Source organism: Antennarius striatus, chromosome 18 (assembly GCF_040054535.1).
Source record: "Antennarius striatus isolate MH-2024 chromosome 18, ASM4005453v1, whole genome shotgun sequence".
Classification (NCBI taxonomy): domain Eukaryota; kingdom Metazoa; phylum Chordata; class Actinopteri; order Lophiiformes; family Antennariidae; genus Antennarius; species Antennarius striatus.
Genome location: NC_090793.1, coordinates 7,164,156 through 7,715,212, shown reverse-complemented (window position 1 = coordinate 7,715,212; position 551,057 = coordinate 7,164,156). Strand labels below are relative to the sequence as shown.

At 41.0% G+C, this 551,057-nt stretch overlaps 5 protein-coding genes, 1 long non-coding RNA gene and 1 other non-coding gene across 10 annotated transcripts in view; 3 read left to right on the top strand and 4 right to left on the bottom strand.

The window, feature by feature from the left end:
• Nucleotides 1-157,241: 157,241 nt before the first annotated feature.
• On the bottom strand, nt 157,242-325,802 carry LOC137611953 (ephrin type-B receptor 1-B). 2 transcript variants are annotated; one of them, XM_068340180.1, is made up of 16 exons: nt 325,574-325,802; nt 271,600-271,664; nt 256,319-257,000; nt 222,313-222,468; nt 215,813-216,148; nt 200,957-201,081; nt 192,254-192,416; nt 189,919-190,027; nt 188,248-188,312; nt 183,538-183,726; nt 178,782-179,029; nt 176,642-176,857; nt 162,170-162,319; nt 160,277-160,470; nt 159,361-159,516; nt 157,242-158,628 (listed from the first exon to the last, which is right to left on the bottom strand). In XM_068340180.1, exons 1-16 carry the CDS (start codon nt 325,632-325,634, stop codon nt 158,520-158,522), a joined length of 3,024 nt encoding a protein of 1,007 aa, XP_068196281.1. In that variant the 5' UTR covers nt 325,635-325,802; the 3' UTR covers nt 157,242-158,519. The 2 variants fall into 2 exon arrangements, with proteins under 2 accessions (XP_068196281.1, XP_068196282.1); XM_068340181.1 differs by having other exon boundaries at nt 183,538-183,660.
• LOC137612910 (U6 spliceosomal RNA) lies at nt 180,469-180,574 on the bottom strand. The gene has a single exon (XR_011038892.1). It is a non-coding gene; the product is annotated as a U6 spliceosomal RNA (small nuclear RNA).
• Nucleotides 325,803-333,512: 7,710 nt separating the features above from the next.
• Nucleotides 333,513-338,593, top strand: LOC137612448 (E3 SUMO-protein ligase ZBED1-like). Its single transcript, XM_068340981.1, has 5 exons — nt 333,513-333,616; nt 336,585-337,328; nt 337,511-337,663; nt 337,853-338,105; nt 338,192-338,593. Exons 1-5 carry the CDS (start codon nt 333,513-333,515, stop codon nt 338,591-338,593), a joined length of 1,656 nt encoding a protein of 551 aa, XP_068197082.1.
• Nucleotides 338,594-343,038: 4,445 nt separating this feature from the next.
• Nucleotides 343,039-412,533, bottom strand: gpc1b (glypican 1b). Its single transcript, XM_068340184.1, has 11 exons — nt 412,400-412,533; nt 412,098-412,314; nt 371,457-371,615; nt 355,668-355,895; nt 355,418-355,581; nt 348,273-348,438; nt 347,985-348,115; nt 346,899-347,027; nt 346,521-346,654; nt 346,224-346,399; nt 343,039-346,128 (listed from the first exon to the last, which is right to left on the bottom strand). Exons 2-11 carry the CDS (start codon nt 412,255-412,257, stop codon nt 345,923-345,925), a joined length of 1,653 nt encoding a protein of 550 aa, XP_068196285.1. The 5' UTR covers nt 412,258-412,314; nt 412,400-412,533; the 3' UTR covers nt 343,039-345,922.
• A 91-nt stretch (nt 412,534-412,624) lies between these two features.
• Nucleotides 412,625-437,097, top strand: LOC137611957 (uncharacterized). Its single transcript, XR_011038806.1, has 3 exons — nt 412,625-412,722; nt 435,615-435,794; nt 436,923-437,097. It is a non-coding gene; the product is annotated as an uncharacterized lncRNA (long non-coding RNA).
• On the bottom strand, nt 429,400-525,343 carry gpc5c (glypican 5c). Of its 2 annotated transcripts, XM_068340182.1 has the most exons (9): nt 524,851-525,343; nt 517,312-517,473; nt 503,550-504,253; nt 488,387-488,550; nt 487,211-487,267; nt 486,521-486,643; nt 458,949-459,069; nt 446,059-446,200; nt 429,400-433,012 (listed from the first exon to the last, which is right to left on the bottom strand). In XM_068340182.1, the coding sequence occupies exons 1-9, from the start codon at nt 525,026-525,028 to the stop codon at nt 432,825-432,827; spliced, it is 1,839 nt and encodes a 612-aa protein (XP_068196283.1). In that variant the 5' UTR covers nt 525,029-525,343; the 3' UTR covers nt 429,400-432,824. The 2 variants fall into 2 exon arrangements, with proteins under 2 accessions (XP_068196283.1, XP_068196284.1); XM_068340183.1 differs by lacking the exon at nt 487,211-487,267.
• A 24,611-nt stretch (nt 525,344-549,954) lies between these two features.
• nyap2b (neuronal tyrosine-phosphorylated phosphoinositide-3-kinase adaptor 2b) overlaps nt 549,955-551,057 on the top strand; it is a 23,676-nt gene continuing 22,573 nt past the window's right edge. For both annotated transcript variants that reach the window (XM_068340801.1, XM_068340800.1), the window contains exon 1: nt 549,955-550,869. The gene's annotated coding sequence lies outside the window, so the exon portion shown is untranslated. The remainder of the gene's footprint in view (nt 550,870-551,057) is intronic.

Below are 551,057 nucleotides of genomic sequence, written 5' to 3'. Positions count from 1 at the left end.
GCAATAACAGGAGGAGCCACATGCATTTTAAATGAATCCTTGGACTTCCTCTTTTTAAGTACATCTATGGGATGTGACAAAGTACAAAGGCTAAACAGAGAAATAAGTGCCATAATGTACAGTATATTGATTGGTCACAGGTCTACGTGGTGATTCGCTGCTTCGTTGCATTGTTGTATTTCGATCTGCTACACACACACACACACACACACACACACACACACACACACACACACACACACACACACACACACACACACACACACACACACACACACACACACACACACACACACACACACACACACACACACACACACACACACACAACCCCAGGAAAGGACAAAAAGAGAAACTGATGCAATAATTCATATCATCTTTTGTCATGGCTACTTTGCCAGAAATAACAAGTTGTTTTGTTTTGTTTTTTCAAAATAAAATGGCAGCATGTTTTAAGAGCTAACTATAATATAATTTAACCAACAGATGGAGAAACCATGTTCCTATATTAAGTAAGTGTGCGGTATAGAATCAATACAAACATTTTCATCTACTTTTTTTCCACAGCAAATACTGTATATGATATCAGACAATTTCTGATAGCACAATATTTTATTTTTAGGCTATTAAATCCATCCTTCCATTTTCTTGTAGACGAGAGCATTGCAATCGTCTTGTCCACCTTGTGGGTTGCAGATCTGCTGTAGGCTATTCTATCCTAAGAGTGAAAGGTGGGGTACACCCCGAATGAGATGCCAGCACATTACAGGGCCATACGTAAGACAAACAACTACTCACGCTCAAACCTACAGGCAATTTGGATTGATCAGTTCACCTAAGCTGCATGTTTTTGGGGGTGGGAGGAAGCTGAAGAACTTGGAGAGAACCCACACAGACACAGAACTCTTTTTCACAATCCTGTATTACGTAGACAACACTTTTAGTTCAGCATCATAATGAGGGAGCTCAGGCTTAACGTTCAATTGTTCAACCCTTTACTGGACCAACAGGTGAGGTCATGATGCAATTGTCTGTTTGACCACACAAAATTCTGGAGGCGCCCCTGGACAAATGACCAGAAATAGACTCATTGGAACCCTGTTATTCTCATCTTTGCTACAAGAGAATGGTTTTTACTGTACTCTGATGGTGAACAAGAACATGAACTGTTGCCAGTCTACCGAGTAGTGATTAGATAAACTCAAAACAGAAGCAGAGATTTATGGTTTTACTGCTGTTGAACGTATTACCCTGTCAGTGTATGAACTAACACCAACCTGTAGGTGCAGTATCCAGAGCAGATGTAAATAGCTCAACTACAACAAGCTGCTTTTCTCATGACATTAAGAGGGAATTATTTTAATCCACTGAGTGGTTGTCAAAGCTTGCAAAAAGACTCTTTAATGATCCCCTCTCCACTGTAAGACTTATGAATAAAACAGACCAAGATCAATTAATTATTGACTATGTATCATGAAGTAAGGAAACCCCTAATGAAAAAGTGATATCAATCCAGGCCCTAATGCAACGCCTGTAAACAAAATCCATAAGCTTTATGTGGCTTTTAATCAAAATAATTATCACCATGACAAAAAATAAATATAATCTGCACACAATCTGAAAACAAAGAAATCATCTTCTGGTGCAGTAATTCCTCAACATGTGTCACGGCAGATTTTTGGATTCTGAGACAATCTCTACAGTGCTTTGTCGTGATGCTTGTGTCAAACTCCAAAGGCTTTGTATGTCAAATAACATTTAAAAAAAATCTTAACAAGTATAGTATTAAAATACCACAAAAGGAATTAAGCTTTTTTTCCCACCATGTATCAAGCCATACACTTCCTGTGTTTCAGGAGCTCGTACTCCCTTGAAATACTGTTTTTCCCCTCTCATCTCACATGCACACCCTTGTGCACATTTCCATGTAAATAGACTGGAAATGCATCTCAAAATATTTTAAAAAGTCGCTTCCTGCCTGAGTCTGCTATCTGAAGCTACAAAGTGAAGTGGTTGTGGCTGTCTATTTCTGAAGAACACTGAAGCATGCATCCATTTTCTGTCTTTCCCTGACAGCCCTGTGATGTGTACAAAGCCCCCATTTCTCAGCTGGGAAATCAGCCTTACTACAGCCCCGTCACAAACAATCAGCACTCATTACCCACTACACAGCTCTACATTCTACACCATTTACCTGCAATACCTACAGTGCTTGTGTGCTTTCTCTGATTTTGTTTGCGCGCAATGAATTGCGAGCGCTCTTGTTTGGCTTGCTGTAGCTGCAGCAGTTGGACTCTTAACTTGGCAAAAGAGCTGTGTGGTCTGAAAATGTGTAGATATTAACCAAACCATGTGACCTTGAGTGTCGATCAACCTCGAATGAGTAGATCAACAGTTAAAATCCATGCTTTTATGAGCATGGTGTAGGACCTCATTGTTGAGCACTCAACCAATTAAGTCTGACATAAGCATGTATGCCATGTTGCTGCATTCTCGGATTACGCCTCTCTAAAGGACACGAAGATCACAACTCACCAATGTCAGGGAGAGGGGCCAATCCAGGAACTGAGTGTAATTGGTGTAGAGAGCTGTGAGCTTGTTGCTTTGTGTGTAAGCAGATTACAGGCTGGCTCGCTGAGACCCCCTCAGGGCAGTGCAACATAGCTGTTGGTACGTGTTGTGTAAAGCAAGCGTGTCAGTCATGAATTATACATGGGACGATGCCCAATAATAAAATTGGTAGAATGGTGGAAAACAACAGAATAAGAGGAGGTAAGAATGGGTGAGAGAAGGAACTCTGTGACAATTGAACAAGACCCAGATGTAGTCGACCGCCAGGATGCCAGGTGCATCTGCCACGTTGTATTGTTCACAATCCATTGTTGCTATTTGAACACTAACCCTCCAGCTTGCCTCACAGAGATTCCAAACAGTAGCTCATCATTTTTGCCAAAGAAAGTCTTCATGCACACACTTTTTTGGAAGTATGTTATCTTTATGATTGTTTTCTCTCATCATTAGCAATAGGTTGCTTTTGAAGCACTAAGCAAGTCCCACCACACAATGCCTCACTGCTCATTAGAGGAGAATAACACACTCTCATACACAAGTCAAAATATTATTTTTGCAATATGACATTAGCTTTTAACTTTGGTGAAAGAATCATTAAACATACATCTCTAATCTCTCCCTTGTTGTATTGTATGCAGAAAGCATTTGTTTTTACGGATTCGACATCAGGCCAATTTTACCATTGGTGAAGTTCTAATGGTCATTCTGCATCTAGGAAAATTCAAGGTTAATAACTTTTAGACAATTACTATTGTTTTTTTTTTTTATGTTTGAAAGGTATGTGAAGTGAACTATTGAACTGTGTAAAAATAATTCTCATGATAACTGTTTCCTTTGAAAATGTGTTTCCTCTGCTGCAGGAAGAGTGAGAACAACAATTTCACTTTGGGCCCCATCTGCAAACATGCATCATGTCAATTTTTTTTCAGAATTTACTCTCTGAATTATATACAGTGGTATTGGTGAGAGTGTACCATGTCTTCACATTGATTTATTTTGATGAAGCATTAATTTTTTTATCACAGAGAAGCAGTGGTTTCGTTTGTGGACTTTGTGCTTTATTGTTGTCAGTGGGTTTTTCTTGTGTGAGCCTGATTACTGCAGACCTGTTAAAAAATAAAGGCAGCTACAAACTTGAACCAGGCAAACAACCGAGTACAATTTACATTGACATGTCTTTGAGTTTACAATTGTAATTGCGCCTAGTGTATTGAGGAAATAGAATATATTTTCAACTATGGGGCTCATTATAAGTTAAGCTTTACAAAAGAAACGATTCAGAACAGAATCTTTTCAGCATTATTTCAGTTTAAACCTAGTAAAAATTGAACTGTAGTAAAGTTTGGTACTTCAAGGTATTTCAATTAATGCTGATGATGTGACATGTTCATTTTTTTCAGCTCATTTGCTTCTCAGGCATTGATGAAAAAGAACAAAATGGTTTATCAGTCACATTTTTAAAAACATTACAAGGCTGATGCACCCCAGGACCTGACCATTATAACATCAGCCCACTGAGAGTGCCACAGCTGATAATGACACTCATTTCAAGACACATAAGAAAACAAAACATCGTAATCACAGAAAGACGGTCTCTGATCGAGAATGTCCAGAGCCAAATGAGTATTGCTGTTGAAGCTTTAGCAATTCAAATCATCTCTCTCCTGTGTCTTGCATTAGAATGCGGCAAAGAGAAAAACCCTGATAATGGTTTTCATTTACCCCCCAGCCAGACTAATCACGCCAACATTGGTTCCACTCACTGCTCTGGCTGATGCATTGGAAATTCTGCAGCCCAGCACCGTGGGTGGCAATGGAGTGGCGTGATCCACCTTCATCACCTTGTGTCCTCTCACCAGTTTTTCACCTTTGGGAGAGGAGTAGGGGTAGATCTGTCACAAAATTCACACACACTAAACTTTTAATAATTGTACAAAAGGGACACAATGATGCACATATATCAAATGGTATGATGTAGAATTTCTGCACATGCAAAATAGTATTCAAAGAATGTGTGATGAGAAAGATGAGCCTTTGACCATGAATCAGCAAGGTTTTCCACATCAAACTGAATGTGATATGGGGGAAATTAAAAGTAAACTGAATCAAATACCCAGCAATAGATTATATTTTTCTCATTTATGAGTGTGTATTATATGGTTTACACAGAAAATAATTTTAATTATGAACATTACGATCTTCAATGTTAGGGTTGTTATTATTAGCATTATTATTATTATTATGTAAAGAGGTCAAGTTAATTCTATGACCACTTACACCACAGTTACACTGTCATTGCTAGCGACAGTTCAGTGTGTATTTGGGAAGAAACAAAGAGTCAATAGCTCAGTCCACCAAGTCTTTGATTGGGGACTGGAAGTCACCTTTTTAAGATCCAGGTGGGCCAAAATATTTGAGGCATGAGCTGACAGTGAGAGGTGTCAGTTCACCTCCTGAGCACTGCTGAGGTACCTTTGAACAAGACACCCCCTCCCCACACACACATGATGCCGATTTGGGGCGCACCAAGAAGTCGCTGCCCATCGCTCTGCCTCCCACTGTGTGTATAAAAATTGAAATTGCAAACTTACAGGCCCCTGGTGTGTGTGTTGTTCCACGGGCCTGTACACATACATATAAGCATATTCAACACACAACACACACACACACACACACACACACACACACACACACACACACACACACACACACACACACACACACACACACACACACACACACACACACACACACACACACGCTGGAAGAATGTAAATATAATTTCCCCCAACGGAGACAAAGTGTACTTGATTTCATTTCAATACAACATGCAAAAAACCCCAAAACAAAACCAAAGTCTGTGTTTAAGAATTGTGGTCATAGTACTGTTGGAGGACTCTGTTGAGACAATTTCTGAACTCAAATCAGAAATGTTGTTTGAGTTCTTCATTCATTGACTGGGCTGCTTGAATGCAAATTATTTGAGAGCTTGTCACAGATGGACATAAGGAAGTGTGTCCTTATGTCCATCTGTGACAAGCTCTCAAGATGAGAATCAGGGCTTTGAAAGAAGATGAAATGTGCTCACAATGCTCCTTTAAAACTCTAAGTGCTTCAGAAAATAAAAAGAGCAGTATAGAATTACAGTTTTATGCCTTTGCCCTGAGAGTCTACTAGAAGGGGATAGTTTCTGTAAGTGTGAATCATCGCAACTGGTATTCTGTGCTTTGCCTGGTGCAGTATTGCTGATGACACAGTATTTCTGGAGCTGGCATAATCTTATTAACTGAGTTATTTAAAACATACTGAATTATTTAAGAAGATTTAAAAATATTAACAAAATGTGAGTAAAAGTAGATGGATATTTCTACCTACCATGCATGCATTTTCCATTCAGCATGTAATCAGAAAATTAGATTAATAGCTTTAAGTATTAACGGTTTCTTTCTGCTGCCAGATGCCATTTGTTCTTGTTCAGGTCAAGGATTATTTTCAGTACAAATGTTGATGTTTAAATATACTATATGTTCTGTATACTGTATATAAAACCTTAGCAACAGACAAGCTATTCAAAGTGACACAGAAACAGCCCTGAAGACTTGCAAGAAGAAAGCTCCACCAGGCTTTTGACAATTAATCATTAAAAGCAGAAGATTCCATTTGAGATTGTGTCCATTTGCCACATGGCTGAATAGCTGAATAAGTCAACAGCAACAATGAGAGAATGTTTTCTTGGCTTAGCCATTTCTCAAAATAACTCTCCTGAGGCTGAAACCGAGACGATGAGAAATGGGGAGGAAATGGGCAAACCGAAAATGCGGTAACACCTTGCACCGGTGTACTTATTCAGCTGTCTATGAATTAATAAAGATGGAACACTGAAGTCATACTTTATTCAGAGCAAAAATCTCTTGTGCTTTATGGCATTAAAAGACTAATAATTAACACCATGAGTGTCTGTTTGTTGTTCCACCTCTAAATTAATGAGTGCCATAGATTTATTTTTGGGTTAGGGGAAGGAAGTAAAAATGGAAGGAAAGGAGGGAAGGAAATTAAAAAAAAGACAGAAAGAAAGACAAGCAGTCATCATCAGTTATAACAGTTTGACAAAGTTGCATAAACCAGAAAAAGAGGAGAAAATAACATTGCTTAAACAACCATTTAATTTATATTTATCTCCTTTTTTTCTGATGGCCCAATTATTTGTTAATTTAGGTGGATGGATATGCAAGGGATTTACAAATAAGAATTTTCAATTTCAACAGTGGTGCACGGACAGTTTGTTATTTTTTACTCAGATGTTGATTAGGTGGATGAACTCATTAGAAAATATTTTCCTGCACAATTAACAAGATGTGGACAACAGTTAAATGTGGACGAATGTTAACGCACTCCCATCCCAGCCAGACTAAACTAGCTAAGAATTTAAAAACTAAAAATGCTTCCACATCTTGAATGAGACTTAGCAGCGTTTTCTGCAATAAAATAACCAGATGGTTTATATTAGTTACACTTAAGCAAATTATATATATGAAGCATTTGAAGTAGTGCAGAGACATTTTCATACACCATCAACATTGGCTAAATAACAAATGTACTTGTCCCCGAACTGGACTTCCATGTGAGTGATGGGGTAAAATATTAGGCATGGTCAGGGGTAACATCAGGAAGCATTATGGAGACAATATGTGTCTGCTTAGGCAGCTGGGTAACCTGTTGACATCAGGTTACTTTGACATCATACCTGCACTTATCAGGATGATTGCTTCTTTACTTCAAGCAATTTTACCAGATTAACTGCGTGTAACCGTTTGGGTGTGTCCTATAGAATAATGCTAAGCTTCAATTAACATTAGAATCAGTTGCTGACCTGATGTAGATTTGAATAATTAACAAACTTAAGCTGCTGAGCATCCATCCGCTGCTCCTGGAGGTGGGGAGGGGGTGAGAGAGGGTTCCCGACTGTGCTGCTTTTTAAATTGCACAGCAGCCAACGCAGGCTCACCTGGCCAGGAGAAGACACTGGATGCATGTTGTGCTCAAAACACGGTCATGTATAATTAATTGTCTGAATACAAGCCCTATGGTCCTTGCACCTTTCTTTGCATACAATTTGTGCACTATCTAACTGACTAGTGTGACTGAGCTGAACATGTCATAAATGCACTTGCTCCAAATATTTTAGTTAATGGGGTTTAAGTTATTTAACTGGGCTTGAAAAGAATGAAGAAAAAGAAAAGAGAGCCTTTTACTCCATCTCTGAGAATATCAAGGACAGGTTCATTAATGACTTAAAGTATGTAGAAAAATCATCTTAACTCTGACAACCATGTGCTTTCATGCATGTGTGTGACATCACGCCCCATCTGCTTGAATGCTTGCTGCCCTACCACTAATTTACGCTGTCAGCGAGCAGCAACACAACTCTCCAACCTGTCACATTGCGGCATGCGTAGTATTGATTAGAGTGATGATGGCACTCAGAGCCTCAAAATGTTTTCCTCTGCTTTCTTTTTTTTTTTTTTTTCCATTTGCAAGCACCCAACCTTTGTCCTCTCTTTACCTTCAAGATGGAACAAGGCAGTCAGAGACTGCAACATCCCACAACATCATCACATTTTTGTGCCTCTGGCTTCCTGAAAATGTTGCTTTTTGTTTTGTAAGTATATCTCATCAAGTTTCCGAGATGTCTACCTAAAAAGGTATAAAGGTGAAAATTTGACCTTGATCTAAATTTCAAGGTCAAGGTTGTGATCTAATTTTTATCCCCTTGCCTCCCTGAATATAACGTCTTTTATTTTGTCTTTCTATCTTATCCGGTTCCTGAGATATGTGCAAAAAAAAGTACATTAGCTGAAATTTGACCTTGACCTAGTTTTCTCAAGGTCAAGGTCATCATCTCATTTTCATCCCCTTTGCCGCCCGAGTAATGTGCTTTTTCTTTAATCTTTCTATCTGCAATGGCTGTGAAGATATTTGGTGGACGGACAGACGAACACTGACAATTACAAAAGATCACCGCTTCGCGGAATGTAATCATGCTTTCATTTGTTCAAATTCAAAAAGTGAGATACACTTTTGCTGGATTACTCTCAGAATCACATTGTCATCAAAATGCATTATCTCAAAATATTTTCTTTTAAGTCAAGTTCACCTGTATTAAATTCAGGTTTGCTGTGCACTTACTCACAATGAACGCTTCTGCTGGAGCTAACGTATTTTGATTTTTAACTTTCTCTTTAAGCTTGTAACGCAATGATGCTAGCCACGGATGTGAGACATTGAAATGGATATGCAGTGAGCCAGCTATGTTAATTACTCCCGATCTGAACACAGTGCAGTTCCCACTGTTGAACCCACAGAAGTTCATTGGTGATGTGTGACACATATTGCATAACTTGACACAGTCATTACTGGAGTGGTTAGAGATGCTGTTCTTGATATGAGCACTGACTTCATTTTCAAAAGCAGTCAGTGACATTTTTTTCTCAGTGCTAATGCATCAACAACAACACTGTGAACATAGATGGTGGTTCATACTACATCTATCAAGCTTTTTCTCTCACATTAAGCTATTTTTGCCTGTAGCGATTTGAGCTGGATCTGCTGTTTTCTACTACTGTTGTTTTATTGGGGCGACAGTGGCTCAGCGGTAGAGCAGAAGTCTTCAGACCAGACATCGCCCAGACATCAGCGGTTCGAATCCCACTCCCGCTGACAGTGGGAGGTGAGCTGACAGTGGGAGGTGCCAGCTCACCTCCAGGCCACTGCCGAGGTGCCCCTGAGCAAGGCGCCATCCCCCCCACAAGCTGCTCATTTGGGGCACACCCCAAAGTCGCGACCCTTCACTCTGCCTCCCCATGTACTAACAATTGTACTAACCGCATGCCTACAGGCCCCTAGTGTGTGTTGTGTTTGTTCAGGGGCCTGTACACAACCTTGTATGCATGGTTTGATACATATACACATGTAAAAAAAGAGTTTAAAGATAATTTCCCCATAGGGGATCAATAAAGTTGACTTTCTTTCTTCTTTCTTTCTTTCTTATAATACTTGAATCCATCGGGTCCCATTATCAGAAATCTTTTGTTTGGCTACTCTTTCATTAAACTGTGGATTAATTGTAATACTTCTCAATCGTTGGTTATAATTGTTCTGCATATTTATTTTTTAACAACTATCTTATTTGTCTTATTGCTGCCTGTTGACATGAGGCATCTTGCATGTCGACGTTATGTGTGGATGATCTTTAAAAGGTGGCTTCACAGCCGTCCAGATTCTTTTTGCTCACCTCTCCACTCTGAATAGAGCATAATGTTCCCTGCCTGTCCTTTGTATATTCTCTCCCGTCTCTCCTGCTGATATGCTTTGTGACAGCTAGACACTGTTGCTTGCACCCTACTGATTTTCATCAAAATTGGATGCATCACCCAATCTCTCTCCAGCTTTATATCCACCTGTGAGGCAATGTGTGTTCAGGAGAAGAGAAGGAAAGATCGGATGGGTGACTATGACAATAATGTATCGGTTTTTGTGCATCAGAAAAAAAACTCTGCATGTCAGATGCAATCTAGGAAAGCTAAGTCATGGCAAATTGAAAATAGAAATAAAACTACAATTAGATAATTACATAAACAAAAATGAAATTGCTTTTTCTTCCAGCTGCTCTGCTTCAGAATGTAAAGAACAGGAATAAAGAACTAGAATCAAGAATATAGAGCAAAGGAATTAGGGATAAATAATAGAATAAAAAAAAAAGAATATTTAATATATAATAAGAGAAGGTACTGTATATTAATATCTCCTTCAGTCCTCCTCCTCACCTCATGCCTATCAAAGTGAGGCATTGTATAGTTCTATGGTCACAGGCAGTAAAGATTTCCTATGGAGCTCAGTGTGTTTACGACAGGTTGTCCTGCTATTAAACAAACTCCTTTGTCCCATCAATGTTAAGTACAGTGTTGGTACTCACTGTCCAAGATGGCACTTAATTTGGACAATGTTCTCCTGTCCAACACTGCAGTAAGTGAATGTAACTTTGCCGCAGCAACAAATGAAGTCAACAACCAAAAAATGACCAAAATAGCAAGTTTTAGACATGGAGATGAAAAGGTATTAGAAGTATATTAGTTTATAAGTGTTGTTTGTTTGCTATTGTTAACCTTTTCTTTATTTTACCACAATTTTAACATGATGTTCTTGCTTTCTTGAGTTTTCTGTATTTATCTCTTAATAGTCTTGAAAAGCACGATACACTATTGCTTGTTTAGATGTAACTTTGGCTGTTTCTCAATTATCTCAGCATGTAGAAAAACACTGTATCAGCAAAGTTTTATATATCCTTGATCCACAGCAGAGAGAAAGTGACTTGAAAGTGACTTCACTAATGATAACAATTAGATTACTTATCTATGAAGGTATAAAATGTCTTTTTTAACACAAGATCTCAAAGCCTCATAATATAAAATACACTTCCTCTTCATGTTTGTTACTCCGAAACAGACAGCATGTCAGATAAAGAAGTACATCATCTGGAACGATACAGAAAAATTGTGAGGGATGACAGAAACAGGTTAGTATCTAAATGTCTCCCAATTTAGAAATGTCTCCAAGCATCTCTGATTCACTCGGCGTGTTATCAGGTCGGGTGAAAACATGTCGTCTGTTGTCATCTAACACAGAATCACCAGTGTGCACCAAGACAAGCAGAGTGTCAACTATAAAAGAAGCCTCATCTAGCAGGTGCCCTCCTGCCTGTTCTCTGTAACTGTGTCTCTCCTAATATAATTTCTCCTTTTATATTACCTATTACACTTGGGCATAGATTTCCAGGGACAAGAACAATACAGTTAATAAATATAATATATGTCCCCTTCTCTAGCCAACGTACAGTAAATGAAGGTGTTGATTTTGCACCTCTGCTGTCTTTCGATTCATGAGAAGTAAACAAAACAATACTTCACAGTGCTGCATTTAGTAGGAAATACAATGGATTATTCGATTAGTATTGATTGTTGCTAGTCCCCACTGCATCTAATGATAATGCATAGTCTGTAATTACAACTTAATGTAGAACATTCCTTCAAACAGCAATATTAAAAAATCAGTTCACGAGCCCTGTGTCCAGGGGTGCTGACTGGAATTTGGACTGCATGCTATTAATTCATGAAAGGGGAGCTCCATAATTAACCACAAATTTCAACTTTACAAGTATTAGGATCACCAGGTCAGTTACAGGATGCTCATAGCAAATTTTTATCCTAGCCAAATAGCAGGGCTTCTGCTGAATCTCCTATCCTCTGTCTGGATTTCTGGCACTTTCTAGACAGAAGTGAAAGCCAACTGGGTACTCTCATGAAAAAGGCTCTCTGTGATGGGAGGACATTTCTAAGAAATAAAAAAAATTTTTTTTCAAGAAAGTAAAATTTGACCACCTGAGCAATTTTTCTGCACCCATGGCTTCGTGTTACAGCAAAAGCAAGTGGTCTGCCCCAGCCGATTCGTCTGACCTGATGGTGACTGTGATGGTGTAGTGGTTTGCGAGAATGAAAGTCATTTGGGGCAACCGAACCTGGGCCAGCAGTCACTGGTGATCAGACTGTGAGATAAATGAGGTACTGGTTCTTGATTTGCTCCAGGATATACAACCTATATACACATTTTGGAAAACTTGTACCCCTCACATCTACTGGAAATGTTCACATAAATCAAGTAATAATGTGACACATTACAGGCTAATAAATGATCTGAGTTTAACGCAGATAAAAAAAGGTAGATTTAATGTTCATATGTGATGCTTCAGGATGGCAAGGTGGCTCAGTGGGCAGCGCTGTTGCCGCACAGCAAGGCAGTTCCGGGTTGAGTCTCGTTCTGTGAGGAGTTTGCATGTTCTCTCCATGTCTGTATGGGTTCTCTCTGGGTTCTCTGGCTTTGCCCCACCTCCAAAAACATGCACGTCAGGTGAATTGGTCAGTCTTAAAATACCTGTAAGTGTGATTGTGTGCTTTGTTTGTCCTGAATACTGCTCTGCGGTACACTAGCATTGCGCCTGGAGTGTACCCTTTCTTACACCCCAAGTCCACTGGGATAGTCTCCACCACCCTGCAACCACTGACAGCAGAAGAAGCGGGTATTGACGATGAATGAATGAATCAATTACAGTGCAGTATTGTAAACAGAATTAATTTTGTATTTTGGGCAGAAAAAAAACAACTATTTCAGGTGATTGCAGTGTGAGTGGAAAATGTCAAAATCTCCACGGTTTAAGTAAAAACTGCATTTATTTATGGCTACTTTGAGATGGCATTCAGGCAACTGATTAATGATCATCTTTTCTCTGCACCCTGTCAAGAAGTCTCTTGGAAATTGTAGAGGAACAGAGCTGTATTTCATGGAATGATGCAAAGCCGACTCAAGTAGGAATGTCTTGGCAAAGTCCTGCTAAATGGGCCGTACCATTCTGTTAAACCAAGCCAGGAAGTCCGGACTTCCACCATTTGTCAAACACTCCTATTTCCCAGATGGTGTTAGTGAAAGGAAGTGGCTGCAGGAAATGGGCATCTGCATAACTGGTGAGGGATTACTTTGGCCAGGCATGGATTTGTTTTGGCTGGTACTCGAGCAGTTTTAGTAGCACAAGCAGGAAACGACTCTGATGAAATCACTGCCTGCCTGCCTTCACATGCTGACGCTCCGCCATTGGTTGCTTTGGTGAAGCTTAATAAACCGCATTTTGCATGCCAGTGACATAAGGTACAAAAACTAGAATCAGTTCTCCTCCTTATGTTGGAAAATTGTAAGCCCCAAGTAGCTCACGCAAATAGTTGAAAAAACAGAGCCATGAGGGTGATCAGTTTATGTACCCTCCATGACCGTGAGAATTTAGCCAAACCTGTCCGTTGCAGATAGCGTTCAAAGCTAGGAGGTACCAAGACATGGAAGGTATTACACCCCATAGGAGATCCATCATGGAAGTCCAAGATGGGATGCTCATCCTCAAATCTGATCAGGATCCTGGTAATAAGCTAGATCCTTAATGTTTAACTTTTTAGGTCTCATGTAAAATTTACTATTGAAATGACAAGTAATAATGATGCACTCTTACACCTATAGATCAAACTGTAGCTGAAACTGTGCTAAATCAGTCAGGGTCAAATTTGACAAATAAGTGTAAAATATATTTTAGATGACACATTAGAGAAACTGAGCTCTTGATTTTTATGAGAGCTGTCTGTTTCATAAGATAATTATTGTCAGGGTGCGACAAAATAACCCGAGGGGGGTCTTTGTTTTTTTAATCATGAAAAAGGCCCAATTTGTTTTAATGTTAATGGTAGGCTCTATGAGCCTAAAGTTTGGATATCTAAACATTCATATATGATAAAAACTTAAACAGATATTTAATTTGTCGGTCCGGCCATCATGTGGAAGATGGCCTAATTAGGCTTCAGGACCATTTATAAGGGCCGATAACGCGATCACTGCAAGAGAAATTATCCCGATGCAAAAGGTGTGTAAAATGTAACATGAACACGCCATACATTAAGATGCCACTTAATGTCAAAATAACTCTAAAATCTCAGATTACGTGAACAGTTTTCTCTGATTTTTCTCAGACTTTATAAGATCTTCTCGTCTTTCCTGTTGGTGCGCCATCTGCAGCATTTTGTACTTCTTTTATCCACATTTCTGTAAACTTCTGTGTTGGGAATGAAAGGAAAATGTATTTATGTAAATAGGGACATTCGCGAACATCAAAACTGTTGACACTTCGGGTCAGATTGAAAGTTAGTGCAAGCAAGTACACTATAGAGTACCTCTCATAAAACTGTCACAACCTGGCTGTTTATTCAATCCCGTTTCAAAGCAGTGATGTACTGTAATTGTCAGTGTTAGTCCGTTCATTTGTCTGTTAGTATGTCCACCAAATATCTTCACAACCGTTGCAGATAGAAAGATGAAACAGAAAGCACATTACTCGGGCGGCAAAGGGGACAAAAAGATAATGACCTTGACCTTGAGAAAACTAGGTCAAGGTCAAATTTCAATTTTTGTACACTCAAGAACCGGATAAAATAGAAAAAGTAAAATTTTGAATTCAGGGGTGTTGCAGTCCGTGACTGCCTAGTTCAAAATGTTTTAATTACAGTATTGATGGGTTTGTCCCTGCAATGATAAAATTGATTCAGCAGAGGTAGAGATATAAAAAACCAGATGGGAAGATGACCCCCCCCCCATCCTGATTGTAATGTTGTACCGCATTATATTCACGAGAATCTTTCGATCTGGATATTTTTGCAAACTGAACTTTTAATCCCCCTAAACAAATCGCAGCCCAATTATCCTCTCAATTTAAGGAAACAACATTACATAGTACATACAAAGGTAAAGTACTCTACATCAAACATCCAAGTTAAGAGCTGGATGGTACAATGTGATGAGATGGTTTGTCTATTTATCCTTTGTTCTAATTAAACGAAACCAATCTTGTAAATTATGCTGCATGTCTTTAGCCTTTATCCTATTTCATTTTGGTCTAAAACAATGACATGCATTACCTTTCAGGTATCACATCTGCTGCTTGAATGCCATCATGAGGAATTGTTGTATGGATTTAGGCTGGTGAAATAACATTAAAAACATATGATACCCAAAGCTTGGTGCCGTTGAGCTCAGATGTGAATGCAAAACAACCTCTGGCAAAGCTTCCATTTTGGAATTAATAAAGACTTTTTTTTCCCCTGGAAACTGCTTGCATACAAAGCATCTAGTCTTTCTAGCAAAAGGCACTGTAATGAAAGCTTTAAATTCTGAGAAGTCATTCAATAATCTCAGTGAATCAATAAAAGAGCGCCTACTGTGTGCAGTTAGCCGTACCGCCACGCAAAACAACTTGATTACACTTAATTCAGGGAGATGTGATGCTGAAGTGACGTGAACTGACTGACAGAGATCCAGCTGTCATTCCTGCAACGCTTTACACCCTCAGCTTGTTTCTACATATGAAAAGCACTTGGAAGCAGAAGGTTATTAGAATGAAAAATCAATGGTGGCGAACATTCATTATGGGAAAAATCAGCACTTAAGGTCTATTCATTTACTGCTTAGGGTCAGGTCATTGAGTTGCTGCGTCCAACAGTAAAACTCTGATGCATGAACGAACCACTGGATTATCACCTTTATCAGTTGCAATGAGCCTTGAATTTGAGATTCAACTGTGTGGTTGAGGATGCAAACCCGACATATCCCAGGTAAAAATCATTAAATGGGGTTTTTAGAAATGGTCGTGTGCACATCAGCGGGAATCTGGCAATCATTCTAATATGGGGCAGAGGTTGGAACGCTGACAAATGGTTGGCTGGGAGAATACAGAGAAGGTGAATTAAAGCTGAGGGGATACACTTTTGCCTGAAGAAATTGACGTCATCTCTCTGCTGAAGCTTTTGGATTTGATTTGTAGAGACATGTGACTCAATCATTTGCTTGATTTTCCTTTATTTCAAAAGTGTGACTGATACTTCTTCCAAAATTCCAAAAGTTACTTCATTGGGGTAGATTTTTTTGATATAGAAAATGTATTCACTAATAATATAAATGTCTGTTCTTTATTTTCACTCCCCCTGTCCATCTTCCTTTCCTTTTTCTTCCACTGCCTTACTTCTTGTCCCTGGATAGCAATCAATAGTTATTATCTGCTGAGTGTCGTGATATACACTGCACAGAGACCCCATTCTGAGTTGATAGTGCTTTTTCATTATAGCTGACACTAGTCTAAACAAAGCAGGCCTATTACCCTGCCACCAGACAAACACAATCTCCATAATGGCACCAGATAAAAGAGAAGCAGGACAGAAAATTGAGTTTCACATAACGGAGAATCACTAACTCTGGATCACTTCTTTTCCCACTCTATTTTGCATCTTCCACCATAATTCTGTGAATTAGTTTAAAATTGCAAGAGATTTCATTTCTTCATTTTTATTTCTCACCTTTTTCCATTGAATCCAATGTTTTCATTCATCCATCCTTATTATCCAGTCCAATAATGATTTCCTTTATCCACCAGCATCCATCCATCCATGTGTCCATCTGTCTATCCATCCATCTATCTTTCCTGTCAATCTATAGGTGGGTTGGGGGTGAGGTTGTTTTATTTTGAGGGGTTTGTTGTTTCATAAAATAAATAAATGATATCTGTGCAGTGGAGTGGAAAGCATAACGAATGGCAGTTGGAGTAAAGGCAATTTAAGGAGAAGTGCACTGGCTGGCGGAGGAACAGAATGGGTTTTTACTGTGAAGTATAACCAATGCATTACAGAACACATCAGAGGTTTATTGAAAAAGCCAAGTGCTCCTCACTCCCCCCTATGAAAATGGCCAACATTATCATGGACTACATGGTTAGACACTGAAAGTCACTTTTAGAAAGTCAGGAGAGATGGTCCCATTGCAGAAAGTATAAGCCTCAGGTCAGTAATGGAGCAAGAGGTGGGTGTTTTTCTATTCACTCACATACAAGGAGTCCAATTAAGTTCATGTCACAACTGGCATGAGGTCATGGAGTGATAACATTGAGAGCTGCTTTCTCAGTGTGGGCAACTTTACTGTTTTATGCTTCTTTTTGGTACAGACATGTAACGCAAACTTCGATTAGTAGTTTGTGTCTGTTGTGTCTCAGACCACAGTCAACCTTCAAAGAGATTGAAAGAGGTTCATGAAGTTAAAGAAACAACAACAAAAAAACCCTTGTAGTTTTACAAAAGTGAAAATAGAATCCTAGACCTACTCCTTTATCAGATGCCCACCCAAATCTGAACGGGTAAATTCTGACCCAACACTGACCATGTGTTTTGGAAATGTTTATTTAGTCAGTGTGAGTTGTTAGGTATGTAGGCCTTCAACTAGAAATTAAGTGCATCTTGACACTGCCACCAGATATATAGAGCAAATCATTCAGTATTGGCTGATACTATGAATACTGGGACAGAGATGAAACTCCACCGACACTGCAGTCACCTGTATGTACTGTATAACAACAAATTCTCAGGGTAGAGTCATCTAATGGAGCCACATGCTGCCTCTGTGTGAGACTACTTTGTGGTCATATTTATTGTACTGCCGCCTGCATTACATCCGAAGGCCAATTAAGTGGAGACAACGTCCTTGTATGTCTGTTTTGACTTTTATATAGAATACATTCATTTCATACGCATGTTGGGAGGCTATTATTGAACTTACAAGGAAAGACAAATCATACTTTTCTTGTTGATCATTCACACAAATGAGGTTGTGGTCAATTTGACACACTTTTTCTCATCACTTACAGTACATCTCGCTGTCTACCTCAGTAATTTTTGTACAACATGAATTTATCAGTACAAATTGCCATTCAGTAAAAGGTTGCAACTTTCACTGATCTGTATTTGCACTGCTTATTGTTCGGTATGTACATCACCCTCTTTTCAATGCATTGTATTTCTCCACTGTACAACTGTCTCAATTGAATCCACCTGCTCTGAACATTGTGTGAAAACCAGGTACAGTACTCCATGGACGGCTGAATAAAGTTATTACATAAAAATGGAGTGCAACCTGCAAATTTTCCTTCTACAACACTATAGCATGGAAGTGGGAGTCCTTATTTGGAAGGTATTATGTTGGGGATAATATAGCCTTGTAAAAAAATGTCCCACTGGTCAAGGGCATGACTACAGAGACTAAGGTATTTTCATATTAACTCCCCAAAGCCAGAGGAAATCTGCTTGTGGCCAAAAAGTACTGTATATACATTGTAGCACAGGCTGCAATGTGCACTATTGTTTTTTTGTGTTTCTAAAAAAAAATCTTTTGCAAAGACGCCACATCCATTGAAACAATTAAACCCATAGACCATACTTACTATCTGATTTAATGCTTGGTATTGTTGTAGCTGAGAGGGCTGGGATGCTAACTTCCATCACTGGCCTAAGAAGAGACTCAATAAAATGGTTTCTTGTCTCTATTTAACACAGGGTAAGTACTCCCCATTGTTATCGATTAAGTCAAGTAAGGTATGTTGACTTAAGTGACCTTCTGGAGGGTGGCTGAATGTGTATTTGAGCTACCTTTTAAATCCCAGGCTATTTTTAAGGATGGTAAAACTGCCTGTGGAGGCAATAACCATCATGGCTGCCATGAACACTGACTATCTTGGTGAGCACAATTATTATTATTTTTTTACTCTAGGGACACTTTTTTCTTGCTAGTGATGGCTGTATTGGGGTCGGTGACTGTGGACTTTTTACTTTTATTTTTACAGGAGCTCTAAATAACAAAATTATAGAAAAAATGAGATGCAATAAACAAAGTTTGTATTTACATCCTGCAAAGAGGTGAATTATTGTAATTGTCAGTGTTCGTCCGTCAGTCTGTCCGTTCATCGTCCATCCGTCAGTCGTCTGTCGTCTGTCTGTCCATCCACCAAATATTTTCACAACTGTTGCAGATAGAAAAATGAAAGAAAAAGCACATTACTCAGGTGGCAAAGGGGATGTAAATCATATGATGACCATGACCTTGAGAAGACTAGATCAAGGTCAAATGTAAACTTTTAATTTTTTTTCCACATATCTCAAGAACTGGATAAGATAGACAGATGAAACAAGAGGCGTTGTATTCAGGGAGGCAAGGGGATGAAAATTAGATCACAACCTTGACCTTGAAAAACTAGGTCAAGGTCAAATTTTCTCAGACACCTGATGAGATATAATCACAAAACTGCCTGTGGGCAGCAGTGGCTCAGTGGTAAAGCGGACGGTAGAGCGGGTCGTCCTATGATTTAAGATCGGCGGTTCGATTCCCGCTCCCGCCCCCCCAAAAATACACAGAGGTGAGCTAACAGTGGGAGGTGTCAGCTCATCTCCGGAGCACTGCCGAGGCACCCTTGAGCAAGGTGCCGTCCCCCTTTACAAATTGCTCATTTGAGGCGCACCAAGAAGGAGCTGCCTGCCACTCTACCTCCCCTGCATGCCTACAGGCCCCTTTGTGTGTGTGTGTGATACAGGGGCCTGTACTCACAAATTGTATGCATGCGTTCAGTAGCTAGAGTGTGCTTTCTTAATTTCCCTTCGGGGATCAAACCAGTATATAAAATTAAATTAAATTAAAATTAAAAACAACAAGCAACATTTTCAGGAAGCCAGATGTAAAAAAATATGATGATGACCTTCACCTTTGGAGAACTAGGTCAATGTCTTACTCGATGGTACAATATGGAATTCATTGCTGTGACCATTATGAAAGTAGGTCAGGGTAAAATTTTGAATTCAGGGGTGTTGCGGGATGTTGCAGTCTCTGACTGCCTTGTTGGGACATGTGAGACTGCTGTTTGTTTCCTACCAAGAATCTATATTGATTTAACCATTACTAAGATCTTCCCCTGTTGCTTTCATATTTTATCTAGACCAGTGGTGGGCGGTCAGGGGCAGCAAGGCCTTCTCTGCTGGTCTAACATAACCAGATATCATGATAATATTTATGATAAAAGTTAATTATATTTTAATGCATTTTCCTTAAACAAATATATGTATAAATATATAATATACATTTGGATATAATATGACATAGACCAACACTGGGCCAGTGTTCTATTTTTAGGTTAGAGGTTTTATCCAATCAGAATTCAGCTACCTTGTGTTGCCAGGTTGAATGAAATCTGCCCAGAACCTTCAGAATCAAGAATGCAGGTCTCCCTGCACTGTGGGTGAACGTGAACATCTAGTTAATAGACAGATGCGATAGCCAATCAGATCAGGAGTTGGCGACTCCAAGGCCTTCTAGCTAGCCTCATGTTCATCTGAAATGTACTTGTCCTGTGATTGGATACTCACTCTGAGAAGGCGGCGCTATGCAGACCCTATGCAGATGCACATTTCAAGAGAAGTTCTAGTGAGACGAGGGTGCGATCCCTGAAGGAGCTAGCCTGCTCTAGCTCACCTGTTCTAGCTAATCTGTTCTAGCTAATCTGTTCTACCTAACCTGAACTAGCTCACCTGTTGTAGATCACCTGTTCTAGCTAATCTGTTCTAGCTAACCTGAAATAGCTAACCTATTCTAGCTAACTTGAACTAGTTAACCTGTTCTAGCTTGTGGAGTGTTCTTGAGGAATGAAAGGAGAATGGATTTTGTGTTTAAATAAGCCGTTTGAACAGCTGTTTCGGTGAGTACAAGCATTTCATTTATCTAAGTTTTCATATTTAATATTCTTGTTGTTACGACCCAGCTAGAGGACTGGATAGATAACATAATACGGATTTCAAAAAGGGGGAACATAAAACATTTATTCAAAATTCTCGCAAACAAGTACAAAGGTTTAACTAAAGTTCTCAGCCAATGGGCGCATTTCAAAGATCAAAATTTCACTAACAAAAATACTCCAATTAAACAAGCTTTTAACCAAGGGTCGGATACAAACTCAACATATAAGCAAGGTCACAAGATTCTTAATTCGTCAGAGGTCAAAGGCGTGCTGCCACAGTCAGACAGGCGCGCTGACTAGCTGGCTTGCAGAGCCTTTTAAAGTGTCCCCGCCAGGTGACGTGGCAGGGCTTGGGCCAGGCAGGAGGACAGCACACCAATCAGGAGCTGGTCTGGTGACGAGGTGCAGTCAGGAGTCCCAGAACCACCACACCTGGCACTGACGGAGGGCGGAGCATCAGGGAGCAGAGCAGGGCAGGGCCAGCAGCTCAAAGGCAGGGCCGCAGAGGGACACACAATCACAAACGGATGAGCTACGGCCGTAACACTCCCCCCCTTAAAAATGGAACCCCACTGGGTTACATATCAAATTACCCATCTAAACTAAAAGCATACTTACTACAAAAATTGTTCAAATCTCCCAAAATACAAACACCATACTTACTGTCTGGACAGAGCATCAGCCAACACATTCTCAGACCCCTTTTTATGTTGTATGTTCAGGTTGTAGTCCTGAACGACCAGTGCCCACCGCATGAGACGCTGATTGTGATTATACATGCGGGATAGAAAGGTGAGAGGGTTATGATCTGTAAAAACTGTAACTGGCAAAGGACTGGACCCGAGGTAAACTTCGAAGTGCTGGAGTGCCAACAACAAAGCTAAGGTTTCTTGCTCAATGGTGGAGTAGTTGACCTGGTACTTGTTGAATTTTCGTGAAAAGAATGCGATTGGGTGATCTACTCCATCCCCATCCTCCTGCAGCAGAACAGCACCGGCTCCCACCCCACTGGCATCAACCTCTAGTTTAAAGGGTCGAGAGAGGTCAGGCGCAGCGAGAACGGGAGAGTGGCACAGAAGTGATTTTATATTCTCAAAAGCAGTCCGACACTCTGGGGACCACACAAATTCTACTTTTGGGCTAAGGAGGTTGGTTAGTGGTCGCACCACGGTGGAAAAATTTCTACAGAAGCTGCGGTAGTAACCAGCCATGCCTAGAAAGCGGCGTAGGGCTCTCCTGGTGGATGGCACAATGAACTCTGAGATGGCACAAATCTTGGCCTCTACAGGTCGCACCTGTCCCTGGCCCACCTGTCTCCCCAAGTAGGTGACAGTGGCCTTACCGAATTCACACTTGGCCAAATTTATGGTGAGGGATGCGTTGGCGAGGCGTGCGAACACCTGTTCCAAGATCTGGATGTGCTCCTCCCACGTGGAGGTGTACACAATAAGATCGTCCAGATAAGCACTACAATGTGATAAACCGGCCAGCACGGAGTTAATGAGACGCTGAAAGGTGGCCGGTGCGTTACACATACCGAAGGCCATGACGGTGTATTCCAAGAAGTAGTCGGGGGTTACAAAAGCGGAAATCAAAGATGCACGCTTGGTTAGCGGCACCTGCCAGTAACCTTTGAGCAAATCTAACTTGCTCACGAACTTTGCTGAACCCACATTATCCACACAATCTTCCATCCTCGGTAACGGATAGGAGTCAGGTACAGTAACGGCGTTGACTTTTCGGTAGTCCGTAATAAAACGATGTGAACCGTCGGGCTTAGTGTCCAGAAGACACGGAGAACTCCAGGGACTGGAGCTGTGGATGGCTAAACCATTTTCTAATAAATACTCAGCCTCTCTTTTCATTATGGCGCGCTTAGAGGCGTTTACACGGTAATGGTGTTGTTTGATCGGCTGAGCATCACCCACGTCAATGTCATGTAGGGTGACAGTAGTCCGGGATGGAACGTCACCAAACAGACAAGAGTATCGTTTCGTTAACTCCGTTATGTCAACCTGTTGCTCAGGTGACAGGTGGGATAAGTGATCTGCCAATATCATTAACATTTCCGAGTTGGACAGACGGGGGCTTTGATGGGTGGAGGCGCGCACAGCTACGTCAGTGGACTGGTCGGGTGACTCCGCCATTATTAGTGCGCAGCTTCGGGGAGTCACAGGTGGCTGTGTAGGCTCGGACAGCTTCTTGGTATTTTCTGGACTCTCTCTGGAGTAATACCGCTTCAGCATTTTTATGTGACATACACGGGTTTTGCGTTTTCTCTCGGGTGTACAAATGACATAGTCCGTCTCACTGAGGCACTCACGGACTTCATACGGGCCGCAAAACTTGGCCGAGAGCGCGGGGCCCGGGATGGGCAGTAACGCCAAAACTTTGTCACCGGGGTGAAACCGTCGTGGAACAGCAGAACGATCAAACCGACGTTTCATTTCATTTTGAGAGGAGGATAAAGAGTCTTTTGCAAACGACCGAGCATGGTGCAATCGCTCGCGAAATTTACTGACGTAATCTAACACGTTACTCTGAGGAGAAGCGGCGGATGACAGGAATGTCTCCTGAAGAAACTTCAACGGACCGCGGGGCGTGTGTCCAAAAACGAGTTCAGCGGGGCTGAATCCGAGGGATTCTTGTACAGCTTCACGAGCCGCAAACACAACAAAGGGGACTCCTTCATCCCAACAGTTTGTAGTCTCCAAACAATATTTACGAAGCATCGACTTTAACGTCTGGTGCCAGCGTTCTAACGCGCCCTGAGATTCGGGATGGTACGGGCTGGAGACTACATGCTGCACCTTTAGAGTGGACAGCACCTGCTTGAACAGGTTGGATTTAAAGTTGGTGCCTTGGTCTGTCTGAATAACACGCGGAAGGCCGAATGTGGAAAAGAACCGTGTCAAGGCTTTGACTACGGATCTGGCTGTGATATTTCGCAGCGGGATGGCCTCGGGGAAACGAGTGGCGGCGCACATAACGGTCAGTAAAAACTGGTTTCCACCTTTTGTTCTGGGTAAAGGTCCGACACAATCTATTATTATTCGTTCGAATGGTTCTCCTATGGCGGGTATGGGGTGCAATGGAGCGGGAGGAATGGGTTGGTTTGGTTTTCCTGAAATTTGGCAGATGTGACAGGAGCGGCAGTATTTGGCGACATCAGATTTCAACCCAGGCCAAAAGAAATGTTTCATAATTTGTTGGTATGTTTTAGTCACACCCAAATGTCCAGACCACTGACTGTCATGTGCCACAGATAGCACATGTGAACGGTACACTGAAGGGACAACTATTTGAAATATATCACTCCATTCTACATCAGAGAGGGAAGGGGACCATTTACGCATTACAATTTCACCATCGAGTAAATAAGCCACCTTTTTACCCTTTGCTTTGTCAGCACTCACCACACCTGAGAAGCATTTCTGTAGCGTCGGGTCCGCCCTTTGCGCAGCACACAGGCGGTCACGAGACACCGGAAGAGACGAGCTGTCAGGAGAGGTTGGAGCAGCCTTTACGCACGGAGGCTCCGGGGCGCATTCTGCCTCACTCTCTGGCTCAGCCTCTCCTGAGAAGGCCGGCATCAGAAAACTGTCGGATAGAGACACATTATCACCTTTTCGAGCTTGTGCTCGAGTTAAAACACAAGATGGAAAGGCCTCAGAAGACGACCGAGGTTTATATGTCTGTGCGCACTGAGGGATATCCAACACTTCTAACGCGGGGGTAACTTTACCACCAGCTATATCGTTACCCATTAAAAATGATACACCTTTAATAGGCAGCGCAGGACAGATAGCAACTGGGAAGAATCCTGTTACTAGTTTGACTGCACGTGGAGACGGTGCACAGGACGCGGAACATAACCCATCTCAATACCACGTAAAACAGCACTGTAACCACAAGCAGACGTCTCAGAAAACGGCAACACATTAGCCAGGATCACAGATTGTGAACAAGCAGTGTCACGCAACATACGCACTGGGCACTGGTCATCGGGTTCACCTGATAGGGAGACTAAACAGTCTGATACAAACGGGTTAAAACAGGGATCAGGCGGCTCACCAGTGGAGTCCGTGCTGACGCGTGACTCGGCTCTAATTATTCCGACACCTTTTGGCTGTGATGAGCTCAAAGACTTGTTTTTCAGGGCTAAGCAGTTGGCGATGAGATGTCCAGACCTATGGCAGTAAAAACACTCCCTGTTCTCTTTCTTAGGGCTACCAGAGGGGAGAGAGTTTTGCCGAGCAGGAGGCGAACGAGGCTTTTCCTCGGCACCAGAGGAAAAAACTGTTTTGTGCGTTAAAACAAACTCATCCGCTAACACAGCAGCAGAGGACAAGCTGGACACCTTTTGTTCATTTATATACACCACAATGCGTTCTGGAAGACACTTTTTAAAATCCTCCATCAAAATGAGCTCTTTCAAAGAGTCAAAGTCGTTAGCCTTACAAGCAGTACACCATTTATCAAAAAGAGTATTTTTCTCCCTGGCAAACTCTACATGAGTCTGGGATGAGGCCTTTTTATGATTTCGGAATTTCTGTCTATAGGCCTCAGGTACAAGTTCATAGGCGCGAAGGATAGCAGCTTTAACAGAGTCATAAATTAAACTATCCTCAACCGGAAGACCTGCGACAGCTTCCTGAGCTTTCCCCTGAATTTTGCATTGTAGCAAAAGGGCCCACACATCAGGTGGCCACTGTAAAGCTTTAGCTATACGCTCAAATGCACCAAAATAGGAGTCCACTTCAGTCTCTCGAAAGGTAGGAACCAAAACAATGTTCTTACCGATGTCAAAGGCCGCTGGCAGGGAAGTGGTGGAAGAGTGGGTTCTGGTATCAGAACCAGTAGACACACTGGGCTTCTGAGTCAACCTCAGAGCCTCAATCTCCAGCTCACGCAGCCGTACAGCTTTCTCCATCTCCATTCTCTTTACCTCAAGCTGATACTGCAGCTCAGCCTGTCTGGTTTCCGCCTTCACCTGGGCTTCCATTTTCAGGCGAGCGATGCGCACCTTCAAACGGGCTGCGTCCTTGGACCCGGAACTGCTGAGGGAAGGGGAACGGGAGCCCTCGTCTGAGGCTCCATCATCATCCCCACCCTTTGAAGAGTCACCCTTAAGTGGTAGGCTACCAGCCTCTCCACCCAGGGGGACCTCTTCAACCTTGGCTGACCCTGTTGGCATTGGAGCCTCAATCAGTCCCACTTCCACCAACTTACCCGTAACCAGAGCCTTGAGCTCCCTTTTCAAAATTGGTTTTGGCACCGAGAGACTGAAATGACTGGCTATATTTAATAAGTCATCTTTTCTACAGATATTTATTACCGTTAGCGAGGGGGAAGCTAAGAAAGTGTCCAAGTCAAACTGGGACATGACAGCTGCACAAAATCAACGATCTCAATTAACACACGAGTGAGAGGTCAATTACCCAACAGGTGCAAGAGGTCAATTACCCAACTAGTGTGAGAGGACAATAAACCAACTAGTGCGAGAGGTCCCGTGTTCGATTCCCGGACGAGCCCCCACTTATGTTACGACCCAGCTAGAGGACTGGATAGATAACATAATACGGATTTCAAAAAGGGGGAACATAAAACATTTATTCAAAATTCTCGCAAACAAGTACAAAGGTTTAACTAAAGTTCTCAGCCAATGGGCGCATTTCAAAGATCAACATTTCACTAACAAAAATACTCCAATTAAACAAGCTTTTAACCAAGGGTCGGATACAAACTCAACATATAAGCAAGGTCACAAGATTCTTAATTCGTCAGAGGTCAAAGGCGTGCTGCCACAGTCAGACAGGCGCGCTGACTAGCTGGCTTGCAGAGCCTTTTAAAGTGTCCCCGCCAGGTGACGTGGCAGGGCTTGGGCCAGGCAGGAGGACAGCACACCAATCAGGAGCTGGTCTGGTGACGAGGTGCAGTCAGGAGTCCCAGAACCACCACACCTGGCACTGACGGAGGGCGGAGCATCAGGGAGCAGAGCAGGGCAGGGCCAGCAGCTCAAAGGCAGGGCCGCAGAGGGACACACAATCACAAACGGATGAGCTACGGCCGTAACACTTGTATTTTAATTTCATTTATATCGAATCAATTATAATGAAATAAAATGATAAATATACTAAAAATAAAAAAAAATTCTTGCTCTTCTGCACTGTGTGTAAATAATGTGCACTTGCGCAGCTGTGTGATTGTAGTGGAGATACACAAAGAGACATGTGTCCCTGCTGGAAAATAGCCAGTTTTATACATGATAGAGGTGATGCAACATCTAGCAGTGTGTTAGTGCATGTGTGTATTTTGTTTCTCTAGCTCTGATGTCATACATGATGGTCATTTCAGTCGGTTTTGTTCTGTGAAGTAGGTGTGTGACGTCTCTAAAAGGTGTGGCCGCGAGTTTTGTCCCATTTGAGAGACGTTATAAACATCTCAGTCCTGAATGCTACATTGGTGGCAGTGGGAGGAGCTGATCACAGTATCATGGGATGTATTTATGCAGGTTGACTAAGGATAGCATCACTGAAGGCCTAGGTATGAAATGCACGGCCCGCCACTGGTCTAGACTGATAATGGTTCTGATGATCCCAAAGGCTTATCCCCCAGTGTCACTATTAGGTTGACTTTGAACACTACCTTGAAACCTGGGACAGATTTTCACAGTCATGACTAATTGTTAGATTTTTTTCAGATCCCTTGACTTTTCGTCTAATTCTTTTAATATGGTAGCTGTGCTGCATAAACCAATGAAAGTAATGGCTACTCATTAAATTAGGATAGCGAAATGACAAATATTGCATGCTGAACAGTACATATTTAATAGAATAAATATTTTTCTGCCTCAACTTGACCTTCTTCTTCTTCTCTTTTCGGCTTTTCCCTTCAGGGGTCGCCACAGCAAATCAAGTGCCTCTACCTAACCCTGTCTTCTGCATCCTCTTCTCTCACACCAATTACCTTCATGTCCTCTTTCAATATAAATCAGTGTGACTTCTGCTGTTGTCATTGAGAGACCAGTTCAGATATGTGTGGCTTCACCTTGGCAAGTGCTACTCTTATGTTATTTTCACAGCAAAGTCTGTTTCTTTTGTTTTCCATGCAGCTTAAGGAAGTGTTCCTTTATTTTTTGCCAGTGCGAGACTAGAGTAGCTCAACTTGACATTGCAAATCATGCAGAACACTGACTCCCATCACGTTCGGTTATACTGTACAGTGGTACATCTACTTATGAAATTAAGTGGTTCTGGAAGAAATTTCGGAAGTAGAAAATTTCGTAAGTAGAGACACGTTTTCCATGCAAATGCCCTAATCCTTTCCAAGCCTCCCAACATTCAGACATAAATGTTTTATAAAGCATAAAAATGCATCAAAACATAACAAATGCATGTTACAATTAGATGATTACACAATAAATGAGAGTTGTGCACAATGTACAAAACAAAGAATAGAGTAAAGAATAAAAATTATGGTCATTTAACTTTTAACTGCTATCCTCATTGTTTTTTACCCTCTTTGGTTTATGTGCTCTTCCCTCACCATGCCAAACAACAGAGTGAATTCCAGTCCTCCTTTTGAACTTCTCCAACCACCCGTGCGATGCCTTAAACTCGCAGTGTTCTTTCACTAACTTTGGAAGGAGTTATAGCTTTTATGGCTTCCTTTTGTTTTAACAATGTGGCGATTGTAGATGCATTACGGCCATATTCTTTGGTGAGATCAACCAAATGCGTCCCTTTTCATGCTTTTCTATTATCTCTTGCTGTGTTTGTACGGACAAGAAAAAAGTATTTTCTTCGTCTTTTCTTTTCCTATTTTCTCTGTCATTTTCTTGGGGTCCATAATAAATACGCTGAAAGTTAATATATTTACGCAAAACTACCAGAACACATCATGGGTCGAGGGCCTAATGACGACAACGTGCATAGACACCTATCTAGCTACACACAGAGGTCCCTCTTAGCCAATGGGATGCCAGGATGCTAGGTAATAGCCAATGGCAGAGCAGCTATAAGAATGGTGCGTTCAGGAACCTTTGGGAGCTGCGAGTATCAGCCCATACTGTATTTTTACCTTTCGTAACTCGAAATTTCTTTCATAACTAGAGGCAATTATGTCCTGTTGAGGCGTTTTGTAAGCAGAAAATTTTGCATGTAGAGACATTCATAAGTAGAGGTACCACTGTACATGTAAATTCACGTTGCACATATTCATCCGACAACTTTCTTTTTTTGCTCAACATAGTTACTATGAATTTGTAATATTAAGAAAGCAATCAGATGACGTACCTTCATAACAGGCATAAATCGATTACTGAGTGCGCAAAATCCCATGTAGCACAGGCAGGCTAATTGATGTAGCATCACGTGATCACCTGCAGCCTGGGCTTGCACTAGTAGCTAGTATGACTAAGCCACTGTGGCTCAGTGTAAAAGAATTGAGCAAGCCACAAAAAGCCACATTCTGTGTCCAAGAGAGTGGCGCAGTGCGCGGACGACCAATGCTCGTTGCGGGGGGGTGGGGGGACACCCCCCCCCGGGGGAGTCCGGGGTGCCTCCCCCGGGAAATGTTTTAGAAAATGGGGTTGTTGTCCTGCAGTCTGGTGCATTCTGAGGACAAATCTTCTGTTCAGTTTACCTACATAGTTCAAGCTGAACTATCTTTATTTCTGTCCTACTTTATGCAGGTATGAATGTGAGATTCAACAATTGAAAACTTCCATTCACTATGTGAAGATACAGTCATACAAAATATTACTCAATGTTTACTTGTAAGTTTTACTTAGACTAGAAGACATTTTAACTTTGACCACCACCAACACAATTGGTATGCCATAGTTTATTTTATTTATTTATTTTTTAATTCAATAACATGATTTTTCATTTCAATTTTAAAAGGCATGAAAAATATCAAGCGAGGTGAATACATATTTACATGCATCGCTGGTTATTCCTGCTGGTCATAGAGATCAAAAGTCTAAGACTACAAAGAAGTATTGATAATATCTTTCATTTACCTTCTGATCGGTCTGTCACCACTCCTCCCCCATCTTAGCATTCACCATTTGTTTATTAATGAGGACTTTAACACAAACTCTACTATAAAACACTGGATTCTTTTGATTGATCGTCCTCAGTTCTGGTTCAGCTTGTAAAAAAACAATATTTTGTTTTTCATTGGATGAAAGGAGGTCATGACCCGAGTGCATATTTAATGATCGGGAGCGTTAGGGTCACTTTGGCTAAATTCAGTCGGCATGCGGAAATAGCCACTCGCTAGCGGAAGTAGAGGCGCTAGCACAGCTCGCTAAAGGAAATAGCGGCGCTAGCGCCGTTCGCTAGCGGAAGTAGCCTTACGGAAATAGCGAGTGCCGCTAGCGAACGAAAAAGTTGTAAGTTTTAGCCTTTTTTCCGTAAAAATAAGAACGCCACTGTGGCTACACAGTCTAAAAACCTTGTAGCCAATCTAGAATTTACTTTGCCTATGGCGAAGTGGCGAATGGCTAGCGCATGCCCAGCAGTCTAAAAACCTTGTAGCCAATCTTGGATTTACTTCGCCTATGGCGAAGTGGCAAATGGCTAGCGCAAGCCCAGCTGCAGCCAGTGATGGCTAAGGGGGGTGTGTCATCACGAATTGACACAATGTGTCAAACGTACACAGTGATTCGAATATGTTTGGCAAAAACACCCAACACATCGTGTCGGGTGTTTTGTCTTGAGCCCCATTTCCGATGAACCCGTGAGACCAACTCACCGGACCCCTGGGTTTGAATGGAACCCAGGTTAAGAACCACTGCTCTAGACAAACAACATCGCTGGTCTCACCAGTTTTGTACACCTTTCCTTTCATTTTAGCTGAAACTCTTCTATCACACATCACACCTGACCCTTTTCTCCACCCGTTCCATCCTGCCTGTACACACTTCTTCACCTCTTTTCACCTTTCTCCATTGCTGTGGGCTGTTGACCTTAAGTATTTAAAATCCTCCACCTTCTTGATCTATTCTCCCTGTAACCTCACTCTTTCACTTGGGTCCCTCTCATTCACACACGTGTACTCTGTCTTACTGCGGCTAACCTTATCCACCCTAAATAAAATCATTTTGATATCCAAATGCAATACATACATAATAGGAGCAATATCTGAAGACAATGCATGTAGTAGTTTCAGAATGCACCGTTGTCTATGAAAAGACTTATTTCATTTGGCTAACCAAAAATAAAACACATCTATACAGGATATTAGAACAAAATAAGGTTTTTATCCAATTTTGCAAACAAGTTTGAACATAATATGCTAGGTCAAGTTAAGGGCGATTGCTTTATCTTTCTCTATTTAGTCTATGCTCCTCAGCAAGTGTCATGAATTCAACAGAATTCACCCCTGTTTGTTGACAGCCTGAGTATTACAGTCATATTAGAGTGTCTCAACTGTCTAAACATTATCCAATATCGCAGTCCTTGATGTGTAAATATCTATCTCATTCATTTTGCCTTAAATTGTTTTTGGTTGACACTGTGTGTCCACATGTGAGCACAAAACACAAACACACACACAAACATCTATTTACAAGACTTTGTGCATGATTGTGTTTTTACCGCTCCAAATATACTCCAAGGAGTGTTTACCTCAGTTATAGCTATCCTCTACAAGCTAAGGGGGATATATTTGTAATCTCTGTAGTGCAAATACACGATGTAATGATAATAAGATTAGTGTGTAGCCCTGTGTTTGCTGACTGGCTAAAGACAAAGAAGGCATCAGTAAAGAGAAATGAAGGCTTCCTGCTATCTGCTGCTTCAACACATATAAATGTGCCGCAGGGGGCTTTGTATATATATTACAAATTAAATAGGAAACAACATCAAAAGTTCTATTGGATTACGATCTTCCCCTGTCATGCTGAACTAAACTTAGTTATAAAGCCATTAGTGCCAAAGGTGTCATTGACAATGCGACCAGATTTATTTTGCGGATGAGCATTGCAACGGACATCCTCTGCACACAAGGAGAACACTTAAGTTATTGAACATCATGCATGAAGGAGGCTGAGGAAGCAAATTTAAGATTCCTTTTATCATGCATGAATGCACAAACTACCAAAGAAGTGTTTGTGATAAGCTATCGACTTAAGGATTTGTATGTCCCAGTAGTAAAAAGCATGATTACATAGTAGGGAGTTTTAATCTTTTGAATTATAAAATCAGTCACAGTCGCTTATGGTCGGTTTTTATTAAACTTTTAACGTCATTCATTCAAATTTCATTACCTTTTTTTCTGCTCTCCTCCGTGTTCTTGTCACATTGCATCTTTAGATTCAAAAACCAGTACAACCTAATACATGGTCCGCAGCTATTATTGATTATCCTTCAAATGGGTTTGACACGGCCTCCTAGGAGAAGTCTGCAATGGAATTAGTAACAAGGAGGAAGTTGACAATGTGTATACAATATGGCTGATTTTTGTCATTATTGCTGCATCCCACTGAATGAGAAAGTGATGTTAAACTCTCTTTCTATCGTTGGAGACTTGGAGACTCGTTGGAGTCTTGTAATGTGTATGTCATGACGTACAAGATATGCCATTTATAAATACAGTCTGTAAAGACTTCTGAATGTCCACTGTGAATATTTTCTCTGTGAGTGGTGTCAGATATGCAAAACAGGAGTGAAAACGAGCAGTAAAAAAGTAGACTTATCTTCCATACAACACCTAGCAATTTTGCTTTTGTCATTATTTTCAACCTCCACACACACACACGCACGCACGCACGCACGCACGCACACACACACACACACACTTCAAAGAAGGGATGGTCACCTTCCTCAGTGGGATGCTCTCACACTTGAAAAACAATGCTGAGAACTTTGCCATTCAGAGAGCTGGAGTCAGAGGGCATTAAGATGACACACACCCAACCAGAGACACAGAAACTATTTCTCAGAGTGCAAAAATAAATTGCACATGTTGCACAATAATTGACGAGATTTCATAAAGCTGACTGAAACAAAAAAGTTAGTGTTGACAGATATTACATTAGAAAAAATTATAATCACGAAGTAGAACATACTGATATACAGTAATATGGCTGGCATTGTTAGCAGAGAGCAAACTGTGTGTTTAATGCATAACGTAAAATGGTTTCAATTTCATGAAAATACAGTTCGGTTAAAGGTCCTATATTATACTTTTCTTAATTAATGTCACACTGCTGTCCAACTACAGATGTCCAACTACATTGTATTCAAAATGTCTGATCCATGGTCCTCAATATCTTCGATTGGAAATTGATGAAATTAACTTCCGGTCTGTTATGGGCTGGCCATTATATATTAACTAGCTGGAACCTTTGGAAATTCCACAATAAAACAATAATATCAGATTTCATACCAAATATATGAAAAGAATAAATAGCTACCTTGTTTTCTGGAGCTAAAGCTACACTGCTAACATGGAGAGCTCCAGCTGAACAATAGCCAACTGATGCTAGCCGAGCTTTTACTGCAACACAACGTGAGACACGGTGATGTCATGTATGTTAGCGCATATTCCTTCTAGATTACTAGATTACTATCTGAACAGTGATTTCTGCATTTTATTAGAACAAAAAAAGTTGATCTTTTTGATGATGTAACTTTCCAGAGTAGGAAACATCCAGTTGCGAGCGTTGGACGTCCATTACGGTGCCGACACCATCCTGACCTCCGATGAGTTTGTAAAACAACGTTGACGGTCTGATGATGTTTCCTTGTTGTTTTGGCCACAGATTGGTTGTTGATTGCGTGCATAAGCAAGGCTGGAAGGAAACTTATAAAAGTGCAAAGCGAAGCTTTGATTTCATCTTTTTAATTGAGTTTTGCCCATTTTATTGACGATGGTACGACAGCATTTAGAAAAACTTTCACCCCCTGTGGTTCGCAAACAGTCGGACGTCGCAAATATAGGAGTTTCGTTTTTGGCCGAAGCACTCACTGTGTAAACGGACACATTTTTTGTATACTCCACATTCATTGGCTCTGGCTATGTAGTACTTCTCTTTTTGTGACGCAATCCTTTCCTCTCTTTCAGTCGGAGTTTCACTCAGAATTCGTTGCCCTTTACTGTCTCATTCCTGCTGTTTGGACTCTGCTCAAAAACATGAAAATTGTTGGAACAGTTATGACACTGTAAAATTAAGTCAACTGGGAAGTCCATTTATAGTTTTTTCTTCACCTAACATAGCAGAGGCCTTTCGCCATATTGTTCATGTGATTCCTCCTGGCAGAGGCGCCGTGATTGATTGGGCGCTTGATTGACAGGTAGTGGGTGGAGTTGGTGACAGTATACTAGCGTGAGACTTTTCAAGTGAGCTTATTCAAATATATAGGTGGGGACATGAGCTCACTCTGACAACGCCTGCTACACCCCCCCAGATGTGGTTCACATGAGCCATGTGCACAGGCGCACCTCCGTTCACTCACACAAATAGGGCTCATCCAGAGCATTTAAACTTTCTTTAACTTCGTTACCACGTATTTCTCTTTTATTTTTCATTTGTTCTTCACTCTTATTTTTCATGATATTTGAATTAACCAACTACATATTGGGGAACATGTATTGAAGGCAACAAACCCAGGAGTCTGTGAACGCAGCCTGACTTTCCCGTCCATACTTCAGCACCTGGATCAAATTGCCTAACTATAACCATAAAGACACAGAGTCTATCTAGCCTATCTGCCACTCTCACCTTCTGTCTCTCTCTTTTACCATGTCCTTATCTTCATTGTATTTCTTTTCCACCCAACCGGTCAAGGCGGATGGCCGCCCAAAAAAGTCTGGGTCCTGCCCGGAGTTTCTTCCTCAATAAGGGAGTTTTTCCCCGCCACTGTCCCTTATGCTTGCTCTGGAGGGTTCTGTTCTGTTTTTCATTCTGTTAAAGTGCTTTGAAATGTCTGTTGCCATGATTAAGCGCTTTATAAATAAAACATGATTGATTGGTGATGAAATAATTGTTAATTTTTCAAAGGTAATCATGGAGCTACTTTCTCAGTCAGCCAAAAGTGACTCGTGGCCCATTGTGTAAACACTAGGTCAGCTGTTCGAACTGACACTGACCCGTAAACCTTGTAGAGGATTTGTAGAGAAAAAACACACAGTGGGACATGGGAAAGAAATCAGTAGAGGAGACAACAGATGAGTATGGAGAGAAAATAAAAAAGCTGTGTCCGTGCACAATAAGAGATAGCTGGCTAATAAGACAGGGAACTAAGCGAACACAGCTTCATTGAAACATGGATATGATCCCAGATAACTCCAGACTTTCTGTTGACGGGAGTGGTACTGGAGTGGTAAGATGAAACGTGGAGGATTTCTTTTGTTCTCATGAAGTGCATTGAACTGTTGGTCGCTCGGTAAATCCTTATATTATCTCCGTCCACTAACCCTACATCTCAGTGGCCGAGTACGCCATCGACTTCCACACCATTGCTGCTGAGAGCAACTGGAATCCTGCTTCCCTTTTTGATGCCTTTAACTATGGTCTTTCCGACCGGGTAAAGGATGAACTGGCGACGCGAGATCCCCCCGCTGATCTCGACTCTCTTGTGGCCTTGGCTATTCGCATTGATGGCCGCCTTCAGGAGCGAAGAAGAGAGAGACTGTGCTTCCCCGAGGCTGTCCAGGCGCCCCACGACCCTCCTGCTGCTTGGATACCTCCACCGACGATGGAGGACATCCCTGGAGGTCAAGAGGAGCCCATGCAACTGGGTCGCTACCGTCTGTCCCCAGTGGAGAGAGAGGGTCGCTTGTGCAAGAATCACTGCCTCTACTGCGGCTAAGCCGGCCATTTTGTTTCTTCTTGTCTGGTAAGAGGGGCGAGCTCACCAGGTAAGCGAAGGGCACTGGTGAGTAGAACTAGGAATGCTGATATGCCTTCACGACCCCTGCTGCACGCAACTTTTCGTTGCTCTGGACCTGAAATTAAGGTTGGTGTTTTAATGGCTGACACCAACCAGCTTGACTGGTCCCTGGCAACTCGTTTAGGGATTGGCATAGAGTCCCTAGATGAGCCCTTTCATGCCACCGCCCTGGATGGTCGATTCCTCTGCCGTGTCATTCATCAGACTGTTCCTCTGTCCATGTGCGTGTCTGGAACTCATGGGCAGTCTCTCACTTTTCCATCTTATTCACGCTACCCAACAACTAGTTGGGGTATCCTTGGTTGAGGAAGTACAACCCTCACATTGACTGAATGTATGAATCCCGTCTGCTCTCTCGACCCAGCCTGTTGTCTGCTCCTCATCTGATTTCTCTGCCTGGTTTGTTGATTGTTTCGTGACTGACCCTGCCTGATTCTGGAGTCTACCATTTGCCTGTCGTTTATTGGATACCTCTTCCTATCGGACTATTCCTATCGGACTAATTATTTGGATTCTGATCTCTGCCTGTATCATTAAACCCTTTTTTGAGTCTTTACTCACCTGCTACTCTGTCGTGCTTTTGGGTTCCCCTTTCCAATCATGTTTGAGTTGTGACAGTTATGTGGTTATGTGTGTGCGTGTGTGTGAGTGTGCGTGCACATGTTTTCGTTATGGTACAGGGACACACATAGGTAAGCTGCATATACACAGAATAAAGCATATGTGGTACACTCAAAATATATGGTCATATTTGTTTTTATTTTTGGGGATTAATGTTTACACATTATTTTACTGATTTGTCAGCACTTTATTTCCGCCAATTTGAATTGATGAAACATTTTTATATTAATGTCTGTCCTCTCAGATATTAATTTCGTCTTTATTTTGAGACAAAGCAACAGGGAAACAGCAGGGAAACTGGAGGGCGGAATCTAAGTGCAGGTCGCGTTGCACCCAGCTGACTCTAGGTGACGGACAACGGTCCCTCTCTTCAGAACATACTGGAAATGCAACAAGGGTGGTTTGTCTCTCCTGTGACCGTTTTCCTGTGTTTTCATGGTGCGAGGTGTACAGAACCACCATTCATTTGTTATTACGTCCCTCAGTATTTGGGACCGGTAACAAACTGTGGGGCCTCGTCCGGAATCTTTCATTTCCCGATCAGCGGAGGAGAGATCCAGTGATACCAGAACCATAAGACCAAGGTGCCTAGACGTTGCTGCAGCCCAAGAGCCAGTCGGTGGGTGTCCACAGAGGGAGAAGAAGGGTCTTCACTTTATGAGGGAGCCGCACTGCTGAGTTGAGGGGTCAGAACACGCCAACAGCCACGGAGTTGCATCACTGAGTCCAGGAGGCAACACACGCCAGTTAGAGCCACTTCCCCCTACCCTTGGAGACAGAGACACTCACACGCCATGGGAACTCAACGCAAAAAAGTGGTTTGGAGTATCAAGAAAAATTTGTTCAAGCTATCAAGCACCGACATTTATCAGGTTGCCAAGGACATTGCGGCTGACAACAACGATGACGAAACCCAGCTGGACCCGAGTAATGAGGAGAGCTGTTTCGACTATGTGTTCTCGTACATGCAGTCCAGGGCCTTGTTAGAGTTAGAAGATGAAGGTATGGGTCAGATACTTATGTTGGCAGATCTGGTGTCTAAGCTTGTTTGTGCAGATGCAGATGTTTCAGGTGATGTACTAGTAGAAACGTTAATTGGTGTCACACACACACTACACTCAATCCCAGTTCATCTGCTGTAAGCGCAGAGCACACATCTCAACATCCTCACTCAAATGCACATACCCACACAGCCACACAGTCGGTGGAAAAGTTGAGAAAAGTGTATGAAGAGTTGGATGAACAACTAAAACAATGCGAAGCTACTGCTAGTCCACCAGCCACTGTATCCACCCACCTGAGTGAGTCAACGCCACACCAAATGCCACAGAGGGCATCTGAGAGAGTGTTTCCCCTGAGAGACCTTCCCTATTTCCAGCGCAGAGAATTCAAAGTGCATGGCGGCCAAATTGGAGACCAAAGTTCTGAGGTTGGCTATAACAACATAGTTAAACAAATTAATGAGGGAGTCAAAGAGGGCTTTACAGAGGCAGAAGTAGTCCGGGGTGTGTTGAGAGTAATTAAACCAGGCACCTTTAAGGATATGCTCCTGAACAAAGATGAAATAACTATTCCTGAACTTAAGGGCTTCCTCAGGTCACACCTAGGAGAGAAGGCAAACACAGAAATGTGTCAGGAATTAATGTGCGCTAAGCAAACTGAGCAGGAGGCACCCCAGCAATTTATATATTGCATGATTGGGCTCAAACAAAAAATTCTTTTTCAGTCAAAGCAGGCCGATGCAGATATATCATATGATCCTAAAACCATCCAAGAAGATTTCCTCAACACTATCTATCAGGGCCTTGGGGCAAAACATAACTCCGGCAGACCGCTGGTCTCGAACAAACAAATCACAGATGAAGAAATCCTTAGTGAGATAATGAAAATAATATATGAGGAAAATGAGCATCAGCGTAGACTCGGCCAACCCCCACGTCAAAAGTCAATACATGCACACAGTGTCAAGGTAGAAACAGGACCTGGGCATAGCAATGACAAACCAGTTGCCACAGCCACAGATAATAGCTCCCAGATCATACAACAACTTAGTGCCCGGGAGAGAACCTAACACAGATGGTGGCCTCTCTAATGGAACAACAGGTAGCAAACACCCAGAAGTCTAATTTGTCAGCACCACCGGTCCAAACACAGTCTCGCTACCCAAAATGCACTGAACAGAACCTGCAGGAGTGCAGCCACTGCTTTGTATGTGGAGAAACAGGACACCGGGCAGTGGGATGTTTGAACCGAACCAAGTTTCAGGGAAACGGTGTCCGATCTCTGCCGAGGGACAGCCAGTGACCGGTGTACAGCCCAAGTCCCAGTCAGGGGTAAACTCCATCTCCCAACCAACGAGTTCTACTCCCCTTCCCTCAAGCCCCATCCCTAAACAGCCATCAAACCAGCCAGAGCAATACACAAAGCCAAATGTACTCACCTGCCAAAGTACCCCCCAAAAGAGAGTACCCCTCTCACGATGGGTGAGTTGAGCTCACCGTCAGTCTGACAGGTAGTGACAACCCCAATGTCACTATACCCACCCCATTCCTAGTCAGTCAGATGCCAGTAGCTGTGCTTTTAGTAGGCTCTAATGTACTTGAGGAGGTTCTCAAGGGAGATGATGATGAGGCAATCGCCTTAGTTGTCAGCCTCCTTCGCAGTGCGCTGAAAGTCAAAGAGGAACAGTTGGCAGCCTTTGCCAATTTCCTCCAGGTCCAACCAAGGACAGATTGTGGGCTGGCCACAGTCAGAGTGGGGAAAGGTAACATCGTAGTCCCAGCTGGTAAAACTGTACATGTGCACTGCAGGGTTCCCCCAACCTTTGATTCCTCTGACCCCCTCATTCTGTATGAACCCACAGAAGAGAGCCCTGCCCTGGGACAGTTAAGTGTTAGAGAAGGCCTTCTGGAAGTCAATATCACCCAATGGCCTTGTGTCAAGGTGCCCATCTCTAACCACTCTAAGCATGAGATTATCTTACCAAAAAGAACTGCCATAGGTACTATCCAACATATTGACAAGATCCTAGAAACAGACACACCAGAGTCACAACCAGCTGAGCTCACACCGTTAAAGGTAATAGCAGCTGAGGTTAGTAGCACGCCCCCTAGTGACTCTCTCACCAAACCCTGGTTACTGCCTGTCGACCTCAGTCATCTAAACACTGACCAAAAGCAGATGGTGGAGGAGGTGCTCCGCACGGAGTCAGGAGCATTTGCCCACGACAGTAGTGACATCGGCTGTATCCTCACCTTGCAGTTGGAGATCAAAGTCAAGGATAATAGTCCAACCCGAAGGTCTTATGCATCCATCCCCAAACCACTGTATAAAGAGATAAAGGAGTATATTCAGGAGTTGTTAGTGAAAGGATGGATTGTCAAGTCCCAATCCCCAAATGCTGCTCCTGTCATGTCTGAGAAAAAAAGATGGGTCTTTGCGCCTTTGTATCGATTACAGGCTTCTGAATAGCAAGACTGTGCCAGACCGACACCCCCTCCGCCAAATCCAGGATCTCACTGACTCGCTAGGAGGGTATAGTTGGTTCTCGATCCTTGATCAGGGCAAGGCATACCACCAACGGTTTATTTTGCTTCTCAAAATCCTTTGATGATCATGTTCAAGTGCTGTGCTGCATCCTCCAAGCCCTGCAGCGCCACGGTGTAAAACTGAAACCGGAAAAGTGTGAGTAATTCCGCAAAGAGGTTCGCTATGTTGGTCGGCTGGTTTCTGCAGAGGGAGTGAGAGTGGACCCCAAGGATCTGGAGGCCGTGCGGATACTGAAAGAGAAAACACCTAAGACAGTCGGGGAAGTCAGACAGATGCTGGGCTTTCTCAGTTACTATCGAACATTTGTGCAGGACTTTTCACGTACAGCCAAGCCCCTGTATGACCTGCTTCAGTCCCGGCCCAGCTGTCCCGACCCCCAGCTGTCCTCCCGGGCCCCAGCAGAGTGGAATGAGGGACATCAGCAGGTACTTAAAAAGTTAATAGAAATGCTCTGCAAACCCCCTGTGTTGGCATACCCAGACTTTAGCCTTCCTTTCACACTCCACACAGACGCTTCCCAGAAAGGGTTAGGGTCGGTTCTTTATCAGAACCAGGGTGGGAAGCTTCGGGTAATTGGCTATGGGTCACGCACCCTAACCCCCGCCAAACAGAATTATCACCTACACAGCGTGAAGTTAGAATTCCTGGTGTTGAAGTGGGCGATATGTGATAAATTCAGGGATTATTTATTCTATGCCCCTTGTTTCACCATCTTTACAGATAAGTATCCACTGACGTATATCCTGAGCTCAGCCAAACTTAACGCCGTGGGCCACCGCTGGGTGAGTCAGCTAGCTGATTTCCATTTTGACATAAGATATCGGCCAGGCAAGATCAACATAGACGCTGACACATTATCTCGTCTACCCCTTGACATCGACACTCTCATGAAGAGGTGCTCTGAGGAGCTATCGGAGGAGGCTGTAAGCGCTGTGTTGGAAGGAACCCGAAAGGCCCAGCAGGGAGACGTAGCTTGGGTGGCCGCCCTCAACATAGCGTCTCAAAGCCAGCCTCACACAGAACCTATGCAGGCACTGTCATGATGAAATCGTAAGAGAACAAAGGAGGGATCCAGTACTTGGGAAAGTTATGGAGCTAAAGGAAAGAGACACACAACTAACAGAGAATGACAAGAGGGAAGTTGACACAGCCACAAGGAGACTCTTAAAGGAGTGGAACAGACTGCACATAGAGGATGGTCTCCTCTATCGGAGAACGATAGGGCAAAGACAGCTGGTCCTGCCAGCCACTTACAGACAACTAGCACTCACTCACTTGCATGACAACATGGGCCATGTTGGTGTAGAAAAAGTCTTGAGCCTAGTAAGAGAGCGGTTCTACTGGCCTTTTATGAAAAATGAGATTGAACAGTACATAACCAGAAAGTGCCCTTGCCTTAAGCTGAAACAGCCAGCCACACATGGAAGAGCACCTATGGGCAGCATTACATCTGACTCGCCCCTCGAACTCGTGTGCATAGACTTTCTCCATCTAGAAGCCTCTCGTGGGGGATGAGTGTACACTCTATTAGTGGTTGATCACTTCAAGAGGTTTGCTCAGGCCTATCCCACTCGAAATAAAGCTGGCAAGACGGCTGCTGATCGGATTTTTAATGATTTTATCCCTAGATTTGGCTACCCCACTAAATTGCACCACGACTAAGGCAGGGAGTTTGAAAATGTACTGTACAGATCACTCAGACAATTATCCGGTGTCGGCCACTCAAGGACCTCCCCCTATCACCCTCAGAGCAATCCTGCTGAACGGCTAAATCGCAGTCTCTTGCAAATGTTGCGGACCCTAAGAGAGAAAGAAAGGGAAAATTGGCAGGACCACTTACCTCATGTGCTTCATGCATATAATTGCACCAAGCATGAGACCACGGGTTTCTCCCCGTACTACTTGATGTATGGCCGTCATCCTCACCTCCCCATTGACCTTCTCTCTGGCCTTGTAAGAAACGGAAACTCCAAGGGGTTATGCTGGAAAATGGGCAGAAAAGATGATTGAGGGATATCGAACAGCAAATGCAAACAGCCAACAGTCCAGTGCTAAAGGAAAAGCCCACCATGACAAGAAAAGTAAAGGTGTGACTCTGGAGCCTGGGGACAGAGTTCTCGTACGTAATCTTAGTGAAAGAGTTGGGCCCAGAAAGCTCAGGCCGTACTGGGAGCCGACCATCTATGTTGTAAGAGAGCAGGTTGGAGAAAACCCTGTCTATAAAGTAAGCCCAGAAGCTGGAGACCGGCCCGTTCGCACTCTGCACCGAAACCTGCTGTTACAAGTGAATGACTTGCCCCTAGAAGCACCCCAGAGCCTAGTTACTCATGCGCCTAAGTCACACAGAAAAACTTGGAAGCCCTCAGCCACCTAACAAACCACAGAACAAAGAATTCAGATACAAGTGACTCTGATGGAGAGGAAGGTGTGCCTCATTATTGGCTAAGAATACCTGTGGAAAGGACGAACAGAAACTTGCCAGACCAAAGTAATGGCCGCACTTTACAGATCAGACTGGAACGGAGTGAAACTCACCCAAAGGAGAGAGATAATGCTGGACTGGAACAGGAAATGGAGGATGTTGCAGGTGAGGAGCCAGGAATGCATAGTAAGGATGAGCATGAACTGGGTCAGTATCAGCCTGACAGGGATCAGTTTCAGCCCAATAATGATCAAGAGGCCCCTCAAATGGCTCACCCGAAGGAGGATGTTCCAGAACCTCATGTTGAATCCCAAATCCCTCTGAGACAGTCCACCAGAGAAAGACGGCCTAATATTGTTTTCACATACCCATCCCTTGGCCAACCAGCCTGTGAGCTGCACTCCACTGTAAATGCAGCAATGCAACAAGGGTGGTTCGTCTCTCTCATTCCTGTGTCTGTTTTCCTGTGTTTTCAGGGTGTGAGGCGTACAGAACCAACATTCATCTGTTATTACATCCCTCAGTATTTGGGACCAGTAACACATAGCTGACTTCAACAGCTTTTGAGGAACTTTCAGTGTCTACCTCTCAGCCAAGACGTTGCCAGACACTGCTACCTTAGTCTGGACACAAACTCCACCTCAGAATGACCACACCCTTTCCAGGGAGAGGGGGATGTACTTGTAGACAGGCTCAGGATATGTCAATCACTCTGTCAGTCAGTCCTGTTGTTACGTCACAACTTGCTCTGATCTAAAAGGAACCGTTTTCGTTGAATTTTGCACAATTTTTCATTATTGTGTTGATACAGGAAGCGTTTGTTTTCCGGATTCCAGGAGTTGGAAGGGTGAGAGAGGACCACTATGTATATGTGAAGACCTGAGAAAATATGTTTTTCATAATAGGATCCTTTTAAGTTAAAGAGTGATTCTGAGATTACTCTTGATTTGAACAAATGTGTACCTTGATTTCATAAAGAAGAATATTCAATGCACAGTATTTTAATAAATGATCAAATTCAGTCCATAATTAGTGAGTCTCATAATCAAATGAGACTCCCTGGAAAAAAAAAAATTGAGACATATGTTTTTTTCCTATTCCCTATAAGACTCCCAATGGAAAATATAGTCGGGATTCCAAATCAACAGTAATGATGGGAAGATTGAAGACAGAAAGAAAAGACATGGCAATCTGTTGTGGGGGTAAAAATAAAAATAAAGCAGTGCGATTGAATGACTGATTTGGCATTTGTCAATGTTGTGTTAGGGTGAAGGTGAAGGTGTTGATTATGTAATCACAACACACAGCAGAAAATGTTTCAGTATGGACAGTAATTGACTAGAGACAGTGCAAACGATCATGTCAGTTAGAATTAAAGATTCAAAATAATTCCTTAGCATCTGTTCCCCAATCAATTTCTTACAGAACTAAACATTTACATCTACACTATATCAAGTATTGCGAGCAATCTCATGACACAGCATTTGTTCTTTGTGTTGGTTATTAGACAAATTAATACTTAAAATGAATACTTAATTATAACAGCACCGTGGTGTAGTGGTTAGCACTGCTGCATCACAGCAAGAAGGTCAGGGGTTCAAACCCCATCATTTCCAACATGGCCTTTCTGTGAAGATTTTGCATGTTCTCTCCGTGTCTGAATGGGTTTCCTCCGTGTTCTCTGTTTCCCCCCCATTATCAGGAAAAACATGCATCGAGGTAATATTAGGTCATGTTGGACCGTAGTGGTGGCACGCCAGGTGCACCGGTGCAGCGGCTCTGGACAAACACTCCATCTGGCTTTGAAATTTCGTTGTATTGTCTGTGTTTGTATGTGTATGATGATAAAGAAAGTTTGACTTTTGAACGATTGGATGCAGAGGAAAGGGTAAGATGGAGGCAGTTGATTTGTTGTGGTGACCCCTGAAGGGAAACTCTGAAAGGAAAAAAATAATTACTACAGTTGAAAGGTGAGACCAAATAGTAAATGGACTCGACTTTACATCCTGTCCTAATTGAAAATAAATATATGTTAATATCATCAAGTGTTCAAGTTGCCTCATGTTGGTGCTGTAACCCCAATGCGAGTCTTAGTTTTTTTGTCTTTTTGCGTGTGTTTCCCTAACAGCATAGCAATATCAGTGGGATTGCCGAAGATGCACACCATTGTTTTATGAGTTTTAATTATTCATTAAAAATGTTCTGTCTGTTTGTCCTGATAAGCTAATGGCTCATTCAGTCATTTGCTGCCAGGAAAGTGTACTTAGCTGTACAGTGGACACTGCTGACATCATCCTAGGCTGCCTGAAATAAACATCCTCTTCCTTAGCAGACCATAGATTCAACCAAGATAAAGTTGAACTGTTGTGCCTAGTGACATCTTCATTAGAATGTCTTCAATTTAGATTTTTTGACAGCAAAACATCCCCATCCACTTTTAAAATTTTTTTCATCCTCTCGTGTTGCTGATGCAATTTCTTTATTTGGTTTGAACTTCCTTTCAGAAAGTCAAATTTAGAAACCTGATGTCAAAGCATTGCCAATAATCAATCATTAGCGACAGAGTGCATGGTTTAAATTGGCAAGGAACAGGTGTGGTGCTCCTATTTGCTTTGTATTTGTTGCTATTTGGTTTAGGGGGAGTCTAATAAATAAGGCTTTAATGGTCTCTGCTCTGGTATCAACCACCTAATCAAACATGGATCTAATTCTCCTCTGCCTTGTGTACACACAAACAGCCCAACCTAATGAAGTAGTGAGCCACAGCCACACCAGCCAGCGGGTGTTGCTACTTGCTTTTCCAAACAGTGCCAGCTTCCCAACATAACAGAGAGCTGATATCAGAGATGCTACCATCACATCTCTCCCAGTGGAGATGAAGTGGATGTTTTGGCAGTGGTGTAAACCCGGGTGCTATCCTCTCATGTAATGATCTGATGGCTGTGACCTTCACGGGAACCCGTCCCGTGACCCAGCAGGTAGAAAGCTGGCAGACCAACACACACCTCTTTAGGGAACAGAGTAAAAATAACAAGAATTGTTTGGTACAGAGGAGAGTGAAGCTTGGAGATACAGTACAGTAATTTGTCTGGGTCTGAGTCTGCAAAGCAAAGTTGGGGTCACCCAGGTTTAAGGGCAAAGTGTATTCTAACAGTACATGATGAGCATGTTCCACTACTAGAGCATGAAGTTGCAGTGCTTGGTAAAAATGAGCTCCACTTTTGATTCGTTATAAGAAAGACACAATGTCTCTACTGGTTTTTTTCTTTCAGAAAACTCGCTGGACATTGTTTGAAAGCATCTCATGTCACTCAAAGTGTGAACTGGAAACTTTGAGCATAGTTCTAGAATTCAAGTACACTACCCAATCCCTGGTAGAGATGCTATGTTTGTGCAGTAAGGGTGCATGTGTTGTTTTCCAGTCATGCAGAACTCTTCATTAGTCTTCTCCACAGTGGTCTGAAGATAAGTCAGCTGCTAGATCTCTGAGCTCACACTGTGCAGAGCAGAGGTTTATTCTGGGGCCTGTGGCACACCACCGTTTACCATACTGTGAATATAATTAAATGCAAAAAATGTCAGTAAAATGGCAAAGGGGGCAGTCTTTCTCTCGTCTTCAAAAAGCGCTCCATCTGTCTGATTGCATCGTGGTAGCAGACATGACATGGCCACTGGAGACAACAGTGTGTGTGTATCATACAGTATATATATATATATATATATATATATATATATATATATATATATATATACACACACACACACACACTGTACATATGCAGTGTATATATTTTTTAATGTATACTGTATATATATATATATATCTATTCCTTCTGTACAAGTCATCTGTCTTAAACACTTTACTACTGTTAATTTAAATATCTAAAAAAGATATGAATACTTACAATCCCGTGGGGTGAGCACACACAATTGTAGTTTTTGCAGTGGGGAATCTGTCGAAGGCACAGCACAGGTTTGAAAACAGTAGAAGTAGATACAGCCTGACTATAAAATATAGAATATTGAAAGAGGTAGAGGAGCAGAGATTTGCTATCTATTTACATGTGTAAATATCTATAAAAAAAGAAAATTCATCGTGTGTGGAATTTATTATGACTCATACATCCATCTATCTATCCATCTTCCACTTCTTATCCAGAGTCGGGTCGCGGGGGTAGCAGCTTCAACAGGGAGCCCCAAACTTCCCTTTCCCCAGCCACATCCACCAGCTCTGACTGGGGGATCCCAAGGCGTTCCCAGGTCAGTGTTGATATATAATCCCTCCACCTGGTCCTGGGTCTGCACCGACGTCTCCTCCCAGCTGGACGTGCCAGAAATACCTCTCTAGGGAGGCGCCCCGGAGATATCCACACCAGATGCCCAAACCACCCCAACTGACTCCTTTCAACACAAATTAGCAGCGACTCAGCTATCAACCAGCTATCAACCTGAGAAAGCACATTTCCGCCGCTTGTATCCGCGATCTTGTTCTTTCGGTCATGACCCATCGCTCATGACCAGAGGTGAGGGAAGGAACGAAGATTGAATGGTAGATGGAGAGCTTTGCTTCTCGGCTTAACTCCTTCTTTGTGGCAACAGTGCAGCAAAGCAACCGCAATACCACTCCTGCTGCCCCAATTCTCCATCCAATCTCATGCTCCATTGTTCCCTCACTCATGAACGAGACCCCAAGAAACTTAAACTCCTTCACTTGTGGAAGGACCTCATTTCCCACTCGGAGGATGAGGCTTCCTGCTAAGGACCATGGACTCGGATTTGGAGGTGCTGATCCTCATCCCCGCCGCTTCACACTCAGTTGCAAACCGGACCAGTGAGCGCTGCAAGTCATGGGTTGATGACAAAAATAGGACCGTATCGTCTGCAAAAACCAACGATGCAATTGTGAGCCCACAAAACTGTAAATCCTCCTCACCACGACTACGCCTCGATATCCTGTCCATGGAAATCACAAACAGAATTGGTGATAAAGCGCAGCCCTGGCGAAGGCCAACAGCCACTCGAAACAAGTCTGACTTACTGCCGAGAACCCGAATGCGGCTCTCACTTTGGGCTTACAGGGATTACATGGCCCTAAGGAGAGGCCCACCTCACTCAATACTTCTGGAGTACCTCCCACAGTAAGTCCCTTCGGACCCAATCGTACACCTTCTCCAAGTCCACAAAACCCATGTAGATTGGATGGGCATACTCCCAAGCCCCCTCTAGGATCCCTGCGAGAGTAAAGAGCTGGTCTGTTGTTGGCACACACCCTCTGGTCCCCTTTTTTGAAAAGGCCTTCAATTCACACTCCTGAAGGAGCTTCTCGTGCATCCCCGTGGAGGCTGGGGACATCGAACCTGAATGGTTGTTGTTCAAAGCTTCCATTGCTGAAGCTGCAGCTGAGAGCTGTGGTCTCAAGGTCTTGGGTGCCTCAAGGGACAGTAACCCTCAAACACTGTGGTGGACCCCGGTGGTCAGGGAAGCTGTACGACTGAAGAAGGTGGCTTTCAGGGGCATGTTGTCCCTGGGGACTCCTGAGGCAGTTGCAGGGTACCGACAGGGTTTTTTTGGCAAACCCTATGCGGGCTTTCATATGTCTTGCACTGAGGAGAGGCTTCCGTTGGGCCACTCTGCCATAAAGCCCTGACTGGTGGAGGGCTGCAGTGATAGCTGACTTTGTGGAACTTTTTCCCATCTCCCTACTGCATCTCTGGAGCTCAGCCACAGCGATCTTTGGGTTCTTCTTTACCTCTCTCACCAAGGCTCTTCTCCCACGATTGCTCAGTTTGGCTGGACGGCCAAGTCTAGGAAGAGTTCTGGTCATCCCAAACTTCTTCCATTTGAGGACTATGGAGGCCACTGTGCTCTTAGGAACCTTGATTGCTGCAGAAATTCTTTTGTAACCTTGCCAGATCTGTGCCTTGCCACAATTCTGTCTCTGAGCTCCTTAGGCAGTTCCTTCGACCTCATGATTGTCATTTGCTTTGACATGCATTGTGAGCTGTAAGGTCTTATATAGACAGGTGTGTACCTTTCCTAATCAAGTCCACACAGATTGATTAAACACAGCTGGACTGCAGTGAAGGAGTAGAACCATCTCAAGGAGGACCAGAAGAAATGGACAGCATGTGAGGTAAATATGAGTGTCACAGCAAACAGTCTGAATACTTGAATACTTAATAAATACTTAAATACTTAATAAATTAGCAAAAATTTCTATATTTCTGTCAAGATGGGGTGCTGAGTGTACATTAATGAGAAATAAAGTGAATTTTTTGATTTTAGCAAATGGCTACAATGAAACAAAGAGTTAAAACTTTAAAGGGGTGTGAATACTTTCCGTACCCACTGCAACTGCGCAGATGCCCTTCAATCTCTACCTCAGACTTTCTGCTCTTGTCTTACTCTTACAGCTGTGATACTAAACATTTTTGTGGTTCATTCCAGCATTCTACATACTTTATCTCAAAATAAAACGAAACATATTTCAGACATAATTCCATCTTGCGTGGTCAGTCCGTTGTTCATCAGATGCAGCATATTTTTGTGACTTTAACTCTATTTCCCATATTCTGAGCAGAAATTAATTCCACATAATGAATGAAAAAGAACCCAGAACCTTAAACTGTGCCGATTGTCTTTTAATTCCATCAAACTCTTTGCAGTTTGATCGTTGTCACAAACAACATAAATATGTCACTCTATGCTTTCACTGACACAATTGATCATTTAGCTAAGACAAATTCTGGCTATGTAAATCATGTATTTAATGTCATCATGTGGAGAACACTGGATTGAAACCTGTATATTTTTGTGTTTCTCTCAACACAATTTAATTTTCTGCTGACAAAACCATGTTACCTTTTGTTTCTCAGGCAATTGTTCTTCAGAGGGTGCAGACACTGTAAGAACATGTGTCCTTGTCTTTAGCACACCATGGAAGCTCCAGTCCTACCTATTACTTTTCTAATTTCTCCCACCAAGAACTCTGGCTGGATGTGGCATTCAAAAGTATCAAAAAGCAGATGGATACCCACTGATTATGGCAGTAAGGAGGTTGTTATGAGTGGAAAAGGTAGTAGCGAGGCAGGGCCAAGCCTTGGATGTCACTGCCAGAGTGAAAACAATGTCAATGATCATGAAGTCTTCTTAGGGACTCTCTGCTGAGCCAGTTTGGCCAGAGAAGGAACAGTAGGAGGCAGACAAAGAGGCTCCTGTGGCGACATTGTTCAATGTCGCCACAGGAGTTCAGAAAAAAGACAAGGTACACAGGAGACAGCATTTGATCTTGGTCAGGGTGGAAGTATTCCTAAAAGAAAGAAGAACGTAAAATGCTACTTCACAGGTGTGTTTTTGTGTGGCAATGTGCCTTTAAGATAGTGAAAGAAGCAAGATCTTTATAAAATACTACACTGCACCTCCTGAGTTTTCAATTTCTTACGATCTTCCTCCTGCGCTCAACACAAATACACACTTGCAAGAACAGAAGTCAAAATCTTTTTTTTGGGCAATTCACCAAGGTTAAACAAGAATAAACCTAAGAACACAGTTTACCACGTCATTTAATCTGAATTTTCTCAAAGCGTAGGAGTACGTACAGCGAGATCAGAATCCTCTTGCCTCACATAAATGTCAACAGACATAATGTTATTCTACTATAGCTTGCACATATTGTTCTTGACAGTAGGTTTATAATCAGGTTTTATGCAATTACCGCAGTCACAGCAGAGCATGAAACCTTAGCTCCATCCCTCAGTTATTTTTCAATGCGTATTCAATGCTGTCTTCTTTTAATGGAAATCATACTGAAACTAAATTTAATTGATTTTGTTTTGTGTGTCCCTCACTGGACATACTCATCTATGTTTTCAGTTATTTTTCAGCAACTCTTCCTTCTTTCCTTTCCCTTTATTTTCTCCATCAGAAAAAAAGAGATTCTCTCCACCAGTTCCCTGTACAGTTGAATGTCAGCATTCATCACATCATCTAGGAACAACTCAACAATCGCACTAACATGCTGTATTAGAGATGTGCGATGCATTTCCCACATCCGTAAATTGAAAAAAAAAATCAATGGGATGGATGACAGACTCAGACAAAGTACATCAAATCAGCATTTTCTGGATACATTTTCAAGAGATAAACAGATACTCTTGTACTTTCTTTGCAGCTGGACAATTTGATACTAAACCTTCCTCGCATGAAACAGCAGGTTTGAAATAAGATACAGGGGGAGGGAAATAAAGGAAATAATATATTAGAAAACCAATCATGCATTATTGCCTTCGATTAAACATGTACTATCTCCCGTTTCCATTCCTTTGGTGCTTTCTCCTCTTTGAGCTGCAACATCACAAACTGAATCTCATGTGCAGGACAGCCACATGCAATCATCTGTGTGTGAGGCATAGGGAGGAGGGAGGAGGATGGGGTTGGTCAGGGTGGAAGAAACTCTTTTTTCCAACCAACACCCACAGTATGTGCAATCTGTGAGCAACTGGAACAGCTACTGTGAAAAACCTCTTTCAATAACGTTCTTGTAGCTTCAGTTGAGTTTTACAATTCTCTGCAGGTAGCAGCATCTCTACAACCAGCAGTCCTGCAAAAAAAGTGTGTGTGTGTGTGTGTGTGTGTGTGTGTGTGTGTGTGTGTGTGTGTGTGTGTGTGTGTGTGTGTGTGTGTGTGTGTGTGTATATATAGTGTCCAGTTTTGGCCTTAAAAATGTAGCTGTAGCCATCTGCTATTTACGAGCAAAGATTCCATGAAGTTCCAAAAACATAAATAAATAAATAAATAAATATAATTTTCTCTTGTTTTTGTCTGTTTCAAAACAAACGAGATATAATTCATTAATTAGTGAGATAAGATGCATTTTGTTTTCAGAACTAAGCTGATATTGATCTTCTCATTTAAATGTCAGCAACAATGCTAATAAGCAGATTTTTCAAAATAGTGAACTATTGCTTTAATTGTCCAAAAATGGCTTCAAATAAATGCAACATTTAAAGAAGAAAAGACACAGGCCAAAGGTGTGGAAATCACTGTGTTTTAGCCATTGTTAAAAGAACATGAACAACAGAATGACAATCAAGTTTTTACATCCTGCTTCAAAGCGTTGATGTTTTGTAATTGTCAGCATTTTTGTGTTCGTCCGTTAGTCCGTCCGTTAGTCCACCAAATATCTTTGCAACCGTTGCAGATAGAAAGATGAAACAAAAAGCACATTACTCAAGCGCCAAAGGGGCTGAAAATGAGATGATGACCCTGACCTTGAGCAAACTAGGTCAAGGTCAAATTTTAACTTTTGTACACTCAGGAACTGGATAAGATAGTAATATGAGGAAAGAAGGCCAGTGTTCATAGATCAAAGCTACTGCTTTGATCTATGAAAGTATGTCGGAGCACTAGCTTTGATCTTTCACCTATACAAGTACGTCAAGGTAAAATTTTGAATTCAGGGGTGTCGTGGGATGTTGCAGTCTCTGACTGCATTGGTTCTTGTTGCTTTTGTAATCAATCAATACCTTAAGAGAAAATATATACATGTACAGTATATTTTTACAGTGTACCCTCGCACATTCGCACATCAATGCTCGCGACTTACCCACACTGCTGGTTGTAGAGATGCTCATCGCATATATCTTTGGTAGGCAGTCACGTGATACCGTACTCACATTTTATTGGCTGACGGCATCTGGAAGTGCGCTATGTTCCATGAGTCTTGGACTTACGTGAGACACAAAAGTGCTTTAAACAGTCTATAAGAGTGTCGTTTAAAACCAGTATGGGGAGGGTTCGTAAACGTTTAAATTACCGTCAATAATAAGATAAATAGTTCGTCATTCTATCATGGAATTCGTCAATCATGTGTGGTTCCTGGAACGCATTACCCGCGAGAAACAAGGGCACACTGTATATATGGTGTATATACTGTATATATATATATATATATATATATATATATATATATATATATATATATATACACACATACACACACAGTGTATATATGCAGTTATATACTGTATATACAGTATATATATGGACCAGTCTGCTGCATCATTTTTTCCCCTTCATTTTTGGGGTTTCTTTGATTTCCCCCTCCATTGGGTGATCATTTTCATATCTATCAAATTATGTGGCATCATTTTGTTAGTAATATATCACCTACTTATTATCAGGAAAGATATTCACGATTATTTTTCCCCTGTTTAGATCTGTTGTGGTTTTGAAGTGCTCCTCTAATTTTTTTGTATATATGTATATATATATATATATATATATATATATATATATATATATATATATATATATATATATATATATATATATATATATATATACGTACGTGTGTGTGTGTGTGTGTGTGTGTGTGTGTGTGTGTGTGTGTGTGTGTGGGTCTTCACATCAGTTCTTTAAAAAACTCCCAATGCATTTATTAAGGCAGTATAGTCGGTAGTGTAAGTTTCCAAATTCAAGGACACTAATTCATCAGTGATCACAGCGGTTCAATAAATGTACATAGGAGGAGCATGAATGAATGCAACAGTCTGCAGCACAAAGTTCAGGATTGTCCAACATTATTGTAGTTTGTTCTTTGCTGTCTGCATATACAGTAAAAATCATACCAAAATAAAGGATTTTGTGTTTTGCCTGTTTAAAAGCCAGTGTTTGGGTGGTTGGTGTTGGTTGCGTCCCTTGAGCTCGTTTTCATAAGTGTGTTCTCTTGCAAACCAATGACCAAAATGCAGCAAAAGATTTCTGCTTTGGGATGAACAACCATTGTGTAAAAGGCCCTATAAATTAGGTGTTTAGATTATCATGGTCCCTGTATTGTTTTTAGATATTGGGGGATTTTGTCTTGATTCCTAATGATTCACAGACGAAGAAATAATCAACTCATTGATCCACCGTAGGGGAAATTATTTGTCCACCATAGTATCAGTCATTCAGTTGTTATTCACATACAATGTATATGTGAACCAGCCCGTGACACACAGGGGGCCTGTAAACATCCAGACGAGAGTGGCTGGCAGCTCCGTCATGGTGCATCCCCAATGAGCAACTTCTAAAGCGGACGGAGGCTTTCTTAAGGGCACCACATGGGCCACCCTCCTGTCCTCAGCCCAAGAGCTAGTGTACTGAGCTACTGCCGCTCCTGTAATTCATTGAAATTTACTGAACAATGAAAGGAGAGCAAGAAATTGTGAACAAGAAAAAATAAGAATGTGTTCAACTAGTTCTACTGTGGTACTAATGCATTTATCTATTTAAGTCTTTTCTATTTTCTGTATGGTGACAGTTACATAAGCCATGTATCCAAGCCAGCATTGCTTTGAATAACGACATCAAAAAGCAAAGACTGAAACAAATGAGTGTGAAACTCCTGTCACTGGTTACATCATCAAAGGTCTTTTGCATCATGTGAACAGAGAATTACCTCAGTTTCATATGAACTAGCACTTAATTTCCATATTCTCATCACTTGCTATGATAATCTGACTTTATGTGCAGTACAAAGAACTTGTCTCAATCCATATGGCTTTAACCAATTACTTTGACAGTGAATGTGTGATAACAGAAAACATTAGGCAATGTCTTTGATACTAAAATGAGGAAAAAATGTAAGATTTAACTTTACAGATCTTCAACATTCTGCCTGTTCTATATGATTACGCTTCTCTTATTAATATCCACAGGGAGCCTGGAGTTACCAGCAGGTTTGTATGGTGGACAGCTGGATTTCATCGCAGTGTAATAGACGACATGTGGAATAGCTGTAAACATATCAGATCTCATTAGGTAATCTGCTAACCAGGGTTTTTACTTTTATTAAGTAGATCTAATAAAGATGGATGAAGTGCCAATGGCATGTCCTCAGACATTTTCTCGAGCAAATGCAAGCTCAGTAAGATCTTTTTCAAGCTCTGAATAATTTCCTAGAAAAATATGCCCACCTAGTATCATTTGGAGCTTGTGCATTCATAATAGAAGCAGCTTCTAGCCTGCTTCTATTTTAAAACAATTTTGACCAGAGTGCTAAAACAAATGGTCCAAAGATAGCTTTGATATGATGTCAAAGGGTGTAAATGTAATGTGATGTTCCAGGTGTGTCTTCGTTTGTGGTTGCTTGAGATGAGAAGAAATCAAATGCTTTTTCCTTTTCAAAGACATCTGATCCCACTCCCTCAACAACCCAGTGGTGCCACATCGCGACTGTTCTTCATAGTTTGCCCTGACACTACCTCTAATCTTTAGACACAGCAAGCAAAGACACAAAGATCCCCTTTCAAAAGACAAAATAAGGGGGGGCAGAATATGACATATGTCTCAATATGGTTTCGTTTTATGCTGATATGGCTCCACCTGAGGTGTTCAATTGACAACGCACAGCAGGTGACCGCCGATTAATCTCCCCACCACACTGACATTCAATGTGGCAGAGTCCTTAGATGGAGATCACAGAGTGAGAATCGGTGAGGGTAAAGGCAAAGAACACTAATATATAATCCATCCAGGGCTGCTAAAGACTGCACGTGACGTGAAAGTCACATACATTGTGTGCTTGTATTGATATATGCATACACACATACATAATATCAAAGAAAGGCAAGAGATGGTCAGAATTGAAGGGGTCAACCAGGACCAAGTCCTGTAATTTGGGATCCCACAGGCTAATAGAAACTGTAAGGAGGCCACAAGGAAGTCAACCCCAGCCAGATACCTCCAGTGAGTAAGGCAAACCCTGAAAAGTCAGATGAACGCTAATAACAAGGTGCAATATTTACATCAAAGTACACAACATGTAACATCAAAAATTATGAGTAAATCAAGATGTACCTCTTCCAGGTAAAATTTGATGAGAGGGAGGAGGAATGAAACAACATGGAGGGACAAACCCCTATATGGCATGTTCCACTATCAGAAAGGAATTGCTAATATCTGGATGACCTGCAAACAGCTGGAAAATGCTGGACTGACAAACAGCACAGCGGCACTCATTATGGCAAGACCAAGAACAGGCCAAGAACAGGTTCAAAGGCCATAGAGGCCAGAGTCTACTAGAACAGATCAGGTTCACAGTTCAGGTTATGCAAAGATCCCCTGAGATGGTCCAGCACATAGTAGCAGGGTTTAAGATGCTAGCTGGACAAGAGGGCCAAGGTGCTGTGGGACTTCAGCTCCCAGACTGACAAATAGCTGCTGGCTAAACAACTGAATAGTGGTGTTGGACAAAGACCAAAAGAGGAAAATGGTAATAGATTTGGTGATAACAGCTGAGAGTAACATCAGGAAGAAGGCACACAAAAAGGTGGAGAAGTAAGCTGACGTGGTCCCCAGTAGTAGGTGCACTCAGAGTAGTGACCCTCAGGCTAGGAGAGAGGCTCCAGCATATTCCAGCAACACAATCTGAAGCCTCAGTCCAGAAGAGTACAGTCCTAGAAACAGCTAAGACTCAGGCACAGAACCCTCAAAACTCCCCAGCCTCTGGTGAGAGGAACATTCTTTTTTGCACACACTCTACACAAAAAACATTACTACTATTGAATAGTGCCATTTACTTCACACTAACACAACATGAACACATGTTATTAAACCCACTGAAAAGATGAAATTTCTAACTTGATGAGGTACACATCAAGTGAAAAGCATTGCAGGTGAGTACCGCATGAAGGTGGTTAAGATAAAATAAATCCTGAGCAAAGCCATCTTCAAGGTAAAATCTAAATTATGAAACATATTTTGCGTTACTAACACTGTTTTGTGTACCATTGTGAAGGAAAGGTCACTTATGTCAGCATTTATCCATTTTGGTTCTTCTCTGAAACAAATGTCTATAAGAAGTGTCTAAAACATAAAGGTATATGTATATACCATTAGGTAATGGTTGTTCAGAAGTGATGTGGGCCAACTACAATTATGTACCTTCTTTGGACCATTATATAAAGCAAACAGTCTTTTACATTGTAAACTATCGTTTACATTGCTGACTCCTCAAACTTGCATTGTAATTGCAAAACACATAACCTTCACTTTAAACCCATGAACATATTTGTGTCTTTACTGGAATTGTCTTCCAAGTCCTTCATTACTCCCTGCAGATATCTGTGCATAAAAGCATTGGGGAGCGACAAGCAAATTTTGTGAACAGCCCATTTATGATCTATGTAGCACATCTTCTGTGTTATTTTTGTACATTATGCATGTTTTTAGAGAAAAAACGGTACAATACTAAAAGAAATGGTCAGGGGCAGTTTGCTACAACTGATGCAAGGCACAACAAATATCTACAGAGACAAGAAGAAAAAAATAAAATAAAAAATCTCAATCCTCACATCTTTATTTATATATTTTATATATTATATCTTTATTTTACTTTATTTTATATACACTTAATGCCCTCAAAGACCACCATGAACTCATTAATTTTCTCTTCATCCTAGATATGACTATTTAAACAACTCAATAAATAACTCAATATTCAACATAAAGCCCAAAAAACCTGAGTCATGTGTATCCCTCTGACCAGTCTAGTTGATTTGTTGCCAGGGTTGAGCTGGGTACTAGTTTCAGATGAGTATCCGGTACAGATAAAGCATTTTTGACAAGTACAAGCACAATACAGTAAAATTCGTCAATACTCGTGCTAAAGAATCCTCATAACCAGTGATTCCCAACCTTTTATTGCACCATGGACCGGTTTCATCTCAGACAATATTTTCACGGACCGGCCTTCATTTTCTCGATAGTTGTTAATGGTGCCAGGACAGCTGTAGTCTAATTATAAATCATCCGCAGTGGTTTTATGTAAAATGCAGACATCAACAGACAATATCAACCTTTTTTTCATAAATTGATAAACATCTCTCTAAACGAAATAATTGCAAGAAATAATTATATTAAAAACTTGATTCAAGTGACTGCACTGATGAAGTTTATTTTGAAATATACTGACTTACTATCAATGCATTCAATGTAGAAGAAATATTGATCATTTCCATTGAAAGGCTGAACAAGTCAATCAAATAATAATAATTACAATAATGAGAATTAGTGGTTGGGGATTGCTGATCTAGGGGTAACGGGAGACACTGACACCTGAAATATGTTCCGAACGTCCGTTCAATTCCACAGTTTGGTTTTCTTTACGGTCACTGCAGAAAATCCAGCTTCACAAAGACAGGAGGTTGGAAATGGAAACAGGGTTTTTGATACTTTTTGGGATATCTCAGGATAATCTGCCTTGACTTTAATTCACAACACTGGCACAGTTGTGGGTGCCCAATTTAGGGGTAATGGCTGGTAACCTGTCACGTGAACGAGACCTGTCACAAGGGGCATGCATTCGTCTGTGTGCACAGACGTCACTTTTCAAAATAAAACATCTTTAGACAGGGAATCAATAAAAAAAACAAAATCAAACGTTCTGTGCCATCCGGTGCCTAATGTCCCACAACCCGGTACCTGTGGTTGGGGACCACTGACATAGACAGATGTAACAGAGAATCGGGTAATTTTTCTAAATAAAACATCTTCCAGACTCCAAAATAAATAAAAAGGAGTAATGTCAATTATTTTTTCTTTCTGTGCGGCCCAGTACCAAATGACCCTCTACATCTCCGCAGGAGAAAATTAATTCAGCAGAGGTAGAGATGTATGTGTTGTTTGTTTGTCCTGTAATTGTTTCTGGTAAATGTTAGGGAACAGTACTTTTGTATTTAGAGTAGTTAGTATTTTAGTTAGTATTTCAATAATCTCAAATAGTGATTATAGAATGAAATTTAATGAATAATGACTTACAAACAATTCAGCTTACGAACAACTTCTCGGAACTAATTATGATCGTATGTTGAGGACTACCTGTTTTGCAAAACAGCCGGCACAGAGAAGCAATGATCAGTCGTACCTTTTGCAGCAGCCAACCACTGAACCAGAAGTTGTGCATCAGGAGAACCAAGAGAGAGTGCGGCAGGAAAAGCAGTAGCTTTTATGCCAGGCTCACCTCAATGACTGGCCTTCAGCAACTTCCACCATGTGCATTAATGCATTGGGAGAAAATAATTTCATACTGCTACACTCTGTTGACAGATTGCTCAACAAACATGAGCCAATCTGTCCATTAGTAAAGAAAACAACTTCTTTTTCTTGTTGGTGTTATAGTGATCGCAGTAAGATTAATTAACAAAGGTGTATTAACCTAATGAAAGCTGTTGCTAAACCTCATGAGATAAATTAAGGCTGCATGTTCAGTGGAATGCTCCATCATCTTAGAGGTGGTAGAAAAGCTTATTGATTTTCTCCCACTGTTTCTGTCAAGTGTTAAAAGCTCTGTCAAGGAAAGTATGCAGGTCCAGTCCTCCTTAGCACAAGTTCAAAGAAATAGTCGGTTTTTGTAGTGTGTCAAAGAACCAAAACGGAGAATTACTTTTAAATGAATTAGCAGTAATCAAAGAAGGATAGTGTAGTAATTATCAATACCACAGCTGCTCAACTGAAGAGAGCCAAAGACATTCAAAGTAGAAATTGCCTTACTGTTTGGTCACAAATTGGTTCTTCGCTTCTCAAGTCCCAGAAGATTTCAATAAATCAGGAGCATTCAGTGGACTTTTGATGTTTTTACTTCACCACACAAAAATTACTAAATGGTTTTTCATGATTTCACCGTATCTGTCAGGGAAGAACACATTAAATGTTGCGGTGTTCCAAATGAAAGAGTTAATCCAAGAATATGTGTTTCTTTTTTTTTCTTCTTCATCTTTGCAGGGTTTGCTTGAGTCATCATTTCAATCTAAATGTCAGAATTTTCCTAGAATTGCAAGACATTGACTTGTAACGGTTTTTGTCATTCATCTATTTGAAAGAAGAAGGACGAAACCATCAAATATAGGAGTGGATCCATGAATTATTATCTTATTTTTGTGAAATTATGATTAAGGTTTGATTCAATTTAAAAGGACTCTTAGGACTATGGTCTTTTGTAGTTTCATTCATGTGTGATTTCAGCCTTTCCATATGTGGTTTGAAAATTATAAATCTTCATCATTTGTCCTTGTCTTACTCTGTAGAGCCTTTGAGAAACAAAACCATGAAGCAAACTTTTGAGCAATTTGGTGCAAAGCTAACACTCTGATATATCACCTAATTGTTCATTAATTATATCACACAGTGACAGTGACAGGTAGTCCCAATTACAAATGTCACGGTTGGCCTGGCCCTCTATCAAGCTCCATCACCCCTGGAAACCATAATGTGTACAAATCACCTTGTTTACTTAATACTAGAGGTATACAGTAGGTCATAAAATAACCACATTAGATTCTAATGAGAAGCATGCGATATTAAATTTACGTGTCAAAACAAAAAAAAAGGAACCTCATTTTAGCTTGTCCTATACGGGGTCGGCACAGTGCATCATCCTTTTTCTATTTAGAGGAGCACTATTTCTTTATCAAAGGTTTTTACTCCAGATGCCCTTCCTGCAGCAATCATCTGAATTTTCCCAGGCTTGGGACCAGCCTACAGTTGACCCTGGCTTGTGCCCCAGTAAGACTGCAGATGCGCTCTACCACTGAGCTACATGGCTTGTTACATGGCTTGTAAATACAAAAAAAAACAACCAAAAAAACTATGGTAATATAAAAGATAGGTTACTCTTATAAAAACACTTCATATTACCATTTGTAATCATGAAAATTAAAATAAAATGAATAAAATAAAACATCATTATACTATAAATTCATGTTTTTGCTTTTCGTATAAATGGCAAAGAATAAAAAAACCCAAAACAATCAAAACAACAACAACAAATAAATACAATTTGCTGAACAAGTGGTCTGTTATCAGTATTAACTGAATTGCTCACTTTTGTGCCGAACTAGCGGATGACTTTGGATAATTCAGCAATAAACACAAAACAAAACAAAAAAGAATTATTTTCAGTCAACTTTGACATATTGAGGCATCATTACAAATATTGGCTCTGTTGGTTTTCTCACCCCTCACGCAGATTGCACAGTCAAACAGTACCCCTGTGGCTGTTTTATAATGGATCCACTATGTGGAAGCAGGTGAGTGTGTTTAAGGTGTCATGGAGCCACAGGTCAGCAGGATGTCCTCTCAACCTTTAGCCCTTGGGGAGTCACCCAATGAGGACTTGGCCATGCTGCATCTCATTGTTTGTTTCCTCTGCACCGTAATTTGTATTCTGCTTCTGTCTGGCTGCTGAATGTGACACCTATTTAGCATTATATTTGAATTCCTCTTAAAAACCTCTTCAAAGGAGCACAGACACGGCAACCGAAAAAAGAACAAATAGCAGATGGTGTAGAAACTCTGTTCACATCAGAGGGTGATGCTACTGTTCATATATCATTAATGTTGTGGACAGTAATATGATAATAAGGGCATACATAGCACATACTCTCTTAAAAGGGTGGGGGTTTTTTTGCTGCCTCTCTAGAGTAGATGAGACAATACTGTGCACGTTATGATCGCGGGAGGTCCATAATTATGGATGATGGACCTCATGGCAGGAGAACGGATGGACTGCAAATCACAATCATGTCTGTAAACACTCAAATCAATTTATTAGCAGAAGTAATTGATGGGGTATCATCCCTTGACCGGCATTGCATAGTAATTCTTTTTAATAGTTGCCACTGTGCCTCACAGAGTTAGTCATGCTGAAATTATATTAATACTCTGGTGTCACTTCACAGTCAAACTCAAAGTGTTCTGTGATGCCACATTAATGTAGGGCATGTTGGGCATAGCTTCTAAAGATTCATTATGTCACAGCTAACTCAACTGGGAGTCTCAACTTAAATAGTCTGTAATGAGTGATAATAATTCATCTAACAAATTATTATTGTGGGTCATTGGTTAAAAGTCTTAAAGCAGAGTGTTTGATTTGATGGAAAAAATGGACAGAGGTATGGGAAGTGTTCCATACTTCCCATGTCCAGGAGGAGAACAAAATTAGTTCTCAATGTCTGTGCAAGCAATTTATTCCGTGTCCACATTGAGGTCAGTTTTAAGACACCTACTGCTTCACCCTGGGTCTCTGATATCTAATCAATAAATAATCTGTGACTGGATGCGCAGCTACCAGTCCCTCATCCATCACTCACCGATTTCCCTTTGTATCAGTCTGTGCATTTATAGGCTGCTGCCTGAATGATAAACCAGACAGCAGAGGTGAAATTTCCCCTCAGATCACACGCATTCCTCCCTGGATTCATTACGAACTGTCTTTTCTCTGTCTATCTGTGCTGTTCCACATTTATGGCCTGAAAAAAACACTCACCTGGTTTAAATTATTTCCAAGGACTATTAAAAAAGTCAAAACTGCCTGCTTGTCACTTGACATTATCTCTTCTCTTGCCAAAAGACAAAGCAATGGTACGGTTGTGCATCCTCTCACCACATGCCACACATAACTGTTTTTTAAACTCGCCACCTGAAATGGATGGAGTCTAACTATGCAGTAAGAGGCAATACTGGGACGGTCAGTTTACAATTTCATTCATTCATTCATTTTCCTAACCCCTTCATCCGCTTGCGCGGGTCACGGGGAGCTGCCAGCTGTCTTAGGGCGTGAGGCGGGGCAAACTGGCGACACCAGTGCACCACGGAGCTACACAGAGACATACAAAGACGCACACACACAGACTCACTCCTACGGGAAATTTGGAGCGGCTAATTAACCTGAAGAGCATCTTTTTGGAGGTGGGAGGAAACCAGAAAGCCTGGAGAGATCCCACGCAGGCACGGGGAGAACATGCAAACTCCTCACAGAGCGGGACTCGAACCCGTACTCGCCTTGTTGTGAGGCGACAGCGCTACCCACTGCGCCACCGTGTCATCCCCAATTTACAAGTGAACCTGTTAATTAGAGAAAAAAAAGACATTATTTTTAAAGGACATGTAACTCAGCCAGCCATTTCACCTAGTTTTTCCTTTCTCTCTGCCTAATTTCACTTCCATTTCAAAAGTCCTCCAAAAACACTTGATCATCTCTTTTTCCATGGTCACAGACGGTGCTCGTGGTTTGGATTAGTGTGTTTCGAAGAGAGATCTGCACTTGGATGAATCCATCCAATTTTCCCTTTCTAGAGATGACATTTAATTACACCTGTACAGCTCGTACTCTGTCAGTTTTTACCCATTATTAAACTTATTGACCTTAATGGGAGGTCTCTGAGAATCAATAGTCTTTCCTCACACTCTGTAGCACAGAGAGTAAGTATGGATCCCTTTACAATCTCTTTTGTGGTGGAATTCATCTCTGTTTTCCAGTAAAATAATAACAGTGCAGTTAATAGTTAGGTGATATTTTTTTTAATAATGTTGAAAAAGTGTCTTATTTAAAGACGGATAGCAGAACCAAGTACCTTTATATTAAAACCATGGATGAGCGAGTACACCACTATCTGTATCTGTTCAAACATCTAAATTATCTGTATCCGTATCTGTAGTGGGAGTGGGCAGGGCTAAAACAGGAAGTGGGTGCGGTTTAACCAGAAATGGGTGGGGCTTAAATTAGTACATTCATTTTAAGTCTGAAATTGATATGGATTGATCATAAGTTGCTATATTTATTGTTTATTTTAAAACTATTTACAGAACAGCCTCAAAATTGTGATTCCAATAAATGTTTTTGATTACAAAAGTACGAGAACTAATTACAGAACTCATAACATGAATATTCTTAAGTGTATGAATGAATATTTACAGAACAGCGTCAGAATTGAGATGCAATAATTTTGATCACAATAGTAAAGGAACTATTTACAGAACAAGTTTTTTATAAACTCAGAATATGAAGTGCATTAATGAATACAACAATGCATGCAATAGGAAATTATGAACTACAAAGTATGCATGAAAAAAAAGTCATGCTCAACACAACTTTCTAATTTTTTAACTTTTCAATTTTTTTTTAATTTTATGATGAAACTGTATTTTTTTCAACTATGTATTTATTTTTACCACCTAAAGTTCTTGCCATTTTTTTTCTCCACACAAAGCTAAACAATGTTGATTAAGGTGTGTGGATGAAGAGGTCAGGAAAATGAGTGAATGAACGAGCATGAGTACTGACGCGTTTTACTCATGGCATGCTCTTATTTGTCAAAAATGTGTTATCCGTACCGGATACTCGTCTGAAACGAGTACCTGGCTCAACCTAAATTAAAACTGTCCTATGGTGCAGCACTTGTCATTTCTTGAGGATCTAATGTCACTCCACTGGATACTGGAATCCATCTCAGTATCCAGTGTGTATGATGAAAGTTAATCCTGGAAGAATGATCAATTTATTGATCAGAAATCAACAGAATCTAGAAAGAATCTGTCAATAATTCATCCAACTTAAGGAAACAAACATGAGATAATAAACCAGCCCAAAACGAAGAGGCTTACACCATTGACGGGCACACACATGCTACTGCTGACATTGTCAACTCAACTTCTCAATCATTCCAACTATAATTCAAGCATGCCTGCACTCAGCCTCATCACAAACCTTTCTTTTCAGAGTTTTTGACTGACAAGTAAACTCAAGTGTGAGCGTGTATGTGTGTGTGTGTGCGTGTGTGTAATTGTGTGGTGGTGCATATGAAAACGCTAAAAGCGGAGGTGTCTCGTTACAGATGATGATATTGCAGCCTAGATTGATGCCGCAGCTCTGCCTCTGCCAAGAAATCAATGACATGGCTACCCGTACAAATCAGGCTCACAGCTGCCAGGAAAGAGAGGCACAGCCCGGCTCTGATCAGAGACGGTTCGATGGATAGTTTTAAACAAATTAAATACAATAGGGTAGAAGATATATTGGAAATGCCTATTTACATTTGCGTGTGAGTGGGGAAGTAGAGAGAAAAGAGAAAGTGGGAGAGTAAAGCTTTTATGAATTTATAGGAGATGATGGAAATAACTCATGGGGAGAGGATATGGTGGTGGGAAATGCAAAGGATTGGCAACATAACAAACGTGAAAAACATTCGGATCAACTGAAATGCAGTTGATTTTGTTTTGTCTGCTACAGCATAAAATTATGCTCCAAAAGGAAAATTTTAAACCAAGACGTTTATATATATATATATATATATATATATATATATATATATATATATATATATATATATATATATATATATATATATATATATATATATACACACACACACATATATACATACACATACACACACACACAGTATAGACACATACTACTTATATACATCACAGTACAACTGTAATATTTGTCAGTGTAGACAGAGACCTCTAATTGAGTTAAATTTAAATCTTGCTTAACACAAAGGCTTTGGGTTCTATATAGCAGAGCACAAAGTTCCACTGAGCCAGGCAGCAGGAAGCTGTGCAACAACGACCCAAATTAGCTTTCTAGTTAAAACCTCTGTTAACATCATTCTTCAGTCCAGTCAGATGCCCATGTGGTACTTACACTTTATTATCAGTGACAATATTATTCCTGCCCGTGACATGTGGGCTTCACTTCATGTTGGTTTTCTTTGTCGCTCATTCCCTACGGGGTTACACCTGCACTTAACTGCCAGCCGCCGTCAATCAAATTCCTTCAACTGAGATGAGAAACAGCATTTCTGATGTTCCCCCCAGATCTCTCTTTTCTTCTTTTAACACATAAAATCTTTTCACTACTCATTCCTTTTTCGGCATTTTGCACAGACACATGTACCTGAATGTGTTTTACAAATTAGGCCTTGTTTATATTTACTCCGTAAAGTGAGGAACTATTTATTGCTGCAACCTTAAATTGGCATACATGCAGCGATGCATCTACATATTATGTTTATTACACTTATCATATATTATGATTTCCTTTAAAGGTAATTACAGAAAATATAATCCAGTCTAGCATGAAGACTAAACAAATGCATAGCATTCGCCTTCACCTCTCAGTCAGTACTGAGTAAATTAATCTGCTAACACACAAAATGTTTCAAATTCAGGCTTTCCTGTGACACTTCAGTATCAGATCAACAGTATTAGTCTTCTTCCAGCAACATCCTATCTAAGATTTTAGAGTTGGGTCGAAGAAACAAAGCCACCGCCATGTACATAAAATAGTACAATACACTTTAGTGTCAGCTCAGACATCTCTATGAATCGGTGTACTGTAAATGTCTGAAGATGCATGAGCCAAACAGTGTATACGGTAGTTGGAACAACTCAAATACATCATTGCTTAAGTTCCACCTTGTTTTACTCTCTGATACATAAAGAAGATGGATAGCACAATTTCTACTCTGTTTTCCAGGGTGAAGAGAATCAAATATATTCGCTGGAATATGGCAGGAGGACTCACTGGTTTGTGACAGTCGAATAATGTCCCAAATGTTTCTCTGTACCTATGGGACAAAGGACGGGGCTTGATGAGGCAGATGCAGGGGAAATGCTGCTAAATCACCAGATATCACAAATTTAAAGTCAATGAGAAAAGTAATGGGGTAAGGCAGAAGCAGGTGCACTCAGTTAGAGTAAATACAGCATTTTTTCTCTTAGTTTGATTAAAAGTAGATACATATAAACATAATATAATCTTTTTGTCTGGGCCCACCTACCTTCCTTAAACACATCCATTATTCCTTACAGGAATGTCTGCTGTCTGTGTTTAACACAAATGTTACTTATCAATTGTTAAAATTATTATAAAGTAATTAAAACATTCACCATGGTGCGCACCTCAGAAGGCTGTTCAGAGTCATTTTGCGAGGCTGTGCCGTCAGAGTTTTAAACTAAAATTTCTGATAACAGATATCAGTTGAATAAAAGAGAACACCACAGAGCCAAGGTAGTACTTGGAGACGTCTGCCAAAGTCATTTTGGCAGGGAAGGAACGCTTTATGCTGACTAAGGCCAAAAAGTTTTGGACGAGGAATAGATGAGCATGTATCATAATGTTGTGCAATTCTATAGGGACAAACGCTGAAAGTTCCTTCAACTTATGGTCCGTCACCATCAGAGGTGTGCGGTGTGGTATAATGAATGATGCAAGCAGTGAATTTGAGCAAAGGACACTCAACCTTTTGGCAGAACTAGCACTTTTGATAGTTTCTTTGCTTTAATGTGTAATATTCATTGGCTGCATGAAATATAGATGGAGATTCTTAAAATGAAGCTTTGCTTGCTTTCTGATGGCAGCAGCAGAGGACATATGTGGCTTCAAAAAGAACACTCCCTGACTCTCCCTCCCTTCTCTGTCCAGAACTAACCAAACCAAACCAAACCAAATCATTGTCAAACAAAATCAGTAATGATCACATTTAATGTGTTTTTCAGGGCATCTCACCTTTTTGAAGGTTGCGTTATCCTATAAAAAATATTATAAGATTGTCTGTTAACTTCTACACAGTATTCTGGAAGGGGTTGCTTCATCATCTCTTATCAGGATGCTGGACATGATTTTTAGAAAATAGAGCAGATTTAAACAAATTTTTAAAAAACACACTGCATATTATCATAAAATTGTTCAATTGCTGACAATTGCACTTTTAGTTAAACATTTTAGTGGAATTGCCTCCAATACACTGCTGCTGCCTAATTTTCAGTAGAGTAACATAAATATCAGAGATCATATGAAAAACATGTAGCTACAAGGTTGGAACAGTTGCGATTAGACTATATTTGCCATTGCCTCTCACTCGGCAGCAGCTGCAACAAACCGATTTTCGCCTCAGTCAAATTTTGATCTTCGACTTCGATGGTAAGAAATACAGTGCAAACATGCAATCTGCTGATAAAACCTCACGTCTTTGATACTGGTCCCTATGGGGAGCATTGGTTTGAATGCTGAAATGAGACTGTGTGAATCCTAACAGAAGGCTCCTACTGCAGGGTCACAGCTACACTGGGAGACAACATGTGCTGAATACATTTGAAAAACACTACGCTTTGATATTCAGATCAGCCAGCTCTGCATTGGAGAGACTGTTAGTGTTATCATCCAAGGGAGCACATCTATGAAAATGGATGTTGACTTTTTCACCGACTAAAAGCATACAAGGATGCGCAAAAGCGCCTATCTCACTTATTTGTCTGTGTGTAACTATCAGTCCAAAGAGATGCATGAAGACATTGCATACTGGTGTGGAAAATACGTTGGTGATTTAGGAGGAATGTATTTCATAATTTAGTCCTGCCTTTGAAATAATTTTGGTCCCTTACACAAAGTGCAAAAGAATCAGCTGTTACTTGTTAAGTATTGTTTTGGCAAAATTTCCATGATTAACAAAATAATGGGCCAATGTATTTTATGTGTATCACATTAATCAGGGATCCTGGTATTAAAAAAACAGACCTAATCTCTTTTCAATACCTTACATACCAATCAACAGAATTAACTAGTTTCTGGACCTAAACTTTTATTATATGATTTGTCAAGATTTAATCATCACCCAAATTAATTTTCACTGAAGAAAGAATATTACAACCTCAAGGTTATATGGGCTCTGTCTTGGTATCTAATGACCACTAGTGGTTTTAATTATTGATAATTTACCTAATGAGATATGATTCATATACTCCATTTTAATCATTAATATAACTTTTTAATATTTATTTCCTTCTCTGCAAAGAAGGTAATGTTCGTGCTGGCATTGTTTGTCTATCTCTTACCAGGACCACTCAAATTGTCATCAAAATGATTTAATGATGTGTGTTTTTCTTTTTGGAGACATGGGGTATGATGATTGTGGTTATGTCATCTTCTAAAAAATGAAAGATTTGGTGTTTTGAAATAATAATTTTAAATAATGTCTAGGATCTGATTTGGATCCAATTTACATTGTGGTTCTGGTGATCCCGAATGCTTGAATTTAAGGCTTCTGTATAATCCAAAATAACTGATAGAAACTAATTATAGAGACTGAATTAAGATCTGATCGAAGCTGATTCCTTTTGGTGTGAATCTAATATATTTATAAAGCTTACCAATATCTTACTTAAGATATCGTGACCATGAATGAAAGTATTTTTTTCTATAAATGTTAAACTAATGAAGATGAGATCAATTTCACTTACAAATGTAGTTTTATTGACATTTAATATAATGTATACTTCTAGTAATTCATATATGCAGCCCGTCTTTATCTGTTATCCAGTTTTAATTTTTTTTTTTTTCTGCTGGTGCCTATGAGGGTGTTATCCAACTGACCTTTCAGCTTATCAAGAGCACTCAATCTAACCATCAAATACTTGCTCAGGACATGATTTCAAGGGTCTGACATGGATAGCCCATAATCTCATCTATGCTGTATTGAGCAGACACACATTCTTGTCCGTTGCTGTTTCTGCTTTGACAGAGTGAGTGCATGAATGCCATAATTTAGACATGAATATGGAGTATATGTAGTTCATCATGTTCATCATGTCCTACTTCCTACGTCGCCTCGAAGATTTCCATTTTCTGACCCAACCTCTCCATTTGAGAAGCTGATCTTAGAGATGTACCTCTCTTTTTCCTCCCCTTATTAGAATCCCCTCATTTCAAGAAAGACCATCATCATTGACAGGTCTATGTCATCGTTAAACCAGTGTAGGCAACTATTTGATGGACAGCTCTTATACACATATCCGGAGGTGTGTTTCCTCTCACCGCTTTGTCTCTCTCCACATGTGTGATGTCATGCATACCAAATTTATAAGCAATGAGATCAGTCCTCCAGGGCTCGTCAGCGGGCTTAGTCGCTACTCATACACCGTCACCGCTGAGGCCTGCGTAGCCCGGTGACTGCTTGACAGCTCTATTAAAAAAAAGAGAATGCAATTGCGTTCTTTTCTATCCCCATAGCATGCATGACCAACCAGTGGTAAGTGGGTGGGATCCACTTGACCTGCCTTCCATTAGGTTTATGTCAGTTGTGGGAATGCTTTTACCTTTTGGTGCTGTCCTTTGAGCAGGGGTTGTTAACAAAGAGATCCGGGATGTATACATGCAGAGACAGCAACCGGGACACCTTGAGACATGAAAAAAAATTGCACTTAAATACAGATGGTCCGTGAATCACTGCTGGTTGATTTGAGTGCACTGCTCTCACATAAGGAATCTATGCCCCTTTAAAGGTCTGCACCACCATATGAAGCACACCCATTAGCAGGAGGCCAGTCCTCACATGGAGAGGTCCCAGCTGAAAGGGGTAAAATGCAAAAAATTGGTCCTTGTGAGCCAGGAGGCCCACATATCAGTAGTTCCATGTTTGGAACTAGATCATGCTCATAAAACCAGACATTTCCTTCATCACTGTGCTTGTCAAAGATGATGGAAGGAGACCAAAAGAAAGTGGATGTGGATGGGTATTGTATGCAGTAGGTATGTGCAGCAAATGGAGGGTGGTTCTACCCAGGAAGGAACTCTATCTATATGGTATTTCCAACGCACAAGGGTGGCATAGGCTACCATGTGAGATAGCATTTTTTTGACAGGGTTGCTTCTTTTGAGAGCCTTTGAGTGTGTTGTCACTTGTCATTGTTGAATGTGTGTGTGTGCTGGATACATATACTTTTGAAATATTATATTTTAAACAGAGTGGGCTTTCTTTAGACAGGGCAGAGATGGGGTTCACCTCATTGTCTGCACTCTGCCCACTGGGCTGTTGTGTTTCATAGTTACTGGTTTCACATCTACCCTGTGCTGCATGTGTTCCATGCTAAATGCATAACAAGCCGCAGTTGTACTTGGTGGCGACGAGGCCCCAGCGGATTTTTCTTCTTTTTTTTAAATTTACTTTTGCACAGAATTTTGATGGAAACAACAAATGTTTTTCTCTTTTCACTGCTCTTTCCATGTACAAGAAAACATCCTTCTCAATGCAGAAGTGAACTCTGCTTTACTAGCCAGCTCCCAGTGCCATGACCAAAGACACAGATTTTTGACAGGATTATATATTCTTCTCTTCTTTGGACTCATGCCTTGAGCTCTCTGCTGTATTCCGTCACATGATCCTGACTGCAGTTCTACACTGGAAGCGCTTGAACCGAAAAAGCAATATGCTTTCAATCCAGACATTTGTCGCTTGACAACATCAAATGGATTATACCATCGGCGCAACGTCTTGTGCTCTTGCTCTCTTGCTTTGAACAGGAGAACACTTGTGTGTATAACGGGGACTTGGGTTCAGGTCCAGCCCACCTGTGACTATAAATGGGCTAGGTGGTTTAGGTGGTGTATGTAAAGTTGCATTGTATTCAGAGTACATAATTATACTTCACAATCTAATCCATTTTCATCACACCAAGGGCCTAACTCTCTTCAACATTCAGAAAAATGTTGCTAACACTTTAGAATATAAAACCTTTGTTGTGGAGGTAATGATTAACATAACATTAAAATCAGTTCTGTCAACTTAGTTCGCCATCACTACTTTCAAAGTAAAATGGTTTGGACCTTTTTTTTTTCTAATCTGGGTGCATTGTGTAAACATTAGGATTAAGCTGAAACAAGATAGAGGCAAATCTCCTTGACTTCCCCAAGCACAAAGGGCTCAGACAAAACGCTGCCTCGTTATGGCATCCCCATTTAAATAAAACATCTTGGTTGGAGCCTTTGGGATGATGCTCTACAAATGTCAGAGCTAAGTAAAAGCTTTTTTTTTTCAAAATCAATAAAAAACATGACATGCACTCTTCAGTATTAAATAATTATCCTTACATAGATGAGGGGAAGTGTCAGAAGTTTCTTTGCAGATAAATATGTCAGGGCTCGAACACAACTGGTAGGAAGAATCCAAAAAGCACGACAGAGTAGCAGGCGGGTCAAGACTCAAAAAAGGTTTAACAGCACAGGCAGAGTTCAGGTTCCGAGTTATTAGTCGAACGGGCAGATGAATCAGACAAATGGCTGGCGAACGGACAGTCATACACAAGAGGCAGTCCAAAAAGCGGGCAGACAAATCTGAGGTGGGGTAGACGAAAGGCAGGGTCTGGAAAACAGGCTGAGTCGATCACTAAAAACAGAACTACAGGCAGGATTCAAAGGCTGGAATGTCAGAGCGAACACTAAACAATCTGGCAGAGAGCAGAAGTCTGAGCTGGCATATGAAGGGTGGAGGCAGATTGAGGAGCGGCTGCAGGTGTATGGAGAGAAGGCAGGGAATGATGATGGGAATGAACTGATTGCAATGAAGGCAGGATCTGAAATGACATGATATGTTAGTGAAATAAAAACAAACAGAAACTATTAGACACGGAGTGTGACAAAATAGCAGGTAAAATCTGTTATGATTCAATGAATTTCTGTTGCATTCTGGGAGGAAGTGTACATCTACCTACAGAGGGAACACAATAACAGAATGTTGAGGCAGGAAGTCACTAATCATTATGCAGGACGTCAAAAAGAAAAGTTCAAAACAACTCAGAGTTGTCTTTTCATCACCAAGATCACAAAAACAAACAAACCTTCAAGATTCTTTGTATGGGACGAATCATCACATCCACTAAATATACAAGTGCAATGTAGTCTGTAGTTATCTACTTTGAAAACAGTTCACACAATCCCACACAAGAAATTGCAGATCAATAAAAACTTTTTTCTCTGCTAATAACTCTCTTGGGACGATCTGCTTCTATCTGTCCTCTTGTGTTTCCATCCAAAGTGCCAGGTAACTGGGGCAAAAGCTGCAATCGTCAACTCTTTTTAAACAAAAACAGCAATACAACCCACCAGATCATTACTAATTACTGTACAATGCAGTTGAAGCTGAAGCAATGGCAAGCAACATGTGTCCATATCCATATGTGAAATTTGTCCCTATCAACAGGGCAGAGCCTAACCAATGCAAAAGGAGAGAAAGTGAATAATGGAATTTTATGGGATTGTTTGTGGTTCTATATTGTTTCTGGTTCTGGCTCATGTTAGTGTTCCACAATGCATCAAGGAAATGAACACAATGCTTAAAGTGCGACCTTCACTGCAGGATTTACAGAACAAGAGTTCTTGTTCTCAATAGAACATACGGTGACTTTTTAGGAAAGATTTTTCACCTGAACAACCACCAAGTATTACTGACGTGACATTCATGCAGTAATCACACCTGTTGTACTTCGCAAGTGCTCATACAAATGCCTGTTTGGTGCTGTTACCACCTCCACTGGCAAAATGAAACATGATTATGCCTTCATTACTATCAAATTGAACATCGTGGTGGAATAAAGGTTCATTGGACCCACAGTGGTAACAGTGTCTGAATGGGGCTAATGAGTAAATAACTTGTGCTTTCAAACCAAGGGCCAGCTGCTACAAGCTTTATTAAACATACACATAAGTTGCAGTATGACGTGAAAAGTGAATCATGAATAAGCTTTATTTTAGTCCATTATATCTAAATAAAGATGTTACTTTTGGTGTCTTTCTGTCTTGCCTACCATTTCTGGTTCCCATCAACTGGAGGCAGTTTTTTTTCATCCTGCTCTCATTAGTCAGGGAGACAGTAAGAGAGACAGCTGTTGGACTGCTTCATTCTTATCTCCTGTGCTCGCTCCCTCTTCCTCACCGTCTTTCTTTCCACCCCTCTCCTCCATCTTCCTCAAGCTGTATGGCTGGCACAACTAGTGACAGTGATGCCTTGGCTCCATCTCATCCACACTGGCTTTTCCTTTCATAGCGCGTCTCCACTGACTTGTTGTTTTGTTCACCCTTCCGTCTATCCTTCCTCTTTACGCTAGAAGCCGTTGGTCAATTTGAGACGTAAGCTCAGTGACCATGAAAGGACAAAAAGAAAACAAGCGAGTGGAAGGTGATTAGCATCCCAAGTGAGTCAGACTATTAAAATCAATACCAGCTCATCTCTATAGCCAAAGCAATGTTCACGGTGGTAAAGTGTCTGTCCTCTCTTGATTCTCATCTTAGGTGTCTCATTTCTCATGAGATGACACCTGAAAAGATGTAGCAATAAGTATTTTTTTAAAAAAAGTTGAACAAAAATACTAATGACACCCAAAAAAATTGCACTTCAACAAAATTTTCACTCTTCAAATACAAACAAAATCCCTCAACCTCAATTGAAGTCAGTTTCACCCGTGTGTGCTGACCAGAATATATTTCTGCTGTTCTCTCCCTTCAACAATGACAGATCCTTGGCAGCACACTGTCCAGCCTATGAGTGGTGTGTCAGCCATGTTTGTTTTAGATGACAGATGCAATCTGCCCCTGTATCAGCTGATGGTTCAATCTATATCTCATTACTCTTCACAAATAATGTTGTCTTTGCTGAGATTTTCAATGCATCATAATGCGTTGAGTCCAAGTGATGGACTGTAGGGCTACTCAATGAGACCATCCCTCTAACACAACACAGTAGCAAATAAAGTACATCTACTATTGCTGTGACAAGTTTAAAAGATACAGTATTTAATTTTATTTCGCACTATAAGATCTTTGGACTTTATTTTCACTTCATACTTCCCATCCAAATTGCTCTCTCTCTCTCTGTCTCTGTCTGTCCCTGTTTCTCTGTCTCTCTCTCACTCTCACTCCAATTATTCACTTTTTTTCCGGGGCAGCAGTAAAGCAGGCTTTGCTCGTGTGATTTACTTTCTATTAGGGGATTAAAAATCAATTATGCAGGAAGCCATGCGTAGGCGTGATTATAGCTGTGCATGACGGCACCATTCATCACAGGACCACTCATCTCTGCAGCCGTTAGTTACACAACACATACTGGGACAGCTTTCTTTTACCATGAACTCTGCCCCTCGTCTTTTACGCATTGTAAATGGAGAGGGTCCGGTACATAATACAAGATGAATGGTTGAGCTATGTTAAAAAAAAAGGAACAACCTTTATACAGCATGATAATATAAAGTGAGTATATTAAATGACATCCCACCACACAAAAAATTAAACTGGAACTTTTTTAACCTTGTGCATGTTTTCCAGCTGTTCCTTCAGTCTCTGGTTCTTCCATATCTTCCTGTCTTCCTTCCTGATGCTTCTGTCAGTCAGGATTGTCGCACCTATAACAACTGCCCTGTTCTGCTCCTCATCAACCACCACCATGCCTGGTCAGTTAACCAGCAGCTGCGTGTCAGTCTGGAACCTGAAGTCTCACAACGTCTTTTCTTTGTTGTCCTTAATCTGTTTCAGCCTCCCATTGAGATTTGTGGAGTTCCTCTGTCTTGCCTTACTCCTCCCCTATCTGTTGCTTTTCTGTTCATTTTCCTGATGAATGGATGCTCCTTGTTTCCTCATGGATCATCACCGACTTTTAAGACTTTTTGCATCTTCACGACAGTGTTATCTATCGCTTCCTACAGCCAACTTACTGTTCTTCCCAGCAGCCAAAGTCCACATGCTGACAGTTTGGTTAATATTTTATGACCCAAACTGTCGTAAAAAGCAGGCTTCCCAGAACACTCTTTGGAGATATTTGGTTGTGGTCGACCTCCTTCCCTCCTGGCTCCCTCTGTCCTGTGGAGGCTTTTGCAGTCCTCTGTAAAATTATCTGGCCTGCAGTCAGGTCCAATCCTTCAGTCCTGATCATCTTGCCACAGGCTTGCAGACCGAGTGACATCTCGATGTCTTTACTGTGGAGCCTGGTGCTGCGGACCAGTGAAACAATGTCTTTTACAGACTTGGCCATGTCATGATGACATTTAAAAAATAACAATGCCAGATCATAATGGAATAAGTTAAAGATGACTGTGCAAGTCTGTCAGCAGTCATGCAGTAGATTAATGTTAATATACACTGTTCATAACCTGTTTTTAATTATTGTCCATTGGTTTCTAGTTGAAGATTTTCTATCCCTTCTGCTAATCATACTTGACCTTTGAGGATAATCCTAATGTTTCATTTTAGTATTCATCAGCAAGTACTAAACTAAAATTACAGTTAAATCCCAACCACAATACAAGGTGCTGGATGTCATGGAACCTTTCTTTGGTTATTTCAGTGCATTTCTGGGCTGTGCAGATAACACAGAGGCACTGTGAACTCTGTGTCTTCTCAAAGAGGCTCAGGGTTTTCCAGGCTACTCATCTGTGTTGGCTAGAACACTGTTGTGTGCAGCGGTGTGCTGGGGCAAAAACATCAATGCTGGGAATGCAGGCAGGACAAACAAGCTGACGATAAAGGCTGTCTTTGTTGGAGGGCTAAGTCTGAACACCCTGGAGGCCTCCACGCCAGATAGAAGGAGGACTAAACTAAACTCCATCTTCAACAATCCTTTATGTCCTGCCCCTTCTGTCGTGCTGACATACCTACTGAGAATCCTCTGCCTTTTCCTTTCGAGGTGCAATACAAAACATTTTTTCCCTCGTTGTACTTCTTCCCAGCTTTCTAGCAAGTCTAAGCCACTGAGGAGAGAACCAAAGCAGGTAGACTACAATGTGCGGTTTTGTGCTGGACTCATAAGCTACCATGGACTGCAGCTTGCCTCTGCTGTGCTACTCAATAAATACAGTTATTCACTTCTTGGATTTTTCTCAAAATGATTTAGATGTTTGCATATTTACATTTAACGTGAATATCTTGAATGACTCTTTAGTTTCTTGAATCTGCATTTCAGAATTCTACCTTTTTTGTGCTGTTACTCACTTTTCCTTTTTCTCATTTCTCTGAAAATGCATTCAACTTTAAAAATGCAAATGCTCACTTAATTTTGAACTATAATTGCCCAATTTCTTTTTTCATCTTTCTAATCTAATGTTATCAAAGTCATACATGCCAAATGACAAAATCCATGCCGGTTGATTATCAAAGCACTAAAATACAATTCTCAGTATTTTTGTTCTAATTTGAATGCTTGCAGACTTTTTTAATCAGTTTTTTTTTATTTTAGAGATACTTCAGTAAATTAATGGGTTTAGTCAATTAACATTTCCACTTCATAAACACAGCAATGAATAGGTAAACGAAAAGTAGAAAAAACAAACAGAAAGCACACCAAATGGCATACTAGATGTCATTCATTCACTCATTCATTCATGCATTCATTCGTTCAATTATTCATTCATTCATGCATTTATTCAGTCATTCATTCCAGTTATCAGTGAACCACATGAAAGACGAACAACCACTCACAAACAAATTCACTCCTATGGACAGTTTGGAACCGACCAATCCACCTGAGGTGGGAGTAACCTGGAGAAAACCCACGCAGACTCCCAACAGAACAGGACTTAAACAAAGAACCTCCCAGCTGTGACGCAAAAGCACTACCCACTGTGCCACCCACCATGCTGCTGTACTTGATGTCTTTCTATCACAATGATGTGACAAGTTTATCAAAACTTCCCCCATGTATGTATTGATCTGACCGTTGACTGCATTGTTATGTCACTAAAGAGTTGATGAATAGGCCTGTGATTGCCAAACGTGGGTGAAGCAGAAGATTCTAAGCAGTTTACTCTATAATATAGCTGTGTTGAATGTCTTTTACTAAAGCCAAGATGATACAAACATGATTTTCCAGAGAATTCATCTGAAAAAACATGAGTTTTACCTATAAACTGTAAGCAGGCATTTAAAAGTCAAAGTCTAAACTATACTGACTTCCTTTTCAGAATTTGCTCGTCAACATTTTTAAATGTTTGCCTTCTGCAGTTTCTTATGTGATGTACATACATGCATGCTTGTACATGCATGCGCACACACACAAACACACACACGCGCCTTGCATCAGCAGCACTTTCCTTGCCGATAAGAGTCGAGACTTCAGTAGAATGGCACGTCTGTTTACTCTGAAAGGTTCAAAGATAATTTACCTGGATTAGAGGAGCCATCTGTGCCTGCCATCCCAGATTGCTTTGGAGGTGTCTCAATAAATATTGAGCAGGCTGTGAGGCAAGCAATGCAATGGAAAGGCAACGAAGGGTTTGCTATGAAGCAGGGCCCCTTTTTACATCAATTACTAGTGGGGGCACACTAGTGACACCCTGTGACCTCTGCTCATCACTGGACGAGGGTCTCCACAGTACAAATCAAACAGTGTAGTAGATATACCGAAGCTGCACAGAATATAGGACAAATCTTTGCTTTCCAAACCAAACATACAGTTTATGTATCACAGCAGTGATTTCTGTTTTTCATGTTTTTGATTTCTTTCCATGCATTGACTTTGAATGAATAAAAACAAGGTTAAAACGCAGACTCTCAGCTCTGACTCTGTTTTGTGCTGTTCATAGCTGTAATAGGCTAAGTGTGTATGTTGGGAATTTATAAAAAGTAACAATTTGTCAACAGTGCATGAATATCAATGTAGATACCTCGCTAGAATTCAACATTTTAACATCCCAGATGTAGTTTCATTTCAAAGCCAAAGAGCTTAGTTGCAGAGCTAACAAAAAAGAAAGAATGTCTCACCGCCCTAATACATTCTGACTGCACTAATGACATGTTTATAGAGATTCAACAAGTTGGTGACAGACTCTTTACCTTTCTTGACAGCTCTTTCATACAGACTGATGTAATGAGGCTGCCCCACAGACAAAAGTCTGAAGAGCAGCAAGCTGAAATGGCTGCGCTTTTGGCATCAAGGTTACTTTGACCTGATGTTGGTTCAAATTAGAGCACATAGCCACCACTGTGGAGGCTATAAATGTGCAACTTCACATTCTCACTTGCAGAGTGTGAGCTGGAGCTGAACTGTTTATAGATGGGGTTTTTTGCATGCATAACAACTCCCTCAAGTAAACCTTTGTGTGAGGGCTTATTTTAAAGTAAACTTACATTCTTAGACAGTGTTAGCCACTGGAAAAGTGGAATATTTCTTTTTTTAATTTATTTAACTGCCTCAGGTTAGAGTACGGAATTTAAAAAGGCACACACTTACAGTGTTGGGGAAGCAACTTTAAAATCATAGCTTTGCAGTTTAGCTTAAGCAAAGCTTCCCCAGGGAGTAATCTATTCTGGTTAATGGAAGTTACTTTTGAAAAAAGTACTCTAGTTCAAAGTGCCTCTTAAAGTGAATATTAACACTGATTATCAGTGTGTATTGTGATTATGATATGAAACAATAGATGGAAGTAAGTGCCACAGGCCTCACAGCCATCAGTTGGTTGCTGGTTTGACTCCCCCCAAGACCCTATTGTACAGATAGTCACTGCTCCTGATTGAATCTGAAACAAATGGAATTTCCGCTTTGAGCCTGAATATATTTCGCCTCTGGTCACCTCAGGTCTGGTCACTTCAAATTCAACCTTCAAGGATTACCATGACCTGGATGAATGAGAATCCAAGACCAACAATCGCATTATATTGTAAAGCAATGTGATGTTTGGTAATTTGTTCACATTCCACATGTTAAATTAAATAATCAACATAACAACAACAAAAAAATAAAATAAAGGGTTGTCTCACATCCTTCCTGGAGCTAGCTAGACAGTCAGTTGTCATTTAATGTCATGATTGAAGAATGCACCATTAAATTAATTCTGGGGGATGAAGTGTTAAAACAAAATGCAACACTCTCTGAGTGCATCTCTAATTTAGATACTCGCCTACATTCAGCTTTGTCTTACTTAAGCACCGTTTCCCTGTGGTGAAATCTAAAGAGAGCAGAGGTGGTATCAAAGTGAAATCTTACATTGAGTACATAAATCTTACATTGAGTACATAAATTTTTGCCCCACTCCAATCATAGCCGTCTTGGGCTATGATTGGAGTGGGGAAGTTTGAACCTGAGCAGCCGTATCCTAATTATTTCCTAACCACTGCAAACAAGAAAATGAAACAGCTGTATTCATCTTGAGAGACGTGAAAGACCGAATTCCTGGAAGTCAGGTGCAGCAGCACACAATGCATGTATCAGGGGGTGAACGTGTTTGCAGCATTACCCTCCAAATCTTGCCCTGAATGTTGACAAACGTTGGGGTACGGAGTGTGAGCACTGAGATTGTAAAGAGTGCCCCTCATGCATCTGTGCCACTGATAATCTAGCTTTTACAGGGGAGCTGGGGATCTATAATCCGCTGATGCTGCATTCAGCTAGGGATGCACAACTCACACACACACACACACACGCACACACACACACACATTAATCTACCCAGATCCATGTGGTACACAAAAAAAAGCTCCTACTGTCTGCGTAAAGACTATAGCAATTTATATTGTTTAGAGGCTGAACAACAAGAGATAGATGTCTTCTCCTCAACTATTATTAACAGGAAAGTTCAGTGTTGTGACACTGTTTGCACTTGTGAGACTGATTATCTGTCCATTTAACTCCAGAATTCTTTAAAGACAGGCCCTATACTTTTGTTTTATTTTGCAAATTGCATACATTTAGCATGATGCAATACACATTACTTTACACATGATGCTAAACTGTAATAAAATACAGTTTATGCCTCATCAAAAGCGACATCCCCTTTTAACCACAGAGCTGAACTTAAGAAGGCCTCGCTGTCAAGCAGGTGCTGAAAGTTCTGAATGATTCATGAATCAATTTTCAGTGTGAGTCTAGTGGTTATGGGAATGAAGCATTTCACTCCGGGGCAATGCTAAGTGGTGCTGCCACTGCCGCCGCTGTATGGGCTATAGCATTAACTCTGCCATCACACCACTGCCTCCGTTACCCGAAAGCATTTAGAGAGGAAAATGAGGTCGTAGTCAGCTTGGCTTCAGTGAGGTCATGCAACAAGATGGTCTTGCTCGTTTTGTCGTACTCTCCCAGGCATGTTGACTTCAGTTCCACTAAGGTTACGAATGATCTGAAGAGCCGTCTGTCATTAAAGCACTTTTTTAATCTTACACAGAGAACCTCGATGCCTTGACCCCTTCCAGGATTCATGATACCAAGCGAACAAGCCTCTCTTTCCCTTTCTGTGCCACACAACACCGTCATTGTTTTCTCTCTCTCTCTCTCTCTCTCTCTCTCTCTCTCTCTCTCTCTCTCTCTCTCTGTCTCTCTCTCTCTCTATCTCTCTCTCTGAGTCATAATTTGTAAAAAAAAAAAAAAAAAAAAAGGCAGGCAGTAAGAGGGAAAAGGATGGATAACACATTTTTTGAGAAGAGCCTGCCAATAATATATGTTATAATTCTGCTCAAATTCATATTTTCAGAGCGTTCCAGAGATTCACGTACACCGTGCAAAAGAGCATCCATTTTGACCAAGCCCTGTCTCTCGTCTTTCTCAAGCGAGTCTGTGCCATGTGATCAATGTTTTCCTCAGCCTCCAGACATCTTCTTGGGGTCGCATGGGCCTCTGTCAAGCTTGGTTAATTTTGCACTCTCAGCTCTGCGGTTATTAGCATATGAATATCCTCTTAGCTATACATATTCCACAGCCCTGCATGGGTTTTTCAAAAAGTGGTCCTTTTTAAAGACGAATCTGAAAAGACCGGAGGAGAAGAAGAGGAGGAAGGAGTGGATGTGGGCTTGGCAGGATGTTTTCACAGCTGTCATGGTGATGAATTGGGCTCTTATGATTAATCTGTATTTAAATGCAACATTACCATCTCTAGACAGTTAGGTCCAGCCCAATTTCAGCAGACTGTGACGCTCCAACAGCAAAACATGTTGATTATATTAAACACCACAGGAAAGATCAAATCAAACACTGACTACATTACAATATTAGCCTTATTATATGAAAATCATTATTTTACAACCTCTACAGGACCACGTGTGAAAGTCAAAAATCTGTGAAGCAGTTCTGCTTCAGATACCGTCAAAGTCATGTGAAGCTTGGCTTTATAATCGGTGTGTTGCATTCAAACGGAGAATGGGTTGAATGCGTTGCTATAAAAGCTCCCTCCTCTATTGACTCCAAGGAGGACAAACTCTCCACCCATCTTCATTGTGCGACTGCAGGCCAGCTTTTTAGAGTCACGTTAGCGTTAAAGTGAGGGGGCTCCCACCCCTGTGATGTAGTTCCCACACGACCTTGCCGAGTTGCGAGACGTGACCACGGCCGAACAGCTGTTCATGAGGGAGATGGATTTATGCAGGACAAATCAAACCTCTAAACCCGCAACAGCTGACCTGAGCAGTGCAGGGAAATAAAAATCACAATGTGCATATTATTGCTCTTTCGAGTCTCTCGTCCTCTCCAGTCAAAAGGTTTCAGCCGTCATTAGTGTTCAATATAAAATTGTTCCCATATGCTTCTGTCCACAGATGTTGTCATTGGGACATAACATGTTATGACTGCACATTTTCAAACAGTGTTATGGGTCAAGAGAGGGACAGCTGCAGAAGTGCTAAAGGGAACGATTCACCAGTGAGGATAGGTTGTGGTTATCAATGCTGACAGAAATCAGAAGTGATCTGATGCTAACCATGCTTGTCGGCTTGAAGTGACGTGAGGTAATGTACAGTATGCTGACTCGGCCTCCGTGATTTCCAGTTCACTGTGAGGAGACAAAAACAAAGCAGTGGGTCCCATCACAGCGGTGTGTCAACCGTCTTTTGACATTTAGGGAAACACACTTATCGACTTTCTCTGACAAGACTGATACTGCTCCCATACTCACTTTACCGCCAGTTAACTCCAAAGGTATCACCGCACACCTTGCAGCTCAATAGTGAAACAGAGTTATATATTTTGTGTGTTTATTTTCTCCATATAAACAGAAAAAAACACTATGTCGCTAATTAGAGTATTTGTTGTTGCAATAAGTCAGAACTCATTGAAGGGTGATTGATTAGGTTGACTTTGTGCTAAGACCACATCTGCAGCGTGTTTTGGGGGGCATTCATAATGCTTTACGACCTTACTCCACCTCCAGTCGGCTACACACATATAATTCTTTCTGATGCACTACGTACATCAACAGTCATAAAACACAGATGTGACGGAGTGACTTATGAGTCCAAGGATTTCCCAGACATTCACTTCATTGGTTATAAAATAGAGCGGGGGTCACAAATTAGCAGCCATCCGTCTATCAAAACTTTTCCATATGATGGGAAAAAAAAGATGGATAGCATTTAAACATGTTACTTTTACAAATGAAACTTTGAACAGGTACAAGGAGGTAGAATACACGTCTATTCCTCCTGTAACATGGACAACAATGAGTCTGTCACAGTTGGCAAAAGTGTAAATATTAAACACAGCTATGAAGTTAAACTGGGAACAAATATACCCGTACAATTCGAAGGATAGGTTGCAGAAAATAAATTAGCTCAAATGAGCACATCTACAGTCGTTCTGACAACTTCAGCCTTGGAGAGAAACCATAAATGAACAGCTCCGGAAAAAACACACCTTATTTATTTTCTTTTGACGATATTAGATTTTTATGGATGTAAAACAGTTTTTGCAATATGTGCCTGTTTGTTCAGTTCCTATACTGAAAAGTATACAGTAATATTAAAGTCAAATTCTCCTCTGGAACGTTGGAAGGAGTGCACATGCAATCGCATGAAAGTCGTCATTGTTTCATGAATAAAAAAAACATTTTGGACGACACAATTTGGTTTTAATAATTTTCTATATTTTGGCAAAATAATCATAGAACATCAGTGTAGGTTATTTGAAATGCATGAAAATATCCTGCACTCCACCTACGACCATGGAATGTGATTATGAGGCACACTTTCGTGAACTTGAGAGGTAATGCCAGCTGTTCCCATTCTTTATGCTAGGCACTGACCATATTTGATATTTACCCTGCATATAGAGTGGTGTAATTATTCCTGACAAACTCTTGGCAAGAAACTAGTTAAATTTCATGATGTCTTTTATTACATTACACTATATTGTACCAAATAAGAGACATCAATGTCCCACAAAACAGTGCCCTATAAAACATGTTCTTCAACACAGATGTATGTGGTCTTTAATCACAGGCCAGAGTAATCCACAAGCCACTTTTATTGGCCTTATTTATTTTTGCTCCTCTGGATCTTTTTCTGACAATTTCTTATGGCTGAATACCATGACAACCATCTGTTCCAGAGACACCCAGATCTAATGTTGCATTGTTTATTTCCTCTGGGGTATTTTAATGTGGAGAAAGTCACTGCTATTAACTGTGTTTGTGAAATGAGATGGTCAGAGTTTGTGTCCATGGGCTAACTTTGAATTTAATTCAAAGAGCCATCTAAAGGTGGTTGATTGAAAGGTCCACAGAGATGGTCTTAGTTCCTCTTGGCTGAGCCGATAGCAGAAAGGGAGATAAGAATGCCAGACCTGACTATGATTAATGGGTTGGTGTTGCTACCCATCTCATGCAAACCAGCAGAGAATGTGTAAATTATGCTTGAAATAAGTCAAAAAGCATTTTGTACAGTTATACTGTGTCTGTATTCATTAAATCAGAACAGAGAGAGAAAACAGAAATAATTTGACAAGTATTTGGAGGGTTTTGAAAGGACAGGAACTGGGAGTAGGATGGCGAGGGCAGAGAGCCAGTAAAATGTGTCTTAAAGAGGGGGGGGAAAAAACAGCATCAGATTTAAATTCTCATATAGCACACTATCTCCCAACCTTGAAATTTAATTCAGTCGATGTGAATTCCAACATATTCTGACCTTGTCGTTCATGCCATATGCTAATTTATACAAATAAAAGCATTTCTGTCCCTTCATGCTCTATTGCTGGAATTCGTTAACTTTTTCTGAGCGAGGTCCCACCTTGAAACACCAGATCTCTTTCTCTTTTTGACTGTCCCTTGGGATAAAAAGTGTGTGAAGATAGAACAAGGGGGGGGGGGGTTCACAGGAAACTGAAATTAAAGCTTTGCAGCGGTCCGCTGCCTCTTCACTGAAATTAAAGACATTCATGCATTTTGAAAAGGGAGAGAGAATTTTAATGAAAATGTATATAGTGTGGCAAATGTCTTTGTAATGGTCGGGTGATTAAGAATTGGAGATGGGGAAAATATGGTAATGTATTCGAGAAGATAAACAGGAAGGGTAAATATTGCAGAGGTAAATAGTTAGGATATGTGGCTCCCTCATCAAATCTAATGCCCTGCTGTGTAAATTTACCAAAGTCTTTGTATGTAATTGATTCGCGTAGACGGTGATAAGCTGTGTTTTGTGATAAGAGGATGATTTGAGGACAATGGTGTTTGAGGTATAATTGGAATTCCAATAAAAGTATGTCAAATAAAGGACAAAAGTAATAGAATTGTCAAAGGATGGTGGTTGTACATCAAACATAATGAGAAACATCATTTTAGTACCACAAGCCATTATATTTCACTGGTAGCACTGTGTACCTGCAGCATGTTGCACTCAAGTGATGAAAATTAGGGAACATCCTCTTCAGGTAATCTCAATCCAGCTCCTTCAATCTTCAATCTTTATTTCAGGGAATTTCAAAATTGTGCAAAAAGCCATTCCAACTTGTTTATGAAAAAGAACATCAGATAAAAATACTCTACATTGGCACAATAGTTATTAGATGAATGCTTAATTTTTCTGTGGAAGGATGTATGACCTTTTACATTAATCATGAAGTTTATTATTTTAATTATACATTATGACTATTAAGCTCCGCGGTGCACTGGCGTCGTGCCCGGAGTGTCCCCCGCCTCACGCCCTGAGACTGCCAGGATAGGCACTGGCTACCCCGCGACCTGCGTTAGCGGATTCAGCGGGTTGGAAGATGAATGAATTATGACTATTAAAAGACTATACATACATGAAAACAAAAGTTTTCTGTGGAGGCTCACATCCTCTGACAACATTACTGCACTCATAACTAAAGTAAATATGTTGAAAAGGAATTTTGTTTATCGTTTTTATTTGCTTCCTTCCACCCTCCGACAGCAGAAAACTGAAGGTTTAGTGCTCATGCTAATGTATGCCCGTATCAATGCAACCACATGCAGTGAGTTCACAAGTGTGGAGATAACATACTCCAACATGCCAATGACACTCCTCTTAGTTTTTCTTTCCATTACTAACCTTCATCTCCAGACCCATCTGTAACTCTCCCTCTGTTCCCTCGTTGAGTTTGTGGCGTATAGGGGACAGGAAGAAGGAGAGCCATGGTCAAGTGATGTTATCCCCATGAATAACTCAACAAAAACAAACCAACACAAAAATAACCAAAAAATAACACAAAAACTGAGAAACAGCAATAGGCCACACAGATGAAGCTACTAACACACATCATTATATTATTTTAAACTAAACCTTTTACTCTAAGCAGTTCAGCAACTTAAAGTGCTGTCAGTAGATGAGTGTATGTATATTCAACATTATAGATTCAACCCCAAAACAAGGACAGAAGCTGTATATTAACTTCATTAAGGATTCTGAATTGTTCTGAGTACTACAAGCAATAGTGTAAGCACACACTGAAGTGGGTTGCTGGTTCCGCCATTGGCATGACTACAATCAGTCATAATTTTGCTGAGGGGTTTTTAGACAGCAATGAGAACAATGGCAGCAGTAGTGTAGAACATGGGGTTTACAGTCATGTGAAAAATGTATTAGTATTTAATAATCTGCTCTTTATTAACAAATATTCACATATCAGTGTTCAATCTTGTTTTTTTATGTATTTATGGAAAATAAATTGATGTAATTTCAATTAAACAATAAAAAGAAAAAGATAATGAATGAACAAAAATGTGCATTTTAATGGAGGAAAACTTAGGACACTCCAACATATTTTCCCACCTAAAATAGTTAAAATCAAACACAATTGTATCACACAATTGGTGCACATGACCAGAACATTGTTATCCAGCATTTCGAAGGATCCTTGCATCGTCTAATCCTCAGACATTTAGTTTGGTGTGCCCCTGACTGTTAAAGTGAGTGTGAGCACCATGGTGAGATTCAAATAGCTGGAGCATCAGAAATCCTAAAATGTGATCATGGACCTACAGCAGTCTCTTTCTACTGTTGATGTGAAATGCATGACTCTACCAGCAGAAAGACTGCGCAAGGTTGATTGTCATGGGAGGCGTGCAAGGAAGAAACCTTTGATCTCTCAGAAAAACTTGAAGGCCAGACTTAAATTTGCCAGAGAGAATGTAGTCAAAGACCATGACTTCTGGAAAAAATGTTCTTTGGACAGATGAGGCTAAACTTTATTTTTTTGGATACCAGAACAGAAGACATTTGGCACAAACCAAATACAGCATTCCAATAAAAGAATCTCATACCAATGGAGGTGGCAGTGTCATAGTTTCGGGGTTCTTCACTCCAGCAGGACCAGTACCCCGGACACCTCACCATCATAGAATCCACCATGAATTCTGCTGCGTATCAGAGGGTGTTTGAGACACACGTGAAACCATCTTTAAAAAAATTAAATGTAATAAAGTTGAAGCAGAACCGGACCCTGCAACATGACAATGATCTGAAGCATAGCAGTAAATACACCAAGGACTGGCTAAAAACTAACAAGTGGAGAGTCCTGGAATGGCCAAGTCAAATCACGGATCTTCATCCCACTGAGATGCTGTGGGGTGACTTTAAACAGGCTGTACATGTAAGAAATCCCTCAATGTCTGATCAATGTCTGGTAGATAGACCCAACAAATGTCTGAAGTTATTTCAACCAAAAGGGACAACACTACTTTTTAGGGTGTAGGATGTCCAAACTTTTTCCTCTATTATAATACACATTTTTTGAAATATTTTGTTTGTTGGGTAAAACAATGTTAATTTTAGTTGTTAAATTGCTATTGAATAACTTCCTTTTTTCAGAAATGAATAAAAGCTAAATTGGACATTGATATGCCAGCATTTCTTAATAAAGAGCTGATTATTGAATGGAGTGTCGCCACCTTTTCACTTGACCGTATTTTTTGATCAGACCATGGGTATAGGTTGCATATACTAAATGTTGAGATATTAGCTGATTATCATGTCTTGAACTAGATTGAAGCACCTACTGGTTGCTGTTTAGAGATCAGCTAGCTAGTTTCCTGGAGGACCTACCGTGGTTAGGTGGCACAGGAGAGGGCCGTAGTAGTTTAAAAATGCGATATTAAGAACCCGCAGCCCGCTCATTTCATTTCAGCATACACCTCCAGGCAATGTTATATTCTCTGTGTTGGTGAGAGTTGGTAATGAGATCAGGGTGTTTGTTCTTTTTTAGTCTTAATGTGTCTAAATAAATACTTTTTTTTCTGGCAACTTAAAAAAGGCAGAATAAAAAAACAATGCATGCAACTGTAATGACAAAGGTACTACTTGTCAAAAGTTGCTTGTGATTAACATCCGCTTATGTAGAGCATGCATACAGTGTTGGTCAGGAAAAACAAGGATCATTATAAAAATAATGCACAGAAATTCAGGTCTTTTTACAGCTAAATAGCACTAGGTCAGACGGGAGTGAAAAAATATGCTAGTATTCACAAATAAAGCACAACTTTGTCTTAATTTGGGTATATGGATCTGACGCAGCAAGTAGTTCTTTTCAATTACACTCTAAGGAGCTGTTTTAAAAATATCTTAGGTTAAATACACCAATATGATTTAATATATATTTATACTCTACTGAGGAGCAAAGTTAATATTAACTCACTGTAGCTGTCTTGACATAAAATAGTGTAGAAAACTAGGTAGGTTTCTGCACTTATTATAGACTAAATAACTATGTTTACTGTCTGGTCAGACGCTACTGTGTAATTTCAATCAGCCAAACTTCCTCCACACATAAATCTCATTAAACCTCTGTGGACACACTGTTTTGTTCCCTTGATTGGAGGGTCTCAGCTCCAATTAATATCTTGGAAGGCTGACATTTCAAACGAGGCTTCATCCTCTCCTGTTTGGAGCACATCGACTCCTTTAATGAAGGTGCGCAAATGGAGTTTCTGGTGTAGGAGATGAGGTGTTTTCTTTTGATTTTTTTATTATATCTAAATTACCATGATGCATTTATGCATGTATGTACGTATGAATGGGTGTGGTGTGTGTGTGTGTGTGTGTGTACCCACCTTCCTTAGAATCTCATTCATTTTCTGCCGCTTCATCCACCATAGCGGGTCATGTGGAGCTGGAGCCTATCTCAGCTGGCATAGGGCGTGAGGCAGGGGACACTCCGGGCACGACGCCAGTGCACCGCAGAGCCTTAGGATTTAGCCTTGGGTTTTTGCTGTAAAATGTTGCAGCTTCTCTTAATTTAATTCCCCACATCTCGTGTTTTCCTTCAATTATGTATTTATGTTTGCAGAATTTGTTCTTTGTGAAACATTACTGCTTAAGAAGAAACATTATTGGATTTTTTTTTAATTGCCAATAAAATTAAATTCAAAATAGTTATCCAAAGAGCACAACACAGTCTGTCTTCTGAATGACAAGGAGGTTAATTTAAAGACTCATGTGCAGACACAACAACAAATTGTGTGAAAACAAGAATGTCAGACCCTGATTCCCATGCGGATCACTACCCTATAAGCCAGCAGTCCACATGACATTCTATTTTTGAGATGTAATACATTTGAAGCAAGGAATTTCTTTCTGTTTCTCCCACATCATAGATCTTTGGACATGCTGTTCCTGTCATTCATTGTTGGGTCACGTATGTCACACCATTCCACTTCCCCTTTGCTCAACCCTACAGGTTGTTTAGAATTTCAGATGGGGCTCTTATTGTGCCTCTGGGTCAAGCACAAGGGCGCTTCTGGATGTCATCTCCTCAAAGCTAATTGCTGTGCACTCTTAACGAAACGAGCATGGGAAATAAATAACTAATGTGCCCCTTGGTGTTCTCATTAGCTTCCAAGCAAATTCAATGTTCTACAAGTTTTCCTCACTTTCACTAACTTGACTCTGTTTCACTTAGCTTTCACTCTGCACCCTCAATCTCACAAACGCATTTATGCCTCTCTAAGTTGCCTTTGCAACATTCTGTTTTCCTCTTCCACGAGAAATCAATGTAATGTAATGAGGATGTTAAATAGCATGGCTGTAGTTCGTTTAAAGAATCCCGAACTCGTTAAAAGCAAACAACCGAGTGAGAAATAAGAGAACTTGTTTTCATTCCTGGCGTGAGAAGCTAGTGACATTTGACATGTCCTTGTATGCAATGCTGTTGTTGTGAATTCTTCCTTTGCGACGTCTGTGGCATAACGCTGATCCTGATTTGAGACAGCAGACGGGTGATGGAAGGGACATATTCTAATTGTGGGAGATGGGTGTTTAATTTGTGTCTGTAAATAAATACACACACATTAAAAAGGGAGTCCTGGTGTCGGCGAAACATAACATCCATCGCTATATCTCATCCAACCATAAAAAAAAGTTGTACCCATGGGGCAAGTTGCACCGACTGTTTTGAGTCACAAAACAAACGCTGGCTTTTGTAGCTTAATTTTAAGTCTAGAAGATATGTGGACAAAAAGCTCAAACATAAGTCCTCAAATAATCAAAGGGCATATCATGAATACACCGGTGAATACACAGTGGTCTTCGCAAAGAAAATGTTTGATTTTTACCGACAATATCAACACAGCTTGCTCTTATTTAAGAGGGTCCACTCAAAGCAAAACGTCCTTCACCTGAGATTGTGAAGACTTAGGTTTCCATTAGTGAACTCTGACTAGATGTTCCATTTAATGATGGAGAGGCCTCAGAGTGAAACTCTCAAATAAAAATAATGTCACCTCAGTTACCTCAAAACCTTTGTCCTAAGACATATTAGCTGCATCCTTGTGCTGCTGAAATTGAGCAAATGAGAATATAACTCTGAGAAGGAAGAGAAGATAAGAGCGACTAAAAGCCTCCCAATCGGTACAAATGATGCTGTCTTTTGCAAACCTAAATACTGTGGGCAAATAGATTAACGTCAATATGTGGTTGTACTTTAAAGAACACACTGATGCACACATTGTGTACACAGCTGTCAGATGGCTTGAGATTCCTATTACATACAACGAATAACCTCGGACAACAATTGAACATTTGATTTCTCAAAAGAGACACTGTCCATGAGATTAATCTTTCTTGTTTGGGCCTTGTCGCTGAATAGAGAGTGATGCTCCGTTGAGATCCACAAGAATACAACCTGCATTCAGAGACCTTGACGATGAAGAGTGTTCCCTATGATGGAGCAACGGCTGTTAATTACCCCACATGCTGGAGCCCCACATCGACGGTGCGCTAGGCGACAGAAAACCTGCATCAGCTTAGTTTAGATTAACCTCGCACGTGCCCAGCTGAGCAGCTATTTCTTAACTAAATTGCTCTGCCTCAGGTAATGGTAGGGAGCCATGAGCATCTCCCAAATTATTTTCAATTTCCTGAGCTTGACTCAAATGTAATCAAGTTTCTTAACAGTGCAATGCTTTGCTTTTATAGCTTTCACATAAATATGTGCACATATGTGAGGCTGTGCAATGGCTGAACACTGGGCTTTCACATCAGTTTGATCAAGTGGCCACATTTTATAGAACAGCACAAAAATGCATGCATCATATTACATTTCAGCAGTTTTGTCTGATAAAACTAAAGATACAAAAATGCCATTTTTTCTTTGTGCTTTGGCTGTATCGCTCAAACATCGGCAGAATCTTTTGAAGCCTGGAAAACATTTCCACTGCTTTTCTGTGATAGACTTTGGGAACAGGACACTGTCTTAGAACATTGTGTTCAGTCTGATGCAGCAAACTAACCACTGGGTGTCCAGAACTGTTCAATGAGTCTTTTGACAGCACTTCAGCATGTTGAATATTTTTTCAGAGGATGTTCCAGAGTCCAGAGTTTTTAAATCAGTGATTATATTTACTGCAGTTTCTCCTCCATTTTATAATTTTTTTCCCTTTACTTACAATAGCTTGTTTGCATTTACACTTCAGGATTGATGGATAAGAAAATATAATTTGCCATATACAGTTTGATGCCATTTTTACAGCCATTTTTACCTGTGTTTTGATTTTGATGAAGGTGAACAGTTGTTGAAACAGTTTAGTTCCAGCCTGGGAGCAATCAAAGCCATGCTTAAAAACCTTAACTGCAGAGTGGCTGCAATCATGGAAGGACATCATGATGACAATAATTGCTTAATCACATTTCCATGTGACTCACATGAAGCAGTGTTATCAGCAGATTATCAAGTGACTCTCTGAACTAAACCTTTTTTGCTCTATTATGATTGGTTTGCCTTAAGCCTAACCAATAACTAACCCTGCTGGCTAAACTTCACAAACACAAGTACACTAAGGCAACAACCACTAGCCAATCACAGGCATTGTGAGGAAGGTCATACCTCCCAGTGTATTTTACATTTACGTGACCCACTGAAGATGTCATTGACATGCAGGAGAACAACTTAGTCAAGCTAACCCCTGCTGGATAGAAGGGTAGCTTTGCATCTACAGTGGTATTTTATTAGATGAAAGCATTGAAACCACACTTACTATAAATTTCCAAAATTGTATACACATATACAGTAGACATATTGTGAAAGTTCTTTTCCACACACAGACAGATGGATCTCCCACTGGGTGAGACACTGAGGGAGCTCAAAGTTCATTAAACTGAGGCAAGCAAAAAAGCTACAGTGCTGAAAGGAATACCCTTTCTTTGCGTAAGAGATAGGAAATCGGAAGACGTCCATTGGACTTGAAACTTGAAAGAGGTAAAGAGGCCGTGACATTTTTTTTAAAGCCATGGAACACCAAGCTTCCTTATAGATAAGACTACACAAAAGGTATGAGACCCCAGAAAGTATCGGTGCCTTTTAGTAATTGAAACTTACTTTTCTCCAGTTGCTATTTATGTCATGTACAACAATATCTGGTCCTCATTTCCAGTCAGGGATGCCGAGGTTGTTCTATGCATTCAGATGTGTTTTTGCTAGCAGGATCAGAACAAAATGAACAGTAATTTGAATTTCTTGGATACAGTCATATACTATAAGGGTAGCCACTCTGTTGTGAAAATGGAGTCGCAGACTATTTTCTCCCCTTGGGATAAGTCCTTAAGATGAGAGAGCCACGTCTCCATTTTGTATACGAGGCCACCAATGACAACAAATCTACTGCGTAGAGTCTGGATGCATTTGAAACAAGGCTCTGGAGAAAAAATCCCTCTGTCAGGAACAGGATTAGAACCCAAATGCAAAACACTCGTGGAGAAGCTCGGACTCTGGAACAGGCCGGGGCTCGGACTCCGGAACAGGCCGGGGCTCGGACTCCAGAACAGGCTCTGGGACACGCACGGAAGCAAGAATGGAAGCCAGCACTGGAACAGGCTCTGGAACAGGTTCAGAAGCAGCCATGGTGGATGTCCACTGCTGCATCCAGTTGGCAGCCGAATATAGAGACTGGAGAATGCTGTTGGTCTGGGCAATCAATGCCTGGAGAAAAAAAGGGTCCACTGGGTCCAGTCTTTGTCAGATTTTTCTGTTAGGAACAGGATTAGGACCCAAATGCAGAACACTCGTGGAAAAGCTTTCAATGATATTTTAATCGATAAAGGAAAATCCAGGAAACACAAGAAAAGGAAAATCCAGGAAACACAAGAAAACTCCTTAAGTCCAGCAAACTAGATGTGTGGGCAAGGGTACAAAACAATCTGGCTCAAACCAAAGGAGAACGTGGCATAAGAAGTCGCAGGCTAATCAGCCTGATCGAGCATAGGTGTTGAGATGAGGGACAGGTGTGAAAAGAGACCCCGCCCAAAAGTTCAGCCTCTGCTCCTGCCACACCCAGCACAGCAGAGCACCAACACTGAACAGTGACACCCTCAAAATCACCCAGTATGATTAAAGTAATTAATTCTCTGGTGAAAAATTATTAACTTCTTTTGCAATGTTTTGTGTTGCCAAAATAAAATTCCAGGAGCAGTTATTTTCATAGGTGGGAAAAGTTAAGAAACTTGGATTACAAGCCAACAGGTATAAAAACTGAAGGATAATGTCATGACCTTACCTCCAAGTCTGTTGTTTTTTGGACAATAGCAACCTGTGCACATGCTAATATTTATGCACATAATCATCAAGTCAAGCCACCAGAATTATCTGTCAAAACCAGGAAACAATCTGCAAGAGTGATTAGTTATGCTTGACTGAGTTCATGAACATTCTCCATCTGCATGCATTAGTAATGTATGGAATATGCCAAATTGGTAAAAAGCCCTCAGACTGACAAGGTTAAACTGATGCACATGTGGGATAAACCATTTGGCATCGACAGAGGTCACTAGGGTCTGGCATTTTGAGAGGTTCTTGAATATTTTTAATACATTTTTCAGGAGAATAACAAAAGGGGAGAAGGTAGAGTTTAAAAAAAAAGTCAAAAACATAAGACGAATGACATCTAGTTTAATCACAGGGACATCCTGTTTTCTTTCATAGCCTAGTTGCAGAATATTGTGTATGCTCAATATTCAATAGTGAATACATGTATATCTACTGTATATACATATATATGTACCATATATATCATATGTACATATGGTACGTTCCCTGAAACACACACAAACAAGGGGCCTGTATGGCATGCAGGTAGATAGTGAGGGGTAGAGAGGTGGGCAGTTTGTCACTGATGTGCCCTATGAGCGGCTTTTGGGGGATGGTGCCTTGCTCAGGGGCACCTCGGCAGTGTTGGGAAGTAGAGAGACACCCTTCTGCTGTCTGTTCATTCTTCGGGTTTTTTACGGTCCACATGGGATTTGAGCCGGCTATCCTCTGACGATCCTCTGGTCCCAAGCTGAAGAATTAGTGGACTGAGCTACTGCCGCCCCCGGCAGAGTATAGGACTGAGAGTAGGGACGTTGAATGTTGGAACTATGATAGGAAAAGGTTGAAAATTGGTTGACATGATGCAGAGAAGGAAGGTAGACATACTGTGTATCCAGGAGACCAGGTGGAAAGGTAGCAAGGTCAGAAGTTTAGGAGCAGGGTTCAAATTATTCTATCATGGTGTAGATAGGAAGAGAAATGGAATGGAGTTACCTTGAAGGAGGAGTTTGTTAGGAATGTCCTGGAGATAAAAAAGAATATCAGATAGAGTGATGAGTCTGAAGCTAGAAATAGAAGGCATGATGTTCAATGTTGTTAGTGGGTATGCTCCACATGTAGGATGTGAACTGGAGGAGAAGGAGAAATTCTGGTTGGACTTTGATGAAGTGATGCAAAGCATACCTAGAAGTGAGAAAGTTGTCATTGATGCAGACTTGAATGGACATGTTGGTGCAGGAAACAGAGGTGATGAGGAGGTGGTGGGCAGGTTTGGTATCCTGGAGAGGAATGCAGGTGGGCAGATGGTGGTTGACTATGGAAAACGCTGTAGTGAATACTTTCTTCCAGAAGAGGCAGGAATATAGAGTGACCTATAAGAGTGGAGGTAGGAGCACACAGGTAGACTACATCTTATGTAGACGGTGTAATCTGAAGGAGATCAGTGAGAGTGTAGCCAAACAGCACAGGATAGTGGAGTGTAGGATGACTCTGGTGGTGAGGAAGATGAAGAGGGCAAAGTCAGAGCAGATGATGAAATGGTGGAAGCCGAAAAAGGAAGAGTGTTGCACGACTTTTGGGGGTAATTACGAGGCTCTGGATGGTCAGGAGGTACTTCCAGATAACTGGACAACTACAGCTAATGTGATCAGGGAGACAGCTAGGAGAGTACTTGGCGTGTCATCTGAAAGGAAAGTAGATAAGGAGACTTGGTGGTGGAATGAGGAGGTACAGGAGTGTATACAGAGTAAGAGGTTAGCTAAGAAGAAGTGGGACACTGAGAGGACTGAGGACAGTAGACAGGAGTACAGGGAGATGCAGCGTAAGGTGAAAGTAGAGGTAGCAAAGGCCAAACAAGGGGATTCTGATGACTTTTAGCTAGGTTAGACAGTAAGGAGGGACTGATCTATACAGGTTGGAAAGACAGAGAGACAGAGATGGGAAGGAAGTGCATCAGGTTAGAGTGATTAACGATAAGGATGGAAGTGTATTGACAGGTGCCAGTAGAATGATGGGAAGATTGAAAGGGTACTTTGAAGAGTTGATGAACGAGGAACATGAGGGAGAACAAAGAGTAGAAGAGGTGGTTGTTGTAGACCAGGAAGTAGCAAAGATTAGTCAGGATGAAGTGAGGAGGGCATTGAAGAGGATGAAGAGTGGAAAGGTACTCAGTCCTGATGATGTACAGAACCAGAATCCTTTCCTGGTTCTGTCGGACAGAGTTTTACCAAAGGTCAGTTTTATTAAAACCCCTGTACTTTAGAGGTATATTAGAGGTATTTTACATAAAACCACTGCGGATGATTTATTATTAGACTAAAGCCATCCTGGCATCGACTATCGAGCAACTGAAGGCCGGTCCGTGAAAATGTTGTCTTAGATTAAACCAGTCCGTGGTGCAAAAAAGGTTGGGGATCGCTGCATTAAAGTAGTTATAAGCAGTGCAATGCCACAGCTATTGATGTAGGAACCCAAGCAGTCTTGGCTATTATCAAGGAAACCGTCCAAAGGAGTTAGGTGCCAGCTCTTGATTTCAGTTATTATATGATATTGGTATACGCAATGGTATGAATATTCTTCTTCTCAACTGTTTTTGTAATGTGCATATGCCGATTTACTGTTTTACTTACATAACATAAAAACGATTTCCTTATTTAACAGAACTTGATAACAGTAAGGGTAAATGATATCTCAGGGGTTCCCTGGTGGAAATGAAATGACAACACCACTAAAAACTTTGTATGTTTGCATCATGTAAGCAACAGCTGAGTTGTTGGTATTTTTCCAATATTTTTATAAATTCTGGTGATATTCTGGAATTTTTGTGCCAAACCATGTTGAGAATCAATATTTGAGTAATCAATATCTGACTTAAATACAGTTTTATGGGACATCTGTTCTAGCGCCAGTCGAATGTCATTTGCTGAGCAAAATATTAATTGGTTTGCCTTCCCAGAAAATCAGTTAATTGAAAACCTCAATCTGTAATGAATAAATGTTGTAGGAAATGAAGCAATTTGTTTTCAACTGATATACCATCCAATCTGTTTAAACAACCCACAAAAAATGTTTCTTTTCCTGGGTAATGTTCTTTCACTGTTTTAAATTAATTTGCACCAACCACTCCAAAAACCAGCCATGATTAAGTGTAATATCCTGTAAGTCAGTCTAAAATCTTCCAACCAGTGCTTCAGTTGTAGATGTAATTGTCATTTATTGTTTATGAATGTTTTAACCATATTGACTGGACAATCACTTATGAATCCTTTAACACTAGAACTCCCAAGACAGTCATTTTGACTGCAATCAAAATTTGCATTATCATAACTCGGTTTTTAAAATAACCTATGTACCAATTGGACCGTAACTTTTCAAAAATGTGTGTTTATTTTATTGTGACATTGTTTGATCATGAAAATTTCAAAACACGAAAGAGATCTGAGTATTTCTACATAGAACTCCCATAGGCAGTCATTTTGAATGCTCTGACATTATTTGTATATAATTTGGATTATTACTAAAATATCCAAGAATAAATGGGTGGAAAAGGTAAAAGCACATCAGCACACTAAATTAAAACTATAATGATTGAGTGTTTTACCTACTTAATTGACACAACATAGCTTCTCAGCAATTACACATCCCAATTCAAACTTTGAATTAAAACAAATCTATCTCTGTGAGATAAAAACAAATGTATTCTGCTTCAAAATAGATTGGTGTCATCAGTAGACCTTAACAATAAAAATTATTAACTATTATGAACATGCCAGCCAGCTGGAGACACTGATGTTACAATGCCAAAAAGGTTTGCTTATCACTCCCAATCACTCACAGTCAACAAAGGTAACCTGTACCTTCCTTGTGAAGCTCCCACTATCCTATGACATTTGACACCATTATCCTTTGCATTATTTTTCTTACACATTTCCTTCATTTTTCTTACACATTCGTTACGTAGTACTGCCTTCTCCTCTCCATCTTCTGCTGCTCAAACTGTGGCTCTCACCCCATCATTTGTGGGGCTTTTGCTTCCATGTGTCCTGAGCAAAGTTCATTTGCAAATCGCATTATGAGGTTTGTCTGTGACATCATCTTACTGGTGCATTTATTGAACAGGATCAAAGCATTTATGGCAGCCAGGTCAAGAATATTATTCAACACCACAATGGCCATCTTCATGTAACAGCTATCACTGAGTATTTCCTTGCCATTTGATCAAGCACATCTCCTCCATCCTTGGTTTTATTGGAGTATGTAACAGTCTCCAGTTTAGCCTGATGGCCATTTGTGATGTTGACAGCTGTGTGAATTGTGAGTAGAACAGATATGTTTTTCCTTGGTTAGCATTGATTGACTGTTCGGGTTGCACTGTCACATTCAACACCTCTTAAGTGTGCAGGGCCCTTTGCTCATCTACAAATGCAGGAGGCTCTTGTTCACTCTTATTTATTGGACCAACCAGGCTGGGTTTCTGGGCCTTTAGTGCCTTGGAAAGTTCAAGAGAAGTAAAGAAGTTATGAGTGGTGATACCCCCCCCCCCAACACAAGTTGCCTGTGTTGACTGATTGTTTATGAGCCATAAGCATAACAACTTGGCATTGTAACATCAGCCTCTCCAGCTGGCTGGCATCCATCACAGCATTTTGGAATATTCATAATAGTTAATAATTTTTATTGTTAAGGTCTAATGATGACATCAAGTTATTTTCAAGAAGGATACATTTGTTTTAATTTCACAGAGTTACATTATTTTTAATGTCAAATTTTGGTTTTGGATGTGTTATTGCAGAGAAGTTATCTTTTGTCAATTAAATAAATAAAACACTCAATCATGATAGCGTTGATTTAGTGTCCTGGTGTGTTTTTTCCTATTCCACCCATTTATTCTTAGAAATTTTTCAAGGTCCCATATTATGCTTTTTTAATTCATATCATTCAGCTGCCAGATGTCCAACTACACTGTATTTGAAATGTCTTGCCCCAAAGTGATCCGTGGTCCTCAATATCTTTGATTGAATATTGATAAAATCATTTCCACCCCCTAACACTCTGTAACGTAAGGCTGGGAATGATTGATAATTTCACCTCTTGATTTCTGCCTGGATTATTTCACATGCAGGGTTTATGTCAGTTGAACAGGACTTGACTGGTCACAGTGAATATCTGGTAGGCTGTAAATAAAGGCTGAGGCTGTTTGTTTATGACCAGTGTGGACACATGCAGCTGTGTTTGCTATGACAATGAGGATACGCCTTTAGCTGACACACACCCATGACTGAAGCGGAGCTAACTAGTTAGCCAAATGCTAGCTGACTTCAATAGTTTTTGAGGAACTTTCAGTATGTAGCTCTGAGCCACGTCATTACCACACACCGCTACCCTAGCCTGGACACGAACCCCCCCCCCCCCACACACACACACACACACACACATGCAGACCTGACTGGAGAGGGAGTTAACTAGTTAGCCCTAGTTAGCCAAATGCTAGCTGACTTCAATAGTTTGTGAGGAACTTTCAGTATGTAGGTCTGAGCCAAGACGTTACCACACACCGCTACTGTACCCTGAGCACGACCCCCCACATCACCCACCCACACACACACACACACACACACACAACAAACCTGACTGGAGAGCTAACTAGTTAGTCAAATGCTAGCTGACTTCAACAGTTTGTGAGGAACTTTCAGTGTGTAGCTCTTAGATTGGACATTCCCGCACAATGCTGCTACCATAGCCTGAACGAACTCCCCTAGGGGATGGCCACGCCCTTGGGCATGTCAGCCAATTAATATCGTCAATCACTCTGTCCAATCACAGAGTGCCCTTTGTGACGCCACAAGTACCACTCTAGCAAAATCTGATCATTTTGATTCGGTCCGGGCCATGAATTCCTGAAATTCCAAAATATTTATTGATGCAGGAAGCATTTGTTTACCAGATTCTAGGAGTTGGTCGGGTTAAAAAGGACCACTATGTATATGTAGAGACCTGAAAAAAAAAAGTTTTTTATAATAGGAACACTTTAATGGCATTCCAAATTAAATACAAATAATGTCAGAGCAGTCAAAATGCCTGCCTATGGGAATTGTAGCAGTTGCAGAATTCTGGGAGACCGAGTGTTAATTAAATCAATAAATAGATATAGACAAAAAAAACCAAGAAGTTAATTATTTCATCTTTAAGTAATAACTTCATTCTTAACCCTCTTTCATTCATCCATCCATTTTCTTGCGGATGTTTTTTTGCCTCGCAGGGCAAAGGTCTGCTCGAGCCTATCCCAGCTGGCTATTGGTGTCACGGTTCGGGGTTGCTGTGCTGGTGTGTGGAAGGAGGAGAGGCCAAACTTGTGGGCGGAGCCTCGTCTCCACACCTGTTGCTTGTCTCCACACCTGTTGCTTGTCTCCACACCTGTTGCTTGTCTCCACACCTGGATGTTACGTTGGGGCTGATTAGCCTGGGGCTTAATAAGCCGTTTTATTTTTTTGGTTGTTGCCAGGTTGTTTTTGTTCTTCTGCTTTTCTTGTGTTAACTTGTCTTGCTGTTTGCTTTGTTTGGATTAAAATATGGATGACAATCTCTCCACTGGTGTCCTGCATTTGGGTCCAAATCCTGCTTCCCGTGACAATTGGTGAGAGATGGGGTATAACCAAAATAAGATGCCAGGTCATCACGGGGCCACATAAAAGACAAACAGACACTCACACACACACACACACACACACACACACACACACACACACACACACACACACACACACACACACACACACACACACACTCACTACTACATTATCGATTATTTGGTGTGATCAATTCACCTAAGCTGCATCTTTCTGGAGGTGGGAGAAAGCCAGAGAACGTGGACAGAACCCACGCAGACACATGGAGAACATAAAAATAAAAAGAACAACACACACACAGGGAGGAATCAAATTCAGACCTTCTTGCTGTAAGGCGACAATGCTATCCACTGCGCCACCATGCTGCCCAACCCTATGTCATCCGCTCAAAATGTATAAATATAATGTAATTCTTAAAAAAGTGATATCACCACCAAGAACGAGATATATTGATGACCTGGTGGCTTTTAATTGACCGTAGGTATGACTGTGAGGGAAAATTGTTTGTCTCTATCCAAAAAGAACTCTGCCTCCTGCCCAGACTTAGCCGGGATTGGCTCCATCAGCCAATATCAATGACTTATAAAGAGAAAGCAAACTGGTAGTTACAGAAGTGCTGCACAATGTCAGCAAAGTAACAGTCATAGGACAAAACTGGTTCTCACCCTGAGGACATTTTCCTGACGAGACTTTATACTAGAATTTATAAATACATTTGCATTACAAGTTTGAGCAGGTCGCAAAGTCAAGCTCATTACATGAATACACAACAAAATGCTGCAAAATAGTACAAGGCACATGTAGATGTGTGCTTAAAGTTAATGCCAGGAGGATAACATTCACTCAAAACACACCTGTTTCGGAAATAGAGCCACTACTTTCTGCATATTCAATTTCTTTTTAATAACCTTAAGATCCTGAAACTCTGCTCAGTGTTTTATGATTCACTAACCAATGGTTGTCAGGTAAACAAGGTGTAAGCTGCCTGAAACCACATTTGTCATTGGACAACATTGTATTTATCTTGCTGCTTGACCTTCTCAAAAAATGTGGCCTTTAAATATTTTTCAGGTGATGCATTTCCCATCTCCTCCCATGCTGCTGCCACCACATTTATGGTGGGAGAACTGGAATATAGCACCACGGTGTTGCTTCCCATGGCTCTCAGCTGGGAATGCAGCACTGCAAAGGAACCGTCTCGCCAGGTGTCAATCGTATTTCTGTCAGGAGGAAATGACCCATGAGATGGCCACCTACTGTGAAAGCTCAGTGGGATGAAGGCACGTCTAAAACCTACTTGCACTTTAACCTTTATGAGCGCACAATGCTTTTATGGTGTGTAGATAATTGTATTAGGATTATTGCACACGGGGATGTGAGCTTTTCAGACCCTGGACTGTGAAGGAAACTTTGCCGGTTGCTCATCAAGAGACATCATGTCTGTGACTCCGCTGTTTCAGTCATGCGTTTAAAGAGAATTCTGTCACAAAGCTATGCTCTCTTAAGTGCCTTGACTGACTGAATCCAACTTACTTAGGCTTAAGTAAAAGGATTGACCACATTTGAAGCAGCATGTCATGAATGAATATTTCATAAGTCCTCATATTTTCCCCTTAACTCAGTCGCTATAAATATACAACCTACAGTATACATGTCATCCTGCCTCTGTCATAATGAACAAAAATATACTAATTTATTCATTTTTATTTATTTATAATCTCAAAGTGGATCTAAATACATTTTTGGCATCTTTCATCTAGCAGCACTAGAACTGGTGTAGCTCATACAAGCCTCACTCTGATGAAACTAATTGTCTAAAAGCAAAATGCAATATTTTCTTCTGACTTACGCTGCTGGATATGTCAATAATTAAACAGTGGTATGGCCAAACCTTCTTGGTTCACAGCTTGCATCCTCGCTCTATTTGATCTTCAAGGCTGGTGCACTCTGGCATCTTCAGTCTTTAATGTGGTTTCAGGGTGGATTCCCAGGACTGAACTCCACACTCTTAAGACTTTGCGCCTTCCCAGCTTACTGGCGTTGGGCCTGGCAGGAGGATGAGATCTGCCTTCTGTGTCAACCCTCTGATGGTGCCCCCGCACTGAACGTATTTCTCCTGCTGTGCTGAGCCACCGAGGAGCTTAACACACCAACACAGACACATACACTTATACAGATACACACACAAACTCACTCACACACACACGCACGCACACACACACTAAACAAAAATGATGCAATCCTAAAAAAAAATAACAATCATATTTTTTTTAAATGTACAGACTGAAATAACGCTTATTACTTCTGACCCACTAGAAATGTGGGTAGTGGTTCTGGGTGTTGGTTTTTGAAACCTCAACCCAACACCAGCATTAGGTCAAGAGTTTTATCCGTTTTACAAACTGCATTTCGTTGCTTTGTACTTTTGACATATGCAATGACAATAACGTTGAATCTAATCTAATCTAATCTAATCTAATCTAAAAAACTGAGACCACAGTGATGGCTGTTTTCCAGCTGTTTTTCAGTGGTGGCTGTTTTTCAGCTTTCAGTCACACTCAGTCCAGACCTGTGACAATGACTCAATGAGGAGAGACAACACTTTCAGCCATGGTAGCAGCTAAAGCTCTTAGGGCTGACAGTCATCTACTTCAGTTAGCAATCTATCATCAATATCTCCTCAAGCACCATACTGAGGTGGTAATTATATTCCTCCAAGCCCAGGCTCTGCTCCTCCCAATTTTTTGTTAATTAGTAAAGGTCAACCAAATGTTCAATTGAGCAGATAGGCCTAATGGTGGGACTCAGCTCAATAATGGCCAATGAATTTACATGACATCATCAGATGACATCATCAATTATGTCAACTGAAGGGCTTCTTGTTTTTCTCGCACATATTTCTAATGTACTGTATTTCAGTTGAGGACGGTTGTTTTGAATTTGTTGTGGAGGTGTCAGGATTTACCATATTATCATATTATCATATTACATGCAGACAGCTATAGTTATCCACATACAGCTATGCAAATGTCCTCCACATGAAAATCCCAGAAGTCCTCCAGATGCGTGACATCTGGACAATATCAGCGCTGACAGTCTTTAAAGAAACAGCGTCATCTGAAAGATTACATTTTTCTACACAGTTTCCAGCTTTGTGGGAACAAACTCTGCGCTCTTCTGCTTCACTCCCACATATCTTTATAAATGATTATACATCTGACAGTCAATTTCAAACCAAGTTACTAGCTAAGAGTTTGCTTGTGGCGCTCTGCAGTGAGTTTTTTTAGTTGGGTGTCGGCTAACTATTATGAAATATGTCTTTAAAAAATTAACTTTTGGCAAATCTCTAATGCTAAAGCACCCACATGAGAATACCATTATGGATTGAGGGAATTCAGTGGAGAGGAAAGAGCTGGAAAGGGCACAAAGCTTGTGAGTCATCAGTTTTGATGAGCCTCTGGTGCTCTGGCCCCTGATTGGTTAGAAAGGAATGGTTCTCCTCCTATACTGATACTCTAACTTCTCTCCATCTTAGTGAAAGCATGATGGAGGATGCCATTGCAAAGAATGGACACACAGGCTGGACCTTGTGCTGTTGTTGTTGGTCACATGCTTTGATGAATTAGAAATGGTTAAGCAGATGTCGTCATGCAAGAAGACATACAAATTCTGGGTTACTTAACAACTGCACTGTAGGAGTGGGCTGTTAAATAAAATTCAAAATAATCAATACATCTTTCGCATTGGACCCAGACAGATGTCTAATATGGAGATAATGCCGTCTGCTTTCTAATGATGGCTCTTGAGGGGAAGAGGATGTTAGGATTTCTGTTGAGCAATATGCTCCATGCTTTTTCTCTGTTTCTCTTGTTTTTCTTTTTTTTTTCTTTTTTGTCTGTTAATCCCCTGGCAAACTGATGAGACTGCAACTCCCTGGGAGTGCTAACGGCACATCAATAATACATCCAGTCCAGCTGCATCCACTAAAAACTCCACACACACTTAGACACGTGCATCACGTATACAAACATGCATTCTGTATCTCTCTCAAACGTGCGTACATACAGCCTCTCCACCCTCCCATCCACCGTGGCCTGACTCCTCGCTGTCACTGTCATGAAAGTCTTGCATCATTTATTTATGGAAGACTCAAAATATGAGGTAAAACTGTTTGCAAAAATAGACCATGTCTTAGAGCAAGGCTATTGTATCATTTAAGAGCAGACCGATTGCTGTTACTGAAAGGAAGATGACCAGTGTTGTTTGAGCTTCAGCACCATTACAAGGCGCCTCTGTGTTTACATTTACGCTGCATTTTTAAAGACACCTGCTTTATAGTGGATATCACGTAAAATATTAAATGGAACAATATTGTTGTATTGCAAGTATACATTAATTATTTGTTCCATTCAGGGGTGTTTTAATTTGTTCTCCACTCATTATTGAGTGTCAGGGAGTTAGTGAACCGGCGACACAATTGCAATTGAGAGTTGTTACTGTGTCTCAAATAAATCTACACTGCTAGGATACCATTCAAACTGCACCTATGAATGCTGTGTATGGCTTCTGCATACACTTTTATTAAAATGTTCCTTCAGGGCAAGGAGACAAGCTGTGGTTGTACAATTTTCTATTTGTATTCAGCTCTGCAAGGAGGTCAAGAAGAATAAAAGCACACTTTCAGTGGCAACCAGCCAGCATGATTATCTACTTAATTTCAGTGCATGCCATTGGTGCATCTTTTGTTTATTTCTTAAGGTTTAGAATTTTTTGAGACCTTAGTCAAAGTCAAGTGGAAATGCCTGCTTTTACTCACATACGTACATAAATGAAACCTAATTCCGCCAGTCCCCATCTGGCCTGCGTTTTCATGGTAGACCAAGGTTGAAAATGAAACACACGGACATTACTTGAAAGCCGGAAAAATATATACAGCAAACTATTGAGGTCCTCCTTCGTGCCCCGTGCCATCAGGGGGTACAATGACTTTCTCAGGAGGAGCGGGGGGGAGGTGGCGAGGTCAGCACACGGTTAAATTGATTTAATTTAATTTTATACTGTTTATATCTTAATTTTATACTGTTTATATTTTAATTTAAATTTTTTTTAGTATATGTACTGTTAATGCTACATGTGTCTGTTAGTGTAGTGTATGTCTTGTGGTATGTTCTGTTTTGTTTTTGTTTTTTCCTGGTGTTTGGCTGAGCAGTGGATATGTGCAATTTCCTCCGGGATTATTAAAGTATCTATCTATCTATCTATCTATCTATCTATCTATCTATCTATCTATCTATCTATCTATCTATCTATCTATCTATCTATCTATCTATCTATCTATCTATCTATCTATCTATCTATCTATCTATCTATCTATCTATCTATCTATCTATCTATAACAACTACCGAACAAAAAGAACTGTGTATTTTCACTGGGAAAAAATGAACAATCACAATGAGATACAATGAGGCAGTTAGAATAAGAACAAGTCAGCTCTTCCCTCTGCTTTCACCCTAATTTTATAACATACCTTTATTACCTTGCAATAACTTAAAAAGAGGTGATATTCAATTTTTGCCGCTACTCAAATAAGTTACTGTCAGGGCAAAAAAGGAACCTTGTTTTGAACATGCAGAAGATATAATGAAATATTATGTAATGTTTCTGAGTGATGAGTTCCATCACATCAGCATAATGATTGATGGGGCTGTTAAAGCTTTTGTTCTTAATGGAGCCCTGAAAGCCACAGACAGTCCTCTGGATTATTAAAAGAGAAGAGTGAAACTTTAAAGGATTTTAAACTTAAATATAACCGGGGCTAAATTAATTGAAACACGTCAGCGGAGCGAAATGTTTCACTGCAGTCTTTTTATTTTTCCAGATAATTTGAAAAGGCTACTGAGTGGATCGTAATTTAATTTTAAAGACAGGTAATTAGCTGGATATGTGCATATTTTATTACAACTGTTATTACATCTTTCACAACTGACAATTAAAAAAAATCAGATATGTCATAAATTTGATACTGTGATTTAAAAAACTGTCCACAGGCTAAATAAATGCCCTCATTCACTCGGTATGATTGCACAAGGGTAGCCCTTGTTGGGGGAATGATTCTTTGTTCACTAGAACACTGCTTAGTAATGCTGAATTTCTTGTTTGCCTTTATTTTCTCTAGATAAGAATTGAAAACAGATTGCTTCTTGGAGCTGGCTTAATTGGGATGGCACGGCTCATCAACGCCGAAGATGAACCGTCCATTCCTCTTTGGTCTGAATGGGAATACGAGTCAGAACCAATGCAAGAGAAAATCTTTACTAATTCTCTGGTGGTTGCTGTTATTGGATACCCAGGTTTTATTTTTCCAGACTCAATCCCATCATGCTGATTGTTCATGCTGTTATACAATAACTTTTTTTTGTATTGGAGTTGCCACCGACTGTTGTTTTCTTCTTCATCCATCTGCACATTTTCCATGCCACTTACCCTGTCCGGATTCATGGGGGTCTGCAGCCTATTCCGACAAGAGTTTGATGAAAGGCAGTTGTCACGGGGTCTCCATGTTGGATGCCACTTTTAACACATATAGACAGACAAACAACACCTATGGTGAATTTGGAGGCATGTGTCTAGCTACCTTGTATGTCTTCACTTTGAACAAGGCCCATTCTCACTGTGAGGTCCCGCTAATCGCTGAGCTATCGTGACTCCTTTAGACTTCATCTAATCTGTTTAAATTTCGAGGAAATTAAAATGCTCAATTTTTATTGGCTTGCATTAGTAAATGCTGGATCAAAATCTAACTGCTTGCTGTGCACAAATGCTTAGTTTTTGATTTGGACTGATTTACATGATGTATATTCACTGACAAACTGATATTGGGTGTATTTAATTGGGTGTCTTGTTTGGTTGCTCCATTTGTAGTGTTTGGTTTTGCATACCTGCTCCTAGGGGGGAATGAAAACAAGACAAGATTCAAACATTATTTCCCCAATAAATTACCAAGGCTTGAGGGCACAGAAAAATAATTGAACTTGAGACCGGCGGTTATGCTTATTCATAATAGAGACCCACAAAAACTCCCACAAGCAGGAAGAAAAAATCTTTGCATGATATGGATTGCCTTGCAGGCTACTGATGATAAAACAGGTGTGTGTAGTAAGTCAGAGAGAAGACGGTAAGATGCACATGACTCCAAGGTATAGCACACATTCAGCAGTAATCAATATCTACCTTGCTGTGTTTGCAGAGGGAACAAAAATGGTTCAGAGGAATGAGGAGAAAGGTGGAGGGGGAACAAGACCCAAAGACGAAGCGAGGAGTCATCAGGGAATGTTTTTCAGAGACATCTCAGCTATTTTTTAGCTTCAAACTGAAGCCCTAAACACAATTGACAGAGCAACTGCAAAGTTTATTCAAAACCTGACAAGACCTGGCTGTATGAGCTGTTTTTAGTGTTTTTTCAAATGGTTAGATATGACAGATTTTTCTATTTGGTGGAAGGAAAATAAAGGCATGCAGTGGAATATTTCTTTGGACTAAACAAGGAGGCAATTATTACTACTGAAGTGGGACTAAAGAATTAGAAAACTAAGATATACTTTTGTAATTGTATTCAAAGCTTTGGTCGACACAAACAGCAGGGTGGTTGTGGAAGTGAGTGAACTGCAGGAAAACTCATGTTTCTCTTGTAGGAGTGTGGCACATGGTGACCACTGACACCTATGCAAAATTAAAGAGTTTGAACCCGGTCTGAACCCGGCTCTGGACAAACAATCTGCTATCTCAGAGAAGATAGTGAAACGTCTGGCATATTGCAGATAATCTGATAGCAAATCATTAATGGCAAGTATATGGCAGTGTGTAATTTATGTGAAAGTAAAGAATTTAAAGTGCATCATAAATTGTCTCAACCAGCTGTGAGGATTAACACTATGGGTAACACCATGGTTAATTTATGATTATACAACCAAAAACAAACTTTTACAGAACATTGTATTTTACCTACACAGTAAAGATGAAAAATATTTTACAGATTTTTAAAATGTGACAAATCACATTATATAAATTAAAAAGACATCATAGGTGTTAGACCCAGTACCTCAATAAAACAAAATACACGCACACATATATTTAAAGTAATTGTAAGTGAAATTGTTTGTTGTTGTTTTTTTTTAAAATTCTGGTACAATTTTATTCTCACTGGTTGTCTGACAAAAATAATTTTATGTTTAAACAAAAAACGAATTTAGTGACTGCAAAGTGTTTTTGTGTGATTTGAAAATGTTGCACATGTCTCTGGGCTTTGCAGTGTATTGTGTGGAGAGTGACTGGGTGGAGTGCAGGAGCAGAGCTGGAGTCTCATCTACAGACAGCCTTGTTTTGGAAAGCTGGGGCTTCTGGAGAAATGAGTTTTTCCACATTCTGCTTCTCCTTTGAGCTGCTTACTTGCAGGAGGGTCAGAGTTTACTTTTTTAACTTCTAACAGTCTTGTTTCTCCAGCTGTATGCAGCAGCAAGCTGCAGCATGATTTTCTGTAATTAGTCCCTCTTTATCCGGTGAGTGATGAGTTTAGGCAGACTAACTAAACACAGACACAAACACACTCGGTGCCTGTCATCTTGCCAGCTAATGATAATCCACAGCGAGATGTTCTGTTTAATAAACACCAATGATTTCACAGTCAAACTAAGAAAGATGGGTAGACAGATAGATTGATTAAACAAAATTATGAAACTGCGTGCTTTCTGGGAGACTTTCTTTTAGGTTCCGATAAAGAAAACATAATAGTAACTGTAACTGGAGTCTGAATGATAAAATTCCACATTACGTTGTGCTCTACTCTCCTGATTTTCACGCAGAACATTTTTTTTTCTCGAGATTGTTTCTTGAATGTAAAGACAGACTTGTGAAGAATAGTCCCAGAAGAAATTATCAGTCTGCGGGAAAACCCCAGAGGAGTCCCGCATCGTTCAGTGACTAAGTGGAGTGAATAGCAGTCAGGAGCTAATGACGATGCATTGTAGGACAGTGGAGCAGCTCCCCTCCTCTGTGGATACTGCGTCTTCTGCCCAACATCAAAGCCTGCTTTGAAGTCCTGAGGTAAAGATCTCTCCGTTCTCAGGGAGATAGCTCTCCTCTCTACGCTCCCTTTTGTTAGTTAATGCACACCGATGAAAACAGCGAGAATGCCAAGGGAAGATCAAAGCGTGAGGGGCACAGAAGCCATACAGTTAACTGCTTTGCCAGTCTTTCACTGAATAGATAATAACACAGGTGCTCTCTCCTTCTATTGACACCAAAGATTAGAATCAAAACACCATGTGGAATTAAAGCACACTTCAACCTGCAAGGTACAGCATAACAAACAGTAAACAAAAATAGCCTTGCATTTCCACCATCTGCTTCTCACGGAGACCTCCAGAAAGATCAGGACATGCATTTTGACAGTGGCCGCGTGGGGGAAGTGCACGTCATGTCAGTGTGAAAAATGCAAGCGTCATTGGTGTTTTATTTATGCTGTATTTACTGTAATTCCAGCCAGAAGGAATTTTTAAAGTGCACATTTCCACAAAAAACAAAAACCTTAAAGACTTTGTTTTTGGAATAAACATTTCACAGTATCCAGCAGTTTTTCCAGGATCATTAACAGATCAGATATTTGATAGTATTTACTTTAAAAATTCATCAAGTCTCAAAGCTGATGGCAGGCTGTTGGCAAGCAATGGAGACTGAACTTTACCAGCTGATGAGGAGGAGGACAGGGCTGGTAATAAAATTAGCATGGAATTGCATAGCATACAAGTGGAGATTATAGTCAGGGCTGCATCCATGGACACGGTACGCCTGTGTCAGTTTATATCCAAATATATACCATAAGTTATTTTCTGCTTTTCACACAGCTGTGCCTTTGTTAAACCCTTTTGATTAGAATGGACATTCAATTAAAAATATCATTATTAGTAGGATTCAAATAAGTTACCAGTTTACCATCATATATCCGGTTGATGAAAGTCTCCCTCTGATGAACACACATGCTAAATCGGGCGAAGCAAATGAAGTCGAGTATATGCAACAAATAAACGGGTAGTGCCAAACCAATAAGAAAACACCCAACATGAGCTCCTGAAGCATCAAAAGGAAATATTGCTCAATTTAAATTTAATGACTTCTTCAGCTCAACACGGCACTGGTAACTGGGCAAGGCGCCCGTGCTCTAATAACAATAATGCACTGCTTTATGAAATGCCCTTCACACAAAAGTGCATGTGTGTGAATGCGTGACTAGCGCATGCACACACAGTGCATTTGTAACTTTGGTCTTAACTAAGAGGTTGAATGACTGTGAAATGTAGGAGCAAAGTGCAGACTTCAAGCATAAAGCACCATTTCAATCTTATTTTGAACTATGATGGACACATGAAAAGGTGCATTAAGTCTGTCAGATGTGGGAAAATCTTTCATTTTTGGCTATATGATGACTACCGTAGCTATTTTTAGGGTGTGAACACCATGTGCTACACTCAGCAGACTATTATATAACAATAGGAAAAGAGTAATTTAAAGAAATACAGTATCTGTATACTTTTTAGATGTCTCGTTCACCACTGAAAAATAGCAGTGTTGTCCATAAAAAAATGTTCTCTTAGGTATTGTTAACTGACTTTCCTCCATTCGTTTTCTGCTTGTGTCCATTTTTGTTTGCTGGGGTCTTGTTTAGTTGGCTCGACAATGTTGGATGATAGGGAGGAATTGCATTTCATAATGGCGACAGGGAGAAAAAGACCCACCACTTGAATGAAATATGAAAACACTTGAAAGATGATTTTTTTAGAGGTCTCCTCCGGCATCAAATCACTCTCTTTTCCCCTCTGCATCCTTTTCTGCCCTTTAGCGTATGATCATGAGTAGCAATCAAGGGCTCATACTTGTAAATGTTCGATGAGGATTCAGGGCTGAAAATGGGCAGGGTACACCCAAGTAATGTAAAAAGGATGTGGCTATTTCAGATCTTTATAAGAACAATGATGGTATATCAGCCCAATCAGGAGTACATGTGAGTTATACTGTGTTGATCTAGTAGCAGTTAAATGGCTGTCTAGCATTATGTATGGCTTTATTCCACTTACACTGTAATCCAGCTGTATATGAGACGATAACCACACGGGGTGCTACTGCATTATTCAGTGCAGCCGCTGATATCTGCAGCTATAATCCTTAAAAAGATGAGTTAATAAGATATTGTGTATGGATACACTGATGCATATGCATTGATAAAACACCCTGGGAATATTTAATCAACATTATATTTAATGATAATTTATCTAGTGGAAGGCACATGCTGGTCCCCATGGACCATGTGTCAGTACTTCGTGGGATAGCATTGATGGTGTTGGTACCATTTACCCTATAGAATTATAATATGAAAGAGTCATGATGTATTTATGAGATTTTGAATTGGGTCAGCCTTAGTCATCTTCTCCTTATCCTCTCCTGATGGCTTAAATGGATTTCACCTGCTCATCCTTGTTCTGTCCCAGAGGTTCTGTCACTTTTTCCGCATAACCTTGCTTTTCTGGCATCTCATGTGGCACTCTGAGTCTGAGTCCATCTCCAGCTCCGTCTCCGTTCTCATCTTATTTATTTATTTTTTTATCTTGAGATAACATTGCATCCCCATCCTCACTCCATTTCCCCTTTTCACACACTCATGAATTTCTCCTCTCCAAATTCCCTCCCTGCTCTGATGCTTCGGATTCGCTATCTGACATCTCAGCCTGCATTCTCTGCTGGCTTCTCTTTTCATCCAGGCTGCACAATTTTATTGTCTGTCCTTAGGAATGAATGCTGACAAAGAGGCAAATGTATATGAGATGATGTAGAGGATGTGTTTTTATATCGAAGGGTACAGAAGGTGGGAGTTGTGAACTGAGATCCAGAGGGCCAGTTGCCAGCACATTAATCCCTTTCTGTGCTTGAGCAATGAAGCATTTGGCAAACTAGTCAATATACATGTTTGTGTGTGTGTGTGTGTGTGTGTGTGTGTGTGTGTGTGTGTGTGTGTGTGTGTGTGTGTGTGTGTGTGTGTGTGTGTGTGTGTGTGTGTGTGTGTGTGTGCTTGCGTGCGTGCGTGCGCGCTTTAATGCATCCTTCTTTCTTTGCATGTGTGTGCAGAGTGTAAGACACAGTGCTGAGCCTTGAGTCTCTGCTGCTGTTGGTGGTTTGGTGGCTTACCTCCTTTCAGATAGAGAGAAGGCGAGCAACGAAAGCAGAAAATTAATCCAGCATAGCAAAGCAGCAGAGGCCAGGGAAGCAAACTGTATTAGCTCAACGCTGCTGCAGTACCTCTCAACTTCATTTAATGCTCTAGAGAGCATCCAAACCAGTGGTTCTTAACCTGGGTTTGATAAAACCCTGGGGGTTCAGTGAATTGGTCTCAAGGGTTCGACGGCAACAGAGGTGCAGACAAAACACCTGACATTTGTCGGTCAGAGGTTGAGACAAAAACGTGTGACACATTGTGTCAATTCATGATGACACGCCCCCTTAGCCATCACTGGCTGCAGGTGATCACGCTACATCGATTAGACTACCTGTGCTACATGGGATTTTGCACGCTCAGTAGTCAATTTATGCCTGTCGTGGTGGTACGTTGTCTGATTTCTTTCTTAATATTTTAATTCATAGTAACCATGTCGAGCAAAAAAAATTAAGTATTCAGATGAATATGTGCAACATGGATTTACATGTATAACGGAATGTGATGGTAGTTAGCGTTCTGCATGATTTGCAATGCCAAGTTAATATATTCTAGTATTGGACCAATAAAAATAAAGTAACACTTTCTTAAGCTGCATGAAAAACAAAAGAAACAGATTTGCAGTGAAAACGACATCAGAGTAGCACTTGCCAAGGTGAAGCCATTCGTACCTGAACTGGTCTCTCAAAAGACAGAAGAAGTCACACTGATTTGCAGGTAGGTCATTTCATGTGACTTCATGCACTGTCTGAGTTTTGTTTTTTGAAAAAGGTGACATTAATGAAGTTCAATAAATACACCGTTAAAACATATACTTTTGTCTTAAATTTGGAAAAAAACCCAAACATCTTACTAAAGTGGGATTCGGTGAGTGAGCATATGAAACTGGGGGGGTCCGGTACCTCCAACAAGGTTAAGAACCACTGATCCAAACCCAAGCAGTACCCACTCTTCAGCCATCCATCCATGTTCCACCGCTTATCCATAGTTGGGTTGCGGGGACAGCAGCTTCAACAGGGAGCCCCAAACTTCACTTTCCCTGGCCACATCCACCAGCTCTGACTGGGGGAACCTAAGGCCAGTGTTGATATATAATCGCTCCACCTGGTCCTGGGTCTGCCCCGAGGTCTCCTCCCAGCTGGACGTGCCAGAAACACCTCCCTAGGGAGGCGTCCCGGAGGCATCCGCACCAGATGCCTAAACCACCTCAACTGACTCCTTTCCATGCCAAGGAGCAGCAGCTCTACTCTGAGCCCCTCGCGAACAGCAGTGTTTCTCACCTTATCTCTAAGGGAGACACCAGCTATCCGCCTGAGAAAGCCCATTTAAGCTGCTTGTATCCGCGATCTCGTTCTTTCGGTCATGACCCATCGCTCATGACCATAGGTGAGAGCTTTGCCTCTCGGCTTAGCTCCCTCTTTGTGACAACAGTAAAAAGTCAAAGTCAAAGTCAAACTTTCTTTATTGTCATTATACACATACACAGACAGTACAACGAAATATCAAAGGCCAGATGGAGTGTTGGTCAAGAGCCGCTGCACCCTGGGCGCGCCACCACTACGGTCCAACATGACCTAATATTACTTAGATGCATGTTTTTCCTGATAATGGGGGGAAACCGGAGAACCCGAAGGAAACCCATTCAGACATGGAGAGAACATGCAAACTCTTCACAGAAAGGCCATGTTGGAAATGATTGTGTTTGAACCCCTGACCTTCTTGCTGTGAGGCAGCAGTGCTAACCACTACGCCACCGTGCCGCCACAGTGCAGTAAAGTGAATGTAATACTGCTCCTGCTGCACCAATTCTCCGTCCAATCTCACGCTCCATTGTTCCCCCACTCAGAGAAGGCAGTCCACCGGTTTCCTGCTGTGGACCATGGCCTCAGATTTGGAGGTGCTGATCCTCATCCCCGTCGCTTCACACTCGGCTGCAAACCAAACCAGTGAGTGCTGCAGGTCACAGGCCGATGACGCAAACAGGACCACATCATCTGCAAAAAGTAGCGATGCGATCCTCAGGCCACCAAACTGTAAAGCCTCCTCACCACGACCATGCCTCGATATCCTGTCTGTGAAAATCACAAACAGAATTGGTGATAAAGCGCAGCCCTGGCAAAGGCCAACAGCTACTCGGAACAAGTTCGACTTACTGCCGAGAACCCGAACGCAGCTCTCACTTTGGGCGTACAGGGATTGGATTGCCCTGAGGAAAGGCCCCCCTCATTCCATACTCCCGCAGTACCTCCCACAGTATATCCCTGGGGACCCGATCGTACACCCTCTCCAAGTCCACAAAACACATGCAGACTGGATGGGCATACTCCCAAGCCCCCTCTAGGATCCCTGTGAGAGTAAAAAGCTGGTCCGCTGTTCCACGACCAGGACGGAACCCACATTGTTCCCCCTCAATCCGAGGTTCGACAATCGGCCGGACCCTCCTTTCCAGCACCTTGGAGTAAACTTTCCCAGGGAGGCTGAGGAGTATGATGCCTCTGCAGTTGGCACGTACCCTCTGGTCCCCCTTTTTAAAAAAGAGGAACCACCACCCCAGTCTGCCACTCTTTTGGCACTGTCCCAGACTTCCACACAATGTTAAAGAGGCATGTCATCCATGACAGCCCCTCAACACCCAGAGCCTTCAGCATTTCCGGGCGAATCTCATCAACACCCGGGGCTTTGCCACCGTGAAGTTGTTTAACTACCTCGGTGACTTTGCCTCGAGAGATTGACTTGGATCCCCCGTCATCCTCCAGCTCTGCCTCTGCAACAGAGTTGGGGTAGTTGGATTCAGGAGTTCCTCAAAGTGTTCCTTCCACCAACCGACAACCTCCTCAGTCGAAGTCAACAGTGTCCCATCTTTGCTGTATACAGCTTGGATGGTCCCCCATTTCCCCCTCCTGAGGTGTCAGACAGTCCTCCAGAACAACTTTGGTGCCGTCCGATAGTCCTTCTCCATGGCCTCTCCGAACTCCTCCCACACCCTCTGTTTTGCCTCCATCACAGCCGAGGCTGCAGTCCTTTTGGCCTGTCAGTACCCTGCAACTGCTTCAGGAGTCCCCAGGGACAACATGCCCCTGAAGGCCTCCTTCTTCAGACGGACGGCTCCCCTGACCACCGGGGTCCACCACGGTGTTCGAGGGTTACCGCCCCTTGAGGCAACCAAGAGACCAGAGCTCTCAGCTGCAGCTTCAGCAATGGAAGCTTTGAACATTGACCATTCAGGTTCAATGCCCCCAGCCTCCACTGGGATAGACGAGAAGCTCCTTCGGAGGTGCGAATTGAAGGCCTCGCAGACCGAGTCCTCCTCCAGACATTCCCAGTTCACCCGCACTACTCGTTTGGGCTTCACCCGAGTGTCCAAAACACACGGTCGTAGGTCAGGTGATACAATCACAAGATCGATCACTGACCTCCGACCCAGGGTGCTCTGGTACCAGGTACACTTATTAGCATCCTTGTGTTCGAATATGGTGTTAGTTATGAAAAATCCTTGACTAGCACAGAAGTCCAACAACATAACACTGCTCGGGTTTAGATCAGGGAGGCCATTCCTCCCAATCACACCCCTCCAAGTGTCTCCATCATTGCCGACGTGTGCATTGAAGTCCCCCAGGAGAACAATAGAGTCCCCTGCAAAGATCCCATCAAGAACCCCATTTAGGGACCCCAAGAAGGCCAAATACTCTGAACTGATATTTGGTGCATATGCACAAATAACAGTCAGAGTCGTCATCCACCCCCCCCCCCACACACACACACACACAGCCTTAAGGTGTAGGGAAGCGACCCTCTCATCCACCGGGGTAAACTCCAACACAGCGGTGCTCAGCTGGGGGCTTGCGAGTATCCCCACATCCGCCCTGCGCGTCACGCCTGATGCAACTCCGGAGTAAAACAAGGTCCAACCCCATCCAGGAGTTTGGATCCAGAACCGAGGCTATGCGTGGAGGCAGGCCCCACCAGATCCAACTGGTAACACTCCACCAACAACACAAGGTCCAGCTCCTTCCTCGCCATTGAGGTGACATTGCACGTCCCCAAAACCAGCTTTTGCCGCCTGGGTCTGGTCCATCGTGACCCCCTGTCATCACTGCCACCCATATGGCAGCGCACCCGACCCCATCGGTCTGCCCTGCGGGTGGTGGGTCCACAGGGGTGGGAAGAGTCCACGTTGCCTTTTCGGGCTGAGCCCGGCCGGGCTCCGTGGCAGACCCGGCCACCAGGTGCTCGCTGTCGGGCCCTCCGTCCAGGCCTGGCTCCAGACATGGGCCCCGGGCTTCCTCCGGGGCAAGGTCACATTTTTCCCTTTCCGATTTTTCATGGGATCTTCGCTCTGCAGCCAATTACTCAAATATTCCTCAAGTTTACATGAGGTCTTGCATTCTTACATCCATATGCTGCCCTTTGGTTGGATGTTTGTGGCAAAAGCTGTTGACAACCCTCAATAGCATTAATCAAAACCGTGAGATTTAGCCCCAGGTGGAACTTAACCGACATTCAGCTAATTCACACACTTCTTCCTTTAAACACAAAAATGCTCTTTGTAAAGGGTGAAATATAAATGTTTAATGGACACAACTTTCCTGCACTTTATTTTGTTGGTTGATGCTGCAGCTGGAGTTACAGGGTTTAGTCCAAAGAAAGATGAAAGGCTCAAAAAGATAAATGGATGAATAGATAGATAGATAGATAGATAGATAGATAGATAGATAGATAGATAGATAGATAGATAGATAGATAGATAGATAGATAGATAGATAGATAGATAGATAGATAGATAGATAGATAGAATAACAAGATTTAGTATGCTTCAGACCTTTAAGTCTATGAAGTGTATGAATCCAGACATGTAAACCTCAACTTGACATGTTGGTGGCAACATGACATGAGACACTGGTTTATTGCTTACGGCTTTGGTTTTACAACATGTACAATACTTTAGTCACAAACTGATACAGATGGTACAAAATGTGCACTCTCAGGTGTCATTAGGTGTTTTCACAAGGCTACGGTTAAGTACTAAATTGCAGTGACTCACATGGTTGCTCTCTATGTGAGGGCTCAGGTTATTTAATGCAGGCTTTGGGGCCTCCACCAACTAAAGGATAGATGTGCATATTGCATTGTTTAGGGAATAGGGAATTAACATATAAATTGGGAAGCGGAGGTAAGTGAGAAGGGTAAAAATGTAGGGGATGCACTGACAATGCAATGCTGTTGTGCTATGAGCGAGGTTGGCATTCCTCATCTTAACGCATGTTTACAGAAATATTTGGTAGCTGAAATCTCCATAATACAGCTGCTGGGCCTGCTGGATCCCTCTCACATTCTCTTTATGTTTCTCTAGGGAGATGAGGTGAATAAATCACATGGAGACAAAACAACAGACCTAAACCCCTTGGAGATTAACCAGGAGGAAAACCGATTCAATGTCATATCAAACTGTCTTTGAGGTATGCATGACAGGTGAATTATACATTATAGCTCAACTTGATTGTTCTGTCAGAGAAACTTAGCCCTGACCTACCTTTTATCAGTCTCAATCAGCTTGCATCATCTTCACTTCTATGAATATTCAATCTTTTCTCCCAGTATTCCCCAATACTGGGAGAAAAGTGGGATTCGGTGAGTGAGCGTGTGTGTGTGTGTGTAACCCTAACCCTAACCCTAACCCTACCAATTAATGCAGTGCACAGGTTTCCTTAACAGCTGTCCAAAGTTTTAACTGAATGTCATCCGGCACAAAAGTTAGACTGAAATAGACTGAAACATGATGCTTGCTGACGATGCAGATGAATTATTCCGTCATAGGGTTGCGTCTTTGTACATCAAGCTCCAGTGCTTACAGCCAAAAATAAAAATAAACAGTAATTAAAAATGAATCAATAATGCACCGTAAAGATATACTAAGGATCTGAATTAACATCTGGGTTATATGGGAACTGACTTTCTTTGACACCAAATATTGGCACACAGAGAAGCAGCGGCATGTTGCTGCTCTCAACAAAGATGACTGAGCAGCTAACCGAGTGTGACATATGCGTATTTGTGGCGGGTGTGAGCGTGAATATCAGGTTTGAGAACTGTCCAATCACATTTCATCAAAAAGCAAGTGCCAATTTGGGGTTGGAGGTCAAACCCTTACACACAAAGATTGAGGGTATTGGCTCACCAAGATAACACAATTTATTAGTAATGTAGATTATAAAACCAATTTTGGGCTCCTGTTAAGATTATTGCTTTGCTTACATTAGCCAAATTTTTCATTCACAAGGCTGCATTTTTATAGACCTCATCCAATTTCTGCTCTATAACACATCCTTGGGGAAAATTGTGGGATCCTCCTCATTATAAAAAGATAGCTAAAGTGTAAATTGAGAAAAAATATTTTTTATAATGTTTTTTTTTTTGTAGCTTATTTATAATTAACTATTTGGTATGTGGATATCTGTTTTGTATTTTATGTATTTTGTAAGTTGATTCCTGCTGAAAAAGAGAAACAAATCAGAAAGCAGCTTCAGGTTACCTGCTGGTACGCCTCAATCAGAACATGTATTCACCCACCCTCTTTGCTGCTGTAATGAAACCTGTTATTGTCACATCTTTGTAATGAGTTGAATGTTCCTGTCATTGTTTGTCTAGTTTATTTTATCACATAACCCATCCTAATGGTGGCTCTCACATGAACATTCACCTTTAGGGCCTACTTTGACAGACAGAGTGACTGAATTCAGTCAACAAATAAAAATGCAGTGGGTTCCCTCCACAAACCTCATTAAAAAACATCACTACAGTTTGATAGCCAAACAAATACAAGGTGGCTCCTTATTAGTGGCATATCAACAGAAAATTGATTTTGCCTGAAATAAAAGGTCAAGATAAATGACTTGTGAGGCCCTAGTTTGGCTATTTATCAACCCTCTATCTACAATCTAACAAATTATTGCTCCTGTGAGTCTCAGAGAGCAGAACAAATAGGAAGGCAGGAAAGCTACTTTTAAAATGTCATTCCATAATGTCATACCATGGATTATGTGTCAGTTTTAAAAATACCATGTGTTCCTTGTACATCTTTGATGTTGCCTGATAAATTCCTGTCTTTGGCGACAAAGGTTTGACCGTATTCTTCACCTCCTCTTACGATAGTTTGGAATTTACCCAGCAGAAGGCGTAAAAGTAGGCACATTCGTGGTGACATCATTATCCTTGCTTTTGCCATGGTTAATGATGTAGTTTGGATGTGATTAGAAAAGGCAGCTCTGTTTGCAAAAGGTCACATTCTAACACTTGTGAGACAGAAATCTCCCCGCTTCTTTCCTCAACATTGCAGCAACTGGATGTATTTGATTGGCAGAATCAAAGGTGTGAAGATTAAATCTCCCAGTGGCATTGAAACGTGGCTATTTATTAACTGACAATCTACTGAATGGCTCAAAATGGAGAATATGCATATGTGTCAAGTCCATTTAAGTTGAATGTGAAGGCATATACTGTATATATACATATATATATATATATATATATATATATATATATATATATATATATATATATATATATATATATATACTGTATATGCCTTCACATTTGTGAGACACAAAAGTACTTGAAACAGTCTATTAGAGTGTTGGAAAAGGTAATACAGATAGAAGGTGGTTTAATCAGAATGGGGAGGGTTCATAAACGTTTAAATTACCATATTAATAAGATAAATCGATTGTGATCTCGATCCTGGATTCCTCAATAGCATGTGGTTCCTGGAACGCATTAACCGCAAAGAACGAGGGCGCACTGTGTGTGTGTGTATATATATATATATATATATATATATATATATATATATATATATATATATATATATATATATATATATATATAAACACACACACAAACACACATACATACCCTCTGCCCTTCTTATTCTGGTAAAGAACATGGTGATATGTGATAATGACTATAGCACTGGGGGATAGAGTGGGAGAGAATGATTCAAGGGGGAAGTGAGCGAGAGCTGCAAACTGGAGTGTTTTGCATGCTTTTACCTTTGATTTACCTATAATTACCTTTGGATTTACCTTCAATGACTCCGTCGCTAGGCCAATCTCTTAAATTGGATTTCTGCATAATGTGGCTTTCCATGCAGATTGGTGTCCCTCACAGCTGCCTCATTACAATTTCACTCCCCTTCTACGTTCTCCACCCCACTGTCACCTTTAACATTCATGGAGTAAATGTTAAAACAAAACACAGTGATAAAAGTTCTCGGCTTGCCTGGACTCTCTTTGACCAATTTGTTGTGGTTGTCATGGTAACACAGCACCCCTGCTTCTAATTGTGGTGGGGCTGCAGCCATGGGTCTTAGCTGATGATGACTCTATCTCTCATCCAAATGATGGTGATGAGACTGCTGCTATCTGCCTCAGTACATAAACACAGGCTACAGGAAGGAAAGCAGAGGACGGCCGGGAGAACGGGGGGGGGGGGGTATTGCCCCTCTGGGAGAAGCTTTGAGATATTGTACCAAGGCCCAGCAACAGTTCTGCTGCAAACAAGCAATTAATAGGGCAATTATGCATCATGTACGGGAGCATTTACATTCACATTTGCTCACTTTATTATCTTTTACTGCTGTAGAAGGAAATTGGATCATGCAGTTCAGTGGATTTCAGAATATATTTCATTCTGAGAAATATGTTGTGGATGCGAACTGACCCAAAGCTTTCCTCCACTCGCACCAGGCGCCTGCTGTATCAGATACCAAACAGCTCATGGTTTTGGTTCCAGTCAGCCTATCGGTACTTATGTCAGCAATGCTATATCTTGCATGCTGCACACAAAAACCATGTGCATTTTTATTTATATGCTTTTAATACCGTGGTTTTTGCTACTAAGGGTTCAAGCAGGCAAACTCATCCTGTGTTTGGAGATACAAACATCCTACCTTTGTGATAAAAGATGATGAAAGGTGACATTTTACATTGAGAACTTCCATATGTTGTGATGCAGTTGGTTACTTGTTGACTTGTTTTGTATAATTTGATGACTAAACAAGCCAGAAAAATACAGAATAGACTATTTTCATTACCCCGGTCCTGATTGATGATAATAATGAGTAAAAACAAGTAACTATTAAACTGCCCGTATGTATTTTTAACATTTACCTCACAAACAGCCTCAGTTTCAAAACATTTTTAAAAAAGGTACATGTATTTTTGGACGGATTATTAATCATTTTCGTCATTGTAAGCCATCCACAGCCTTCTCTGCATGACTAGCAGGAATGGTGGGAAATTGAGGAAATGTCACGGAAAAAGAAAAACCACATCTGGACTCGCCCTTCCCGTGAGGATACTTCTCCTCCCTAGCTCTATGACCTTTAACCCAAGAAGCCTGATTAGCTGTCTCCCATGCTTTTATGTAGAAAAGCAAGAGAAATGCAAAGCCACGAATATGCAGATAAGGAATGGCCCCTATCAGCTTTAACTACCCCAGAGCTTGAGTCAAGGTCTTCCACACTGTCATGCAGCAAACCTCACATAGTCAGCAATGTTTCAGTGCACACAGCGTGTTTTGAATTTTCCCTTAGACTACTTAAGGAGAAAAGTACTTAAATTTTAATCAGTTTCAGAAATAAACTTTTAATATATTTTTCATCCTGGTGTCTTCATTTGGTTTCAAGGCTTTGAGGACACGACAGTTAGAGAAGATCATAAACTCTAAACGCATAAAAATATATTATAAAAACCTACCTATGGGATCCTATAGGAAGAACAATCTATCAATCTATCTATGACTGGGGATGAGGGTTAGACTGTTCCTGTATTTTCGCAAGCATCCTTCCCATATTGTTTAGTAGATAAATGAAAATGTGTCACAAATCATTCCCGTCTAAAGGAATTCCAAAAGTAAATGGTCAACCAAACTGTATGCATAGAACTGCATAGGACTGCATGCAATATAATGCACCTCCCTCAACCCACCCTACCACACCCCAACATAACATGATGGCAATAGAAAACAAACAGAAGAATGAAACCATTGCACGAGTGCATCACAGGAAATGGAACATTAGGTAATAATGGCATGGCAGTGATTGACGTTTCACTGTTGTTTTTAATCATAATAATATGCTTTCAAGTTAGGCGTGGAAATGACTTCATGATAGTATAATGAAAGCTCAGTAGATGTCACTGCACAATGGATGCCATCTTTATTGTTTCTAATCATCACATATTGACAGAGCCTGGACTCACATTGGAACAAGTTTCTTCTTGGGTGTGTCAGATGTACGATTAATGGTCATAGTTATTCAGTTTTGTCTTGTGTTTTTGTGTCACTCACCACCTTAATTGTTTCTGATACTGCACTTTTTTTTTTTTTAGTTATGTGCTTCCTTTCAAGCTCAGCTGCTAAAAATGTGCATCAGTAGAAAATTTCACTCCTGACTGTGGACAGAAAAGACATAATCATGCCGACCATTAGGGACAAAACTAACAAAGAGATACAGACAAAGTATAAAGCTGTGTTGTAGGCCCGCTATTCTAATCCACGTCACTGTGGTCTGATCATAGCCTATTTGCACATATAAAAAAGCAGCTCTCATTCAATACAATACCATGAGTAGGAAGGCTTGAAATTTGCATTTTGCCTTTGCTGACAGCCAATTACACAGAGAAACTCTTTGTAGTTCCTTTTCATTCTGCAGTGAAGTTTTTGATACAATCAGCCGAGGTGAGAATGCATATTCATGACGGGGTTGTGTGCATCCCATTAGCGGTGTGTGTAGGTGGACAGAGAGTGTCTGAATGCCCCTGACTCCGTCGCAAGCACCTGGACTCGCCCTCAGTCAGTAATTACTAGGAGAGTTTTGATTAGAAAGCTGCTGGGGAAAATGAACACTTTTATCTGAATTACAGAGAACAGACACCCACGTGGATATCAACCAGCTTGAAAGAGAAATTAAGGTGAAAAATTAAGATGCCTTGCAGTTTAAATTTTTTTCTTTAAATAATATATATATATATATATATATATATATATATATATATATATATATATATATATAATTAAAAAAAACTGGTTGCACAGCATGAAGTTGCATTTCTGATCTTACATCTCTTAAAGCAAAAAAAGATCCTGCGTGCTACAGCAAAGGTAAAAAAATTCAGCCCATGAAAACTTTTAATCTAACCATCTTTTATGCATTTATTCATGTTTAACTTAGATTTTCTTGTGGCTGGAAAACAACTCTACATTACCTCCTTGACCCTCAAGCCCAGGATCATTAAGTTTAACGCATGAAGTTCCATCTCAATCGACAAACGTATATACGGATAAAATATTGACAATACAAAGGACTATTGGCTCATTAAGGTCCTAGCTTTGCTAATAAGCCTGAACGAGCTCTATGCAATATTAATGGCATTGGGATTTCTCATAGCCACCATTTCCAGAGACCATTTGGCGAGGTCTCCTAATTATTGATGGGCCAAATTACAAGAAAGACTTCATTACATCTGCTTCTGAATGAAGAATTCCTGAAAGCTTACAGCGTTCTGTGCATGCTAATGAAAAACTGTAATAAAGACTATTCATATATGTATTATATATGGTTTATCATACACTCCACAACCATCTGAAGTTCATAATGCATGACTACTGGACAGTTGGTTTCTCGAAGTGAAATGTTCTGATTTAGAAGTCATTTTAAACCCTCGTGTTGCTCATGGCATCTTTTAAATGATCCTGCAATTACATAAAGGGATTCAGATTCTTACTTAAGACACACTTGAATCCATTAAATGACTTGTTTTACAGCACCACAAGGCTGAGATTATATGTACTCTCACCTGCACATAAATGCTGTGCATAGCCGTAGGAACATATTCCATTATTGCTTGTTTGTTTTGTATAACATTCAAGTTCGAGCTGTCTGATGAAAGGCAATAAGGTACCACCGTAATCAGCAGTTCACAGCCAGACACACAGAGAGGATATGTATTGTTTTCGGCTTGGAAAACACGTATTTTAAGCCACCCTAATTAAAATCCGGACAGTGCAAGACTCTTAGAGCTCTCCCAGTGTTCAATTTAAAACAAATTTCACTCTGCATTTATTGAAGTCTCATCAGAGACGTAAGGGACACTTCGAGAGAACATGGGCTAATCAAAGGAAATTACACTGAGCCGTTCAAATTTGGTAAGGTAATGAAGATAGGAGGGGAGTAGTGATTACAGTTATCCTATGAATAGTTGTTTTTAACTTGTTTCTTTCTTCCTACAGAACATTACACAACTTCTCCCTCGCTCCTTCTTCCCCCTTTCCATCTCTTCTGTGTGATATCTGAGCAGCGATCTGTCGCCACACTGGAGGCAGAATCAGTAGCAACAAAGGCGTCTGTCTCTCATTAAAATTTAGAATATAAGGCGTGAACACACTAACTCCCACATGTGTGAATGTTTAAAGATCATTATTGATCTGCTTGCATTTACATCTTCTCTTCTACATTCAGGGTCAACTGTGCCTTCGTTTCGGTTTCATCTCCCTCTTCAGTTTTCATCTGGGGTGATGGCTGGCCAGAAAAATGACACTAGGCCACATAATGCAAAAATGGTTGAGTCCACCCCCCTTGGCGACAGAGACACTGATGTTCCGCTCAAGCAAAAAGAATACACATGGAATAAGAAATGTATCGACACACACAAAAGTCGACACACAGCATGTAATTTGTATGAAAGTGATGGCTACACCATTGCTTCCATTATGATTTCAAAGGGCATTGTGCTGACAGGACAATGAACACCAAACTTCAGCTTCTAAAATCAGCTGTTGTCTCACTGGGAAGCCTAATTATGGCAGTCTCTACAAAAGCCTCCATTAGCCAAACTGTCTATGTCAGAACTGTTAATCCCATCAAGGCCTGGGAATCAAGGTGACCTGACATGCAGAGAGCCACAGGTGTCACAACGAACACACCTCAACCGGATGGCTGCCCTGCAAGAATTGTTGACGTCGTGCTGCCTTGAGGCAATCATTCTATCAATTAACAGTCTATTCCATGTCTTTTGTTATGGTGTTTGGATCTTTGTTTGACTTGTGCTCTATTTATTTTAATTTCTTTTCCTTTCATTTTATGTCAGACCCATGGATCTTGCTATCCTCCTGTGGACAGTGTGTTATTAGCTCTATGGTGAAAGATATTCAATGCACCAGCTCCTAGGTGTTTTCAATAATGTGCAAAGATGTTTTTACATGGATTTTTTTTATTGGACTATTCCTGATTTAATGCAACGCCATGGAAAAATAGATTAATTATCGGAAACTGCCCCCACCCCTATGTCCTGCATGTGTAAATATGATCTTCCTGTTGACTGCCTGTGGCTTATTGCAGCCAATGATCAACGTGTTGGTTCTTTTTGTCATTACAGACGTTGATCATCTGTACATGCACACTTTGACAGAAACACATTATCCATTTTAAGTGTTTCGGACCAATATTGCAATAAAACCCAGAGTGTTCAGATGTTATCTTTTTGTGTAGATTTAACATCAAATAATGTGGGTTTGCTGTTAAATAAAAGAGACACAGCTCTATGACAACTGATGAAAGCATAAGACACAGAAGGTTTGTGAGTATTTTTATTAATGATAAAAATAATAAGGAGCAAAGAGAAGTAAATAACAAGCAAGATAAAGTCCATGTCCAAACACATCACATATATGATGCATGTGTTAATTATTTAATTATTGGTCTCATCGCATGAGCACCTCTGTGTGTCAGGCACACATATTGGAGAAGAGGCAAAGCACTATTATGCATAATTGTACACATCTACATAACTGCTGCTGGCTGTGTTTCTCACTTTGCTTTTCATTAAAATGCAAAAATGTGATTATGACTGATCCAAACCGACAAATAACACAACACATAATCTATAGCCTGAGGTAAATCTATGCCTGTTCCGTGCATCGCGACCACCACACTGAGTTACATTCCTGTTTGTTCAAATAAATCTATTGGACTTGGGTTTATTTGAAGTTTCTCCTTCTCGGCTCTCTGAGAATTTGATGTCGTCCCCACAACCTGATGCTGAATCCATGTGTGAAGTGAGATTTACATGACAGTGAGTGGGATTATAAGGCACAAAATATCAACAGGGAAGTCCACTCTGGTTGTGTTTTTTGTCTTCACAATAAAAGATTCTCATAAACATAAATGTAATTTGATGTCTTTTTGGAATATATAGTGGTTTCATTTTATTCTTTGTACCTCTTATTGACCACACAAATTAGGTCAAACAAGCATGCATGTTTGGTTAGGATGATTCATTTTCTGGTCACCCTGACAATTTTAAAGGAAATGGCATTTAATTTGATGAAGTATCAAAGTTGTTAAGAATAGGTATTTTGCAGCCAGGATGATGGGCATCGATGCTAGTGGTGGGCATATTGAACCAAATATTGATACCAAGTCAGCATCCGTATCAGATCGATACTAGCCCTGTGAGATCAATTCTTTACTTTAAGTTTCATTCTTGTTTGTATTGCTGCGGATTCGGTAAAGAGGAATTACTGGTGTCAGCTCACCTCCCAGCCACTGCCGAGGCGGCCTTGAGCAAGACACTGTCCCCCCCACAAGCTGCTCATTTGGGGCGCGATCCCTCATGCAACCCTTCACTCTGCCTCCCTCTATATGTATACATAATAATTGCATGCCTACATGCCCTCTACTTACGAAGGTCTCTACTTACGAAATGTTCTACTTACAAAATTTCTCAGCAGGAAAATATTGCCTCTACTTACGAAAGAAATTTTGACTTATGTAATGTAAAAACACAGCATCGGCTGATACTCGAATCTCCCACAGGTTCCTGAACGCAACATTCTCATAGCTGCTCTGCCATTGGCTATTACCTAATACATATCTTCCTGGCATCCCTAATAGGGATACCACTCCACCTCTGTGTGGAGCTAGATCGGTGCTTATGCAGTGTCTTCGGCTTTCGGCACTCAACCCGAGAGGTAGTCTGACAGTTTTGCGCAAATATCATAACTTTTTGAGTACATATTCCCTATGGACCCCAAGAAAGTGACGGAGAAAAGAAGAAAAAAAAAGACGAAGAACAGAGTTTTTTTGTCCATACAAACAAAGCAAGAGATCATAGAAAAGCATGAAAAAGACAGAGTGCATCTGTGTGTCATTTGGTCTCAAATTTGTACATCCTACTTTTCAATTTTTTATTTTTAAACACAATATAAAATGTTGAATAAATTTCTTTCCACTTCACGATTGTGTCTCACATGTTGTTGATTCTTGAAAAATATTTTCTGTTTGTTATCTCTATGTTTGAAGCCTGAAATGTGGCAAAAAGTCAAAAAGGCTTGGGGGGGGGGCAATACTTTCGCAAGGCACTGTATATATATACGTATATATGCAATGCTGGAATAGGACAGACATAGCCAGCTACTAAACAGAAAATAATCAAAGCTATGCAGGTCTTTTGGGAAATGGGGTAAAACATCTCCGGGCTGTGACATGTTGCAGTCAGTAGCACACCATGGAATTCAACAGCTTATCTCCTATGTAGGCTATCAAATATCAGTCTTCAGCTGCCATAGGAAATACCCACAGAGAAGTTTTTGATCTCAGATGCTGTCTCCACAAATATCTTCGATTTAGAAAAATATGCTCATGATATGCAGCATTATTATCCTAATTTATTTTGTTAAATGTGAGGAGAATCCAAATTCACTTCTGTATCCAGAGTTGTTGGGACATCTGTTTAACTGAAATGGAACATCTGTCGAGTGCTGCCATCAAGACTTTCTGCATATAAAAGTGTTGAGTTAGTAACAAATAACATGACAGTGAACAGCTGAGACATTTTTTAAGGATGTTTCATGCTTTCTGTTCTAAATATTCAAAGGATGGAAGTCTGCACACCGTGAAGAGGCTGGAGAGAGAGTTTATAAAGATCGAATCCATTGTCCAGACCAGTCTCTTTTAAGTAACCTGATCTTGATAGAGATAGAACCATCAATAAAGCCTTTGACTTTTTATTCTACATCTACAGATTCCCACATCACATATCGAGATGGATAATAATCTGTCATTTTTCTGATTGTTTTGCCAGATGAATTACACGAGAGGCCGGCTGAGCTCGTAATTTAGCATTTCAAAAGATTTATGGATTGACATGAACTAAAAACTTTTTGTGCAAACTTTTGCATGTTTGCAGAGATCTTCAAGAAATCTGAATTCCAATTGCCAAAATGTCACTCAGAGTTTAGGTATACTTATTTACTCGAGCGTGCTGCTGAGATAGAAGTAAACAACATATTTTTATGCACAAACACACCTCTGTAGAGACGTGCAGACACGAGCCCCACCCCCCGCTGTATACCTGCGTGGCTCTGATGTTGGCTATAAACAGTTGGCTGCCTGTGATCTATACATAGACAGGAGGCAACCAATAAAGACTAACTACGATAGAGCATTTTTTTCTATTATTAAATTTTATTTTTTTAAGCATGTGAAATATGGGTGATGTGTAATACAAATGTTACAAATTCTAGAAAGACACGCTTGACTACGAAACAAACATACAGAAACCGTCCAGTTAAAACAAACAACAAACATTACAGACTTCAATCTGCTAAACAGCATCACATGAAATCTATACACACCTACAAATTGTATGCAGCATTTCAGAGTTTGCAAATATGCACGCACACACACACACACACACACACACACACACACACACGCACATGCACATGCACACACTGATGATAACATTCCTGCTGTTATCATCACAATGTCCACAATATAAGATGAGCACAAACATATTTACCCATCTCATTCATCTTGAGCTCTCCTATCTATCTGGCAGGGCTGAGCAGACACATATATCTCCCAGGGTACAGACGCAAGAGATCTATTTAGCTTTGCTCTTCTATTATCTATTGTTCCTTTCCTTCCCCTTCTTGCATGCAAGACACATTCATTTTGCGTTTTTTTTCATTTGTTTTTTCTTTTCCCATTTGCTGTCCTTCCTTTTTGCCGTGCTTCTTGTCCCCTGCTTTTAGATATGGGTCTATTCTTCTTTCCTATCCTTCTTTTATTTCCATCTATCTCAGGCAAGTTATTTTATTAATTTTCTCCTCTCCTCTCCTCTCCTCTCCTCTCCTCTCCTCTCCTCTCCTCTCCTCTCCTCTCCTCTCCTCTCCTCTCCTCTCCTCTCCCCTCCCCTCCCCTCCCCTCCCCTCCCCTCCTCTCCTCTCCTCTCCTCTTTCCGGTTTCCGGTTTCCGGTGAGTGTGAGTGGTGGATCGAGTGGCGGATTGAGTGGCGCGAGTGTTTTGAATGGTTTTCTGTCCTTGTGGTTGGACTAATTGCACCTCTTTCTTTTTCTTCTGTACTATGTACATGGTCAGGTAAGTGCTTTATTATTATTTTTTTTTTGGTGTGGAAATCGTTATTGTGTATTTGCTGGTGTTGTGAGGACTCTCAGGGCGCAATGGCGCCCGCTGAGCCGCCACCTCCGTCACTCCAGCAGGGAGTACGGATCGTCCCTCCGGATAACACCGTGTCGGTGGAAGATGTTCTGCTGGCGGTAGGAGACCAGGTGGGTCATGAAAATGTTTTATATGCTTCGAGGATGAACAAAGGCGTCGCTGTCTTCCTAAAGGAAGACCAGAACGTCTATCAGCTGATTGAGCGTGGTGTGATCATCAATCAGCTGTTTGTTCAGGTGTCCCCACTGTCTGCACCATCCACGCGGATCACCGTGTCAGGTGTCCCGCCGTTTATTCCAAACGAGTTGTTGGAAAATGGGCTCCGTCGGTTCGGTAAATTTGCCAGTGGTTTTACTGAAATAAAATTAGGTTGCAAAAGAACAATTGCAAAAACTGAAGAACGTGAAGTCCCTGCGCAGGCAGGTGTTCATGTTTCTGGACACACCCGATCACTCTCTCGAGGTGTCCTTCACAGTGAAACACGGTCACATGTCCTTCATGGTGTACGCTAATTCAGGGCAGATGAAATGTTTTGAAGGTGGTAATGTTGGACATAAAAGTGCATTGTGTCCGCGCAGGCAGCGGGCGTCCGCTTCTGAGTTACCCGCGGAGGGCGGCGCAGCCTCTGCTGCGGTGGAGGCTGATAATGCTGTAGGGGCGGAGGGGATCGCGTCCGTGGTTGCGGAGCGTAGTAGCCAGGTAGCGGCAGAAGCCGCTCCAGGTGTCGGTCGGCACGTGTCCTCGGAATCGGCGCGTGGTGACGAGGTAGCGGTCGAAGCCGCTCCAGTTGCTGATGCGCTCTTTTCCGAGGTTGCGGCCGATCATGTTAAGGCGGCGGCGAAAGCCGCTCCAGATGTGTGTACGCTTGTATCTTCGAATACAGCGGTCTGTAATGAAACGGAGAAATGTATTGATGTAGTTGGAGAAAGAACCGATGTAGTTGAATCGTTGACGGCACACGATTCCGTGGATACCGAAAGTGTTTCCGTAATTGTGCAAAGTAAGAGATCTAGAAAGAGATCAAATAAGAGATCCTTGGAGGGACAGAACCAGGCTGAGGTTCAGGCTGATCAGAAGCTGGTCTCCGGAGCTATGGAGACCAGCAGCGGCAGCACCTGCTCTCTGACTGAGGTCATTGAGACTTCTTCTCTGATGGGTGACGTTGCTGCTGCCGCTCCAAAGGAAGTGAATGATAATGATAGTGAAAATGGGAATGAAGGACAGATTGCGTCTTATAGCCAGGAATCGATTGGGAATGACATGGACTACGACTCTGAGTCGGATACAGTTTCTGTGGGAGAGTCTGGCAGCAAGCCTACAGATCTGTATTCTCTAGAGGACATTGTTCATTTTCTAGATGAAACCTACAAAAGATCAACGGACATTAATGATTATTTTGATGATGCCGATAAATTCATTCGTTCGGTTAATATTATTAAAAGGAGGGTTGGTTTTGACCAGTTAGATGAACGAAAGCGATTTCGTTTAAAGAAACATATCACAACTCTGCGAAAGGAAAAAAAATCGGGTAAAATTGTCAAGAAAGTTAAAAATTCTAAATGACCATGTACAACAAGGTGTTTCATGCTGAACTTTGGGATCTTCTGAGCATTGAATGTTGGTTTTTGTCTGCTTATCTTTCCTATCTTTCGTATGGAAAAATTAAAAATCGGTTCTTTAAACATCAACGGAGGGAGGGATAAGCAGAAGAGACCTTTGGTGTCTGAAGTCATAACCCAGAAGGGAGTAGACGTGATGTTTCTCCAGGAGACTCATACCACTCCTGCTGACGACACAGATTGGACTTCATGGTGGGAGGGGTCGCTTGTCCTCAGCCACGGTAGTAATTTTAGTGCAGGTGTGGCTGTTCTTTTTAGACTAAAGGACAACATAAAGGTTTTATCCTCTTCTGAGGTGGTGAAGCGTCGGCTCCTCCTGGTTAGAGCAGAAATTAATAATTGTGTGTTTTGTTTTCTGAACATTTACGCTCCAAACCAGGGAACCGACAGGATAGACTTTTTTAACATTCTGGAAGAAGGACTGAGGAAGCTCCATCAAGAACAGATAATTTTAGGGGGGGATTTTACGCTGGATAGAACTGGCGAAGAGCCTCATCCACTATCCTCAAAGAAACTGAAGAGCATCATCAGCCAGGCAGATCTAGTGGATACGTGGAGGGTTAAGCATCCAAAATCCAAACAATACACATGGTTAAAAGTAATAAAAAGCAGGATATGTGCAGCTAGACTAGATCGGCTGTACATTTCACAGTTTCTGCGCTCCTCACTAGCTGACAGCAAGGTAACCCCCGTTGGCTTCACGGACCATCATTTTGTTTGTACGGATTTGATCCTTTCACCAGGTGGGAGGGTTAATTCCTACTGGTGTTTTAACAACAAACTCCTGCAGGATAGGAGTTTCTGTAGGAGTTTTCGGGTTTTCTGGCAGAGATGGAGGGAGAGACGGGTCGACTTCAATTCGATAAAGTTGTGGTGGGAGGTTGGAAAGACACAGATCCGGGTGTTCTGCCAACAATACACAGCTTTATCGACTTTCAAACTTAAGACAATTGTAAAAGAGCTTGAAGCGGACATTAATTCCTTAGAGAAGGGATTACTTCAGGACTCAAGACCAAACACAGGTCGCTTACTGCAGGAAAAGAGGCAGGAGCTCAGCTCTTTCCTCCAAGAAAGAGTGAAGGGGGCGCTGGTCCGGTCCCGCTTCCTTCAACTGAAGGATATGGATGCTCCCAGCTCTTTCTTTTTCAACCTGGAGAGATCAGTAGCGCAGAGGAAGAGCATGACCTGCCTGCAGCTTCCAGGAGGGTTTCTATCTAGTGATCCAGCAGAGATGAGGCAGCACGCAATGGACTTTTATGCGGACCTCTTCGGGGCAGAAGATTGCAGCATTGAGAGTTGTGAGGAGCTCTTGGATGGTCTTCCTCAACTTAGTCAGGAAGAGAAAGCTGTTCTGGATCTGGAGTTGTCTCTGGAGGAACTTACTGCAGCTGTTAATCAAATGGCGCAAGGTAAGGCGCCAGGAATTGATGGCCTCTCATCTGACTTCTATAAACATTTTTGGAATATCCTTGGGCCAGATCTGCATGGGGTCATCCTTGAAAGTTTTAGAACTGGGTCTCTTCCTGTGTCCTGCCAGAGAGCAGTGCTCTCTCTACTGCCGAAGAAGGGGGACCTGACTTTAATCAAGAACTGGAGACCGGTTGCTCTGTTGTGTACGGATTACAAGGTGCTCTCCAGAGCGCTGTCCAATCAGCTAAAAGATGTTTTAGCTTTAATGGTGGACCGTGACCAGACTTACTGTGTCCCTGATAGGAGCATCATGGACAATATTTTCCTCGTGAGAGACATTTTTGATTTGTGTCGGGAATATGGTGTTAATGTTGGTATAGTGTCACTAAATCAAGAAAAAGCCTTAGATAGGGTAGATCATTCATATTTGTTTGCTGCACTTAAAGCTTTTGGTTTTGGTGATGGGTTTATGTCTTGGATTAGTTTATTGTATAATGGTGCACAGTGTATGTTGAAGATGGGGGCAGGGCTGAGTCGGGCGATTCCTGTGCATCGAGGGATCTGGCAGGGCTGTCCTATTTCGGGACAACTCTACAGCCTTGCCATAGAGCCCTTGCTGTGCAGATTGCGAGGTTTTTCGATACCGGGATCCCTCGGTTTTGAGCGTCCTCCTGTTTTATCCGCTTATGCAGATGATATTTGTGTTTTTGTTTCAACACAACAAATGTTCAGAATTTGAGGGATACACTGTCCTTATATGAAAGTGCCTCATCTGCACGGGTGAATTGGGGAAAGAGTGAAGCATTGTTGATAGGACAGTGGAGGGAACAAGTGGTACCTACATATCCTGGAGGGCTTAAGTGGGGGAATGAGGGGCTGAGCGTTTTGGGTGTTTTTTTGGGGCACTGAGGACTTCCAGAGGAGGAACTGGGAGGGAGTGAAGGAGAAAGTGTGCACCAAGTTGTCTAGATGGAAAATGGTTGCTACCCCAGCTGTCATATAGGGGAAGAGTTCTGGTTGCTAATAACTTGGTTGCCTCGACTCTGTGGCACAAGCTGGTTCCTTTGACTCCACCGTCTAGTCTATTGGACAAGATCCAAAAAAATATTGTGGACTTCTTCTGGTCTGGCCGGCATTGGGTCAAAGCACCAGTGCTCTGCCTGCCGGTTAGTGAAGGAGGCCAAGGACTTGTGGATGTCAAATCTAAACTTCCCTCATTCCGACTGCAGACAGCTCAAAGATTCCTTTACGGCTGTGGCCCTAGCTGGCTGGATTCTGCTTGTCTGCTGCTGAGGAGAGCGGGGAGGTTGGCCTACAACAAACAGCTGTTCCTGCTTCGTTCGGAGGAGTTGGCCCTTTCTTGGCTGTCTTCCTTTTACGCAACTGTGATGCAAGGCTGGAGGATGCTTAACATAGCCCGCACTAAGCCAGGACTGTGGCTATTTGACGAACCTCTATTTTTTAATGATTTTGTAAAAACTGACACTTTGCAATCGGTTAGCTTGAGGGTTAAGCTGAGGGGAGCTGGCTGCACTAAACTGGGGCATCTGATGGGGATGACAGTCGATGCCCTAAGGGAGAAGTGTGGCATCAACTCCATCAGACTGGTTGAGAGAGTGGTGGATGAAGTCTGTGCCGCCCTACCCCCTTCATTAAGAAGATTTGCAAGGGACCGGGACCTCTGTAATCAGTGGAGCGAGGAAGGCATTTACGTTTTTCCTTCGGTGACAATAACCCCAGCCGTTGGGGAGTGGAGGGAAGGAGGAGGCCAACTCCTGACCAAAATGACACCCATACTTGGCAGTGTTAAAGAGGCAAAGAAAAAGGACCTCTATGACATGTGTGTAAAGATTACACACATTAGGACATTGGGAGGTGTTGGGGAGTCAAGGTGGGCCCGGTTTTTTGGCCCAGATTCTTCCCCGAAGGGCAGTTGGCGGAGCCTGTACAAGCTGCCTGTTGAGAAACGGACAGCAGACTTCCAGTGGAGGGTTGTACACAGGGCTATAGCCACGAACAGATACAGGGCGCACCTTGATCCTGAGCTGGGGGAGGGGTTTAAATTTTGTGGAAACTGCAAAACCTTGGAACATTTGTTTGTTCAGTGTGCCCGGCTGGTGGCACTGTTTGATTTACTGAAAAGGTGGTTTCGGGGTTTTGGAAAAGATTTTATGTTTGATCTGTTTATCTTTGGACCTAAATATTCAGCGGTAAGTAAGCCTGTTATTGTGTTGCTCAATTTTTTTGTCTGCAACTGCCAAACTGGTGATCTGGATTACACACAGGAACCGGACTCGGGGTGCTGGTAGCACAGAAGTTGTACCTGTGATGGAGGGACTGGTAAAAACCAGACTAAGGGTTGAACACTCCTACTACAAAATGACGGACAACTTGATGGTTTTTAACCGAATATGGGGTCTTGGGGGGGGTTTATGTTCTGTAGGTGAAGAAAACTCCTTGGTTATTAATTTTTGATCAATCTCTTTAATGTTATTGTTTTCTGATCGTTTTGTTTTTTATGATGTTTGGTTACATGTAAATAAATGTTTCTTTGAAACCCAAACCTCTCCTCTCCTCTCTTGTGACCTCTTTCCCTCTCTAAACATGTCATCACATCTATTATACAACCCAACTCTCCCTCCTTGTCTTGACCCCCTTTATGTCTCTATTTTCCTGTCATATTTTCTTTACTTGCTACTTTTGCTCCATTATTTTGACTGCTTCTTAATGTGTGGTCTCCTCATTCCTTTGTATCCCCTTTCTTTACCACTCCCACTTCTCCTCTGTCCTGTCTTCTCCACTGGGGCTGTTCGAGTCTTATTTTGTTCTAGGAAATCCAGTCTGACCAGACCATCTGCATGATTATCCACAGCACCACTGATTGGTTCCAGAGAAATCATTTCACTGGAACATCATGTCCTGAATTGAAATAGGCATACTTTCTCTCAAGTTGCAAACTTTATATCCATATAGTTAATGTCTGATCAGACCACATCAGTCCTAAATTAATTATCTTAATATTTTTCTATATTAAGGATTACAGACTTTGACATTCATTTTATTTTAAGAAACTGCTTCAGGGATCAAATTCTTTGTCGCAGTAGAACAGATCTGAAATGGGAATTTGAGATATCTGCATCAAGCTGACAGTTTTATTAACTAGTTTCTTTTTCCATACTATTATGACAATCTGTAGTCTGACAGACCTTTTAACAACAATTCCTGCCTATATTTTATACAATTCATTCATCAAATTTTGGTTTGTTTTTTCTTATCATTCATGTATTTTTTCACAGTCTTATGCTGATGAAGGTGGTAATGTTGGTACAAAAATGATTGAAAGATAATGACACAGTGCATAAACTACACATGACCCTCAACATTTTCTGAAAGAACTTTATCGAGTTGCATTGTACTTAACTGAGGTCCCAGCTGTTGACAAAGAATAGGAATTCATTCATTCATCTTCTACAACGCGTCCTCCGCCGTCACGAGTTGTGGGGAGCTGGAGCCTATCCCAGCTGGCTTGGGCGTGAGGCGGGGGAAACTCCGGGAAAGACACCAGAGCACCTCGGGGCCACACAGAGACACAGACAAACACGCACGCACACTCACGCCTATGGTCACTTTTGGACTGGCCAATTAACCTGAAGTGCATGTTTTGGAGGTGGGAGGAAGCCGGAAAACCCAGAGAGAACCCACACAGATACGGGGAGAACATGCAAAGCGACAGCGCTATTCTCTGTGCCATTGTGCCACCCAGGAATAGGAATGTGGGAATAATTACTGATTTTGATGTGTTGTGAATGTAACATCACAAATCTGACAAAATACCAGTATTTGTGTCTTTTTCTGAAATGGACAGTTATATAAGATAGGGAGAGCTTGAGATGTAAAGTTTGATTTCCAATGTTCAGTGAAGTCAAAAGTGCATGTGGATGTGGAACTCTGAATTAGAGAAAATTGTCTATGTTGTTCATCAGGGGATGGTTAATGTGTACAGTTGGATTCAAATTATATTACCAGACTGAGTTTCCAGATGGATGTACAGACTGCTCAGAAAATGTCTGAATTTCTGAAATACCATTTCTGATTAAAATTTTTTACATGGACTGACAAGACAACAGTGAATTTTTTAGATGTGCATCCTGTTACATCTGGCATATGACTAACAAACCATTCCACAAAAGAAACATCATATTGCTATGTTTTGCAGTTGTTATGCCTTTTCAGGACCTAGATGATTCTCCATAATTAATGGGATCACAAATTCTGCTGAAGACCAGAAAATCCTGGGGGAGAATGGCTCTCAGCTTGTCACCTCAAGCTCAAACACACTTGGATATACACAGGACAGAAGTATGTGTGATGGCCATTGTAATATCCACACCTCGCCACTAGTACATTTTATTTTACAGTCAGAAAGCCTCAATATTAAACATATCATTATATACACTCAGTGTTTCAGTTTTGCTATTTGCAGTATTGCATCTTCAGTACTACATCTTTAATACAAATTTTTTGTATTAAAGGGATTCTATTATGAAAATCACACTTTTTCAGGTCTTTTCATATGTATAGTGGTCCTCCCTAACCCGACCAACTCCTAGAATCAGGTAAAAAATGCTTCCTGCATCAATACATATTTAGAGTTTTTAGAAATTCATGGCCTGGACTGAATCAAAACAATCAGATTTTGCTAGAATGACCATTTGTGGCATAATTTACGTCACAGAGTGATTGTACAGAGTAATTGACGATATTGATTGGTTGACATGCCCCAAGGCGTGGCAATCCCCGAGGGGGGAGTTCGTTCAGGCTACGGTAGCATTGTGTGGTAATGTCCTAGCTCAGAGCTACACACTGAAAGTTGCTCACAAGCTGTTGAACTCAGTTAGCATTTTGCTAACTATTTAGGTTCATTTCAATCAATGTGTGTGTGTGCGTGCGTGCGTGCGTGCGTGCGCGCGTAGGTTCGTGATCAGGCTACGTAGCAGTGTGTGGTAATGACCTGGATCAGAGCTACACACTGAAAGTTCCAAATGCTAGCAGTGAATTCAGCTAGCATTTGGCTAACTAGTTAGCGCTGCCTCAGTCAGGTGTGTGTGTGTGTGTGTGTGTGTGTGTGTATGTGCCTGTGTGTGTGTGTGTGTCTGCCTGTGGCTGTCCCCAGCATCACAGGAAACCCATAACCAGTTGCACATTAATTACTAATTCAGAACAATTGTATGTTTTTTGGTGAATGAAAGCAGCTTTAGCTCGTCTAAATGATCGGAGAGCTGCGTGTATACACACACGCACGCACGCACGCACACACACACAGACACACACTCACACGCACACACACACGAGAAAACAAGAGAAAAACTTGGTCGTAGCGGTAAAATCCCACATTTCATTAGTTTGCGTTAGCTTAGCTCCCGTGCTATCCACAATCTGTCATTGTCCATTACGATTTTTGGAAAACACAGCTTTAACAATCACAATACATCCCCGCTTTGAAGCGGGATGTAATTATTTCATCGGCTGGTTAGATCATGTTTACACAATGATTCACGAGTCTTCGTTCAGCAAAGACTGGGCAACATGAGGAAGCAGGTCCACGCTTAGTACCGAAAAATCAACCGTTATATCATGAAAAACAAGAGTGGAAAACATGAGAAGAATCAGAGAGAGATACGTAGCAGTGAGGTTACTGAAAGTTAAAAAAGTTCCAGACTATGGCAATCGATCGATCTGTAATGCAGGCGTGTTCGAGGGGTTCAAGTAAACAAAAGCATGTAAACACGTAGGGTACGGCAGTGCTGATTGATCAGCCGAGAAGGGGGAGGGAGATAGAGAAGGCTCAGAGGGGGGGAGGGGTGGAGACAGGCAGCTGAGAGCTACGCCCCATTAAAACAGAGCGTTGGAGAGCGGAAATGGATTTATCAATATTCAATCAAAGATATTGAGGACCATGGATAACTTTGGGACGAGATATTTCAAATACAGTGTAGTTGGACATCTGGCAGCTGAATGACATGAATTATAAAAAGCATAATATGGGACCTTTAACATTTGTTGAGTTACCCTGAGTTTTATTTCTTGGTGCAGCAAAGGCATGGCCGAGGGCTCAGATAGGTTGCTGACAGCCTTATTGGACTGTACCATAGCATGCTACGTCATTTACATTGATTTACATTGAGTTTTGGCTAGTTAAGAATATAGTGGCCATTTTATTTCTCCCACTTTATTGATATTTAGTTTGACCTAACTAGTAATTTACTTCCTCTGTTTGATTGTTGGGGAGGTCAGTTTTTGTTCTGTTTTGTCCATTCATTTGCCTCAGTTCTGAGTTCTGTTGGGGTCTAGTTGGCCACTTTTACTACGTTTAGCTAAACTCCTTTTTTAACTGTTTGTTTTTTGGGAAATGAAAAGAAAAGGCCTGATTTTGGACAAAAAACCTGTGTCATATTGCCTTACTGATTGGTCTCTGACAGTATGAAAACACCCCAGCAAAGGCTACCACTGAACAGGTAAAATAAAACAAAAAAACTAAAACCCACCACATTTTTTTTTCACAGCATGATAAACCAAGGAAAAGAAAAGTACGCTATCTGAATGCCTCGCCTATTTGAAGACGCTATCTAGACCAGACAGACCAACATGAGAACACCAGGGATTCAGTATGGGATATAGTTATTTTCTAGTCAAAGACTGTAACAGTTCTGAACATGCCTAAGGCCAAAACAAAATGTCCAGTTTTCCAGCATAATGAAGACCAGATAATCTTGCAATGTGTCCACTGTCACTTGCCCCCCACCCCTTAACACACACACGCACGCACACACGCACACACACACACACACACACACTCATGTTGGCCATGTAAAGTAATTGGCTTGACTCTAGAGGAAATCTATCTGAGCAGTTGTCATGGGTTGCAGATTGCCATAGGTTGCTCCCCAAAAGACTGACCAACAAGGATTCAGCTTATCTAATGTCCATAGAAGGTTCTGCAGCATGCACACACAATAAGGATAGACTCATGCACACAGATACATACAAGATAGATAAAAGCATATATACGCAGAAGTTATAAGTTAATCAGTGCAAATGCAATCCTTGAAGCATTTTCATTTTGCTGCTCATTCCTACACATACACACTAACACACACACACAGCACACATGCTGGATAAAGAGTCTGTTGGTTCTCTTATCCTCCACAGTACCCAGTCAGGGGTAGCCTTGGATAGTCTGTTTGATGTCCAATACTCAGCAGGACTTAAAACAATCAACAGAAATAACAGCAGCCTCCAGAACAGCAACTCCAACATATGGCTATTAAATCCACAAAGGCATTTACACACCAAAAATCAAAAGGAAAACCATATTACTATCATTACTGTCAATATTGTGCTACTGCTTCTGAGGTTCATTTTAGCAGACATCTTCATATTTGGCCTCACGTTGGATTGAAAGTATAATGAACAAATACGCTAATGGTTGGCAGAATACAATGCATTTGAAAGACATACAGTTGGGATTCACAGATAAACAAAAATAAAGAAATGAGTACAAGAACTGCTAATGTTTCCAAATGTTGCAGAGGAAACCAAACACAAGGTTGAATTCATAACTGACCAAACCATGAAGACAGTTAATGCCCACCGTGTCAAGTTCAGCAAATGGATTCTGGAAACACAGAACTGAAAAAAAAAAATCCTGACATTAAAGCTTCCTGATAATTGGATTAAACCAAAATGTGACATTATTTTGGCTACCAGCTCTGCAGATTTTAATGGGAAGCACTACACTGGCAAACATGTAAAGCAAGATATTCCCAATGAAACAGTGAAGAATGAGTGCCCTGAAATAAAAACTCAAAAAACAATATATACGTTCAGACCAGAAAACACATAAAAAAATATGAAAACACCTCAGCAGTGGTTCTTGTTGGATTTCCAATCCAATGTTGTGTCCTTTAGATAGGCCCACATCTCCCCAGTGAAATGAGTAACAAGTCAAAGGTCAGCCCAAGTTATGATTATTGGGATCACAGAGAAGTGCAGAGTGCTGGGTTTAGGGTGCTAGGCATGTCTCATTCACCCTTCAGCTGTCACAAATCCCCTCCAGGGGCCAGGTCTCCACTGAGTGACAGGTGTAAGTAATGACTGAAGCTCAGAGGTCACGAGTCAACATGAGCACAGAGGCCGAGCACAGCTGCATGCAGACTTCAGCTCCCTTAGGATTCCTATACTTTTAGTAATCCTACTTTTTTTTGCAGATGTCCTGCCTACAAACAAAGGATGTTAATTACTGCACTTTCGTTCTTTGTAATTGGTTCATTTGATGAGTGCAAAATTTTTTCCTTCTCCTTTATTAAGAGAAAAACACATTAATCCATCAAATGGACTTCCAAGCCACTTTTCAAGAAGTTGGAAAAGTAATGCTTTTCATTAACTTCTATTGTGGAAGCTTGCGTGTGCTTCAATTATGCTCCTCTTCAGGAGGAGAGCGAGGATCTTGGAAACGAGATGGAGGAAGAGCATGGCAAACGGAGAAAGGGGCGCTGCTCATTACAGTGCTGCGGATTCCGGAAAAGTGACAAATCTGCCTGGAAGGCCTCAGCAACTGACAGCCTGGTGAGGATGATGGTACTTGAGAAGATGATAAGTGGGGAGGACAGTAGAAAGGAAGGCATGCGATAGAGATATCCACGGGGACATAGTTATCATTTGTCATTCCTCTTCTCCTGTCATCCCTTCGGATAATGCCTCACAACTGGGTGCAGGGGGAACAGGGTGGTATCATGGGAAGGGGTGGTTCTTGTGGTGGTAGTGGGGAGGGGGATCTTGTGCTTGGTAGAAACAATTTTTGAAGAGAAGTTTTGAAAGCTACACCACTACCCCTCCTTCCCCCTCAAAAGACTTGTCCCCCCAGGCTTTTAGAGCTTTGACTTAGAACGATTTCTTGTACCAGTAGCATCTCATTTGAGAACAATTAAAGCTTTCACTGTCAGGTTGCCAAAGCTCTGAATGCATGTCAGGGCAGTGGAGAAATTTAAATTAAAAATTGGTATTAATACACAAAGACAATAATGAATTTATCAATAATGAATTCATTGACTACATCACATTTTAATCGGCTGTCTGGTAAACTGAAAGTGAACTGTAAAAAACAAAGGAGGCAGTCACTCTACCAAAGCATCCAGCAAAGGAAGGGAGCAAGGCAGTGATGGCTGCCTGTTAGCATGCACTGAGGATGTTGTGTCCCCCTCCACTGTCTTTAACAACAGATCGACTCTCCCCTGAGAACCACTTAGTCTGTCCTCCATTCAGCCTCTTGACTTACTGCTCACCAACTGTACATGCTCCCCTTAGAAAAGCCACCAACCATCTGCACACACACACACACACACACACACATACTTTTTTGCAAGTCCAAATCAAGTCTCAAATCTTTTATTGTTGTATTGAATCATCTATAATCTGCTTCAAACTGCAAAGATGCTTCTGTTTTAGCTATAAGGATGCGATCCCAACATTGATTATTTTGTCAGTATTTGTCACGCGAGTAGGGGTATGCACCCAAGTGCAGGACACCGAAAGCGAATCTTCCATCCATGATTTATTCAAAACAGAAAGAATTCTTCAGACAGACAAGAAACATAACAGACTTCCAGGAAGCAAACAAGAGAAAAATGAACCAGCACCAGCTGCGACAAAACCCCTGGCTTAAAAGGCCTCAAGGCAATAACACCAAAACAATGTTCAGGTGTGCATGATCAGAACGGGGGTTGTGGATGGGCTTCAGGTGTGGAGCTGTGGCTCCACCCACCAGCTTGGCCTCTCCCTGCCACACACCAGTATTGCCACGCCGAGCTGTGACAGTATTAATGATCACTTGAACAGCTTTTCACAGGTTTAAGCAATGTAATGTGAGATTATGCTTGGCTAATTTGTTGTACAAAATGGCAAATCACAGAGCCTGTATCAACCCCCATTATACAGAGCACCAAAATATTCAAAAGTCTTCATGGAAGCATAAAGATGGGAACAAATAAGCTCCACTGCTGTGAAAAACCAGAGGGACCTAGTTTTAGACACCCCCCCCCCACACACACACACACAAGAGCTTAGACAAAACAGTTCAGACAGAGATGATGAAAAGTGGAGATCCAGCAGATCACAGTAAATGAAAGAGCAGTGAGAAGCAAACTACAGTAGAGCCGATGCTCTGTACTGACAAGTGTGGCAAACAAATTATTGAATTAAAGCAACTTGATCAGATGATGAGCTGAGCATGTAGTATGCTAACCATCCATAAATTGTAATGTTTGTACGTCAGGTTTGTTATTCTAGGTGCTTGATAAAGTTTGTTGTGCTCTATGCTTATGACACCGATACCAATGTTTTTGTGTTTCGTGGGTAGTTATTATAGCCTAAGGTTATAATTAATGCATCAGCAGATGTGGGTAAACTCACTGCGGCTCTGTTACCGATTACAGTCATCTGTGGCTCCATGCAACAGATGTGTAAGGTAAAACAGGAACAAATAACACAGACAGTGATAAAAATGATACAATAAATATTATTCAGAAGTTGTAAAAATAAATCTTCGTCAAGTCACTCACTGTTTGCGTGATTTGTACACAACTCGAGTGTATTGTTTTATCAAGTAACATATTGACACATAAGTTCATACATGAAGGCTATGGTCTCCAAGTCATCAGAGGTTTCAGCTGTGAAATATGAGTCATTTTATTTATTGTTGTTGATTCTTGCTAACTCATCACAATAACCGAAACAATCTGCTGGTTCTTGTGGCGTTCATGTGGAAGTAAGAAGGTAAAAGACAGGAATGTTTTCCAGCTTACACCTGTGGTATTTCTCCTTTCAAATGGTTTTCAGGAAACAATAAGGCAGCAGCAGAGCGAGACTGAGCCATTATCAAACTGTTGATTTTCAATTCCGTCATCACCACCAGAGAAATCTCACTCTCCTCCTTTTGTTTTGTTCACACCGTTTAAATTTGACATGCATATTTGAATTCCTGGACATTAAACCAAATATTTGTGATTTTTACCAAAGAGGTAAGTGAGAAAATGTTTGACTCTTTTGCTTAGTTGATCACTGGAATCAACCCCCGTAAGATTCCAAAATACTATATGTCTGTGACACAAAACAAAACCCTACATTGATCTGGTTAAGGTCTGATATTGAGTGTATTAAGTTTGTTCATATTGAAACCATTCATGAAGAGGTGAGGTGCTTTGCAAAAGATTCACCAACTAACCAGGCAAAATACTACTAAAAGAGAACCATTGTGCTGTAATGTATTCTAAAATGTAAAAATTATTTTTGACAAGACAGATTACTTCTGCTGAAACCTCTCTTTTAACTTTGTGAGAAAAAAGTGAAGTCAGCACATACTGTATATTCAAATTTGTGTTAAGGATAGTTTGAGAGTCTGGACCCCAAGGAGAAGAGACTGACACACAAGTCAAAATCAACAGTTTATTGCTCAGGCAAAAAACATGAGTGAGCAATGAAAACCAAAACAGTGGAGCAAAAAATGTCCACAAACACTGAAAAGGACAGGCAGCTGAAAGAAAAATAGGAACACTAACATCACAAAATCTGGACGGAATTATCTGGCACCTTCTTAGGGAAAAACCAGGCCTTTTGAGAAGAGGCTGATGAGCAGAGTGAGAACTGGTGTATCAGGAGGAGCCACCCACACCCCCTGCCACAGCTTGACCTGTCAGGAGAAAATGAGCTTAACACAATAACAGACCTGTCTAGCATACCAAAAGAACAGAACCATGACAATTTGTGATGAATTTTTATGTCATTCTTTAATCTCACTAGTGGTTGAGCAACATTTTGAGATTCTAAAATCTCTACTCGAAGAGGATGTTGATGTTCTGGCCAGAGTGGAGATTAAAGATGGCAGGGAGTGTGTTTTGTGTGATTTTCTTTCATTTGATATTTGAATTAAATACTTTCAAGAGCAAGATAGAAAAAAAGTTTTTTTTAAGCCTGATCCTGCCAAAACTTTTCTGTAGCATTCCCTACCTGGAGTCATAGATGACCACAGCATGGATGATAGTAGGATGTGAGTGACTAGGTGCTATCAAAGTTAGATTTTTTTGAATATATCAGGAAGGCAATCGTAGCATTTAAAATTGCTCAGACATGTTGTGAGACTCCTCACCAGCCCAGTCACTGCATGCGCCCCACTGTCACTCCAGAGGCAACCTTAAAACATCACGTCTACATCCATGTAAACATTGATGGAACAGTAATTAAATTTTGGATTTATCTAATTTCAAATGGGAAAAAATGAGGTTGCCCAAATTGTCCAAAGAATGAAAACAGATTCTTAAGTCTGGCAACTTTTTTTCTGTGGCAATGTTTAGGAGTTATTGGAAAATTTTCTATTGGTAGATTTCTGTCTACTTTCTATATTGTTCCTTCTTTCTTCCTTCAGTATTGAGAAAACTCACCAGTGAAGGGCAAAGACTCATTCAATTTATCCATTGATTCTGTGTTTAAAAATTGAAGCTAGCTGCTGAAGTAAATTCATTCATCCAAGTCAAGGTATTCCTCTAAGGTTGAATCTGAAGCGACCAGACTAAAAATATTTTGCTTCTAATTCAAAAAGGCTTCTTTGCTTCTCAGTTAAACATTTGTGAGATTGTTGAAAACAGTAAGAATGACTAAGGTCAAATTTTCAGTTATGCATAGCACTTTACAGTGGTATAGTGTTATGTTTACGATTGACTCTATGAAGATCCCATGAAAAACGGAAAAGGGAAAAATGTGACCCTGCCCGGAGGAAGCCCAGGGCCCACGTCTGGAGCCAGGCCTGGACGGAGGGCCCGTCAGCGAGCGCCTGGTGGCCGGGTCTGCCACGGGGCCCGGCCGGGCTCAGCCCGAAAAGGCAACGTGGGTTCTTCCCACCCCTGCGGAACCACCACCCGCAGGGCGGATCGATGGGGTCGGGTGCGCTGCCATATGGGTGGCAGTGACGACAGGGGGTCACGACGGACCAGACCCGGGCGGCAGAAGTTGGCTTTGAGGACGTGGAATGTCACCTCACTGGTGGGGAAGGAGCCGGAACTTGTGTTGGAGGTGGAGCGTTACCAGTTGGATCTGGTGGGGCTTACCTCGACGCATGGCCTCTGTTCTGGATCCAAACTCCTGGATAGGGGTTGGACCTTGTTTTACTCCGGAGTTGCGTCAGGCGTGAGGCGCAGGGCGGGTGTGGGGATACTCACAAGCCCCCAGCTGAGCGCCGCTGTGTTGGAGTTTACCCCGGTGGATGAGAGGGTCGCTTCCCTACGCCTTAAGGCTGTGGGGGGGGGGAACTCTGACTGTTGTTTGTGCATATGCACCAAATATCAGTTCAGAGTATTCGGCCTTCTTGGGGTCCCTAAATGGGGTCCTTGAAGGGATCCCTGCAGGGGACTCCATTGTTCTCCTGGGGGACTTCAACGCACACGTCGGCAATGATGGAGACACTTGGAGGGGCGTGATTGGGAGGAATGGCCTCCCTGATCTGAACCCGAGCGGTGTTATGTTGTTGGACTTCTGTGCTAGTCACGGATTGTTCATAACTAACACCATGTTCGAACACAAGGATGCTCATAAGTGTACCTAGTACCAGAGCACCCTTGGTCGGAGGTCAATGATTGATCTTGTGATCATATCATCTGATCTTTGACCGTGTGTTTTGGACAGTCATGTGAAGAGAGGGGTAGAGCTGTCAACTGATCACCACCTGGTGGTGAGTTGGGTCCGTTGGCGGAGCAAACCTTTGGATAGACCTAGTAAGCCTAAACAAGTAGTGTGGGTGAACTGGGAACGTCTGGAGGAGGACTCTGTCCGTGAGGCCTTCAATTCACACCTCCAAAGGAGCTTCTCGTGCATCCCTTTGGAGGCTGGGGGCATTGAACCTGAATGGTCGATGTTCAAAACTTCCATTGCTGAAGCTGCAGCTGAGAGCTGTGGTCTCAAGGTCTTGGGTGCCTCAAGGGGCGGTAACCCTCGAACACCGTGGTGGACTCCGGTGGTCAGGGAAACCGTCCGACTGAAGGAGGCCTTCAGGGGCATGTTGTCCCTGGGGACTCCTGAAGCAATTGCAGGGTACCGACAGGCCAAAAGGACTGTAGCCTCGGCTGTGATGGAGGCAAAACAGAGGGTGTGGGAGGAGTTCGGAGAGGCCATGGAGAAGGACTATCGGACGGCACCAAAGTTGTTCTGGAGGACTGTCCGACACCTCAGGAGGGGGAAACGGGGAACCATCCAAGCTGTATACAGCAAAGATGGGACACTGTTGACTTCAACTGAGGAGGTTGTCGGTCGGTGGAAGGAACACTTCTGTTGCAGAGGCAGAGCTGGAGGATGATGGGGGATCAGAGTCAATTTCTCGGGGCGAAGCCACCGAGGTAGTTAAACAACTGCACGGTGGCAAAGCCCCGGGTGTTGATGAGATTCGCCCAGAAATGCTGAAGGCTCTGGGTGTTGAGGGGCTGTCGTGGATGACACGCCTCTTTAACATTGCGTGGAAGTCTGGGACAGTGCCGAAAGAGTGGCAGATTGGGGTGGTGGTTCCTCTTTTTAAAAAGGGGGACCAGAGGGTGTGTGCCAACTACAGGGGCATCACACTCCTCAGCCTCCCTGGGAAAGTTTACTCCAAGGTACTGGAAAGGAGGGTCCGGACGATTGTCGAGCCTCAGATTGAGGAGGAACAATGTGGGTTCCGTCCTGGTCGTGGAACAACGGACCAGCTTTTTACTCTCACAGGGATCCTAGAGGGGGCTTTAGAGTATGCCCATCCAGTCTGCATGTGCTTTGTAGACTTGGAGAAGGCATATGATCGTGTCCCCAGGGATATACTGTGGGAAGTACTGCGGGAGTATGGGGTGAGGGGGCCTCTCGTCAGGGCCATCCAATCCCTGTACGCCCAAAGTGAGAGCTGCGTTCGGGTTCTCGGCAGTAAGTCGAACTTGTTCCAAGTAGCTGTTGGCCTTCGCCAGGGCTGCACTTTATCACCAATTCTGTTTGTGATTTTCATGGACAGGATATCGAGGCGTAGTCGTGGTGAGGAGGCTTTACAGTTTGGTGGCCTGAGGATTGCATCACTGCTTTTTGCAGATGATGTGGTCCTGTTTGCGTCATCAGCCTGTGACCTGCAGTGCTCACTGGTCCGGTTTGCAGCCGAGTGTGAAGCGGCGGGGATGAGGATTAGCACCTCCAAATCTGAGGCCATGGTCCTCAGCAGGAAACCAGTGGAATGCCTTCTCCAAGTGGGGAATGAGGTCCTTCCACAAGTGAAGGAGTTTAAGTATCTTGGGGTCCTGTTCACGAGTGGGGTAACAATAGAGCGTGAGATTGGACGGAGAATTGGGGCAGCAGGAGCGGTATTGCAGTCGCTTTACCGCACTGTTGTCACAAAGAGGGAGCTAAGCCGAGAGGCAAAGCTCTCCATTTACCGTTCAATCTTCGTTCCTACCCTCACCTATGGTCATGAGCGATGGGTCATGACCGAAAGAACGAGATTGCGGATACAAGTGGCTGAAATGGGCTTTCTCAGGCGGATAGCTGGTGTCTCCCTTAGAGATAAGGTGAGAAACACTGCTGTTCGCGAGGGGCTCAGAGTAGAGCCGCTGCTCCTTCGCGTGGAAAGGAGTCAGTTGAGGTGGTTTGGGCATCTGGTGCGGATGCCTCTGGGACGCCTCCCTAGGGAGGTGTTTCTGGCACGTCCAGCTGGGAGGGGACCTCGGGGCAGACCCAGGACCAGGTGGAGGGATTATATCTCAACAGTGGCCTGGGAACGCCTTGGGATCCCCCAGTCAGAGCTGGTGGATGTGGCCAGGGAAAGGGAAGTTTGGGGCTCCCTGTTGAAGCTGCTGCCCCCGCAACCCGACTACGTATAAGCGGTGGAAGATGGATGGATGGATGGACAAGTGATTTACGATTGTTGAGAACACAAGTGGTTGTATTTGTGTGCTTGGATGTTGTGAGTACTCGGTAGTTATTCATTATGAACAGATAGAGACCAATATCTTAATGCTGGAATTGAAGCAGGCTCTTGAATGGAAGTGAAGACAAAGAAAAAAAAGGGAAAAAAAGAAAATATAAAAAGGTCAATTTAATTTTGATTAGAGCTTGAATGACTGAAATAGCTGCATTTAGTCGTTTGATGGCTATTACAACACCCAGACCTAAACAAATTACAGATTGACTGACTTCTCAAACTGCAAACTATGTTGCTGGAATGGTCAATTGCATTGTTTATTGACTCAGACTTAGTGCCGGAGATGGGAGCAGGTCTCTTTTGATTAGGGATTTTCAATGATCAGAACTAGGGACTGGAAGTGCACATTTTATTTCCTCTTGGTCACTATGCTGGTTAGTCACAAGGCTGTCTGCATTGTATATTCCTATGCAAGTCTGCATCTGCCTGTGAAAGAGTCATATAAAGTGTGAGTGTGCAGTGAATCTCTCCTCCAAAAGTATGAATACCATTACGATTGCTGAAGTGCATCAATGAGATGTAGCTCTCAATACATTTAGCATCTGTTGAGAAGGCAGGTGCCGGTTTGAGCGGAATTATCCATTAACATAAATAATTCTGCTTTTCATGCATCCCTACTGTGTAGTGCTCAGTCATAAGAGCATCCTCTCAATAGCTGTTGTAAGTATGGAGAAAAGGAATGCACCGTGTTTTTATGATGATCCACTTCATTTATGATGCAGCCAAACAAGATTTTCATAAACCTACTACGGCACTGATAATACAGGTACATACTGTACCGTAATGCAGAAGGCAAGGTACAGTATATTTATCCTCTTAAAATTTCCATTCAAGATTACTCATTATAAAGAGGTCAGCTCTGTCTCTTTTCATCTGCTGTCTTGCATTACCTTGTAAGGGCAATCGGGTGAAGGATACTCATTCTTTTCAGTTCTCTGCACTTAGTCAGAGCAAATTCACTCTAATGCCTATTAAACAACACAGTAGTATGCATCAACTTTTAAGGGAGGATGTAGCAACATAAAGACATTCTTTATACATAAAGGTACAAGAATGTAAAGAAGAAAAGCTATGTAGTGCACATTGTGGCACAACTATCCAGATGGGTTACTGAGCTCAAGATTCTGATTTATAATGCTCAAGATAAAGAGAAGTGAGCTGGAAGTGTATGACCTTCATCACTCACTTTTCAATATTTTTCTTCCTCCAAACTCCCTTCCTCTGTTCTGCAAATCGTGTAGCAAAAGGAGCTGTTTTGTGTGAACTCTCTAATTAGGAAGACCTTGACGTGTGGATCTTGTCCATTGTTCCTTTTCGTTTTGGTGGGAAAATATTTCATCGATTTTTGCAGCAATCGAAGGCGGGAAGAACTGAGAGAGGCTCTATGTGGGATTAGACACTGCGGGGGGTTCCTGGGATGGGTGGGGAGCTCATGGGGTGGTGTGTATGTGTGCGTACAGATGGGTAAGGTGATGTCCCTTCTCATAACCCCTACCCCTCCTCACATTTTGAAAGAACCAATTACAGCTGTGATCCTATAGCCATCATAACTCATCTCCTCCTTCAGCTCTTGTTGTTTAATGTACTCAGCAACGGTTTTAATGCAAGTATTATGAAGAATCACCCTGCTTACTCCAACAACCAAAATCACGTACTGCCCAAATGATCCTGTATACTATTGAAACATTGGGTGGCATTAACAGCATTAATTATGGTTTAAATACCAGCCATCTTCTAAGGTCTAAGAGTGTAACAAAGAAGCCAGTTAAAAGGTTAACTACAGTGCGTTTCGTGCATTCGCGCATCAACATTCGCGACTTCACCTCATTGCGGATTTTTGGTAGGCAGTCACATGATACCGTATGCGCATTCTATTGGCATCCGGAAGTGCGCAACGTTCCATGAGTCTCGGACTTCCGTGAGACACAAAAGTGTTTTCAAAACAACATTCTATACAGATAGAAGGTGGTTTAATATCAGTATGGGGAGGGTTCATAAATTACCGTAAATAATAAGATAGTTTGTCGCTATATTGCGGAATTCACTATTTGCGTGTGGATCCTGGAACGCTTTAACCGCAAGTAACAAGGGCGCACTGTACTGTTATTTTTCCAGTGGAGTATACACCAATCAACCATTTCTATATCTTTCTCCTGGACTGCCATCCTCCTGTCACTCTAGACCGTCACTAAATTATGCTTCACCCCTGCAGGTGCTACCATCACAGTGAAATTATTGTGCCTACCCCACAGAAGATTGCTTTTGGTAATTGTATATTTGATAATTAAATCTGATGAATTCCTCCGAGACATAAAATCTCATTTGACCCAGGTGCTGGATTTCTCTTCCTATGCATGAGAGGAAATAAAATGTTCTCTACTATTCAAGGAAATGCACATTTAATCTTGGGACTGACATTTTGACAAAACAAAACAGTTTGACATTAGCTAAAAATGCTTATGTTGATCAGATATTGAATTTCTAAAGAAACAAAAATGCTAATTCTGTATTGTTATAGCAGTATAAATTAAACATAATCAGACGTAGAAGATGCTTGGAACTGTTTCCAAACAGCTTCCAAACTGGACAGGACAAATTATAAATTATAGTTTTATTCAAGATTCTCACTAAATTACAGTTGCAGCTGTTCAATTATTTTTTTTCCCTCAGTGATATCATGTGGATTCAGTAGTTTCTGTCTTGCAGAGTGGATGTGTACTTGCAGAGTTGGAATCAGAATGATTAAAATCCAAATGATGCCTAACCTTAAAACCAGAAACACCTGATGTTCCTTCCTCTTTTACACATAACATGTGTTTTGGGAGGAGCTTTACCTGAATAAAGATAGACCCTATGACAAAGTATGTTTGCCAAGAAGGGGATTGTCATCACCATCCCTCCACACCCCTGGAGTCATAGTGTGGTCACTGGGCCTTCTGTGAGACAGTCAAGGTCCGGGGTTACATTCCAGTGTGCTTTAATCTCCAGTCTTCCCATGCAGCCTTGATAGGCCGTCTCCTTCTTGGACAAAAACACATGTGTTCCATCATCAACATGTGACCTTAATAAGCATATCTACGGTTGACGTGGTACAGCTGATAAGTCAGTGTGAATGAAAAACCTTATATAGGGCATGCTGCACTCTTGATGTGAGGCTGTTGTGAACTGGCATTGAGTTTTAATGTTTTTCACATGTATTGTTGAAGCAAATTCACCTCAACTGAGTTGTATTCAATAAAGGTCTGAATTTTCAGAAAAACCTACTGTGTTGTAATTCTTGATTATCTTTACGCCGTGTTTTACTATTTGTCAAATTCTGCATGCAATATCTCAGGCTTCTGTATGGCTTGTGAAACATTTTTAGTCAGGTATCCAAGAGCAGTTTGTGCTGTGGGCTTTTCCTAGACCCTGAGATCACTGTAAATATGCAGAGAGCTTTGTGAAACCCTGCAGCCAGGGAGCAAAGAGATTAGATTTAGACCTCGGACAATATCACAAGGCAAACAAACACTTACTGGGGATCTACGCAACACTGGTCATGTTATGTTCTTGATTTTGCGAAATGCTTATGAGTTAAAGAAAATGGATGCACATGAACAAAGATTTGGAAAGTGCCTGCTTTCAGTTTCACCAACCTCTGTCTCTCCTTAAGTTTTTTCCTCTGCTGTCCACTCAGTATTCTATTCAAGTTTTCTACAGTCTGATCTTCACCGCTGGATGGCTTGCTTTTTCTCTAGTGCGCTCCCTTTCTTTCAGCTGGAGTTCCCCGCTGTGCACCAATCTCTTTCTCACAGGTGATTGCTCAGGGAATATTGATTAAGGCAAAGATTTGTTGCTGAGAGGTCACTTTTCAAACTTCCTGTGACTTTAATGTGAAATAAAGTGAACTGACTCCCTTGTCAATGATAAACACTCCTTTATGGATAAAGTATGCTTTTAAGAGAATGTTAGTTGTACTCATCTCTGTCTTCATCTAGTTCGCTCTCTGTCAACCTCGATCGTCTATTCATCTTATTTCCCTTACAGAGACTTCTGATGTAGTTCTCCTTTTCACGTATCTTTCAATAACTCTAATTGCGCTGATTAAAGTAACAAACAGTTAAATCAATTACGCTAAAGGCACAGAGGATAGACACCATAAAGAACATCAATTGTCATTAAACTACTAATTGTCGTTAAACTACTAGCGGTGCTCTTAAAGTGCAATTACAGCATCCACATGACATTGAGCTGTCTCTTGAGCAATTTGACCACACATTGTGAAATGTGTGTTTGTGTTTGTGTGAGAGGTATATGACCCGGTACTAAGGAACGATATAAGTTTCAACGTTAATAGAAGGAAGACCTTGTTGGTCTTCATCTCTTGTTATTTTAGGATTCAACTTCCTACAGTAAAGACAGACCTTTGCAAGACTCACTATTTTTGCCCCAATCAGGTTTCCCATTCAATCTGATAGTGGCTGTTTTTCTACCACCTTATACTCTGGGGCTGTTTTGAGGTTTTATCTTGCAATACAGTTGTCCATCGCGATAATGCATCACTATGCAGCCTCACAGTTTTGGGGATTTTTTTTAGGGCAATTTTGCACTAGCAAAATTTATGCTCTGCAACCTAATTAGCTGTAAACTATTGTCAATCAATCTCCTCCATGCCATGTGCAATAAAAATGCGTTCAGCTTGCCAAATTTACATAAATCTTTGATCACTAGCAGTGTGACTCTTAAGTGCTGTACTGTATGTTGGCAAGTTTTCTCCTCAACAAACCCACAATGTTAACAAAATGTTCTTCCCCATTAAAGACACATGCGACAGCACCCAAAATGTAGAGGGAAAAGCTAACTCGCACAAAAAATTGGACTTCTGGACATGCTAAAGGAATATAGAAGTTACACAACGTAGGGCGCCATTACGGAATAAATTAAATCTTCGCACATAATGATAATACTGCACTTATTTTTCTACTAAGGATTGAACTTTGAGAGTGTTTAAAACAAGAGAGAAACTGTCTAAAAATGTTAATGCAAAAAGTGTATAAAGAATGCACTTCGGGGTTTTACAGCTTTAAAACACTTAACATAATTGTAAAAAATAAAGGTAACTATGTGATAGATTTTGCCTATTGCGGGTTATTTTTACAAGGTAATTCCCGCGATAAACGAAAGACCACTGTATGCAATAATACACAGTGAAACCTAAAGCAGTGAACCGGCAAAAAATTAATGCATCATGATTTTTCCTGTGTTTGGGAACCATTCGTGCATCTGAATGGACATTTAGCAACTGACCTCCCAAAAGATTAAATACTAGATGAATTTCGTAACGCAAGTCATTACTTGCTGCATCTAATTATATGGCCATATAATGTTATTGCTGTAAAACAAAGGCATTGTACTTTCCCTTTCAAGGTCCAGTGTGTTTCAAAATCCGTAACCCTCCCCACTGATGACAACTAAAAGGACAAACAACTTTAGGAGCCTTCTGTAATTGTCTCCTGGAAGAGAAACACTGTCTGTAGATAAAAGAAAATGCAGGTACATAAATGAAAGCATATATTTCCTCATTGACTTTTCACACAATTAACCTTGATGGAGGCTACCTCCACAGGCATCAACTAGGTTTGATAGAAATCCGCAGAGAAAGTGATAAAAAATCCAAATTGATGAAAAAAGAAAAATACTACATTTGGATCACCATCTGAATTTATTATATTCTGACAAAGGAAGCAACCGCTTTACCTGAGAGAAAATGTCCGGAGTGAGTGCTTGTCTCTTTCTATGTGGCTCCTCGGTGCACTGGCATCATACCCGGAGTGTACCCTGCCTCTTGCCCCCAGTCGGCTGAAACAAGCTCCAGCACCCCAAGAAAGTGGAAGGAAGCAGGTATAGAAAATCAATGAATGAATGAAAATGTCTGGAGTGAACTTGTGAAGTACCTCCATCTGGATCCATGCTATAGTTTAATGGGACAGACCAAACAGATTTAAATCAGGTTTGGCAAAAGTTGGCTCACCAGTTTTTGAATTGTTTAGGAAAATAGAAAAAAAAAATTAAAAAAAATATTTTCATCAAAAGATGAAATGAAAAGTTTGTTTTTTAAGTAATTGTCGTCAAATAGATTGGCCATCAAGTCGTCAACTGATTAATATAAGTATGGATACCGGTTGTCTGCTTCCTCTTAGTTTCTCTGCTAAACTCAAGCTGGACATTGTATTAATCAATTAGAGCTAATAAATGGTGATGGAGGAATGCTGTGACCTGGATACATCACCATACATTTCGACTCACCTCATTAACCATACCATTACTGCGAGATGCTTTCCACTAAGTGAAGTAATCCAACAGTCTCTATGATCGGTGACGGGAACTTGAAGCAAAACTCCACCCAGATAAAACAGAAATAGTCCAATTTCCAGGAGTTTGTGAATAATGCCATTGACATTGATTTGGGGTTGGTAGTAGCTCAGACTGGCGTGGACCATAGTATGGAGTGTGGACTACCAGCTGGAGAGGTGCCAGTTCACCTTTGGTGCCCTTTAGCAAGGCACTTAACCATTGATGGATCGATAAGGCTATTGCTCCCTTCTCGGAGATCCAACTCTGTTAGCCTGCATGATATCTGAGTGACGGTTTGTTTACTGGTGGCTGGTGGCTTTCAGCATGTGCTGTCAGACGGATTGGCACTGATGAAAAACTGTTTATTTCCTCATCCATTATGAACTAAGCGTTAGAGTTCAGCCTTTTATACAATGGTGACAGTGATGTTACAGGATAATAACCCCTTCATCTCTGCATTCTTGACTCATCAGTAATGAAAACAATTATTCCTCGCTGAGTCATATATCATAAAGTGACTGGCATGTTTTCCAAGGCTTTTATTGAGTGCATTTTAGTACAATAGTTCTCAGAAAGTTACAGCTTACAAACTCTGGACAGGTCACAATTTACAAGTGATAGCTATACAGAAATCAACCAAAAAAGAGAAAATACTCAGACTCTTAAACAATGTACCTGTACACACAAATGTCTGTACACAAAAATGTGCCTGCAATACACAAACACACATACAGACTTTTCAAGACCCACAAATAAACTATGACATGTGCACACTCATAATCTGCTCCACCATCCATTGTGTACCAGAGTGAGGTTGCAGGTGGCCTCCTGGAGAGGTCTGATTTCTCCTCATTGGCTGCCCCCATCGTTCACTGTGCGTGCATGTGCATGTGCGCTTGTGAGGTGTTGTGTGCATCCTGTTTCATAAGTAAATCTTAAAGTCCACAGTCTGAAACAAAAGAAAAAAAAGAGAATAAGATCATTTAATAAGATATGTTTTGTAGGATGTCACGTCAGGTTGTTTTCAGATGAACATGTCTTCTGCTGCTCCAACCAGGTGTGAAACAAGTCAGTAAAAGGACCGTTGGTCAATTCTGCGACAGTTACAGCTCCATGAAATCTTTAACAAGCTCCTTTCTCGTTTTTTGTATCAGTGTGTGTGATGAATGGCTTCCACATGAACTGGCTTTCAGAGTGAGGATGGCAAGCCACGCCGCCATTCATCACACTGGAGCATCATTCCAGTCAGATATTTAGAAGACACACAGAGCAAATGGAAGACAAAAACAATTACAGTGTTGCATAATGAATATATTGTATCATCCCATTCACAGGCTGTTAGCTTGAAAAGTAAATACATGAGACTGAGCTGAATAGAAAACTGATGTCTTCAAATTAGATCAATGGGTGAAAAGATAAGATATTTACACCAATCCCATGGAGTTTCTGATTATATTAAGAAATCAATGACTTGAAGAATTGAAAAGAAAAAAAAATGTTGTTCATCACTTGTTTGATTCCAGTTTTTCAATAATCAGACAGAAAAAAAACAACATTTAGATATTTAGATAGACTGCTTTGATTGTTCATAACAATGAAATAACTTTCCTTTTTCCCCTATCCATTTGTTCCTTCAACTCCCCTCTTTTGCAAGATGGGGATTTAGGATTTTAGGAGTGTTGCAATAAATCATAACTATGATAACAAAGTTGTTCTGGTGCAGATGCCACTGTGTCACTGTCACATTGTACACACCAGTCACACATCAATAGATGTGTGATTGCACAAGAAATTGTAATGCTATGTTCACATCAAATGTAATGGGAATTACATACTACTCGCGCAAATGTCCCCACAGAATCACGTGAACATAATTGTGTAACATGACCGGTTCCAACAATCAACAAGACTAAGGTCAACACAATGGCCACTATGTGTTTGTCATCACGTCATTGTGCCTGGGTTCAAAACATTATCCAGGTGTCTACATATAGCTGTGATAAACTTCTGTATTAATGTCATACTAATGTTCGGGCAGTCAGGGAACCTCAGCACTGATCGGCTTTTGTGTCACATGAATACTTCGGTTGAAATTTTACAACTCACTCCCATCTAAATCAATTGCATCAATTGCATCAGCTAGACTTTTAACATGTACAACCGTAAATTTTTATGTTCAACATGGGTTTCCATTGACATTGTTTGTAGTTACACCAAGCAAACTGTCTTTGTTACATTCGATGTGTTGTGAATGCGGTATGAGGGGTTTCCTCAATTCAGCAGGTACTTACTGTGGATGTGGGTTGTCCGGGGTGGGGAGTTACCTTCTGCTTTTGGATGGTGTTCAGCACGAACATCAACAGAACAGAAAAATAATGGGGGAAAAAAAAGAAAGACAGAAAACATATCTGTACAGTGTAAGTGCTCACCAGCAAGACACAGCATGTGTACACCCACATTAATCTTGATCTTTGATAAACGGATATTTTATCAATTACTTTAACTCCTACAGCAATTTTAAGATAGTTCTACAATACCAGTTCTTTGCTCATGATTCTCTGAATGTTCTCAGAGTTAAAGTTCAATCGAGATTGTCCTGGTACCCCCCAAGCAGGGAGGTACACAACCCAGTGTCCATTGTTCAACTGTCTGATGGGAATCAGGAATCCGTAAAAATCTACACATTGTGTCTATCACATTCTAATCAACAAACATGTCTTTGCCAAAAATGCAAGCGGAAAGATCTGTACATACATATTCATAGATTATCACCTTCAATATGAAGGTTTATTATGAAACATATCATATTTAGAAAGAGATAAACATTTATATTCTCTGAATCTGAGTGGAGCTGATAAGGAAGTGCTTTGATGAAGCCTTCCACCAAAGACTCCACAGGTAGTGTTTAAGTTAAAATACACGTAGGTGGCTTCTTGCTATAGCAATAAAACAAACAAACAAACAAACAAACAAATGAAAACATGGTAAAAGACAAAAAAATAATTGTAGCTCTGAATTGTCACCAGTCCTTTTTTTCAAATTCTACATCCCTGGAGGCTTCTCCTCTAATTCTTCCTGTTGTGTAATTGTTCTTTTTCTTCTTGGACTAATTTCTTGCCAGGCCAAGGCATGTTCATTGCACACAATGATGACGGTAAAATCACAGGTCACAGGTTGCTTCTAAATAGCTCACATTTCTGTTTACAATTTTAACATCTTCTAATCCAGATAATATAGAAGTACAATATCACTTGTTTTACCATACAGTCTGACTTTGGAAAAGATTCCCCATGGAGATGTGAGATTGTTGGAGTTATTTTGGTTTACAGTGACATAAATGACAGTCTCTCATCACATAAACAGATGTCTGTCTTCCCTTTAGGATGAACAGAGACAGATTTAAGTCTATACCCTGAATTCCTAGTGTGGATGGTATAAAGTGTCATAACTGATAACCATGTGGAAGTGTAGACCCTGGTCTCCTGTTATCATCGCAGTGGATTAGATTAAGACAATTGTCTCGACTCTGGCGCGTTCCACTGGATTGGGGGTCATTCGAAGGCTCCCAGTGTTGTTGGTCCTGCGAATGCTGCCCACTCCATGGCACAGCGCCCCCTGTAGTCATGCCATAGTTGTGGGTGACTGGCTTATTTGCACCCTCATGGACTGGATATTACTGAGGATCTTCTTCTGGTGGCCTGCCAGGGTCACTCCTATCCTCAGCAAGTCCCTAAAGAGAAAGGCAGGGATAAAATAGGAAATGAAAATTGTGAGGGAAGAGATAATTTTAGTAAATAATAGAGAATTTTCATTATATTGATAATAAAATAGAACATGACAACAAGAAATGCAGCATATTTCTATCATTTGCTACATTTACAATCTTAACATCACACAAAAATAGCAGTTTCAGCATGATAGAGTAGTGGCAATAAACAGAACAGACATTTAGAGAGAACTTCTGACATTTGACAGACAATTTTATGTTGCCTATTGCTTTTCACTCTGTAGAGATTTCAAAAATGCCACCTGAAGTACAATATTTATGTGTATTGGCAATAATAGTTCTACAGGAATATAATGACCCATAAACAATATAAACAGCAGCAAAATAATAATAAGATACTCAAGAACATGCTTTTAAAATGATTTCCAGTACACTGGGATTCAGTCTGGTAAAATGTTCATAGAGAATCCTTAATTAATAGATAGTAGTCATAATACTTGAAGATCCCAACTGGAAATATTCTCAACACCATGACTAGACTATTTTCAGTAATAGCAAGTTATATTTTATGCATTACCCACACAAGCTTCACTTTGATGCAGTCATTGAAAGACTTTAGTCAGGCACTCATACTAAAAATACACGCACTTGATGTGTGTCATTTTATACAAGTGCACCCATCGGGTGCCATAAGGGCTTGCATTTCTTCATTTGCACTCAAGTGGGTGAACTCACTCTGAGGTCATTTGAGCCACCAGCTGCAGGGAGGTGAAGCCTGAGTTTAGGAAGTTTTCTCTATACTGGCTCATCTTGATGGCAGCGAGCCAGTCCTCTACTGAGCTGAAGGCATTGAAGTCAGGTATAGATCTGTCCAACAGTGGCTGAGAAGGCCTGCAAAACAGCAAAGAGTACATAAACAGATGCGTTTTGCTGTCATATTGAGACAAAGGGTTGTAAAAATGGAAATACGAATTATGGCGTTCCCTGGGTTGTACTGTCCCTGCAGGTAGTACGACTTCATTGTGTTGCAGGGTTTAATGTTGAACTGGTACAAATTTCATGGATGTAAAACTCGAATTACTGGAGGTTCTTTGAAGAAAAACATGTCTGATGTCACAAAGTCAAACTCATGCATAGCCAAAATTTCACCTTTCAAAACATATGCTTACAGCGGAAAAAAGGACAGATCTCTTACCATAATGGCCCACCCAGAGCCAACAAATTATAAAAATTCTGGCAAAACCTGTAGTGTGTATTTCACTGATGGCCTACATCTGATCTGACAGAGATTGACAGACTTTATAAGGAACAGTACACGACATAGTCTAAAGATAGTTATGTATAACTGGCAACCAAAGGTATCAAGGCTAGCACCGCATCTACAAAATTAGGAGTCATCATTTCCATGTACATTAATAAATACGGATAAATAATAATTTTCTAATGTCAACAAGGGGTTACGATATGTTGGAGAATCATAAGGAGAACCGGGAAAAAAATCCTGAGGAGGAAAAGTTCAGGTTTTATGCAAGCTGTGGAAATACATGTTTATTTAATGAGAGAATAATCAGTACTCAACACAAACAGATCAAAAGCATGTTTGTATGTACTTAATGGCCACTTCTGAGTGCATGTGCACGTTTCTACTCACACTGCTGGGATGTTGGCTACAGCTTTGAGGCTGGTGGGGTTACGGATCATCTTGTCAAGGGTGCTGACAATATCAGAGAAGCGTGGTCGTACGTTACGGTCCTTCTGCCAACAGTCCAGCATCAGTTGGTGCAGAGCACTGGGGCAGTCCATTGGCGGTGGCAGACGGTAGTCTTGCTCAATGGCATTAATCACCTGAGAGAGAACGGGTGAGGAAGGGGAATCTTGGGTCATTATGTCCTTGATAATCCCAATTTATAAATCACATTTATATCATACAATAATTAAAACTGATTTCTCTCAATGAGGGATGCTTGTTAATGATTTGCTTCTCTCCTAACAAAATACAAAGTTGACAGAACCACATCCACTTTGTCTTCCTCACACGTCTATCCCTGGCTCAAGTACATCATCACCATCACCCAACAAAGGCAGTTTTCCCCTGGTCACTCAAGAGACAGGCTCCACATGGTGAGGAAAAAAATGGAAAGGCAAGCAGCGACTGTGTCACTGTAGAGAGAAGTCACTGAAGAATTTGTAGAGTGCTTTCAATGAACACAGTAAAGCTCAGTCGCTTGGCAAATGTTTCTTTAAGGCAGCACAGGCCATGTCGGGCTTGTTAGAAAGTAGCTACGTTATAGAATTGAGTCAAGTTCACTCCAAACTCGCAGTTCAGGTCTCACGTACCTATGACCGCCCTTCTTGTTCACACAATCTGCTCTACCTACAATTTATGAATGCGATAAGTGGACAGAAATATATCAAGACAAAAGATGCTTAATCTGCAGCTATCTAATTGTCAATGTTACAAAGATCTCCCTGATTGCTAAACTGCACACTGACGGACCCAGCTCTAAGCCACATCTACACAGAGGTACTATTTGCAGATGTAATCTTTTCCAAACAATGCATAGTTGTGAGATAAAGGTCCGGTGTGAAATCAAGTGTAAAAGATGCTATCATTAAAAATTACAGAGTGCTCTGTAGGCTGCCAGCTCCACTCTGGGTTTGAGTGCAATTCAGCAAAATCTTGATAAATGGTGCATGAGGAGATGTGTGTGTGTGTGTGTGTGTGTGTGTGTGTGTGCACGCGTGCGTTCGTACATGCGTGTGTGTGTGTGTGTGTGTGAACTGAGCAGCCACATGCTTGCCAGTCCTTTTCTCATGCATTAGTCCCACCAGGCAGTGTTTGCCGTTGGCCCACTGTGGAAACATCTGCTTGGTTGGACGATCCTTGTGGAGCGACAGACCTGATGGTTGGATAGTTGTCTCCCTACAGGAGCTTAGAGAAAGACACTTCATAGGGAGGGACTATATCAAATGGTTGTGTGTGCTGGCGCCCCTGGGTTTGTGGGGGTCTGTGGATGTGGACCTTATCCAAACGGACATGGGGAACAAAGCAGAGCTCTCCGCAATCATTCACTGCTTTCGAAATCCGGCCAGGAAGGAAAGGGTGAGACGGTTTCGATAATAAGTCTGCTTTCAAAGTCAGAGTCAAGGACATCTTTAGTGATGATGCAATGAGATGAGAACTGATCAAAAATGCGTGATTTACAGCTTATTTACTCTTATGAGTTTTCCTTGATTGTGTATCTATGGTGTGAAAAGACACATCTGTTCAGAGAAGGCAATCATATTAACGAGGCAGTTTACTCAGATTCTTATTTTTTTCCCCACAAACACATGGCATAAATTTTCATTTTATGAACCTCCTTGAAGGTCCTTTGAAATGGCCACTTGAATTTTCTATGTAACTTTCCAGAAGAAGGTGGATCTTTAGAAATGAAACTGTCCTTACAGGCACAACTCGCAGCCCATTTTTATCTCATTGTTTCTTAGCAGCATCCTGTTAAACAAAGACTTCATATCTTTCATGGCTTAGAAACAAACTCACATCCTGGTTGGACATGTCCCAGTAAGGCCTTTCTCCAAATGACATTACTTCCCACATGACAATGCCGTAGCTCCACACGTCACTGGCAGACGTGAACTTTCTGTAAGCGATGGCCTCTGGTGCCGTCCATCGCACTGGGATCTTCCCGCCCTGAATGGGGGAGGCAGAAACACAATGGAGAGAAGGTGAAACAACAGAAAAGACAACCTTCTCACTTTATACTTATACAGTACCGTTTACGTTTCCTCCATGTACATTAAAAGATATGTCCATTCATTAATGGTCTGGCTGCCAATTTAAACAGATGCAATCACAGGAGGCCATTAAAGTGTCAAAAGTTTCAACACCAACAATATGGCGACAGATGGGGTAGGCTGTAATAATGTACCTCGTAAATATATAGCAGTTAAAGCATAGGTAAAGATTCAATGTTGATCTATGAGACCTTTAGGTGCATGAAGACTTAAGGATGAGAAGTTTGACTTAATATCACTTTTTTCTTTTTACCTTTTTCCCTACACATTTGTCACCGTTCACTACCCCCATCTATATATGGTGGGTATTGTTCATTTCCTTCCTTCTCATCTGTTGAAAACATGGTAAAAAAGCAAAGTTTTATATAAAGCTCCACCCATTTCAAATGGGCCTTCACTCTTTTTTTTTCTCTACCCAGTATATCAATACTTCAGGATTTGAGGCATAGACACAATTGTGCTTCTGTCTCAGCAGCAGCTACCAAAAGTGTTTGCCTTTCACACATCGACCAACAACTTATTTAACGTCTCCCCTCCCGCAGCACTGTTTGGATTAAGGACGATATGCCCGGGATGCTGGTTGTACATCGAGCATGTCTACCTGTAATTGGGAAACCTGGACCTCAGGCATGCTTTGCTCCCTGCTGACTGAAATTGACAGCTGCTTGTTTAAAATTCTATAGACACCAACACACACGCATGTAGAGACACAGCTGGGAGCATATGAACAGACACATACACACGTCAGCAGAACAATCAATCCATGAATCCATATTTGTGGTTCCTGTCCATAGCACCTCCCCTTTTAATTCGGAGTTGAGCTTGCCACCGGTTTCATGATGCCAATTAGTTGAACCTGAGCATTTGCAGATAAGACATTGCTGGAAACACAACTAGACCAAAAAAACAACCTAAACAGACCACCTTGTTCCCTGCTACCTTTCTGAGAGCCAGAGGGAGGAGGGAATGTAATGGAGAGACAGGCAGAAAAAGACATGACAAGTGATGAATGAGTGACTTCATGGGAAATTATTCCTCTGGACTGGTTTTATACCGCCGGCTGATGTTTGAGATGTTGGACAGGAATATTATTGCACGTTTACTTGTGGGTTTTCTTGTGTGAATGTGAGCCTACACCCTTGTAGGTGTTGCAAGTCAGTTTTGTCTGGCACAGCAGACGTAGGGAGGCCCAAGCTCTTTAATGAGCACCTCTTCAGAGTTTGACCTTTAAATGGTTGCTGACCCCGAGAAGATCCTTAACATATGACCTCGCATGGAGATGGCTGCTGTAGCACACTGCAAGATGCTTACACTGCACACCAGCATGTGAAAAAGACTTCAAGACCTTTGAAGGAATCAGTCGATTCTACGGTGTGTTGTTGTGTGGATATGAGGCAGGCCAAGAAAATGAGAGAACAAGAAAGAAATACAGAAAGAAAAAGATCAATAGACAAATAAAATCTGCCCAACCCTCAGTGTCTTAAATGCTTCTATGCTATCCTGGACTATCTCGTATATGAATCGTTTAATCTACACTGAGACCCAAGGACACACTCTGTGCCTGTGTGAGGATAAATTGAAAATGAATTGAAAATATTTTATATATATATAATACACACACACACACACACACACACACACACACACACACACACACACACACACACACGCATATAAAAAGGCCAGTACTCTTGTTCTTTCCTCTTTTTGTCAGAAATAGTGCTTCAAGTCAATTACCGTGTTTAGATGCACATTCATGACCTGAAAAAACAAAACAGCAAAATTATCATACAAAAATAGTTGCTGCAAGCAAAACACTCTATTACAGCTTCTCTTTATCAATCCTCACTTACTCCATCCCTTGCCTTATACATCTGGTCTCATGCCTCAGGACCCTGTTGGGACATGAGCTGAGTATCACGGCAAAGGGAATAGACACAGACCTCATCAGAAGCTCCCCCTGTGCCTCCAATGAGACAGACTTTAGTGATAACATTTCCAGGGCAGTTGAGTCAGAAGCAGCTATGCAAACCCTTAGTAATTACTGCTGTGGGCCAGCAATAGCTCTGCCAAAATCCTGCTTTAATAACATGAAGGGCTGAACAGAACATGCCTACAGTAGAGAAAGCAAAAACATAATAGAAAGTGTTGGATGTTATTCAGTAAAAACAGTATTAAAACCACAGGGAATGGGTTGGAGGTGGGGTGGACAGTTGGTAGTAGAAGTAATGATGGAAATTAAAACAGATCCTATGTCAACATTAAAGTCTGAGTGCTTTGTGAAGCCTCGAAGCATGGGGAGAGCATTTTGGATATGGGATATTTTGCTGGACACGGAAAAAGGAAAAAATCTGTTACTATTGCCTTGAAATGAAACCAAGCCCCAAACACAGATTTTCCACACTTTGCTATTATCGCCGACAGTTTGTATAGATAGGCAGTACAGCAAGAGAAGAACTGCCAGACATCGATAGGAGTATTCTGTAATAATATCAAGTACCGGTAATACTGTCTTGATAACAAGAGGATGAAAACTGGTGTCTTATTATCCAGAGATATTGGGAGGTTCTTTTTTGGTAAATGCTGGCATGGTTAAGAAAATGTGAACAGCCATGAGAATCTGAAAATCTGAAATAACTGTTCCATAAAGATACCAGTCAGCCTAACACTGGGGGATTTTTTTTTCGGCCTCTTGACTCATAAATCCAGCCTCAATAATAAGAATAGGACGAACTCCCCATCTTGAACACACTAAGCAGACAGCACCCTCGCATCACTGGAGTGAGATTACAGCATGTGACTAGTTCCATGTGGTTGTTTCTAGCTGTGACAGGTTGTGACCAGTTGTGACAACTCAAGATATGTCTGCAGTGCAATAGCAAAGGAGATCTGCCAGGGCTGTCAGGTTAAGAGGTATCCCAGTGAAACAAGTCTGCCCCTGTGACAGCCAGGTCTGAAAGTTAAACAAGGTGGCCATATAATGTCTATGCTCATTGGTGTCTGTTCTGGTCTCTTGACCCTGTTGTACATGTGTATGTGCAAGACAATCCACAAAGTGAGGAAAAGAAACACCTGTCATGTCTTTGAGCTGCATGTTGCCCAATGTGACATTTACTGGTGTGGAAGCTATCAATGACATGCTGCTGCTGAGTGAAGTCATGTCTAGAGAAAATATACCTATCAGAGCGCAACAGCAGTCATCACTAGCATATAGCAATGTCCCAGATAAACTTACTCTAATTTAAAAGGTCCAGTGTTTCGTCTTGTTTTAACTAATTTTTCACTCCTCAGAAGGTATTTCGAGACTTCAAATGAACTTCTTCCTCCATCCTCTTTTCTTCCCTTTACTCCTTCAACTGCAGTAATCCATTGCTAAACAATGCACACTCAAATAGACTCAAGCACATTTACTTAGGCTGGGAAGAGTGCTCCATCAACATCCTTTTAATGAAATCTGGAGAACAACGATCTGCCCTGGATGTCTGCCCAAATAGATTGAGAATGAGAGTGAGATGGATGGATAGAGGTAGAGTGAGAAAGAGAGATGGGAAAAAAAGGGGAGGGAGAGAGGGTGAGTGGCGTTGATGACAGACATGTTGGTTGGTTGACCACCCATGGGAATGTCTTCTAGAGAGAGGGACTCAGCTCTATGAAAATAGTAGGAAGCATTTGTCAAAGTATTTTATGTTCCAAAGATCCCAAACCATCTCAAATAAGGTTGGGAAGTACTGAAGGCCTTTTACTGTGAGAATTCAGGGAGGCAGTACGTCAGTTGGTAGAGAGGGTTGTCCAGTGATTGTAGGAGTGGCGGTTTGATTCCGGCTCCCGCTCCCCTAGTCAATTGTCGTGTCCTTGGGCAAGACACTTTACCCTCCTTGGCTCCTCACTGGTGTCTGATTGTCCCGGTAGTAGTCGGAGAGAACCTTTGTCACGGATTGGCTGCCATGTTTCCGTCAGTCTGCCTCAGGGCAGCTGTGGCTACGTATATAGTTTACCATCACGAGTATGAATGAGGAGTGAATTATTAAGGGATCCACTGTAAAACGTCCTTGAGTGTCTGGAAAAGAGCTATATGAATATAATCCATTCTTATTATTCATGAATGAATGAATTTGAAAAATGCCTCTATATGGCATGGAAGAAAAAAAACATTCTGGACCCAGATTAGCCCCAAGTATTGAGGCTAATCAATACTTATTATTATCATGAAGAAAACCAAATTAATTAAGCTTAATAATACTGTAGATCACTTATGTCACTTATCCAAGGTTCGATCATAGTGGCAACAAATAGCATTCCAAACTTTCCTCTGGGTGTAATATTTTCCTATTCCTCCAGAGGGATCCCAAGGCATTGAAGCTACATACAGTAAATGTCGAGGTGGGACGGCACAGTGGCACAGTGGGTAGCGGCGTCGACTTACAGAACGACGTTTCCGAGTTTGAGTCCTGTTCTGTACACAGTTTCCATGTTCTCCCTGTGTTTTCGTGCATTTTCTTTGGGTTCTCCGGTTTCCTCCCACCTCCAAAAACATGCACTTCAGGAGAACTGGTCTGTTCCAAATTGTCCGTAGGGGTGATTGTTTGCCGTGCACATGCAAAGTGTCCAGTCTGTCTCTCCGCCTAATACCAATACGTTTATAAGGATAGGCTCCAGCAACCCCCGTGACCCACAAAAGCGGAACAGAAAATGAATGAATAAATGTCAGTGTTGTGTAGAGGAGTACAGACAGGAACAATGGAGGTTGGAATTAACAAGCACTCATGTGGTTGTTTCAGAATGGTAAATTTCCCACCCTGGAATATTACTGCTCCTCTCGGGCATCATGTTTAACAATTAATTAAAGGTCAATTTTAACTAATTATTCTTATGAGAATGAATGTTCTGCCTTTCTTGCACAGTGAATATGACTTGCTTACATTTCACTTTAAAATATAAAATATATTTTTAAAAATTTGTTAAGGTGCAGGATATACAATATACACTTTATAACCATGAATGCAAGATCAGTTTGTTTTGATAACAATGACTTCACACGGGACACAATGAATCCATTATTGCTAATGTGGGATGAGTGGTGAATTTGCATATTCTTTCCATCAGAACAACTTGTAGTAGTGCACCAATCATAATGTACTGCTATAACCGTAGCTTAACATTTAACAACTTAATGATGTGGCTAACTGAGTGGTTTTATCTCAATTATAAGCCCTTAATGACACACTTATCATTGGCTTATTTCAAAACAAAATATTTAGCTCCTTCAATTATTTAGGTTATGAAAGAGTGTGCAAAGACCTGTTTTTATTCATGAATTACTTCATTTTCGCTAAACAAGTTTGTCTTTATGAAGGTAGCGTAACTTTTGTAAAGAGTTAACTAGATAATGGCTAAGTCAACATTAATCCTTCAATTGTTTATGCAGTTGAAGTTATTGTGAATGTATTTATGACGTCTCATTTAGTGGAAAAAGCACTGGTCATGCCAGCAGTTTTATTTCAAAAAGTAGAAGTTTGCATCAGAAGTTATGGCTATGGTTAAACAACAAATTAAATGTCTCATTTGTTAGCTTGTAGTCTGCTGTAAAATGTTTTACGGAGGCACAGAGAAGACATCTCTTCACCGATTTAGCTGTACACAAACCACTTCATAAGGAATACTGTTCAGATGCAAATGCGGTCCAACAGCCACAGATGGCAAATGAATGCCAACCTTATAGTGACTATGACAAATACGACATAAGGTATAAATCAAGGTAGAGTACTTTAGATAGTTGTTCTTTGATACGGCAAATGATTTTTTTTTTCCAAATCTATATCTCCTCTATAATAAAATTCATTTTAATTCCTTAATGCTTTCAACTGCTAACTTTACTTTTCTCCCTACGTCTGCATGGGTTCTCTCTGCACTGTCCAGCTTTCTCTCACTGCGAAAAACATGCGTTTCTGATCAGTTGGCCTGTCCCAAATTGCTTGTAGGTGTGTGCGTGCGTGTTTTGTCTGTGTATATATGTGAGTCCGAGGTGCACTGACGCCGTGCCCAGAGTGTCCCCTGCCTCACGCCCCCAGTCAGCTGGGATAAGCTACAACACCCTGCAACGGCAGCTAAAGCGGTTTGAAGATGAATGAACGAATGACTATCTTTATTAATTTGTAATGCAAAGCCATATGATTAAAACAAATCAAAATAGATATGACATTTATAAGATGGTTTCAGTTATAACTACCTAAATGTTGAAAGAAAATTATTTGCTATTATTAATTTCATTTTATGAGTAATTACTTGGCTTACATGTGATTAGTAAGAAAATCCATTCATTAAGGAATGTGCCGGTGCAATAGTAGCAGCAGCTCTGGGACAAAAAAACGCTCCTGAAAGGTTCCCCATTATGCTTTTTTTAATTAACATCAGTCAGCTGCCAGATGTCCAACTACACTGTATTTGAAATGTCTTTCCCCAAACTGATCAGTGGCCCTCAAAATCTTTGATTGAATATTGATAATATCACTTCCGGTCCAGACGCTTAGAAGGGGCTGCTAACTCTGTCCACACCTACCCCAAACAAGAAAAACGGATATTTTTCTAAATCTGAAATGTGTAGTTTTTGTACATAAATCAAATTATAGTTTTTACTCAGTGTCATTTTTCATTTTTACATGATTTACTTTTTCATTTACAGTAATTTAAATACATTGGACATCAACAATGTTTCCCTTTTTCCCCCTTATGGGTGGCCCTGACTGGAATGGAGCATGAAAAACAAGAAGCTAGTATGTGTATGTGCAAACCAATGACCCAGATCCAATTTCCAAACACATGCATTTAAAGATAACAGTCCTTCATTGTTTTGCAACAGGAATGATCATACATCAAGCCACAGCTGAAAACTATTATACGGTGAGGGCTGGACAATACAGGAATCTGAATTTGGCCAAAGTACAAGAACTTCAACAATGGTCAGTGTTGAACATCAGAAACTACTTTACTGCTGCAAAGAGGTCCTTTAGCCACACCAAGAAATACGAAAAAAAAAAAAAAAAAGATGTGAAAATACAGTTAGTCCTCAAGATACTAACGTCCGACATACGAACATTTGTAGATACATACAACCACGCGCCACCATGTTCAACTACTGTAGTTCCCCTTTCTGCCGCAACCCATATCAACCATGTAACATTAATACCCCATAGATTAAAGGGGTTTTATCATGAAAAACAAATTTCTTCAGGTCAGAAACTTTTGGAAAACTCCAAAAAAACCAAAAAAATGATTACTTTCAGATCAGCGTCAGTCTTGAAGTCCGCTGAAGTGACTGACATATCCCGAGCCCATCTGGAAGAGCACCCCCCTCTCCCTGGATAAGTTCGTGTTCATCCCCAAGGTGAAGTTTGTGTTCAGTCTAAGGCAGACTGAACACATTGTAGCAGCGTGTGGCAATGTCTTAGCTGAGAGCTAGACACAAAAAAGTTCCTCACAAGCTGTTGAAGTCAGCTAGTATTTGGATAACTAATTAGCTCTACGTTGGTCTGTGTATGTGTAGCCTGCCTATGCGTACGTGTATTCTTTGAGTCAAAGCAAACACACACACACACACACACACACACACACACACACACACACTGATAAGAAAATAAAAATGTATACACAGGTATGTAATATTTCTAATGTCCTACCTTCCCTTTGCCCTCCTCTTATGGTTAGCGGGCAGAGGTGCCCAACAGCCAATTGTACAATACACTTCATGAGAATAAGACCTCTGCGCTTTGTCTTACTGCTCCAGTAAGACATCCCTGTCAGCACAAAGTCTGGAAGCCCTCAATGGAAACGTAGTTATCCAGGATTGTATCCATGTTTCATTGAAGCATAGTAGACTTTGTTAGCTTAGCTCCCCTGTCTTTTTAGCCAGCAATCTCTTATTTTCCGTGAACATTCTCAGGAGACAGCTTTTATGGACAACTTTTATTATCTCCAGTCTATCCGTTGTCTCCTCCACTGATTTCTTTCCCATTTGCAAGCACTATGTGTTTTTCCCCACAAATCCTCCACAACGTTTACCGGTCCGCATGGATAAAGGTTAATAAAAAATAAGAGTGAAAAACAATAGAAAAATAATAGAGAAATACGTAGTAACGAAGTCACTAAAAGTTTACAAGCTCAGGAGCTAGCACATTAGTGCGTGTGCACAGTGTATGTGCATGTGTGTGCATGTACGTGGTGCTTGTGCACCACATCAACAGGGGCGTGTAGCAGGTGTTGATAGAAAGAGGTCATTAACATTTAACGGCCAGCCCAGACAAACAGAGCATTTCAACAGGGAGCTCATTTAATCAATTTTCATTTGAAGAATTTAAGGACCATGAATCAGTTTCGGGCAATACATTTCAAATACAGTGTATTTGGACATCTGGCAGCTGTGTGAAATTTATTAAAAAGAGCATAATGTGGGATGGCACTGTGAGGCAATGGGTAGCGCTATCACTGGACAGCAAGGCAGTTCCTGGTTCGAGTCCCGCTCTGTGCGGAGTTTGTATGTTCTCCCCATGTCTGTGTGGGCTCTCTCCAGGTTTTCCGGCTTCCCTCCACCTCCAAGAACCTGCAGCTTAGGTGAATTGATGATGCCAAATTTCCCATAGGTATTAGTGTGCACGCGCGTGTTTGTCTAATTACGTGTGGCTCCATGGTGCCCTGGTAGTGCCTGTGGTGTACTCTGCCTCATGCCCTCAGTCAGCTGGGCGACCCTAGATAGCGGACGGAGTAGGTAATAAAGATGAATGCATGAATAAAATGGGGCCTTTAAGATTTCACATGATGTGTCAAAATAATTCAGCAAAAATAAGACTAAGAGAACACTTAACTCCACATATTGGAGTAACCAGCCGATCATCTAAGACCACACAGCTGGCATAGTGAATGATAATTGATCGAGAGATTGAAGTGGATGTCACTCCTAATGAAGAAGATGTGCAATGATGCTGCTCTGGCAACAGCTTAAGCCTACGCACAGAATCAATTTATGGACATGGACTTCATGTGGCTTTCCTGCCGACGTGTCATCTGCAGTGTACTGTCCCGTCTTTATCCACATGGCTGTGAGCTTCTGAGCAGGGGTCTTTCACAAGCATATAGACTGTGGACACTTTTGGTTAGGTTAAAAGTTATAGCCAGCATTGCAGACTATAAGTTCTTGTAAAAGGACTCTGTCACAACCTGTCTGTTATTTCTTTTTTAATTTTTTAAAATTAATGACGGGTTTGTCCCCTTGTAGGAGCCAAATAATGTAAGAACCAATGTTGGTTGAGTAAGGTTTCTGCCCAGAAGCTTTAACCGCTGAGTGCTGAACTCTGAATGTTTTCCTATTTGATGTTAATTATTGGTTGAATTAACTAAGAAACTTCATGGAGATAAAACAGTGTAATCAGGCATAAAGTGGCATGTCAAACCTTTGATTACCAGAAAGCCCATCAGTGCATCATTCACATATGTGCGGTGGAATACCTCAGTGGCTTAAAGCTTAGTTTAGTTTTTAAAACCCCCAAAAATAAAATTCATTCAGCAGTACAAATGTAAAAGTTGCACTACGGTGCTACAGTACAATATTACTATTTCCTTTTCTCATTTAACGTCCTGTAATTGCTCCTGGTAAATTTTAGGAAATAGTACTTTTGTATTTAGAACAGTAATGGCATTTAAATGACCACAAATGGCAATTATAGGTTGAAATTCAATAAACAACGACTTGGGAACATTTCAGCTTCCAAACAGTCCCTCTGTACCAATTGTGTTTATAGAATGAGGACTATATTTATTTAAATTTGTTTGTATATATTATATTTTAGGGTTAGGAATAGGGTTAGGGTTACTTTAAATATGTTCAGTATCATTTATGTGTGCATAAAATTATTGTTTTCCTGAGACTGGTTTTGACGACAGGAATATTCTTGGATATTGTGTCTGGTATCATCGAAGTAATTACAAACTTTTATCTTTGTCTAAGTAGACATTGGCTACCAAAATTTTGCTGCAGAAATAGCTACTGTTAACTCAGTCAGCCGTGAAGCTCTCATGCTCCTTGGACTATAACCTCAGATCACGAGGGTGGAATATCTACAGGCAACTCAGCTCAACCCAGTGATCCCAGCTATTTTCTTGGGTTTGAAGCCTATCCAAGCTCACATTGGGTGGGAGGCTGGGTACGCCCTGGACAAGTCACCAGTTAATCTCAGAGCTATATGTGATAGGTAAAACAAAACCCTACAAGAGCGGTCCCTGTGTTTGCTTTTGGTGTGGTGCATATGGCAAACTTCCTTTTAACTTTACTGAAAGTCTGTCTCTATAACTTTAAGGTACAAGCATAAATATTTCACTCCAGGCTGAACAGGAAAGCCAAAAAAGTGCATAAGCGTGAAGCTGGAGAGATGATGTAAATAGAAAATAGACAAATGACAGAAACGGCAGGGCGGTCCACATAGTGTGGGCGCTGGAGCGGAGCAGAGAGAATGTCACTTAGGTCACAGGGATTTGACAGATGAGCTTTGTCACTGGCTCTGTGTGACCTTGCCTTTCAACCCCACTCATCTTCAATGACACACCCACATATACACACACATAACAAGGAGCTCATGGGCAGTGTATGTGTGTACCTAATACAAACGTAGAGTAGATGCAAATAGAGTCATAATATAAAGTACACAACCTGACATGCAAGGAAGTGATAGGCTTTTCACAAGCACAAATTCATGAATGGTGCTCTTGGCAGTGAAGCCTCAACAGAAAAGATAATGTCATTTGTTCCAGCGGCTTTAAACTCAACACTCACCAGATTTTGGACACATCCACACAATACCTCTCTTTCAAAGACTTGCACTCTCAGCTTCGCCACAAATGATGCATTGTGGCCCAGTGACCATGCAAGATCTGTGGCTCTACACAAACCACACAATAAAAAATATGACACATCACCACCTCAAAGCATTTAACGCACCATTTATCACACCTGCTCTGAGTATGCTCCTGTGATGTAGCTTTGCATTGCTTGTGGGAAAAGTCTTAGAAAAAGAAAGGCGTTGACAGCTGAAAAAAAAAAAAGAAATATGCATGTATGGATGGATATTCACAAATGGACTGATGAATAGAGACTGTAATTTTTTTTCAGAAGTGCTAAATTCAATCTTTATAGTTTAGTTAGCAGCCTCACTAATGTGTCTCATGGAACTGTGATTGCAAGCTTAACTTTAACCCTAACTTAATTCATAATCCATGGAATCAACAAATCGAAGGAAATAAATGAAAGCTAAGAGAATTTAGTCTGAAGTATGATTTGATCACTTTGACTTCACCAGACCAGTGGAGTCCATGTATTGTCCTGTGAGTTTAATTAATCATGACTTTGATGAGCAGCCAGCAGAGAGGGTGGACAGCCCCCTTCTGTCCAAAAAATCTGCAACATTGCTCCAAAATGAACCCATACATAGGGTTAACACAATTACCAGCATGTCCTCCCAACCACACTTCCAGTATCACACCACAGGCACTGTAATTGGTGTGCCTGGAAGTGCAGCGAAAAATTAGAAAAGCAGTAGAGGGAAAGAGGTGATTAATTTGCTAGAGGAGGAGGTCGATGGCGATGTAAATCACTGCATGTCAGTGCAATTTAATTTCCCGGATTCCCTCGGCCTTGTCTGCCACACTAGCCTTGTGCGCTGATTGGTCGGTGCCAGGTCATAGCCCAAGAAGTCGTGGACTGAAGGACACCATGCATAGCTTAATTAAAGCATAAGACCCTGTGTGGAGTATGTGGACCCCCACGTGCCCTGTGCTTGTTTGCATGTTTCCTCGACTGCAGGGGATGAGGGATAAAGGGGGAAAGGTGACATGAAAGGTGACATAGTCTTCGACAACATCTGCTAAATCATAACGAAGTGCCAAATATGTAAGCCGAGCACATCTGATTCTATTTAAAAATTTAAAAGACATATTAATGACCTCTGAGTTCATGTCAGGACATGAATAAAATGTCTTTCTTGATTTCAAAGTGAGAAAACACCAGGATAGCAGTCAGTATAAAAGGGAAGAACGACCGAAGTTTAAATGTGCTTCTATTAAAATATCTATCAGTAAAAGACACCTCACCCCCCCCCCCCAAAAAAAAAACAAAAAACAACAACAACAATAACCTTTCTGTTTTGCTCTCATTAACAGCTCATCAGGTTTAAACTTCCAGCATCACCTGCTCTGTTGACTCTCCAGATAAGCCCCCAAAGGGTCTTTGTTTGCATTAAACAACATCAAAATGCAGACTGCAATCTATAATCTAATCCCCACCTTTTACACCCTGTTTTATTAGCAGGCTCAGCAGCAGAGACAACAGAGGTTCTGCTTGTCTTTGTTGCTACATAAAACCTATTCAGCAAGGCTTGGCCACAGGGGTCACACGTACAAAGCCAGTTATTCCTGGCGAGCAAATAGCTTTCAGCCACACCAATTTAAGGTCAGAGCTGCTCTGGCCTGTATGATGCTTCCTCTCCATGCATTGGCTAAAACCTCAGACCAATCAATCATCTCACCTCAGTTTACACATAATGTTCTGGATCTGTCTTTAGCATAAAAACTGAATTAGTAACTCTAACTAGGAACAGTTTCTACCTAAACTCAACCATGAAATATGAATAAAAGAGAAAGAGAATACACTGCTTTTGGTATTATTCATAGTTTCTTTGCCTATATTTAGATGAAAACAAATTATTTTGAGACCTCTCCCTTTCATACCTGCGTAGCTCACGGGCCTATTTGACAATACATGCTTTTGATCTCAAGTTTTGCATGTGTTGAAACATCTCTGAAACTAATGCTAAAAGAGGCCCTTTTTATAGCTTATTATATTCATATTTATTCACAATATATACTGAGCTGCCACAGTCCTGTACATTCACAGTGTATGCAATGAATTGCTTTAAGAAAGAGCCTTTGAGGCAGTTTTACGAAACAAGAGGACGTCTCTAAATTGATGCCGAAATAGTCTCAGTGACTCCCAAAATTAAGTTGTTTGTGTGTGGCAATTGCGACTATATTTAGAATTTCTGTGCATCATAAAAATAGATAAATTTGTGTCCACACGGAGACAGATGCTCCTGCTGCTGTCAAAATAAACCATATCCTGAAATTATTAGCAATCTTAACTCTTAATGTGTGTAAAAATGTTGAAATAAACATATCATAGGAAAGCAATCAGGTGATGTACCCCTTTATTCTAATAGTCAATTTTTGTGGAAGACTATTCTACATTATGCATCCATATATGGCCCTTTATGTGGGGGCAAACAATCGTTATGTTACATAATAAGGAAATAAATAATATGGAAATATGCTTGTTAGCCTATATTGACCCATTTTGCTTAGAGAAGATCTTACTGTGTACAAATAACCAGTTATGCCGGTGACATTGGCTGTACACAATCTAATTTTACCGAAGTCTCAAAGCAGATTCAATAATTTGATTCTAGGCGCGGGCACACGGGTCCGTACACATCCATCCACACAGATAGGTGGACACAAAGAAACAAACTCCTGTGCATGTGCATTTGCACTTCATTACAGACATTCACATACACAAACACAGACATCACAGACGAGCACAATCTCAGATTTGCGAGGAGTCCTAATGACCTGCCCATGTGTTTGCGAGGGTTTAAGAGTGTGCTTTAAATTAGGAAGAGGAGAGGCAGAAGATGAACTAACGATGGCTGCTAATAATTACAGATCTGTAGTGTGGAGGAGTTAATGAGGAGTCAAAGCCTCCCATGATGCATCAGTAATAATGAATGAGGAGTGAGAGTGGGGAAGGAGGGAGAAAGAGGTGGTGGAAGCTGTCAGTTTTAGAGGCCGCAATGCCCTTTGGTTTCTCTGCACTATGGGCATGTCAACGAGAGAGAAGCCTTCCCAGAGGAGGCTTGTCTTAGAACTAATGAAGATGTGACAGACTCTTGGTCCATGACTTGCAGAGACTAGGAAGAAAGCAGAGGCGGGCGCAGCTCATATGAAAAGAAAGACAAAAAAGGTGAAAGGTTTCTAAGGCCTTCAGAAACAATGAGACAGCGTCCGATAGAAGCAACACTGATAGAACCTACGCGTTGCTAGGATGTTTCCACTGCTTTGTGTGAATAAAAGTTGATAGTACATTGAAAATATGTAATCAGTTTAATATGGAGAAACAAGCACTCACCAGAGAGCTGGTGTAACTTGGATCGGAGGTGTCGTCTTGTAGGTATCGCGACAGGCCAAAATCCGATACCTTACACACCAGGTTGCTGTTGACCAGAATGTTGCGTGCAGCCAGGTCACGATGGACGTAGTTCATTTCAGAGAGATATTTCATCCCTGCAGAGATCCCACGCATCATCCCCACCAGCTGGATAACTGTGAACTGACCGTCGTTTTGCTAGAGGACAGAAACACAAAATTAATCACCTGCTTCTAATCTGCTATAAAGACAATAAAGAGCTCAGGCTGTATGTATTTTAGACGCAAGAAACTCAAGCAGGCTAAATGCCAAGTTCTTGAAAACATTAAGAGAGCAGCAACAGAAAACATCTTGACGTGAATTCATACAAACTACCAAGGGAGGGTCACGCCCCTGTGCTCCACACCAAGTGATTAAAACCACCTACTGCCTCAGTAGTATACATCTATCGAGCAAAAGTAATATCACAAAAGTATGTCACAGAAGTTGTCTGCTCACAGACAACAGCCACCCTTCTATTGACTGATTCAGAAGTACCTACTTCTGTACGACCAGAACTTGTACTGTAGAATGAAAAATAAATTAACCTTTTATGTCTTCAGAATTTCAGTTTGCATGGCAGTGGCGTTTCCGAAATGAACAAGTCTTGCTGTTGAGCTGGCTGACATGATCTCAAATTGATATCTTGATATGATGAATAATATTTTTATGTGCCTATTTCTTGTTACAAATGTGACAAAGCAACAGAGACAAGTCCTTTGGGGTACATGCTCCTCTAGAACACCCACCAAGGACACATCTAGTGTTGTCACTAAAAATAAATTTTTCTTTCTGTTAGATTTACATTTCTATGCATGATGAGAAGGTGATGGGGCTAAACGGTGCAGTAAGCCGACTGCAAATGATCTTGTAACCAAAACTGACTTGACATCAAATTGTAAAACACACTGAATGTGCATGAAGACAGAAAGTCTCCCGTGTCTCATTAGAGTTAAAGTCAACAGTGAACACAGCAGCTGTAAGCTCTGTGCTAAAGCTTTGGGTCCACCCCATTGCAGACTGTTGTTGCCCTCTCCCCTCTCAAATGTCTCAACCGAGTCACCACATGATTCTGTTCCTCTGAGCTTTTGTATTGATGTAATAGAGTCAAATTAAAAGTGGAGCATCACAAGGAATCACAAGGAAAGAATATGGAGCTGATTATATATAATATATATATATATATTATATATATATATATATATATATCCCGTGACACCCCTGAATTCAAAATTTTACCCTGACCTACTTGCATAGGTCAAAGATCAAAGTTAGTACTCTGAAGTACTGTCATTGATCAAAACACTAGCTTTGATGAATGGTCTTACTCACAGTGGCCTTCTCCCTCGTCTTTCTATCTTATCCGATTCCTGAGTGTACAAAAGTTGAAATTTGACCTTGACATAGGTTTCTCAAGGTCACGGTCATCATCTCAATTTTATCCCCTTTGCCGCCCGTGTTTTTTGTTTCATCTTTCCATCTGCAATGGTAGCGAAGATATTTGGTGGACATACTAACGAACGAACGAACACTGACCATCACAACAATACATCACCGCTTTGAAGTGGGATGTAATAACCGTAAAAGAGATTGATGGAAACACAAGTCGGATGTGGTGGTTGGCAAAGCCAGCTTCAAAGAGCCCCTTTAAACCCATCCTAGATCAAAGTGGAACACCAATCCATGAAGGAGGAAAAAAGCAAGTTGAATATTGATTAAACAGCATGTCCGTTCAATTGTAACTATAAAGGAAATAGTGAAGAGTCCATCATTAGCCCCTGGGTATTAACAGATAAATTAAAGGCTGATATGGCCATTAATGGACATTTTCAAATTAAAAATGATTGGAATCTTGTTCGTTGTTTTAAAAAATATTCTCTATTGGCACAGGAAAGGTTTTATAGTGTCATTCTAATTTGTTATAGGAAGGATTTTTAGCCCCATATCATTGCCGGGGATTGTTAATGATTAATTTCCAATTAGTATCTCAGATCCAAGTTTACCTTCCTACCCCAGAATTCTTTTTGATCACTCCATACTCCCATATGGTGCAATGCATGTATATTTTCACCAGAATACTCACCCTGAGGAATGAATCAAGGGCACCATTTTCCATAAACTCTGTGACAATCATGACGGGACGGCTCTTTGTGACAACACCCTCCAGACGGATAATGTTTGGGTGGTCGAACTGGCCCATGATTGATGCCTCAGATAGGAAGTCCCGCCTCTGTTTATCTACATAGCCAGCCTTCAGTGTTTTGATGGCTACATAGATCTCCCTCTTACCAGGAAGCTTCAAACGGCCCTTATACACCTCCCCAAATTCACCTAGTGTATAAACAGAGAGAGAGATAGAGAGATTAGATTTTTTGATTTTGATTTGTAACATCACGTTTATTCATAAAAGTCAAATTACAAAATAATCATGTTGACGCACAATTTAAAAGACATTCATGTAGAGGAATTTCAGTAATACCATGCGTTTTCTGAACAAAGAAACATCTAACCTTTTAAGATTTATCAAACTAAAAAAACAATCATCTGTTCTCCACAATCATCTCTTCTACAATCATGTGTTTTACCTTTTACCTTAGTTTTTTCAATCTATAAAACTCTTGGTCTGTAAGAACTGGTTCACCACTTCTTGTTTTGCTTTTTTTTTTTTTTGAGGCCCGGTGATTCTGCATGGGGTGGAGTTGGAAACTCACAAGGCTACGATTGTAGCCTTGTGAGGAATTGCAGCCCACCCAGAGGGATTGCAGCCAACCTTTGTGCTGTCACCTTTATCCTGTGTGTTATTCTGCGGTTCCGGGTTGGCAGTCAGGGACCCAGCGGGTAAAGGAGTCGGAAACCCATGCGGCCGTGGCCACGGGCACTGCCACAGCCACAGAAAGTAGCTGCAATCGCCTGCCCAACGGCAGCTGACAGCCAGCGCTCATTCTCTCGCCTCTGACAGTTACGCACGAGATATCCCTCCCATCCGCAATTGAAACAATTCATGCCCTCACTGGTGACATAAACTGTGTAGTCATAGTGATCAATTTTAAAAGTGAGCCTAAAAATTCAGCTCTTTATCAGACCGATTTGGGATCATTGTAACTTTTCTGCGGAAGACGTAACATGCCTGAGTGGTATCGGGAACACATTGATAGGACCCAGGAGCCGACCATGTCGCGACAGCTCCTTCTCCAGGAGCTTGTCTCTGAGGTATGGCGGTGGGTTCGATATGATCACTGTTGTAATTGGGCTAGCCAGGTGGAGGATGGGGATGAAGGTATTCTTAATCACCACCCCACTCACAACCACCAAGAAAAATTACCACTGCTTTGTACATTCGGTAGCCTGCTTTAACGCTGTTGTAACCGACATGCTCTCCCGCCGCTAAACACACCTCCCCCACCGAGCAGTTGGGGGAGGTGTTAATTTTATCCCATGCTGCCATGTGAGCTTCGCTAGTGCGGCTTTCTCCTTCGCGGTAGCCCATCTCAGGGCTACCATAGTGCCTCCTAGTCTCCGCAAGGGTCTCACAAACAACACAACTACGAAGTAACCATCACCAACTGAAACTGAAGATGCACGTATACAAAAAAGCAAAAAACAACAGAGTGAATAAGCCTTTGGACACCACACTCCCGTCTATTTCTCTCACAATCTCCGAAAACCTGACCGTGGTAAAATAATAGTACACAAAAACTTAGAAATACATAAAAAAGCAAATAAAGAGTGATTAGATGCACAGAGACGCTAATGCACTCCTTCCTCTTCTGAAAGAGAGAGAGAAAATTTGAATTTGCCCGTCATCCTTGCGCAGGGGTCATGCTAATCTTCTTTATATCATTCCAATTTTAGTATATGTACAGTGCTCGCTCGTACTTTGCGGTTAATGCGTTCCACAAACCACACGCGATCTAGGAATTCACGATCGAGATCGTGATCTATTTAACATTTACGGTAATTTAAACGTTCATGAACCCTCCCCATACTGATATTAAAACACCTTCTATTACCTTTTCCTACACTCTGATAGACTGTTTAAAACACTTTTGTGTCACATGAAAGTCCAAGACTGACGGAACCGAGTGCACTTCCGGATGCTGTCAGCCATTAGAATGTGTGTACAGTATCACATGACTGCCTACTAAAAACCCACGATGAGATGGAGTCGAGAGCATTGATGCGTGAATGTTTGAGGGTGCACTGTATTACCGAAGTAATAGTGAGACAGAGAGAGAGATATTTGATTTTGATTTTTACCATCACGCTTATTCATAAAAAGTCAAATTACAAAATAATCACGTTGACACAAAATCCAAAAGAGATTCACGTAAAGAAGATTTTCAATAGTACTGTGCGTTTTCTGAACACAGAAACATCTAACCTTTTAACATTTATCGAACTACAAAAAACAGACACATTTACAATTGATCACTATGACTACATGTTTTATGTCACCAGTGAGAGCATGAAATGTTTCAAGTGAGGATGGGAGGGACACCTCATGCATAACTTTCCGAACGGAGAGGATGAGCGCTGGTTGCCGGCTGCCACGGGACTGGCGGCTGAGTCCGCGGGGGGATGCAGTTGCAGCTACTTACGTGGCTGTGGTGGCCCAGGACCGCGGCCTTGTGGGCTTCCGACCCCTTTACCCGCTGGATCGCCGACTGCCAACCGGGAACCGCTGAATAACACGAAGGATACAGTTGACAATGCGAAGGTTAAACCGGGGGCCGCAATCCCTCTGGTTTCTTCCTGTACTGCAGTCCTCATTTCACAATCTAAGCCTTATTAGTTTCCAACTTGCGAGTTTCTCACGCGGAATCACCGGACATCAACCCAGAGGTCACAGGTGACAGCGCTACGGTAAAACAGTTGCTAGCCATCAACCCAGAGCCATAGAATAACACACAGCACACGGGAAACAGCACTAAGGATGGACAGAGTGATTTGGTGAAGGCTGAAGGGGCCAGACAGAGATGGTAGAGTCTCTCCTGGAGAAAGACGAGGAGGAGGATGATATTGTGATAGACGAGGAATTATTAAAGATAGCTCTTAAAAGGAAAAATACTAACGCAAGAATGAATAAAGCGAAGAAAATTGCTAAAGAAACACCTGAGACACCTCCTGATACAAGTAGCTCTGACAACAGAAATTACGACAGTCTGAAAGAGGCCGTAACAGAAAAATATGATTCGCAAAAGATCAAAAAATTCCTGCAAGACACAAAAGGTTCGAGGGCAAGAGTAGAATTTTTTTTCATTGACCTCAACATGTTTCTGGATAGCATCAGCTTTTATTTGAAAAGTAAAACAAGAAATGGTGAACCAGTTTTTACAGACAAAGAGATTTATAGATTGAAAAAAACTAAGGAAAAAAATAAAAGACATGATTATCCAAAAGCTGTTTGAGTCGATCCACTGGACGTTAAGAAAGTTCCTGAAGACGTTTCGTCTCTCATTCAAGAGACTTCTTACTCGCTCGCTCGTACTTTGCGGTTAATGCATTCCATGAACCACACGCGATTTAGGAATTTGCGATCGAGATCGTGATCTATTTATCATTTATGGTAATTTAAATGTCAGAAGTCTCTTGGATGGGAAATGAAACGTCTTCAAGAACTATCTTAACGTCCAGTGGATCGACTCAAACAACTTTTGGATAACCATGACCTGGATGACTGAGAACCTACACAGACATAAAAGACATGATTGTAGAAGAGATGATTGTGGACAAAGCATACTTGTTTTTTGTTTTCTTAAGAGAGACAAAGATGCTCAATGGTTTGGTCCAAAATTGATTTTGATTTTTGTGTGATCAAATATTAATCAGACAAAAGATTATGAAGTTTATGAAATCATATCTATTAATTTATCAAGCTTATTGGCATCTGGCAGAAATATTTCTAAAATGTTGTTACAGCTTTGAAATATATCAAGCACGCTGAGTGTTGTCCAATACTTGTCAAGTGTTGCTCCTTCATGGTATCCTGAACAGTGTGACTCCTCTGACTCACAGTAGCTGTCTATCCTAATAGCATGCCAAGTGTCTTAAAATTCCCAATCAAAGAATAGCAGCCAAGTACTATCTGGTAAATATCTGGAACCTGTTTGATTAATTATCACCATCTTGGTGTCCTACAGAGACACCACACAGTGAAATCAACAAAAATGAAAATCTGTAATTAGTTCATCCCCTTATTTCCTTGCCACATCCTATCTTTGTTGCTTCCTCACACCTTGCTTGCCGAGTGGGCCAATCTGCAGGCACTATTTCGGGCATAGTCTTATTCCTAGGGGTATTTTAGCCTCTATTTGAACCAACATCCAGTATATGCTATGTACATGTTCTCCTTAAGGCAAAAAGGTGTGTCTCACCCTAAAGAAAGAAGTGTTGAGGGCATGTGTGCAGACAAATCCAAAGCTATTTTGCTTTCCAAACAGTTTCAACCATTCAACTCATTCTGAAACAAAATGGCTCTTCCTATTTTATATGCAAATGTAAAGGAATGATGCAAGGTAGAACATATAAAACAGTGACACCAATATCAGTCAAAAACAGAGAAGCATAGGGAATAAGCTGCAAGCCTTGAGTTATTTCTAATGCCATTAGGTCTCAGGGTAGCTGGCCTATATGCTCGTGGCTGACATGGGCTTTCGTCATGTTCCCATCTGATGTTGCTGCCATAAGGCCATGGCTTTACAACCTTGAACTAATTCTGGGTAAACCTTTTGCACAGATTGACAGAGCATACAGACAAAAATAGAGGAATCTACATTCATTTTTCATTCTATGTATAGACACATATGCAAATTGTTCCATGTGTAATCCAGGGTTCATACCTGCACCAATGACCTCCTCGATCTTGACCGTGGAGACATCAATCTCCTTGGCAAACTCTCGCACAGCTTCATTGGGATCTTCGTAGGTGAAGGGATCTATGTAGATCTTCATCCCCGGGGAGCCTGAGAAGTGGGTCGGGCAGCCCAGTGGGGAGGGGCAGTTAGACATGTCGGCTCGCAAAGAGAGCTCTAAAACAACCAAAGTGCTAAATGAGCTTTCCAGTTTGAGATAAAGTTATTTTTTTCACTTAGGCTAATGCTAACAATAATGAATGTAATTGCCCTTCAAGTGGTAGCCTAAATCACACTGTGACACAGCATTACTTACAATCACTAGAAGCTTTAGAGTGGTTAATGATAATAATTCCATTTCTTCTACAGCCCTCCTCAGAGATGGGCAAGAGCACTACGGTATGTAAATGCACACATTGGACACAATGAAGTGTACAGTATACGTGGATGGCTGCAGGAGCGGCCTTTGCTACAAGTCAAGCAGGCAACAAAATGGTGGTTTGATAACTCCGAAGAGAGAGAGAGAGAGAGAGAGAGAGAGAGAGAGAGAGAGAGAGAGAGATAGAGAGAGAGAGATGATGGTGTGAGCAAATGTAGACAGATTTTTTTCTAAAGTCTTTTATCCCTTACCCTAGCACTCTCTGATCTTTGATAGTGGTCGAACCAATTTCCCCACAGCATTTTCCTACATGAGCTCATAAAGAGATAAAACCACTGCCCTACCAAATAGCTCTTTGTGCTCTTATGCAGTAGGTGAGCTCAGTTCACAACAGCCAATGTCTGTAAATGGAGTACAGATTTTCCACCTTGACAGGCCCGGGTGGACAAGATTGCAGAAAAACACTTGTAAATAAATTCAATAAATACTGTCACATGATGGACAATATGGCGAGCAAGAAGACGTTAATCACAATTTCCACAGTGACAGCTAAGGGCTCCCTTCTTCCTCAGAGCTGTTTAGTCAAAACCCTGGCAGCCATGATTGGAATAAACCCATCTCCATCAAGTCAATTTGTCCTTTCTCATTTGCATAAGTCACACAGAGAGAAGGAGGGGTCTCAAGAGTCAGGTGGAAGATAAGGTGAAGGCATTAAGGTGGCTCACCTTGCTCTTGACTAGAAGCTGACTCTAGTTATCACACTAATTGTCTTGACCTTCGTCTGTTTGAATGTAATTGCTAATTAGAGATTCCATACAGATTGTATTCAAGTTAATCCATCAGGGGGTTTACAGCTTTGCATTCCATGAAGTTGCCCTATTTACAAGTGTCGCCAAGCTGCTTGCTTAGTGGCATAACTGGCTGGGATTCAAAACCTCAGCTAGGAGCATATACTGCAACAAATATATAACAGTGCATAGGCTCAGCTTCAAAAGACGCACACATGCCCATCCATTTCAGAACCTGCTTTCCTTTGTGATTTAAAAATGCAAATAGTTTATATCTCTCCCTCGCGTATGGTACAGCTTTCATTAACTAGACTCATCATTTATGGCCATCAGAAAATGAAGAGAGTCTCCCTTTTAATATTTCAGTGTTGCTTTATATGCGTGTATGAAGCAAATACAACTAAAAGTCATTTCCACTCTTAAGTAATATTGGAAGGAAGCATGTCAGAAAAGAACTTAAGGCTTTTGTGATGACTCAAAGGCGTCGTGAAGATAATGAATCTTTTACACCTACCAAGGAGATAAGAAAATATAAGCCATAAGTGGGTGGATTTTACGTTATTAAATGTGGACTATCAATCTAAACAGCACAACGTTGCTCAAAGGAATAATATTCTTTGGGTTATCTTAATGAATGAAACATCAATGGTCTGTATTTAATTGTATTATTTTCTCCAAAGTCCAGTATTTAATGTGCTAATACTCCACCATGCTTGTTTACTAAAGCCTTAATGTATTCACAAAGCTACTGTATTGCAGTAATGCTGCACTAATCTTTGAATGGCTACACATACAATCAATTTACTGGTCATACTAGAAAGAATCTACTGTCCAAAGTCTAACAACCATGTCTGTGAATTAAATCTTTTCATGTCAAAATAATTATTTCATATGTCAGGTCTTTATCCAAACAATTTAATTATTTTTAATTCCTTTTTAATTTGTAATTTAGCAATTTTAGTATAATTATATTTGATGTGATTATCCACTCACAGTTTAACTATAGTAATTTCATTCCAAATTCATTTCATTCCAGAAATGTAGACTAATCTGTTCTGTGGCTGTATGCACGTAATTGGTTGGGTTTACTTCCTAAACACAGACAAATTAGCCATTGTTTGATGTCAGAAAATAATTTTTTAAACCAACACTGCAGCTTATTAGCATGGGAAGCGCAGCATAGATCTAAAACACAGTGTGATATTAACTAACATTTGTATAGATGGTAGCTTGTGTTTTTCAAGCATATGCTGCTTTCTATAATTTCCTCTTTCAATTTTTTTTTGAGTCTCATCTAGCTCATTGAAGTCATGTGAACACAGCATGCATGCAGTTACATGGGAAGAAAAACATATTTCATGTCAAACAAAAACTATGTTTAAATGGGGTTTTAAATCCATTCTCGATCAGATCAGCATCAGATGATGAGGCACCAACAGCTGACACTAAGAAGTCACAGACTTCAAATGCTGATGATCCTAGGATGTTTTAGGAGATACATTAGGGACATTTACAAAATAAAAGGCATAATGTTGCCTGTTAGCTCATGAACTAATGTTGACAGGTAACTGATATGTGGGAAAGAGTAAAAAAGGAATAATAAAATGAAGCCACCATGACTATATGTAGCATTATGAATGTATTCTGGTGATGTCGATCCTGCACTGTTGTGAGCAATTAACATAAAGCCAATCATAAATATACTTAATGCAGTGCAGACAACACTTGATGAATTATTTAATTAAGATTAATCTGACAGAGTGATTCAAGCATTCCACTCTATTTGGTGGATGCCCCATCTATTTAGAGGTCTTGTCTTTATAACTACTCAGCTACACTTCCGTATTCAGAAAATGAGCAGGATCTCTCCTGACGTCTGTCACAGCCAGTTAAAATATGGAGACATCACCTGACGTGTGTGACAACAGCTGGAAAAGTTGGCAGCTGGGTGAATGCCAGCGACACACGTTTTTGGAGATTCACCCAAAACAATTGGCTGAGCAGCACTATTTAATTGTTGCGTTGATGGCTGTAATTACAAAACTGTCAGTCAAATCTTAGAGGACAGAAGAAAACAAAGGATCGCTTCATTGGGGATTACTTTGTGAGCGTTGGCAGTTTGAAAGTTGAAGGAATAAACCTATGAATGGGAGCTCTTATCAGTCAGTGTTTTATTTCCACTTCAAATATCGTATTTGGTGATTAGGCCTGCAAGCATCTCTGATCTTTTGTTTATTTTCACCACTCGTCCTAATTGCATTTGGCTTTTTCGGAGATAGCCTTTGACAGAACTGACTCTTCTCCCCACAACAGTTTTAATGAGCCCCCAGGCTGTAGCGGTGACAAAAGTAACCGTGTTGGAATGTTTTGCTATGTCAGGCTCAACAAAAGTCTATCCCCTTGAGTGAGCCTCTTTTCAGGCTGCTGGGTCAGCAGTACATGGACTTTTATTCCAGGCACAATTTTTAAACACAAACTTTTGTGTCTGTGTGTAGGTATACGTGTGTTACCTCCAGTTTATCGCTAAAGGACTGCACAGAACATGAATTAATCACATATTTCAAACAGGTCTGCGAAATGGCTGTCAGTCATTGTGTAACAGCAGGAAAGTGACATTTACATCCATAAACGCCTGTGATTGAGGCTGTTTCTCTATTACCTTATCTCCTTTTCATTAATGCATTACGCAAGACTACAGACGTTGTGTGCCTGTTCTATAACATGATAAGACAGCAGGAGACGACTGAACACAAGAGTAAAAGAGCTAGAGCAAATATAATTGAAATATGTCAGAACGCAAAGAACAGACATACAGTATTTCAACCTGAGCAGAAGAATTAATACATTTTGTAACTATTAGGCATGTTTAGACAAACAAGGATTGAGTTGCATCTGTCATTATTTGTCTGAAGATCCAACTCCTGTTTGGAACGGCCCAAAATCTCATGTGTGACTTATGTAAATTAATTTTTGGGCAATTAAATGTTTCTCTAGTGTCAGATATACAATAGATCTACGGTATTACATACGTTGTATTAATGGTGTTTTATTTGCATTTGCCACTTTTATATTTGTCAGTTGTACAATATGTTTGAATGTTACTGAAAGTTATGTCAGGTATAACTGACTAATGTGGATGAATATCTTTCAGCGAGGGCATACTTGAAAAAATGTCAGGTCATCATCCTAAGCCAGTAGAGAGACAAAGGTAGGCTTGGTGTCCATTATAGGGGTGTTAAATTCTCTTGGTATAGGTATATGCAGAAGTTGTTATTATCAGCAATTTACAGAACAATATAAAAGGATTGGATGAAATTTGTGTTCAGACTGGCAGGAAATTTAATTTGTGTGGGCTTTAGCTTTGGAATTAGCATTTAGCATTGGCTTTTCCAATCAACATGAACCATGGAAAAGTGTTACAACTCCGAATTTAGGAGTCAACAAGTGAACAGCTTCAAAATGAAATATCAGATTAACAATAGCATGAGTCTAGTGGCAAAACTTAAATGCTATCTTATTGGAGGGACTCACCTCTTCCTGTGCTGTAATGTTGCAACTTGTCGCTATACACTGCCTCCTTGGTGTATGCCCTTTTCCTGTGGGAGCAACGGATATTAAGAAAAGAAAGATGGGGGGTAAAGATGGGGAGAGAGAGCATACAGGATGAAAGAAAGTGTAAACGAGGCCTTATTAATGTTCTCGTTTTTCTGTATGGCGTGGAAATGACGAGGCAGAAATTGAATCAGTTGCAGAAGGTTAGCGATGGCAAATGAAGTTTATGAAATGAGCCGATTTTTAATTAGACCTCGATAAGATCTTTTTGCTTTTCATCTGTCTCCTCTGCCTCACCATCAAAAGAGCACGGCCGGTTTGATGAACGTTCTACTAGCTCAAAGTTGCCACAGCATTGCAGAAAATTCGACTTTCATACATCTAAAGCTGAGCAAGATAGGAATGTGACAATGTGACAAAACATCTGCAAATTTAAATAGACTTGACTCGAGTAAGTGAACAGGGCAAAGCTGGAGTTGTTCTCTGCGGAATTGAATATTTCATTTTGGATGTGTCAGCCAGGCTTTTCCTTGCCATCAAAGTGATTGTTGTGATTGGACAGTCTGTCTGTACAATAAGCTCACGTAGGGATTCAATCACAGTGTAACCTGTGGATGTGGTTGTGTGTCAAACACATCAACAAACTGTAACAAAGGAGAACTAGCATGAAACGAATGTCCGTCGTCTTCAAATAACAATTAGTATGACTTTGAAATAGTTATTTCATATTAACCAAGCGGGCAGTAGAGTGGCGTAGTGGGTAGCGCTGTCACCTAACAGCAAGGCGGATATGGGTTCAGGTCCTGTTCTGTATGGAATCTATATGTTCTCCCCATGTTTGAGTGGGTTTTCTCTAAGCTCTCTGTTTTCCTCTCACCCCCCAAAAATGTATCCTTAAGGCGGATTGGTCAGTTCCAAATTGTTCATAGGTGTGAGTGTTTGCCTGAGTGGTTGTTTGTCTTTTGCGTGGTTCCATGATGCGCTGGCAGCATGTCCGGAGCGTCTCCCAGCCTCACGGCCATAGTCTGCGGGGATGGGCTCCAGCAACCCCCGTGACCCGCAAAAGTGAAGGACGCGGTATAGAAAATGAATGAATATTAACTGAGTCTAAAACTTGATTTCATCTATAACTTTATCTATTACTTTAATGTGCCGCTCGTGTGCACTATTACAACTACTTTCATTGTTTTATGACGTGTTTTATTCAACCTATCAATTTAATTAGCTGGTTTATGTATGCCTCCATTTTATTTGTTGGATCTGAATTTGTTTCGTTTGTCACCTCATTGCAGAGTACCTGTTAGGTGTTGCTCTGAATGGCTCCATATGAATAAAGTTAGAATTATGTTCAAAGAAAATTATGGTTAATTTAGAATTTTTTTAAAATGATGACCAATCTCAGTGTGACATTACTGGCAAATGGAGGACCATGATGGCCTACTATATTGGACAGATTGGGATTCATGTTATCCTGTTCACACCTTATATTTCTTAGAGTTTACACGGAATGAACTGATAGTTCTCTATGTCCAATGTCAAAGCAGAGTAAATTTTTTTAGGAGAAAAATCTGGGAGCCTGAGAAGAGGATAGATTGAATAAAGTTTATGTCTGAGGAAAAAAATGAAATATAAAAGGGAAAATGGAGTTACCTGCTGCAGATAATGGAGATAGCAACAAGGGAAACTATAAAGACCACCCCTGCTGCTGCTGACCCCGCAATCAGAGGAAGCTGTTCCCTCAGCTCAGACTTGAAGTCATCTGCACAAACAGAAAGACAGATGGATGGAGATTATGAACGGCTTGGGTGGAGTTGAAGTAGCGTGACTGTGTTCATTTGACGGTGTGGGAGAAGAACAGGAAAAGTGGCCTGGGTGTACTGATGTCTAAAGAAAACATGTACATCTCTCCCTCTTTCTTTAGCTGTTGAGCGATGCTGACTGAAATCTGGCAGGCTTTACCGAGACTGACTGACAGGCTGACTTTGAAAAAAAAAAAAAAAAAAACAGAAAGTGAGAGAAAAGCATAAAACCGATGGTGAAAGAAAGATAGGAGTCTTTGATGCGTTCTCTCTTGCACCTGTGAGAAACGAGACAACAAGAAAGTGCACCATGGAATGCTGTTCCTTAGGTGTTGAAAAGGAAGTCCTGTGCTGTCAATCCCTATCTCAGAGACGTGTTTTATGTACCTGACCAGGGAGGGCTGCTGGTTGTTCATAGGATGGCTTAAACCCCTACTTAAAACTGCTACTGAGCAAAATCTTAAGGTATCTTTGCTTGTACCGGTGTTCCAGCAAATACTTCAGTTTAAAAAATGCATGATTTAGCAACACTTCAAGGAAATAAGCATCTTCTAAATCCAATTCCCTGTACTGAATTGGCCTGTTTTGGATTAAAGTGATAAAGGGAGAATGAATGCTTTTGTGGAGCAGAGTCAGATCTGCGATGTATGAGGAAACTCAATGTGACAGGCATTGCTCAAACTTTTAACTCGCACATTTATCAAGTATGTTTCAAGGAAACACTGTGAACGATGTTTTGCCTACTCCAGGCAGTCGTCTTGGGCTGCCATGATGCATAATAAGAGTGTGAGGTCCAGATAAATCTCCCTTTCACCCGTCAAAGGGGTGTGATTTTTCCTGACAGAATTACCACTGCAACTTGTTCCACCAGTAAATAGGCTCTGAATATAATCAGTTACTTCTTGGATACTGGGTTGTGACATCATCAGTTACTGACCAATCACCTCTTTGACATCGCTGCTTGTGAGCACATCTACGCACAAGCAGATGTGTGCAGTATGCACACTAAAAGAGCATACAAAAATAGCAACAAAAAAAAAAAGTTATTTATTTATGTTTTTTTTTTTTTTAATCATAGTGTCCTCGTGAGCCGGTGGCGGGGCTCTAGAACCGGAGAAGGGAGGTGCAAGGGGTTAAGTCATGGGCATGACTGTCAGCGATTCTCTGGAGAGTGCTGCTAATTACCTTGATGAATGTCATCCTGTGGTGTCGTGCCAATGGATGAACAATTAACAGCGTTTGCGTGGGTGTGAAGCAAGTGTGTTTGAGGGAAAGATCATTTGCGTCCATGAGGGAGAGCAACAGAATGCAGGGGGGGTGCCATGATGGTTCTGCTACATCTGCTCTGCTCAGGTAAGTAGCCACAACGATCACCTTCATCATCATTATTTCCCTTCCCATATTCCCCTCCCTCAGGATCACCACTGTTTAATTCATCGTCTGCCACAATACTGTGTAGGAATGTCACTTCTGTCTTTGACATGTTATAAATTAAGCCCCCCCCCCCCACACACACACACACACACGCACACACACACACGCACACACACGTAAAAATGTTAAACACATCTGGACTGAATCACGCTGTTGATTTTACAACATCTCCAAGTGACATGTGATACCAGCACCATAGACTCTGCACACACTTATACTAACATATTTCTACAACCTTGCCAGAGTAGCAGGTGTTAGAGCTCTTTCTCAGCCAGGCCCCTTCCCTCACCAACACTGCAGACTCCCCATGGCAAAAATTTAATCTCACCAACTACTAATCCCAGCTATGCATTCTGGGATGGCTCTCCGGCAACAGATGGGTCCAGGTGAAAAACCAGTTAGCTAAGCCTTTTTGGATCAAGCACAGTCAGTTGCACGAATAAAAGACATTCACTAATGTATGCATACAAAGCAACCCCCCCCCCCTACATATAATAACACTCAAATCTGACTGCGAAGGAAATTAATTTAGCTGCACAAGAAGTGCAATAAAATATTACAGTTAGCTTCTATCTAGCTAATAATAAAGCAAAAACATTATAAACTGCAAAAAGAGTTATCGGGTTTGTGTGCGTGGATGTGTGTGTGTGTGTGTGTGTGTGTGTGCATGTGAGAGAGAAAGCGAAAGAGAGAGATGGTGAGAGAGACGGGGGGACAAAGGTAGACATTTCTCCTGGCTTTGCCATCCTTACCATCTGTGAGGGTTTGGAAGCACATCTTGCTGCTGTATTTGCCAAAGCCAGCCACAGTTCGCGCTCGCACCTGTACCACGTAGACCGTTCCCGGCCTGAGGCCCTCCACCCTCGCAGTGTTAGTTTGGCTCCTCAGGATGGTGGAGTTTATCTCTGCGTGGTCCTGAAACGAGAAGCGAGAAGCGTGCACAGGGAGTAAGTTAGAGATGATTTAAGGAGAAGATATCAGCTACAAAAAGTCAAATAAACAGATCCAGTAGTGGTTTGGCAGTGTGACAAGGGCAGGCTTCTCCAGCGTCACATTTTCAGGAAACGGTGCAGGAAAAGTGAACCAGATTTATAGGAAATCAATTTAGACTGTGTGTTGCAGATGTTTTAAACTAGAGACACAGAAAATGGAGTGATAAAAAAAAAAAAAACTCCAAGAGGATAGATAGAAATGTATGAATAGAAAACAGAGGTTAAAGCAGTGACACAGACAAGAAAAAGAAAGTGAATATCTCTCAAAAAATGATCTCATACGGGCTCATTTTAATAATGAGTAGGGATATATAAAAGCTTTACACTGCAGCACTCATGCAAGCATTAAAAACCACTCAGACGAACACACAATATTTCCACTTATACATATATATTTAAAAGGTTCTTAAGGATTTTTTTTTTTTTTTTTTTACAAATAACGTAAAGTAATAGCTACTACTGAAGAGTAATAGAGCAGCATTGGTTATTTTAAGATGTGATTTGTAAGGCAGTTTAATTGCTGCAGGACATTTGAACATCACATGCTCTCATTTCGTCGTCTGCAGAAGGTTGCATTTTATTACTGCCATGAAATGAAGCTCAAAGGGCTGAACACATTTCTTGCAATCAGAGGAAGACAACAACAAAAAATAGAGAGAAACTGAAATCATTAAGGTGACAATAAAAAGCAAAGAAAATTACCTCCAAGACAACAAAACCACACAAGCTGATATGGTGCAGAGACGCTAACCAGGAAAACTGAGGAGAGATATCTCACTGTTTTAACTTCGGAAACCATAAAGTCACAAAACATACAAATGAATCCGAAGTTTTGCTTGGATTGAATTTTATTTTACTTTTCTCCACAATTCTCAAGTGCCCTTTCACATCATTAAGCCTGTGCATGAAACCAGGACAGATGCGGACTCCTCCTAGGCATCTTCCAGGTCTGATTGATATGTATTTGTATATTTATTGTAGGTGTCTGAACATTGTTCTACATCATTCTGACCTGGTCTAACTTCTGCTTATAGCTATCCATTATGTAAATGGATGTTGATGTTGACCAAAGGGATCTGCCCTCCAAATCCTCTGTTTCTATCTTTTTCTCTCCGGGCTCAGGAGAGCTGGTCGAACAGTCTGCTGCAGTGTAGTTTGCTGGAGGTATCTGCTATGGGGGATCAGTAATTATTCAAGCTTGTCACCTTCCCATAACCCAGCCTGAATATGACAGCCAGGAAATAGGACTGCACCTACACTACACCCACCACTGCAACCTGCTGATAGCTAGATGCAGTCTTATTGTATAAATGGAAAGGGGGAGGGGGCACTTAAAATTGATGGGCAAAAATTCCTTGCATCAGTAAAAGACTCTAAATTCAGAGGCCAAACTTTTTTTTAACCCTGGCAAACATTGTATTGCTTAACACAGCACTATAGCTTATATACATGCATGTGTTCAAAAGCAAATATGCACATAAAATCTTGACAATGGTGAAAGTGGAAAATCAGACAGGCAAGGAGGATTTATGAGGAAGTCAGGGAGGAGAAAGATGGCAGGAAGCGATAAAAACTCGAGGCAGAAGCAGCCCACATTGAAATCATTATCCAATCTGATTGGTGTAATTGAATCATTCCGGTTGCTCCGTCATTGAGCAGACGAGGTAAGTACAGCTCTGAAATCCACCCCCACCTCTCAAACCCCCACATAATGATGTGTGCAATCACATTAGCTTTTACTGGACACTTTGGGCTCGATGAAGACAAATGTTTGGGCTCGGGATGTGAGCCCATCAGACAAACAGGCTTTTCATTTTATCTCTGACAGGAAAAAGATGTTTATAAATCGAATTCTGAATTCAACTGGTTAAGAGATTGTCTCATCTTTAAAAATGTGCTGCATATAAACAGTAAAAAAGAAACATTTAAGCAGGTTCTGCATCTGAAAACGCTACAGGACAGGAGGCGCCATGAGAGACTGGAACCAACAGAAACCCATTCATCAGGTGTAAGACATGGCTGAATGCACATGGGCAGCTTTGGGTCAGCAATCGCTGCCCGCTGCTTTCAGTCATCTCGGGGGCCACGCCCCCTCCCCCCCCCTCCCCAGTTGACTTTCTAATGGAGGACAGGTGAGCAGACAGATGGTAAACTACCAATGGGGGAACATCTCTCACGGGAGCACCGGCTAGAAATGTCCCTTTCACGTCGCCAGTCAAATAGGGATTATGACACACACACACACACACACACACACACACACACACACACACACACACACACACACACACACACACACACACACACACACACACACACACACACACACACACACACACACACACACACACACACACACACACACACACACACACACACACACACACACATCTGTCGTTTAAAAATGAGCTGGCATTTGGTGCTCCAGCAGGTCCAGGAACAGCCAATAAAAAGGCCTTGCCAGGAAGGACTTCCAACAACGAGAGGTCCTCTCCTGCTGCCAGTCAAATGGAGATTAGAAGGACCACACCCAAGCTTAATAAAGACAGAGTTGCAGGTGGGAAGGCAGATGGCAGAACAGCTAATCAGATGCATTGCCAATGATAACAATATGGTCACCATAGACCCTGTGTATATTCATTTTAGAATTTATGCCTGACTTGTTTGGACCTGTTGAGAAGGTTTGGCTGCCTTTACGAAATTAACTTCCATGGAACCACTCTCGAGCTTTGATCACCTCATTCCTGGGCGGCTAGAGGGCCAATACATTTGTCTTTTTTTTTTTTTTAATTCTCAGTTAATTTTTTTGTAATTGCCAATTTTCTACTGATTGCCGTTTCACTGCCAGCAGACCGAATGGAGGAGATCTATATTTGAATCTTCTCTCTGACATATTTCTGCCCTTTACCCTATCTCCGTTACAAATGATGAGTTATCCAGTCCAAAGAATATTTCTAATACGGGTCTGTTAAGGCCATCAAGATATTATACTTGAGAATATACTTGATACATGCCTTTGTGTGTGTGTGTGTGTGTGTGTGTGTGTGTGTGTGTGTGTGTGTGTGTGTGTGTGTGTATGTGCGTGTCTGTGTGTGTGTGTGTGTGTGTGCGCGCGTGTGTTTGTCTGGTTTTCTGGTGTGTGTCTGTATAATTGCGTGCATGTGTGTGTGTGTGTGTTGCAGGGGACTACATGGCTGCCTGGTCTTATAACAGACATGGTGGATTACCATTTGTTGTCTTCACATCCTGTCGCTAGCTCTCTCTCTCCTTCACTGTCTCTCTCTATGACACACGCACGCACGCACGCACGCACACACACAGGAAGATACTAATGTTTGTAAAGCAGAAGTAAAAGAAAGAACTTTCTCCCATTAATGTAAATTTTACTTGTATTGCCTGAAGTAAAAAGAAAAGAAATAGGGAAATATGTGGTAATAATATAAATCTTTCAGACTAAATGGGTTTTATTAGCACTTACAAATGTCTACCATTTCCTCATGAATTCCATTCTTAAACGAAAATGGAAACGGAACGAAAATGACGCCTCTATTGGCTGCTGGGCCGAGTCCTTGATCCTTTCTTCATTTCAGATGTCAGAAGATGTGGTTTGGTCATCACCTAATGGGAACACCTGAGCCCAGTGTTTCCCCCCTCCTTTTTTCTTTATCAGAAGTTAAAGAAGTTCCAGTATTGACTACACTCATCTATGGTAGTGGGTCATTTTCCAATGATCATTTTTCTTTAGACGGTAGTAACACCTAAACATACAGTGTGTTGAGTGTTCATCTTAGTAATGCTGTGGCATCATTTTCCAACACCTCACTTCTACCTCTCCTGGTCCTCCTTTCAGCTCAAGACAGGAACATCTGTACCTCTTCAATACAATTAAAAAAATAAAAATACGGCCACTAAAGCAGCTCAGCCTTCTAAAAAATGGCGGGTTTGTGTTTGTGCTGTGCTGATGCAGTAACTACTCTTTATGACTAATCTGATCTGCCAACTTTTAGGACCATCTAAGCTTTACCTAGGTCGGTACCGGGCACAATTACTTAAAACAAAAGAGTTAGAGTGGAATGCAGTGGAGCAGGGAAAGCTGCATCATACAGTAATGCAAACTATATTACCACATGGTAACAACAACCAAAATTTAATCTAATCCTATTTTGAATGTGCATTGTAACATAGAATTTCTTTTCCTTGTTCTGTGCAGCCACCTCCTTTTAAGATGACTCTTTGTATGCATTCCATTCAACTGGAGACTAACATGCAGGCTTGAGCGAGCAGTCTGGGGGATAAACAAAGGAAAAGAAGAAGAGAGGCTGAGGTAAGAAATGTGAATACCCTTGTTGAAAGCTCGAGAGAGTCCTGCTTTTCGCAGGTTCCATTAAAAATCTAAACTTGTCTATAGAACATCTGTGTGTGTCTACAAAAGTGTTGTGGCCAACTTTGAATCCTGGCAGGGAGAGAGGAATAGAATGATAAACACTTCCTCCTGGCCTCTCTTTTGAAGAATTGCTAATTGTATGTAAATTACAAGAGAGATTTTGGACTCTATCAAAAATGCAGATGGTCACTGCAAAAAGGAAGACACACTGTAAATGTTGTTGTTATTTGAATTTTTTACTTACTATTATGCCATGCCGGCACTGCTGTCTTTCGGAATGGATCTTGCTGACCGACCGCTGCTACACAAACAGACACACAACCTCTATCTGATATCAGCACACACACACACACACACACACACACACACACACACTCACTCAGTGCCATCAGTAACCAGAGCCAGTGGCTGCTCGGCTGCAGCTGTAATGGAAGCCCTGACCTCCGCTATGCTGAGTTATTTCCACCCTCCCCAAATTTCCAGGCAACCAGAAGAAAAAAAAGGGGGAGGAAAATTGAGAGACTGTGAGCATGAGATTCAAGTTTTCTCTGAAAACCTTTAATTCATTTCATCATACTACCCAATTCCCGAGCCCACTTACTCTGTAATGAGAAAGTAGGTTGAGAAGGGGAGTGAAGCCTGTTGAGAGAACAGCCATCAGCACTCAGTAGAGCTTTCAGGTGAAACTGTCATAATGCAGCCTTTTTGAGTTATCACCATCCATGTCTCTCATGTGATTACAACCGTAATAGGTGGGTTGAAGACTGGTCTTATTTTTGTTGTTGTGGGGAAGTATTACTACAGGTGACATGTCATGCTTGGGCATATTTTTGGATGTCCTCCACATAAAAATAATGACAGGTGCTCCGTGATACTACTTGTTGCCATGTCAGAATTTGAGCCTGAAGTGAAAAGAAAAGAAAAGAAGAAGAAGTCTAAATACAAATATAAATATTGAATTTTGTTTGCGCCAATCATTAGAAAATCATGTAAGTTATTGATGGACAATATTATTTAGAATGAATGTGGGAACCATCTCTTAACATGGCATTTAGTTCTTCTTAAAAGCCCGTAGTATAACACTTCATGAATCCTCTTTTCAGAACTACAATTTTAAATTTGCAGTATTCGTGCATGGCCTCTACCTCCCCATCAACACACGGCTTTCAAAGATCCACCAACCTCATTATTTATTAAGTTAACCAGGGTCATCAGCCATCACCAGTGTCATATGCAGTATATACACAGTATATATGCACAGTGTGTGTGTGTGTGTGTGTGTGTGTGTGTGTATATGCATACACACACACACACACACACACACACACACACACACACACACACACACACACACACACACACACGTATATATGAAAATGCTCTTCAATCTCAATCTCCCATAACATTGATTTGGCTTCCACTGTATTTTGATCTCTGTCAGATGAGCACAATAGTGCTGAATAGTTATCATTTATAAACAAAATATCACAGATTCTGAGAAGATGACATGAGTTTACCCATGCCCATGCAGCACGCCTGACCTCTTCTCATTCCTCTCTCCTCTTGATGAATTTTAGGAAATGAGACATCCTCAGCAAAGGTGTATCAAGATCGATTTCCAGGTCATGCACGAAAATGAAGGATAGAGGAGACGGGCAGCAGAAAAGATTGAGAAATGAAAATAATCCCAGGGATACTGAGTGGGTTGAAATCAACAACCTTGGGACCACTGAGCACACGCTGGTTGCAGCCCCAGGAAGTTATGGATGTCCAGCAGTCAAGGTCACACAAGCAAGGTCAACATCATCAGAGCATATCATTTTCTCAACTCCTTCTCCTTCTCTGCTGCGGATCATCAAACAAGACATGTCTCAAAAGTCATTTTAAGAAAAACACTTATTAAAATGTCCTCCTGTGTCTATAAAAAATTAAAGTTGAGAGAAATATGGCTAAAACTGCAACATTAAGCAAAGGCTATAAAAACCAACTATAATTTTCTTTTGTTATTACCCTGCAGTTATATGCCACGCTGCTGAAGAAGACACTGTTCTAAATGGGCATAGTGAGCTTCCTGTGAGATAGAGTGTGCAGAGAGACAGCTCTCTGCTGTGCTAAGGACTAGCTGACTGCGCCAGTCATGCTGAGACATTCAACTCCAGAACCATAACAGTGTGACTATGCTCAGATTAATGTCGACATTGGTGAGATGCATAAAAAAGAAGGCAAGTACAGCGAGGCATAAAGAAGCCAATTTTTTACGATTTCATTATCCCGTCTGCAGTTAAGTTACCGCTGGTGCTCGGTAATGCTGGGAATGAACAGACGAGGGTGTGATAGACATGGTGAGAGACATCCATTCATAATTGCCTTTTATGGCTAAAAAGCCACATCCTTACTTTACAGCTGTGTCGAACTTCCAGATTTTCAGAACCTCTCAAGAATTTATAGTTCAGAAGAGAGCACGAGGACTGGGTGAACCTGGTGCAACATTTTTCAATTCCCTTCTTTTCCAAGTACAAAGAGCTCACAAACCATCCACAAAAGTAACATGAATGACAGATTACAGACAGACCCCTTTATTAGGCCTGCAATAAATTATAAGTATGAAATTACGAAACTGGAATTTGCTCTACAGTACTTGGTACTTCTCACTAAATTTGACACCAAATGTTTTTATTCTTCTCCTGAACATTGGTCTTAATCAGGCACAAAAACACATCAGCAGTGACACTTTGGATTGTGGAGGCTGGCAGAAAAAAAAAAAAAAAAGTCTGATGGAGCCTGGAAAAAGCCTTGTCAGGCCCGAAATACAGAATGTCAAAGGAGGACCACCAGGTGGAAATCTCATCTTCACAGCTCAGTGCGTCACAAAGCAATCACTCAGACTCACCCTCTGTGTCTTACTCACGCTCACATTGTGGTACATTTTATAGATGGAGACACATACTGTACAGGAGGGTTTGAAGGGATCTTAAAATAGAGGTAGACATCGTATAGAATCAACCCCCCCTCTCACCTGAATCATCCTGGTGCAATTAAGAATCTTGTCATCCTTAATTCACTAATTTGTGATTACACTATGCTCATGTATTTGAGTGAGGACACGGTACATACACATCAATAGGATTATGTTTCATTGATATTCATGAACTATTATTAGTATTATTTACAAGACACTAAGCTGTCTGGTAGATAGGGTTTCTTAGGGCCATGGCAACCGATTCAATTTTACGACCTAAGCAATGCTGGGAGGGCAGAAGGACTGAGCTTCTGACTGCAAACAGTTCTCCCCGATAAAAAAACAGGTTAAATGTGGCAAACACCATTCTAAGGTGGGGCTGTGAATATTGATCCAACAACCTTAGATAAAATGAGTTTTTGTGAAATAAATAACTCGACAGAAAAAGAAAAACATTTATAAAACTTCTATTGATTTTTTCTTTATTTGGAAAGCACAACATGGCTGAGAGTGCACATAACCAAGTCTCAGCTTACAATGACAAAGGTAGAGGAATGAACATGCATGAGCAGCCTTGCTATATTTATCGATTAGCTTTGGGAGGACAAACAAGGGCCCAAACAAAAAGCTAGGGTTTCCGATCTCTAGGTATCATTAGGTCCCCGGCCTTGGGAAAAGCCTATAGGTCAATACCAGAGCAGCATCAGCGCTGTGGGGCAAGGCTTTGTGACTTAATAAAGTAGACATATTGTGCGTGAGCAGACAGGTCGATGAGACTCCCTCCAGACGCAATGCATTTTCACAGCAGGGCAGGTTGCTGTACTATGCAGAGTGGGCCCGGTGCAGAGGTCAACCTATTCACTGCATCAGCAGGAGAAACCAAAGAACAGTGGGAGAGATGGAGTGGACTCAGTCAAAGAACATGTTATCAACCCAGGGGACTCCTCTCACAAATATCCAGGAAAGTTTTGATTTTTAGGGCTGTGTGCAGTTTTTTATGCGTGAGCAGAGTTTGTTTATGCATTTGAACACACACACGCATGCACACGCACGCACGCACGCACACACACACACACATACACACACACACATACACACACACAGACGTACACTCACTCACCTTTTCATAGTAGCGCAGCTCATAATCCAGGATGATGCCATTGGGTTGTTCAGGTTGTGGCCAAGACAGTGTGAAGCTATTCATGGTGGAGCTGATTTGGTGCATTATTGGAACTATGGAGGGGGCTGTGAGGTAAAAGACAGAAGGACACACAATCAGTCCAGACAATTTCATCCATATATTAGCCAAAAATGAGCATACTTTTGCCAAACCATGGTATGGGGTGTCACAGTTTTGACAGTAAGGACTTTGACAGAGTCGGTTCCAGATTGTAGAACTTCAAACAACTTTGTGCTCATTCACCAGAAGTCATTCCATTGGATGCAATGGACACAGTATTAAACTGATCCAAATATATTAAAAAGTGCTTGATGCACATTGGAAGGTCTTTTGGAAGCCAAATACAGTACTTATTCTAAGAAAAGTCTTGTATATTTCCTTTTGGCTTTTTCCTTCAGGGTCGCCACAGCGAATCAATTGCCTCCATCTAACTCTGTCTTCTGCATTATCTTCTCTCACACCAACTACCTTCATGTCCTCTTTCACTACATCTATAAACCTCATCTTTGGTCTTCCTCTAGGCCTCCTGCCTGGAAGTTCAAAACTCAGCATCCTTCTACCAATATATTCACTATCTCTCCTCTGGACATGTCCAAACCATCTCAGTGTGGTCTCTCTGACTTTATCTCCAAAACCTCTAACATGTGCTGTCCCTCTGATGTACTCATTCCTGATCCTATCCATCCTGGTCACTCCCAAAGAGAACCTCAGCATCTTCATCTCTGCTACCTCCAGCTCTGTCTCCTGTCTTTTCCTCAGTGACACTGTCTCTAGACCAAACAACATCGTTGGTCTCACCACAGTTTTGTACACCTTTGCTTTCATTTTAGTTGAAACTCTTCTATCACACATCACACCTGACACTTTCCTCCACCCATTCCATCCTGCCTGTACACGCTTCTTCACCTCTTTTCCACAATCTCCATTGCTCTGGACTGTTGACTCTAAGTACTTAAAATCCTCCAGCTTCTTGATCTCTTCTCCCTGTAACCTCAGTCTTCCACTTGGGTCCCTCTCATTCACATACATGTACTCTGTCTTACTGCGGCTAACCTTCATTACTCTCCTTTCCAGGAAAAACCTCCACCTCTCTAGCTTCTCCTCCACCTGTTCCCTGCTCTCACTACAGATCACAATGTCATCTGCAAATATCATAGTCCTTGGAGATTCCTGTCTAACCTCGTCTGTCAGCCTGTCCATCACCATAGCGAACAAGAAGGGGCTCAGAGCTGATCCCTCATGCAGTCCCACTTCCACCTTGAAATCATCTGGCATACCTACAGCACACCTCACCACTGTCTTACAGTCCTCATGCATGTCCTGCACTGCTCTAACATACTTCTCTGCCACTCCAGACTTCCTCATACAATACCACAGTTCCTCTCTGGGCACCCTGTCATAAGCTTTCTGCAGATTCATTTTCTGCTCTGCCTTTGCCCTCTTCATCTTCCTCACCACCAGAGTTTTCCTACACACCACCATCCCATGCTGTTTGGTTTTGAACTTTGAAGTTTTAAAGTAACTTGTTTTTGTACTAACTAGCTTTGAATTAACTAGATTTTGAACTAAGTTTTGTGTTATTATTTAACATAAACAGTGTATTTATTTCATTATTTATGTTTATTATTTATGTTTACACTATTTGTTTACACTGTATGTTTGCATTTTGACACCCTTCACACTAACACACATAATGATGCCACAATATGAAGGGTCTTGATATGTTATATATTACACCTTTGCACATAGCTTTTTATATTGTACATATCTGTTTATTGTATATTTTAGTGTTAGTGTTGGCTTTCTATTTATTACTGTAAGTCTGTATTTTTTTTCTTTTTATTATTTTTTTGTGCACCAGTCCTGCGTTATGTGTCTTCAGTTGCCCATTTATAATTAAGTTTTTTTAATGAATTTGAATTAATGATAATAATAATAATAATAATAATAATAATAATAATAATAATAATAATAATAATAATAATAATAATAATAATAATAATAATAATATATTGATTTGTAAATCACATGTCATTCTTAAGAATCCCAGAGTGCTAAATAATGTATGATATAATAAAACATGAATATAATGCTGATTGGGGGCGGCAGTAGCTCAGTCCACTATGTCTTGGACTGGGAACAGGAGGGTTGGTGGTTAAACCCGGGAGTGTGAACTGACAGCGGGAGGTTTCAGTTCACCTGCCGAGCACTGCCAAGGCGCCCTTGAGCAAGGCGCCCTTGAGCAAGGCGCCGTCCCCTTCATAAGTTGCTCATTGGAGGTGTACCATGAAGGAGATGTTATAATTTTTCATTTCAGTATGTGAATAACTTGATTATTAATGTTCTATATTTTTGTTCTTTAATAATACACTTTCAAGTACAAAACACGTTAGATGTTCTAATGTCATGTTGCAGTGGATGTGCTGCTATGTTGAAGTAATATAAAATAGTAAATGACCTCATTTTTTTATTGATTATAAACATTTGTTTGTAAAATTCAAATTGTAAGTCAGGTTATGAATTAATGTTAAACAATATGGTTGAGGGGATACAGTACAACTTTGCAAACATAATCATGTGGTCACGACCAAACAGTACAGTCTCGTTAGTGACTATACTGTATGGACACTCCCTGTCACTAACGTAACAGGGAGTGTTTTGTAAAATAAAATAAGAACAAAGTCATTAAATTCAATCATACAATAACTATTAGTTAAATGTGCATTCAATGTAACAACTAATTAACTGAGATCTTGAAGATCTCTGTAATTCACTTAAATTTGGATGAGTTTGGAAAATAAAATTTAAAATTTGTTTAAAAATTGATTTTAAGTGATTTAATTGTTAAACCCTTCATAATATGTGTGTGTGTGTATATATATATATATATATATATATATATATATATATATATATATATATATATATATATATATATATATATATATATATATATATATATATATATAAATCACATGTCATTCTTAAGAATTTTTTTTCTTCCTTGCATTCAGTGAAACTGCCAAGCTGGACACAAGCACTTTTCTTTAAATCTATTATAAAGGCCAAAGGCAAAAATAGTACAATGCCCTATCACATACTGAATATTTATTACTTAGACAAAAGCTAAATAAATATCTGACATGCTGAAAAAATATTAATCCAAATGGACTAAATGTCTGACAGCACATTAAAAAGAATGTCATTTGATGCTAATTTTAACCAATAAAGCAAGGGTTAATGACATTTTGTTGGCAGGTTCCCTCAAATCCACAGATATTTTCAATGATGTTAAGTAGTTTTTTAAAAAAAACTGGACTTTATTCTCTTTATTTATGCTGTCTGATAATATTTAATCGAGAGCAGCATTCAAATTCCCAAATCTTACAGGCATCCCTGACTTGGCCGGTAGCAAGTAAAAGGCTATCTGAAATATGCACAGCTCAAATGATTATACGCAACCAAGGCATTCTTTATCCCCTTGTTAATTAAGTTAAAGTTTCTTGAGATATTCTGTCCTGTACCCGTTCATGCTAACTGACTTTCTATTTTCTCTGTTGTAAACAGCCACTCTTGCTGCTGGAGATAAAAAGTTCCTCTGCAGCAGAGAATTTATCACAGGAGGGCCTACCTGACAAAAACTGTTAGAGCAGAAAATGTGAAACTTTTCAGAAAGTGGGATTACATATTTTTTATCCTCATTTCATTGGTGTAAAAGCAACATTTGAATTTAATTTATTTTTTAGGCTTTTTGCTTTTGATCAAACCACTCACAAAGCAGATTAGTTAATAATAAACCTTCAATAAATTTTCCAATTTAAATTTACTCATTGCTTTATTGAGTCACAGCTTTCCAATGTGGTTGAGGGAGGTGGGTTGACTTGAATTCTTAGCGTACATTCATCAATGTCTCCCGGAGGCAGAAATTTGTTTCAATTTTTTTTTTCTGAAAACGTCAAATAAAAAAATGCAAATTACTCAAATTTATGTAAATATGGATCCCTTTAATAGATTATAAATAAGCCCCCAAAACACTGTATGATCACCATCTTCTCTGAGGTTCTCAGATAAATTCCAATTTCAAAGATGTATCCAACTAAACTTATTCATCAAACTGACTTGTGGAAACACAAGGAGGTATGAATAGCGGCTGTTCATATTCATTTTGAAGCATTGGTCTTTTTATTCAGTGCTGAGAGCAAGTCACCACCTCTCTGTATGCAGGCATAAATACAGCCCCCTGCACAAACTCATGCTCTAAATTTTGTGCCAATCAGCCTCTTGGCTCTCCGCCTGCTTGCTGCTGAGGCCTAGTCATTGCTCCACCTGGTCTCCACTCATTCTGCTGTGCTTCTGAATAACTCCTCTATTCAAATGGCAGAAAATGGTACCCTCTCATGACTAAATGATCCCATTTATTAGACTACTTAATGGCTACCTCCTCTTTGTATTTCACCCTTGCGTAACCGTTATCACGGTTACGCAAAAAGTTGTAAAGGAAGAAAATTCCCCTGACCTTTTTGCTCTGTTTTTTTTTTTTTGCTTGTAAATTCCTTTTTCCCCTCCCCTCTTCATTTTTTCAGGTAAACACTTCTTCATTTGATTGTCGGATAACCCAAAATGTAAATGTAAACAAATGACTGAGCTCTGTTTATCCTGCCAATGTGAAATGGATTATTTTCCATTTCTCTCCCTCCTGCTCTCACCTCCTGCCCACTCTCCCTTCCTCCCCCAACCCTTCATACTCTAGACAGAATGTGAGGGCTGAGCTTCACCTCAATGCTCCTCAACCTCCCTGCCTCTCAGCCTGGTTCACGCTCCACTGACCAGGGCTAGGGGTGCCTGTGCCGCATTATCAATTACCGGCCACAGGCACACACTGTTCCTGACAGACCCAAGGGAGAGGTACTCCACACAGAAATTCCTGCAATGAAAGATGGGGTTGAGGAGGGGAAGCATTTCCATAGCCCCAGACCAGAGTCCTGCTCCTAATTCAGTTCATGCATTTAGGAAACAAATGCAGAAGGGAACTCCATGGATTCTTTTTTAATGCATGCTTCCAGCTTCCAATTCATCTTTGTGAGGCATCGTCTCTGTAAGTTGGAAGAACCTTCTTTGGGGGCAAATTTTAGTTCTACATATATGATAAAATGATTATTTGTACGAAACAAATTCTCATGACATTTCCAAAAGGGGAAATAAAAGAGTCTCCTGAATTTCCCAAAGGAGATACGGTAAAAGTATATGTGCATATTTATGTGCATTTGTGTGTCCTAGAAGCTATTATGTGAACAGCCTGTCAGACACAACGTGGTGTGCCTGTAAAAGGGTGAGGTTCAGCCCAATGAAGCACTGCCATCCCCTCCAACTGCGCCCAGCCACTGTCACCCTGGGACGATGATGCTGACAGTGATTGGTGACTGTGTCCTGCGCTCCTCTCTCCTCCCTCCATCTCTCCCATCCCTTGCTCCTGTGCTCCACTTTTATCTGGCCCCACTTGCTGCCCCTGGCTTTTAATGCAGAGCTCGGGTCACCATTAATCAAAGTCAAAGCCTGCTAGTGTCTGGCTGAGAAAGAGAGAAAGTAAGAGACAAGGAGGGACGGAGAGGATGAGGGAGACAGGGAGAGAAAAGGTGGACAGGGGTTTGAGAGAAATAAAAAAAAAATTAAAAACTTCTTTACTTGATTAATCTGCTGTGGAATACAAATGAGGTGGAGCATTGTTTTTCATGTCTAGCACAGATCTGAGCCTGTTTCCACTGTAAGGTCACCTCAAGTCATATGATATGATGAAGTGTCAACACCTCATGTGCTTGAAAGAGTCCTACAGTAATTTTGCATTAAACTTGCATGAGATTAAAATTAATTATAGACAGATTCAGAGGCATCCTTATTGTGAATATCCTGTGGGGGTCGAACGCCCAAAATGCAGGATCTTATATTCTCCATCACACAACTCACCAGCACAAAAGTTTTTTTTGTGTGAAACCTAACAGCCTTCAACAAAAATACACTAGTAAAGTTCTTCTAGAGCCTCTGGAGATGTTACACCACTGTTTTCACTGGCTGGGAAGTTTTTTCCATCACAATCAGGAAAGCTTAATATTTATGAGTGTGAATAATAACTTGTGTTTTATGCTGTGTGTGTGTGTGTGTGTGTGTGTGTGTGTGTGTGTGTGTGCTCGCATGTGTGTGTATAAGTGTATGAGAGTGAATTGTGTTTGTCTTGGGATCAGCAAAAAGCCACCATAGTGAAGGAATCATGGTTGTCTTGTTTCTCGGTTACTTCTGGGGGGAAAAGGAAAGAGGAAGAGATGGCAGGTCTGCAGGCCATCTGATGATGTGAAGAAAAGCATGACCTGTGTGAAATGTGCCAAATTAATTTGCACAAAGCACAGTGTGGTGACATGTCACTCATGGGCTATGCCGTAGATGAACAGACATACGGAGCAACAGACATACACACAGACACACACGCAAACACACCTTCTTCATATAGCTATTGTTTTTTTGTTTTTTTTATTGCTTCATAAACAGTACATACTGTATATGTAAATGAAAATTTAAAATGTGTTCAATGTTACATGTTCAATGTACAACTTGTGTTTTATATGTTGGTCTTTCAAAAGTAATAATGCGGTTAAACAATAAAAAAATTGTATATATGGAAAATGAGTGAATTACCCTGATTGAACCATTATCTGAGAGAGGTAAGGAACTACATTGCACTAAATATTGATAAAATAGTAATGGAGTTAGTAATGAAATATAAACACTACTTTTAGGGATTTTTTTTGTTTTTGTTTTAGACAACTCTTGGATTAATTAACATACAGTGGGTGAAATTGACCCAAAACAGGGGCAACCCTTCAATAACACTAAATATTAATTCTAGATGCTTCCTTCCAGTTTTAATGTGTCCTCCCTGCAGTGAAATTTCCTGACTGCAGTCTGCCATCTGTGATCTTCATGGGCAGTTCTCGCATCTGATTTCCCAGTTTCTGCTGTGCCTCAGCAATCTTCAGTGAAATTATTGGACAGAAGATTCCACTATAATTGGTCAGCTGACCTTGCACCATTCAACTCTGTAGAAAACAAACAAACAAACAAACAAAAAAACCTAAAATAAAAACACAATTACAAATGGCCCCATTCCCTGAGCACACCCACAAGCCAAGTTTTCTCCTATGTGGTGCACTTGAAGTTCGTGCCTGAAGATGAAGGCGTACAATCGGACCATGGAGCATTCTAATGGAGGTCTCAGAGCCCCATATGTGGAGAACAGCCTATAGTCATGTACAGTGCCTCTATTAAAGGCATAGGTTTAACTAGCAGCTTCCCTATCATCAGGGACTCAGAGGGCTCAGCCAGCCATGACTATATGGTAATGGGTTGCTCTCAAACATTATAAAGAGGGATCAGTTTAGCGTCGCAGATTTCTGTCAAGGAACCATGGATGGAATTATTCTCAAAATCACATTATAAGTGAAAGATTCTGAACATAGCTTTTTGTATTAAAGCAGAACTCGTACGCATATCAGCATAATTTCACATCGGCAGAATCACGCAGCAGCTTCTGATTCTCACGATATGAAGTCATCAGATTTGACAAGTGGACTCACATTCATTCAAGTCCACACTTTTATTTTTGCCTGTAGCTAATACCTCAGTTTCTGGGTGCAAGGACAGCATTCAAAATGTAAGAGAATGAGGCATCAAATAAGAGAGCCTGAAGAATTGTCTAAGATGATGAAACTACAAGACACCCGTGCTCTGATACATAAAGACTCAGCAAGAGAAAAGAAACTGAAAGAAGGAAACCCTTGAAAAACAAATGGAAAGACACGGCAGCCAGCAAATCAAAAAGACATAATGAGATGTGTCTTCAATATCCTTCACCAGGCATGTTCGCCTGTAATCTTGATCTGATTTTAAAACGCCACAGAGTGAAGTTCTCTTTAATTCATCTGGTTGTTTGGAAGTCAGTCTGACACGTTCTGATTCGCCCATCCTGCTGAACTTGCCCATAGAAGGCTAAGGACAGCAATGTTTGCATTTCTGTGGGGATAGCTCTCCAAACAGAGCAGCTAAGTGGATTGTTTGTAGATATACTTGGCATTCTGTGGTCTGAGGGACTGTTGGCACACAATCTAGGTCAAGAAGACTCTGCCAGTAAGATCACTGAACTATTGAGCATCAAACATCAGTTCAAAAAGACCATGTAGACTTATGTACTTTATTATCTGAATGCATTGTGTGGTAAAGCACCCCCACACCACCACTCACGGATAGAAGGAATTGTAAAAATGTGAAAAAGATGACAAATCCCCTCTCCTCTGAAGCAGAGGTGTTCGGTTATGTGTTCAAGATGAATTACATCAGAATACATGGCCGCTACGTCTGATTCTCACCACGTTTTACTAGCCATAGCATGACCACTACATAAAATGACCCTTGCGGTAACACTTTTCCACATTCATACATAAAATAGTTATTTTTCAATAGCTAACAAAGATAAATATCACTAAATCCTGGCAAGACATGAATGATGACCTGAGACAGGGCAGTATATAACCTTTGAGTGTATTTGTGTGAGCTCACACATCTCCTAGAGAGCACAAGCCAAGAATGAACTCCTAAATCACACTATTGATCAGTCCTTCCTCCCAGACACACGCTGGGATCGAGGGCAGTTAAATGGCCTCCGAGGTGATTCACACTAAATCCCTCCAACTCCCTCCTCACCTCCATTATTCCCTGCTCTCCTCCTCTCCATCAAGGCTCTCCCTTCCTCCCCTCTCACCTATGTCATCTCATGGCCAATTTGCACCATTACCCCTTTAACAACTAGTGCCTCACTGTTTTCCAGGTAGTCTCTGAGTTTCGCTTAATCTTACGAGAGCCCACACTGAAGTCACGTCAGGTTGGGAAAAAATCCCATTGAGACAAGCACAAACCTTTTCTTTCCTGAGTAATCTGTAATTTAATTTAGAGGTCTTCATTGCTTCAGAAGGTATACAGTATACACATTGCTCATGACAACACTCTACAGTCTCTCTCTGTTTTTTTTTTTATTTTGATAAGTATTAAAAGATGTTTCTCTGTTCGAAAAATGCAGTGTTATTGAAAATCCTCTTAACATGAAACTCTTTTGGATTTTGTGTCAACGTGATTATTTTGTAATTTGACTTTTATGAATAAACGTGATGTTAAAAATCAAAATCAAATCTGTGTGTGTGTGTGTGTGTGTGTGTGTGTGTGTGTGTGTATATATATATACATATATATACACACACACACACACACAGTATATGTATATATTACATTCATGCACACACACACACACGCACGCGCAACGCACGCACGCACGCACGCACGCACGCACACACACACACACACACACACACTGTATATATCTGGGCTCTTCATATGTGATGACATTTTGGGTTGGGAAGAGGAAGATTTCTTGTCAGTCTGAAGGCCACTAAGAAAGACTGAGACGAGAGAAAAAATATATATTTTGTGTTATTTTTTGTGTTATACTTATAAAAGAGTTTGGCCAAAAAATGTTTTAACAAAGATGCACGGTCTTTACAGACCAAGTGAATTTGATTAAAAAAACCTATATAAATGTACTTGCTATTTATTTTCAGAATAATAAGTAGAGAAACATCCATGCGTGTTATTTGAGAAAAGGACATGTAAAATGGAAAATAAATAAGAGGGTATGTTGATTAATTATTATTTCCTAAGCAACCATATTACTTATCTCCTCCATTATCCTTTTTAATAGCTGCTGAGTACAAAGCACATGACTGCCTTGAATGGCAGAGCCGAGAGGGATTTAGAGGAGACTGCAAGCAGAACACCCTTTAACTGAGCCACATTCCTCTAGAAATAATGAACTCCACTGTCAGAATCAGGAAAAAAAAAAAAGAAATATTCCAATACTATTTGATCTGCATGCTTTAATGTGCAGTTTCATGACAAACACCCTTCAATTTAAAGTTTAAATCTAAATCTAAAAGATAATTTATTCAATGTGAAATTGTTTAAAAAAAATATCAAACTCTCCCTGATATCTTTGCACCTGTGTAATCGGTGATCATGTGGAACACAAACAAATGAATCTGTCTACTTCGCTGGCAGTCTTGGCTCTTGCCACGACTTGCCATGTGGTAAAATTAGGGTTGTGCATTGTTAGTTTGTTTAGTCCAAACAGTGCCATCCTTTGTTTCAGTCTCACAGTGCTCAAATTGTCATTTAGATGCATCAAAAACTCACAATTCCACAGGGTCTCTACTGTGGGGATGTTATTTCACTGCTTTGAAGGTTAATGGAAGGATATTTATATACATAATGTACAGTCTGCACCAGTTTCATGGATATGAAAAGAAGAAAGTATGCATTCATTTGGAATAGAACACTTCCTGTTGCTAATTCATGTAAACATTTTTGGTGCCTTTTTACACCACCTGTCCCAGACTTTTCTCTGAAACAGAATAAACAAACAAAAGCATTTCAAAAATTGCATTGAGTTTTATTTTCTAATGCAATTGTCTTTGTGAACTCTAAATAGAGTCCTACATTTTGAAGTGTGCGTTTGGGGTTTTGCTCTGAAATACAATGTCAAGATTAATCTTTACTGGGTTCTTCTGGCCCTTCAGAGGCCTACAAATGAAACCCCCAGTCGAAACTAGGAACAGTGCAATTACCTGGCTACAAAAGGCTGCACTGGGCTGGACATAGGCCTGGCAGATTTCTGGTAGACACCTCATTACTGGAGCGGACTTCAACAATAGATCTGGACATTACTGCTTCTACATCTATTTGTAAAGTGTGCTATTAGGCTGTCAAATGGGGACAGTCAGCAACATCAGGCCACCCTGATAATCAGACCTATTTACTCTATCATTTTCCTCTCCTTCACTGTCACAGTCTAGCGTTCTAGTCAAGAAAGAGGGGTCTCGTGTTCTCCATTTGCCTCTCTTTCCATCCCACTTGTGCCCTGATTCACTGTCAGACAAAGACTGGTTCACCTGGTCATTACATTGTTCTGAGAACCCTCATAATCAAATGTGCCCTCCACTAAATGAAAATACTCGAGATAAACCCTGTTCTATTTCTATGGTCTGAGAGATTAAAGTAAAATAAGTATCCAATTAAAGTAGCTTGTTCATTAGTCATTCACTTGATTTGATATGAGTTGTGAAACATAATGAAAAATCATTGTATTTGGCTATGTATGCTCAAAAGAGATGAGTTAAAAAAAGTTACAACCAATGCTATAGGAGCTAAAAAATGTTAAACAAAAGGTGGAGACAGTATGTTATCGTAAATACGATTTAATTCCATTTTGAAGGGCTAACGGTGTGTTGATTCAAACAAATTTCAATCAAAAGAAATTGAAAAAGTGGAGAAACTACTTCCTGAGCTGAATAATAACTCAAGATGCACATTTAGAATTGAATGCTACTTTGTTACGAACATATTCTCATCTCAAATATGGAATTTTTCTAGTTAAAGCCATAAGGAGGGGTTATGCCTACTGAATTCAAAGATTCACCAAGGGTTTAGTGCACCCTGAAAATATACAAAATATTTTCTTAGCTGAGCAGACCCAACAGCAAACCTCCAGAATCGAGTGACTAAAAGAAAAAAAGTTAGTCTTGAAGAACTAATACATTATTGTCTGCTTATTTAAACTGATTTCCTAACAAGTCAAATCCCTCCACGTCTACAGCACTGACATGTGACTTCATAATTTCAGCTCAGCATTTTAATATCGAAAACTTATCACTTATAGTGTGGTGTTTCCCAGGGGAGCTGCCTTAGCCCACTGTTCTTCATTTATCAATAATGTGTTTTATGGTTTGGATGAATGCAGTGCTGCTCTATTTGGATAGTGTGTAACTATGTGTTTCAAGCTAGCTGGCTGATACTGATACAAAAGACACAACTACCGGTTGAGAGGACGTGAGAACATACTTATACTGACCAATGGTAATTATTGATGGCAAGTTATTCCACTAATAATGTTGACAAGATTTGCTTATTACCAAAAGAATCATTTGTTTGTCTCAATTTTCATGAGCTGATGTCATGAGATAAATAAAATTATTGATTGATAATAGTAGGAACACAACGGGTAGAGGGATATCATGCATTAATCACTGGCCAGTCGTCGCCCATTCAGCCTCATAGTTTCATCAGCCTCATCAATCTCAGCAGCCGCAACCGCCACAACCAGTGTCCCCACTCCACAGGGGGATATATATCTTTCCCTTGCTCGGGGGCAGATACCTTCCTATCACAATCTCCGTAAAGAGTGCAAACACCAAAGAATTTCTGAAAATAATTAGCTTTCGCAATGTTTTATTACACACAATTATTTTTACTTCATTCAATTATCTTTCCTGAAATAAAGTTAAACTAGCACCGTGGCTACCAGTCACATCCATGCTCTGAACCTCTCCAGTATTAATTCAATTGACAATCTCATATTGTTCACCACATTGCAAATCCACTTCATATCTATTAGGTTTAATACTTTTTTGTTTGCAAGTCAAAGATCACAAAGAAGAGGGTGAAAAATAAAGAAAAAAAAAATCCTCGACCTGTTATTTCCATCAGGGCTCAGATTCAATCACAGGTACAGATGGATGATGAGATGAGAACACGTACAAATGCAGAGAGACAGAGAAAGAGAGAGAGAGAGAAAGAGTGAAAGGCGACAGGATGAAGGTCATTTTAATTTTTGGAATGACATCACAGGAATAGTCAGAGCCAGCACATATATACACACAAACAATGAGGATGGATCGAGATAGTATGAGTAAACAATATTTCAGCATGACCTGAAAACAGCAGCTGGGCATGCATCTATCTCTGGTCTGACTCCTCCAATGTGACCTTAAAGTATTGAACAGCAAACATATTTTTGGATAGGTGTTACACAACACTGAAGTTAAGAGCTGCAGTTCTGTTTTTCTCCTCCAGGGTGTTGTAAGGTGAGTTAATATTTTGACTTCATGGAATTCATCAAGCATTAAAAATAGAAAACAAAGACGACCAGCAAAAGCAACATCAGTAAAATGAAAATGCATAGCTTGTCTCACATTCCACCACATGTTACACCATGACTGGTCATCTTGCATATGGCCAGCCTAAGGCTATATAATATTACTACAGCTGAAATTTAGAAACACTGTGTTAGGCTCCTCGGTGGAATTTGATTTTTCTCCCCTGTGCTGTGAAAATTCAAATGGCAGCGCATTTTCTGACCTCCTCTCTCAGCATTCGAAAATTCTAGATGAGATTCAATTGCTATTTTCATCTGAGACTTGTGCAGAGCTTGACTAGGTCTGTGACCCTCAGTGTTCATGTGCACAAGAAATCACAAAGGCCTCACCACAGCTGATCCAGGAGCAGAGATCAGGGAAGATCACACATTTAGGAATAAAATTTCAAGACATGGCTTTGGATCATTTTTGGGTAGTTTCGTAGAAGGAGTTCCCGACAGTTTCAGCCAGTGTTATTTCTATCCTGTTACCATTTTTGAGAATTTATTTCTTGAAAACTGCATTTTCAAACCCAACTTAGATTAAGAATATGGACAGGAAGTTGCTGAGGGTGATGGACCACGGGATACTTGGGTGAAAAACAGGTTTCCCACTGATAGAAAGTCACATTTGTCTGCCTAAACAACCACTTATTATGTATGTGTGTGTTTGTGTTCATGTGTTTCTGAATACATGTCAGACCAACTTGAGTTTCTGCATACTCAAAAAGGTTGAGAAACACTGTATAGTTCAAAATGTCTGTTGTCAACTAATGTAAGATAAATGCAAGAAAGAAACAACGGCTTGTGACTCATGCTTAATATTGAATGTCATTTGGAAAATGACAGAAATAGCGAGCAATTAAGTCAAATTTATTCTGTCATGGGGTTTGTCAAGAAATCAGGATAGTGTCGCTGTATAAACATGAATATTCAAAAACATTTTTCGACTGAGCTGTGGTCGTCTATGAAGTCAGAAGCACAGAAAAAAAAGACGAGAAGACTTCCTGAGTAGTGTTTATATCAAAACAAAGCCTAATTAAACAAAGACCAAAGAAAAACAACAAAGAAATGTGTCAGTCTGTGAAACAACCAGCTTCCAACAACAGATGTGAAGCTCAAAGAAAGTGATCTCATGAGTCACTTGTGTTGGTTATGGAGGGGCGGATACCTTTATCAATGCTGAAGAGTAACAATTCCTGGAAAGCTCACAGGAAAATGCAAACATCGACTCATTTCTATGATCGGACATGATTTGTTTACAGAGGAAACAGGGATGGTGCAGCGACCTGCACTTCTACAAATTGTAACCTACTGTGTCATGGGTCTAGACTCCACTAAAATTTCTATAGTTTTATTATGAAAATGACTATGATTTAAGAATGGGATACTTAGTGAAGGAGCACAGAAGTATAACTCAAATGGCTGGAGGAGAAATAGTAGCAGACCTGAAGTCAGTTGAGCCACAGAAGGAGAGTGAAATGCACATTGCTCAAGATGATATAGCGTGGAGGTGCATTCATATTTCTGCAACCTTAATGGAATTTCAATGTATGTGACCTGAAATAAGGGTGGAAGGAACCGACTTTGGTCGCAACAAGGATATAACTTAAAAAAAAATACATGAAAGAATAAATGACAAGGATGACGGTGAAGATTTGAAAAAATTAATATTCACAAACGCCACGTCTACATTATCATAATCATCTTTAGAAAAAGCCACAGCAATCACTTACCAGCCTGGTTGGTGGTGATATCTATGGAGACATGCTGAGCAGGGTAGGGACTCTTATTGCTGACGCCATTGACCGCCTGTATTTCAAAGCTGTAGAGGGTGTGAGCCCATAGGTTGCTGATGAAAACCTTGGTTTCTGTCAGACCTAACTGTCGAGGGACAAAGTCCACATTTTCGTCGCAGTGAGAGCAGGAGCGCCGATCGGCCCGACACTTCTTGCAAACTATGTTGTAGACAACGTCGTCACGGCCGCCCGTCTCCCTGGGAGAATGCCACTCGAGGATGACGGAGGTTTCATTGACGATGGAGATCACGTTCCTTGGGCTGGATGGAACACCTGTAGACAAGCATAAGAAGAAAGATGTGAGCCAAAAGCTGCTGTAATTATTGGGAAAAAAAAACCTTGTTTTTCAAGAAAAGTGCCTCCTGATTTACAAATCTGGTTACCGTTAGGGGCAATTTACTCAATTCAAATCCTAGTAATAAATATAAAGGTTGTTTAAGAGCAATTGTCTTTTTCTTTCTAAAACCACCTTCAGCACAATTGGAATGCTAATTTCTTTCACTTACAACAAGTGAGATCACACAGACAAACCTTTATTGTCTATCAAATGCTAGTTATTTAGAAAAAGTCGCTGCTGCATGTAGTAATCAAGTCACTCAGGAGATCTACACTCCCATTCACTTCCTTATAGCCCACAGCTGGAGCAGAACTTCAAAGATGTTATTCAGGAAAAAATCAAGAAATAATAAAAATGTTTTGCTCGATTGATGGCTTCATGTTAGGGTGTAGAAAAGCAGCTTTTCAGCCTCTCACAAGTGCAGCGTAATTATATGGGAGCTGAAATCTCGTCAAAACAGTGGAGAAATTTGCTTAGCTGAGTCTCAGTGTCCCTCCGGCTGTTTGGAGGCAGCTCCTCCTTTTCAGAAACCAGACGCTGCTGATAAAGAGGCTTTCCAAAGCCCTGAGTTGCTGCTTGGGATAAGTGAGGCAGCCCTGCAGAGCTGATCTGGTCCCAGTTCCTAAAGCCTGACCTGAATCATTAAAGGACAAGTTTAACTGACCTGCTATTATGTCCATGGGTCCTACAGAACTAAAAATGTATTACATTATGGCCTTTCCGGAATTAGCTGCATAACTACACTTTCTCCCCCTCTCCATTTATCCTTGAAAAAAATATGAGAAGACCAATATGAACTTTTAAGAATGTTACAATAAACACGGTAAGCTTTCCATTTCTGTGGGCACAGGGTAAATAGGTACCTCAGTCAACACAGACACAATTAGTATCTGTGTGCTGCAACGCCATCTGGGATAGCCCTGGGGAGCTTGGACAAAGTGGCCGGACATAAAAGGGTGACGGGAACTGCACTGTTTCAACTACGAGCTCAGAGCTCTGCTCTGGGCCTCAGCCACAACAAGGTCACCAACAGGGAGGGCGTGACTTTCATTGATTATTATGGTTTTGCAGAGGAAAGCTAGTGCCCCACATAAATGGTCAAATGGCACATCATTTGGTCTTCAGATGCCTCTACATTCTAGGGTATGTGGTGGGCAAAACATGCTCTCTAGGGGAACTGGTACCAAATTTAATTTTTTCCTTTGGGACTGAACATAAGGTACTCACTATACTCGCATCTTCTATATCATCCATCAAACTTGCCCCAAAACTTACAATGCCGGGGAAAACACAACTGCTCAAGTCTAAAACTGAATGTGATTAACACACATGCCCAACCTACTTGTTCCTGTGTATTTATTTCTGTATCGATGTGTTTGTACAACAGTGGGAGAAATACCAAATATTTTCTGGTGGAGTTGTGAAACAAGCATCCTTCATCCCAATTAGAACCAAGCTCCACATGTGCAGGGATGGCACAGGAAATCAGATGTGACTGCCACTTAACCAGTGATTTGCAGACTATTACTGCAGCCAGTGGCTGTTTTAATCTGCCATAGGATTTAATTTGTTGGGAACGTTAGTTACAGGCTCTCAGCTGGCGTTCGTTTAGCTATGCCAGTCACATTTGTTTGTGCTCTTACACGAGTTGATTTCACTTAAGTAACAGTGGAAAATCAGCATCTGAACACAACTGCATGAGCTCTTTTGGAGAAGATATTTATGGTGGCACAGTAAGGCCTCTATTTTAATGGTGAAATTTCAAAGTACACTGCAGAGTGTTTGGCCATTTGCGCAAGGACAATGAAGTCAAATCAATATGCTTGTTATTTTTGCTTCAATAGGGTGATGTAAAAAGGGCTCATGTAGGGTTGGATGTAATGACAACCAAATAAACAGAAAAGTGTAGAAAGTGAGGATGCAATTCCAATAGGAAGAGCACAGTAAGAATTACATAGAAACAAACAGGCAGCCAGATGATGGATTTGTTTTCAGCTACATATGTGGAGGTGGCAAATGTCTAGACAATTAACTGGATAGGAACTCTACGGTGCAGTTACTTAGCAAACAATGAAGACTCTCGGTCTGTTCAAAGTGTGTACTCAGTTAGATTTGCTTTGCTTACAGGAAATAGTCAAAGAACAGCCTCTGTAAATTGGTTACGCGGTTAAATCAACAAACAATAAACCATAATAATCCTGTTTGCATGGCAACCAAATTATTGTCACAAAAATGACTTGATGATCACATTCCAAAATGAGTGTTTATTTTTAGACCATCATGTTGTTTTCTGCTCTTCAAATTCATAGAATGCCCATCTTGTTGCGGCACACTTCTTCTGAAAAGCAGCATAGAAAAACAAAGCAAATGGACAAAAAGCAATTTCAAGGTCAAGAAACTTCCAATATGCAGTTTCTGTGCTCACACCAGTCGTGGCAACGGCAAAACAAACAAAGGTGTTCGCCGGCTTTAAAGATGTGCATGTGAGTTGGGTGAGGCTGCAGTGGATCTTTGTGTCTTTAACCCATCCGGACAACTAAAAAACCAAAGCCCTCATGAAATGCATCAGATTTATACGACAATATAAGAAGTGATAAATTACATCAAGTGCACAAATTATGAAGAACTCATAGGGATTATATGAAATGAGGCTCACAGACCTTTCATAGCTGCCCTGTTTGTGCCACCTGGATCGTAAAAGCCCACAGTCCAGCTTAGTCCCTTAGCTGCTAATATACAGACTGCCCCAGTGCCCAAAATAAACACGTCTGCACATTGTTTACTCATCCACCCTTTGAATGGTCTGAGGCCGACATTTCTCCTCTTTCAAACTGTTTGTTTTTATGATGTGAAACGGGCCTCGAGGGACCAACAGAAGGTCCCTGTGTGGAGATACTGATCACAGCCAGAGGATCTGCGAGGGAGAAAGATGGGCTGTGTGGGTTGGTGAGACATGAAATAAAACATGTTATAAGGACTAATGCAGTCTGGCTGAGAAACTGAGGGAGTTGTAGACAGTGTGTGTGTCTGCGTGTGTGTGAGCATGGCTTACAGCTCTGGAGGGTGGAGATTGGGGGGGAGGGCATACATCTGCAATGACTTGTCTGAGCATGCCTGCACAGAAATACTTCTTTAATTGACTAAAGCACCATCCACACACATATGTAAATGTTGATTTACAGCAACTTTGCTTCAATACAGATAAAGAGGCATTTTCGAACATGCACACACACACATGCGTGTGTTAGTATTCTGTCCTGTTGGCCAGGAAATTCGAGATGCTGGCAGAAGCACCCTCAACTAGCTCCTTACCTGATGTGAAAAAGGAATAAAGAAAAAGTGGTAAACTTGGAGAAATAAATAAACTGAAAATTGTATGCACTTTCATGGTTCACTCCTCTTTGTCTTTGAAAAGAATACAAGGAGAGAGGAGAGGTGGTGAAGAGTCAAGCAAAGAAAGAAAATGTCTCAATTGAATAATGGCAAGAAAAAAAAGCAGATAAACCCTTTCAGTCTGGAATTTTGATGGTTTTCTTGTGTTGTGAGGCAGAGACAGCGTTTCACTGCCCTTGAGAAGATCCCCAAGGGGACAGGGACGGGCCACAGATTACAGAGTACTGAGCAAGAGCCACAAGATTCTAGACCAATGTGGTATGGATCACGGATGTAGAAAGTCGTCAGAACCATTTTATTTTCTGTCTCATAACCTGTATTTATGTTCATTCAATTGAATTCTTAAGATGGAACGGTCAGTGGTGGTTTCACAGATATATCCATATACAGCCTTTTTAAAAAAAATATTTTAATGAACATGTTGTATCTCACTGGGATGTTCTTGTATCCTATATTGATGTGGGCTACGTCCAGAACTTCCCAAGACAGCTTTTCCAATCCAATCATTCTAAATTCTTAGTCTGACACCACCTACCTGCTTTATTAACAGATCTGTCTATGTCTGTGCTTCTTCCCTCCAATCAGTACTTCGATTTCCTCACAATTCCTTGTACTAGGACTCTCTATCACTGCATGTATTCTCAGCTATGGAACAATCAGTGCTGGTTTCACCATTTAACTCACCTCACTTACCACTTGTCAGTCTTCTATTCTGACTCACACATTGAGAAGTCCACTTGCCTATGTTGACAACCCCATTACCAACCATTCTCATATGTACAAGATATTTCTTTTTCAAACATGGACACCCATAGTGAGGGAGAATGGGGCTTGGAATCTAAAGAAGGTATGGGTGGGGGTGGGGGGTGCAATGGAATGCTAACCACTGTCCCAATGCCCCTTATGCTAGATAGTGAAGCAGAGAGGAGTGGGCTTCACAGTGAGGACGAACCCTTGGTGATACTCCCCTCTGGCGAGGCTGGAGTCAGTTTCAGCTAGAGAAAAAAATGGGATAAAGGAGGGGTGGGAGGTAGAGGGGTAGTCTGAAATACATCCCTGACTTGTAACATCCCTGAGGGGGAAAAAAGTGGTTGTATTGCATGAAGCCCCCCCACTGACAGAGCCAGGCACTGGACAATCCATCAGCAAGCTAATCAGACTGATCTGGAGCACACAGGGACCCTCGCCTGTGATGTCAGAGAATACTGCTAAAGCTAAAGCTTCTTCTGCAACAGATTGGCCTGATTTAAGCTTCTCTAGTAGCACTCTTATTAGCGCCTGAAATATTAAAGAGATTCTCACTGGGATGATCTCACTGTCCCCCCTACTGACATCTAGGGCAACCTGCAGCTACTGTATGGTTGAATGTTCAGAGAAGGCTTTTGAATTCACTGCTGCAAAAGAATTCTTAAACTGAGGAGGAACAGAGGTTGCTTTCAGATGTTAAATTTAAAAGAGGTGATGAAAAACAAAATTCTCAGCTGGATATTTTTAAAGTGCAGTTTACAAAGAAATTGAATAAAGTTTCAACTGAAGCTGAACTTCTTTAACTCAATTAACAATTTAGTACTTCTCATGTATCTTATTAATCAAAATATATCTAAATGAATGAAACAAAGAAACTTAGCACGAGTTAAAAAAAAAAAGAACGTACAAAACTGACATAGGGAATAAAACTATAGAGGAAAAACGCTGCATAAGATATACTTGTAAAGTTAGCACCAACCATAGAGATCTGTTTGAGAAGTTCCACTGGGGCATGGGGAGAATTCAAGGCCTGGAGATAGAGGCAGATGCAATGCTTGGCGGAGCATTCACTAATTCACCAGAGAGCTATGCAGCATACCATGGAATGGTGGAGAAAACTCAGGGTGAGAGTGGTTTCCGTTCCTTTGAGAAAAAACAAAAACTACAGGTGCGGTCGACTGCATTTGGGAACCGTTCAACCAGCCAGTGAGACAGCCGTGAAGCACTGGAGCTCCCTTAAAGCACTTAGAGTTATAAAAGGAAGCATTACAACATATGTGCATGCAGTGCACGTCGTAGCAGTGAAGGCTACCGTATGCTGCTGCTAAACGATAAGGAAAGGAGTGTGGTCCTGAACTCCTTGCTGAGGCCAATTAGCCAGGTCTATGTGAATAAATCAGGACTAAATTAATATACAACCTTACCAATACCGCTTCATCGGCTGCTGCAGTGAGAAGAACAAACCATTAAGATGCTCCCCGGTGACGGCAAAGGGAGAGCGGTAAACAAACTTTTTGGGGTCTATTAGTTCTCTCCTTCTGTGTAACTGTGTGTCAGCAGGGTTTGACAGGAAGGCTTAGCATATTGCTTTTACATCATATTCAGATAGTTCTGATGCCGTGGGAGGCCTTATTGGATCTCAAGCGGATAGCGGCAGGGTAGTGTCAAAGCTTCGCAGCATCTGCCTGAGTAATTAGGACTTCAGGGGACGATACCAGACGGAGGGAATGCACAACAGCAACAGACAGGCAGAGAAGGGACAGAAAGGAATGTCATTGGTGCAGCCTTGGAGACACCAAAGATTGGAAAGCCTGCATTATGATCATTATGACCGTATTAAAGAAAGGTCTCATCTCTGTCACAAGACATATAATATCTTCTATGAATGGTGCATTCAAAGTTGTTATGGATAAATGTTTTGAATAAATGCTTCTTATGGTTGCTTTAACCATAAACTCACTTGTGCAGGGTCTATCCGGCGGATCAGCATCGCCACGGTAATAGCCGTTACGGCACACGCAGAGGGTTGCAGCCTCAGCTGTGGAGCGGCTGTTTGGAGGGCACTGTAGACACAAGCCTGGACCCTGGGTTGACTTGAAGGTACCAGGCGGACATGCTGGGAAAACAGAAAAATACCATGTCAGAAAATGAATGAAGAAAAATATAAATCCACAACCTGGATGCCCTGTGTGAATCAAGCATCTGGTTATAATATGTCAGCTAGAAGTAGTTTCACTACAGTTTCGGTAGATTCAGTTCTTCACCTACCAGCACAACTAAGACCAAGCCCATGCTGTTCAACACATAGGACGTGGATGTGGTTTCCGGACATTGAGGTCTCATGATTATTACAGGCCAAAAGAGCGTGGGATCACAGGAGTTGAACTCACTTTTTAGTGATAAACACGCACTATTTCTGATGGAAATTCTATGTGACACAGTCAGAAATATTTTGAGCTGAGGTAATTGTTTAAAGTATTATTTGATTTACATTTTCCCAAGTTACTTCCTCACTGTCCAACTTTCTCCCAGAAGTAAAAGGAAAAGGCTGCAGGCCAAGTTGGTTAGAATATTTGGGAAAATTCTACAAAATATGCAACGAAGGCCAAGGGATTTTGAGCAATTGAATGCTTAACATTATATGGCAAGGACAACTTTACTTATTCTTTACCTGAACTTTCCACCTCCCACACAATTCAGATTAAAATCTGACAAGTAAAGCAATGAAATCAATGTTTGTCAAATTTCTAGTAGCCTGCTAGCTAAATGTCTTCTCCAAGGGACAAAATAGAAAAAACACAGCAGGTAATCATCTATCAGTATTTATGTATATGTCTTGAAAAAAACAACAACAGAAAAAACAAAGCACGGCCAAATGAAATGATTTCATTGGCAGTTTGTGGAGCCTGGGTCGATGTTCTTGAGCCCTAAATTCTAAAGGAGATGGTGGGAGTCAAAGATTATTGTGGCTGATATCATTGCACATAAGTCCAGGCTATAACCTAATCCATTTACCCTCATATCCCAAAAGAATACAAAGCTGAGGAGTGTCGGCACTCTGCAGAAGGATTTACTGACTGTAATAACCATGATAAATGTCTAATATTTTAGCAGGCTTACTGATGGGGGAGGAAGCTGTGGTGCTGCTATACTCCAGAGGTGGAGGGGTTATAAATTTAATGGGACAAGCATCTTACATTTTCTCCAGCTGTATCTATTTGCCTGAGTACAAGACTGTAAAAGCCCGACTGTGGTGGAGAAATCTGATCTTTATTATATTGTGTTTGTCATGGGAAATGTGATGGAAGTATCTGGGCAGTGTGTCAAAAGGGAAAACAAAGTTTGTGCAGCCAGGGCACAAATCAAGAACTAAAGGTTTCATACAAGGTCTGAAAAATCAGGTTAAAAAACCCCTGAAACACCGGTGTTTAAGTTTTTCATATCTTATAACTGCTATTGGATTTGCTTACCACATACTGGTTTTGCTCTAACAGACAAAGAGTCCTCTATTCCAATGCTTATGAAGCACTTACTTAAAGCAATCGTGACCATAGGGTTGGTCCCTTTCCACCTCACTGTTGAGTCAAACAGTCAAGAATTTAGATTTCTGAGTGAATGTTTAAATAAAAATAAATAAATATCTGTGTTCAGAATGCACTGGGAGGTTGGAATGGGCTCACTTGTAAATGTAAATGTAATGTAAATTTAATCAACTTTATTAATCCCGTAGGAAATTGTTAGTCCACTCTAGCACACACTGGTGTGTAAATACAGTGGATATAGGACTGTAACACTCTAACACACACATACAAAAGCGGCTTGTAGTAGGCATCCAGGTTTTGGGGAGGTAGAGCGGCGGGCAGCTCCCTTGTGGTGCACCCTAAATGAGCTGCTTATAAAGGGGATGGCACCTCACATTGCCAGTTAACACATGTCTTGAGACGGTGACCCTCCGGTCCCCAGCCCAAGATTTTGTGAACTAAGCTACTGCCGCCTCCATTTCATTTAGCAGTAAAAAAGGAGAGGCTCCTGTTTAATTCAGCCCTACTCTCTGATGGGCTTTTAATGATGGATAGAAAGATAGAGGGGAAAAATAACAGTTGAAGGAGAAAGAGAAGGCATCAAACAACTCAAGCTTCCACCCCTGACAGCAGCTGGTCAGCCAACACCTCTGGTGGGTCCGACAGATGCACTGGAGACTAACTGACTGACCTCATGTCCAGTCACGCACACACACACACACACACACACACACACACACACACACACACACACACACACACACACACACACACAGGGACAGACCACAACAACCACAAACAAACAGTTTATAATACAACCCGAGGTGCTGAAAAGCAAATCACAGCTGCAGTGCACACGGATATCCCTGTGAGCAAAACACATTGCTATGCTGTGGGTGCTTCAGAGTCGGCTTGAAACTTAAAATGCATGCATGCAGGAATATAACGATTCCTACATGGTTTTGTGAGAAAGTGCAATAAAGGTAGCACTGTTCTATAGGAGTGAGTGAGGCGTTTTAGTGCGTGGGAGTGGACGTACGGGCCCTCTCTTGACTTGTAATAACACATTTCTTGTACAAGAAGATCAACCTCCTTCAAATACGAGAATATTGAGGCTCTTAAAAGTGTTCACTGGCCATATGGGTGTGCGGAAACCAGCTGCACAGCCATTTTATAAAGCAATAACTTCCGAAGATATCACAGATTACAAGACGATAAAGCACAGATCAGAAATTCATTTTCAGAGGGAGAAGGAGAAAGAACTTATGTGTCATCATCTTTGCTGCATAAAATTCATAAATCAAGGTGAGGGAAGGAGCACATGTATCAACATGAACACACAAACACAAACCTATCGCCCTGACTCTTATCCAAAGGGATCCCAATAAATTCACGTGCGCATGTAAGGGTAGGGGCAGAATCCATACTTCGGGTTCCACCCTCAGGTGGTGTTTTTGCAGAGGGACAGAAGGTAGCATTGTTTCTTGTAAATGAGTGAAAAAGAAAAGCAGTGGGGGCAATGCTGAATCAGCTGTCTGTGAGAGGTGCTGCAGAAGTGCCCCAGGGCAAACTTGGAGCGGAAGACTGAACGTGCCCACACTTCCACTCATGTACACATTCTATGAAATGAACAGATACCTTAAGAAACACTCTCACACTGGCAAACAATGTTGCCCTCACCCCCGGAATGGATTTCTTGTACTGATTTACACGGCAACAAGTGTAACCACTGCTGACCCCACTGAATGAAATGGTGCACTCACAATTTCTGTCACCTGACAGGCATATGTTCAACAGGACACTGGGTGAATTATTGCCTCTCCTTGGACCACTGGAGATGCTGAGATCAGCTATATAAGACAGAGGATATTTGATAGGTAGGCAAAAACAAACAGGCACTGACAGCCACACACACACACACACACACACACACACACACACACACACACACACACACACACACACACACACACACACACACACACACACACACACACACACACACACACACTGGACAATACAGGAAGTGTGTTTATCTAGATGATAATTCCTAGGTTCTCTCTCAGAAATGCTAGGATCGTAGCAATAAACTAAGTTACTTAATTAATTATTTAGCTGCTCTCTGATCTTCAATATGGAGTGACAAGGCTGAAGAAAAAGATATGGGCCAAGCCAGAGAGAGAGAGAGAAAGAGAGAGAAATTGATTTGAACAATGTGAGGTAACCCTCAGAGGTCTTGTTCTACCGACAGGCAGTGGTGGGATGCATAGTTTTATACTTCATGAATTTGGAACGAAGCCCAAAGCCTCTCCGCCTGATTTGTGAATATGTAGATTGAAATAGACCAGGAGTTCCTGTCCTGCAGGAAAAAAAATCAGATAGACCCATCACTCAACAAATGAGTTGGTTTTGGGGACAGGAGGGGATAGAACATTAGATCAACAAGCAATTAGACTCCCGAGTAGGAGAATAACCCACAACTGAACTGACTGCATGTAAAAAAAAAAAAAAAAAAAAAACCATCACTCTCTTTCAAGTGGTCTCCATAGACTTCTGTCTGCATTGTTCTCTCCTCTCCTCACATCTCTGCCCTCACATCTTTCTTCATGTCCTGTTGGTAATGAATTGCTTTCCCCTCCCACCTTTTCTCTCTTTGCTACTTTCTTGACCTGATTGACAGTCTTGAATCTCCCTCTCTCTAGCTTACTGTGGTTAGCATAAGAGGCATGACACTAGTTGATCACTGCTCACAACTCATCTCAGCTCAACTTACCTTATGTCAGCTGACAAACCTGACCAGGAGAGATGGAATGGTGATTTTGTCACTGTCAATCAATGTCCCAACAAGTATTCTTCTGTCTTCTTCAGATTAATGACAATGAAAATCCCACTCTGAGTAATGGTTTCTTAACAGCATGTCGGCCAAATATGTAGAGCAAATGCCAAATTTCAACAGTCTTTGGACAGGTTTCTTCTTTTGGCAGAGCAGTGATGTATTGATTGTTGAGGACAGGTGCTAAATGAGAAGGTCAGTACTATGACCTGGTCTCTGTTAGCAGTTATTAACAATGGCTAACAGACAGAGTTCAGAGTCTTCTTCAGAGAATACTACCAGTAAGCAATGCATTTGCTGAGTGTATCATTTAGTAACACAAGTAATATGTCATAGGTGGGGCACACATACACTTTTCAAGTAAGTTGCATGTACAGTACTCAGAATATACAGTCTCAGAATGCATATAGCCCATCAGATTCTAATGTAATTGTAGACAGAGGATTTATGAAGGTAGTGGAATAAGAATTACATTGGCTCGCCCTGCATGCATCACATGGTGTGTGTGAGATAAATTGTAAATGTATATTTCTGAGTTAAAGGAAGCCAATGCAAAGGATTATAGTAAAGATGGGTTTTGGAAACGATGTTTTTCTCAAATCCAATCAAAGTTAACGTACAGTATTCCAACCAGCTTTCCCTTTGGCATCACTCTGTAGGGTGTTTAAGGTTTTAAACCTTGATTATGGGAAAAGCAGTCATGTGTATGCAGAATTTGATACAAAAAGGCATTCAAGCTTATGTGATAAATATGAGATTTATGGAAAGAGTTCAATAATATTAAACATTTATCACTTCATATTTCACCAGCAGCCCAATATTGACCAAGTATGTGACAAGTTATGACTCATTGGTACATTTTAGAAAATAGCAATTGCCTAATGAATTCTGAAGCAGTTTTGAATCTTGGACTTTCTAACAAGCTTTGAAAGACCACCTCTGCTTGTCTGAGGATAAAATGCATTGTGCAGGGAGTGTGTGTGACCCAGAGAAGGGCACATGTTGTGAGTTTGCGTTAGTGACCCTAAAGTAAAACCCTTGGCCCCCAAATACACACTTAACCCTAGCCCTCATCCATCACATGGGATGGATCATAGCCTTAACAGGCTTTGGAGTCATGCAACACACACACACACACACACACACACACACACACACACACACACACACACACACACACACACACACACACACACACACACACACACACACACACACACACACACACACACACACACACACACACACACAAATTCAAAAGCAGGCGTCAAAACCCCAGTTGACCCTATTTCACAATTGTTTATTGTTGCTCAGCCGATCAGAAAGATGGCAATCTTCGACTAAACCTGCAAACTGCTGAGCACATTAGCCGATATATGACTGCGTACACTTCCCTATGTGAAATACTCAGAGGATCAATTGAAGGGTGACTTAAACATGTTTGACAGAGCGGACAAAAACCTCGGCAGAACAGAGAACAACTTAAAACAAAAAGCCAATCTGTGCTGCACCCCATTGGTATGCAGTTTCACTCTTCTGTCATTGTTCATTTTCAAACCACAATCCACCTAATGAGCTGCTTTTCCAACCCAGGTGTTCCATTTCTCCACAAGGTCATTGTAAAACACAATACAATTATTTGTGACAGAGGCATGACTCAAAACAAAGGAAGGACCATGGAGGATATTAATACTTGGGCTGAACTGCCTGTTAGGATTATGATTTATTCATTCATACAAAGTGATTCAAGAACAACTTTGCATATTTCTCATAAAGTACCAACATGTGTCAGTGGGGACTCATGAAACTCATTTCAGTCCAAGATCATGAGCTGAAATGTGCAGAACTTCTAACAAGTGGGGCCATTTATTCTTCACTCGAAGGCATCATAGTGGTGAAATCACTTAGCAAGTCTGGTCAGTGTAAGTCCTCACTACTCCCTGTCATCACGGTCTAATCTAACAGAAAAAGAGAGTGTGAAGAGGAATAAGAGAAGGCTGGAGAGGTTTCCCCTGGAATAAATTGATGGTTGAAAGAGTGCAGTGTTCGAAGCCTACCTCGTCTGCTTTTGTTAAGAGTCGCTGTGCTGAAGAGTTCCTCCCAAAGAACACTCCCCCCGATCATTAATCATCTGTCCATCCTGGCCCTCGTCAGAGCCTCTATTCCAAACGAAAACACACACCTATTCCCAAGATCAAATCCAACCATATTAGCACACAGTCCACCTTGAGTCAGACACATACATAAAGTTTCTGCTACTTCACTAGAACCACCTCCTTACCAAAACACAACTTGTCTTGACTTACTGTACCTGTCATCTCAAAAAGCCAATGCAGCAATGTCTGGAGTTGCAGAAACCCAAGTGAACAATACATACCCCCCCTTCAAGTGCACTTAATACATCTTCCAATTAGATTACCCTTGAAACTCCATGTAGCACGACTGTATATTGCTGTGTGTTGGAAAAGAGACAGGTGAAAAGTAGAAGAAATAGTCAAATCTGCATTATAAAGAAAGACCCTCTTCTGATTAATTTTGACAACTACTAATGTACTAATATTGAATAACTAATGTGTGACTATGTTTTTAAAATGAGAATCATGTCTGGATTCAATAGAGGGCAGTGCACGAGTGTGACAGCTAGAAAATGAAAGTGTCCAGCTAAAGAAAGAAACAATACCTCCAAAAGAATCAGTCTGATGCCAGCACAGCTGTGAAAATTCACTGCCTGACCACTACTGCTAATGACAATAGATGAAAGAAGACATTCTGTTAAATTCAAGGTATGTGTGTGCGTGTGTTATTGTGTGAGCCTTAACAAACCAGTGCACAATTTACCAGACAGCCGACGCCCCTGGACAGGCTGTTACCATGGTAACCTCCCAGCCAGGATTTTTTTTTTTTTTTTGGCCCACACTTTTCCTTTGAACAGTTGGCCAATGAGAGACCAGGCTACTGAGAAAATTTGGCTGACTGCAAGTGCGTGCATGAATTGCACGTCCTTGCGTCCATGTGTCGGAGTGCATGAACACAATTCATGAGCACAGAAGATCTCAGCTTCAAGTAAAGTTGTCTACACAGAGATTGACCTGTATAATGCATGGCTCTTTGGCTCTGGTCAATTTTATTTCTCCGAAGATGTAAGCATGCACAAAGGCACTGGGCATGTTGTTCCAATAGAAAAGAGGTGAAAAGGTAAACGAGTAAAGGAGGACAAGGAGGCATTGGTATCCCAGGAAACTATTGGATACCAATCCATCTCTGGCAGGCAAGGTAGTAGAGGAAATCTCTCGTGCCTCTCAGCAGGCAGTAACATGTGCTTGTGCTACAATCTACATTGTAATCAGAAACTAGCAGGGGACTGACCACATTCATTGCCCACTGCCAACTAAAAGATTCAAAAGAGGGAGAGGCAAGAAAGAGCTCAATGGAGAGACACATGACGCTGAGAGAAATCAGCCAAACAAAGATCGGAGCAGGGAGTATTTATTGGAAAGGCTTGATTGCACTACAATTACATTAGGGATCATAAAAGACTAGTGCATCGCTTCAGAAAGATGTCAGGATGTTCACAAACATAACTGTCAAATTATATTTGATAACTCTCGGGCAGAAAATGGCTCTCCAGCAACGTGGAGTTCTCGCCCTGTGTTGAGATGTCTACGGATCACGACTCACAAAGATAGATGATCGGAATGAGGTAATAAAATCAGCTGTTAAAGGCCCCGTCAATTACCTTGCAATTCTGTCACACAGTGAATAAAGTATATGTTTCAAGATGAGTAGTTCTCCCTTTATTTATTTTAGGGCGGCAGTGGCTCAGTGGTATCGAGGGTCGTCCAATGAATAAAGATGGGTGGTTCAATTCCCGCACCCGCCGAGTCATTTGTCGTTGTGTCCTTGAGCAAGACACCTTACCCTCCTTGCCTCCACTGAGGCACTCCCTGCTGTGTGAATGTGTGTGATTGTTCCGCTGGTGGTCGGAGGGGCCGTAGGCGCAGATTGGCAGCCGCCCCTCCGTCAGTCTGCCCCGGGGCAGCTGTGGCTACACACGTAGTCTACCATCACCAAGTATGAATGAGGAGTGAATGAATAATGGATCCAATGTAAAAATGACTTTGAGTGTCCAGAAAAGTGCTATATGAATCAAATCCATTATTATTATGATTATTTATACAAGTTCGTGTTGTGTAAGACCATTAGCTTCTTGTATCTCCAACCAGCTTTAGGATCTAGTTCATTAACTTCATGGATAGATCAATTAATCTATAGCAGTTCGCCAAAGATGCCCACTCATGCTCTTTTTATCCGTTTTCTCCTTCTCCGCATGACGTTGTATATTACACACAGTACCTCCAAACCTTTCTTTGCACCACTCATAGCCTGCCATCAGAGGAGCTTAATCTGATGGGACACTGTGGCTTTAAATGATAAATCAGTATGGAGAGAATGAATCAAAGAAGGAGAGGAAAAACTTTGTTCACTTGGAAAAAATAAGAAAACACAGAATTGAGCAAATGAAGTTTAGCAACAGTTGGAATTTTATTAAGCAAACCAATCATTTGGAAAGAGACAGTCTTTATTTCTGAAGCTCTGCCTAACACACAAGGTGTACGCTCTGGGGCCAAGTTTGATTTTAATTTTCTTCTCTGTGTTTTTAACTGAAAAAGGATGTAGACTTAAAAAAAGATTAAGCATCATGGGGACATGCACATTGTATTAGAATGGTTTTATTTGTGCCAAGTGAATAAAGTCACAATTAAAACATCCATCAAGGAAAAGATGCACCTTATAGTGACAACATTGACCATTTTGTTTTTACTGCATCTCTTGCATGACACGCTTTAGAGATGATTAGATTGTTAAATGCACAAAGAATGCAGGCCTACCTGAATTTGAACTGCAGTACATGATGCAAATTATGAAAATTATAGTATTATAATTCTTCCCTAGGATTAAAAAAAACTGTAGAGCATTGTTCTAGTACGCTCTGGCAGCACTACACCAATGAGTTCAGAGCAGCCACAGTAATCTACATCTGTCATTAGCAAAAACAACAAAGGAAAAGAATAAACTGTGCAGGTAAGTGTTGTGAAAAGAAATCTCTTCACGTAAATGATAATTTTGCTCTGCCATTTACAGTATGTTCAAACAACTTTCATCTCTCTGATGTTGTTCCAACATAATTGATTTTATCGACTGTTGGATTGGATTTTGGATCCTTGTTAAAACTATAATAAAAATCTAGGAGCTGCTGACTATAATTAAGTAATGAGAACTTGAAAACAAATGACGCTGATGAGTCAATATGCTGTAAATAAAAGTAAGGACAGTTATTAATATCAGTTTAATTTAGATGTGTTTGCATTTGTATGTAAATGCGGAGCTCGGGATTACGAGTCAGTTGCTTGGCATCAAATTGATGCATCTGTAGTACTAATTGAAAAAACACCTCCAATAACAGGAATCACTCTCAGGTGGAGCATTAGCACAACGAGGATTTTGATATATATAATATACATATATATATTATATACATATATATATATATATATATATATATATATATATGTGTGTGTGTGTGTGTGTGTGTGTGTGTGTGTGTGTGTGTGTGTGTATATATATATATATATGTATGTATATAATATATATATGTATATTATATATATATATACACACACACACACACACACACACACACACACACACACACACACACACACACACACACACACTAGTGGGAACCCATGGAAATTACATGATAAAACAATAATATCGGACTTCATGGTATTATAAACCAAGTGCACCCAACGTAGTTCTAAATAAACGTGGTGACGTAACGACTTAGTGTTGGCAAATCATGGATTGCGCTGGGTGGGCATTTCGAAGCCGTAGATCAGCAGTTCCCAAACTTTTCAGGCCGTGCACCCACTTCTACCTCCCGACTTAGCTGACGCACCCCAATGACCGAAACATGGAAAAAAAAGAAAGAAAAGGCGTAGTCTTTATGGCCATATAGGTATCAAGTTTAATAATATAGGCTCCTGTTAACACAGAATAGATTGTGAAATAATGGGCCTGATGATCTCTCACTTTAGAAACGGTGAGGAGAATAATAGTAACAATATAAAAATGACAATAATAATATTTTAAGTCAAAATGGTCGCCGAGCGAGCCGACTACAGATGAGTGATGAACAGCAGTTATTACTATGTAACAAATAGGCCTATTTAACAAACTGTAACAGTTATTAAATGGTAACAAACATGCTACTCCACCACAAAGAATCAAAATAACATAGGCCCAAGTTCAACATCATATTTTCTCTTTCGAGTACGAGTCTCATTGTGTTCTTTACCCCCTTCTCCCGATGAAGTGTCCGGGTGAGTTTTCCGTGTTCTGTACTCCTCATTTTCAGTTTCCCCTGTCTCGTCATCATCACTCTCTTTTTCCTGCTTGATTTCTTCAGCCTGGTAGACTGCACAGCTCTCAGTTGTGGCCAATGTATCCTGTCCTCTTTCATTTCTCCCAGATTTAATACCGGACAGACTGCCCGTTTTCAACCAGTTATGCATTTTGGCATATTATTGTTGTTGCTATCACAACAAGCTAGCACGTAGCTAGGAGACAGCCAAGTGCATTTCGCATATTTTTTTTGATTTAAAATCTTCCCAAAACGTTTTTTAATTGAAAATTACAAATGATTTCCGTAAATGAATTTAAATATTTAAACTGTTAATCCTCCATTAAAAAGTGTTAAAATTATTTATTTAATTATTTATGTATTTCAAGGTGCTCAGCTGCCATTACACTCGTGCACCCCCTAGCGGCAGCTCGCGCATCACAGGAGGAGCCCGCACCACACTTTGGGAATCCCTGCCGTAGATGAACATCAGCAGGCTAACTGGAGAAAGAAAGCTAACTAATCGTAAGATTGGGAAAGGAGCTAATGTTAGAGGAAAAGGCACCTGTCAATAGAGCAAGTGAAAAAGACATTTTCGCTGACTACATATACAGAACTGTATGAAGTTACTGAAAGACTCGTTTTTGTCAGATGCGCAAGGAGCATTTTGGATACTACATCGATTGTCCCATTCCAAACGGAAACCATAGCTGGACAGACTGTTTTTGCTACTCAGCTAGTTTCACTCAGAATTTGCTGTCGTTTTCTGTGTCGTTCCTGCTGTTTAGACTCTCTGCTCAAAAACATGAAAATTGCTGGAACTTTTATGACACACCAAAATTATGTTAGTTATTTCTTCTCCTAAGATAGCAGATGCCTAACACCATATCGCTCACATGATTCCTTCTGGTTAATGCGCCGTGATTGGCTGGGCGCCATGATTGGTTGGGCGCTTGCTTGACAGGTAGTGGGTGGAGTTGGTGACCGTGTAACAGCGTGAGACTCTTCATGTGAGTTTGTTCAAATATATATGTGGGGAGACATATAACACACACACACACACACACACACACACACACACACACACACACACACACACACACACACACACACACACACACACACACACACACACACACACACATATTGTATATACATATATAGATAAACTTTTCTTTATTTTCTTTACTTTCTTGTAGTGACAATTGCGCAAATGGCGGAAACAAACACTGTATCATGTAAATGACCATCCACACAACACAGCATGTTGTACCGGTGTCTGAAGCGACTGTTAGAGATCAACACACTCAAAATATTCAGGGACTCATTTCAGCACTACTATTTATTCATAGCAACCTTGGCAAAATGATGTAAGAGCACAGAGAAGAGGTTTTGTTATTTATCGCCAATGCAACTTGATTAGAACATTGTTTATTCCCTTTGTTCAAAGTTCCAAACCATTTCATTTTGCATTTTGTAATTATTTCAATTAGATGAGAATGATTATGAGAAAGACAAAGCACTTGGAAATTAATTTGAAAACTAGAATCAATGTTAAACGATATTCAAATGTTTACAAACATTTACATTTTGACTGATGAGAGAGAACAATTAACAGAAATCTAAGGTTATAGACCGGTAACTACTATCTCAAGAACACATAAGATCATTGCCAGCCAATTGAATGCTTTAAGAGTTGTTCTCGCAAGGCTAAATAAAGGCTTCAAATACCCATGTATCCTAAAATACCCAGTCCCTTGGCGCAGGGTTGCAGCCCTATAATAATGAACATAGAGGCTTGTGTAAACGATGATTAACACACAGAAGGCAACAAAGGAGTAAAATGATAAAACAACAGGAGAATGAATGTCCCTTCACTCTTTATCATTCCCTAATTTGACTCCTAATTTAGCGTACATAATATGATGTTTACACCAAAGTACTCTGGCAAAAACAACCATTCAGGGTTGAATAATAGGACGAACACGGCCTGCTCTTCCCTCTTGATGATCTCACTGGAGACCCCACCAATTTCAATATCATTGCTATATCATGCAGAAGTGTAATATGTCTAGTACCTATAGCTCACTGATAAGTCTCCTTACCATGTCATGCTGATGCTGACATTTTCACACATGGCAAAAGAGGTTGTCAAGTACAGCAGGGAGGGCAGGAGTTAGTCACTGATTAGATCTGGAGGAGGATGATGAGAAAGGAAAATAGGAGGAAAGGTACATATCTGTCTTTTGAAATCTACTGGTGTACTTGTTGCCAGTCAGCGATACAGAGACAAATATAGAAGATAGAGAGAAGGTGTGAGCTACAGGAGAGGTCATCAACCCTCCAGTGTGCAATGGTGATAACATTAACTGTCACAAAAAAAGCTACATTAATACAATCACAAGAGATTCTCCACCAGCTGTAGGAGAGTTTCTGTTGTTTGTTACCCTCCCCTTTTGATATCAGGCCTAATGGGAAATAATGATAAAATGCTCTGCTCAAAAAAAGGACACAAATTATGTGTGAAATGTGGGAGAGGAAAAGTGACCAGGATCAGGAAATGGAGTGTGACAAAGAGAAATGCAGTGAAGTGGGAAAGTGGGAGCAAAACAAAGTGAGAAAGCACTCATGAGTTCATCTTGTCACTCAAATCGTTGCTGCCAGAGCTCAACAATACATGTGTTGTGTAAAACAGCTATTTCACATTGCATACTAAGTGACGACAGGCTTTTATTTCTAAAGTTGACAATAGGCAACTGGGATTAAAAAATAAGGCTGCATAATAGAACCTTTTTCAATGGACTACGCATCTGCCCTGCCCAAAAGTAGATGGCTCTATTCATGGTGTAGTATATGTGTGCTTAAATGCAGACAAACAAAATAAGTCTCTTTATTTCAAATGGGGTGGGGATATATTTTTATACTGCAAAAAGCTAAATGGACATATTCATCAAACATTCTGTTGCATAATGTAAACGAACAGGGGTCAAACCTATTTCCCCCCATGCAATGCATCTGCAGCAATGAAGTCCTGCAAAAGGGACCTAGGCTCACAGTACATCAATATTTATGTCATATTTACATCTCCATGACCTCCATGTGAACTTGTCAGAAAGCTGCATTCTTTAGCAGACAAACAGAAATGCATTATACCGCAGACTAGGTTGAAATAAACCATCAAATATAACAAACTCAATAGATAAAGAAGTTACGAGACTAGTACTGAACACAAGAGAAAACCAAAACAAAATCAGAAGAAATTCCAAAGAAGGTAAACCCCGAACATGAGGCTAGTGTGTCCAATAGAAACAACGAAGAAGAAACAACAAACAGAATGGAGGCAGAACACACAAATGCTACGGAAAGGACTTGCTACCATTAGTAAGGACATTAATGGCCTAATACAAGAGTCAAGACACAAACTAAATGAAATTTAAACACACACTGAAATGGGAGATGAATGAAGAAATGAAGAGACTTTGGCAAAAAATAAACTGTAAACTCACAGATAATCACCGCGAACTTAAGGCGCAACAGGTGAGCATCACGTAACTACAGACCCATGTGGCGGAGCTGGAGGGGTGAAGGACAGACGGGAATGAAACACTGCTGACCGTGTGGGAGCAGACCCTGCAACTACAGGGGAAAATAACTGAGCGTGAGAGTAGAGCAACTAGGAATAATATCTAAATTTCAGCCTACCAGAGGATACTGAAGGAAACTCCATGTCAAAATACCTGGAAAAACTCCTCATTGTTGAACTCGACCTACCAGAAGACACAAACTTTCAGATCCAAAATGCTCACCGGGCCCCTGCTCTGAGACCGAAACAAGATGCTGCCTTCCCTAGATCAGCCGTGGTCAACTCTCTACAGTTTGAGATGAAGGAGATGATTCTAAAGAAAGTATGGCAAAAGAAGAGGTAAACAACTTCTGTTTCACTATGAATATCCATCTGAAATAGTGAAGAAACAAAAGACGTATACAGGCATTAAAATGACACTGAAAGGTCAGGAGATTATCTTCCAGAAACCGCTCGCTAAAATACAGATTCATTGGAATAATGGAGTCAAGTTGTATGACAGCGCGAGTGGTCCACAGTGGACGTACCAGAAAGATACACGGAGCCGGCAGCGGAGGGATGGATGCAAAGAATGGCACAGTTGTGGCCACAAGAAAAGGAACGGAGGGAAAGCACACAGAGAGAAAGGCTGCAAAACTATCAATTAAAATCGTTAAAAGCTTTACATAGGGAAACGACTAGTGTGGACTAGGAGGAAAAGAGGTATAGCTAACATATACAGTACAACAGAATATAGCTGTAAGAAAAGAGGAGATTAAAAGCCATACAAACATTAAATCTGCCTGAATACAGCAACAAAATGACTATAGAAAAGATTAATACAGAGAGGACACCTCAAGAGTTTTGTTTCTCTTTTTTCTTTTCCTTCTTCTGACTTCTGTAGATTATATACAATTTATACCAACTGAGATGTCAGGTGTTTGGAGTTGGACTTATCTCGGCGCTGTCAAAGTCCGCGGTCTAGAGGTGGCCCACAAGAGAAGATGCGGACTCCCCCTCCACCCACTAACGAGAACTTTGATGTTTACATGTTTCGTGTTACAAGGGCTAAATTAAATTATTTTGTTGTTTGTTTTTTTTGCTTTGGGAGTGCTTTCTACAATAAAGTTAGAAAAGGAAAATCCACAAATTGAAATTCTCACAAGAGACTCATCCATTCCAGATGGAAAACTGTAAATTAAAAAGAAATGGTTACGTGAATCTGTTATTGCTCATACAAAGAGGGATGCAGATTCTCATGGTCAATTTGACCATGAGAATGAACTGAAACACAATGAAAAACTATATATAATAGTAATAGAAAATTAGCCAATAACATGCAAATATATTTGTGCCCCCTGAAAGTAATCACCTGTTTTTTAGATCCCTATTTGATAATAAAGCAGTAGAAAGAGTTGGGACTGTAATTTGTGTGTGTGTGTGTGTGTCTGTGGGGGGGGGGGGGGTTGTCTGACTGAATATACCGTAGTTATGGACCACAGGACAGATACATCAAGTCTCAAAAGGATTAAAACACAGATAACCAGACTTATGCATAGGTCACTGATGGAGATGGGAATGATATATTTATGGAGAAAACTATACACACTGGACAGACAGTACACACATTCATTATTCAGCTGTTCATAAAGTGCATTCAAGGATAGATAGTGCTGATGAAAGCACGATATGACTACAGTGTTAAAGAATGTAAAAATTGAGGGGAAGATGTATCTGACTATAACCCAATATATTTAATATTAGATCTAAAAAATAAAAATGGCAAAAATAGGAAGATTTAACATGGGGATATGAAATAATGAGCACAGAAAAGTAAAAGTTAAAAACTGAAATACAGAGATATATCGAGGACAACAATAATGGCGCCGTAGACAAGGCAATAGTGTGGGATGCCCTGAAAGCCGTTCTGAGGGGAAAACTGAAAGCTAAAAAAGATATATAAGCAGTGTTAAATTAGAAAAATAACGAACGTAAAAAATTTAAGGGAACTAGAAAAGGAGTACCAGGAAACCAATTACCCTGGGTTGCTTCAACAAATTAAGGACTTAAAATTTGCAATTACTGACACGCTACTGGATGGAGCTGAAAAAAGAAACAAGTTCCTGAAACACAACTATTATGAAGCAGACTCATTCCCCATTAAACTACTGACAAAGCGCATACGTAAACAACAATCAATATAAAATCAGAGACTCCCAGACAAATTAATTGAAGTATGTACCAGAGAACATAGTGAACATTTTTTTTTGGGGGGGGGTATTGCGAGGAACTATACTCACAGCCGATTTTGGCAATGCAGAGGAAATCAGAACATTTTTAAACTCATTGGATCTGCCATTAATTGGCCACTAGCAAAAGGAGAAACAACGTCTGAAAGTTAAAAAACAATAAATCTCCAAGTAATGATGGATACCCTGCTGAGTGGTATAAGATGTTCAGAAAGGAGCTGGTGTCACTATTTGTTCTTTCTTTTAACTGGACACTCCAAAATAATACAATTCCAACATGTTGGTCTGAAGCAATAAATACTGTCATCCCAAAGCAAGGAAGAGATAAAGAACAATCTGGTAACTACAGACAATATCACTGCTAAATGTAGACTACAACATACATGCACATTTATTTCTAAGAGATGAAACATGTTCACAGCAGAACTGATAAAGAAGAACCAAACAGAGTTTATAAAAGGGCAGAAAACCCAGGATAATGTAAGAAGAACTCTATGTAAGATTGAACAGGCAAAAAGGGGAAAAACATAGTCCTCTTTCAATAAGCACAGGAACAGGAAAAAGCGTATGAGCGTTAGAGCGATTATGTGTGAGGTGCAGTCAAAAACCATGAACCATGAATGAGCGACGACCTCGGACATTCAAAAAGGAAAATGGATTGTTGAAATTCCAATCAAGAAAGAATGAATGTCTATTTGTCTATTTGTCTGCATCTGTTCTATTCAGTTCATTGGTTGAGCTAGTTGATGGAGCCACGTTCAACTGTCCGTCCATCCATATTCTTGTAGACAACGTGATCGCAACCATCTTCACTTCAGCTGCTTACCCGCCTTGTGGGACACGTGTCTGCTGGAGCCTATTCCAGCCAGCTAAGGGCAAAAGGTGGAGCACATCCCGGATAAGATGCCAGTTTATCACAGGGCCCCACGAAAGACAAACAACCACTTGAGTTCACACTCATATCTACAGACAATTTGATGTATGTCCAATTTCACCTAAGCTTCATGCTTTTGGAGGTGGGAGGAAGATGGCGAACCCACAGAAAGGAATCAAAAGGAACGTTCTTGATGTGAGACAACAGCCCTACCCACTGCGCCACTGCACTATCCTATGTTCATCGTGTTTATAAAAATGAGTCCTGATGAATTTTGCTGGAACGAAGGTCAATTAAAACGTTGAGAAAATTGGCGGGTCTGTCAGGGATCAGGCTCAATTGTTCTGCTGTGGAACACAGAAACAGCTAAGAAGTGCAATCTGACAAAAAATTGAGAAGAGATATAATGAAAGCATATAATGAAAGCTTGTAGATGTGTGTTGTGTGTCACATTCTCATTAGGCGTTTCTGACATTGTGGACTTTCAGAGAAACATCACCAACTTGTCCAGTAGAGAATTAAGAGATACAAAAACAACATGAGAAAATGGATTAAATGTTTTAATGTCAAAAAGCAATTAAATAGAAGGTAAGGTCTCTCAAGTGTGACTCTTCACAAACACACACACACACACACACACACACACACACACACACACACACACACACACACACACACACACACACTCACAGTTGTACCTTGAGATGCGAGTTGAATTCATTCTGTGACTGAACTCATAACTCAGACAAATTTTCCCCATTTAAAGTAATGAAAATCATTTTAATTTTAATCCATTCTGCCCTTGTAAAGAAGCCCCAAACCCATCTAAATTATGAAATTATGAACTAGTATGACTTTACCAACCAATAGACATGCATATTTATGTGTGCACATTTTAGTATATATAAGTTACGTAAACAATGATAGAGTATTAATCTTTAAAAACGACACAATAAACAGGCCTAAATTCTTTTTAGGTTAATGGTAGGCCTATGAGCCTAAATTCCAAATAGTTTAACATTCATATTTTGCACAAACTTTGAAGCACGTGAAACATTTAATTTTCTGTGCCAGCCACGTTGTGGAAGATCAACTAATAAGACCAAGTATAAGTGCCAATAACGCAAACATAGCAAGAGGCTTTAGCCTAATGTGAACTGTCTATCAAACATAACACCCTATAAATAAGAGGGGTCTCGTTACGAAATATTCATTTTTTCAAGTGTCTGCATATACATAGAGGTCCTCCCTAAGCCTACTACCTAGAATCTGGAAAACAAACTCTTCCTTTATTGATAAATATATGGAAGTTTTTTTCTAGACACTCTTCAAACGAAGCGTCAATCACAGGAGTGATTGACATATCCTCTTCCCGGTTAAGGGCATGGTCATGGTTCAGCTATAAGTAGGAACAAATGTTGACGGAAGTGCGGTAGATTACCTTAGTAGTTTAAAACTCGGCCTATCCTCTACACACCCGGAAAATAAAATTGAGTCAGCCAGGTAAGGATGTAAAAATCAGAGGGAAGGGATGACACCCCCCTTCCCCCAAACAATTCGTACCCCAAAAAAATCGCTTATATGTGTGTGTGTGTGTGTGTGTGTGTGTGTGTGTGTGTGTGTGTGTGTGTGTGTGTATGTGTGTGTGTGTGTGTGTTTCAATACATAAGAATGTTACAGAATGCATTTGCTTGTTAATTTAAGAATTCAATCACAGGATTATTCAAAGACTTTTGAGTGGATTTTGATCACATTGTACTGAGCGGTTGAGAAGAATTTCTTTCTTTCTGTTTTTGCTTCTAACTTCAACTAAAATTGTCATGATAGTTGGACGAAAACGATAGAACAAAAAATGTTCTGAACCAGACTGTAGTAATATTACAAACCTTTTCAAAACCTCTAGGAGGTTTTCATTTTTTAGAGCTCGTGGAAAATTTAGGACTGTCAGATGAATAATAATGATGCTAAAGACTTGAAAAAATATCAAAATAATAAATCATACCACATTCAGAGGCAGGTTTCTATGATATTTTGTGAGAACCAAACTATCATGGGACTATTCCCTTTTGGTAAAATGGCACAATGGGGAAGATGACCTGCTTTGGCCAAGATGTGTCCTCTCTAAGTGTGATCTACCATTGCACTGCTATGAAGACCCAGGAACATTTATGGTATTGCATGGCTGAGATACATGTGGCATCCAATGAAACATTAAGCATATGTAGTAACAGTTTTCACATTTGAATAGACCCACAAATGCATACAACAAGGCAATGCATAGTTTCATAAATGATTGTGATATGCAAAGACTAAATGTTTGAATGTAAATATTGAAAAGCAAAATCTAACAAAGAAAAATTGCTGTAAATGTCATGTGCTGTCAGTTTTCCACTGCTGTGCGCGCAGTCTTGTCATGGTGAAATCATACATATTCATACAATTCAGCATGCATGAGCATCAAAATATACATGAAGTGTATACACCTTGCGTGGCAAGTAGGAAACACTCGTGTGCACGCAAATGTACAGGCATAAGTTAGCAAGCACACACACAAACACACACACACACACACACACACACACACACACACACACACACACACACACACAAGTGAAAACACACCCTCCCTGGGCAGGACATATTGGATTAGGAGTGATTTTTTCTCTCTTGGCTCTGTCTCTGAGGTGCTAGATTAAATGCCATACCCACTTTACTACAGATGGCTTGAAAATAAATCACACTATCCATATACACATCCATGAAGAAATCTGCACACACACCTACCCACACAAATAATACCACACACACACGCATGTCCACACACACCCACACACACACACACAGACGCACGCACGCATGCATGCACGCACGCACGCACACACACACACACACGCACAAATACAAAGAAACATTCAGAGAGGGAGATATATAACACACTGGCACACGCAAACACTAAAGTACCCGTATGGGCCAATGCGTCAGCTCTTTGTATTGCAATCACTGAATCAATGGTTCTAAATTGATTATAGAAGGGCAGGGTCCAGAGATGTTCCCCCTGGCTTGCTGCCCTGGCCCTCTATTGATTAGATCTGAGAGAGCCAATTGCTTTCACACTGGATTAAGGTGTTCCAGAGCAGTGAGCAGGGATAGACAGAGAGAGATGGAATCTGAGAAAAAGAGTAGGGAGAGATAGAAACGGCTTCACTGGCAGAGAGGCAAACCAACAAAGTTCAGGACAACACTCATTACAAGTGTTTACATGACAACAGTTTTTCTTGATAAAAAGAAGCTTTCACTTTGCGCTCACAGGGCAACATTGTGAAAATGGCGCTTGTGGACATGGACCTGCAAAAACAATTGCAGTGTGAACGCCAGGCAAGTGGTTGGTAGTATATTCACACCACACACCTACTAGGAAACTTCAACAGTCAGGCCAGTTACTAAACACAAATGTGATTCTCTGATTACAGTGGTGGTGCAGTGGATCTACATTTATAAGCTTTGTTTACCCAAAGATTACACCCTCAAAACCAGTTGTTTGGTTTTTTTTGTTTCTTGGGTTTGCATGTGTTGGCCTCTAAAAGGCTGTTATTAACACACTTTTAAAAACTTTATTGTAGAGAGCAGCCTTGATATATGGGGCAAACGTTCTACAAACTGAGTTAATATGCCCTACATCACTTTTGAGTTAAAAACTCGTCGCCATCGACAGTAAAAACAATCTAAATATGAAAAAATCTCCAAATCAATGACATACGAGCTCACATGCCTGCAAACACGCACGCACGCACGCACGCACACACACACACACACACACACACACACACACACACACACACACACACACCTCCACATTGCAATCCTTCAGATCAGACAGCACTAACACAGATCAAGGGTGTAATCTCATTTGACCCTAGAGCTAAGTAGCCCAGGGCAACAGTATTACACTTCAAAGCTCCACTCTGAGTTTGTTACACATTCCAGCTCAAAAGTCTTACAGACTGTAACCTAGAGGAATCAAACCAAACTTTACTATCAGCCGACATCACAGGTTCTGTTCTGAAGAGGATCAAATAATAAATAACTGTGAGAAGTGGATAAATCTTCCTTCACAAGGTAGCTTCTCTTCTTTTCCGCTATATCTGTCTCTAAAGTATGCATTCAGCATCCCCTTCGGCACATTCATATTCCACTGGAGGCAGTATTAAGCAGGACATCCAGTCAGCCCCCATCGCTCTTCCTCTCCATGCAACAATTAGCCGCTCATGCTTGGAGTTCTTTGTATGGATAAATGTGAAGGAAGGGACAGGGTAAAGGAGGCCCCAGCCTCTGCTGAAGCCCTTTTGTCTGACCTGAGGTCCATTTCTCAAATAATTTCCACAATGGAGAGGCTTCCAGTCCAGATTAAGCGCCTATGAAAATAAAGAACCATGTGCTGTGAGATGGGGCCAGCGCAGACTACGTGGACTGATGTCGGGAAAGGCAGTAAAAGGTCCTCTCACTCGAGGCATTTCTCAGGGAGCAAAAGTCCTATTCAAAAGGCATTGGGGGTGTAAAGCATCACATTAACTGCATGAATCAGGCAAGCTCAACATACATTTAGTTAATACCTCTATTGTTGCACTCCCTCTATGACTGCTCTCCTAGAAGAGTGGAAGGTAAAGGAGGATAGAGGTAGAGAAAGGAGATTAAAGAGGCAAAAAGGATGGAGTAAGGAGGCGAAACAAGGGAGGGAGAAGAACAGTATTTGCTGGCCCATTCATGCATGTGCACATGTATACATGCAAACACAATAACACATATCTCTATACTGACTGAGTAGAGTCCAGTTAAACTCAATGTAAGTGGAGAAACTCAACTTGACTTACAGAGCTAAACACCCTAATGAGTGGCCAAAAATGTTAGCCGGTAATATAAAGGTCAGTTTGCATAAGAGCAAAGGACAGGGAAAAGAAAAGTTGGTAAAGAAAATGGGGGGGGGGGTATTGTGAAATTGACTGAGTGTATCAGCAAGTGTGCCTTTGTGTCCCTATCATTCTGAGTTCGGTTCATTCCCAAAGGGTCTTATTATGCTTTGCGCTGGCTCCAACACAAAGGCAGCATCTCTATATCTCAGTCCATGCAGCTCTCCTAGAGAACATTCTAGATACTAAAAATCCATTTGTTTGTCAGCATTTGCCTGTATTTGGACTCAGAATAATCAGATATCATTCACTTTAAGACGCATACAACTGTACAGTATGATTAATCTAAAGATGTTTAAGTCAATCCACTGGTCGAGCACTACAGTAACACCACCCAGAACTAAGAGAACATCTTTGTTCTTTCAGAGAAAGACAGACAATGAACAATAATTTTAGAGGGTAAACCACAAGGCATCTCATTTCATCATTCCATTTTCTAACGATGAAGTATTTTTCTTCTCAAAAGAAAAAAACACACCTCTCCTTACTAAGTCACATTTTTAGATGAGCTGATGAGCTTCAGGGCCGGTAAATACTAACTTCGTCTTGAGAGGAGTTGCCTTAAGTGTTGGCTCTTGAATGATTGAACATTATTATGATGTTATTGTTGTTTGTAAAAAGTGCCTTGGGGTAATTTGTCAACTGTCTACTAGGATCATAACACCCAGTTATTAAAACCCGCCATCTAATCAAAGGACCCATTCAGACTGGGTAATAACATCTGTCCTGAGAGAGTACGCATTGCTATGAATGCACCCAAGATGCAAAGTCAAGCTCCATCATGGAACATAGCAAGCAGTGCTCAAAAACATTTTTTTCCCCGGCAGAATAATATGGGTTTTGCACAGTGCAACGTATGTGCTGTTATTTGTCATAGGATGTAGAATGCACAATCAGCATGTTTGAACATCTTTATCTACAGCGAGTATGAATTAGCTGGTGTACTATGTTTGAACATCCAGATTGTCGCAACTAGTAGTGAGTTAGATTTGTTTTTGTATTTCTTTGTTACGAATATATGAATTGATCATTCAATGAAGGATGCAGTCTTTCTCGGGAATGGATTATGTCAAGGTCTTCTGTCCACATTTTTCGCCTATGAAATAAATACGTAGTGTTTTATCTCTGCCCTTCAAAGACCCAGACTCAAGAATTGTCAAAGACTGTAGTTTAAAAGTGGAACTGGAATCAAAGCTGTTAAAAAAAGTAATTTTTGAAATAAAAAAGGAATTTCTGTATGAGGATTATTAAAGTATTTATTTATTTAAAATAAAACATTGCTCAACCCACTTTGTCAGTAATGTTTCCATAAGAGTATTTTCTTTGTCATGCATTCATGCCTCTACAAATAACAAATAACAAAAAAAAAGGTTGGTGTCAACATAAAGGTCAGTAAAAACTTTTGATAAGCTATTGGGTATAAAATCAGTGAAATGCTGTTTGGGGGGGTTGTTGGTATAAATATCTAAAATCGTACAAACAACTGCAATTCCTTGTAAACAATCAGAGGTTAATGAGACTTGCTTCATATGTTAAATCGGGAACAAAAGCAAAATACATTCTTTGTCCTCCACATTTCTTTCACTGGCATACAGGGTTTCCTTTTTTAAATTTATTTATTTATTTTAAATTTTATATACTGGTTTGATCCCCGGAGGGAAATTAAGAACGCACACTCTAGCTACTGATTCAAACGCATGCATACATATATATTTGTGAGTACAGGCCCCTGTATCACACACACACACACACACACACACACACACACACACACACACACACACACACAAGGGGGCCTGTAGGCATGCAGGGGAGGTAGAGTGGCAGGCAGCTCCTTCTTGGTGCGCCTCAAATGAGCAATTTGTAAGGGGGACAGCACTTTGCTCAAGGGTGCCTCGGCAGTGCTCCGGAGGTGAGCTGACACCTCCCACTGTCAGCTCACCTCCGGGTATTATTTTTGGTGGCGGGAGCGGGAATCGAACCGCCGATCTTAAATTATAGGACGACCCGCTCTACCGCCTGCTTTACCACTGAGCCACTGCCACCCCTATTATTATATTATTAGTATTATAGCTAGAAGTACTATAGCTTATTAAAGCTTCTTTAGCAACTTACATTTACGGTGAATAGTCTAAGATCCTGACTTACATAGACTCTATTTTGTACTGTATGCCTTTCCTTCAAGGTAATACCACAAATTATGTTATGAAAGTAACCATATTTGGTCAGTATGAGATTATATTGATTCTGTATGATAATGTGTGTCCCGTTTGCTTGCGCAAAGTTATTATCACTGCCATTGCTTTTTATTGTGCTTTAAATCAGTTCAAGTCTCTGTTGTGTGAGGTCCTCACAAACACATTTTTTCTCACATAATGTTGTTTTGCCTCAGCCTTCTTGCTTCCATTCACAAATCCATCAATGTCAGTCCCTGTCACTAGATCATTACTGTTTCTCTTCTTTGCACCACCTTTGTGCTCTTGAGATATCCTGTTCTTTACAATCACACCAGCAGCTGCAGCAGATCTACAGGCTTCCTGTATCCTTTTGTCCTGACTCTTTTAACTATCCCACCATTCTTTGATACTGCTTTTCTATTGTTTTTCCCCAACTGTGCTGCTAGAGCTCATCTTCTTCACATTTGCATTCCACAATGTTGTTATTGATCTTTCTCTTGTCAGCAGATAAATCCTGTTGTTTCTGCACAGTCTGAACAATAGCAGGTATTGCTGGTATTATAGCACTTCAGCACTATTTTAATTAGGTCCTTAGTACCAAGGTCAGTCAGAACTGAATCTGTTACAGCCTCAGCCACTACCATTATGAATATGTGAATGGTGTCCTTTTTAATCTCACTTTTCAAGCTCTTATAATTATTTAATTTTCTATGGTTGGTTTGTGATGATTACAGAGAAAAACTCTCCCAAAGGCACCAAACATGAGGACTGAAGTGACAGAATTACTCAGTTGCCAGTTTGAAATAGACACTCAGAGTAATCGTGTTATGGTTTGATGTCACCTTCATTTTTAGGTTTCACATTGTAATATTACGTCTTACCCAATCTATGTAAACAATGCTACACAGTGAATAATTTGTAATAGGACAGCACAGAACTCATAGTTACAGACTGCATCTATTCATAGCAAAGTATAATGGATGGGTGATGGTTTTCTAAAAGTATCCTGATAGAGACTGAGATGCAAGCTTGATTGGTCCCTATTAAAACACACTCTTTAAGGATTTCATTAGAGTCAAGCTGCCCCATCTGATGAGGACATGCTAAGCTCTCCCCTCATCTAGACAAAAACACACACACACACGCACGCACGCACGCACGCACACACGCACACACACACACACACACACACACACACACACACACACACACACACATCCACACTTATAGATCTGACTATCCTGACAATACGAATTCTAGTCTGGCAGAAAAAATGCAGCCCTACAGTCCATGGGGGAAGTCAACAACCAAATGCAGCACAAAACAATGCTCAATCAGAGGAATACCTTTTTTAACAATGCATCCCTTACATTCACACATACACATATAGATGGACACAGACACATCCTATCCCATATCTTGTTTTCACAATCCAATATTCACACACTGTCTTTCCCATTTGTCATTTCTGAAGATTGACTTAGCAGGGGGTCTTTGGCAAGCCAGTTGACAGCAAAGGGAAAAATCAATAACTTGTCAAAGACACGTTTCTGCCAGATTGAGCTTCATAGACTCTTCCTGCCAATTTAAAAGGGAATGTTTCCTCTGGTTTTGAAAGAATCCCGTGACCCAACCTTGAAAGGCAGCGACTGTATTTACTGTCAGTGAAAATGTCTATGTCTATGCAATGAAACACATGCAATGACATGAAGATGAAGATCATTTTACTTGTCTAAAAGCTGGATGATTATATTTTGGAAAGGCTTTCCAAAATGTCGTGCAATGGGGCTGATAGGATATTACATGGGTTCATAATACAATAACACAAGCATAATACTTATATTCATAAGGGATATGGGGACAGAACTTAAAATATGACTTTAGTGTTTGTTTCAAGTTGACAGGAATTATGGCAGACATGAATTCAGTAAGAAATTGGACATGAAAAATTCAACTTGAAGTGATAGAAATGGGTGTTTGCAGATTGATTTGCAAGCCTTCCACAAAAGAAAGAAAAGAATCACAAAGCAGTACAAAGTCCTGAGATTTCAAGCTCCAAATTCATTTTAAAGCACCCTTGAGGATTGGCTAAATTCATGAAAGACATGGCATAAAGGCAGTTGTGGATTTCAAGAATTGGTTACTGCAAAAAATAATCTCAGAATGCTAACCACATATTAAGCAGCTTTGTTTAGTTGAAAAAGGAACCGTGACCTTTTTGATTATTTTTTTTCCTCAGATAAAAAGAGCAGTACACTAACCAAATAAGAATGTTGTTGTCATCATTTTGGAAATTCCACTTTTAATTTACTTCAACTCTACAAATACAATTACATAATGAGATACAGATAAAGTGGAAACAAATCTGAAAACTGGGAATACTGTATTAAACCATACTGATTTCCATTTCTGACTAGACCCCACTCAGTCCAAGTGAGGAAACACACCAATTTAATAATTGGTTGAAATGATGACTTAATCTGTTTTCTAAAATGTAGACTTTTCCCACGCCGTTATGCTACCATGTTCCCCTCTAGAATCCAATTACAATTAGATCGTCAGTCCACAGGTTTAACAACATCACCACCACTAATCAACATCTGTTATTCTACTGCTGATAACCTCTAGCAAAGGATGAGACAATTTCCTTGAATTAAAAGATGTCCCTCTGCTGTCAAGCCAAACAGGTCTGGCAGTGTTATTAGCAAAACAGTGAATAGTGATGGACAGGGATGAGGCAGAAGAAGAATCAACAAATGAGGGTACGCGGAGAGGGGGAAGTGTTTGCATTTTCTCAACCAGGGGGCACCATCTGTGGAGAGGCTCAGCATGTCTCTTCATTACTGCCTGATGGAGTTTACGCCAGAGTAGGGCGAGTTGGGGGGGAGAAAAGTACAAGAGGAGTTCGGGCCATTTTCTATGTGCTGCCTAAGTTGGTTTTTAGGTTATTTTCACTTGTGAAGAAGAGGTAGACAATTTTTAATTACTTTTTACTAATTACTAATTACTTTTTTGTCATGCTCTTAACAAAAATCATAATGTAAAAGCAAAAACTTCAGGGCTTTGATTGATGGGGGTCACAAGTGGGGTGAGAGGGTGAAATGGAGGCCCTCATAACGGTGGCCTTTTGTGTTTTGCTGGCGAGGACAACGTAGGCAAATTAAGCAGAGCCCCAGCCATCTGCTGAATGTTAGGCTTCTTTGTCTCTTTGTGTTCCAGTGACTCTCAATGGCCTCAACACCCTGTGTCCATCACTGACTGGGAGATGAGTGGACACAATAGATGAGGTATAGACAGGAAAACAAACATGACTGAGGCCGGGTAGAGGAAGGTGAATGAAAGGGATTTAGAAAGGAAAAATGGAAGAAATGTTGGGTCATAGCGGCGCCTTCTCGAAAAAGTTCTCGTCCTATAAACTAAGGGCAAGACCAAGTGAGAGATGATAATAAAAGGCTCCTGTGAGCAAATAAATGGCCTGAAAGGAACTGGAGGTTAAATAACCAGAAAAAAAAAAGAGGCTGAAAGGAAGGACAGAGTGAAAAATAATAGTAGTAGAAGTATGTGTCCCTCCATAGGGGATAAGAACAGCTCGGTGGTTGGTGGGTACTTCCATTATGTGTGAACAAAATCTCAAAATTCCCTTCACATTATTAAGGAGTGGGTGTCACCTTTGCAGTGAAAGTGGTGCATCTGTGTTTGGGGTCATTAGAAACACTCTGTTTGGGGGTTAAATTCAAAGAGTCTTTGTTTGGGTCACACTCTTTCACCATTGCTCTCTGCTATTCCTCCATTCAGCCCATTGAAAGCCATGGAACAAGAAGTCTTTCACACTAAACTCTTTCTTATAGCTTTACTCTATTTATTCCTCCAACTACTCCATTTTTGTCCTTTTTGTCTTCGTCACACTGGCGCTCAATGCCACAAGACTAATAGGAACAGGAAGAGTCACATGTTTACTTAATTGGGCTTCAAGGTGACTTAGTCAGTCTAGGTGTGTGTGTGCGTGTGTGTGTGTGTGTGTGTGTGTGTGTGTGTGTGTGTGTGTGTGTGTGTGTGTGTGTGTGTGTGTGTGTGTGTGTGTGTGTGTGTGTGCGTGTGTGTGTGTGTGTGGGCAGGTGAATAGACATGGTTGCTTCTCTGCAAATGAAGTAAACTCTGTGCAACAGAAAGTCAAATGGGCTGGAATTGGCTCTAATAGCTTACTAGGCTGTTGTGGAACAACATGCCAGAGAACAAAAAAAACAAAACACATCCTTTACACTCAATCAAGAACAAAACATCGGTAGACCCCAAAGAAAAGTCAAACCAAAGTTTTCAAGTTAAAGAAAAAGTGGTGATTGCGTGAGTTTGAGATAAATTTTAATCTCATTTCACTCTAATTCTCCACTCTTCTCAATAGAGGGGACTATGTCATCTGTTTCGTGTCAGTGATGATAAATAGTGGGAACATAATGGGGTTTATAAGGTTTCTGTCTGGGGTTAATAATGTGAAAAATGCCTCTTGAACACTACATTTCACAAAAAAGAAAAAAAAAGCTTGCATAGAAGACTAATATTTGTGTTTGACTGTAAGCCTAAGATGTGTGTAAATGTGTGCGTCAGTGCATGTGTGTGTGCTCATGCCCCATGATGGCAGCCATTAGATAGGAGTAAGGCAGCCATGATGAATCGGCACTTAGCCCAGGGAAACGCAGTTGCTCAATGGGCTGTGAATCTCCCGCTGCTACTGTCAGCCTGCAGAATGTTAAATAAAGTTATTTGAATATTTGTAATATTAATGTACCAGCATGTCAAAAGCCCTCTGGAGCCGAACGCTGAGAGAAAATATGAGGAGATTCATATCATCATGCAGACTTATAGGACTGTTGTGGTAAAGAAATTCTGTATCCTACTAAATACCTTACTAAATAAATTCTTAATTATACAGAGATTATATTAAGGATGGATGGGTGAGATAAACAGGTCAATGAATAACTTTACTACAACATATTTTCAATAATAATGTAAGTAATTATGATTCTTATCGTTCCTATTTCTGTATCAAATATACAAAAACCGCAATGCAAACCCCGTCTCCAAGCCCTAACAGGTGAGGCAACTCTGAGAAGACATCTGTTTTGCATAGGAATGGACAGCTGGGAAGTTTGCATAGGAATTTTGAAGCAATTACGGTAGCTTTTAGCGTGCTAACTGGCTGCGAAGACGACAAAACATAGCTGAGTGTCTTGTTAAAAAAAAAAAAAAACTCCTAGCTTTCCTTCTGCTATAACAGACTCTTATGACCCCAACAAAGAGCTTTTAACAGCTACATGTGTTTAAATGTGTATTTAACATACATGTTAACATGGATGTCATTAAGTCATAACACGTGGCTTAGCCAGAACTTTTAATAACTTCATATATGAGAAAAAGCAACATTAAAATGATCAACGACTGTATCGCATTATTAAAAACGATAACAGAAGAACGTAAAGTAAAATCTAATCAAGGTTAGTCTAATAACCACTCAGCTGGAGACCATGAAAATGACTGTAATGGTCCAGTAAGACCATGAAGTCAGTGTTTCTAAGGTGCTTCAGGAGCAGGAGACGCCAGACAAGACAAGCTTTGCATCAGTGGAGGTAGCAGGGTGCTATTTGGAGTGTCTCTGCTCGATTTAACAGGGAGGTGATAAAATATTTAGCAGATTACTTACATGGCCAAGGGAGGAGGAATGGTGCGTGTGTGTGTGTGTGTGTGTGTGTGTGTGTGTGTGTGTGTGTGTGTGTGTGTGTGTGTGTATGGTGGCGTGGGGGGCAGGGAGAAGAAGAGACAAAAAATGGCTGATGTGGGAACTGGGGAGCTGGTAATGAGGATGGCATGCTGGCATCATCGTTACACAGCACAACAACTCTACATGGTCTCTCTCTGTCCAACAAACAGCACACACACAAGTACGTGCACACTCACACACACACACACAAACACACACAAAGACATATAAATACACAAAGAAACATACAGTCGCTAATTAAAACATATATTAGAGGTGGCACAATGACGTAGAGAGGCTCTCATATGTACTGACATAACAAAAACATGTTTGAACGCATAGGCGCACACACACGCACGCACGCACACACGCACGCACGCACACACACACGCACACGCACACACACACACACACACACACACACACACACACACACACACACACACACACACACACACACAGTTAAGGCCATTTGTATCTGTCACTAGTTATACTAATAAAAATCTCTAATTTATCACTTCTAACATCTTTTACAATCGTTCACCAAATAGCAGTCAAATACTCTACAGGGTGATGACATGTAGGAAAACACTATTATAGTATTAAAGTATACAGGTGTATCTTAATTTCCGCAGACGGATAGAATCGTACTATCGGTCTGTTTAGCATAGCTCAAAACAGAAGCTGTTTTTTATTTCCTACTGTGCTTTGAAGCAGCGAAGACTTTCCTTTCCTTTGTAATACCTTTACTTCTCATGTTGATCTCAACGAGGGGCATTATTTCAGCATTAAACTGTGTGCTCTCATATTCTTTTTGTTCCTGTTACTTCATATCTAATGGGCAATTACTTCAGACCCAATGCTGAGGCCATGTTATTGCACCAACCCCCAATTGATTGGTTGCCCATAGTACTCAGCTTGCACAAGCACTTTAAGGTTTCCTTTCCTTGTTTAGATAATGGATTGCAATCCACTGAAAAGAGACTGTGTGGAAAATAAAAGGTTGAGATTGCTCTTATTGGAGGGGCCTTTCAGTGGAGATGAGAGGGGAACAGATTCCATAGTAGCCTCCAGAGAGTAAGCTACTTATGAGACACGGATGACAACGTATTCGGTTTCTCTTTAAACTCTGTATACTCTTTTTCTCTAGTAGACATGCCCAAGGTTGCATTTGAATGCAATTTCTGCTGATAGTGTATCTCTCAATAAACACCATTACAAACAAATATAAAAGGATGCAGGACGGGGTCATTATGACATATTTCCAAACTGTTTTTTTTTTGCATTAGAGCTGCTGTTGCTAGAGTCAATCAGATCACAACATGAAGAATAACATAGGCTACTTATATGTTGTTGGCAACACCTAAAGTTGTTTTGAAACATAAAGTTCATGTTCATGTTGTTTCTGGCTTTCTTGCACCATTTGGTGGTTTCTAGCAGCTAGCCCAGGTAGCAGTGGTGTTAGCAGAATGCCAGTAGACAGAAGCTTTGCTACTTTACTATAATAAAAGAACTATGACTCTTAGACACTCTTGTTTTACCTCAGTTTCTATTACTCTTAATGTCTTTATTTATTTATTTATTTATTTATTTATGTATTTATTGGCCTTTGCGATTTCTTCCAACTGACTTCCAATTGAGGGGCAGCAGTAGTTCAGTCCACTAGATAGTGGGCTGGGGACCGGAAGGTGGCCAGTTCAAGGCCCGTATGGACCAACAACATGTAAGTTGGCAGTGGGAGGTACCAGCTCACCTCCTGAGCACTGCCAAGGTGCCCTTGAGCAAGGCACCCCCCCACACACACACCAGCCGCTCATTGAGGTGCACCAAGATGGAGCTGCCAGCCACTCTGCATCTCTACCTGTATATAATGCATGCCTACAAGCCTTCTGTGTGTTTTTGATTGTTTCAGGGGCCTGTACACACATATACATATATGCATGTCAAAAATATATTGGAAAAACATGAGTGGAAAAATAATTTTCCAAAGAGGGATTAATAAAAAATGTTTCTTCTTCTTGTGCAGGGGTAGCTACAGGGGGAAAAAAATACTGACCTTGTTTGGCTGAAAAATATCTCATGGTATATTTGTGTTTAAAATGGAGTCTTTATTTTACCTGCAAGTGATCAACTGTAAGAGGAAAGTGCTTGTCAAATAAACAGTGCAATCAGTATTTATTTGCTATCAACAAGGTTAGACAGATCACTGAAAATGAAAAACCTTGTCAATAATGAGCTAATGGTTTAAAGTTTGACTCACTATGTTTAGTCGCACTCTAAGACTTCCTTTCTTTCTCTACAACATCCTTGTGGAATTTATAGCACCAGGTGATGAAAAGCACATTATATATATTTACCATCAACCTCTACAGGTGAACAACTCCCGCAAGCCACTTTCCAAATTGCTATATTTTCATCAGAAAGAGACCTGTTAAACACAACACAGCAAGAAGTGTGCTTGTTGTGGGTAAATGCAGAAAGAAGACAAAGGGATTGTGGGAATCAGTGGAAATACACGTCACCTCCTCCGTTCAAGGAGTATTTGTAGTGTAGTGCCTGTGCGTGAGTCTGTGGGTGTCTGCGGTGTTTACACAAGTGTCAATGCCCCCTGCTGACACTAGCTACAACAAGCTTCCAACTAACACCTGAATTACTCTGCTGTGAAAGTGTATGTTTGGCGTAAAAATGGACAAAGCAAAGAAATTCGGAGAGGAAAAGATCAAGCATCAAGACGAGCGAAGGAAATATAACTTTTTGCATCAACGTTTTCATTTGAAAGTAATTTTAACAGCCACAGTGGCTTGTGTGTGTGTGTGTGTGTGCGTGTGTGTGTCTGTGCGTGTGTGTGCGTGTGTCTGTGTGATTGAGGTTAGCTATGGGTATAGAGCGAAGTAAGGAGGATACAGCAAACCCAGTCACACACTGAGCTTTGTAGATATGTGGCACTCTCATATCTATTTATTGATCAGAGCTGATGTGCATCAATCAGTCTTATCTGGGCTCCACACTCTCCTGCTAACCTCCAGAGGCAGGCCAACCCACACTTTGCCATACTGAGAGCCTTAAGCCACTCACATTATCACCAGACACCTTGAGCAAATGTTCTCTTTGTATGTGTGTTTGACTGTGAAAAAAGGATCTGGAGTTTTAAAGGTGCATTAGAGGACAGATGGAAAGCAAGATAAAGTGATCACTTGAACTAAAAACCTTTGATTCACTTTGTTTTAATACACGCATTATTGTCTATTCTGTAGAACATAGTATTCGCAAAGTGCTGTGGCAGAATCAAATCTCTTCCCTTTTGCAAAACAGATGACCCAGAATGCTTGCATTCACAACAAATTAAACACCAATGCTAATGCACCTTTCTTTTAAACCAAAGGTGGACATGATCAAGGAAGAATTGCAACACACCAGGCTGAACAAAATGAATGAAACAGTCAATTTAGCTCTCCCCGATTTGTGATCCAGCGTATGCTGATGCCTTGGTAGATGCAAGCTTAAAATAGAACAAATTCATTTCGACCATCGCCAATGAAGTGATGATGAGTCATCCATCATCTTCTAAGTGGTGGAAAACAGAATCTGTAAGTAGGATGCTGCACATATCGAATCAGACTTCTGTACTTACCTCGGCATATGTTGCCGTTGTCAGGCTCAAAGCCAGCCTTGCATGTGCAACTGCCAATCGGAACCATCCATTCTCCATCTCCATTGCAGTACAGCTTAATAGGGACATCCACTTCCTCTGAGTTGGGAATGCAGATTCCTCTGGCTATAACCAGGGAGGTGCTCTCAGCCCCTGTCATAGTTTCTGGAAAAATTGCAAAGTTCTGGACCACACTTGGGCACTTCTTATAAAAGACCCTGACTGACAGCAGAGACATGCAGGCACCGTAGTCCTGAAATGCCAGGTAGAAGCCGTTTTTAGACAACGGCCCGAAGCTCCGTACTTCTGTGTTGACCTTCATCAGGCGTCCACCAAAGTCTACCTGTGAAAAGCTTTCGTCTGCAGCAATGGTGTCCACCTTTAGGTAAGGGGCCTCCATCCAGAAAGCGGTGCCTTTTGTGGCAATAACAGCATCCGTTTCATAGTAGTAGAGGTTAAATGTCTCCTTGCATGAGCCAGGAACATTGGGGATGGAGCTGCAGTCGCGCACCGTGAATCGAATCTCTACATAGATTCTCTGAGCTCCACGTCGATCAATGAAGGTTGTGAGGAGCCAGTTATTTTGACTGGGCTCGAAGACGTTACACACCTGGTAGGTCCTGATGGTGTTGAGGTTTTCGTCATAGCCACTCACCTCTTCCCACTACAAGTAGAGAAAGACGGAGACAGTTAATCATACTGTGAGAAATAAGCCGCACTTATTTTAACATAAGAATATGAATATTATATTAGCAACAGATAAGTTTGTTCCCATAACATTGATTTCCCTAAATTACTAAATATCATTCCACTTTCTACATTAAAAGAAATCAGCTCATTGAGCAACAGGGCATATTTATCCTTTCAACATACAAAAAATATCTTTCTTTTTCTGAATGATGAAACATCCCATAAGTGCCGCAACAGCGAAAAAACACCTTGCCATCTTGTTCTGTAAATGCATTCATCCACTATAGTATGTGCACTGCCACAGAGTAAAAGCATGTGCCCACTAATTGCTTTGGTTGTGCTGCAATTTGCCGCCGATGCTGAGCATGGCAGGGCACTAAGTTGACGCGATGTGAATTATGGTGTGTAACAAATTCAAAATTATGCACTATTGAATTACAATTAAACAGATGGGGGCTACTACATGGCAGCCAATGGCCAGTCTGATGGAAAGGCATTTGCACTTGGACAGACGCAAAATTCATGGCAAGTCATTTCTTGCAGGTGTGACCCAGAAAGCATGTTGGATGAGCATGAGAAGTCCTTTGGGTTTTCAATGCAGCACACCAAATCCCAATGAAAATGTACTCCTCACATTTTGACACAGTTACTGAGAATCAGGAAGATAAATATTTTAAATCAATAAAAGCATAGTTTAAGGTGGAATTGTCCTGTTGGACAAATGTTTGGCAAGACAGAGCAGCAGTCTACTAAATTAATATCTAAATATATGTCTATTTTCAGATTAAATATGTTATACTTTGACATAGAGCAGCATAGTAGAAAGAAAAAACACAAAAGCTAAGTAAAATTTGACACTCATATTAATCCCTGTTGATATAAAATGACATTTTGTGGAGGAGAGATAGAAATTAGAAGTTTTGAAATATTTCCTTAGTTCACGTCCGTTGTAGTTAACATTTATTTTACTCCTATTTGAAGCATCAGCTTGGCTCACAGATTCAGCTCCCTGAATTTTCCACTCCACCAATGATCCAAACAGCTGTAGGCGAGGAGGAGTTAATGAGGTCTAGGGTGGAGAGTGAGAGGTCCTTCAGTCAGTTCATGTTTCTTGTGTGGATATATATCTCCTGGTCCTTCCTCCTTCTCCTGGCCTTTACAAGCCCAGCTGCTAAATCATGACTAATGGAGAGAAAACATCAACTCTCCCAACAAACTGATCCGATGACGGAAGGAATGCAGAAATCTTGTTAGACGAGTCCATAAAATGACATGGGTCAAGATATACTGGGCACAAGTGAGCCATCAAATATGGGGTTTGAAAGTATACAGTAGCCAAGGGGTATGAATAGAATATATGGCAATAAGTGGGGGAAAGGTCTCAGGTCAGTTGGGGCCAAGGAGAAGGGGAGCGTTCAGACACATGGACAACAGTGATGCTACTGACATGACAAACAGGTTTAGAGAAATATGAGGTGCAAATTTAAAAAAAAATTTCAGTGCTGCTCCCCCTGAGCTCATTCTGCTATAGTCTTCTCCCCTTCTCCTATCTTTCCCTCATGTTCTCAGCTCTCGTCTCGGCTCTGTAATGACCATTCATCAGCATTACAGGAACCTGTCCCTTTCAGCACTGGCTGTTCATTAATACAGCCAGCCCTAGGCTCTTCTGCACCCGTCTGTTCTAGTCTAGGAGGGGGTCCTCACTGCCCATCGTCAAGCCAAATGACCACCATCGTTCATGCCAGAGAGAGGCCTGAGGCTCGCCGATAATGCCTGTCTCATATCTGTCCAGAAATTCATTGGTTCATAAAATAATGAACTATATTTCTTATTATTTCCCCTTGGTTGAGATTCTGTGTCATCATTGTGACAGAGACAAACAAAACTATTAAAGGGGAGCGAGCTACAAAAAAATATTTTTTGGCCATTTCATATTCATCTGTTGCTTACATCTCTGTTTTTCTGTCAGTGTATGTGTGTGTGTGTGTGTGTGTGTGTGTGTGTGTGTGTGTGTGTGTGTGTGTGTGTGTGTGTGTGTGTGTGTGTGTGTGTGTGTGTGTACGTGCATGCGTGCGTGCATGCTTGCGTCTGAGCATGCGTGTGTGTAGAGAATGTGTTGTTTATAATTTGCTGGTTTGCCAACCACTTATTGATTTGCTGGCTGTTGTTTTGCTTCTGAAGACCTGAGGGCTACACATCAAATTCCTATTTCCATAGGCCCAAAACATTTGATTACCTTTACCATCGGTATCCTTCTTTTGGCATCTTTAGCATTTGTTATCTCATAGTAACTATTAAATGCATGTAACGCATGTGTCTAAATCAACAGCTCATACCTTACTTTTACATCAATGTACTGATTGGTATCCTAGTTCTACTTTTTACTTTTTTGCTGTCCTTTAAGAGCATTTAAAAATCCAATATACCTCCTGCAGTACTTCATGACATCTCTCTGACCTTGCCGGAGAGAGAAGAGAAGGCATCATCACTTGTCACCTTATGGATAATGGAATTCCCAGGTCTTTCCATCCATTTCCTCTTCAAGAATTGTTCTGTAAAATAACACCCTGTGCTGTGGATATTTAGTTGCTGCATTATGGACCTAAGCACAAATATATCTTTGGGTCCAGTATCATTCAAATCAGCGAATGGTGAGGGTGGAGACTGGAGTGCCATTATATAAATGTTCCAGAGTGCATTCGTCTTTTGAACCACCATACCACATCCCAGCTATATACTGGCTAAAAATTCTGGTTCAAAGAGATTGTGTCTTTGTGGCACATACAAACCTCAATGTTTTAGAGGATATGGGTCTGTTAGAAACAAACAAAAATGGACTTTTAAGACTTACCAGCATCACTTTGAAGAGTATTTTATGTCTCTATAAAGTCAGTTAGCTAAAATTGGCTGGCAGTATTCATCTACTGCCTGTTTGAACAGCCCACTTTCTTAGCCTCTGATATTCTGTTTTTCCCAAAAACCACATCACAGTTGGCATTGACTCATTTAGGGTTATCAAAACAGTTAAATTTGAAATTCCTCGTTGCCTTGTTACAAATTACCAATGTTTTTGAGAGACAAGATTAAATCAACACTACCTATTCATCATTCCAGATATAACTTAGTGTAGGAATGTAGCTCATATCAATCTAATGTTTTTCCATTAATTATTAATCAAACAATTTTACAACTATTATAAACATTATTATTTATTACTTGATTGCTGTAACTTACAGAAAAATTCGGTCACTGCAGATCATAGCAGCTTTTTCCTGACAGTGAAGAATACTTAGTATACTTAGGCACTGAACTGAATTTATTTCATCACTGCATTAATATGTACCTCATATAATCATGACCAGACAAAACGTTTCTTTCAATCTGAGGAAAGTAAAATAAAAATGCAGTTTTAGTTTGTCCTTATTAGGACATTTCTTCAATTCTGCACGACCATTAAACTAAACAGGAAATATAAAACAGTCTTACAACTGGATGACACTGGATGACGTTTGGTATAATGCCACATAGCTATAAAAGTGGTGGTGTAAACATTACAAGGGAGTGATGGTGAAACATTAAGAAAATTGGATTACGGTAACTCCAGAGAAAGCAATATATAACATCTTTTGAAATTAAATTAGTTGAGGTTGGGCCTTCTCCAGGGTGGGCACATTGAGTTTTGCTGCTGGTATGGTTTTTTGTTAGCTTCTTAAACAGGTATTGCTGGTGATTCTCCATAAACCAAGTTCATGTTGACTGCCATCTGCTGTAACCTTTGTATTCCAATGTCCCAAAGATTTTCTGACTCTCATATCTTTAGACTCTACTGTTTATCAGTGATCACCTCAACACTATGTGTCAAGCGTGGAACACCACCTGCCAGACAGACAGTTCTTGGCTCAATGTTAGATGCATACATTTGGAAATCACTATATATCTATTTCTCATTACCAATTTCAGAGCCTCTTTACACAACATTCATTTTTATGAGCAACATCACCCATCGGCTACACTCTAATAGCTTTGTGTTTGCCAGTAATATAAGATACTCTCTGCCCCTGCCCCTGATTGTCAAGTGTGCCCATTGTGTTAGTCATTATGGCCGCTCTGTTTCATAAGCAGGAGATGGACGAGCTATAGATTCACAAAGCGACTAATGTTTGCATTAATGACTAGTCACAGCTAGCTGAGCCGCAACAGGAAGTGTAGTGGAATGAAAGAGACAGAGTGATGGATAAAAGAGAAATATAGGAGTAGAAAGAAATCAAAGAGAGGGACCGACTGTAATATATTCAGGCTGATGTTCCTTTTTCCACAGCCTCAGTTCACTGCCATCAAGCCATCGATACTTTGCCCTCATAAAGGCCATTCATCACATTGATCTGCTGCCATTACTTTCAAAGGCTAAAATAACACAGAGCTGCTCAGATGGCCACAGTCTTCCTCTAGAGCAGTACAGCATCCAACAGAGAGCTGGGTATAAAAGAGCCCCAATCACAAGCTAAGGGTAATCCATCAGAATATGGATGCAACACCTGCAGACAATAATGGGAGGAGTGTGCTCAACTACTGATTAATTCAAAAGAAAACCAGGACAGGAGCAACTGCAAGCATGCAACAAGATTCCAGCCATGCCATGCCATAGATAAGAACTTATGTAACAATAATATGAAAGGTCATATAGTCCCTTTCCTGCAATGGAACTTTTTAATTGGAAATCCCGGACCTTTTCAAGAATTGTATTAGAAAGTTAGCTTAAGGAATCTAGATTTTAATGTAGCCTCTAGGCTATATCTGCAGCTCAGGAAAAGATCATCTCCATGTAGTTCTAGCTAATGACCATGACTACATCTTGTTAAATTTCATCAAGCTGGCCAATGCAAGTTTGGAACACCTTGTTTACAGCTGTTAAACAACACTCAGGAATTAAAATTTAAATTCTTTTGGTGTTAGTAAATACACCTTTTTGAAGAATGTAATGGAATAATACATTTGTGGAAAACAGATGGGTATGTGAATAGTGATTGAGTGACCCACAGAAGCAGAGCAATTAGAATAACTTTTTTTTATTTTATTTTATCAATAATGAGAAGAACAAAACCTGAATGAATCTTTACTATTTTGTCGACTGGCTTTTTGTAGTTTTGAGAGGATTTCAGTGTTTTTCTCTCTCTCTGCAGGTCTGCTTTCCAATAATCAATATGGTCATATTGTGTTCCTACAGACTAGCCTAAAATCAGCACTGTTTGTTTTTCCCATGCTGAGAGGTTGAAAAAGTCCACAAGAAAAGTCTGTCTTGTTAAATTCCCAATGGCTTCTGGGACTGGACCGTGTATTTCAACAGTAATCACTGTAATGCCAATGCGTTTAGATTTGTATCCGTAAATTTTGGAGCAACTTCTACCAAAAGCTGTCTGTTCATCGATCACTGGAGGACTAAAACAGGTAGGTAGAGGAAAGCAGAAGATTGGTTTTCAAACTAGTAGCTTCAGATTGATATTTCAATAATGATCCTATTTGTTATTCATGACAACACAACAAATGTACCAGAGCAAGGAGAGTATACCTAGTATCTTTTTTAATTTTAACTGTTCATGAATAAATCAGCATTTAAACACCTAGGTTTTAATAAAAAGGAAGAAGAAAAGACCAGAGATAGGGAACGGAGCAGATGTAGGCAAAAGTCATAATGGACAGGATTTCGGAAGGACAGTGGCTCATAGGTGGACATGAAAAATTACGAGAGCGAACTCTTTATGTCCCTGCTTTAAGATACTCTTTTCACTTCACAAAGCTCAATGCTGATGGTAAATGACAAGCATAAGTTTTTTCTTTCCAAAGGCTGTTTCGAATTCCTCTGACTTAATGAGAATATTTGCATTTCAACATTTGGGTTAGTTCTTTGCAGTCAAGAATGGATATAGTGCAACAGTTGGTATACACTGAACAAACTGCAGTCACATTTATTCATATCCCTTCACAAGCATTGGGACACATGGTCATAGAGTCTTGTAAATTCACATATTCCAAGAGCTTTGTGACACCCCACCCCACCTCTCTCTCTCTCTCTCTCTCTCTCTCTCTCTCTCTCTCTCTCTCTCTCTCTCTCTCTCTCTCTCTCTCTCTCTCTCTCTCTCTCTCTCTCTCTCTCTCTCTCTCTCTCTCTCTCTCTCTCTCTCTCTCTCTCTCTCTCTCTCTCTCTCTCTCTCTCTCTCTCTCACACACACACACACACACACACACACACACACACACACACACACACACACACACAGCCTCTAAAATATGCAGTGGCATGATTGCCATTATCATTTCTGATCAGCTGTGTTATTGAATAAGGGCTCCTGTCAGGCCAGTTGCATAGGAATGATTATTTTGCGGGGATCTGTGGCCTAGTTCTGCCCGGCTGACTGTGATGGATGGGGAGGAAATGGTGATGTCTGAAACACTCCCAAGCACCGCCACATCCCATTCGCTCAATAATTATAGTCACTCAGTTTCACACGGCCTAAATAAAACTGTGGCTGCAAGAAACTGAGGATCTGCTCCCTGACCATAACCAAGGCCCTGATCAATATGATTGTTGAAATTGTACGCTACGTAACTAAGTTCAAGTTGATGGTGGGTTAAAACCAAAACAAAATGATCTATTTAATTCAAGTTTGCATGGCTTTATTTTCTCCTGAAAAAAGGCATGGTTATGCAACACCTCAGCCAAATGTATTTCATGTAAAGGACGATGGACAACTAAACAGTTTAAATATCTTGGCCTCCTTTGTGTACAGGTCAGTAAATGTAATATGTCTATGTGCTGTGTGGTCACCCTTGTCTGCATCACAACCAGCAGCCCTTTGTCGCAATCAAGCCAGTACAAGTTTGTTTTTTCTCTCTCAACTGCTATAAACTACATAAAATGCAAATACTGAAATATACTATATTTCTTGTGATGAACATCAACAAAATTGCTAACACGAGAAGCCAGTTTTACAAACTGGATCTCACAGAACCAGAGTCATCTAGCATAACATGCACCCCATACATGGAACCTGTATTTTGTCAGCAGGAACTCTGGCTCGGTTCCACCTTGTAGTCGTTTTTTGTGTGTCCTCCCCTTTTTCTCTCTCCCTTTTCTATTTGTCCTGTCCAAATAAAGGCTAAAAAAAAATGCCAGTAGTGTCCAATTTTTAGTTTGGCTGGGTCAAAAAAGAGATAAAGCCAATTAGTAGATATATGTGAGGAATCAGTGCAAAAATATTATTTAATTCACTTTCTTACAAAATTAATTATCAGGGTAAAATGGAAAGCAAAAAACTAAAATTACTGTATGAACTAAGTCACTGTTACTTGGTTGAATCTGATTCATGAAGATCTTTAATGCATGATGCACCTCTGGCAACACCTATTCAAGTATTTCAAGAAAGACCAAGAAGCTGGCAGCCTTCTGCAACTGTTCAGTCACCAATAGAACCATTATCCTGAATCATTCATTCCTTCATTCAAATGATATAAAACCTCAGGCTGTTCTTTGCATCCATCATGGAGGATTATGAAGAGGAAGATTCAACATGTGAACATATTAAAATTGGGCATTCGTGATGAACCGCAAGGGATCAAGATCATTGGATGAACAATATCCCTTCCTGTCTATATTCCTGTGTGTCCTTCTACAGCAAGTGGGTAGACACACAATCACTTCCACTGACACAAATCAGACTACCTTATTCTATCACTTTGTTTCTTTATTTATTCTTTACAGAAAATCTGGCCTTAGTTCCCCTAAACATCTAAGATAATTCATACATTTGAAAAATGAAGGGAATATACAATGACAAAGAAATCAATAATTGAAGTAACATCAAAATTTATTTAAAAAATAAAAACAGGAAAATTGTGTAAAAAAAACAAACAAAAAAACAATAAAGAAATAGTCAGGGATGTGATATAAATTCCAGCAAGCCAGCATTACTTTTTTGCTGGGATGTGAAGTAAAAATCATGACTCTTGAAGTATGTTAATATAAGTATTTTTACGAGTGGTTGCAGAAAACAATTTCGATTTGGGATCCAGCTTGGATCATTTTGCCTTATTCTCGAATGAGAAATCACAAAAACAAATTTTATATTATATTAACTGAGTTCAAAAAACATTGTTTTTTTTCCTGAAGAATTCTGTCACAAGTGACAGGAGAAATAGATATGGCATGGTTTTATCCCGTGTGTTCATCCCCACATAGTCTTGATATGCAGCTTACAGATAGCATACAAACATCCTGGAGCCCATAGTGAGGGGCAGAACACCATCAAGGTCACCTGATAAATGTCATAAATACAAACAAGCGTGTTCAGATGCAACTGCCTGCACAAGCTTTAAAGTGTATTTGTACTGACCTGTTACATATGGTGAAACATGAGCAATTGAAGTAGTGATACAAATCAATCTTCTCTGACTGACTCAATGCAGATGCTGCTGGCTTGGCTGTGTCTTTTTGAAAATGATGTTTGGAATTTAATGAAACTCAACCAAAAAAGAATAAATGTTGGGAAAATATAGGAGAGGCATGGGAGTGGATTCAGTTACGCAGACACAACAAACAAACAGTCAAACACTGACTCCAGAACACAAAGAAACACAAAGCCTTTCATTCATAGCGAAATTAATGATTCGATGCTCTTCTATTCTGGTCTTCATGCTGAGCAGAGGCATCTGTGTCTGGGTTCTAAGAGAATTCATCTGTGTAACTACAAGCATAAATTGCCCTCAATACCCATAGAAGTAAAATGCAATGGGTCTCACATGTGTGTATGTATTACACAGATTGTCATTTGTATACCTGTATGTCATTTATGAATGGTTTATCAGGTGTTTTATGCGTGACTGTGTAAGTATATGCTTGTGTTTGGGAAGACTGTCATATATGTGTGCAGTTTCCAATCATGTTTGAATGAGCGTGTGTTTGCATGCATGCATGTAATGAAGGCACTCTTCTCAGCTGGCTGGTGAAGCACAACTCAGCGTGAGTCACTCTAGTTTTTCTCTTCTTGTTCTATTTCAGCATGCACTCCCCTGGTTCAGAGTTCAGCTCCATCCTTCCTTCATCCCTCTACATGTTTCTCACACCTTCAGACTATTTTTTTTTCTTTCCACTGCAATCCATCAATCTTCTCCTACATCCTCATTTACCTTTTCTTTATTTTCATTTCTCTTTACTCTTTGCTCCCCTGCTCCCTCATGCCCACTGAGCCACGGCCAGTCTGTCTGTTCAAGTATGAATAATTGAGGCGTATTGAATGTGGTCAGCAGATGGTGAGATGGCAGCTACGGATCTATCTGCGCTCTTAAGGAATCGCTGAGTGTACGCTGACACCTGTCCGGTTAAGGCTCGCTGAAGCTTTGTTAAAGCACAGGATGCAGCAGGGGCCATACCCAAAATGGGCTGGCTTCTAACTTCCCCTCTGCATATTTCCATTAGGCAAGCACTGATATGCAACAGCACATTTAGGCTATTCAAAATTTGCCCGAGACCACATAGTCCACACAATGCTCAAAATTCCTAGCCAGTGCAAATACAAGCATTTTGGGAGGGGGATTCTTCCTGTTGCCATTGATTCTTGTATTCCTGCTACTACAACAAAACAGAGGGACCTTTACAGAGTCTCTTCTTCATTGTTCTGCCTCAGTCCTACTCCCGGTGCTCTTTGCTGTCTCCCAGCATTTATCCTCCACATCCCTCTCTGTGCTCATTTGGCCAACTCTTTATCCCCAGGCTCCCAAAGCCCCTTAGAACCACACCAGCCTGCCCTCTTTCTCCACGCTTGACAGCAGCCGAAGCTTTTTTCAGCATAGCCAGTGCTGCCCTGCTGGCACCACCTCACTAACACCCCACCCCCAAAGGCTTTCACCTCACAGCCTGTACTCTGTCTATGACCTCCCAGAGTCACATGAATTAACCTCAGCTCTCCTCCACATGCACCCACTCAGCAACATGCTGCAGTTTTAGAGAGCTGCTGTTTTCGTCTTTTGCCCCATTGATCTCTTACCCTCTATTAATCCAGTTTTTTACCAAATTGCCCTTCCCCTTATTTCTTCCTGACCCTACAAACCCTTTCCAGTTCCTTCACCATTACTGTCATACTTCCCTCCCACACTTCACACCCCATTTTCCAGACACGCTCTATGCGAAAGCATTTCTGTTGCTTTCTCTTGGATAAAATTTTTTGACGATTTAGAAATGAGAAGATGGAGTCTCCTGTTTATTTTCTTTAATGGTTTAGAATTATTGGATGTGTGTATACAGATTTGTACACCTTTATATTCATGTATTCCCTTGTGGTAGTATACAAACACAGGCTAATTAACTCAATTTGCCTTATGGTATCTCTAAATAGGAGATACAATAAAAGGAGCCTCCTGCACCTTTTTGCTTTTCGAAGACACCCGGAGCTAACATCACCTTATGCTTCTGCCGTTCTTTGTTTCCTATATTTGACTTGCCTTCTGTTACCTCATAAAATTCTATCCTTTAATGACAGTAAACCTCAACAAGTCACCTTCCTTATCTTGTCTTCTCAGCATTGTACACATGGAGAACTTCAAGCACACCTTTTCAATTCATCTTGAGCTTGATGCAGCACCTGGTAAAGTCACGAAATTCCTTTATTCTTTATGGACATGATAAAATTTGGACATGATAAAATTTGAGATCTCATCTGAGATCTTTGATTTCAGATATACAACATGTATTCAGTGTTAACTTCCTAGTAATCATAATCCTCTTCTAACTAACTCAGTCAGTGACCTGGTTGAATTTATCTTGTTTGGGGCTCACATATTAAGATTAAGAGCTTTATTTATCATTATGCAAATGGAACAACAAAATTCCAAGGTTAGATAGAGAGTTGGTCCTGAGCTGCTGCACTACAGACCAACATAACCTGCTATTCCTTAGAAGCATGTCTTTCCTGATGATGGGGGGGAAACTAGAGTACCTGGAGAAAACCCATAGAGACAAGGAGAGAACATGTAAACTCTACAAAGAAAGGTCATGTTGGAAATGCTGCGGTTCATGACAGCATGAAGGTCGTGAACCCATGACCTTCTTGCTGTGAGGCAACAGTTCTAACCACTATGCCACCATGCCGTCTCACGTGATAAATTAATTACCTCAATCTTATTTTTGTTTTGAGTGTGAATAGTTAGAAAGATTTTTTAGATCAACCCTAAAAACCAGCACACAATAAAGACGACTATGTACTGTATGAAATCTCATATTTTTACGCAATTGTAGGCTCCTGGAACTGGGGACTTTCTCGCAGGAATGGGTTTACCAACAATGTGGGGACCAAATACTTGACATTACAATACACAGTAAATCGGTGGGGGGTTCTCTTCGGGTTCTCCAGCTTCCTCCCATCTCCAAAAACATGTACTTCAGGTTAATTGGCCGGTCCCATATTGCCCGTAGGAGTAAGTGTGTGTGTGCGTGGTTGCCCGTCTTTGTGTGTGGCTCCGTGGCGCACTAGCGTCGTGCCCGTAGTGTCCCCTGTGTCGCGCCCTATGCCAGCCGGGATAGGCTCCAGCTCCACGTGACCCGCTGCGGCGGACAAAGCGGAAAAAATATAGATGGATGGATGGTCCCTAACCCCTGGGCCGTGTACCGGTACCGATTCGTGGGGCATTTGGTACCGGGCCACACAGAAAAAATAAAAAATTACATTACTTCTGTTTTATTTATTTCGGAGACTGAAAGATGTTTTATTTTGAAAAATTACCCGATTCTCTGTTACATCCGTCTATGTCAGAGGCCCCCAACCACCGGGTCACGACCGGGTACCTGGTCGCGGGATATTAGGTACTGGGCGGCACAGAAAGTTTGATTTTCTTTTCTTTATTGATTACCAGTTTAAGGATATTTATTTTGAAAAATGACGTCTGTGCGGAATGACGCAGACGTATGCGTGCATCTGCCCCGCTTGACAGGTCTCTGTCACGTGACAGGTTACCAGCCATTAGCCCTAAATTAAATGCCCACAACTGCGCCAGTGTTCTGAATTAAGGTCAAGGCATATTATCCTGAGAAAAACTTTCAAAAATCCTGCTTCCATTTCCAACCTCCTGTCTTTTTGAAGCAGGATTTTTTCCAGTGACTGTAAAGAAAACCAAACTGCGGAGTAGACCGGATGTCCGGAACATACTTCAGGTGTCATTGTCTCTTGTTAACCCTACATCAGAGTTCTCCAACCAACTAATTCTCATTATTGTAATTATTGATGACTTGCTCACCCTTTTATTGGAAATGATCAGTATTTCTCCTACGTTGAATGCATTGATTGTAAGTCGCCCTATTTCAAAATAAACTTCATTAGTGCCGTCACTTCAACTGAGTTTTTAATATAATTATGTCTTACAATTATTTCGTTTACATGTTGATTATCAATTTATGAGACCCTTACTACACCTTCATAGTGTTTATACTATAAATGCTGATTATTATTAAATGTGGCTTTCTAAATAAACACCATGATACTTTACTATACTATTAGGCATCTGACCAGGTTTATGTAATTACAACTTTAGCATTAACAAATCCTCTGCAAACGGCTGTGTGTTTACGCGTGTGTGTGTGTGTGTGTGTGTGTGTGTGTGTGTGTGTGTGTGTGTGTGTGTGTGTGTGTGTGTGTGTGTGTGTGTGTGTGTGTGTGTGTGTACTCATGTGTGGCTGCCTGAGTGTTAGAGAGTGCATTTCTAAGCTACATCTCTACCAGTGAGGTCAAAGCAGATGCGTACTACAGTACAGCGAGTTTTTCCAGCAAGCATTTTGAGTGTAGTCTCCATACAGCAGGTTTCTCCCTGCCTGAGCTTTTACACTAGCAGTAGCTTAAAAAACTATTCTCAACACAGACAAGAGGCTCTGAGTGCCTGAAGGGTTTAATGGAAATAACACTGTAGAACTCTCTAGTCAGTAGAGCTTCCTGGATATTTCCTCTTTTATAGGAAAACAAAAGAGATACGACCATGTGAGGTTGATGATCAATACCAATCAATATAATTATGCAACTGTGATGGCATAATGAAAAATTGTGTCGGTATGTGTTGAACCAATCCTTTAAAATAAATTAAGAAAAAAAAAATCTGCTGTTATTAGAATTCAAGACCAAATGTTCTAAAAAAAAACCCTCTGACCTGAAGATCAGAATGAAACAGAGCAGCGTAATCATGAAATGGAAATTAGTAATAATTTCTTTATTATTAATTAATTCACATTAATTTCATTTTTCAGTTTTATGACAACTGATCTGCAACATCATCAATAATGACAAATGACTAACGAGTTTTCTTGTTAATGGTCACAATCTACAAGATTCTGTTAAAATCAATTCACAGAGACACGTATACCAGGTTGGTTTACTTTGTACTCCTTTAAGGGGGAGGCCCAAAAAAATCTGTGCGCTTCCAATTTTAATTTCAAAGGCTTCTTTTATGCATGTGTAAAATGCCTCATAAAGACCCAAAGACCCAGAAAATGCACGACACAGTCATTGCCTGTCCTGAATAGCTCTTAAAAGATAGATGCTATCAGTGTTGGTCTACGCAATTTTTCACTGAATTATTAAATTACGGCAGAGTGAACAAGGCCTTAAAATTCTCTTTATGTCCATTAGTGTAATAGGCTAATCATACCTCTGATAGTGTGATTCTTATAAAAGAAGAAAAAAAACCTCCCGATTCTGCTGACTTGTCTCCATTTCCAAGTCTTTCATGTGCATAAAACTACCCTAAAGTTGACAATGGTTCTCCAAAAATCACAAAGCGCCATGAGCGTTTCCATCCTCCCAGCTCCTCCTCCTCTTTCATCCTAATACCTCTACTTCCCTCTATAAATGTATTATTACACTATCATTATGTTTATAGTATCCTCCAGCTTCCATTTGCAGAGACTCAGGGACTCTGTTCTGGGACTTACGTGGTCTCATTATGTCATTAAGACATTATGAGCAGGGATAGAGAGAAAATAATACCCATAATAGGAGCTATATTGGGTAAGACTAAAGTCTATGCTCCCATCATTCCTATTTGTCTCTCTAGCTCATGATCAGTTCATGTCTTCCGTTCAACATTTCAAGTACAAAACTAACTTCCTCCCAAATGAAAGCATTTAAACACAAGATTGAAATTGTGTCTGCCATAGTCCCCGTTACAGTTTTCCCTCCTGTCAATCTGTAAACTGAATTCACTCCCACTCAATCCACTCATTCCTGTCACCTGTGATGCTGCAGCCACCTGCTTCTCATCTCCAATCAGGCTCCACCTACTTAAGTTCTGTTCAGACCTCAGTTCGTTGCCAGATTGTCATTGACTCATCGTACTCTTCAGGTTTCTTGGGCTGTTGTGATTTTGCATGTTTCATGGATTTTACCTGTTTGTCTGTTGTCCTTGCCTGATCTTCTGACGACCTGTTGCAGGATTTATTTTTTTTATTAAGCTATGAATGCTGACTTCTCCTCTGATGTTCTGTATGTGGGTCCTAACCACAACCATGACAGTGTCTTCTTGAATCTATAGCCTTGACAACTCACCCCAGAATTAGGATACGCTGTCCATCCCAGTTCAGCTGTGGCCACCCGTGTGTCCATCACGGTCTCTGAAGCAAAGAGACAAAGTAGAAAGAGAGAAAAACAGTCGTTAGCCTAAAAAAATGCTATTTTGAGTATCATTCCACAGAGTTGAACAGAATTCAATTCATTCAGTGATCATTTGACACTATCATCAATGAGCAAGAAAGGAGGTGAATCCTTTTGTAGCATTTCATCCATCTCGGGTAGACTTCTGCTTAGACAAGAGACAGGGAAACAAAACCTTGGCACTTAGCTGGAAGGAACGTCTGAGAGGCAGTCATGCTATTAAATGCTGAGCTTTGAATTGTGTGCTTTGTGTTAACATGAAGCTATGCTATGTGCTTCCTACCATTGTGTGTGTGCATGTGAATGATAAGCAATTGTTTATGGATGCAACAGTGTACAGAAACAGTTGTCAAGGCCGGGCAGTATCAGGTTGTTTGTCTTACTGAGGCCATTTTCTGAATATTAGTAGGGCAGAGGGATTAAGGAAAAAGACAAAGACGTCACCTGCTTATCTAATTCTGTTAACATTTGTATAAAACCTCATGGGTTGCTTGAACATCTAGATAGTGTGCTGATTGCACAAAACATGACACTCTACTTCTCATTTCGGCTTCTCCATTCAAAGGAAGCCACACTAAATCAGTTGCCTCCATCTAACCCTGTCTTCTGCATCCTCTTCTCTCACACCAACTACCCTCATGTCTTCTTTCACTACATCCATAAACCTCCTCTTTGGTCTTCCTCTAGGCCTCCTGCCTGGCAGTTCAAAACTCAGCATCCTTCTACCAATATATTCAGTATCTCTCCTCCGGAAGTGTCCAAACCATCTCAGTCTGGCCTCTCTGACTTCATCTCCAAAACCTCTAACATGTGCTGTCCCTCTGATGTAGTCATTCCTGATCCTATCCTTCCTGGTCACTCCCAAGGAGAACCTCAACATCTTCATCTCTGCTATATTTTCCTCTTGTCCTCAGTGACACTGTCTCTAGGCCAAACAACATCACTGGTCTCACCACAGTTTTGTACACCTTTCCTTTCATTTTACCTAAAACTCTTCTATCACACCTGACACTTTTTTCCACCTGGTCCATCCTGCTTGCACAAGCTTCTCCAAGTCTTTTCTACACTCTTCATTGCTCTGGACTGTTGACCCCAAGTACTTAAAATCCTTCACCTTCTTGATCTCTTCTCCCTGTAACATCACTCTTCCACTTGGGTCCCTCTCTTTCACATACATGTACTCTGTCTTACTGCGGCTAAATTCATTCCTCTCCTTTCCAGGACAAACCTCCACTCTCTAGGTTCTCCTCCACCTATTCCCTGCTCTCACTACAGATCACAATGTCATCGGCGAACATCATAGTCCATGGAGATTCCTGTCTAACCTCATCTGTCAGCCTGTCCATCACCATAGCGAACAAGAAGGGGCTCAGAGCTGATCCCTGATACAGTCCCACCTCCACTATAAACTCCTCTGTCACACCTACAGCACACCTCACCACTGTCTTACAGTCCCCATACATGTCCTGCACCGCTCTAACATACTTCTCTGCCACTCCAGACTTCCTCATACAATACCACAGTTCCTCTCTGGTCAACCTGTCATAAGCTCTCTAGATCTACAAAAACGCAATGCAGCTCCCTCTGGCCTTCTCTGTACTTTTCTATCAACATCCTCAAAGCAAATACTGCATCTGTAGTACTCTATTTTTTGGCATGAAACCATACTGCTGCTCACAAATGCTCACTTCTGCCCTTAGTCTAACTTCAACTACTCTTTCCCATTACTTCATTGTATGGCTCATCAGGTTTATTCCTCTGTAGTTGCCACAACTCTGCAAATCTCCCTTGTTCTTAAAAACGGGCACCAGCACACTTCTCCTCCATTCCTCAGGCATCTTCTCACTATCTAAGATCCTGTTGAACAACCCAGTCAGAAACTCTACTGCCACCTCTCCTAGACACTTCCATACCTCCACAGCTTTATTATCAGGACCGACTGCCTTTCCACTCTTCATCCTCTTCAATGCCCTCTTCACTTCATCCTGACTAATCTTTGCTCCTTCCTGGACCACAACAGCCACACTTCTAGTCTTTGTTCTCTCTCGTTTTCCTCGTTCATCAACTCTTCAAAGTACTCTTTCCATCTTCCCATCACACTACTGGCACCCCTCAATACACTTCCATCCCTATCCCTAATCACCGTAACCTACAGTACATCATTTTGCCACCATGTCATGCTTCATGACATGGTATTATCAGTATTGTTCGTGTGTCTGTATGCCGAGCCAACAACCGAGCCAACAATAATACTGAAGATATTCTGTCTTGACAACCTGTATACATCAGTCTGTCCCTCCTTACTGTCCAACCTAGCATACAAGTCATCATAAGCCCCTTGTTTGGCCTTTGCTACCTCTACTTTCACCTTACGCTGCATCTCCCTCTACTTCTGTCTACTTTCCTCAGTCCTCTCAGTGTCCCACTCCTTCTTAGCTAACCTCTTTCTCTGTATACACTCCTGTACCTCCTCATTCCAACACCAAGTCTCCTTATCTACTTTCCTACCAGATGACACACCAAGTACTCTCCTACCTGTCTCCCTGATCACATTAGCTGTAGTTGTCCAGTCATCTGGAAGCACCTCCTGACCATCCAGAGCCTGTCTTAACTCTGCACTAAAAGTCATGCAGCACTTTTACTTTTTCAGCTTCCACCATTTCATCCTTTGCTCTGCCTTTGTCCTCTTCATCTTCACCACCAGAATCATCCTACACACCACCATTCTATGCTGTTTGGCTACACTCTCGCTTACCACTACTTTTCAGTCACTGATCTCCTTCAGATTATACCGTCTGTAATCATGTAATCTACCTGTGTGCTCCTACCTCCACTCTTATAGGTCATCCTATGTTCCTCCCTCTTCTGGAAGAAAGTATTCACTATGGCCATTTACAACCTTTTTGCAAAGTCAACCACCATCTATCCTTCTGCATTTCTCTCCTGGATACCAAACCTGCCCAACACCTCCTCATCACCTTTGTTTCCTGCACCAACATGTCCAATGAAGTCTGCACCAATGATAACTCTCTCACTTCTAGGTATGCTCTGCATCACTTCATCAAAGTCCAACCACAATTTCTCCTTCTCCTCCAGCTTACATCCTACCTGTGAAGCATACCTACTAACAACATTGAACATCACACTTTCGATTTCTAGCTTCAGACTCATCACTCTATCTGACACTATTTTAACCTCCAGGACATTCCTAAATAACTACTCCTTCAAGATAACTCATAGTCCATCTCTCTTCCTACCTACACCACAATAGAACAACTTGAACCCTGCTCCTAAACTTCTAACGTTGCTACCTTTCCACCTGGTCTCCTGGACACACAGTATGTATACTTTCCTCCTGTGCATCATGTCAACCAACTCTCTACCTTTTCCTGTCATAGTTCCAACATTCAACGTCGCTAATCTCAGTCATATACTCTTGGTGTTACTCTTCTCTCTCTTCCTAAGAACACACTTTCCTCCTCTTCTTCTTCGACATTAGCATGAGACACTGACATCGCAAAACAAAACCTGCCTTTCATAGTATAGTCATAGATTGTATCAGAATTTCCTATTTTACTCTGAAGTCTATTGTATGTTTTGTTTGCATGTTTGTTTGTCATCCTGGCATCTTTTGATTATAATCGGAGTTTATCATTGCATTCTCTGTGTCTTCACCTTTACACAACCCTCTCCAATGTGTTTTATTTATTTATTTATTTGCAGAGGACTTGTCGGATGTACATGTATCACAGTAACTGCTTCTTTTGTTATTCTTGCACCTCATCCTTGTACCACAGAATACTTCAAATCTGAATTGTCTTTGCTCCCAAAATTTGGATATTTAATCTGTGAACTGCACTCCCAGTGTTGCAGCCTAGCCTTTGAACTTGGTTCTTCCCTTTTCACCTGCTGGAACAGCGACACTGCCACTGTGAGGAACAAATTAAAAACTTTTTCCTCGAATTTGGATTTGCGTTAGTGTCATATCTATGAAATTAGATGCACTCTGCTCCCTACCCCCCGGCTAATCATATGACAAGGCAGAGAGAAACAAGTCTGACAGCTCACCCAAGACGTCGAACATTAGTGTTTTGATTAATTTGTGTCTTGTTGCTACACTGAAATCGGAAAACCTCATTTAACTCCAGGAAAGAAGAGACATATGGCCATAACCACAAACTACAGTTTTCTCTCTCACCCTCACACAGAAATGTAAAGAGTAATTAACTGGTTGACCTAATATTCTCAGCAGACTAAAGATTAATAATTCCCCTGAAGGGGACAGTTGTATTAAATCTCCTATTTTGCTGTATTGTATTTCATATTTTCTTGATGTTTTCCATCACAACATGCCCCCAGATATTATGCTGTAGCCAAACATAAAGACAACAAAATGAAAGTGTGGGTAATGATCTGTGAAGATAAGCTGGGGAAATGGGAAAACATAGAGTAGTTGCAATTTGTGTGTCTTTGGTTTGGACATTATCCATGATCACAGCAAATGACACCTACACATGTTGTTGTTGAAAGATCTTACAGGAAACAAATTCGAAGGCTTAACCAGGACATAAGTGTTATTTGAGAAGAGGTTCCAGCTTCCGGTGCCATCCTTCACCAAAAACCATAAACTCATAGCTGTCGTTACTGGGGATCTCACAATACCTACAATGATTCAGAAATCATTACAAATGATGGAGCACGCAATGCCTGTCATCTGCAGTTCAAGTGGCCTTGTGTTTTTACCAAGTACAATGACAATGAGTGACAAGCAACTGGTAGGGACCAAGAAAGAAAAAAGTATACTTTATTAATCCCCAGGGGGAAATTACATTATCACCCAGGTGTACATTTTTGTGTTAGTTTTACAGTTAGTGTGTACAGGCCCCTTAGACACAACCACAGCACACAAGGGGACCTGTCAGCATGGAGTTAGTACACACACACACAACATCAAACTGTACATGGGGAGGCAGATTTGCAGGCATAGACTTTCAGGGTGCACCCCAATTGAGCAGCTCCTTGAGCAGGCGCCTTGCACAAGGGTGCTTCGGCAGTGGCTGGGAGGTGAGCTGACAACTCCCACCGTCAGCTCACACTCTGGTGATGTCCCGGCCAGAGCGGGACTCGATCCACTGATGGCTGGGCGATCTGTCTTCAAGACATCTGCTCTACTGCTGAGCTACTGCTGCCCCAAGAAAGCTCTTTTATTCTCAACCAATTAGCCGAGGTAATTCAGCTGCACACATCAGCACTGCGACATATACAGGTTAAGACACGCATGCACGCACGCACACGCACGCGCGCACACACACGCGCGCGCCAGCCACAGCCTGCCTGTCTGTATGACTTGCTGTCAGCTGGGAGGACGGGAGTACGAAACAGCCATCAATGCCAGCCAGCGTTCTAGGGACTGCCAACCCTTTCTCTTGGGAAATCACAGAAACTATTAGTCAAATCACAGTCGCTTGGTAGGGCGCTTTGTGGTCCCTTTTTGTGAAGGGGTGAAAGTGGAAGATAAAAAAATCAATCAAACACTCAAGGGAGGAGCGGTTGAGCCATTTCATCTGACCTAATGATGACCATTAACAAAATATTACAGAAAGAGATGAGTAAATGGAGTATGCGAAATGACTATTAGCAACCGGGTGGGTCTCACACAGCTATCAAGTCATTACTTGCACACCTTGGCTCAGGGACTTATAAAATGTTCCTGAAGTATGTGTATATGTGTGCGTTTGAACAGTTATGCAGACAATTCACCCATATAATTTTGAGGAGGATAAAACGTTTTTTTTTTAATTATTTTAAAATGTGCTACTTATGATTACTTATAATAACTCTCTCCTTTCAAGCGGCAGTGGCTCAGTTGGTAGAGCGGGTCGTCCAATGATCACACGATCAGCGGTTTGATTCCCGCTCTCGCCCAGCTACCCCAGAGTGTGAGCTGACAGTGGGAGGTGTCAGCAAAAATAACAGTGTGTGTGTAGAGCGTGCTAACAATTTCCCTATGGGGATTAGTAAAGTATATAAAATAAAATAAAAAATAAATACGTAAAATAATTACGAAACATTTTTAGAAATTACATCACATCGGTTTATCGGTGAAATCATCCTGTGATCAAGCTTATAAATCAATCAGAAAATGAAGGAATCAATCCTTTACAATAAAAAAAGATCTGTCTTAATTGCTGGGCCACTTTGTAGAATTCGTTCTGTTATCAACTTGTTCAATAGATGTGCAAACAATAATTTGACTTGAAATGAAAAGAAATTATGGTGTTACTGCTGACACACTGATTCATGTCTTCTCGGTGCCTGTGGGTTGCAAGAGTTTAACTCTGGGTTACTACTCCAAACCATAAAACCCTCATTAAAGCAATTAGCCCTCCTTTTTCATGCCTCCCTGTTTCTGATCAGAGTAATGTCTTACACATCCCATTACTCTCTCTTCCAGTTCCATATCAAATATAGCCGCTAAGTCAGCAGCTCCATGCTTCAGACTATGAAGCTGCCGTGTCATTTCTCGAGATAACTCTCTAATGTGTATAATAAAAGTCATCTAAATATAAAATACTGCCCTGAAGATTGTAAAAACATGTCTTCTTGAAGGTGTTTACCCCCGTATTTCCATATCTATTCAGTCTAACCTCTTTGCTTTTGGCCCCCACATGTTTCCAATCAACCCATAAACCCAGTAGTACGTTACTCTGGTTGCTACCTCTACCCATTGTCAGACTGTCAACCTTTGTAGTAGACATCTCGTTGGCTCTTTATCATACTTTTTTTTTTATTTTTTGGATGCTCTGGATCTTTGTCAGACACATGCTGTCCTGACCTGTCTGCCTTGCTCATCTTTTCTTCCATCCAGCCCATCTGCTTACTCATCAAACTTAGAGGCCAACAAATACCTTTACTTTTGACAAGTGGATTTCTTATTTTGTTTCACATAAATCATGTAAGTTATTAATCATAGTATCAATGCATAGGACCGGTCCCAATATTTAATAGTTTCAGAGTAAGAATCTTTTGTTTTCTTTTCTAGCAAGACAAGCAAGTACAACTGATATCTGTAGTCCCAGAAGTCTGGAAGGTAGCCCAAAGTTCAAGTTCTCCTGCATTCATATTCTGTTATGTCAGCTCTACGTGCAAGAATCAACAAATTTGATGCTGTCAAGTTCACATGCTGTTCAGTCAAGAAGAAAATTATTAATTTGACATTGGCTGTGTCACTGAGGCTTTTAAATCTTTTGAAAAACAAAATCTTATACCCATTGATTACCTCGTCTTAAATGGATGTTCAGTGCTATAAGGCCGGAAAAAGTAATCGGACTACATCACAAAATATTAATTTTAGAACATAGTATAAAATAGATGTGGGGTGGTTGGTTGATTTGTTGTGTAAAGTTTCATTTATACTCAGTGTTCAGTACTGTATGTGTGCGTTGAGTGATACATCATTAGAAACACACATACAACTGAGGATGCGCAACAGCTGTACTATTCAAAAACCAGAATATAGGCCAAAACCAAGGCTCAACCGAGGGGCCAACAACTTCCAATCAGAGAAAACACAGCTCCTTATCATCAGTGGCAAGTGGCAGATCAATACCAAATGTTGGGCTGTTTCCATAGATGGAGAGAAAGGGATAGTGGGAGGGAGGGAGAGAAATGAATGACTGAGAGAGACTGCATTAAACATTGATGGCTCCTTGCGTTACAGATCGATAAGCCAGCCCTTTTCACACAATTACACGTCAGCAAGCAGTCAGATAACACATCACATGGAAACACATGATTACATATTGCCAACAATTAAGGCTGACGAATATCTACGAAAAGATTATTCTGAGGAGCAAGAGCAGCAGGCACGGATTCCTCGTCTCCAACATCATCGAGCCATTACGTATGACTTTAATTCTACCAATTGCAAATGAGAATGGCAACATGTCTGTGTAATTCTCTCCTTTGTGGCCACGTCTATATGATTGCATGGCTGCTGATCGATAGAACATGAGCAGAGGCGCCTCTCTGAAAATCCCTGGCTCCTCAGTCAATATGGCAGACAATTCTCTGTAGATTTCCCTTAGCATCCTATAACGCATCTTTTCCATTCATCTATTCTTTAACCTCCGCCTACCACCACTATGTCCTCCCTTTCGAGGGTGCTGGTACACTTTGTAATTCAATGAGACAATCATGTCCAGATGCTGCATGTTAGGCCAAGAGGGCCTACTCTTTGTGATTGCAGCAACAAACTGAAATAAGATCGGAGGGTTTCGAATTACATTATTGAAGAGGGTTTTATCTTCTTTCAGAAATGGAATCAAGTTGGGAGGACAAAGAGAGAGATAGAAGGGAAACGACAGACAGAGAGAAAGGCAGAGATGAAAAACTGTGAAGAGGAATCAGCGGGATTGAAATGAGCACTTAACAATGATGAAGCCCCCTGGCAGCCTGCTGAGCCTGGCATCTTAAAACGGGGCTGAAAACAAAGTGACAAATAAACAAGAGCAAAAGCTTGTGCATCTCCCACACTAATCAGTCGTCCACTCAGGGGATTTATGAATAAAAAAGAAAAATTTTTGACAGAGTGATGAATTTTTAGAACAAATTGTGTGTAAATTTAACAAACAGGGATGGTTCCCTCACTCCATCCTGGGAAATTTGACAAAATTAACATCTTTTATTGGACTGAAAGGTACTCCACGGTAAAAACTGGCACAGTCAAACTGGTTTTAAGTCTGTGACTATATTTATGTCACATCACTGCTTCAAAGTAAAAAAGAACGTGAAAGACATTAAACAAAGAAGACAATCCTTACAAATACAAATGTGACATATTTCCAATCTGTGTCACACCAAAGCTGTGTCAGTGGAACTGAATGGTTTTTGCTTTTAATAGAAGGTACAGACAGAAATACATCATAAAATACACATTACAGCCATGTCTCCCTGAAGACAAAAATGACAATGTGGTTGAGTTGAAAATTGAACAGAAAATAATCCCCCATCCTCTGAGACATCGGTGCATTGCAATGGGACACAAGTCTCTCATCGCTGAGCCAAAGACAGAATTAAATGAACAGTCTCACAAATCACAGATTGCACACACACACACACACACACACACACACACACACACACACACACACACACACACACACACACACACACACACACACACACACACACACACACACACACACACACACACACACACACACGCACAAATGTGTTCTGGGCTGGCTCACCATTGCTCACTCTTGGCTGAGCGAGAGCAAAAATCTTGAGCATGAAGGAGGAGGTCAGTATCACAGAAAGGAAAGGAAGCCAAGAGTGATAAGAGTAGAAGAGTTACCGCAGCCAAATGAGATCAGCAGCAGATGTTATGTATAAAGCCTCACATTATAAAATTAATGCACATGCAGTATCTGCAGAACCTGATGAAATTATTCTATCATCACAGCAAGGTGACATTCTCTTGACCTTCTGCATCTGGGCTGCCACATCGCATAAAACCTAAGGTTTAACCTTGTGGTACTTTGGTGAGGAACTACAGTTGTGTTAACCTCGGCTCTTACTGGTTGTAAGACAGATATTGAGAAGGGGAAGCAGAAAAATAAAGCAAACGATGCAGGGGTAATGGGAAAGGAAATTTGGATGTGTCATCAAAGTCCAATCATAAGAAACTGGTCAGTTTCATACGAGTCTTCCTTCCCTTTCTTTCTCTCTTTTCTCTTTCCTCTCTGTCCTGGTCAGGGGAGAGAGGTTAGGCACATCATTTGCATTCATTAACATTACATTAGCAGAAAGAGTGATCTTTAGAAACCAGGCTGCCGGAGAATGTCATCTTTAATTCATCACAACCCCACCAAGAACCCACCCAACCCTCTCACGCTCTCTCTTTACCTCCACCTCTTCTCCTCCCTCTTTCCTCTCCCACTCACCCATTGGTTCTCTCTCTCTCTCTCTCTCTCTCTCTCTCTCTCTCTCTCTCTCTCTCTCTCTCTCTCTCTGTCTCTCTCTGTCTCACTCTCTCTCGCCCTCTCTCTCTCTAAACTATCCTTGATCTAGGCGCATCCTCTCTCCTCCTACATTCCATTTGTTTCTTCACCTGCCATTTCAAGCCATCGTTCATCTTCTCGTCTCTTCTTTTTTTCTCGCCTTCTCCTTTCCATTACCTCTGCTTATCTATCTTTACCTTTGTCCCCTGTTACACTATGTAGGAAGTTTGAGTTCACTTCCTGTGTGAGCTCAATGCAAGAAAGGAAGGAGAAGGGATACACCCCATAACGGACACACACACACACACACACACACACACACACACACACACACACACACACACACACACACACACACACACACACACACACACACACACACACACACACACACACACACACACACACACACACACACACACACACACACACACACACACACACACACACACACACACACACACACACACACACACACACACACACACACACACACACACACACACCTGCCTTTTGGCTTCCAGACAGTGTATACCTTATATGCATCAGGAGAGAAAGCAGACTGACTTGCAATGATACATTTTCCCCTTCTTTAAACAACAAGGAGGTGACAAGGAACAATCATTTGTAATAACTAAACCACGTAATGGAGGGGCTGAATTTAGGCCAAGCACAGATTAAAGTATTACAGTGCAGCACAGACTACTCATAACAACCTGACAGTGGGTTTATTAACATTTTGTGAAAAGGTTAAATTATATCAACATAATCTGGTGAAACAGTTTCTCAGCGGCATTCTGACAAAGGAAATGGCATTTAAAGCATATCTCTGCCACCACCTCACAGCCTTCCCACCCACCCTCTCTCCTGATGCACATAGCAGAAATACCACATGCAGACTCCATGCAGATTTTTTTGGAACAGGTCTGGCAGTGATGACAAACCCAGGGGGATTCTGCATTTACTTAAGTTCGCCATTATGTAATGGATTCTCACAGCGGCCAGTCCAAAAGCCAGCTTGCACAAGGAAGATACACAACATGGCATGCTCAGGGGCACTTTGTCAGTGCTAAGGAAGTGAACTGGCACCTCTCCACTGCTACTTCACCCTCTGAGCGTTTTGGCCCACATGGGTACCCAGCCCAAGACCTAGTGGACTGAGTTACTGCCGCCCCAAAATGCTGACATGCAGGTCCTTTGTCAAGCTTTTTGATAACATTTATAAAGTTAAAAATGTATCACGAATGGAAATCAAAATTGGTATGTACTTGTTTTTCACATGTATTTCTATGTATGGTTGATGTTGTCATAGACACTGATCTGGCAGCCAAATGTAAATTAAGGTCAGCATGAAACCATTTTATATGGTTTCATGCTGAACCTAAGATTTCCAAGGTTTGCTGTAACAGCAGACCTGTAGCAGTGACGAAGCAATAATGCAGATGGAAACAGCCCTAGCCTCCCACAACCACCACAATACTCATTACTGGTGATATTACCTCAGCCAGCCCATCTACTTTTAAGAAACATGGCAATTTTCTGCAGTAAAATGAGGTAATTACAACTCTTATCAGGCTCTTTACCTTGCAAAGCAGAATATAGAGAGAAAGAGACTGCTCCCCCAATGGTTCACTGACTTTGGAACGAGGCCCTGGCTGGTTTCCCAATCACTCAAACACACCCAAAAAACTGTCAGTTATTCTCTTTGGAAGCGTTACCCTCCCTCTCTTGTTTCTTTCCAGGAAAAACAAAATTTTGATCACTGTGATGACACAGCTCAACAAAAAAACACCTCCATCAGTGCCTACAATTAAACCTGTAGAGCTGCTTACATGAAACATAAGATTCACAGGCTTAACACTTTTTATCATAACATAACTCAACAACTACCAGCTACCTGTTTATGTCGGAGAAAAAGCAGTGTAATGTAACCTTTTCACAGTCTATCCATTATTGCTCTGACATTTTTAAAATTTACAGTATGAGAATCAAGAGTTTGGGCTAACTTGGCACTAATTTCATGCAAGTAGTGTGATGGAGAAAAACCATGTCCCATAAGCTGACATTTAAGCAGTACAAGCTATAGCTAATGGGATATCCGATGTGTTATACCCCATCTCTGTTTTTCAGCCGGACCATGGAATAGTGATGAATGAATAAGATGACGACACCCAGTTATCTCCCGGTGAAGTCCTTCAAACTAATTAAAACCATAAGGACTGTGATAGATAGATAGATAGATAGATAGATAGATAGATAGATAGATAGATAGATAGATAGATAGATAGATAGATAGATAGATAGATAGATAGATAGATAGATAGATAGATAGATAGATAGATAGATAGATAGATAGATAGATATTTTATTAATCCCGGAGGAAATGGCACTAAACAAACATAACATGGTAAAAAGATAACATAGATAGCTGAACTTCCCTTTACATCCCTTAACGCACAGGGCTCCATGCTTGGTCCTCTTCTTTTCATCGTCTACATACTTCCCCTTGGACAAGTTATTTGTTACTATGGACTTAAATCTAATCTGCTGCTGACACATTGATCCACGCACTTATTTCTTCCAGATTTGATTATTGCAACATCCTCCTGTATGGTCTTCCCTTCACTCACCTTCAAAAACTACAATACATTCAGAACTCAGCTGCTCAGCTACTCACCCTTACCCATTCCAGAATGCAATAGCTCCCCATAAGACAATGTATCCAGTTGAAGATTCCCCACAAATCCCTCAATATATACTGTATATAAAATTGATTTATTATTATTATAGTTGTACGTGAGTGTGTGTGTGTGTGTGTGTGTGTGTGTGTGTGTGTGTGTGTGTGTGTGTGTGTGTGTGTGTGTGTGTGTGTGTGTGTGTGTGTGTGTGTGTGTGTGTGTGTGTGTGTGTGTGTATGAATAGAGAGAGAGAGAGGGAGAGCATCTGAAAAATAAACAGATCCTGTATTGACTGTACAGCCCACAAACTTAGTGGGTTGTCACAGAAAGGGGAACTCATCGGATGTGGTGTGCGATTCAAAATACGATGTTATGAACACAATAGGGAATTTTATGAACATTTAGACATCAGCGGTGGTTCATAAGTTGGATGTTCATATTTCAGAGAGCACCTGGTACATCTACTATTTATATTAGCCCATGTCACCCTTATCTACATCCACTCCATCAGAAGGGTGTGTAACAGATATTGATAGACGGAGCTCATTCGTATTTAATGGTGGAGGCGAGAAATAGCCTGTTCTGAGTAGAATTGATTTGAGCCACTTTTAGGCAGCTGAAGTTCAGGACCACAAATCAGTTTGGGGCAATACATTTCAAATACAGTGTAGCTGGACAGCTGACAGCTGTGTGAAATTGCTTAAAAAGATTAAAAATTGATAATATGGGACCCTAAAGTTTAGGTAAAACATGTGCAGTTTTTCTGATGACACTTCAGTTTCAATTTTACTCGGTAGCAGTTGAGGGTTGAGAGGGCAAAGAAATGGACAGAATTAAAAGTCCTTTTCTCTTTAAGCCCTGAACTGAGATAACCACCCTGTAATATGTAGAAAGATGGAGGGATGAGAGGAGCCTAGACAGACAAATAAAAAGAAAAAGAAAAAGTTGGGGAAGGGTTCACGTTGGAACGGTGCAGTTGGCACAACATGAGAACACTAAACAAGATATGGAGGGAGTGATCTGAGAGATACTGTGACAGAGAGGGAATCACGAGGCTGCGACCAGTGACATCTTATCCAGAAATGGATCTAACCTTAGTTGAACATAATAGTCACATTATTTCTTGGAAACTGCCTGACCTACATTTCTATTCTGCAGCCTGGATATACAAAGACACGCACTGCTCCTGTGTGGCACTTACAATATTTATGAACAGCAAAACACAAGAACAGATCAATAGGGGCGGGTGTCATAAAAAAAAAAGCACCAAACTTTCTCTTTTAAACAAGTCATGATTGAAGAAAATGAATGTCTTTATCATCTGCTTTCTCCTGAAGAACTGGAAAAAATTTACTGAAAAGGTAGAGGCCAGCCCCAAATTGGTAGAGAAGGAACAAGAGTCAAGAAAGACCCTCAAGCCCCTCCCTCCCTCCCTCTCATCTGTGGCAGTAAAAGGACAACCTCCAGCCACCTTGAACCCAACAGAGCTGAATTTCAATAAAAGTCAAATTATCAGCTGTGCCCATGGGGCTTGGGAAATGCAGTGAAGCTGAATTGACTGAGCATATAAGGCGATTTAACAGTCATATGGAGGTGTGAGTGAGTCAATGGTATGAGGCACTCGTACTTGAGCGGTAGTTACAGTGCCCTGTTGGGGCCGAGGACTCCGCTGGGATGAATCGCTGATTGTTTTCCGCGGATGTGAGCGAGCGCGAGCATGTGTGCAAAGAAACATTATCCCAACCCGCATCTGGGGAAAGTGTTATTCAATTACATTACGTTCTCCCCTGACCAATGCAGCGAGGACCAATAATTGATGCCTCAGTTTGGTGTTCCCCCACTGCACACTCCTCAGTACCAGGATGGTGCTGGCTAAGCCAGTGTGAAAGAAAGGGAACGCAGAGTGTGATCTCACCATCTTAGCCGCGTGTGAGGTGATCTTCAGGGATCTCATTAATGCGGCTTCACTACACACATAAAACCACGCCAACATAAGGAGAGAAAGCGTCCCGAGAATCCAGTCAAACCACTGGCGACCACGGACATTGTCAGATTCATTCTCCATTGTTTATCGCCATAAAAATAACGCTTTAATGCCTGCAAGCAAACGCAAAGCTTTCCATTAAAAGTAAACACTAAATCTGAAGTCTTACAGCATATGCCCACACACCTGGGGAAGTCTATATATTTTTGGAGAAGGGCTTTGTTTTTTTCTCTGAAGGTTTGCTGCAGTCTGTATTCAGCACTGGGGGAATAAGAGATACAGAACGGTCCTGAGGCTAAGAGAAAAACTTTGAGGAGAGAATCTTGACCTTATAGCATGAGGCTGACAGAGGCGGATTCTCCAATGATGGTGCTGAACAGGATTGAAGGAGGGAAAGAGATGGGAAGAAAGACAAAGACAGACCTTTTATTTTGTGCATTTCTTTGGAGGTCTCAATCCAAAGAAGACATACATCAATTTCAGTTGGGTATACAGCTAAGTTGATTCTTTTAGGCTCCTGTGGGAATTATTGTCTGTTTTTCTTTTGGTTTTTTTGGCAAGTGATGCTACAGGTTTTGCTTCATCAATCAACCGGACAACTTCGTTTTTTAATCAGTTGTTCCTTTTTTTTTTATCTCTCCCACTTCTTGAGTGGCACTCTGAATGCAAATCCACGACTCAGTGAACCACTGAGCTCTTCTGGGAGATCAAATGCAATTTTACACAAATTACATTCAGTCTGCGTTGCCACAGGGAGGGTGTGGAAAATTTTGATCTTATGCCACTCGCCCACACAATTGTATGTACACGTGAAGCTGGATTTGTAATCAGTGAGGAGACATTAGGTTTAACGCTGAGCTTTCAACACTAGTTTAGATTTATGAGAGATGGACTGGTGTCTTCCTTTTTGTTTCGTTTTAGTTGCAACCAATGTCAAAGTAATCTCATTATGCTTTTGTACAGTAACATAAAGCAATGCAGACATGGTTTAAGCACCCAAATCATGTTCTTCATGCTTAGATTAATTCAAGTATTTAATTTTGCTCTCAGGTCAGGTTCATTGATATCAATGAGGCCAAAGCTGACAATGTACCCTGAATTTGGAGAACACACGCCACAAGAATATAATTTAGGCAAAGTATAAAATCAATTTGGAAAATGCAACTGTAATTATCAGCCTAGTCATAGTGGAATATATCCATACCCTAATTATGGAGCACTAGAGTAATAACCCTATTCATTTACACAATCAGCAACTTTTTGTCCAGCTGTTCCCCCCAGGCAATTGGCAGCTGTAACTGTGATATGTTTAGTGTGGATTATTATTATTATGTGTTAAACTTCTTTGTATTCCATATTGTTGTTTGCAAAACACACCACGTTGCATGTTGGTAATCCCGTCAGACAAGGCTGTCTCTTTGTGTGATGTGAGGTGCGCTTCCCAAGTGTGACATTCCGCACACAGTGCCACAACGCAACGGCTAAAGAGCTGGGATGGCTTGTTAAATATGCAGCGCCACAGACACACTTCAAGCTATTACTTTACACGTACAAAGTAATTGGACTCGCCCCCAGCTCTGTAGGAACATTCACATATCCACACGTGTATGTGTAAATAGAGGAAAACACTGACAGCTTACACAGCCATAAAAAACGGTAAATTGTTTCTGTAGTCGTGTGACACCGGGTTACAAAAAAATAGAGGCATCAGATCAGAGTGGGCATGAGTAGCTGCTGGCAGCCCAAATCGTTGCAAAGGGAGATAGTGGTTTACAGATGTTTGGCAGAAGATTTTATTTCACTTCTGCATGTAATTTTAATTACTTATATCCATCATATGATTTTTTTAAGCCCTCAAGTAAATTTCCAGCCAGGATTTCTCTTATCTGAATGGAATTTCTAAGGATGGATGGAGATTTTCGTATGCTGCAGAGATTGCAAAATCCCTTGAGGCAAGTTTGTAATTTGTGATAGTGAGTTATATAAATAAAACTGACTCAAACACATTTCTAAAAAATGAATAAAAATAGAAATCGATCCAAAGAATCCAGACTGTAGGTGTTAAAGTCATGTCTGTCATCTGCATCCCACATTGTGCTGAAACAGACAATCCAAAGACAGACAGTCAAAAAAAAAAAAAAAAAAAGGCCTCGGGAGGTTTCATTACAGATGTTAAATAGAGCAGAAAGGCTCCATCTCAACCGTGAGAAAAATTAACTCACCATCCATGAAGTTCAACTATTCTGTGGCATAATATTTGCACTAAGCACAATGCTTAAATCAAATATAAATACAGAAAAAGAGACTGGGTCTCTGAGTTTGTTTAGTATGAATAATTTAAACCATTCTTTGTCTTTCACACATCCAGATTTTACAGTGGTTTGACCACTGCTATGCCAACAGTCAATGAGTCACTTAAAATCCATGCTGATCTTGAATAAATAGGAAGCTGATGAAACTAAAACCATCAATATGAGGGAGTAACAATTTCTTCCAGGCACTCAGACATACCATTCAAAGGGAAACAATACCACTTTGAAATATTTACCTGCTAAATCAATATGGTAAATTGCATTGCTAGTGTGGGGGATTAAAAATGAGATTGTTAAATCGACTAAAAAAAATAATGACAAAAAATAATGACAATTCAACTTACTCTGATTAAATGGTATAATTAACGCCGTCTTCTTTGACACATTAGCCATTTCCCAGTTATTCCAATTCGAGGCCATTAAATGCTTGAACTCATCGTACAACAACAACAAAAAAATGTCTCCCACGTTTACGCAATTTTTTTATAAAAAAAGGAAAAAAAAGAAACAGTTATATTGTGTCAAGGTGATATCCGCTCTTTGACATTGTTAGGGAGGAAACTAGTTATGTATATCTACATTACATGCTTGCCATAATGAGTGTGATATTCGTGAATGAAGGACAAAGCACAATATGTCGTAAGTCAAAAGCTTGGTAAATATTACAGGTGTTACAATAAGATAAAACCACAGAAGTTGTGTGAGAAGGTGACAAGAACAAAGATTTCCTCCTACCACTTTCAAAGGCAATATTCCACGTTTAACAAGCTTTTTGACTCGGGCTTAAGTGTATGCTGAGCAAACATGACTCCCTATTCCATGAAGTGTTCGTTATCAACGGTTGTACGGATATTAATGTAGATAGGTGTTGGAATGACTCCCAGAGTTTTTCGCACACTACTACTCTCCTTTCCTCCTCCCCAGGGGTGTTGTAAGCCTGTGCGTCGCCTGACAGCTTACTCCACATAATGAGGCTGACAGACTAAAACAAACACAGGTACAGATGAAGACAAAAAAAAAAAAAAAAAAAACAGCGAATCGAGGCAGAGGAGTTGAAGGAACCAGGCAGTCGACTCGCTGTCTTTGGCAAAACCCATAACTGTAAAAGACTGAGTCATAATGCCGCTTCTGCCCTGCACCCCCCCCCACCCGATTTCCATTCTATTGCATTTTTATTTTTTGTATGATCTGTTTTATTTATCTTTCCGCTCTACATTTCCAGCTATCCACAGCTTTCTGCAAAAGTGTGGGGTAATAGTTGCTGGTGACATAATTCATCGCATGTGATTTCACCTATTTCTAAACTTTCCCTTTCCTTCTATCTGTTTCCTGCCTCCGTCTCTCTTCCTCTCTCCTCTCTTCCTCTCTAGGTGTGCTGGTGGCTGGGATTAACTGATGAACAGAGCCCCAGTGTCTGCTGTCTCTAATGGGGACATTATGTAGGAGGATTGGGAAGTGCTCACGCCAGGCTCGTAAATCACACTCCTATAAAGAGACTCCTCGCAAGGCTTTGCTGCTCTTAACTCTACACCTATAAAAGACACATGCACGTGCACATATGCAAAAACATACCTCTTATTTGCATACATAGACACATGTACACTCACGCAACTGCACACCTGCACCCATGCAGCGACTGCACAAGCCATTTAACTGACCTCCAGTGTGCACTCGCCATTTCCCATGTAACTACCGGGGCGCAATTCACTTACAGCTGTCCGGTGACAGCGCCTGTGCCGACAGGACAGTGTGCTACTACAGAGTTTGTGTCAATGTGATTGAAGTTTGACAGGGCAGTTAAAGCACTATTAATGCTCCCTGTCACAGCCCAGCAGACACAGAGGCCTGCCGGTGGCACAGGTGATGTAAACACAGGCCCCATTTAGCATATTACCTATCAGTCAGCATGACAGGCAAAAGGAGATAAAGAAACACACACCCACTGCGAGTGGGAAAACAAGCACTCCAGTCCGCCCAATCTCACAAGGCTGGCTATATGGAGGTATTCTGGCAGGTGTGTGTGCTGGCAACTCCCCCCCCCCCCCATACACACACACACACACACATTCAAAGAAATTCATGCCTCCATGCACAAGAATACAAGAGAGAGGCACATGCTTCTATGAGCACAAACAGGCTGATGACAGAAAAGGTATTATCCAAAGTGAAATGTCTCCACAGATGCCTCACACAGCTAATTGCCTGTGATGAGTCGGAGCCAGAATGCTCACTTCTTTTCTTTCCATATTTATCCTTCAATTTCCACTTTAGCACAGAGATAATATGGACAAATCCACACAGTTTGGAATTTCATTCAAAACCTACCCTAACCTATAACCCTAACTCTAACCCTGATGATCGCAAACTGCAGATTGGTGTCGGTGTCAAAACTCCTGATGAAAATGACAAGTTTAGGAAGATCTAAAGGGAAGAAATTACGAGTATAACAAGTAATAGTTAGCACATTCTAACAACAACATAACACAATTATAGCAATTAGCGTGTTGTCAAAAGACACAGAGCTTTGGTGTGGCAACAGCAGCTCAGCTAACAGAACTGTTTGGACTGGAAACAGTTCAGCTGGCACACAGTGTGGGGAGATCCCCGTAAATGCTCTTCCTCAAGTAAGCCATGAAACACGATGGCCTTTACTGTCTCCGATGTGAACGTGCGTGACCAAACGGGGTTTCAGGAATTACATATTACTTTTTATCATGGAGGACAAAAAGATGCGCAAAAAGACAAAAGGGTTAGGTTAAAAAACAACAAATGATGTGGCATATAGAGGGGAAACAGCATGCATACCTTCACCGCATGTTTACTCATTCTGCTGGTATTTGTCTTATCTCTGAAATGGCATGCTGCAACCTTTATCCAGCGTGATTCCGCCCAGAAGATAATAAATTGGGAACACGAAACCTCCTCCTCAAAACCTTGTTGCCTGCCCCTTACTTGCTTCCCATCACGAGGAGACACACAGAAGTGTAGACAGACGCAGACACGCACACACACTTCTGTCAACACTCCCTGAGGCAGTGGTGTTAATTCCTCCCAGCCTATTCTCAGTCACACATAGCCACGGAGGCAGTCGCCGGCAAAGCCTCGCTGCTAGATTAACCTTTGCTCTTTCCACAGATCTGTTTTTCAGTAGGGCCTGCAGTCAGACAGGGGCCACGGCTGGCAGATAGTAACTCATTGTCAGGACACTGTCATCACCCGCCCCTGCATTAGCAGCTTTTGAAGAGAGGGACTGTTGACGTGGGCAGGGTGCCAGCCAGGAGGAAAAACAGGCCTAGTGCCCCCATGTAGCTCTAAACCTGACCTCTTCCTTCAGGATGGAGGGAAAGGGTGGAGGAGTGTGTTGCTGTGTGCGCTTATGCACACAATGCACGTGTACGTGCGTGACGGAAAAAGTGTTTTCCATATGCACTTTGACTGTGGATAAATCCCACAGCTAGAGAAAGAGAAGCAATAACGCCACTTTCTACTCATTTTTTTTCTCACTACCACACAATGCTCAATCCTATTGAGTCTGCTCCCCCTGTGGTTTGTCCTACATTTACCAAAGGAAAAGGTCCTCAAAAATACATCGCTCAGCCACTGGCCCTTGTGAGCCACACAATTAGTAATAAGACCTAAAGAGTTTAAATTTGTGGGAAAAACTCAGGTACAAAGACTGGAAATGTGTTTTATTAATTGTTTTTTTTTTTTCCTACTTGTCAGTGTTTGTGGTAAATGTTTGAACATGCACGACATTATAAAGTGTTCTACCATATGTGAACTTATGGAACGACCCGATCTTGCGTCAGCAGAGCTATGCAGTGAGTAAAATTCAGTCAGAATCAAGTTGCGGTGAAGTCTTTGTTACTGTAAAAATCAATACTTGACATCTTTCAACATTGTCACTGAACAACGCTTACGGCAGTCGTTCACTGGTCCACCTTCTCACTAGTAACGCTCACTCAAGTATTGCATTGCAGAAAGAAACAGCTTCGACTTTCAGGTCTTTAAACCTCGAAGAGAATAGCAGACTTTACAGAATTGCGAGAGACATTTAGAGAATGTAATGGAAGGGAATATGATGAAGAGACAACATGACAGAGCTGCTGAACTGCAGTGTTGCAGTTTGATAAGACACTGGACCTCACGACTTCAGGCAAAGTGGACAATTCATTTCCTTCAAGTGAAGAACTGCGAGGGACCGGTGAACATTCAACTTACACTTACCTCTGCCCCACACTGCCAAAATCCGGTTTAAATTACTTCCAATACTGTACAGTGAAGTGAGGAGGAGGAGGAGGAGGAGGAGGAGGAGGGTGAAGTGTGTGTGTAGGGGGGTGCAGAGTAGTGCCCGGCAGCTTTGTAGTTCTTTGTGCGGTTTGAATAACACGGAAAGGCAAGATAGAGCAAACAAAAGCGGAACATGAAAAGGCCATTGGAGATTTCCATTCAACATCCCTGCATCTCTCTTGTTCTCCCCTCCACCCATGACCATGTCATCCAGGTAAGTCTTGCTTCACTGCTCTGCAGCAAACCAAGTGAAAAGCCATTCCTTGCCAATGAGGTTCCCAGGGTAATGTAGTCTTTAGAACACTTTATTCAGCGAAGCATTTGCAGGGGCAGTGAAGTCAGAGAACTGAACCGCTACTAAATAGAAGAACCAGCCCTTGAAGTGAGGAGGCAGGAAATTGGGACTTGTTGGGTGAGGAGAAAAAAAACATTTTGGTTTTTAAATGAGTCGCCAAAGAAAAGGTTTCACACGACACTTGGTCCCCATTTGGCAAGTTTAAGGGCTCCATGGATGTAACAGACAACCCACATTTAATCAAAATTATTGTTTGCAAAGCAGCAAAATGCTTCCTTTATGTCTTTTTTGATTTTTAAAACAAGCCACTGCCTTGGGTACAAGATGACACAGTACCTGAGAGAGATAAATATACTGTATGTATGTGTGTAAAATCCAGTCATGCAGAGAGAAGGCACATTATATGTTTGGCTTGATACGTCAAAGGCAGTGAAAGGAATCGTAAAACATCCTGGTCCAAGTCCAAGGAGGAGATCAGTCCTGTTCCATATGATGGAGAATATATTAATAACATATTCTTGAGTGACAGCATCTTTCATATTTCAATAAAAACATCACAGCATCACTTTTAGCCCAAAAGAGCAACAGATTACGTATTTTCCATTCAAAATGTGAGCTTTGCAGAGGGTAAATATGCAACTATGAGACAACAGAACCTCTCATGAGAAAGATTTTACATTTTGTAACTGCATATACAAAGCAAAGACATGTGAAATGAGAGCTGCTTTGAAAGCATAGCTCAGGACAATCACTGGGTGGTAGCCTTATCAAAATTACATCCTGTAAAACATTGCTTCTGTATTGACATAAAAGACAAAAGCCTTTGTTTACTTGCAGTGCTCAAACATATACAGCTGCACCATCAAATTACTTTGTACAAAAATGAACTGACTGGCAAAGAAGTGATGAATGTTGATGATATTTGCTTACAGCATGGCTAGTGGCACCTAAAGGCATCCTTATGTTGATCTCAATCCCATACTGCTACCAACTTTTTCAATGTACATTAACTGGAGGTCTTTCAGTGGCATATTTACACATAACACTTCTATCTGGGGAGTCCTCTTGACCAAGTCCCCAACCACCGGGTCAAGACCTGGTATCGGGCCACGGGCCATAAGGTTTGAATAAAAAACTAAACTGCAGGGTAGACTGGACGTATGGAAAACACTCCGGGTGTCAATTTCTCCCATTACCTCTAGATGAGAGCGCTTTGTTGCAAAGAAACAAGCTCAGGGCTCCCACTAATTATCTTTACTATCATTATTTGATTGACTTGTTCATCCTTTTACTTAGAAATGATCAGTATTTCTCCTACATTGAATGCACTGATTGTAAGTTGCTATATTTCAAAATAAACCTCATCAGCGCAGTCACTTGAATCACGTTTTTTATTATATTTGTTTCTCATGGAAAAGGATGTTTGTTCTAAAATAAATAATTTTGTTCACAGAGATGTGTATTATTAATTAATGAATAAAGGTTATTTATTGTCTGTTGATGTCTGCATTAGATTTTAAGACCACTGCAATGATTTATTATGAGACTACGGCCGTCCTAGCGTCATTAAAGATTATCGAGCAAATGAAGGCCAGTCCGTAAAAATATTGTCTTAGATGACACCGGTGTGTGGCGCAAAAAAGGTTGGGAACTGATCTCAGTGAACTGATCTCAGTGAATTGACTCTTAAAAAAAAAAAAAACAATAAAAAAACAAAACAGTGGAGCACCTCAGGCTCAGAGACCTCAGGCTCAGAGATCTTACAGAATCATAAACAGGACAAAGATTTGCACTGTTGAGAGAAAAATCAGTGTGTATCAAGAGAAGAAAAAAGTCCTGGAGACATTACTATCAAGCACACAAGAATAGATATTTCATAATCCTTTCATATATGTGCCATAAAAATGATAGAAGGTCAGGCAAAAATAACTGAAACCAATAACTTTTCATTATATATTCATAAGGCATAATAATGCTTTCTCCCCAAGATTATAAGAGGGATGCTTTCAATAATACAACACGGTATGATTTACACACTGCCCCAAGTGTCCAAACAGCGCTGACGGGTAAATTACCTTCCTTTAATCTGTCAAGGTTTACAGACAAGTCTTCATTCCTGCAGAGGCAGTGAATGAATTGAGACATAATCAACACATTCATAATGGCTGTGGGTGCATATGGGTGTGTACCTACACAGAGTTACACATTCATACACATACTTGTGTGAAACTTTTCCACTTTTAATCATAAGCTACCATATGTCTCCTTTCTGTATATCCCCTGCAGCCTCACTCCCAGCCAGGCAGCAGATCTTTCGTGGAGTCCACCTGTGATGGTTCCAAATCCAAGAACGCAACTCAGCTGTTGAAAACCTCTCCACTCAGTTTCACAATGGCCTGAGGCCAGTGTTGGGAGTAATGCTCGGTTCAGGAAAGAACTGGAGGGGACAAAGAAATGCCTCGCAAATATACCAGGCTCATGAATACTTATGCCATAGTAATTAAACTCCACAATACTTTTTTTTCCCTCTTAGACTTACTTTTTTTTTTTTTTTCCCCTCACGGCCTAATATATGGAAACACACATACTTTTTTCCTATCTAAACAACAGACGGTGGACGACAGATCTCACCAATCAGAGATTCCAAGAAAAAACCTTGGACACCTTTTCTGTGCGGCACCTGAGCCAGAAGCAACACACATCTGTCCTACATCCTCTCATTACAGGTGATTAGTGAGATGATATGTTGTACTCTCCACCAAGTGTTACCCCGCAGTGGCATGTCTCGCAACACTGCCAACAACACTTATCTATAACATGCAATTTAGAAATAAAGAGAATGTAAAGCCAGGATATGTGTAAATATCATGTTCCCCATCTGTCCTGTTAAGCTGTTGAACAACAGCAAGCAAACACTTCTTGCTGTTGCTTTTCTTTATGCCTGGCCGTGGTTTTTCGAACTCTTGGGTGGGCTTAAAAATAACCTGCCAGACAATACACCTACATCGCAGAATATATGACCCAACAGGAAAACAAACACATCGAAAACTGACTCAATAATCAGCCCACATGCCTACGGAAGATGGCATACCAGAAAACAAGCTTAAAATGTGATAGAAAAAATAAATCGTTTATGCTGGGACATGTAAGAGATGACAGCCTGGACAACGAAATGACATTTCAAACCCACCAGTTCCTGTTTTTTTATTTTTTATTTATTGTTTCGTTTTTTTTCCTTGTAGGGATGTCACAGCCACCCAGGGGAAATGCATCGCATCAGTCTTTAGAAACACTTGGTGGAGTGACACAGAGGAAAAGATTCTCTTCAAATGTCAAACTAAGCACACTGAGTATTTTCTAAGAACAGCAAGAATAAATTACGGATTTAAAAAATCAGATCTGAAGTCTGAGGACCCCAAACGGACAGTCACAGACAATCCATAGATAGATAGATAGATAGATAGATAGATAGATAGATAGATAGATAGATAGATAGATAGATAGATAGATAGATAGATAGATAGATAGATAGATAGATAGATAGATAGATAGATAGATAGATAGATAGATAGATAGATAGATAGATAGATAGATAGATAGATAGATAGATAGATACTGTCATGAATAATTACACAGTTAAAAAGCATTCCAAACATCCCTGTTGTCTCCCTCCTTTCACCACATGGCAGTAGTCTTCACCGCTCCTTTGTCAACATGCTTTTCTTTTGTGTTATTCTTGTGCTTGCTGTACCTCAATCCTATACCAACTGACAGACACTGTCTCGGACACAAAGTAGGCAAAAAGCATCCTCCCCTCTATTTCGCATTGGTTGTCTTTCATGCACTGATGCAAATCTTTGCGCAGCGTTCGGGGGGCAATTTTTCAGTGCACCTGCAGGGATGGGACGGCCTCTCGATCAAAACAATGCCACACCAGACAGTTTGAATGAGCTCTGACGCGAGGCTGTGAGGAGAAGAGTTCTTCAAAAGCCTTAAGTTATGCATATATTTGTCATGGAGGAGTAGCTGGCTTTCCAAAAATAGCTGGCAGCCACTGCAGAATTTTTATGCCGCTGCTTTTCAAAAGCGGAGACGATGGAAAAGAGATAAAAGTGTAGAAAGTTTGATATTCTCCACACATCATTTGTATCATTTGTGCAGTGGTGTTTTATTTCTGGTTTTATTATGACATGCACAATGTTAAAACAGTCTGATGCAATTTCAGGTTGTCAAAATCTATAACTATACCACGTATAGTTTAATTACTATCCTGCATTTTAAAGACATTAACAAAAGTCCAAATAAGCAGTCTCAGCAACTAAAAAAATAACAAAACAGGACGATATTATTACTACTTTGATGGTATCATCCTCTAATGAAGCACAAACTCGCTTTCATCCCACAGTGAGGGAGATCTTCTCCCATGGGTGTTGCATAGAAATTGTCATAGCTGGATGCACCTTCAGATGTGAGCAGCTTGTGCAGTTCTACATTCCTGAAAGGATAGCAATTTTGTTTATGAGTCATATCATGTTTCTTTAAAGCTCAATGAAAGAAAGCCACAAACAGGTAGCAACACAAGGCTGATTTATGCGGGTAACTCGCAGCAATGCACACATTGTTCAGGCGGCTCATTCGAACAATGCACCTGCTGTCGGACATTGAATTTCTGTTGTGCCTTATGACCGAATTTTGACCATTTCAAGAGCCATGCAGACTAATGAAAGGCATCGTCTCCTCCGACATTCTGGAAATTAAAGAAAGGTAATAGGACGTCATAATCTGATGATCAATAAGAGGATTTAACTCCATATAAAAGTCTTCTCATCTGCATTCACCGCAGCAGCTGAGGAAGAATCCTGCAGAGGGTTCCCAGAATACTATCTCTCTTTCTCTGTGTTCTTTTTCGGGGGGCCCTGCCTTTTCTCCATGTTCACCTTTCGTCTGTTAATCCCCGTCTTTCATGCCAACAGGAATGGGCGGATTAGGGATGGGAAAGCATTCACACAGCATATAAACCCCTCACAGCCTTTACGATACATCCCCTCTCAAACCCACACTGGCTTCAACAATTGTCTTCACCTATGTCTGTGTGTGTGTGTGTGTGTGTGTGTGTGTGTGTGTGTGTGTGTGTGTGTGTGTGTGTGTGTGTATACAGTATGTGTGTCTATCGAGCGCTATGGGACATCTATGTGGGTGTGGGGTGCATGTGGGTGGCACAGTGCTTTACATCACAGTATAATTTACTACAAACAGTCCATCATTACTTCCTCTAATCCTGTTTAAGTTAACTCACAATCTAGAGAGCGACACTCAATGCATGCACACACACTGTAGACACAATTCTACACTCCTCCTACTTTTTTCTCCCCTTTTCTATTGCTCCCTCTGAATCTTTCACACAAGCATATACACACTCCACCACAGCTGTCTTTTTAGCAACTCCGAGGAAGGATAAACACACTTGTCTAGAGCGAACCTGTCTGTCTTATCTTTTAATCCTTTCACTCTCCCCTGTCATTCCTGGGCTTCCTTCGTCTGTTGGCATAGTTGAACTAGAGGAACCACACACACACACACACACACACACACACACACACACACACACACACACACACACACACACACACACACACACACACACACACACACACACACACACACACACACACACACACACACACACACACACACACACACACACACACACACACACACACACACACACAAGCTGCAGTCTGACTCAAAATGAGCCTTTGTGGGACTGAAACAGAAAAGCATGCAGTCTCTCACAGATGATGGCCAAAGACTGGCAGCATCTAATAAAATGGTATTAGATGATCCAATCTGTTCAATCTGTTCAGGGCTGATGTCTCTTCATCTGAGATATGCACCCGTTTCTATACCTCTTGCAGCAGAAAAGCAGTTCACAAGAGGAGGACGACCTTTTCTTAGGTCACTCTCACATTCTTGATCAACCACAGATGTGCACAAACACATATTTATTCCGGTGTCGGAGTGGCTGCTATTTCTAGGAGCCATTAGCAGAGGTATTAACACTCCGCCTAACATTTTGAGATCTCAGACCTTTCATTTGTCTGGCGAAGGAGGGGTGCTCTTAAGGTGCATCTACAGAGAGAGACACTGACACAAACAACAACAACAACAAAATCCACAAGTCTACATGGTCAAGCAAGCAAACGCCATTTAGCCTTCAGCGATTCACCCACACAACAATTAAACGATTTTTAAAAAAGTTCTATAAACTCCCAGAAAAAAAAAGCCTGCAGAATGAAAATGTCCACTGAAACAGAACAAGATTTTTAATGTGTAAAAAGCAACGTGGTCATTCTCCCAACACCGAATACATTCTGGAAGAGAGTGCCGCAGCAGGACGAGGATGTCATGGACAGAATGGGAATATTGATGTTTCCATTCCAACTAGGGGAAACACTTGATTATTTGCAATCTATACCATAAATGTCAGAGCTCCTGGGTGAATGAGCAAAAGGAAAACTCATACTGTACGGTTTCTAGATGATGCTTTTGCATCATGTGTCAAGGTAATGCAAGGAAGACGAACATTTAATTAAAAATTCTAATTGTGCCTCAAAGCGGTGGCTTCATCCTCGGCTGATTGCAATGAAGAGGTTAATGGTGCTGGATATCTGGATGCTTGGCAAAAGAGTAAGCGTAATTATTGCGTAGGGTCTGTGTTGCCCCTGGAAACCCAATAATCGCATGTGAATGGAAAGAGGCTCTGCATAAGTGTGTGTATAAATATTACAACCTGTGCAGGTGACCTTGAGAAAGAAATGCACTGTGTGCAGTGAATTCACGCTTGACTAAATCGGTTTATCCAACAGAGCACACTTGTTTTCTTCTATTCACAGCATCCCATCAGTTTTGAAGTTGCAATCCGTGACTTAGACAACACCTATTCAGAGTATTTGGGGCACAAAAATGTGTAGGAATTATGACATCTGTACCTAAAACCACCAGACTTTTATCAGAATGCCATGGTAGATTGAGTCACGTTGTAAATCCCTGGCCGGTTAGTGGCTTTTTGTGAAAGGCTGCACTAACACAAGGTTGTCGCAAAAATTCCCTGTAGCTTTCCACATAGAAGAGCATGGTTTGTGCACCGATCAAAAGCAAACACACACTTGGAAAGGTATCTTTTCACCCCACAATATTCAGGCCATACTATTCCATCTTACTGAACTCACTTGACTCTGTCAGTATGACTGTAAAAGTCAGCTCTCTCTCTCTCTCTCTCTACTTCTGTCTACGCTACCATTCTCATTTCCCCTGCCTTCCAGAAACTTCCCAAGTTTTACTTCAATTATAAAATAGGTACTGTAAGCCTGAAACAAATGAGGGACATATACAGAATCATGTTTTATTGTTCTATGACATAGCAATGCATTCATTAGGAGGAGGCACAGCGGTCATTTGGCATGGCTGTCCAGCGGAGAAGATGGAATTGGTAGCGCAAAGATAACAGCTGTAAGATAACAAACACAAACATAGGAGTTGGAGAGGCTCCCAGAGAACTGAAAACCATTAACTCGGGTGCTGGCTAGAAAGAATGGGGTCTGCCATCGCCTATTTCTGCAGACCTCTATGTCTCATCGGGGGGGCTCTCACCCCAGACTCCATGTTGTGTGATTTATATCTCCTCACAGCGCTTCACTTTCAACTCAAGCCAGGTGTTTGCGTGGGTATGCTTCATCAATATGTTCCATCACTCATAGGCTTTGAGCTCAGTTGTCACGTATGTGGGTCATAAATGCTGGCATCCACTACTCTCCTTTGTGATGTCATCAAGGACAAGGAAGGGGAATATTTCTGCACTTGCACATCATGCTGACAGATGACATTGCCAGCACATACAACAGATCTTTTTGGAATTTTTACTGCATTTAAGCAGTCAAGAGGGAGGGTAGAACTTAGCTGAATAATTTATTCTAATAATACTTTTTCTATAAAATTTCTACATGAAAGAATGAGATTTTTATGCAGCCAATTCTCATTGGAAAATTTTGCACATGACAGAACAGGAAACACAGGCTTAACCTCTGCCTGTCATCAGCTCTTAATTGTGAGGCAGGAAATGAGCTACTATATCCACCAATCACTGTAGGAGATGTAGAGATTTATTGGAATGGAACTGCTGCCAACCATAATTCATTTTCATGTTGGGGTGTAAAGGGAGACGAGTCACTTCTTACTGTGTTTTTACCAATATTACAACCACTTTATCATTGAATGATGATTTTTGTTTTGTTTTTATTGGATTTTGGCCATCTTTCTGCACAAGAACTGCATTTTCAGCCATATTTCTTTGTATTGGGCACTTATTATTAAACTGTTACTGTGTGAATACAGAACTTTTTTTCCATCCACTTGTCCACAAAGTTTCCATGACACCCGTTGTTGTGTCCATGGACCCCTAGTGGCTGTAAATAGCATGTCACCTGAACCCTACGTCTCAGATTTTGGAGCTAAATTCAAATATTCTGATTGTGGTCTGTAATGACTTAAATCAAGTTATGGATGACAGAAAACATTCTGCAATTATCCGGTTCGATGAGACAAAACCCTTGTTTTCTCATTGGTAGTAAAGCTCAGACAACAAAGTTCAAAGTGAAATGACAACCCAGTGAAAAGTGTTACCTTTGATTTCAATCTTTGAAACTCATATTAAAAAATGTACCATTGTTGTTTTATCATTGAATGAACATTGCACAATGTGAAATTTTTTCTCTCTCAAGCAGATACAGAGAGGTTCACAAAGGCTTTCATCATGTGCAGTCTATCCTCAGTTCCCATGAACAAAATAAACATTTTTAACTGACGTTTATATTTGTCCAATCTTTTATGGGATTTCCTCAGTTTCTATTTCTTTTCTTTTTTTTTTATTGTCTTGGGAATGAGGGGATTATTGCTTTTATTGTGTGCAGCACTTTGTGTTCCACTAAAAAGTGCTATTCAAACAAAAGACCAGCGGTGTTCGGCTGAATGATGTTCTACATATCTCTAACACACTCCAGCCGTCTGCCCTTCTATTTCTACTACAGGAATTTAATCAGAATGACACTGATGTATCTCCTCTATCTCCAAATCACTGCCCTTTATTTTTCTGTGGGTGACCAATTCTTTTCTTTACTCCATCTAAACTCCTACCACTGCTTGTCAATTTACCATCTAGTTTACATCAAAGTCACTAAGACTGTTAATTATACCTCAATTACTAAATATCTCCCACATGACTGTGCAGACGTGCGAACCTAAAACCACAACAGTGTTGACAGCTGAAACTGGGAAACATGTTGAGGGTTTGCTAAATTCTTAACACGCAGTCGGACGGGCATCTGGCCAACAAGCTTGTTTTATTTGCAATCAGGACTTGGTCTTAAAATATCAGTTGGCCGAGGCCGTTGATGTGTGTGTCAAACACAAGTGGCCATAACTTATGATTGTGAATGAATGTGATTTCACCTGCTCCTCATACATCTTTATTGTGTGTGTGTGTGTGTGTGTGTGTGTGTGTGTGTGTGTGTGTGTGTGTGTGTGTGTGTGTGTGTGTGTGTGTGTGTGTGTGTGTGTGTGTGTGTGTGTTTGACTGATATTTTTTGATACTGTGCTGCCCCTCACAATACATCCTCTGTATCGGCTGCGTGACTGAGCAGGCCCCTTTCTGGATGATGGGGTGGCGTAAATCAAACTTGAGTTGGCTTCCTGCCCCATATGTGTCAGCTAAGCCTGTCCAATGAGGACAGAACAAATAGCATTCCACATCACTCTCATCACACTTCATAGATCTTCCAGACGGCTATAGTATCTCCCAGTCCTATTAGCGCAGACTCCAGCAGACTTCTGGTGTTGCCCCCTTAACGTCACTCCAATAGATTTGCTGTTTTATGGTGTCCTCCCTCGACTCCTCAGATGTCCCATTCAGATATCTGGAGGAAAAGCTGGGATGGACAGTGGGAATGAAAGGGAAGGCCGACAGTATGAAAACTGGAATGGAATCAGAGGCCATCGAATACACTTGGATAAATATCTCAATGGAACAAGAGTTAGGTCTCGCCATGTGCAGCTCAAATGTAAAAGATATGGTTTTCTGAGAAACAGAAAAAACAATCTTTCGCTTTCTGTTCCTGCTGTCCTTATGCTGTAGTTGTTTTGAGAGAAAAGCCAGTCTTATCTCCGTTATTTTGTATCTAAGTATGTGAGCTTGCTGTGGTATGATGGTTTGCTTCACGTAATTTTGCTTGTGACCATGACAGAGGGACCACTGTAAGAAGCCTCTAATAACAAAGTGATGTGTGTGTTCGCTCTGCAGCTGGACAAGCAGACAGATGTTACGGCCGCAGAACGGCATTTCATCAGAATGTCAGGTCACTGGCTGTGCTCTCTTTGTCCGTGTTCTCAATTCCTCTGTTCTCTGTCTCTTTTTTGTCTTTTTCTGATGGCAGAATTTTTCCCTCTCCTCGGGTTAAACAAGTACAAAGTACCAGCTGTCGCCCTCAGCGTTCAGCTACATGGAGAAGAAACAAGGTTCAGCAAGAGTTGGATTTCCGCAAACAACGCAGACTAAGCGGCTGAAGGGATATGGCGCAGCCTGGAGAAATACGAGCACGTGCAGGAGCGCTTTGTCTCGAGCCTAGAGGTAAACCCCAGATACTAAATATGGCATTTAAGTTAGAATCATTTCTAATGATGCTGCAAAAGTCATTTGATTTAGAGACATCCAGTTTTCAAAAAACAAGGAATCTTTGAACATGACTAACATGCAACACACACACACACGGGAGAGTGCAGAACATCTGTGATCTGCATTAGTCAGATCTGAATCAGCATGAAAACTAAGTTAGCAGACAGCAAAAAGGCAAGTCTCTTTTTGCACGCAGAGAACGAAGACAGCAGAGACTACGATGCTGCTCTGGCTCCAGTTTACACTGTTATATATTTTGAGCAACAGTCTGAATGAGCTAGGTATTGAGATGGGAGGTAGAGGAGACGGAGCAGGAGGGAGGGAAAAAAGAGAGGGGCAGGCAGGGGAACTTATTAACTTCCCTTTAATATAGCCCAAACCACATGGGGGTCTGTTCATTCCTTCATCCATCCTACCATGCACACATTAAAGTGGCACACAATACACTTCCATGTCATACTGATCGCCACACTGACAGTGACAGTTGACTCGGATTAGAAACTCCTGTAGATCCCCGACGTACCTTCTCAGTCCTAAAGTTACCACAAATCACAGACATAAACATTGTCTGTGAAATGGTTACAGAAGCGGTGACAGCGACGATGTTAAATGTTTTTGGTGACTCAGTGCAACTCAATACAGAAGAAAAAGTCAGTATCAAAGACTCAGCACAAACACTTTCAGAGACTTTGCAAGCAATTCCATTTGCAAGCAACCTTCAGAGAAAAAGAATGGGAAGCATTCATTTGATAAACATAAATGTTGGCGCTGGGCCCTGCATCCACATCGCCTTTTGTTGTAATCATTTGCGGGATGAGTTCCACCTGACTGGGAGGCATACGAGCGAGACGAGGATGTTTGGATGCTATTAGGGGGGTAAAAAAAGGACAGGGACTGTTAGTTTAAAGAGTCATTCACAACGAAACATCCGTGCTTTCCCCAGGGGTCAGTCAGCTGGGCTAATTTCAGAAGCGTGGGTCCCGTCATCTGCCATTAGCCTGGATGCTCACAGAGACATACAAACACACAAGTGGGCACATTTATCCAAAATAGCACGCATTCACACTCATCACACAACTCATTTCAGAAATGTGAGCAACTGTCCGAAGTCATAATCTTAACGTACAAAGCCAACCATCATGTACACAGCCTGGTAGTCTGACAGACGGAGGAAGAGAGATAAAGGCAGGCGGTGACCAGAAGAGATTTATTGAACCAGGCTGAACACTAATAACTGCACAACAAATGAAAATGTAAAATAAATTACAAATGTCTCCTTAACATGGACCTCACAAACTGAGGCGTTGTGTGAGGCAGACGACTCTTAAGCCATTGAAGGTATGTTCAGCAAATTTGGCTTTGCTTTCCTTTGACCGGAACTACATGTGAAAACACACGACAAAGGCATCATTTTGCGGTGCAAAAACCCACAATCATCCCGCTTCATTGCATGTCACACTGTGAATGATGGGTTTAATAAGAATCACAGTCTAAAACACGAGACACATACACACACACACACACACACACACACACACACAAACACACACACACACATATGCAAGTGCACACATTTGTGTTGTTTTTTATTCTGCTCAATTTGAGAGGAAAGACGGCAGGAAATGAAGGAACAGACAGATGCAGGAGGATAAATGGAAGTGCCCCACCCATCTTCAAACTGAATTTAAGCAGTTTTAGGTAAACCAAGAACCCTCAAGATTTTGTTGATTTTTGAATTATAGTAGATTGTGTGATGGGTTATTTAATTAATTACGTCCACGTCAGTATGCAGCAGCCATCAATCTGCAGCAATCTTGTCCTTCATTTCTAAGACTGTTTGGACTTTTGATACCTGTCACCCATGAATCAATCTACTGTTGTCTTCTTCAAAAGATCACATCCAGGTATTCTGTGATCGCAAGGTGTTTCAAAGCACGGACACACCACCTGTAAATCTCCAGTGGTGAGTGCGATATAGCCTATCAGAGATGCAGAATTCCCGTCTGCCTCAGTGGGCTGCAGAACACTTTGTCACATCAGTCCTTCAATACAGAAATGAAAAAGACTTTAAACAGTGATCACATAATTTTAACAAACAACATGCAGCGCTAATGCGGATTCCACAAGTCAGTGGTAGTGTGATATTGCTTCTAAGTTACTGCTGCAGAAATCCTTTTTCACATGACACTGAATGACATCCCTGAAGCAGATTTTTCATCTAACCGTCTCTGTGTGCAGAATCGCTCATTCATTGACTTGATACAACTTAGGGGTTTGGTTTGGAACTGCATTAGCATTTTAGAATATATTACCATACCCAAAGGAAATGTGGTAACACTGATTACAAGTAACTGCTTGGATTAAGCTGCTACTCTGCCTTGGATCACACACAATACGCCACAGCTACATCCCCATATCACAGATGTGCATGCGCATACATGTACACACACACACACACACACACACACACACACACACACACACACACACACCTTGGTGCCTCGGTGAAGCAGTTTCACCCCCTGCTGCAAAGCAGGTGCCATGGTACAATTCTCCCTTCCCCTGTGCATGTTGAAACACACACAAGCAGGCGTACATACACACAAACACACACACACACACACACACACACACACACACACACACACAGACACACACACACACACACACACACACACACACACATTCCTGCATGCACTCACACACAAGTACATAGTCAAAGCTATGAAGCCGAGGTGACAGGTCTTTGGTTCCATGCCATCCTCAGCAAATGTAGAGCTAATTGTCATTCCCCACTGTTATTGAGCAGTGTGGCTCCAACATGGTCCATATGGACACTAAGATGAAGTCATCTGCTGCCCACTACAGGATCACGGGAAGAGAGAGCAATGAAGTGGTTCACTTTACTAAGATACCTGAATCTTTTGATTTACCACGGTACATACATGTCAAGCCAAAATAGCCTCCAGCTGGAGAATGGGGGGGGGGGGGATCGGAAGCCAAAAAGCCTGGAACACAGGCCACGGAAACCCAACCGAGGCGTAGGATTGTCAGTGATTGGCAAACAACCATATAAACAACACACACAAATAATTTTCAGATTTATCATTATGAATAACCAGAAGGCTGGGGTGTGATTGTCTCGCAGTCCATGGAATCAAAAAGTCAAACTTTCTTTATTGTCATTATACACATACACAGACGGTACAACAAAATTTAAAAGGCCAGATGGAGTGTTGGTCCAGAGCCGCTGCACCCCGGTCCAACATGACCTAATATTTCCTAGATGCATGTTTTTCCTGATGATGGTGGGAAACCGGAGGAAACCCATTCAGACACGGAGAGAACATGCAAACTCTTCACAGAAAGGCCACGTTGGAAATGATGGGGTTTGAACCCCTGACCTTCTTGCTGTGAGGCAGCAGTGCTAACCACTACACTACCATACGTAATAGCATAATGACTAGCTTCTGCATGACATAAGCATCCCAGAGACATAAATGTTTGATGCATCACACAAGTCCAAACACACAGTTTGTGTGCTCTTTGATTGAAAACATTGAAAACACAACATAAAGGGGTATCGCTTAAAGGGATCCTATTACGAAAATCACATTTTTTTCAGGTCTCTACATATGGGGGGGGGGGGGGGGGTTCGTGTCCAGGCAAGGGTAGCAGTGTGTGGTAACGACCTGACTCAGAGCTACACACTAAAAGTTGCTCACAAACTGTTGAAGTCAGCCAGCATTTGTCTAACTAGTTAGCTCTGCTTCAGTCATGTGTGTGTCCGCTAAAGGCGTATCCTCATCGTCACAGTGAACACAGCTGCGTGTGTCCACACCGCTCATAAAAAAAACAGCCTCAGTCTTTATTTACATCCTAACAGATACTTACTGTCACCAGTCAAGAGTTACATTCATAAAGCCTGCATGTGAAATAATCCAGGCAGAAATCAAGAGGTGAAATTATCACTCATTCTCAGCCTTGTGAGAGACAAAGTCTGGATACGGTCACACGCGCACACACACACACACACACACACACACACACACACACACACATACACACACACACACACACACAGTGTAATTGGCCTGAGATAGAAGTGACTGACTGTATCCATTACAGGATGTAATACCCCTGCATTTTCCTCACTGTAGGTTAGTGGATGCAGAATAGGGAAAATAGGGATGGGGCCCACTCAACAGCCATATAGAGTACTCAAACATTTTGGCTTACCTTTCCCATGTTTCATTTAGACTGCGATAGTTTCGCTCCTTGCGATCTTACATTGTCCGTGACTGTTGTTTAGAAACAGCATATGTCCTCTCTGTAAACAACTGTTGTCGTCGCCACCGGTTTTATGTCCCATTTGCAAACACTGTGTGTTTTAAAATGTTCGCGATGTTTACCGGTGGTCTCAATAGGATCGGCCCATGTTGTGTTTACATAATGAACAATAAAGTCACGTTTGACTGAGAAAGCAGCTCTATGCTCAGCGAAGAATAATCAACAGTTATTAACAAGACAGACAAACACGAGAAAAATAAGAGCGAAATATGTAGAAATAAAGTTACTGAAAGTTAAAAAAATTTAACGTAACGCAAGGGGGGAGGGAAGTGTTGATAGAGGCAACTCAGTGGGGGAGGGGGGTGGAGATTTGGAGCTGAGAGCCACGCCCCATTAACACCGAGCATTTGGGGGCGGAAGTGATTTTATCAATATTCAATCAAAGATACTGAGAACCACGAATCACTTTGGGGCAAGACATTTCAAATACAGTGTAGTTGGACATCTGGCAGTTGAATGACATGAATTAAACAAGTATAATATGGGACCTTTAAAAAAAAACCTGTTTCTATCCAGTGCTATTGAAACAGCTTTGGAAAGCCCTGCATTCGAGTTATCACTTCCTTCTGTGCAATCAGCTTCAGCTCATTTCATTGACAGCTGGGCACAGACACATGTAAGACGCTGGTGTTGTTGGTATGACAGCTGATTAGAGAGATGGGAAATTTGAGTGTGATTACTCTAATGATCTCTTTATCTGATTGACGGGCTAGGAAAGGCTCTGATTCACACTTCTGACACATCACAGAATGTGGTGCACATATAGCAGAGCGGGGGGTCAACATGTCTGACGTGCACACTCTATGTAGACACACAAACCATATAACATACTGTACATGAATGTTAGAAAAAGACCGTACATTCTTGAGACACATCAAGAGTATTCCACTTTTATCTTGGCCTGGCAGGACTATTTCCTCCCCCAGTTAGCCTGTCATCAGGGCATTGTAAAGTATTGTTTGAGGGAAAGCTTAAATGAGGCCCTTTCAGGGATATTTTCAGGTACTTTCATGGAAGAATGGAGAGGATATTGATATCACATTTCAGTTGTTGTTTTTTTCTGTCTAAGCAAATACAGTATGTATAACACACAGACACACATGCATTGACACATGCATTTGGGCCAATCCCTTCACTGACCCAAATGAGCAAGGGCATTTCGACTGCCAGAAATTTCCTACTTCTCCCAACAGACGGGATCTCATGTCAACACCTGACTGTTTTCTATCACAGAAGCAGCAGCAAACACTAGAATATGCACTGCAGAGGGGAGCGCCCAGAAGATTTCCAGGAGGTGATCAAAATCGAACCGGCAGCTGCCTGCAAAATTGTTCTTGGAGAAACCTATTTTATTACTTTGCTTTACTAAATGAGGACAAACTGAGCAGCCCAGATTTCTTAAGGGTGCTCCCATGCCACGGCACGTTACTTTAATTTTACCCTCGCTGATCCATCTTGTGATTATTGGCAATTATCTGTCAATTAGCAATGTGCTGATGTCACCATGATGTGAAAGGCAAAGCAATCAAGAGCTATTAGTGCACAAATGGTCATCCATACTAATGACCCCAACCTACAGTCTGGCTCACACAAAGGACTCTGTGTGTGTGTGTGTGTGTGTGTGTGTGTGTGTGTGTGTGTGTGTGTGTGTGTGTGTGTGTGTGTGTGTGTGTGTGTGTGTGTGTGTGTGTCCAGTAACCAATCTCCAGTGTAACTGTTGCGATCACAGCGGTGCTGTGCTGTCAACACTGTTTCATGTCTACACTGTTCAGCAGCTTCGGGGGCCTCTCAGGATGCATACGCCACTGAAAATGACCTTGAGTGAAACCCACTTAACCCCTCACTCAATGGCCTCCTTACTGCTGGTCGCCCTAGTGAGGTGCCCCAGTTTATTCGCTTGTATGAAACTTGGAAGGAATGTTTGTGTAACCTAAATGAAATTTGATAATGGCTACATCTTAATGATCTGCACTAAGGGAGTTCATAGATCCCAAGGGAATATCTCACGATGGCAGGGCTACAATAGTTAGGACAACATTTGAAACAGATTGGAGGGGGACAACTTTGACAAGGAAGTTGCTATCTTAAATGTTATATATTTTGATGATTAATTACATGAATGAAATGTGTATGTTTTTTCCTCACTCAACCTGTCTCCTCTACTTTGCTTTGATAGCTTGTGCATGGTTATGTCACACCCTCAGCAAGAAATGTAAGACCATTACTGGGACATTTATTAAATATATATGAATGTAATGAACTGTCTGTCATCCCCGCTGACGCAGGGACATTTTTGCGCACAGGACAAACTGTTTAAGCAGTCTCAGAAACACAAAAATACATAAAAGACAACAAATCATTCTTATATCCATCAGATGCAACCAATCCATCAGACATAGACTCGCCTCCTCAAAAAACAGGACGTTTACGACATCTGTCATTCCTCCCCTACGCTTTTGATCCATGATATGATCGCGACACTCATACATCCTGGAAGACTCACAATCAATCTTCAGAGCCAAGACATCAGATGGAGTCACAGAGAGACAGCGAGTAGCTCCTTGTTTGTTTTTTGCCTTTTCTGCTCATTTCAGACGCGTAGTGCCCATCCATCATGTTTTTTCTGTTAGAAAGATTTTTATCAAAGGAAATACATTTTCAAAGCATTACCTGAGCCTCACGTTGATTCAGAACATGTGTGGAAATGCATGCCACTCTCTGTATTTTTCATTATTTTCAACTGTCAATAACAGTTGAAAGAATGCATCCGCTTTCAGTCGATCATTGCCAGGTGCCTGAAAGTCCTTTTGGTGCAAGTGGTTGATGGATGTTTTTTTAGTATTTTGTTTTTTATTTTGTATGGATACAAAAAATGTGCTTGTACACACACTCATACAGACACACTTACAGGCTCGCACAGTGACCTTGTCAGGAACTATTACCATCACACAAAGAAAGCATTATATGTCTCTTGGTTTCACCTTGGGTTAGGCAAGTGTGCCTATCAAGTCGTTTGCATGAATGTAAAAGTAGCTGGTGTATTTCCACCCTCAAATGAAAGCGGGTTTCTTTATTGGCAGAGACATTAACTTTCCACATATCATACAACATACTGCAGAATCAGTCACTGACAAAATTTATCCTTGCAGCTGGAATGTTGTTTGATGAAAACCAAAAAAGCAACAACTGGAAGCTGGTGGGTTTTAATAAGATTTTAATAGAGGGTTTTTATTCTCACAAAAAAAGAGAGCAGCAATTAACACGTGCTTCAGACACAGGATGAAAGAAAGTTGAGTGCATTACCTGTCTCTGTGTGTGCACATGTGCACAATCACATAGTAAACCATTTAATTAAACAATTAGAAAAGAAACATTTTTAGAAAAACTTTGGAGCTTACGACAGTGGCCTCGCCGATAAAAATAAACAAGATTGTTCCTTTATCACACTAACCTATTGAGTATTACCTGCAGAAGGAGGACTGAAGCCCTGGCACAGAGCGAACAAAAACAACAAGAACCAATGCAGTCACACATTGCAACATCCCGCGACACCCCTGAATTCAAAATTTTACCCTGATCTACTTGCATAGGTCAAAGATGAAAGCTTGTGCTCTGACCTGCTGTCACTGATCAAAGCACTAGCTTTGACCGATGGTCTTACTCACACTGGCCTTCCCCCTAGTCTTTCTATCTTATCCAGTTCCTGAGTGTACAAAAGTTGAAATTTGACCTTGACCTAGTTTTCTTCATGTCAAGGTCATCATCTCATTTTCATCCCCTTTGCCGCCCGAGTAATGTGCTTATGTTTCATCTTTCTATCTGCAAGGGTTGCGAAGATATTTGGTGGACGTACGAACGGACGGACGAAGTGAACAAATGAACACTGTCAGTGAACGAATGAACACTGACAATTACAATACATCACCGCTTTGAAGCGGGATGTAAACACAATCGCGATATGACAAATCTCTGCAGGACACTGCCTTTCCAGCTGCTTTTTTTTTCCCCCAGTCACTTTGTGATTCGAATTACACAGACAATATTGACATTAGTACAAGTTGGAACATGATATATCCATCCAAGATGGTTGTGAAGAACTGGGTTAGGCGCATCCATACAAAGCAGTAAGCTTTGCAAGGTCTCCTCTCTTGAATAATGTGAGAAAAACTCACATTATTTAGCATTAATTAGGCCTCTTGCATCAAATTTACTGTTCGTACTTATTCATCTTTGAAGTTAGATATTACAGTATTTGATAGAGCCTGACGTTAAATCTTCTCCTAGCAATAGAAATTGTGAAAACTAGGCTTTAATACAAAGTGGTTAAGAAAATGAATGAATGTATTAATAAGGGATAGAATGGGGAATGAATTACAATGGCTTGCTGATCAAACCCAATATTATATATTTAAATGCAAATGATACATTTGTTTATTACTGAATGTATATTAAAGATTCAAGGCTTTAATGCACTTGACTTAGTTAATGTATGATAAAAGAGGACGCACTGGATAATACTAATGATCTCACATCAATTGTACATCAAGGACAATTCAAAATTTCTTCTTCTAAAACAAGCGGAAAATGGCTCCTCATTTAGGATCACTTTGTCCCATTATTACCTGAATGAACACAGGCTTGGTTGGATGTGTGTATATCTGAACAAACATTCATTTACAGCCACACTCCACTTCACTTCATTCAAAAGCACCAGACTGCGTGCAATATGTGCATACAGTATATTCTCGGAGTTCATTTCCCCGGCGCTCAGAAACAGGCTGACTCCGCTCAGACATCGGTGTCAATCCGATGAGTGGGTGTCTAACAGTGTGTGAAGCTTACATCAAAAGCATTCAGCTGAAATGTCCAACCTTGGGAAGAAGCAGGGAAGGTGAAAATACTACAGTGTAATAAGGAATGAGAGGGGTAACCTTACCAGAGGGTCATGGATTTTATTCTGCTCAACGAGCACCATCATAGGGCAGAATTAGGTTAGGAGTGTATGACAATGAATGCCGTGCTAAGTGGTTCAAATCAAGACATCCTCCCTGCGATTAGCAGCAAACTCCACTCCTGAGGAACTGCATCAATCAATCTTTCAATCTTCTCCACATTAGTCATTATAGCTGAGGGTTTTACATAAGAATTCACACTTCCCACAGACATCCAAGTCGAGGTACTCTCACCGAGGCGGATGCACCCACACTCAAAAGGACTGGATGCGCTCAGGGGTTAGCAACCACAACCACCAGCATCCTCATTAGTGCAAATAAGATCATAGGCAGATGGAGACACACTCCCCTCCTGTCTTTCTCTTTGTCCCTCTTCACCTCTGTTCTCTCACACAAATGAGCCCTGATCCTTATCCTCTACCTCGCCTCACACCATAAGAATGACACATAGAGCTGTGGAGGGACAATGAGGAGTGATACACAATCCTCTGTATGGATCTTTCTTCTCTAATACATTTGTGTATCTTCTAAAAAGTCCAATAATATTAGCTATAAATCCTGACCTGAGCATGTTTGATGTGATGTCAGGTTGCATTACAATGACATACTGCGAGTCCCCTCAGCCCTTTGTGTCATCACTATTCATGTAGATGGGGGCAGTCCGCCTGTCAGCATCGACCGGGATGTGTTCGATAGCAGAATATGATACATGTAATATTACACTTTTATTCCATAGATGTCTCTGTGGATGATTCCCTCATATGCAAAGAACAAAGCTTGGAATTCCAAACACAAAAAATGACCTCTGATGGTGGATCTTTGATAAAAAAGAATTTTTAAAAAAGCCTCTTGCACCTCATCAACCAGGCAACTGCTGGTAGACGGCTGCCGTCTACTCATTTCCCACCTCCTGTGCAATCAATAGTTAATTACCTCCAAAAAGTGTTCATCTTCTCCAGCAAGAGAAGTGGACAGCGCAGGGAAGGCAAATTCTGTGTTACATGAGGTTAAAACCATCCTTCCACCTCCACTACTTAATGGCCCATCAGTGTTCCTCTCAGAAACTGGCATTCTGTTTTGCACTGGTACCGGCATGTCATTTAATATCCCCTGCACAATTTTCATTTCTCATGCTGATCCAGAGACACGAAGTGAGACACAAATGTTCATGTGAGATTTCTCAAATTGCCTCTCTCAGGTACTAAGAACTCAGTGCTTAATAAGAGATTCCATTTATAGCGAGCGGAATGGACAGATGGTGAAATATGTCCACATGTCCTCAACCTGGGAGACACACTGGCTCTTAGTCATTAATAATGGGACAGGCCCCAGGCCCTTAGTTGTCCATCTCAACTCATTTCCTCCCTACATATCAAAGCTGTGTGTGTGTGTGTGTGTGTGTGTGTGTGTGTGTGTGTGTGTGTGTCTGTGTCTGTGTGTGTGTGTGTGTGTGTGTGTGTGTGTGTGTGTGTGTGTGTGTGTGTGTGTGTGTGTTATTTCCAGTCCCTTTGAGAAACAGCCTGTGGAGGAGCCGACTTTTATTTAATCAGAAGTGAAGCAGCTTCCACCACCATTCGTAATTTCAGCCCTATTAGTGTTCCGCTTCTAATTCCTCTGAGCACTGCAGACGCAGCCTCCTCTGGGCTCTGGATTCACTTGGAATGCAAAAAAGTTCCACATGTTTTTTTTTTCTTTTACTCGTACAGTAGCGATTTAATATTGTACATTTAGACTTGAAAAGCCAAAGATTTGCTATACAGGCAAAGCAAAGCAACACACAGAATTGTCAATGTGTACTGTGCAGAGTGAATGAAATTGATAGTCTTATCATTTCAATTGTGCACCTTACAAACTTTCCCACACATTGAATTTTGCAGTCACAAAAGCATATCTACCCTCCTCCTTCCACTCCTGAGAGAGCCTTTGCCCTGCAACCCAACAGACTCCAGCCCTAAACCGGAGCCTTTGGGCTTAAAAGTCAAATTAAATCATCCTGGACCCGACTCAAAAAACAGATCTCGCTAAAACAATCATAAATGAAGCTCTTTGTTCCCATAAGCCTCTCTTTAGCCCTTTCCTGTCCATGCTGCCTCTATTATGTCTTCAGAAGGACGGGCTCACATTTCGCTTTTTTCCCCTCATACTAAATTGTATAAAGTTTCATAAATGCATCTGTTTTTAACTAAAAAAAGAAGTGTGGGGAAGGAGGGAAGTAAGGGGTGTAGGGGGGGAAGAGGGAGAGAAACCAAAAGAAACAACCAATTATCCCTGGTAGGAAGTTAGTAGAAAGGAGGTGGGAAAGAAAAGGGTTTATGAAATGTTTTTGATTTTTTTTTTTTTTTTAAAGGACAGGAAGGAGTGGCCAAGAAGTCAAGTCAACAACCGAACAAACTAGAGCTAACGTAGACGAGGTTTGCGTCGGGGTGTAGAAACAGGAGTAAAGTTGCACGAGCAGTCAAGAAAAAGACTTGGTAATCAACGCCTTCTGCTCTCGCCTCCCAGCTCAACAAACATCGTAACTTTTTTTCCTGCTGACTGAACAACTGTCACCCAATCTCTAGGACAGGTGATAATGGAAGAAAGAAAAAAACTGAAAGACAGTAAAATAATGAGGAAAAAGAACATTTCTCACACTACCATCCTTGAGTGGTGCGGAAACTGGGTCACCGTGCCCAATCAATTACAAGCACTACCTTTTTTGCTAGGTGTGGCTTGAGACGATATCTTCAAGCTTGTCTGTCTGTCTTCAAGTAACTCACTTTACCTTACTTTCAGGCTGGGTCATAAGTGTCACACTTGTCCACTCCTGTGCTCCAATGTTTTGTTTTGGGGTTTTTTAACCAATGACACTGCAATTATTGCATGTATGAAGGAGGGTGAGGAGGGGGAGTACAGGACATTGGTGGTGGACTTTGTGGAATAGTGCCAATGGCTGAACATATCCAAGAAGAAGGAAATGGTGCTGGATTTCCAACGGGTTCCCCCTTCTCAGGCCCCTGGTCATCAGGGGCAGGGAGGTGGAGATTGTAAGAAACTAAAAGAACCTGGGGCTCAAGCTAGACAGCAGACTGGACTGGAAGTCCAAACACAGACTGTGTGTACAGGAAGGGGCAGAGTGGGATGCACTTCCTGAGGAGACTGACCTTCATCTGATCTGAGCTCCTTTACATGTTCTATCCCATTCCGTTGTGTCAAGTGTGCTGTCCTAAGTCATTAAATGTTGGGGTGGTGGGGCCAAGAAAAGGGACATAGAATGCCTTAACAGAGCTATCTGCAGTGGGAGTTCAGTGGTCAGTCAGAGCTTGGACTCTGTGGAGACAGTTCTAGAAAACACAACCATGCTCCAAGTCAGGGAAATCAAAGGGAACACCAACCACTCCGTACACACCACCTTCTCCCAGAAGAGGAGTTCCTTCAGTGGTAGACTGCTGTCACAGTGCTCCTCAACAGAGAACACCAACCACTCCGTACACACCACCTTCTCCCAGAAGAGGAGTTCCTTCAGTGGTAGACTGCTGTCACAGTGCTCCTCAACAGAGAGGCTGAGATCCTCCTTTGTGCCAATGGCCATCAGGGGGTACAATGAATTTCCCAGAAAAGGGGTGTAGGTGACCTGTGTGTGACCCATGTCTACATATACAAGCATCATTAAGACCGTCTTGGTGGCAACAATTTTCCAGATGTTTTTAGCCATCTTGTTGTTGAAAGCACAAGTGCTGCTGCCTCACATTGAGCACAGACAAAGGTCGGCTGTTTTCCGACGTATAAGAGTCATATTAGAGTCATAAAGTTTATATTTAGTATATATTTCTTAATTTCCCCATCTCTATCTTTGTTGTTGTTGTTTTTCTTTTGTTACGATGCACCTCATTTGTAACAAATGATTTACATTTGTAGGATAGTCCTCATCGCGTTCTCCATGGAACCCTGATTTTTAGGAACAAGGGCAACAGAATTCATTCATTCATTCACTGATTCATTCTTTGAGAATATAGATGAAGATACTGAGGTTCTCTTTGGGAGTGTGTAGAATGGGTAGGATCAGGAATTAGTACATCAGAGGGACAGCACATGTTAGAGGTTTTGGAGATAAAGTCAGAGAGGCCAGACTGAGATGGTTTGGACATGTCCAGAGGAGAGATAGTGAATATAGAAGGAGTTTTGAACTGCCAGGTAGGAGGCCTAGAGGAAGACCAAAGAGGAGGTTTATGGATGTAGTGAAAGAGGACAGGAAGGTAGTTGGTGTGAGAGAAGAGGATGCAGAAGACAGGGTTAGATGGAGGCAACTGATTCAATGTGGCGACCCCTGAAGGGAAGAGCCGAAAGGAGAAGATTCACTGATTAATTCTTTCACGTTCCTCGCCAAAATCACCGATGCCAGTTTTAGGTCAGACTGGGAGGCCCTGCCAGCTGGTGGGAGGTGGAAGTCGTTCTCTAGGAGGAATGATGCGAATTTCCGTATGTCCCGGTCCTCACTCCCGTCGTTGTCGAAGTAGTTACGGAGTTAGTATGCTTACGTTTAACAACGCACTTGTGGGGTTATGTGTGGACTGAGATTTTTCTAAAACAATGTCATGTGGTCCTGATTTTTTTCTAAGGGGATGTGAAAAATATTTGTTTAAAGGAATACGTGCTATGTGTGGACATGGCCTAAAATGTGGCTTTGACCACTACGTGGGCTCCCTGCTATCTATTGACTTTTCTACTTTTCAACATTTTGTACTTTTACTTTATGGATTGAATTTTTCTTAATACTGTCTTGTTGTGTAGTATCTGTCCTGTAGTGTCAATGTTTTTCTGTTTGTGTATTCATTTATGTAGTATTTATTTATATGCATTTCTGTTTGATGTGCTTTCTGGTGAATGTGTGAATTCCAGAATGTGTGTGAAAACACACTGGATATAAGCAATTTCCTCTTGTATTACTAAAGTATCTATCTATCCAACCATCCATCATCTGTCTCTGATGCCGTTGGTTGGGAATAAGCAGACCTGCTGCCGACTGGACAGATAAGGCCTTACGCCCCCCCCCCCAGGCCACCTGCTCTGACAAGGGCCAAGCACGAATCTAAAAACCGTTGGAACCTAACCTAACCTTACCCCACTGATTGCATCTTTGCTGCAAATCTGTGGTGGAATAAAAATTTGTAGAAGACACCTGAAGGCATCGCAGCAGACGCCATAAAATAAAGATGAAATAAAACAAGTCCAAAACTCTTGGAATGGAACAAGACACACAAATGTGTATAGAGCTACACACCAAGTACAGTTTGTACCAATCATTCTCCTGCTGAGACACAAAAAATGCACGTGCATACCAGCCCCCAACCTGCGTCCACCATCTGGCCTTCCCAGGGCTCGGATGTCTCTGGGGTAAGGTTAGCAGAAGGGGGACTGTGTGTGTGTGTGTGTGTGTGTGTGTGTGTGTGTGTGTGTGTGTGTGTGTGTGTGTGTGTGTGTGTGTGTGTGTGTGTGTGTGTGTGTGTGTGTGCACGTGCGCGTGCATTAGATGCAAGAGTGTCCGTCTGCGAAAAAGATAGAAACAGAACCAAAGGATCGTATTATCCGACTACACGGTTTTCCACAGTGTATGCTGCACAATGTGAAAACTCATATCGCGAATGAAAAAAGCTGCACAGACCACAGATTCCAGCCTCGCCTCCTTCATGAGCACAACATTTTTTAGAGAGAAATGCAGCACAACAGATTTACAGCACTGCAGGTACATGAGCTGCAGGCGGGGGTTTGCACTGGGGGTCGTCATAGATGACTAGGCCACGTAAGCACACCTTAACACTGAGTAATCTTTTCACTGTGCGCAAAATAAAGCCTCCATTATAGGATGGGGCCATGTCTGCTGCCCCTGCAAACCATAATGGCTTCAGCGCTCCACTGACGGCAGAGGCACCCAAACAGACAACACATACAACAGTGTAGAAAATGAGTGGAAAATTGAATTCTACGTCAGGTGGTCCTGGGTCAGCATTGCCGTCCTTGGCCGAAATACACTTGTACGCTCATGTGAGTGCTCTCTCACACTCAAACATACACACACATGATTCACCTCAACCCACAGGAGCCTTTGTGAGGCTCCTATTTTCATGCTTTTCCACTAACTATTTGAAATAAGAGCACTGGAAAAGAGCGATCTCGCATTCACATCCATTAGAGACTCAACATGACTCTTTTCACAGGCTGTCTCCTCTGCACAGCTGGTGAGCTCACACGCATACACCTCTTACATCATTGCGTAGCAGTGCCAGCCCATATCACTACAGGCCCTGCTTTCACTATTAGATTATAGTCTGTGAAACAACAGAGAATCATTTGAGACTGATTAGATGGATGTTTGGCCAGCCTGGGTTGCCTTCTGCAGTGTGATTTGTCGTGCTCTGATTTTGTTGAATCCTTTAAAATAAAAAGTGACATTTCCAAAACAGCTAAGAAATCAGAAGGATTGAGTGGTTCTTGTTTCATGTCTGAGGGAGGCAGAGAGTTGTCAATCATCTACTGTGCCCCCTACTTCAACTTACTTTTCTCAACGCCTCGTGAGCCTTTCCAAACCATGATAAATTAAAGCAGGATGGTGGCCGGACAGAGACGCAGGACTATAGCTACCTTCCAAGAGTAGATGTCACGATATATTGGTGTTGACGATATTATATTTGAAAAACAGAGACCGCAAACCCCCGAGACTGAGCATTTCCTCTTAAAGGTTCATTCTCATCACAAGTTGCATTCCTGTTTATGAGCAGCATCAGTTTTACTTTCTTTTAACCATGAAAACATACCCCTTGTAGTTTGATCCATCAATCACTTTTGTTGTAGAGGAAAATAGCTGATCCTGAGGAGTCAGCATTTTCTGCTCCAGTGGGCGTATTCTTCAATTGATACAATCATCCACTTGCATCCTCCATGGCTATCCTATTTGAACAATTTCAAAAAAATCTGGGTTTTCACTCAAGAAAAAGAAAATGGGAGTTCTTTTAAAAAAAAAAAAAAAACCAAGAACACTTCCTGACTCCACCACTTAATCTGGATCCACCGGAAAATCTGGATTTATTCCATTTCACCGGTTGCTTTGTTGCTTTATGCCCAACCGTCTAATCAGACTTCATCAAAATCCAACAGGTATAAATAATAATAATAATAATAGTAATAATAGACAGAAACGTTGAAAATAAAAATCTTGCAAAGTTAAAGAAAGGAAAAAAAAAATCTACCCCTTTCCACTGGTTCCTCTTTCATACGTACCCAACAGCCAAACAAACTTCATGAAAGTCTGTCGGTTTTTGTTTAATCTTGCTGACAACTGGATGAAATTCAAACATTCTATTAAACTATTAACATTTTTAATAATGTGCATATGATATGTGAAATTTAAAAATAATTATTTTTTTTTTAAACTTCAGCAGAGCAGTGGAACCTTGAACACTGCTTCCCCTGATCTTTCACACTAGCGCTGATAATTTGTGTACCTGTATGTGAGCTACGTGTAACATTGGTAACTTAAAAAGACCACTATAGGATAACACTGAAATTCCCGCATAACTTGTGCACACTTGCCATCTGTTGCCATGACTTGAAAAGTCCTGGTGGAAAATCAGGAAGGAATTATGTTACTGTGCCCAAATGTAACACTAATAAAACGTCTATCTGTGAACGTTAAAGCATTCACCATGTCAGTCATCCACCACAATGGCTGTTTAACAATGAAGAAAACTCCCCTCATCCAATGCTACCTGTTAACTTGATTTACTTTTGACAGATCCCTAATTGAAGAAATTAAAAACTACACATTAGGTTTTTTTTTCAAAGAAGCCAAAATGCTCTATATTAACACTTGGTGTACAAGGATTCTACAACTACTAGAATTACCATAGGCAGTCATTTTGATACATTATTTGTATATAATTTGGATTATCATTAAAATATCAAAGAATAAACTGGCGGAATAGGTAAAAACACATCAGCACATAAAATTAAAACTATGATGACTGAATTTTTTATTTATTTAATTGACACAACATAATTTCTCTGCAATTACACATCCAAATTCAAACTGTGGGGGGAAAAAAAGTATCCTGGTTCAAAATAGATTGGTGTCATCATCAGACCTTAACAATGAAAATTATTAACTATGATGAACATTCAATAATGTTGTAACAGCCGCCAGCCAGCTTGAGACACTGCTGTTACAACGCCAAGTTATTTTGCTTATGGCAGTCAACATAGGTAACCTGTGTTGAGGGGAGGAAATATCACCACTGATAACTTCTTTACCTCTCTTAAACTTTCCAAGGCACTAAATTCCCAGAAACCCAGCATGGTTAGTCCAGTAAATAAGAGTAGACAAGAGCTTCCTCCATCTGTAAATGAACAAAGGGCCCTGCACACTAAAGAGGTGCTGAAATGTGACAGTGCAACCCTAACAATCTATCAATGCTAACCAAGGAAAAATGTCTCCATTCAAATCACAATCCACACAGCTGTCAACATCACAAGTGGCCATGAGGCTAAACTGGAGACTGTTACGTACAGTAACACAACAGAACCAAGGTTGGGAGTAGATGTGCTTGATCAAATGGGGAGGAAATAGTCAGTGTAAGCTGCTACATGAAGATGGCCATTGGTGGTGTCTCATAATATTCATGGTTTCAAAACCATATTCTTGACCTGGCTGCTATAAACTCTTCGATCCTGTTCAATAAATGCACAAATAAGATCATGTCACAGAAGAACCTCATAATGCGACTCGCAAATGAACTTAGCTCAGGACACATGAAAACAAAAGCCTGACAAATGATGATGGAAGAGCCCTGTTCGAAGCAGCAGAAGATGGAGAGGAGAAGGCAGTGCCAAGTGAAGAATGTGTAAGAAAAATAAATCAAAGAATAATTGTGTCAAATGTCACCAGGTAGTGGTAGCTGCAGATGGAAGGTACAGGTTACCTGTGTTGACTGACTGATTGGGAGCCATGAGCAAGCCATCTTGGCATCGTAACAGCAATGTCTCCAGCTAGCTGGCAATGTTGACACAAACCTATTTTGAACCAGGATACATTTGGCGGGTTTTTTTTAACACATATATATTTGTTTTTATTTCAAAGTTCAAATTTGAATATGTAATTGCAGAGAAGTCATGTTCTGTCAATTAAATAAATAAAATGCTCAATCGTTATAGTTTTAATTTAGTGTCCTGATGTGTTTCTGCCTATTCCATTAATTTAGTCTTAAATATTTTTAATGATAATCCAAATTATATACGAATATTGCCTGAGCAGTCTAAATGACTTCCTATGGGAGTTCTAGGTAGAAACACTCAGATCTTTTTTGTGTCTTGAAATTTTAATGATGAAACAATGTCAGAATAAAATATACACACATTTAGGAAAATTCAGGATACGATTGGTACATAGGTGATTTTGAAACCAAGATATGACATATTACATTTTGAAAGCAGTCAAAATGACTGCTTTGGGAGTTCTAGTGTCAAGTCTACTCGGCCAGTGAGGAGGAGTCATTACTACAGTATTACATAGGTACTTACTTAGCATCCTTAGGAACTAATTGCAACATATTACTGTTATTACCTTATACTGAATGATGTTTTTGGTGACATGGTACAAGCGTTTGACAGCCCAGTATTCATTTACAGATGGAGGCTACTCATTTATAAAACACATACTGTCTCATTTCTCAAAATCGCCGACCTCCCTCCTCTCATCATATTTCCTCCCACAGTCCTGTTCTGTCTTTCAACCTCTATTTCATCCCCTTTCCCTCCGTTCTTCTTCACCTCCGCCACCCAGTTCCAGGCCATTAAATGAGCGGGCTTATCTAAGCCTAATTGGTTTAAGGGCAAACACAAATAAGCAATGGCTCCGTAAGTAGGGGAGAATTACTGCTGCTGTTGGCAAGGAAAAAAAAAAAAAACATCCATACATCACTGGAAGAGAGTGAGCGTGAGGGAAGGGAAGGGAGAACGAGAGAATTGTGAGATTAGTGAAGACAATTATGGAAGACAGAAAAAATGAGGAACAAGGTAATAGAAGGGAAAGATGATGGAAAGAAACTGAAAGGAGACAAATGAGCTCCATATATTTCTTTTTTTTTCTAATGCCATCAAATCCACATCTTCAATCTCTATTCCCGTGAGGCCTTTGCTTTAGGTCATACTGCCCCTTCGATAACTTTTCAGGAAATTAAGAGATATCCAGTCTCTCTGCGTGCGGGATTGTGATTCTGACGGAAAGTTAAGTTCCTGCTAAATTTTTTAAACCATCTCACTCTCATTTAAAATACAGCGATCCTCATGCAGACCTTTAAACACACACACACGCACACACACACACCCCTTCACCCTGCCCCTCAAGCTCCCACTCCCCTTCTCATTTTTCTGCCCACCATAAATCCATCACACTAAGACTATTGAATTACTGAATGATTTTCATCTCACAGTTCAGGAGTTCCTTTATTAATGACGTGAATCTTGTTTACTCTGTGCATGTGTGTGTCTGAGGAGGATCAAATCAATTCAAGTGGATGCTCATATGGTCCGAGTTAATCCTTACACTAAAGTTACAAACTCAGGCTACGGATCTCTGACAGTATTGGATGATTTGGACTCATAATCAGATCAATAGCTCTAGTCTTTCTCACACTCACACCCCAAAAGCACTCACAACCACACAAAGACACAGAAAAATGAAAAAGCAACAGATTGTTGCTCAGATCGGGGAAGAATTTAAGCTGCCCATGGGACAATCTCCTTTCAATTAGTAGCCCAAACAAGGAAATCACTTTCAGCCCTGGTACCGGGGTAACTCCGGAGCTATCTCCCTGCCCATCTGTTTCTTTTTAATCCCATCTTTTAGAGGAGAAATCTCACACCCTTTTCTATTTGAGCAAATGCACTCCTCCCCTCGAGACCTCCACTCATCTATCCGAACTGTCATTGTCACCATTATATCACACTGGGAAAACATTTGAACTTTTAATCCATCGCTGTGTTGAAATCTGATGAGCACAAACAAGAAAAGCCACTGCCAAATTACAGAGCACAGCATGGGATGGGAACAGGACCAGAGTCGTAAGTGATTAAAGAGAAAAGCCATTATTTGTGCTTCTAATTTACTTATCCGTGTTTTTAGGGAGTGGACGCAGATGGTGACGGGAAACCGGTGTGTTTATGTTGGAGAGGATGAGCTACTGTACAATAAAATGAGAGAAGACACTATATATATATATATGTCCATGACACTGCCAGGATATCCATCCAGCAGCCAGCGGCTGAAGCTACAGCTCACTGTTCGTTCCCCAGGGTCCCACAGCGGAAATGAAAAACATGTTTAACTGAGGAGATACCAGCTACCAGTGACATCGCAGCTTGTCCTGTGTGTGTGTGTGTGTGTGTGTGTGTGTGTGTGTGTGTGTGTGTGTGTGTGTGTGTGTGTGTGTGTGTGTGTGTGTGTGTGTGTGTGTGTGTGTGTGTGTGTGTGTGTGTGTGTGTGTGTGTGTGTGTGTGTAAGGGAGAAAGAAAAAGAGGAAAGAGGAGGATATGCTGAAAGACAAAGCCAGAGAGATGGACAATGAGAAGGGAAAAGAAAAAAAAAAGCATACAGGGACAATGTGAGTAGAGGGTAGAAGCAGCCATTTATTACATGAGCGCTTGATGTCCAAGAATGTAAAAAAAGATCCATTGAACGGAGAAGACAATACAGATTTAAAATCACAGCAACCCACACCCAAGAGAGTTTGTCTGAGCAATACAAAATGTCACAGAATCTTAAAGGGGGCTTGAATTAGAGATGTCTTATATGTCTGATTTAATAGAAGGAAGAGAAAGAAGAAGAAAAAAAAACGTGACATGAATTCTTCACAATCTAGTCTTGTTTTCCATCAAGAAATAAAGAGTGTTTTCCCACTCTTTACTCCGTTCGGGAGTAAAGAGTGGGAAAACAACGATCTGCGTTCATGTGAAGCTACTAATTAACTCCAGTATGCTACCCTACATTTAAAACTGAGCATCGCTCCAGACGCGCACCAGTGACAGCAGTGACAGCACACAGCGAGACCGGGAACCCTGGAAACACAGGCGGAGAAACAACGACTGCGATCCACGTGTAGGGATGGCATCCCTGTATCCCAAAGGCGAGAAGGAGCAGCGCTTGCTGCCCGTCCTCCCCACGGAACCCCACTTCCAAGAAGGACAGTTTTCCATATTTACAACAAGAAAAAAAAATAATTAATTTAAAAAAAATCCCAATCTCTTTAATTTACCTTCCATTGCAGAAGATGTGACGACCAGTACGCTTAAAAGCGCAAACAAATCCGCTGGCATGGTGGAAGGGTATTCTCCACAGCCTTGTCCCCAAATTAACCAAGACGCGTCAAAAAGGATCCCTTTGGTTGTCAGAGCGGTACTCCGGTAGAGAGACTGTGTTGTGAGTCACATTTCAAGCCGTAGTAAACAATGTGTGACAATCAGCACAAGGGAAGAACGGAGCGGAAGGGATGTGGGGTGTGAGGGAAGCGGGAGGGGGAGGTAGAGACGGTGTTGGTGGCGGACCCAACATCGTCCTGTCACAGCCCCCCTTAGACAGCCGGGTCCAATCACCGGCCAGAAAGCGAAACTCACCAGCCAATCACCTTCCCTCCGCTCCGCCCACCTCATATTGTCAAAACACAAAACTTTTCCTTGACCCATTTGAAGCAGCGTCCGTTTCAGTTGACGGCAAATAGCGCCACCTGTCGGGTGGATGAAAATACCGCAACCCCCCCAAAAAAAACCCGAACCCAGCTCCTCTGAGAAACCATCTAATACCCCCGTGTCCTCTCGGTGGATGGCTGAAAGTACAGCTGAGCAGTTTTTCATTCTCTGTGATGTCCCATATGGCTTCTTCACAAAGTATGTGCAACAATAAATAAGATCCTAACTAAGGAGCGTCAAATCTTTTTCATCACAAAATCCATAAGAACATCTTTCAGAACTACAAGTCCTTAAATCCAGCTGAGACCTGTGTTTTCTCTATTGTTATTGATAAATAAAAGCCTGACAGATTGTTTGCTAAATCAGAACCCCCCCCCCCATCCCAAACCCTAACTACTGAATGTCTGAGACTAACACAGGGTCTTTTAGCACGCAAAATCCCATTTGTAAAAGGAATGTTCTTTAATAGCTTTCAGCAAATTCAACTGTGCCTCCTAATGATATTGAACAGGTCTCTACACACAAGCTCTCTCCCTGTCTCTTCTTTTGTATGAGCGTGTGCCTCAACAGATGGTGCTCACAATGGGCTTTTCCCCCCACAGGGGCACGGAGGGCCGCGGTCTGTCTCAGCAGAAGAAGGGGGTATTTGCCTCCTTGTAGACCAGAACCTTACACCTGTCTGTGGCTGGAAAAGCTCCCTCGAGTCCCCGGAGCTGAAGAATTGGGATGGAGATCTACAGCCGGTGTGGGCCTTGTTATACCTGGGGCAACTGGATGGCCTAATACTTCAGCGCTGTTCCCACACCGCACACTGGCCCAGATTTTTAACCCAGACTTTTACCTACTTTGCGCTATCAGACAATTCACAGATTATTTCCTCCAAAAATACTCATCGTTTGTGCCGTTTTCATTTCAAGTCTTTGCTTTCCTGGTGAAAAGAATTAAATTTCTTGCAAATAAAAAAGTGAATCATTTTCACTGAATGGTTGTTCCAAATGTCACAAAAAAAAGTCACAGATGAACTGGGGCAAATGTACCACGGCCTCTGGTGCTGGCTGCTTTGATGGTTGACGATAGCCACCTGGCCTTTTTTTTTTTTTTTTTTTTTTTATCAGAGCAGCCGCCATCTCCTATGACTCCACAGGTCATCTCAGAATACAGGAGAAGCATGAAGCAATCTGTCCTTGTTTGCTGTCTGCACCCCAGGGGGGGATGGCTCAGAGGGGAGAGGGGAGGGGGGGGTCAGGAAGACGTATGTATCAGGGGAGGTACGAACAACAGCATTGCTGCTGTGGCATATCATTCCTCTCAATGCACAGAGACAAACACTTGTATAATACAAATGTGGATGGCGTCTTTCACCCACACAGCACTCTGATAATGATCCACACAAAGCCGCACAATCACTCGTCCACTTCAGCTCGAGAGCCTCGGCCCAATAACAATACTGAGCCCAAACACACGGTGGAGAGGCTCTCATTCTCTGTCCTGATTTTTTCTTGTGTGTGTGTGTGTGTGTGTGTGTGTGTGTGTGTGTGTGTGTGTGTGTGTGTGTGTGTGTGTGTGTGTGTGTGTGTGTGTGTGTGTGTGTGTGTGTGTCTGTGTGTGTGTGTGGTTAAGCCAGCAAGTGCAGTATCCCAGCTCTATTTTGTTCTCCTCATTCCTCCACATTCACCACTTCAGACCAGACTGAAGACAATAAAAAAAAAAATTTAAAAGAGCTCCTTTCCACAAAAGGATGATCTCTGATTCCTGTTTGATTAAATTCTTTTCCATTCTCTGCATTCAGTGAGCCAACCCCAAAGGTTGTTGCACTTTTGACCTGTAAACATCCAACTAGCGTCTGTCTCTCCATGACCAATGTGCTATGACCTTTACATTTCTCCTCTCTGTCTCCTGTTTTCTGATTCCCATTCGGTCGGTGGAAAGAAAAACACTGTTTCTCAATTGAGCAGGAAAAATGATGAGCGCTTTGTTCTGTGCGCTGACGACGACACTGCGAACAGAGAGAACCCGTCGTAAACAAGGAAGACCTTTCAAAGATGAAAAGGCGAAGGGCATTTTATGTAGAGAAGAGCGCAAGAGAGGTTTAGTTTGTTATTGGAAAAAAATGGCTGTTTGATTTCATTGGTTGACAAAAAGAAAGTGAGGAAGAGATAAAGGGAAAGAGTTGGCTTTCTTAGAGATGAAGAAGGTTGTGAGCGCAAATGCATGAAAATGAAATGGCTAAGACAATATGGAGACAGTGCAGAAACCCAGGTGACAGAATGCAGTGCTACACCCACCCTGGGGGGATAGACTGGTTATTAGGCTGGGCTCTAGCTTCATCCATCTTCAGGAGTCTGGGCACCGGCCATTGACAATATGAGTTCAGAGCCAGGTCTGAATACATATGAGCTCTGGACCAGTGTTCCCCAATAGAGGGTCAGGCCATACCAGTGAGTCACAGCCATAGAAGTAGTTTCTAGGTCACAGCTCAAGAGGCCATAGAAAAAATAGGTTCATCGTGTTGGAAGCACTAGGCTGGTTAGGTTTGCCTCATGTTTTAGTTTTTAAGGGCTGCACAAGTAAAAGCAAGATGCTACAAAAGAACAGCTGCTCGGACTGGAGTATTTTTTAAGCCATGAAAACTTCTTGCTGCCTACAAGCCATTCAACAAGACGACTATAAAAAAAAAAAAGTTTGAAGGCGAGCGTTGGGTCAAACTCTCATGAGAAGACAAGAGTTTGGAGAGAGCAACTCGACTAGAAGAGGTCAAACAGGGAGACGAGGTGGGAGCTAAATGCGACACTCTCTTTAATCTGTCAACGATGCTGAGACTGATGGCACCTGCCCCTTGTCATCAGAACGCAGATCCTTGGAGAGAAAAAACGAAGGAAAAAAAAAAAAGCTCGCTGCGTGTTTGCGCGACAAAGACCGACACGTGGAAACAGTCACGCAAAACAGACGTGAAAGCAACTCGCACACTGGAAGGGAGAGGAGAGAGGAAGAAGAAGAGTGATCATGCTTCATTTCTCCTCGCTGAGATGTAGTGAAAACATGATTTGTTTGGAGTATTTTAGTTTGATTAACAAATCGTTAGTTCACATTCGTTCCATTGAGATAGAAGCGTTTTAGTCGCCATTAATCACAATAGCACAAAGAGGAGCTTCTGCTCAGCGCCGAATAAGTAAGAGCATCATTATTGCTTGCGCTTCATCAAGTGTGCGTCCGAGAGACAGAGATTGACTGCTCCTACTTGTATATACTCTCTTTGTGCGCCCGCATGCATTTCCCCTCACACTCAAACGTGCATGAGCGTTGTGTCTGACTCAAACAGGGAATGATAGATAATAGATTGGTGCTTCCCGCCCACCCCCCCACCTCACCTCCCACTCACCCACCCCTCCTACTCAGTCATGCCGTGATCTGTCAACCGCCGTAGGGTTTTCTGTTGTAGACAATGTTCAACCGGTGAGCATCCAATCCATCTCGAACAACCCCGTCCAAAGGCAATGAGAGAGAAACACACACACACACACACACACACACACAAACACACACACACACACACACACATAACATCTCATAAAGTAGGACGTCACCCAAAAACAGTCACACACTCTTTAACTATGCAATAATTAATCATTTGTCTTGAGTGACGTTATTTTCCTGTGATGAAAGTTCTGTAATCACAGGTTAATGGGGTTTTTAGTCTGCCCCCCATTGTAGTAAACTTTCATTTAACACACCAACCTTCTCCACCTCCATTAGGATAGGCACCTTCACAACAACAACAACATTTGACACATGGTAAATTGGGTTTTTTGTAGCCCCACATGTTATCATGGGCCAGTCGAGTGACGAGGCCCACAAACTAGTTTTCTGGCTACAAAAGCAACATTCAGGAGGTGGACTTGCTAATGAGGAAAAACAAAACTGGCCTGACAGCTCATCACGTTATGTCAGCTCCCAGTGACAGCCTATCCCACTCGTTCCCCGTCTGGCTGTTTGTTTCATGGGGACACCGTCAAAATACATCCCTCCGACTCCTTCAGCCTTTCCTTTTTTTTCCTTTTCTTCTTGGCCTGTTGACAGACAGTTGAGTACAATCTATCAACCCCACCCGGCCTCGGTAAGGTCCAGTGCTTTGTGGAGTCATGTATGGACACAACGCCCACATAACAGCTCACATCCCCGAGTCTGTCACACAAATTGGGATTAACATGAGGAGCTGGGAAGGGAGAGGAAAACAGAGGTCAAATCAATCTGCACTCCGTCTTGCACACACTGATCCCCTGTCAAAGGATGGCTTCAAATGAAACTCCAGTGCTGCATTTGAATAGAATGAACGGATCACTTCAAGAAGGCTTGAACGTCTGGGGATGAGAATAACAACAGACAGATGAAGTCACTGGTGGACCGAAAACTTTATGGTGTTGAGATGTCGACAACAGAAGTGTAGAAAGGTTTCACAGATGGAACAGAGGAACAACAAGGTCCATAAGAGAGGCTCTAAAGAAAGACTCCCATTTGTAGCTTTAAGGCTGAGGAGATGCACCAATGAAGCAGAAGCTGAAAGCCCAAATGGCTTGTTCTGCAAAGGCCCGTCCGATGTGTGCAGCAAGCTGCAAAGGAATTACAGCTGAGATCCCACCAGAGCTGGGAAAGAGAAAATGCAGAGAGGAAAACAGCAAGACTGTAGGTGTGTTACACTGGCCTTTATACAGTGGAGGTGAGTGGAGAAAATTGAGGTCAATGGCATTGGATGACAAATAATACTTAAATAATTCAACAGCAGCAAGCTGTCTCAGAAACGGTTAACAAAACCTTCATGAAGAGTTTTCTTTTGAAAGCCTGCTGACAAACTAAATGATAGAAAAAAAATGTTTTGACGGCTATTTGAATGAAAAATCACATGGAATTCTCATAGCATAGATGGATGCTGAATTCATTATTATTACAATAATCCCTTATTCGCACAAGATGCCCAGCTTCACTACATCATGGATTTTTAGTAGGTAGTCACGTGATAACGTACGCGCATGCTATTGGCCGACAGCATCCGGAAGTGTGCTGCATTCCATGAGTCTTGGAATGCAGCACACTTCCGTGTATTGAAGGAACACTTAAAAGTGCTTTACGTAATCTAAAAGAGTGTGGGAAAAGGTAATACAGATACAAGGTGGATTAATATCAGTATGGGGAGGGATCATAAACATTTGCATTACCATAAATAATAAAATAAATAGTTCATCGCTATATCGCGGAATTTAGTTTTTTGCTGTTGGTCCTGGAATGCATTGACCGCGAGTAACGAGGGATTACTATACTCTAGGTTCATGAAAATATGAAAAAGCCAACAGATTGAAGATTTGTGGTTGGAGGACTGAAAGTGTAAAACAATACTTGGTTGCAGGAAAACGATTCACTCGGCCATTTATTATGTAGATATTGACCTCATTTCACTGGTACATGCGTTCACACAACCGTTATTCCATCTTGCGTACATGTAAACACACAATAGTACAGAGTTAACAACGTTGACGTCCTGATATTAACGTTGACCTTTGAAAGCAATCTCTTTTCCCAGCATGCATCATCAGATCAATAAACATTGCTGCCAGGTGATGCTGGAAGCATTATCGGCCTGTTGCAGGTCCAACAAAATGGAACGAGTGCACAAAGACATCCATGCTCAGGCCAAATGCCAATGAAGCCCATGCCAAATTCTAAATGTCAAAATCTTGTGGTGTGAATAGAATGTGCAGAATGTTGAATGGGTAATTGCCACAGTGATATACAGCCTCTAGATAACGCCACTCAGCATTGATTAGTTGACCATTACTAATTGTTAATCACTGTGCTGTGTTGTTTGAAGCCACGTGTCTGTCAACATCTCCAATAACATCTCTCTCTCTCTCTCTTTTATCCATCCCTATGCTCTATAACTGTCTCCCAAATACATTATGTCCTTTTGTTTTTAGTCTCACCCACCTACTATATATAAATGCAGGTGGGCCAGCCCTCTGTCTGTCCTTATCCAATCAGAAGCAGACCTGATCACCATGGCTTCTAATAAAATATTTCTCATTTAGACCACACTCTCTTGATCCTCAGTTCATTGAAGGCTTGATGGATGATCTTCCAGTCATGCATACAAATGTGTGTGTGTGTGTGTGTGTGTGTGTGTGTGTGTGTGTGTGTGTGTGTGTGTGTGTGTGTGTGTGTGTGTGTGTGTGTGTGTGTGTGTGTGTGTGTGTGTGTGTGTGTGTGTGTGTGTGTGTGTGTGTGTGTGTGTGTGTGTGTGTGCTAAACAAAGGATGACAATAAAATGTGGAATAATTATTAACCAAGAAACTAGGTTAGGAATAACATGAGTATAATATATCAAATCAAGTATAAAAAAACCCAACCCTGAATGTCGTGCAGCAGCACAGTGCACACGCTTCATATTTCCTGAAGGTAAAATCTAGCTAAATGCTAAAAATTTTCTCTTTTAAAATATTCAGTGAGCTGTCTTCTCTGATATCTATGTGTTCCCTGGTTCAGCTACACCACTGATTTTTATTGTTTCTGGGAATCTTGAATTAAACAGCAGCAGATGAACACAGCCTTGTCACAGGCAGATAAAGAACAAAGGAGGTAGCTATACATACTGTATGTTATTCGAGTTATTCGATTTTTAAGTTTGCTGTTGACATACAGTGTTTGCTTCTTTCAAATACCTTTTGTGTAGCTATTTTAGTCATTCCAGTGTGTGGCTTTTAGATAGCATTGCAGCATTCCTAAAGCTAAAAGAAATGTGATATATAACACAGCATCGTCTGCATAGAGTGTAAGATTTTTCACCACCAAGCATCAAGCAATCTTTCTGCTCAGAGATAAAAGCTCAGAAAAAGACTTTTTATTTTATTTTATACACTGTTAAAATCCTTGAAGGGAAATTAAGAATGCACACTCTAGTTTTTTGTTAGTCAATCAAACACCTGCATATTAGGCCCCATCCACACGATGACAGATTTTTTTAGAAACAGAACTTTTTAAAAATGCATTGAAAACGATTCGCGTCCACACGACAGCGTTTTTAAAAAATTTCCGTCCACACGTAAACGCACCAGTGCATTTTCGAAGACGGCTATAAGCATGCCAAACCATGTGGTGGCAGTATTGAGTCAAATTTTATCCAATAAGAATCCTCCGTGTTTTGTTGTCACAACACACAGGCCCATAAATATGACGTCACAGCGGTTTTCGTCGCAGGAAAGACGTTAGCGTTTTTAAAAAGTCGCGGATACACCGTCCACATGACAACGCAGACCCAGCATTTTTAAATAAATCCACCTCGGCCAGTGTTTTTAAAAAGTTGCATTTTCGTTTCGAATATCTGCGTTGTCGTGTGGACGGAAGGCGTAAACTCAACAAAAAAGTTGCTTTTTTAAAATATACGTTATCGTGTGGATAGGGCCTTAGTGTGTACAGACCCCTGTAATACACACAACCACACACAAGGGTGCCTGTAAGCATGCAATGGGAGGTAGAGTGGCGGGCAGCCCCAATGTGGATCGCCCAAATGAGCAGCTTGTGAGAGGGGACAGTGCCATGCTCAAGGGTGTCTTGGCAGTGCTCCGGAGGTGAGCTGACACCTCCCACTGTCAGCTCACCTCTGGGTGTTTTTTTGGGCAGGAGCGGGAATCGAACCGCCGATCTCAGAACAGTTGACGACCCGCTCTACTGCCCTCTCTACCACTGAGCCCAGAAAGATCAGGTATAATGTGGGACACTGTGTGAACTGAGTTTGTTCATCACCTTGAGTGAATTCATAACTCTTCTTGCTGTGATTTCTTATCAGTGATATAATCTCCTTTCTCTCTCCCCCTCCCCACCGGTTCCTTGCTCCCTCTCTGTTCAATGAAAGTGAGATCAGTGATCAGCAGCTTCACTATTTTAAGGGTTAAACACATAAATGTATTGTGGGGATTGATGTAATGTTAAGCATTCGTGGATGTAAATAGATTCTCTTTTGTTTCCAATTTAAATTAGAAATTTTAAGCAGTGAAGATAATTTGAAATTAAACTTTTGGGGGTTTGGTTCTGAAATAATTATTTAAAAGGCCCTAAACCATCATAGATTGTGAAACTCTGATTGTAATTGCACTTGGATTACCATAATGGACTCAAAGACAAGCAAAAGTAAGGGAAGTGTGAATTTAATAAAAATGTGGACCTCATAGTTCCTGTTTCATGTAATGATCACTCTATAATAACCAATTAAAGCACAAGTAGCGTCGCCAGTTTGAAATATTGTCATGGGCAGCTACATTGTGAGATTGTACAAGTGAAATCAGGACTGAAGGGAGAAGGAGGTCAAAAAAGAATAGCTAAAAACATAGTTGAACAAACCAAATTGTACAGACAGAAAATGAAAATCAGTTGAGATAAATTAGCAAAAATATTGCATGGGTGCTATAAGACATTTCAATCTGAACCAGTCTGTCCTTCAACAACACCTAATACAGCAACTTGAAGGCCCAAGGATCAGCTCCAGCTCCACCATGGACAGGAAATCTGTTTCCAAACACAAGTTAAGCTGTGGATGGAGCACAACAGCAGTGTGGGAATTCACCTCTTTGTGTCCACCCCCAAAACACTACCCCTCAGCAAGTATTCAGATCTAATACCATGTCCAACAGACAGCATGCCACCCCTCAATAATGACTGCCAGCAACAGCAAAGATGATGGTGGAGAGGCTGCCGTTGGTAACGGAGGGACAAACAATCTGACTGCGGTGACAAAAGGACCTAACTGGCAAATTTGTGTTGATTATAATGTTTGTTATCAGCACACAGAAATGTAATGTCATGCAGCATACTGTTCTTATGTGTGCTGCATGTTGGTAGAGCATCACATTCCCAGCAATGAGTGAACACAGTCTGTGTAACCAACATCACATGATTTCCCGCTGTGTTCAGCTGAACGATGATGCCATAGCACCACCCCGTGGCTAAAATGCACCTATCCAGTCAGACGTGGCGTCATAAAATGTGAACGAAAGAGAGCTTAGAAATCTGCACAATGTGGTGTAAATGGGCTACATGACATTATATTTTATAATCAATTGGTTATATGTATTTCACTCTCTCTCTCTTTCTCTCTCTCTCTCTCTCTCTCTCTCTCTCTCTCCATATATAAAAATGTCCCTCTCACCCTTGTGGGGTGGTATCAGTGTGTCATCCTAAAGCTCGGGTCCTCTACCAGAGGCCTGGGAGTCTGAGGGTTCTGCGCAGTATCTTAGCTGTTCCTAGGACTGCGCTCTTCTGAACTGAGGCTTCAGATGTTGTTCCAGGAATCTGCTGGAGCCACTCTTCCAGTTTGGGGGTCACTGCCCCAAGTGCTCCTACTACCACGGGGACCACATTAACCTTGACCTTCCACATCTGTTCCAGCTGTACTTTCAACCCTTGATACTTCTCAATCTTTTCGTGTTCCTTCTTCCTGATGTTGGCGTCTGCTGGAATCGCCACATCTATCACCACTGCTCTCTTCTGCTCTTTGTCCATCACCACTATGTCCGGTTTGTTAGCCAGCAGCTGTTTATCAGTCTGGAAGCTAGCCTTGTCATTCTCAAACACCTTCGGTGGTATGTCCCACTGGGATTTGGGTACTTCTAGTCCATACTGGGTACAGATGTTCCTGTACACCGTCACAGCTACTTGGTTGTGCCTTTCCATGTATGCTGAGCTGGCGAGCATCTTACACCCTGCTACCACATGCTGGACTGACTCTGGGGCATCTTTACATAGCCTGCACCTTGATCTACTGTGGTAGATATTGGCCTCTATTGCTCTTGTACTTAGGGCCTGTTCTTGTGCTGCCATGATCAGTGCCTCTGTGCTGTCTGTCAGTCCAGCTTTATTCAGCCATTGGTAGGTCTTCTTGATATCAGCCACTTCCTCTATCTGACAGTGGTACATGCCGTGTAGGGGCTTGTCCCTCCATGTTGTCCCTCCATATATATATATATATATATATATATATATATATGGACTGACTGATATACATGGAAAGGCACAACCAAGTATATATATATATATATATATATATATATATATATATATATATATATATATATATATATATATATATATATATATATATATATATATATATATATATATATATATATATTAGGGCTGTCAATTTAACGCGTTAATTATATTAATTAATTACACTGCAAATTAACGCGCTATAAAAATTAACTTAATTAATCGTGGGTGGCAAGGCAATGCGCAAGCATTTTAAATTTGGCCCATTGAGGGACCCGTAGGCCGCAGTGACGTCACTTCGTACCTCCGCCACTATTCAAAACCAGGGTGACCGACAACAGAGATGGACGCGACAAAGGAGAGCGAGGCAAACCCACTCGGACCTTTGGGCGGAAAGTTTATTTATAAAAAGAACAAAGACGGGACTATCAACAAAAACAAAGTGATTTGTACCTTTTGTGAAAAAGAATTTTCATATCACCGAAGTAACTCCAGTCTAACTTATCATATAAATGCAAAACATGTCCGGACAAGTTCCACTTCTACTGCTGCTAGTGCGACCGTGGGCTCCCTCCGCCAACCCACGCTTGCTAAGTTTGGTAAACAGATGAGCGAAGCCACGGCAGACAAACTAACTAACTCAATCGCTAAGTGGGTTGCTGTTGATTGCCGGCCAATTTCAATCGTGGAAGACGAGGGCCTAAAGGAGGCGTTTCAGATAGCGTCATCCGACTCTAATTTCCAGCTACCATCGAGAACTACGGTGATGAAACGAATTCACCAGCTGTACTGTGACGAGAGGACCAGGAAAGAAGACCTGTTGGCAGGGGCCTGCCATGTCGCCCTGACGGGTGATCACTGGACATCGGTAAGCAATCATATCTACCTGGGAGTCACCGCACACCTCATCGATGTAGGGTGGAAACTCAAATCTTTTGCATTGAATGCGAGCAAAACTGTGACCCGTCATTATGCCGATGCGTGTGCCGAGCAGTTTGATGCTGTGACAAAGGAATGGGAGATAGAAAACAAAGTGACAACGATAGGAACCGATAGTGCAAGACACATAGTCGCAGCAGCACGTCAGCTGCCTTTCGAGCACATCCCATGTGCTGCACACATGCTGCAAAGAACCATCACAGTCTGCCTTGAGGATGGCAGCTTTGACACCGCCCTGGCAAAGTGCCGCAAAATAGTTGGGCACTTCAAGCATAGCCCTACCAGTATGGAAGTACTGCATCTGCAGCAGACCCTCCTCGGACAAGCCAGAGAGCCCCTGGTTCAGGACGTATCCACAAGGTGAGACTGTTTACTATCTGTCGGGGTAATTGATATTTGGATAGTATTCTTGGTCCTTGCGTGTGTGTGAGGGTGTGCATGTTTGGTTCAGTGCAACTTCTGTATGTGCAGCATGCTGCTCAAAACTTACAGCCCCCCCCCCTGCAAGAACTAAGGGAGTTTTTGTTTTATATTATTGAAAGATGGATTTCGACACACTCTATGATCTCACAGTATCTGAGGAACCACGAGGCTGTGAATGCCACTTTGGCCACAGAGAAGCACAAACTCGCCGCACTGACCAACCTAGAGTGTGACAGGCTGCAGAAGCTGGAGTTCGTTCTTGAACCCTGCAAGTATGTCCCTCTCTCTCGCTCACACACACATACACACACACAAACCTCACCTCTCGTTCTCTCCCCCTTCATACACTCACCTCTCCCTCCCGCCCTCCCATACACCACTGTCTCTTTCACTCACACACACAAACACACATGTCAGTAATGATGTGAGAACATTATTGCCATATTTTTGTCCCACTGCAGATATGTGACAGAGCTGCTTGGAGGTGAGAGCTATGTTTCATGCTCTGTGTTGCTCCCTGCACTCTGCCATCTCAACCGGGTCATGGATCCCACTGATGAGGATCTGGCCTACATGATAAAGTTCAAGACTACCTTTAAAAAAGAAATAGACTCGCATATGGCCAACATCAACAAAAGATGGCTGAAGGTGGCTACAGCCCTCGACCCGCGATTCAAGGACTTGAGGAGCATACATAGGAAAGAGAGGGATGAGGTATGTGTGTGACTGAGAAGACCAGTGTTTTGCGAGTACTTTGGTCAGAAAGTCCTATGCAACAAATTAATATTCCCTCTTTTAAGGTGTGGACCTGGATTGAGGAAATGCTGCGAGGATCAAAAGCGGAACCTGCTGCCCCTCAACCCACAGAGGACGAGCCAGCAGCAAAGAAGAGCCTCCTCCTGCTGTCTTCAGACTCTGACTCTGACTCGGACAAGGAGGAGCAGGGGCCTCTAGCCCGCTACAAAGCTGAGCCTCGCATTGGAATGCATGAGTGTCCACTGGAGTGGTGGGCAGCTCACGCAGGAGCTTATGAACAGCTGTCCTCTCTTGCGCGCAAATACCTGGCTACCCCTGCCACGTCTGTGCCGTGTGAGAGACTCTTTTCACTCTCAGGTAATATCATTCAAAAGAAGAGGGCAGCGTTACACTCAGACAATGTAAACAAGCTTGTTTGTCTGAGCAACTGGCTCAAGGACACATAGAGTTGTCTGTTGTCAATTATTTTATTTAACTGTCTTTGTATTGGTTTGCTGATGTGCTTGACCTTTTTTCTTTTGAATTTGGTTTATAAAGCACACTTAACCAATAAAAATGTGGATTTCAAATCTTCTCGGTGTATTCTATTTAGTCATGCACTACAATTTTGTAATGTCCTAGAATTCAAATTCTTTATTTTGGGGCCTTTGGCAGGTATGATATTAAAATGTGATTAATTAGATTAATGAATTACAAATCCTGTATATAATTAGATTAATTTTTTTTAAGTAACTGATAGCACTAATGGCGTGGCGTGGAGGCAATCAGCCTGTGGCACTGCTGAGGTGTTAGGGAGGCCCAGGATGCTTGGATAACTGCCTTAAGCTCATCCAGTGTTGGGTCTGGTGTCTCAACTTTTCACAATATCCCACAGATTCTCAATGGGGTTCAGGTCAGGAGAGTTGGCAGGCCAATTGAGCACAGTAATACCACGGTCAGTAAACCATTTACCAGTGGTTTTGGCACTGTGAGCAGGTGCCAGGTCGTGATGAAAAATGAAATCTTCATCTCCAGAAAGCGTTTCAGCAGATGGAAGCATGAAGTGCTCCAAAATCTCCTGATAGCTGCATAGACCCTGCCCTTGATAAAACACACTGGACCAACACCAGCAGCTGACATGGCCCCCCAGACCATCACTGACTGTAGGTACTTGACACTGGACTTCAGGCATTTCGGAATGTCCTTCTCCCCAGTCTTCCTCCAGACTCTGGCACCTTGATTTCCGAATGACATGCAAAATTTGCTTTCATCCGAAAAAAGTACTTCGGACCACTGAGCAACAGTGGATCTTTACGACATAAGTAGAGCAGTTCTCATTAGTTATTACAGACCTTTTAATAAAAGCTCAATGTCTGAAATGCACTCTCAACCTCATTTGAACATTGCTTTAACAAAATACTCTGATACTCTGATCTCTAAATTCTTGTGATGCTGAAACATTTTTGACAAAGTTGTGTTGGATCATAAATGAGTGCTGCAGAGGATTACTAGAGGACTATCTTGGGCTGAGATGACAGGAATAATGTCTGCAGTGGCATTACAGGAGATGTTTGAGAAGAGAGAGGAGTTTTCAATTAGTTTTCATTCAAACTAATCATACATCCCTTAACTGCTTCATTTACAAAAATAACAGATATGTTGGGCATCTATTCCTCTAAGAGCGTTTATCAGGGTGCACACACTGCATATTGAATGTTCTCTGAGTCGGACATCCTGTCAACCTATTAACATTTAGTGGGGGGGGACTGAAAACTTAAAAGTCACTCAAGAGAAATCCACCATTACACCCCATCAAAACCCAGTGTTCCTTAGAAAATGCATGTATAAGAATATGATTTTTCAGTTGAATACACACACACACACAAAAAAAAAAATATATATATATATATATAATTGTGTACCAAAGCTTTGCTGCACATCAAGGTGAGATTTCTCCTGTAAAAGTCTGTATGTGTGTGTCTTCTGCTACTCATTCACTGTAACTTCGATCTAGTGGGATGTCACAGTTTACAGCCTCAGTAGACCTTTTAGTGCTTTCCACAGAAGTGTGGTGCCAGCCAATCAATGTGCATCACAGCAAAACAAGCTGAGACTATTTGGATGAGAAAAAAGTCGGCTTTAACCCTAGACAACCCACAGCCATTTATCCTCGCAGGAAAATTGTGTGGGTTATACCACAGAACAACTGGACCATATAGAACACATATCTGAAGTTTTTTTTTTCCAGAACAATAAGACTTAGTTTAATTATTTAATTATTATGTTATTACTATTTTGGAAAGATCACTTTCTGTCACAGACACATGACTGTCACAGTATCATGATACCAGGATGTTGAGTATAGTCGCTTAGGGACTTAACGAGTTAAAATCAGACATAAAGCTTTATAATGAAGAGACAAACATTCAAAGCGCGTGTGACACCGGTGTCACAGTGGGTCCTCTCAGGTTAATGTTTATTGGCGAAATAGATTTGTTTCTCCTTTCATCCTAAAGGCTCTTTTGGTTCATGTCATTTTTTTTCTCCCTCAATTCAGGAATGAGGAAAACATTTGAATGAGAAGTGAAATGTTTCATAAACCCAAAAAGAGGAGATTCAGTTGCATTTGATTCGACCCACTAGGATTGCTGTGACCTGGAGGAGCGAGGATACAAACAGCTTTACTGTATGGTAGATTCATAATGCTGAGACAATGGTTGTTTGGTTGTGTTTATTTGTTTTGTTTTGGCTTAAAAAAAAAAAAAGTAAAGATGTTTTTGTTTGTCCCCAAAAAACAAACAAACAAAAAACAAACAAACAAAGGATGCCGTCATTTCTAACAGTCAAAGTCAACCTGATTTTCTGTTAACTATAATATACGTCTTCTTCCGCTTGGTGGCAGTATATGCCTTTACAACGTGTACACCTCCCGAGGCGATGGCTGCGGCTGTGATCCCTTCTTTTATTCTGGACCATCTCAAAACGAGTTTGCTGACAAAAGTGTTGTGAAGCCCTTGGTCTCATGCATAAAGCACTGACGTAAAAATCACATAATGATTAAGACAGCTCGATTCTACAGTGAGGTGGGGAATCGTGGAGGTGAGCAAGAGGCTTCAGCTCAAATTACAAAGCAGATCAGAGAGACTGAAAGAGATTATTTTCAATATGTCAGAAGACAAGGAGCATTAAACTCTTTTGCAGCCATGAAATTATATTTGGTGTTTTTGGATTGGACGCGCACACCTAATGTTGAAGTTAAACATTTCAAGGGATTTGAGGAGAAAAGAAAAGAAAAGCTCGCTGGAAGCCCAAAGGGCTGTGCAGCTGTTTCTGCCATGCTGTAAAGAACGGATGGAAAGCTTCACACTCAGTCGATAGTGGAGAGTGTGAATGTATCTGGCCACAGGAGTGCACAGAAGCAGAGGGAAGAATTCTGCGGAAAGCCCAACCGTTCTCACTGTAGAGGGACAAACACACCCCAGATGACTAAAGTATAATAAGCAGCTGTGACACTGGCTTCATTTAAATCAAATTGCAAAAACAGAGAGGATGGTAATTGAGAATTATTGTGACTTGTCTAAATTATTTATACTCTTGCTTGAATAATGTCTGACCCAAACACAGCCAGCCTTTTCTCCCGGCATTTGTTTTTGACTCCTATAATTTGTAACCTCATGGCAGACTTGGAAAAAGTAGCAGTACTGCACTGGAACCACAGAGAGCTCAGGCTTTATTCATGTATGTGCAACGTTCATGTGGCAGAACTTTAAGTGACGTGTGACAGATAAGTCTCCCATTGGATCGCGGTAAAGCACAACTTCTTAAAACTATACTGAGGGGCACAATCATCACATTGTCTCCACACAAAACAAGACAAAGCACTTAGTGTGGCATGACCATGTGGCAGTTTTGCTCACTGGAAACACTGGGCAGCAGCTGTCACCTCTGACATCATCACTGGATGATGTTTAGGTGGCAAAGTGCCGTGCTGGAAAACAACTCGGTGGAATTTGAAGAAGAACAGGCACTTTTTTTTCTTAAGAACCTTGGATACAATGGAGCTTTTGTTATAGTTTTGTTATAGTTTCTTTTTTTATTTGGATAGTTTTATTTTCCCTTAATTGTCTCCTCATTTGTGTACTTTCCCTCCTATTGTTAACCTTGGATTAGTTTTACCTCTTTTATTCACCTGTCTTGTTATTCTTCTTGGAGTGCGACCACATGTCCTTTACCAGTCTGTTGAGGATAAGTCTCCCACATTCATTTTTCCCTGCACTTATTATTTTATCTTTTGCACTTGCCTTCTATATTTGACTTGTTTTTTTGGACTTTTTATGGTGCATACTTCTATCTTTGTATATTTTCCTCCTCCTGTTTGAACACTGCTTCCATCTGTGGACCACTTCACAGTTTATACCCTGCATCTTAAACTTAATATTACCTGCAGCACTTAATGAATATTTTTAGTATCTTAACTGCTCCTTTTACTGTCTTCCGGCATGTGTGTTCTCATGTGTGTTCTCATGTTCTCTCTCTCTTTTTTTTTATTCACTGGGTTTTCAATACATTTTTGTTGTGGATAAAAGGTTAAGAGGTCAAATTTATCTGAGGACTTGATACTTTGCTGTCCTGTTTGCTTTCCTTCACATTCTCCACCTTCTTCCCATAGATAAAAACATGCATATACTTGAACTAAATTGTCAGTAAGTGTGAATGGTTGCTTCTCCTTCTATGTAGCCTTGTGATGATCTGGCGACTTGATCCGGTAAACCCTCAAAGTCTATACAGCAATCATGCATAGGATAACTGGTGACAGAAAATGAATGAATGCATACTGCATATGCTTTTCTCGTCAATGATCATAAATACACAGTAAAATTCACCTCCAATATTAAAGACGCGGGACGCAGGGTTTTGAAAATCTTACAATGTATATAACTGATTTCAGGTACAACAGCAAATGAGACATTGTATCTTTCAACCTTTTTCTGACATCCTTGTTCACCAGAAGTACAAGTTCTCCATACAGTTCTCTTACCAAGAAAACCATAGAAAATAAAAACAAGAAAAAAGTACTTTTTTCCTCATATATTGGCACATTTAATAAATTCTTATATCAGTGTAGATTAAAGCTGTCTTTGAATGGTGTGCTAATCAGCTTTGCATTACTGCCACCTCGTGAATTGAGACAGGGTTGGGGCACAAGAACCAATGTTCAGATCACCCTTCCTCCAGCTGCCTCTCACACAAGGGGGCTTTGTCTTTACATTTTCATCATAGTTGAACAGGAGACGTCTTGCTGGGCCACAACCATCTGCATATTCCCCGTACATCCCCAATCAACGGTTGCTTCGGCAAGGCATCGACTCGCACGTTGATCAATATTTTTGTGCAGTCAATGTCATTTATCGGTCACATAAAAGTGCAGATATTATAAAAGGGTTACTTTGAGCAACAAATTGATGAGATCAAAAGGTGAGGGGGAAAAGAGAGATGGGAGGTTGTGCAAATTTCAGTCAATAACATTGTGAGGCAGTCATGAAACTGAAGTTATGCGTTACAAGTCGTCTTTGAATTGGAATGTCATCATCGTATCACATTCTTTACAGGGCTGAGACTCTGCTTTTACACATTCAGATTTTCCAAGAGAGCCACTGAACAGAGTGGTAGAGGTTTTTTTTTGTGTAAATATTCTAAGTTCCTAAATGTGAATTTTTCACCCCTCACTGGAAGATCCAATATATACAGATACTAAAAAATATCTGTTTTTAATCTCAAAATCCACCCCCAACACCAAATAAAGTGTCAAAGGCAGTCACAGGCAGATTTACAGGAATATAAAAGCACACACAAACTGACAAACACACATATAAACAACCAACAGAGCATTAATTAATAAAGCATGTCAAAAAAAGGGAAGAAATCATCATTAAAATAAACTTTCAGGCAGAACACATGACAACAAACACCCACTTTGAGTGCAGTCATTAACCAAGTACGTCAAAGATGTGCTTCTCAAAATTTGCCAGAGCCTCTGACAATGAATCTTGGTTACTATTGGTTGTCATACAGTGGGATGTAATGGATTGTCCCAGAGTGCAACTGTCTATTTCCATCCTCGAATTTCTCTGACCTAACCTGTACTGGCAAGTGAATACACAATATCAGAACAGATTGGAAGTGGTTCTAATTTTTTTTAAAATTACCTTTATTCGAGCAAATTTAATTTCTGTGTCATCCCAAGAAGATTTATAAAGACTCCATTGTCAATCTGTCATTTGCCAGAAATACAAGCACTGCCCCATCTTCTGCTCAGAGGGTTCTTAAATGAGAGCTCTGTATCTTCTTAAAATTTGGTAGATGTTTCCTGTCTGGCTGGCTTCTCATCAAGAAAAGACCTCACGGAATTCCATCTAACTTTGAGACATACTGACGTACTGTGTCATTGTCAAATTTCCTTGCTAGCATGAAAAACATTTTAAAGGTCATTATAAATGATGAGCAGGTTGGGGTGAGGAGGAGGAAAGAACCACTGATATTGAAAAGTTGCAGAAAATAGGCAGGCCGGATATGCTCTGACAAATGATGAGAGAAATGAGTCATGGCCTGCCACGGTGTGGTCGTTAGAACATTTTAATACCTAATCCTTTTTTATTTATAGTAGATTAACAAAGGAGCAATCAAAAATATGAAAATTGCTGCATCTGCCATAGGAGTAGTCATACAAATCCAAGACATGCCCAGTGTGATATGAATCTGTGAACAGACATATCCATTATGATGCCAATCACAGGAGCACCGGGTCTTGGCAGGCAGCTACATTATGCAAATTACCCCCCCCCCTTTTTTAATAACTTTCCAGTCTCAAATAAAGAAATGCCAAAATCAGGACCCGTCAGTCACCCGTCACTGGGAGGGTGTTCTTAAACCGATACTCCTGCTCCACATACAGGGATCTATAGTGGGAAGCTGCTGTCATCTGAGATCTTGCCTGACCAAGCGTGTGCTTTCCTAACACCAGACTCTCGCTCAGCCAGTAGGTTAAGAGGAAGGGAGATTGGCTTCGGTGGGGACGAGTGCAGGGATGAGTCTATACATGGAGGGGTGGATGGATCAGGTTACTCCCACATTAGACAATCATGTCAGTGCGAGTGTTATGGTGGTTATTATTACAGCTCATGTGACGGAATGGCAAAAAGTGCTGATATGCAGTGCTCCCCATCCTTGCTTGTGAATATGAAACAACACTGTGAGGCTTAAGATCATACTCCTTCTTCTATATTTTTAAGCTTGTGTACTATTTCTATAAATGTGGTTGAACTACAGGGTCTATTTAACTCACTAATAAATAAATAGTTCTGTTTAAAATTAGCACTTTTGGGAGAGTGGAAGATCAAATGTTTGTATTTGAGCACTGCTGCAAAGCCCCTTTCTCCCGCTCCATCTGGTGTCAACACCAATGATATAGTCTCACTCATCTTAGGTACTGATATAATTGGAGGGAAGCCAAGCAGAAGAAACACAACAGAAATGCAAAAAGACCGACTAATGGTGTCATAATATAGCAAGAAATAAAAAAGCAGATTGGAAACATTGATGGATACTTGTAATTCCATCGTGTTCCAATCAAGAAATAAAAATGAAGTCCATCCATGTGATATTTTTTGTTGTTTCCAAATACATTTTTAATTTTGACAAAGTGACTATCCACCAGCTTTCAGACTCCACCCCCTCTGCCCCGCCAACCCCACCCCTGTGTCCCAAACTGAGTCCCCGTTAGTAGATTCCTCTGTCGATTATCGCCGAAGCAGCAAAAGGAGTAGTGAAAGAAGGTAAAAGATGATAGACGGGAGGTCCTGATTGGCTGAGGCGAGCACCATTTCATTTTCTGGAGGTTTGTGGTAAATTATGGGTCGATCGGTGATGGGGACGACAAGGCGTGGCCCCCGGGAACATGCGTCATCGTTGCACATGCCACTTCCTGAACCACTGGAGTCATCACCTGTAGGCAAAGGATCAGTACGTCCGCTTAATGGTTCAACATCAGTGATATTTACAAATGTGTTCATTTATAACTGCAATAGTAAAAAGACTCACTGGTGTCCTGAAAGTCCACATCCTGGCCATTGTAAGCATTCTTCAGTCGGTGTGTCATGACCTTTATCTGCATTATCTGTTGTCGTGTAGTCATGTCTGGTTTGGTGATATCGATATCGACTTCGGGATTGTTGATCTGGCTGGCTAGTCCATCACCTATCACCTCTGGGAGGTACCTGACATACATAAAGACATACATAAAAGACTTGTTTGACATTTGAAACATACAGTATGACAACCCCCCTCCATTACTGTCACATGTTTATTTTTCTTCTTTTACAAGCTTACATGCCCTACCTGGCTCGATTCATGCCGTTCCAGCACTTGTCCTCAGCTCCTGCTCCGATGGCCACTCTTTCGCTGCACAAGATGTCTGGGAGAGAAACCCAGTATGGCTTCAAATCCCTCAGTTTTGCTGTAACATCAAACACCTGAGGCATAAAAGTAGAGTCATGAGCTTTCATTATACTGAGTACGATATATATAGTAGTTATAGTATACTGAGACAGGAGAAAAGAATTGGTTTCCTAATATCTGCTCGTTCAACAGCACTCAGTCCAATGTAATTACCCCTGGTTGAAATGACCAGCAAAATGTATAACTGTCTGAGCAGACAGAAACCATCAGTTTAAAGAGGAACAACATGGATGAGGATTAAGTTTAGTAAATACAAACCATTTTGTCCATTTTGCTGGAGCTGGATCCAACACTGTCATCCACTATAACTTTCCCTCTCCTTATGAAGTCGTCTGGTCCCACGCTGCTTGTTCCTCTATCTCTGAGGTTACCACATGCTTGGAACAACTGGTGCAAGAAGTGAGACAATACAAAAGACAAAGAGAGACGATGTAAGAGACGGTTTAATGAAAAGCTGAGATCAGGAAATTGACTTTTGCGTTTGAATTTTACACAGTTCTCTGAACACTGCAAAGCCCACAACAGGGCGTTATCATCAAATTCATGGTAGCCAAGTCTTTGCACTTTTCTATAAACATTGTTTTCTTCTCTATAAGTAGACCTACTCAGGATCTTTATTGGTGTGAGTGTTAACAAGCCTGAAACCCAACACTTGAACCGGCTCTCTGAATAGAACCCATAAACACGCTTTTATGTATAAACCATTCTGCATCAGCAAAACATGATTCATTTGTTCAACAATCCTGTACACAATGAAAACAGCACAAGTACACTTCAAAAAACAAACAAGTTGTACTGGCTATCTCTCATGCCCTTTTACTTACGCACATGGCAGTAGCTGTTATTTGTAATTGGTATCATATAACGGGAAAACTACACGACCAAATTTGCATTGCTTGTAGCCAACTGATTATGCAAATAACAAAATAATCTGTCCATTGCATTTGCAATAACACCAGACCACAACCACAAACTGAATTGTGTGACATCACTGATCTGAGGATAAGACGGTGAAAATATATGCGATAGCCCAACTGAACAAGGGCAGACTCTGGATCACTTCAGCAAACAGACACAAAGCACACTTTGTCTACTACCTGTCAACGAAGTTTTCCACCTTCGCCAAACAACTCAATCAGATTTTCATCAGTGCCAGCGCCATTCAAGGTTTGCATACTTTGTGGGTTGGGGCATACTTTGTGGGTTGTGTCTAAAACCAAATAAAGTTCCTACTGCCATGTGCAGCAATAACAAAATAGTTGAGATTTACATTTTGTCATTGGGGTGGTTTGTAAAACTGTATATTGAACTGCATGTATGGTTTGTACCGATGTGTGCTCTGACCTTGCTGTTGATAGACTCAATATTCTCCATCATGACAAACATAGCTTCCGATATGCGACTGGGAAGAGACAGAACCACGTTATCCACCCCAGATGGGCCATTAAAGCGACCAGCCACCTGCATCATTGTTTCTGCAAACACACAAGATGTGGTTAATGGGAAGAATGGATAAAATGTTTCATACATGGAGTTGGAGTTGCATTCAAAGCACGTATGTCAGACAGGCCTGCAAGTGCACACACGGGTGAATTGCATGAGAGTATGTGTTTCTGTATATGTGTTCCTCACCTGCCAGATGCCTCCACTCTGTGTTGAGGTCAGCCTGGTTGGCCAGACAGCCCTTCATGACGTTGCTGCAGTAGTTGGCACAAGGTCTGGCAGAGGCCATGCCACGGCAGTGAGGGCAATAAGTCATCCTCATCACGGAACGCATGCACTCCTGGGTTAGGTGCACCTGAGGTGAGCGGGCCACAAAAACAAACGTCACCAGGATGACAGATTACTGTGTATTTAAGTATGTATGATCTAAAAGGTCTGGAAATAAATGAGCATGGCAGCTAGTCAAACTGTACATTTAAGCACGTCTATTCCTAAAAGCCCTTAGAATTAAATAAAAGTTTTAATGAGATTGAAGAGAATCATTTAATTGGCTTGATATCAGCAGTCACAGAACAATCGAAGGTCAGATTAGATGATGACCTTCTTTCAGCTTTCACCAGACATTCATTCAGCACAGTTTCTTTGGAAATCACTTGAGGAGAATTCACATGTTGTTCTACATGTGATAAAAGTGGCTGACATTCATGCAAGTGCTCTCAGTCCCTGATTACACTGTTTCTACCTCCTTTACTTTTCTTTACCAGACGGAAAACAGGAAAGAGCTTTGGTGTGTGAAAAATGAAATTGGGTTAATACCAGTAAGCTCTGTTCACAAGAGAGCACAGCTATGCATACAAAACCTCAGTCAGTATGTGTTTGTGAGAAAAGACAGAGAGAGAGGGAGAACTAGAAGCAGCTCGACTTCATGTACTAAGCTGCTTGAAGCTGACATCTGGGCCAGCCCGGTGCTTCTCCAAGAAACTAGTCTTTAAACAGCCAATTCACCGTTAACACCAGCTTTTACCAATTCACGAGTAGCTGTCAGACAACATTGGATATCATATCGGAAAACAAATCCTATACTTAACAAACTAATTAGTAGTTCAATAAAAATGTAGAATTGCTCGACATAACTGGACATGAAAAGTATCGTTTTCCAACCGTGAAATTGCATTGGAGAGAGACAGCTTCCTCTGAAATGCTTGGTTTTTATTTTGATTATTTTGTCCTTGTTATGTGGGGACAGCAAGGTGGCACAGTGGGTAGCACTGTTGCCTCACAGCATACAGTTCTGAGTTCAAGTCCTGCTCAGTGTGGAGTTTGTGTGTCCTCCCACCTCCAAAAGCATACACTTCAGGTGGATTGGCTGATTCCAAATTGTATGTAAGTGAGTGGTTGTTCATCTTTTGTGGGGTTACGCAACACACTGGCAAAGTGTGTGGAGTGTCTCCCTGCCTTATGCCCGTTTTCTGCTGGGATAGGCTCCAAAAACACTTGAAAACCAGCAAGAGGAGGAAGTGGTCTTTAAAGTCTTTTAATATTTACCTTCATAAAAGGAGCTGTCTCCTGTGCCTATTGTTTGGGTTTATTTAATATACCCTATTCTGCAAAAATTAGCCCAGCCTAGCTTATCCCATAACCCTGGACGGTAGTTGGGGTATCACAGATGATCTGTTGACTAGCTCTCTCCATCCCTCTCTGTCCTCAGCAGCTCTCACTGCCTCATTGGGAGTCAAGTGACTCCATTCTCTGATGTTATCCTTCCATCTTTTCTTTTGTCTCCCTTGTCTCCTGTCACCTTGTACAGTTCCCTGTAGAATGGTCTTAGCAAGACCTAAAGATCTGGTGATGTGTCCGTACCACCTCAGTTTCCACTTTTTAATAGTGGTAAGCAGGTCTTCATGTGAACCGATGGCTTGGCTGAATTTCTGCCGGACTTCCTCATTTGTGACATGTTGAGTGTAGGAGATACCCATTAGTCTTCTGTAGCATCTCATCATTATGCTCTGTATTCTCTTCTGCAGCTCAGCTGTAACGGTCCAAGTTTCACAAGCATATAGAAAGATTGAGATGACAAGTGAGCGCAGAAGTCTAACCTTTGAAGCCAGACTGATGTTTTTGTTTTTCCATATGGGCTTGAGTTTTGCCCGAACAGCCGTTGTTTGAGCAATTCTGGCGAGAATTTCCTGCTTGGATCATTCAACGGACACAATTGCTCTAAGATATTTAAAGCTGGACACTTTGATGTGTCTGAGAGAATGCCCAAGTTGTTGTTGGTCATGATTTTAGTTTTCTCTGCATGGATTTCCATTCCATATGCTTGGGAAGCGGCGTCGAACCTTTCAGCTTGGCTGGCAAGTTCCGTTTCTTCTCCGGCTAACCCGACAATGTCATCCGCAAAAAGAAGATTGGTAATTGGTCTGTTTCCTATGCAGACAGTTCCTTCATGGTCTGCCGGGGAATCCATCACATTATACTCCAGGGAGATGTTAAAGAGAGTGAAGGTAAGAAGGCATCCTTGGCGCACTATTGCAAATACTATTGAGGGCTTTGCTGTTATCTTTAAATGCACCTCTGTATTATTCATGCTGTTGTTACGGACGCCCTCCACCTCCTCACCACCACCCAGTCTTTGCACATTCACAGTCTGCATCCTTTCACAACCTCTCTAGCCTCAACAGCCTCATTGGTCTGAGCGGGCTCTTTGGCCACTACCATCACAACCATCTCCGGTGGCATAAGCCTTAACTACAGTGATATAACTTGCATAAAGCAGTGATGTAGTGCTGTGGTACTGTTTACTGTAGGGTAGAGATATATCTATAATTATAGTCTATAGTATATAAATTAATTGCCTTAGTTGCCAATTTAAAAGTCCTTAAGTTACCGTATTTTGCGCACCATTCGGCTCATTGTACAAAGAGGCGCAGTGTAAATAACGGACATTATTCGGTGTATGGTTGCTAACGGAAGCAAAAAGGTGACTGTGGTTGAACTGTGTTGTAGTACTTATTTAAATTTCAAAAAATACACCGACATTATTTTTTAAATATGTTTTTATTTCTTTATTTTTTGATAAATATGTGCTAAATCTTTCGAAGTCCTCATCTTTGGTCTGCATTGATAAGCTCAGCAATTTCTCTATCGCTGACCGTCTGGTTTCCGGGTGGCTGTCCGGTAATGATGCCGGCTTTTGTGAAGCATTGGACAAAAGTCGAAGCAGATCCGTTAGTCCAGGCATCCGCAATCCACCACATATTGTGGGGGTGTAACTCGCGGTGTAACTCGCTCGGCACTGCCTCCAGTCCTGGTAAACGTGTGTTCACGTCTCTCATACATCGCTCCACGACGCACGCAGCTTAACTTTAAAGACTCTGTTCACACCGATGTCCAGCGGTTGGAGTTCTTTCTTTAATCCTCCAGGATGATCGCAAACTCCGAATTCAGCCTCTTGATGTGGTTTTTGACAGAAGCGGTGGTGTGGATGTGCATGGAGTCACAGATCAAGAGAGATGGCAAAGCGTGAAAAAAGCCCCCCGGTCTCTTTACGTGAACCAGAACAACCGGAACTGATCGCCTGGAGTTTACATGTTGTGTCGTGAGCGTGTCTCTTAGCTGACGTCATTGTCGGGGGTCTTTAGACAAACAAATGTGGTTAACAGCAAACCTGCGGTACAGTACCGGCATACACCCTATACCGGTACCTACCGGAGGTGTGCTGGACGGAGCCTCGCGTCATGTTCTCTAATTGGTCCATCGCTGCCGTCGTACGTAGTGACGTAATACGTCCTATGTCGGTGGACAATGGCCGATCTGGCGGAGCGCTGACTAAAATCACACAAAAACATTTTTACAGATTTCTGAACTCAGTCTACAAATAAGACGCTTAATGTTAAAAGGAGCAGCGTTGATTTTTGAGGAATTTTAAGGCTTTTAAACACGTCTTATGGTGCGCAAAATACGGCACCTACATATTTATATTCACAAGGAACGTTATTAACCGGTTCAGGAACTTTATTTTTTTTATTCTAACCGGTTCAGGAATGTCAGTTTATGGGTGGAACGCAAAACTGGAAACGTTATAATTCCGTTTCTGTTTGGAACGAACCGACTGGCAAAAAATTCTGGTTCAAAGCCCTGTCTCTAATACATAGGAGATCAAGAGAATTTGGTAATTAGATCAAGCTGCACAAACAGTAAATGATAAAGTTAACCAAGTGATACAGAAAAACAATAACCACATTCACAGGCTTAATCTCAAGCTCTAACCAATATGAGTCCGATCCTTACTCTTACCCTGTTTTTCTTCTGCCCTGCCAGCCTTACCCATCCAATCATTAATTAACCACAGATGAGTCATATGAATATTTGATGAATGAAGATCAGTAAGAAAGAAGAGTAATAAAAAGTGCAAAAGGGAGAGGGTTAAAAATGTAACTAGATTTGGAGAGACTGGCAGGGGAGGAAAAAAATACCACAGGATACTCATAAAATACGGCAAGAAATTCATCAGTCAGTTTGTTATATCTTCCATTTATAATGGATGCTGTTAATCCCTGGCCTGGCACAACAGAACTGCAACATCCATACACAGCAATGCTGCGTTCCATCTCTCTGCATACCTATTACAGAAAAGCAATACGTATGATACAGAATACTCTCTTTACTGTTCGTCTAAACATCCTTGTTCCACCTTTATAACCCATCCTTTCAGCTAATAGAAGTCAACCTCGCAACTCTTCAATAGCGCTGTCTCTCACTTCCTCTTTCTGTTTTTTTTTCTTTTTTTCCTCTGTAATTAGCAGGATATATGAGCGGCCTCTCCACCCTTGTGGTGCAAAGCAAGACGGCACACTCTTTGCCTCCAGAGTGAGCTGTTTGTCATTTGGCCTACTTCTTCCACTCCCCTATAACCAAGGGAATAAGGACAGTCCAGAAAAAGTAAAAGACACTGCAACCAGAGAATGAGGAAATAATACTAAACCAAAGACAAACACTTCATCTCACAGTTGAGATCACTTTTCCATCATGAAAAAAAATCTCTCAATTTATTCAGTTAAAAAAAAATCATTTTTGTACATCTCTCTATCTGCACTGATTTGCTGTGCTTTCAGCATCCTCTTTCATCACCCTTCAGCACAGCTCCTATGCTTCATTTCTAATCCAACAAAGACTTTGCAGGGTTTCATGTCACGGTTACTCTGAGTTGCAAGCAAACTCCTGCAGGAAGCTATTTGAAGCAGACACATACACATTTAGAAGGTTTTGGCTTTTTTTTTTATCCAACTTTACATGCAAGCTGTGTAATCCTTTCTGAGCAATGTGTGGTAAATATGGGTCTTTTAAGTGGCAATACATAGCTATAAATAGGAGTGACTGTCTCATTAGGGCCCACTCAATAGAAGATATAATTACTTAAAAAAAGTAAACCAAGCTCTTAGTGCTGAGGAGATAGAATGGGCACAGGTCTGTGAAATATCAATGTAAATGTTGGATTTCACTGGACATTAAAGAATAAAGTGAGGAAGATGTTGTCGGGTCTTGTCACAGTTTAAGTTTTCCTCCCTTACTTTCTTCCGACTTATCCATTTGTTCCTGGTGCGGTGCCAGTCCTATCTTCATAAGTACAACACAATGTAGAATTACGAATATGAATACAATGATATAACCTGTATTCTTCAGTCATATTGTACCAAAAAGGTTGATGTCTCAAAAAAGAAAATTGAGAAGGGGATTCTTCACCATTTAGTGGAAGCCTAAAGAGTCCTTTATAAGAAATTATATACCCATAATGTTAATACTCACAATACAGTACTAAATTAGCCTCCTCTCTCTTTCGAAGGGTGCAAATGTGAGAGACCATTGACCTCATTCAGAACGATAGTTTTACCTATGCTATTTAGAATTAATGGCAGATGAAATTTTGTAAAATGATTATTTGTGCTAAAAGTATTTTCTGAACAGAATTTTTTCATGAACATGTAACTCACTGTCCATCAGAACCAGAAAAATTGTACGAGAATGAGATTCGGATACAAAAGTAGCCATACATGTAAATATTATCAGCTGACCTATTCAGGAATTGAAAGGCACTCTGACAGGTCTATAAGTACAACCATATAACATATTAACAGCAACATTTTTAGCATGCTGCTTATGCTAATTCTGATGTTCGCCCACCATCATTTTGATTGCTTGAGTCGAAGCTAATCAGCAAATCTCAAGTCTCTGCTGGAGTAGCTGTTGGATTCCCTTAGATTCTTAGTTTCACTTGTCACTGTCAGTGATATTCACTTGTTATTCACTCCCTCCCTGCTATGCTAGACCAGCTTTTTTCATTGTTATTTCTGATGTTACACTACTGTGGATATGTGGCTTGTCGCATGCAGGAACTTAATTGAGCTGTCCTCAGGTTCCCTTGTGGCAATGCCGTACTTATTTCATGGGCCAAAGGGAGGCAGACATGCAAGGCCACAACGTCTCACTGATGATGCTAAGGAGGAAATATAGCACTCCACAGACAGCGCTCATCAGAAAATAAGTTAGATTGAGAGAGAATGGGATTGGCTTGTTCTTTCATATGTATGCTTGCAGTCACACGCCAGCACTGCTGGCTATTTTGTCCCGAAATGGGTTTTCTTTCTCTTGCTCTCTATATATTTTATGCTTCCACACAGTCTGATCTTGAAACTTCTTTCCATTTCAGAGGAAAATTCTAATTTTCATCCCTGCTGCAGTGATACAATTAAAATCTCAGAGGGCCACCGCTCTCAACACTCTCCCTGCCAAGTGTCTGATGAGACATAGTTTTTAGCAGTCTGTCAATATCAGCCACCTCCCTTCCAAGAGCTAAAATGATTTTCTACTACTGGTCTGATTTTAACCTTATACAGAGGCGGTAGGGACTCCCCTGGGAGATATTAACCCTCTCCACAGCTTGAAAGGTATTTGTCACTTTGAAGATGACATCAACTATTGTTGCGGGGACTGATTGTTCTGTCCTGGCCAGAATTTACTGAACAGCTAACTTTACCTGTATGGATCTGCCATTACTTTAGACTATGTGCACTGAAGCCTGCGTATGCGTATCTGAAAGTATTTTTCTGTAAGAAGCAAGAAGAATGGGAATCACTATTTAGACCTCATAACACAAGAATAGAAAAAGCTGCAAGGATAGCCCACAATACTAGCGCTGCTGTAGAATTTTTAAAAAAGGTACATCAGGCAGTTATTTTTTTTCATTAAAACAAACCGTAGAACTCCGCTCATAATTGGATGGATATTAATGGAGGCAAGAACAATGAAAAAGAGTGGGAAATGGGAAGAGACTTTACCTGGGACACCTTGCGCACCACCTCCCCGCTGACCACCAGCCCTTGAACAAAGGAGCGTGCTGCCACAAATGTGCGCGTGACCATAATCTTCAATAAACGGGGTGCGTCGCCAAAAGGTCGTAGCGTCTCTATCTGCTTAGACACACACTCCAGGTAGTCCTCACCTGTAATCACCACATGCATCCAAGTTACACTTCAGGAGAATAAAGTTCTTTTCACATTATTTTTTATGAACGAGAGCTGGATATACCTATGAAATATTGCTTGTTTGCCTGGTAGAAGAGCTTCTCCAGCAGCCGGGCCCAGAAGTCATTAAGCACCTCTTCCAGGTTGACGTTGGACCCTCTGTAGTAGTGTGTCAAGTCCGTGTACAAGTCAGAGAAGATCTGTGAATTCTGGGAGTATAGGGACCCCCAGGTGGGAGGGAACATCTCCTGTAGGCTGGTGGCAGAGTGGTTCAACAACTCCAGGAAATAACCTAAAGAGAAAGAACATTCATGGTTCAGAAGTAGATGATATATTTGAGTCTAAGTCGCAGCATGGCGGCTATTAATGACTCACTGGTCGAGTGGTAGGTTTTCATGCTTAGGGTGCGAGAGTTCCCAGGTTCAAATCCAAGATGAGCTTAACTTTTAACATGTTCTTGTATCTCTAATGATATCAGTCTAAAACTGTCAGTTTCAGGTGCGTTTGAAATAAATACCGTATCTCCACACTCCCATTGGTGTGTGTATATTTACACTCCATTTATTATTTTCTCCTGTTCCATTTTTCTCCTTATCATCCCAACATTATTCATCTAATAGTATATCTAGGACTGCTCAATAAGTGTCATGACCTCAATGCGGTTGATCTTGTTACTGCCTCATGATGCATACTAATGCTGACTCAACCTGTCGGTGAACCTACAGCTGAAGACGCCTATTTGAGACTATCCTTCAGGGGGATGTGAGACAATTGACGGTGCTTCAGAGTAAAGAATATGCTGCTCCCAGAGAGGATTTACAGATACATGGAAGTGGCAGAGACATGCCGTCACACAGACAGGTAAACAGACAGACAGACATTAACGTAGGCAGGTTGTAAGCCCTAGGAAATGAAAGACAAGAATAATGAAGCTGACTCAGGCGAGCGCAAAAACAAAAATGCAAATGTAACCAAGGACAACAAGCAAACATGAAAACTCTCAAGTAACTTTATAATGTTTGATTCGCTACATTTGCATGCACAAATACGCACAATGTAACAATGTGGTTAAGAAAAGTAGCTTTTTAACAATAACTCAGAGTCTATATAGCAGAAAAATCTCAATTTACATCACTCACTGCAAGGATTTCTCTGTGATTGCATTCAACTGAACTGCTATGGCTAACCCTGCACTGATTTTCCTGGGTCATAGGTAAGTTTTGCTCTATACTTTTACAGATGCTGTATTTGGTTTTGTTACATGAGTTCCAGCTTTTCTGACATGGCATAAAGACTTTACATCCACGTATTCTACAGTGACATTAACATGTCTTATCTCCACCTGTCCTTACCCCAGATCAGGATGTTACGAGGAGGAGGGGGAACCCCTTCTGAACTCAGCTTCCCCTTCCCCTTCCCCTAGCATACACACACACACACACACACACACACACACACACACACACACACACACACACACACCCACACACACACGTAGCGGGCAGGCAGACGGGGAGTGGCTGTGACAGGTGCATCTGTGCTTTTAATGTCCATTAAAAGTCATTCCTGCTGTGTACCTTCAGCCATAGTGTTTAAATGCCTGCAGTCTGGCTAAGCTAAGATAGTACCATTAGAAATAGTTTCATTTTAGGGATGAAGAGAAATTATTTCTTCCACCAAATTATTACTCCTATTGTGGTCTGGGTGTGTTTTCCAGTGTTGTGGGATAACCACATGTGGAGGGCAGATCTCGATAAAAGGCATCATACTGTTCAGAGCTCTAGTGACCTTCAGCCTGAGTGAATAATGATCTTCATCAGTGCAACACAGAGCTTTTGTGCATATGTGTGTATTGCTTGCTCATGGATGTGAAAATGACCTTTCCCATTCTTTATCACTGTGTCTCACTGCAATACAGAGTACAGCACGCTCATCCTCTCATTCATCCCTCCCTCCTTTAACTCTCTCTAACAATCTCCCATCATCCCTCAAAGCTTAACCAGCCTCTACCCCCCCCCCCCCAGCATCTGCCGTCTAAGGAGGGAGTGATGGGAGAGGGTGCCTGATTGCTTTATCCGAGCACATTGGGTGAGGAAGAGACAGAAGAGGAAAAGTAGCTGGGGTGGGATACAGTAGTTGCTCTCTGTCTAGAGTTAGCGATGCAAGCTACTGTCATTTAGAATTATATCAAGTTAACTTTATTGCCACTTTTAAATTATTCATGAATGGCACTAAAACTGTGGTATAAACATAACGGCTCAAGAAGAGGTTCATGAATGACTAAAAATTATTTACAGTGTATAAATATAACCAGATGAAAGTTGAGAAAGACCCAATGGTCAGAATCACATAAAACAGATCAGCTTTGAATAGTTTTACAAGCTCTTAGCTCACATGACACATGACAGTGTAGGATACAACCTTGTCATCGGCTTAACTGTATATGAGGTGTAATATTTTGTAGCCGTGATCCAGGGCGACCAAACATGCTAATTCTGCACTACCTTTAAAATATTTTTAAGGTAGAGGCAGATTCTAACATTATTTCCTTCACCTCCACACACACACACACACACACACACACACACACTTAAAACAAATGGAGTCAAGCATGTGTGTCTTAATGACTTTCTTCCTGCACTGAGAGGAGAGTTAGTGATTTCATTTGCAATCTGAGCTTCACATCCACCTTGACATGTAAGAAGCTTATTTTAAGTCTATTCCCACTCTTTTCCCACTGCTTCTAAATCTGATTAAACACACCCACACACGCATTCATGTAAAAACCTTCCACCGTTCTCCCATGCCTGTGTCTCATGTGTCAAGTTGTGTTATTTATCCAAAAGATATCTGTGTAAAGCAAACTGAGGTTCCTTTGGCATCCAGTCACTCTTTGTATACTTGGACTGAGTGACTTTCTCATCATTGGCGACTGGTAAGAAAAATATTTTGCAGGGTGCAAAATTCCAAAAACAACACACACATTGTAATGTTCCCACAACACTAATGTTAATTTTCCAACTAGCCCAGACAGAAGAATATTCAGCCAGAGAACAGTGTTTAATCAGGGAAGAAATAAATTTTATTTAATACTGTGCACAGAGGGAGAGGGAGGTTGAACATGTTCTTTGCACAAAAATCAAATATGTTTTTGAACATATTAGAAATACATTTATGGAAAGATATTATGAGATTCAATGGAGCAGCTAACTGGGATCTCAGGGATTGGAACTTGGATTTCACAGTTCGGTATTTGTGTCATGCGGATCTACTATGCTAGAGTGTGGCAGGAGGCAGGGCCAGACTTGTGGGAAGAGCCTTGTCTCCACACCTGTTCCTTGTCTCCATACCTGTGCCTGATCAGGCTGATTAGCCTGAGGCTTTTTAGGCCAACTTCTCTGGATTGTTTTTGTCTCTCTCCACCCTGGAAGTTGGTTGCACTATTTGAGGTTTCTTGTGTATCTTGAATTTTGCTTTTCAGACTAAAATATGAATAAGAACTTCTCCTCTGGTGTTCTGCATGTAGGTCCTGACCCTAGTAATGACATTGGATCTGCTTTATGTAGAAAATGTGGTTCTTTTAGCCTCATCAAGCCATAACATTCAGTTATAATTGAAACCATTGAGATGAGAATCAGAAACTCAAGAGCAGAAATGTCTTAATGGCGCCCCATGGGGCTTCGAACCGTTTGGAACAATTGTGCCGAAAACAGTTTGATTACTTGGAGCCTCATTCATTGGGAATGTGAGCGCCCTCCTTGGCAGGGTGTCTGTACTGCAACCACACGACAGCCAATGAGCCCAGAAAACGGCGCTTTCCCAAACCATGGTTTGGGATGAGGAAGTGGTGGGGTATTTCGGGTTCTTGTTCGTGTGAGAGAGAAGAACCGAAAGGGGGATTGCTTGTTGGATCAAGGCTGTCTGTGGTGATGCAGACTCTCTAAAGTTCGGCTGCAGTGTAAAGAGAGCGAAGCCATGAGGCAAAGTTCTTGATTTACTGATTCGCAAAAAGTTGAAGGACCTCTGATGCCTCGGGTTAGGTTGGTGTTCCTTAACCAGAACGTGAATGCATTCACAGAAAAATCAACACATCAGAGATTGGAAAAAAACTTTAAATAAACGCATTCACACAACCAGTTGTACTGGAAGGATAGACATTTTAATGTCGTAATTATTTAATATATTAATATTTAATAAGTAGTAAGTAGATTTTGTCCTCTAGGTATTTGGCAGAGGCAGAAAACCTCTGCCAAATACATACCTAGGGGTATTTGAAAGAATGCCACCAAGAGGAGTTATATGACCAAGCCTTGAGTGGCTCATTCCATGCAGAACCAGAAGAAAGTTTCTTATGCCAAAATCCAAAGCCCCTGGCAACATTAGCCACTTGACCAATTTTGAACTGGTTGGTGATTAAGTAATCACAGGCTGACAAGAAACCAATGAATCTTTAACAACTCATCCATTCTCTGCTAACTCTCCAGTTAGCAGAGAATAGCAACTCGTTTTTGGTCCTTGTTTCCTCCATCTGGCTGTTAATATTATCTCACATTTGCAGAAGGAAGTGTTTCAAAGTACCAGGGACCATGCTGTGGGGGACAGAAAACAGTCAGTCATCTTCAGATTACGACCGCTGTATCCGCCGCAGTGGGTCACGGGGAGCCGGAGCCTATCTCGGCGGCATAAGGCGTGAGGCGGGGGACACTCCGGGCACGACGCCAGTGCACTGTGGAGCCACACACAAAGACATACAACCATGCACACACACACTCACTCCTACGGGCAATTTAGAAAGGACAATCACCCTGAAGCGCATGCTTTTGGAGAGAGAACCAGAGAACCCAGAGAGAACCCACGCAGACACGGCGAGAGCATGCGAACTCCGCACAGAGCGGGACTCGAACCCTGGTCCGCCGTGTTGTGAGGCGGCAGCGCTAACCACTGCGCTACCGTGCCGCCCCGGGACAGAAAACATTTTGTGAAATTTATAATCTGTAAATTTTATCTGCCCACACAATGAAACAGAAAAGTAAGACAGTCACATATGAGGCTTAAACCCACAATAACTTTAAACACTTTCTCACATACGATTAAGGACCATAAATAAAGCTGTCTGAGAGAGAAACATGACAGATTAAATGAGTTTTGGAAGTGTACCAGATACCGACATGCATGAATTGGATTGAAAGGGATGATGACTGGAAAAGAAAAGGTTGGAATGGGGGAGAAAAACAACAATTGACTATCTCTGGACAACTGACATCCATAATTCTATTTGTTAGTTTGACAAGTGCTGAATGATCATATTAGCTGGGTGTTCTTTGGCAGGGAAGAGAGAGGCAGACAGCCAAGTATGAGGCAAATCCCTAAAGGAGGGGAAGAGAGAAAGTAAGGTGGCATCAGTGCATGAAATTCCAACTATAAAAAACGAGACATTGCGAGATGCAGTTGGATTTGATCCGATTGAATGATAGGAGCCCGAATTTTAGAGAGTATTCAAACCCTGTCTGGGATGATTGAGGACTAAACTGTGGAGCATTCATATGACTGAGGTGGTAATTTATATCTGATTCAGTGCATAACGGAGCAGAGTGCTACCTGCAAGTTTACTTTTATTCAAGGGTCATTAGGGATGTTATGAAATCTCCATAAGTGCAACAGAAAAAGTTGGCTGTAACAGATATGGCCTGAACTGATAAACCTCACAACTGAGCAAAGTAGCATCTCTACCTTTCGTCAACCCCACCTCGGATTTCTCTGCCTGGTTTTCGGACTACCTCTTGTGTATGACCTTGCGTGGTTTTTGGACTGTGCCCATTTGTCTGCCGTTTGTCTAATTCATCTGCCTGTTTACTCAGAACCTGAACCCTGCCTGTACTATTAACCTTTTTCAGTTGTGACCCGCCTGCTACTCTGTCGTGTTTTTGGGTTCCCCCTGCCAGTCATGTTCGAGCCCTGACACATCGTTCAAAATGAAAAATGTTTCATAAATAGTGATATGATGGTCACATTCACATGGAAAAATAAAATTAACAGACCCATTGGTTGAGGGCCAAACTACCTTTCTCTCTTAAATTAGCTGAAATATGTTAATTAGGTCCTGGAATATTCTTTAAAGAAGCCAAAAAATATCCTCCATAGCTGAGGTTAATGGAGGGACCTACAAGAAATTAATGAGACAGTTAAAGAAAAAGACCAAACGATACTGTAAGGTTCAGAACACTAAGATTAGCCTTTAACAGTTTCCAGTGATTCACAAGTACCCATGATACTCAGCCTGTCCCTTTGTTATTTCTTTCTGCAAAGACAATGAAAGTAGGAACATAGCAGTCCTAGACAAACATTGCTGTCCTGCATGCACTGAATGCACAAATGATGATCTGGTAGCCATTAGAATGTTTATGTGTCAGTCTTACTCTCCATCAATAACAACATTTATCACACACATACTGTGCCCCAAGAGCTCTGCAAGGCCCTTAGCCAGCATTTAGATGCTATTAAAAGGTCCCTTATATTAAACACGCTGACACATCACATAATGAACACCATTTATCAACAGGCTCTCTTTATTCGACTTTTTCTGTTGTGACGCTCCCTGGCTCACATTATGCCCAATTTACCCAAGCCTTTTCTTTTTCTAATCATGTGGTTTTCTTTCTCTGCTTTATCCCCTCTCTCCTTCCTTCTTCAATTATATACCATTCCTCACCCTCACCCTTTGCTTTGTTTTTCCACCTCTACGTACCTCATCTTTTTTCCCCACTGCTTGGCCCAAAATACTGTATCTTCACGATCTCTGTCGTCATCCTCTCTATCTTTTTTTCTACCTTTTTCATGTTATCCATTCGAGGCACCATAGCTGCAAATACATTTGGCATAATTAGGCTAGTGTACTCTTGATCTGCACTGATGTGATTTGCCTGCAGATAATTTATGCCAATCAAGCACCACAATGGGGACAGTCATCTTTCATGACATCATCAAAAGTGACCTTAACAACAGGAAATTGGTGGGCAATAGGACATAGTGAATAAAATCTGTTGCTGTTATTGTATCAAACACTGGTACAAGGATATAGAATGTCATAACAGTGTTAATTTAATTAGGTTGAGAAAAATCATCTGTTGAATTATTCGATACAAATGAGTCAAAAATTTTACTCTGAAATTTTTTAAATCTTTTTTATGTGGTTCAACATAAATAAATGATCACAGAATCTGAGTAAAACAAAATAGATGTTATTTGGGAAAAGAAGCATCAAACATAGGTTGTGGTGAACAATGTTAATATAGAATGGCTTACTGAATACAAAGTGCTAGGGATGATTATTGATGAGATACTAACATGGAAACCTCATGGAAGACAATTGCAAAATAAACTAGCAAGAAGTGTGTCCATACTATGGAAAACCCAGAGACTGCTAAATCAAAAGGCGCTTTATACAAAATTATTGTGCGTTAGTCCTGCCCCATTGAACTATGTATTGCGCTAAGGTGTGGGGAAACGCATACAAAAGATTTATTCACAATCCCCATTATAGAGCACACACAAATCATTTATTAAATTCAAATTACCTAAGCTATATGACGTAATAAGCTATAGGAGTGTTCAAGTCATGTATAAGGCAAGCAACAACTGTTTACCACAAAATATATTAACACTTTTCCAGAATAGTGAATCCAACTATCAACTGAGAGGAAACAATGCATTTTTACAGAAAAAAGCAAGAACTTTGTTAAAAACATTTTGTATTTCATTTACTGGTTTCCATCTATGGAACAACTTGGAAAAGGAAGTTAACCCTATCTACCTTTAAAAAATGTATAAAGAACTGGCATTTGCACGGTTACAAAAGAGATGGAAATGTTGGTTAACTCTTGAGTTGTTGGTTAATATGATCATAACATTGTTGTCCAGGGACTGTAAGAACACTGGCAAGGTTTTGTTTTGACCACCTGTAACAATGACAAAACTTGCTGTTCCTTCAGAAAATAATGTGACCGTGCTCCGTGCCACTTCTGAGATGACTGACAATATTGGGACTTGCAGTTCATAATAGGACCCCTTAAACCTTTGTTCACTTAGGAACTGATGAAGACGTATGCAGACACATACATCTATTGAGACTGAATGGTCGACAGGATCTTCACAAGCCAAATGGCTTCTACCCATCAGCTTTTTTTTGGATGTTGCTGATGTTCCAAATGAGATGGTGGTGAAATCTGTTGTAATAACATGTTCAAAAAAAGAAAAATAAATAAATACATTTGAAAAATATAGGTTTATTGATGTAAAAATGCATTTTATATTAAGAAATGTGTTTTCAAAGGAGAAAAATACATCACACTTATGTACATGCAGTCACAGTTATTGCGTTGAAGAACTGCTTGTTCTCGCCCTGCTGTTAAAGCAGCAGGGCGAGGACAAATGATTGGAGTTGGACATACCATAAAGGGACATGAAGTGTTTGTGCACACTGTACAGAGTTTTTAAATGTCTACACTTTAAAAGTAAGGTTTTTGCAAATATCCATATTTCTCTTTCATCATGAACATTTGATATGTATATAAGTATCAAAAGAAAAGCATGTGTTTGTATGAAGCAATGTTAGGTAGCAATATTAGCAAACTTTGGAACAAGCAGAGGCTCCAGATGCCAGTAATGGTGGCAATAGGAAAAAAACAAGTACTTGATTCCAGATTTCCATCTGTCTGGAACAGCTGATTCTCATCTAATAAAGAGGTCCGCCTGGTGACATCACTCGCTTTGTCCTTTTTGACCATTAACCCCTCACTTCAATATGTGTTACGCTATTTTTTTTTCTTTTTCAATATCTTCATTTCAACCATTCTCCACCTATATATATATTTGTACCTTCTGATCTCCTACGCTTGCCCTTGATCTGAGGGTATGCCTCCCATTTCTCTGTACCTACCATCTGCCTCATTTTCACTCTGTCCTCTTCTTTTCTCAGCATCCTTTTCTGTCTTTGTTTAATGTCATTGTAGTGTGTTATTCATTTCGTACATATGTACGCAGTATGAATGACAACAAGGAGATACTGCATGACCCACACAAGATCTTTTTAACTGACTCACACAGCAACACACACTAAATTACAAATTCACAAGCATATAAAACAAACATATTTATGGTCACTTACTGTGTGCACACATGCATCGCCAGATCTAACTGTATGTGAGTATACAGTCCTTTAATCTGTGGCTTGGTTGGGGCTCCTGTCAAAGTCTGTGAACCTAAAAAGGCCTGGCTCACTAGGGCTGAAACAGTGACACCCTACACTTAGCCACATGGCGCTAGCTAGCCCACACCCTGCTAAACACAGCCAGATGTGCAGGGAATGGTGGTCACTCTTCTCTCCTGTAGCTATGTAAACAAAAGAACTCTGCTTAGGATGTGGTTGGCAAGCGGGTAAGTTTTGGTCATTAAATAAATAAAAATATACCGTTACAGAATTTTTTTTATGTCTAATCTGGTAAAAATAACAGACCGTCCAACAAAGAGTCTGCTCCTGGGATGGTACAAGCAGAAGTTATTAACTAAAAATCAATTTTGAACTTCACAACAGCAAAAGACAATAACAGGAGGCTGTTTGTGAGATTCGCTGAATCTTGCCAAATTGTACTGATCATGTCACAGTAAATGTAATGTATGAAGGTCCAATTAACCTCCCATCAATCTCCACATTCTTTTCGTCAGAGGAGGCAACTGACAATGGATGGTTTCTAGACCTAAATGTCACAAATCATTTCTACTTCTCCCTCAACTAGATCAGGCTCTTCCCAGCAGAAAAGTTTTCAAAAAAACATTTATTTAGATTAACTGTTCAACATAAAATCACATCAACAAAAAACCATCAGAGACTAACAAACTCAAAATATTGATCAAAAATCAATCTTCTTCCCCTGCAGAACCCCCCCCCCCAACAACCCATATACGGTTGAAAGCCATCAAATTGTCTGTTCAATCCTTAATCTGGCTTTTACCGGTCCCTCCAGCACAGGTACAACTTCGGTGCTACGTCAGAGGAGGCAGCACCCTGAGTCCGGTTACTGCACGTAATCTAGATTGCCAACTTGGCAGCAGATTTACCAAAACAATAACAGACATATTTACAGCCAAATATTTTGGACCAAAGATGAACAGATCATAAGTAAAATATTTTCCAAAACCCTGAAACCACCTCTCAAGCACATCAAACAGTGCCACCAGCCGGGGACACTGAACGAACAAATGTTCCAGGGTTTGACTGTTCACACAAAAGATACACTCCTCCCCCGGCTTTGGATCAAGATGTGCTCTGTATCTGTTTGTGGCTATAGCCCCATGTTTTTGCTTGTTTTTCAATGGGCAACTTGTACAGGCTAGGTCAACAGCCCTTGGAAACATTGAAGAATCTGGGCCAAAAAACCAGGTCCATCTCGACTCCCCAACATCGCTCAATGATCTAATACTCACACCTTCAACACACACCTCGAAGTGGTCCTTCTTTTTTGATTCGTGAAACATGCCCAGTTTGGGTGTTGTAAGGGTACCGGCGAGTCCCAAATGTGTTAGAATGGATGGAACAGCATGGTGCGCTGCTTATAGTGTCAATACCTTCTGGATTGATCAGATTAGTGTTCGGATTGCTGACGGTTTGCTTTCTAATTGCTTTGCAGTGGAACCAACCAGAAATAGATCTCAAGTCTGGGAATATTTAGAACTGGTGCCACTGATCAAAGTAGATTCTAAATTTTAAGAAAACTTATTTTCAGGGTCTGTTACTCACACAGTAGCAAAGAATAAACCACACACACATATCATTTTTAATTTGTAGGTGAAGTGTCTGCTGTGTTCCCAGCACCTTGCATTCAGTAACAACGCATTGTCATTGATGAGGTGTTACCGAGCCAGACGTGAGAATGAAGCCGGTGGTGCTGCTGTGATGACGTCTCGGAATTCCAACTGTTATCTTACAATATAGACTTTGTTTTTTCCCTGTGGCCCTAATCTTCCTGTGTAACTCATGCACACAAACACACAAATATACCCAGTACTGATTATTACATAGACATGCTTGAACATGTAATGTACATCTCTTATTGCTTTATTCAACCCTGCAGGGTTCAATGATCATAAATCAATTTCCTATAAGGCTACAATATAGCAAGCAAGGATTAACACATTAAATTATATTTGGTTTTATTCAGAAAATATATGCAATACAGGGAACGTCAAGGTGCTATTTTCTGGGATCGTCAATCGTTATGTGGCTGCAATACAGTCACCTTGCGAAAGAGGGCACCCACGTTCCCAGTGATTGGGGTGCCAAGTAATGAGACAGTTTTCGGCACGATTGTCCCAAATGGTTTGAAGCCCCATGGGGCGCCATTCGGACATCACTAAAAAGCACTGAAGGACAAGCCGATCAGGCACAGGTGTACAGACAGGCAACAGGTGAGGAGATGAGGCTCTGCCCACCAGTTCGGTGCCACCTCCTGACACAACCCAGAACAGTAGAGCAACATGACACAAATAACGAACCGTGACAGACATTACCTTTTCACCTGGTGAACTAATCAAATCTATGATAACATGATAATGGTGATTGGTGAACCCAACTGGGCTTATACAGCTCTTAACTATTCTAGAGTTGAGACTTTGTGAAACATAGGTCTTGTCCAATCTTGCAGCACTCATTCTATTATTACTTACCCTCACCCATTAGCAGTGTCTACATTTCTGATTTTTGACCCCCAAAGTTAAGACCCCCCATTAAGAATCTAGGATAACTGTGGGGTTCCTCATTTGTCCTATCTATAGTAAAGTCTAAAGCGCAGTTAAAATCTCCACCAAAATGAGTTTGTCCTGATTATAGTTCTTTAATTCATTTTCAAAAGAAATGAACAAAGCAACCCTTTCTGAGCCTTGACTTGGGGCGTTTTATATTGATAAAATAAAAAAAAGAGTTCTCTGCCCTCACAAGCAACACCCTGCCCTTCACCACTTCAGTGGATGATAGAAATGTTGACATTATCTCTAAACAAAATAGCCACCCCAGCACTGAAATTTGTGCCATGACTAAAAGCACACAGGCACTCCCACCAAAGACCCCTGTCAATCTCATCACTTGGATCTATGTTCTTTTGAGAAGAAACTTCAGAAACTGGGCGGCACGGTAGCACAGTGGTTAGCGCTGCCGCCTCACAACACGCACCCGGGTTCGAGTCCCACTCTGTGCGGAGTTCGCATGCTCTCCCTGTGTCTGCGTGGGTTCTCTCCGGGTTCTCCGGCTTCCTCCCACCTCCAAAAGCATGTGCTTCAGGTTGATTGGCCGCTCCAAATTGCCCGTGGGAATGAGTGTGTGTGTGTATGGTTGTATGTCTTTGTGTGTGGCTCTGCGGTGCACTGGCGTCGTACCCGGAGTGTTCCCTGCCTGATGCCCTATGCCGCCGAGATAGGCTCCAGCTCCCCGTGACCTGCTGCGGCGGATATAGGGGTGGTAATCTGACGATGACTGACTTCAGAAACTACAGCCCTTTTGTTTGTATCCCTCCCATCATTAACATTTAAAGTCCCTGTTTTGAAGCTCCGCATAGAGAGGTCAGAAGAAAAAGCGGAAACAAACAGTATAGAGTTATCAGAGGAGAGAAAAACCCTGTGTGATGCATGATCATTTAATCTTTTTGTCCCTTTTACCTTTTGTGCCTTTTCTTAACGTTGTGATGTGCTTTTTAAGAAAAAAAAAAAAGTTTCTTTTCAGCTAATAAAACCAACTGATCTTAACAATATGTCAACAAGCTTGATACATTTTTCAGTGTTTCTGAAATAATTTTAACTGACTTACAAAACGTTTCATAGAGGTCTGTGTTCCTATTTTCACTGATAGACAAAGTATCAGATTCTGTGTCTCTCATAGTCCATGTTCTGTCCCTCACAGGACACCTGACAATCAAGCTCTCCGAGTCCCTCATGAATGTCCACATTAGTGGAAGCTGCTTGTTCAGTGTTCCCTGCTGACTGTGATGGTATAACAGCTACAGACTTGAGAGCTGCTCAAAATCTCTTCCTCTATAGAGGTGTGTTGTTCCTCAGGCTGACTTCGTTCCTCTCTAACAGTATCACTAAACCCATTTGAACGGACTAATGTGTCCGGAACACTATGACCCGATGTCGCACCCCCGGCTATGGCTGCGGACTCATCAACAGCCCTAGCGCCAGGCAGGAGACAATGCACCAGCCCCCCCAGCAGAAGATAACACGCCCGCCGCCCCAGCAGGTGGTGACTCGCATGCTACCTCTGAAGACGACGCACCCACTGCCCCCAACAGGCACGTACGCATGCAGCCTCCATCACAGCAGCTGCGTCAGCCGCCACCAACAGTTTATGTCCTTTATCTCCACACTCAAAACATTTCAGCTGTCCTGAACTGGTATATACCATGTGGAAACTATTGCCGTGTTTCACCTTAAAAGACACCTCTGGCGTTGGTGGAGGTGTGTCCAGGAACATGAACACCTAGTGGCACCATAGTGACTGCACTTGTTTCAAGTTGGGCTCCTTACATCCAGTGTTCCCGCTAAACTACGCGCCTGCGCAATTGTGCACTGCTCGCACTTTCTCAGTGCACAAGAAATTCTATGCTGCGCATAAAATATAATTAGCTATGAACTTATTGTGATATCCCTTGCGTTGTTAGTGTTTTGTGTCAGATTTGTGCATATTCATATGACATTTATTAAGATTTTATTTTATTTTATGAATATTAATCATTAATTGCGGTTACTACTAGATAATTTTGGGTAGTAGAAATACTAATAAAAAAATGAGTAATTAGATATTTTACAGAGTGACAGGCATTTAAACTGTATCACACAGGGAACAGCACATGTCGTGCAAATTGTGAATGTTATAATGTGCACAAAATGTTATATCTGAAAGGTGTATGTGTCATTTCTTCCAGAAGGACCCTTAGCCAGGCCACAACTGGACCTCAACAAGGCCAAAGCAGGACCCTTACATTGAACATACTACACATCTCATGAAGAACAAGATTTTTGTCTTTTTCATTTCAAGTGGGCCAAATCACTTATATTAGAAGTAAACCAATGAAAATTGCTGCTGTAGTTTGATTTTTTTTAAATAAGCCATTTAACTTGCTATGATACAAGGTTTTGAACAAGTGTGATAATGGTGTGTGGCCACAGTGTGGATATCTGATGTTGCTCACAGTGGTCTTTGGTGCGCTCAGGAAGCTTATCCTAAGACACATGAAAAATTAGAGGGAACATTGCCTACATCCCAAACTGACGATCTCAAAACCACTAGCAAATTTTCCGAATCCCCGGAGTTAGTTCTCGACTGACTTATTATATAAAAGTGGCAGAACACCAGAGACGGTGATTTGTGTGGAAGGTTCTGACAGCAGTGCACGTGTACAAATAACTCGCAGCTCAATATGCCGCTCTGTAACAGCTGATGGACACGAGACTCACTTTTTAAGAACACAGCTACTGCCTTGTTCATTCTAGAGGGAAACACTATTTTATCATGTCCTACCTGCTCACCTACAGCCAGCAGACCCTCCTCCACGCTGACGTTACCATTCGGTGGGACTATCCTTATTCTCTTCCGGATAGATGGCTGTGGTGTCTTGGAGGATACCATTCATCCAGAAAACAAACCACTAATCCCTCAGTTAACCACTCAATAAACAACAAAATACTTACCTGATTATGCACCTAACAGATTAGAAAATCCGAAGAGATGATATCAATGCGCCACTTTCACAACGACTACTCTAACTCATGCTCATCGAAAAACGAAAACAGAGGAGATGAGAGGAAGATGTACAGTTTTCAGATAATTTTCCTATATGAAATTATGTTAAAATGAGTATGTGGCCATCATACTGCAAGTAAACACGCATCAAATTGATTAATTGTAAAACACAAGTTGTAGCGTTGGTGGTGTGGGTTTCTGTGAGTGTTTATCTTCAAGTTTTTGGATGTACTTCATTAGAAGGTTTAGAGTTTGAGGCTTAGTTCTGCTTGAATGTGTGTCTGCAGTCTGTGTTGTTTACTGGCTTCACTTAGCTAAATGAGGTGTTTTCCTAAAGAATGACACAAGCTGATTTGGAAGGAATTGTGCATCTTAGCTGACCTTGTGCGTCATTGTGCGAGAGTATTTGACCCTGACAGATTGATGGTATTGCTCTGTCCGAGTGAAAAGCAAGGGCCATCAGAAAGAAAAACAGGGGTTTATAAGAAAAGTAATGAAATGTCACTTGGTCACTAATCACTTTGATGTGGAAAAAGTCAGGCTAACTAGGCAAGCACCCGAGCCCCTGACAAATCCATTGTCACAGACTGGCCAAGGGGAACAAGTGCAGCACAGAGACACGCTTACATTAACTGGAGCAGGTCATTAGACACAAATAATTGCCTTGGTGCAGAAGTGTTCTTAGAAAAATGTCTAATTTGTTCTCTTATACAGGATTTTAAAACCATAATCAAGAAACAATACCAAGATTTTGTGGTTCCTGACCCACAGCGTCATATATGTATCACAAAATGTTGGCTTATACCAAATCAGAGCTGCAGCCTGCTGCAGAAAATGAGCAATAAAAGTAGGGAACTTTCTCCGTTATTTTTTAATGAAGGTTTATCATGCCATCAAATAAATACTGATGATGAACTAAAGTCTTAAACAAAGACCTTACATTCAAACAGAAAGGTCTAAACATAAAATCAATGTACCATTATAATGAAAACATTCAAGACTGGGTCACTTTGATGTACAATACTTTTTTTTTTCATCTCATTCGCTCTCTGATACTTGAAAACTCACCATTGAATGCATTATACTGGCCAGTGAGGTACGTCTGTAAGGACCGGCCGGAGTCTTTAAGGTGTCCCTCGATCTCTCTGCGGCTCAGCACAGCCAGACTGTCCTCCATGTCACTGGTGCAGCAGGTGTAACCCTGGGGACAGACGCGCAGATGCTCCCCTAGCAGAAGGACGTGTGGACAAAGCGAAGGATATAGAATGGGTGAGGTGGTTGAAAAAAGGGGTATAGCGGAAAGTAGGGGTGTGGGGGATAAAGAGATGACAAAAAGACAAACATTAGCATTGAGAGGATCCATTAGCTCCTTTACAACTCAGCAAAACTCAAATCACTAGTCGCTGCTTCTGGATAACACAACAACAAACATAAATGTGAGCTGTTTTAATAGCCTCAATCCCAGCTTGTTAGCAGTTGTGTAAGCAGCTATACTGATTATCCAGAAAGATGTAAGGCAGGCATACAACCCTGCTCCAATACAAATTTAGTAGGTACGAATGCCTGTGTGTGGGCTTACACCCTGATCACACAAATGGAAAAACACTGAACAGAGTACAAGAGGACGAACCCAACCCATGACAGCATCTGTCAAAGATGGTCACAACTGTAGTGAGTCCAAGTTGTGTGAGATGCAATAAAATGACCTCTCAAAGGATTTTTATTGTTTAGCATATGTTCTCTTCCCTATTGGGGTTATTGTGCACAAGGCTCCACACAAACATTTCACAAACACTTTCCCCCTTAAAATGGAACCCCACTGGGTTACATAACCAAAATGGCAATCCAAAATCACACTTTACTTACACAAACACTCCTAAAATTTTGATTCCGATCACTTCTGCATTCAGGGAAATACCAACCATACTCACTGTCTGGACAAGGCATCAGCCAACACATTCTTGGACCAATTTTTATGTTGAACTGTCAGGTTGTTGCCCTGAACGATCAGAGACCACCGAATGAGATGCTGATTTGGATCCTTTTTTTTTTAACCTATATTGACAGTTGTCGATTATTGACTAAGCCAAAAATACGTAGCAAGCTGCCTTTGCATATCATATCTGTCATGACTCGTCGTACATTGTGTCTGTCATGATTTGTTAAATATTGTTTCTGTCATGACTTGTACGTTTTTCTGTCATGACTCACCTTGTTATTTCTGTCATGGTGCTTCTTGTATCAATCTCCTAAATCTGTCCAGGACACAGATTAATTTGTGCAGGTTTTTTTTTTATAAGAGTATAACTTTTGTTTTAAGGGGATTGGTGTTATGGGCCTGCATGGGTTTGCATGGGCGTGTGTGTGTTTCCTTGGTTCCCTCTTCTCAAAGCTTCACCGCCCTCCAGTCCTGGCTCCTCCCAGTCCACCAGTTCCATCTCCGGTGTGCAGTGTGCTTCTCTTGGAGTGCTCCAATCCCAGATCCTCAATCAGAACTGGAGCCCTCAAATACTCTTCAGGTGTTCAGACGTGGCGACTGTTCTCTCGTAGACAGTTTGCCTCATTTGCTCCTGCGGGACGCGATGCTATGACCGAATTTGTAACCACATTATGTAAGAGTGGTTCAAGTTAGTCACCTGTCAATTACAGGTAGGCATTTGATTGTCTTAGCGTTAGAAGTAGGGATGCTGCTCACCACTTTTTTTTTGGTATAACTGTAATTAGAAGACTTTGTGGGTTTTGTGTTCACTTTACTTGTAATTTATAGACAAATTCAGCAGCCCTCTTTTGATTATATCCCTTTGTTTGAGCAGCATCCTCTGGCCCTTTTGTTAATTTCGAAAACTTTTCCTCTGCAAAGGGATTTAAAATAATATATGGTTTATCAATCATTGTTATTTTTATTCCTTTGACATCTGATTCTTCTTGTTACAGCTCTTTTTAATGAGCTGGGTCGTAACACTCATTTAAGGGTAAAAACAAGGTGACAACAAAACTACTATTTATTGTTGACAAGTTTCTATTTTGTAATACAACCGCCATCTCTGATATTATTTGATATTAGTATGCCACTGGCGGCACTTTGTATTAATATAGAGACAGTGTACAGGTTCCAGCATTTCCATTCTGATTGCATTACTTCCTGCATGGAAGAGGCATCTGACTGAAACTCATTGAGTCTACCTTCTCTCTCAGAGGCCCTGCAGTGACAAGCATGCCGACTGCCTCCCTGTAATTCCCCTCGCACTAATCATTCGTTTCACTTCCTTCTCTTCTATGCTTGAGGGAATGAGCTGAATCTTCCTGTGTGGTCTTCATCAGTCCGTTACATGGATTTACTAAAATTTGCAAACACACACGCACACACAGACTTTCTGCTGCTGTAATTGAATTTTAAAAAATGTACTCTTAAATTAGACTTTATGAATTATTTTTGTGCTTTTTCCACTCAGCAATTACCTCCGATGTACCCCAAGATCTTTGAGCTTGCTCTATTTGTTAAAAGAAAATATAACTCTCAATTTAGTCTTTGGAGCTGTGCACTGTCTTTGTTTCATCACTGCAATATGCCTGCGTCATCGTCATATCAATTGGCTTTGCACAGCATGCACAGAAGCATACAAAAATGCAACAAATACACAGAAGTATAGGAGTAATGATTTAATGTCCCTCAGGATGCCGTTAGTATACACCTCATCCAAGGGTCAGTCTATAGGCAAAGTGCTGCCATCAATAATATCGACCCTGACATCCTTTTGGTTGTAAAATCCAGTGATTTCTGTGTGCACTGGATTAGCAATTACAAGGAGTCACATCACCTTGTTTTACAGTTGGTGAGGAGCGAGTAGATTGGGGGGCGGGGAGGATGACAGCCAATGTGCGCAGGAAAAGAAAGCATTTTCTTTCTTTCAGGAAGAAAGTATCAATCACATTTCTCTTGCTTCATCTCAGCCAATAATTTCCCTCTTCAAACATGAACATGGGAGGTGAGTGAGAAGAGGAGGAGGTGGCCCTGCAGCCTCCCTGAGAATCACTTTCACTCGTCACAGCTGAGTTTCTAACCGGCCATGACCAATGTGCTTTCAAAACAAATTCAACATTGGAGTTCAAAGGGTTGTAAGAGGAAGACTGAAGGAAAATTGCAGGGTGGTGTACAGTGCTACCGAGGATCAGCTTCATGCAATCTTTAAAGATTAAGATTCAAGATTAAAGATCTTTATTTGTCATTATACAGATGGTACAATGAAATTGGAGGGTCAGCTGGTCCAGAGCCGCTGCACCCTGGGTGCACCACCACTACGGGCCAACATGACCTAATATTCCTTAGAAGCATGTTTTTCCTGATGACAAACAGTGTAATCTGCTTGGTACCTGTGGTTTGAAGGGCATCTGTGCAAAGAATACACTCACACACACGCACACACACAATGCAAATTTACCAATACATGCACAGTCATGGACACTAATCTGCCACACCAGCAGAAAAGGTCACCTGAAACAGTGTGTGTGTGTGTGTGTGTGTGTGTGTGTGTGTGTGTGTGTGTGTGTGTGTGTGTGTGTGTGTGTGTGTGTGTGTGTGTGTGTGTTTGATCAAACAACCAGACATGACTCTCCTGCAAACTCACTCTGTCTGACGCACAATTATATGTCCACACACACACACACACACACACACACACACACACATACACACACACACACACACACACACACACACACACACACACACACACACACACACACACACACACACACACACACAAACACTGTCATAGCAGAGGATACTATAGCATTCAGCAGAGGAGGCCAGTTGATTGCGGTGAGGAGCTGTGTTAAGACAGACTCACGCTAATCGGGGTGGTTTAACCACAAGTCACCCCGTGACAGCAGCAGCCATTGTGGTTGCTCCACTCATTTGTTTACTTGTTAACTATCTGAGTTCATTCTTCTGTGTCAGACAGTCCAAAAAGCATTTCACTTTTCATTATATTGGGTATAACTGTGTACAGCACATATTAAATTTGTCAGCATTTCCTAGAGCGAACACCTTAGCCAATGAGATCCTGCAGAAGCTGATAGCGCTGCCAAATGATGATAGTCATTTTAGCTTTCTAGGATAATGTTAGCAAGCATACAACTGTTGAGAGATATTGAATGACAAGATCATATCCTCGAAACAAGTGAAAAAAAAGTGTTTTCTTTAAATACCAGAAGACCAGGCCTCATGCATTTACTCTAGCATTAAGCAAACCCAAATCCAGTCTTTGCCAATCCTTCTCTTTTGTTCCTGTTATCTGAATAAACTTGAAAAACTAGATCATAACAATGATAACAATGAAAAATTACCTATAAATAACATAATTTTGCATGATTGCTCAGTTGGTGTTTAGAAATTAAACAAAATCACACACAAGGTTCCACTCAAAATGATATATTCAAATATATTTAAATTGAAGGAGTGGGTGTTCTACATCAATCAGCCGTGATCAGCAGAGCCAATCATCACAGAGGTAACCTGCCAATTATCAGACCCCTCAAACATTAAACGCAATCATGAGAGGAAAGAAAACACATCAAGCGATGCGGGTTATGGACTCATACAAAGGTGATAATCATTTGTGACTCACTAAACTTGTGAAGCAGACTATTTATTTTCAGCTTTGACTTACTATCGGTGCATCTTTCTGTGTTTGGTATGTAAGGGGGATAGCCATGGAAAGTGGGTGTGCACCACCCAGCCGATAACTGCACAAGGTCAGGGCTATAAAAATATAGTGGCATTGCTGCCTCTGTGTCATTCTTATGCTTTCTGTCTGCCAGGGATGTGTTAAGAGCTGCTCTGTGGAGGGTGGGGTCAAGCTATCCGCACACAGACGCACGCACACACACACACACACACACACACACACACACACACACACACACACACACACACACACACACACACACATTGAGGTACAATGCTTAGCTTTGGTGACATTCACATGAAGTCAAGCAATCATCAACACAATCAATAGGTCCGTTTACTACCACTGCTCTGTTTCTCTTTTGGCAACTGTTGAATTGGGGTTCAGAGGTCAACTTTGAGTACTTTGTTTACAAACAATAAAAAACAAACCCTTTATTGTATGCCTTGACACTTTAATATACTCTTTCTTCGAATGACATTTTATGCATTTCTCTAGCAATGGATGTGGACCCCATACCTCATTGGCTAAATCACCAGCTACCTGGATGGATGGATGGATGGATGGATGGATGGATGGATGGATGGATGGATGGATGGATGGATGGATAGATGGATAGATAGAACATACTGGGCTCTGTCTGTCATGTTTACACAATTTCATCCGGGATTAATAAAGTATCTATCTACTTATCTATCTAATAAATATCAGAGAATTAGACACCTATTCCAGGAAATTTGAGACGAGATTTGAGATCTCTGTCTTAGAGAACAATGCAGAAGTTTGTTTCTCTCCGGCTATTTGGATCTAAAGTAAGATAATAATAATATAAACATATTCGTCATACAACATCTGCTCATTTTCTTTCACTGTGAAGTCTTAACGCTCCACAACTTACATCATTTCAGAAAATGTTCAACAGTGCAGGTGCTCTGCTGAATGACATGCACAAGCTGGGTAATTAAAACTCTGATTATATGTTTGTGGAGGACTTTGGGTGTGCCTGTGTTCATGTGCCATTTATTTGACATCCCTTGTCCTCCGTGTTACCGTGCTGGAAATTTGTAGTTGTAATATTTTATTTTTATTTTTAAAATCTTCAATGCTATGCATATTTCGAAAAAAAAAAAAAAAATAGAACTACAATGACATAGACACAACTGGGAGTTTGACTGCATGGGTATGAACATGGTCTTCTAGACTGTTATACAAATGGGAACCTATGGGGTTTCTTTTGGTCAGCTGTTTTTGTGCCTCCTCCACCACGACCCTTTGGCAGACACTGATCAGCTCTTTACTATGATAGTGGTTAGATTATATAGCAAAGTATAATGTATCTCTGTATAGTATATATATTTTTGCACATCACTGTTGAATGATTAATGATTTCCATCAAACCAAATAAAGATCAGATTTAAGTGTAGGTCACATGTTTGCAAATTAGCAATACCTTAGAGCGCATACCACTGAAAATACCACTACTTTATTACTCAACCCTGGACACTCAGAAAATATAGTCTCCAGGCACCGTATAACAAAATACAGTATATGGTCTATTAATATGTTTGATCATAATGACAAAATGTTAAAGAAATTATTATTCATCATTCACTCATTCATCATTTACCGCCTGTTCTACTTCTGGCAGGTCGCGGAAGAAATGATTGTTTCACAAAATTGCAGAAAGTGTAAAACTGGCCCAAATTTATGTACGCACAAATCTGCTTCAACTCTAATCAGCTCTTACTTTGGCAAATATACACCCTTGCAAAAAAATAAAACCCCTAAAAAATCACAATCCATGACAACTACTCAAATGATCAAAGGAAACGAACAATGGGGGATGTCGTAAAACAGAGTTTTGGTTTTATGTTTTCATTCAATGGTGGTTTCAAACGCACAATAAAGGAATTCAGGATCCCTCACATGCAAACAGCTGCTAAATCTCTGTACGTCTATTCTGAAGCGTATTTGACACAATGACGTGATCGCGACCGCGTTGACATGCTTTCGCACACTCCCTCGCAGTGTCTGTAACTGCAATTCACAGTATGCGGGTGTGCGCGACTGCCTGATGGCATGTGTGAGTGCACATGCTGTGGGATGAGGGGGGAGATTAACAGCCTAATCCAGCCATCAGTGAGAGTGTGTGTTAATGTGTGTGTGCGTGTGTGTTTTTAGAAAGGCTATTTGGGAACAGAGCTTGCATGACTGATCCACCAACTGCACCACACACTGACATTTTCACATACCGACCAGACCAATGTTTAATGTGGACGACATTATGCTCTTTGTCTCACTGCTACCACCCTCCATACCAGTTAGCTCTTTTGTCTGTTTGTCTCCTGGTACAGCTTGCTTTAGAATATGCAGACCAACCTTTGGGTGACTTAGTTTTTAACCTGGACCCTAGATGCTCACCAGTCTGGTAATGTGAGAGTAGAAAGTCACATAAATAGCGTCCTCGAGCCAGACAAGGTGGCGGCCACAGCACATTAATAACACATTACCACTGAGGCCGGCTGATCTCCACACTCCTCTTCGAGCTAGCACTGGTTTTGTTGCAGATCTGGGAGCCAATCATTTACAATATATTCTGATCAATGGAACTACACACCTAAATCCTGCTTTTTGCAGTAAATAAGAGCATTCTAACTTCTTATTCTGAATGAAATCCAGTTTAATAGGCTGGGAGAAGTTGAACAAGCTATTCATTTTGACTGCAGGAGGGAGAAATAATGTGATAATTGGATGAAGCTGGCTGCAGGGAGTAGATTACTTGCTTCGAGTTAAATAGCTTTGACGGTGATTAGCGTTAACAGTGGTCGGCAAGAGAAAAGCGGAGTGGATCAGGGAAATGAAGCATAGCAATGGACAGGGCAGGTTGAGATGACAACCACAGTATAAATGAAGGTTAATGAAAACCTGCATTATTACTTTATAAACCAATGTTGTATGTTTTTGTCTAGGTGTTAGAGAAAATACAGTGCTTACATTTCTAAACGTGAACTGAAAAGTAAGCCCTAACCACATGCCTTTCAAAATAAAACACCTTCCATGTGAGTGAATATAATCATTGGATCATGTCCCTGTTCCTCCAATAGTTTATTTCATGTCCGTGAGCAACAGATGTGAACCAGATGCTGGAACATCAGCAACAGTGATTGTGTCATTATTTACAGCTAAAATGGATTACGGATAGCAATTTCAAACATTACACGCAAAAGCAAGAAGATTTGAGCAGGCGAACGAGAGTGATTGGCTAAAATTGGTGTTCAACTGGAAAAAAAAAAAAGGGTGTGAAAATGCATGTGTTTGACACTTGCACAGGATCGTATTCAATCTACTTGGTCCTGATCCTGTTCCAGGTCTCTGATGTGATTGTGATTTATAACAGATATAGGAGTTTGACAACAGGTTTTATCAATTTGTTGCTTCAGAACTCGCTCATCTGCCTGGGATGAGACGAGCACAGTGTACAATTCATAGACAAGTAAAACACACAAACAAAACCCCAAAAACCTACTCATCTCTATCTGGCTCTCTTTTCTCTCTTTGAAATATACACACACATACGCACGGTGGCGCAGTGGTTAGCGCTGCCGCCTCACAACACGGCGGACCCGGGTTCGAGTCCCGCTCTGTGCGGAGTTTGCATGCTCTCCCCGTGTCTGTGTGGGTTCTCTCCGGGTTCTCCGGCTTCCTCCCACCTCCAAAAGCATGCGCTTCAGGTTGATTGGCCGTTCCAAATTGCCCGTAGGAATGAGTGTGTGTGTGCATGGTTGTCTGTCTTTGTGTGTGGCTCCGCAGTGCACTGGTGTCATGCCCGGAGTGTCCCCCGCCTCACGCCCTATGCCGCCGAGATAGGCTCCGGCTCCCCATGACCCACTGTGGCGGATATAGCGGTGGTGGTATAGAAGGTACAGTCAAACCGCTGATGTTGTGTTATCGCTTCCTGAGCAGCATGCCAGGTGACCACCCATGTGCATCCTCCTAAAGTGACACAGTTGCTCTTTGTCTATAAGCACATTTTTCCCCTTTTTTGTGTTAACGTAGATTGAATCAGACGGATCAGGAATCCAGGAGACTGTAATTTAGTCAGACTCTACTAGAATAACATGTCTAACAATATGCCTTACAAATAGTAAAGACATGCTGTCCTAGCTACACCTTATAACGTGCCATAACATGAGCTTGTCTGTGTTTTGACTCACAGGCTGATTTTCAGTGTGTTTGTGTCAAAGTATCGAAGATGGGGGTTGGAAAAAGTCAGCAAAAAGTTCATCTAAAGAAAGTTGATTTGTTGATCTGGCTCTGAACTACATCTAAGACATGCTGCATCATGGGTCTATCTCAGAATAAAGGGAGGCACTGCAGGCAGTGCAGATCTGACCCTTCTTTGTGTAGAGGAATGTGGGTGGCTAAGTTGATAAAGCAAATGACTTTAACAGCAAACGTCAACAGATGACACATCAGACTCATCCCATCACAAGATCCAGATGTAAGACAATGTCTCCCATGTGACTGAGCAGTCGGTGATGCTCTTGTTTCTGTTTTCTTTAGGTGTTCCCATTTTCCAAAGATTGGACGTCATTCCTCTTCCAGTGTGTTATGTGCTTTTAAGTTAAAGCATTGCACCAACAAAGAAGAGTTGTTGTATCTCTCAAGGTTCAAGTTAACTTTTCCAATCAAGACACAGCTGATGCACAATCTCTGGCATTGACCAACAATATTACTTTCTGGCACAAACTTGTATTTTTAGGCCAAATCTGTTTGGGGTTGCGGAATTGAGATGGAATTTAGAAATTAATTAATTTCTCCACTTTGCATTTTCCCAACATTGGCATCGAAACATCGAATTCTGAACACAAAATGCTTCATTTACTTTATTTAATTCCTTCTTGTCCCACAAATCAAATTTACATTTTTATAAAGGATAAATATGTGAGAAATACATCTTTTGGTGTAGCAACTTTACAGTTGACATGTTATAGTGTGTGCTGAAATCTAGGTTTGTGTGTGAGTGCAATCTCACAGTGTGACTCTTGCTAGCTTCCCTTTGTCGTTGGACTGTCTCCTGATGGAGAAAGAACAAACAAAGCAGGCAGTTCCCCTGCGCTCTACACCGCTCAGCGGTGAAGAGGCAGACAGATAAAAGCTGACCTGCTGTTGTCAGGGCCTGTCAAAGCAACAAAAGCTGGTACACATTCAGCCAGGACTGAGTCAGAGACCCGGACACAGACACTGTTGGGTGATGCAGCTGAGTGAGAGACATGATGGGGTCAAAGAGGAGGGTGAGCACATAAAGGAGATGGAGAGCTGTGCTAACGAAATTCTCGAGAGAAAATTTTAGCTGCAGTGGATTCGTAGCAAGTACCAAATGGTTGACCGGCATCTAGCTGATGTCAGTGGAGTACAAGGAGACAAAACAACAGGATTGAATTCAATGAATATTGGAAGTACGGCTCAAATGATTCTATGATTTGTTTTCATAGAATACAAATTCCAAATAATTGTTGGTAACTTTAAAACAGAGTGTTCCCAGCCAGTGTCTGCTGTGGCTAAAACATTATCTAGTGCAAGTTTAAAACAACAAAACTGTTGATTATATATACTGAAACATAATAGAAAAGCTTTCATTTTTATTTGAAATGCTTTAGTCCATTTAGAATTTCTTGTGGTTGAGCTGCAGAGTTTTGAAGCTGTTAGTTAAAGAAATGGTTCTCACTGAAATGTGATCGAAGTAGACGATGGTCAACAACAACAACAACAACAAAAAATACAGGGACCAGTAACAGCACAGGGAGTATACCTTCATGAAGCTGAATAACTGTTAGTTAGATATGTTAGATAAGTAGCAATTCATCCATTTGTTTTCTGTATTTGTTTATCTTATGTCATGGTACTGGAGGCATCCCAGCTGATTTTGGGCAACAGGCAAAATAAAAAGTGGACAATCGCTTGTTAATCACAGGTCCACACAGAAGGAGACACATTCACATCTAAAGTCGCCATTTCACAAATGCCTGGCCAAAAAAAAATAGTCGTCATCAAAGAAAGTCATATCCTCTCATATTTTGTTGGACTGCATTTAGCTTGATTGCAGCTTGTATGAAAATGATGTTTCATGCTCCCTGAACCAAGTTTTAGCCCAATGAATCCTGACATTGTCATCTTGGAATATGCCTGCACCTTCGGAGAGGAAATAATCCATTGATGGAATAACCTGGTCATTCAATATATTCAGGTAATCAGCTGACCCCATTCTTTGAACACACACTGTTGCTGAATGGGCATCCATGGATTGGCCTCACAGAGTCCAGACCTTAACCTCATTGAGATTCTTTGAAAGAAGGATCTCAATGAGTGCTGGAGATGGCTTTACATAGAGGTCAGATCCCATCATCATAAATGCAAGATCTTGATGAAAAATATGAAAAAATATTGCATCACTGGATGGAAATAACTCTTGTGATATTGCATTAACTCATCAAAATAATATCACTGTTGATGCATGCTGTAATCAAGCTAAATGCAGTCCAACAAAATAGGAGAGGGTGTGACATTCTTTGATGGCGACTTTTTTTTTTGGCCAGGCAGTGTATCACATTTCGTTTTGGATTATAGGAGGAAGTTAGAGAAACTAGAGAGAGGAAGTCAGAGAACCACGCTCAAACATGACTTTTTGGCATAAACTGTTCTTTCTAATCTTTGATTGTGGGACAATACATGAGTCATCGACTCGTCCTGTCAACAGCGTATTTGAAGGGGAGTTGCAGACGCAGCTGTTACGTGCCAAGATCTTTTACCCTCTGAAGCTCACCTCTTTGTTCTCACTCTCCTCTGTCTCTCACTCTGTGTTCTTGGAAGTTTCACCGTAAACATCAGAGAACACTGCTGTGCCAATAGTCAAGATGTGTGTCCAATAAAAAGTGTAAGAAAGATTTACTATTAGAGCAGCAATTACTTTTTCATGAACCCTTGTAATAATAATAATTATAATAATAACAATAGATAAAAATACTGATATGAAGAAAAATATGACCTATAGTTCAGATCGATGCCTCCAGCCATATTGAAAGTGTGTCTATTCTCTCAATATAATTATTTTGACAGTAAAATTGAGAAATTCATTCTTAATGGAGCAGCAATGGCTCACATGATGGGAAGTCTGAATGTATGTCTATTTAATGTGGCTCTTCTCTTACTGCTCTCACTGAAGAAAGACCAACAGAAAGGGTAAAAAAAAGACAAAAGGTCACCAGCCTTTGAGCAAAGAGCATCCCACCCACCCCTACGCTCCCTCCAAATCAGATATAAAGGTTGTCAAATAATTCCTTTAGTCCTCAGTCAAAACAGTTGGATGATCATTAAACATTGGTTGACGATACTGTAGATCACATCAACCCTCTGCCATCAAAACTCTGTCCTATACCTCTCCTCTTCACACTCCCTTCCTTTGCCTTTGGTTGGGAATCTACCTGTGGAATCTGGGATCTCAAAGAACAAATCCACACTTGCCCAGATCATCGAATGCCAGCCTGTTTATTTTAGAGCAGGAGCTAAACAATCAACTTTTCACTGTATTATTTAATGTCCTTAATTTGATGAAAACCTCTGTGATGTCATATTTATGGGCCCGTGTGTTATGACAACAAAATACAGAGGATTCGTATTGGATAAAATTTGACTCAATACTGCCACCACATTGTTTGGAATGCTTATAGCCGTCTTCGAAAACGCACTGCTGCGTTTACGTGTGGACGGAGATTTTTTTGAAAACGCTGTCGTGTGGCCGCAAATCGTTTTCGATGCGTTTTTAAAAAGTTGTGTTTTTTAACAAAACCGTCATCGTGTGGACGGGGCCTTGGACCCAGGAACAGGTTTGGAAGCCAGTGCTCAAACAGGCGTGAAAATCAGCAATGGAACAGGCTCGGGGACTGGCACTGGAACAGGCTTGGAAGTCGCCATGGTAGGATTCCACCGCCGCAACCAGTTGAACGTCCAATCTGGATCTTGCATTACGCAAGATCTGAACAACCAACGCCTGAAGAAAACAGGGCCTGCTGGGTCCAGTTTTGGCCAGATTGTACTGTCAAGGACCTGATTAGGACCCAAACGAATAACAGTGGTGGAGAAGTTTTTGTTCATTGTTTTATCAGGCAAATTAAAAAATCAAGGAAACACAACAAAACTCAAGAATACCAATAAACTAGACACAAGGATGTGAGTACAATACAATCTGGTACAGAACCAAAAGAAAACCAGGATTAAAGAGCCTCAGGCTAATCAACCCTATCAAGTCCAGGTGTTCAGAGGAACCACAGGTGTGGCTCCAACCACGAGCTCGGCCTCACCCACTGCCACACCCCAGCATAGCAGAGCAACAGAGCACCAACACCGAACTGTGACCAGAGTATCATCTACTTTTTTCGTCCGTCCTTTGTGGTTTGGAATGAAACATCAGAACTCGTCGGTTGTGCAGCAGGGGGTTGCTGCACAATCACTGCCCCGGAGCATTTTAAAGAAATTACAAAATCCAGCTGAGGTCTGACTGATCAACAAAGCCCCAACAGCAGCACTTTAATCAGTGAATCAAAAGACGGCGCTCTGTATTCCACCGTGTGTGTTCCAGTTAACTGACAATCAGATGCATTATGATGAAGGCCTAAGTGTCATTAGGAGTGAGTCATATTAAAACCCTGATCTGAATAAGGGCCTGACATGGGAGACATAAAGCTGTACAAGGAAAGCCCTGTTTTGGCTAAGTTGTGTGTGCATGGTGAGCATGCCAAGCTGTCTATTTTGAAGTCAGGTCAGGACAGGCTAACACCTCAGGCATCTCTTCGTGACGGTTAGTCAGAAAAGCGTCTTGACAACGGATAGACAGCTGAGCTGAGAGAATGAGAGACAAACAAACAGAACATGGAAGTCACAAAGCTAAATGGGCAGTGAGGCGGAGGAGAAGATGTTTACCAGACAGACTTGCAGGTAGCAAGAAGACAAATAAAACATCAACCAAAAAGTGCAACGGCGACATCAAAAGAATAAAGCTAAGGAGCTCCCAAAAACCCTTGGGTCTTGGGTCTTTATTTTTCTCTTTGCCTTGTACGGACTTCTCCTCTTCTCAGACAGAAAGAGCAATCAGAGCTGCATTCGCAGTAGTTCGCTTCAGACCCCAGGCCAAGAAGTTAATGGGGTCGTTTCAAAAATGCAGGATTAACAAACCCTGAGATAAACCTGTGGTTCTGAGTTGACTTACCCTGAACTTGGAAAACCAGGGATTTCGGTTTCACAAAATGCTTTTCAGGGTTAGTTTTGTCAACCCAGAGTAAGTTGACCTGCAGTTTAACAGGCTAAAAAAAACCATCAAAAAATAGAGCCTCAATTTGACGATTCACCATGACGACAGACGAGACCCGCACCTCAATGCTTCGCTGCAGTTGGAGTACAGATTTTAATTCATGCATATGAAGACTTTGAGGACATTTTCTGAAGAAAGAGCAACAACGTTGCAGCTGCAAACCAGAGGGAGATGGCGTGGGAGGAATGTGCTGCTAAATCTACATGTACCTGAAATGGAATGTGGGTACCATCTATGCCCCGATTAGATTGTGAAATCCTAAAAGAAATTAAAGTTACTAATCAAATTCTGAGGTTGTAGTGTAAGAGGACATGAAGGTAGTTGGTGTGAGAGAGGAGGATGCAGAAGACAGGGTTAGATGGAGGCAATTGATTCGCTGTGGCGACCCCTGAAGGGAAAAGCCGAAAGGAAAAGAATAAGAATAAGAATCAAATTCTGAGGTTGCAGCATAATGCCATTAGGAATATATAATTTCAAATTGATTTATCAGATTTCTACATCATTCACCTGCAACCCTGTGGAACTCCTCCTTGATGAGTCTGACGGGTTTATCTCCAGGGAAATATATAAACTGGGGTAAAACTTTCATTGTGAGGTGCACTGAGCATCTGTATAGAAAACTACCGTTTGCATATAAAAGACAACATCCCGCAACACCCCTGAATTCAAAATTTTACCCTGACCTGCATTGACCTAGTTTAAGGTCATCATCACATTTTTGCGCCTCTAGCTTCCTGAAAATGTTGCTTTTTGTTTTGTGATTGTACCTCATGAGGTTTCAGAGATGTGTACCTAAAAAGGTAGAAAAGTGAGAATTTGACCTTAACCTAGTTTTTCATCTCCTGGCCTCCCTGAAATTAACACCTTTTACTTTGTCTTTCTATCTTATCCGGTTCCTGAGATATGTGCAAAAAATTTACAAAAGTTGACATTTGACCTTGACCTAGTTTTCTCAAGGTCATCATCTCATTTTCATCTCCTTTGCCGCCCAAGTAACGTGCTTTTTGTTCCACCTTTCTATCTGAAATGGTTGTGAAGATAGTTGGTGGATGAACGGACGGATGGGCCGACGGACAAACACACAAACACTGACAATTACAATACATCACCGCTTTGTGAGATGTAATACAAACTGAACGGAGTGCGACATGCAGTGCTGCTGTAGATGTGAGGATGGATCAAGGTCGTGGATTGTTTGTGTGTGTGTGTGTGTGTGTGTGTGTGTGTGTGTGTGTGTGTGTGATGGATCGGGACATTAAGTGGTATCAATCATAAAGATAACTGAACATCTGAACACGGTACAAAAATATTTCATTCTCTGTGAACTATTGCTGAAACCCCATCAATGGGATCCTCGTCAAACGGACATACCTCGTTTTGTATAAAATACCTCTAAATTTCACTTACAAAACCTTACGTCGGCAAAACTCTCCGTCAGACAAAACCAGGAAATGAAACGGTACGAGTAGCTGTGAAAGCGGGTCAGAGGAAACCCTGGGTTTGTGGAATTAAAACCTTTAGTGGTATCATCAGGTTGGTGGTAAAAGGTCAAGTACAACGCAGCACACCAGATGGATTTACTTTGCTTGAAACAAAAAATTAGATTACACATGACCAAAATAGCCTTTCTATGCTAAAATGTAGCACTGTTTCCTTTAGCAAAGATACAGAGTGACTTTTAATCTTCATAGACAGCCCTTTCCTTCTTTAGAACTCAAAACGTTGGCATGAAGCCCATGTGGGAACTGTTTTACTGCATTGCTCTGACAGGTAAATGCATAAGACGTGTAATGGAATGTTTGTCTTTCACTCACTATACCGCTGTCTAATCCCACGTTCAGTTCAGGAATGAAAAAGGGCTTTGCATAGATTTTACTTCAGAAAATAATACCTAAAGGCTTGTCTAATCCCGCTCCTGGACTTGGAAAAGCATTCAGTCATTCTCTCCTGCCTTCACTCACTCTTTCTGCGATACACTATTAATGTATTCTTTTCAGTGTTTGTGTACCTCGACTTCAGAGATGTCATGTTTCTCGGTTTTCTTGGCATAGCTCTATTCTAATCGTGGAATGTGAAACTCCTGGCTTGCTCTGCTCATTAATTGTATCCCAACATTCTGTTAGACATCAATTGTTTTTTTCTTTTTCTTTGTTTCCAAAGTTCAAACACAGTTCTTGCTGTCAAATATCAAAACCTGCATTATGCAATTTGGGACACTGTATTTAGACTATTTATGGCAGATCTGTCCCAATGTGAAACACGATGGTGCATTATTTATTTAATCTCAAAGGCAAGCTATGTGATGCATAAAGTGAAGCACCAATGGACTGTTGTGATTGTTAAATTGTCATGTACATACTTACCCTTTAATGTAGATTCAAACTGCTTGCAAATTAGCATGCATGAATGAGGAACCTGCTGGTGTCATATCAAGGCCCATTTATGCTCCATCTTTAAGAGGCATACAATTTTTCTCTTTCTGAAAGCGGACAAGCTGGTTGAGATGGGCCAAATTGAGCAATCCATATGGAAATGGTTGTCAGTGCAGCTACAATTTGTCCAAGACATGACAAACGTGTACAGACACACCAAAAAATAAAATTACTATCCAATCTTTGGCACTTTGACACTGCCTTCCAGCAGTTGTAAGGATCTCAACTTATCAAACACATAGACATGTGCAGACATTGATGAACATGTCCATTCATGTACATACAGACAGCATAAATAGACCTTTAGTTGACCGGAGAAATGAGACAGAAAATGTATCCTAAGCTAGTGAAATGTACCACTGAGAGACAGTGGAACAGCTTATGCACTTTCCTCTGTCATTGGAAAAAAAAAGTCATTACAAAGGTCTGGCCAATGCTGATGGGGTCGATGGTTATCCTTACAGAGTGAGATAAAAAGGGGAAGTAGGGAGAGAGCTGGGATGTTGGCCGGAAAGAGACAGATAGGAAAGTGCCGTTTTTTCTATAAGACTCTTAACCCATTAACTGAGAGAGAGGGAGAGAGAGACAGAGAGATTTTTTTTGAAATTATGTTTATTCATGAAAGTCAAATTAAAAGATGATCAAGTTGACACAGTATTTTTGTGGACATCTAACAGTTCTCCACAATCATCTTTTATCATCTTTTATAGAGCGTGATCTGTGAATCCGACTGGCAAGATGGAACAGTTCTTAAAGATATTAGAATGGTGGGTAAAATAATAGAATCTGTCCAATCGTGACATGAACAGGCTTTTCTCCCTACAATCTTGAGCTGTTTAAAATCCTCCATGCATCAGTCAGATCATTTGTTCTTATAAAATCCCTTAGTGTCTTAGCCGGTTCAGCATGAGGTTCTAGGTCAGTGGTACTGGGTTTGATTGAACCCTTGGGGTTCGGTGAGTCGGCTGAATTTCGAGCTAGGTCGGGCTTGGACTCGGGCTTAAGATCTTACCTCTATTGTCATGATGGTCTGTCATCTGATTGCCTTCTTAATATTTTAATTCATAGTAACTATGTTGAGCAAAAACAGAAAGTGGTCGGACGAATATGTGCAACGTGAATTTACATGTACTGTATAACGGAACGTGATGGGAGTCAGCTTTCTGCATGATTTGCAGTGTCAAGTTGAGCAACTCTAGTCTCGCACTGGCAAAAATAAAGGAACACTTTCTTAAGCTACATGGACAACAACAGAAACAGACTTTGCTGTGAAAATGACATAAGAGTAGCACTTGTCAAGGTGAAACCACACATATCTGAACTGGTCTCTCAATAACAACAGCAGAAGTCACACTGATTTGCAGGCAGGTCATTTCATGTGAGTTCATGCACTGTCTTGGTTTTGTTCTTTGAAAAATGTGATATTAATGCACAATTAATTAAATACAACAGTAAAACATATACTTATGTCTTAAATTTGAATTTTTATTTATGTATTTTTACTAAAGAAGGGTTCAGTGAATGAGCATATGAAACCGGCAGGGTTCGGTACCTCCAACAAGGTACCGAACCCTGTTAGTACCTGTTGGTATCACTGTTCTAGGTGATTCCTGTCTAAAGCAGTGTCTTCTGTGCAGTTAAAACCCCCTCCTAAAAACAGGTGCTCATCTCTGCTGCATTTCGGAACTTCTTCATTTAAAATATTCAAACAATCCACTCTATCTGTGCCCACAGTTGGGGCACAAACACAGATGAAAATCAATGTCTGCTCTTCAACCTTTGCTCTTATTTTTAAAATGTGGCCCAGGAAATGTGTTCTAGCAAAACAGAGTGGGTTTTAAAAGCACATGAAAATATAATTTCCACTCCGCCCCTGGTGTTGGTTTTGTAGCTGAAATACATTTCATCTTTTTGCCAGTCAACTTCACTTTTAACAGTACTGTGTGTTTCTTGGACAAATAAAACATTTGACTTTTTAACATCTATTAAACTAAAAAACCGAAGCTCTTTCCACCATGTCTGTTGCTCCATTTTTTCCGGCAATCATGATTTTTACTTTTGTTTTGAGTTTCTTCAATCTATACTTCTTTGGTCGTGAAAAATGGTTGGTCACTTCTTTCTGAATCTTTTATGAAACAACAAATACTATCTAGAAACATGCGGAGATTGAGACAGAAAGCTTCTACTTTGGCCCTCGAATTTTTTGTATCCTGTAGGAATTTTTTTAATCTCCTGCAGATCATATTTTCCTTGTATAACTTCTTTCAGACTGTCTACATTTTCATTCTCGGAGCTACGTGTATCAATACATGTTTCCGGTGTTTCCGGAGTTCTTTTCAACTAATTTTAATAATCCTTCATCCACTAACATATCATCCTCCTCTTGTCCCCGTAGCAGCGACTCAACCACTTCTGCAGCAGTCTCCCTGGCCCCTTCAGCCTTCACTAAATCACTCTATGAAACATTATGAACATTATCCGTGCTTTGTGTGTCTGTCACCTGTATCTGTTTAGCTCTATTCTCAGAAAACATGGCAGTTCATTTTATTGTTATGCAGATGACAGTCAGATCTATGTCCCTCTTAAGAAGTCAGACATATGTAGTCTTAAGCCTCTCTTAGAGTGTTTACCTGACATTAAACCTGGATACCACTGACTTTTCTTAATTTTAATGAAAAACAAAACAAAACACCAGAGTCATGGTCTTTGGTAGTACTTCTGGAACCCCCATAGTTGACCTGGATTGGTTGACACAATACAACAAGACAGTTGTCAACAATCTTGGAGTAAAAGTGGACACAGAGTTATGCTTGACAGGCAGATTAAAGAAGTGGTGAAGTCAAGATTTTTCCAGTTGGGGCAGTTGGAAAAAATTGTACCACTTTAACGGAAAACAACATTTTGAGACAGTAATCCACACTTTAGTTAGCGGATAGTGGGTCCTCCATGCTGCTTTCAACTTGTTCAGAATGCTATTGCCTGTCTTTTAACAGCTACAAGAAATCATGCGCACATTTCATCGATTTTAGCATCACTGCACTGGCTGTCCTCTCCAAGGACCCATCACCTTAACGTGGTGGAGAGGTTTGTGTGCCCTAAGGATCCTGGGAGCTATGTTGTCGGGAGTCTTGTACTCCTGGTAGGGTCACCCAAGGCAAACAGGTCTCAGGTGAAGGGCCAGACAAAGAATGGTTCAAATATCCCATGAAAAACGGAAAAGGGAAAACTGTGACCCTGCCCGGAGGAAGCCCGGGGCCCACGTCTGGAGCCAGGCCTGGACGGAGGGCCCGTCAGCGAGCGCCTGGTGGCCGGGTCTGCCACGGGGCCCGGCCGGGCTTAGCCCGAAAAGGCAACGTGGATTCTTCCCACCCCTGTGGACCCACCACCCGCAGGGCAGACCGATGGGGTCGGGTGCGCTGCCATATGGGTGGCAGTGACGACAGGGGGTCACGACGGACCAGACCCGGGCGGCAGAAGTTGGCTTTGGGGACGTGGAATGTCACCTCACTGGCGGGGAAGGAGCCGGAACTTGTGTTGGAGGTGGAGCGCTACCAGTTGGATCTGGTGGGGCTTACCTCCACGCATAGCCTCGGTTCTGGATCCAAACTCCTGGATAGGGGTTGGACCTTGTTTTACTCCGGAGTTGCGTCAGGCGTGAGGCGCAGGGCGGGTGTGGGGATACTCACAAGCACCCGGCTGAGCGCCGCTGTGTTGGAGTTTACCCCGGTGGATGAGAGGGTCGCTTCCCTACGCCTTAAGGCTGTGGGGTGGAAAACTCTGACTGTTGTTTGTGCATATGCACCAAATATCAGTTCAGAGTATTCGGCCTTCTTGGGGTCCCTAAATGGGGTCCTTCAAGGGATCCCTGCAGGGGACTCCATTGTTCTCCTGGGGGACTTCAACGCACACGTCGGCAATGATGGAGACACTTGGAGGGGCGTGATTGGGAGGAATGGCCTCCCTGATCTGAACCCGAGCGGTGTTATGTTGTTGGACTTCTGTGCTAGTCACGGATTGTTCGAACACAAGGATGCTCATAAGTGTACCTGGTACCAGAGCACCCTGGGTCGGAGGTCAATGATTGATCTTGTGATCGTATCATCTGATCTTCGACCGTGTGTTTTGGACACTCGGGTGAGGAGAGGGGCAGAGCTGTCAACTGATCACCACCTGGTGGTGAGTTGGGTCCGTTGGCGGAGGAAACCTTTGGATAGACCTGGTAAGCCCAAACGAGTAGTGCGGGTGAACTGGGAACGTCTGGAGGAGGACTCTGTCCGTGAGGCCTTCAATTCACACCTCCGAAGGAGCTTCTCGTGCATCCCTGTGGAGGCTGGGGGCATTGAACCTGAATGGTCGATGTTCAAAGCTTCCATTGCTGAAGCTGCAGCTGAGAGCTGTGGTCTCAAGGTCTTGGGTGCCTCAAGGGGCGGTAACCCTCGAACACCGTGGTGGACCCCGGTGGTCAGGGAAGCCGTCCGACTAAAGAAGGAGGCCTTCAGGGGCATGTTGTCCCTGGGGACTCCTGAAGCAGTTGCAGGGTACCGACAGGCCAAAAGGACTGCAGCCTCGGCTGTGATGGAGGCAAAACAGAGGGTGTGGGAGGAGTTCGGAGAGGCCATGGAGAAGGACTATCGGACGGCACCAAAGTTGTTCTGGAGGACTGTCCAACACCTAAGGAGGGGGAAACGGGGAACCATCCAAGCTGTATACAGCAAAGATGGGACACTGTTGACCTCGACTGAGGAGGTTGTCGGTCGGTGGAAGGAACACTTTGAGGAACTCCTGAATCCAACTACCCCAACTGACCCGTCCTCTGTTGCAGAGGCAGAGCTGGAGGATGATGGGGGATCAGAGTCAATCTCTCGGGGCGAAGTCACCGAGGTAGTTAAACAACTGGACGGTGGCAAAGCCCCGGGTATTGATGAGATTCGCCTGGAAATGCTGAACGCTCTGGGTGTTGAGGGGCTGTCGTGGATGACACGCCTCTTTAACATTGCGTGGAAATCTGGGACAGTGCCGAAAGAGTGGCAGACTGGGGTGGTGGTTCCTCTTTTTAAAAAGGGGGACCAGAGGGTGTGTGCCAATTACAGGGGCATCACACTCCTCAGCCTCCCTGGGAAAGTTTACTCCAAGGTGCTGGAAAGGAGGGTCCGGCCGATTGTCGAGCCTCAGATTGAGGAGGAACAATGTGGGTTCCGTCCTGGTCGTGGAACAACGGACCAGCTTTTTACTCTCACAGGGATCCTAGAGGGGGCTTGGGAGTATGCCCATCCAGTCTACATGTGTTTTGTGGACTTGGAGAAGGCATATGATCGTGTCCCCAGGGATATACTGTGGGAAATACTGCGGGAGTATGGAGTGAGGGGGCCTCTTCTCAGGGCCATCCAATCCCTGTACGCCCAAAGTGAGAGCTGCGTTCGGGTTCTCGGCAGTAAGTCGGACTTGTTCCGAGTAGCTGTTGGCCTTCGCCAGGGCTGCGCTTTATCACCAATTCTGTTTGTGATTTTCATGGACAGGATATCGAGGCGTAGTCGTGGTGAGGAGGCTTTACAGTTTGGTGGCTTGAGGATTGCATCACTGCTTTTTGCAGATGATGTGGTCCTGTTTGCGTCATCAGCCTGTGACCTGCAGCGCTCACTGGTCCGGTTTGCAGCCGAGTGTGAAGCGGCGGGGATGAGGATTAGCACCTCCAAATCTGAGGCCATGGTCCTCAGCAGGAAACCGGTGGAATGCCTTCTCCAAGTGGGGAATGAGGTCCTTCCACAAGTGAAGGAGTTTAAGTATCTTGGGGTCCTGTTCACGAGTGAGGGAACAATGGAGCGTGAGATTGGACGGAGAATTGGGGCAGCAGGAGCGGTATTGCAGTCGCTTTACCGCACTGTTGTCACAAAGAGGGAGCTAAGCCGAGAGGCAAAGCTCTCCATCTACCGTTCAATCTTCGTTCCTACCCTCACCTATGGTCATGAGCGATGGGTCATGACCGAAAGAGCGAGATCGCGGATACAAGCGGCTGAAATGGGCTTTCTCAGGCGGATAGCTGGTGTCTCCCTTAGAGATAAGGTGAGAAACACTGCTGTTCGCGAGGGGCTCAGAGTAGAGCCGCTGCTCCTTCGCGTGGAAAGGAGTCAGTTGAGGTGGTTTGGGCATCTGGTGCGGATGCCTCTGGGACGCCTCCCTAGGGAGGTGTTTCTGGCACGTCCAGCTGGGAGGAGACCTCGGGGCAGACCCAGGACCAGGTGGAGGGATTATATCTCAACACTGGCCTGGGAACGCCTTGGGATCCCCCAGTCAGAGCTGGTGGATGTGGCCCGGGAAAGGGAAGTTTGGGGCTCCCTGTTGAAGTTGCTGCCCCCGCGACCCGATTCCGGATAAGCGGTGGAAGATGGATGGATGGATGCACTGGCTGTCCATACATTTTACGATTAATTTTAAAATTCTTTCATTTGCTTTTAAAGCCTTAAATGGCCGCGCTCCGCCCTATCTCTCTGAGCTACTACACTTGTTCACTCCAAGCCACTCTCAGGTCAGTTGACCAGCTTCCTAACACAGCCTAAAGCCAGGCTGAAGCTCAAAGGGGAACAGGTATTTTCTGTAGCAGCGCCTAAACTACGGATTGCCGGTACACACCAGGCAGGCTTCTTCTCTGTCTCATTTTAAATCTCTTGTAAAAACCCACTTCTTTTCCCTGGCATTTGACACCATCATGAGTTTTGATTTTATAAATGATTTAACATATAATTTTAATTGTTTTACTTGATTTTATTGCCATTTTTAACTTATTTTATAAGATTTTAATTTGGTATTTTTATTGCATTGTGTTCACTGTTTTATTGTCCATCTGTTGTATTGTTAATTGTTGACTGTGCAGCACTTTAGAAACGTGTTTGTATAAATTGTGCTATAGAAATGAATTGGATTAGATTGGATTGGATGTTTAATCAAACAGCTACATTGTTCAACTAGCCAAAGGGTTAACAGGGATTCCAGGTTTATGCAGTGAAATTATCTATAAATTATTAAGTCTTTTGAAAAATCCTGAGAAAGAGCTATAAGGACAGGCTTACTATAGATGTCCAAAGTCCAAAATAAGCCTTCTACGCCATACACACAATGACTCTTGGCTAAAAATCTGCATGTGTGTGAGATAAAGTCTTTGAACCAACTCAAGTTTATTTGATCTTAACGCAGCTGCAAAGTGTGAATACCTTTCACATATTGCTTCACCAATTCTTTATTAAAGTACTTCTTATTTTCCACATTTTTCTGGACCAGCCCAAAAGAATGCAGTCTAAAAGATTCCCCCTTTTCTGGCAGGATGGATTCTATCACCACCTCTCTCTATTCTTTTCCCTCAACATCCAGCTGTGTGAAGGTGTCAGAATCGGTATGAGAAGTACCATTAGACTTGAATATATGGACTGATGTCATAACTTGTCTGTCATGATGTAACCTTTTCCTGATATTACAGTCACCTACAAAGCTGTTCATTGTGCAGTCAAGCCATGCCTTCCACCCACAACCATCTCACCAACCACATTTTGCTGCACCAGCAACACTCATGACTCAAAAGAGCATGTTTAATTAACTTTAAATCTATCAGCATCTACTGAGCTGTGCCAGTACACTGGTTAAATCATGCCCCATTTGATCTTCATCAGCATGTCCCCCCTAAAATTAAAAGAGAAAAACAAACATCACAAAATAGCTGTCAACTTTCATCTGTGAACACCTTTGTGCAGTTATACAACAGGTGGTGTGTGTGTGTGTGTGTGTGTGTGTGTGTGTGTGTGTGTGTGTGTGTGTGTGTGTGTGTGTGTGTGTGTGTGTGTGTGTGTTTCTACACATCTTTTCGTATTGTACATAGTAATTTTGTAAGCCGTATGCCCTGATTAAAGAAGAATGGTTCTCAGCCAGGATGTGATTTTCATTTGTAAGTATTCAAATTTTCTTATAAAATCATTTGAGCTTTTGTTAATGAAAAGCTTTTATGACACACTTTACAGATATGCAAAATAATTTTTTTTAAAAATCAAAAGAAATCTGTCAGCCAGCAGGCTTGAGAGGTTTGTTACTCTTTGAGTGGATTAGTGCTCATTGTGAATTCTGACATGGTATGAACCTCTGGATTTAGATGGTATGCACCTGCATCAGTGATGTCTCCATGTATGCAGTTGTGAATGAACACTACCATAAAATATACAATAAAAAAAAGAGAATATCTAAAGACTTCTGCAGCACGAGCCAAAACAAAAGCATTGTAAGGCTTTCTGTACAAAGTATCTCAAGAACATTTCTACTCAGACGTGTATAACAATTTGTGATCAAGTATTCTGCCACAGGCTGCTTCAAAAATGATTTGGAGTAAGGAATGAACCGATTAGAACAATTAGCAGGTAACCTGCTCTACTTCCTGAGCTGCAGACGCATCAATTTGACATCTCTCACTCGCAGCTACACACATAATCAATGATACTAAACCTTCAGGGTCCGTAATTTCAGAGAACCATCCCTTTAAAATATGAAGCCTGTTCTGTTGTATGTGTACTTTTGAAATTTGTATTTTGGCACAGTGCTATGGATTTCCATCTGCCTTTTTCTATTGCGGATTAGGTAAGAGTAACTACAATAGCATACTGTTCAACATGACAGGCATCTCTTCTGAATTTCTCATCAGCTGTTTAAGGCAGGAGCATCTGCACTTGCCCAATATACCATCTGCAATAAAATAAGCCACTACAGTGAGCTTTGCTATGAGTGAGGCAGCTATGGATTTCTGCTGTACAGGTTATTCTGTGTGCTGGGCATTAGCCAATCAGTGGTCTGTAACATCTCATGAGAACTTTTAGTACCTGTCAGGCTTACTTGGACCACAGTGAGGCAAGTATTTGTACTGGTTAGAAGGTGAAACACCAAAAAAAAATAGAGCCGGAACAACCCAGTACAATAGCTTAAAAAAATTAGCCGTTCTAGCTCAGAAACTAAGTGACACCAAAAAGACAGGCTTTGCTTCCTTTCTGATGTGACTGATAGGAAGTGGAAACAAGCTTGGACACGAGAAAAGCACAGTAATCCCTCGCACATACGGGCATCAACATGCGCGGTTTCGCCTCATCGCGGATTTATAGTAGGTAGTCACGTGATACTGTATGCGCATTGTATTGGCTGAAAGGCATACCAAAGTGAGCTGCGTTTCGTGAGTCTCAGAATGTAGCGCTCTTCGGTGAAACAGTCTATAAGAGTGTGGGAAAAGGTAATACAGTTAGAAAGTGGTTTAATATCAGCATGGGGACGGTTCATAAACATTTATATTACCGTAAATAATAAAATAAATTGTTCCTCGCTATTTCGTGGAATTTCGCTCTTGCCGGTGGTTCCTGGAACGCATTAACCGCAAGTAACGAGGGATCACTGTATACCAATCTACAATGTCTTATGTACTTTCAAATATCGCTTAAATTAACACTTGACCTTAAAGTCAGCATTAGTGTAATAAAAGTTGGGCCCATTCCAAATATTAACCTTAATGGGGGTTTTTTATTTAAATCTGCCATTGGATAATAAAATGTAAGAAAGTGATGCTGAGAATGACCTTTTCATCTGATTAGCTGCCTTCTTGACTTTTCTAGCAAAGCTGAGATGTAGATTTAGGAGGAAAAGAAAAGAGATGGAGGGGCAGCAAATTATTGCAACCTACCATTTTGGGACTAGCTGAAAGGCAAGAGGTTCAAACAGGGGGTAAGAAAGAAAACGTTCTTTTTCTTCAGCGTGAGGAATATGAACTTTGAAGTCTTATTAAGGTGGCTATCTCCAGACAGCACCATAGGTTGTCTATACAGACTAAAATAATGACTACGGGGTTAAATGCCATGTAACTGCCAGGTCTGATGTCTATAACAACAGATACTGCTGCCGTGCACAACTGAGTTCAACGACACACACACCTGCTCATAAAAGATTATCTCCTTCATGTTTTTCTATACGCACCAACACTAACTTTATAGAAACCACAGAAACACCTAGAGGTGCAATGAAACCATGACATAATCTGTTTACAAAACAAAGCAGGCAATTTCTTTGTGGCAAGAAAGGAGACACCTCTTCAAGGACAAAGCACAAAGTATGATGTATAATTTTACTTACCCATTACTTTTAATTTGAATTAAAAATATATTCATGCTCACTGCAGAATTAGGGAAAAGATTATTTATCTTGGATGGAAGGTAAAAAGTAATGGGACTGAGTCTGAGACTGTATGAATGTCTGTCACCGTCCGATCGATATCTATCTATCTATCTATCTATCTATCTATCTATCTATCTATCTATCTATCTATCTATCTATCTATCTATCTATCTATCTATCTATCTATCTACCTACCTACCTACCTACCTACCTACCTACCTACCTACCTACCTACCTACCTATCTATCTATCTATCTATCTATCTATCTATCTATCTATCTATCTATCTATCTATCTATCTATCTATCTATCTATCGCAACTGAATGACTTTGACTCTCCCTATCATTCCCCAAACAATGAACATTTGCTGTGCATTAAAGCCCCCTGATACAGGTAGAAATAAAATAATAATAGGGTAAAAATAGAAAAGGAACAGGGCATTTATTTTCATGTCACGGTACATTAGTCACTGTGTTCCCAAGACAGAAGGGGTCTAGGTGCATTTTGCAAAATGGGTAATGTGGGTGGTTTAGAGTTCATGTCATGTCATTGAGCTATGGGGAGAGCTGGTAGACCTCCACATACATTAGCTTTGCATGCCTGGTTGACATGGGAAACTTGAGACATTAAGACAGCCAAGTGCTTTTAGGAAAAGTAACTGAAAAATGGAATAAAGCCGACTGACAGTGAATGTACCTAATGACAATGGCTTTATTCACAATGGAGTGATATCCTTGTAAGGCTGTCCAAGATATATTCACTATTCACTCAAGCCCATGCATGGTGCTTTAGAAAACCCATATGAAATTTTATGTAGGTGTTACTCAAACTAAATATGGTTCAAAATGCAGGCAATCCTTCGCTGCAATCTTTGAGCTTTCTCATCCCATAGGTCACTGTGTACAATGTACTGCTAGAATCATCATTGTTATCATTATTACTGTTATCACCATAATAATATTTGTAGTATTATCAATGCTGTTATTGTAGTAATTCTTACAAATAACAAACATTGATCCGCTTTAGGGAAAATAGTTTTTACAATTTTAACAAATTATTACACACAAGTAGGCCAATATAAATACACTAGATTCACTCAAAGGAGAGAATTTGGAGTTATAATGTGACAGAAAGCCACTGGATGGTGATCTGGGAGCCTTGCTCAAGGGCACCCAGGAGTCTCTGACCACTTGGTAATCCAAAAGTGGTAATGAAACGACCACCCTGCAGATTAAGCTACCCCCTACAGCATCTTGCTCCCATACCAGAAGTTGAACCCAGGCCACCTGGTGAAATTTAGGAATCCAAACCACGGGATTATATGGGATGTCTAACTACATTAGACAAGATTTGTACCTGTTAAAGGTAGTGTTTCCTCAATGCTATTACCAAGTTCTTACTCATGGGGGATTGGTGGGTCTCTGTAGAATATACTTGGCATGGACCTTGGAGCAACAATCATATTAAGTAATGACACACGACATACAGTAGTATTTACAAAACTTCTTACACTCGAGTTATAATATTAGTATTTCTGGCATATCAGATTTAAACGTGATGCAGCTACTGCTTGACATATCTGGTAACCATTAGGTTGTTAAGGTGATATTGTGCACAACCACAAGCACAGTGACTCAAAATGCGTGTGTGGGTGTGCGCGTGCGTGCATGTTTGTATATGTACGTGCATGCTGTTTCTGCTCGAGAAGTTGCTTCACCTATTGGTTCTGCCCCTGCCCAGCTTGCAGTATATAAACACAAGGCGAGTGATTTGTTGCCACAACCCAGTCCGACATGTCTCTGCTGTAAAGAGTGACTCTGAAGAGCTGAGTAATGCTCCATTTTCAGTCACGTGGTTTGCTCTCCGCATCCTCTATGCAGACCCCAGTGTTAAGAAGAATTTTGGACTGACAGGGCCCCGGAGGAGTGAAGACAATAATCAAGTCCATTATAAGGATTTTAAAGGAGAGGATGTGTTTAGAGAAGCAATTTTGTGATTGATTTCATTTACACAAGCACACATCATTGGTGCATGTTTGCATAAACACACACACGCATTTATGAATCAGTCAAATGACCAAAATAAAAGCAGACAGTAGATTTAGTTAAGCATCCCAGGCATAAACAAAAGTCACTGACGTCACCCAAAATCAACAGGGCCAGGGCCTGAGAAAGACAGCAAGCCAATTTATATAACAATGTGAAGAAAGAGGGGCTTTGCGATGAACGCGACAGCTGTGCTTAATCATGGGAATTAAGCCAAGAGAGATGTGAAGGGACACAGAGGGACTGAAGAAAACTGCAGGGAGCGAGATAGTGCTTGAGAGCTAGAGGAAGATAACGTTGGAGGGAGGGAGTAAAGGATCAGCTTTAGAATGATATCTTAAACACTGGAAGCGTTGAAAAGGGACTGAAAATTGAAGGAGCGGACAACTGTTTCATGTGCAAAATATGGTAATGGGAAACATCAAAGATTCCTAAACATTACCAATACATGGAAAGTAGAGTGTTGTTTTTTAACTGCCAGTTATACTTTCAATAACTTTATTTTTCTCACTAAATGATTAACATGAATTTTAGAAATGTTACAGCCTGACAAATCTTGAGAACATTTCAGAATAACAGACAAGTCAAACCCTGTGAAGAGACCCACATCAGTTCCAATGTCCTGGAGGCCCTGACCATCCATCAGCAGACGTCACACGACAGACCCGAGCCACTCACTCTGAGCATCACAATTTTTAACAGGATTTGTGATTCAATTTGACTGAGTGATGCCCTCGGCTTCCGAGGCTAGAATTGAGGCCGATGGGGATTTGCCGAGAGAGCACGGTGAAGGGAGCAGAACACTGAGAGGGGAAATAGTGTGACAGGGATGCTAATATTCCTGTTCACAAACTGAGGAAGTGATTTAGCCACAGCGCTACACATTCTTAACCAGGTTACTGCAGGAATATGGAATGGAGTATGTCAGAAGCGCGCGCGCACGCAGACACACACACACACACACACACACACACACACACACACACACACACACACACACACACACACACACTCACACACACACACACTGTTGGATGAGATGAAAATGGATTTTGGAGTCTTGACAGTGCTGAAGAAATGAAGAGCTGGCGAAACACCTGATGTGCTGTATTGGAGAAGTGATAAATATATAAATAGATAATTGTTATCATTAATAGAATTTAAGATAAAACAAGATGCAGGACACTGAAGACTCATGAAACAAGTTGGGTGAAAATTTCTTTGAAAACTGTCCGCATCATCTCCGACTGCATTTCATCTCAGCAAGAAGATAAAGAGGACATGAAAGATTTAAAAAGAAGCTTAATGCAAAGTTGGCTTTCAGACAATATGGCAACCATCATGCAGTTCTGATTGTTGCTGCAGGCCTCATTTGTCCAGTAGGTTGCAGAGTCTAGAAATTATGAGCTTAAGTGCAGAATTTTAACACCTTTATATTTATTGCCAAGTGTCAGTCAAAATGAATAAGATACTTAGCATTGAGCTACTGAATGATATCAAGTAATTTAGTTTCCATATGTATTGTATGTGCTATTTCAGGCAACAATTTGTGGCTTTAAATATCGAGAGGAATCGCTGCTGTACACACACACACACACACACACACACACACACACACACGCACACACACACACACACACAAACAGAGAAAGAGATGGAGAGAGATCGGAGATAGAAACATATACTGTATATTTCAATGCACATACACACTATCAAATATAAATATACTACACAAAAACACACCCTACGCTCTCAGAACAGCCAACTTTGCATTAAGCTTGGGTTGACAGAGTTCATTTGGATGTTGCAAAATATTTATGAGAGAAGACTGCAGGAGAGGAAGACGAAATTAAAAAAATTGAGGAAGCAATGAGGGATATCAAATAACAAGACAAATGCAACTATGATGAGATGGCCCGACTGAAAATAAGTCTGTTACAGCTGAGCAGAAGAAAAAACAAGCTAAATAAATAAGTCATTGTCATTTCAGGTTCATTAACTCAGGGCCCACCACTTCCTGCTGAGAGGAAGAAGATGGGAAATGGGAGGGATGACGTGTAAAAAGCTACAGTACATTTGTACAGTAGCTGAAAAACTTCTCTCCTCTCCTACGATGGATTTCTTCTTCTTGATTATGCTAAATATGTAGGATATACATGCATAATTCCTAGACAACTCCCTCTGAAAAAGGACTAAGACTGAAATACTAACTAGAGTGGAGACAGAGAGAAATAAGGGAACAGACAGACTGGAGAGAGAGGCTTAGGGAAGTCAGAAAAGCAGGAAAGAAATATTTAGGCAGTAGAAAAGCTAATCCTGTACCAGAAAACAGGATGACAATTGACAGTAATTACATATCCCCCCCACTATAATTACTAGCTTTTTTTATACGCCCCCTCTTCACATAAGGCCTTACTAATCCTCTGGTCATTCCCGCTCCTCCATCTTCACTCTTTTATCTCCAGATGTAAATAGCCAAACATGGTCAAGTCAAATAAGTAAACCACTGCAACCCACGCAGGGTTTTCCTTAGATATAATTGATGCTTAAGAAATGATGCCACAAAAATCAATTTCACATCTAATTACAGAAAAAAGTCCTTAGAAAGCACAAAATCCAACAGGAGATGAACATTAGAGTGGGATCTGGAAAACAAAAGTTGCTTCACCACAAACAAGGAGAGTGATATATAAAAAGACTCATGCACGGTTAGAAGTCATTCGGGTATTATGGCTTGGAGCGTTTCAGGGGGATACCAAAAACGTATCGCATTTGGGGGAGGGCGGGTATGCATCTTGTTCCACCAGGAAACCAATGAGGAAACATTCTGATTTGACTATAATTGCATTCTAACAGAGACCAGAGGAAGTTGGGAGACTGCTAAAGTACGTGTAAGAAAAATGGATCACCATAACACAGGCAAGAGCTGGGTGTCCTCACATGCAGCCCCATAAACTATACAGAACATGACACGACCAAATTCAGACTATAAAAAATAGGTAATGTCAGAACACAGAAATATAGAGCAAGATAAATCACAACCTTTTTTCGACAGCATCTGTGAGCATGCAGTAAAATTCCCATGAAAAATAAATGATTTCACAACTTCCTGTCCAACGGCAGATGTGGAAGATGAGAGAGAATAGAGCCTCACAGGCGGAGAAGACTTTGGGAGGAAAAGAAGGCTAGATAATTACCATAATGGAAAAGAGTGCGAAACAGCTTATCTCAAGGAGATAAAACCTTCAGGAAATTACAAACGACAAATGACATTAAAGCAAAATAATTCTACTGTATGGATCCACTTTCTCAGGAGTAGGTAAAACAAAAACCTTCAATTAAAAAAAAAAAAAAAACGGAAGAGGGAGGGCCTGACAAAGTGGAAAACTTGGTGGAGATGAATCAGAGTGAATCTCAAGTATGGAAACATGCTTCCGCTTTTGAGAAGATCATGGATAAGAATGTTTACTCCTAAAGGGAGAGCGAGAGGGAAGCAGGAGACAAAGACGATATTCACAAGTCTGGAAGCACCTGGGATTTGGGCCACACACACACACACACACACACACACACACCAACAGATAACAAGCAGTCCAGTTTTTGTACAGCTCCTCCTCCATTGTCGTATCCTGTAGATGCAAGATGAAATGTTTACCGAATATCAACCAAAAGTATGAATGGAGGACAAGATGCTGTCGCACAGAGTAAATCAGAAGTGGCTTCCTTTTTGAGTGAAGTGTGTAGTTGGGGATATGCACTGTTGCTCCTGTGTGTCCTATCTTTATTAAATCTGTATTGTGTGTGTCGGAAGTCAGAGGAGAGAGACACCGGTCATATTTCAGGCGTTCAACAGCTGGATGACGCGGTCAAGATTTCATCATCTCGTCAAATCTTTAACAATCCAGGTGTCTGCCCTCCATCTATTCTGTGGTCCTGTGAGCTCCATCAGAAGCTGTGGTTTAAAAGATGGCAACAGTTTGTTCAGTTTCAATTCTTAATTATTAAATTTTGAATTAATAGTGTTCACTTTCAAAATTTTAAATTCCAATTTGTCAATTTCAAATATAGTAATCCCTCGCGAATTTGCACACCAACAGGCGTGACTTCACCTCATTGTGGATTTTTAGTAAGTAGTCACGTGATAGCGTACGGGCATTCTATTGGCTGACGGCATCCGGAAATGTGCTACGTTCCTTTGAGTCTCGGAAGGCAGCGTACTTCCGTGAGACAAAAGTGCTGTAACAGTCTAAGAGTGTAGGAAAAGATAATACGGATAGAAGATGGTTCAATATCAGTATGAGGAGAATTCATAAACGTTTAAATTACCGTATATAATAAGATAGTTTGTCGCTATACTACGGAATTTGTTATTTACGTGTGGTTTGTGGAATGCATTAACTGTGAGTAACGAGGGCACACTGTATTTCAGACAAGAAGATAAAAATGCTTATTCTTGAAATAGTGGGCCAAATATTTGCTGATACTACCATGCAAAATGGAAATAAAATACAGGTTCATTAAAGTATTGATTATTGGGTGAAAAACACAAAATATATAATTGAATTGTTGAAAAAAAATGTTGATATTTGAACTAATACATCAAACTGCCATTTTCTTCATTTTCTTATTTATAAAAATAGTCTTTGGAGTTGTGTTCCACAATACCTAGCCTGTTATCATAATTACCTGTTATATGGAAATAAAGTGATGGAGGAAAAAAGGAGTATTTGATATTGTTGTTTTATAAATGCCTACAAATATGAACATACTTGTCAACACAACTTCAGCACATAGATAAATCACATTCTCTACTAATTAGCTGCCACTAACGTTGACCTACTATCTATACATGAACAGATAATAAATATAATAATGAGCTGAAACGCTCGGCAAAACCATAATCCCTACTTTTTAAGATGATGGAAGCATTAGCATTGCTAAAAATTCCAAAATTGCATTCAATTAATAAGAGCAGGGGTGAAACAAATGTAAAAGCAAATTAAACACAAACCAAATTCTGTATTTGTGTCCATTCATCGATCCTGTTGGTCCCACTGATTTTTCTATCAGAGTCACAGAATTTCCCATGTATGGGAATAAAAAGAATGAACGTGTCCCAAAAAATATACCGGTAAGCAGCTGTTAATTGCGCGTATGGGCGTGTTGGTGTAGGGTGTGTCATTCTGAAGACTCCATTCTGCATACCCTGACTGTAAAATGGTAGTGGGCGTCCTGGTTTGAGCCTGTACCATCTGTCAGAGAGCAAGGGGAGCATAAGTGATCTCAAGCAGAGAGTTAAAACCTCTTCCTTGTTGCTTCAAATGCTGCACTGCTGGGGGGTTATGATGAGTCATAACAGCTCGGGGTGGCACACGTACGCATTTACATAAGCGATGAAAGGGCAAGCACAAAAAAACAGCAATTATATGCATGCGCACATGAATAGCAAGACACAAATACACACACAAACACACACACAGAAATGAGGTGTGGATGAAGTGTATGCTGGTCAGCAGAGGACTAGCAGACACTTGTCAAGGTAAACATTTCATTATATTTTAAAAAGAAACGTCTTTAAGGCTGTCTTTAACCTTAATTTCTTTCAATATCTCTTGCGCACCAAGGGAGCAATTTTCCTAAATAGGCCAGAGAAAATACAAAAGGAAGTAGTGACAGGTCTGACAGCTTGAGCCTGTCAGTTCAAAAACAAATCATTTCACCAGCATATGAATCTGACTATTTTCATGTCTGCTTCTTTTTTAGAGAGAACAGGAAGGAGTTCTAAATTTATTTTGGAGGTTAAAACATTCTCCCCTTTAAAAAGAACAAAAAAAGCAAAACAATATCATGTCCTGCGTGTCTCATGAAGAGGTTCCCACACCGTGCAAACTGCAGAGCCACTAATCATATCATGACAGACTTGTTTCAGCATGGATGATGTCAGAAAATGAAGACCTGATTTGTAAAATGAGCTGTTTTGCTTTTTCGATTCCTTCCTCTCTCTTTCCTCTTCCTTCCTTCAACATTTTTTCTACACACAGCCAGAAAATCCTAGTCAAAAACCAAGCCCAATTCACAGTCAGCAGTCTAACCCACCCGCCCCTCCTCTCTTGCTATGGTTAACATCAAACACACTGTGGTCTGTTTCATGCTCCCTGCAGCCCATTATGGCTTAATGCTTCAAGGGGGCTTCAAACTGACTTCAGCATATTTGGTTGGTGGGCGCGCGCTCACACACGGGGAAACGTGCACGCTTCCAAACACCACAAACAGAGACACACATGGATGGGAGCCCAAATGCCCAGAGCTTAAACTGCACCACTGTTGTAGAGACACAACTGTTGCTGCTGCTTTATCAGGAGGTCCAACAGATGTGCGCGGCTTCAGGGTAGAATTAACCTTCAAATAAGCCTTGGACCTCTTATCTCCTCGTCAGTTAATGAGTTCAATTCACGATTCACAAGGTGGCAATATGTAATTCAGTGTGATCAGTGAGGAAAATAAGAGCACTGCACCAGCAGAGACGTTAATGGGATGGAGATAAGACCATCCAAAGCGGCTGAGACACACACACGCACGTGCGCACAAACACACAACACACACACACACACTTACCATAAATGACAATAACAGGAAGTAATAATAAAAAAGTAATAATTCTGTTATAATTTTGTCCATGTTTCCTATAGTTTTCCTTTGTTTTTTCCCCTGCAGTGTGGAAAAAAATCTCAACAATTTAAGGTGCTCTTTGGAAGCTCAATTTTATTTATTCTGAGAATAAAAGAGGCTGATTTTATGACTCATTTATTACAAGATCCTGATCAAGACCAGCAATATTTGTTTTTCTCTGTGTCCCCATCTAGCCTGGTGATGGTGCAGCTTTTACATTAGCCCAATGCCATTCATTTCAGACTCGTGCCATATGGAAATGTTATGAAAATATTATGGTGTCTGACTACCTCAGACTGTCAACACCATGCACACACAGACACACACACACACGCATGCATGTACGCACACTGACACACACACACACACACACACACACACACACACACACACACACACACACACACACACAAACTCACACAAAAACACACACAAACTGGCCAATGATGTCCCAGTTCCTAAGGGTTCTAAATTGCTCACCATGTAATTACTATGTCCCAGGATGTTGAATATTATTTTTTACATGTTCTTCCCTCTCTTTGCCGCTTCTACTCCATCCCATATAATAATGTGTGTGAAGAGAGGGGGGGAAGGCAACCAAATGTACAGCAAAGAAGATGGCGAAAAATCGTCACAACTTATGGTGCTTGTACCCACTAGGGGCTCAGAGACATACAAAATGGAACAAGGTCTGCCTTAATTGTGGACAATCCTGTTATCTCATCGTTCCCCTCTGTCAAAGAGATGAGGGGAGGCACAGTGAGATTTTCTACCCAGTGTCACGGCTCGAACAAGACTGGTGGTGAGAACCCAAAAGCACTACAGTAAAGCAGGCGGGTCAAGTCCAAAAACAGGTCTAATAAGACAAGCAGGGTTCTGGTACCAAGGAATCAGTCCATACAGCAGACGAATCAGGCAGACGGCAAGCAAACAGGCAGAGTTCAGTAGACAGGCGGGTCATACACTAAGGCAGTCCAAAACCCAGACAGACAAATCCGAAGAGGGTTTGACCAAAGGCAGTGTGCGGGAAACAGGCAGAGTCTAACACACAATCAAAATGACAGGCAGGATACTAAGGCTGGAAGGTCAGGGCGAACACTAAACAATCTGGCAGGGAACAGAAGGCTGAGCTGAGTATATGAAGAGTGGTGGCTGACTAGGGGAGTGACTACAGGTGACCGAAGGGAAGGCAGGTACAGGGGATGAACTGATTACGAGTGGGACCGGATCTGGAATGGCATGCTATGTTAGTGACAGGAAAACAGGATAAAATAGTACCGAGACGTGATAACCCAGAGTGTTTGTGTGTGTGTGTTTTTTGTTTTGTTTTATAGTTACATAGCTAAAACCGTTAAACTCAAAAAAAGATGTACAAGTTAAAAAAAAAATTCCCCACACTTTTCAATGTCCTCCGCTATGATGATCATCCCTTTTTTTTTTTCCAGCCGCAAATCGGTTTTCCTAGCAAGGCTGGTGAGCAGCAATCCCACTGTATCATTAGCCAAACTGTGGTTAGCGATGACACTTCAGAGCCCCAAGGGACTCACAGTCTGCTGGTATCAACCGGCAATCAGCTACAGCATAAATACAGTATGGGAAAACTGTAGCAAAATGCTCCTCACCTCGCTGCAGATGTGTCATACAGCTTGTCTTCCATATAATCATTTAATACTTGTTGAGTACCAGCTGTTTTAAAAGGGCATGAGGTGGATTTCGCTTTAAGACTCAACCAGAGAGAGAGAGAGAGAGAGAGAGAGACATACAGAGAACGTCATTCCCAGAAAGACACAAAGATAAGTCATCAAGACTGTAATGATGGGGCGGGACAGGGAGGAGACAGATGAGCCTCATAAAAAATCAATCATCCATTTTTGGTAACACCAACAGAAAAAAAGCACTTTACAAAACTGATTACACAGTGCTAAATGAGCATCATCATTTTAAAGACATCAATCACTTGATTACTTGCAAACCATTGCTGTTCGTTTCTGTCCCGCTGATACTGTTGCCATGGTCTAGAAAACACGATATGTCAACACAGCAATAATAGAGAGAGCTCCTTCGTAGCCCACTAGGTTTCTTCCAGCTATTTTTTTTTTTATTGCTAAAGCACTTATAGGTATACTACCTTACTACAATTCTAAATTGCTTTCTTATCATGACAACATTTATAGGATTAAGTATTAAGAAAAAATACTATGAAACACATCAACAACAAGAACAGAACTTGGTAAAACAGTCTTTTCTTCATATGCAGGAAATGTCTGGAATGAACTTCAAGCCACCTTACATGTGGAATGACCTCCACCTCTTAATACTTTCTAAAACCTCTCAAAATCAATATTGCCTTGTTTTGGCCCTTGTGTATTGTGTAACTTTTTGCCAAGACTTCCTGGGAGAGGAGCTACTGTACCTCAATGGGACTTTTCCTGGTTAAATAAAGGTTAAATGCATGGCTTTTCTTTGGAACTTAGTTAAGATCTGGGTACAGTCCGAGCTGTTTCCAGATGATCATCATTGTGCGAGCAACATTTAAGTTCTATTCTTCCCTGGTCACTGAGCATGATCAAAACTGGGAATGTGATATGGTTTGTGGGCAAAAATGAAATTTAACCCCTAACCCGTGTTGAGAAATTTTTGCATAAGAATCAGTAGATAATAAATGTATTTCTTGGTTTTCCCAGAAGAGTCGAATAAAATGTTATAAGTTCAACAACTGGATTGTCATGGTCCCAGTGCCAGTGTTCACTCTATGTCCTGATTTCACTCCCACTCAGTCCACTCATTCCTGTCACCTGTATTGCTGCAGCCACCTGCTTCTCATCTCCAACCAGCCTCCACCTACTTAAGCTCGGCTCAGACCTCAGTTTGTTGCCAATGTCATTCTCTCATCCTACTCTTCAATTCTTTTAAAAAAAACTTTGTGATTTTGCTTGTATCCTGGATTTTGTCTGTTTGGTTGTTCTTTGCCTGATCTTCTGCTGACTTGTTGTAGGGTTTTGGATATTTAAAACTATGAATGTGGACTTCTCCTCATGTGTACTTGCATTTGGGTCCTACCCACACCTGTGACATAGTCATTTCAGGAGATGGATGCAGTCGTCTCTTGGAAAATGAGGTGACGTAGTCGTCATATAACCGTGACTTGAGGTCAGTAAAAACATTGGATCGATCAGGACCCAAGCATCTTCACACGAAATATTCTTCTGAAAAGTGTCAGCAATCACCAAGAACATTCTGAACTCTTGTAATTTAAAGGCAGAAGTTAAAGAGTTCCTATTTTAAGGATGTGTTTTAGGTGCCAGACTGGAGCAAATGAGCAGTTATTTATGATTGAGACAGGAGACACAGTGACATCGAGAGAAATATTGTCAAAGCCAAATCTTTCCTTTCCTCCCACTCTCCTTTCTCCCCCGCCTCACAGTTCTCTACCTCTTCCTGGCTGTTACTGCCTGTCTTTTATTTTCCCTCTTACTGAGAATGCATTGACCCCAGTCTTAAGTAAGCTCTATATCAGCGGTTTAAATGAAAGGAATAGTTGATGTCATGACAAGACAGATTTAGTCTTTAAAGCATTATGGATTGCAGGCATTTGGAATAAAAGGGAACCTTTAAGGTGCTGGGGCTGGCATTAATACTGTCAAATGATTTATTCAATATGGCCAATCAATTAAATTAGAAGCAAAGTATACTTCACCCTCACTACATTATGATATATGGTGTGATGATATGAGCTGACAGTTTCATCACATCACTACTCTACCTTCAAATCTTATAATCTCTCCTATCAGTGCAGGTACTGGGAAAGATCTACTGTGTTCCTTTGCTTGGTTATCTTGTTTCCTCATGGATGCACTGTTCCATTTGTGATTCTTAAAAGCAGGTCCAGAGAGTTAGAAATCTGACCTAAATAAATTTAAAAAATAAAGCAAAACCCGTAGCACATCGTACTCTTTGTCAAGACACAGAGTTCCTCGTGTAGTCGTGCTGTTTGTGAGCTCATACCAGAAAACAGAGCCGTTTCTACTTTAGGATCATCATGGGTGTCTGACCTTTAGGTGAATACTGCAGGAAGTCTTCCATATGTCTTAGTTCCCATGCAGCATGTCCCATTGCATAGATATATCAAGCATCTGTAAACACTTATAGAGCTTTGTGGGAAATTCACTAGACAGATTACAGAAGGCAGTTGATGAAGACTACAGCGGGAGTTAAACGATGTTCTGACTGCAGCAGTGTTGCAGACATTGTCACTCATATCTTAAGAATAAAAGAATGTAAAATATTTCAAATATTAGAGTTGCATTACTTGATTTTTTTTTCTGTTTAGAAAATACTTTGACATTCCCTACATTTACTTTTGGAAAAAGTTAAAAATACTTCACTTCCCTGAAATCGGTGACCAGAAAAGAAGTTGTGACAAATTACACATTCACCACCTCCTGTCTTGTCCATTGATGTAAAAGGCTGTAACTATAGAACCTGAAATCGCAGCAAATTGTCTGCGTGTTTGTGTGAGTCTCTGTGTTCCATATGTTTTGCACTAAATTCCAAGAGGAGCACACATGTAATCATCTGAACTGCTTAGGGGGCTTGTGACTGTCTGACTTCATAATGTCACAGTGAGCAACGTTGTGTTTGTATGATTACGGCACATGGTCAAGTGACTGGGGCCAGTCATTCATAGGGAAGAATTCCCAGCACACAGACAAGGCACTTTGAAGAGGATGAAGGATGGGGTGGGGTGGGGGTAGAGGGGGCGGGGGGGGAAGTAGCAACTAAGTTAAGAGCACATGAAAACTGGAAAATGATTCTACATCTCAAATTAAAAATATCAAATGTGACCACATTTTCATGGACTTTGTCATATTTGGATCAAGCAGCTGAGATGTCAGTGGCATGTCTTTACAAAGCAGCGTGTCATCTTGAAAGACAGCAGAGAGGTGACGGTGCTTACATGGAAATATGATGAAAATATGTCACATTAAGACTGTAGTTAACAAGAAAAAAATGTTGGAGTGTCGTCAAGATTCAGGCATATTCACTTAGATTACATACTGTTGAATAATTGGTGCTATTGGAGGTGCAGCTTTGTCCCCAAAATAGACTAACATTTCTCAGGGGTATTTGCAGATAGGTTTTGGTTCTCACTGCCATTGACTTCACAGCAACTCTGTGGTGCATGAAGAACATTATGACATAACTGAAACAATGCGGTGAAGCATTTGGACGCCTGGGTTTAGGATTCAGGGTAGGGATTAGAGAATATACCGCGCACAAAACAGACCATAACACACTTTTGTCACACTATTTTTGGAAGAGCTTCTACCTGATATCTCAGACTGGGGGACACCATCCAGAGAGAATCCTTTCCCGCTATAAAACTGCCTGATATCCGAACAACTCCGGGCTTTGCTGGCACCTTTGTCCCCGCCGGCTGGTGCCATCAGCAAACAGGCTGTCAGAACCGCTATGATGAAGAAATCCATCCCAGCCGACTGCTTGTATGTGGAGTTCTCAAATGCAAATCCGACTGCGTGTGAGTCCTAAACGGAACAGGAGACTCCTGGTTAAATGTCCGCCCGTTAAAGACAGCCTTTTAAGCGCTGCTGTGCGTAAAATATATTCCACCTTCCTTGATCTTCTGCCCGTCTCGGTGCGTCTGCTGAGTGTGTGCGGTTGGTCTCCGCGCACAACTGCACGGCAAGGACCGATTTCACAGGGCAGAGATCCTGTCTCTCCCCGATCCCAGAGACCGATGTGAGCTGGGTAGGAATGGAGCTGCTCTAATATGTCCCTAAAGAAGACCTTCTCTTCTGGCGCTCCGTCCAGGACAAGCGCTGAACTCTCCTATGAGCTATACACTCCCTTTTTTTTTTTGATTCACCTACAGTGGGGGGAGAAAAAAAGAAAAGAAAAGAAAAACAACAACATCAACGAGATGAAATAATAAGGTATGACATTTTCAGATGAAATGACTAAAGTGATGTCAGAAAATAGCCGCGTTTTGCGCCGACGCTTTGCGACCAGGTCGAGCAGCCGTGCGCCTTACCGGCTCCGTTGGCCCCCGGGGGGATCTGAGGAAAGGAGAGACGGCACAGGCAGCCACCGCAGCTTGTTTCCAACTCAGGCTTCCCGGGACGATGCCATACTACCGCTGCCACTGTGTGGAATTAGAGTGAGGAGGAGGAGGAGGAGGAGGAGGAGGAGGAGGAGGAGGGGAGGGGGGACTGGAGAGGGGAGAGAGAGAGAGAGAGAGAGAGAGAGCGAAAGGTTTCACTTTCCTCTTTGCCATTTCTGTTTCCCTTCTGTCTCATCTAGATGTTATTTTTAGAAGTATTTCAGAACTGCATTAGGCGACTGTCTAGAATGATTTCATTCGTTACTTTCATGAAACACTCAGTCGGGGTTTCATAAGGTGCTCTTGATCCCACAGAAAGAATGCGCCCTGAACACGTCCTGACAGTTTGGTCTCAAGCAGACAGGTGTCCCAGGTGAACCGTAGGCGTGGCTTCGGTCCCTCGATGACCCGCCCCTTCTGTGTCACTCCTCGACTTGTAATTACAGGACGGGTCCCTACCTGCCCGGTGACCTTGTTCAGCTGTCACCTGCCGAAAAGCCTCCGCCGCCGAACCTACGTGTTGATCCATAGCGGGTCGCAAATGTTCCCAACATGACGCCAAGATTGTAGTTGGAGAAACATCTTGTTTTTCCAGACTCGGTTTGCTTTCTTTATGAAATGTGTTCATGTGATCAGATTCAAAAGGGAATGTTTTTAATTGTTTAAAATTGTCACATGTGTCTCTTTGTGATCTTTTTGTTTTTGTTGTTTTTCAATGGATTTCTTGTGTTTTTGAAAGATCAAAAACACAAGAAATCCAGACGATTGGAGATTTGAAAGAAGAACAACTGGATTACACAATCATACTAATATTACATTAGTAGATATTCCTTCCAGAGCCTATACACACTGGTGGTGGTGAGGAGTAAAGCTTCATGTTAGGATGATGTCATGAAAGAAGCTCCTGATGATTGGATTTGTTTCGAGGTCCTGAACTGCCCCGGTTAAAGATGGGTGGTGGATGTTGTCATAATGAAATGACTGAATGAGAAATAGCATATATAATGTTTACAGATAGCAAATAACTGGCTAACTGTACAACCTGACAGGCTGTGATTTGGTAAAAGAAAATGCTGGTGCTGTAGACGCCAAGTACAAAGAGATAGTCTTCATAATGCTTGGATTAAAAAAAAATAAAAATCCAGACCCATCATTGTGGAAAAACACATTTTTATTGACAATTTATAAGACTGATGACTAACAAATGATCCCAAATGCTAGGATTTGATTTCCATCTGCATCACCTTAGGATGTGCTATGACTTGAATTCCCTGATTCAACAACAGATGTTCTCCTCATGGTGATGCACGAAAGAAATAAATGAAAGTTCCAGTTGAGTTTTAAGGTCAGGCAAATTAATTACACTACTTCATTGAGTAGTTTTATGGAGGTGCGGTCGTTTAAGTCAAGGTGGAAGAGAAATGTCTTTTTTTTTTTAATCCTGTGACATCAGAAACCTGCAAAAAAAATCTGCTGATGGATAAACAGCACAATACACACATGCAGACACACACATGCAGACACACACACACAGACACACACAAGTCATGCAATGTTCTCTCACTTAAAATAATGTGTCATTAGTCATCTCCATGTGTGAAACGGAATCAGGCGGTATTTGGGTCAGTCCTGTGGAAGATGCTTTTTAAGGTTTGCTCGTGGAAGAAGATACCATTTCACATATTGCGGTGACACATGGGGGGAAAAAAACAAAACTGTAGTGCAGACAGAAATAACCAGCTGTCCCATGACAGACAAAAATGTGAGAAGCTATGAAAAAAAGGTAAAAAAAAAAAAAAAAGGAGAGTGAGGGAGCAACTACTTCCTGCATCCTAATCATTCTATTTTAGAATACCAACATTGTTTATGACTATATTATAATATGTTACCGTAGTATTTAAAATGATAAGTAGTGTGTTATGAGTGATAAACAATGTGACTACATGACAAGATGAGAAAAGACAGCACTCTCTTCTCATTATTACAACTCTGAAGAATTAGTCACACCTTCATTCAATAGTACCTCACCCCTGCTGTTATCTTTCCGAAATTGACAATTGTGTAATGGCAGCAGTAAGCAGACGGTTTCACATTTTATTGCAATGGGGAAATACTTAGCAGAGTTAAGCACACGTGGCCAGAGGTTAATAAGTCTACAAGCCTCAAAGGGTGTGTGTGATAATATGTCTGTCTGTATTATATATGGGTTTGTATGTCCATGACCTTCATGCATATGTGTGTCAAAGGCAGTTGGTGTGTGTGTGTGTGTGTGTGTGTGTGTGTGTGTGTGTGTGTGTGTGTGTGTGTGTGTGTGTGTGTGTGTGTGTGTGTGCGTGTGCGCGCACACACGCACGTGATGTGAGTTTATGTGTCTGACTGTGGCCAACATGTGGCCAGGTCGGCAGCTCTGATGGATGGAACTGATTGGCTCTCCACTGTCTGGTATGGGGATCGTGCAATTAACGCTCAGCAAAGCCACAGAACAGCCATGTTTTCTTCAGCCTGTCTTCTATTGAAGTTTTATTGGTTCTGACCATGAAAGGCCTTCTAATGAGGAGCAGGATGTTGGGAGGGGTGGGAGGGTGAGATTGTTAAGGGGTGACTGGGAGATGGAGAGCATAAGAAGGGAGGCAGAGTGGTAGCAAGAAGAGAGGGGAGAGTGCAGGGGTGAGATTTCGTACAACTGAGCAATTGTCAGTTTCATGGACACATGTTGCAATTATGTGGCAAGAATGTTGAGGGTGTGACGAGGTTTTGCCGTGAAAATTACATTGTTTCTATACAGAAATACTATACATGTTTTACCACTACTTTAAGAAAAACACACACTTAAAGAGGACGGACGGAAACAAATTTTACAATAACAAAGGCCTTCCTCTGTGAATGTTCAGCAACTTTTACAACTTGCAACAGTGTTCTGTTTAAATAGAGGCCAGGTTTTTAATTCTATTCAGTTGTAGGAAAAAATGAAATTTCTTTGGTAAAAAAGTATTATTTTTGCTTATTCTAAAAATGTTTCAGAATACTTCCGGCTGCTGGGGGTCCATGAGCCATCCAGGGTTGCATGAAGTTGAGCCTCATGAGAATTAAATGAGGCTTTCCTAAGCCCCACCCTCTATGTAGACTCTCATGGTTGCAAAAGTGTAAACCGACAAGAGTTCGGTCTGGGCTGGTCAATGCTATGCTTTGATTGGCCAGTCTGAAGTAAGGGGAAGGAGATTCACAAGAGGTCATTTGGACTTTGTGTTACGTATGGCTTTTCCCAGGTATATTCAATATAAGGGTGTTTTTTTTGGTTGTTTGGTTTTTGTTTGTTTAAAGCAAATCAATGAAAATGCTTTTCTTACAGAGATCTAAGTTTACATTGTATGACATCAAGTGACAATCATGGGATCTGGAGGGTGTTACTGAAAGCCACAATGTCCTCATGCTATTAAACTATTACGAGGGGTTTTTTGGGGGGTTTTTTTGGGGGGGTTTTCTTTTAATTCTAAACTATTCACAATTGGCTCTATTTTGCATCAAAACTATGTAACTTAAGTACAATATAATATTTATTTTTATTAAACTTTTAAAGTTTAAATAGGTGTCCAACCAAAACTATCTTCATTGCGGGGTTATGAACAGAAAAACTAATGTCTGACACTTCTATGTGTTAAGCTATGTCCACCTTAATAGACAAAATGGGTGGAAATATTTTAAGCAATCATATACAGTATTACACATCTGAGTAAAGGTTAAGATCCATATGACATAATTGTCATAATTAGAACATATACGCCCAAACTCTGTGGAGACACTTAACGATGGTTTCTACACAGATACATGGAACTAACTGTAAAACCAAAATTCAAGCTTAGTTTGACCAGAATTTGGGTGAAGAGCATGATTGTTGTATCTTTATAGTTCTGTTACTATACCTGTAGATAATAATATATAATGTTAAAATGGCAATGAAGAGCCTAAGACATACAGTAAGACCTCCTGTTTGACATAGAGGCCTTGACAAGGAGAGGCCACACAGACTGAGTGAGAAGAAAGAGGAGAAGACTTTAATTTACTTTAGCAAAATCATCACTGTCCAAACATGAAGGAAGACATGAGTAATCTAAGGGAAAACACAAGTTCAAAAGCATGTGAATAATTAATTTGTCCTTCACCTTCAAATCCACTAACACATTGTATTCCACAATTTCCCTGCAGGGATTAATTTTGTCTCATTCTCATTCAAAATATAACTTGTTTGAGTAGTTCTGCACAGAGCAAACACACATATTGATCTCCTGATGCCTTCTGTGCTTAGGAGGCATCAGGCGACACACAGGAAATATTATTTCACTCATGTAGTCTGTTCAAAATTATACTCTTGAAAATAATCATAACACTAACTCATCAGTATCAATATACTTTAACAGCATCAGTAAATTAATGACTGATTGTACACATTCACTTCAGCATTTTCTTACATTTCCCTGCAATCACAACGGTTCTGAAACCTGAGGCTGCATTAGACTTCTATTAATAACAACATGGACTTTATTGTGTCACAAGTACAGAAAATTTAAATCCATACAAATTCTCAAATCACTTTTAAATATTATTTAGAAAGAATGTGATAGCCATACGTACTTTCGCGAGCAAGAGCTTTTTGCATGTAATTAATGTCAGATTCTATAGAAATCACTAGTGCAGCTCTCAGATATGGAAGTCAGACATTATCCTTGTTTTCATAGTGTATCTAATTTCCACGGGTATCAAAAGCAAACCATATATAGCAAAGCAAAGCATCTTTCATTTGAAGGTCATCTTATGCAGTTATTTGAAATAGTTTTCATTTTTCATACTTACATATTCCATTCCACATTCATGATATAAAGATCAGGGTATCGCTGTAAAACCAAACAGCACATCATAATAAAAGTATGCTGAAAGCATTTCATTCTCCAAAGAACTTTCAGACACTTATTTCCATTAATTAAATCGACTCTGAAGCTAGTCACTGATATAATGACTCATTTATTTTGATCACATTTCAATCTCTGGAATTGAATTCAATCCAGATTGTTCCATTCAGTCATTTTCTATAACTTCAGAGAATTTTTTTAAAATGCAGAAACAGCCTAATGTTGGTGTGGGTTCTCTCCAATTACCCCAGCTTCCTCCCACGGTCCAAATACTTTAAATTGCCTGTGGGTGTGAATGCTTTAACAAACTCATTTAACTTTATGGATTTGATACTTTTAATTCAACTGAATTACCTTTACTTTTACTTAAAACAAATACTGTTCTCACATTAAAATAATGTGAGCTAATAAGCCTTGACAGTTTATAGCGGGATAAGACAAACACCCGCTGCTAGGCCTCGGCTAGGTCTCCGTGCAATTATCAGTGTGCTGTTTCGACAGATGAAATCAGCATTTAGAGAGAGATCGCTGTTTCCTCTTGCTTTGCTGTGCAGATAACATTGATTCTGTCTTTTTTTATGTCAACCTGAGTTCAGCACATTCATGCTAAATGTGCTTGAATATGTGCACATTACTCACTAGAACTCTCACTCTCTTATTCTCATTCAGTCTCTTGTCTTCTGATGGCTTGTTGATATTTTGTTTCTTGTGAGCACACTATTACTATTCGCTGTTCTGCATGCCTCTTCCAGTTTGCGCCTTGTGAGAACACTTGAGCCTTGCCATATTTTGCTCGTGGATACAGTCATGTGTAAGTCTGTCTCGTATGTTTCTTTAAAATTTCATAGTGCCACTTCCTGGTCGTATTTACCTTGTACCTTCCTGCCTGTGTAAACTTAGCCTCTGCAGATCTGCATATCTTCATGCGCCCACAGGCCTCCCCAGCGATCAGAGAGAGAGGATGACAAGAGACATTTGGATGGAAAGTGCAAATGGTTGACATATTATTTTGTAGAGAAAAATGAGAAATAGCAGAGAAAAGTGGGAGGAGGGGGTGGACTTATGAGGCAAGATAAGAAAGGAGAAAATGTGATAATAGATGACATGAGGGGATTGACAGAATACTGAGTTTGTGTAGGAAATAATGGATAGATCTCATATTCAAAGTGGATTGTGCAGGAGATAAAGTAGCTTCTGGAGAAAGGGTGTAAAAGAACAACTAGTGATCAATAGGGTACTATCCTTGGACTCTTGTCATAAGTACATAGTTAAATTACTAAAAAAAAGCTTCCTGTGAGAAATCCAGTCTGCATATCTAATATTGCTTTGATTTTTTTGTTGTTTAACAAATAGAGAAGAGAAAAAAAAAGGAATACAGGTGTATTTGATTTTGTGCTCTTAATAATAAGAAAAAAAGTCAAATAAAATTCCACGAAAGCAAACTAACCAAGGCCATCCAACTACAAAGTAAGAGTGGCAAAATGCTAATATGTAATATTGTTGTTGCAGCACACTTGCTTTGGGGAAGGTAGAAATGTCTTTGGAAGCCAACTTTGATATGCTCATAGACATAATGAGAAGAAGTCTGTCATTTTCAGATCATTATGGCTGAGTTTCACGCCCCTGCTGGTCCTGTGTAGCACCTCATGCCCCAAAAGTCCACTTGAGTCAATGTGCCAACACTGTTCTATGCTCCATGACCACTGCCTTGTATCAACAGTTCAGGCTGGTGGTGGTGTAATGGTGTGGGGGATATTTTCTTGGGCCCTTTAGTACCAATTGACATAGTTGCAAAGCCACAGCCTATCTTATTGTTGCTGACCATGTCCATGCCTTTATGACCAGTGTACTCATCTTGTGATGGCTACTTCTAGCAAGATAATGCACCAAGTCAAAAACCTCCAATCATCTCAGACAGATTTCTTGAACATGACAATGAGTTTACAGGATTCAAATGACATTCACAGTCTTCAGATCTCAATCCAATAAAGCACCTTTGGGATGTGGTGTAACAGGAGATTTGCACCATGGATGTGCAGCCGAAAAATCTGTAACAACTGTGTGATGTTATCATGTCAATGTGGACCAAAGTCTTTGGGGAATGTTTTCAGTACCTTTTTGAATCTATGCCATGAAGGATTAAGGCAGTTCTAAAGGCAAAAGGGGGTCTAACCTGGTACTAGCAATGTGTACTTTGCTAGTACTGGGTTGGACCCCCTAGTAGTAGCCGGTGAGGGTATTTCTTAACCTATTCTAGTTTATCCATCCGTTGAGACAGAGAAAAAATATACATATCATTTGTGCAGACATATTGAATAGAACTTATCACAATGCAAGCACTGAACCTTTTCTCAGCTCTTCATCTCATATACAACAGCAGATTCTGTGCCCATCTGGCAGTGACATCCCCTCATTTCTGCACCAAATTCATCCAATTACCCTGTTCATTTGCCTGCATGCTGTTCTCATATAAATGCTTCATCTCCTCTAGTATTTATCATGTGTCTTAGAGGATAAATTAACTCTCCTCATCTTTCTCTTTCCGTGAAAACTCATTAACTCATGAGTGGTGAGGACAAAACTGCAAGACTCAGATGACCTCTCATGACTAACTCTCAGGCCAGTAATTATGTCCTTGGATTTTAATACATAAATCAATACAATCATTAAATTCATGGTGGTAAATTACATATCCATCGCTGACAACATTTTTCTGAAAGTTACCTTCGCTGTGACCTTGCTATCATAACAGAAATTAAGACATAGAAATTCGGATGTATGCAAATGTGTGAGAGTTGACAAACTCAAACTAACTCTACCTTCATTCAGACTGGTAGTCATTCTCTTCATGTGGACCCAGGAAACAGCAGGAGGCCCAATGTCTGTGTGGTTCTCAGCCCCCCACAATGACTCCTTCATTATTTTCCCACTGCTACTTCAAAATATCCAGACATTCCTTCAACATTCTTCTCAGGCCTCCCCTTTACAGAAGCACTTTATCATATTACTCCTCCTCACTTTTTCTCCAATTTCTTTTAATGAGAGATTGCACAACAAGTGAAATGCATCAGTGTTCACTCAGTTTGCTGGACAGTCAAGGACGACAAGCACTAATTTTTTATCCAGTTTTCACAGAAAATTGTTTTCAATTTGAAACAACCCACTTTGAAAAGTGCCATTTTGACACCAGTTTTTTCTGAAGCCTTTTCCCTCGCCAATCAGAGCGAAGCTGTTGATTTGGAAATTGCCATTCAGACAGCAGATTCTCTCAGCTTCCCATTCATATGAGATTGTGAATCAATTTGTGAAACAATTCTAGCCTGCAAATGTGTCTGGTGAGAAGCAGTCAATCTCCGCTTCTCACCATAGAGAGATGCAAAGATACATGCACACTTGTAGCTTGAAGCAGAAAAATTACTATATGTCTCATTACTGTTACAACAACACCTTCTTAAGTGGAATATAATTTAAATACAGCAGCACATGTACAAGTTTAACAGGTCAGTGTAAAACTATTCAGTATGTACAGTGAGTCCTGGACAGAGCCCCATAAATCCAGAATACAGTCTAGTTTATATCTAATGTAAATCTTAATTGTGTTCTATTTTTTCCATCTTCTTTTTGCAGACGTGTATAATATATATATATATATATATATATATATATATATATATATATATATATATATATATATATATATATATATATAAATTCACAGGTCATTACAATGTCATATCAATTTGACGTGCATGATATCATCTTGTGCTACTGCCGTTGTGTGAAAATCTACAGTGCCATATCCTTCTAACTATGAATTCACACATAACAGAGAGAACTCATAACAGAAGGCTACAACAAGTGCAATTTTTATCATTACATAATAATCGGTTGTTGCATTGCAATGGGGCTACAGTTACAAGACAAATTGTCTACTGTGAAGAAAGTTTAAATGAATGTCTGCCAAAACTGAGAACAAAACAGCTGAACGACTTGCTCTGTTGATATTGTTGGACAGAATTAAAGTCAATCTGTTAGCCATTTCCCTGTAGCCATCACTACTGCATAGCACAACCTGTCTTAATTATTTCCACTCTGACTTACTAAGAATGCATGCTGCCTTACCAGGATTTTGATGGATAGATGGCTTTAGTGGAGAGAGAGGCTAGCTATTCATTAACTTGATGAAGCAAGGAGCTAAGGTCTGCAATAAAAGAGGAGAAAATGTGCTCTTAATACTTAATGTGTCTTTTTGGAAAGTGTGATGACACTTGCCACTGGTAAAACTCTTGCTTTTGGCTGAAGTAGGAATAATATCACCAGCATGCCAAGGTAGTCAATACTGGTGAGTAAATACCAACAAAAAGGTAGGCTACCTTCCTGAGTCCTGAGAATGGGTGTACGCGGAAACCTCGATTTGACGTCTTGGACTCAAGACAGTGTCTGCAATTAAACATACTAATCAGGCCCATTAATTAGAATTTTCAGCAAAACAGTGATTGGATCTCAGCTCGTCAATTCCCACCCCATTCTCAGTACTTAAAGTAGAACCATTGGCTCCTGGAAAAATAGACTAGACTTATGTTGCCCTGACAGTAATCAAGACAGCCTGCAATATGTTTTTGTGTCAATAATATAATCCAAAAGCTATACAGTGTGAGTATGAGGGATCTTGCGTTATGGAAGTATGAGGATTTATGGGTGTGAAATGCAAGAGGCCTTGCGACATTGATTTTCCCTTTCTCATGAACTGCACACTTGGACAGCAGCAGGCATCCCTGAATTCCTAATCAGAGCAAATCAATGATGTTCCTTTCCGCATGCAAGATCATTCACCCTTGATAAGGAACATGTGGTGACCAGGCTGATAAGCCAACAAGTAATTTAGTGAATATTCACACTCCAAATGCAATGTTCATGGTAATGCATGTCAGGTATACAGATGAAAAATGTATGCGGGAGAATTCTGATGGGATAAAATGAAGTTTGTACTACTAAGAATAATACTGAAACAAAGAGCAACCATCATCCTACAGGGAGGATATATAAGTTCAAGTTCAACCTGATAGAATGGAAGAACAAGGAGGGAGAGAGAGGGCGAGTTGGAAAGGTGTAATGGCACCCAAGGGAGCTGTGGAACATTCACACCAGCGCTCGTCTATCTCTGGGACACAAGGAAGGAGACTGCCTGTAGCATGCCAAACAGAGCAAACCTGACAGAGAATTCAACACGAGATGCTGTCCAGCCCTACACTAATGAGAAACACACGCGCACACACACACACACACACACACACACACACACACACACACACACACACACACACACACACACACACATACAGACTCCTCCAGCATAACTGGAATGGGAGACCTGTATGAGCAGGGCCAGATTAATCCCCAGCTGGTCATCGTCATGTGGTTAACATAGTTAATCTGTTTTCCTAACAGCCAGACTTTCATGGTGACTAATGTTCAGCCTCTCTGCACGACCTTATTAAAATACAATATATTCTAATGACAGCTCATCCTTACCCCTTACCCAGCAATTCTGTTTTTTTGTTTTTTTTTTACGATGCAGGAAATAGCTTTTTGTGGTCATGCGTCACCATACATGTCCCTTGTGTGCTTCACATCCCGTCATTTGCATTTGTGTGTGTCAAATCTGTGGACCAATTAAAATACAGGCAGTCCTCAAGATACGAACATTCGACTTACGAACATTCAGCGATACGACCAACCATGTGCCACCATATCTGAATGCTGTAGTTCACCGTTCTGCCACAACAAGTGTTGGGCTGTGGGGAAGTTCAAGAGGCTTTGGAAAGGGAGTTAGTGAGTTGCTTATGAGCGGGAGCTGTTTCTCTGTTTGGACTTCTTGTGTGAAGAGATGAGAAAAGCCCAATAAAGCCTGTGTCTGCCAGTTCCATATCTACTGCAGTTTTAGTTAATATCCGGGGTATTATAATATTATGTGTTTTTAAGGCTTTTCTATGGATTAAACAAGTCCAATATTTGTGGCAGACAGACATTAAGTCCAGTGAAATGATGTAACCTTGCCTGTGTATTTTTCTTGAAAACAGAAACAACTTGTACCTGTCCTTTTTTTCATTATGTGTCTTTTTTATGTCCTGTATTTGTTTCTGGTAAGTCATAAGGAATAGTACTTTAATATTTAGAGTATTAATCACAAAGATCTTAAATAGCGATTATAGATTGAAATTTAATAAATAACCACCAACCTCTCAGAATATATTGTGTTTGTAGGTTGAGGACTACTTGTATTTCAATCAAAAATGGGACAGAATTCTACTTAGATAAATTAGTGTCCTTTCTTGAATGTTGTGAAAAGAAAATATGATGTAATATTAGAATTGTAGAAATTACCTTAATTACTTTTTTTTTTTTAGAAATGTGTTGCAGACATTCAATCCAGAATGAGCATATATTTACAAAAACTATATCAATTAAAATTAGTCCAGACATTAAATATATTGTCTTTGTGCTGTTTTCAATTACATTTAGGTCAAAAACGATTTTCAAGTTATTACATTCAGTGATTTTCATTCTTTACACAATACCTACAACATAATTTGTTGTATCTTTTATGTCTTAGCAGATACAACAAATAAAGCATATAAAACTAATGCATTAAAGGAAAAAAGATATGTGCTGTATCATGAAGTGAAAATATTTCTTTTATAAGGATCCATTTCAAAATGTAATTACTTCTTCCTTGCCACATGCTCAAACAGCCCACAAAGATGAATGAAAATCAATGAGGTGTAGTTGTGTGTGTGTGTGTGTGTGTGTGTGTGTGTGTGTGTGTGTGTGTGTGTGTGTGTGTGTGTGCGTGTGTGCGTGTGTGTTTGTGATCCTGCTAAATGACAAACAAACAAAACAACCAACCATATGCATGTGGAACCAATGATCAGATGATTGTTCATGTTTCCATCTGTCTGTCACTGCTACCAGAGACCCCAGTCTGCAGTATAGTTTAGACACCACACATAAACCACAGTAATTGTAGAGCAACATTAAGCTTCACGATCACATAAAGTTTTTATGTCCTATCAACACTGCTCCACCATTTTCTAATGCACTCCCTAGGTCATACGAGCTCTCTTTGTTTTTGCTGTGAGTCCACATCACAGGGCTTTCCAGGTTGATGGATTTATAATACATACTGGTAGTTTTTGGGATGTTGAAATCCCAATCGGGACCATTTCTTACAACATCCATGTCCAGAAATTAGCTATAAAGCCTTTGGGAAATGTTGCCAATCCTTTTGACAGCATTGGACTGAGGTTATGTTATCACCTGTTTGTCTGACTGTATGCAATATTAGGAAACTTCAAGTGTTGATTAGATTTGAGGATGATCAATAAATACGACTTGCATGTCAGTGAACATATTTAGGTTGACACAACAAACATGTTTTTCCTTTGTGTGTCCAAAAAAATCAGGATGAAACCACTTTGAAAACAATCATGAAAAACTCAGGTCAAAAACACTGACATGTGAATGCCAGGACAGCGGCTGGTAATTTAACCTTTCAAAATCAATGCCACAGAACATGACCATTATAGTGCGCCAACAGGAATCAACATAGAAGAATAATTAATAAGCCCAGTAGAGTCTGTGACACAAACAAAAGCAGAAAGAACAACTTACATTTTTTGTTGTCCTGTGCAAGTCAGGCTAGAAATCTTCTTGTTTACCAGGGTGACACATTACTTTCATTTTGCCAGTTGACTTGACAATGGTTTGGCAGAATTTCAAATAATTACACTCTGGAGCCTGTTTTAAAAGGTTTTCATTATAAACTTTCCCATCATGCCATTGTCATGTAACGGTAATAACAGTTTACCTCTTTTGAGGAAAACCCCTACTTGTTTACTTTTGTTAAGGAACTATGTGCCCCATGTTTGGAGTTTTAATGACGCAGGCGTTGGCAAAGGTGTGCACTTGGAATACTTTTTTTTTTTTTTTACTTCCTCTTACCGAGAAGCATCCTCTACTTTCCCTCATGGTCCAGAAGCATTACACAGTCAACTGTGGTCCGGAAAACATCTTCATAAATTGATATATGTGTGGGATCTGAAAGTCTTGCCCAGTTCAGTGACTGTTCTGCATTACTGCAAACATACAGTATTTGGCACTGTCATTACATGTCCAGGATGACTACCCAGACAGAGCTGTCTACTCAGTGCCAGATAACTTGTGCAATCTCAATCATTTGTGCGCATGAAAATATTTTACAACAACAGCAAACCTCAGTTATTATTTCTTTGGTTAGCAAAAAACTGCTGTACGTTGTTCCAGAGCCATTTTTCCCACGGTTAGACAGAAACTGAATGACTTCATTGTAGCTGCCTGGCTGATAACAGCTAACACTGTTTACCTGCCCTCTAACAGCAGCACAAGACATGATGGGAAATTGAATGAACAAGCCAAATCAGGGAGAAAATAAGATCTCAAGAAAATGCTCTAATGTTCCTTTTACGGACTTAGTCTCAGCTAATCTTGCTGACGTTTGCATTTTTTATATTCCAAAAATTTATTTAACAAGACTTGTTAATTTAGGTCGAGTGAGCAAAATTCTAATTTGTCATGCAAATTGATGGAGGAGCATTGACCAACAACAGCTTGTGTTAGCCTGTTGTGAAGATATAAGCAGCACCTGTGCTGGGTGGACTGGATGCAGCTGATGAATGAAACCCAAGATGCAAAAGGTGTGGAAAAGCAGGAGTTGCAGGTTTCCTTTTATTCTCCTCTCCGCTTTTGAAAAAGCTATTTCCCGTGCCCCCTTCTTTCCTTTGCTCGCTCCCCCAAGTTCAAGCTTGTCACACTGATCCTCAGGCCAAAAAGGTAAGACATTCCTGGGGGGGGGGGGTAGGTGGTCTGGCACACTGCTGGTATCCCATACTCCACAATAAGGTTAATTTCAGGGAACATCTGTTCAAAAATGCAGTTATATGTAATACCTTCTCTTTTTGTGTGAAGATCTCTGAGCATGCCTTGTTAGATCTAGTCTTACTAAGGCAAGAACAGACTTTGTGTGGCATGACACTGGCTAGCTCTGGACTTCACCAAGCCAGTGGGACAGAAGCACTGATGTGTGCGCTCGATTAAAATAGCCCATACAGACAGCTGTGACCTGAAGTCCCCCGAATTCTCAGTCACATTCACTGACCAAGCTGCTCCTTACAATGTGTGTGTTTACCATAAAAAATTATACACTCATTCATCCATGCTTGCTTGGAAGATGTAATTCTATGTTCAAAAAAAGTTCAGAAAGAGAAGAAAGTTGAAAGTCACTTTCAAACTGCCTTGTAGCATCTGGTTTTGGTGTCCTTATTGTCTATATTTTAAATTAATCCATGGCTATTTGCATCAGTCAGCAGAGGTTATTAAAGGACAACTGGCTTTAGTTTTGTCAGACTGGGACAATGAAGTACAATTACAGCTCAGGCAAAGCAGGAGGTATGATATAGTTGGACTGGGCACTGTCTCTGCTCTTGTCTGCAGCCAGCCAGTCACTCAGTTTCACAGCAACAAGCATGAAATAGACTCCAAGGATCAAATATAGACTGCACGCAATTGGAAGCGTACAACTGTGGGGACAGGGCTTGTGAATGAGATCATCGGTGTGTGTTCAAGATTATATTTGCGTTTCAAAAAGTGTGTGTGTGTGTGTGTGTGTGTGTGTGTGTGTGTGTGTGTGTGTGTGTGTGTGTGTGTGCGTGTGTGTGTGTGTGTGTGTGTGTGTGTGTGTGTCTGTGTGTGTGTGTGGGAGGGGGACACAGAGAAAGAAAGTGAGAAAGCGCTCTTAGTTATACCCTCTAAGGCTGATGGCTAAAACAGCCTCAGAGGAAACTTAGATGGCCATGCTTTTAGAATCATTGTGGAGGAAATAAAAGACCCTCAAGTCCAAGTATGAACATTACTAAATGTTTTGCTCACACCTTTTTTGACCTATTTGTAACTGTCTAGTAACTAATGGTAAAAAACAAAAAAAACGTGTAGACCTTTTAGGTGCAATGACAACCATGATTCATGCTTTGCTACGCTATTTAAGATAGATTAGCAATGCAGCTTTTTAGTTGTACGTGCAGACTATTTCAGAGCAGTTACAGCTCATGAATACTTTCCTTTGCACAAGCAGCAAACCGCACATCAGCTGAGCGAGCAAACTGTCACTGTCGACGCCGCTGTCATCAAGTTGACTGTTTGCCACACCAAAACCAGTCCGCGTCATCTGCACTCTCATAACTTCCCCTGCCTCTATTCCTGGTGTAGACACAGGCTGGTATGTTTAGCAAAGGGCTTCCTGGATTCAGAGAAAGTCAGACTAAGACGGCTTGGTCTGTCTATGTCCTCATAATTCTTCATTGCTTGCCATCAATGAAATAGTATCCAGACACAGGAAGCAGGAGCTATGAAGTTGTCTTGGTCTGAAAGACAGTTTAACAATTAGGGAAAATAGCTCACTCACTTCCTTGAGGTAGAGGGGTACGCATGCACCACTCAAGCCTGTGTTTCAACATGGAGCCCAAGCCAGGAGGAAATTAGAGCTAGATGTCCATAAATACTGAGGCTCAGGAAAAGCTATCCTTGATCTGTGGTCTATTAATAAATTCCTGCAAGTGCCTCTAAAGCTTGTTTACCTACTGATCATGTTTCCTTAATTCACACGTTTATCAAAGTGTAGAATTGACCAATTGTTAATAACTGGAAGTTATATGCAGTAAATACTTCTGAGTTATGTCTTCCTGCAGGAGATTTGTGTCAAACAGGATATATGTTAGTCTTTACAGGTGCACTGCCAAATAAGAAAATGAAACACATTTCTCGGCATGTAAAATTATTCCTCATTCTAATGTGCAGGTTTGATGGTAATGTAAGGACCAAAAGTGGTTCTTATTTCCTTTCATTAGATACCTTTATATACTTTATAAACCGTTACAAAAGACGTCTGTGTATCTGTATGAGACCATTTTACATGGTCTCAGCTTGACATTCTGACTTGAGTAAAGGATAAATCTGAATGATGTCAACATAAATCATACAAGTTCATAGATTTTTTTTATGGAAACCACTTGTCTTATTGAAGTTGGTTGGAGCTTTGCTGCAAATTACATAAGGTCAGTTAACAGTTAACGTGCTGTATGAATGGAAGAAACAGGTGCCACAGAAGAATAAAGAAGGTCTACACGAGCCCTCACATGCCTTACAACAGGTTTAAGTGGGAAACATTGGGAAGCAGTGAAGGCATCATGGGTGTGCCATCTCTTTTCACAATTCTGCTACTCATCAATGTTTTTTGTGACTTCAAAAAACATTGATGAGTACTTGTACATTGTGTCCCCCACATTGTGTCCCCCACCCACTCTGTTTTGTGTTTTGTATTTAGCATAGTAATTTATAGTATTTACAGTATTTAGCATAGTTAATTTAATGTTAGGAATGTACAGTTTGAGACACCACCTGCCGGAAACAAATTCATTGTCTGTTTTTTAAACATACGATGGCAAATTAAAGCGGATTCTGATTCTGACTCTGATCATACAGATACCAGGGAAATCACACACAAAACAACTGGCAAATTAATTATAATATGTACATTTATACACATAAAAGGGTAAAGGGCTGTAAGTAATCTGTGAGCGCATTGATCGCCAGTCAGAGACAAACATTACATGGAAATGTGAACAAGACAAATATGGTTACAGAATGCAAAATGTGGCATATTTTGCTTTCAAAACATGTGCAGCCTTATATCCTTTTTTCCCCACTCAAAGTCAAGAATGAAGTACTCTTCAGTGAGGAGAGGGAGAGAGAGACAGGTCATGATAATAGAGGCAATGGTAGGTGTGTGTCACAGTACAGAGACCCATGTAAGGGTATAGACCAGTTTATCTCAGATGCTGTTGTATAGCTCTAAGGCATTATCAGGTTTCATTCTGTAGCTCCACTTTTGGTCAGTACTTTTCCTGTTTCAGTACGACACGCAAACCATTCTTCTTCACAGAACGGTGATAACAAGAAACAAAGTGGAGGCCTTAGGAGGAGAATGGCTGAAGAGATATTAAAGAAAATGTATGATAAATCCATGTCCTGATTGGATGAGGCAAGGACCATTATTGGAGCAAGACTGTGCGAAGAGTTGTAATACCATCTGTGTGTAATCAGATTTGTAAAAATAATCATGGAACAATGTGTAAATATTTGAGAGAATCTGAAAAACGTGCATTCAGAGTCTTTTGAATAAAAATGTTTTTAAATGCAAGATTTACAGTTTGCAAATGTTTTCAGATCCAAAATTACGTACATACTATTGATGGCTGGAAATATAGACAGGTTTTCGATTACAACCCAGTCTTTTTAAAAGTGACCTATGCTAGAAATCCTCCATGGCAGTGCTCTACAAATGAATAAAAAGATTGGAATATACAGTATGCGGATTTTCTGTGTACCTCTGTAGCTATATGGTCATGTTGTCAGCAGCACACACTGGACTGAAATGTATTAATTAAAACATTTCCCATCAAGATTCTATGAATAATCTTCAACAGTCTTTGTTCAGTAGCTTAACTATCTGTTCATTCATTGTCTTTGTTCAACCCTTTCCCAGTGTTAACCGCTTCAATGTCCTAGAACATGGCAAGGCAACATCTATTCTTCCTGTTGTCGAAAGCTTTTCTATCGTTGTCACCCATCGTATCCATTTATTTTCATAAGTAGGTGGAGTAGCCTATAAATGAGCCTCAAGGATGTCTATGAGTTTATTGTGTTGTGCTGCTGTTACAAACCTAACCTGCACTGTGCATATCTATTTCTAATGTGCATGAAAACTTTAATACCATAGTAATAGTAGAAACACTTTTAGGGGACCCAGTGATACCCAGTACTGTCGTGTTTACCCTGGTGTCTGATGTTGGGGTGAAGGGAAAAGATGACACTTTTAATACTGTAATCAGAGAATCATTTTAGATGATAAATGGATGAAAACTGGTGCAGATGAAGACACAATCACATGGATATACAGTGCGCCCTTGTGCATTTGCGCATCAGCACTTATGACGTCACCTCATTGCGGATTTTTGGTAAGCAGTCACGTGATACCATACGCGCATTCTGTTGGCTGACAGCATCCATAAGTGCACTCTGTTCTGTGAGTTCCGGACTTACGTGAGACACAAAAGTGCTTTAAACAATCGATAACAGTGTGGGAAAAGGTAAAATACAGATAGACAGTGGTTTAATATCAGTATGGGCAGGGGTTCATAAACGTTCAAATTACTGTAAATAATAAGATAAATAGTTTGTCGCTTTATCGCAGAATTCCATAATTGCGTATGGTTCCTGGAAAGCATTAACCGCGAGGAACAAGGGCGCACTGTAAATCTTTATAAAAAATACATAAACAAGAAAATAAGTTGATGACTAATGGTTTGTAAGCTGTAGAGTTATTCCCCACAAGAAAAAATATCTATATCCATTGCATCTGTCTGAATTTCCAAATCTTGGAAAAAAAGACTCCCATTTTTCAATTAATTTACAAATTGACAAATTTACCTGGACATTTGCGAATCTCAACAGAGCGCAGAACATAATATGGAATATGAGATTGCTTATGTACATGACATTATGCATGCATGAATTCTAATTTCTGAAAATGTTCACAAATCTCAGAGGTTATTTTACACAATCCAATTACACACTAAAGGGATTCATTTCATTAACTCTCAACACAAATTGGCAATAATGTGGCTGCCATAACAGCTGTGCACCACTTTTTGTACCATATCAAGCAACGTGGACAAAACGTCATTCAAAACATATATTACATCTTTGTGCATGTTACATTGTATATGAATATGTGTGTTCTGATCTTTTATTCAGATTCCTATAGTTTCGATAGTAATTTTGGTAACCTGCAAGTTATACATGCATTAATGTGCAACGTAACAAGCAAACACACAAAAACTGTATGCACAGTAAACATTAGTAAAATCAGATATGAACAGACTTCAAACATTACAAATTTGTCTATTTGTGACATGCGCTTGAGTCTTATTATTTGTTGCAGAAAGTAAACCTTTGCGTTTGTTTCTATTTATGGAGCTGTCGATTCATGGCAGACAATCCACTTTCACTCAGGTAAGAGATTTTTGTTGAATAAGAAATTCATACTCCTTCAAATCTTTTCACCTATGTACAGTTAGATATCTACCTATACAAACCTAATTTATTTGCACAATGTGTTCAGTTGTGCGAGTGTACCTGCGCTCTGTCAGTGAACTCATCAGGTTCTAATCCATGCCAAGGCACACATCATTTAAGTACATCAGAATTTCTGTTCTGGGCCAGGCACCTGTGATTTATCTCTCAATCCATCATGCATTCCTTAATGCTCGAAGTGAAAATCAGTTGAGTTTTCAAATGACTGAATTCTTCTGCCTGGTCGGCAAACGGTGGCCAACATGTTTGGTTTTTTTTAATCCTGAAGTGACAAGTACAAACCAGCAGCATAAAAAGAAGACACCTGTGTGTGTATTGCATATGCGGGTCTGTATATACTGTATATAAGCGTTTTTAAGTAAAATCAGAGTGTTGCAGTCCCATCCTGAACCACAAAGGGTAGGGCTGTACTGGTCTCTATTTACACAAATGCCTAGAAGAAGCAGCAGGCCTAATGTTTATAAATGAGCGTGCATTTGATTAGCTTGTTCACACACCCACATCTGTGATGCTGCAGGACAAGGAAGTCCTGCTCGAACCCCCCCATACAGTCTCTTCCAATATCGTCCTCTTCTATTCTCTTCGGTTCTATTCCACGTCTTCTCAGCTCCTTTATGATTGTTAACATCCATTCATATGCATTGAGGACAAGGTTACTATGAGTGACATGTGTTATATGTTATACTGTATGTGTGTGCGTTTGTGTTTATATGTGTGTTGGGGGGGATGGGTGCGGGTGTGTGTATGCATGTATGTGGTTGGGTTGGATTCACAGAATCAGCTGGCATCAGAACGCAGTCCACAGCAGGAAAAGTGCAGCAGAGAGCAGTGCAACGTTCCAAGGTTGCGCCCGGCTGGTGGACGCTGAGCCCCCTATAACCTTCACCAAGGGGGGTTTGGAAGGACTCTCGTGTTGGCTGTCACCTCCAGGCTGTCTTGCAATGGGCTTCCCTCCACCGGGGGACTGTGTGTTTGCTATGAGAGATGGAAACAGAAACATAGAGATCAATGTTTTACCTCAATTAACTTATAACCCCAGTCTTCCATAACTCTCAGAGTCCAGTAAGCTTGTAAAATACTACATTAAATGCATCATGACCTCAACTTCCTTTCAAAGGTTTTCAAAAACAATCGTCCCCTCCGCTTTGAGTGGAACTGATCTATCTTAAATATAGCTGTGTAATTAAATACAGATTCAGCCTCACCCTTTTGTAATTTTACTGTTGGTCGGTTTAACCGGAAGGTGTGAGAGATGTTTTCTTATATAAGATAGGTACACATATAAAACAGGAAATGTCATGGGACTTGGAAAACACTAAGTTGTGAACATAAAATAACATATGTGTATACCTAAATCTTTATTTTCACATCTCTGCCAACTGTGGCGATCTGGAGATGCATTGTTATGTAGAACTGAGAATGCATTTTAGCCTATCCCCACTGTGCACTTGGGTTTGGGTTTGTTGTATGCATGAAAGGTCTGGGAAGGGCTCCATAGAGAGAGGTTCCCCTGCAAATGGGTCTTGTTGTTCTAGCAGACAATAGACAAAGACATCATTTATCCTAAATCAGATTGCCGTTATTGTTTCAATGAAAATGGAATCTCACGAAGGAGACGTCAGAAAACAGCATTTGAATGGGCCAACAACACTAATACTGCTCCACTGCAGGCTAACAAACTGGCTAATTTATGCAGTAGTTCATCGCCAAAACAACCAATTATGGGACAAACAGCAGGCTTGCCAGTAAGTGAAAGTGGTTTTAATGTAAAAGGTAGGCATTGGAATGTTGTTAACATTGAAATAAAATAAAAGTGGATGCAATAAAATTATGTTACAAGGCCAAGAGTCAATACTCATGTAAATGGACATCTGAACAGTGCCCAGTTTCACCAGGACGGAAGTGCAGAAAAAAAGAATGACAAACGTGTTTGGATAATTTCTATTATGTCTATTATGCCCTACAAGAGTATTTTGTGCTTCTTAGATCATGATAGAACAATGGAAAACACCAAAAACACATAAAAATGTCTTTGGAACCAGAGTGTTGACCAGTTTGAAATGTTGCTCTGTGATTCAGAGCAAAGGCCTAGAATGACGTAGGGCCAAGAATGGAATAGCGTATTGTCAGAAACTCATTCATTCATTCATTTTTTCTTAACTGCTCATGCTGTTTAGGGTATCAGGGGGCTATAGCCTACATTTAAGAATTGTGCTGTCATTTGTGTACAGTTGATTGAGTCAAGGAATGTGTTTTTTGTCTCTCTAGAATCAGGCGTGGTTTTGAGGACAAACGTAGCAGGCCTCAGCCTGTCCCCTTGTATATCTGACTCATTGTCAGTGACACGATTAACTGACTTTTACTTTCAATTAGTAGTATGTTTAAATACACAAGAAAGACAAAAACAAAAAAAGTATGAAAAAATATTGTTCTTATATTGTATTATGTGCAATATTGTCCAATATTGTTGCACAAGAGCACGATGGTTCAGGCCCAAGTCATCTGAAATGTTCTTGGGTTATATGAATTCATAAATGCATCAAGAAAACTGAGGTATTACCCAGATAGAATAAAAGATTCAAAAATCCATAAAAGTAATCCCTTTCAAATATCACTTGGTCAGAATTTAAACTTCCATACACTTGCTGCTTTTTAACAACACAATATCCTTAAACATTTCTCAACATAGAATTACAGCACCATTGAACAGCTGTCACTATATGATCACTGGAACAACAAGTCCTAGGTCACAGTAGGTCACAGTCAGAGTCGATAATATTTGTATCTAACTTGATGATGGATTGTTATCACAGATTTCTTATCAAACTTACTCTACTTATCAAGAGTAAGTTTGATTCAACTTTTGCAGTGAGACGGCAATTATAACATAATTCAACCTGGAGGAAAAGCAGGTATATTAAAATAGTGACTGAAAGCAAGCCAAAAACCAAAAGAATAAAAACTAGGGGAGAAGGAGCCAAGTGAAGCAAGATGTTGTCATAGTGAGACAATGTTAGCAGATAAGCTGTGTCTTTTGGCTCATGTGTAAATCCACCAAATATGCTTAACAATGAGCAAGACTAAGAAAAACAGAGGGTTAGAGTGAGTGAAAGAACTGGAAAGCAGTTTGTTTGACTCTGCTATAAGGATTAATCACTATTTGTACCAAGGAGGACTGAATCACCTTAGGTGACTCAAAGAATGTGCAGTAGCATGTCAAAACACCTTGCTTGTTTTGCAACAGTCAATAAAATATGTTTCCCACTAGTAAATAAGAATTGATTTGATTGGTAAACGTTTATGAGCAATAATGAGCAAAGGGGGAAAAAAACAAAGAGACTGAAACCAAAGAGATGCTAAGGGTGCTAAGAGGTTTGTAGGATTGCAAATAAATCATATTAAATAAATAGACATGCATCAGAATGCTTGGTTTATACTTTTTATTGTCATTAAAGGCTGCATTGGATACTGCAGAAGATTATGCCATCTTTGGCCTTCTGCCACCTTTCTGACCTCAGTATTGACCAAGTGTGTGAGAAATAGTTCCCAGTGTCATTTGCCACTAATGCCTCTCCAGATGGACAACTTGTGTATTTGGAGAAACTTCCATTTCTCACTGGCTGAGGGGAGTGAGAAACAGCTGCTTCTAACAAGCCTGGCCACGACACTGAAGAAGAGGTGGACCTCGGGCTCCTGCCAAGCGGAAGGAGGGCCGGGAGGGAAGGCGAGCCAGGAAGGGAGGAGTAGGGGTTGGAAGGTGAGTGGGAGGAATAACAAATGCCTCGGCCATCATTTTTTGTTTTTGTGTTAGTTTTCTACTTGCTACTCTGTTCTCTCCACTCTTACGTGCTTCTTTTGGTTTGCCAGCAGGCAGATTAGGTCCTCAATCCAATGCAAATGGAAAATGTGAATTGTTCTCAAACAATCTCATCTCTGTCTTTGACAGATATCATCTCCTTTTTCCTAAAAATATCAAACATACTGAAAACAACGCCTCACACATGGAGAGAGGCTGTGCTGCAGCACAAACAGCCACAAGACAGATTCAAAGAGTTAACCCAGAAAACTGAGATTCATGTTTGCTCTTCATTTCTGTTTGCTTGTCAGTGTCTGGCTGGTGTGTGAGCATGCATGAATGAACACAAGCTGTAGAACTATAATGAAAAACAGCCAGGGACGGTGTTTGACTGCATGCTGGATTTTAGTAAGTTGTCAAAAGAAAAGTTACCAAAATCACAAGATAGTTTTTTACAGACACATCACTGACTTGCAGCAATTAGAAACAGATACTCATTATGTCGAACTGAAGTGTGTATTTTTGGTAGAATTTAGTCTAACTATAATGTTGTCCAGTCATTAATTAAAAACAAACAAACACCTGAGACAGTTTTCTGTTGTGTACCGTTAAAAAGACAGTTTGAATTATGGAGGTGGGTAAAACTCAGTGACTTCCTCCTCACTCTCATTCTCACCATCTTTCTCTCATGGCCTTGGGCATCTTCACTGTGGCAAGGGATAAGGCAAGACAAGGTTTTCACAAGGCCTCTAGTCTTGCTACAACCTATTAATGACCTTTGACACATTTATTTTTAACTTTCACAATGTTATGTACATGCAAAGCATACATTTAGTTGAAAATATTATGCCATGCTCATGGCACATGAACATTCGCAGTATAGACAATAAAAGTCAGGTTTATGCAACAGCTCTTGTGTCAGCTCCGCACAAGAGCTGATTAATGATGATGTTTTTTTGATAGATTCATGCTGATTTGCTATAAAAATATGTTTTCTGTGATTTCTGATAGATCTTTCAGTGTAGATGCCAGGTACATTTTTAAAACGTGTGAAATCAGTAAAAAACAATTTGTTCCATTTCTCCACAGAGCATCAGATCTAACCCAGCGTGACCTTTGCCAGATCATTACAAGCTGTCGTCCAACACTTTGAGAGGAAGAGACAGATTTGGTGAAATGTTCCAGTGATGCATACAAGTCTCAAACCACACCATCTATTCTATGACCATTGCTTTTTGGTTGCAGCATTTTCATAAATTTCACTCACCACAAAACATGATTGCTTGTGTGGTTGTACGCACATAAAGTTGTATGTGAAAGTCTTTTTGGCTAAAGAAATTATTAATATGACACAAAGCCATTAGTATGCATCTGACCAGACCTTTGATAAACAAACAAAAAGACTAATGCTGCTCCTGGTAACTATGGATCATGGGTGTCCTGACAAGGTTTGATGTGGTTCGTGAATACTAAGTTATTCTGGCTTGCCATGCTTTTGTGCTTTTTCTTTCAAAGACAGACACTTAAGTACCCAAACACCCATATATTTCCTTATCTCTTTTCACACATGCTTTCTCGTAAATAAGGGTGTAAGGTCAGAGGATGGAGGGAAGGGGAGTATGCATTCACATAGTTCATGATTTGTAATCCATCTCTGTGTTGTTATAGCCAGCATTCACTCTTTATGTGCTGTTATGTCAGCCAGGGGCTCCTAACCCCATCAAACTAATATCCCTTTTGTGTTTTTTGGGTAACATGGTGAATTTGTGTATATAATCACAAACTCACCCCTCTGGGAACTGTCCCTTTGTTTCATGGGCAACCCACAGGAATCCAGCACTGGTACAAGGTCTCTGGTAGGCCACTAAAGAGGCTGAAGGGGCAGACATATGGGGGCACCAACGGGGTACAGATCTTAGTTGACAGCTTGCTTAGCAACAGGCATAGCAGCATGGTAACTGCAGAGAAGGGATCAGTGCGATGGAATCTGCTCACCACAGTTCACTGCAGGACTACACTATTTAGCACCTTGGCAAGATTAAGATTTAGTCTCACAAAAATGCAAACACATAGAAACAAATAGGTAACAAGGGGCCCTGGGAGGACAGTGACCTCCACCAGTCAATGTGACATGTTCTCAACACGGAGGGGGATCCTGAGGTGAAAGCAGCTTCACAGGGGAAGTTGTTGAAGAAGGCCCAGTACAACTTCCCATTCTCAAAGATAGATGCAAATACTCTATATTCCCCACCAGTACACTGACATTGGTGTTCAGCCAGAAACACACCCACACACACACGCACGCACGCACGCACGCACGCACGCACGCACGCACGCACGCACGCACGCACGCACACACACACACACACACACACACACCAAACACTCCACCTGTGAACACTATTTACTGAGAGTCAGGGTTCAATATTTTACTTGACCTTTTACTTGACCTATCTCTTTCCCCAATGCATTTCTATTTCCCAACCAACAGGTCAAGGAGGATGACCGCCCTCCAGAGCCTGGGTCCTGCCCAAAGTTTCTTCCTCAATGAGGGAGTTTTTCCCTGCCACCATCGCTTATGCTTGCTCTGTAGGGCATTGTTGGCTTTCTATGTGTAAAGCGCTTTGAAATGTCTTCAGACATGATTTAGCGCTATATAAATAAAAGTTGATTGATTAAGATTCCTTATTGCAGCAGCAGGTGTAAGGTTGCCCTTGTAGACAAAAACCATAGAGGAGGCATGGACAGATTATCATTCATACCCTTCCTCCCTCACACATATGCAGACACAGATGTCATTGCCATCCATTGCAGTCAAGAGAAAACGCACATCGGGTAGCACTTGAGAGAAAACTGTCACTGTGGCGTCTTCTGATTTCACATATGGATCCATCTTCCTGCTGACTGGAATCAACTGAACAGTGCAGAAGTCTCAAACTGCGTCACGTGTCTCGACTCTGCCTCCCTCACTGGGATTTGGTGCCTCGTCTTGCCTCGAGCATCGAGAATCAAATCGCACATAAAACCCTCCAGTGCTCTCTTTTGATGTTCAAGTGACACTGTGGGATGAAGTTCAGAAAGATAATCGAGTGTAAGCTGTTTTTTGGTACTACCTGCTCAGGGACAGCAGGTAGCAATGGCAGTATACAAAAAAGGGAAACAACAAGATGCAGTCTTGTGTCGCACCATGTGACCAGCCTCCAATGAATTGAACTGATTAAATTAAGCCAACACTTTACTTTAACACTTCAAAGTATTTTCAGAAATGTGTGTGAGTTTGGAAGAAAAATTGTTGTGCTGTGGTATCATAAATGTTTGATTTTGTGGGAGGGTGAATCAAACCTTTGATGTGAACTCTTGTTTGCATAACCGGTTGGAGTTTTAGAATCATATAACTTCCAAAGGTGCATTGAGTACCCTGTCAGTCCAACCTAATCTGTAATCACCCATAATAGTCAGAGGTCAGCCGACTCCCAGCCCTTAGGCTTCACAATCGGTTCCAGGATCAGAGCTAATTGCCAAACTATTTATGGATTGAGGAGTTTTGTCACGATCACTGCTGGTCAACAAAATACTCCTTTAAAGTTAATGTACTTATATGAATCCGCACACACACTCACACTGCAGGTAGTCAATGGCATAATTGCTACCAACATCCATAATCTGACCTCTCATGCAATGATAAAACACCTCGGCTGTTGAAAGTACCATTATTACCATTATTTCACTTTTGCAAAACTGTTCTTATCTTGAGACAGAGGTAGAAGAAGTAATTTGAAAATTCTCGCTAAGTCCTTCCATGCTTTCCACCCTCCTCTCCTCACCTAGACTGCATACCAGACTGAGCAGAGACATAGAGGATCAGACTCTTTCCTGCTTATCCTTCAACTGTATTTTTCAATATAAGTGGAATGTCCTCAGTTACTTATTCAGCACTGTGTCACAGCAAGAAAGCTAGCATTCTGTGTATGTACCAACTCAACAAGCACATGGTTCCCACCCTTCTGACAAATTCCTATCCCAGCCCCCAGCAGAGAGGCACTGATATTAGCATTAATATCTGAAATAATAAAGGTCATCACTAAATCACCTCAGCTGTAGGTCTATCTGTTATTTTGTGTAACCAGCAACAAAAATTCATTAAATAGTGATTAAATCCAGTCTCGGTGACAAGCTACAAGTTTAATCCAAGCCTGACTGAGGACATAAGTAGAAGAATTGTGTGCAAGGGTGTTTTTGCGCACAGTAAAATTCAAGTTGTATCCATTGCATTTTCAGCGCTCAATAAAGAAGACTTTATGAGTCTGGAAACATCTTTAAAATGAAATTTACTGCCTGGAAACCTGCACATGCAGTAAGGATTTCTTGTTATAGTAGTGAATAACAGTTCCTTCCTCCGTACTGTAGTTAAGAGTTTTATGTGCCTATGGCATCAGAGCACTAGAATTCCTTGTCAGTCTGCTGTAAACTTCATAGCAACCATACAAAATGCTAAATTGGATGTTTATTTTTCCCTAATTTCTGATGTGATTAATCCCAACTACTTCCTTTACTTTAAAACCTGTTACACTATTAGATATTTTGGTGTTTCCCAAACAGAATCCCAAAGGTGCACTAGAGAAGCTCAATCATAAAGGCTTCATTAATTGTGCTTAGAAAGGAAACGATGATGCCGGCTAATGTGAACCATTCTCCTCTGATGAGTGCACACCTAGGGAGCCCTTTAAGCTAAGTGTCATAAAAACCACAGGACAGAGTATGCACAGCTTGGAAAGAACAGAGGCTACTGAAAGGAAAGGTGGATGGAATTAAAAAGAAGCAAGGATAGAGGCAGCAGGAAACAGGAGACAGTTGATCACAAATACTTTTGTGAACAGTAGAGAGGGTAATTATAAGAAAGAAATAGTGTGTAGTGCTTGTAAATTGTTTGTGTACACAAATAAGACAAGGGGAAAATCCCTATAATTCTTCTTTTAGAAATACAGTATGTCTGGAAGTCTACTTCTACTTCATCCATAGATTTGCAGAAAAATATTTGACACTAAATCAGACAGAAGGATAGCATGACTGTGAAAAAACAATAGTCCAGATCCAGCCACACTAAGAAAACTATGTTCCTGCCTTACTAAAGCAATCTCTAATCCTCATGTTCCTTCTTCTTCAACCCCGCTTTGCCCCGCGGAGCTCTTTCCCATCCCCTTGATTCCCCTTGATGAAAGGCTAAAGGAAATGGCAGTCCTACTGTTGATATCCGTGCTGGGACGCAGCCACTACATCTGCTGGCCAGTCACCCTGTACGCACGCCAGTCCCAGGAATGGGTAGATGAGGGGGGTGTGAGTTGGTTTTACATTGCCTGATGGACAATACAGGCACCAAATCCCTCATCCATCTTTCTAATTCCACTCTCTCATGGTAGATTGCGTCATAGATTCGTATGTTTCAAAGCAACCTTAAGTTACAGCTCTGAACATTTTTTGCTCAAGTTATTGTTCATTCATGCATTTGGTGCCATTTGTTCTCCAACATCAAATCATTTAGCTTCATGGTATTACCTCGCCATGCATTGACTTTTAACCTCTGATCTCATATCTTCTTAATTGTGTCTTTTCTTCATCTGCAAGTTTCCTAACATGAAAGGCAGTGTGATCTAGGCCCAGAGCCGGGTCACCGGCTGGCCGTAGCGGGCTCTGGGTTGATCCGGCATAATCCTGTTAACGCTGTTGTAGGTTGGCCATGTCCTGCCAGAACAGCCATTCATTTCAGGAATGTGCTTTTCCTGCCAAAGTGAACAGCTGCCATACACCTTTATGGCCTTACAGGCTTTTCTCCTGGTGCCTTTGATATCCAGGTACCATCACACTGGCAACACAAGAATCTTTTAAGGCTGATACGACAAAGTTGGTTAATTTCACTAAAGCAAGGTTCAAGGTCATTAGCTGTACAATACAATACAGTCTTTGAACAGAGGTGATTTACATGACTAAACTTAGCAGACAAGAAACCACACAATATATCGGACATTGATAGATGGAGAGTTTAGATTTTGTGCCGGCACCTTTCATCTATAAATTCAAAATGTGTTGATTGGAGCTTTCTTGTGTGTGTGTGTGTGTGTGTGTGTGTGTGTGTGTGTGTGTGTGTGTGTGTGTGTGTGTGTGTGTGTGTGTGTGTGTGTGTGTGTGTGTGTGTGTGTGTGTGTGTGTGTGTGTGTGTGCTCCTGTAAGGGTGAGAAAGTGTTCAAATCTGATAAATACGCTATACTGGGACATTCATGTGAAATGTCAATGAAGCAGCAAATATAGATTTTAAATAGTGTCATCCTTTGGAGTGACGATTTCAGTCTGAGACACACACATACACACACACATACACACACACACACACACACACTGCGTTCTGAGACTCACAGACCGCAGTGCACTCCCGGATGTCGTCAGCCAATAGAATGCGCATATTGTATCCCGTGACTACCTACTAAAAATCAGTGATGTAGCAAAGCTGCATTTGTTGATGTGCAAATGCACAAGGGATTACTGTACTCTTAAATATTTCCATCCTGTAATGTTTAGATGATTTTGATCTTTGATACGGTGCTAATAGAGTGCTTTAGCCACTGATGTGCAGACCGTGAGTATCATGCTGGAGGTGTCTTCACTTTCTCAGTGAGCTCACCAGCATTCCATACAGATGTCAGTTGTTACCAAAAGAGAACTGTACTTCTGCAACTGTAGGATTCAACTGTGTGTTGAATCCTACACTTACTGAATCTTTGTAAGTGTTTGTGAAATTTACTTCTCCTCCAAGTCTGAGATGGTCATCTTACTTTCCCCTCATTTTTAAGACTTACCACCCCTTTGACAGGGCCTAAAGATGGCTTAAAGAGCAACACAAATACAACATTTGAGATAAGATTTTTAAAAAGTGTAGCAGTAGGAATGTTTTTTCATAGATTTCTCCTGTTTCTTCCTATAAGCCTTTCCTTAAGATTTCTGGAAACCAAAAGCAAACATCTACTGTGTAATTTCTTTCGCATTATCAATGTCTCTGTGATTTTGCTGGCTGCTGCACATCTGCACAAATAGCCAGAAGAGACCTTATCTGCCAGACACACAGACAAACTTGCTGTACTAAGACAAATAAATCGCTGTTCAATCTTTTGATGCACAGGTATTCTGAGTCTCCTCTCTCTTCCGAAAGCAAGGATAGTGAACTAAAGTGCCACCGTGGGTCTTACAGAGATTAATACTTTAATGAACTATCTGCAAATGAATATCTCCTTTGGATAGAGCACCGATAAGTGCTCCTGAGCTAATTCATTTAATAAGACATGGCCGTGCCACAAATGTACCACAGAGGAGGCTCTCGTTGCTGCAGGGCAAAAGGATGAAATTAAAGATTCTCTGATTTATTATCCTTTTCATGGCTGTTAATCATAGCTGCTCGTACATGACCAGTCCTTGTTTAGTCGCCACACAATGAACACTAGGATGTCTCCGGGCGGAGCGACAAATCTGAACATCAAACAGGAATGACATCATTCAATCAGACTGCACATTCTTGTAATGATGTATGACTAATTGAACTATTTGAAAAGAATGTGCCATTTGGAACTCGTCTTAAGTGTCTTAAGTGTTTTGTCATCTTTTTTTTAGCCAAACACTGTAAAATATTAAGAGAGTTACACATTCACAGCTAGCATTTCATGAGGTTGCCTACAATAATTTGACCATTGATCTTAGTTATGTATGATGCATCCGTATTTATTTTCATAAAGGTAGCTTCAATATGCAGGGGGCTATATTCAACTCATCAGCAAGACTTGTGTCAGTGATGATAAAATGTTTTTTGAAAAAAAAACGCATTTTCTCTTTAAATTAGTGCTGTTCATTATCTTGGACCTGAAGCCTCTTAATGGAACAGTGGGAGGTCAAACCCCATTTTAACATGGACCTTCAGAGTTGAGCAATAGCTATAGAGAGACAAACAACTGCAAAGACAGATTGAAAGTAAAGAATGTCTCCTGGCTCGATGATGCATTACATCCTCACCCAGCTAAGGAAGAGGATGTAATGCATAGATTTTTGAATTTCTGGACATATCTCAATGTGTACGTATGGATAGCAATCAATAATAATAATAGCAAGGTGGTATAATGAACACACAGAAAGAAGAATCTGGTTTCTGTCAACTAAGGATTTTGGACTTTTCTGCGTGGTTTTGTCATGTTCTCGCTGCATCTGTGTAAGTTCCTTCTGACAAATGTGTTTTTGAAACCAAAAGGACAGTTGCAGAGGCAATAGGGCTCAACAGGACATGGTGTTTTGCTTCGAGCACAGATTGATGGGTTTGTTCCATAAACCTCTGACAGTGGTTTTGATTGATGATCCTAGCTATTTGGATACTGCACCTGCTGTCACTGCTTTAGGAGAGGCTGTAAACCTCCCTACCTCTGCCCCACAATGACTGGGGCAGAGGGAACCTGTCCAAAATGTATGTATTTATAGATAGCCTTGTCCCTGTTTTTGTTGACTATTTTTAAGCTACTTTTGTTGTTTTTGATGATCAATTGTCAGATATACCAAATTTTAAATGATGTGTTTTTTTTCACTGTTTTGTAATTATCGGGAAGATTTGCTGTTTTTCTTTGTTGTGTCTTCATTACCTTGTAATAATCCGTCTAGTATCTACAGAGAGCTGTAACACATGTTTACAGTAGCCCAGAATGGATAAACATTGGTTTGAAAGAAGAAAATAATGAAACACTGCTCATTAAACTATAAAACTGTGTAATTAGTTGGTGCTTTGTGATGTCAGACAGTTTCTCAGGAACACATAAAGGGATCGACTCTCACGCATCAACTTCCATTCCCACATGCACACTCATGAAAGCGCATGGCCGATCCGGCTGACCTGAGAATGTTCCAACACTATATCTTTGCTTAACAAATTTGTGCTCGCTATTATACAAAAGATGACAATATTCGGTAACCAAAATGTAATGTATGTGGTTATCTCTCTGAATGAATTGTGTCCATGCGCATTCGTACTGAGCTGAGTAAACAGGGTGCAGAAGCAGCTGAATAAGCAGATGGCATTTCTGCAGTCTTGCAAAACTTCCAAGAAAGCCAAACAGGTTGGGCTAACTCCAGACATTATCACTGGGCCCGTCTTTATTGTGTCTGCATGTCTACATAGTGTGGACATCTCTCTCCGTCATGGCCTCTTAGCCCCCCCAAAAAGCAAACATGATAAATACAGATGCTTCTGTACAGATAAAAATTATTCTCATTAAGGCCCTAACACCTGTGTCACTGTGCCAGTGTGTGTGTGTGTGTGTGTGTGTGTGTGTGTGTGTGTGTGTGTGTTTGTGTGTGTGTGTGTGTGTGTGTGTGTGTGTGTGTGTGTGTGTGTGTGCGTGCGTGTGCATGTGTGTGTGTGTGTGAAGAAATAAAGTCAAACTTGTCTGAGAATAAAAATATGACATCAATGAGGTGGTCTTCTTATATAGAACCTATAGAACCTATTCATGACAAAAAAGTTTGAACACAGGCCAGAGGGGGCACTGCAGCTACTTCTGATAAAGTATTAATTTAATTTCTGAAGGTCATCTCCCAACACCAAGTTCGGCGACTCTACCATATTGAGATCCCCAGTCTTGTATCCGAAAATGATAAGATCTTAATGTTCATAAAAGATCTGGCCATCATATCAGTAATCACTGGCTCTCCTTTGCTGCTGCCATTGTTTCCCGCTTTCCCTACTTCATTGTTTGCCATTCACAAAGTCTTTATTGAATTCCTCTTTCCTCAATCACAGTGGGACATGGGCACTCTCTTGTATCATTGTGATAGAACCACGTTGTGTTGTTTCTTTCCCAGCCAGTGTTTGCAAGCTTTGAAGTAACTTCACAGTGGCCTCATTCAACTGCAAGGCATGTTTCTGCAATGCTGGTCTGATACATGGCACAAAATGTTGTTCAAGTAGCAATATATCCTGTGATTGGCTGCCTGGGGTCTCCAATCGAGGTGGTTGCAGTCACGTTGGATGGGTGGGTGCCTTGTTCAGGTAACTTATGGAAATGTATGTTAATTGTGAGGCCGGTAAAATTGTCGTTAGTCCAAGTTTTACTTGTTCAGTTACACAGAGGGAAAATAAATATCAGAAAAGAAATGTGTGCCTATATGGTAGTGATCGTGAATGCGGAGGTGGATATGTATTACTTACAGGTCTGGCTTTGACCGTCTCCTGATGCTTGACATCCATCTTCATCATCACAGTCTGTGCTGCTGCCCTCAGCCATTTCCCCACTGCCAAGTTCATCCCAGACCTCCATTTGCCCAAGTTTTGGAAACCTCTGCTGGGTCTCCTGTACCACAAACATAGTCATGCGAGATCTGTTACACATTGGAATAATTTAATTTTACAATGACATCATCACTTATAGTTAACCAAAAACATATTGTTCTTGGTAAATGAAGTATTGATGTGAAACAGTAAATACTTTACATGACATGTCATAGATATTACAACTAGGAAGTGGTATATTTCTTACTTTCTATTGTTGCAATTGTACTACTTTCAAATTTATCCAATACTTGCTATTTTTTGGGTGAAAGCTTCATTTGTACTGTGATTAACAAAACAAACATGGAAAAACCTGTCAATGTGTTTATTCCCCTTCAAGCAGCATATGATTAAACAAACCACACAAACCACACACATTCATTAGGTCTTTCTGTAGATTGCTTCATTGATCAGTGGAGTAGATCATCTATACTTTCATTTCACTCTGGCATCCGTGATCAACGCCTGGACCTACAGAAACACATCACACCCAGCTATGATCTGACTATCAGCCTGAGGCATGTAGCACTGCTCTTCACTATGCTCCATGCTCTCAACATGGGGCCAACTAATTGGACCACCTGCTGGTTCCTCTTGCGGTCCACAATCATCAAGGTGGTCTTTGTTCCGTCACCCTAAGTTTGACAAGAAGCTCTCCTCCAGTCAACACAAATGATACTTTGCGGTGTGAGGTCAATGAAGTGTGTACTAGAGTTGTACAACATAGAGACATGCAGTTTAATTATTTTAATCATCCTTCAAGTGCTGTATACCTTGAGGTGAACACACATACATACAGACATGTGCACGCATGCGCACGCACACACATACACACACTCGAACATTCATGAAAAAACTGACAGGATTAGTCCTCACACAGCTGACCTTCGTACAGAAAGAAAAGCCACTAAACACATTTGAGGGATGATAGTAGGAATGGAGGCGTGTTGGAGGGTGTTGAGGGATAACTAATCTCCTTGCCATTGACATCAGACTCTGTCATTCAACATGCCTGACAGGAAAGGTAACCTTTAACCAACTGTCTTCAAAGTAGTCAGCAAAAGAAACATTTCACAAAAGCAGGTACACTTATAGCTAATGCTAATGCTATGCTGATGTTTAGCTGGCGTGAAGTTCAAATTGATAACAATTTTAATATGTAATTATTTATGTATTAATGTGTAATTAATATTACATAATCATATTGTTGCCCAGAGGGCATCACAAGGCTGGTCGAACCCTATTTCCAGGACCTTCAGTTTCGCATTACAGCACAGGCCACCACAACTGCCTGACAGCATCTCGAGATCGGCATAATGGCAGGCTGCACCATATCCCCTCTGGTGTTTACCATGGCAATGGAGCTCATTACTCGGGCATCCTGGTGGGGTGGGTGGTTGGAGGTGAATGGTTGAAAAGCGGACTGTGTCTTCCTCCAATCAGGGTGTATATGGATGACATAACGACAATAACTACAAAAAGTACCAAATGCCTGCTGGATAAACTCCAGGGAAACATCAAATGGGCACAAATAGAGATGAACCCTAGCAAATCCCGGAGCATCTCCATTGTCAAAAGCCAGCTCACTAATGTGAGGTTCCATGTTAACAAGGAGCCAATACCAACATTTCTGGAGAAGCCGGTCAACAGCCTTGGGCGCTGGTACAGCGTAGAGCTCAAGGACTCAAAGCAGTTGGAGCAACTAAAGCAGGATACCATCAGTGGCCTCAACCTGATCAAAAGCACAGCTTTGACTGGAAAACTGAAACTGTGATGCTTTCAGTTTGGGCTGCTGATCTAGAATGACCTTGTCCATGACCAATGTCCATCTACGACGTCATACTATCCCATGCCAATCGGCTGTAGAGACTGGTCAGTGTGCAAGTGAGGAAGTGGTCCCTGGATGAAGTGGGAGGTTGTGGAAAGGAGGAACATCACATGGAACAATCTGTGGAGCATGGAGTCCAACAGGATAACCTTCATCATCAGAGCCACATATGATGTCCTGCCCTCTCCAACCAATCTACGTGTCTGGTATGGAGAGGACTCAGCCAGTCCCCAGTGTGCAGCCCCAGTGACCTTAAAATGCATCTTGGTGGGTTGCAAGGCTAGCCTAACACAGCGAAGATATACCTGGTGCCACAACCAGTTGTTGAAGTGCTTGGCTGCTGAGCTAGAGAGCAGAAGGGAAACCATCGATACCATGCATCTAAACCTCCAGTCCACCATCTCACAAAAACCATCCTTTGTGTGGGAAGGGGAGGAAAGTCATTTCCTCCGGATCCAGGCCCACTGAGCGCAGCCTGAGACTGGGAAATGTGCGTGGACCTCAACCAGAGGCTTACCGGTACCTTCCCACCTGAAATTGCAGCGACCAACCTGCACCCAGATCTTGTCCTCTGGTCCAAATCCTGCCGACGTGTCTTAATCATTGAGCTAACTGTCCCATTGGAAGATACCATCGACAAAGCATTTGAATGGAAGTGACTGCGATATGCCAACTTAGTAGCTGAGGCAGAGGGGCAGGGCTGGAACCTGAAAGTGTGGCCAATGGAGGTTGGCTGTAGAGGCTTTGTAGCCAGGTCTATCACAAGGTTCCTGAAGGAGGTATGGATTAGAGAGCAGGCTCAACAGAGGACAATTAAAGAACTTGCGACTGCAGCAGAACGGAGCAGTCACTGGCTGTGGCTGAAACTTAAAGATGCAGTATGGGCTTCCAGATGACCACGTGGTGCCACCGTCTGTCACACACCCAGATCTGATCATCCTGTGGTGGGCCAACCTCAGCAGAGGGTGTCTTGTTGTAAGCTGCCGAAACACCCAATGACGTTGGAGCAAACAACTTAAGATGTGCCAGGCTGGTGGCACCACACAATCACCACCAAAATCACCGCCAAAGTGCACACCATCCAAGAAGGCATCTCCATCTCTCCAAAAATGGTCCAACTGATGTGCTGAATCTTAGGGATCTTTAAAAGCTATTCCTATTAAGAAGTCTGTTCAACCATTCGCATCACAGTGCACGTGCACAATGTCACATTAAAACCTGTTAACCTGAATGTTTCCTGTACTGGTCTATAAACTGATAAGGAGGGCACTGAAAAAAACTGTCGCCCATCAAGGACAACCCATAATACCCTCTCCACCATACACTGGACAGACAGTGGCACTCCGAAAAATCATTACACATTTCATGAGTTAACAAGGAAACATTCTGCTGAACGGTGGAGTGTTCTGTTCCAACACCATTCTAATAACCATTTGAATATTAAGCTAATATCTGTGCCATTCATGGGAGGTTTAACACAACGCTGCTTGGCCCAGCTAGCTTTAAGCATGTTAATTGAAAGAATCAATTAAGTCACTGTTGCTGTGGAAACCCTTGTTAGGCTAATTTTGGTTGGAAGCTGTCCAATGCAGTTTCATTGGTTTGTTTTCACTACTGTACATTATTTGTCTCTCAGAATTGTATTATCCTAATTTTATAGGTAATATGCAGAGAATTTAAATGTCATTTTCCAACAACAGAGCAGATTTCCTTTCAGAAAGAGAAATATACAGAATTCCAATGAGTGCTTAAGGATTTTTGAATACTCAATATACAGGGTAAAGTCTGTCTCCCTATCAGATTTCCAAATATGCAGAACAGTAGCTCAGGGTTTTAGTGTGTCTTAATAAGGGGTTTCTCTTACATAATTTTCTACTTACGTAATTTCTTTCGGAACCAACTAATTCCATTAGTAGAGGTACCACTGTACAGAGAGGAACACAAACTGGGAACTGCCTTGCTGTGCAGTGACAGCGCTACCCGTTGCGCCACCGTGCCGCACAATGAGTAAATTTCAAATACAAATTATACAAATAATTATTTCAATAATATCAAATGAGTCAAACCTCTCAAAGGAGCAATGCAGCAAGGTTCTAAAAACAAACCAAAGTTTGACCTGGTAATGGCATCCAGCCCAACAATTATCACACTGTGTAGTAAATGTCAGCACATGGAGAGAATAGAATCAAAGGCAGCAGTATTTGTGTGACATACATAGCGGATATTTAATCATACAGGGATATATTTTTGGTCTTAAATGACCTGACCATCTCCCTAAGACATCTTAAATATTTCTGAATATCACAGTGTACATAGTATATGACAGAATTATGTTGCTTCAGGAAGGTCTTGTTATTAGTATGAGATTTAAACTAATAATGGAAAGAGACACAGACGCCTCATTATATTTATAAATGGACGTTAGATGGAGGGAAAACAGACAAACCGCATATTTATATTACTTATTATTACTTCTGGTACAGTGCACATTGCCATCATATCCTTCCCTTTAATATCTTTTAAAGCGATTACTGTATGAAGCCTAATAACAAGCACGTGAAACTGGAAGTTTAGGTGATTTGCAGATTTAGTTAACAGTTACAACTGTGCAGTGGATTTAGAGGTAGGAAAGACATACAGATGCAAAAAGAGACAAAGGAGACACAGAAGGAGAACGAGTTTGACAGAATAAAATTACAAATGAATAATAATTTGAGCTGGGTGCTTAGATTGGAAGGCTACAATTCTAGTTATGCAAGCAGGAGGGCCTAGAAAACAGGCCAGCCTTTACATTTTAGGGTGATAAAAATACAATGGAATCTGAAGATATTAGCATTCCCATGAGGCTTGGAGCAAAAGCTCGGTCCATTAAAGTTTTTCTATAATTGCAGTTCTTTTTCCCTGCCCCTCCCCAAATCATTGTCCTCTGATTTTTTCTTTTCAAAAGCATTTTTCAGTCAGAAACATAATTTTATGGAAAAGCAGAACTGTGAAAAGCAGTTACTGGTGATGAGCTACTGTCACTGCAGTTGTATGAGTGTTTTTCTGCATGTCTGTGCATGTGTCTCATGTGGGACTCAGCTGTCAAACTGCATTCCCATATTAAGACGTCAACTCCTCTGCTTCCCTGCCAGCCTGAAACATTATCACCTCAATTAGGGTAGTCTTGGTAAATCTGAATATTTGGGCACAGAAAAGAAAAGGAAAATGTGGGCAAAACTAGAAGAACTAGTCATGGTGGTGATCTGTAAAATTCTACTAAAGGCCTTCCAACTTTTAAATTGAAAGTCTCTCCATTCTCCACTCTCTACTTAAGAGGAAATAGCAGCAATTTCCCCTACATTTCACATTGCTTGACCAAAAAATACAGCTGAATGACAAAAAAGAATATATCTCCCAAGTATTCAGGGAATAGAGTAAAAAAAAAAATAGGGGAAAGAGGTGAAATCTTCTCGCATGAGCAGCAGTCTGCAAACAAGCATAACTGCAGGAGCACTGCTCAGACATCCCTGGCTGCAGATTCTGGAGCAGTTATGATATATTATTTTTCTGGGGAATTAATGGCATCTGTTATAGCGACCAGACCAGATAGTCCTGAATTTCATAGATAATGACAGTGTGGGCCAGTTCTGGACTGGTAGCCGTCAGTGTTTGGACGTTAAGCCTGCATTACCAACCACAACATAAAACTGATTCAAAATGAATATAAAATGAAAGGCATAACAAGAGAATGAGCCAAATACTTTTCCAGTGCTGTCCTTTTCCATTCTTTGGGATGAGTCAAAAAAAAAAATTCCTTTGTACTAAACTGCCAATGACATCCCTTATAGCTTAGAGATTAATTAAATATTTATACACTAATGTTAGTTTATTATTAATTATGAATTATTAGATGCTGACATACATGTGTACTATTATCACAATTGTTTCCAAAGACGTCACACATATTCAAATTTAATTCAAAATTAGAGATTTAAAGGAGTATAGAAAGGGTGCATTGAAGACCATTTAATCTGACTGATTTATTTTGGCAGAAATGTTCCTGGAGACAAAACCAAAATATTAATCTTCAATCAAGGAATGTAAAAAAGATTGCTTCTATGTCTCAGGAGTGAAGAGCCAAAACAAATTGTTTTAAAGGATCACATTTCTGATACAAAATAGATCATCTGCACCAAAGTTCTGCTAAAATCTGAAACGGAATCTGCTTGCACTTTGGAAAATAAACAAATACATTTCCCAAGAGGTCTGAGTGATACTTTGAGCTTTTTTTAAACAACTGCACAAGCACACACCCTTGCATGGCAAGCTAGTGCATGACAGTTTTGAAACTCACCTTTAGTGACACATTATTTGCTGTTACCTTGTGTAACTCTCGCTATTCAATCACACACATTCTGTGTTGTTGGCTGTCACACCCTGCTCCTGTCAGATGCTGAGATGGATCAGGAGTAAAGTATTTGAGAGTGAGTAAAAGTCTTCATCTGTCAGGTAATTTATCTACCCACCTACATACCTACCTATCCATCCATCCATCCATCCATGGATTCAGTTGATTCAAAGTAGGAAATTAACATAACAACATAATTAAAATCAGTGAATTCATGCCAAGGTCCGGCTCTAAATGAGGACATTCATGTAGCTTGTCATTCCCCATTGAGCATGCTAACTTAAAAAGGTCACAAGAAACAAATCAGTCTTCATGGAACTGAATTCCAAGAGAAGAGAGACCCAAAATGAAAGAACAGTAACAGTTGGGTGGGTGTTTACAAGGTTTGCATCTAATTATGCTGGTAAAAAATGTCATGCTTAAGTTAGAGCCTGTTTTCATGACGTGTGGTTGCCAAACTAACAACAGCCCAGCAAGACTTGTTGCTGTGCTGTTGCCACAGCAGCAGCGAGGAGAAGCAGAGCTCCCGTGTAAGCCGGCTTCATCATCTTCTTCAAGTGGAAAGAATTTGTCCCCTCCCTGTGACACATTTCCAACATTTCCAGTCCAGACTCAACTCTTTCTTCATCCCTGGGCTCCACTTAACTTTGAGCCTCAGATATTTCTGACTACTACAGGGAATACTAAAATGTTAAATGTTTTTGGGAGTAAAAACATTTATTTAAAAAAATTAAAGGTTAGTATTAGAACATTATTAGAACATTCCTCTGCGCATGCATGCGCGAGCAGGCTGCAGTTTCCTCTGCTCTGAGCGAGTTTGTTGTGCTTAATTTTGCGTTTTGTCTATGTTTCTGTGTATATTATTTTAACATAAATTTAAATAATGTAAAGCACTATGTTAGTGTACTCCAGGGAGGAGCTGATGTCCATGAGGGTCAAAGGAGACCCAGCAACACGTGATCTCATCCCCGACGGAGATATCGCGGATGCCGAGCGGGTTGCGTTGAAAGGGCTAGAATAACGACTAGAGCCGCTAACCGGAGGCAAGTCAAGCCCTCCGTCCCCTTTGTCATCATGGGGAACGTGAACTCGCTACTGAACAAGTTGAACAAACTGACGGCGCTGTGCAGGACTGAACAGTGCTACCGGGAAACCAGCTTGTTTGTGTTCTCAGACACTAACGTTGAACTAACCGGCTTCTCCTCCGTACGAGCGGATCGGGACACGCACACCGCCGGTAAGAAGAAAGGAGGTGGATTAATTATCTAAACTAACGATAGATGGTGCCATCCGCGACATGTGATGGTGTGATCGACGCTGTGCAACCACGATCTGGAGCTAACAGCTGTTAGCATCGAACCTACTACCTGGCGTGTGAATTTTCACACGTTATTGTCCTCGCCGTCTACGTCCCTCCACATGCGGACCCTGAGACGGCACGAGAGACCATCTCTGCGACCACCTCTGCTCCTCGGACCCGGTACCTTGGACTCATCTCTCCCCACAGTGGTCCCAGTGTGTAGACTGTCCCACACAGATAAACAGAACCGTCGATCTGTTCTACACTAATGCTAAGGAGGCATACACCGTCACCCCCCTCCCTCCACTAGGTAAATCAGACCATAACCTAGTGTACCTACAGCCCCCCTATATTCCGCTGGTGAAACAGCTGCCAGCAACAACACGACAGGTCAGGAGGTGGACCCCGGAAGCAAAGGAGATGCTGAGGGACTGCTTCCAGACCACCAACTGGGTTGTTATTGTGGGCTCACATGGGGAAGACATTGAGGGGTCAGCTAAGTGTTTTACAGACTACATGAACTTCTGTGTGGACACCGTGGCCCCTGTCAGGACAGTCAGGTGTTACCCCAACAACAAACCATGGGTAACAAAGGAAGTCAAGGCTGTCCTGAACAGGAAGAAGCGGGCGTTCAGGAGCAAGAACGAGGAGGAGATGAGGAAGGCCCAGCAGGAAGTGAGACTGCCTGAGGGAGGCCAAGGAGGCATACAGGAGGAAGCTGGAGAAGCAGCCGAGTTGCAACCACGTGAGGGAGGTCTGAATCAGGATGAGAACCATCACTGGACACGGGAAAGGGCGCAACACTGTGGAGGGGAATAGTGAACGAGCGGATGAACTAAACAGCTTTTTCAATCGGTTCAGCTCCCGGCTCCTCATTCCAGGCCTCTCCCGGCCCTGTGGACCGCTCCACTGATGCTCCCTCCCTCCTCAACCACTGGACTTCCAACCTCGCCACGACCTCCTGCTCCCACCACGACCGAGACTGTCATCACTGCAGAACTCGTCACGACAACGTGACATGTTCTATCAGTCCGTAGTCTCCAGTGTGCTGTGTCCTGCTGGGTGGGGCAGGAAAAGAGATATGGACTGTCTGAACAGACTCATCCGCAGAGCGGGCTCAGTGGTCGGTCTGAGCCTGGACTCTGTGGAGACAGTTGTGGAGAGCAGGACCATGTCTAAAGTCAGGGCTATCATGAACACCAGCCACCCCCTGCACACCACCAGCAGAGAAGCACCTTCAGCGGCAGACTGCTGTCACACAGCACCTCCACAAAGAGGCTGAGGTCCTCCTTCGTGCCCCATACCATCAGGGGGCAGGGGGTACAATGACTCTCTCAGGAGGAGCGGGTGGGGGGTGGCGAGGTCAGCACGCAGTTGAATGGATTTTATTTAATTTTATACTGTTTATATTTTAATTTTATACTGTTTAGTGTAATGTAGTATGTCTTGTGGTATGTCCTGTGATGTCAGTGTTTGTTTTTCTCCTGGTGTTTATCCAGTATTCATTCGTTATGTAATGCCTGAGCAGTGGATATGTGCAATTTCCTCTGGGATTAATAAAGTATCTATCTATCTATCTATCTATCTATCTATCTATCTATCTATCTATCTATCTATCTATCTATCTATCTATCTATCTATCTATCTATCTATCTATCTATCTATCTATCTATCTATCTATCTATCTATCTATCTATCTATCTATCTATCTATCTATCTATTTATTACCCTCATCAATTACAAACATAACTGGCCTCAGTTTGCCAGAGACCAGCTCTCAGTCCAGCAGGATCTGGGCTGTTTGTAAAGATATTGTCTGTCCTTATGAGACTGTAAGTCCGATGGAAAAATAAAGTCCAAAAACAAAATGAGAGAATGAACATCTGGCTGTTTTTCCGCAACTGTGTGTGTTGCCACTGACTTTTACCGCAGTGCAAATTGACAAACTGACAAATTACCAAGCCTTAATACTCATATGGAAACAGACAGACCATTGTAAAATGGGATCCCCACCCAAAAACAGCTGGACCAATGGACGAGACTCAAAAATCTATCAAACATTTATTGTCTCCATTAGTAGCATTCACAGGCAATAAGAAAGGGGGCAAGAAAAATGATAGTGCACGGAAGTACAAGGGGGAGCGCCGTAACTTAACCTACTCACTTAACTGACTTTTTTATGGGGATCGGGAGATTTGGCTTTTTCCTGTGTGTGCTTGACTTATTTACAGTTTTATTATATTGAGATATTTGATGGGAATTTTCTACACTATCCTTCCTCTATCCTTTGCTACCATTCAAATTTATCTATTACACATTCTGGTTGTGAATTGCGTTCTGTGTGCACCTTGTGCGCATTGACACATTCTTTTTGAGGTGGCTCTAGGGGCACCTCAGAAAAAGACATGTTCAAATGAGAGGTCATAGCTCTCCCAATCCTCTTAGAAAAAGTGTGCTCTGGACGAAACCGCTTCCTGATAGTGAAAATATATACATACTATTATACTGTTATAGTATTATACATACTACTATTCTCAGAAATGGAGGTCATTCAAATCTGGAGAAGCTCAGATTCACTAAAATACCTCCAATGTGTCTTCAACTGGAAAAGAGAAAATATCTGAAATTTAGAATAAATTTGTTGATATCCCAGAAGATATCAACAAAGTTTTCTTTGATAACTCTGAATTTTTCAAGTGTTTCTACGTAATAGAAATGTAAGAGAACACAAGGAAAAAGAACTAAAATGAGTAACATTAGAAACAATGGTTTTATTATATCTAGTCCAGGAGGAACATCTTGGAAAAAAAGCATCTCTTAACAATGTTTCTTTCTGAATTTTTCCTCCCTGTCAGATTTTTCATTCATCATTTACAGCAGGGATGCCAGATTCTAAGGATCCAATCATGATATCCTACTTAACCATCTCTCTCCACCAACTAATGATAAAATATCAGCAAGGGCTCTAAAGGGTTGCTGATCAATAAGCGCTATGCTTTTACCTCAGTGGGTGCTTTTAATCCTTTAAAATAGACTGAACGAAACTGGCTTGGTGTATTTTCTCAGACTGTTTCATGCTCGTAGCTCCTCTTTACCACCAACTGTGTACAGTCCACTGTGGTTTCATTTCTCAGTCTGAGAGTACAGCAATAGAGCATAACAAGGAAGGATTTCAGGGATTTAAATTCCTCAAAACTTACTTGGCTCTTTCTGTTATATACTCCAACTTAAAGTATGGGAAATGTACTGTATTTCTATCCTCGACCTTTTAATACTTATCCAAACAGCTAATCACTGTTGCTCAATCCTCCAGCTCCGACCTCAAGCTCTTGGTTGAAAAACTAATCTGCACTAAGCAACAAGACTCAAACAACTCCTAACAAATGTAAGTTTTGATAATCAAATCGTAATAAAACTGACCAAAAGTGGAGCGCATGTCCATAGTCATTGAACTGAATGCAACATGTCTTAACAGTATGAAACTGCTTTACATCAGTTAACTACCTCTTGCAATTGCATTGAAAGCCTAAAGTGTACCAACGTTGTCTGGTGAAGTTGCCAGTTTAGACAGGAATTGGAAAAGGAACAAATTCACCTCAAGAGTTTGTTCTCAACATTCTTATATAAACTTTCTTTTTTCCAAACATCTGTTGAGGGCTTTGCGGCAAGGATAAAGACAGCCATGGAGAAAAGTTTGCTCAAAAAAGAAGACATCATTTTATATCATTATACTGATGTTCCTAACAGTGATTTTTTTTTTTATAATACATGTATTTAAATTAAATCTACCACAATATATGACAACAAGGAGAAAAATTAAAGTGTGCCTGTGAAGGTTGTCAAAAGCATTAAAACGAGCGTTAAGATGCTATTAGTTTTCTAAGGACTAATTCTAAACAAATCCACTTTGATCAATATGAATCCGTTTCAACGGTAACTATGGCTAGTGGCTGACACAGCCGGGTGTCAAATGAACCAGAGTTTATGCAAATATTTTTCATCTGACGTTTGCTCAACACTGAATGCACATTGTAAATCTGTAAAGCTGCCAGTATGTTGGTGAGAGCAAACACACACACACACACACACACACACACACACACACACACACACACACACACACACACACGCACACGCACACACACGCAGAGAAGAGACGTTTCTGCATTTCTGGATATTCGAATCGTAACACGTAATGCAGTTAAACAGCTGTGATCTTTTGCTCTTATCTAGTGCAAACATAAAAGCTCAGCCAAGCTCTGCCGCCTGGTCTAGACTCAAGGTAGGCTTTTCAGTCCTGTAAATGTCAACAGGACATCCGTACATTTCTGCATAGTTACCATGGCAACAGGACACTTTACAACCACCGTGTCCCGTGGGATGTTGTGATTTGACAAACATTATCTTGAGTTGACAGTGGCAGACAGATGGAGGCATTGGATTAGCGAGATTTAAAACACAAATGAGCAGGGAGGGATATAAATGAATGGGAGGGAGAGCAGAGATCAGAGGAAGAGGATGTGAGGGGAATGATGAAGAGCTATATAATTATACAGTGGAATAAAGGCAAAACAATTCACAGGGACAAATAAGGAAAGTTTTACGTATATGAGAGAGAGGTTGTATTAAAACAAATACAAATAGGAAAGAAAGAGGGATAAAGTAACGAGAAGTGACTACTCCGCTATTTGTGGGCTGAATTTTCATGGCAACAAAAGGGCAGGCAGGCAGAGCGAAACTGAATCCTAGTATGTTTGTCTCCTCAAATGGCCTCTAGGGACTCTGTGAAATAGCCCTTTTCTTCTCGGTCCTTTTCAACACTAAAACCCATATACATGACAAACAATATCGCTTTGAAGATGCTTATGTCATTGCTGCCCATCTGCCATTCAGTTCTGACCTTATGCTACCGTTTCTCATCTCTCTTGCTCTTTTCTCTCTACAGTAATAAACTTTTTTTGCCTCCCTTTCAGACTCTATCCTTTCCATTCATCTTTGACTTTATGCACAAAAAAAGTCTTTGAATCTGAAAAAAAAATATTTTGGCAGTGCTGCATAATTTGCTCTCTAAGAAGAGAGCAAAGAAGAGATGAAAAGAGAGTTACAGTGAACCTTGTCTCAGATTTTATTTGTGACATATACATAGATGAAAATGCAACTGATTGAGTGTAACCTCGAGATAATGGCAGTGTTTTCTACCTACTGGCTCAAAGACAGAAGTCTGTGTTGACATGTACAGCAGCACATCTTACCTGGTTAAAGTTTTCCAACCTCTCCTTGACGTCAGCCAATGTAGGATTTGGGATGCGAACTCTGACCTCTGGGTTTTGCCTTTGGGCGTGTAGACCATTTCCCACAACTCTCCCAGAATAGCTGTGAGAAAAAGAAATGGGAAATCAGATATTTAGATAAACTGGGTAAGATTAAGACATCGATGCCGGAAAACATAACGGTCACCTTCTGATGCTAATATACAATTTCCTCTGGGATTAATAAAGTATCTATCTATCTATCTATCTATCTATCTATCTATCTATCTATCTATCTATCTATCTATCTATCTATAAAGAAAAAATGAATTTGTTGTTATGGGGTTCTTTATAGTTTGTTTTGTTTTATTTGTATATTGTAAAAGCTAGTTAGTTGTGCTATTTCAAGGACTACCATGGGAACAAGTGGTTGATCCATATGCTCACGATCAGCCAAGCCAAAACAGATTCAACAGCTGAGTGTGGATTGATGGATGCCGCTCACCGTTTAGCAGTCATCGTGGATACATAGCAGGAAGGGCAAGGGCTCACATGACATTTTAAAAAAGCAAAAATTTTGAACATGGAAATCAATGGCTGGGACAATTTGAGAGGGCATCATTCTCTGTGGTCCTTATGGAATATTCATTCATTCAGTCATCGTCAATACCCACTTCTTATGCTGTCAGGGGTCGTGGGGTGCAGCCTATCCCAGCTGACTGGGGGCGTGAGGCAGGGTATGCTCCAGGCGTGACGCCAGGGCACCGCTGAGTCACACATAGTCACAGACAAAAACTCACGCACCTACGGGCAATTTGGAATGATCAATTTACCTAAGCTGCACAGTTTTGGAGGTGGGGGGGAAGTCGGAGAACCCAGAGAGAGCATGCAAACTCAAACCGGGACCGCCTTGCTGTGCGGCAACAACGCTACCAACTGTGCCACCCTGCCACCCCTCATGGAATATCATTATATGTAATTGTAAGTTTTAACTGTATGTAAATTTACATGCTAGATATACCAATTTATAGTTTTGATGTGGCTGTGAGTGAAAAACATTTGGTCCAAGTGCAGTAATGTGCTTTGTCAACAATGTGTAACTTTGAGGACGCCAGTTCACTCAAATTCTGCAACCAGTTAATCTGAAATCATGTATTCAGTTGAGTGGGCAGAGTTTCTGTCAAACAAGATTTCCTTTGGTTAACTACAGCCCTGAAAAAGAAAACAACACTGAAACGCTTTCATTATGCAATCCAATAATGTTTGTCCAAAAATCTCTGAAGTGAACCAATGTGCTAGAAAAAAAAAACTTTCAATAACCAAGAAAAATCAACAATTTTCCTGGATAAGATTGGAAATATTATTATTCAATTATTTCTGCGTCAGTATTGAATCAAATGCGTAAAAAAAAAAAAAATCACTTAACACTACCTTTACGTTTGTCTGTGGTAGCACAAACATTCTAAATATTCTAAGCACATTCTTGTAAAAATGAAATTGAGAAACTTGTTGAGCTGGACTCTTTAATTCCTTGCAAACTCTACAGGCCTGAATCCTGGTAGGGATTACAGCTGATCATTTTGTTGAGGCTGCTGTCCAGGTGGTGTCAGGGAGGCTAATATTTTCAGTTACTGCTTGACATTTGAGGGGTGGGGTTATGAAATATTTATCACAAAAAACAAGGATATTCTGGCAGAAATAAAGTATCGTTATACTTGAAACTAGGTAAAACTGTAGAAGAAACCAATTTAACATTTTTAGTTTTAATGATTAAAATGTCAATCTAATGACATAAACATATTACTCTGCGCTTTACTGCCATTCATTGTATAAAGCATGACCAAAACAGTGAGTTCACTACTTTCATTTGCCTTAACAACATGCTCATATCAGGTCCCCAAATATCTTTTAATCAATGCCTTAAAGAAAATGTGAATATACTTTTGGAATACTATAGTTTTATGAAGAGGCTACTGAAATGTAAAATCATTCATTTTATCTTTTCCAACAGTGAAACTGACAAGAGATTTGACAACAGTACTACAAACACATAAACTCAGCTGTCTTACCGCTAGACTCATCCCGAATGTTCACACATTCGGCCACACCGACAGCCTAACAGGGAAAAACTATGACTTACTGTCAGTATTTTTTGTTACTACATGTTTACTACAGATGTGGAATTCGTTTAAATTCCTTTTCAGTTGCTAAGATCGTGAAATCAAATAATTTTCTAGATTTACTATTTTGTCTACTCAAAGTTTTGTAGATAATTATGTGTTGTAGTATGATTTCTTGTTTGATTTGAATTGCTAACCAGAAGCTATGTAAATTAAGTTTTACTTAGTATTGACAAACAGAGTAGAGTAACTTTTATTTTTTTAACACATGCACATGAACAGATACTGTATGTCATTAATAGATATGATTAAATGGACACACTTACATAATCATTATACTCTCAAGCAAATTAATTTGAGAAATACAATTGTCCATGGACAGGGGATTTAACAGTATTGGATTGGAAGGTCATGTTCAGGCATCAAGTCAATCAATACTTCCACTCACAGCACTAGGCTGAAAAAGTCATTATGGTCTGTGTGAATGAATGTATTTATGAGGATGGGTTGGGTTTTTTTTTGCAAGTGTGGCTGTATACACACACACTTTCATATGTCCATGTGAATGTGAGGGGAGGCAATTGTAAAATTGCTGAACTTGAGAATCTCAGGCTTTTGATCTAAACTACGTCCTGATAAGGTCTGTGCTTTTCTGGCTTGCTGAAACAGCGCTTTATGGATGGGGCCCATAAAAATGCAAAAACATCTCACTTAGCCCTGTGCCACTGCACATTACTTCCCATCCACATCTTGTTTATTACTTCTTCCTCCTTCAACACACGCGACCTCATCTCATCGCGGATTTTTAGCAGGTATAGTCATGTAATACCATACGCACATTCTATTGACCGACGGCATCTGGAAGTGCGCTACGTTCCGTGAGTCTCGGAATGCAGCGCATTCACACACACACACACACACACACACACACACACACACACACACACACACACACACACACACACACACACACACACACACACACACACACACACACACACACAAACCACTGTTTGATTATACAGTAGTTGAAGCTCCTAATTGCCCGAGACTATGAATCTTCCCTTGTCACATATGAACAATTTATGTTAGCCTTTCAACTCCCTCTGACATAAATGTCAAACTGATAAATCAATCAGCTCCCTAAGCAGCGACTGAAAGTGAATGCCTGTGTATTTGGGAAGTTTGGCTTGGGATAACAGTGCTGGCCCGGATATGAATGAATAAGATGGGGTGGGATGAAACACAAGTCGGGGTGTGAGTTTGGCAACAAGCTAGGCCTGGAACGTTACATTGCAGAATATATTTGATATCTTTCCATGGATCAATCAACACAGCTGGATGTCCCAGAGCTGATCACATGATTCTCCTACATTGAATACATTGATTATAAGTTGCTATATTTCAAACTAAACCTCATCAGTGCAGTCACTTCAATCGAGTTTTTAATATAATTATTTCTTACAATTATTTCATTTACAGAGATATTAATTATCAATTTATGAAAACATTGATTGTCTGTTGATGTCTGCATTTTACATAAAACCACTGCGGATAATTTATTATTAGACTACAGCTGTTCTGGCATCATTAATGATTATCGAGCAAATCAAGACCGGTCTGTGAAAATTACTGTCTTAGATGAAACCGGTCCGTGGCGCAAAAAAGGTTGGGGACCGCTGCTCTATGAAACCCCAATGAATTAAAGTGTGATTGCGAACACAGAACAGAAGAACAATGAAAAACTGAGTGAAGTTTAAATTATATTAATCTTGTGACACTGAATAGACAACATTTCTCTGCAGTCAACTGTATATGTCTTCTTCTGGTGTTTTCAAAGATTTAACCTCAACAAAAATTCAAAAAGACTACCTACACATGTCTGGCTTCTGATTCATGGCTCTTTGAATCCTTCAATGGAACTGACAAATTCCCCCATGAATGCCCAATTGATGGTCTCTCCTAAAGGCGGCTTTGTCTCTTCTCGTCTTTTGCTCTGCCTGGAGCACAGAATAGCAGTGGCCTCCTCTCCCTGATGGCTTCTGTGAACTGAACCATCTTGATCTTTAGAGGGCCTGAAGGAATGCTCATGGATTGCATGGAAGAAAGCTGAAACTGATATTCAACTTTCAACTGACAGGTACAAATGAGTTCTTGAAGACATGCAAGACTCAGCTTGACACAAAGTCTCTAGCAGAACTAAAGGTGATGAGAACTAGAATGTTGGACATATGTGTGTCTGTCAGCAAGGTGTCATTACAATAAAAAGCATGATATTTAAGTAACAAAAAAAGTTAATCAGTACAGCAAAACTGACTGAAAGTACAAGTATGAGTCAAGGCGGACTTTCCTTTTTTTTCCTTCCACTGTACATACACTTCCCAAAAATTCTGAAAGAAAAAGAGGGTGTTCTAAAATGATTAATATTGGTTTTATTGGTCTAAACATTATCCTACTAAAAGGCATATTTGCTTCCTAAGGCGGTCACATTTTAGTATACAAATTGATTTGGATGAATTAATCTACTGAAACAAAGTGAGAAGGGGGAAAAGTCAATGAGTAATGATAAAGAGGGGCTGAGATTGTTTCAATCCAAGCCAGTGTGTGTATTTTTGTAGCTGATGCTGTTTCGGACGAAGGAGGGCATTGTACTGGTGGTGGTTTTAGAGCTGCCAGGGTAAACAGCACATTGTTGGTTCATCATGATTAATGAAGCCTCTCTCTACCCTCCAGGCTGTTCTGGGTACACAAGATTGAACATGTGTTCAGCTCTATGATTAATACACCCTTGGTCATGCCAAGGTAGTTTTTAATGATGTCACCTTTGAGTCTTGCTCTTTGTGACATATTTGTTTTTTTTGTCCTAATTAGTGGTAACATTTTATTACTCTGTTGCCTAAAGGTATAATCCACCAAAGAGGTTGAAATGCGTATTTTATCAAACACATATCATACATAACTGAATATTATTGGGTATGGTGAACACTTTGGTAACATTGCCAATGAGGTCAAAGGGAAGGCAACTGCTTTGCGTTTTCAGCATTTCTCTGAAATAATGCCCCTATACCAGTAAACACTATTTCAGCACATTAAAATACTAGATCAAAATTTCAAAATTGGACTAACACAAATTAACAACTTTGACTCCACAATTGGATCTGTGAAATTGGAATAAACTCCCTGTCATCTCCTGACTTCATACACATTGCACGTACATACTATGAAAAATTAAAGTGCATATTTTTTCATGGGTTTTAAATGAATGCAAGCAGACTTTGTGTTGTTTCCTGTGCAAACTTTTGAGCAAGAAGAAGTCAGTAATTTCCCCTCCGAGAGTAGCCCCCATGTGCTTACACACCTTATTATCTTGCTCTTGTTATTTTATATATAGCCATCCCTGTATCACAATCTACACTGCTGCAAAATTTAACTCTTACCTCCTTATCACAAAGTAGTCCACACAAATGCATCAATTTCATTAATGAATAAGCCTCATCAGTCTCAGTGGAGTCATCAGCCACCATCACTGCCAGCATCTGGGCTCCAGGGGAACATTTCTCATTCGTCACTTAAATTTAAAAGCAAATAACATTCTTGCATACCTAATTAATGTACATGATCTGCTGTAATACATGCTGTTTGTAGACTACAGTTCAGCATTAAACACCATCATCACCAGCAAACTGAATGGAAAGTTCCTGAGCCTTGGGCTGATACCCTCCCTTTGCCACTGGATCCTCGGCTTCCTTTCAGACAGACCCCAGGAAGACAGTGTTGAAATCTGGACAACAGATGCAAAGACAGTCAGCACAGGGACCCCCAAGGCTTTGTGTTCAGCCCACTCTTGTTCACCCTCATCACCCACTGTGTTCCCTCCCAGAGCAACATCCTTATCAAGTTTCCTGTCATCGGGATGATCATTGGTGGAGAGGAAGCAACCAATACGGAGGAGGTAGCACAGGAAAATCATCTCTTCTAAAATGCTGAATGACAATGGACATGATTATCAACTCCAAGAGAGGAATAGACCAGCATTCCCCACTGCAAACCAACGAGACTCAGGTGGAGAGATTTTAGACCTTCAAATGTCTCATCACTCACATCAGCAAGGATCTCACCTGGGCCCAACACACAGCACATCATCAAGAAGGCTCAACAGAGACTGTTCTCCTTAATGAAGCTGAGGAAATTTGACTTATTCACAGAGCTCAGCAGCTTTTACAGTTGCATAGTGGAGAACATCCTGACTCATTCCATGAAGGTGTTGTGGACAGAAAGACTCTCCAGCGTGTCTTTAAAATGGAACAGTTCATCTACACAGCAGCCTTCTCACCACTAGAGGACATCGCATGACCCAAGTCCCAAACAGGGCACACAATATTTTCAAGGTCCACACCCACCCACAGCACACACTGTTCAAACTCCTACCATCTGTCAGACACTAAAGGAAAATCAAGCCAAAACCAATCAGACTCAGGAAAAATTTTCATCTATAGGCCATAAGGTTTCTGAACCACTGGTGGACTGGACTTTCTTTTTTCATACCTGTACATATCCATGCATACTTGCACAACAATAATATTTATTTGTACAACAGTAATATTTGCACTAAGTTATTCACTTTAGCGTGATCAGCATAGTTTTTTTTTTCCCTGACTTATTTCGTTTAGTTTGCTGTAGTGTTTGTAAAGTAAGAATTTCATTGCCCAGCACCGCTGTGTATATGACAATAAACTTCTTGAATTCTGAATCTTGAATCTTGAAGCTTGTGAACTTCATTAACTCTTCTCTCTTCACGGAAACGTTAGGAAACTGATCTGGATGAAATTATATTTTTCTAAACTTATGCTGATGTATACATTCATCATACACATGACATTATTGATTTATTCATGTTAATATTTTAAGGAAACATCTGTGACTTTGATGTAAGAAACACTAAAACAAAAGCTGTATTTAATTTGTAACCTTTCCCATATCACACAGGCAACATTTTTAATTCAACTCTACATTTTTAATTCAACTCTGTTGGTGAAAACCAGTTTCCACCAACAGAGGTGAGATATCACATACAGAGAGTGTGTATGTCTGGTTTACTATATTTTTTTGTCAACAGACCTTCCAAATATAAATAGACTGTAGCTATAGCATAAACTGTAAAATATAGCAAATTCAAACAAGCCTATATACAAATATATGTACAAAATCACATATTTCAGCAAAAAAATGTGGAGATGCACAAATATCTTTTTTTCTATCTAATGCTAATACTTGAACTTCATTACATGGACAGATTTTTGTATATTTCAGACATATATTTCTAAAACCAAGACTGATATTTTCAGTGTCTGATTCTGAGTTTTATTGCGTGGTATAAATCTACTCAAGATGAAAACATTAAGGTCATTAGATTGTAAAATATCGCATAAAAATGGCGTCTTCCAGGAACAAGGGGAGTGAGGCAAAGGAGGGGTTGAGTCGATGTTTTGTCGCTCCCAAGCTTTATGAGCAGAGCTTCGACATGTTAAAATACTCTGAAGCAGGTTTTGTTCTGAAAGGCCAGACTGCTCTCACACACATTGTGAGCTTAGCAGCCATTCACTATAGGACAAGCGCTTTAAAAGGAAAATGGTCAAAAGCCTCTTTGCAAACATTTAATCAGCATAATATATGTGCACAAGGTGTCCCTTAGAGAGTAAACACCATCATCTACACATTCACACAAATATCTTGCAGGCCTGTACTCTGTAATCCAAAGCGAATACACACATGAAATATTGTGGTAAATGTGTATGTAGTGGCAACCAGCATTTCAAGCAATGAAGTTATATGCAACAAATTAAGTACATACTGGAAATGTTTTTGGCGTCTTCTATATCTAATAGAAGACGTCCAGACTCCCGGCAATATGTGCTTCAGCTTTCTGATCTTCAAAGACAGCGTTTTTTGAGAGGAAATAACCAGATCACGAAATGTACAAGGAGAAATAGCAAAGCAAATTCGGAGAGGTCATCTGCAGGGCAGGCAGGCTCAAACAGTGTACTTTTCTTTTCAAGCTCCATGCTCTAATTCAGCCCTCCACCTACTCAATGCTGTTCTCGTCCACCAAGAGGCCGTACCTTCAGTCGAAGTCATCTTTCTTTTTCCTCTTGATTTCTTTCCAGACTTCCGCAAAGTTCACTAAATCGTGCTTTCTCTCTCTTTGTTCACATTGTTGTCTTTCAAACTTTGGCTGGAAAACATTTGAAAAAGCTGAATGCCACCAGTTGTTGCTGTTACTCAGAAGCCTCAGCATTACCTGGAGCATTTAGTTTTGGCTTAAAGTTACTCACATTTAGCTCCAGGCCCTCAGGTTTGTACTTTCCCCCTCTTTATTTGTCTCCTCTTGTCTTTTGACCTAACCTCATTCTTGCTCCAGTTAAAAAATTGAGGATTTGGAAATGAAACAGCTCCATGGCTTTTCGAATCCTAGTTAGACAGTCACCTGATGATTTTTAAGAGACTCTGAATAATGAGGCTGACTTTGAGGAAAGCTAAACCACTAGAAAACTGCAAATAAGACAACTGGTTAAATGTACTGCAACTGTTCCGTTTCATTAAGGGTTTTATTTCTGGTTTCCATTGCTGACTTAAAAATATTTGATCCAAATTCTGCAAAGCTATCATTTAATCTTTAAAAGAGCTGATTTTGTAGATCTGGTAGCCTGGTAGACTTTCTGTCATGCTTCTTTGCAGCTTGGCAAGCATGTGAGTTGAGTGATGAGTCAGAAATTTAGGCAGAGTCAGGGCCAGGAATTATAAAGCACAGCACAAGCAGAGCAGTCATGCTGACAACTCCTTACTAGATCAAAAACATAGTCAGCTGCTGGCCCGAGCAATGTCATGTCTTGTGTTTGGGAGTTAGTCTGAAACTGTGTTGACGTCTTTACACTGACCAGCTGTTTCTAATGCACTTGGGAAATGTCTGTATGACTAATCATGACGTGCTGTGTAAGTCTATAAACTTCTTTTACCTATGATCACTGGTCTTTCTTTCAGCAACCTCGACCGCCCCCGTGTAAAAGAACAATCCTGTTTCCTACCTTGCCATAGTAGGATGTTTTCTAAGTCTGATGTGTTCATGAGTAAGGTTGATAGAAAATATAAAAAACGGTGCCAAACAGGTTTTGCCAACAATTTTACTGGCTTTGCGTTTTGACATTTTTCCATGTACACAGAAAACTAAACAGAACAAAAGTTGTTGTTGAATTGGTCTATATCATCCTAAACATCACTACATCTGAGTTTACTGCTATCTTATTAGGTGACAAAAAAACAAGAGAGATTATATATTTTTTTTAAAGTTGTCATGGGCCATGATTACATGAAAACGACTAACTGCAGGCTTGTGTCATTTCATCCATGACGTTCACATTTATGACTCTTTACACTTTTATGTCATGGACTCCACCTGAGGCATGACACCTGTGCTTAGCTGGCCAAAAACTGCCTTTGTGGTGCTGTGAACCAATGAAATATGGCTGTTTATGGCTGTGTGGTTGGGTTGGAATTACACACCACAATGTTGGGTTCAACTGTTTTCACACTTCTTAAGAATTCCCCAGGTGACTTTAGAAAGACCAATCTGTTTTACTGAGCAGTTACACTGTAACAGCTATATGGTTGAAGCTCCAGTGGTCCAATTACTCATGGCTATTACGCACCAAAAACCTGTCCTCTGCAGAGCAATAAAGGTGCTGTACTTATGAATAGCTCCCTTCATTCAGGATGCTTGTTTCCTTTTCTTTTTTCAATCAATACCAATATTCTTCTCTATCCTGTTTCAGTTTGCCCATCACTGCCAACACTTATCTCAGTGACTGAGCACTCCTCCGAGGCATCTTGCTTTGAAAAATTCTCATTAAATTCAGATTTCCTTTAATTTCTGTTGTGTATACTTCTCATATTTACAGTTGTTATAGGTCCATATGGTGAAGCAAAGCCGCTTTTCACAAATTTTTATTTTTTTTGTGTCTGTTTGTGCACTCAGCACTAGTGTGGTGGTTGCCAACTCGATGTGTCTGAATTTTCGCTGGTAGGAGATGAATGTTGACCCCAGTCCCTTAGAGGAAGCAGACCACGGCGGTGGGGTGATTCAGTCCAATGCTAATAGCAGGCTAGAAGTCTCTTTACAATTGGATATCAAAAATTATTACAAGTTTGGATGTGTGTGTGTGATGATGTGTGTGATGGTGTGTGTGATGGTGTGTGTGATGGTGTGTGTGTGTGTGTGTGTGTGTGTGTGTGTGTGTGTGTGTGTGTGTGTGTGTGTGTGTGTGTGTGTGTGTGTGTCTGTGTATAGAAAGTAAGACTGCTTTTTCCAGAAGGAAAAATATACTCATCCATTTTTGTGTAACCACTTATCCAGTGCAGGTTCAGGAGGAGGTGGAGCCTTTTGGACAACAGATAGGATAAAATCACCACTTAATCATAGCGCAAACACACAGTGACAAAGAACCATTTACATTCACACTTACCAACAATTTAGGGTCCCCAGCTGTGAACTGTGATTTTTGTGTGTTTTTTCAACCCAGTCACATGGCAAATATATAAACTCCTGGACACTCTTTCTGGATGGATCATGTCTTTAAAATGCACGTTTGGGAATTGTCTAAGGTGGCAAGTCAGCCCAGGAGCAGGCTGCTTCAACAGGTACCTTGGGTGTTCACTTCAAAATACCTTAGTGTACTCTCCAGGTCACTGTGACCTGGGCCAACCCTGAGAAGACTCAGACAGCAGACACGGAGTAAGAGGAAGGGCAATGAGTTTAAAGAAAGGAAAATCAGAGATGTGAAAATCTTCTATGACTAAGCACAGTGACTCAGATAAACTTTCACACAGTCGCAAACTGTGATTACCTTGTACCCTGGAGGCTTTTGGTATGGATCATTTGGGATATTTTACTCATCTATTGTCACTCTATTTGCAGACTTTGTAGTTTAAATTATCTAGCATGGCTTATCATTACTCCATTATTGGCTTACACAGAGCCACACGTTTCATTTCAATACTACTGCAGGCTAATAACCACATATTTGTAATTGACTTGCTCTGGAAAACAAACTGCTTTTCCTCGTATTCTGTCCGTTTTTCACTGTATTTCTCTTATCCATGTGCTTGTGGAGGCAAACTCTGGCTTTAGCCTTCCATAGGAAATCACTCATCCAACACACACTCTCATTACATATTGGATCTGGTACAGTTCTCACACAGGAATGGCATGAAGCAAAAGTTACTGTTCTTGGGCCTACTTTCAATATACAACAGAGACAATCCCATCAGAGATAGCTTCCAGTGTAACATTGGAGTAAAATGTGCATTCACACTGCACCCATGTGGACAATATTAAGTACTGCATGTCTTTACTATCCAATGGGGCCAATACTCTCTCAGCAGAAGGTTTTAATGTTATTCTCTGAGTAAGATTTGGCTCCCATGAATCCGTTTCAAACAAGGCTTCTGTGCTCAAAACCTTCAAATAGAGAAAGTTGTGCTCAAAGATGACCAAATATAAAAAATATTAAATCAAATCATATAATTTAAAAGGCCCGTTAATAGATATATCACTTTCATTATTATGTTCATGACATCCGTCTGTGGCATAGTAGTCTCAAACGGGATGTTTAACTTTCTATCTTTTGCCTTCAGCTGTAAAATTATAGTATGTGTCAGGACATGATGATGTATGGGTTTTTTAACTTCTGTGTAGCTCCCATTCCACCACTTCAAATCAATGTGAATGCTTACATGAAAGGTAAATAGATTGAACAATGAAGATATGTCCTTAGTCTGTCCGTCAATAATGCAAGAAACAAATGAAAACAAAGAAAGGGTATTTAAAATATAAATCATCTCTGATGGCAGTTATGGAAATTACGACTGTAAGTGGGCCGTGGTTTGCTTCCCTCGCATATACATGCCAGACCGTCCCAACCATGTCTGTCACTGGGTGTAACTGCTCTCCACCTCTACAGAATGTGTCAGTGCTGCCAGTGTAGCAGCAGGCAGACGACAGACTACGTCAACAGACCACACAGACTTCTGGGAAAAGACCGCACAGCTCCATTAAATTGGCAAATAAATCATGTCAGTCACACCCATGAACGCAAATTACTTGCATGAGCATCATCTTCAGCTCAAGACAACAGTGTTTACCCTGCATGCAGGGTCACATATTACTCAGATGCCCTACTTCCTGTCCGAAGTTCTCCCAGTCATATCTAGTTTCTTTCTTTTCTTGAATTATAGAGTAACTTACACAAATGTGTGTTTGAATTGTTACAGATCAAATTTTTGGAAGTAAGAAGGAAATTTGGCTTTTTAATACATCTTGCATGCAATACAATATTTTGGCATTTACCAATGTTATTGTGACAGTGTCACATGATTGGTTAAATTACATTGCAGTTCATATGGAAACAATTTCACTATTTTTGTTTTCTTCATTGATTGGAGCCAAAGTTGTAATTTAAATATACTACTTGTATAGCCTGGACCTGGTTTTAATTTTCACTCCACACTAAAAATCAACATGCTGCACTATTACCAAGTGATACTATGAAACAAGGAACTTGGGTATACTATAGTGTAGTGTAGTATAGTAAAGTATAGTACAGTACAGTACAGTACAGTACAGTACAGTACAGTACAGTACAGTACAGTACAGTACAGTACAGTACAGTAGAGTAGAGATTGCTCTGGTTGCACTAATTAGTCACGATGCATCTTGACGCCTCATCAAGTCATGCGTAATGTGAAGCATACACGTGTCAATAACACTGAGCGCCCAATAGGGGGAAGCCTTAGTCAGTTAAAATTTAACAAGGAGTTTAAGGACATTATGACCAGGAGTCAAGGAGAAATAGAGAATTTATGTAAAGGAAAGTCAAAGGGAATCAAGCACATATAAAGGTCACACCTAATCTCACATTTATAAAGACAGTGGAATGATGTGAGAACTAAAGAATCTTCTTCTCCTTTTGGCTTTTCCCTTCACTGCCCACCACAGCAAATCAGTTGCCTCGATTTAACCACGACTTCTGCATCCTCCTCTCTGACACCAACTACCTTTCATGTCCTCTTTCACTACATCCATAAACCTCCTCTTTGGTCTTCCTCTAGGCCTCCTGCCTGGGAGTTCAAAACTCAGCATCCTTCTACCAATATATTCACTATCTCTCCTCTGGACATGTCCAAACCATCTCAGTCTGGCCTCTCAGACCTTATCTCCAAAACCTCTAACATGTTTTATCCCTCTGATGTAATCATTCCTGATCCTACCCATCTTGGTGACTCCCAAAGAGAACCTCGGCATCTTCAACTCTGCTACCTCCAGCTCTGTCTCCTGTCTTTTCCTCAGTGACACTGTCTCTAGACCAAACAACATCGTTGGTCTCACTGCAGTTTTGTACACCTTTCTTTTCATTTTAGCTGAAACTCTTCTATCACACATCACACCTGACACTTTTCTCCACCCGTTCTATCCTGCCTGTACACACTTCTTCACCTCTTTTCCACACTCTCCATTGTTCTGGACTGTTGACCCTAAGTACTTAAAATCCTCCACCTTCTTGATCTCTTCTCCCTGTAACCTCACTCTTCCACTTGGGTCCCTCTCATTCACACACATGTACTCTGTCTTACTGCAGCTAACCTTCATTCCTCTCCTTTCCAGGACAAACCTCCACCTCTCTAGCTTCTCCTCCACCTGTTCCCTCCTCTCACTGTAGATCACAATGTCATCTGCAAACATCATAGTCCATGGAGATTCCTGTCTAACCTCGTCTGTCAGCCTCTCCATCACCATAGCGAACAAGAAGGGGCTCAGAGCTGATCCCTGATGCAGTCCCACTTCCCCCTTGCACTCCTCTGTCACACCTACAGCACACCTCACCATTGTCTTACAGTCCTCATACATGTCCTGCATCACTCTAACATACTTCTCTGCCACTCCAGACTTCCTCAAGCAATACCACAGTTCCTCTCTGGGCACCCTGTCAAAGTAAATACTGCATCTGTAGTACTGTTTTTTGGCATGAAACCAGACTGCTGCTCACAAATGCTCAATTCTGCCCTTAGTCTAGCTTCCACTACACTTTCCCATTACTTCGTTGTATGGCTCATCAGCTTTATTCCTCTGTAGTTGCCACAACTCTGCACATCTCCCTTGTTCTTAAAAATGGGCACCAACACACCTCTCCTCCATTCCTCAGGCATCTTCTCACTATCTCACTAAGATCTTGTTGAACAACCCAGTCAGAAACGTTACCGCCACTTCTCCTAGACACTTCCATATCTCCACAGGTATATCATCAGGACCAAGTGCAGTTCCACCCTTCATCCTCTTCAATGCCCTCCTCATTTTCATCGGCACCCTGTAGGTGAGCAGCACTGATGGTGGTCGTTGTTAACCCGGGCCTTGACCGATCCAGTATGGAAGTCATAGATTTGATTTGCATGTTTTATTTGGCAAAAGTTTTGCGTCGGATGCCCTTCCTGACACAACGTTCTGTATTTTTCTGAGCTTGGGACCGGCACAATAAGACACTGGCTTGTGCCCTCTTGCAGCTGTATTATGTGTTATGTGAGAAATAAAGAATGAAAGGAAGAAAGACAGAAAGAAAAGAAGACATGTAGCACATGTACACTAATTAATTATCACAGTTAATTGTCATAATATCAACTTGGGTTCAGTCAGAATATCTGGGCTCAGCTGTAGGAGTGGAGAGAGGAAGAGACTGAAAATAAACTTGTGTTATTTTAAATGGTACCACATAATGAAAAAACATGGAACAACAAAAGGGAATTGCCATTGACATATCCAGAAAAGAAATTTCAAACTTAAAACAGCTTTCAAGGAATGCCAGTGTCTTCTTGCGCCAATCCCAAGCAGGTGTGCAAGTTGGTCCATTCTTTGTTTCAGAGCACACAGTGTACACAGGCAAATCTCCAGCCCATTTCAAGACAATGTAAACATCTTGTTCCCATTTGTCTTCAGGCTTGTGCTTGCCATACAGCCTCCAAACTTGAAGGTGTGACTTGTTTGTCGTAGTGCATTTTGTTTCTCTCACCTTTTTTTGCAGCATTCTTAGATGCTACCTGGAAGTTTTCTTCAAGACAAGATCGAGACGTTCAATATAAGGAATGAGAAATGGACTGATTTCTCTGCTGAGGCAGACCAAAGGCAAGGTCTACTGGAAGCTTTGGTGAAAGACTAAACATCAATGCACAAGGCGTAAAGCCAGTGACGTCATTCTGAGTGCAGTTGTATGCATGCTCTAGAGGCTTCATATACTCTTTCCATTTGTTCTTCTGCTTTGGTTCCAAAGTTCCAAGCATGCCAAGGAGCGTGCTGTTGAACCTCTCAACTGGATTTCCCCTCGGATGATAGGGGGTTGTCCGAGTCTTTTCCGTCCCAGTGAGTTGGCCAAGTTTTTTGATAATTTTGACTTGAAGTTGGGTCCTTGAGCGGTGTGGAGATGCTCGAGTATTCCATAGCACACTATGAAGTTCTCCCACAAACACTTTGCCACTGTCATGGCCTTTTGGTTTGCTGTATGTATGGCAACAGAATATTTTGTGAAGTGGTCAGTAAGAACAAGAATGTCCTTTGTGTTGCTCTTGTCTGGTTCAAGTGAAAGATAGTCCATGCAAACCAACTCAAGGGGACAAGTGGTCTTTATATTAACTAAAGGTTTATCTTTTAGGGAGCACTTTGCGTCTCAAACATGATTTTGAACTCTACATCAGTTGCCACATGAGGCCAGAAGAATCTGGAGCATACAAGGTCGAAAGTGTGCTTGATACCTATATGACCCATGTCAACATGCAGGCTTGTTAGAACAACCAATCTCAGCTCCCTGGGCAGCACCAGCTGGAGCGAGGCTCGTTCCCCGTTCCACCTCCACCAGTACAAGGTGTCCTCGTGCAGCTCAAGGTGATTCAGCTCCCTCAACAAAATAGCTAGGCTTGGAAGTTCATGTCTTGCAGTGGGAGGCACTTTTTCTCAAGTCTCAATCTGGTGAATCACATCTCTTAGAGATGGATCAGCATGTTGCTGTTCTTTGAGGTCCAGACGTGACAAGGAAGCAACAACTGATAGCCCATGGTTGGTTTCACTGGCATAACAATCTGGAATGGCTTCAGCTGACAGGCTCAAAGACTCAACCAAGGTGACAGGACTCTCTGCTGAACTGGCTGGAAACAAGGCAGCGATGACAAATAGCAGACAAAACATCAGGGTCCACTTCCTCTACTTCACCTGGTTCACTCATGGTGAATTTGTTGATTTGATGATAAATCATCAGCGTCAGAGTTCCACTTTCCAGATCTTTACTGTAGTTTAAAGGTGTAGGTGGACAGGGCAGCGAGCCACCTGTGGCTGGCCGCGTCTAACTTTGCTGATGTTAACAGGTAAGTTAGGGGATTGTTGTCGGTTACCATTATAAAACTGGCCCCATACAGGTAGTTGTGCAGTTTCTCCGTCCTACTCCACTTCAGAACAAGGAATTATAGCTTGTGTGCGGGGTAACTGGATTCGCTTGCCGATAAGTCACAGCTGGCATACACAATCACGCTCAGCTGACCTTCCTGCTTTTGATACAATGCAGCTCCCAGTCCAGTTGTGCTGGCGTCAGTGTGGAGGATTTAAGGTAGCTTGGGATCAGCAAAGCCAAGGACCGGAGAGCTTGTCAGTTTTGCTATGAGCATTTTGCATCTTGAAGTTGGGCTGAATGTGGTTTTGATCTGGACTTGGGCATAGACATACCCTTTTATGAATGTCCAAGGTTTTGGAGATTAAGTCAGAGAGGCCAGACTGAGATGGTTTGGACAATATACTGTATTTACTATGTCTCCAGAGGAGACATAGTGAATATATTGGTAGAAGGATGCTAAGTTTTGAACTGCCAGGCAGGAGGCCTAGAGGAGCACCAAAGAGGAGGTTTATTGATGTAGTGAAAGAAGACATGAAGGTAGTTGGTGTGAGAGAAGACGATGCAAGACAGGGTTAGATGTAGGCAATTGATTCGCTGTGGCGACCCTGAAGGGAAAAGCCGAAAGGAAAAGAAGAGTCTGTTAGTAAATAATGCAGGCCACGTCACAATTAAGGACGTTTCACATATTGTACAATATTATGTGTGTCCCTTTATAAAGTGCTTGACCAAAGTTTCACTTGCAAACGCACACATTTAGAGAAACGGGCGTAAATGAGCGTGCTAACCCTATTGTTAGCATTGTTAGCATACAGTTCAAAGCTAATTGTTAGTAGAACTCTCTAGTTCCGAAGTTTAACGAACTTGACTGCTTCTTTTTCCGGCATTGGTAGTCGGCTCCCATAAGTTGACATTCGTTTCACAAGTTAATGAAGTTTCAGGTGTTGACACAGCGAAATGATCACTTTTAACTTGCAGCATTGTCTGTCTCCTCATGCTCTCTCTCACATCACCTGACTGACTTCCTATAATGCCATTTTAAGGACACTGGTAGACTGGGTGGGATCATGTGACAGTCCGTAACGAGGCCCAGACTGTCGCTAGGAGACAGCTAGAAGATCCAAATGAGCTGTTTTTCCACCCGGGTTACACATACAGCAATAGGTCTCTTATCTGCCAGTCACATGCTAACATGCCGAGAAGGGCATGGATAACTGAGGTGAGAGGTCTGCGGAGGAAGCTAAAGGGGGAGGGGGAAAGTTGGGGGGAAGGTGCTGTGTGGAAGGGCAGACAAGGGCAGGCAGGGGCAGAACCAGGAGAGTAAACTATTTGCCGGAACACAGATGGTTGAAATGGATTGTGATCCTCTGGGGTGGTATGACCACCTGTTTGTCCGTCTGTCTGATCTGGGCCACGACGGTTTGAACTTAGGTTTAAGGGTGATGACTTCAGTGTAAACAAACAAAACAAAAACAAAACAAAACAAAACAAAGAATTTCATATAGAGGAAACTAGATGAAGTAGAGACCATGAATCAATGGCAACATATTGTCCATCTTGAACACGAGGTATGTGCTGCCTGTTTAAGCAAGTCATCCACTCTCAGCTCAAACATACAGTAAATTTTACTGGGGGAACCAGCATACTCAGACGTACCCACACCGACAGTAGAGAGGGCTGGCCAGGGTGTTGAGTGAAGGGGTCAGGGGTCAGACTATCTGCTGCTGCAGAGGGCATGTAAGAGCAGAACTCACACCTGTCCTCTCCCACAAACACATGTGTGTCCACGCACGACATACACAGACACATACACACTTATAGATGGGCACCCAAGAACATATAGATATAGACAGCAGAATGGCCTATATAGGATTATACTGCAGCTAATTTCTTCTGAGGTCAGGTACGAGTACGATAAAGTGAGTGCATTGTAATTGGAAAAAAGGGCAAAGGTCAGGGAGTGAACCAAATGAAACCAGGCAGATATTTGCATTGAAATGCATTTGAGGAAAATGCCAGAAACTATTTTCTGTCCTTTGTCCCACATCCATCTTTGTTTAGTGGTTCAAATTCTGAAGCTGCACTGACGTAAGTCACAAACATCCGGACAACACTCAGTGTTGCCTTTAATGTACAAGCAGCAATAAATGTAATTGGAAAATACTTCATTAAACATTTAGTGGCATTTTGCAGCATTTACCAGCAATTTGGTCTTGTCTAATGAATTGTAAATGTTTGATTAAAACAAATTGTCAATGCTTTTTTACTGTCATTGCTACACCCGTGGGTAGATGTTCTGTTTCACATTTGATTTTGTCTTTCTCTCACGTAAATACAAGCAGAATGTCAAACATAAGCATAAGCGTCGCATGGATTCACAGATCCTTGTCTTTCATAAAAATTTGGTGCTTTTTTTAATATGTAACATGATACAGAGAGTTAAATTATTATTAGACTGGATGTGTTTTACATTTTGTATGTTTTAGTTGACCAGCAGATAGTAGCAAAGCTCAAAGTTTAGAACTTATTAACACCTTGTGCTGTTTTGCCAGCTGGCTGGAACAATATAATAAATAACTATCAAATTATTACTGTAATCCTGTTATGGCGCATTAACTCCTGTAATCCTGTGGGATGTTTCTAATACGGATATTCTGTAAATTTTAAAACCCTAACTCTATTTCAAAATCACATGAGATGATCAGTATATTAGAAGCCACCTGATGACGCAACAACTGCCATGAGAAAATGATGACCAAGATCACATCAATGAGCAAAAAAACAACAACATACATGTATTTACTTTTATATCATTTTTGTGTCAAGAGACACATCAACTACACCTTGTCCCTGAATGCATCATGGGTACTGTCCTGCAAGTCTGCTTTTACTATATACACACAAATTGATTTGCTGGTAAGGAATGCGTCGTTGCGCATTTGGCAACAGGGTCTTCTCCTTCTTCTTTTCCTTTCGGCTTTTCCCTTCAGGGGTCGCCGTGTATAATATGTGTGGAGGTGGGATGGGGGGGTGGGGTGGACTTTCCCTTCAATCTATAACTCTTCCGTGTGGAGGCCGCATTCCCAGCACCACTCAGAGGGGCTCCAGTGAGCGAGCCATGACACCAAACCCACCCGGAATTCTAGGAACGTTTTTCCTGTGGTTTCAGGTTACCCCCCCAAACACACACACACACACACACACACACACACACACACAAACACACACACACACACACACACACACACACACACACACACACACACACACATCACAGGAACAACACGCTCCACACTAGTGTACTGTACTTTTGTTGTTTGTACAGAGCTGGTTTTATTGGCTTTTCCTCCCTCCTCCCATGTCCGTCATTCATTTTGAACTCACATACTCATCCTTAGAGTTGGAGCCAGATGCTTAAACATCCAACAGGATTCAAGTGAGACCTCTAGTTCGACCACACACTGAAAACAAACCGGAGCGAACATTCATAATAAAACTCCACTGGAAATACTGCCCATGCTGGCATGGGCCCCAAATTGAGAATCAGACACATTCGTAACGGTCGAATCCAAACAAAAACTAATTACACTCACTGGAACTCTGACATCTGCAAAGTCCGCCGCGTTCCAAAAATAGTCATGTGGAGCGAGTCGTATGTGATCACACTATATGATGCATGTTGTCCGTGTGAATGTTTAAATCGAATGCTGTGTGAGTCTCATTGACATGGTGTGATGGTCTATAGGCTTTAATCCCCCGTTCGCACGGCTACAGTCCAGGCTGCGCGTTTGAATAAAAGCAGAGGTTTAAAAGTGGATTTCTCTGCCTTTGAAGAGTGCTAATATGCACACCGATCTAAGGGAGACGGTAAAAGTGTGTGTTACCGATAGGGTAGACCTCAAAATAGACAAGGCCTTTATCAAAACAACTCTCTTTGTTTCAATAAGTGCTCAACATTCCTTCTAATAGAATGGTGTAGATATAGAATATGGTGATAACTACATATTTGATTTTGCACATTATTTTTAAAAAAAAGTGAAATTCTTGAAAAAAATCCATCAAGAAGTAGATGTTGACTTAGGCAGAGGAGGTTCAGGCATTGCATCATAAAGATAAGCATCTCAGTGCCGAGCAGCCAGTGCCTCATTGCGAGGCCAAGTTGTGTTCCAACAGCACTTTTAGCACATAGGATGAAGAAGCACGAAGCATGAAGCACAAAGACTCGTCCTGAACGTTTTCATTGTGCTCATTATGTGTAATTTTTATGTGACTGATGTCAGGAAAGAGACTTTTTCTGAGAGTTTTGTTTATTTCTTTTCCTTGCCAATAGAGTTACAAAAAATGCTAACACAACTTTTTCACACACACTCACTGCTAACTGGCACCCAGTGACTTACAGAAGCAAATCAGGCTCAAAGTCAGCTGCACTTCCTTCTGCCACTGATCAACATTTCTTTTATCCATCTATCAGCCCCTCTCCATCCATTCCCAGCATGCTTATGGCTTTATTTCTCATCAATGTCTACTTCTTAGAATTTTAGCCTCAGTATCTTGCGAGGACAGGGTTTTAGTGGGTCAACTTCTCCTAGTAGGAATAGCTCCTGTAAAATATGCCATTCTATTGTGGTGCTTTATATGAGCTCTAACCACTCTGACTGCTGGACACACAACAGAAGCATCGGGGCCATAAAGGCTGTGTCCATCCTATGAAAGTGATGAGAATAAGGCTAAAAAGAGTTGGAAGGCAGACAGTAAAACTTTAACTTGAGGAGGCTGAAACTCATAAACACTTCTCACTAAGAAACATGTTAAAGCTCAGATTGGCAAATAATTGCAGGGGGAGGACTGCGCAATTGCATTTGCTTGCACACAACTATTTATCAGATGCTTTTACCACTATTGTTTATGCAGCCTTCAGATATAGAAATACCATAACGCCAAACAGAATACAAGCATTTGAGTGGAGAGAGTAAATAACTCTTACATAAGAGCAGAGCGGTCGTTTTTGTTTTCCTGTACTCTTATGCGCACACGCACACACACACACACACACACACACACACACACACACACACACACACACACACACACACACACACACACACACACACACACACACACACACACACAAACACACACACAGACACACACACACACTTAAAACAGAGAGGCAGACATTAAGACAAGAAATGTAGCAATGTCGACTGGGTCATGCTGAGGTCCCAGGCAGCAGCACAGGGTTATGGGAAAGGGATGGGCCAAAAGAATCAGTGATAAGGAGAAGTAGAAGAGACAAATTGTTTTCCTATTGTAGCGCTATTGCATCATGTCTGTCTTCATGTCTACATTTTATAGACTACACTACCTAACAGGCAGCATCTGAGCTGTTTGCCTCTGTAACAACACTTCTTTGCCACACAAATGCAGGCCCACACAGAAAAAATGTCCATTCCCCTGCATCTAGTTATTAATTTATTTTCCCCTCTGGTAGAATTTCATCATCCAATTCCTTTGCATTTTGTGAAAATGAGCTCCTTTGACCCAAGAGACTGACACAGACACGGCAGGGAAAGGGGGGTGGAGGGGAGGGGGGGTAATGAACTGATGGGACTTGAAGAAGAACATAAAGTAAGTGTGAAGGGTGAGGGCTTTGCCCATTGCAGAGTTCTCCCTGCAATAACACAATGGATTCCAGATGTCAAAATGATAAACAAATGGGTTGTCATAACCATATAAAAATGCAAGGCATTCAGAAGCTCTCACACTGTAGGTATTGTCTGCGGGTCGTCCCCTACGCGCTAATCCAAAACTTTAAACTGAGTTATTAGTTTTCCACTCATATTAAAAGAAACACACACACACATAAACACACACATGCATGACACACCCACGCATTAATACACACACACAAGCAAAGATCTCACCCCTTTCTTTTCCTCCCTACAGAATATACACTGTGCCTCTATACAAAACATAAATCAGCCAAATACAAAGTGAATCCCTTAAGAGGTTGGAAATCATAAATAAATGTCATCAATGCTGAAGAGCCAGACTCCTTTTAAATCATCTTTTTTACAAAGGCACTCTGGAGTTAGACTTCAGTTTAAACAGGAAGACTTCCTCGTTCCATCTGCTCTATTTGTTTTACTTGTTTCTATTATACCATCATCTCAGAATGTTAAGTGGAAACATCTTCCTAGTTCATTCATTCATTTTTAGACGAGATCATTATTGATTGTCTCGTCTGATTTACCTGCTTATCTAGATCCGGGTTACGGGTTTAAGATGGAGCCGATCCCAGCTGACTATGGTTGGACTCAGGGTACACCCTAGATAAGTCGCCAGTTTATGTCTGAGTCACACGTAAAAAGACAACGATTCACACTCATGGTCATACCTACAGTCAATCTAGGGTGACCAATTCACCTACGTGCATGTTTTTGGTGTCAGGAGGAAGTCGGAGTACCCAGTGAGAACACATGCATATATACATGATCCCAAGTGGAGACAAACCAAGGACTTTTTCGCTATGAGGCAATGACGCTATCCAGAGTTTGATTTGTTGCAAGGATGGGAGGGAATAACCCCACCCCAACTTTTCAACCAGACCCAAATTGTTCGCGAACACCCCCATGCAGCACATAATTGTATTCTTTGTTCTTTCCATGCTCAGACGTTTACAGAGATGTGGATAAAAGAAGAACGTTAATATGAATTGTCAACTATTTTCAACCATCCTGCTCCCCACCCCCACACCTCTAAGAGCCACTGCTCTTAGCTCAGGCAGCATTTGTAAATAAGAACCTGTTCTTAATTGCTTGCCTGGTTAAATAAAGGTTAAATAAATAAAATCCTCACTGATATTGAATATGAAAAAGATTGGAGGAAGGAGGAACAGCTAAAGACCACCATGTGCCATCGATTCTGCAGACTTCTAATTCACCTAAACCTGTTTTACTCTTTCAGAAGAAAATTAAATTCAAAAACAGATGCAGGTAGCTACATTAGCTTATTTTTACCAACAGCAAGAAAAGCAAGTTTTCTTTGAAAGCCATAGAAATGCTTGTTTGTTTGATTCAGTTTTGATCCTAATTTTTTTTAAATGTAAAATAAACGTTCTTTACTTTGGTTTTTACCCTAAAGTTGTCCCTGTTCTCAAGAAATCAGAGACAGATTGGTAATTGTTTTCTCCTTGATTTCTCACTATAGCAAAATATTAAGTTAAGCCCGAACTTAAGCAAGAAGTTATTGTCTACCAAAAGAACTTCAGTCAATGAAACTACCAAGGTGAGATCCTCATTTAAAGTAATTATGGCCTAGGTGCTAATCAAGGTTTTTCTAATACTATAATGGCCTACAGCACTCTACGACAACACCCGTGTGTCAGAACATTCCTGAAAAAACACAAATAGCCTATTATAATTGTAATAAAAAAGAAAAGTGATGACAGTGAATCATTTCAGCCTGTGGTGGGACTGCTACAACAACTGACTTATCTAAATAAAGAATGGTGTAATTTTGATTGATCTTATCTTTCCAGAAAAGATGGTGCAAAGTGTTCACACATGTGAAGCTGTAGATGTTCTCAGATGTTTGAGCATATGCCAGCATTCACTTTTGGCTATAAGTACAACTGCTCAGCTTCCGCTCGGACCTCTGTCATCAGATGCCGAATAAAGAGAGGAAGGGAATTTCAGCTCCCAATGTGTTTGATGTGCTGTGAAGCGTTACACATGACCGTGTGTGTGTGTGTGTGTGTGTGTGTGTGTGTGTGTGTGTGTGTGTGTGTGTGTGTGTGTGTGTGTGTGTGTGTGCCCATTGAGCCCACAGAGGCTTTTGTATGTCACCACACAGAAAGTCCCACTGTGGTACCAACACAGCAGCATGCTCATTTTTTGGGCATATCATCTTTGAGGTCATTGAACATTTCTTCTTGCCACTTTAACATTTTCTAATTTTTGCCCTTCTCTCGTCCACGTTGCTGATTCCAGGCACCTTTCCCAGGCATGGTGTGGAAAGTAGCAGCAGTAGTGGCAATGGTGTCCAAGTCTTTCCCATGCAGCCTCATAGGAGGGTCTTTGTTTCCCCTCTAGGCTTTAGGGGACCCCACGGCAGGGCTGCGCCCCACTTCACTGACTCTACAATGAGTCTTTATGCTGCCAAGGCCCCCTCTTTTACATCATTGCATTATGCTTCCCTACTCAGGGACACAGAGAGGCACAAGGGGCACCATGGTACCAAAACGCCAAGCCTTTTCATGCCCTGTCCCGTCTGTCTTCCTCTCCCTGAGAGATGCCAATAGAGTCTGATACAGTGAGGGAACTTTGCTGAATAGGCCCAGGCTGGTCTGAGTAGCTTATGAATGGTGCCAAATGTTTCAGTAGGGTACTGTTTTCTCATTCAACCCAAGAACATTTGACACCAACATTTGAGGGGCAGCAGTGGCTCAGTGGTAGAGCAGGTCGTCCAATGTTCCTAAGATCGGTGGTTCGATTCCCGCTCCTGCTCAAAAAAAAACACCCGGAGTGTCAGCTGACAGTGGGAGGTGTCAGCTGACCTCCAGAGCACTGCCGAGGCGCCTTAGAGCAAGACTCCGTCCCTCTGTACAAATTGCTTATTTGGGTGCTCCACAAAGGGGCTGCCCGCCACCCTACCTCCGCCTGTGTGCCTACAGGCCCCCTTGTGTGTGTGCATGTGCTACAGGGGCCTGTGCAAACTAACATGTATGCACGCGTTTGCAGCACACACACACACACACACACACACACACACACACACACACACACACACACACACACACATAATCCAGGATCAGCATCTTCAGCGTTTCTCCACCTACTTACACCTACAAACACACACCCACACACACACACAAACACAAACACACACACACAAAATCCAGGATCAGCATCTTCAGCGTTCTTCCATCCACTAACACACTGCAGAAAAACACCCACATACATAGGTCAATACCATTATCTAAGCATCCCACCACCTACCCACGCACAGACCCCGACATTCCTCCTATATTAAACCCCCAACATAAACTCAATAAAAGGTCATTACATAACTTAACGCTAAAGGAACAGAGCCTGGGACAGAGATGGATTGACGACAAGCGTGGGCCAGAACATGCCAGTGGTACTGTCTACCCTCGGGGAAACAGGAGCCAACTGAGGCACATTCACAACCAAACTAACTAGAGTGTGCTTTTAATTTCCCTTCGGGGATCAGATCAGTATGTAAAATTAAATTTAAAAAAAAACCCACAAATAATGTCCTAGGTTTCAGTAGGGAGTGTGTGAAAACGCCCGAGAAACAACCACCTATGGCAGTTGAAGTGACAATAACTGGCATTAAACACATTATCTTAACCAGGCTCTTGAAGATAAGATTATTTCTTAAATTTTAAGTGGTGAATGCCTTGCTCAGGCTTCACCCTAGGCTTTTTTCTGCTGGAACACTATCACTGGCGCTGATAAAAGGGTGGTCTGTTCAATATCTCTGTTATTGGGAGATCCTCTGCAGACAGAATGGGTGAGCGGGGAGAAGAGAAGAGAAGAGAAGAGAAGAGAAGAGAAGAGAAGAGAAGAGAAGAGAAGAGAAGAGAAGAGAAGAGAAGAGAAGAGAAGAGGCCTTAAATTCCTATACACTAACTAAAGCCACAATCTCAGACAAATCAATTTAAGTCTGAAAGGAGAATATTAAAATGGTATTTTCAGAATATGAGACATATGTTCCTGTGCCTAATTCCTCCTATCCACTTATCTAAAGCATTATTCATGGTCTAATCCAAGCAAAACTTTGAAGCCCCAAAGATCTGATAAACAACTGAGAAGCCAATCACAAGGGAGAAGGCATCCGTGGAACTTTGCTTTCCTCTGATGAAGCCAATACTAGCAGAGACATGAGCTACAATCACTATTGTACTGGAAGCAAGTTTGGGCCATCACAGAAGGGGAACATAACCTTGTCATAATTGTGGACAACTGTTGAGTTTTGAAAGCGCTTAACGAACAGATCCAGTAAATCAGTTGCAGAGGCAAGCTGGCTCGCTATTCTACATCAATTCTTTGTTCTTTTAAGGCCAATTTAGAAAGCATACACACACACACACACACACACACACACACACACACACACACACACACACACACACACACACACACACACACACACACACACACACACACACACACATACACAAACACATGCACGGATGCATGCATAGGAAAACATAAATACAGATCAAGCATTCCAAAGAGCGATGCACCCACAAGGGTTCCAGAGACACACATACAAATCAGCACAAAATAAAAACCGCACAAATCTATGAGAAACAAACAAGAGAAAAAGGAACACATAATAATACAAAAACTGACTCTTATGCAAAACAGACGAGTGTCTAATAACTATTTATTGCCATTTAGCCTGCATTCATTCAATGTGAAGATGAGTGTAATCATTTCCTTATTTCCACATTCATTAGCAACAGCCGCACTGACTCACTCACAGGGACTTTGTTATTATATAGCAGGTTTGTCACCGCTCCTAAAACCTGAACACATCAACAGTCATTTAGTTATTTGTCTATTATCAGGTGAAGCCAGCAAGAGTGTCATGGAAAAGATGCACGCGATTCAGCTTCATCTCCAAAAACACTCTGATGCATGACAAAAACAACAACAACAAAAAAGTCATATGGCCTCAAAAAATGTGTAACAAGTTACAAGATGTTGCCTAATCATGACGAACTCTTTGCACTGCGCTGTTTACTTCACTTATTAAATCTGAGCAAGAACAGATATCAGGAAAAAGGGAACTGCCCTTCTGGGATTAATAAAGCTGTCTGAATCTGAATCTGAATCTGTAACGAAGATCCATCAAGATATAAAAAGAAATCAGATTTATTTTTTATTAGAATGAAATATGTGACAGTTTGGACTTGAATTCCCATAGCTGTGATTGGCAGGTTTCCTCTTACCTCTCCACCACATCATCTCCGCTCCAGCACGTGGCGTCGTCCACCACGTTCTCCCCTTCGCATAGCATCTCTGGCAGAGCTGCAAAGAAAGACTTGTAGCGCTGCAGGTACATCAAGAACTCCCTAAGGAAAAACAGACGTGGGGAAAGGCCACAAAGTGATTTTAAGTCATACCGCAGATCTTTCTAAATCAACAGCCATGATAAAAAACACAATTGAAGAATGCATTCTGTGATTATGACCACATTTTCTGTACCGCAGATGACAAACAATATTTAGATGCCTTTCAACGACGTGTGATAAATCTAAAGCTCGTTTTGTGAGAAGTCGGCACATTTTCTAAATAGCACTTTGTGATAAATTGCTTGCTTCCAACACATCCGATCGACACACACTCATCTGTGTTTTTTCAAGCTAAACAATGGCACGTCTTGACTAGATCCATATTGTTGCCATCCATTAGGCAGAACTAAAAGTGTGTGGGCTTTGACAGATTATGTGCTACAACGGTCACTGTTAAGAAACTCTTAGCAAACAAGGGCAACGGATGGACAAATATAAATGATTTTGTGAGGAGTAGGGGAAAAAAATGCTCAAAAGAAACACATTAAAGTAAATTAAGCATCAAAAACATGAGTTGTCTTTGCTCCAGTGTGTGAAGGATTGAGAGATGCGTGCATTCATGCTTACCTAGAGAGTGTTCTCAAGCTATGTTTATTGTTCTTGGAGGGTTTCAGGGGGAATGAGCTGGGAATGATGGGAGTTGAAGTCCAGGGGAGATTGTTGCAAGCAATGAGGATGTAAGGATATGAATTTTGTGTGGGAGAAAGGAAAAAGAAACAAAATGACGACATGACAAATCAATCAGTTGATCCTGGAAGAAGGTGATTATTCATGCACATGCAAAGAATGGATGCAACACAAATACATCAGTTTCCGCTCACGTCACACCGACAATGATAACAAATACTGGCATTCAGTGCATATGTTAAATCAAACACACAACCAAATATATGCACATGTGCAAAAAGTTATATAGTATTTGGAAAGCCAAAGAAAGTTCTGCTGAGATTCTCTTTTCATACTTTTTCCTCTTAAAACGAAAAGTAAATGTTGTCTTATTTTATCAAGTTTCATATTTTTCAGCGGTAAGCTGTTCTTTCCTTGCTGCAGTTAGCGATCCTGTGTCTCTGAAGTGGTCTAGTGCTCACATGTGCTTTAGTCGGGGTTGGCAGCGGGCGGGGTGCTGGATTGTGTTGCCATGAATGATGGTGGCAGTGCCAGGCCAGAGCTGTCAGCTAGGCTGGCATCAGCGCAGTAATTCATGTTTTGGGACAAGGTCATGGGGCAAAGCTGCAACTGTGTTCCGTGTGCATGTTTCTGTGTGTAATGCTATTTAAGCCGTATCCGGCTGCTGAGCGGACCTGGTGGTATGGCTGTCTGGGTAAACAGGAAATTGTTGGTCCGTCAAGATTAATCTCACCCGCACTCCCCCTCTCCTGGCTCAGTGCTGCCAACTGCAGTGGGCATAGGATGGATGCCTCAAAAGCCAGGTGGAGGACACAGACCCAAGCATCAGGCATTTACTCTGTGATTCTGTGGGCGTGTTTGTGTCTGACTAACCATATGAAGGAAAGGTGAAGTGGTGGCAGCTGTGAATAGACACTGGCCAAATCCTTAGATTTTGTCACACAGGCCAGATTTCCTTCTTAATTTAAATTTCCATTTGAACGATCATATGTTGTTTAACTCACCAACGGGCAAAAACAAGCTGGAGATGAATATTTGCCACAGAAGAAAGAAATGATTTACACAGAGCAGTGGTAAACTTTGCAATTCGCAGTGCGGTTTATTGTTCTGTCTTACCTCCTCAAGTGGGCAAACTGCCCCAGCCACTGCTCTGGGAGAGGTTTGGAGGGAGCAACAGATGGAAGAGGGGAAAATGAGGCCACCTTAGAGGTTGTGACCTCTGGGCTAGTGGGCTGCACGCTTGCAGGCTTCCCGGTAGACAGGCCACACACCTTGTCCACCTGTGGGCAGAGATAGAGCAAACACACACACAGACACACACCTGTTAGAGTTGGAAAACACATATGGGAACAGGCGGGGGAGGGTGCGTGTGTGTGTGTGTGTGTGTGTGTGTGTATGTGCGTGTGTGTGTGTGTGTGTGTGTGTGTGTGTGTGTGTGTGTGTGTGTTGGGGGGGGGGTACTTCTATAAAACACCAAGTGGCACCTGCGCAGCTGAGACCATATAAAAGTTAATCACAGTGAAAACATTTCATCATTTTGAATGCCCGTATTTCAATCATGGGACAGAAATCGTATGAGTAACTGATAAAATGTAAAATGGAAGACGTGAAGTGAGGCGTCTGATGGAAGGTGATGTGATAAGTGAGTGAGCTACTGCCAGAAGGCACGACAGTTCATGTAGAACATTCTACGACTTCAGGGAGGTTAATGGACATGCACGCAGTTGGCAATGATTGCAAAAATCTCTGGTGGCCTATTAAAGCCAGCAAAGTAGAGGAGAAGACAACAGGCGGGTTCAAGAGAATGCTTCAAACCAAGAGGCAAAATCAATGACAACTCATTTGCTTAAAAGCTTCTGGCTGGTTTTATTAAGTGCTCCTCAATTACAGAGAGAAACAGAGTGCAAAGGCTCTTGCATTGCTGGACCGGGTAGCTCTTGTGATCAATGCATACATCACTTTGTATAGAGAGATGAGTCATTCTACCATGTAAGGGCATCCAGCAGAATGTCATAATATCGAGCAACACAATTTATTTCTCGCTGATTTAAAAAAAAAAAAAAAAGTCTTGCAGAAAGAGGAAGCAACAAAGATGACTTCAATGAAGAGGATTTTATAATTATTACCTCATTGTTTTGAATTAGGGTTGAGCGGTGTTCATTTTTGACATAGCAATGACTAATAGTGCAGGTTTAAGAAGATATTTGCTATATTTAAAGTGATCGAGTTCAGAAATTGGCTTCTATTAAACATTAAAGTGATAAACTGACTGTAATCTCGTGGATCTGCAACTGAATTCCTTGCTTATGAAAACATAAAACCTCTTGTCCAAATTCCCTCAGAGACACTGCCTCTGAACACAGGTGTTTAGGACGCTCTGTGAGATGCCAAAAGCAACAAAGTATGCACCCAAACTTTATAAATTTAATCCGGGAAGGAATTGGCAAGCACATGAAGTGAAGTTGTTAGGTGAATGGGTATGTGCTCAAGCATGTCCACATAAGGATAGTAAATCTGACTCTGGAAGCAGCTGAAATATGTGCTAATAGTCACTAAATGTGGCTTGCCAGAATGCTAAAAATATACTTTCCCTCTAATGTGAGACAGATCCATCATCTCTTTTGCTTTATAAATAGTAGTTTAGATGAATAGATTTCAAAAGATGTTTTTTGAGTGGGGTTGTCATTGGCTTAGGAATCCAGGAGAGTAACTACCTGATCGTTGCACTTCAACAACACCTCGGCCTTTCTTTCCTTCTTCAACTCAAATGCATTCTGGTCTTAAATCCTCTGCTGAGACAGACACTCTGCACGGGGATGCCTGTTTTATTACATTAACCTTAAGTCCCTCTGGACCAATAAAACACACTCACATGTGGTAAAGCAGCTCAAAGCCACACAGCCACACACATGCACATCCAAACATGCCACATGCACACATTACATTGTGGCGGTGAGAAAAGATAGAACGTGGCAACTGCTTTGTCTATGCAGCCCATCAACACACTGAGTCAAATGCATGTGCTGCGATTCTTTTACAGTCTATTACTGTTTAATTCATGTTGCATTCTGTGGGTACAACATCATGTGTTCAAGGATTTATTGAGCCATTGTTAGAATCTGAAAATTGTAAATTAGATTTCTCACTGAACCAAGTTTTTGTATTTGAAGGTAGCCGATGGTGATTGAAGCAATTCTAAAATGTTTATTTTTATTATTTACTTATTACCACTAAGTTGTTAAATAAATTCATTCAGAACAAGAAGACAAACAACAGCTATATTTTTTTAAAGTAAATTTACAGAAGCCTACCCCATTTAAAGACTAACAAATCAATTTTTTGTTGTTGTACACACTTACTCCCAGTTGTTAGCGGGTGTTGCTAACACTATAATTACACACTAACAGGTGAATGTCTTCAAGCTGGAACGCAAATCCATCACGTGTGACTTGTGACACATTGGATCTTAAACAATGGATTTACTGTTATTTCCTGCATCTTGGTTCACCGTGTTACCTTGGCTTACAATTTAACAGAAATCATTGGATATCTGTTCATCATCATGGAGTTTGGACTTCATTGAACAAATGTCAAGTCAATTGGATAAAATATATAGGTGGAATCCCCTGTAAATTCCTAAAATAAATTTTTAAAAATTAAGTTAAGGCAGTAAGAGGCTCGACACAAGAAACGTTTGACACAAGTGACAAGACAACTGTTCAACAGTAATTTTCTCAATCAATTTGTTGCGTTCAATGAAAAGATTTATTTGGAACACTTCCTCTGAAAAGGTAACACAGACTCGCAATGTTGAATAAATTCAAGTCAGTCAACTGGACATCCCAGTGATCTATCATGACCTGCATGACTGAACGTCTACATACAATTCACGCTGTTGAGATGAGGGGAACCCCTTCAAAAATCCCTTATCTACTTTGTGACAGTACATAATAATCACTGCTGATACCGTATGTTTTGTGAAACACAACAGGATCTGCTTCATCTTATTGTTAAGTAGTGTTGCAATAGTCTATAGGCAAAATATATAGTCTCCTATGTTTAATGAATTCAAATCAATGTTGACAACATCTAAAATTATTGCTCCAGTGCAGCGTCAGTGTTGCAGCTTTAAAAATGCACTCCAAGGAAAAGCTGGAAAGATACTATGTAGAGACTAATGTTCGAAAATGACATGTCGTCTACAAACAAGGTGAACTAACAAATAACCAACCATGTTCATCTATGAAGGGCAGACGAAGGCACACATCTCGCAGCACTAGACTCAGTAAAACACTATTTATTCCAGGAAGCATTAAAGCTATAATTGTCAGTGGTGACTCATTTTACCATGTAAATGTGCTTAAACCTGTTTTTAACTGCAAGTAATAACAGTTCAAATACTTAACCAAAACGACAGATGTGGTTGACAGGAACCACACACTCCTTCCCTGTTTATCAAAAAAGAAAATTTGATTAAATAAACTCCGGAGATTTAAAACATATATTTCAGACACCATGAGATCATGTCCAGACTGAAGTGTTTGGAAGGCCAATAGCTCAGTGCATGTGACAGAGGGAGTGTGAGTGTTTGTACTAAAGGGGTGAAGCTGGCAGACTGTTCAAGAGGAGGGCGTGCAATGTGGTGAGCATAACTGAGAATGGTCAGTAAAAATAGCTACTAAAGAAATTGTCAATCAAAAAGTTCTAAATTGTTTTTTTATATATGTCATTCTTCCATTTGAGCTAAGGCTTCCTTGTAAAAGCAATCTCTAATTGATGAATCATAGTGAGGATAAAAATGTATTTGAGCTGCTACTGTATTTTCACTTTTATTAAATAGAAATTAATATAAACACATCTTACACACAAAATAGCAATATAAAAAAAACTTGTTTCAAATTTATCAAAAATCCATTAGGTTAGTAAAGTCTGATGATAGATGCAGGATAATAAATAGTAAACTATAAAATACTTAAGACTTAAAATGAGAGGAAGATAGTATATACATGAAAAACAGTCCAACGTGGTCAGGACTACCCCGTTTTATTTCTCTATCATTATAAATGGGGATTTAGATTTGATTTTGAAGTGAAAAAGAACCATACTTAAGTCTTAATAGCCGGTGTCATTTCTCACTTGGCTTTGTGTGACAATCTGCTTTTCTCAAAGACAAAAATGTAAACATCTGAGAAAAATATGAAGTTGAGCAGGGGGTCACTTGCAGTTCTGTTTGCATTACCTTATTAGTTTTCCAACCAAACCGCAAAGACGGGGTGCAAAAATGCACCACTTTTAAAAAAGAAAAATCTTTCTCAAGACCAAGTTGAGACATAACAGGGTCAACAGAACACAAAGCCATGGAAGGGAAAATAAACAACATCGTCATTATGAATCTTAAGAAATAGGGGCATACTCTTAAAGGTTGGATCTCGCTGCTGACTAGATAATCCTCAGGTTTGATCAGATGACAAGTTAATAATGACATGACATAGAACACGGCAGTAAATCAATTATTTCCTGACCTGATAATGGCGTGAGAATGAAAATCTGACAACTCGAGCACATGCTTATGTATGTGGACTTGTGTGTATATGCATAGGGGTTTGTGAACACCTGTTTCTCCTTGTTATACCTTTACAATTTCAGCTATTTTATGGCGCATTCCTTATATGATTGCCTGAGGACAATGACTGATGGAAGGCGGCAAACTGGTGGGGTGCATGTTGTTTAGATGGCAAGACTTTAGGGAAATACAAGGTATGTACTCTATGGGCAGCTGAGATGGCCAGTGAAATTTGATTTCTGCTGCTTGAAGTTCTGCAACTATGTGCATGTGTTTATGTAGTTCGGATTTACAGTGCTGCAATGGAAAACGCATAAGCTGTGTCACATTAAAAACAAAGGTTATGTCCAAGAATCACTTTTTAATGGATTAAACTCAACTCCAGATTCAAGTGAGGATATGCATGTGTACTGATACCATATGTATCATCATCATTTAATATAAGAGGAGTGCAAGACGAGGAACGGCTTCGAGCTAACCAAGCCCAGGGCCATCCCTCCTCTGAGGGAGTATTGGTTTACAGATAGCAGCAGTGGTCTTGTCTTTCCAGTTTATTTATCAAGGGATTACCAAGTAAAGCCAAGGGAACTTTCTCAGCCCCCTTGCATGCCAAGCGTATTGGATTATGGGATGCAAGGGCTTGCTTGGTCATCACCCTCGTGTTCCAATTTTCAATCATTTGTGTGTGGAATGTGCATATATATATATATATATATATATATATATATATATATATATATATATATATATATATATATATATATATATATATATATATAAAAACCCTAGGAATAGTACCATATTATTCTGCTCTGCCAAAGTGAACAATAGCTAAATGCAATTTCTAGTAGGGCTCAGTGGAGCTTATCATTTGGAGCCAAAGTGCAAACATCTTTCCACCACAGCAGTTGGCCAACTGAACTGAAATTTTACAAAAACAGCCACACTGAGATTGTGTTATATTAACTGTTCCCGACCTTAGCTAAAACAATATCCAGTTTCAGGCCAAGCCTTAGCGATTGTGTTCATTCATCGTTATGTATTATAGCCTGAATAACCACAGCTCATGCAACTACGAACTGTATTTCTGTGTCATTGCTGCATGCTTTAAAATAAATCTCAGGAATTTCTCCATAGTTTTTTCACAGTAGAAGCTCTTCCAATTTTTGTAAGTGTAAGTGTGTTTGCATATGTGCAAATATGCACATTTTATGACTCCACTGCGGTTAAATGCTTGAAGCTGTGAATTGTCAGTTTTCATTTGTATCCCAGAGAACGGCGCTTGGGTCAGCTGCTTACATCCATTATCCAAACCACAGCCACTGCCACCTGAAGACGTTGTGGGCTCTTAAACCACTTTTTCTCATTGTGAAATACCCATTAAATGAAAAAATGACATTCCTGTAAGTGACAGAAAAACATATTGCTCTAAAAAACACAGAAAAAGATTGAGCTCCATAGAGAATGGATCACCAGAGAAAGACCAGACAGCGTTTGGAATGGATATTTTGCTCAAAACCTTATATGAATATTTCAATGAAAGTTATGTATGGTAACAAACTGCCAAGCCGGAAAAGGCCAAGCAAATGAAAGCAGGAGCAAATCCAATTAACTTTGGCATTTAGTCCACCGCAGCTCCTAACGAAAGTAAAATATGCAACCAGCACACAAGCAGGGAAATGAGTAGAAAAACCTAAGCCAATGGATCACATGTTGGTGGTCTGCACTCTCTCAGACACAGGAAGATCCTTGTTACTTTGGCAAAACTGTTGTTGATGTTGTCTGATGGTTTTACCCAAGAAAACCAAAGTAATTTGAATTTCAAATCACTGCAGTTTTTGCTGTCAAGCTTTGGGGTAATTGTGTTTAAATAAGTAACAATTTTCATCTGTAATTGCAACACTTACGAAAATAGAAAAGGCAAGGCCTGCAGCCTGTGCAGGTTTTCCATTTCTATTTTAACATAATACATTTTTCATCATGTCAAAATGACAAACGCACATCAGCAGGCATAAACCGGCCATTTCTGGTGAAAGTCGTTGCTTTTTTTTTAAGTTACTTTACTTGCTTTTGTCCCGTCCATGACTGTTCAGGATAAAAAGTGGATAAAGTCAGAATACAATCAGGATGCAACCAAATGTAAATGTTTCCTCTTTGTTAATGCATGAAGGTGCCTACTTGGATTTTGCAGGACTAGCAGTGTTGTGGTGGAGGCCTTGAGGTTAAGGAAGCAAGCTTTGGACTGGAAAGTTGCCAGTTCAAACTCAGGACCATCTGGGAAAATCTGGGTGGGTTCAGGGAATAAGGATGTCTCTCTCCTCCCTCAACAACACTGTCAGGCTGTGTTTAACCACACAAAGAGACAGATGTAGGTTCAATGCTGTTAAGTTTGATCAGAGTCTCAGCACCTCAAACAGAGGCCTCCCATTCAGCCCCAGAAATAGGACAGGACATGCAGTGTACTTTGATTTTCCCTCAATGCAACACACAACAACAGACCTTAACTTTTGAGCACACAACAAAAAAACATGTCTGGATTTGTTAGCTGGCTATGGGTAGAGAAGAACAAGATTATATCAAACACTGACTACCTGCAATGAGAGGGGCTCACAGTAAATGAGGAAACCCAACAGGAGGTGAACTGGCACCTCTCCACTTCCAGCTCACACTCTGAACAGGTCTTCAACCAGCCACCCTCTGGTCCGCAGCCCAAGACCTAGTGGACTGAGCTACTACTGTTCTTTGCAGTGTTTGTGTGACCACACGAATAACAAAATTAGACAGGTACCCAGGCATATTAAAAAAGGGTTTATATAGGCTATATATTCTGTGTTCATTTAGGCAGAACCACAGAATCACTGTATCTCAAGGCCCATTTATGAATAGTGATATGAATGCAGCCACTTTCACTGTTTCAGATGTACTTTATTTGAGTATGTTTTCAGACAACGGACAAATACAAATGAAATGAGGCAAGTGAAGCTACACTTCAAAGATGGCACAACACGTGTACAAAAACTAGGCGCAAGAAAAAAGGGAGACAAAAAAGTTTCATTTAATGGCTTCATATATCATCGCTGAGGCAAATGTTTCCTCCACATTTGCCTCTATGAATTTACGACAAACATTATCACAACCTCCTTAGACAATCTCTGTATTTGATGTCGCTTTATATTTTTCTAAACTTCAAGGCCTTCCTGTGGTTGTATCGATGTAAACATGTGGACATACAGAAGTACGGTTAAACTGACGGATGGTTGAATCTGCTTGCGTACATGGAAGGAGCTTGGATAGGCCATTAGAGTTTATCACCCTCAGGCCTGTTATAAACTGTGATGATAAACTGTGGAAAAAAGGTAATTATCAGTATCATATGAAATAATGGTCCCAACCTACCCCTTTTTTATTTAATGACCACATTCAATTTAAGAATAGTTTAATGGTGGATGAAGATGATTGTTAAAATTTTGCTGAGAGCAAAAGTAATATCTGCCACACATACCATGGATGACTGGAGTAAAGAAGTGGAAGTGAAGTCCAAAATTCTGAACGTGGCAATAAGTAAGTCATCAGATTCTCCAACAATGAAAGAAAGGCACTTAATTAAAATCCATTCATTCATTCATTCATTCATTCATTCATTCATTCATTCATTCATTTAGTATGGTCATTAAGAATGTTATGTGAACCTAGCCATTCTTGTAAAATGTGTAAATTATTACAGCATTTTAGACTAGATGTCATAAATAATCAAATTCTGTCAACTGCAGCTCATCTTTAAGGCTTCAATATAAATACCCTCATATAATTTACACACTGATAAAACATCAGGGAAGTGACAGCAAATGGGCAGCATGGCAGTGCTGCAGGTTCGGGTCCCGTTCTGTGCGGAGTTTGTATGTTCTCCTTGTGTCTGCGTGAGTTCTCTCCGGGTTCTCCGGCTTCCACCCACCTCCAAAAACACGCACTTCAAGTGAATTGGCTAGTCTCGCATTGTCCCTAGGTGTGAGAGTGTGTGTATGAGTGTGTTTGTGTGTCTGTCATGTGTCTTTCATGTGAGTGTACTCCATCTCTAGCCACAAGTTCGCTGGGATAGGCTCCAGCAACCCCTGTGTCCCACAACAGCAAAAGAAGCAGTATTTGAAAATGAATGGATTAATGAATTGTAACAAATGACTGGATGATGTGGATGAGATAAGACTGTGAGCTTGACTAATAACTGTCATCTGGAAAACATCTTTTTTTTCCTTACACATCTGGTTTAAGAACAACATGCATTCATCTTTCATGTATATGGTAATAACTAAATCATGCATCATATGTGATTTTTTAATCATCTAATCATTGATCAGACGTAAAAGAAACATGATCTGCAGCTTTAAGCCACGTCCTGAAATAGGTTTCTATCTGTTTCAGTGTTAGCCCACTCCTGGGCTAATTGTAAGGGCTCTCCAAATGGCCTCTCCCAGAAAGCCTTGAGTGAAAGTGTAAAAGTGATTTACAGCATTGCTCCTCTCCCCTTGCCTTCTCTTATTTTCTCCAAAGCCGATTCATCATCACCATCTCTCTTCATTCTCTCTAACTCATGCGGTCCCCATCTTTCTCTTCAGCTTTCAACCTGCCATCTCTCTTGCCCTCCATTCTCTCTCTCTCTCTCTCTCTCTCTCTCTCTCTCTCTCTCTCTCTCTCTCTCTCTCTCTCTCTCTCTCTCTCTCTCTCTCTAAATGTTGGAATAAAATCTATCTCTCTCTCTTTCTCTCTCTCTCTTTCTCCCTCTCTCTGTTTCTCTTTCTGTCTCTCTGTCTCTGTCTCTCTCTCTCTCTCTCTTTCCTGAATGCTTGTGTCCTCGTATATCTCAGGGAGAACACCTTGAGACTAATCAGTAAAGAGAACACTTGGTCTCTCTCTTTCTCTCCCCCCATAATACAGCTAGTTTAACATGATCATATCACTCACAGATGATTCAAATATGTGAAGATCTTGTTTCTTTTTGTTGATTTTTTGTTTTATTTTTCTAGACAGTGTCAGAGGATTTGAGTTGTGTTAGAAAAGGTGCAGGAAAAAAAGCCAGGGGAAGGTCAAGCGAGTTTATGTTGTCTTTGTCTGCAATATGGTGGAACTTATGAGCACAAGGTAGGAAAATAAGCTGCGGATAGAAACTTCAAGAGTTGAGAGATCCCTTTTGAAGCCCTCCAATGAACCGGCGATTGCCACTAGAATCATAACACAGATGCAGCAGGCATTAACCTCACAGCAGCAGCTGCATGATATCATGCCAGCAAGCTTTAAATGAAAGGTGTTCAAACACCAGGCCATTGGCACCTACGCATCAAGTGAGAATCAGGGGGCAGGAAAATGACAAAAGAAGCGAGAGCAGGTGTATGTAAATAGTGACAGAGTGGGATAGGAGCAACATGGATTAGGAGTAAGGAGTGCTGATATGAGGCAGAGAACTGGTAAGGGATGGGGATTGATAGATCATAGAGGGAATAAGCCGACACAGCACTGTTTTAAACACATTAATTCTAGACACATAAGTACAGTACTCAAATGAGGTGTCTACAAACTCTGTATCAGATCACTGCATTTTTATTTAAATTTTGGCATCATAATTAAATTTTTAATTGATGAAATTATCAATAAAAGCGATGTTGCCGGCATTGTTTGTTACATCCATGTCTGTCATCTTGTGACATGTGTCTCCATGTAATTTCCCATGCAGCTTTGTGGACTCTGAAGGGAAATCCCTCATTAATTATTATTCCTTCTCTGAACAGTTCTTTGTAAGCGACTATATATTGACATGATTTCCCGATTATATGATTTTGCCTATCTTAGTCATGGTCATGGAGAGAAATAATACTCTGGAACATACCACTGGTGTATGTTCAAATCCAAATGGACTGGCAAAGCAAACAATCAAGTGGCAAATGTTCACTGCTACAACTGCATTACCAGTATGGAGGAGAAGAAACGGTGGAATGTTTTTGTGAAGTTCAGAGCTGCATATTTTCAGTGGTATAAGGCAAGGACTGAAGGAGGTGGAGGGAGGGAAGACGGAAAATCTGTTCCACAGAGGGTGTGGAGGAGAGAGGCAGCACCCGCTATCATTAGCTAATGGACTGATCAGTAAGTCGGTCGACTTGAAGGTTAGACTAAGTGCCAAAGACACAAAACACTTGGAAAGATCAGTTACCTTAAATCTGAGTACTTTTTGAGTCATGTCTGCTAATATTATACCATACGAGACAGACATACATTATTTGAAGGCTTTTTTTTTTTACAATTTGACTTATTTGTATCCATCCAGCAATGATCTTGTAGATGAGACAATCAAAATCATCTTGTCTCCAGCCGCTACTGGCTTGTGGGTCATGGGTCTGCCGGGGCCTATCCCAGCTGACTATGGGGGAGAGGCAGAATAAAACCCAGACAGGACGGCAGCTCATCTCAGGTCTCCCTGTGCAGTTTTATTTGCTAATGACAGAACAATCAGCATTACATTATAACACTTAACTTATTCATATTTGATGGCACATAATGTCCACTTTTTTACTAAAAAAAACAATGAACTTTAAGAATTCAATCAGTCTTTGTGTTCACCAGATTTACTTACAAAATGCAGTACATAATATCTGATGCATGAGCCCTCTAAGAAAAAAACCAATGAAACTAAACTATCTTGCAAGATGACTTAGTGAAGAAGCATGGAATTATGGGAATGTTTAGAATCTATAGCACATTTCCAACCCTTGTTTTGTTAAATTGAGTATAATTTATACACAAAGCATAAGGTACAAAAATTGATCGTAATCGTGTAACGGACAAATATGTGTTAGCTCAGAGTGACATATATATACATATATATACATATATATATATATATATATATATATATATATATATACACAGTGTGTATATATACAGTATATATGCGCATGTGACTTGACTAACTAGAGTGTGCCACGAATTTCCCTTCAGCGATTAATCAAGTATATATAAAAATAAATATATAATGGGTTGCAGAGAATAGTACAGGGAAAGTAAAATAATAAACTGTGATTAAGAGATGTTTTATTCACACCAGTTTCTTTATTTTCTTCCAGAACAGACCTCTAAAATGTATTTGCAATGAGAGGCAGTGCAGCGAGGTGCCGCCGTGGTGACTGGAAAGCTTCCAGTCATTCCGCTGGCCCTTGTTTCCATTATCTAACGGCCCAGGCTGCTATTATCATTCCTCCATAAGACTCTAATGAGAAGTGGGGGTAAAACCGACAAGAGGATAAGGTAGACCTACAAATCAACTACTCTAATCTGGAGCACTGGCACTGTTTTCTCATAAGATTATATAGGTCTTAGTGAGCAACTGAGTGAGTGAATAAATGAGTGGATGATTGTGTGAGTCAATGCATAGATCATTGTTTTGTAATGTATCTTTCATCATACTCTTCTTTAACAAGTCGAGATATAAAGCTTCACTCTAGGTCATAAGGTTTTATCATTTTAATAACAATACCAATAAACAGCGGCCTGTGGCCTCTGAAGATGTGCAGTCTGAGAAACACTGAGATGAACTCAATAGAGCTGCATTCAGAGGGAGAGACCCTAATTAAACAATGTAGCTAGCACTTCAACAAGGGTTCACTAAGAGTAGCCATTTTTTCTGGATACTTTCCAATTCTCTCCGATTTGTGTCTATTTGAATTGATCCAGCCTCAGGCTTCCCTGATATCCATCACCATACCCACTTCCCTTTGACCCACGTTCACACTCGGTCTCAATGAGAGCAGGAATACGTTAAAGGAGAATGTATCCACCCCACCGTCAATGGCTGCCTTTCAGCTTCACTTGCACTGGTAGTATTGTCCCAGGGTGGGCTGCATATTTAGGCTCCTTCTAGGACTTCTAAAAACCTGATACCTGCCCACTGCACAGCAATGTGTCTGCTTGTGTGCAGTACATGTGATGTGACCCTACCACTACCCTATGACGTATTACAACATATACTGCAGACTCTGTGTAGTCTGCTGCTGTGTAAGGTAGCAAGGGAGCAACCACAAAATGGTTTTGGGATAACATCCCAGTGTAAAGCCACACAGTCACAATAATTTCTTTAATAACAACTCTATAATATTCAGACTCTGCAAGAAAGCAGAGTTGCTTCTTTGTGCTTGACTTCACACATACAGCATGAATTATAAAACTCTGTGAGGTATTTGCACTTTGTTTGCTTTGCAGAAACATAGTAACGATAATGGGTGTTAAAAAGCGGGTATACGTCTGAGAGTGGGTTAATGGCGGTATAGTTGTGCATTGGTGACTTCAATTTTCCTTGACAGACCATTGTGGCTTTACGAAAACATATTATGATTCTTACTGGCATGTAAGTAAGTAAATTTTCATGATCCTGTTTGCACTCTAGTCCATGTGGAGCAATGAGAGTGAGAGAGGGAGCACCAACATTGGGCTGGGGATAGCTCTTTTAACACAATCTATTCCCATTTTCTCATTTTTTCTGATTGGCTGGATCTAGTTTGTATGGCCTAGCTGGACTCCTTTTAATTCTGCGCCGCTTGTCCGCATGCCGAACTCTGTGCTCCAGCATCGCCTGTCACCCCATGAATAGCAAGCAGGCATACATACATGCACATAGTTCCATACACACGCGAAATTCAAGCTGGATCTCTCTACATAGCTGCATTAGGGTCAGTCTTTAAGCCTGGGAACTGATCCTTCTGTCTGAATATGCTTGTCCATATACTGAAAGTTAATACATTTAGTAGTACACCATGCATTGAATTTGAGTGTTAATGTTCTTTAATAAGATAAAACGTTCATTGCTACCATCATACGTTTTCCACTGAAATTGTAACAGATAACAAATGTGATTCTCACCTTTGGGGTGGGGGTAAGTCTATCACAGGAAATGATGTTACTCAGTGCATGCTGTTCACGTAATTTTGATGTCAAAAAAAGTCCTGAATGAAAGTGATTAACCAGGTGTGGCACCACTGTGGGAGAAATGATTGAATCAAATTGCAAACAAAATCACTTGAATTTGAGACGATGGCAAAATACTTCATAACACACTAATGGTCTCACACGTGACTGGAAAATGGGAGTCACTTGCGGTGTGAGACAGAAAAGCATTAACGCATAGTGGGGTGCATGACTCTGGTCACTTTGTCCAATCACAAGTTTTTCAGGGATCACAGCTTGAGATTTTATGATAGAAATTAAATTACAGAAAGTTAATCCCAGTGATGTTCTTGTACTTGGAAATTTTGATGCTGGATTGAGGGAAAATCTTCACTTCTGTCCTCCTTGCTGATTACGATCCGGAAGGGGTAGCTTGGTGTGAGAGTTAAGATGTAAATACACAAATGGCCTTTTGCCAATAGAACAGCAATAAACCTTCTGCTTACTCAATAAATCGTGACTGGGCTAAAACAGGCTGGTATGTACTGTCTAACCAGCGCTATCTCTTCACCAAGTCACCACAGCAATTGCTGGGCTGTGGTAAGAATTTACAGTAGTACTCTGGACGACTGCTACTGTCCATTTAGACAAACAAAATGCCAAGTCTAAGTTTAATCCACTAACAGCTTGGACATTGTGCCTTCTGCAGTGTTGTCTTACAGTCACAATCCACGTCTGGCATCCGTTGTGCTGTAGACTTGTCTACAAGTGGTCCCATTAAAGACATTAGGGAACAACTGCGCCCTAACCCTGTCAACATTTGAACCATTGTTCTACCCTCCTGGGGTGCCACATCCAACAAATCCATGCAATAGAAAGCTACTATCCAACTGAGTAACTCATGGTCTTGGTGGTATAGGAATCATAAAAAGTCAATGGAATGGAGAGACCTGAGGCTAAGAGAGATAGAGAATGTAGGAAGAAAAAGAAATAGCACTCTACTCTCACAACTCAAGGGGGTCAAGTGCAGACACCTACTCAAGGAAAGTAGATAACGGTAATGGATGATGAGAGATGAGGAAAGAGGTTTCATGGGGAGTCATCTCCTTGTGATGAAACACACCTTACACTCTTGTATGCACTTTATCTTTTCAATTTGGCATGTATAAAGCCATCCATCGTTCAAAATGTGAAGATAAACATTACATAAACTGCATTCAAACATTTTTTTTGTTGTACTCAGTATGGTCTAAGAAAAGAATTGCAATTGCAATTCCAAGATGACTTATTAAAAGCAGAATTTCAACGTTTAATTCATTAATTGTGTTATCGTACAGTGAATATCCAATGTATACTGGCTTTTCACATCGGACATATGGTAGTATTTACTGACAGAGTACAAGTACACCAAATCCACATTTTATTGAAAAAGTTTTTCTCTTTCTCATTGAGGAAATTGCAATATGCCCCTATAGTGATAGCCTGAACAACATCGACATCAACATCTAGCCACCTTGCCATTTTTAATACCCTCAAGCCATCTTGAATGTTTTTGCCGAGAGAGGATTTTCTTTTCTTTAAATAAACATTTTTTTTCTCAACATGGTTTCACTGCTATTTCAACATTTCTGCGTGGTGCAGAGCTTTTGATGGAAATAAAAAATATCTCATAGCGTATAAGCAGCCTGCAAAAGCTTTCCAATCAATACACCAGGCATTGCCAAGGTATGAAAAAACAAAAATAATTCGGAAGCTTTTTCACACACCATTAAATATGTTGATGTAGCACATACTCACCGTGGCAGTGATGAGTGGACCATGGAGCTGTGCGTATAGCAAGGCCTCGTTAACGTAGTCCCTAACCCCTAGCAAGGCTAGTTCCATGCTGTGGTGCCCAGCCATAGCGTGGGTCAGTTGCTCTACCAAGCTGGTGTATTTCCTCCAAGGTTGATCCAGTTCAGACACGCTGGCCAGGCAGCCTCGCATTACATTCAGACAGTAGCCCACACAAGGCTTTATCAACGTCAAGCCTCTGCAGTGGGAGCAGTACACCATTTTCATCAGGCTCTTCACACACTCTTTGCTCAGGCTGACATGTTCGGTGGCATTCATCACCTCCAGACCCTGCTCTAAGGCCAGACCAAGTTGTTGCCCAGCTCCTAGTGCCTCAGCCAGTTCTTGGGCCATGATGGCTGGATGAGGCCCAAAAGCGTTGACATCCTGTCTGATCATACGAAGACAGTCCCCCATGTTGCTTCCGATCATTATGTTGCCCTCAATGCCTGGATTGATGAGCCGAGTGTAGACGAGTGGGAATAAGTTGTTGAAAAATTTATGAACTGACGCCTCCACGGAGATGTTGGCCCCACGTAGGTAGAGGGACAACGAGGAGAACAGATGATTAACATGGGGTAAGGCATGGCGAGACAGAGACGAGTAGGTTCCCTCCATCAGAGAACTCAGGTGGCCCTGAGAGAAGGAGAGGAGATACTGGAACATGTCTGTAAGGGGAGCAAAAAAAAAAGAAAAACAAAAGAAACAGTAATAAGAGTTGGAAAGAAAGCTAAGGCAAGATTACAGTTAATATGAGAAGAATAAAAAAACTGATGACATGATCTACAAGCTGCAAATACGTCCAAACCCCAACTCCTAACCAGTGGAGTCTGGTTTGTACAGAATGTAGCCCTACGGTGGGCTGTGAAACAACCGAGTTTTAAGTTTCTTTCTAATGTGGTTGGATAACATTGTGTTTGAAATAATTACCACACAGTTTGTTCCTTACGTGGTTAGAATGTCTCTATCCCCTTTCTCAATTTGTCCCGGGAGAGAAACAGAGAAAGAAAGAAAGACAGAGAGAAAGAAAAGAGTTTGAAAGGTTTCCTGTTATGATCAACAACTGCAATCAGAATGTATTTTCTTTGGTAGAACTGTTTATTCCAGATACTGCAGGAGTGTATGACGCACGCGGTTCAACACACACACACAAACACATACACACTCAAACACACACACGCACATAGAAAAAACAGAGACTGAGACAACAGCTGTGTCATCCAGTTCTTAAGTCATTATGTCATTTTCCTAATGAGAATGTGAAGTGCCACGTCTTGCGAAGCAAAGTGTTATTGCTCTGCGCTCTTACAAAGTCGAGCAGCAGACCGTGTGCCAGCGGAGAGGAGGGAAATAGGAATGACATTCGAAAAACAGCCCCACTATTTTGCCAATTGATCGTATTTTTTTTCTTTTGTAATAATTTACCACTTTGTGTATCCATATTTCACTGCTCACTGACATGGTTTATTGTTTAGTAACTACACTGTGCTATTCAGTAACTAATAGAGATGTATGCAAATGCCAGTTTGACAAAAAACAAAATGGGAAAACGGACGGTCTTCAACATTAAAACACATCAGGTCATGTCCATCATACAGCCTTGCTTATCCCTCCTATGTCCTTCACCACTTATCCACTTAATCTTGTAACCAGTGACTGTCCATGCATTCTCCACTGTATGCACGCATGTGTGTGTGTGTTGCTTGTATCTGTGTGTGTGTGTGTGTGTGTGTTTGTGTATGCGTGTCCTGGACACCACGCTCTCCTCTGGGGTGTGATGTCATCTTAAAAACATGCCAGGACATGAAGGAGGAGTAGCAACTGTACAGAAATTGAGACAGGAGAACGAGGGTGCCAACTCACCCCCACCAGGCCAAGCGTACACACACACACACACACAAACACACACACACACACACACACACACACACACACACACACACACACACACCAGACAAAAAGTAAGTGTAAGTTCACCGTGAATGTCAAGTCTACTTATAGAAACCACATATTTAATAATGTTCTGGGCGTGAATTCTTTCAAAATCTGTTTGGATGATGATTATGAATTCATTCATAAAAGAACCTGGTAAATCCATCTCACAATAGTGATTGTTTCCAAATGAGTATGTCTGTGTTTGTGTGTCTGCCTGTGTGTGTCCAGCCCCTCCCAGCTCACAGACAGAAGGATAACAACAGCCATGTCCTCCTCAACAGCTGCACTAATATGAACGCCGTTGGTGACACGCGGGGACTCCCCGACGGTTATTAAAGGCAAAACTCATTTGTAATGCAAGAGAAAGCACCACCATCACGATCAGAGCTGCTTCTGCACCTTATTGTTTGTCTTCTACTTCAGCTAGCTGCACTCATGCAGCATACCTCAGATCAACATGCACTTAGGCACCTAGCACAGTCAAAACAGTATCATACAACAAGGTCCTCTGACAGTCTGCTAGGCCTTGATAGTATGCAGATAGTATCGCTGAGCTGAACAAGCCAATTATACGTAATCCTAGTATGATCCCAAAGGATGGCATCTAGTCAGCTACACTGAACAAGGGGAAAAAAACCCAGATCATCCTTCACATCAATAGATGGGATAAGAACCGGCTCTGCTGATGGGATCATCTGTAGGTGACTTGATCAATTGTCCTTGTAACACCGAGTTGATTATGCCGAATTTCCGCTTGGAGAGCTGAGAATTTGAAATATAAAATTTAAAATTATAAAAAATAGGGAACTCTGTTTTTTTTTTTTTGGGGGGGGGGTTCATTAAAAGTTAGTCTTCAACAGAATTTGACTGCTATGTAGGATCAAGCAAAAGGATGACCTCACTGATTAGATAATAAAGTACTGAAGGACCATTTTGGAATCCCATCTTAAAACATCTAAGGCAAAACATTGAAGGCAAATGTTCATTCATTCATTCATTCATTCATTTTCCCTAACCGCTTCATCAGCATGCGCGGGTCACGGGGAGCTGGAGCCTATCCCAGCTGTTTTGGGGCGGGAGGCAGGGGAAACCGCGGGCATGACGCCAATGCACCGCAGAACCACACAGAGACATACAAACACACACACACACACACACACACACACACACACACATCCTACGGGCAATTTGGAACGGCCAATTAACCTGAAGTGCATGTTTTTGGAGTTGGGAGGAAGCCGGAGAACCCAGAGAGAACACACACAGACACGGGGAGAACATGCAAATGCGGCACAGAGCGGAACTCGAACCCGGAACCACCTTGCTGTGCGGTGACAGCGCTACCCTCTGCGCCACCATGACACCCAAAGGCAAATGTTTTGTTTTTTTAAATTGACAAGATATAACTTACATTGTCTGATACACTGATTCTGAACTCTCACATCTGCCCTCTGGGTCTGTCAGCTTGGTCCCAGTTGTTTCAAGTGGAAACTCTAAAGTTCTGAAAAATTTCATGTATGACAGCTTTTTCTGAGTAAAATCTTTTAACTCATGTTTCAAGACTTTATTTGATCATTAATATGAAGGCCCTTCTAAGGATTACGTTTTGGAAATTAGTGTAGAAATTTACATTGCATTGATCTGTGTATGTACTGTATATAGATTAACCATGAACATACAACTACATTTAAACTTGTAGTCTATGCATAAGACTAAAAAGCTGACAGACAAGCTTTTGGCTGCAAAATTAAGGGTGAGACGAAGGTGAGTTTGACTGTCGGTAGAAATAAGCTAGACAGACATTCAGAGATGTTCGGCTAGAAACAGACTGAGGGGCAACAAAATTGAAGGGAATGAGCAAAAAATAGCACTGGATTGGCAGAGGAATGATAGTTTCAGTTCCACCTCAGTGTCTCTTAAGCCTGTGGGGGCTGCAGAGTCAGTGCCAGTGTGAGGTCTTCTTGCTTGTAAGTCAGACCGCAAGGTTCAACAGCCATGAGAAATTTATACCACAAGATGATGTACCCACAGGCTAAGGCTACATGACATTACATAATGTTATTATAAAATTACTATGCTCAGACATACCATGGTGTAATATTACTCTTTGCAGGACATGGCAGAGGCAAAACAAAATTTTAATAGTCAACCGAAAAAGACAAGAAAATTGTCAAGAAGACGAAAGAACGGCCTTGAGTTTTAGCTTTTCAATTGGATCTGGCGGAAATTCAAAGTATCAAAAGGTTTGATTGAGATCCTTTAATCCTTTAAATATGTACTTGTTAAAAAAGCTAATGTTTCGTTTGCAATGCTTGTGAGAGAACATTGAAGGAATGGAAAGAGGTAATTAAACTTTTGAGCAAGGAAAAACTACTGTACAACTGGACTCCTGACATCTGGATCCAGTTGGCCCCGTGGTCCGGAGCAGTACCAGGACTTTTCATGGCTGTTACTTCAAACATGTCTTTCTCTGAAAGCAGAGAAATGGAAGAGTCGGCTTTACATGTTGTCCACATTTCCATTCATTCAGCATCAGCAGTTATTTTTTGTTCTCCATCATGTTCTCTTCCAAAATTAAATGTATCCTGGTTGCCATTCTGTGATAAATCAAAAGCAATTGCTGTGTTTTATTCTGCACTTTCCAGCACCAGGAAATAGGGTGATAACGACAAAAAGAAAGCAACTGTTTAAAGTCCTAATTACCCTAGTATAATAGTCAATTGGGTTTGGTTTCTCTGTCTGACCACTGTGGCTGAATCTGGATTTAACCTCAATCCATTCAGTCGTACAATCATGGGTGGCTATCATTACCATGTTACCCTCAGCAAGCTTCTTGTGAAATTATGTCTGGTTGGATTGAGGTTATTTTGCATGAAGTAATTATCTTTAACTTCCACTGAAGTCAAAAATTTAGAACACATAATTGTCAAGCTAACTATACAGGAGTAAATGAACAGGCCTGCTTTGTTTGTGGCTCCGAGGGGGCAATCAGACATGGTCTCTGCTCGAAATAAACAAGGTCTTAGATTAAAAAGCAGTAGAGGAGGCCTTTGTCCTGCATTGACCCAGACTCAAGATATATGTGTCTGGGAAATTAGGCCATATCCTTCCCCAATGCTGTGGCAAGGACAAAGTATGAGATCACTGGGTTTAATCATAAGAAGTTATTCCCCCTTTACTTTCTGCAAGACAAACTTTAGTGTCAGCATCAGACGGAAGTTAACTCAGGATTTGCAGAAATCCTTTTTTTTTTAAGTCCACTCACATTGTAACTAGAAAAACATGATCAACTTTACCACCAGCAATCTAACTGGGAGAGAGTGTCAAGCAGGACATCAACACGAATCAATAAAAAAGCAAGACAGAAAGATGAAAAAAGTCATGTTCGTAACACCATTCTGTCACTCCTGTAGTATTGTATGTCAGTGATTATTCTACTGCATTTCTCAGTTATCTCCTAACTTTTAAAGTATGCATGCCAATTGAAATCTATGCCAACATTATGTCAAAATGTCACACCTTTTTCTTCCTTTTGACCCTGCTGATTCACCACTGTCATTACTTTTACTAATGACATATAGGCAAAAAAAAAAATCAGATGATGCCACGTTAAACATTCTTTGAAACTAAAGAGAACAGCAGGGTTGAATAAAGTTGAATAATCAATCCTTTGCATAAACAGGATGAATAGGATTTGTGTTATAAGTGAGATAGTTGAAAGTCTGTCTATATGATTTCTGTATAGTACATGTGTATGGACATTTAGAGGTGGGTATATGAGTGGATGTTCATGTATACTAAAGTAAAACCCAGCAATATTGTGATAATGAAGTAGGGGACACTGTTCTCACATCATGGAGCTTTAGGCCTCTCCTATCGCTGCAATCAGTCCCAAATGGACCTGACCAACCATCTTCACAGGCAAAGCATTTTAATCCTACCAGACACTTGGGTTTCACACAGGTCACCACACAGATATATGACATAGTGACACGTGTAGATTACATATCCTTGTTTTAATTAGTAGAAATACTGTGCATAGGGCCATCTCCCACTCTGGACCAGTCATCTTGGGTTACATGTGAGAGCACGATGTCATACAATCTCTTTGCCTCTAACCTTTCAGCAAACCATTTAATGGTAATAAACTATTAATAAACTGATGAAGCAATCTGTTGATTCATTATACTTATGTGGCAAAAACACACATCAACAGAAAAGGTGGACAGGAAGAGCAGAAATCTTGTTTGAGCAATTCAACCTGCATATATTATGAAACTGCCCTTTTTCCAAAATCCCTGTGACACAAGCCCCTAAGAACACCCACATATGAAATCTTACAAGTGTGTCCACATATTTCTAAAATCCCTTCACCCAAATCTTAATTTGCTTGGGTAACAGGTGGGATAATAAGTTTAAGGAGTATATACTAGATTGGAAAGCAAGTTCTCAATCTCTCCATCAGCATTCTTGTAATTAAAAAGGCAGCCAAGCTCTATCAAAAGCCCTGAAACACAAACAATTCCACAGATGCCAGGGGCATTTGGGGTGCTGTAATGTGATTGAGGGTGGGCAGGAGGGCTCGCTGCTTGGGTAAAAGTAGGGAAACATGATCGAAGGCAGGGGAACGACCAGACGAGAGAAAGACAGCGACAGAGGAGACTGAGTACAGGGGCAGTGTGTGAGGGGGCCGAGGAAAGGGTTGTTCAAATGGCTTATGCTCTAAAGGGCAGATATGGACGGGCAGCCTGAGGGCAGAATGTTGACAGACTGATGGACAGCACCTCTGGTCTTAAGCATTAAGAGGGCCACAGCCTATAGAGACTGTCCTATTTCTCTTTTTTGTTTACCGGTATATAAATCACTGTGTCCCTTTTGGTTTACTAGTGCTGGCAAAAAACATTTTCACTCAGTATAATTGAAGTATAATTCATTTTTGCAAGTTACATAAGCAGGAATAACTTATGACTCTTGAATACAGCATGAGATAAGGTAATATTCTTTCTACTTTATTATAGGGACAGCTACATACACATTTTGTCCTAGAGATTCAGCTGTGAAAGACTGTTTTGATCTGCACTTTGAATGGAGATCAAAACATCCAAAAACACAAGACCTCAAGTAGTTATTACTCTGCAGAGTAAACATTAAGAACTGTATCTAATTCAGACTGAGGCATGGTATCCAAAAAACTGAACATAAATAATGAAAAATCTGTGCTTTTCATGAAAAAAACATACTAAACACTCAAAACTGTTTATCACAAGAAAAAATAAAAAAAAGATTCCAGATTGTCAAGAAAACACTGAGGCAAACATAGGACTAACAAGAAACAGACGCTCAGACGGACTCCGAGGTGTGAAAGGAATCCAAGATGAAAGGGAGTCTAATGAAGATTTTTTTTTTTCTAAGCAGGTGTTTTGATTTTCAGCTCCATTAACAAGTACAGAAGGTCACATGAATTTTTTCAATTATAGGCCAAAGCTACTGTTTGATGAATTCTAAGCCCTGGTACTTCATGCCATTATAAAATAACTCAAAAGACTTAAAGGAATAAAAGGAACGGAATAAATATTCAAGATGAATGTGCAAGTATATTTGTCAAGGACCAATTGCATTGTTTTACTGAAAACACATGAAGATTAAGAGTTTGTTGGCAGACTCCAGACTGGATTAATGTTGTGGATGATTTAGGAGTAAAACAATACAAACCCACTTTTATTATGGTGGACTGTACAACAGATATCATAATCCTTCAATGATCAAACTCAGCCGGGCAGGGTCAGAACAACATTTTCTTTACATATCCAGTTCTCTTATTTATTGTAGCTTCTCATCTGGACTAAAAAGCATAAATGATTGGAGGATCAGTTTGAATTCCACTGTGGGGACTCGTTAATGGCACATTAGGAGCAGTTGAGCAGCACAGGAAGCAGATGACTGTCCAACACAGGGTGTAATGAGAAAAATGAGTTCACTCCAGTGTGTCTATGTGAACGACAGCCAATTCCAAACTACTTTGGGCTTAAACAACGGAGTGAGTCACAAAATGGGGACATGTATATCTCAATGCTCTTGCAATTACGCATCAAAATGCACGCATTAAGCACACACCCCGATCTCCCATAGGTGTTCTATGAAAGCGGCGCTCCCTTACTGACATGAAACTCTTGTAAATTTACAATGTCCAACCCCTTTGTCCTCTGCACAATATCTTACTCCATGATTAATGGTGGACTTAGACCAAAATCTACCATTAACTCTGTCCTGTTCTCAATAACCCTTTTAATTAATGTAAAAAAAAATGTAGATGTGTAAAAGAACTCCCATAAAAGGAACCAGTCCTCCGATTTTTAGATTTCTTTGTAAAGTACTTTTGACTGTAAGTTGCTCTCAGTGGACATCTGTGCACACACCATATCTCAAATGTATACACAGACACAGGCACACAAAAAAGACACATACTCATATATTTTATGACTTGTGGGGATAAGTCTGGGAATGACGGGCGCAGCGGAGTCAGACAGGACACAGGAAAAGGCCAAGCTGGACCAATCAGCAGCAGCAGAGCACAAATCCCATCAGTCCGTGAGACAGATTGTTTTCCAAAAAAGCCAAATTCTCTTGGACAGAGAAGACATCTCATGAGGCACGGCTTTGTCTGACATTTCCTTGACATCAAGCTTATTGTGCTCATGCGATAGTAGTGAGACTGATGAAGCTTAGTCTACACCAGGCATGTTTGTTTAGTCTTCCTTAAAGACAGCGTCAGAAATAATACATACTGTATAAAGTCATATCAGAAAATCATTCCAGAAATGAAGAGATTGCTATGGCGAGAAATAAACGAATATTTATCTCTGTTTCATTTCCTGCAAATTATGACTGAGGAGGCTGGCAGGAAGATAATCCACACAGACCTCATGTTTGTTTAGGCATCAGATGTAATATTGAGGAGTATGGATGTTTGGTGAACAAGACTGGGGCAGTTGTGGAGGAGAATAACAATGATGAAGGAAAATGAAAGGAAACTTTAAGGGTGGAGAGGAAAAAAATGTTGCATTTATGATTTAATTATGTGGTGTGTATTATTGGCAGCTGGGGTATCTGTGAGGCACAAGGGTTCCCTGTAAATGCACATGCAACATCAGGCTAGCAGCTGGCCCCTTGCCTACCTAGACCCAGCATGCTTTCGTCAAAGCAACCGCTGCTGACAATGTATGGCCCACAGATGGAGAGACACCCAAGAGGAAAGAGTGGGAAGTATGAGAAAGCCGCAGTATGCAGTGAATCTCAGACGGCAAAGACCTTAACAGTCTTTAAAGTCTAACCACAACACACACACCTAAACCACATTCAAACACACCTGAGCACACTTTCACTGAAACTTTAACAATCACACCGCCTTCTACCTTATTTTCAACTCTCTAAGTCCGACTCTCCACTCCTTCTGGTATCTCGCCCGTGCATGCTGAGGTGAGAGGGGCAGATGAAAAGCAGAGTTAATTAGGGAAGCTTTGGGTGTGATTTTATTACAGTGAGAAGCTTTAAGCCTCCTGCCACTTTTCCCCCATTCCTTTTGTTCTTTCCCTCTTTTTTCTATACATGCCAAAGTCGTGCAGACTGTGAGGAAAACGCATCCTGCCCTTATATGTCATGCCGACTCAAGAGGCTTGGAGGCATAGTTAAAACACAAACACATTCACACTCTCACGTTCAGCTAGGCATCATTTGTATTCCCTCCTCTATTAGATCCATAAACACATTTCCCCTCCACCCTGTAAGATTAAACGAGACATGTAGAGATGGATTCCGGATATCCTCCCTAATTTGAGCATGAGCTCATGGTGCGGCGCAATGTCTTCCTGTGTCCAAGCATCAGCCTCTAGAGCAATAACGCTGTCGGTCAAAACATCTGCGGAGAAAAATATATGCAGTCATTAAAGAAGGATGGGGGGAAAAAATGATGTGAGTGAGGAGGGGCTAAAAAGATCACAGGGAAAATGTAGAGCAATGGCAATATGGATAGAAAGACATAAAATTTGAGTGATTTATCATTCCTGTTGCTTACACACACATGCCGATGCTCATAACACATTACTCATTACTCATCATGACCTAATGAAAAATGACAGTTGCTTCTGCTCAAGCTACGTTCTCTAGCCACCCAAGATAATCCTGACAGTCAAAGTGGAAAATTTCATCTGGGGTTGGTTTCCAAACAACAAGGTTGTGGGCGTGATATCCCTGTCTGTCTGTCTCAGACATAAGGATGCAAAGACAAACAGACGTGGAAAAAAAAAAAGCTTTCTGCTGCCGCTAAGCAAGCTACGGGGGGGGGGGGTACCACGGATGACAGAGATGGTTTCAGTTGGTTGAATTCAACTACCTGTGAAATCAAAAACAAGCTGGGATCAAGCAACAAACAAACAACCCTGATTTCTTCTGATATCAGCATCAAATGCTTTCAAGCCTTTCTACACCTACTTATGATTGTAATTTTGATCACCAAAACTCTCATGATCATTCCAGGGACATGGCAGTCTATGGAGTTCTTAGAAGACAAGACTTCCTTCTCTGTCTCTTCTTGCTGTTCCTTTTGCATCTTCTTTGAAGGGCACCTTGGGTTTAAAGTGTGAAACATATTTGACGATGACAGCGAGCTATCTGGGCCAGGAGACATTCTCTGAAGAGAATGTCTCGGCTCCGGTAAGGAGAACTCGAGCTCTGAGATGGTTATGCTGACTCGCATGGGGTGATAAATGTTGTGCATGCTTGTGCCTTTGGTATACACACACAATTAATGATCAAGATGTGTGTGTAGGTGTAGAAAATGTTCAACAACCCACAAACAAACGCACGCACACTCACACACACACAAACACACACACATCCAAGCTCACATATAAACATAGATGTCACGGCCTTAAACTGGCGTCCACGTCAGCCTCATATCGGTGACACCAGTGATTGAAAGTGTCAGCATTTTCTTGAGATCTGCTCTCCAGCAGTGTGACTTTAAAGTGGACCCAGATATTTACTCTCTTGCTCATCACCTCCTCCTGTCATACATACAGTATGTACAAACAAGCACGTTAGATTGCATGAGTGCATGAATTCAGTAAGGGATTTGGATGAAGGCTTATTAGAACTGGCCAAAATGTAGGCTCTTATCAAAAAATTAAGAGGTTAAATAGTATAATTTATGGTATACATAAGGTGAAAAGAAAAAAGTGAATAAACAAATGTTTAAAAAAATCAACAAGCATCAATGTGAAGCTTCACAGAACATTGCCAAGTGCATTGCTACCTCCACTTTTTATGATTTGTACTTATCAGGTACATTAAAACAACCTACCCTCATCGGCACAATATTTGTTGTTACCAATAAGTTTGACTCGTCACTGCCCTCTTGGGGTTGCATCAGTGTCAACATACAGGAATTTCAGACTTATGTAGGTGTTGACGGATACAAATGTATCCATTTAAGTATATAGTAGGAGCAGAAATACTTTGAAACTGCAACCATCAAGCCCAAACAATTAGGAGAGTTGAATGTTCAGCGGTAGCAGGGAAGATGGCGGCGAGGATACACAATTGAGGACATGTGGTCTGTATTTACGGGGTCATACTCATGACATGACAACTCCTACATGTTACAAAGCACAGTAGGGCATTTAGGGCTGTTCAAACAATGGCAAGCCAAGGAAAACACTGGGACACACATGCGAACACACACACAATCGAGTACAAGTGCACAGTTTTCTTTGTAATGTCGTTTTGGTCAGTCCATTGCAGCAAGCAGGAGGGATCATGACTTAAAACCATAAAGAGACAGTGAATAAAGAAAAGACACACCAGCCTCGCTCTTCCTTGAGGTATACAGTAAGACTTAAATGAGAGAATGATGGAAACAGTGCAGAACAAGCATGCAGCTGGCTGTGTCATTAACTACATGCAATGCTTCAGAAACACCGCAAATAAAACAGCATGAAAGAAGAAAACTTCGCACAAACAATTCTCCACCGGCCTGTGTGTGAATAACAACACCGGCGGTATCAGCCAAACACATATTATAATTACTTCATGTGGTATATGACCCTCTTGCTAGTTCACATTCCGCTTGAGGCATTCAGAAAGCACAGAGACTGTCCTTAGAAGGCCTTGTAAATCGAGAGCAAGTGACATCATGACTTTCAACGCCACCATATTCCACTTTCAATTGTTATTGCATTGTTTTTCTCCGTCACAGCCTTTTCTGGACATGTGGAACACCTGACCTTCATTCTCCAGACATGAGAGGCATTAGGTAAGAAGGGAACAATCTTAATGATGATGAGACTGACTCCCAGGAACACTGCTCAAACACAGTAACTTTCAGTCATGTATAAAACAACTGTATGGGCTTATCTCCAGCTCTCCGTCTTTACCCCTGTAGAAATACGTTTGAAGGAAACACGGTGGTGTGGTGATGTGGTACATTGAACACCGTGACAGTAATATATTCTGTTCAGATGACATTTACAACTTAACATTACAGGAAACATTTCCAAATCTGTGTCTGAAAATGAGAAATTCTCCATGAGAGTTCCTTAAATACATTTATGCTCTCCCTTCTTTTGCATATGATGTGGTTTTCCGTATTGGACAGCGAGACCAGTGCATCCATCATTATATGGGCCCTGGCCAACATGGCGTCTCAGCACACCATTGTCTTGTAAAAGTAATTATATGGAACCAAAAACTTATAACACAGCATCCAAAGCATGTCTCCCACCCTGAGACACTGTTTTTGAGGTTTTCAGGGGGGAAAAAATTATCAGTTTCCGAAACTTCGACATTTAAAAGACACTGCAATTACTAGAAAAAGAAGAAGGACAAGATTGGGCAAGTGGTGCATTGCAAGATTTACTTGGGTGCAGTACAAAACCCTTTGGCAGGCAAGGCCTCTCTGAATTAGTCTTTGTATCTGCAGCAGACTCTTGTTTATGTGGAATTCAAACATCTGAACTGACCAGGCTACCAAAGAAGCAATGCAATGGAATAAAAAGAAACCACGTAAAAATAAACGGGACGCAAACACACAAAAGTCATTCTCATGCGCAGGTTGTTTACAACTGATTTTGTCATGGCTTTCACAAACTCACCATCCTGTGAGGAAGATCAGATAACGACAAAGGAGACAACTTTCATTCATTCATTCATTTTCCTGAAAGCTTCATCCGCTTGGGTGGGTCGTGGGTAGCCGGAGCCAATCCCAGCTGGCATAGGGCATGAGGCGGGGCAAGCTCTGGGTGCGACGCCAGTGCACCGCCGAGCAGACAACTTTCACTATACATTAAAGTTGAAGAAAAGGACCTCTGTACACTCGACTTCCAGTTTACCCTGACTGATCATTCTCTGCAGTCCTTTTGCTGCCAAACCCACAGAAGAAGGGAAGAGGAGGGGGGATTGAAGCCTTGCCCATTTTTCTGAGTTGCACACATCGTTGTATGTAGGCTATCCAGAAGTACAAACTTTTTTCGTCAAACACTTTTTTCGTCAAACACACATAAAAAATTTAAAACGTTTTTTGTTTTTTTTTACTGACTCTGGATTCAAGTTTCGAGTTTATGTCAAACTTTTAATTAAAAGCTGAGGGGCATGAGGTCCAGTGCAGCAGTACTTGACTCATTGAACTGAAGCATCTCATCCCAATCGATCAATAATAAAAGCAGCTCAGGATAATCTTACATAAAGCAAGATTGCCGCACCCCCTCCATTTTTTTTTTTTTTTTGCCTCACCACTTACCATGGAAGGCATCTGAATGGCCAGCGAGAAGGTGCTCCAGCTCATAGCTGTATGAGTGAATGTCGTGGAGGGTTTCTCTTTTGACGGCAAACTGATAGCTCTCCTCTGTCTTGCGGGTGCAGCAGGATGGACCCTGGTGCTTGCAGACTAACAGATCCACATCTGGGAAAACAAAGTAGAAATGGACGTGTGTTAGTTTTATTTCTCATCAGCAGTTATTTATCTTATTTCAAACTTATGGTAACACATCGTGGAGCATGTCCGGTAACATGGACATGTGGGAGAATTGAGGGATGTGATGAGTTAACGCCTTTTGCAAAGTAACTGAATATAAAGAAAAATGTAAACCATTTATTTGTAGAATACAAATACAGAACATATATGTCAATCTATGTGCTGTGCATATATGCATGAATATTTGTTCAGTGTGCTGAATATCCACATAGAAAGATCATAATACCACTGGGAGACAGGAGGCTCCACGGGAGGGTGAGAAAGTAGTCCAAGAATTCATCTATATTTCCTGCTATAAATAAGGTCGCTGCTAAATACATAAATATTTTAGACTTATATGACCATGCTCACATTATTAAGACATGCATTTTTGCATGCACATAAACGTATGTCCCATGAGAACACAAAGCATACACATACAATTGTGCAAACCTCCAAAATGTACTGTACAACACTCATGCAAACACCCACAGCTACAGTATTCTGTCTTAATATTACAGCCTGTAAGAAACCACATGAAGGCAATGATCTCACTGTAAATACTGTGATCCAACCAGCAGCTCAATCAGGCGCTATTACATCAGCTAGAACAGAACCCTCACTGTCATGCCAGTGTCATCTGCTCCTCAGCAACATAAACACTGTCATGTTATCACTGAGACTGGTCACAATTACACAATTAGCATGGACTTGAGAAAATGGCCTTTCACACACATTTCCTTGCATGGAGACTGAGACAATGACACATTTTGGTGGTAGTGGGCCAGAGGTGGGGGTGGAGATGGGGGGGCCTGTTGGGACAGTCAGATTTGAGGGGGTTGGGGGGGGAGGTGGCTGGAGGCAGGTGTTGTAACCAGAGCCTAAAGCATGGCCTTAGGACAGACCGCAAGACTAGTGCCTCACTGTCCAAATCCCTCAATGAAACACAATAGGGTTGCATTCTCAATCCCTCTTTCCCTTTCTGCTCCCTCTCTCCCTTTTGCCTGGCATATCCTAGTGAGGCCTGGGTGTCTCTTAATTACCCAGTGAGGCTCCATTTGTTCCCATCCCAGAGCCAGACGAGTGAAGTCATAACTGGCCGTCTTGCCCCCTCCATCTCATTACCTCCATCTACATAGCAGCCCACTCTCCTTATATTGTCATGATAGAATCTCTGTTGACACCACTATTTATGCTGATAGCTTTGTTGTTTACCTGGATTCTTAACATATAATGTTTGCATGACCAATTCTGGAAAAAACAAGGCTTACTATTAGGCTACTATTATTTGTTAAGTGATTGCATCACCTAATTTCTATACCTCCAATTATACTTGATTTTTTTTGCTTTCAGTCTTTTAAACATCACTGGCAGGCTATATTAATCTTTACCTCAAATATTTGAAAATGAAATAGTGAATACACTAAAAATGGATCTCTTTTAATTTATTTTGGTGTCAAAAAAACTCTTCAATAACCCAAAGAAATCATATATTTTCACTATTTGTTCCTGCAGCTGAACAGCAATTTGCATTCCCAAATGTATTTAATAAAGAAAACAGGCAGGTCCTCATTACTGTAGTAAATGCATCAACCAGTTGAGATAGACAACCTGATCGACTTACTGTTAGCCACCAAAAGAAAGAAAGAGCGACTCTGGCTGTTAAAGCCACCACTGCAATCAGGATAAACGTGTCCCAACATACTCGACCACTTTCGGGAATCATTAGAACCCATGTCACTGCTTGTAAGCATATTCTTTTGTAACTCTCTCATTTTACTGATTTCACTTTAATCACTGATCCCTAAGGAATTACATATATAAATAAAGGAATCGGGGGTGTCACGGTGGCGCAGTGGGTAGCGCTGTCACCGCACAGCAAGGTGGTTCCGGGTTCGAGTCCGGCTCTGTGCGGAGTTTGCATGTTCTCCCCGTGAGTGTGTGCGTGCATGGTTGGCTGTGTGGCTCCCCAGTGCACTGGCGTTGAGCCCGGAGCTTACCCCGCCTCACGCCCTCACTCAAACTCTTACAAATGAATTGGGGGGCTTATAAGTCAGCAACAAATTTTACAATTTTTTTTCAAATTTTAATGGGAGGGGCAACGTGGCTGACATCAACACAGGAGGCTCAACATTCTTGCTTTGAAGGTATGCATGCATAGATATGACTTTATATATTGGCTTGTTTTCTTTCAAACAAAATGTCTTCTTTTACATTCACATCACAGCCTTAAAGCTACAACTAGGCGACACTTACTGTCTGGGTCATCTTCTCCGATCTCAGCCATGGAATATTAAACAACTTTATTTTACTAACAAATTCAGATCAATCTACAACACCTGAGAGTTGAGCTGTGTGAAATCCAATTGTGGTCCCTAGTCAACAACACCTGTGCTTTTAATTAATGTTTAATTATAGCATGGAAATTATCATAATGATGCAATTTTCATTCTTGATTTTGTTTACTATTTGTGTAGGAAATCTACAGATTAGTTTTTCTCCTTTTGAATTGTTCCTTTACCTAAAAACTGCAGCTGTACATCTAATTTCAAATAGTTTAATCTGACTTAAAATGCCATCCAAAGACTTGAGTTAGTTGTGTCCTACTCATTCTGCCTGACTGAAGTACCCTTTAAAAAGTTGAAACCCCCGATAACTCAAATGTCATTGTCAGTACGTTTCGCTACATTAGAAGAGCAGAATTATACCACTAAGAATTTTGCTGTGTTATTACCAAGCGTTTTAAGTACACATTCATAAAATTTGTCACCCACATCTCCTCAATGCACTGTATTATGGAAACTTCTCATTGATTTGGAATGTGTGGATCCTCAGGTTTCTTTTTAAGTTTGACGATTAACTGAGTATAAAGTATATTTACTCCAAGCAGATACTGTTTTCTGAGGTCTACATTGAAAGAAAACACACCTCAAAGGGTCAATACTGCGGACCTGCATTTTTGGACAAGTTTGAAACTTAATTTGAATTGATTAGATTTCTCCGGAGTCCCAGACATTAGAGGGAAGTCTTGTGGCCAGATGGACATTGACCTGGTAAAGCAGCTAAATATCAGAGGATGCTCATCTTAATTTAACATTCAAGATGATCTGATGAATGCTAGTTGTCAGAAACTCATCAGCTATCATGTCAGATTTTTATTCTTTCACCATGTGAGAAGGTTAATCTTTTCTAGATATGCAGCAATTCAAAATTACAATTGTAAAATTAGCTCCACTTTTACCACGTTGGAAAGCAAGGGAAGAAAAGCAACATGAGCTGCCAAAGAAGTTGTGCAGAGACTGACTGACTGGAATAATCAGCTTCAGACTGGGGTAACTCTGGTAGGGGTGGGATTTTCTGGATGCAAAGAAGGACAAGCATTTCACGCGTTCAGCACTGCAATGATCAGAGTAGTGGCTTTTCACCGTAGGACTCTGTCAGAGATTATTTTATTCGCCAGAGTATTTTCTTTGGAAGGATTTCGTTTTCTTGAAAGTATCCAAACTGGAGATTTTCCTGTGTGATCTTCAAATTAAGACTAAAGTAGGAAGTTAGCATGGGGCCAGGAACAGACACTCAATCATTAGTGTCTCTGGAGGAGAGGTTTGCACCATGTAATATTCTCTCAGAGAGAGAAAAAAAAACTAATAAAAGCATCCAATCCAATGTCAAGTTGAAACACTGAAACTGATTTCTGGATGCAAAGATAGGTGATAAAAAACTTGCCATGTTTTTGCTGAAATATTTGTTCAAGTTCAAATATATATGGCAGCAGAGTGATATCATAAAACCCTTTCTACAAATGATAGCCTGTCTGTGAACAGCACTCAAAGCCTTCTGCTTTCCAGAAAAAACTGTCTATAAAGGTCAACATCAGCACCCTTTTGTAATCTCAATATGGAGCATTTGGCTGCGTACCAAAGTTCCAAAGTGGTCGTCAATCTTTCAAATAATCACTGAATAAAAAATAACAGTTATGATCCAAATTTTTTGATGCTGAATCTGGTACAGAATTAAAGTCGCTTTTTTCAAAGTGTGACCTCAGTAACAGTAGCAAATATTTTGGCCTTAGATCATATAATAGAGATTTATTAATACATTATCTATATTTTTAATTATTACATTACAAGAGATTTTAAGCCATAAACACATTACGGAACATGTTTTGTAGCTTTCCTTCTAACTGGGAACAGGAGCTATCGTTTTGTTTTTGTGAGGTGGGGGTTGCAAGACATTCTAGGGAAAGTGTCTTCACAAGAAAAACTGGATAAAATATCTGTCTGTAAATGTGCAATCATTTTGCATAAGAACATATCCAGCTGGCTCTGACGCTCCCTGCTGCCACACTCCTGGTGCTCGGTGAGAAATCTGTTCACCTTACATGAATGAAACGCTGCACTGTGTTGCAAAACAAACAGCAGATTATGAACGGCTGAAATTCTGCCACTTCAAATTTCAAGAGTTGCTTTTGTTGGCATTGGATCTGAGGACTGTGTGTTTGTGTGTTTGTAGACACACACACACACACACGCACACACACACACACGCACACACACACACACACACACACACACACACACACACCACACACACACTCAAACACACACACACAAAATTTATATATATATATATATTATATATATATTTAAAGTATATATATATATATATATATATATATATATATATATATATATATATATATATATATATATTATTACAGTATGTATATATGTATAATTTTTTCATTTTTTTTTTTTAGAGAAAATCTCCCAGTCCAGCACCCCTTCTATTGGTCTTGTCTTTGAAGACCAGACTTGTACCTGACCCAAAACAACCTCTGTAGGACTAGCACACAATAAACAAAATAAGGTGGATTCCCAAAACGCTCCTGTGAAGCTGCAGCAATGTTTGATTAGCTGTGAGGCCAAGCTACAGCATAGACGTCGAGTGTGAATGCAGAGAAATGCAGCTCGCCACACCTCGTAAACAAACATAAATATTTATATCAATTAATAGTCTAGACTAAGGAGCCACAGTTTGTATCTGGAACAGGCCCATTTTCCAAATTTGTGAGAACTAATGGATGGAAGATGTGTCTGAGAGATGAAACATCTTATAGGGGGAGAGAGGCAGAAAAAGCAAAATCATAAACATCAAAGTCCAGAGCATACACATCGTACTGCATGAGTATGCCATAACATGATAACCACCTGGTATACAGTATAAGTCTTCCTTCTGCCACCAAAACAGCTCTGACCTGTTGAGTAATGGATTCCGCAAGACCTCTGAAGGTGTGCTGTGGTATCTGGCACTAGGACGTGAGCAAACCATTCCTGAACCATTTTTTGCAGCGTGGAAGAGCTTATCATCCTGCTGAAAGCCACTAGGAAATACCTTTTACTTAAATGGGTGCATCTGGCCTAGAACAAAGTTTAAGAATGCTGTCCAGTGAGACTTGCCAGCTATTTGCTTCTCATGTACATCAAGTGAACCATGAAGGCACCCATACGACCCTGTCACCGGTTTGTGGGTTGTCCTTCCATTGACAACTTTTTGCATGTACTAACGTCTGTTGTCTAGCCATTAAAATTGCCCCTTTCTAGCTCCTGTAATTGAGCACTTGTCAAACTTGTTTAGATGCTTTCACTTCCCCATTTTTTGTTGCTTTCAGCACTTCAACTTTGAAGATAAAATGTTCACTTGCTGCCTAATATATCCCACCCACTGACAAATTCCAATGTAATGAGATAATGTTACTGTCTTCACCTGTCAGTGGTTATAATCTAATGGCTGATCGGTATATTTACTCTACTGAGCAGTAAACAGCTGTGTGTGCTGACACAGATATTCATATGGATTGTGCAGGATTCACCAGGAGCCCTTTATTGTCTTTAAGAACCAAACCATAAACTGTTGCTTGCAATGATTTTGACATGCCCTGTTACTAGAGGTGATGCACTACTAAACACACATATCCAGTTTTAGATGCACCTCTAGCTATGCTTCTCACTCAGCTATCCATTGCTCACCTCCTTCTTGCAGACCCAGACTTGGTGATACTTAAGCTGTCACCAACATGCATGTGACCCTATTGCTGAAAGTCTCCATAGTCTGTATTCACATAGATAGTTTTACAGACTGAGGAGCCATACATAAATCTAACACATCTTGGCCCGAAAATGAAAATCAGAGCACAAGACATGAAAATAATATATAATGTTCATGCCTTCTAAATAGCCTAATGTTTTCCGTTTAAACATATATGATGACTATGCAAAGGAGGTAAAAAGTAAGAAGTGGTGATGTCTTTGACTATGCCTGCAGAACTTCCAAGGAAAACAAGCGTAGTTGAACCAAAGTTTAAACCCGCTCAAGATGTGTTTTGCATTCAAAACATATTTGGAACCAATGTTTATCCCTATAAAATAACTTTTCCTTCGTGCGCAGACGGAATGTACATGCCACAAAACCTTCAGGGCATTCAAAACTGCTTTCATGCATCACACTGACAAAAATATGACGGAAGACAGGAAATAAATGGGAACCATGTCAGCAGAGGTCCCAAACTCAATGGGTCTCTTGTAGGAGTCAGCAAAATCTACTCTCTTGAACTGCGGCTCATGAGCATGTCACTTTAAAGTGGTGGTCTTTTTTATCCATAGCCCAAAAAACCCTGTCTCAGCAGCTTGTCTATGTGCTTGGCTTTCTGCCAAAGGAAATTTGCAAAATTGTTTAATCCCTTCAAACAGCTTGCCCGTGGTAAGCAGCTAGGTGGTTTGTGAGACTGCAAACTGTTCAGAAAATCAAGAGGATTTAGTGCATTAAAAAAAAAAAAATCGGACGGGGCCATATACTGGGGAACTTGGAATAATGATTAATTGTGCAACTGCAAACTAAAAAAGTAATCAGGGTGTACAGAATTGAAATGTATGACACCTGGAAAAGTCTGGCAAGCATGTTGGGTTTTTTTAGCTGCTTTAATTTGATAGAATTTAAAAAGACAGACAGATTGACAGACAGATAGGGATCAAACTCATTTAAAAGTCTACTCAGCTGTGATTCAAGGGAGCAGAGAACATAAAAGTGAACAGAAGAAAGCAATATCAAAAGCGATGTGTCGTGACCCCCGTGAATTTTTTTGACAGAAGCACGGAACAGTTGGAAGAACAGGATAATAAACCTTTATTTAGAAAAGACAAGTTTGCATGCAGATATGGTGGAAATGCCTTGTTTAGTTAATAAATGTCTGCGGATCCCCGCAGAACCTCTGACGTGCGCAGTGCGCTTCAAGCGGGTGAGCTCATCTGTCAAAAGCCTGTGACTCACCTGTGCCAGGTGTCTCCGGGACGCGGTGCAACGGCCCGACCTGCCGCAGCTGGAAAGCGGTCCTCACCTCATGACAGCTATACGCGTCTACGTCGTTCACTGTCGCAGCAAAAATGACCGCTGTCAAAATTAAAAAGCATCCGTAGGAGTTTACGCGAGGGCATATTCCTCGGGACATTGCCGCATCTCACACCAGGTATCCTTGTGGTGGATTAGACTGACACTAGTCTGACCGCGAACTGTGTGACAGTGTTGAAAAGAAACAGCACTGAAGTACAATGAAGCGACGATGAGTTGAAACATCTGACACACGTTTTCGTCCTGTTTTCACATTATTGTTTTGGGGGGTGAGTGAGAGCCCCTCACGGGAGAGCTTTGGGGTCTTCTCTCGGGGAGAGGACGAGTGGTGTGTGGGCTGAAGCCAGTGTGTCCCGCGCTCGACACTTCGCAGTGGTCGTCTGTCTGCGCGCCTGTTCCTGGAGCCTTACGCACACTCCCCTCCCTCTCGGTGCGCTCCAGAGAAGTGCGGCGACTACAAGTCACCGCAATGCCCCGACTTACGGACATTTAAACCCCTTAAAGTGGACATTATTGTGACGTTTGTTGCGCAAAGACGCGTCTTTCTGAACACAACCCAGTTTTGTTTTGTTTTTTGCTTTTCTTGAAAATTTTGAGCAAAATGTTTTGAATCTAAATGCTTAGCTGTAATCAATTTTTTTTAATTAAAAAAAAAAAAAGCACCATACTGATGATATGCGTTTGTTTTTTTTTAAATAAGTTTGTTTGTTGTCAAATATTGTACCAAGGTAAAATTAAAAGAGATGCCGACAGTCACTCCCAGAAGTAAAGCCATCATGGCCATCAAAAAAAGCTACTTGATTACATTTAATATAATAAGTTTAAAGTCAAATGCTACGATCTTTGTAAGACAAAAAAAATAAATAAGTTTTGATGTCGGGTGGAGTTGAACAAGACGGGGGCTTTCGTCTGGTTTTCAGAATATGGTGACTGCTGTCCCTCCACTAAAACCGGCAGAGTTGAATGTCGCTGAAGACTAGAATAGATTTACTTGTCCGCCATCTACTGGCGTTCATGCCGTCAAACCCTGGACGAACAGAGCTGTTACAATATTGTACAGTATTCTATGCTGTGCAGCCTTGATGACACGTTTGATTAATTATAGGTTGTTTTTTGGTGTATCAGAGATTTTGAACCAATAAAAGTTCAAAATCGGACGATCTGAATTTTGATTTTCATTCATTCGGATTCGTTTCCGTTTTAAATTGTCGGTGAAACCAGAGTGAGGACACTGGAGGGCCGTGTGATAGTTAACACTTGCAGATTAGATAGATAGATAGATAGATAGATAGATAGATAGATAGATAGATAGATAGATAGATAGATACTTTAATAATCCCGGAGGAAATTGCATATATCCACTGCTCAGGCATTACATAACAAATAATACTGGATAAACACCAGGAGAAAAGGAAACACTGACATCACAGGACATACCACAAGACATACATTACACTAACAGACACATGCAGCACTAACAGGACTTATATACTAAACTATAACTAAAATATAAACAGTATAAAATTTAAAAATATTACAGTATTAAAATATAAACAGTATAAAATTGAATTAAAATATAAAACAGTATAAAAAATAAATAATATATATAAACAGTATAAAATAAAATTTAAATTAAATTAAATTAAATCCATTTTCAACCCCGTGCTGACCTCGCCACCTCCCCCCCGCTCCTCCTGAGAGTCATTGTACCCCCTGATGGCACGGGGCACGAAGGAGGACCTCAGCCTCTCTGTGGAGGCGCTGTGTGACAGCAGTCTGCCGCTGAAGGTGCTTCTCTGCTGGGAGAAGGTGGTGTGTAGGGGGTGCCTGGTGTTGTTCATGATGGCCTTAATTTTAGACATGGTCCTGCTCTCCAGAAGCGTCTCCACAGAGTCCAGGCTCAGCCCGACCACTGAGCCTGCTCTGCGGAAGAGTCTGTTCAGACGGTCCATATCTCTTTTCCTGGCCCCCCCACCCCAACACACAATGGCGTATGACAGCACACTGGAGACTACGGACTGATAGAACATGAAAAGGAGCTTAGGACAGATGTGTAAGGAGGCCAGCCTCCTTAGGAAGTACATCCTGCTCTACCCCTTCTTGTACACACAGTTGGAGTTGAGTGACCAGTCCAGTCTGCTGTCTAGCTGCAGTCCCAGGTACTTATAGTTTTCTACCACCTCCACCTCACTGCCTTTGATGATCACCGGCTGTGGAGAGGGAGGTGCCCGCCGGAAATCCAGAACCATCTCCTTTGTCTTGGAGACGTTGACTTGGAGACATTGGAGAGATTATGAGATTTAGCAGATGTACTCACTCAGTATTCCAGGTACATTAAATATATCTGTAATATAAATTTAATTAATGTGATATTTCTACCTCCAGAGAGATGTTCCACTCAGCATGGCACAGCCACATTTGATATGAGGAATATTGTTTTCTCTTCATTTAAAAAGGCGTTTTTGAACACTGTTATTTCTGCGTGAGAAAATTAGGTGCACGAGCATCATTTGATATATAATATTTCTATGCAATATATAAGTGAGATAGAATCCCACAATAAAGCTGAGGAATTGATTGCTGAGATGTCACCTATTGAAACATTTTCTACGGCAGCCCAAATTTTGGTGTCCTGATCAAATTACAACTAATGCACTTGTGAACTCTTGAATGTGTGAGTCGGAGCAACACAAGTAGTCTCAACGTGCATGAGAAACCGTCCATCTCATAGTGTCCATAACAAACAGCTGCTGCTCCGGGGTACACTTTAAGAACTTTAATAGGGCCACACAGGTCAGCTCTTCTTCCAGTGGTCTGGAGGTGAAGAAAGCCAGGGTTAATAGTTTCACTCACTGAGAAGTTGTGCCATAACGTCACTCCAGATCTGTCAGGATATCCTCATAACAGCATACAGTAAATGGATCAATCAAACAATCAGTGAAAGCACACATTTTATTTCCTGTAGAGGAATTCGTTTTCGCTTTTATATCTAAAGGCATCTGCTTGGTAAACACTCAGACTTCTTATGAGTGATCTGCCACAATAAGATGGCGCTCATAAGTTGGAAGCACATGGGGTCAGTCAGATGGGACTGAACATATCAAAGATGCTGCCAGATAAAACAGCAATGCTGTGCATCATTCCAACATAAAAGCGATGAACAATGAATCACCCAGAGAACAGGGACTCCAACAAAAACACATTTCTGAAAACTTTTATCTATAAGTACATTTAAATACATTTAAATTTAAGATAGTTTGATCCTGAACAACACCCAATGTAATCTGAGGAACAACATACATTTGATGGTCATAAAACAAACACAAACTTTGTCATATTAACTTCAAGACAAATATACTGGCACAGCAAAGTCGCAGGTGTTTATTAAACTTTATTGGTACCGGACAAAAACATTAGCATATGACACCAGCCAGTCTTGTTTTGTCCTTCAACGAACTGGTGTACATTGGTGCCTGGGTAAAAATATCCCACTTAAAATATTATTTTTTAACTTGAATAAGTCTGGCAGTAGATCATTTGGTCTGGCTCTAAAGCAGCATCTGAAAATTTGTCCTTAATCCCGGAAAAGAAGGCTTTGGCTCCAGAACCCCCCACCCCCAACCCTCCGCGGCTATAAATATTTATCAATTGTCCATAAAATTGTTAAGTATACCTCTGCATAACATTGTAACCTTATCAAAGAAAACAAGTGAAAAAAAGAAATTCAATGTATAAGATTAATTTTAATATTATTTTTTTAGTTTATAACATAAAAGTTTCAAGTGCATCAATTTGCCTTCAAATAAAAAAACCTTGTTTAAACTGTAAACATTTTTGACCAACTTATTGCACCATTTGATAGTGAAAAATAAACGGCAAATAAAAATTTCAAATTCAGTTCAGCGACATTAAGGAGCACAATATATAAAACACTAACCTACAAAATAAAAATGAATTTTAAAAAATTGTGATTTTTTTTAAAAATGAAAATAAGGAAGTCAGGATTAATGGTTAATGAGCTTGTTTCAGGCAGTGATACTGAACTTGCGCCTCCTGCTGAATGTTTCATCTCCTCTGCTATGGTTTGTGGGAGGGGGGGGGTTGCACTGAGCAGTTTGATACGCCACTTTATATGATGCTAACAGAGCTCGCTGGTTTACTGAAGTAGCATTCACAAAGCGAGGCAATATTCGGCACGTTTTTGCTGAATAAACTCCAGCGGCTTATCAGCATTGTCAGACACAGTAAACACACAGGCCTCTCCTCGTCTCCAACAGTAGTCACGACTCAGTGAAACTCAGCACAACAGATGCTTTTTCATAATTCCTTGAGCCAATACTCCCTGAGCACACCTGACAATGGAGAACACCACTGCCAACTACTGTAGTGGATGTGCAATTACACTTTATTCTAGTACCAAAAAAAAAATCATGTTCCCCAGGGTCACACGCATTGCACAGCCCCTCTATTTGAGAAACGCTGGAATAGACTGAAGCACTTATCACAATCTTTCTTCTGTGTGTTCTCTATGTATATTGTTGAAGAAATACTATAAAGAAACATGCTTTTATACACAGTGGACATATATAGTTATCATTGAATAGCAATAGTGGAATTGATGCATTAAAAAGGCTGATATAATGTGAGCCTGCACACATGATGTGGGCAGGGAACCACCACTTTCAGTATTCTGGCCTCATGGAATGCAGCCATTAATGCTATTACATACACTTGTGTGTTTGTTTTTTTTGCTATGAATGTCAATCATTTAAAAGTATGATACAAAGGTAGAAGTCATTGATTGCAGCTGGGATCTTTTCCTGTAATCACAGTGCTGGTGTTCAGCTCATGCCTTCTGAATTTAAGGGGGACAAAATCATCCTTGCATTTGATGATTTCACACACATTTCAAAAACAAGTGTTCTTGAAACCTTGGGCACAAATTCATTCATTCATTCATTTTGTGACGGCTCAATCCGCTGTAGGGAGCTGGAGCCTATCCCAGCTGGCATAGGGCGTGAGGCGGGGAAAATCCCAGGCACGACGTCAGTGCACCGTAGAACCACACAGAGACAGACAAACACACACACACACAAACACACAGCTGGACAGGTGCAGACATTAGGAGGACCGTGGCTGTACAGAAAACCAAAGTCACACTCAATGATTTCCCTGCTAGATTTCCAAAGAGATGAATGTCCAGCCTGATGTGGCCCCTTGCAGTTCTCTCATTGACAACACTGACCAGGTAAATTGATCTCCATGAACATATTTTGAAATGATCAAATAATTAAAATTGTATTCAGCAGTTTGTAGACCAGGGGTGTCAAACTCAAATGCACAGTGGGCCAAAATTTAAAATGAAACAAAGGCCAACGTTGAACAAATGAAGCCTTAATATGGACCCAAACAAGTTTTGCTTTAACACTGAATATGGAACAAGCAACGCTTATGTAACTTAATAGTGCAGACATGCAAAATTGAATTTCAAATAATAAAAAAAACATCAATGGCATATTAAATTGAATTTAAATAAACAGTGTATGCCTCGTTTCTATTTGCAGCCTTCTGAGGTAAATATCAAAATAATGTCTGGGTCCTGTCCTGATTGACGCCCCAAAACAACAGCAGAGCATTATGGGATTTGTAGAATTAGCAGTGAATGCGCTGTTCTGTACCAGCGGGCCAGCTCTAATAGTAATTTTATATTGCCTCGCGGGCCAAATATAATTACACTGCGGGCCAAATTTGGCCCACGGGCCAGAGTTTGACACCCGTGGTGTAGACACACAGGTCCTGTGTTATACTCAGTTAGACAGGTGCAGACATTAGGAGGACTGTGAGCTTTGCACATTGAAACAAACTCACACTCAGTGATTGTCCTTTCTCTTTTAGATTTCCAAAGAGATGAATGTCCAGCCTGATGATGTGGCCCCTTGCAGTTCTCTCAGTGACAACACTGACCAGGTAAATTGATCTTCATGAACTTTATTTTGAAATTATCAAGTCATTAAAATTGTATTTAGCAATAAGTAGACACACAGGTCCTGTGTAATACTCGACTGGACGGGTGCAGACATTAGGAGGACTGTGATCTTTTTACATTGAAACTAACTCACACTCTGATTGTCCTTTCTGTGCTTCATGTCAAAGGAGCCTGCTGATGCTATGATGTGGCATTCCTTCCCGGACGTCATTGATAAGGTAGCTTTATCTCGAATGACCTAACTATGTTAAAATGAGAAACTCACATGGGATATTTTGTATGTACTCGGGTCCTGTGTAATTCTCAGCTGGACAGGTACAGACATTAGGAGGACAGTGTAAAATTAATTTCAATCTTCTGAAGGTGTATATGCACAAAATTAAAGCCAAAAAGTCTTCAAATACTTAGTTTGTGTGTAATGTATCTAAAATGTATTGAAGTTTCACTGTTTAAATTAAAGTAATGGGGGGGAATGATTTTTACCATCACATTCTAATTTTTGAGATGAACCTGAATGTCAACAGTCAGTATACTTTTTTAATTTTATAACAAGTCCTTTTATCATACTGGGTATTGTTGGAGAACAGTGTGTAGACAATAGTTATTTGGCTACAGTTTTTAAAGTTATTTTTTATTGAAATAAAGTTCTTGATTTTTTTTAACACTATAGTTTACATCTAAACAATTATATTTTTCCAACTGTGGGGGCTAAAATTACAAACATAAAATATATTTTCATCTATTGTTTTCAAATAGTAGCTCAATACATACCAAATATATACATACATTTGGTATTCTACACCTGATAAATAGAAGGGGTTTTGAAATGCAAGTGTCAGAATAATGTGATGGTCTAATTGCACTTTTTTGGTCAACAGAGCTGTGAACATGACTTAGTCTCAGAAAAGATATCGAGTTTGGAGAAATGTGCCATATGTGGAGGACCATTTGCACCTCTGAAATGGTTTGGAGAGAGATGCTAAGGTGAGTTTGATTTTGAGTGCGTCTTACTTTTTGGAACATGAAATCACAGGAACACTTCAAGAGAATCCTAAAACATGTAATCTGACTATACTTTGGTAACATTTGGTTTGGTACCGACTATGTCACACTAGTTTTGGGTTGCTACCTTGAATCTGTGGTGATTCTGTTCTGCTGGGTTGAAGATATCAGTGCACCATCTAAATTTTAGAATTGGTAGGTTGTATCACAGCAACATCCATATTTAAGACATTGTCTGCCATCATGCTACATACTTGTCCAGATACTCATGGTTTGCCGACTTCAATTTAACTGGTTGGCATTGACATACAACCAAAAGGGAGTAATTGTAGCTTGCTATATACCTTGAACAGAATATAAAAAAACTGCACATGCAACTAACTTCACTGCAAATTATGTGCAAGTATTTTTGTTTTTTGCTATTGACTTTCTCTGAAATAAGTTGCAACGACATTTGAAAAATTGTTTTTTCTTATGTTTGTTTACAAAACACAATGATACAATTTCCAGCCTCTCAATGCATCAACCAGCTGCACTTTGAGAAGCTTGAGCTACCAAAAGGTTAAACTCTGGTGAGCAACTCCTTTGTGATCTAGTAATCAATTCAATCAAATGTATTGGTTGTAAAAAGTATGGACTGCCGTGATGATAATCAATTTACTTCATATTCCAAAGTTAACATCAAACTCAAAAACAGTTACACGTGTAACACTAATATGTTAGTTATTTGCAGCTGCACTTACTAACATTATTTCCAACAATGAGACTCAAAAAGTGGTCTACAAATGACCATCCTTTGTAGAATGTTTGTAACTAGCTGCTGTTAAGTACATATACTGACTTCAGAAAATAATTTCTTAATTTTCTCTGTCTAGTTTGCTACCAGTCCTGGCACAAAAGCTGTTATGTTAAACACGTGAAGAACATCACTGAACCTCTGCCAGTGGTAAGTGTTTTATCATTCTCAGTAATATGCTTTCCAAGTACGCAAAATAGTAATCCTTTCTTATTATTATTATTAGGCCTCTGAAGAACAAAGCTCAAGTCAGGTGACTTCATCAGAGGAGGAATATGTGCCTGATTCCTACAGTAATTCAAACAGCTCATGGGAAGACAGATCAGAGTTTTCAAAAATGAAGTGCAAACATTTGAAAATACAACATTTTGAGGTGTCCACAAGTAAGTGTGCTTCAAAACAGAAAAGACACTACCAAGAAAATCTCACAGATGAAGAGAGAGAATTGGTTCCTGCAGCTGCAGAATCATTACCTGAAGATGCAGTCAGTACAAATCAGCTTGAAGGATCAGAAGTTCTGGCTGAAGCTGGGAGTGATGATGATGTTGATGATGCTGAAGACATGCCTGTTAAGGATAGCACTGAAGCCGAGGGCCAGCAGATATTTGTGGAAAACCACAGACAAAGTTTGCACGTCATTTAAAAACTCATGAGAAGACACATGCTGATGTTGCTCAAATTCTGATTCTTCCAAAGAAGTCCAAACAGCGCATGAAAATGCTCATTAAGCTACGCAACAAGGGAAACTACAACCACAACACAGAGGTTTTATCAAGTGGAGCTGGATTGCTAAAGCCTAGACGCACAGCCAAGAAAAATTATAATGCTAAAGACTACGTGCACTGCATGTACTGCCAGGCACTATATCTCAAAAGAGATCTGTGGCGACATGTTTGAAAATGTTCTTCAAAACAAGTTGAAGCCAAGTCAGAGATTGGAAGAACTAGGGTCTTGTCTTTGGCCACTATGTCGGAGTCGGCCCAGTGTCAACAGGTATCAGCAGGTGTTTGGAAGCTGTTAACTGATGAAAGATGATGAGATCACTGCTACAGTGCGCAGTGACTTCTGCATTCTTCAGCTGGCTCAATCATTTTTTAACAAACATGGACAGGATTCTACCAAATACGACTACATTCGACAGAAACTCAGAGAAATTGGAAGACTTTTGCTGACACTTCACAAAGACTTCTCAATACATACTCTTGAGGATGCTGTAAAACCTGCAAATTTTGAAGTGGTTATTCAGGCTGTCAAGAAAGTGTCTGGGTTTGATGAAGAAAAGCACTGCTACCAAACTCCAAGCCTTGCACTGAAGCTGGGTCACTCATTGTAGTATACAGCGTTTTGAATGTCTGGGTTGACTTTACCAGCTCACTGTCTTCTGCTATTAGTGCTCTGCAGTGTACAATGTCACTTATCTTCTGCAAAGTGGTCTGAATTGTTTCACACACAACTATGACTACCTTGAATGAGAGCCACTTCAACAAGCCTTCCACTCTGCCTTTCACAGAAGATGTGCAACGTCTTCACAAACATCTTGAGAAGACTGCAGAGGAAGCATTTAAGAACTTGGAAAAGACATCACCACAATTATATGGTGAACTGTGCAAAGCAAATATGGCAAACATAATACTATTCAACCGGCGTCGTGGAGGAGAAGTTTCAAAAATGCCCCTGAAAGGCTTTCTTGAGAGGGACACAAGTGCCTTACATGAGGATGTTGCTGTTGGACTCACAAAATTTCAACTAAAGCTTTGTAACCACTTCAGCCGTGTGGAAATCAGGGGTAAAAGAGGACGGAAGGTTGCTGTATTGCTATCCCCAGACATGGTTAATGCCTTAACGCACCTCATAAGTAAAAGACTGGCATTCCAGAGGAAAACCCATTCCTCTTTGCAAGACCACATTGTCTAACCCCTTACAGAGGACAGGATTGTCTAAGATTTCATGCAAGTGAATGTGGGGCTAAGAACCCTGAACTCCTCAGGTCAACACAGTTGCGCAAACATGTTGCAACATTATCACAGGTCCTTAACCTCAGGAATCACAAATTGGACCAAGTTGCTGACTTCCTTGGCCATGATATTCGTGTTCATAGAGAATACTACAGACTTCCAGAGGCTACAACCCAGCTGGCCAAAATATCAAAACTACTGCTTGCCATGGAGAAAGGGTCTCTTGCAAATCTTCAAGGCAAAACACTTGACGAGATGGAAATTGAAGGTACTGCCATTTAAAGTCACAAAAACTCTTTTCAATTAATGCTTGGTGTAGCTAAATTGGACATAGTGTCTTAAGGCAATCCATAGCATTTTATCTTTTTTTTCAAGGTAATTTTTTTTTTTTTTGTCAGATAACCTAGAGTTGACTGATGCCGAGCAAAGTGGGGAGAGTGAAGTCGAGGAAGAAAATTGTCCCACACATCCACAGACTGGTAATGGTGAGTACAATACAAATTTCCAATATGAAAGTTAGGAAATTTATAAAATCACAATGTTGAACTTTTCTACAGATTCTGCAGGGATGAACACAAGTCAGCAACCTGTTGAGGAACCTATGGGCACATTTTTTCTGTCCTCACAAGGTTATCTCTCAACTTCAGTCCATCAGCCTGTCATTTTTGTTTGATAGCATGTAGGATTAGAAATAATCCATGTGATGTGTCCACAACAACTTTTAGTTTTCTCATTTACAGTAACCGATGACAACCAAGCAGGCCCATCTCAAGGTAAATGGACAATAAAAGGTTTTCAACCCAGCAGCCACTTCTGAAATTATGTTATGCCAGTCAACACCACCTTCTTGTAAAGATAAAATGGATGATTGAGGATCCATCAATGACCATCCTGAACTTCAGAGTGCTTATTTAGAACTCTATCCATTATACATTGTTCCAGTGAAAATTGTTTTGTTATCTAATCTTCAAACTGTGACCCTTTCTTTTTATTTTATTATTTCAGCAGTCAGTGAAAATCCAGAAGGGAAGGACAAAGATCCCAGCAGAAAAGGAAAAGTGAATGAAAAACCAGGTAAATGTTGCAAAAGACAGACTAAAGTCTCTCCATTTAAGTCACTTTTTTAAGCATAGAGTCATAACTTGGAGGCTCAGTCAAAAATACCTTTACCACCAGAGAGCAAGATAGTAACTGTAGGCATCTTCCTGTAGGAGACTGTAGTCTTATCTGTTAGCTAATTATTGCTGTAGCGGCGAACAGCTGTTTCGTCAGCTGATGCGCGTGTGCGTAACCATGGCGGTGTTGAAGCGCGCACGATCAACCAGATCTTAGCTGTGAAAACTGTGTTTTCATTATAGCGTATCCGGCAGAGCACGTCTGCACCCGTGTTCATCTGGGTGGTCCCGGATGAGGTTGGTGTGTAATTCGGGAGAGTTCGGCCATTTGTTTTGCACATTTGAAGTAGTTTGCGTGTGGGGGTGTGTGATTGCAGCGATGGGCGCTCCCGGCTCATCAGCTGGGGTGTGAGCATGTTGATTACTCACCTGTGTCAAGTCAAGCAGAGAGAAGAGACGCCACAACGGAGCAGAAAAGTTAAGTTTCCCCACAGAGTGCGAAAAACGTACTAACAAAGAGCCGAACGGACCGCCGGTAAGAATACTTTAGTTTTATGTGTGGATGCGAGGTATCTGAAGTGTGGGTGAAGTTATTTGTAGCGTCCGGTGCTGTGTGTAAATGTTGACTGCTAGTGAGGGCATGGGATAAGCAGGTAATATTTTTTCTCTATATGCAGACGGCGTGTTTAAGGCTGCTATAAATGTGACTTACTGAAAAAAGAATAGTAATTTTATAGTGGATATGGGATTTAAATGTGTGTCTAAACCTGGTGGGGAATTGTGTGTTGATTAGTTATTAATTTATATGTTGGTTTAGTGAAATGCTTAATTCATTGGTTTCATGGGTTAAAAGAAAAAACAAAAATGTATTTTATCTATTTTGATGAATTTACATTGAAATTACTCACATCTGTTTTAACTTAAAGGAAAAATAAATCTCTTTTCATGCACTTGGTTAATGTGAAAGGGTTTGATAATTGATCAATATTTGTATTTATTATAATTATTGATTATGGGTCTGATAACTTTTTTAATTTATTAGAACCCGTTTTTCATTATGATAATCATGTGATGTTTAAGGTTTTTCACCTACTACTACTTTGAAGACTATTGAAGAAAAAGGTTGTAAAGAAAAATAAAAGAAAAAAGAAGCAACAACCTGGTCTTTGAGTGAATTCCAGCCTTTTGATGTTTGGCGTTGGTACACCCCTTCAAGTGTGGGGTTAGCAAAGAAAGCAAAACACTTGACAATTGCTACTGAATTAATTAAAATAACATAACAGCATAAACGTATCAGCCATCACTATGTATCAGCATTCAAAATTCCCTGGTCTCAGTGGAAAAACTTAAAGTTGTGAGAGTAAAAAAAAAATTAAGCATTACAGTAAACACAAAGCATGTATATTTACTCTTTTTGTAGTATCTTCCAATGCCAATATTAAGAGTTTGGGAGATCAGAATGAGTGCAAGAAGAGAAAGTAGATTTGACCCTCCCTTTTCTCTTCCATTTGCAGTTGACAAACATGAGGAATGTTGTGTGTTAAACTACAGTTCCTGTTTTAATTAATGATCTCTTTGTCTGTTTTGTAGTTTCTTTGGAAAATGCAAGGCGGGCACAGAAACTGCAGTGGTCTCCCAAGGAGGTTGCAGCTATCATGCGACATTTTCACCGACACATCAGAGAGGGAAAACTGGCCACTATGATCGAATGTAAACAGTGCAAGACAGCAGAACATTCCATACTGGCTGATCGCTCTGTTCAAAATATCAGAGACTTTGTGAGGAATAGGGACACAACTGTGAAAAAAAAAAGGAAATTCGTGAACAGTGAAGTATTATGGGACATTGTTGCAGTCTTTGTTGTAGTTTGTGTTGACTTAAAAGGTGTTAGTTGCTGCGAGGATCTCACTGTTGTCCCAATGTTTTATTATACTGTTTTTACATGTGATGCTTTAAAGAAGCCTACCTCTTTTGTTTAAAAGCCAGTCTCCTGATATGCTGGAAAGATAATTGATATTATTTGAGATTATTCTTATAACATTGTGTGCAGTATTAAAGTAGATAGTGACTGAGCTACTGCAGGTCAGTTGGTAAGTTTGAGCCCATCTCTTAATACTGAAAGGAAAAAGGAAAAGTCAAAACACAGTATGCTTACATGCAATTAGGTAGTTTAATTGAAATACTGTTCTGGTTCATGTCTTTCATAAAATTCAACGTCTTCACTCAATAGTGAATGTGCAATCTGTCCTATTTTGGCTTTAAGAGGTCACAATTTCCAAACAGCATTCTGTATCACAGTAATACTTCAATAAGGGCACTGTAATACAGTCTATTCATTTGTGTGTGTTATGCCATGTTCCATTTATTCACATTTGACCCTTTAATTCACCTAAATGACACATGTGTGTGTTGTTTAGCCACAGTCCTCACAAATCAACGTAGTCCTATCAATTACCATTTGAGTCGTGGGCGGAGCCAAGTACCTAATTAACTTTTGTCCTCTTAATACAGCACTATGTCAGGTTATTGTATTTTGAGTTCTGTACTGTGTATTCAAAATTTGAAGTGAGATTGTGGTTGTGTAGCTCAAATAGAATTTTTTGATGTTTTCTACATCTTTGTAGCACAAGTAGAAAGTGGTGTCCCTCTAGCGTTGCAAAAAACTGGTTTGAAAAAATTGTCCTAGTTCACAAAGACCCGTATAGGTGACTGTTCCACAGGACCTGTGTGTCTACATATTTCTAAAAACAATTTCAAATGATTTGATCATTTCAAAATACAGAAGTCACTGGAGATCAGTTTACCTCATCACTGACGGAACTGCACATGGCCACATCATCAGGCTGGACATTCATCTCTTTGGGCATCTGAAAGAGAAAGGACAATCACTGAGTGAGAGTTTGTTTCAATGTACAAAGCTCACAGTCCTCCTAATGTCTGCACCTGTCTAACTGAGTATAACACAGGACCTGTGTGTCTCAACTCTTCTGAATATAATTCATGAGTTTCTATTTCTGCATATATGGTCAACCAAGATTAATTTACTTGTCCAGTGTTGCTCGGGACAACACTGGACAAGTGACCATATCAGCAGGCTGGCTTTGCTCCTCCTGAGAAATCTAGATGGGAGAACCAATTACTAATAAATTTCTTCTATCTTCTTCAAGGCTGTATTTGCAGATGTTGTGAGTCAACAATACAATCACATATACAGGCAATGAAAGGCAACTTGTCTACATGTAAAAGTAAAACAGTTGTGTTCACTTGCTTCCATTGATCACTAATTACAAAGCAGCTGATGGCTTGATTGCCACGAAGGTTCTGGAATTTAGTGAGTTTAAGCCTTGCTTCTAGGATTAGAAGTGTCAGGAAGCCACAAATTATTCACTTGTTCCTTTTAGGCCACAAATAAAATAAATTCATCTAGATGCTGACTTATAGAAATATTCAATGAATACTGTAATTTCCCTCCATGGACTGTTGTCATTTTAGACTTGCTTTAGGTGCACTGTGGCGGAGTAAGATATGGTTTGGTAGAGAAAGCTACAGGGTCCACTGATTTGTGTAACATGAGCATGGGTAAATACCTTGCTTCTCCATGGCCAATCAGAATGACCGTAGTTATATGTGATTTCCTCGCCTGGATTAATGTCCTTAAGTGCAAATAAACACAAATGGGGCCTTCCATCCACTTATTAATGTCAATTTGCAGTTTGCATTCAGATGATCATCATTAACCAGTCTCCCTAGAGAACCATCCTCTCTTGAAGCATCAACACTGAAATATCAAAAATACAATAACAATCATAATGTTTAAGGGCATAGGATCGAGCACAAGTAGTGTTAGCATGTTTGAAAAACATTCAGCTACAATTTTAAATATTCATTTAACAGTAAAAATCATCACTTTTCTATAACTATATTTCACAATTACAACTACTTTTACTAACAATAAGGTTGGACAGTTAGTATTCATAGATACGGATGCAAATTTAGAGACGACACCTTAAATTAGTTACATACCATAAATGATGTCCATTAAAACGGAAATCAAACATGAAAACCTTGAGTGCATCATGATACACTTTCGACCGGTTTTCTTGATCCTTTTTAGTGATGACGTCCCCTCTGTACTCAATAAGGAAATCTCCTCTTTGAAAGGCCCGGCAGCTGAACACACCTCGACCTAAAGACACACAGGATGAGTGAGCAAAAGTGATGAAGTCTGAAAATGTCCTCTGTATTTTGTTTGGTAGCCTGTTGTAAGAGGGCATGGGTGAATCAGGTTGTGTTATGCTGATTCAGTTTCAAGTTGTGCATGGGGCTTGATGGACACTTTGATGTACTGTGAAAATAGCAATAAGGCTGCAGTGGCACGACAGAGCACAAACATTAATTCCTACATAATGGGGTTTTGACTTTTGCTATAAGAGTATTGTGAGATGATGCTCGTCTCCTTTGGGATCATATATGTATAACTGTTTTCATAGTACTGTAAAAAAAAAAAAGGGGACTGCACAGCATTTTTAATCATAGCCAAGTTTGTGCATTAGCAAGAACAAAGTCTGAGTCATCACATTTTGTGCTGGTCTCACTCTCTAAACTACACTGACTGTTCAGCTGTTCACCGACACATGCACATACCCTCCATGTAATCTATACCATGTTGCCTAGTTGCTATATAGACTAAATATACTTAATATAGTTGTGTAGAAGTGCCTTACCTGCTTCACCACACCGCCGGGAGGTAAATGAGACGCACTCAATCAGCGTAGTGAACGAGAAGAGCCGATGCCCGTCGGAGAGAGCCGAAGCTTCCGTCTCCTGCTCAGCTGTTGCCGCTCTGAGCAGTGAGCAGTCCGTTCAGCGGAAAATGCGTGCAGGCACCAGGCAGGGGCGGGAGTTTATTTTGAAGGGCACACGACACGGCCAATCACATGCAAGGACTGGCTAGAATCATCATTTTACTATGTAGAACAAACTCTGATGAAAAGCATGGAAAATGAATGAATTTCTTCAAAAGTGCAACTCTTTGGCATTCAGAAACACTAAAAGAAATGAAGAAAAAACATTGTAGTGGTCAGTAAATGTTACTTTTATAGAGCAAGTGCAGGGAAATAAATATGGAATCACTCAATTCTGAGGAAAAAAATTTTGGAATCAGTCCATGTGGTAAAGACAGCCTGCCCTTACCACTGAACTGGGTTAACGGTTTTTGTTTGAGTATATTGTAATTTATTTCTTTTTCTCCACATGGTCATCACCTACCCAAACATTTGTTTGCTACACAGGACCCAGCATGAATCAGCTGTGACTCACAATTGCTTTCAATTTGTCACAATTTTATTAGTTTATATGTACATTTCATTCAGTTTATAAAAGACACAGAATGCACCTGATTAAATCATGTATTTAACAAATGCTGTGATACTTACCTTCTGTTCTGTCATAAATTGTTTAAACTTTAAAGGATTCACACCAGGTTTCAATTATCATTTTATAGGGAGGTGACAACGACCAGAGCATACCACTGCGAAAGGGGTGTTTGGTTTTGATTAAAAAGTATAACTCAATGTTTCCAATACTGTGGTTGCTGAATTCCAACAGACGGTTCTCCATGAGTATGGGAGTTGTGTCTTGTGTTGAAAAGTATTGATTTGTTCAACATTGTCACCATAATTATGGTTGAGTTTATTTTTGGGTTCCCTGGAGAGGACAGGTGGTCATGACCAGCAGTATAAAGGCCCTGATTGAAAATCATGGCAGGGAGTTCTGGTCTGAACTAACTCAAGGTGGAGGATGTGCTGCTGTCAGTACATGGTCTTTTTGTTTTTGAAAGTAGTGAAATAAAAGAAAAACGTTTTACCTTCAAATTTTTGGTTGGCTTTTTCTGTACACCTGGCCCTCATCAAACGAACTCAATTACACTCCATTTTGAATAGAAAATAAGGACACACCCAGTCAATTTCCTTTCCTTAATTGGGTACCTGCTTCAGATTATATCTGCTCGTTAGTCAGACGTTAAAAACAGTGCAGTTATCACACCTTGGAGGGATGCTGGACCAAGTGGATTGGCAAGAATCATGGCTCCAACAAGAGAGATGACTCTTGAGGCCAAAGACAGGATTATCAAACTTCTTGAAGAAGGTAACTCTACACGTATGGTTGCCAAAGATGTGGGCTGTTCACAGTCAGCTGTATCGAAGATGTGGACCAAGTAAAAAGAGCATGGGAAGGTTGTTAAAGTCAAGCGTACTGGTAGACCAAGGAAGACATCTAAGCATCAAGACAAACAACTAAGGCCGTATATCTTGAAAACAGAAAACGCACAAGACAAATGAAGAAGTGGGAGGAAGCTGGAGTCAATGTATGTGACAGAACTGTGCAAAATCTTTTTTAAGAAATGGGATTTTCATACAGGAAAGCTAAAAGGAAACCATCATTGATGCTTAAACAGAAAAGAACAAGACTGCAATGGGCTAAGGAGAGGCAATCATGGACTGTGGATGACTGGATGAAGGTTATCTTCAGTGATGAGTCACAAATCTGCATTGGACAAGGTGATGATGCTGAAACTTTTGTTTGGTGCCGTTCCAGTGAGAGTTACAAAGAGGACTCCCTAAAGAAAACATCAAAATTCCCACAGTCCTTGATGATATGGGGCTGCATGTCAGGCAAAGGCACTGGGGAGATGGCTGTGGTTAAATCTTCAATAAATGCACGAGTTTACATTGACATGTTGGACAGCTTTCTTAAACCTTCAATTGAAAAAAAATGCTTGGGGATGATGAAATCATTTTCCAAGATGACAATGCATCATGCCACAGAGCAAAAACTGTGGAAGCATTCTTTTAGAAAGACACATCCAGTCAATGTCATGGCCTGCAAATAGCCCAGATCTCAACCCAATTGAAAACCTGTGGTGGAAATTAAAACAATAGTCCACAGCAAGGCTCCAACCTGCAAGGATGATCTGGCAACTGCTATCAAAGAGAGTGGGCACCAGATTGATGAAGAATACTCATCAAGTCCATGGCTCATAGACTGCAAACTGTCATAAAAGCCAGAGGTGGTGCAACTAAATACTAGTGATGTGTTTTGATTATTTCTTTGTCTGTTTTTCATGAATCCATATTTTTTTCCTCAGAAGTGAGTGATTCCATATTTATTTCCCTGCACTTGCTCTATAATAGTAACATTTACTGACCACCACAATGTTTTTTCTTCATTTCTTTTAGTGTTTCTGAATCCCAAGGAGTTGCACTTTTGAAAAAATTCATTATTTTTCCATGCTTTTTATCTGAGTTTGTTCTACATAATAAAATGTCTGATTGAGTGCTCGTCCAAGACTGGTGATTCCATACTTTTTGCTAGGGGTAGTATTATGTGAAAGAAGGAAGGCGGGCAGACGCTCGAAAGAATGAGTGTAGTGGTACAGGCCAGGTACACACTGTGTCAGGCAGCAGAGACAGGGAGACAGAGGAGGATTGGAGAGCAAGCGTGTCATGAGTGAAAAACGTAAAAGAAGCAGCATTTGGCTGCATTTCAATGATGTTGGGGACTGTAAGGCTGAGTGCAGAATTTGTAAAATGAAAATGTCTGTGAGAGCAGGTTCAACCACAAACCTTCACAGACATTTAAGAACTACCCACTCATCCGTGCAACTCGATGAGAGAGTTTGAGGTTTGATTTGTAAGTTTACTGTGTTTGTGTGGTTGCTCAAGGGTTGTTTCGGTATTTAAAGATTTGATACATAAAAATAAAGCTTTTATGAAAACAATGGTTGGAAAATTTCTCACCAATACACTAATTACTTGCTAAATTAGGCTAAAATATAACAATCAGAGTGATGTTAAATTAAGAGCCATTTGGGAGCCGTAAGAGCCGGCTCTTGTAAGGGAGCCGAGCCAAAAGAGCCGAGGCTTGGAGAAGAGCCGGAATGCCCATCACTACAGTAGAGGAACCATCTTTACCACTGACATACAGATTTTTAGTGAGTCTAATCTAAACAGTTTCAAGTTCAGAGTGATAAAAATACATGTATACTGATAACTAGAAACTTATTTATTATTTATCTGATATATAGCTGTGACACTTTTAGGAAAACTGAAATCTGTGTTAAAATCTATGTTACACAGCTATTTACAGAAACGTGAATTATAAGGACATTATAAGAATTATCAGGACCTTCCAGCAGACAGCCAATCAGAAGCTCAGAATCATACACAAGTGTGAATTATTCATGAGGTCCTGCTATTACCACCACCTACCATAGGGGGCGCAGTGATGATACACAGATTATACACAAAATCAGGTTTTTGTGTATTAGCAGGTCATCACCCGTTTTTTTTTTTATTTTAGGGTCTATAGACCTATAGAAACACTTCTAAGCTTTTAGAATTTTTTCCAAATTAGCAGGACACCGACCCTGTCCTGCTAATTCAAAATGACCTTCTAGTGTGGTGTGTATCCTGACAAAATGTCCTTTTAATACACAAAAACCAACACACACACACACACACACACACACACACACACACACACACACACACACACACACACACACACACACACTCATTCCCACGGCCAATTTGGAACGGCCAATCGACCTGGAGCGCCCGGAGAACCCGGTGAGAACCCACGCAGACACGGGGAGAACATGCAAACTCCGCACAGAGTGGGACTCGAATCGAGGACCGCCTTCATATACATTGCGCCCTCGCAAATTCGAGTGCGACTCCACCTCATCGCGGATTTTTTTAGTAGGCAGTCACGTGATACTGTGTGCGCATTCTATTGGCTGACGGCATCCGGCAGTGCGCCCCGTTCCGTGAGACACAAAAGTGCTTTGAACAGTCGATAAGAGTGTGGGAAAAGGTAATACAGATAGAAGGTGGTTTATATCAGGATGGGGAGGGTCATAAACGTTTAAATTACTGAAAATAAAAGGATACATAGTTTGTCGCTATATTACGGATTTCGTGGTTCGTATTTGGTTCCTGGAACACATTAACCGCAAAGCACGGGGGCGCACTGTATATTTAATTTCTTAGGCATTTGTGATTAAAGTGAAATCAGTAAAATGAGAGAGCTATAAAAGTTACAAAATATTCCCAAAAGTGATCTAGTATTTTGTGACACGCCTGTCCTGATTGCAGTGGTGGCTGTAACGGCCAGAGTCTCTCCGAGCATCACTTACTCCATGCAACTACTCAGACAGGGACAGAGACCAGGCTAGATTTCACCACAAGTCCCTGGATAATAGTTTCATATCACAGATAAAACACAAACACAAGAGAGAGAAGCAGCCATATGGTGAGGAGAACATGATAGGGAGAGGACAGTTGCCAAAGTTGGTGAAATGACACTTTGAAACAGCATCAAAAACAACTGTGTTCAAAAAAAGTATTAGATTTAACACAAGATGTGGCCTGGTTGTTCTTTTGGTGGCTACCAGTAAGTCGATCAGGTTGTCTATTTCAACTAGTTGATGCATTTTTATAAGAGTTTACCTCAAAGTCTACAATAATTAGGACCCGTCTACCTTGCTGTGCAGCGACAGGTGCTAGTACCCGCTGCGCCACTGTGCATCTATGTGCAAATCAAGAATTTTTTTTTTTCAAATTTTTTTGTACATAATTGTTTCGATTTTTTTTTTTGACAATAACATTTAGCAATGTTAAGAAGCCTTCATCAGTGATCACGTCATATTTTCTAATGATTCAATAATACAGTTGTGCCTTTTGTTGTTAAATTTTTTCTCAGACGAACTAATGTATCTTTTCTGTCAGCAGATGGCGCCACCGAGTTGAGTTCTCACTGTCCCATCTGTGATTTGTACGTCTGTGTCCAGGGCCATAAACATTGTTTACATGAAGTCAGCAGGAGGTGACAGAGATTTTTGGATCTTTTGTACATGATGAGAAATCTGTTTATCTTTTTTCAGACAGTAAGGCCTTATTTCAAAGTCAGACCTTATTTTGATTGTAAGAGATACAGCAGATTACATTAGAATCTGCTGTATCTCTTACAGATACTGTGTAAAACATTTACACAGCCTCAGAAATTATATCTGTCACTCCATGATATGGCCAATTAACCAAAAGCATGTGCTTCAGGTTAGTTGGCCGGTCCAAATTGGCCATAGGTGTGAGTGTGTGCAGGCATGGTTGTCTGTCAATGTGTGGTTCCGCAATGCACTGGCGTTGCGCCTGGAGTTTCCCCCGCCTCACACCCTGAATCAGCTGGAAGAGGCTCCAGCTCCCCGTGACCCGCGACAGCAGATAAAGCGGTGATAAGAAAATGGATGGATGGATGGATGGATATGTACATGCTTATGTCCTTCTCCGTAATGGACCCAGCCACTATTTGCTAGCAAAATAGGAATGACTGCAGCAATAGTGGTAGAGTATCCTCTATTCCATGTTTTCATGTCATGTTTGTGTCAAGCAGTTACTAGACAATCACCGGAGACTTTATCCCATCAGTTTCGGTCCTCTAAACTGGGGATTTAAGGGGCTTACAGGGGGTTTAACCCATAAGATTGGAGCCCTCAACAGTCTGTTTTAGAGATTACTCTATTCAGTCTCTGATTTTCACCTCTCTGTCTCAGACGAACAGAGGAAAGTGTGGAGGGTGGTCATTAGAGACATGCCATAGCTTGATATCTCTGGAGGGAGGAAGTGCTGATGAAGTAGTACTGAGGACTCTCAATTCAGAGGAACCTAACCTCCTTTGGAGCTTAACTGTAAGGAACATGTGGAACCGATTTTTCTAAGGAGTAAGGAAAAAACGAAACATCTTGCATTCAGCAATGAAAGTCGAAATAGAGGTTTTTTTGTTTTGTTTTTTTAAAAAAAGGATACATCCATTTACAGCTTGTGCATGCTTGCATGAAATATAGAGAGGTCATACTGGTCAGAGGAAGAACGTTATGCTCCATTTCTCTCGGGTGCAGATTTGAGGAGTGGAAGTAAGGCGTGATGCATCTTTAATGACAGTCTGACATACTCAGCACCGATGTCTCACTATCTGTCCTGCCAGTCCATCTTCATCATCACCTTCATGGCAGAAAAAGGAAGAGCAGAAACAAAGATTGCCCTATTGCCTCACAGAAGCTTTGAAGAATGTCCACTATGGCCCCGTTCAGACTGCAGGCGTATCAGACTTCCTTCCATGTCTGATTTTTAGGGATGACTGTTCACACTGTTTTTAGCAAGTGTCCAAATTCGATCTTGGTCTGTTCAGACTGGGCCACATTATCAGCCGATCTGACAGAGCAACGATGTCGGGCCGGAATTGTCGTTTAGTGCGCGTGATGTGTGAGGTCATATAATCGTGACGGCGGCAACAACAGTGACGACGAACACAAAGTTTTGTTACCTTGGTGTATTGGCGATATCACTGTCTGGTAGAGGTGGAGAAAACACACATATACACCAGACATCGTCAATTTCTTCTTCCGTGTTTTACCACAACGTAATGTGCGACGCTCTTCCCTCTGGCGCCTTGCTCTTGCTTCGCGAATATGACATCGTGGTCCGCCATATCCGATTGGAGTGTTGAGAGCTGTTCAGACTGCAGACGCCTCTGTCCCTATCCGACACAAAACTACCCCCTGAATGTGGTTTTAATCCGTCCCGCAAAAATCCCATTGGGACTGGTCAGAGATATGCGTCATCAATCTGGATGGGCTAGTCTGAACAAGGCCTAAGGACCCACATCCTCATATGAAGCAGATACTATTCCCAGTCACACCACGTGTAGGAGTTAATAATGGCAGTTACACTTAATAAAAACAGAAGTTAACTAAAGAGTTCACAAGTATTCGAATTTAGACTGTACTAAATTCAGAGAGAGAATGTGTGTATAATTTTGTGCCATAATTTCTGTTCATTAAAACATTATCTTTGTTTGCAAATGTTTGAAAAATATTTTTAAACATAGCAGAATCCATGCTCTATTTGTCACAATTCAATTTCTTCAGTGGTATGTAATTGATTGGTATAATGGTTTTATAGACTCTTCATTAGCCTGTTACAGCAGTGGATCAATACAGACTCGTTACACACATGATTGAACAAAACACCAGGCATCTGCTCCGGGGCATATTGATCTGAATTTGTAAATCATCAATATTATAATGTTCCACTCACATGCATAAACTGTTGGTATTGTGTTCCTTTTCCAGACTGAGTGGCTGTCTATGTTTGATTCTACATAAGTAAAGAAGCTATTATGTAATGTAAAAATTAATCAGATATACTTAAAACTATTGACCTTATATATGGTCATTAGAAAGCTTCAATTTTAAATTCTGACGTGACACATTTAGATCTATTAAGTAGTCACTGGAAGCACACAATACAAAAACTTTTTAAAAATATCTTTCAAAAACATCTTTATTCAGCTGCAAAAACATACAAAAAAATAATAATTCATCACCAAAATTTAACAAAAAAAAGGAAATGCATTCAGGCCATTTGAATACCTTTCCCTCGGTGTGCACAGTAAGTCTGGGTGCCTGCAAGCATGTGTGTGATCTAAAAAGTTAAAGGCATCATATCTTGTTTCACCCTCCATTCTCTCTCTGGAGGAGTGTCATCCACTGTTCACAAAACAAACAACTGTTGTGCACATAGGTGGAAAAATTTGTTTAACCCATTTGCCCCTGGGAGTTCCCTACTGTCTGTGTTCACTGAACTCTGATGGGATCTAAATACTTCCTTTGAGATTGTACACATTGGTCGTACGTTGAGGTCACAGCAAAGCCTGTGTGTGTGTGTGTGTGTGTGTGTGTGTGTGTGTGTGTGTGTGTGTGTGTGTGTGTGTGTGTGTGTGTGTGTGTGTGTGTGTGTGTGTGTGTGTGTGTGTGTGTGTGTGTGTGTGTGTGTGTGTGTGTGTGTGTGTGTGTGTGTGTGTGTGTGTTTTGCACATGAGTGCGTGTGCTGAGTTTATTTGACTTGCTTTGTGTGTGGCTGGTCAACCACATCCCTCACAATAGACTTGAAAAAAGGGGACGTCCACCTTTTTGACACAGCACTTTATTTAAGCGAGCTCATGGTGACTGGCTCTTTATGCCATGTGGCATGTTGCTATGATACAAGTGTTGAAAAACAGTGCAGAATTTAATTTGACCTTATTTTACCTTTGCTTTCCTCCCTCCGAAACAGGCGTTTATTTGATAATCATATGCAGTCCGGCACTGTGATTCATTCCAAGCCTGACAGAACTCACCAGCAGGTTGTTGCTCTTTTTGGCTCCTCCTCCCTTTGCTTTATTTTTAACAACCTCATTTGCCCCACTCCTGCCCACCCTGTATCTGTGAAATCTGACTTTAGTACCTCTGATTTCCTTCTCTAGACCCCCCAGGACAAACCAGAGAAGAAGAAAAAAGGGGGGGGCACAAAGAGAATCAGTATTAATGAAAACCACACACCTCTTCTTTCCCAATCAATTCGAGCCTGTGGTGTTAATCCCTTCAGACAAACCCACTCACCCTCCCTCAACCCCTGATTCTGCACCAGGCAACCCCACCCCATAAACAACTGACAGCGTGCTGAAACCAATACCCCCCCCCCCCCCCCAGATAGACAAACAGAGGTACCGCAGCAGCCTCCTGACAAACATGTAACTCAGGCTCAACTCTGTCCTCGCAGTCATCCTGTTCATCTTTGAAGCTGCTGGGAATTCATCTCTATTTTAGATTGCTTGCCTTGTTCTTTTTTTTTTTTCCAATACATTCAACATATTTTAATCTTGTATCAGAATGTCAGTGTGTGTTTCCATCTGAGTGCATTTTGCTGTCATGTATCTGTTCTGAGTTCTGTCTTCTTCTTTTTTTTGGATTCCTGTGCATGTAATGATTGCACCTGAAAGAAATGTGGTGTGCTCACTGCAACCGCTTGTTTTGTGTCACGGTCTTGTTTACGAGCTATAAGGGAGAGGCAGGGGGCTGGGGGGGGGGGGGGGGGCAGTGGTTGCCGGGGAAGAGGAGGTTTTGTCTAATGAGGTCACACCCTGGCAACCCATTGACTCCTCCCATTCAGCTAACCCCCAACCTCCCACTCGCTGCTACCCCCCCCACCACCACCACCACCCCCTGCTCTTCCCTTCAGAGCTCTCCGTGGTGCTGAAGGCAGAAAAACACATCCAGGCTTGGGTTACTGTGCAGCTGCAAAAGGAGAGGAGAAGACAGGAGAGACACACGACACAAAACCTTAAACGACCAGAGAGAGAACGGGGCTTGAGTGCTCATGAGGAGGAGTTGAAAAAGCACAGAGCGAGAGATATAGGAATGCAGTGAAGGGAATGGGAGAGGGTGAGTGGATGACGCTCTCGTAGAAGGTGGCTACATTGGGCAGTGGGCGTGTTCTTGTTGTGATCTATAGCTGGGAAGCCCGGTGTTATCTGCTTAAGCACAGACTGAATGTACAGACCTGTGTGGATGAGAGGGACCGAGGTAGTCGGCAGAAATGTAAGGAACTTAAACTTGGACCACTGTGCTTTACGTGTGTGTGTGAACCTTTGGGACACTTTGGATGAGGATTCCTTTTACCTGTGCAGCACTTTGAGACGTCTACGGGGAGAAATTGTGGGGAGGAAGCATCACAGAGACTCCAGAGACTGTAAGAGCCTGGTCCGTGAAAGCAAAAGGGAGTTTAATGTGAAATCGTGCCAGTGCGTCTTTGCTATCATGCTTGTAGCTGCGTTCTGGTGTCACACTGTGAATTCCTCCAGTCTTTAGCATGTACAGATGTGTGGAGTAGCAAAGTTGGTACTTGGCTTGGAGTTTGGCACCATCTGGACCGAAGGGATCGCACCTCACTTTAGTGCCAGGGAGGGAGCATTGGGTTGGGCACCCAATGGCCTACCTTCCCTTTTGCACCAGCCTTATCCTGGGTCACATGGACGCCCTTTAGCAAGTTAATCAGTGTGACCATACAATGGATGCAAGTCTATGTGGATTTAAGTGGAATAGCGCACCGGTGCTCCTGCTTATGTTACAGTTCACTCACAAGCACTGGTCTCATCAAGGGAAGACCGAGGACACTTTGGTCCAAAAACCAGCAGGGACCCAGCTCCATTGTAAGTATGCATAATAGCACACAGCAGTGACCTATAAACCCATATAGATACATGTAAGCAAATGCTCATGCATGCACATCATAATGCATGAATTGTTATTTCCTCTACACACCACAAACAACATCCCAAAGCATACAAGTATAACACCTGTGTTAGTCTGGTATTACTTGGTCCACACTACTGCATTG

What these genes read in the sequence shown, in the direction of transcription:
- gpc1b (XM_068340184.1), bottom strand. Translation starts at nt 412,257, where the DNA reads ATGGATTTCTTCATCATAGCGGTTCTGACAGCCTGTTTGCTGATGGCA. An exon ending in TGGTGCGCAAGGTGTCCCAG is followed by an intron (nt 348,439 to 355,417) that starts GTAAAGTCTCTT and finishes CGCTCACCTCAG; the next exon opens with GTGCACCTAACCCAGGAGTG. An exon ending in CCAGCAAAATGGACAAAATG is followed by an intron (nt 346,655 to 346,898) that starts GTTTGTATTTAC and finishes TTTATGCCTCAG; the next exon opens with GTGTTTGATGTTACAGCAAA.
- LOC137612448 (XM_068340981.1), top strand. Translation starts at nt 333,513, where the DNA reads ATGGGAGGTAGAGTGGCGGGCAGCCCCAATGTGGATCGCCCAAATGAG. An exon ending in GTCTTGGCAGTGCTCCGGAG is followed by an intron (nt 333,617 to 336,584) that starts GTGAGCTGACAC and finishes TACTGCTGCTAG; the next exon opens with TGCGACCGTGGGCTCCCTCC. An exon ending in TTCGTTCTTGAACCCTGCAA is followed by an intron (nt 337,664 to 337,852) that starts GTATGTCCCTCT and finishes GTCCCACTGCAG; the next exon opens with ATATGTGACAGAGCTGCTTG.
- gpc5c (XM_068340182.1), bottom strand. Translation starts at nt 525,028, where the DNA reads ATGTCCCGAGGAATATGCCCTCGCGTAAACTCCTACGGATGCTTTTTA. An exon ending in CCCGGAGACACCTGGCACAG is followed by an intron (nt 517,474 to 524,850) that starts GTGAGTCACAGG and finishes TTGTTTTCCCAG; the next exon opens with ATGTGGATCTGTTAGTCTGC. An exon ending in CCATTCAGATGCCTTCCATG is followed by an intron (nt 504,254 to 517,311) that starts GTAAGTGGTGAG and finishes CTCCCCTTACAG; the next exon opens with ACATGTTCCAGTATCTCCTC.
- LOC137611953 (XM_068340180.1), bottom strand. Translation starts at nt 325,634, where the DNA reads ATGCCAGCGGATTTGTTTGCGCTTTTAAGCGTACTGGTCGTCACATCT. An exon ending in CCCTTGATTCATTCCTCAGG is followed by an intron (nt 176,858 to 178,781) that starts GTGAGTATTCTG and finishes TCTGTCCTCTAG; the next exon opens with CAAAACGACGGTCAGTTCAC. An exon ending in GTAGCCAACATCCCAGCAGT is followed by an intron (nt 159,517 to 160,276) that starts GTGAGTAGAAAC and finishes GCTGTTTTGCAG; the next exon opens with GCCTTCTCAGCCACTGTTGG.